The 569,343-nt window shown below is 43.9% G+C and overlaps 2 protein-coding genes and 3 pseudogenes across 4 annotated transcripts; all 5 read right to left on the bottom strand.

Annotated features, from left to right (window-relative positions):
* Positions 1-13,975: 13,975 nt before the first annotated feature.
* On the bottom strand, positions 13,976-27,434 carry LOC145359206 (galactoside alpha-(1,2)-fucosyltransferase 2-like). 3 transcript variants are annotated; one of them, XM_080213678.1, is made up of 2 exons: positions 27,261-27,434; positions 13,976-16,969 (listed from the first exon to the last, which is right to left on the bottom strand). In XM_080213678.1, the coding sequence occupies exon 2, from the start codon at positions 16,907-16,909 to the stop codon at positions 15,839-15,841; it is 1,071 nt and encodes a 356-aa protein (XP_080069804.1). In that variant the 5' UTR covers positions 16,910-16,969; positions 27,261-27,434; the 3' UTR covers positions 13,976-15,838. The 3 variants fall into 3 exon arrangements, with proteins under 3 accessions (XP_080069804.1, XP_080069802.1, XP_080069805.1); XM_080213676.1 differs by lacking the exon at positions 27,261-27,434 and adding an exon at positions 23,768-23,875; XM_080213679.1 differs by lacking the exon at positions 27,261-27,434 and adding an exon at positions 21,457-22,771.
* A 17,288-nt stretch (positions 27,435-44,722) lies between these two features.
* Positions 44,723-57,052, bottom strand: LOC145359015 (galactoside alpha-(1,2)-fucosyltransferase 2-like; annotated as a pseudogene).
* A 10,518-nt stretch (positions 57,053-67,570) lies between these two features.
* On the bottom strand, positions 67,571-68,638 carry LOC145359014 (galactoside alpha-(1,2)-fucosyltransferase 2-like; annotated as a pseudogene).
* Positions 68,639-83,287: 14,649 nt separating this feature from the next.
* On the bottom strand, positions 83,288-85,087 carry LOC145359013 (galactoside alpha-(1,2)-fucosyltransferase 2-like; annotated as a pseudogene).
* Positions 85,088-110,265: 25,178 nt separating this feature from the next.
* Positions 110,266-354,000, bottom strand: mpp2b (MAGUK p55 scaffold protein 2b). The gene is made up of 12 exons (XM_080213341.1): positions 353,756-354,000; positions 248,418-248,536; positions 199,361-199,513; positions 194,738-194,893; positions 180,468-180,695; positions 147,647-147,778; positions 136,557-136,665; positions 134,007-134,075; positions 125,353-125,514; positions 122,162-122,364; positions 119,158-119,286; positions 110,266-118,370 (listed from the first exon to the last, which is right to left on the bottom strand). The coding sequence occupies exons 1-12, from the start codon at positions 353,841-353,843 to the stop codon at positions 118,194-118,196; spliced, it is 1,725 nt and encodes a 574-aa protein (XP_080069467.1). The 5' UTR covers positions 353,844-354,000; the 3' UTR covers positions 110,266-118,193.
* Positions 354,001-569,343: the final 215,343 nt, after the last annotated feature.

Below are 569,343 nucleotides of genomic sequence, written 5' to 3'. Positions count from 1 at the left end.
TGATTCTCTGGATCGGACCCACCAGACAACTTGCGGGTCGCGATGGGAGAATGGCCCCCATTATTTCTGACATCAACAATTCTCCCTCAGCTTACCTGAACAGGCGCCAGAATGTGGCGACTAGGGATTTTCACAGTAACTTCACTGCAGCGTTAATGCAAGCCTGCTTGAGACACGAATAACTAAACTTCAACTTAGAACTTAAATCTTAAAATTTAGAATCTGCAATCCAAATTCTGTGTGGAGAAAACAGCAATTGTTGCAACTGACACAGTGATTTTGGTGATATGTATGAGGCATGTTTCGTGTGAGTTCCTGAATGAACCTTTCTTTGTAATTGACGCGTACAATGAGATTGTGTTCCACCAGCTGATTATTAAACTCCCTCTACTGGAGGGAGATTAAATGGACAGACAACATTGCTATTACTGATTTGTTGTTAAAGGTTCTGATGGTCAGATATGTTGTAGCAGCAAATCAGGTCTGTTTGGATTCCCAGAGAAATGGTGAAAATCAAAATGTTGCGAGATTTGCTTTTAGTGTTTCTGCCAGTTTCATACCATTATGGATGACATATCTTTTGAATTTATTAGTGCGCCTGTAGCAAACTTTGAATTCTCAGAAAAATATTTCAGCAACCTCACCTCTCTCAATGCCAGGCTAACAGAGCTTTTCAGGGGCGCCACAGTGACACCGTGTTTAGCATTGCTACCTCACAGCGCCAAGGACCTGGTTTGATTCCCAGCTTGGGCCACCATCTGTTTGGAGTTTGCATGTTCTCCCTGTGTCTGCATGGGTTCCCTCCAGGTGCTCCAGTTTCCTCCCACAACCCAAAGATGTGCAGGTCAGGTGGACTGGCTGTGCTAAATTGTCACTTAGAGTCAGGGGTAAATACGTGGGGTTATGGGGCTAGGAGCTGGGTGAGACTGTGGTCGGTGCAGACTCAGTGGGCTTAATGGCCTCCTCCTACACTGTAGGATTCTATCATTCTATTCTATTCTAACCGACAAGTTGGGTTCATGCTGCAGCTTCTTAGTTCCTGCACAATCACTTTTATCTATTGATCACTGACACAAGGAATTCAGAAAGGGGCTGAAGAATGTGCTGAAATATTTGCTTATGCTAGACAGGAAATTATGCCAACATGTGACATAACATAACCAGGAGTAATGTTTACAGATTTCACGTTCTTGAAATGTTTGTGAACAAAGAAAAGACGAGGAGAAGATTGATATTATACAATTGTCCATATTTTGAATGGAATGTAACACAGGCCTATTATTAAAGGTCAATTTTAGCGTGTAACATTGAACATATTTAAACAGTTCGTCTTATACCAATGCTACTGTGGAGGCTTAGAAGTTCTTAGGGGCGGCACGGTAGCACAGTGGTTAGTGCTGCTTCTTCAGCTCCAGGGGCCTCGGTTCAATTCCCGGGTGGGATCACTGTCTATGTGCAGTTTGCACATTGTCCTCGTGTCTGCGTGGGTTTCCTCCGGGTGCTCTGGTTTCCTCCCACGGTCCAAAGATGTGGGGGTTAGGTTGATTGGCCATGATAGTGCCCTGAGATGCGTAGGTTAGAAGGATAAGTGGGTAAAATATGTAGAGATATAGGGGTGCGGCCTGGGTGGGATTGTGTTCCGTGCAGACTCAATGGACCAAAGGCCCTCTTTCTGCACTGTAGGGTTCTATGATTCTATGAAGTACCAGATATTGCATAAAATAATCATTATGGCTTCTGCATAAATAATCAATAATGCAAAGGGTTTTTTTTAATCTTAAAAGACACTAGACACAGGGATTGCCCATGCACACTGCAGTTAACTGTTATATCAATACATGCAGACTATACACTGTGCACAAAAATCATTTGAAAAAGAAACAGAAAATTCTTCACAAAGGAAGCGAAAATTAAATTAGTGCAGATGTAGTCTGTTCTGTTTGATTTACAATTGTCATCAGGTTTGATGTCTTGCACCATTTTCCCTCAAAAGATACGAGGGGAATATGAGGATATTGAGGATATTTTTGCATTCCCACCTTCTGTACAACATACTGGATGTATTATATTCTTCATTGGACTTGGCATAGTCCAGAATTTATTTCCCAACCTCAAACATCCCTTAAGCAGCCTTTAGAAAGGCTGTCTTCAATCCAATGTGGGTACATCCAAGATATGAGGATGGATGCTCCAAGGTCTATGAAGGGATAGGGATGGAGTTTCAAGTCAAGGTGGTGATTGGAGATGGCAGTGACACTTTTGGGTGATAAGAACAAAGAACAAAATCAGCCCGGGAAACAAGCCCTTCGGCCCAACGAGCCCGCGCCACCACCTCAACACCACCAGTCCCCCTCTCCACCCACGACCCCTGTCTAATGTTTTATGGCCATCCAGATTGAGGGAAACTGATTTAAGGACAATTTATTCCTGCCAATCAGCCTAACAGCACATCTTTGGGGTGTGGGAGGAAACCGGAGCACCCGGAGAAAACCCACGCAAGCACGGGGAGAATGCGCAAACTCCCACAGACACCGGCCCAAATCCATGTGTCTGCACAGCAATCAGCGATAGTCACTGAGCTGTCGTCTTGCCCAGTATCTTGTCCAGTTTAGGCACACTAACAACATGAAGCACTAGGCCAATCGCGAATAACAAAGAGCAGCCCCAGTATGACCCATCGCGTGTATGCCCCTCGTTGGACACAAGGTGGACTGACTTAAAACCTGTGAATGAAAACAGAAAAAACATTATTATCATACCATACCCATTTACATTACCAGGGACGCCCCAATGCTAATGACCCTTATTTAAAACAATCTCCTATATCCACCCATTTCCAACCCAGTCATGTGCCTGTCTAAGTTACTCTTAAATGACTCTACCGTGTTTGCCTCCACCACCTTACTTGGCAGAGCATTCCATACCCCCACTACCCTCTGTGTGAAAAACCTCCCTCTAATATCTGTGTTGTACCTCTCCCCCCTCACCTTAAGTCCATGGCCCCTTGTCCTACGTGTCTCTATCATAGGAAATAGCTTACCTCTGTTTACTCTATCTATACCATTCATAATCTTATATACCTCTATTAGATCCCCCCTCAGTCACCGTCTTTCAAGGGAAAAGAGCCCCAATTTCTTCAATCTTTCCTCATGTCCCAGTCCTTCCATACCAGGCAACATCCTGGTAAACCTCCTCTGCACTCTCTCCAGCGTCTCCATGTCCTTCCGGTAGTAAGGCGACCAGAACTGGACGCAGTACTCCAAATGCGGCCTAACCAACGTTCTGTACAACTGCAACATTAGACTCCAGCTCTTATATTCTATACCCCTTCCTATAAAGGCTAACATACCATAGGCTTTCTTCACCACCCTCTCCACTTGCACTGCCAGCTTCAAAGACTTGTGCACTTGCACCCCCAGGTCTCGCTGCAATTCTATACTCCTTACAGGCTTACCCTTTACCATATAACTCCCCCCTGCATTATTCCGGCCAAAATGCATCACCTCACATTTATCCGGATTAAACTCCATTTGCCATGTATCTGCCCAATCAACCAGCCTATCAATATCCCAGACACTGGTCCTCACTGCCCGCCAATCCAGCCATCTTGGTGTCATCAGCAAATTTGCTGATCACACCACCTACTCCCTCTTCCAAATCATTTATATACACTACAAAGAGAAGAGGTCCCAGTACTGAGCCCTGCAGCACACCACTAGTGACAGACCTCCAGCTAGAGAAAGACCCCTCCACTACTACTCTCTGACTCCTCTTTGCAAGCCAGTTCTCTACCCATCTAGATACCTGACCACATATCCCATGAGCTTTAATCTTCTGTACCAACCTACCATGAGGGACTTTGTCAAACGCCTTACTGAAATCCATATAGATGACATCAACGGCTCGTCCTTCGTTGACCGTTTTTGTCACCTCCTCAAAGAATTCTACCAGGTTTGTAAGGCAAGACCTCCCCTTGACAAAGCCATGCTGCGTATCCTTAATCAGATCGCAACGCTCTAAGTGCGCATACATCCTATCCTTAAGAATCCTCTCCATCAACTTACCTACCACTGACGTTAAGCTCACCGGCCTATAGTTACCCGGGCTATCCCTCCTACCCTTTTTAAACAATGGTACCACGTTCGCTATCCTCCAGTCCTCTGGGACCTCACCTGTGTCCAAAGAAGAGACAAAGATTCGCGTCAGAGGCCCAGCAATCTCAACCCTCGCCTCTCTAAGCAGCCTAGGATAAATGCAATCGGGCCCCGGAGATTTATCGGTTTTAATGCCATCTAAAAGCCCTAACACTTCTTCCCTCGTAATCGATAGATCTTTCAATTGGTCTACCGCCCCCTCAATGACCGTACTAGACATCAAGCCCCTCTCCTTCGTGAATACCGACGCAAAGTATTCATTCAGGATCTCCCCCATTCCCTCTGTCTCTAAACACAATTCCCCATGTCTGTCCCTGAGAGGACCAATTTTACCCCTAGCCACCCTTTTGTTCTTAAGATAGGAGTAAAACGCCTTTGGTTTCTCCTTAACCCTACCTGCCAAAGCCATCTCATGCCCCCTCTTTGCTCTCCTAACTCCCCGTTTGAGATCCATCCTACTCTCTCTGTATTCCTCCAACGGTCTCTCCGTTCCCAGCTGCTTAGGCCTGACATACGCCTCTTGTTTCTTCCTAACCAGGTCTTCTATATCTCTAGTAATCCATGGTTCCCTAATCCTACCTTTCCCATCCTTTCTCCTAACCGGCACATGCCTTTCCTGCACCCTTTGCAGTTTTCCCTTGAAAGACTCCCACATGCCTCATGATGGCGATCCCATGTCTCTCTTGCTCTTGCAGTATGAGGTAGCAGATGTCGTGCGTATGGAATGTGCTTTGAAATGTGCCACGATGAGTTGTTGAAATGTGTATTGAATGTGACACCCACTATTGCCAATCTGTGCTGGTGGGGGCAGAAAGAAATGTTGAAGGTGATGGATGGGATGCCAAGCAAATGCTCTGCTTTATCCAAGATGGTGTCAAGCTTCTTGCAGGATGTTGCGGTTGCACTCATACAGGACGATAGTGAGTATCCCACACACATGTGTCTAGTGTCTTGTAGATGGTGGACAGGCTTTGGCAGAATCTGAAGGTGAGTTTCCTGTTGAATTTCCTGTTTCCAACTGTAGCCACCATATTTATATGGCAGGTCTTGCTCATTGGTACCTATCTGCAAGTTGATAGTGGGGAATTTTCTAGTGTAAATATCATTATATGCCAGGGAAGATGGAGAGATTCTCCATTGTTAAAGATTTTTTTGCTGGAAATTGAGATAGGTGAATATATCTTACTATTTATCAGCACAAGCCTAAATATTTTCCATGTCTTGCTTTAGAAGGACATTGACTGACTCAGCATCTGAGAAGTTGTGAATTATTCCACAAATTGGGCATTTATCTATGGACTTCTCCTCTTCAGACCCCATGATGGAAGGGAAGTCACTGATGAACCAGCAGTTGTGCCCAGAACACTACCCTGAGGAGCAGGGATGGTCACGAATGACATAATTAAACTCTAACAACAGTAATCATCTTGCTTTATGCATTGAGTTATAAGCCTGAGTGAGATTTAACCAGAGTAAGGGTATCGGAAATTTGGGGTTGAGTTGGAATTCGTTGCTGAAGGGAAAAGGTGCTCACTTTCAGGAGGAGCAGAGAAACGGACCTACGAGGGAGACTTGAGGGCAAGTGAGAGGTAGAAAGAAATCAAACTGTGATATCGAGGCCAAGCAGGTAAGTGATTGGCTAGCGACTGGAAAGCAGCTTCTCTGTTCTTTTTTTCCTTTTTTTTCTCTTGGCATTGTAGCGTTGTATGGCAGGAGATTCCAGACCCTGTCATGCTCCTAGGGAAAACTAGAACCAGACGGCACAACTTCAGGCTAAAGGGATGATCCTCTAAAACAGAGATGAGGAGGAATTTCTTCAGCCAGAGAGTGGTGAATCCGTGGAACTCTTTACCACAGAAGGAGGCCAGGTCACTGAGTGTCTTTAAGACAGAGATAGATAGGTTCTTGATTAATAAGGGGACCAGAGATTATGGGGAAAAGGCCGCAGAATGGGGATGGGAAAAATATTAGTTATGATTGGATGGTGGAGCAGACTTGATGGGCCGAGTGGCCTAATTCTGCTCCTATGTCTTATGGTCTTATGATAAGGATTGTGTCGTGAGGAGGAAGCAGATGTCCATAGTCCCTACATTGCAGGGGGTCGATGATAACTTGCAGTGGGAACAGTGCTTCAATTCTCAAACAACTTTTGTGAATGTTTGACTCCTGAGAGGGAATTTTCCTGTCTCGGCCACCGCCGGAATAATTGGTGGGGGAGGGGGGCAGACCATGCAAAAGTCCGTTGACTCCGGGTGGGATTTTCCGGTTTTGGGGCGAGCACAGCCGGATGGCCGATGGCAGCTCACTTAGCCTGAATGACCAGGATCATGTCATGGCAATATCATGTGGAGAGTTTCACTTCTTCTAATCTAAGGTCATCCTCGGTGACCTCGGGCGAGAAAGGAAAATTCCCCCTCAGGAGTCATAAGACATAGGAGCAGAATTAGGCCACTCAGCCCATTACCGGTCCTCGGTGATCTGAACCCTTGAGGTTCAGTGTCACTGGAGGTTGAAGCTAATGGAATTTGGGAGAGATCAGCAGGACTTCATGTGGTGAGAGCACACAATGATAGTGGCCGGGATGAGTGAGGATAATCCTGAACAATATGGGAGACGTCCTCATATCCTGAAGAAACAGACAAAACTAATGATGCGTTCAGTCACTGAAAGGTGACACCACTAATGTGCTGGCTGGAAGAGGCTCTTTTTAAAGTTAAAGCTTATTTATTAGTCACAAGTAGGCTTACGTTAACACTGCGATGAAGTTACTGTGAAAGTCCCCTAACCACCACACAGAATTTAGCATGGCCAATGCACCTAACCAGTACGTTCTTTGGATTGTGGGAGGGGTTCAGAGCACCCGGAGGAAACCCACGCAGATACAAGGAGAACGTGCAGACTCCGCACAGACAGTGACCCAAGTCGGGAATCAAACCTGGGACCCTAACACTTTGAGGCAGCAGTGCTAACCACTGTGTCTTTTTATGGAACAAGAATCCTGTTGACTGAGTGCTAACTAAAGAAAGACATCTCATCAGAAGATGGAGTGTAATAAGTGAGAGTTTATTTTAAGTGGTGAATGTGATGTACAAGTGCTGAACACCCCTGCCCATGTTGTGCAACTAGACCTTCTTAACCTTTCTAACCCTGCCACCATGACAGATGGCGAAATTTAAATTCAATAAAAGTCTGGAATTAAAAGTCTAATGACATCCATGAAACCATTGTCGATTGTCATAAAAACCCATCTGGTTCGTTAATGTCCTTTGAGGAAGGAAATCTGCTGTCCTTGCCTGGTTTCTAACCTACATGTGACTCCAGAGCTACAGCAATGCGGTTGACTCTCAAAGACCTTCTGAAATGGAGATCAGTTAGGGATGGGCAATAAGTGCTGACCCAGCCTGCAACGCTGACATCCTGTAAATGAATAAAATTAAAAAACACATTTTGGCGCATTCACAGCAGAGAGAGAGGCAGCCTGCTGCCTGCTACGCCTTATTTCCTGTGATGACTTTGACAAGTGTCCTCTGGAGATCCAAGGCTTGGAGAGTCATAGCCTATTTTTGAATCCTGCTGTGTGACCGATGGTCAGATCAGGAGTCATACCAAGCTGCGATACATCTGGAAAGCATGATTTCTATGGTGCATCTGTCAAAATGAGGTCCACGAGGCAGTGGTGATGGCAAGATGGTGGAAATGACCGTGGCCTGCTGTCTCCTGGGACAGAAGGTGGTAGGATTCCTCCATTCTGCCTCTCAATCCGAGTATAGCTGACATCTCTCCCTCATGTTTCCGACTTTGCCTTTGGATGTCCAGCAACTGAAACATGACTGGGTCCAGAGGCTCATCATCAGACTGCAGATTTCTGGCCTCCAGCAATCCTCTGAGTGTCGGCAGCCTAGGATGTCCCTGCCTCCATCTGCTACGGAAGTGTGATGGCGAGTTTCCAATCTCTAGATCAGCGATATCATGTGTGCTGCTCTCAGAGCTGCCATGGACCTGGTTAATGAGCTCCCTGGTTAATGGGCTGCTCTCCTCGTGTGCCTGCAGGGGGAGCAAGACAACATTGTGCATAAATGGGAGCCTTCAGGTCCAGAAGATATGACTCCCATTAGTTTTGTGTGATAGGTGATGCTATGCTGGATTCTCACTTGGTTTATCACCACATCACCATTGGCACAGGAGCTGTTGGCTTCCTCCCTGCCCATCTTAGGCTCTTTTCTGCAAATTCTGCGGGGATTTGCACCTATGGCAAACCCCTGCCCATCTGGAATCTCTCTTTCTATTATGTGCCAGCTTGTCCTGCATAATAAACAGATGGAGAGAGTGTTAAAAGAGCACGTGCCAGTGCAGATGGTGAGGATGTGTGGATGGTGTGTGGGAGCAGCGAGGTGATGAGGAGACGACCCACAGAGAAGATGAAGATCTGTGTGGGAGACCTCCTGCTGCCCTCTTCCACCTCCGCCTGTGCCCCCAACAGGCATCAGACCCCACCCCATCATTGGCAGCAGTAATTATAATATTCAAATATACGCTAAATCTGACTTGAATAGAATTAGTGAACCTGGAACAGAATTGTCTGAGCTCACTTGCCTCTGTGATGATGTCCTGTGAGCTGGCACTGAGTGAGACCCCAGTGGATGTGTGCTGGGTGTGTGAGTTGAGAGTGATGACAAGAGTGACTTACCCTGGCAGAATGGAGGAGATGATTCCCTCTTTCATGGCATGGGATGCCTGTGCTCCTCTGTAATGTGTTTGCACTGACCAGAGCTGCCAATGCCCGCATGCTGGGCTGTTGTCCCAACTCAACGGTTCCCCTGTGGAAGGGTAGAGGTCATCGTGCTACACCTCCGCTGCACCTCTTGAGGGGGTACAGCTTTTCTTGCAGCCAGTTGCTGATGACCAAGGAGAAATAGCTGGTGAGCTCTGGGATGGTCTTTACATGGAGAACCCCTATCATATAAGTGCTGAGGAGATGGCAGAGTGAGCAAATTAGAGGTCATCCACCATGGAGCTGGCACGAGTGCCGTGAGCTAAAATCCTTTTGCCTAAGAGCCATGCAACACGGCCATTGGTGGGCTAAGCATCGCATTTTCTACCAGTCATCAGCCTTTTGCTGATTTTAGATAAAATTCCACCGATAAGGGACAACCTTACCAAAGACGTATTAAATCCCAAATGAGAGTGAAAATGGGAGAAATTCGCACAGAGATCTGTCACTGCCTCTTGGCTGTCAACCGGCCCACTCCCCTCCCACTACTGCAGATTCTGTGGCTGATTCCCTCCTCCCTCCCCTCCACCCAGGCCCATCACCAACCCCCTTCTCCCCCACCATCCGAGCGACTGATCGCCACTGCAGAGTGCACCGCAGCAACCCCCCTCTCCCCGCCCCTGGTCTGGCCCTACCCCTAAAGCCCCATCCCATTGGCGCAATCCTAAGGGCCATGCCTCTTGCCCCCAACCTCCTGGGCTGGGGGAGGGAGAGGTGTGCAGGGTGCCTCACTGGCCTTCGGTTCTACCGATGAGGCCATCACGTCTGGTCCCCATTGATCCTCGCAGGAGAGAACCTTCCCTGGCGAGTCCATAGAGGCAAAGTGAGCCCAGACGATTCTGTCCCGAGCTCATTAATTCTATTCAAATCAGGTTTAACATATTATTGAATATTATAATTACTGCCGCCAATGATGGGTGTGACGTCCGATGGGGACACAGGGGCAGGTGGGAGAGGGTAGCTGGAGGTCTCCCAATTCACCCGGGAGCTCTGATGCTTGTTTCACTGGGTTACTTACTGACAAGAGTGTGGGAAGATTGCACTGCCAAGCTCACCCAATAAACCAGTGTGGAATGCTCCATGTTTGCAGACTTTTAAAGTTATTTTTGAGTAAGATTGCAGCCAAAATATCCAAACTGGGTCTGAAAGGGTGAATTAGTTTTATAGGTCAATGGCACAAACATTGAAAAGCGTGAAAGAAACATTTGCTCTCCTAGCCTGTCACTTCCTAACCATGACCTTGCAGATTTACAGGAAATCTCTCAAAGGGACAGTACGATCCCATTTCACAATCCTTTAATTCGCAAAGAAAAATTAGGGGCAGAGTTTTACGTTGCCCGCACCGGCTCATGTGAAATAGTGCAAGAAGACATGAGTGGGCAGCCCATCATCTTCACGCATTCATTTCAGTCGGTCGACGCCAGCATGGGATCGGATGTTCGCCTGCCAACAATTAGGAACCTCATTCAAATGATTCCAGTTGCTGTTGACCAGAATATTCATAGAATCATAGAATCTGTACAGTGCAGCAGGAGGCCACTCAGCCCCTCAGGTCTGCACTGGCCTTCTGAAACATTTCCCTCCCAGGCCCTATCCCCATAGCCCCACATATTTACCCCACTAATTTCCCTAACCCACGCTTCTTGGGACAGTAAGGTGCAACTTAGCATGCCCAATGCACCTAACCTGCACATCACTGGAAGGGCAAAGAAGGTATGGGTTGGCATGAGTTGGCACTCAATTCCATGCTCAACAACATACACACCCATACCGGGGTTTGACTTCGAATCCAGCCCACTCCCCCGTGAGAACGGAAATGAGAACTGCTATTTTTAAAGAGAAGGTTCGTAGAGGCAGGAATTTGCACTCTCCACACCCGGCTCAGGGGAGAAAAACTGGGCCTATGTTTGAATTTCTTTACACACTGTGGGTGTGATCTTTTGACTCTTCATGCTGGTGGATCATTCCAGTCTCACTGATGGCGCACACCAGCCATGCGTTTCCTGGCAGCATAGGTCGGGTTCAATGGGAAATCTCATTGATGGCTGCAGGACCGGAAGACCTCGACACTGGCCAAAGGTGAGAGTGACCAAAGGCAAAAGAAAGGCCAAAGAATCCCATCGTGTATGTAGTTGTATGAATTGAATGTAGTGACTAAATTTCTGGCATGTGAATATAACCATATACTTTCTATGCTTTCTGCAGCAATTGCTATTGATGTTAATAGTTTTATTAATGCCTGGATTTTGTTGTCAAGTGACTGTGCGTGCTGCTGACCATGAAGAGAGTTTGCCACAAAGATTTAGGGTGGAATTTTCCCGTCCCGCCCTCTGTAGCAGGTGTAGTGGGGGGGAGGAGGAGGAGGAGCCGTGGTGGCAGGGTGCGGACTATGCAAAGTCCATTGACCTTGAGCGGGATTTTCCACTCTTAGGGCGAGCGTGGCCAGAAGATCCCGCCCTGAGTCTTTCCTGATGTTAATCTAATTCTGCTGCTAGCGATAGAAGACGTTTGGTGTCCAGGAACATTGATGTCATCAAACATGCAAAGCAGCGAATCACATTGGTGAATTCTCACAGACAGCAACGCTGGAAGTAAACAGCCTGGATTATAACTCCCATTTTAATGATTGCTCTGCACTGAAAGCAAATACCCACATGAGATTGAGATGACTCCTGAAGAATTGTAAACATTTAAAAAAATTAAAAATCTGGGGAATTCGAAAAAGGAGAATGTTGGTGTTACACAAAGATAAAACTGGACTTTCAGGGTCAGTGAGTTTGTTCAGTAATCCAAAGTATCTGCAGAACTAAATATTCTTATCACGTTCTTTGAGAGAAAGGCTAGCAATTTACTGGAGATAGATACATTTCTGATTTAAAAAATGGGTTAAAGGGATTATGGGGAATAGGTAGGGAGGTGGATTTCAGACCAGGAAATCAGGCACGGTGGCACAGTGGTTAGCGCTGCTGTCTCACAGTGGCAGGGATCCGGGTTCGATTCCCAGCTCGGGTCACTGTCAGTGTGGAATTTGCACATTCTCCCTGTGTCTGCATGGGTTTCTCTGGTTTCTTCCCACAGTCCAAAGATGCGCAGGTTAGGTGAATTGGCCATTCTAAATTCTCCCTCAGTGTATCCGAACAGGTGCCGGAGTGTGGCGACTGGGGGGTTTTCACAGTAACTCCATTGTAGTGTTAATGTAAGCCTACTTGTGACTAATAAATAAACTAAAAACTGATCCAATTGAATAGCATGGAGCAGGTTTGAAGGGCTGAATTTGCCTACTTCTGCTCCCTAATTCCTATGTTCAAGCAGGTGCCCTGCTTTTCCATTCAGAGGAGCAGGTTAACTTTGGGGACAGTGGGACTGCAATACGGTCAGTGAGGGTTACTGATTGGCCTTATTTTAACCATTGCCAAACACTTGATTCTCAGCCAGTGTTGGGAGTTAATTTTGAGCCCTGTGTTTTCAGTTTAACAGTCGATTTGTATATATAAATGATGCAAACTTTTCTGTCAACCAGCTTTGCACGTTTCTATTGAGTCGCGGCCAATGAAAAATCCAAGAGGCCAGTTTGCTAAAAGATTGGGAGCAAAATATTGATGTTGACAGTTCTTACCGTCCAACATTTATTGCCTCAATATTGGTTGTTGGTAAGAGAATTTGAGAAGCTTCATTATTTCTACATGTGGAGATTGTAACATGGATACTCAGGTTACTATTTTCAGCAAATAAACTGTACAATGTTTCTGTTGAACTCCAGCCCGCCACTATTTGTAATCACTGTGATAATACTGTCCTGAATTCATCGAGGAATTATTGTCATTCAATTAAGGGGCAACATGGTGGCACAGTGGTTGGCACTGCTGCCTCACAACGCCAGGGACCCGGGTTCGATTCTGGCCTCGGGTGACTGTGTGGAGTTTGCACATTCTCCCCATGTCTGTGTGGGTTTTCTCTGGGTGCTCTGATTTCTTCCCACGATCTGGAAGAAGTGCTGCTTAGGTGCATTGACCCAAACAGACACCGGAGTGTGGTGACTAGGGGAATTTCACAGGAACTTCATTGTAGTGTTAATGTAAGCCTTACTTATGACTAATATATAAACCTTGTTTTACCTTAAGAACTGTTTCACACACTCAAGCAGGAATAATTGTATACTTCAGTAGAAGTTATTAATATCCATTAATACTCATTTTGAAATGTATTTATTTACATGAGCTGATTTCCACGGAAAATCACCAGTAATTTGAAACATTACCATAATCCAGGAATTGAGTGACACATTAAAAAAATTGTGTTCCACTCACGTTATTACAACTGGCTAATTCAATAATTATCTTGGAACTTTATTTAAATAACAGCTTTGTTCATTTATAGAAACAGTAAACAAACAGTTTAATGTTGTTCACAAAACAGCAATTGTGCCAGACATTTTATCATTGAACTTAAAGGCTGCAATAAATGAAAGCAAAAACTGAATGTACCAGGTAGGTTCTAAATGTGAGTGAATTCTGCCAGTACTAATTATAATAAAAAATGTTACCATCATAAAACAGCATCAGTGAATCAATGTCTCAGGTTTTCCTTCCAATTGCTTATGTGATCAGAACTTAACTTGTATTATAAGTATTTCATGGAATTCCTACAGTGCAGAAGAAGGATACTAAGGGGCAATTTAGCATGACTGATCAACCTAACCCACACATCTTTGGAGTGTGAGAGGAAACTGCAGCACCCAGAGGAAACCCCACACAAACAATGTGCAAACTCCACACAGGCAGTGACCCAAACTGGGAATCAAACCCAGGTCCCTGAAGCTGTGAGGCAGCAGTGCTAACCACTGTGCCATACCGTGACAAAAAATTATTCAGCATCACATATCTAAACAGATTTAAAACCTATCAGACAAACCAATTATAAAATGACAATTTGGAAAAGAAAAATGACAGAAAAGCTATAGCTACAAATGTCCCCAGTGTGCTTCATGTGTGTTATTCCTTGCTTATCATACCTGATTGCAAAATTGGCACAAAGTTTCTGCTCAATGAATTTATGATTGATGTAACATGATATTGTTGACTTGCAACTGTGTTCTTGATCAACATTGATTTAGAAAATATTATTGCATTTCTAAACAGGGTTATTAACAACTATTGGGGGGTGGAGAGGGGTGGGGAAAGCCATTTCGCCCATCGAGCCTGTTCCACCATTCGGACAACAGATCTGTGAACTAATTCCATAAATCTGCGGCACGATGGCACAGTGATTAGCATTGCTGCCTCACAGTGGCAGGGATCCGGGTTCGATTCCCAGCTTGCGTCACTGTCTGTGTGGAGTTTGCATGTTCCCCCTGTGTCTGTATGGGTTTCCTTTGGGTTTCCCCCCACAGTCCAAAGTTGTGCGGATTAGGTTGATTGGCCATGATAAATTGTCCATTGGTGTCAGGGGGATTAGTAGGGTAATTATATGAGGCTACAGGGATAAGGCCTGGGTGGGATCATTGTCGGCACAGGCTCGATGGGCCAAATGGCTTCCTTCTGCACTGCAGGGATTCTATGATTCTTCTACGTCTTAATGGCGTTAACAGAAATCAATTAAGCTCTGATTTAAAATTAAAGTTAATCCAGTATCAACTGCCAGTTGTGGAAGAGAATTTCAATGCTTTATCATCTTTGCCTTTAGAAATTTTACCTAGTTTCATTGCTGAGACACCTAGGCCAGAATTTTACCTTCCCATCCATCATAGGAATCGGATTAGGCGAGGTGTGGAACATGGAAAGATCCATTGACCTTGGATGGGATTTTGCTGTTTTGGGGTGAGCGAGGCCAGAAAATACCACTCCTAAAATATATTCCCAAATATTAGTTTCCTCAGTTTCTCAAAATTAATTCCCTTTTTTCTTGATCAGTTCCCCAGAATATCTTGAAGACTTCAATCAAATCACCTCTGTATCTTCTGAATCCTAGGTATACAATCTTTGTTCAGTCTCTCTGTGTAATTTAATTCTTGGTAGTTCAGGTGATAGTCAAGAAAATCCACTCTGCTCTCCCTCCAATGTGAATACACTCGTCATAAGATGTGGAGGCCAGAACAAGCCACAGTGCTCTTAGTGTGGTCTAACAAGTACTTTGTGGAGTTGCAGCATGATTTCAAACTCCTTGTGCCCTAGTCTTTGATACATTAAGGTCTGTGTTGCATTGACAGAACGCCATCATTCCATTCCGGTTAATAATTCATTATTAACCGGTTAATAATGATTGGATCTCCACCCAAGTGATGAAGATTAAGTAATTGCTTTAGAAGTGAATAATATTTGGGCTGGAGGTTTCAAGTAATTCAGGATACGAGAGAAAATGCTCATAAAAAAAATATAAAAGCAGAAAATGCAGGGAATGCTGTTTAGCAACACTAATTTTATCCCAGATTTCCAACACCTACAAAATGTTCATTATGTATTAATAAATATTGTGGTATGAAGCATTCTTTCTCTACTAAAGTTCCCATTTTGTGCTTTTTTGGAGATTGCTGCGGTGAGTTATTATGGTTGGCAGCCTCACATTCTCGCATATAAAAATAAAAGCATTGAAGTTAAATTTACACCAGTTTCCTCAAAGAAACTATCTTTAACCTGAGATGTTTTCGTCCGTACACTGCAATATTATATTGCTGAATGTGAAGTATATATCATGAACCCCTTCATTCATGAGCCTCAGCAAAATAACTGCAACTCATTAAAATATATTAAACAATGGCAAGATCAGTACTTTAAACAGAAATAAATATAACTTCCATTGGACATTCTGGACACCTAGATAATGCTCCAGAACCTCATTTTGGTAGTTTGGAAATTGAAAAAGTAATTGAAGTTGGAATGAATGAAGTTCAAAGATTTTAGTACATGTAGCCATTGAGCTAATTTGAAGTTTTTTTGGCCAGAAGAGGTGAGAGGTCAGCAGGAATTCCAATCCATTCAGGTAAGAAAGCTGCTTCATACTTAAATAACTTTAGAAATGGTGATTCTGGCAAAGTGAAGTTTGTGAGGTAAATTGTCTCCCCACCTGCCAGGTAACCAGCCCAAAAACCAAATGTCCCTACTGTCATTATAGTGTGGTTACAATGAGCAAGGATAGCAATGTCATTGGCCGGACTGGATAGCTTTGGATCATCTGAAAAGAAAACATCTCCTTTGGAACTATCGATGTTCTGTTTACTCCAATCCATCCCGTTACTCGTCACTGCAAAGACAACGTTTTTATATTTATTTCGGAAGTAAGCCATTGCTATGTCTAAATATTTCTTATCAGCTATGACTCCTTTCCACATATCTGGCATGACATGTACGTAATCTCCCCTTCGAACATGCACACCGACATATGTCACATTCTTTCGCTCCCCTCCAATGCGTCTAAGGAATGCATTGGCCTGGTCTTTGATGAAGTCATGAAAGGTGAACTCGCGGAGAATTTCTTCTCGGATGTGATGGTAAAAGGTCCAGGAACACGGGTATCCTGAGAGCATAACATAATCCCCTAGGATACTGCGGTACTGATCCTCCATCCAGTCATTGAGACCATAGCCTTTCCATGTTATTTTGTTTCTCACTTCATCATGGAGGGTTGGAAGGGTAATTTTGAAGATTGGAGAAAGATAATTGGCCATGGCAGGCAAGATGTACGCTTGGTGCCCATTCAACTTTGCCAATGCGTACAATGTTGCGTACTCTCCCATCTGGTTGCCAAGTCGTCCAATCGAGTTCACTGACCAAAATCCTTTTCTAGAAACCTTGGCTCTTTCAGCTTCTTCCATTCTTTCATTTTCCAATGTCATGCTTACATTTTCAGAAACCTGAAGACATCTTGCTGTAATGATATGATATCTTAACTGAAGTCTGTAGCTTATGGCAGCTAATGTTATTGAGCAGAACAATAGTGAAAAGACCACTTTCTTGTTTTGGCAAGAAAAAAGTTGGCTTGAATGAGCCATCTCTGCAGCTTCTTCAGGTTGTGCTCTATGATTCTGATTTCCTCAGTTCGGGTGAAGTTTCTGAAAGTTCAAAAATGGTCCATTATTATAAAATCATGCATGGTGGATGAATCATAGAATCATAGGCTCCCTTCAGTAGAGAAGGAGGCCATTCGGCCCCAACAATCCTGCACCGACCGCAACCCCACCCAGGCCCCATCCCCATAACCACGTGCATTTATCCATCTAATCCCCCTGACACTAAGGAGCAATTTAGCAAGACCGATTAACATAACCCACACATGTTTGTACTATGGGAGGTAACCGGAGCATCTGCAGAAACGGCGAGAATGTGCAAACATAGTCACCCCAGGGCTGGAATTGAACCTGGGTCCCTGGCACTGTGAAGCAGCAAGTGCTAACCACTGTGCTACTGTGCCGCCCAAATCTTCAGTACTGCTGATAGATAATTTCTTTCTAGTAATACATTATTAATTTAATTGCGGGCATATCAACTTAATGGGAATAGATATAAAGTAATAGTTCAAACGGGGTTTAGCATCATGTTTAGCATCACACTCGTGACCACGAAAACATTGTTGTATGTTGTAAACAGCCACCTAATGTCCCTTTAGGGAAGGAAATCTATTAATCTTATCTGGTCTGGCCTACTTGTGGCTGCAGATCCACAGCAATGTGGTTGTCAAATATCCTGGCAAGCCATTCATTCAAGGGCAATTAGGGTTAGGCAAAAGTGTTGGCCAAGCCAACAACATCCCTTGAATGAATAATAAAAAAGCTTTGTTGATATGTTTAGCATATGAAATGGGCTAAATTGCACAATTTTGTACAGGTCTAATTTGATAAATTCAGCAACAAAGATATTATACAAGAAAAGGGACTTTAGCCTCTTCTCCCTAAGGGTAGAGGGGTTGGGTGGAGGGGGGAACTGGGCAGTCTCGAAGACCAGGATGAATGGGAATGTGAACTTGCCAGAAAAATGGCTCTCCCAATTGTGTACACCTGTGTCTTTGAGGGTCTCTCCATATTTATAGTATCATAGGCTCCCTGAAGTTCAGAGGGAGGCCATTCAACCCATCGAGCCTGCACCGACAACAATTGCACCCAAGCCCTATCCCCCATTTTCCCTGCCAATCCCCATGACACTAAGGGGCAACTTAGCATGGCCAATCAACCTAACCTATGCATCTCTTGAGTGTGGAAGGGAACTGAAGCACCCGGAGAAAATCCATGTCAACAACAGGCCAAACTCCACACAGACTAAGGCCAGAATTGAACTCCAGGTCCCTGGTGCTGTGAGACAGCTGTGTAACCATCATGCCGCTGTGCTACCCCAAGGGAGTGACACTGCCATGACACGAGCCATTTGTGCAGTCTGATTTTAAATTTCTTGTTAGTTTTCTCTCATAGTCCATCTCTCACTTTTTTATGAGTTCAGTCATCATTTCTGGTTCCTAAAATATTCCCAAATTCTCTGGCCTACCAGTAAAATTTAAAGCACTGAACATCATTTCTTTCAAATTTGATGCGTCCTCAATTTCTTCTGCTGATCACAGATGGTGGCTGAGATTTCTTTGTCCCACCAGTGACAGACATCATGGCGGGCAGGCCCAAAGTTAGTTTCCTGTCACAGAAAAAACAGATTCCAAATTTCCACTCACTCCTTTCATGGAGGGTTCGGTTGTCCACATGCCACATCTGGAACCACATTTGCATGTCATGAATGCCCTTTGCACCCAGCTCATGAGAATCATGCTCCCACTCCAAATTTAACGGTCACCCCAGTGGCGAATTAGACTGGCATGAATCACGGTCAGATATAAGCAACGCGCACCTGACAAGTTGCAGTTTACTCATGACTTTGAGGTCTGTGCATGCAGCGATCACTTACCTTTCACTATAGTGCCTTTTGGCCCCTTTTGCCCCATGCCAAGACTGTTTGGGCAAGATCAGCAGGAAGGAAAGCCTAAAACTCTCCAGACCAGGCAACATCCTAGTTAATCTTCTTTGCACCCACTCCAAAGCATCCACATCCTTCTGGTTAGTTAACTATGTTTGTATTGTTGGATATTAGAAATAATGTATAGATATGAGTATGTTTAATTTAATGTTTCTGTGCAAGAAAAGGTAAAAATCTAGTTAGATTCATGTCCATCAAAGACTTTTTCTTGGTTTCAGTTCAAACTATGTCTGCATAGTGCTGGGACAGTTTATGACATGAAAGATAAACACGAGTTTGGAGAAAGAATGAGATGTTGCTTAGCAACCGGGGCCATTTTGGGAAAAGTAGACTTTGTAATTGTGTTTAACTGAACTTAAGTGCAGTTGGGGTTAAGAAACTAGAGTGAACAGTTCTCAGTGTTGCTAGAAGCAGGACAGCCATACATTGGAGTAATGGGAAAAAAAACATTTGTTGCAGAAACTAGGCAATTAAAGGAAAGGTTTCCATGAAGATTGAACTCAAAAGGAAAACAGAAACTAGAATTTGAACAGGGTCCTACTCACTGAGTTAAAAACAGAACTGGGAAGAGAAAAGATGTTGAGATTGGCGAGAGCAAAGCCAAAGCAACTAGACAGTTTAGTGTTCTTATTTCTATTCTTTGGAGCAATAGTATTCTGCTGAAGACTGAGTACTTGAGAGATTTGTTTGGATGTCCACATGTGGCAATTCAAGATGAAAGAATGCTGAAAGGGAGTTGGAAATCCTGGAGATGGATCCTTGCTAAAACAGCTGAGAGAAAGTCTTATTTGTCAGAAGATTGTAAAGCACATCTTTTTGAGAGTAAAGTTTGGAAACACTCAGATGAAAAACATCTGCGGGATCTTGAAGAGAAATCTGTAGAGTTCAATTGGGTGACATCTCCCATTTGTTTCAGCGTCGGGTATGCCTGACCATAATTAGTCTGTTGGTTTGCGAGGACTATTTAATTAACAAAAACATTATTGCACAAGATGAATTTTGCAATCTATCTGTGTTATTGCTAAAATCTGTGCTCATTTGTAAAGATAAGTAGGAGGGAGTATCATCTTAAAGTTGGGTCTTTTCTGTTGAATGAATGTTTTTGTTGTAAAAAGCTAATTGGCAGCTCTGTGATACTATTCATCCACATTCTCTGAAAAAAAGTAAAAGTTATGGAGGGGCAATCTCACAAAAAAAATCTAAGTGCTGAATAAGTGTGAAAACAGGACAGAATGATGCCCAATTTTGGGATGAGCTCCCAGAAGCTATCCTATGGCAGTTAGAAAAGAGAATGAGGAACAGTGTGATTTCCACCAATAGGGGGAGTAGATAGTCTTTTCATGCTGGGAATATGCTGCAGACTGCTAGAGGGCACTATTATGCATGTGACCCAATCTTCCAGTGTACTATATCCAGGAAGATTGGCACTAACCACCCCCCCCACAACCCCCTGCAATGTTCCGCCCTGGACATCGTACCCCAACTCCCAATCACCCCCAATCATGGTCAGCCCTGATCACTGCCCCCAACTCCCCCACTAGCCAACCATCATCCCCACTCCCCACTGGCCGATCGCCATCCCAGTGATCCCAGATGTAGAGTAAGAAGTCCCTATGGAACACCCCGTGCCTGGTGCCCTAGCCACCAGGTCCCACCCCCTTCAGGCCATGCTCTTCCCTTAGGTCATGCCCTTCCCCTTGGAACCCACCCCTTGGCACTGCTCGATGCCCAATGTGTAGTGCTAAGGTGTCCGGAGGGCAGTACCAGGGTGCCAGGCTGGCATTGCCAAATGGGCAATGCCCATCCCTGCCGTGTTGACCCAGGGCACCTCAGTGGCCTCCAGTCCCACCAGCAAGGCCAGCACATCAAGTCCCCATTGCTGGGGATCATATGTGATCCTTGCTGGTGAGGATCTCCACCGGGGAGGTTGCTAAGGCAAGTGAGGCCAAACAATTACATCTCGGGCTCACTAATAATAGTAAAGTTAGATCATATATATTTAAATCAGCCTTCAGCCCTGGTTATGTCAGCAGAACAAAGCCAGTAATATTGCCCTAGAGGCAAGAATCCGAATGCAAACCCGATTTTTCCCCTGTTGCATGATCAACTGTTGCCAATCAACTTGCGTGACGAGCTGTCAAGATAAGCCCCACTTCTGGGACAATCCCTTCCAGCTACAATATCAACTGGAATTGTAACACCTTCAGGACTGATGGCCTTGGCTGAAGAGAACAATGTCTCTCCCTCTAATTATATTGCCCCTATTACTGCTAAATTCATTTTTATTCTCCCCACTTCAATGCCCCGTGCACCATGATGCTATGGTTAAGCACGCAGGTACAGAAGGCAGTAATAAAGGCAACTGGTATGTTGGCCTTCGTAGCGAGAGGATTCGAGTGTAGGAGCAGGGATGTCTTGATGCAATTATACAAGGCCTTGGCGAGGCCACACCTGAAATATTATATGCAGTTTTGGTCTCCTGATTTGGGGAAGAATGTTCTTGCTCAAGAGGGAGCACCGAGAAAGCACAGAAAGCCCACAAAAGTGCAGAGAAACCCACAGAAAGTGACTGGCCCGGATGGGGTACCTGGACAAGCACTCAGATCCTGCGCAGATCAACTGGCGGGGGTATTCACAGACATCTTCAACCTCTGTCTGCAACAATTTGAGGTCCCTATCTGCATCAAGAAGATGACCATCATATCAGTTCCTAAGAAAATGCAAGCTGTGTACCTTAATGACTATCGGCTGGTGGCCCTGACATCCATCATTACAAACTTCTTCGAAAGGCTAGTCAAAGCATGAATTGATCCCAGCCTTCCGGACTACCTGGATCCACTACAGTTTGCCTACAGCTGCAACAGGTCCACAGCAGATGCCATCTCCTTGGCCCTGCATTCAACCCTGCAACACTTAGGTAACAAAGACACCTTTATTAGACTTCTATTTATTGACTACAGCTCAACCTTCAACACTATATTACCACAAAACTCATCTCCAAACTCTGTGGCCTGGGCCGCAGAACCTCCCTCTGTGACTGGATCCTGAACTTCCTAACTCACAGGCCACAATCAATAAGGATAGGCAACAACACCTCCTCCACGATCACCCTCAACACCGGTGCCCCACAAGGCTTTGTTCACAGCCTACTATACTCCTTGTATACTTATGACTGTGTGGCCAAATTCCCCTCCAATTTGATTTTCAAGTTTGCTGACGACACCACCGTAGTGGTCGGATCTCAGACAATGACAAGACAGAGTACAGGAATAAGATAGAGAATCTGGTGAACTGGTGCAGCAACAATAATCTGTCCCTCAATGTCAGCAAAATGAAAGAGATTGTCATCGACTTCAGGAAGCATAAAGGAGAGCATGCCTCTGTCTACGTCATTGGGGACAAAGTAGAAAGGGTCAAGAGCTTTAAGTTTTTGGGAGTCCAGATCACCAAAAACCTGTCCTGGTCCCCCCATGCCGACACTACAGTTAAGAAAGCCCACCAACACCTCTACTTTCTCAGGAGACTAAGGAAATTTGGCATGTCAGCCACGACTCTCATCAATTTTTACAGATGCACCATAGAAAGCATTTTTTGTGATTGTACCACAGCTTGGTATGGCTCCTGTTCTGCTCAAGAATGCAAGGAACTACAAAAGATCATGAATGTAGCCTAATCCATCAGGCGAACCAGCTTCCCATCCGTTGACTCTGCCTACACTTCCCGCTGCCTCGGCAAAGCAGCCAGCATAATTAAGGACCCCACGCACCCCAGACATTCTCTCTTCCATCTTTTTCCATCAGGAAAAAGGTACAGAGCTCTGAGGTCATATACCAGCCGACTGAAGAACAGCTTCTTCCCTGCTGCTGTCAGACTTTTGAAGGGACTTACTTTGCAGACTAAGATCAAGTGTAGCATCAACAGGCTGTGCTTGGTTGAAGTCACTTTAGCTTCATTTGAAGCAATTTTTAAAAGCAGCATTTTGGCTAAGATGCAAATGAGATCAAGCCTTGGAGGAGGAGCCATGCCCACTCCAATCAGCTTGGATCACGTAGATCAAGCCCAAGACAGGAGGTGAGAGCCCTGTCTTGTCAGTTTGGATCGGGAATGTCTCAACTTGTTGAGACTCTGAATTGGACTTGATTTGATTGAATTGGAATAAAAAAAAAGTTGATCTTTCTCTACACCCTAGCTATGACTATAACACTACATTCTGCACTCTCTTGTTTCCTTCTCTATGAACGATATCTTTTGTCTGTATAGTGCGCAAGAAACAATACTTTTCACTGTACGATAATACATGTGACAATAATAAATCAAATTAAATTAAAAGAACGTTTACAAGACTGATTCCTGGAATGACGAGATGAGGCGAGACTGAGTCGGTTAGGATTATATTCACTACAGTTCAGAAAAATGAGGCGGGGTGGGGGTGAGGGGAGGTCTCATAGAAATCGATAAACTCCTAACAAGACTGGACAGGGTAGATGCAAGAAGAATATTCCTGATGGTGGGGAGGCCACAGTCTGAACATAAAGGGTAGAACATTTAGGACAGAGATGAGGAGAAATTTATTTACCCAGTGAGTGGTCAGCTGATGGAATTCTCTATCACAGAAAGTAATTGAGGCCAAAACATTGACTATTTTCAAGAAACAGTTAAATATAGCATTTGAAGTGAAGGGGATTAAAAGGTAAAGGGGGAAAGCGAGGTGAAGCTTTTGAGTTGGATGATCAGTCATGATCATAATGAATGGTTTGAAGGACTAAGGACCTCTTCTTGCTCCTATTTTCTATGTTTTTATGTTTCTGCATCAGTTTGTTCATCCTTCCTGTTTGGCGCATTACAAGAACATCAAACCTGTTGGACAATTTCAAGGGCTGAGGCTCCTCTGTTGTTACCTTCTGAATCCCCACACCTCCTTCTCCTGCAGTGAAAGCCTTCTGGACCTGATCACGGACTAAGTCTGAAGTATCCAGCTGAAGGGGTGTGACTGCCTCCTCAAGCAAAAGGCCAGGTAACTTCCATCCTCTTGAGTCCATCACAGTGCCTGAAGCTCAGACTCCACCCCTTCAACTCTATGCCAAACATCATCAGCTGCAGACATTCTGCAGATCCGAGTGCTGGGAATCACACAGCTATCCACCAGTTCCAACGTGCCACTCTTACAACACATCACCTGCACTGTCATTACTTTTAATTTAACGCGTTATATTTCAGGTTTGGAATATTCTCAACCATTACCTGCAACTATGTTACGGAGTTTAACTGGTTACGCTGTAAAGTTATAATACTTATATCACCAATCAACTGATCTAAATGACACACCCTCCCAGAGGTGGGGGGGAAGACGTTAAACTCACCAGTCATCTACTTACATATGTATCAATGCATCTGAGCTTCAGGACTTCAGATCGCAATGTCTTTGGCTTCCCTTCGCAGCAACCCTTTCTTTGTATAAGTCATATAGTATCTCTGTTACTGCACCAAATGCCCAGGGTTTTGACATTTGGCTTCACTTGCATTCAATCCTCAGTGTACAACTTAGTGAGTCTCGCTTCCACTTAAGCAATTCCCTTATTTGACCAGATTTGTGGTTTTCACATAAAGAAACTAAGGAATAAAATTATTTCAGCTGTGAACTTTAGATCTACACAAAGGCAACTCTAAAATTACACAGCCTCTTTAGGCCAGCAATACTAAACTGTCTGGAGAATGGTTGCAGTGGTGTTGGATTCTCAGTACAGCATCCAATTCCTTGATCTAAAAAGACAGCTCCATTTTTTAAATAAGCAGTTTGCCAGACCTCTGATCGACTGGTGGAACAGCAATAGAGGAGGAACAGTGAGCAGGAGCGCAGAGCCGTATTTGAAAGGAAGGAACAATGACTGTTATGTAGGTGTGGCCTGTAGTGAGGTCAATAGCATCTACCACCACACCTGTGACATCAGCCACGATACATCTTGTAGAAACATATAAGACTATGAAAGGAATAGATAAGATAGAAGCAGGGAAGTTGTTTCCACTGGCGGGTGAAACTAGAACTAGAGGGCATAGCCTCAAAATAAGGGGAAGCAGATTTAGGACTGAGTTGAGGAAGAATGTCTTCACACAAAGGGTTGTGAATCTGTGGAATTCCCTGCCCAGTGAGGCAGTTGAGGCTACCTCATTGAATGTTTTTAAGGCAAGGATAGAAAAATTTTTGAACAGTAAAGGAATTAAGGGTTATGGTGACTGGGTGGGTAAGTGGAGCTGAGTCTACAAAAAGATCAGTCATGATCCTATTGAATGGCAGAGCAGGCTCAAGGGGCCAGATGGCCTACTCCTGCTCCTAGTTCTTATGTTCTCATTATGACAGCATGCTGAGCAAGTAACTGATGTGCTGTTCACTGGGGTAAATAGCAGAGGAACATTGGAATCTAAACAATCCAAAAGACCAGCCCGGTCCATCTCACTGGCCCCAGGATTCAGAAGTGTCCTTGTCATCTGTAATTTAAAGTTAAAGTTAATTTATTAGTCACAAGTAGGCTTACATTAATGCTGCAATGAAGTTACTGTATAAATCTCCTAGTTGCCGCACTCTGGCGCCAGTTTGGGTACACTGAGGGAGAAGTTACCATGCCCAATTCACTTAACCAGCACTTCTTTCGGACTGTGGGAGGAAACCAGAGCACCCGGAGGAAATTCACGCAGACACGGTAAGAAAGTACAAACTCCATACAGATAGTGACCCAATCCGGGAGTTGAACCCCTGGTGCTGTGAGGCAACAACGCTAACCACTGTGCCACCGTGCTGCCCTTTTAATACAAAACTGCCATCAAGCAGATTGGAAAGGAATTACACATGCTGTCCCTAAATCCATTACCATTGCTCCCACTTCTATCTCCACCAGTTCTGCAAGGAAGTGGGGGGGATAGGGAGGGGTTAAGATTGCTCCATTGTCCGGGCCGGGCTCGCGCCGTCATGGAGGGTCGGTACGTCTCGCAGAAGATCAGCGGGGTCCGTTGGCGGCCCATGTCCGGCTCCAGCCTCCAGGCCCCCGACTGCTTCGTCACTGGATCGTGGGACGCTGAGGTGAGCAGGGTGGATTGGATTGAGGTGGGGATGGGAGAGGAAGGGGAGAGATGCTGTCCTCTGCCTAAAGGCAAAAGAGTTTGAGGGAATGGAGTGAGTGGTGGACTTTAGTGGGGGGGTGGGTGGGGGAAGACACGAGAGGGAAGGAGGGCCGTGGGCAGGAGCGAACCTGGTTGAATATGCATTTGGGATTCTTGGCTTTATAAATACTTAAAATACAAACGTTCAGAGGATACAATACAAACGTTCACTAGAGTTGAGGGGGTTGAGCTATGAGGAGAGGCTGAATAAACTAGGCTTGTACTCGTTAGAGTTTAGAAGAATGAGGGGAGATCTCATTGAGACATATAAGATGATGAATGGGATGGATAGGATAGAGGTGGAGAGGCTCTTCCCGCTCAGAAAGGACAGTAGGACTAGAGGGCACAGCCTCAAGATAAAGGGGGGGCGGTTTAGAACGGAGTTGAGGAGGAACTTCTTCACTCAAAGGGTGGTGAATCTCTGGAATTCTCTGCCCGTTGAAGTGGTGGAGGCTGCCTCGCTCAATATTTTTAAGACGCGGGTTGATAGGTTTTTGATAAGCAAGGGGATTAAGGGTTATGGGGAGAGGGCGGGAATGTGGAACTGAGACACAACAGATCAGCCATGATCTTATTGAATGGCGGGGCAGGCTCGAAGGGCTGGATGGCCTACTGCTGCTCCTATTTCTTATGTTCTTATGTTCTTATGTGTTTGGCATGGAGCTACACATAGCAGCTTGTGCTGCTCTCATGAAGAGCTGAGCACCTTCCAGAGTTAATGTACCGATCTCATTTTACTGTTTTACAATAAGCTATAACCTACAAGTAGCATTTACATGGATAAATCATACAGGTTAATCACACAGGTTATTAAATGAGGAGAAACAAGTGTGAAAAATGCGGAAAAGCAGGATCAACAAGATGGGTGGTCAGGGTTGAATCTTGCTGACACACAGACGTAAAAGGGTGAGCATGTGTGACACAAAATTAGTGCGGAGAAGTCCATTGTGCACAGTTGGTGCAGAGTGAACATGTCCCAGCGGAAAGAAATCGGTAACAATAAAAAAGGGAAACTTGCTGCTGGCTAAAGTGAAGATCTTTCAATTCAAGAAAAGCTTAATAAAGATCAATCAAAACAAGGGCACTCCAGTGTTTAAACATCAGTGTTGGGAGTTATTGAATTAAACTTTTAGCACATTTATTTCCTTAAAGCTTACAAATTTCAGAAGTTATTCTTTCCCTCTTTCCCAGCATTCGAAATTCCTCTATGCACTCACTTCTATTTTTAACATTGCTCACCTCAGTTTCTTTATTCTCTTCACACCATGGTTTTGTTCAGTTGCTTCCCATCTCTTCTTTATCTTTGCCTTTTCTCTTTATTGTTTGCATCTCCTAGTTTTTCCTACCTAATTTCAATCCACTGCAGTTCCTGCCCCAGTGCAAGCGGCACTATGTTTCTCTTGAATTGCACTATCTTCTACAAAATCCAAAAGAATGTCATGTCAAGATTTCACATTCATTGCAACAAATAACTAAAAGCATATTGACTAAATACTAGTTTCTTTTTGTAAGCAATGTGTAACTTAAATTAGAGAGAGGAATATTCTCATTTTATACTTATCACACTTCCCACAGCCCTTACAGCAAGCAGTTGACAGTTGTTCCGATCATCCAATATGTTCCCATGATATGAAACACTGGTGAGGCCACACCTGATGCATTGTGTGCAGTCCTGGTCACCATATTACAGAAAAGATGTAATTGCTCTAGACAGAGTGCAGAGGAAATTTACAAGAATGTTGCCAGGGTTAGTAGGGTGATTATGAGGAGAGGTTGGGTAGGCTGGGGTTATTTTGTTTGGAACAAAAATGGTTGAGGGCTGACTTGATAGAGTTGTACAAAAGTATGAAGGGAAGAGATAGAGTGGACAGGATAAAATTGCTTCCTTGCCGGAGAAGACAGAAGACATAGATTCAGGATAAGTGGCTAGGGGCAGAGGGTGCATGAAGAAAAACTTTTTTATGTAAAGGGCGACGGGTGTCTGGAATTTGCTGGAATTGGTGGTGGAGGGAGAGACCCTAAACTCTTTTAAAATGTACCTGGATCTGCACCTTAAGTGCTCTAAGCTACAGGGTTATGGGTCGAATTCAGGAAGGTGGGAATAGAAAGGGCACCTGGGTATCACTGGGCCAGCATGGACAAGATGGGCTGAATGGCCTCCTTCTGTGCTTCTGTAACCTTTCTATTGTTCTCTGATTGTATAGTTTCACTGAGTAATAATTTTGAGTGAACGTGTCTGGGTTCTTCCTTCAATTTTCAGAGTTTCTTAAATCCATCACTGGCAAGAAAGTCTTTCCAATGGTTCAGCTTCTCCATTACCATGTCAGGATCAATCTTCCAGGGAAGGTTTCACAGATTATGCCTTTTCAGCTGGAGACCATCTCCTCCCATATCTGGCAGTGATAGCTTGTAAAGTCAAGCAGCTTCTCTCTGCTGACTGCATAGACCTCTGCTGTCTGCCTGGTCTATTCATGAATTTGTAGAGAAACTGTAACCTGAACTCAAAAATGGCTTCCTCTGTCCTACTCTCCATGACAATGTGAATCGCGTGAACCTGTGAGTAAGTAGAAATACAAATTTGCTACCTTTGATCTCAATGCCCTTTAAGCTGAGAATGGCATTGACTGTTCACATCACAACTATTTCCAATCCAGTACCTTTGACGCCTCTCTACAATCTCAAAATGTACTCATTGGAGCTCAGAGACTGCTGCCATTGCCTCCAAGCATAAATATCCTGCACTTTCTTCTCAGTAAAACAATCTAAACCTTCCTTTCATCTCTAACGATAAAGCCCCCAGGTTTACTGACAAGCAGATGGCAAAACCAGTCACATGACCTGAAATTTAAAGCCACAGAAATATAATAACTGCTTTTTAAAATTAGTTCATTCTCAAGCTGTAGGTGGGTGCTGGCGTGGGTGGCATTCATGTCCCTTCTCCAGTTGCCCTGTGATCCATATGGTAAAGATGCAGATACAGTTCAGCACAGTGGTTAGCTCTGCTGCCTCACAACACTAGGGACCTGGGTTTAATTCCCGGCTTGGGGCACTTTCTATGTGGAGTCTACATGTTCTCCCTGTGTCCGCTTGGGTTTCCTCCGGGTGCTCTGATTCCCTCCCACTGTCTGAAAGACGTGCTGGTTAGGTGCATTGACCATGCTAAATTCTCCCTTAGCGTACCCAAACAGAGTGTGGTGACTGGGGGGATTTTCACAACAATTTCATTTCAGTTTTAATATAAGCCTACACTAATAAATAAACTTTAATAAGTTGTGTCTTGTGAGGATTTGCAGGATTTTGACCTTGTCCAACAGGAAAATGAGCAAAAATGAATGTGTTCTATTGTTCTGCAGAAACATGGGAATTAGAACTAGTGGCCACGATTCTCCCATTCTGACTCGCAACTTTTCTGTTGGGTATTGGAGAGGGATGCAAGTTGCCAACCTTGTTCCAGGATTTGCGCGTGCACAGGGAAAGAATGCACATCTCCCAGAGCTGGCAAACAGTCGCAGGCTAGACCACGCTGGAAATTGATGGGAAGGCAGGTGAGTAATTTGAAACGTAATTTGAATGTAATTATTGGGAACATACTCGTCCCGATTGAATCTCCCACCCTGCCAGGAGTACTTCATTCTGGTGGGGTTCAGACTAACTCCTCACGTTCAGGGAACTTGTGGAAGAAACCACCGGAATGAAAGGAGGACAACTGGGGCCCCCCCAAAGGGTCAGGTGGTGGGGGGCGGTGTCCGCTGGGCATGGACACCCTGGCAGTGCCCAAGGGACAAAGAGCCCATGCCCATGGATCACCTTGGCACTGCCCACTGGGTATCGAGCAGTTCCAAGGGGGCACGGCCTATTGTGGGCAGGGCCTAGGGGCGATCGGTGGTGGTGGCGGGGGGGGAGCGGGTCTTGTTGCTACTCTGCATTGCGACCGGTCTGGGATGGAGGAAGGGCAGAGATTGAGGTGGGCTGGGGTGGGGTGGTCTGCTGGGACGGGGTCTGCCTCTTGGCCATAAATAGGTACCCCTCTCCGGGTTTTTAATGAGATTCACAATTTGGATTTCTGCAGTGCACTGAGTGTGAAGATTCAGGTGGGAAATTGAACTGACAAAACCGTCAGGATCTAGAACAGTTTTCCGGTCAATTCAGCACTTCTGGGAGAATCGCGGACAGTGTTTCTAATGTGTTGGTGTGGACTTGATGGGCCAAAAGGCCTCTCCTACACCGTATGATTCTATGATTCTATGAGAAGATGATGGTGGAATGATGGTAGCATGTTGAGCTTATGCTAGACATAGTTTCCTCCCCATTACAAGGAGGAATTTTTAAAGTTCTTTCATGGGACATAGGCATCACTGGCTGGCCATTCCTGGATGCCCTTGAGAAGGTGGTGGTGAGCTGCCTTCTTGAAACTTTGCAGTCCGCATGCTGTGGGTTGACCTACAATGTTGTTAAGGAGGAAATTCCAGGATTTTGACCTAGCAACTGCGAAGGAATGGTGATATATTCCCAAGTCAGGATGATGAGTGGCTTGGAGGGGAACTTGCAGATGGTGGTTTTCCCATTTATCTGCTGCTCTTGTCCTTCTAGATGGAAGTGATGGTGGGTTTGGAAGGTGCTAAGGATCTTTAGCAATTTCTGCAATGCGTCTTGTAATAGTACACACTGTTGCTAATGAGTGTCGATGGTGGAGGGAGTGGATGTTTTTGGATGCGGCGCCATCCATAATAAAAGAACAGTGAGTAATAGTAATGGTGTGTGTCTAATGGATGGATGTTGAGGGTGACCTTGAGGGAGTAGCAGACATTGCACTAGGATGAGGGTGAATGTCAGTGATGGATGGCCAGATGTGGATGTGAAGAAGTGCATAAAAAAGAACAGGATAGGAATGCCTGCAAGGTAAGTGATGTGAGGAGTCATGCTCTGGAGTAAGCTTAATAATTAGCAGAGTGAGAGAATTGGGATGATGAATACATCGTGATTGTGCCGTTGTACTGACCTTTCCTAGTTAGTTAGGTCATGAAACTGCTTTCAGTATTGGGTCCACAATTAAATTGCACACAGGCAATTAACTAAATCAGATGTCCAAGATACGAATGAAAATTAATAATAGAAAAACTTTCAACTTGCATATCTATACTAAATCATTATTTGACCTGTTCTCAGTCGCTGATCTATTAGGTTGAGCTGGGGGGATGACAACCCATTTGGGTTGATTGCTACTCCGATATCTATGGGGACATTGCAAATAGGAAATCTGATGGATTTTAGAGTTAAGAACATAAGAACATAAGAAATAGGAATAAGAAATAAAGAGTTAGGAGCAGAACAGAAGGAAGTGACAGAAAGGGTAAAGGTTGGAGCTTGCTTTAGTGATTCCCTCTTTGATACGATACTGGGGGTTCAAACAGCCTGTGTGGGGGTATCGTTCTCTACTCAAGGAAGGAAGAGATTTGTCAGTGAAAGCAAGAAGGCATGGTTGAATATAAAGGAAGATGTCAGCAGCAGGAGAGAGTTGTCAAGCGCCTGAATGCAATACCAAAAACAGTTTAATGCCCTAAATAAGGAAGAAAATTGATTACGTTGGCACATTCACAGTGTATTAATTCATCCCAATCTTCTCGTTTCATTTTTTTAAATTATTCATTAGTGTCACAAATAGGCTTACATTAACACTGCAATGAAGTTACTGTGAAAATCCCCAAGTCGCCACACTCCGGTGCCTGTTCAGGAATACTGGAGGAGAATTTGAACATTGCGAGTGCACCTACTTAGCACACCGTTCAGACTATGGGAGCAACCGGAGGAAATCCACGCAGATGCGGGGAGAACTGGCAGACTCCACAGACAGTGACCCAAGCCAGGAATCGAACCTGGGTGCTGTGAGACGTTAGTGCTAAAATAAATAAAAATTTGCAGGCTTGATGGGAATATGTACCAGTTTGATCGTGTACACATTTATGGATTGTGTCTTACACCAGGATGTTTGCCAGCAGAATAATATTTGAATTGACTTGTGTGATTTTTTAAATACCTGTTCAGGGGTGATCACCCATTTCCTGATTTGACCGATTCTCACAATCTTAATTGATCTGTAAGTAATGTTTAGGTAGAAACTTGGTGCCTAACCAGCTCATACACAATATGGGCACAATTTCCTAATTACCCCCAAAGTAGAGGCTTTGACCCTTGATGTTTGCTGCTTAACCCCATTCTGTGCAGATGGAAAGGCCCTTACACAGGCCCTCCTGTTGTGCTTTAGAAGCTTAGGAGACAGGCTTCAGGACCCCAAGGTCAAGTTCAAATGTGGGTCTGAAACCTACACGATATTATCTGACAGTACTTTTCCAATTTTGCCAATTAATGGGCAGTGGACAGCTCTGCATCTAAGTAATGATGATGGGGGCACTCTGATAAAAACTGGAGGGCCAATAGGAGACTTTCCCAGCACTGAAGAAGCAGTTTTTTCAGGTGGATGAGGGCGAATGCACCCCAAAGCTTCCTTCAGCATTGTCCCAGCAGTGTGATGGGAGGTGAGAATAACCCTTCCCACAGACTGGCCTGCAGCTCCAACTGCAGGTCAGGAAAGCAGGGAGCCTGCCTGGGGCACTGTCTGTCTCGACTGCTAATGGGGGACCACCTTCAGGCAGTCAAACTATTTCCCATTGCCTTGAGAAAGCCTGGAGCCCAACTGCAAAATTTGGGCTGATCTCAATCAATCTGCCTTAAATCTGCCAGTGAACTGAAGTGGCTGTATCCAACTGCTTGCAAACCCTGAACAATTTGTGTGATTTTTTTAACACCTCCCCAAAGTTTATCACCTGCTTGCTGAATAGTCTCGCTCCCCAAATCTTAGTCATTCTGCGAATCACTTTTAGGTAGAAATTTGGTGCCTAACCATCTCATACACAATATGGGTGGCCCGGTGGCACAGTGGTTAGCACAGCTGCCTCACAGCACCAGAGGTTCAGGTTCAATCCCGGCTTTGGGTCACTGTCTGTGTGGAGTTTGCACATTCTCCCCGTGTCTGTGTGGGTTTCCTCCGGGTGCTCTGGTATCCTCCCAAAGTCCAAAGATGTGTGGGTTAGGTGGATTGGCTATGCTAACTTGGCCCTCGTGTCAGGGGAATTAGCAGGGTAAATATGTGGGGTTATGAGAATAGAGCCTGGGTGGGATTGTGGTCGGTGTAGACTCAATGGGCCAAATGGCCTCCTTCTGCACTGTAGGGATTCTATGACACTCAAACTGGAGACTTTGTCCCTTGATGTTTGTTGCTTAACCCTATTCCAGGACCTTCTGTTCTGTTTTAGAAGTTCAGGAGAGAGGCTTCAGGATGCCAATGTCAAGTTCAAATGTGGGTCAGAAGGGGGAAATGACCAACTTGATACTCAAAAGATGGAGTCAGTAAACAACAATACTCACCTGCCTACCTACATCTGTGCTCATCCTTATCAGGCAGTAATGACAGTGCCTACAACTTTATGCACCCCATGGCCATTGATAGGATCAAAGTGTGGAATGGCCGCCCCTTTCCACCACCCATCCCCCATGATGTGCTTTCCAGTGGTGGAGGTGACTCTCCGTTGCCTGCTGATCCCTATGGCATTTTGCGTGGCTCCCCCATCCTGTCACTAGGGTCTCCAACGAAGTGGGTCACCTTTGGTGCGATTGGAAGATCCTGCTCGCAGCAAGGGCTGGAAAATCCCGGTCAATACTTTTGTCCAAGCAAGGACGACTTACAAGGATCTACAGGAGCAGCAGCATGTCTGCTCCTAGTTCTTGAATGCTTTTGCCTAAGAGAGCTCCCGGGGGTGATTCCCCCATTCTGGGTCCTGATTGTCACCCAGGTCAGGTGGTTCTTACTCTGCCTTTTTTCCCTTAAATGGACAATCCCAAATCCCTCTCCCTTTAACTCCTTTATACAATCTTCAATAACTAACTTACTCTGTCTTAAATTTTAATTAGATGCCATATACTTGAGTTGGACAATTATAAATGAAGCCTTTGGCTGGAATTTCACCAACATGCCCACTCAGATTCTGGAGGCGGGCAAGGCTCAGAGAATGGAATTCTCCACTGTCCTTGGGCAGGATCGTACGAGCCTTGAGCAGACGTGCCAGTAAAATTCCACCCTTGAAGTGGGCTATCTATTTCTTCTGGATAATGTAATTCTGTAGTTTGAGATGTTTTCACAAGATTAACATTAAGAGAACTTGCAATAACAGGCACTACTTCAGTTCATTACTATTTGCTTCCGTGGAGACATCAGTTATGTCTATAACAGGTCAACACAGTAAAAAGTCTGACAACACCAGGTTTTAGTCCAACCGATTTATTTGATAGTAAACGCACAAGCTTTCGGGTTAGTCCCTTCGTCAGGTGAATGGAGAGTTCTGGCCTCAGACAGAGCATATAAAGCACAGACAGTTTACAGATTACTGATTAGAATGCGACTCTTTATACCTAACCTGCTGTTCAAGTCTTGAAATGGCTGACAAAGTGAGTGGAAGGAGCACTGATCACAGGTTAAGGAGATGTGTATTGTCTCCAGACAGTACAGTGAGTGAGGTTTTGCAAACCCAGGCAAGTGTTGGGGGTTACAGATAGTGCGACATGAACCCAAGATCCTTGTTGAGACCGTCCTCATGTGTGTGGAACTTGGCTATCAGTCTCTGCTCAGCAACTCTGCGCTGTCGTGTGTCGTGAAGGCCGCCTTGGAGAATGCTTACCCGAAGGTCAGAGGCTGAATGCAGGTTAGGTGTAAAGATTCACATTCTAATCAGTAATCTGTAAACTGTCTGTGCTTTATATGCTCTGTCTGAGGCCAGAACTCTCCATTCACCTGACGAAGGGACTAACCCGAAAGCTTGTGCGTTTACTATCAAATAAATCGGTTGGACTAAAATCTGGTGTTGTCAGACTTTTTACTGTGTTTACCCCAGTCCAACGCCGGCACATCCACATTATAACAGGTCAATCAGGGACTTTGGTGCTTAGGGATTCGAAAACATTTCTTGATGACAACACTGGCTGCTGGAGCACCTTTCTACTGGTGTAAGAACGATAATGTAAAGCACATAAACAAATATTTGCCCAGCCTCAGAGTTCTGGGGCATTATAACCACAACCCCTACTCCAGCAGCCCCCACATAAAAATTGTACATCAATGGGCTGGAAAGTTCGAACTTCTGTTGGGCAATTGCCCTACGATGGGAACCATACAGAACACTGATTTACATCATAGATTTCAGACAACTTTGTATGTCCCATAGTAATCGTTCCCCAGAAAACATAAGAAGAATAAAAACATTTCTTAGTGACCCGCCCCCGCCTGCTCTCCCCCACAGGATTAGCCCCACCCCAGCCCCTACCACCCACAGGAGCCCCGGATTACCCCCCACTATTCACCTGACGCTGCAAGCCTGTATAGGCACTTCCCCAATAACCCCCTACCTCCTTGGTTAGCCCCTGACACTCCCCCACTCCCCGATTCCCCCCAAGAGACCCCTGACTGTCTTCCCCACCTCCACTATATCCAGCGCCAGAGACCCAGGTTCAATTCCCAGCTTGGGTCATTGATTGTGTGGAGTTTGCACATTCTATGTGGGTTTCAACTTTCTCCCACAATCAGAAGATGTGCGGGTTAGGTGGATGGGCCATGATAAATTGTCCATACGTGTTAGGAGGATTAGCAGGGTAAGTATATGGAGCTACAGGGATAGGGCCTGGGTGAGACTGTTGCCAGTGCAGGCTCAATGGGCTGAATGGCTTCCTTGTGCACTGTATGGATTGAATGATTCTATGATTTGATCCTTCTCCTGACAGCTGCTTTTCCCTCAGACTACACCCCCACTCCAACTAGCCACACCAACCCCCAACTACTGTCTAACCCCATAACTACCCTCCCCATCCTCAATCTCCACCCCACCGCCTATCATCACGACCTGACAAGCCTCCCCACACCGTGACTGCAGCCCTGACTACACCTATAAACCCAAACTGCTCGCCCACCACTGACCTGAGCCCTCAATCACCCTACCCCTCCAAATACCCCCCACCAACCGCCTGATCCAACCTACCAAGCTTGCCATCCCTTCAATATCTTCCACATTAACCTTCTCCCTGGCATCTCAAAGTGACTGGTACCTTTACAGCGACCTGCTCTACAGCAGCTAGTGCTGTAACGAAAGGGAACTGTGTATTGCTTTCCTCTGAATTCGCTGCCCTCTACACAAGGCCTTGGGAACCCACTGCACTACTCTTGTGCAGCCCAAGGCAGACGGTCAGGCAAGGAGGGTGTCGCTGCATTACAGGGTAAGCAGCTAGGAGCAGAGTAACATCTGACCATGATTCCCAGAAGGAAAAGCATCAGGATTCTTATGTCCCTTTGCCTTGCATGTGTTTCCTCTGAGTGCTTCAGTTTCCTCCCACAATCTGGAAAATGTGCTGGTTAGGTGCATTAACCCAAACAGGCATCAGAGCTTGGTGGCTCGGGGAATTTCACAGAAACTTTATTGCAGTGTTAATGTAAGCCTTACTTGTGACACTGATAAATAAATTACTGTTTTATCCATCTGGGTTGCCACTCACAGTAATTATGGCTCTGTATATTTCTTCCTCTACCGTTGCTTTTGTTGTGTTGGCATTACAGAGTAAAATCCATGTGCTGCCAACATGTATGATACAATGATCAGATAATCATTTTTTTTGTGATTTTGATTGAGGGCTAAACAATGAACATGTCAGGGATAAATCCCTGCTCTCTTTGGCAATAGACCTTGATTATACTTACCTGAGCAGACAAAAGGGGCCTTGGTTTTAATGCCGCATTCAAATGACTGTGGGTCGGATTTCACAGTCTCACTCGTCCTGACACGTAACATCCTGTCCGAAGTCAATGGACTTTTTCATGTTCCACCCCCCTCGTCCACTCTGATCCCCTATGCAGGCAGGGCGGTAAAATTCTGGCCTGCACTTCCAATTGTGCTGTGCTGCCTCTGTACCGCACAGGAGCGTCAGCCTTGATTTTCAGCGCTCAAGTGTGAGTGGCACAGTGGTTGCCTCACTACGCCAGGGACCTGGGTTCTATTCCAGCCTCGGGTGACTATATGTGTGGAGTTTGCACATTCTCTCCGTGTCTGCGTGGGTTTCCCCTGGGTATTCCAGCTTCCGCCCACACTCCAAAGGTTAGTGGATTGGCCTTGCTAAATTCCCTCTTAGTGTCCAAAGATATGCAGGTTGGGTAAATTAGCCATGGTAAATTGCCTCTTAGTGTCCAAAGATGTGCAGGTTGGGCCATGCTAAATTGGCTAAGATGTGTAGGTTAGGGGGGATTAGCGGGATAAATAAATGGGGTTACGAGGATAGGGCCTGGGTGAGATGATCTGTCGGAGAGTCAGTGCAAGTTCAATGGGCGCTTCATAATTCAATCAAGACCTGGAGTAATATTTGAGATCAGCAAGATATAATTCAGAGATGAGAATGCTACCTGAGTCATACCTGAACAGGTTTCTATTCATGAAATTAGTAGTAATGTCAACGCCAAACCGCACCTTTTTAGGTGTATGCAATTTTTTCAAAAGTGGACTTTTCAAATGTTTTTAAAAGTCATTGTGACACACACGCAAAAATAATTTCAGCAATAATACCATTAAAAAAGAGCAAAGTGGGCTCTCGACAGAGTACAGACCTCCTTCATACTGCACCAACTCAATAAAGTTTATTTATTAGTCAGAACTAGGCTTACATTAACACTGCAGTAAGGTTACTGTGAAAATCCCCCACTCGCCACACTCCAGCACCTGTTCGGATGCACTGAGGGAGAATTTATCATGGCCAATTCATCTAATCAGCATGTCTTTAGACTATGGGAGGAAACTGGAGTGCCCAAAGGAAACCCACACAGACACGGAGAGAATATGCAAACTCCACACTGACAGTGACCCAAGCCAGGAATCGAACCTATGTCCCTGGTGCTGTGAGGCAGCAGTGCTAAGCAGTATGCCATCATATCACCAAAACCAGACAATTCTTCTTCAAGCTTTTTTCCCTGCCTGGTTAATGCTCTTCTTGAGAGCTACAAGACTGAAAAAAAGTTCATATTTATACATTTTTAACATTAGTATAGGATGTTCCTAAATTTTAAGCCAGAAATATCTACGGTGAATAAATGGTATCAGTAATTCATCCCACATTGTTTTTTTTTGCTGCCATTTTTTATTTCCTTTCTGTATTTTCTCCTGAATGATGGGGTATATAATGGAAAAGCCAAGAACTGAACTGGGATATTCAAAGAACAAAGAAAATTACAGCACAGGTACAGGCCCTTTGCAGCCCCCAAACCTGCACCGAAACATTCCTGTGTCATCCCTGTGACACGAAACACAACACACTTATCCACACTTCCAAACCAACCTCTAAACTAAGGGCCTTAAACACATTCACCGTAAGATTTTTTAACAGTAGATGCAACCTCGGTTTCCAACACCCCGTCCAAAAGAAGGCACCTCTGACAATGCATGCTCCGTAAGAAGTCTCACAACTTGATGTGAGACTTCTTACTGTGTTTACCCTAGTCCAATGCCGGCATCTCCACATCAGTGCATGCTCCCTCAGTGAACCTAGAAATAGTGACCTCGAGTGTTGCCGAGCAAGCCACACCTGTACACGTTTCTGTGGAAAATTGGGTGGTGGTGGCAATGCGAAATCCACAACTTTGTCAGTTTCAAAGACAATTGAAGTGCAGGTGCAAGGAAAATGTCGCAACAACTCGAAGGAAGCCTTCAACAAAATGTACACCTCCTCCATGAGTCACCACTGACTAAACCATTTCTCCTTGAGGTTTTTGCCATGCATGCCTGATGCTCAATAAACTTAACAAAATATATCAGTTCCTTCTTTAGATAAGGTGTTCAAAAGCCTGAGGCCATGACTTTGATAACCCTATGAATCATGAGGAGATAGTATCAGTAATTCCTCCCACAGTGGTTTTTCTGCCACTCTTTATTTTCCCTTCTTATTTCCTCTTGAATACAGGGGTACATACTAAGAATCAGGATTCACACCAGGAACCAAAATGGAATATTCTTGGCCTGTCACAAAATGCAATACATTTATCCATAGTTATTAACCTTTAAATTAATTGCAGCAAACACATTTATGGTCAGATTTGCTTGTAATTTTGAACTGTGAAAACAAATTGGAGCTGAAATCCCACAATGAGCAACATGTACCAATTCCAACATCTCAATATCATCATGTGCAGTAAGTCTATCAACTCAGGATTATCCAGTCCCCCCGCCCGGTGGTATGCTTTTCAGCAGAGGAGGCAGCTTGCCGTTGGTTGCTGGTAAGATTTTCCAGTCCCGTCAATGTCTATGGCATTGTGTGTGTCTCACCCACTCCGCCATTAGGCTCCCAGCATGGCGGAGTCACTTTCGGCAGGGAAGATCTCGGCAGCAAGAAGGGCTGAAAAGCCTCACTCTTATAAATCTTTGGCAAGGCAAATTCAATGAACAAATAGCATGAGAAGGCAACTTTAATAGTTGCCACTTGCATTCCTTCTCAGCTTCAATGGGGGAGATTTTAGATGTTAGAGCAGTGTAGCTGACCAGGAGACATAAGCAGAGGCTATGTAGTCAGCTTCCCATTGCGCGCCACAGCCTCTGTGTGTTTCTCCGGCTGCCGGAATTCAGGCATCTGTGCTAGATTTTACTGAGGATTTTAATATTATTAGCAGGCCTGGGAACTGATGGTCTTTGGGCCTGCCAGCCTCTCTCACTCTTCTTTAAACCCTGGTGTGAAGTGGAGGGGTTGCCATGAAGGCTCCCCAGAGGGCCGGGGGTAAAGGAAGATGCCCACCTAGGCATCTACATGTTTTGTGTCAATTTTGCCTCATGTCTATTGATGAATATGTGGATCTTAAAGGGTTAAATCCTAGACCCTGGCCTATTTGTTTGACTTTGGAATGGACCAGTTTATAAAAGGATTTTGCCTAAAGCCCAACCAACATTACTTTTTATAACACAGCTGTGCCAATAATTTTTCAAATGTCCTTCAATTGCTTTCAATGTGACATGAAACCAGGGATCCTGCCCAGTTCCAATGAGGAGAACAATGGCCCTGAGTAATACTATATGTGTATCATGCATCATAGGCTAGCAAGGTGTTGACTTAAAGTGAGCTACAGAGCGATAGCAAGATGTATTTCTGAACACGCAGGTGGATTAGAGAATTTAACAAACATATGAACAAACGTTCATGAACATCAAAAGATATTCTGCACAATCCACATTGAACCACACAGCTTTTATTGCTTAAGCATCACTCAGCACGGTGACACAGTGGTTAGCACTGCTGCCTCACAGTGCCAGGAACCCTGGTTCAATTCCAACCTGGGATCACTTTCCTTGCAGAGTTGCCCTGTGTCTGCGTGGGTTGCCTCCGGATGCTCCGGTTTCTTCCCACAGTCCAAAGATGTGCAGGTTAGATTGATCGGCCATGATAAATTGCCCCATAGTGTGAGGAATTCTAGCAGGATAAATACGTGGGGTCAAGAGGATAGCGCCTGGGTGGAATTGCAGTCGGTGCAGATGAGATGGGCTGAATGGCCTTCTTCTGACTGTAGGGGTTCTATGATTCCATGAAATATGTGGGATCACGGGAAAGGGCGTGGATGGGATTGCTGTCGGTGCAGGCTCAAAGGGCCGAATGGCCTCCTTCTGCACTGCAGGGATTGTGTGACCAATGACCGATCCAAGTAGCCAGGTTGATAAATGCTGGGGAGCAAAATATTGTCTAATGTTGAGAGTTCTTACTGAACAACATTTGTTGCCTCAATATTGGCTGCGGGTGAGAGAATTTGAGAAACATATTTATTTCATTGTGTGCGGATTGTAACGTGGATTCCCAAGTAGTCACTTTGAACAAAGAATCTTCACAGTGTTCCTGTTTAACTGCAGCCTGTCACTATTCATAATCCTTGTGACAATACCCTCCTGAATTCATCGACGAGTTCTTCTCAAGTCAACCAAGAACTGTGTCACACAAGCAAGCTAGAATAGTTGTACGATTGAATAACAGGTAACATATTCAAACAGAAAGTTATTTCTTTACAAGAAGTGATCTCCACAGAACATCTGTCAGCAATTTAAAATATTCCCAATAATTTATGAATTAAATTGTATGTAGGTCTGAATTTCACATTCCACCTGGATCATTACAACCAGTTCATTCAACAATTTTCATAGAACATTATTTAAATGACACCCATGCTCGCTTATAGAAGCAGTTTATAAACAACTGAACATTATTAATCAATCAATCAGCAGTTGTACCAGACATTATATTATTGAACATAAAGGCTGCAATTGATCAAAGCACAAACCTAATATGCAGGTGACTGTCCAACCATGAGGGATTTTTGCCAAAGCTAATTAAAATAAAACTGTTACTGTTATAAAAACTACTGTGGATCATTGTGTCAAATTTTATCTTCAGCTGTTTGTGTGACGGAAGCTTTACTTGTACGAGTAATTATTACTTGTACGAGTAATAATTGTAGTAATTATTTGTGGCAAATGTTCTCTTTTGTTACTCTTCATGTGTCAGTTCTCATCATGTTTGTGTAACTGAACATATTTAAAAAGCTGTTACTTAAGTTAATTTTAAAATCACTGTTCAGATTGAATGGACCAGAAAATTATGAGCTATCCGTATCCTCAATGGGCTTCATCTGTGCCACTCCTCCTTTGTAACGTCTGATCACAAAATCTTCCGGGTTTCTCATCTCAATGATAGGATGAGTATATAATTACTGTGCACCTGATATTGTTGAGGCAGAGTGCACAAGGGTGCCAATGTACCAGCAGTGACCCCCATACAAAGTCACAGCTTACATAGGTGGACATGGGAGAAACCTGATGATGAGCCTGTCATGCTGCTGGGCTTCTTGTGAATGATGCTGCTGAGGGTAAAGATTAGCTTTAGATTTCACCACCTGCAACTATTGGACAGTGATCTTAAACAAGGAGAGTCATACAGGCTGAAAACGTTAACTCTGTTTCTATCCCCACAGATGTGGAGTTGACGGCATTGGGCTGAGGTGGGCACTGTAGATAGTCTCACAACACCAGGTTAAAGTCCAACAGGTTTATTTTGTAGAACGAGCTTTCGGAGCGCTGCTCCTTCATCAGATGAGATGTGAGACGACATACTGTATCTCCACAGATGCTGCCAGACCTGCTGAGCTTCCCCAGCATTTTCCGGTTCCATTTCAGATTCCAGCATCTGCTGTATTTAGATTTTGTTTGTGGTCTTGGTCAATGCTGATTTTTTGAAAATATGATTTGCTTTCTATATCTGAAATACTAATTTTGGAAGGAAAATTGACCATGCATTATAGAAACAGCACAATCTTTATTTCTAATTGATTCCATGACAGGAATACGGAAACTGGAGAAAACCATTTACTCCCTCAAGCTTGTTCCACCATCCAATGGGAACTGATTTTTGAACTAACTCCATAAACCTGACTTTGCCCCTTATCCTTTAATATATTTGCTTAACAGAAATCCATCAAAATCAGATTTAAATTGCAAATATACCCCAACACAACTACCATTTGCTGAAGAGAGTTCCAAGTCTATCCTATTCTTTACACCTCTACGTCTAAAGAATAGGATAGGCATGGAACTCTCATTCATCCCCCCCAGAAATACCTGGTTCTAATATCTAAGGCATGTCCCCACAAACAGCAGAAATATTTTCTCTCTAAACCCAATCAGCTACCCATAATATCCTGAACACTAAAATCAAATATCCCCTTAATCTTCTCAATTCTAGGGTACATCACCCTTGTGAGCTCAGTCTCCACTTGGGAGTCCAGTGAGCATTCTAGTAAATCTGCTCTGCACTTCCTCCAAGGTGAATACATTCTTCATAAGATGTGGAGCCAGGAATAATCAGAGTGCTCCAAGTGTGGTCAAACTAGGGGCAGAAATTTCCCTAAAAATGGCACAGAGTGTCAGACTCTGATGAAAACTGGCATGTTTCTTCCTTGAGAAACAGTCAGGTTTGGTCTTCAATTCTTCTGACACTTTGTCAAAAAAAAAGGGGGCCGTGTTTTGTACTGTCAAGCCTGAGGGGTGAAGCTAGCTTCACAGAGATTGGGGTGCCCCTTTTAAAAGGATCCCCAATCTCAACTTTAACAGACAGGACCCCCTTGAACTCCCAACCCCCACATCAATGTTTGCCAACAATCTCCCTTCCCCTATTAATATTCTCTGGCAGATATACCTCCACCTCCAACCCAGTAATTGCCTTGCCTCCAGGTCCTGCCCCATGCCATGGCCAACCGGGTGCTACTAGATGGCTTTGCCAGGTTGACATTGCCAAGATACCAGGTGGTAGTCCAGGGCACTGTCCTGCCATGTCCCTGACCACTGACCTGCACCAGAATCTGCACCGCTGGCACTACCATCTTGGCTGCTGGAGAGCAGTAATGATTCCTGCCTATGTGGCGTGACGCCGAAGGAGGGAGCAGCTAACGAAGACAAGGCATTAAATCTATTTAAATTGATGGTAATCATGTTCATGATCTCACTGGGGCATGATGATATCATCAGTGGGATGGGGATGGGGGGGTTGTTAGGAAAGATCTCATTCTGAAATTTCCTTGGCGTAAATCCTGTTATTGCCCTCTCTCACTGAATGGGCCACTTAATTTCTGGCCTCGGATTTGCATAGCTGGAGCATGACTTCAAACCCCTTGAATTCTAGTTTTCTAGATAATAAGGCAATGTGTTGAATTAGCGGATCTGAAAGCCAACATTCCATCCAGGTTAATAATCCACCTCGCCAGTTTTTCACCCTAGTGACAAAGGTGAAGTAATTTCTCTACAAGTGAATTGGTGCTGAGCTGTATGTTTTCGATAATTAAGGACACAATAGGAAAGTTTCTTGACTGTTATAAAATCATTAAGAAGTCCCACAACATCAGGTTAAAATCCAACAGGTTTATTTGGAATCATGAGCTACTGGAGCTGCTCCTTCCTCAAGTGTGTGCGAGTCACCTAAGGAAGGAGCAGCACTCCAAAAGCTCGTGATTCCAGATAAACCTGCTGGACTTTAACTTATTGTGCTCACCCCAGTCCAACGCCAGCATCTCCACATCATGGTTATAAAATCAGAAAATGCTGAACAGAGCAGGTTCGGTAACTTTTTCTGGTTTAATTTCAGAACTCCAGCACCTGTGTTATTTTATTTCTGCATGAATAAAGATTGTGATTCAAACCATTCTTTCCGTAATAGTGCGCAGAATCTTATTTGTTATTGGACAATGACATTTGACATTTGCATCCTCTTCCCTGAAGAGAACATCCTTAACATCCAAATGTTTTTGACTGTACATCCCACTGCTGTATTGTCTAGCCAAATATGAACTACATATTGTGAAACCTTCAATGCTGTTCGCTCATTAACCCCACCACCAGAATTGCAACTGAACAATATATACTAGGAAGAGAAATAGTGCAAAATTTAGTGGAACTTCCAGTGAAACTTTTCGATGCTTTGATTTCTGAACTTAACTTTGGTTACTCTCCAGAAGTTCACTTTGGTATTTTCGGGATTGGCAAAGTAATTAAACACAAACCATATAAAATGAATGAGCTTTGAAGACTATAGGACATGTAGCTTATGAGCTAATTTGAAGTTTTTTTGGGTTGAAGAGGTGAGAGGTCACCAGGAATTCTAATCCACTGAGGTAAGAAAGCTGCTTCGTACTTAAATATCTTTAGAAATGGTGATTCTGGCAAAGTGAAGTTTGTGAGGTAAATTGTCTCCCCACCTGCCAGGTAACCAGCCCAAAAACCAAATGTCCCTACTGTCATTATAGTGTGGTTACAATGAGCAAGGATAGCAATGTCAAGGATAGCAATTTCCGGAGTTGAGGGGGTTGAACTATGAGGAGAGGCTGAATAAACTAGGCTTGTACTCGTTAGAGTTTAGAAGAATGAAGGGAGATCTCATTGAGACGTATAAGATGGATGGGATGGATAGGATAGAGGTGGAGAGACTCTTCCCGCTCAGAAAGGACAGTAGGACGAGAGGGCACAGCCTCAGGATAAAGGGGGGGCGGTTTAGAATGGAGTCGAGGAGGAAATTCTTCACTCAAAGGGTGGTGAATCTCTGGAATTCTCTGCCCGTTGAAGTGGTGGAGGCTGCCTCGCTCAATATTTTTTAAGACGCGGGTTGATAGGTTTTTGATAGGCAAGGGGATTAGGGGTTATGGGGAGAGGGTGGGAATGTGGAACTGAGCCACGACAGATCAGCCATGATCTTATTGAATGGCGGGGCAGGCTCGAGGGGCTAGATGGCCTACTCCTGCTCCTATTTCTTAGGTTCTTATGTTCTTATGTCATTGGCCAGACTGGATAGCTTTGGATCATCTGAAAAGAAAACATCTCCTTTGGAATTATCGATGTTCTGTTTACTCCAATCCATCCCGTTAGTCGTCACTGCAAAGACAACGTTTTTATATTTATTTCGGAAGTAAGCCATTGCTGTGTCTAAATATTTCTTATCAGCTATGATTCCTTTCCACATATTCGGCATGACATGTACGTAATCTCCCCTTCGAACATGCACACCGACATATGTCACATTCTTTCACTCCCCTCCCATGTGTCTAAGGAATGCATTGGCCTGGTCTTTGATGAAGTCATGAAAGGTGAACTCGCGGAGAATTTCTCCTCAGATGTGATGATAAGAGGTCCAGGAACATGGGTATCCTGAGAGATAAACATAATCTCCTAGGATACTGCGGTACTGATCCTCCATCCAGTCATTGAGGTGATATTCTCTCCATGCTATCCTGTTCGTTGTATCATTATGGAGGGTTGATAGGGTAGTTTTGAATATTGGAGAGAGATAATTGGCCATGGCAGGCAAGATGTACACTTGGTGCCCATTCAATTTTGCCAATGCGTACAATGTTGCGTACTCCCCCATCTGGTTGCCAAGTCGCCCATCAGATTTAAATGTCCAAATTCCTGTCAAAGAATTCTTCACCCTTTCAGACTTATTCATTGTTTCACATTGCAATGTCATGGTTACATTTTTAAAAAATGGAAGATGCCTGGCAGTGATGTTACTGTATTTTAACTAATATCTGTAGATTATGGCAGCTAATGTTATTGAGCAGATCAATGAAAGGAACAGCACTTTCTTGCTTTTCCAAAAGTAAACTTTGCTTAATTGAGCTATCTCCACAAATTCTTTGTGTTGTGATCCTTTGATTCTGATTTCTTCAATTCAGATGGAGTTTCTGAAAGTATACATATATATAAAATATATATATATGTATATATGGAGCATGTGGGAATTATTTTGTTACCATGATTAGCGCTTGACATGAACTGAGTAACACAGCCTCGCACAGTTCCAGATTTGGTATCAGGAGGGAGTGGTATTAATCACTTCCCCAAGGAGGCAAGACCAGGCTGAAAGAGCACATGAGCCCACCAGAATAGGGCCATTGAATGCCTCTCCATGTTAATAGGACTGATATCACCATGGCAAGAGCCTGCAGCCTGTTGATGTGCAGTTGGTGAGAAACAATACCAAGAACTACATCTTGGTGAATGCCCATTATCCTGGCAGCACTCACGCTGTTTTTGTCTTGCAAGAGTCTGCAATCCCCACCACCTTCAGGCCTCCCAGCCACACTACCAAATCACTGCAGAATGACAGGTGTACCATTCCCACTCATAGTCCTTTAAACCCTTCTCCCTCCCTCCTCCCATGTGAGGCTAGAGGGCCAGCAATGAGATCCATGGAGGTACTTGCAATACAAACTGCTAAGCTCCCAAAGCAGAGATTTCACTGGGGTTTCTCTGCAAGAGAAAACCAAGAGTGTCTCCATGTTTTCAGCAATGTGCTGCTCGCTTTGAAACTATGGTGGCCCAATCATTTCTTCTTGGCAAAAAGGAGGTAAAAAAGAAGCAGAAGGAGGAAAAGGGAAGCTGGATGCACCACGTATTTCTCTTTATTTCAGGGAGCAATTGTCCTTTTAGATTAGGCAAAACTTTAGAATTGGGCAAAGATCAGGTGGATCATAGAATTCCTACATTACAAAAGGAGGCTATTTGGCCCATTAAGTCTGTACTGACCACAATCCCACCCAAGCCCTATTCCTGTAACCTTGCACATTTACCTTAGTAATCCCCTGCCAGTAGGGTCAATTTAGCATGCCAATCAGCCTAACCCACACACCTTGGACTGTGGGAGGAAACCAGAGCACCCAGAGGAAACCACGGGGAGAACATGCAAACTCCACACAGACAGTGACCCGAGGCCGAAGTTGAACCTGGGCCCCTGGCGCTGTGAGGCAGCAGTGCTAACCACTGTGCCACCATGCCGCTCCGTTGCTATGAGTCAGGCTGGCAAAGTGGTATTGAGGGAAGAGCTCAATCTCTAACTTTGTCCAACAGGTACAAAGTGTTTGCTACTGTGCGGATGAGGAAACTGACTGCATGTTGGATGAACAGCAATATTGGCAAGGAGGCCATTCAAGCCAGGAGGACAAAGAGGAATGTGAGAGTGATAGGAGAGAGCATAGTCAGCAGGAATTGACATAGTTGTCCACAGCAAAGAGCAAGTCTCCAGATGGCTATGTCACCTGCCGGGTGCCAGACATCTCCTCAGGGCTGGTGAGGGACTTGCAGTGGATGACAGAGAATCCAGTTGTTGTGATCCATTTAGGTGCTAATACCAGAGCTGTAAATGGGAAAGAGATTTGACGTAGAGAGTGTGACGAACTAGGAACTAAATTAAGCAGAACCTCAAAGCTAGTAATCTCTGGATTTGTACCTGAGCCACACGCCAATTGGCATGGGTACATAAATTAGAGAGATCTGCATGGCTTAAAGTCTGGTGTAGCAAATGTGGGCTCCTGTTCAGCACTGGCACCAGTCCTGGGGGATATGGGGCTGGGCCATTGTGACAGTTTACATCTGAGATGTGCCGTGACCAGTGTTCGAGTGAGTCACATAACTAGGAATATAGATGGGGTTTTATAAAGAAATAGAGGCGGCGAGGGATCAAATGAAGGAAGATGTGGTAAACCAAAGTGCTAAGACAAAGCAGGAGTGAAAGGGGGCGAGACGGTGGAGGGGAGGGATGGTGGGCGTGGGGGGTGGGGGCAGGGGCGAGATGGGGGCAGGAGCGAGACGGGGGGGGGCGGGGGTGAGATGGAGGCAGGAGCGAGACGGGAAAGGGGCGTGGGCAAGACGGGGCGGGGACGAGACTGGGTCGGGGGCGAGGAGGAGGGCGTATATTAATATTAGTAAGAAAAAGCAGGAGATGGCATGAGGGGATAAATAATACAAATCCAAGGGTAATTCAGCAGATAAAGGTCACAAAAGTGATAAAAGGTCAAAGCTAGAGGCAGAACATACATAGAAATCAAAACAAAACAGATGAGATGTCAAAGCAAATAGAAATAAATAAGGACAATCTGATAATCATGACAGAGAAATGGCTGCCCGATGGCATAGACTGAGGCTCAACTATTGAAGGGTACGTGACATTTAGGATCGATAGGAAGTTAAGACATGGTGCACGGGGGCTCTGTTAATTACTGATGGTATTAACATAATAGACAAGAATGGCCTATCTTCAGAAAACCAGCATTCTGAAGCAGTTTAAATAGATATGAGAAATGATATAGGTAAGATGTCACTTGTGAGAGTAGTGCACAGCCACCCTAAAAGTAAGCACATGGTACAACTGGGAATAAAGGAAGAAATAATGGAAATTTGTCAAAAAGGTACGGTGATAATCCTGGGGGATTTTAACCTTCAAATAGAGTGGAAACATCAGATGGGGAAAGGTAATTTAGATAAAAAATTCATGAGATGCTTTCTGGTGAGATTCTCAGAGCAGCACGTTCTAGTGACAACCAGAGAGTAAGCTATACTAAACCTAATATTGTACAATGAGATCGGATTAATTCATGATCTCATAGTGAAGGCACCCGTTGGTCGGAGCAATCATGAAATGATGAATTTTACATTCGGTTTGAAGGAGAGAGGAGTGGGGAGGTTTACTGACCTTGGGCAGGATTTTATTATTTTGGGATGAGCAAGGCAGTAAAATCCCACCCTGTAAGATTTCCAGAAGAAATTAGATAGAACTCTTGGGGCTGAAGTGATCAAGGGACATGAGGGGGAAGATAGGATCAGGATTTTGATGATTTGCCATGAGCAGACTTGAAGGACCGAATGGCCTACCCCTACATAGAAACATTGAAACATAGAAAAACTACAGCACAATGCAGGCCATTCAGCCCACAAAATTGTGCTGAACATGTCCCTACCTTAGAGGTTACTAGGTTTACCTATAACCCTCTATCTTACTAAGTTCCATGTACTTATTTAAAAGTCTCTTAAAAGACCCTATCGAATCTGCCTCCACGACCATTGCTGGCAGCCCATTCCACACACTCACCACTCTCTGAGTGAACAACTTACCCCTGACATCTCCTCTGTACCTACTCCCCAACCCGTATCCTCTTGTGGCAACCATTTCAGCCCTGGGAAAAAGCCTCTGACTATCCAGTCGATCAATACCTCTCTATACATCTCTATCAGGTGACCCCTCATCCTTCGTCTCTCCAAGGAGAAAAGGCCAAGCTCCCTCAACCTATCCTCGTAAGGCATGCTCCCCAATCCAGGCAACACCCTTGTAAATCTCCTCTGCACTCTTTCAATGGCTTCCACAACCTTCCTGTATTGAGGTGACCAGAACTGAGCACAGTACTCCAAGTGGGGTCTGACCAGGGTCCTCTATAGCTGCAACATTATCTCTCGACTCCTAAACTCAATTCCTCGATTGATGAAGGCCAGTACACCGTACACCTTCTTAACCACAGCTTCAACCTGCGCAGCTGCTTTGAGTGTCCTATGAACTCAGACTCCAAGATCCTTCTGATCTTCCACACTGCCTAGAGCCCTACCATAAACATTATATTCTGCCATGCTATTTGACCTGCCAAAATGAACCACTTCACACTAATCTGGGTTGAACTCCATCTGCCACTTCTCTGCCCAGTCTTGCATCCTAGCTATGTCTCGCTGCAACTTCTGACATCCCTCCACACTATCCACAACACCTCCAACCTTTGTGTCATCAGCAAACTTACCAACCCATCCCTCCACTTCCTCATCCAGGTCATTTATAAAAATCACAAAGAGTAAGGGTCCCAGAACAGATCCCTGGGACACTCTACTGGTGACCGACCTCCATGCAGAATATGACCCTCTATAACCACTCTTTGCCTTCTGTGGGCAAGCCAGTTCTGGATCCACAAAGCAATGTCCCCTTGGATCCCATGCCTCCTCACTTTCTCAATAAGCCTTGCATGGGCACCTTATCAGATGTCGTGTTGAAGTCCACATATACTACATCTATTGCTCTTCCTTCATCAATGTGTTTAGTCACATCTTCAAAAACTTCAGTCAGGCTTGTAAGGCATGATCTGCCTTTGACAAAGCCATGCTGACTATTCTGAATCATATTCTACCCTCCAAATGTTCATAAATCCTGCCTCTCAGGATCTTCTCCAACAACTTACCAACCACTGAGGTTAGACTCACTGGTTGATAATTTCCTGGGCTATCTCTAGTCCCTTTCTTGAATAAAGGAGCAACATTTGTAATCCTCCAATCCTCCGGAACCTCTCCTGTCTCCATTGATGATGCAAAGATCATCGCCAGAGGTGATACTCCTGCTTCTAATTTCAATATTTCTACGTTCCTATAACTGACCCTGCGATTCAGTTCCACAACGCAAAGTTTCTGTCTCCCTCGCAGACCACTCTTTTTTTATAATAGACCAGACAGCACCTCCTCACTCACAGCAGAAGATTCCCTCACTAAGTAAGATTCTGGATTTAAGCATTTAGTCTTGCTGTATTCTATCTCACAAGTATTGTGCAAATTCCTTGCTGTAAAACAATCCCATCACACAAAAACCACCAAAAACATAAAGATCCTGCTTTATTACAATAAAGCTAAGAAGTAAAACCATTGGCAACTTTGAACCTATATGTAGGTGATTATAAATTGACACAGCCTGTGTCGAATAGCAAACTCATTCGTTTGGAAAATGCTTCTGGCGCTGTTAGTCCCTCAGAAATCAAATCAACATCTTTGCCTGAAATGACCAAGTCATCTTTTGAACAGTCGTTGTCCCTCCCTAGTAATGGTGAGAATTGTGCCACAAAGATTTAGAAATAGAGCACAAGAAAATCAAATAAAAATAAGTATGAGTGAAATGAAGTCAGGGAGGAGAAATACATTGAGCAAGGCTACTGCATTGCAAACATGTGCCAGTAGAAGGCAGTTTTATTGATAAAGTGAAGGACAAAATTTTAAAATGTCAAAAATTGATCAATCAAAATTAGGGTACTAATGTCAACTTTGGCGATTAATGCAGTTAATTGTTTTTTTTACCACATTAATTTTCTCAAAGCCTGCAAATTGCAAAAGTTATGTTAACTTTGTTATTTCTTCATTTCTCACCTCAATTACGTTTTTTGCTTTTCATCTTCATTCCTTTAATTTCCTTCCTAGGTTTTCTCTGCTTTTGTCAATGTTCCTTCTCATCTCTGTCCAAGACACTTTCTTTCCCTGCTTGACTCCTTTGCTGCTTTTCACCAGCCAGATGTACGAAACAGGTTTTATCTACCCTGGCAGCAGTTCTAGTTTGGCTTTAGTTCAGGAAATACCTTAATTTGAAGCAACAGAGAGGCTAGCAAGCAGGTGGGCAGCCAATGAGCATGGAGTGGTGTTTCTGCAAGGTAAAAGCAGGAAGTTAAAAGGATTTAAAGCCAATTTCAAGCTGATTGGCAGGTTGTTCAGGTTGGCAAAATCAATGTTATCAGGACTATTATCAGATAGAAGCTAAACTAAACAAACCGTGAATGCTTCTAAAAATTTTAATCACAAAATTTGAAATTTCACAAATATGAGTGAGCTTTTCATTACTAATAAGTGTGTTTCACAATAATGTTTCATAATAATTGTGAAGTTATTTGCATTTCGAAAACCCAGTTACAGCTGATTCAACTAAGATTTGAATAAGGTGTTTACAGTGAGCCCAAAACAAGAAATTCCTATCAGGGCCTGATCGCAGGGACATTGCAATCTGACGGAACCCTTACTGCACAATAACTTTAAAAGGAGCCTGATCTCTCAAATCAAAATTCTAAATTTGCTGGAAGAATGATGGTGATTGTTGGTAGTTTCGCTCTTCTGAATGCAACACAATCCAGGCCATTTTCTTTGTCAAAAAGCAAGTGCAGTTCTCTGCTCCAGCAAAAAGCGGAAGAGTTGGGGATTAATGGAGCAAGTGAATTAAACACACAATTCTTGGCAATACTTTGTTTCTTTAAAATGATTTTAACATTAGAAATGCACAAATATTTCACCAAGGATGTACAATATAATGGCCTTTCTGCAAAACAGTGAAACGCTATCAACTTCATTAGTAAACCAATTAAAGATACTTTCAACTCCAATACATATCATGTGAATAGACCTAAAAATATCAGAGAAGTATTGAGTTACAACAGTAATTTTGCAGTTTAAACAATGATCATTCAATAGATATTCCAAATATATAAAAAAAAACTGATTGTAAATAAATAACAACAGCAGCTTTACAGACAAAATGGATTTTCTTTCCTCAAGAAAGATGTATTAGTATTTAGTGAGCACAGCAAATAACATTACTCACGACTTTTTTATTCATTCATGGGGTGTGTCCATCTATTGCATTCCTTAATTTTAAGGTGGTCATGAGGTACATTCTTGGACCATTGCAGTTGCTGTGGTGTGTATGTATAAATATATATGTATATAATATATAAGAAGAACATACATATATAATATATATATACTTTTACCAGTGACAGTGAAGGAGTAGCAATAAATTCCGAATCAGGATGGCAAGTGCATTGGAGAGGATTTTGCAGATAGTGGTGATCCCAAATGTCTGCTGCCTTTGCCCTTCTAGATGACAGAGGTCATGACTTTGAAAGATACTCTATAAGGAGCCTTGGTGCATTCCTGCAATGCATCTTGCAGATGGTGCGCATTGCTGCCACTGTGCATCGGTAGTGAAGAGAGTGATTGTTTGCGGATGTGGTGCTTTGTACTGGATGGTATTAAGCCTCTTGGGTGTTGTTGGAACTGCATTCATCTAGGCAAGTGGAGAGTATTTCATCACACTCCTGACTTGTGTCTTGAAGATTATGGGAAAGCATTGGAGGGTCAGGAGGTGAGTTACTTGCCAAGAAACCTTGCTGGCAGTTATGGCAGGGGGTTCCCACCAACGGCACAGCTCTGCTGTGTATTTCTTGGTGGTGAGGGGTGGGTTCAATGGGAAAACCTGTCAACAACAACAGGTTTATAAGGTCCCACTGCCTGCGAGAGGTGCACCAGTTCCAGTTGCCAAGTAAATCATTATTGAACTGTAAATTGTTTTAGGCAAAGGTAAAAATCATAGATTGAGGTGAAATAAAATATATGGTCACAATTTTATTTCATGCATCTATCTCACAAACTAACAAATGTGTCTTTACTTGAATATTTTTAATATGTTAAAGAGATACAATGTCTGGAATTATGAGTTCAGACTTTCCATGCACAAGATCACTGGCAGGGGTATAAATTCCAGAAAGAACTGAAAACAGCCCATAATGAAGATGAACTTGATTTTAATAGATTTTAATAAATTTAAATATGAGTAACTAGTCCTCTCACTATATGATCCTCCCTCACTAAAAAGTCAAACCTCACTGTGATGAGGTAAAGTCATATGACTAAGTACAGCCAGTCTTTCAGAGAGCTCAAGGCAGTCTGTTTTTGGGGTTTTTAGAGAAAGGTTGCTTTCTCTGTATCTCTTGTAAATGGACCCTGGAACCTGCCAAGAAATAAGTCCTTTTCTCTGAGATTCTACTATTTGAGAGTGGAATCTTCTCTGGAAATTGCTGCATGAAAATTAGGTGGCTGTCTGGATCGCTGTCCAGAAGCATTGAAAAAACACCTATTTAAGCATCTTGAAATTTTGTGCTAACTGGTTCTATAGAAGGGATCCATATCTGTGGGGAATACTGCTAAATTGGAACAATAGAGATAGCTAGCTGTTAAGAATTTTGTCATGTTTAAGTCTTGTAATTGGTAAAAGTTATGCTAATTCTTTTTGTGATACTTTAACTGTGTTCTTAAATAACTTTTGTTTTGATAAAAGCTTCCTAGTGGGTCTCTTGAATCATATCTGGAATGAAACACCTTATGTTCACCCTAATGCCAAAATTAGGCTAACTTCATAAAATACTTTGGAATTTCTGATCTGGACCTTAACACTGGTAAGATCATCCTAATATTCATAAAGAAAATGTTGAGTTATTTGCTATTTTGTGAGTAACATGCCAAAACCCCACATTTATTTTTTTCTGATGTTGCAAACAGCAGGGTCAAAAATATATTGGTTTGGTACATAAACAATTCATACCAATCTTTAAAGGTGAATAGTAAACTTCAGAATTTCACATCGATTTGAATCCAGATGTACCCAGTATCAAATAACAAAGGACAATGTTGTGCAGGATAAATACTTGTGAGTGTGATGTGATGTTCACCTTTCAGAATTTTGAGCAGACTTGAAAACAGCAAATGCTCCATCTGCGAATGAGTTACAAGCTCTCATGCAACTACTAAAACCTGCAGTGAAGTGTCAGCACCGTACTTGACCTGCACTGTCATAGAGTCATAGAAGTTTACAGCATGGAAACAGGCCATTCAGCCCAACTTGTCCATGCCGCCCTTTTTTTTTAAAACCCCTAAACTAATCCCAATTGCCCGTATTTGGCCCATATCCCTCTATACCCATCATACCTATGTAAATATCTTAATGCTTTTTAAAAGATAAAATTGTACCCGCCTCTACTACTACCTTTAGCAGCTTGTTCCAGACACTCACCACCCTCTGTGTGAAAAAATTGCCTCTCTGGACACTTTTGTATCTCTTCCCTCTCACCTTAAACCTATGCCCTCTAGTTTTAGAATTCCCCTATCTTTGAGAAAGAATATTGACTATCCACGTTGTCTATGCCCCTCATTATTCTATAGACCCTAAAAGGTCACCCCTCAGCCTTCTACGCTCCAGAAAAAAAAGTCCCAGTCTATTCAGCCTCTCCTTATAACTCAATCCATCAAGTCCTGGTAGCGTCCTAGTAAATCTTTTCAGCACTCTTTCTAGTTGAATAATATCCTTTCTATAATAGGGTGACAAGAATTGCACTCAGTATTCCAAGTGTGGCCTTACCAATGTCTTGTACAACTTCAACAAGACGTTCCAACTCTTGTATTCAGTGCTCTGACCGATGAAACCAAGCATGCCGAATGCCTTCTTCACCACTCTGTCCACCTGTGACTCCACTTTCAAGGAGATATGAACATGCATTCCCAGGTCTCTTTGTTCTGTAACTCTCCCCAGTGTGCTACCATTAACTGAGTAAGTCCTGCCCTGATTCAATCTACCAAAATGCATCACCTCGCTTGTCTAAATTAAAATTCATCTGCTTTTCGTCAGCCCACAATTGATCAATATCCCGCTGCAATTGGAGATAATCTTCCTCATTGTCCACCATGCCACCAATCTTGGTCTTATCTGCAAACTTATGAACTATGCCCCCTATATTGTCATCCAAATCATTAATATAAATGACCAATAACAGTGGGCTCAGCCTGAGGCACACCGCTGGCCACAGGCCTCCAGTTTGAAAAACAACTCTCAAACAACAACAAGGAACTACCCCCTGGCTCCTGTCAATGTTGACATTCTGATAGATCATTTTGATAACAGAACTGTACACAATGCTGTAATGCATGGCTTCACATTTCACAAGGGTCACAGAATAACAAGGCGTTCGGAAATTCAGAGATATTTAGTCAGCATTTCGGTTTAGAAACCCCTCAAACGCCCAACCAATTTTCTTTGTAATTGTTTGTTGTAACCAATGCCCTGTTCAATTACAATAATCTCATGCACTGTTTATTGAGGACCTGACCCCTGTGTCATTTATCCAAATGGTGACTGCGTAGATATTAACGGACAGCAGCCTTAAGGTTATGTAATACATTTTAAAGCGCAAAAATTTGGAAATTCTGGGGGCAATTCTCCCAAAAGTGCTGAATTGGTGAGAAAACTGTTTGAGATCATGACTGCTTTTTCAGTGCAGCTTCAGACCTGAATCTCCACATTCTGTGAGGTTACAATCGTGAATCTCGGGAGGGGTGGGGCCTATTTGCACCTGAGTCTGACAGTGCAGGAACTCTGCGCATGTGCAGTAACCCTGGTCTGCCGGTCTCCCTGTTTGCTGGCCAGCTCAATCACTGGCCAGCCCGGGATCACCGCAGTGCTACCCCTCCCCCCACCACAGCCTGATCGTGGCCCCCGCTACAATTCCCAAGCCAAACCTGACCCCTTCCCCCCTGTCCTGGAGCTCCCCGATGTCCAGCCCACAGCCGCCCAGCAGTGGCGATCCCCCCGCCCCACTCACCCTGGCAAAACACCTCCCCCCCTCCACTGACTCTTCCCCAGGGCCAGACTCTGTCCCGGGAGGCAAGCCCTCCCCACCAAACCACCCTCCACCCCAGGTCGCCCCAATTGCTGATCTCCCTCCAGCCCAGACCGATTGTTCCCCGAACGTGAGGAGGTATTCTAAATCTCGCCGGAATGAAGTATTCATGGCAGGATGGAAGATGCTATTGGGCCCGGCAAGTTCTGTGCCAGGCCTGATAATCGTGTTTAAAGCACAATTGAAATATATGTTAAACATATTCAAATGACTTACTTAATTTTCTGTCGGATTTCTGTGCGTTCCCAGAGACATCATTTTCTTCCAGTTGGGAGATGCGCGAGAGTCGTAAAAGCTTGTAGGGAACCTGCAAAATGGCCGACATGTGCATCTCCTGACCCGATCCCGCCAGAAAGATTGTGGGTCACAATGGGAGAATCGAGCCCTATAATTGTTCAAAATGACAGAATCCCTGTGATAGAGAAACTATATTCAGAATTTGTAATATAGAACTCTGAATTATTGATTAAAATAACTAACTGATATCTCTAATTTCACCCAAAAGGATGGAGTGAAAAGTCAGACACTTTGATCTACATTTGAAGTAATCAATGTGAACATTTTGGATGCCCAAGTTAAATGAACCCACTGACTAAGAGAGAGAGGTTCATGCAAATGGCCATCAAGAAGCAATATTGCTGAAGGTGCCGATGATAATTTTGGAACTTCATAGAATCCTACAGTGCAGAAGGAGGTCATTTGGCCCATCAAGTCTGCACCAATCACAATCCCCCCCACGTCCCATCCCCATAACCCCATGCAATTACCCTAGCTAGTCCCCCTGACACTAAGGGGCAATTTATCCACCTACCCCACACATCTTTGGACTGGGGGAGGAAATTGGAAAATGCAGAGGAAACCCACACAGACACACAGAGAATGTACAAACTACACACAGACAGTGACCCAAGCCAGCACTCAAACCTGGGTCCCTGGTGATGTGAGGCAGTGGCGCTAACCACTGTGCCACCACGCTGCCCATTGTTTCTATTTAGCCAGTTGATCAGTGCAATCTTGTGGTACAGTGTAACATTGTGCCGTGGGCAGGGGTAGATAACCTAGGGCATAATTCTTCAATTTTCTCTGTGTTAGCTTGGGCAGGAAAAGAGCCCCCCACCACAGGGCACTATTCCCTGTTGCCTCCTCCTGGCACTGCCAGAATACTGTTCAGGCGTGAGGGTCTCCCCCCATGGTTGTACTTACCTGTGCGCTCCCTGGCATGTTCTGGTCGCCAGCTTCCCATTGTCAAGACTTGTTGCAATTCCTGCTAATGTGACGTCACTCTGGCAGAGGCAGGGACAAATTCCCTATAAGAGGGGACGATACAGCAGGGGGGCCCACTCTATGTTAATACATGTTAATGATGTTCCCAACCTTTCGTGGTGGGACTCCCATTATGTCATTGGCGGAATGGACAAAATCTCAGTGGGAAATTAAACCAGTGTAAGAACAGTTTTAGTGCTCCCATTGGATTCTCTGGTCTTCCCGTTCACCTAAAAAGGAAGTAGGAAATACCTCCTTTGAAATTGGTTAAATTTAAGTATATTGCGGATAGCCACTAATGTCGTTCAGTGTACTTTTAGTTTCATTTCTCGTGTATTTTACTACTCAATAGACATTTATTTTGTTTAAAATCATCACAGAAGAATCTGGGGCATTCTTCTGTGGTTTTTACATCTTTCCTCACATTATACCACAGCGCAAGTTACAGTTGAGAGCAGGCGTTCCCAAGTTCCCTTCTGGATTTTGGAATATCCTAGCATTCAACAACTTTTAATTCCTGATTTTTCTTGAATTCAAATGTCACCATCTGCATTGATAGGATTTGATCCTGGATTTCGCCAGAGCATTACCCTTTGGATTATTAGTCTTTCCCTGCATTTCTGTCTGTGAGAATTCATCCATGTGATTTGTTCTTTAGCCTGTTTGACAACACGATGGGTGAGGTTTTCCTGGCTCACTGCACTACTGGAGTAGCACAATGGGCCAAAAAATGTCAGGGAGGAGTCAATAACCAGAGTTACATCCAGCCGATTGTGACTTCGCCAGTCACAAATGGAGCCAGAAAATCAGAAAGCCACCAATGTAGACCACGGTGCAAATCTGCCAATGCTGGGTTGGTCGTCCCACTGACTGGTGTTTTCATAGAATCGTAGAATCATACAGTGCAAAGGGAGGCCAATTAGCCCATCAAGTCTGCACAAACCACAATCTCATCCAGGCCCTATCCCCATAGCCCCGTGTATTTACCCTGGCTAGCCCCCCTGACACAAAGGGGAAATTATCATGGCCAATCCACCTAACCCACACATCTTTGGACTATGGGAGAAAAGCGGAGCACCCAGAAGAAACCCACTCAGGCAGGGGGATAATGTGCAAACTCTACACAGACAAGGACCCAAGCCGGGAATCGAACCTGGGTCCCTAGTGCAGTGAGGCAGCAGTGCTAACTACTGTGCCACCCCTACTTAGAGTTGTTATGAACGGCATTTGCATTTATTTGCACCTCATGAATGCCCATTAAAACAGCTACCCACCAGAATCCCAGCAGGTCATCCAATCCTGTGTCACACCAGTGTAAAATTACCATGGTAAAGGGGGAGTGAAGCCTAATACCGCCAGGGAGGCTGGTATCAGTGTGCTGAGTGGGCCACTGGGCATGTACCAATCTCCCAGTGATGATTACATTTTAAAAAAAAATGACCTGGAAAAGTCACGATCGGCTGGACATAACTCTGTAACTCCGGTTATAGGTTCCTCCCTGACATTTCCTGGCCCGTTGTACTACTCGAGCAGTGCAGCGGGCCAGGAAAATCACTCCCATTATGAAATCAAACAGGATAAAGAGCAAATCACATGGATGAATTCTCACAGACAGCAAAGCAGGGAAAGGTTAATAATTCAAAAGGTAATGCTCTGGGGACGCTGGTTCAAATCTCATCAATGCAGATGGTGAAATTTGAATTCAAATAAAAATCTGGAATTAAAAGTCTAAAATGTTGACTATTGTCGATTGTTGGAAAAACCCATCTGGTTCAGTAATGTCCCTTTAGGGAAGGAAATCTGTTGTCCTTACCTGGTCTGGCCTTCACAACTCCAGAGCCACAGCAATGTGGTTGTTCTTAAAATGCCCTCTGAAATGCCTGAATAAGTCACACAGTTCAAGGACAATTAGAGATGGACAATAAATGTTGCCCCAGCCAGTGTTACCCACATCCCATGAATAAATCAAAAAAAAAGCCTGCAATGTAATTCACATTTTAAAAATTGGACAGAAAGCAAAATGAAGAATGATTACACGTGCGTGGGATTAAGATACAATCTGAAATGTCATAAAAAATGAAACAACATCCACATCTTTAGAATTAGACAATTGAGAAATTTGACATTTAGTTTGATATTGGCCACAGTCAGAAATGATGGTCAACACCATCTTTTTTTAATTCATTTGTGAGACACAGACATCACTGGCTGGCCAGCATTTATTGCCAATCCATTGTTGCCCTTGAGAATTAGTGGTGAGCTGCCTTCTTGAATCGTTGCAATCCATGTTTTGTGGGTTGACCCCTGTTTGGTACTATATTCCATGGCGGGCCAGATCTGATGGCGTGTAGTCTGCCATCCAATCCAGGTGCCATTTTGAAATTGCATCCAACATCACTGACCCATTAGGGAAGGAATTTCAGGATTTTGACCCAACGACTGCGAAGGAACAGTGATTTTTTTGGGTCAGGATGGTGAGTGGCTTGGAGGGAATTGCAGATAGTGGTCTTTCTGTGTATCTGCTGCCCTTGTCCTTCTAGATGGAAGTGATCGTGGGTTGGAAAGTGCGGTCTAACAACTTTGATGAGTTGCTGCAGTGCATCTTGTAGGTATTGCACACTGCTGCCACTGAGTGTCAGTGGTAGAGGGAATGAATGTTTAGGGATGTGGTGCCAATCAAGTGGGCTACTTTGTCCTGAATGGTGTAAAGCTTCTTGACTGTTGTTGGAGCCTGCACCCATCCCGGCAGGTGGGGAGTATTCCATCACACTCCTGATTTGTGCCTTGTAGATGGTGGAAAGACTTTGGGGAGTTAGGAGATGAGTTACTCGCCACTGTATTCCTAGCTTCTGACCTACTCTTGTAGCCACTGTGTTTATGTGGTAAATCCAGTTGAGTTTTGGGTCAATGGTAACCCCAAGGATATTGACAGTAGTGGATTCAGTGACAGTAATGAATGTCATTGAATGTCAAGGGGCGATGGTGAGAGTGCCTCTTATTGGTAATGGTCATTGCCTGGCATTTGTGTGGCATGATGAGACTGTTGAATCTCAACTGCATTATTTTGGTCACCCTGAGATTAAAGGCCAGCAATTTAATGTGCCTTTAGTTATGTCCTGAACCTGTGTACAATTTCAGATTTTGGCTCATTGTCCACCTTCTAGAATTTTGGCATGACAGAGAAACTATCTGACTCAATTTTGCAGAATAAGTCTTGACAAGAACATTGGCATCATATGGGTATCTTGTTTGCCTGTTCAGAAGAGGGGGTTCACTTTGGGGACAGCTGGGAATTGAACCCAAGTCCCTGGATCTGTGAGGCAGCAGTGCTAACTGCTGTGCCATCTTGCCGCCTTACAGTACAGGGCTCCACCTCCTGAAACAGAAGATGGATCTCCAGGAATATTCTGAAGATGGAAAATGGACCGCTTCAGGACACCAAATCTGTAATGCCCATCTGTAGATGCAACACTTCACTCACTGCTGTGGAGTTCCGGGGTTGCTGTTTGCTTCGATCCAGAACCCGGAAGACAGCTCCAGGCATTTGCACACCACGTTGTTCCAAGTGTGTTTTGCATTTGTGTGTTTTCCCACTGATGTCATGGGGAATTAGGAGTGGGTAGTTGGGTCTTTATCGGCATCCAATCAGGGAAATGCAAATGTTTTCACGCTGGCCCCCAGCAGATTTCCCAGTCCACCATGAGGGGCATCAGTGGAAGAACTGTGGGAAAACTCCCATCCAATTCTCCTCAAACCCACCATTGAACCGGCTGGTGGACGGGCGGGCTTCGGAGATTTTGGTCCATAACCTCTAATGTTGAGATGTCTTGTATTTACCACCCTAATATTGGCTGCTGGTAAGAGAATTGGAGAAGGATAATTATTTTGACATGTGGGATTGGATTCCCAAGTTGCCATTTTCACCAAAGAACTTTCACAATGTTCCTGTTAAACTCCAGCCTGTCGCTATTCGTAATCGCTCTTGAATTCAGCGAGTTCTTCTCATTTCAACCTAGAACTGTGACAGAGTCATGCACCCTGACAGGAATAGTTATAGACTTAATTAAATATTATTAATATCCATTAATATTCAATCAGAAATGTATTTATTTATAGCAAATTATTTCTACAGAACATGTGCCAGTAATTTAAAACATCAGCAATAATTCATGAATTAAATTGCACATAGGTCTAAATTTCACATTCCAGACTGGATCATTACAACCGGTTCATTAAATAATTTTCATGGAACATTTTTAAATAACGCCTCTGCTCATGTATCAAAACAGAAAATAAACAGTTTAACATTATTAAGCAAATAGCAATTGTGCCAGGCACTATTGAACATTAATGGAAGAACAAACATCATGTACTGGTGGGGAAGCCCAACATTGAGCGATTTTTGTCAACAATAATTAAAATAAAAATGTTATCACTATCTAACGGCAACTGTGATTCAATGTCTCAAGTTTTCTCTTCAAAAGTTGTTCGTGCAATCGGAGCTTACTCGTATGAGTGTCATTGTTTGTATCAAAAATAAATACTGTTTCTTATTCGTCATCATGAATGCTTATCACACTCATACAACTAAATATATTGAAAAAGCTATTTGATAACTCAATTTTAAAATGACCGTTCAGATCAAATTGACAGAAACTCATGGGCTACTCTATCCTCAATAAGCTTCATTTATGCTACTCCTTCCTTGGTAACGTCTGATCACAGAATCTTCCAACTTTCTCTTCTCAGTGCTGAGATATGTAAGACAAGATAAGGAGAAATGTACACCTGATACTGTTGAAGAACTGCAGTGTTCTTTGATTTTTTTGATTTGATTTGATTTATTATCGTCACATGTATTAGTTAGGTGAAAAGTATTGCTTCTTGCATGCTATACACTCAAAGCATACCATCCATAGAGAAGGAAATGAGAGAGTGCAGAATGTAACGTTCCAATCATAGCTAGGGTATAGAGAAAGGTCAACTTAATGTGAGGTAGGTCCATTCAAAAGTCTGATGGCAGCAGGGAAGGAACTGTTCTTGAGTCAGTTGGTAAGGGATCTCAGACTTTTGTATCTTTTTCCCACTGGAAGAAGGTGGAAGAGAGTAGGTCCAAGGTGCGTGGGGTCCTTAATTATGCTTTGCTGAGGGAGTGGGAAGTGTAGACAGAGTCAATGGATGGATGGCTGGTTTGTGTGATGGATTTAGCTACTCACAATGTGGATTTGGGCAGAGCAGGAGCCAAAACAAGCTGTGATAAAACCCAGAAGGAATGCTTTCTATGGTGCATCTGTAAAAATTGGTGACAGTTGCAGTTGACATGCCAGTTTCTCTTAGTCTTCTGAGAAAGTAGAGGTGTTGGTGGGCTTTCCTAACTATAGTGTCAGCATTGGGGGGGCGGGGTGGGGTGGGGGGGGAACCAGGAAAGGTTGTTGGTGATCTGGACACCTAAAAACTTGAAGCTCTTGACCATTTCAAATTTGTCCCCATTGATGTAGACAGGGGCCTGTTTTCCACTACACTTCCTGAAGTCAATGACAATCTCTTTTGTTTTGTTGGCACTTTGATCAACATTGATCTTTGAAAATATTATTTAATTTTCTAAAGCTAATTAACTGAGTGGGGGGGTGGGGGGGGGGGCTAGTGGGAGGAGGCTGGGGGGCGGGGGTGCGAAATCATCTGCCCATTGTATAAACAGTCCAAATATTATTCCTATTTAGATCTATAGCTGAAACGGGGAGATTGTTCAGTCAACCATCCAATGAGACACGGTTTGTAAATTAATTCCGTAAACCTGACTTTGTCCCATATTTATTTGCTTAACAGAAGCCCATCAAACTCTGACTTAAAATGAAAGTAAACCCAGCAACAACTATCATTTGTATAAGAGAGTTCCAAACCCTTACCACCCTTTACATAGCAAGGTTTTTCTTAACTTCACCTCTGAAACATCTGGTTCCAACATTAAGGTTATGTCCCTCTGGTCCTAGATTCATCAAGCACAAATAGTTTCTGTCTCAACCCAGTTACCCATGTTATCCTGAAACTTAATTCAAACCGCCCCTTACTCAATTCTAGGTTATACAATGCCCCCGTTTCTTCAATCTCCCCTTGGGAGTTTTGTTTTCAATTTATTTATTAGTTCCACAAATAAGCTTATGTAACACTGCAATGAAGTTATTGTGAAAATCCCCTAGTCACCACACTCAGGTACACTAAGGGAAAATTTATAAGAACATAAGAAATAGGAGTAGAAGCAGGACTAGGCCATATGGCCCTTCGAGCCTGCCCCACCATTCAATAAGATCATGGCTGATCTGAAGTGGATCAGTTCCACTTTCCTGCTTTCTCCCCATAACCCTTAATTCCCCTGTCTATCAAAAACCTACCTACCCATGACTTAAATATATTTAGCGAGGTAGCCTCCACCACTTCAACGGGCAGAGAATTCCAGGGATTCACCACCTTTTGAGTGAAGAAGTTCCTCCTCGGCTCCGTTCTAAACTGCTCCCTCCTTATCTTGAGGCTGTGTCCTCTAGTCCTACTATCCTTTCTAAGCTGGAAGAATCTCTCTACCTCTACCCATCCATCCTTCATTATCTTATACGTCTCTATAAGATCCCCCCTCGTCCTTCTAAACTTCAACGAGTACAGGCCTAGTCTATTTAGTTACTTTTCATAGTCCAACCCCCTCATCTCCAGTATCAGCCTCGTGAACCTCCTCTGCACTCCCTCCAAGGCCAATATACCCTTCCGCAAGTGCGGTGACCAAAACTGCACACAGTACTCCAGCTGCGGCCTCACCAGTACCCTGTACAGTTGAAGCAAGACCTCCCTGCTTTTATATTCTATCCCCCTCGCTATAAAGGCCAACATTCCATTCGCCTTCTTGATCACCTGCTGCACCTACAGACTGGGTTTTTGCGACTTGTGCACAAGGACCCCCAGGTCCCTCTGCACTGTAGCATGCTTTTTGCCTTTTAAATAATAATCCCTCCTACTATTATTTCTGCCAAAGTGGATAACCTCACACTTGCTAACATTATACTCCATCTGCCAGGTCCTCGCCCACTCGCTCAGCCTATCCAGATCTCTCTGCAGACTTTCCACACCCTCCATGTAACTTGCTTTTCCACTCATCTTCACGTCATCAGCAAATTTCTTTACCCTACACTCAGCCCCCTCCTCCAGATCATCTATATAAATGGTAAATAGTTGAGGCCCCAGCACCAATCCTTGCGGCACTCCACTAGTCACCAACCACCAATCAGAATAGCACCCATTGATACCAACTCTCTGCTTCCTATTAGACACCCAATCCTCTATCCACGCTAAATTTAGCACGGCCAATGCACCTAACCAGCATGCCTTTTGTGAGAGGACAGCAGAGCACCCAGACGAAAGCCACGCAGTCATGGAAGGATATGCAAATTTCGCACGGGCAGTGACCCTAGCTAGGAACCAAACCCGGGTCCCTGGCTCTGTGAGGCAGCAGTGCTAACCACTGTGCCATTGTGCCGCCCAATTAGTCCAGATGGAAGACTGGTAAATCTATTCTGCACTCCCTCCAAGTCTTTAAAAGATGAGATGCGCAGAACTCAACACGGTGCTCCAAGTGTGATCTAACAAGGGCTTAGTGCAGCTCTAGCATGACTTTAAACCCATTGTATGCTAGTTAATTTTTAATTTCAGGTCAGTGATGCATTAACAGCAAGCATTCTATTCAAATTAATAATCTGTTTTTCCTGTTTCCCACCCAGATGACAAAGTTGAAGTGAACTGTTGCAAGTTTGTAAGATTTGGATACCTCAGGATACAATCAGGCAGGTGATGGCGCAGTGGTATTATCATTAGTCCAGTAATTCAGAGATCCAGGACAAGATCTGGGAATCCAGGTTTAAATCCCACCATGGCAGATAGTGAACTTTGAATTCTATAAATTTGGACTTAAAAGTTTATTGATGAAACCATTGTTAATTGTAATAAAAACCCATCTGGTCCACCAATGTCTTTTAGGGAAGGAAATCTTCCATCTTTACCTGGTCTGGCCTACACGTGAATCCAGAGGCACAGCAATGTTGTTGACTCTCAAATGCCCTCCAAGGGCAACTGGGGGTGGGCAATAAATGCTGGCCCAGCCAACAATGCCAGTATCCAGTAAACGGATTTTAAAAATCAGAAATGTTAATAAACATTATAAAAACAGAAAATGTAACAGGTTTAGTGACATTTTCTGTTTGAATGTCAGATTTCCAGCATCTGCATTATTTTGTTTCCATATTAACAGATATTTGATCACAAATGTTCTTTCTCTATTAAAGGGCATGGAAAACATTCTGGATTATCCAATGTCGTACGCCCTGCCATTGAGTGTGGTGACTTGGGCGCTCAGCCCAATCTATCATTCATAGCAGCGGGACTGGAGAATCAGAGAATCATAGAATCCCTATAGTGCAGAAAGATGCCATTTAGCCCATCGAGATTACACTGACAACAATCCCATCCAGGCTATATCCCTGTAACCTCATGTATTTACCCTGCTAGTCCCTCTGACACTAAAGGGTAATTTAGCACAATCAATCAACTTAACACGCACATCTTTGGACTGTGGGAGGAAACCGGAGCACCCGGAGGAAACCCACGCAGACACAAGGAGAATGTGCAGTCACCTGAAGCAGGAATTGAACTTGTGTCTTCGGCGCTGTGAGGCAGCAGTGGCAACCACTGTGCCACTGTGCCAACCCCAGCCACGGATGTGGTCAGAGAATTCCGTCCATTGCCTTGTTGGTAATCTTGGTGAGAAAATTACGTTTGGCAGCCTCACATCCTTACACATAACAGAAATAGAATAATGACTGCGATTCTCCAATAAAAATACAAAGTGCTGCCACCAGTGGGAACATTAGTCAGTTTCCCGTTGGCCCAATATTGGGCCAATTGGCAGTGCGAATCAGATGCTATTCAACAGCATTTAAAAATTCTTTGGAAAGCGGAAGGTTTCATGCTGGGCTTGAGGGGGGTATGGCAGTGATTTTGACAAAACTAATACGTTAAAAAATCAATATAACTTCCAGCCTCTCTCTCACACGTATCTTGACACCCATAGAGCAGGATTTTCCAGCTGCTTTCGTCCCAAAACCTGAAAATCCCACCTGAGGTCAACAGACCATTGCATGATTCCACACACCATCCCCACCTACACCCCCCCCCCACCTGCTACAATTCCTGTGGTGGGTGGGATGAGAAAGATCTCCCCAAGCTGTTTTTATACATTTTGGGGAATTATGGGGAAAGTGATGGGGGATTTCCTACCTGATTATCAGCCCATTGAACTGTGTTGAACGCAGTTTCCGTAGCCAAAAAGTCCTGACATTAACTTGTAGCCAGAGCTTCTAGTCAAGTGGTAGGGGTGCTACAACAAGCTTTCCTCAATCATAACTTCCAGTGGACATTTTGGACACTTCGATTTCACAAATCAGCATACATTACTCTCCAGAAGCTCACTCTGGTACTTTCAAGATTGGAAAAGTAATTTAACACAAACTGAGCTTTGAAGACTGTAGGACATATAGCCAATGAGCTAATTTGAAGTTTTTTTGGGTAGAAGAGGTGAGAGGTCAGCAGGAATTCCAATCCACTCAGGTAAGAAAGCCGCTTCATACTTAAATATCTTTAGAAATGGTGATTCTGGCAAAGTGAAGTTTGTGAGGTAAATTGTCTCCCCACCTGCCAGGTAACCAGCCCAAAAACCAAATGTCCCTACTGTCATTATAGTGTGGTTACAATGAGCAAGGATAGCAATGTCATTGGCCGGACTGGATAGCTTTGGATCATCTGAAAAGAAAACATCTCCTTTGGAATTATCAATGTTCTGTTTACTCCAATCCATCCCGTTACTCGTCACTGCAAAGACAACGTTTTTATATTTATTTCGGGAGTAAGCCATTGCTGTGTCTAAATATTTCTTATCAGCTATGACTCCTTTCCACATATCTGGCATGACATGTACGTAATCTCCCCTTCGAACATGCACACCGACCTATGTCACAATCTTTCACTCCCCTCCAATGTGTCTAAGCAATGCATTGGCCTGGTCTTTGATGGAGGCATGAAAGGTGAACTCGCGAGAATTTCTTCTCGAATGTGATGGTAAAAGATCCAGGAACATGGGTATTCTGAGAACATAACATAATCTCCTGGGATACTGCAGTACTGATCCTCCATCCAGTCATTGAGGCCATAACCCTTCCAATGAATTTTATTTCTCACTTCATCATAGAGGGTTGGAAGGGTAATTTTAAAGATTGGGGACAGATAATTGGCCATGGCAGGCAAGATGTACGCTTGGTGCCCATTCAATTTTGCCAATGTGTACAATGTTGCATACTCCCCCATTTGGTTGCCAAGACGGCCAATCGAGTTCATTGACCAAATTCCTTTTGGAGGAGGCGTCACACTTTCAGAGTCATTCTGTATTTTTCATTGCAGTTCATGGTTACGTTTTTAATAAACTGAAAGTATTTGCTGGTCACACCATATCTTAACTGAATTCTGAAGACTATGGCAACAAATATTATTGAACAGAAAAAGAAGGGCAACACCAGCAATCTCTTGCTTCGCCAGCACAGACTTTGCTTAACTGGACCATCTCTGCAGCTTCTTCATGTTGCTGTTCTGTGATTCTGATTTCCTCAATTCAGGCAGATTTTCGGAAAGTATAAATATAAATTCATGGGACAGGTGAGTACTGAAAATTTAACATCATGACTGGCATCACATTTAGAACTATTTTTGTTTATTAGTGCCACAAGTAGGCATACATTAACACTGCAATGAAGTCACTGTGAAAATCCCCTAGTCGCCACACTCCAGCAACTGTTTGGCTACACTGAGGGAGAATTTAGCATGGCCAATGCACCTTTCGGTCTGTGGCAGGAAACCGGAGCACCCAGAGGAAACCCAGACACAGAGAGAAAGTACATTCACCGCACAGACAGGTACCCAAGCTGGGAATTGAACCCAGCTCTCTGGCACTGTGAGGCAGCAATGCTAATCACTGTGCCACTGTGCTACTTTATTGATATGTTTAACATGTGACATGGACTGAATCGCACAGCATTGCACAGTTCCAGATTTGGTGAGTTGGTAACAGGGACATTCTACAGTAGAGGAGAACTTTATTTCATTCTCCATGAGGAGGGAAGAGCAGGGTGAAAGGACATGTGAGCTCACCAGAATGGCAGGTTTTTCGATGGATGTGACTTTGATACTGCCATGACGAGAGCTACCAGCCTGTTGACATGTGGTTGCTGAGCGACAACTCCAAGAACTGAATGCCCACCATCTTGACACTACCCACAAAGCTTTGTCTTGCAACAGTCTGCAATACCCACCAATATAAACAGAACAGCACGGTGGCACAGTGGTTAGAAATGCAGCCTCACAGCACCAAGGACCTGAGTTTGATTCTGTCTTCTGGTCACTGTCTGTATGGAGTTTGTACATTCCCCCTGTGGGTTTTCTCCAGTTTCTCCTCACAGTCCCAAGATGTACAGATTAGGTTGAATGGCCATGCTAAATTGTCCCTTAGTGCCCCAAGGTGCATAGGTTAGGGGAATTATGTGTGGTTACAGGGAGAGGGCCTGAATGGGGTTGCTGTTGGTGCAGGCTTGACAGGCCAATTGGCCTCCTTCTGCACTGTAGGAATTCTGTTATTCTATGAAAAAGCAATAATTGCACAAAGATGGGTGCAGGCCAGAAGTTTGGATAGAATATAAACAAAGACCAAAGAATAGTTAAAATATTAATGAGAGAAATATGAGAGAACGAGTATGAGAGAAAGAAGGCTAGAAATATAGTGGCAGGTGGTAAAAGTTTCTGTAGCTGTTCCAAAAAGAAAGGAGTTAACAAAATGAGCATTGGTCTTGGATTGGACAGAGAGTAGCCACAAATGAGTATATCATAGTGGGATCTAATGGTTGGTGTGCCACAGAGATCAGTGCTGGAGCCTTAGTATTTTACAATTTATATAAATGACTCATATGAAGGGACTGATGGTATTGTTACTCAATTTGCTGATGACACAACAAAAGGTAGGAAAGTAAGTTTTGAAGAGGATACAGTGAGACTCCAGAGGGAAATAGAAAAGTTGTGTGTGGGCAAAGTTTCAGCAAATATAGTACACTGTGAACAAATGTGAAGTTGTCCCGTTTGGTAGGAATAATGAAAAATAAGCTTTTTATCTAAATGATGAGAGATTGCAGAGCTCCGAGATACGGAGGGATCTGGATGTCCTAGTGTATGAATTGTAAATGGTTAGTATGCAGATAAAACAAGTAATTCGGAAAGCTAATAGAGCATTTCATTTATTGCAAGAGGAATTGAATACAAAAGTACGGCGTGGTATGTTTCAATGATACAGGGCATTGGTAGGGATGCCTCAGCTTGTATATGCTGGAGTTTAGCAGAGTTGAGAGGGGGTCTTGAATGAAACATAAACATTCCTGTCATAGTTTGATAGGGTGGTTGAGGAAAGGAACTCTCCTCTTGGTGGAGAATCTAGTGCAGGAGGTGACTGCTTAAAAATAAGGGTGGATTCTCTGACCTTGCCCTTGGTTTGGGCTGTCAGGTCCTGCTGCAATGAATGGAGATTTGGAAATGATTATTGAAGGATGTTAAAGATTTTTCCTGCCACTGAAAACAGGCTGGATCTTTCTTAAATCAAGTCAAAATACTGACTCTGGTAGTCTCAGCCAGGGTTTGGGAAATGCCTGGGTTTGTGAAGGGAAAATGGTCAGAGCTCCCCATCAGTAATGTTGAAATGTGTGAATATCAGGTGAGCACAGGATGTGATTCAGCTGTAATACTTTCCATTGTAAACCTCCCACACTCTAATTATCAGTGACGGGGATACTGGAAGACATCCAGCTGTCAGTTTCCCATTTCTTTCAACTAATACCAACTAATAATGACAGAGCAAGTAACATAAACACACAATTTTTGGCAATAATTTCTTTTTGTTAAATTAGAAATACACAAATTTTTCACAAATTAAGAACAATATAATAGCCCTTATGTAAACAGTAAAACTCTGCCGACTTCATTAATAAACCAATTAAATTTTCTTCAACTCCAATACATAACACATGAATCGACCTGAAGTATTGAGTTACTGCAGTAATATTGCAGTTTAAACAGTGATCAGTCAATAGATACTGCAAACAAATGAAACAACTGATTAGGTTAATCACAAGAGTAACCTTACCATTGAGTTGGATTTTCTATTCACTTTGAAGACTTATGCAATCGCTTAGCAAGTATGGCATGATATTACTTATCATTAATTTATCTTTAATATTTTCATGGGATGTGGGCATTCCAGGCAAGGCCAGCATTTATTGACTATCCCTAACCACCCTTGAAAAGGTGGTAACGACCTGCAGTCTAGAACTAATGCAGTCAGCATGCTTGGTTTCATCGATCAGGACATTGAATACAGGAGTTGGGACGTCTTGTTGAAGTTGTACAAGACATTGGTAAGGCCGCACTTGGAATACTCTGTGCAGTTCTGGTCACCCTATTACAGAAAGGATATTATTAAACTAGGAAGAGTCCAGAAAAGATTTACTAGGATGCTATCGGGATTTGATGGTTTGGGTTATAAGGAGAGGCTGGATAGACTGGAACTTTTTTTTCTGGAACGTAAGAGGCTGAGATAGTCAATATCTTTTCCCAAAAGTAGGGGAGTCTATAACTAGAGAGCAGAGGTTTAAGGTGAGAGGGGAGAGATACAAAAGTGTCCAGAGGGGCAATTTTTTCACAGAGTGTGGAGAGTGTCTGGAACAAGCTGCCAAAGGTAGTAGTAGAGGTGAGTATAATTTTGCCTTTTAAAAAGCATTTAGATCGTTACATGGCTAAGATGGGTATAAAGGGATATGGGCCAAATGCGGGCAATTGGGATTAGCTTAGAGGTTTAAAACAAAAGTATGGACAAGTTGGGCTGAAGAGCCTGTTTCCATGCTGTAAACCTCTATGACTGTATGACTCTAATGCAGTCAATGTGGTGTACATACACCAACAGTGTCATTAGGTAGGGTGTTCCCATATTTTTAAACAATGAAATTGAAGGAATGACTATACATTTCAAAATCAGGATGGCAAGTGGTTTGGAGAGGAACTTCTAGGCAGTGGTGCTCGAAAGTATCTGCTGCCGTTGTTCTTCCAGATGGTTGTGGTCGTGGACTTGGAAGGTACATCCCATCTAAGGAACCTTGGTAAGCCGCTGTACTTTGTAGATGGTACACACTGCTGCCATTCTGTGTTGGTTTGTGGATGTGGTGTTAACCAAGCAGGTTGCATTGCCCTGGATGGTATCAAGCTTTTTGGGTGTTGTTGGAGCTGTACTCATTCAGACAAATACCGAGTATTCCATCACACTCCTGACTTGTGCCTTGTAGATGAAACACAGGCTTTGGGGAGTCAGGATGTGAGTTATTTGCCATTGAATCCCCAGCTTCTAACCCACTTTTGTAGCCACAGTATTTATATGGCTGCTCCTTTTCAGTTTTTGGTCAATAGTAAACCCCAAGAGGTTGAAAGGGTATAATGCTATATATTCACACATATTATGACTCATCATTCGCACAATGAAAAAGTTTGACCAATTTACTTTATTTAGAGAAAGCTGCAATCAAAATACTGTTCATAATTTGTTTCAGGCATGAGACATGAATACAAAAAAGAACCTAACTAAACATTAGGATACCGTCAGATCAAAAATCCCCAAGGTTTATTATGAAATCAAACTAGACATCAACAACTTTCAATTTTGGCATTAATGCGAGGATAGGATGTTTCATTCCAGGCATAATTGCACTGATGTACTGGGGAAGTTCTATCAAAAGAACCTTTAGCACAGTTTAACTACAACAAATGAATTAGCTTAACTTTTAACAATTGAGCAATACTTACACATGACAAGGTACAAGTTTTAACTGCTAACCAATTGCTATGGGTTCCAATTCAAGCAATAATCCTCTTATAGACTTAAGCCCTCTCTTTAAAATTAGTTAGCAAAACTTAAACTTTTGCTCAGGTTACCAGCCCGGAAGCCCTCAGAGACAGACAAAGAGATAGAGAGATAGAGACTACATTCTTCTGGCAGCCCAGGTGTCAACTGCTCATATTTTAAAATGAAACAGAGAACACATTCCTGAAAGCCTATCTCCTCCCATTAAGCACATGAGCCTGTGGCCAGAATTCTCCAGTCAATCATGCAACGAGATTCTCCTATCCTCCAAGCAGTGCATCCCCTGCTGTGGGTATCCTGCCAGCATGAGGTGAAGTCAATGGGACTTCCCATCAATAGTGGCAAGACCAGAGAATCCCACCATTTGCAAACAGTGCATCACCTCCCACCTGCAGAAAACACACAGCTGGGACACTGGAGAAGTTTCCCCTGTCTCTGTCAATCAACCTAATCAAAACACTATTCTGAAACCCCAGGGGGGAACCCAAGTAAACACTATACAGCAAATTCTTCACTGTTTGAAGCAGGCAAAAACAATTCATAAGAAGCTGTAAGGTAATATAAAATTAACATGTATGTTAAACGAAGTAACCAGTTCTTAAATAAAACTTCTGTTTTTAAAATTATTTTAAAACTGTAAATTATTTTCCGTCAATGATGAGGTAACTCATTGATTTAGACAAAGAAACTGGCCACAAATGTTTTTGTTTGACAGACATCTAATTGAGAAACTAAGTAACTTGGCTTTTCTTGAATCTTGGGTATTTTTAATACATTGAAGAAATAAATTGGGCTAAATCTTCCCAAATAATGGCAGTGTTGTTTCCAGCAAGAAAACTTCCAGATCTTCTCTCCAGATCTTGCGAAACTCTGGTACAAAAAAAAATCAAGAGGATGCATTTCATGCCATTGGGGGTGGGCTGGGGCCTCAACTCACCAGCAAGACTCAACTGCACTGAGATTGGGGCAACCCTCCCACCTTCAGTCCACCACAGAGGAATCAGAGGCTCCCCTCCCCTCCTTTAATCAGAATCGGCATTTCTCTACCCTCCCCTTCCAATCATCAGCCTCTTCCGCAACTCCTACTACGGTCAGAGCCAGCTTCCACATCCATCCCACCACACTCTGTTCCCCTCCTGCGGCCCCCCTCCCCCGCTTTCAATTAGCCACCGCTGGCATCCCTAGCCCCTCCATCTACTCTAGACCACTACCACATCAAAATTAATCCCCCCTCCCCCATGAAGGACCATGCCAACCTGACATTGTCAACCTGTGCCAAGGAGCAGTGCCAGAGGGCACCAGCGAGGGACAGGATGGACCTAAATTTGCAAACTCACCAGCAAGAACTGTAACTTTCAAATCATGACCCCCCCACCAGCATTTGCACGGACAGCGTGCATGGGCTCAAGATCACCTCCATTATTTATAACCTGATTGGTTATCAATTAATCACTAATTGATAACCAGTTTCATCCGAGCGGTTCAGTGAAATGCATAGACATTTTGCAGCTCAGAAATCTGAACTTAAAAGTTATCAATGTGAAAATTTTGAAGGTTTTGGGTGCCCAACTTAAATGAACCCTATGATGGGGTGGCTCGGTGGCACAGTAGTTAACATTGTTGCCTCACAGTGCAAGGGACCTGGGTTCAATTCTTGGCTTGGGTTACTGTCTGTGTGGAGTCTGCATGTTCTCCCTGTGTTTGCATGGATTTCCTCCAGGTGCTCCAGTTTCCTCCCACAGTCCGAAAGACATGCTAGTTAGGTGAATTGGGCATGCTAAATTCTCCCTCAGTGTACCCGAACAGGCGCCGGAGTGTGGTGACTAGGGGATTTTCACAGTACCTTCATTGCAGTGTTAATGTATGCCTACTTGTGACACTAATAAATAAATTTTAATTTTATGAGAGAGGTCCATGCAATTGGCCATCAGGAAGCAATGTTGCTCAAGCTGCTGTCTGATAATTTTGGGACTGGTTTATGTTCAGACAGCTGATCTTGGGACACAGTGTAACAGTCTAGCCCTTATTAAAACCTGTTGGGTAAGGATGGACAGAACATAACACTGTCCCAACATCTTCATTAAATTCTCATTCCGTAGACACAAAATAAAATTCAAAGGGAGATGGCTTGTGGAACAGGAAAAACAACAGCAAAACACTGAAACATCATCCATGCTGGGAATAAAATAGGAAATAGATGACTTTTTAAAAAATATGGTAATAAACTGAAAAGGAAATGGTTTCTCCTTTTTATTAACTCCTGAACTACAGGGGAGAGAGCTATAATGTACGGTACGTTTGCAAATGTCTTTTTATCTTCTGCTACCACTTTGTGTCAACATCGCAGATCAAAATTCATACTCTGTACACATTTCTGAACAGAGAGGCCCTTCGGCCAATCTTGTCTGTACTAGCCAACAAGCACCTATCTATTCTGATCCCATTTTCCAGCACTTGGTCCGTAGTCTTGTACGCTATGGCATTTCAAGTGCTCATCTAAATGCTTCTTAAATGTTGTGAGGGTTCCCATCTCTGACGCTCTTTCAGGAGCAGCATTCCGAAAGCTTGTGGTGTTTACTATCAACTAAACCTGTTGGGCTTTAACCTGGTGTTTTGAGACTTCTTACTGTGTTTACCCCAGTCCAACGCCGGCATCTCCACATCACTCTTTCAGACAGTCAGTGAGATCCAGATTCCCAGCCACCCTCGGGGTGAAAATGTTTTTCCTCAAATGGTGACTAGGGGATTTTCACAGTAACTTCATTGCAGTGTTAATGTAAGCCTACTTGTGACACTAAAATAAATAAACTTCAAACTATTCTGGGGAGTCGATGGCCTAGTGGTATTCTCACTAGATTATTAATCCAGGAACTCAGCTAATGTTTTGGGGATCTGGGTTCGAATCCCACCATGGCAGATGGTGAAACTTGAATTTAAAAAAACCCTGGAATTAAGAATCTACTGATGACCATGAAACTATTGTCGGAAAACCCAATGGTTCACTAATGTCTTTCAGGGAAGGAAATAAGAACATAAGAACATAAGAAATAGGAGCAGGAGTAGGCCATCTAGCCCTTCGAGCCTGCTCCGCCATTCAATAAGATCATGGCTGATCTGTCGTGGCTCAGTTCCAGTTCCCCATAACCCTTAATCCCCTCTCTTATCAAAAACCCATCAACCCGCGTCTTAAAAATATTTAGCAAGGCAGCCTCCACCACTTCAACGGGCAGAGAATTCCAGAGATTCACCACCCTTTGAGTGAAGAAGTTCCTCCTCAACTCCGTTCTAAACCGCCCCCCCCCCCTTTATCTTGAGGCTGTGCCCTCTAGTCCTACTGTCCTTTCTGAGCAGGAAGAGTCTCTCCACCTCTATCCTATCCATCCCATTCAACATCTTATATGTCTTAATGAGATCTCCCCTCATTCTTCTAAACTCTAATGAGTACAAGCCTAGTTTATTCAGCCTCTCCTCATAGCTCAACCCCCTCAACTCCGGTATCAGCCTAGTAAACCTCCTCTGCACTCCCTCCAAGGCCAAAATATCTTTGCGCAGGTGCGGCGCCCAAAACTGCACACAGTACTCCAGCTGCGGCCTCACCAATGCCCTATACAGCTGCAGCAAGACCTCCCTACTTTTATATTAGCCCATATGTGACTCCTGAGCCATAGATGTGTGGTTGATCCTTAACTGCCCTCTGAAATGACCTAGTAAGCCACTCAATTCAAGGGCAATTAGGGAAGGGCAGTAAATGCTGCCCAGCCAGTGATGCCCATGTCTCAAGAATGAGTAAATATTGGGACTCATGACTGACCTCGAGTGGCGCAATTTTATGCACTTCCAGGTTGATGCCCAAGCAAAAAGTTCTGACCAATGATCTCCTGACAACATGAAGCATAAGAACATGAATTATGGAAAGAATAATTGGCAGAAGTATTATTAAAACCCAGATGATAATTACTATAAGAATGATTACTAAATTTTCTCCATCTGCGGGCATGCATTCCACTCGCTGGTGTCAACTAGAAACCATCACAAGGCACAAATAGTAGATCTGCTTGTTTTCCTGCCAGTTTTCACTTTAAAGAAGAGATTTGTCTAGTAATGGAAAAGTATACCTTAAAGGATTAAATTCTAGACAGTGTAAAAATGTGTTTGTCTCTCATTTGGAATTAATCAATTTCTGAAAGGATTTTGCCTGAAGCCCAAACAATTTCAATTTTAATCACACAATTATTTCAATAATTCTTCACGTGTCCTTCAGTTGCTTTCCAAGGTGACATGAAGCCAGGAAATCGGAGATCCATTGTCCTGCCCAGTTCCAGAGGAACAAACAATGGCTATGAGCAAGATTGTAAATATTTCATGCATCAGTGACTGAGCAAACTATTCAGCTAAAGTCAGATGGTGAGTGATAACTAGATGCATTTTACACTTTAAAACAAAGATAAAAAGAAACATAAGACAAAGATGCCTCTGCTCCATCCACATTTTCCCACACTGTTGCCATAGCTCTTTTAACAAAGCATATTCATTTTGCATCCCATCCAGAACCATGAGATCAATGATATCACAAATTTAATTAAGCGTTGGCAAAGCTTCTGAAACTAAACTGCCAAAAGAAAATACATAATCGGCAATGACACAAATCAATTGCTTATTTCAGGCAGGATATGAAAGTGGCACTAAGGAACAGCATGGTGGCACAGTGGTTAGCACTGCTACCTTGTAGCGCCAGGGACCCTGGTGCAATTCTGAACTCGGGTGATGGACTGTGTGGAGTTTGTACATTCCCTCATATTTTCGTGTGTTTCCTCCGGATGCTCCAGTTTTGCACCACACTCCAAAGGTGCCTCGGTTTGCACACAGTAAATTTATGATCAGATGAGATGGCATAGCTTTCTCAAGTTTATGTTGAAATTGATTTCTCCCATCATTAAGCGCACAGGAACTGGTATTTTCTGATGTTGTACTCTGTCCGCGCTTGTTACTTCCCCAAAGAAGCCCGATAACTTAGCTAAACATTATTTCCCTTCCACAAAACCATGTTGACTCTGCCTGATTACATTGAGTTTTACCAAATGTCTCGGGGTTCTAACATTTTACTCATGAATGATATCGGGGGCGATTTTCCCAGTTGGGAGACATAAGCAGAGGCCGGGTAATGGCTTTTTGCTGGGCACCACTGCTGGATTTCAGGTGTAATCAGCTCTGTGCCAGAAATCAGCTAAAATCTGCAGTCCCATTCGCCTGTCTTGCCAGCGAGAATGGAGAATTTAGGGTTCAGCCAAATCTCCATTCACAGCAGTGGGACTGGAGAATCCCAGCAGTGGGCAAGGTTAGTCGATTCTGGTCAAGATGTATCCCCAGATTTTATTGTGAACAAGTTCTATGTTGCATTAAAGAGCAGCACGGTGGCATGCTGGTTAGCACTGCTACCTCATAGCACCAGGAATCCACGTTCAATTCCAGCTGTACAACTGCAGCACTTTGGGTGTTCTGAGATAAAGGCCAGCAATTTATTCAACCTGTAAATTAATTCAAAATTTGGCTCACGATCCATCTCCTTGACAGAAAAACTTTTACTACTCCCAAGCTACTAAATTTTGCAGACAGGGGGTGGGATTCTACGGCCACGCTTGCCCCAAAACTGGAGAATCCCACCCAAAGTCAATGGGCCTTTGTATGTTCTGCCCCCCCCCCACCCCCACCCGCTATGATTCCCCTGGGGGGCGGGATGGGAGAAATCCCCCCAGGGTCTTGGCAAGGACATTGGCATCATGCACGTGTCTAGTTGGCCTGTCCAAAGGAGCAGCCTAACATTGGGGACAGTGGGAATGCAATAGGCTCTGAGAGGATAACTCAGAGAGGGTAACTAACTGGCCTCATTTCACTGCTCATCAAAAAACTTGATCTAAGGTGGTGTACATTAATCAAGCCAAGGGTTTCTAGTCAACAGACGAATCGAATGTATAAACGGAAATAATGTTTCTGTAAAATCGGTTCTGCATGTTTTTATTGTGACCCACCCAATGGCCAACCCAAGAAGCAGACTGATACACGTTTGGGAACAAAATATTCTCTCATGTTGAGAGCTCTTACAGTACACAATATTTGTTGCCTCAATATTGGCTGCTGGTAAGAGAATTTGAGAAAAGTAATTATTTCAACCTGTGAGGATTGTAATGTGGTTTCCCAAATTTCACTTTTCACTAAAGCACATGCCAAACATTCCTGTTAAACTGCAGCCTGTCACTATTCATAACCTCTGTGACATAATCCTCCTGAATTCATCGAGGAGTTAGTTCTTCTCAAGTTAATCCAGAATTGTGACAGTGCCGTACACGCCGACATGAATATTTGTAGATTTAAATAAACTTTATTAACATCCATTAATATTCATTTGGAGATTTATTTATTTATAGGAAATTATTTCCACAGAACATCTGCCAGTAGTTTAAAACATTACCAATAATTCATGAATTAAGTTGCACGTAAATCTGAATTTCACACTCCAGCCTGGATCATTACAACCAGTTCATTCAATAATTTTCATGGAACATTACTTAAATAAAGCCTCTGCTCATTTATAGAAACTGGAAGTAAACAGTTTAACATTATTAAGCAATCAGCAATTGAGCGTAAAGGCTGTACAAACCCAATGTGCAGGTTTTGAAACGTGAGTGACTTTTTGCCAGGACTAATTCAAATAAAAATGTTACCATCATCTAATAACAACTATGGATCAATGTCTCATGTTTCCTCTTCAGTTGTTTGTGAGGTAGAATCTTTACTTGTATGAGTGTCATCACCTGGGGCAGAAATGAATATTGTTTCTTGTGTTTTTTTTGTACATGAATTCTTGCCATACCTGGAAAAGCTATTTGATAAGTCAATTTGAAAATGGCCATTCAGATCGAATTGACAGAAAAGTCATGGGCTCGCCAGATCTTCAATGGGCCTTGTGTGTTCTACTCCTTGTAACATCTGATCGCAGAATCATCCGAGTTTCTCTTCTCAGTGCTAAGACAAATATATGACTAATGTATGCATGATATTGTTAAATCACAGCAGTGTTCTGGATCAACATTCATCTTTGAAAATATCATTACATTTTCTATACCAATTTTTTGGAGAAAAAAATAGTCATCCGCCCATTTAAGGAACAGCCCAAATTTTAATTCTATGTAGTTCCATAATAAGAACAAGACAGAATGCTTAGTCCTTTGAGCTTCTCCACCATCCATTGAGACCTGATTGGTGAACTAATTCATACACTCCGCAAAGCCTCGGCAAAGCAGCCAGCATAATTAAGGACACCATGCACCCCAAACATTCTGTCATCCACCTTCTTCCTTTGGGAAAAAGAAACAAAAGTCTGAGGCCACATACCAATCGACTCAAGAACAGCTTCTTCCCTGCTGCTGTCAGACTTTTCAATGGGCTTATCTTTGCATTAAGTTGACCTTTCTCTACACCCTAGCTATGACTGTAACACTACATTCTACGCTCTCTTGTTTCCTTCTCTATGAATGGTATGTTTTTTTCTGCATGCAAGAAATAATACTTTTCACTTTATGTTAATACATGTGTCAATAATAAATCAAACCAAATCAAATTGCCCCAATTCCGGAGTGGCTGAGGCGCTAAAATTCTGACCCATAAACCTGACTTCATCCCATATTCCTTTGCTTAATAGAAATCCATCAAATTCTGATTTGAAATAAAAGTAAATACAGCAACAACTACCATTCGCATAAAAGATGTCAAAAACCATACCATTCTTTACACGGAGAGGCTTTACCTGACTTCACTCCTGAAACACCTCAGCTGGAATTCTCTGGCTCTTCACACCAGCAGGTTCTAGAGATTTCTGCCACTGGGGAATGGCTGGCCACCATTTTGTGAAAGATTGCGTGGAAAATCCTGTCCTTGATGCTAATTTGGTGGACGGCACGGTGGCACAGTGGTTAGCACTGCTGCCTCACAGAGCCAGGGACTCAGATTCAATTCCTGGCTTGGGACTGTCTGTGCAGAGTCTGCACATTCTCCCTGTGTCAGCGTGGGTTTCCTTCAGGTGCTCGTTTCCCCCCACAGTCTAAAGATGAGCAGGTTAAGTGGATTGACCATGCTAAATTGCCCCTTAGTATCAGGGAGATTAGTTAGGGTAAATGCATGGGGTTATGGGGTAATTGGGATGGGGCCTGGATGGGATTGTGGTCAGTGCAGACTCGATGGGCTGAATAGCCTCCTTCTACACTGTAGGATTCTGTGGTGTTATGATAATATTTACCATCAGTTACCAGGCCCTGGATTCCTCAAACAGCAGAAATGGTTTTTTGCAGAACCCAATCAGTTCTTTGTAATATCCTGAACACGTCAGTCAAATCAACACCTAATCTTCTAATTTCAATGGTTCAGTGTCCCCTTGTCATTTAACACTTGTGGATCCAGATAGCATTTCAGGAAATCTAAACTGCACAGCCCCAAATTTAATATACCCTTCATAAGACCCCAAACTCAATTCTTCAAGTGTGGTCAGACTAAGACTTTGGTAAATATTGCATGGCTTCCAGCCTCTTGTATTCTAGTTTTCTAGCTATTACGGCCAATGACAGATCTGAAGGCCAATATTCCATTCAGTTTAATAATCCACCTGTCAGTTCTCCACCCAAGGGTTGGAAGAGAAGGCTGTAGTCTTCAGATAATACACAATCAGAAAGGTTCATAAAAATTATAAAAACAGAAAATGCTGGTCATCGTAGATTTGGTGTCATTTTCAGTTTTATCAAATCCCTACAGTGCAGAAGAAGGCCCTTCAGCCCACTGAGTCCACACAGACTCTTCCTGAAAGAGTACATTACCCAGGCCCTTTCTCCCACTCTATTCTCATAACCCCATATATGTACTATGGCTAATCCCCCTAATGACACACCTTGGGACACTCAAGGGCAATTAAACATGGCCAATTCACTTAATATGTCCATCTTTGGATTGTGGGAGGAAACTGGAGCACTGAGAGGAAACCCACACAGTCACCCAGGACTGGAATTGAACCTGGGACCCTGGCACTATGAGGCAGCAATGCTAACCACTGTGCCATCATGCCATTTTGAGATAACCCCCAACAATGTTCATTGTGGAATCACTGATTGATCTCCTTGTGGGGCTCATTGAGTATGAGTTCCCCTGGTAACAGGCAGTGGCCTGTCAAGCTAGAACTCATTACCTGAGCCTTTTATAAGGCAGGCCCAGGACTGGGCCTGCTGAACTGTAGTCCCAGGCAGGGACTAGTGTATGTACACCAAGGTAGTGGTTTACTTTGCATTCTGTAATAAAAGATATTCTTTTCTAGTCGGGCTTCCTGAGTCATAATGGGTCTTAATTTCAGTTATCCAGTATCTGCAGTATTTTACTTCTATATTAATAAATATTGAGGTCATTAGATTATTCCTATATTAAAGAGCAGAGGGAACCACATTGGGCAATTCTGGAGTATTGTTTTGTTGATAATAATGGTGAGATAATTAGGCTTAGCAGCCTCACATTCATACATGTAACAAAAATAAATTAATGAAGTCATCAAAACAAAGAAAATGGAAGTAGGAGCAGGCCATTCGGCCCTTCAAGCCTGGTCTGCCATTCATTTTGATTATGGTTGACCATCCAGCCTGTTCCTGCTTTCCCCCCATGTCCTTTCACTCCTGTAGCCCCAAGTGCAATATTGAACACTTTCTTGACACCAAACATTTTTAATTCTAACATTTTATAAACCTGCATAGAAAGTTTTTGTTCTGTTTCTTTTGACTGGCGATTCTCATAAAGTTTGAAGTTTATTTATTAGTGTCACAAGTAGGCTTACATTAACACTGCAAAGAAGTTACTGTGAAAATCCCTAGTCACCACACTCCGGCGCCTCTTCCGGTACACAGAGGGAGAATTTAGCATGGCCAATGCATCTAACTTGCACATCTTTGGACTGTGGGAGCAGACCGGAACACCTGGAGGAAACCCACGCAGACATAGGGAGAACATGCAAACACCACACAGACTGTGACTCAAGCTGGGAACTGAACCCAGGTCCCTGGTGCTGTGAGGCAGCAGTGCTAACCATGCTGCTCCATAATTTAACTTCCAGTGGATACTCTGGACACTTGATTTTTGAAATTAGCCTTGGTTACGCTCCAGAAACTGGACTTTGAAAGATTAGTCAAAAAGAAACTATGTAAATTTAATGAGCTTTGAAAACTATAGGATTATGTAGCTCTTGAGCTAATTTGAAGTTTGTTTGGGTAGAAGAGGTGAGAGGTCAGCAGGAATTCCAATCCACTCAGGTAAGAAAGCTGTTTCGTACTTAAATACCTTTAGAAATGGTGATTCTGGCAAAGTAAAGTTTGTGAGGTAAATTGTCTCCCCACCTGCCAGGTAACCAGCCCAAAAACCAAATGTCCCTATTGTCATTATAGTGTGGTTACAATGAGCAAGGATAGCAATGTCATTGGCCGGACTGGATAGCTTTGGATCGTCTGAAAAGAAAACATCTCCTTTGGAATTATCTATGTTCTCCTTACTCCAATCCATCCCGTTACTCGTCACTGCAAAGACAACGTTTTTATATTTATTTCGGAAGTAAGCCATTGCTGTGTCTAAGTATTTCTTATCAGCTATGACTCCTTTCCATATATCTGGCATGACATGTACGTAATCTCCCCTTCGAACATGCACACCGACATATGTCACATTCTTTTGCTCCCCTCCAATGCGTCTAAGGAATGCATTGGCCTGGTCTTTGATGAAGTCATGAAAGGTGAACTCGTGGAGAATTTCTTCTCGGATGTGATGGTAAAAGGTCCAGGAACACAGGTATCCTGAGAGCATAACATAATCTCCTGGGATACTGCGGTACTGATCCTCCATCCAGTCATTGAGACCATAATTCTTCCAATGAATTCTATGTCTCACAGTATCATGGAGGGTTGGAAGGGTAATTTTGAAGATTGGGGACAGATAATTGGCCATGGCAGGTAAGATGTACGCTTGGCGCCCATTCAATTTTGCCAATGCGTACAATGTTGCGTACTCCCCCATCTGGTTGCCAAGTCGTCCAATCGAGTTCATTGACCAAAATCCCTTCGAAGAAGTCTTCACCCTTTCAGAATCTTTTGCTATTTCACATTGCTGCAATGGCATGGTTATATTTTCAAACAACTGAAGATGTCTGGCTGTTATGATAGCATATCTTATCTGAAATCTGCGGAATATGACAACAAATAATATTGAGCAGAGCCATAGTGAAAAAAGAAGCAGCTTTTTCTTCCTTGGCCAAACGCAGAGTCTGTTAAAATGAATCATCCCTGCAGACTCTTCATTTCGTGATTGACTTCCTCAATTCAGCTAGGGTTCCTGAAAGCCCAGAAATATTTTGTTACTATAAAAACAAATCTTCAAAATTTGTTGCTGGATTATTTCTTTTTACACAGCTACTCATGAGAAACAGTAAGGAGTCTCATGAGGTTTTAGTCCAGCAAGTTTATTTGATATCACAAGCTTTCAGAGCGCTTCTCCTTCATTAGGTGAGTGGGTGCTGTGCTAACCAGGTAAGTCCCACTTACTCCACTCCACTCCAGTCACCTGATGAAGTGGCAGAGCTCTGAGAACTCATGATACCAAATAAACCTGTTGGACTTTAACCTGGTGTTGTGAGACTTCTTACTGTGCCCATCCCAGTCCAATGCTGACATTTCAATGCTGGGGGGGCGGTTTAGAACGGAGTTGAGGAAGAACTTCTTCACTCAAAGGGTGGTGAATCTCTGGAATTCTCTGCCCGTTGAAGTGGTGGAGGCTACCTCGCTAAATATATTTAAGACGCGGGTAGATAGGTTTTTGGTAGGCAAGGGAATTAAGGGTTATGGGGAGAAAGCGGGAAAGTGGAACTGAGCCACGTCAGATCAGCCATGATCTTATTGAATGACGGGGCAGGCTCGAAGGGCTAGATGGCCTCCTCCTGCTCCTATTTCTTATGTTCTTATGTTCTCATTTCCACATCACTCTTGAGAAATGCATAGGACTCATTATTGATGAAACAGAGGGCAAAAGTAACTTAGTATTTTTTTGTTCATTTGCGGGACATGGGCGTCGCTGGCTGGGCCAGTGTTTATTGCCCATCCCTAGTTGCCCTCGATCTCAGTGGCGCGCTAGGCCATTTCACAGGACAGTTGAGAGACAGTCGCATTGCTGTGGCTCTGAACTCACATGTAGGCCAGATCGGGTAAGGATGGCAGATTTTGTTCCCTAAAGGACATTAGTGAACCAGATGGGTTTTTCCAAAAATCGACAATGGTTTCATGGTCATCATCCTTAATTCCAGGTATTTTCATTGAATTCAAATTCCACCAACTGCTGCGGCGAGATTTGAACTCAGGCCCTCAGAAAGTTAGTTGAGTTTCTGGATTAATAGCCTCACGATTACACCACTAGACCATCGCCTCCCATAAAAGATACAAGGGCAAGTAGACAGATGAGATATAAATATTTAACATCATGCTAGTTATCACATGAAAACTTGGGGAGAACCACTTTGTCGATATGTTTAGCAAGTGACGTGACCTGAACCTTGCACAGTTCCAGATTTGATAGCTCTGGTAACAGGGATTTTCTACAGGACGACAGATAGGAATTTATCCTCTTCTCTCCAGGATGAAAGGGTGTGTGAGCTCATCAGAATAGTGCATATCCTGACACTGCACACATGTTGACGATAATGGTCTTCCTACGCTCACTGGACTGATCCTGCCACAGCGGCAGCTACCAGTCTGTTGATGTGCAGTTGGTGAGTAATCAGACCAAAAAAATTCATTTTGGCAAATTCATTTTGACAAAATTCATGATGGCAGGATAGTGGATATATCCAGGAACAGCATGGTGGCACAGTTGGCACTGCTGCCTCACAATGCCAGGGACCCGGGTTCAATTCCTAGTTTGGGTCACTGTCTGTGTGGAGTCTGTACATTCTCCCTGTGTCTGCATGGATTTTCTCCAGGTGCTCCAATTTCCTCCCACAGTCCAAAAAACGGGCTTGTTAAGTGCATTGATCACGCTAAATTCTCTCTTAATATACCCAAACAGGTGCCAGAGTATGGCAACAGGGGGAGTTTCACAGTAGCTTCATTGCTGTGTTAGTGTAAGGCAAATTGTGACTCTAATAAATAAACTTAAAGTGTAAACTAGAGAGGGATGACTTAAGTTCAGGAAATCTGAATGTAGAAGTAACTTTCCAGTGTTAACGTCAGCCTACTTTTGACACCAATAAATAAATTTAAATGTTTAATTCTGGCCTCGGGTGACTGTATGGAGTTTATACATTCTCCCTGAGCCTGTGTGGGTTTCCTCCAGGTGCTCCAGTTTCCTCCCACAGTCTAAAGATGTGCGAGTTCGGTTGATTGACCGTGTTAAATTGTCCTTAATGTCAGGGAGACTAGCAGGGTAAGAAAGTAGGGTTACCGGAATAGGGCCGGGATAGGGTTGCTATTGGTGCAGGCTTAAAGGTCCGAATGGCCCCAGTCTGCATTGTAGGGATTTTATGATTCTATGATGTTTTTCTCTTGCAACATCATGCAATACCCACCATGTTTGGTTTCCAGTCACACCACCAGATGATTGCTCAATGATAGGGGTACCCTCCCCATTCATAATCCATAACCCTTTTCACCCATCCCATCTCAGGTCAGGGGGTCTTAAATGAGAACCATGAGGTTACATACAACACTCTAAAGTACGCCATCATGCTCCTAATGCAGAGATTATCATAGAATCATAGAATCCTACAGTGCAGAAAGAGGCCCTTCACCCCATTGAGTCTGCACTGAACACAATCCCACCCAGGCCCTATCCCCATATCCCTACATATTTTACCCACTAATCCCTTAACCTATGCATCTGCGGACACTAAGGGGCAATTTTTTAACACGGCCAATCAATCCAACCCGCACATCTTTGGACTGTGGGAGGAAGCCGGAGTACCCGGAGGAAACCCATGCAGACTTGAGGAGAATGTGCAAACTCCATACAGACAGTGACCCGAGCCAGGGATCAAACCCAGATCGCTGGAGCTGTGAAGCAGCAATGAAACGACTGTGCTACTGTGCTGCCCGATTATGTTCAGGTGTTTCTGTAGTAAGTGCTATGTCTGCAGCGATGTGGTGCCACTACCTCCTTGGATCTCCAGTCCCTCTTTTGGGCAAAAGAGGAAGGAGATAAAGAAGAAGCGGAAGGAGAACAGGGGAGACCATATTCACTCCACATTCTACTTTGTTCAGGAAGATTAAACAAAACTTTAATGTTGGTCAATGGCCAGGTGGATATGACTGACACGTAGGCAGGTAAAGGGAGCCAGCATGTAATGATGGAAGAACATCAGCCCCTGACTTTGCACAGCAGGTCCAGGATGCTTCTGCCCATTATGGATGAGGAGAAGAACTGCAAAATGGATGAGCAGACAGATGATGGCACCACGGTGAAGGATGCTTTTCACATGGGGGAGTGATGAGAAATGTGATCATGATAAGAACATAAGAACATAAGAAATAGGAGCAGGAGTAGGCCATCTAGCCCCACGAGCCTGCCCCGCCATTCAATAAGATCATGGCTGATCTGTCGTGGCTCAGTTCCACATTCCCGCCCTCTGCCCATAACCCTTAATCCCCTTGCCTATCAAAAACCTATCAACCCGCGTCTTAAAAATATTGAGCGAGGCAGCCTCCACCACTTCAACGGGCAGAGAATTCCAGAGATTCACCACCCTTTGAGTGAAGAAGTTCCTCCTCAACTGCGGTCTAAACCGCGCCCCCCCCCCCCCCCCCCCCCCCCCCTTTATCCTGAGGCTGTGCCCTCTAGTCCTACTGTCCTTTCTGAGCGGGAAGAGCCTCTCCACCTCTATCCTATCCATCCCATTCAACATCTTATATGTCTTAATGAGATCTCCCCTCATTCTTCTAAACTCTAATGAGTACAAGCCTAGTTTATTCAGCCTCTCCTCATAGTTCAACCCCCTCAACTCTGGTATCAGCCTAGTAAACCTCCTCTGCTCTCCCTTCAAGGCCAAGATATCCTTGTGTAAGTGCGGCGACCAAAACTGCACACAGTACTCCAGCTGCGGCCTCACCAATGCCCTATACAGCTGCAGCAAGACCTCCCTACTTTTGTATTCAATCCCCCTCGCTATGAAGGCCAGCATCCCATTCGCCTTCCTGACCACCTGCTGCACCTGCAGGCTGGGTTTTTGCGACTCATGCACAAGGACCCCGAGGTCCCTCTGCACCGTCGCATGTTGCAGTTTTTCGCCACTTAAGTAATAATCCTTCCTACCATTATTCCTACCAAAGTGGACAACTTCACACTTGCCAACATTAAATTCCATTTGCCAGTTCCTGGCCCATTCGCCCAGCCTATCTAGATCCTTCTGCAGACTCTCCACACCCTCCGCACAATTTGCCGTTCCACCAATCTTGGTGTCATCAGCAAATTTTGACACCATACACTCGGTTCCCTCCTCCAGATCATCTATATAAATGGTGAATAGCTGAGGCCCCAGCACCGACCCCTGAGGCACTCCACTAGTCACCAACCGCCAATCCGAATAGCACCCATTGACCCCCACTCTCTGCCTCCTACTTGACAACCAATCCTCTATCCACGCTAACATTCTACCCCCAACTCCATGCCCCCTGACCTTCTGCAATAACCTCTTGTGAGGCACCTTGTCAAACGCCTTCTGAAAATCAAGAAAGACCACATCCATCGGCTCTCCTCTATCCACCGCCCTAGACACATCCTCATAGAACTCCAATAAGTTCGTCAGACACGACTTCCCCTTAACGAAACCGTGCTGCGTCTGCTCTACCAAACAATTCTCCTCAAGATGCCTCTCTATTCTCTCCTTGATCACGGATTCTAACATTTTTCCTACAACAGACGTTAAACTAACCGGCCTATAATTCCCCGCCTTTTGCCTGCCACCCTTCTTAAACAACGGCGTAACATTAGCCGTTTTCCAATCTTCCGGCACTTCCCCGGAATCCAGCGACGTTTGGAAAATAATCACCAAGGCATCCACTATCACCGCCACCATTTCCTTCAGAACCCTTGGATGCATTCCATCCGGTCCTGGGGACTTGTCCACAATCAGTCCCTCCAGTCTGTCAAGCACCGCCTCTCTAGTAACAATAATGTCATTCAGGCCCTCCACTCCTACCATCTTTCCATCGCTAACACCCGGCAAATTATTCACGTCCTCCTCCGTGAAGACCGAAACAAAAAAGTTATCTAGGGCCTCAGCCATTTCCCCATCCCCTACCACTAAGTCCCCCCTCTCATCCTCTAAGGGTCCAACATTCACCCTAGCCAGCCTCTTCCTTTTTATGTATTTATAAAAACTCTTGCTATCCTTTTTTATATTAAGCGCTAGCCCAGCTTCATAGTTTATCCTACCCTTCTTTATCGATTTCTTTGTCATTCTTTGTTGACATTTAAACCTCTCCCAATCCTCTTCTCGCCCACTACTCTTAGCTACTCTAAACGCATCCGCTTTTAATTCAACATTTTCCTTCACCTCCTTCATTATCCACGGCCGATTACCTCTCCTCCTCCGATCCTTTTTAACCATCCGAATAAATTTCTGCTGAGCACCAAGAAAGATCTCATTAAAGATCCTTCACTGTTCCTCAGCAGACCTACCATCCAACACACTCCCCCAATCAACATTCGCCAATTCCTCCCTCATCCTACCGTACTCCCCTCTGTTCAAACAAAGGACACATGTCCGGGAACCCACTTTCTCCTCCTCCATCTGCATCAGAAACTCCACCATACAATGATCACTCTTCCCAAGAGGATCCTTCACCTCAAGGTCCCTAATTCTACCCACCTCATTACATAACACCAGATCCAAGATTGCTCGCTCCCTCGTCGGCTCCAACACACACTGTTCAAGGAAATTATCCCGGCAGCATTCCAAGAACTCCTCCTCGAGCCCACCGCGTCCAACATGGGTCGACCAATCAATATGTAGATTGAAATCCCCCATAATTACCGCCGTCCCATTCCTGCACGCCGCATTTATTTGCGCATTAACAGCCCGCCCCACCTCCAGATCATTATTCGGGGGCCTATAAACGACACCCACCAGCGTCTTCCTCCCTTTGCTGTTCCTAATCTCCACCCGCAACGATTCCATGTTCTGCTCTTTGGTTCCTATATCATCCCTTACTACCACCCTGATGCTATCCTTCATCAGCAGAGCTATGCCCCCCCCTTTTTCCTCCTTCCTATCCTTCCTAAACACTTGATACCCCTGGACATTCAGCTCCCAGTCCCTGTCACCTTGCAACCACGTCTCTGTAATGGCCACCAGATCATATCCATTTGTGCTGATCTGCGCCACCAGCTCATCCACTTTATTCCAAATGCTTCGTGCGTTCAGATAAAGTGCCTTCTTCCCAGCCTTCACTTGTACCCTATTTGCCAGAACGCCACCAACCATACTCACGCCCCCTACTCCTTTTATTATTGGGACATCCTTGGCCTCCCCCCTTACCTGCACCCTCTCCTTTGCTTTAGGCCCCGTAATGTCACCTACCCTCACACCCTCCCCCCCACTAATTAGTTTAAAGCCCTATCTACAGTCCTATTTACACGATTAGCCAGGACCCTGGTCCCAGCACGGTTCAGACCCACCCCATCCCACCTGAACAGGTCCCACCTACCCCAATACTGATGCCAATGCCCCATAAATTCAAACCCATTCCTCCCACACCAATCCCTGAGCCACCCATTCACTTCCTTAATCTTATCAACCCTATGCCCGTCTGCACTCGGTTCAGGCAGTAGTCCGGAAATAACCACCTTGTCGGATCTACTTTTTAATTCCATTCCCAGCTTTTCAAACTCCCTCCCCAGATCCTCAGCTCGCATTTTGCCTACGTCGTTGGCACCCACATGTACCACAACGACCGGATTCTCACCCTCCCACTCCAGGTTCCTCTGCAGCCCAGATGTGACATCCTGGACCCGAGCACCAGGCAGACAACACACCCTTCTGTGCACTTTGTCATTGTGACAAAGGACAGTGTCAATACCCTTAACCACACTATCCCCAATTACTACTACGTTCCTTTTCACCTTCTCTTTGCCTATGACCTGTGTCTGCATCACTGTACCGTGTGTAGTTTGCTCACCAAGCTCACCGTCCTTGTTCTTGTCCACACTGGAAGCAAGAACCTCAAACCTGTTATGTAGATTGAGAGGCTGAGGCATCTGGTCCCCACCCTCCTTCCTCTGGTCCCCACCCTCCTTCCTCCAGCTAAGAGGTAGCACAATCAGCAGGATATGCACTGTTCTCTGTACTCAGGAGGCGCTGTCTGGCAAGCTGTGCTCACTGCACTGCCACAGTTCAGGATATTTGCTCTGGGCTGGAGAGGAACTTGCTGAGGGCAGGGCAGGATCCAGTGATTATGATCTGTGTAGATACCAAGGAAAGAGTTCTGCACAGAGGGTAGGTGTTTCCAAGCACCAACTTAAAAAGCAGAATGTCTAAGGTACAAATTGACTGAGTAATTAAAATTAAAGAAATGAACTCAAAGACTGGGTCGGGGGAACTGGGTCCCAGTTAGGTACCTGAAGTATGCTGGGACCTATCTTCCAGTGAGCTGCATAACTAGGGGTATACAGAGGGCTTTAAGCTAAAAATTGGGGGGGCAAGATAACTAATTTGGAAAGATGTGGTAAATCAAAGGGTATGAGCTACGAGGAGAGGCTGAATAAACTAGGCTTGTACTCGTTAGAGTTTAGAAGAATGAGGGGAGATCTCATTGAGACGTATAAGATGATGAATGGGATGGATAGGATAGAGGTGGAGAGACTCTTCCCGCTCAGAAAGGACAGTACGACTAGGGGACACAGCCTCAAGATAAAGGGGGGGCGGTTTAGAACGGAGTTGAGGAAGAACTTCTTCACTCAAAGGGTGGTGAATCTCTGGAATTCTCTGCCCGTTGAAGTGGTGGAGGCTGCCTCGCTAAATATTTTTAAGACGCGGCTTGATGGGTTTTTGATAAGAGAGGGGATTAAGGGTTATGGGGAGAGGGCGGGAAAGTGGAACTGAGCCACGACAGATCAGCCATGATCTTATTGAATGGCGGGGCAGGCTCGAAGGGCCAGATGGCCTACTCCTGCTCCTATTTCTTATGTTCTTAGTGAAAAGGCAAAAGAAAAAGGCTAACCATAAGGTGACAGAAAGGGACAGATAATACAAATCTTAGGGAAAAAAGGTTGAAGTTACGAAGATAAGAAGAGGACAAGACTAAAGGCAGCACTCAGAGTGAAACAGATGAACCAAAGAACCACAGAATCCCTACAGTGCAGGAGGACATTCAGCCCATTGAGTTGCACTGATCTTCTGAAAGAGTATCTTCATCAGGACCAACCCCCACCCTAGCCCACTAATTCTGCACATTTACCATGGCTAATCCACTTAACCTGCACATCACTGAACTGTTAGAGCAAATAACAGAGAAATAAATTGATACAATCTGATAGCTATGACAGAGACTTGGGCTGGAATTCTCCCATTCTGCTCGCCACTGGAATTCTAGCAGGGTATAGGTCCATTGAAGTCAGGCAGGAATTTCTGTGGTAATGTCGTACAATACAATAATTCGAGAGTTTGAGTGTACTTGTCCACAGAGTCAGTTGACCTGAGTTCTAAGGCAATAGTGATTAATTAAAAATGTCAAAGAAGGTATCAAAGTTAAAGAAAAGACATACAGTTCTGTCAAGATGGCAACAGATAAGAAGATTGGACAGAATATAAAAGCAGCAAACTACAACTAAAATATTAATGAGAGAAAAGTTAGAGTACCAGAGAAAGTTGGCGAGAAATGTAAACGATGTTGAGATGCTGGTGTTGGACTGGGGTAAACACAGTAAGAGGTCTCACAAACCAACAGTCTCTTAAACCTGGTGTTGTGAGACTTCTTACTGAGAAATATAAAGACAGATAGTAAGACTTTCCGTCACGATTTAAAAGAAGAAAAGTTAACAAAGTGAGCATAGGTCCGATAGAAAGTGAAACTGACTGTGAAATTAATCATGGAAAATAAGGAGATGGCAAACGAATTTGATGGGTATTTTGCATTGATCTTCACTGTAGAGGATTAAATTAACAGCCCAAAAATATTTGCAAATTGGGAAATTGAAGGGTGGGAGGAACTCAAGAAAATCAAAATCACCAGGGAAGTGGTACTGAGTGAATTATTGGAACTGCGGGTTGACAAGTCCCTGGGTCTTGATGAAACTCCCTAAAAAGACCAAGGTTGGTGACACATTGCGTTTAATTCTCAAATCTTTCTTAGATTTGGGGAAGTTCCCATTAGATTGGAAATTTGGAATGTAACCCATTTATTCAAAATGAAAGGAAACTATCATGGCAGGTGGAATTCTCCCAAAATAATTCTAAGTGCCAAATTTGCATAAAAACCAAAGTAAATCCCGTTGGTTTTTTTCAGCAGGATTTTCAAAATAAATCTTCCACACTCCGTGCGTCACAGAGAGCCCTAGTGTGAATCTCATGAATAATCAGTGGGTGGGGCCTATTCCCATGGGAAAGACCGACAGCATAGCACTGAGTGGGCCACTGTACATACATTGATATGTCATAGCGGAGATCAGCACATAGGTTAGTGGCCCTGTACTGCCAGCCTCTTGATCACTGGTCAGCCTGTGACCTCGCATAGCTGCAGCTCCAAACCCCCCAACACTCTGATAGCTGACCTGGGATGTGCCCAGCCTTGGTCAGCCCTTCCCTCCCTCTGTCACTGATCTGAAGTACAAAGTGACTTCCCCACACCCCATCTCTGCAATAGGCCCCATGCCCCTCTGGCCCCATCCCCTTGGCACTGCCCAATACCCGATGGGCAGTGCCAAGGTGTCCCAATGGCATTGCCACTTTGCACCTTGGGGAGTCCCAGTGGGCCAGGCTGGCACTGCATGGCGCACCCCCCCCTTAGCCTCAATCTCCTGGGGGTCCTCCATGGCCCGTCTTCACTTCAGCAGGGTCGGACTGCCAGCTCCTTGCTACTGGAGAATTGTTGTAAACACTATTGGAGTGAAACACTCCTGGTGGGGGGAGGGATAGAGGCTAGCAAGTCTGGAGATTTTACCTATTTGTGGCACGGAGCTGATGATGCCACAAATCCAGCAGAGGCTGTGGCATCCAGTGGGAAGCCCATTGCATGACCTCCACTTATGTCCCAGCCAGGAGAATCACCCCCAACATCTTTCATAAGAAAAATGTTAGAACCCCGAGTGGACACTTGGAAATACTCAATATAATCAGGCAGAGTCAACATGATTTTGTAGAAGGGAAACAATGTTTAGCCAAGTTATTGGTGTTCTTTGAGGAAGTAACAAGCGCTCAGGATATGAGGGATTCAGTGCAAATGCTGAACTTATTTTTTGAGGAGGCATTTGGTGAAGTGCTACTTCAAAGGTTGTTGTGGAAAATAAAAGTTTATGATGCAAAGAGTAACACTGGTTTCGATAGATGATCAGCTAGCCAACAGGAAACAGACTTGCAGCAAAAAATAGGTCATTTTCTAGTTGGCAAGGTGTTACGAGAGGTGCGCCACAGGGATCAGTACGGGGGCCCCAACACTTAACAATTTATATAAATAACTTGGAGGCAGTGACTAAGGTATGTGTTGAACAACCAGAAGTAATTCTTCAGCTAAAGGCAATAAAACAAAACTTATAAATCAAAGAAAAACATTTAAGAAAGAAACTTCACTACTCCAATACTCAAGGCCTCACCCTGGGCCATTCCAAGCTCCCACAAACCCCAGCAGCTTCTTATTTACACTGTCAGCTGGTCAGCTGACCACCACATCATTTTGTCATTGGTTACATAGTTTACTGGGTCAGCTAACCCTTACAGCATGTTACTATTGGTCACGCTACAACAGATCCAATGTTATCATTGGTTACATTCTAACAGTATGGTTGCTAAATTTGTTGATGACACAAAAAATAGATGAGAAAGTAAGTTGTGAAAAGGACATAAGGAGGACACAATGGCTATAGATAGGTTAAGTGAGTGATCAAAGCACTGGTAAATGGAATATAACATGGGAAATTATTTGCAGGAAGAATAAAGAAGAAGCATGTTATATAAATGGTGAGCGATTGCAGAGCTCTGAAATGCAGAGTGTTCTGGATTGCAAAAAATTAGTATGCAAGTGTTAAGGGAGGCAATAAGAGGGAAAAGTATACTTGATCTCATCCTCACCAACTTGCCTGCTGTAGATGCATCTGTTCATGACAGTATGGTAAGAGAGACCACACATTGCCCTTGTGGAGACAAAGTCCTATCTTCACATTGATGGAGCATGGAGGATACCATCCTAAATTTCAAACAGATCTCGTACCTCAATCCACGGGAATTCAGTAGAATTGTATTCAATCACAATCTGTAATCTCATGGCCCGGCATATCCCCGCTCTACCATTACTACCTAGCTAGAAGTTCAACCCTGATTCAAACAAGAGTGTAGGAGAGCATGTTAAGAGCAACACCAGGCATTTCTGAAAATGAGTTTCCAACCTAGTGAAGGTACAACATAGGAGTACTTGTATGCCAAACAGCATAAGCAACTAGAATAGGCCAAACTAATAATTCCACAACCAACAGACCAGATCTAATCTTTGCAGTCCTGCCACATCCAGTCATAACTGATAGTAGGCAATTAAACAACTCACTGGAACAACGGTCTCCACAAATATCTCCATCCTCAATGATAGAGGAGCTCAGTACGTTACTGGAAAGGAAAAGACCAAACCATTCACAGCAATCTTCAGCCAGAAGTGACCAGTACATGAATCATCTCGGCCTCTGCTGGAGATCTCCAGCATCAAGATATCAGTCTTCAGCCAATTTGATTCACTTCACGTGATATCAAGAAACTGCAGAAGGCATTGAATACTGGAAATATTATGGACCCTGACAATATTCCAGCAATAGTGCTGAAGACCTGCTGTTGTGGGAAATTTCTAACAAGTTAACAAGATTTTTAGGCATTATACATTAAGGTCCTGACAGGACTACCAACAAAGAGTTAAATGATTTTTTAAATAAAATTATAAGCTTACAAGAGAATAGTTTACACACATATGAATTCAGTAAGAGTATTAAAGAAGTAATTATGATTTGAAATGTATATGCTGTTAATTTAAATGTATTTTAAGTACTGTATGAAATTTTGTCCACTTCAGCCAAAGGCAAGTTATTGCAAGGTGTGATAGCAAAGATTAATAGTTCAGAACCAAAGCCCTGGGAACCCTATAGTTAGCAAAATTCATATCAGCAAATTCCTTATGCAGGAACACATGTTGCAACTTTATGAATAGGAGTATTCATTGTCCAGACTCAGGATGGATGCGTGTCCAGATGTGGGATCACGTATATATCTATCCTGTTTAGTAAGGATCCAGTAGGAACATTTGACCCCTAGAATGAGCATCTAGGGTAACCTGGCAATGGGGAAGTGACTTTGGCCAAGGTGGGACTTAATGTCTGGATTTCATAGACAAGTGAGATATCATTATGCTAGCTGATAAAATGCAATTGGCTGAGATGCATGACAGGGATTATTATTGCTATGTGTATATTCAATATGATCGATTTTAAGCTAATGTAAGGTGGGAATGAAAGATAAGAAAACTGCAATTGTTCTGTTTAGAATTGTAAAGGTCAGATCTATTCAGAGAGGTCTGGCTGCTCCACCCGAGAACTGACTCGACCCTCTGATGATCTCCTGGCAGCTGCTGATTTAATAAAGTTATATCTTTGATTCAGAAACACTGGCTTTGTGAGTCTTGTATTGTCTTTGACTTTTCCTGACAGTACTGGTCACCATCAACACCTGTAATCTAGAATTTGCTGTGCTCCTAGCCAAATTGTTTGAGGACAGTAACAGGACTGGCATCTACCGAGCAATGTGGAAAATTTCCCAGATATTTCCTTCGTACAATAAGCAAGGCAAATCCTACCCAGCCAATTAGTACTTATCAGTCTACTATCAGTCATCAGCAAAGTGGTCGGAAGAAACATCAACAACACTATTATGACAGTCAGATTCTGCCAAGGTCACTCAGCACCTGGCCTCAGTACAACTTTGGTTCTAACATAGACAAAAGAGCTGAATTTGAGAAGTGAGAGTAATTGCCATTGACATCAGCGCAACATTTGCCTGAACGTAGCATCAAGAAACCCTAGCAAAATTGGAGTCAAGGGGAATCAGGGCAAACACTTCTACCGGTTCTACTCATACCTGGCACAAAAGAAGATAGTTGTGGTAGTGGAGGTCAATAACCTCAGTTCCAGGACATCACTGCAAGAGTTCCTCAGGGTCATGTCCTAGGCCCAACCATTTTCAGCTGCTTTACAATGACCTTTCTCCCATCATAAGATCAGAAGTGGGGATGTTCACTGATGATTGCACAATGTTTAGTAGTGTGTCTACAACTCCACAGGTACTGAAGCAATCCATATTGTGATGATACTGTGCAATTTTGATTTATTTTATGTTTCTGTAGACTGCTTTAAGAGGCAGTGTTCTGTTACAAGAGTCAATCTGCCTGGGAAACATGCAGTACATGCTAAAAATGCAGGATAAAAACCGATTTTAGCTGGGAATGTGTTACTTTGTAGAGTTAATGGACCTTTTGTTTATTTAAGTTCTTCTGGGATGGAATATGAGTAGGATCTGGTGAAAAAAACGACCAGTTAATAATATGTCCCTATTCCATCTAAGAGACTAACCGAACTGACTGTGGATTTAGATTGGGAAAGGAAGTTAATTGTACCTGAGAGATAGAGATAAATGGAAGGATTATATGTAAAGAAGGGTATACAGGAGATGGGGCATATTGTGTGTACACTGATGAAGTAGAGATACATGACAGTACAGAAATTTGCCCTATTCCACCTATATCTGTACTGCTGTCTTAGCCAAGATTAGACTAACTGACCTCATTGTGTGAGAGAACAAGTTACAATTATCACTGAAGACTTGAGGGACATTTGAGTCAATGCTGAGAAAATTATTTGGCAGATATCGCAAAACTAGATGAAGAGTTGAAAATTAAGGCAATGGCTGGGAGAAGTATTTAAAACATATGTAAAGGTTTATCAAGAAATTTAAGGGCGTTGAAGAGGGAATTAAAGATATCAAGGAAAACACATGGTGGGATAATATATGGGATTGGGGTACAGTTGTAAAAATTTATCCATCGGTTCATCTTATGTCACCTGTTACATATTAATCATTTTATGTACTTTACTTTATTTGATGTTGTTTACAGTTCAGTTTATAATATGGAAAAGGGCGATAACAACATTTGAATATGGAATTTCTGATACATAAACAGGAGTTTTGCTATTGACAAGGTAACACGGTGGCACAGTGGTTAGCACTGCTGCCTCAAAGCACCAGGGATCCAGGCTAGATTCCTGGCTTGGGTCACTGATTGAGCAAAGTCTGCACGCTCTCCCCATGTTTGCAGGTGTTTCCTCCAAGTTCTCCAGTTTCCTCCCACAGTCTGAAAGGTATTCTGGTTAGGTGCATTGGCCGTGCTAAATTTTCCCTCATGTGTACCCAAATAAGTGTTGGAGTGTGGCGACTAGGGGATTTTCATAGTGACTTCATTGCAGTATTAATGTAAGCCTACTTGTCACATGGAGAAATCTACATCGGGAACGGAATGTTGGATCAGCCATGATCCAATTGAATGGTGAAGCAGGCTCGAGGGGCTGAATAGTTCCCATTTCTTATGGCTCATGAGATCCATGAGGCAGCAACAACCAGGCAAGACCTCAGTGTCGTCTCTACTAGCCAGCCATCCTGAAAGGCTACATTGGCTTGAAGGAGTTGGGAATGGAGGCCACTACTGGCTGCTAGTGGAAAGTCTCTGAGGATGGGAGTTATAGTGGGTGGCAATCAGATTACTGGTGATTATCCCTTTAATGATCAATTTACAGAGTAAGGGTCACATGACATGGAGAACCAATCAGGAGCAGGGTGAGGATCATCCTGAAAAGCTAGGGCTTCTCTACTTAGAGTCATCTTGGGAGCTGATTGCAGCCACGAGGTTGCAAGCCTCTGTACAAATTTAACCCGTAAATAAACAAGTTGTATAAAAGTAATTTACTGCGGATGCAGTAAAGAAAGCAGAAAATGCTGGAAAATCTCAGCAAGTCTAACAGCATCTGAGGAGAGAGAATAGAGCCAATGTTTCAAGCCTGGATGACCCTTTGCCTGACGAAGGGTCGGCCAGACGTGAAACATTGACTCTATTCTCTATTCTCTCACCACAGATGCTGTTAGACCTGTTGAGATTTTCCAATAAATGAGTTGTGTTTTCTTCTTACTGGTGAACGAACATCTGTACAATGATGGAGGCATCACCAGCAGCTGGTGGTTGTGTATGTGTGTAATGAGCAGAGGGGTGTGAAACCTGTAATTGGTGCAGAGGTACAGTGGAAAGGACTTGTAAAGGAGTAGCAAGGTTTCAGGGACGATGGACTGCAAAGGTATTACAAGAAGACAGGAGAGATGATTGGTTTTACAATCCTAGTTCCTTATTTCGGTGCAAACAAAATCGGCTTTACCTCCTGATTAACCTCCCTTAACATTGGCCAGAGGCTGCCAGACTCACAAATACTTTTTTGATTCCAGTGTATCCAACCTGCCACATAGGTTTTTTTATTCATTCATGGGATGTGGGTGTTGCTGGCTGGGCTAGCATTTATTGCTCATTCCTGATTGCCCTTGAACTGAATGGCTTGGCCATTTCAGAGGGCAGTTAAGAGTTAACCATATTGTTATGAATTTCAAGTCACATGTAGGCCAGACGGCAGATTTCCTTCCTTATAGGGCATGGGCAAATTGGGCCAAAGGGGCTGTTTCCATGCTGTAAACCTCTCTGATTCTATGACGTTAGTGATCCAGATGGGTTTTTACAACAGTCAATAATGGTTTCATAATCATCATTAGCCTTTTAATTCCAGATTTCTCCTGACTTCAAATTTCACCATCTGCCATGGTCCCAAGATCATTACCCTGGATCCGGATTACTAGTCCAGTGACAATATCACTGTGCCACTACCTCCCCACAGTGCAGGGAAGAAAATGAAACTTCTTCCCGATAGTCTAAATTTCAATAACTTTTCAGGTAGTGGTAATTTTCCCAAATATTTTAAGGGCCTGGGTTAATGCCTAAGCTCTGATGAATGGTCATCCAGACTCAAAACATTCGCTCTATTCTTTCTCCACAGGCACTTTCAGACCTGCTGAGATTTCCAGTATGTTTCAGATTCCAGCATCCGCAGTATTTTATTTTTAACTCCTCAGTAACTATTAGTGGAATAGGAGTCGGGTTCACTGAGTGTTTGATACAGAAGACTTAACAAAGCAATTGAAATTGTAAGAACACATACAATTTCAATAAGAAAGCATGCAAGAAGCTGAGAAAGTGTAATTAGCAAAGCTAAATAAATCCCGAAAAGAAAACTAGTTCTAATTTCTATCAGAGAATCAAACAAGTTAACTTTAATTGTAATTGATATAAGATTGCAAAGAGTCATTAAGTAAGGATATCCATCAAATATTAAAGTGGTATGACCTTAATCCCCAAGTAAGATTCATTAGGTTGAAGCAGGTCAATCTATAATAATCTAACAAGTCTTCCTAATGAATCTGAAGCTTCAAGTTTGGGTTCAAATAGTTACAATTAATTTTGGGGTTGTAGAATTAATGGTTACGCAGAACGCATTCATTTCACTAGCAAAAGACCACCCATAATCAGTACCCTATATGTGACAAAAGGAGCACTTGTAATGAGGGCATCTGTTCAATATCTAGAAAATGTTATTTTGAACGTATTCCTGAACACTCGACTTTACATTACAGTCATGTAATTCAATTCTGCTTTGTCAAGATAATGCATCCGATATGATAATACAACTTGGGGACTGACGAATGTTTTGTCAACAGGACATGCCCAGGAATTACAATTGTGGTGTCAGGGGCATTGTCTGCAGGATGAATATGACTTCTATGAGAGTGACTATGTCAGGTTGCTGCTTGACTAGCCTATGAAACAGTTCTTTTATGAGCTGGGTTTGAACATAGAACATAGAACACTACAGTGCAGAAAGAGGCCCTTCAGCCCATCGAGTCTGCACCGAACACAATCCCACCCAGGCCCTATTCCCGTATCCCTACATATTATAACCACTAATCCGTCTAACCTACATATCCCTGGACACTAAGGGGCAATTTCTTAGCATGGCCAATCATCCTAACCCGCACATCTTTGGACTGTGGGAGGAAACCGGAGTTTGTTGCTATCATTTCCAATGCCAAGGTTGATGATCCATCCAATTCCAATTTTTTCTGTAGACTTTTTAGCCGATCGATAGATCTGAGTGGCTTGCGAGGCCATATCAGATGGCATTAAGAGTTTACCACATCATTGTGTCACATGCAGGTCACGCCAGGTAAGGATAACATTACTGCCCCAGTCTAGAAGGGGTGGGTGGAAAATGCAAAACACACCAATCACCTACCTGCACACTTAATAAGTGCCTTTGGGCTTCAGTACTCAGTTCACATTGTCTCCAGGCCCCTCTTGGATCACTCCTTTTTTATAAAAGACCATATACTGAATCAAATTCCGTCACTTAGCAAGTTGCTGCAATTATGCACTTTGTCTTACTGCACTCCATCTCATGTGATGTATTTGCTGTTGAGCTATCCCATTAAACATTGTTGAAATCATAAATGTGCTGCTTTATTACGAAGATCTTAAGGAATAAGATTACTGCCAATGTGGAGCGTTGGATCTGAATGTTGGCGATGATAAAATGGTAACAACCTCTACACACCTGCAATACTAAACTGTTTGGAAAATACAATAATGGTGTAATTTGTCAGTATAGAATCTGATACTCTAGCCTAAACACACAAACCCATTCTTTGAACAATCGTTTCGCCTGAATGGTAATTAATAGGTTGCAGAGCAACAGTGGGGGTCGATGCAGTGATGGCTGGAAGGAGTAGTGAGTGGTGAGGCAGCGGTGATCGAAAGGAAGGAGCAATGATTAATATTGGTGGTAAATTGGCATGACCTGTAGTGAGAGCAGGAGCAGCCGACATTCTTACTTTCTACCACGTCCGAATATTTAATTACAGATATTCAGCAAGTAACATTGTTCATCAGGGTAAAGCAGATTCGGAAGCTAAATAACACAAAAAACCATGTCAGTTCATCTGCCTAGTCCCAGGGCTTGAAAGTATCCTTATCACCCGTAATTTAAAATTGCAGCCAATAACATTGCAAAGGAATTACACATATCCTCCCCGAATCCATTCTAATTGCACTCGGTCTGGTTTCCACCAGCCGGACAGAATGGGAGGGAGTTTAAAATTGACCCATTGTTTTAGAGATGGATCCACACATCCCAAAGACTGACTTCATGATTAGCAGAACCCCTTCCCAGGAATGAAAATTACAATCTACTGTCTTCAGTTCTATAAACGTGAAAATGTTTTGATTTACAATGAGCTACAACCTGCAGGTAATATTTACCTTGATAACATTTAAAATGCTCGTGATAGTACAGGTTTTTCTCTAAACTGAAAGAATAACTGTCCAAGTTTTGCAGACCTAATGAATGAGAAGATGGACTAGGAGAATCTGTGGCAAGTGCAGAAAGGCTGGATTTACCTGCGCTGCCATGTAGGCAGTCCATGTGTGTCCCCAACACTGACATTCGGCAACACTAAACAGTTTGGAAACTGGTCATGTTAATATCTCACGATAGAATCTGACACCTTGATTTAACCAGCCAAATTCACCCTTTGAGAGAGGTGGATTACAACAACAAAGTGAAGACTTAGAAGTTAAAACATGCAAGTAAAAGTTTGAACTGATGTGGAAAATGAAGTTGGAAAGAAGTGCATGGAGAAATGTTGGTGCAGAGCGAACATGCATCAGCAGAAGGTCATTTGTTGCTATAGATATAGTGAAGTATGATACTTTAATTGTTGTAAATCAATCAAAGTTAGTGCAATAATGTCAAATTTGGCGATTAATGCAGTAATTTTGTTAGCACATTTATTTTCCCAAAGCCTGTGAATTTCAGAAGTTATGTTTTCCCTCCTCCCCCAACTTTCAAAACTTCTATAATCACTCAGTTTGATTTTTAACATCACTCACCTGAATTGCTGTCTTCTCTTTGTTCCTTCATACTATAAAGTTGTTTCCCTTTTTTCTCTGCCATTGTTGATGTTCTTTATTGTCTCTAACTGCCATTATTGATGTTCTTTATTGTCTCTAACTGCCAGTTTTTATCTACCTACTCCACTCCACAACTGTTTCCTTGTTTCCAGGTGCAATGCTGGTTTTCCCTTGCCAGCAGCAATGTCAATCTGGCTCCGATTCAAGCAAATCATTTAATATGGAACAACAGTGACCTCAGTAAACAGGTCAGGGACCAATCAGGATAAAGTGTTCTCACATGGCAAAACTAGGAAGTTAACAACATCAAAGTCAAATTTAGTGTAATTTTTCAGATATAATCATGCATTGATATTGCTAAACTGGCAATTAAAGTTCCTAAAAAATGCAAATTTTTAACTTGTGGAGACCTTGAACTTTCACAAATATTGGGGGAAATTTTAAGCCGTCAGAGAGAATAGTGAAGCATTGGAAAATCTGAAGAGAATCAGGAAATGTGATTTTCTTTGGCGAGCTTGCGTTTCCTGATTTTCCATGCCCGTTGCAAGTGATTTTGCGCCCACAAAGAGTGAGAACTTCATTTGAATGCGTTTAAATAAACTTTAATATGATTACCCAGCCCACCCACTCCCTCCAGCACACAATTCTCCCTCACTGAATATTCACGTTGGCGAGGGGGGAGATGGCACAGGTTGGCTACGGGTTGGTACAGCATTAGGTCAATTTGTCAACCTAACTGTGCCAACCCGTGCCAGGAGGCATTGCAAGGGCAGGGCATTGTGGGAGCACTATGGGGTGGGGTTTTAAAGCTTTTAAAGATTTTAACGTTTAAAGTTAAAGTTTATTTATTAGTGTTACAGGTCAGCTTACATTAACACTGCAATGAAGTTATTGTGAAAAACCACTAACGCCACACCCCAGCACCTGTTCAGGTACACTGAGGGAGAATTTAGCATGGCCAATACACCTAATGTACACATCTTTGGGCTGTGGGAGGAAACCTGAGCTCCCAGAGGAAACCCACGCAGACACAGGGAGAACGTACAGACACCGCACAGACAGTGACCCAGGCAGGGAATTGAACATGGGTCCCTGGTGCTGTATATGTTTAAAAACTCAGAAACACCTGATTCAAATAGGATTTCAAAAGGATTTTTACTGCAAGGCAACAGAGCTCAAGTGGACATTCCTCTTAATTCATGACACATGAGATGCACGCGATAAAGGAACATCTGAAATTATGGGTGACTTTAATCTGCATATAGACCGCGAAAATCAAATTAGTCACAATACATAAAGGAAGAATTCCTGGAATGTATACGAGATAGTTTTCTGCACCAATGTATTGAGGAACAAACTGGAGAACAGGTCATTCAAGACTGGATATTGTCTAATGAGAAAGGAATAATTGGCAATCACCTTGGGGATGAGTGATCATAACATCGTAGAATTTTTCACCAAGGTGGAGAATGACGCAGTTAATTCTGAGACAAGGGTCCTGAATCTTAATAAAGGAGGCTACAGTGATATGAGGTGCAAGATGGCCATGATGGATTTGGAAGTATTTCTTAAAGGGATGAAGGTGGATAGGCAATGGCAGACATTTGTAGAGTATACGGGTGAACTGCAGGAATTGTTTATTCCTGTCTGACACAAAATTAAACTGGAAAGGTGGCCAACCCCATGGCTTACAAGGGAAATTACAGGTGGTATTCAATCCAAAGAAGAGGCATCTGAATTGGCCAGAAAAACAAACAAACTTGAGGATTGGGAACAGTTTCAAATTCAGTAAAGGAAGATTAAAGGATTGATTAAGAAGGAGAAAATAGGGTTTGAGAGTAAGCTTGCGGGGAACTGACTGTAAAAGTTTCTATAGATTTGTGAAATGAAAGGATTGATGAGGACAAATGTAGGTCCCTTACGGTTAGAAACAGGGAAATTTATAATGGGGAACAAAGAAATAGCTGTTCAAGTAAGTACATACTTTGGTTCTGTCTTCACAAAGGACACAATAACACATCAGAAATGTTGGGGAACACAAGTTTCGTAAGAGGGAGGAACTTAAGGAAATTAGTATTAGTAGGAAAATGGTATTGGGGAAATTGATGGGATTGAAGATTCATAAATCCCCAAAGCCTGATAATCTACATCCCAGATAACTTAAGGAAGTGGCCCTAGAAATAATGGATGCATTGCTAGTCAACTTCCAAGACTCTATAGACTTTGGAACAGTTCCTATGGATTGGAAGGGAGATAATGTAACGCTGTTGTCTAAGAGATGAGGTAGAGGGAAAACAAGAAATTATGGACCAGTCAGCCTGACATCGATAGTGGGGAAAATGCTAGAGTCCATTATAAAAGGTTTAACAGCACAGTACTTGGAGAACTGCATCAGGATTGGACAGAGTCAGCATGAATTTATGAAAGGAAAATCATGCTTGACAAATCTACTGGAATTCTTCGAGGATGGAACTATTAGACTTGATGAGGGGGAGCCAGTGGATGGGATTTATTTGGACTTTCAGAAGGCTTTCGACAAAGTCCCACAGAAGAGGTTAGTGTGTAAAATTAAAGTGCATGGGATTCAGGATAGTGCATTGAAATGGATAGAAAACTGGTTGGCAGACAGGAAACGAAGAATAGGAATAGGAGTTAAAGCCAGCGTAGATCAACTATGATCGAATGGTGAGGCAATCTTAAAGGGCCTCTTTCTGTTTCTATTCTTTGTTTGTGTTGTGTGAATAAATAGGTCACTTTCTTAATGAAAGGCAGTGACTAGAGGGGTACCGCAGGGATCGGTGTTGGACTCCAGCTATTCACAATATAAAATAATGATTTCAAAGGGGGAACCAAGTGTAACATCTCACAATTTGCAGATGACACAAAACTGGGTGGGAGGATGAGTTGCAAGGAGAATGCAGAGATGCTTCAGTATGATCTGGACGAGTTGAGTGAGTGTGCAAATGCACCACAAATGCAGTATAATGTGGATAAATGTTATATTATTCATTTTGGTAGCAAACACATGAAGACAGTATTGTCCAAGCCTATGTATTTCAATCTCTAACAGCGAATAAGAACACAAAGTCAATTTTAAATATTTAAACACAATTTCTTTATTCAACACTTTAGTACCAGAACTCAAACTCACAACAGTCGCAATACTTTAATTCTTTAACTTCAATGTTAACTCTTAACATTAAATCAAAAGGTAAGGGGAAAAAATCTGAATGAATTAAACTCTTCCACAAAGGTCTCAATCATTGATATGGTGTGATAAATAATCTAGAAGTCTTGAGCCTGTTAGACTTGTTTAATGTCTGTAATTCACAAACCACTGGCAGAATTCTCCCCCCAAAATTCTAAGTGTTGAATTTGCAGGAAAAATTAATAATTCACACTGTTTTTTTCAGTGGAAGTTCACACTAGAATCTCCCACAATCTTTGCACTGCAGAGGCCACCAGTGTGAATATCATTAGCTTTCAGTGGATAGGGCCTATTCCCAGTCAGGAGGCTGAAACCAGCAGGCCTCTGCGCATGCGCAGTGGCCCTGAACTGTCAGCCTCCCGTTTGCTGGTCAGCTCAATTGCTGACTTCAGAGAGGGGAATGCGCGATAAGACCTGAGTGTCCTCGTACATCAGTAGCTGATGGTAAGCATGCAGGTGCAGCAGGCAGGAAAGGAGACGAATTGTGCGCTGGCCTTTATGAGTACAGGAGCAGGGATGTTCTGATGCAATTATACAAGACCTTGCTGAAGCCACAGCGGGAATATCATGTGCAATTTTGATCTCATTATTTGAGGAAGGATGTTCTTGCCATAGTGGGAATGCAGAGAAGATTTACAGACTGATTCCTGGGATGGTGGGACTGACGTATGAGAAAAGATTGAGTCAGTTAGGATTGTATTTGCTGGAGTTTAGAAGAATAAGGGCGTCTCATAGAAACCTACAAAATTCTAACAGGATGAGACAAGGTATATTGCAACTGACATCAATTATAGTGCTAATATTTAACATTTCAGTAAAGAATGGTTGTGAGAGAAACAGGCAACTGAAGGCAAGTCTGGAATATTGATCTCCAGAAATGCATGTCAGAGAAAGAAAAGAGGGAGTGTTAAAGTTTGAGATGTTTAGTTTCTTGGTCACTGCTCCCTCCCAGGCTGCAGACATTCGTCACTCCCAGTCATTGTAGCTCTCGATATGAGACAGAAACCAGGCTACTGTGATTGGAATCACAGCAGGCAAGACAACAAATCCAATCACTGACTCCATGGTGCCAAACTCTAATGGGGAGGCCTTGCTTCTTCAGGCGTTCCTGGAAGAGAAGCGGCAGTGAGTTAAACGCAGGATAAAAGTGTTGCTGTTGAGCTGGGCCCACAGGCTGAGCATCACCGGGTGTGCGAGCAGGTTGAGAATCCATCCGAACACAGGGTGAACAGGGCGGCAGCAAGATGAGCAGACATGGAGCTGCACTTGATGCAGGAGGGATGTCCCTGATGGTGGAGATATCCAGAACCAGGGGTCATTGTCTAAGGATACAGGGTAAACCTTTTGAGGCTGAGAAGAAATGTCTTCACCCTGAAATTGGTAAGTTGGAATTCACTACCACAGAAAGCAGTTGAGGCCAAACATTATATACTTTTAAGGAGGAGTTAGATATAGCTCTTGGACTTGTTGGACTTTAACCTGGTGCTGTGAGACTTCTTACTGTGCCCAATTCAGTGCAATACTGGCATCTCCACATTTTGATCATAATGAATGGCAGAGCAGATTTGAAGGACCAATTCCTGCTCCTATAAGTTATTTTTATTCATTTGTGTAACATGACCTTAGCAGCCTGTCCCTAGCTTTCCTTGCTCAAAGGAAGTTGAGAGTCAGTCACATTGCTATGGCTCTGGAGTCACATGTAGGCCAGACCAGGTAAGGACGGCAGATTTCCTTTCCAAAAGGACATTAGTGAACCAGATGGGTTTTTCTGACAATTAACATTGGTTTCATGGTCATCAGTAGATCCTTAATTCTAGATTTTTTTTATTGAATAGGAATTCCACCATCTGCTATGGTGGGATTCGAACCCAGGCCCCCAGAACATTAACTGAGTTTCTTGATTAATAGTCCAACAATAATAGCACTCGGCCAGCGGCTCCTATATTGCAAGGATATTGCAGTCTGAGGGAACCTTTACTGCACAACCTTAGAAGAAGGTTTGGGTCATTGTCTGCATGAAGTTTGCACACTCTCCCTGTGTCTGCATGGGTTTCCACGGGTGCTCTGGTTTCCTCCCACATTCCAAAGGTGTGTGGGTTAGGTGGATTTGTCATGCTAAATTACCACTTAGCTAGAGTAAATGAGTTATGGGGATAGGACCTGGGTGGGATTGTGGTCAGTGCGGACTCGATGGGCCAAATGGCCCCCTTCTGCACTGAAGGATGCTATGACTCTAGTCCCGCAAATAGAAACTTCTAGATTTGCTGGAAGAATGATGGAAATTATTGCCAGTTTCGCTGTCATTGCTCAAACAAAATCCAGGCCATTGTGTCAGGAAACAAGTGCAAGTTTCTGTTCCAGCAAAGTGTGGAACAGTTGGGGGCTGCAGTGGAAATGGTGGCTGAAGGGTGTTAAACATTTTTCCTGAAAGCAGGCTGGATCTATCTTAAATTGTCAAAATACTGAGCCCTATTTTACCATTTTAATTCTAAGTGCTGGGTGGCCTTGAAACTGGGAGTGTTTCAGATCTGACTTTTAGACCCGTTCTCAGGCGCCTCCATACACACTCTGTCTGAAAAAATATCAGTGATTCTGAATTGCACTGCAGAAGCCTGTGGGTGGAACTTATTACACCTGAAACACTGTAGCTCCAATTGGAGCCTTCAACTGCGCATGTGCAGTAAACAAAATAGAAAAGCGCTCCCCTACCACATCGTTCCCAGGCCGGATAATGCCTCCCCCTGGCCCCCACAGACATTGCCCCCACCCCCACAAGATTACTATCCCTCTTATCTACTCCTGCTCCTATTTCTTATGTTCTTATCCACCCATCTCCTCAGGTACCTAGACCAGTCGTGGCTCCCTGTCCCCCCTTCCCCCACCGATTGCACACAGGGTGGCAGTGGAAACCCCCCTTCCTCCCACTGATCACATAGAGTGGCAGTGGGCCTCCTGCCCCAATGCCCCAGCACCCCCAGTTCCTGCTCCCCCACCAGAATCATGTGACCCCCCCCACCAGAGAGCCATCTGACCCGCCTCCCCTCCCACCACCAGAGAGCCATCTGACCCGCCTCCCCTCCCACCACCAGAGAGCCATCTGACCCGCCTCCCCTCCCACCACCAGAGAGCCATCTGACCCACCTCCCTGCCGCGCCCCCATCCCACATCAGAGAGCCAGCTGAGCCATGCAAATATATTTAAATTGATGTTGCATTGGTTTCAGGCATGGTGCCAACAGCAGCCATTTTAAGCCTTTGGTAAAGGGGGAATGGATGAAAAAACAGACATGGATCATGCTACTTGCCTCACTCACAACTTTACCAAGTTTTCATGCCTGAAACGGGCACAACTTGATGGTAAAATTGGGTGCACTGAGTCCAGTAGTCTTAGCTAGGGTTTGGGAAATGCAATCCAATTAGTAGCCAGGATTTGTGAAGGGAAAATGGTCAGGGTTCCCTATCAGTAATGTTGAAATGTGTGAACATCAGGTGAGCATAGGATGTGATTCAGCTGTAATACTTTCCATTGTAAACCTCCCACACTCTAATTACCAGTGACGGGGATACTGGAAGACATCCAGCTGTCAGTTTCCTATTTTCTATACATATAACCAACTAATAATGACAGAGCAAGTAACTTAAACACAGAATTTTTTGGCAATAATTTTTTTTAAATTATTTTAAAATTAGAAATGCACAAATATTTCACAAAGTAAGAACAATATAATGGTCCTTCTGTACAACAGTGAAACTCTGTCGACTTTATTAATAAACCAATTAAATCTACTTTCAACTCCAGTACATAACAAATGAATAGGCCTGGGAATATCAGAGAAGTATTGCATTACGACAGTAATATTGCAGTTTAAACAGTGATCATTCAATAGATACTCCAAAAATATGGGAAAAAAAACTGATTATAGATAAAGAACAACAGTAACTTTACAGACAACGTGGATTTTCATTTTGTTTTTGAAGAAAGATAAACTATTGCTTAGCGAGCACAGCAAGTGACATTACTTACCATTAATAGGGTATAATATTGTATATTCACACACAATATGCCTCATCATTCGTACAATGTAAAGGTTTACTTAAGTTAGAAAAAGCTACAACCAAAAATACTGTTCACAATTTGTTTGAGACATGAATACAAAAAGTAACCACAGTATTAACTAAACATGCACCAAATCACTTGCGTTATAAGACAAATTACTTCTTGTTGCTACTAAGAAAAATATTTTGACTTACTTCTGTTTGTAAAGATAAAATCTAGACCAGAATACAAATAATCTCAATGTGCACCATCATACAGAAAGTTCTCCATTGTTTTGGAACAGGCAAAAAGTTTTTAAAGGAAGCTGAAAGATAGTATACAATTGTTGTGTATGATAAAAAAATTAACCAGGAATACACCTCTCAAATATAATTCCTATTTTAAAATCATTTTTAAACTGTAAATTGCTTTTAGCCAAAGATAAATTAGATCATAGAGTTAGGCAAAGTAAAATAAATGGTGACTTTTTTTATTATTCGATCATTGGAGTTATCCATCCCTTGTTAGCCGAGGGCAGTTGAGAGTCATCCACATTGCTATGGCTCTGGAGTCATATGTAGGCCATACCGGGTAAGGCAGCAGATTTTGTCCTCTAAAGGACATTAGTGAACCACACAGGTATTTCGACAATCGACAATGCTTCATGGTCATCAGTACATTCTTAATTCCAGATATTTATACTGAGTTCAAATTCTACCATGTGCCCTGTTGGGATTCAAACCTGGGTCCCCAGAACGTTAGCTGAGTTTCTGGATTAAAAATCTAGCGATAATACCACTAGGCCATCGCCTTCACAATTATTATTCAACTGTCAAACTGTCTAACTTGACTTTACTTGAATATTTTTCATACATTGAAGTGAAACATTATTTATGAAGAGGAAATGGAATTATTTGCCATTTTATTAATCAACCCAAAAAGCCCCAGGTCAATTTTATTCCAATGCTGCAATCAGCAAGGTATACTGGTCTTGTACATAGATAACTCATACCAAGCTTCAAGTGTGAATGATAAGGTTCAGAACTTTGTATTTGTTTATATTCCAGGTACAGCCAGTATCAAATGATATAGAACAATTGCATACATGATACATGCTTGTGAGCGTGTTGCGATGTTCATGTTTCAGAAATGTAGACTTGAAAACAGCAAATGCTCAAACTGCTACGAGATCTCGTGCAACAATCGAAAACTCAATGAAGTATCAGCACCATCCTGTACCTTCACTACGGAAGGTTACACATTCAGTAATGATTTGTGTGCACATTTAAAACATGAACAATAAATATAATTTTCTACTTATCTCTCACACTGCTTATTGGGGGCCTTACTGCTGTGTCACATAGCTAAATGTTGACTCAATTATTAATGGGTTTAATGGATTAAATAATTTATTAATATTTATTAACTAACTCATTAATGGCGAGCAGCTTTAAGATTATGAAATACATCTTGAAGCACAACCTGCCACCTTTTAGAAATTATTTTGTTCAAAATGTCAGAATCCCTATCATTGAAACCAAAATTCAGAAGTTGGAATATAGACCACTGAACCATTGGTTAAAACAACCAGTCACTTATTGATTACTGTGAATTCATCTGAAGGATCGAGTGAAATGCACTGACATTTTGCAGCTCAGAAATCTGAATTTAAAGTTATCAATGTGAAAGTTTTGAATATTTTGGGTGTCCAAATTAAATGAACCCCATGATTATGAGAGAGGTTCATGCAATTGGCCATCAGGAAGCAATGTTGCTCAAGCTGCTAACTGATAATTTTGGGACAGGTCTCTGTTCGGACAGTTGATCAATCCAATCCTGGGACACAGTGTAACAGTCTAGCCCTTATTAAAAACTTTTGGGTAAGGATGGACAGAACACAACACTGTCCTAACATCTTCATTAAATTCTCACTCTGTGGACACAAAATCAAACTCAAAGGTAGATAGCTTGCAAAACAGAAAGAACAATAGAAAATAATGAATGTTGTAAATAATGTAGGAGATTTTTAAAAATAATTGAGAAGGAAATGTACTACCCTTCATTCTATTGACTCTTATCTAGGGGGGCAAGAGCTACAATGTAAGGTGCATTCCACAAATGTTATATTCCTACTTCTGCTGCAACTTTGCTTGTGTCAGCATTAAATCCATATTTTATCAATCTTTCTGAACGTGTTTCACAATATGATAATGTTAATCCAATTGAAAGTTAGGAAGTGTTCAGGACACCCAGAATAACTCCCTACTCCTCTTTAAATAATGCTGTGGCATCTTTCCCGTCCACCTGAGCAAGCAGTTGGGACCTTGGTTTTAACATCTCATCTGAAAGACAGCACCGTCAACCGTGCAGTGCTGCTCCTGGTGCTGCATTGTTGTGGTAGTTATATGCTCAAGTGTGGCTATTTGACTAATGCAGGTAAGTGCAACTTTCATCTGGATCATTCGATAATCATCAGGAGAGTGATTCTTTTCAAATTTCTTGGAAATTTTTCTTTTCCTAACCACTCGGCTGTTGCAAATGTTAGTGTCCCTATCATTAACCCAACTCTGACCAACACAGACCAGGAATTGCGCTTGGAAAGTTATGGTCTACATGCTCTGATTGCATGCTGCCATTACTAACTAAGGAATTGAGGAAGCTCAGGTTGGGTACTCTTCTGGACAAATTAGAAAAGAGAGCTAGAAGAGATGCGATCTGACCCTTTGTCAGATGCTGTCAGACTTGCTGAAATTTTCCAACATTTTCTGTTTCTGTTTCAGATTCCAGCATCCGCAGTATTTTGCTTTTATCAGAGAGATGTGATCTGATAGGTCTACAGAAAGGATTGGTTGATGCATTATAGCTACTGGGGGCATTCCATGAACTGTAAATGCTCCCACTGGACATACATGTTCCTCAGGAATGTATTTGGGAAACTGCAGGGAAGCCACCTGAGCAATCATTCATTTCAATTGACGAAGAATCTTCGACTGGGTGGAACAGTGGTCAGCACTGCTGCCTCACAGCACCAGGGACCTGGGTTCTGCCTGTATGGAGTTTACACTTCTCCACATGTCTGCACAGGTTTCCTCCCACAATGGAAAGACGTGCAGGTTAGGTGGACAGGCCATGTTAAATTGCACGGAGTTACAGGGATAGGGTAGGGTGAGTGGGCCTGGGTAAGATGCTCTTTTGGACAGTTGTTGGAGGCTTGATGGAGGCTGAAGGGCCTCCTGTACAGTAGGGAATCTATGGTGCTCACCAGTGATTTTCTGAACGCTGTTTCCTGCTAGAAGGGCTAGGCCCCAAAGTCACCTCATTCATCTCATCAGTGTTTAGAAAACCGTCATCAATTTGATGGTCTACGCTGCAAGACTTTCACATTCTTTGGTCGGAACACCACAGTTAATTGAAGGAAATCAAATCATTCTGGAAGAATCTGTGTGACATGTATGTAGGCAGCAAAACAGTTTGGTGAATGAAGTCAGAAAAAAGCAGCAGAGAATCAGTTGCACACTTTGAAATTCACTCTGATGGTTACATATGGAGATAATTAATAACTGCACTGTTGACTGCACCTTACCTATTGATTTACAGAGAGATGAGGGTGAATGGGATTAAAGGTTAGGGGGAAAAAGCAGGATTTGGCTATTGAGTTGGATGATCAGCCATGATCGTAATGAATGGTGGTACAGGCTCGAAGGGCCAAATGGCCTCCTATCTTCTGTGTTTCTATGAAATATCTGAATGGGACTTGGGAAATCCCTTATTCGGGAGTTGCTTATTAATGTGAATGAAAATACAATCAATGTCTTACAGTGCCTCTTTTGAAGGGAGAGAGTTTTTGGATGATGCAGAAGCCAACATTCTGAAAGCCTACATTAGCAATAATCAATGAATTAACTTTTCTGCTCTTACCACCGTTTCCAAGATGGTCTTCTTAAAGTGGTTCCACCATGGGCTTTAAGATCGATCTGGAGATTTGTAAATACAAACTGCTTCAAATTGTTACATAAAACCAACTGGTTAAAAGGATCAAGTGAAAATGTGGTCACTCAAACTTAACTTATAGACACAGGGAATATTTTGGATAAGTGCTTCAACATGGTTGCAAGATTATGGAAAACTCTAAAGGGGAGTTCTGTTTATTCTGAGCAAATACTTCCCAACAATTTAATTTTTTGAGGCGTATCTTATATAGAAAAACATTCGAGTCCATGTCATTGGGATGCTGAAGAGACGAAGGGATTAGGAGGAGGATGGATGCAAAGTGAGATCAAAAGACAAGGCTGCAAGGAGGTTCTGTATAGAAGAGGCAAAGGTGAAAAGAAAGAGTGGCTTAAGGCTGGGCAAGGAACTAGGCAACTGGGAGCTAATGGTGGGGTCAACAATATTGCTGGTGGTAAAGGAGAGATGGGGGACTATGAATCACACAAGGTCAGAGGCGAGGACAAAGGGAAAAATAATTCTGGAATATACATCGACACATGGCATCCAATATTCTAGCCACTGAATTTTGGAAACATGAATGACACAAATTTCCCTCTCTCAAAAACCGCCATTTAAAACATGAACTAACTCCTATACACAGATTTTAAAGCAATGAATTTTGCTCGATTTTCTTAACGCAATTTATAGCAGAAGTCGTTCGATGCACACCAATTGCAATGGAAAGAGAAAGATGCTTATGAAGAATATATTTACAATTTTGCATCAAGATATCGTGCAAAGGAAATCTCACGTTTTCATCACACCAAAACTGCCAACATCCAGATTTAATAGTTCAGGGAGACACCAGGACATTGTCTTTTTGTTTTCTGCTCACTTTTGAGAAGCACAGGAATGTATGCGAAATTAGAAGACACCGTCACAGTTCATTTGGTTGGGGTGAATCCTGACAAAATCCCAGTGAGTTTGGAATGTATGTGGTTAAGCAAGTTACAAAGTGATCGTACGGTCCACAGCTGAGCCGGTCAAAAAGGCAAAACCAAAATCACCACATTAAGTATGACTTGAACCAACCTCCTTCTACGCAGGAGCTTGTAGGTCACGGCTTTACTTTGTCTCCTCCTGAACTAAACTGAAGTTAGTGCTTGAGAATGATCACAATTTTTTACAATTCTATTTATCTACAACTCTTCAATATGGCAAAACATGATTCAGCAAAGCCCCATGTTGATTTTGCAAAATTATACGTATATTGGCTTTTGCTAAATTTAGCCTACAACAATCATACATTGACAGCAATTGTATACTAGTCATCTGTTTCATTCAAAGTAAAATTTATAATTGATTCTTTTATACATTGATAATTCCTTCACGTTACATATATAGAGATTTTTTTTAAATTTGTTACAAAGTTAAAAATACAATAAAAAACAACATTTTAAAAGTATCCCTTCCCAGGATTTCTTATTAAAAAATGATCTTCAATATATTAACTGAACAACTAGCGAGGATGGGTGTCATTTTAATCACTAGAAGCAATATCTTTTTTACAATTGGCTAGTACTGGAAATACATTATAAAACAAAATCTACAGAGAATGTCTAGATATTTAAGTATGAGCAATACTCTCTGCAATCCATCATTCACATAAAATGAATCACCTACTCGCAGGGTGAAATTCATCAGGGTAATTTGGGTGAAAAAAAAATCACAAGGTCCAAATAAGATTTTCTTGGTTGTCTACTTACATTAACTTTTCCAGCAAAAATAATTAACTGGCGAGATTTTATTCCTGAATTTGTTTGTTGATTACTGACTGGTGGGTATGAAGTTTAAAGGGTGTTGATGTAAATAAACTGAAGCATTTATATAGATGGATTCATGAAATAAACAGGACATATTAGTACAAATATTAAGATACCGCAGTGGAAATATTATATACAAATCATTAATGCTAAGTGAAATGTGTATTTTTGAAAGTGCGCGTGGATTATTTGTCAGGGTAAGGCTCTGTTTGTTCATTTGCCAGAATATTCTCATTCATAAGTGTTATATCTCAATTTCACTTCCGTTTTATTTTCTTGGGAAGCAGAGGGGGAAGGTTTGGCAAATGGCTAACCTTCCACCTCGAGGATTTGGCTTGTGATTTCAGCAAGCACCCATGGTATGAAATAAAACTTCAAAACGTCTGTAAGTAGGCTGCAGTTGGTGAAAGGTTCACGTCCCACAAATCCAGATCACCTCAGCATTGAAGTGGAGATTCACAAAGGCAATAGATAGTTGATCATTTCATTTTAGGCACAGCCACACAGCACAAATTATATCTAAATTAGAAAAAGTTAGAAAAGTCATAAAATCTATCACTGATGGGAAGAACCTACATGTTTTAGCAGTGAACTGAAATACAGCTCTCCATTCTAAGAAGGCTCAATTAGAACATTTATCCAGTTTTTTTTTTAAATATGGCCCAAGTTTGTTAATGAAAAGAGATACTGTCCTGTGGAGGACCCTGTTATTCGTAAATGTTACTTCAAAACTGATTGAAAAAGTCCTAAAGAATAAGAGCTGTGGAAAATATACTCCCACTGCTAGTACAGAACAACAAAGTCATGTCCAATTGAATGAACACATTGTCACAAGCGGGGAAAAATCTGGGATGAAACTATGCCATGCACTATTGTCACACGAACACGATAATGTACAAAATCCTTACTTGATAAGTTAATTGAGACATTAACGTATTTATAATAGCTCATTGCCTCGGGAGGCAGTAAAGGAATGGGATTCATATAAGCTTTCATGTGTGAATATTGCACAGTTTTAAGTATATATCGTGTGCAGTATTGCATGAAGCCCAAGATATCAGTACCCAGCAGCCACGTGCAAACAGGTACAGTGGAACCACATTTTAACCAATACTTTCACAAGGATAATAATTTGAAGTTAGAACACTGATAATCCTTCAAGCTAAAGAGGGAGCTGGACGTGGCCCTTGCGGCTAAAGGGATCAAGGGATATGGAGAGAAAGTGGGAGTGGGATACTGAAAGTGCATGATCAGCCTTTGAATGATGGTGCAGACTCGAAGGGCTGAATGGCCTACCCCTGCACTTATGTTTCAATACAAACGGTAACCGGTTCATCACTGTGAGGTTATTTAGAAGAATTTAAACAGTTTCAAAGACTTAAGGAAGAGTCAATGCTTTGAATTTGAACACAAATGACCCCATTATTACTTTCCTTTACAAGGAACAATTTGTTCATTTTCCTGGTAAGATCATCAAAGAATAAGTGAAATCTTACTTTCCTTGTGATTCTGTTTGATACTTATTGGACTTAAGAGGATCCAGCAAAATTTGCCATTGAACTTTGGACACTGCTGCCCAAAAGTCTGACATTTGCCTGATCCCTGTATTGTTCATAAAATAAAAATGATGGTAGCTGGAGAGCATTCCCCCATCCTTTCCTTTTAAACCCTTTTTAGATCACCTCCATTGCTGATTGACATAATGTAACTGTTGTCACCTTGGGCTGCTGCCCCAATTACGACCAGTCAAGATGGAGATCTCTTCACTTCTGAAGGACTTTTTCTATAATGTTAATGGTGCTCTGTGTAAACCATATTCCTCTATCCTTCGGAAAGTGTTAGTAGACCCAGCTCACTGGCACCCATTGGGGCTCCGTGCAGAGTTTCTCCATAGCAGCTCTGAGTTTTTGGAAGGCTTTGTCCAGGTTATCGTTCATAATGGTGTGATCGAAGTAGTGGCTGTACGCTCGCTGGATACGGGAACTCTCATCCACCGTTTTCTTCAGATCAGTGTCCTTGAAAGGAACATAAAAGATTTACTTGACGTGCTATGGAAGGTAAAAGTGCTCTGATCGCAAGATATTTCATGTTGCAGTGCAGAAGGAGACCATTTGGCCCATCACGTCTGCCCTGACTTTCTGGAAGAGAATCTGCATAGATCACCGCCTCCCTCCACAACCCCCCAGCCAATCCCTGTAACCCCGTGCATTTATTCTGAATAATGCATCTAACCTCCACATCTTTGGACACTAAAGGAGGAGCTCGTGCCCCAAGACTGGAAAATCTTGTCAAAGGACAATGGTTCTGTCCTGCCTGCTATAATTTCTGCAGTGGACAGGACAGGAAATTTCACCGCTAGGGATAATTTAGCATGGCTAATCTACGTCATCTACACATCTTTGGACTATGAGAGTTGCCCAGAGGATGCTATTAGTCAACAGTACTTTGAATCTTTTACAATGAAAGTCTTAAAAGGTGAAATCTTGTCATGTCATCCTTTCAGCTCTTAAATGGAAGTTTGAATATCTTTTTAGAAGCTACTGAGCTTTACAGGCATCCTAACATCACTTGAAAGGTCTACCTACATTTCATTTTACTAAACAAAATAGAAATATTGGCCAAGGTTTTCCAGCCCCGCCACAGTGGCTTCCCCCGTGGCGATGAGATACTCTGTTGACTTTGGTGGGAGGGACCACAGGATCCCGCCAGTGGGAGGGGATGGAAAATCCTGCTCATTGTCATCTAAATGAGACGCGATGATGTTGGGTGGAGAGAGACTAAATTGAGACAAATTTAACTCACGGTTAATTGCTTTGTTGTAACTCCTGCCTCAATTGCCGCCCTGTGCATCGCCCGCAGTGTATCCAAATCTGGAGCCTCAATGAACACCACGTAAGGCATGAACTCAGATGTCCTCAGAACCTTCAGCGCCTACAAAAAACACGAACACAAAGATCATTTTTCTTCTTGTGTATCCTGACCTTGGGCGGGATTTTCCAGGTGCGTTCGCCCCAAAACTGAAAAATCCCACCCGAGATCAACAGACATTTGCATGGTCCATCGCCCCTGCCCGCTATGCATCCCGTGGCGAACGGTACAGAAAACTTTTGTCCCCTGACTTCAATCACTGCCTGAAAGCACCATCGCTCAATGGCTGGGACAGGATGGGTTAAAATGTTGGGATCGAGCAATTGGATCTCACTCCTTCCCATTTCAAATTTCACAAATACAGATCAGTTCATCTGGGGGTGCAGTAGCATCGCAGTTATATTATAGAACTAAATATCCAGAAGCCTGTACTCATGAACAGATATTCAAATTTCACCAGGGTAGCTTGGGAAATTAAATTTAATTAAATAAATCTCCAATAAAAAGCTGGGATCTGTTGTGAAACTATTTCGTTGCCATGTAAAACATCTGGCCACACTAATGTGTAAGTCCAGACCAGCATCAACATCTTAAGAGCCCTCAGCAATAGCTGAGCAAGCCACTCACTTGTGTTCAAGGAAATGACTCATCAACATCTTCTTAAAGGCAATTAGTGATGGGCAATGCTGAGCTTGTGAACACCATAAACATTCCACAAATAAAGAAATATTCAGTAAGTTTCTCGCAAAAGGAAGGCAGGGCATAGTTAAATTGAGAGGAAGGCTCACACTGTGGGTGAGTGCTTTCCCACACAGTAAGTGTAGTGGGGGGTCACTGGGGCCAGCCAGAAGGGGTACACTAGAAATGGAAGCAAGAGCAGGCCATAGGACCTGTCAAGCCTGCCCCCGCCATTCGATACAATCATGGCTAATCTATGCCAACCTTAATTCCTTTTCCCCACTGCCCTCTGTTCCTCGATCTAGCAAATATTTATCCACCTGGATAAATATTGGATCATTAAATATAAGTATTTAATGGATCATTAAATGGTTGGTAAGGGCAGGGCAGCTGGGGTTTTCCATGGAGGCCACTGGGTGCCTGATTCAGAGTCACTCCCAGCTGGGCCAGTAGGGTGGCTGCCAGAGTTAATTGGGACACTGGGCAGCCTCTCTACTTGTCAAAGTTAAAGTTTATTTATTTGTGTCACAAAGAGACTTACATTCACACTGCAATGAAGTTACTGTGAAAATACCCTAGTTGCCACACTCCGGCGCCTGTTCGGGTACACTGAGGGAGAACTTAGTACGGGCTATGCACCTAACCAGCACCTCTTTTGGACTGTACCGGAGCAATCGGAGGAAACCCACACAGACATGGAGAGAATGTGCAAACTCCACAGGGACGGTGACCCAAGTCTGGAATTGAACCCGGGTCTCTGGCACCGTGAGGCAGCAGTGCTAGCCACTGTGCTCCCATGCTGCCCCAAAGATCCCACCAACCACGTGTAAAATAACAATGGCGGCTCACCTCAATGGCAGCTAACCTCTATTTTCTAACCTCTAAACATTAGAGCCAAATAATTGCAGGTTAAAATTCAGAGTCAAAATAACTTCTTGATTTCAAGTAGGGCCTCTCAAACTATCAAACGGGATTTTGAGTTTGCAAGCTCAGAGGAAATTTTGGACTGACTTCTAACGGCTCTGAGACCCTACGGGCAGGGTTTTCCAGCCATGCTCTCCCCGATACCGGAAAATCTCAGCCGAGGTCAATGGACCTTTCCAATGGTCTGACCCTTGCTCACTATGATTGCCCTGGTGGGCGGAACGGGAAAATTTACCCCTTTGAGTTTCTTTTCCATTGGTGGACATGACCTAATGGGCTTTAATTGAGACTCGATTGCTGCCAAAATAAAAGCCAGTGTTCGTTTCTTCGGGATTAGCCCTGCTTTCTCGTTAACTTGATGTGGAGATGCCGGCATTGGGCAAACCCCGAAAGCTTGTGAGTTTACTATCAAATAAATTGGTTGGACTTAAACCTGGTGTTGTGAGACTTCTTACTTCTCGTTCACTTCCCAGTGCTCAGATCCTGTTCCCCACTCCCACCACAACCTTCCTCAGCAAATGAATTTTCCCCCACCCACTGACCCCATCATCAATCAATGTTTCACCACGTCCACTTTCATCAGTTAAAGCTCCCCTGCCACCCCCCACTTCGTGGCACCTCCCCTTATCCCAACCATCACCCATCCCACGCCACCCCACCCCAGCCCGTCCCTCCCAGTTCCATAGCTCTCATGCCCCCCTCCCCCCCATCTCAAATTTAATTCCGGGATCATCACAAAATGAGGCGTTAAAGTGGGATCACACTTGGGAAAAGGTTGGGAAGGGCTGATTTAAAGTGTAAAAAGTTAAAAAAGTTTATTTATTAAGTAGGCTTACATTATCACTGCAATGAAGTTACTGTGAAAATCCCTGAGTCGCCACACTCTGGCGCCTATTTGGGCACACTGAGGGAGAATTTAGCAAAGCCAGTGCACCTCACCAACACGTCCTTTGGACTCTAGGAGGATAGTGGAGCACCTGGAGGAAACCCACACAGATACTGGGAGAATGTGCAGACTCCACATTGACACTGACAAAAGCCAGGAATTGAACCCGGGTCCCTGGAGCTGTGAGGCAGCAGTGCTGACCACTGTGCTGCTCTACAAAGAAATCCATTGAAATTCGAGCCTCATTCTTGTATGTGTGCTTTCCAATCTCATATAACCACCAGCAGAACAGATTTTCTATTCGAAGCTACGGGGCACTGACTGCAGCTTTTTAAATGTGCATTTCAGGCAAGCAACTTTCTGAAGTCAATCTAAAATGAATAGATTTTCAAATTGGCAGTAATAGCAAAATAATGTTCCAATTTTGCAGATGCCCAATCCTTTCCATACCTGTGGGTTTGCATCCAAGATGCATATTTTTCCACATTCAACAACCTCATGAATGGAATCAATCTTCGTTCCATAAAGGTTTCCTTCATATTCACCGTGCTCCAGGTACCGCCCGCCTCTGATGTCACTTTCCATTTCAGCACGGGACACAAAGGCATAAATATGTCCGTCATTCTCGTCCTCCTTTGGCTTTCGTGAGGTGACTACAACGAAAGGGTAGAACAAGAATCTTCAAGCACATCAAAGAAAAAAAATTAAGACTTCAACCACTGGAAAGAGAAGCAGAATTAGGTCAACAGAACTGGAAACTGAGTGATAGGCATTTCAGCAGATGTTAGAGAGAAAAAGTGGGTTAAACTTTGCATCTTAAACTGTTTGGATGAGGCATTGGGGAACTCCAAATCTCAATATTAACCTTTTTTTTTGAAACTTCTTTTTTACATATTTAACTTCTGTTTTTCAACATTTGATTCTTGACTTTTATTCTGGCTTTTTTGTTGTTGTTTGCATTTCTTCCATGGACGTGTTCTGTGATTTGTAAGTCCTTCACCGTCTCACTGAGTGTTTATACATCATAGATTCCTTACAATGTGGAAGGAGATCATTTGGTCCAACAAGCCTATACCGACAACAATCCCACCCGGCCTCTCCTCCTCAGTCCCATCCCCGCAACCCTGCACATCACGGCCAATCAACTGAACCCACACATTCTCGGACTGGGGGGGGGATACTGGAGCACCCGGAGGAAACCCATGCAGACATGGGGAAAACGTGCAAACTCCACACAGACAGTCATCAGAGGTTGGAATTGAATCTGGGTCACTGGTGCTGTGAGGCAGCAGTGCTAACCATCGTGTTTTCCATAAAGTAAACTTGCAATTTCATTGGTAGCACCCTGGTGTCTAAGAATCAGACAAGTATCTCTGCTAAGGCTTTACTCCCAGGGCTGGACTTTCTCTCTCATGGCAATCAACTGAAGTCAGGACAGTTTCCTGGTTATTTTCCCTGGGGTGATCAATTAAGGTAGGTTTGCATTCAATTCAAGATGGTGGATGGGGTCTCGTAGTTGGGCAGCCAACCAGAGGCCTTCCATATAGAAAGCAGGTTACAATGGAAGAAAAGTAAATGAGAGGACACTTCAACACGGAGGCTTCCTCGTTCCAACTTCTTAAAATTTTAATTAAAAAATAAATTCAACGACTGAGCTGCCACCACTGGAGGTTGGGGAACACTTCTACTGGGTAGGTGATGGCTCTCTCTCTCCATACAGGCAGGCAGAGAGGACATTTGGGCATGCACCCAGAGAGGCAGCCTCCCCGATCTTCTCCTGGATGTCCTTCTTCAGGCACCTAAACTGCCCACAGCAATCTGGAAGCCACCTGGAAAATTCCAGGAGGCGTCCTTTGATGTCCAAAGATTTGAGAGTTAGGTAGATTGGCCACGCTAAATTGCCCATCAGTATTCCAAAACGTGGATGAAATTTGTTTTTAAAAAAATCAACCGCTATCTAATTTATTGGTCAGTAAGCACAGAAATTACAGCCGGGATTTTCTGGCTTCCAGAAAATCCCGCCCAAGGTCAATAGATCTTTCCATGGTCCGCCCCTTGCCCGCTCCAATTCCCGTGGCAGGCGGGATGGTAAAATTCGCCCCATATGTCAACCGGACTTGGTGTGAGTTAGTACCCATGCAGCAGGGGACCCCTAGTTTAGGGAGGTACAATATGGGAGACCAGTGAGGATTGCATTAACATTGTCAAGTCCTGCAGTCCTATACTCCCAGCACAGAGGCACAAATGAGCCCTGTTAATGAGAAGCAAGTACTGCTGAATGCTCACGGCCTGAAATAGGGGCTCTGATGTGATTCAAAAAAGAGAATCCAGATAATTATCATCCTCCAATGAAAGCTGACACAACATCTGTTTATTTTTGATTTACTCCCTGCATCCCACATCTTCTACCACTGTGTTTATTTCTTCCTTGGCACTCCTCTAACTCCTGTGCCTTCTCACTGGCAGGATGATGGGGAGTTTGCCACCAACTCTTGGGGAACCTCCATAGAAAACGTTGATTTTAAAAAAAAAACAAAGAACAAAGAACAACCCAGCACGGGAATAGCTCTGAGGGTTCGCATAAAAGTGCAAATGAAAATCTCTCAGCATTTCTAACCCCTAACACTCAGAAAACTCCTGCTGTTTTAGAGTTAGAGAGTCATAAAAGCACAGCATAAGGAGGTCATTCAGCCCATTGAGCTCATGCTGACTCTTTGTTAACCAATCTAGTCAGGCCCATTCCCCTGTTCTTAATGGGACATCAGAATACAGGGGAGAACTAGTGTCATGGGATCTTTTACATCTGCCTGAGTGTCAGGACCTCAGTTCAATGTCTCATCCAAAAGTTGGTATCTCCAACAGTGCAACATTCCCTCTATACAGCACCACAGTCACAACCTCAGCTTTCATGCTCAATTCCTGGAGTGGAACTTCAAATCCGTAACATTCTGACTCAGAGAGGAACCAGCTGAACCACAGCAATACCTTACTTGCTGGCAGAAATATTATTGCTCCAGGAAATGCAACTCTACTGGATGCAGATTATATCAGGAGTTGGATGCAATGTTTATTTAACAGTTATGGGTAGTGCATTGGCACAGTGGTTAGCACAGCTGCCTCTCAAAGCCAGGGATCTGTTTCAATTCCGGCCTAGGGTCACTGTCTGTACGCATATTCTCCCCGTGTCTGCGTGTGTTTCCCCCAAGTGCTCCAATTTCCTCTCATCGTCCAAAGATGTCTAGGTTCGGTAGATTGGCCATGCTAAATTGACCCTGAGTGTCAGGGGGACTAGCAAAGTAAATACATGGGGTTATGGGGATAGAGCTTGGGTGGGATTGTTGTCAGTACTGGCTCAATGGGCCAAACGGTCTCCTTCTGCACTGTAGGGATTCTATCAGCTGAATAACAAGGACATGTAATCCTATACAGCCCATTGTTATTTTGGCACATGGATTAAGTCTACTGAATTCAGAAGATTACACTTCTTGATTTAATTGTCTTTTTTTTTAAGGTTCATCTTGTCAGATTTGCCCTGTCTCAGCTCCAATCTCCTCTCTCACAATCCAGCTAAATTATCATAAAGGTGGTCATCAGGCTAGTGGTAATTAGGGTTAACGTGCACACAAAAAATATCTACTCACAAGGAATGGTTGTTCCAAAACGCATTGGGTCAGACATAATAAGCCTGTTTTTCAAGCTCCGTCGCCCAACGCCCTGTGCTCCGATAAGGACCAGAGTCTTTCTCTGAAACGGTGGCATCTTCGCTACTTCCTCATAGATCAGAAGTTCATGTCGATCGAACTCTGGGAATGAAACAGAACAGGAATCTGGATTAACACTGATGAACAGTACAGGGTTGTTAGGAATGCTGTTGAGCAATGTGAATGTCTGTCTCAAATGCAGCGTCTGCCATATCTCCCACCTGGAGAATTTTCACCAACCCCATTCAGCTAGTGCAGTACAAAGGCACTTGTGAACAACCTCCCTGAAGCCCTTTTTTAGAAATGGGTAAAATTAGAGGGAAGTCACCAGGACTGTTCTTGCACTAGAACATAAGAAGTAGGAGCAGGAGTTGCCCATCTGGCCCCTTGAGCCTGCTCCACCATTCAATAACATTATGACTGATCTTTTTGTGGACTCAGCTCCACTTACCGGTCCACTCACTATAACCCCTAATTCCTTTACTGTTCAAAAATTTTTCTATCCTTGCCTTATAAACATTCAATGAGGTAGCCTCAACTGCTTCACTGGGCAGGGAATTCCACAGATTCACAACCCTTTGTGTGAAGAAAACACACCTCCTCAACTTAGTCCTAAATCTGCTCCCCCTTATCCTGAGACCATGCCCCCTAGTTCGAGTTTCACCTTCCAGAGGAAACAACTTCCCTGTTTCTATCTTATCTATTCCCTTCATAATCTTAAATGTTTCTACAAGATCCCTCCCTCATTCTTCTAAATTCCAATGCATATAGTCCCAGTCCACTTAGTTTCTCCTCTGGTGACTGTGGCCAGGGTTCAGGCAATTACTTGGCTGCCCATATTCTCCGATGGGCAATGCTCTTGAGGGAACATGAGAAAACATGAGGAAACTAAAATGGGCAAAGAGAAAGGGATAACATTTTATATTTTTAAAACAACCAAAATAGGCTGAGAGATAGGTAGGTACAGGTCCATGATTCTGACAGATTTAATAGTTTTAGATTTCAGAAATACCAAAAAAGGTTAATATGAAAATCAACATGGGTGGCACAGTGGTTAGCACTGTTGTCTCACAGCGCCAGCATTCTGGTTCAATTCCGGCCTCGGGTGACTGTTTGTGTAGAGTTTGCACATTCACCCTGTGTCTGCGTGGGTTTCCTCCAGGTGCTCCTGTTTCCTCCCACAGTCCAAAGATGCGTGGGTTAGGTGGATCGGCCATGCTAAGTTGCTCCTTGGTATCCCGAGTGTGTAGGTTAGATACATTTGCTATGGTAAATGTGTGGGGTTCAGGGGGTGTGGGAAAGTGCCTGGGTAAGATGTTCTGTCAGAGAATTAGTGCAAATCCAATGGGCTGAATGGCCTCCTTCTGCACTGTAGGCATCCTATGATTTCTTTGTAATGCAGTCAGGTCTGACAAGAATCTGGAAAATGTCTGCAGGCAATAATGGTCAGAGAAAATTTCCAACATTATTATCTTGTTGTTTAAACAAAGGTTGTTAGCTAAGCATGGTTAAACTTTTTGACCTTTGTTGTTGGTGGATCTTGAAATATATTTTTAGTTTTCCACATCTGGGTTGCATTTACCACATCACGTACTCTCAACCTGGGTTTAGTACTACTGTAGTAATATGCACAAAAATGACTTGTAAGTCTGTCACAAGAAGATGTCTTAATCTAAAGCACAAAACCTCCTATAATGTGAATTTTCTGTTTATCTCTTATACTAATCATAAACATCGTTGAACGAAGAAACTATGGGTGGGATTTTATGGCCTCACTTGTCCAGCAAGTGTATAATCCCACCTGAGGTCAATGGACCTTTCCATTGTCTGTCCCTTGCCTGCTCCTATTCCTGTGGCAGGCAGGGAGGGTAAAATTCTGGCCTATATCTTGAAATGGTGTAGTTGCTCCGTATGTGCTTTATATAATTACTTTGTTCACAATCTTAAACATTTAAGTTGATAAGTTTATTTTGTTAGTGTCACAAGTAGGCTTACATTAACACTGCAATGAAGTTACTGTAAAAATCCCCTAGTTGCCATACTCCGGTGTCTATTTGGATACGAAGAGTCATAGAATTATAGATGTTTACAGCACTGAAGCAGGCCCTTTGGCTCAACTTGTCCATGCCGACATTCTTTTCTTTCCCTAAGTCTATATCCCTCTCTACCCATCTTACCCATGTAACTGTCTAAATGCGTTTTAAAAGACAAAATTGTACCTGCCTCTACTACAACCTCTGGCAGCTCGTTCCAGACACTCACCATCCTCTGTGCAAAAAAATTGGCCCGCTGGACTCTTTTGCATCTCTCCCCATTGAGGGAATTTTACCATGCACCTAATCAGCACATCTTTTGGACTGTGGGAGGAAACTGGAGCATCCGGAGGAAACCCACGCTGACATGAGGAGAAAGTGCAGATTCCGCACAGACAGTGACCCAAGTTGGGAATCAAACCTGGGTCCTATTTAAAATGAATGGTAAATGTCTCCATTGAAATAGTGGACAAAGAAATTTCATATTAATCTATTAAGTGTCCTTGCAACTTATACATTTTAGTGATTTTTCATGAAAAGTTATGAGGAGTTTTGTGCTCAGAATCTATGTTCCAATGAATTCAGTTGACACATACCAAACTCACTCACTGCTCTTTAGATTAAGAAATATTCTTGCAATAGATTCACAGCGGAGAGTAACCTGATGCAGAGAGTACATCCTGGATGTGAAAACCAAAAACATACAAAAACATCAACAAAAATGTTGAGAGGAATGGATAGGGTGGATTCTCAGAGGCTATTTCCCCGGGTTGAAATGGTCGCTACGAGAGGACACAGATTTAAGGTGCGGGGAGGAAAGTACAGAAGTGATGCTAGGGGTAAGTTTTTCACTCAGAGGGTGGTGAGTGAATGGAATCGGCTGCCGTCAGTGGTGGTGGAGGCGAACTCGCTGGGGTCTTTTAAAAGACTTCTGGATGAGTATATGGGGTTTTATGGGATTGGGGGTTATAGATAGGTGTTGATGTGATCGGCGCAACTCGTGGGCCGAAGGGCCTGTTTGTGCTGTAGTGTTCTATGTTCTATACCTAAATATCCGACAACAGTAAAACTCAAGATGCTGAATCATGCTTAGCAAACAACCTCTGCCTTAAACAACAAGTTAATAATGTTGAAATTCTCTCTGCTCGGAACACAAAACCCGCATGGATTAGATCTTTATCTCATCATTTTAATTCAAGTTCAAAGCCAGGACCAAGTGACTGGCACGGATCTGGCAGCTAACCGTAAGTTCTGGGATATTATAACGCCAGGCCTTCTTTGAAATTAGTTTTTGCTCTACCTTAATAAATGAATAAAGAAAATAAAGCTCCAAATTTTTGTGAAGAATTCAATATTCTTTTAAGAATCTATTGCATTTCCTCAGCCAAAAATAAACCAGCCGCGATATGTTATTCAGGACATTTAGTGTTACTAGTAATTTACAATCAGCGATAGGACATGGGAGTGAGAATCATAAAATCCCTATAATGCAGGAGGAGGTCCATCGAGCCCTCACTCACAACAACCCCACCCAGGCCCTATCCCCATAACGCCATATATTTACCCTGCTATTCAGGGGCAATTTATCTTGGCCAATGAAACCTAAACAGCACATATTTGGACTGTGGGAGGAAACTGGAACATCTGGAGGAAACCCATGCAGACACGGGGAGAATGTGCAAACTCCTCACAGACAGTCACCCGAGGCCTAATTGAACCTGGATCCCTGGTGCTAACCACTGTCTCACCATGCCGCCGAAGGATAGAGAGAATAAAGAGAGCAAAGGTGAGATGAGAAAGAGAGGCGGATTACGAGAAATTCAGCACACCCACAACTTTATAAACCGGAACATGATAGCCATTAGAGGTTAGTCTCTGGGCTGGATTTTCTGGCCGCTCTCACCCCGAAATGGGGAAATCCAGCCGGATGTCAATGGACTTTTCCATGGTCCACCCCTCACCCACTACAATTCCCGTAGTGGGCAGAATGGGAAAATTTGCCCCTTTGTACAGAATATTAACAATATAATAACCAAAATGTGAAAAGGCCTTTTGCGTCCCGTAATCTCTTTCATTGTGTACAGTTAAAAATATGCACATTTCACAAACACATCCACATTGTGTAATACACTTGAAATTTTATTTCTTTATTAATTCCTGGGACATGGGCATCGCTGGCTGGCCAGCATTTATTGCTCATCCCTAGCTGCCCGAGGGTAGTTGAGAGTCAACCTTGCTGTGGCTCTGGAGTTACATGCAGGCCAGACCAGATAAGGAGGGCAAATTTCCTTCCCTAAAGGATATTAGTGAACCAGATTGTTTTTTCCGACAATCAGCAATGGTTTCATGGTCATCAGTAGATTCTTAATTCCAGATTTTCTTTTTTACTGAATTCAAATTCCACCACCTGCCGCGGCGGGATTCGAATCCGGGTCCCCAGAGCATCGGCTGAGTTTCTGGATTAATAGTCTTGCAATAATATGACTCGGCCATCGCCTCCCCAGTGAGCAGTAGAAAACTGCTCAGGAAAGAGAGAGAAATCACATTTTGTCAGCATTCCTTGTTTCAGTGCCATCCCAATGCTGTTTTACTTATGAGATACCAGGATGTAAATTTATCTTGTAAAACATAATAGAACCGGTGAAACATGTTACACTCCACCTCAACTGAAACAGAAAATTAGCTGGAGTATGGAACAGGCCACGGATTCACTACAAACATGACTTGTATTCCCACCCATTTCAAATTTATACCCGTTAGCATATGTACTGCTCTGGATACTTAATTTTCTTGACATAATCCTCTTTGTGACTTGATTTGTTTTTCTTGCATTTTGCTGCTGATCTTTTAATTTGCTGTGAATTGTTTTCAAGTCTAATTTCCTTTGTAGCTTTACTTCATCAGTAATTATTAATCTGGAGGGCGAACCGTGTCTGATCTATGATCTGCATGCTGCAGTGGCAATGCCTTGTTATAACCATGCTCATTCGTTCAATCCTGGAAGCTATCTTTTCATTGAACGAGCTACGCACTGAAGTCGAATTACAACAACTTGAGAATTTTCTCAATTTAAACAGGCTGCTGATTTTGCATGATAAACAAGACTTGTATTTACATAGCACTTTGTGTCACCTCATCATGTTCCAAAGGGTTTGATAGTCAATTAGGTACGTTTGAGGTCGTGTAGAGGAATGTGACGAGCCAAATCATGCATAATAATCTCCCACGGACAGCAAGGATCAGAAAATCTGCTTGAAGCCATGTTGGGGGTGACTTTCAGCCCACGTTTATTGTCAAAGAGAATGGCAACACAGACAAAATCCGGAGAGAATCAGGAAACGCGATTCTCCCAGGAGGGATTGAGTATCGAGATTTTCCCCTCCCTTGGTTGGTGACCCGTGTGATGTTCCCATCCACAAAGGACTAGAACCTTATTTTAATGCATTTGCATTTGTTTCAATAATTACCAGGCTATATATTGTGGGGTGGTACGGTGGCACAGTGGTTGGCATTGTTGCCTCACAGCGCCAGGGATCAGGATTCAATTCTGGCCTCGGGTGACCATTTGTGTAGGGTTTGCACATTCTCCCCATGTCTGCGTGGGTTTCCTCCAGGTGTTCCGGTTTTCTTCCACACTCCAAAGATGTGTGGGTTACATAGAACATAGAACACTACAGCACAAACAGGCCCTTCAGCCCACAAGTTGCGCCGATCACATCTATACCTACCAAGCCATAGAACTATCTGTAACTTCCAATGCCATTAGATCCCATATACTCATCCAGAAGTCTTTTAAAGGACCCCAGCGAGTTTGCCTCTACCACCACCGATGGCAGCCGATTCCACTCACTCACCACCCTCTGAGTGAAAAACTTACCCCTAACATCTCCTGTGTATTTGCTTCCCAGCACCTTAAACCTGTGTCCTCTTGTAGCGACCACTTCAGCCCTGGGAAATAGCCTCCCAGAATCCACCCTATCTATTCCTCTCAACATTTTATAAACCTCTATCAGGTCGCCTCTCAACCTTCGTCTGTCCAGGGAGAAGAGACCTAGCTTCCTCAACCTATCTTCATAAGGCATGCCTCCCAATCCAGGCAACATCCTTGTAAATCTCCTCTGCACCCTCTCAATAGCTTCCACATCCTTCCTGTAGTGAGGCGACCAGAACTGCGCACTGTACTCCAAGTGGGGTCTGACAAGGGTCTTATAAAGTTGCAGCATTACCTCCCGACTCCTAAACTCAACCCCCCGACTAATGAAGGCCAGTATACCATACGCCTTCTTGACCACATCCTCCACCTGTGAGGCCGATTTAAGAGTCCTATGGACCCGGACCCCAAGATCCTTCTGCTCTTCAACCCAGCTAAGACTCCTACTCTTGATATTGTACTTCTGCGTCCCGTTGGTCCTGCCAAAATGGACCACTACACATTTATCCGCATTGAAGTCCATCTGCCACTTCTCTATCCAGTCTTGCATCCTATCTATGTCACGCTGCAATTTCTGACATCCCTCCAGACTGTCCACAATACCACCAACCTTCGTATCGTCGGCGAACTTACTAACCCATCCCTCCACTTCTTCATCTAGGTCATTTATGAAAATGACAAACAGCAAGGGTCCTAGAACAGATCCCTGGGGCACTTCACTGGTAACGACCTCCATGCAGAGAAAGACCCATCCACAACCACTCTCTGCCTTCTGCAGGCAAGCCAGTTCTGGATCCACGAGGCCAAAGCCCCTTGGATCCCATGCCCTCTCACCTTCTCAAGAAGTCTTGCATGGGGGACCTTATCAAACGCTTTGCTGAAGTCCATGTAAACCACGTCCACCACTCTTCCTTTGTCAATGTGTTCAACTGGGCTCATAAGGCATGACCTGCCCTTGACAAAGCCGTGCTGACTATTCCTGATCATTCTAAACTTCTCTAAATGCTCATAAATCTTGTCCCTCGGAATCCTCTCCATCAACTTACCAACCACTGAGGTCAGACTCACCGGTCGGTAATTTCCCGGGCTATCCCTGTTTCCTTTCTTGAAAATAGGAACCACATCCGCAATCCTCCGGAACCTCTCCCGCCTCCATCGATAATGCAAAGATCATCGCCAGGGGCTCTGCAATCACTTCCCTCACCTCCCACAATAACCTGGGGTACATCCCATCCAGTCCCAGCGACTTATCTATCTTGGTAGAATTTAAGGTTAGGTGGATTGGCCATGCTAAATTGACCTTTAGTGTCAGGGGATTAGCAGGATAAATATGTGAGCATATGGGGAGAGGGCCTGGGTGGGATTGTTGCCGGTACAGGCTCGATGGGCCAAATGGCCTTCTTCACTGTAGAAATTCTATGATATTCTATCATATATTGAACTCTCATCATATTTTCAAACCTCACTGATGTGATGTCATGTCAGCGAGGTTTACACAGGTTTACCCAGACGTGAACCTGTCATGGGGATCTCTCGGGAATTCTCTCTGGATTTTGCTAATTGCTAGTAACACTAAATGTCCTGAATAATGCTGAGGCTGCTGGTTTATTTTTGGCAGAAGAAAGACAATAGATTCTCAAAAGAATATTGAATTCCTCACAAAAATTCAGAGTTTTATTTTCATTATCCATATATTAAGGTAGAACAAAATCTAATTTCAAAGAAGGCCTGGTGCTATAATATATCGGAAGGAATTTGCTAATAGTAGATAGATCCAGGTCTGTAGCTTGGTCCTGGCTTTGAACTTGAATTAAAGTAATGAGATAAAGATCTAATCTGTGCTGGTTTTAAGAGGGAGTCTGAAGTGAGTGGGTTTGGGATGTGTCAGATGAATTCAGTGCCAACCTGGCAATGCCACCCAGTGCTGGGGCAGTGCCAGGAACAGACCCTTATGGAAGACTCTTGGGGGAGCATGTAATAGGGAGAGAGAGAGATGTTGTCAATGACTGTTGGCAATTGGGGGGAGAGAGTGGGAGATGCCAGTGACAGTTGTTGGTGAAGGGGGGAGATGTCAATGGCAATTGCTGGGGAGGGGGAAAATTGATGCCAGCTTGATCAGGGTGGACAGGAGCCCCCACGACCACTGTGGTGGTGTGGAGGGGAGGCTATTCCTTAGTCCTTTTTAAAGGGAATACCAATCTCAGTGCAGCTGGCTTTACCGGCTCCACTCCTCAAATAGGCTTAGGTTCCACCCCTCAAAATGACAGTGAAATACACCCCTTTTTTTTTGACAAAGTATCATATAATCTGGAATGAGAAATCCTGTCTGTTTTTCTGGAGAGAAACACGCCAGTTTTAAATCAGATCCTGACACCTTGGAGGGAATTTCCTCAGAAGGTGGGTCATAATTGTAGGCTAGAATGCAGGATTTAACCCTCCTATTTCTCTTCAACATAATGCAATTATATGTTATCTATCCAACTGATGTCTAGACTCTCATCTAAACAGAAACGCAGCTGAAATATACTGCTGTCCAGATAAAATTTCTAGCAAGAGAAGACAGGCTATTCTTGCATGCGAGTAACTCATCAGAGTCAACGTATCGACGTGCCAACACGGTTGCTACTTACCTGCATTTTTGGTGGTCAGATACATCATCTTCTTCTTCCTCTTTCCACCCATACTTCCGCAGAGTGCACCTGTCAGTGAAAATAAATATTGTACATTCACAAAAGCAAATAGCTTTAAAAAATTAAAAACCAAAGGGTTCAAATTACCCTGTGATATTAGCAGACTCAAATTAAATGACTCCGTCTCTTTGTTGGAATAGAAAACAAATGGTTCCATCTGAATATGTAACAGCCTGGAAATGGCTGAACAAACAAGGTTGAGTTCACTTGTCATTATCAGTTCGTAAGAACAAATCCAGCAATTTGTGCCCTTCATGGGATTGATCAGTCACTTAGGAGTGGTTCTTACTATAATGTTGGTCTGAAGGCCATCAGTCTAGTGACCACTCAAACTAGTACCACCTCTGTAGTGCAGGATATGCATTATTGAAGTGGCTTGCATGAGCGTTCTTGAGTACCTGGCTGGGTTCCGTGCTGGTCAGTGATCAATCTCTTCAGGAATTCTTCCATCCCAAATGCCACCAGCTATTGTTCCACCATTAAACTCACGGAAATCAAAAATCTGTAAGCCTCGCCATTGTAATGAATTGTTGAATTTGTCTGGGGAAGGTCAATTCTCACCAATTTGATTCAGTCTTCTGAAGAAATGACAAAGATAGTTGATGAGCGAAAGGGCTGTGGATGCAGTTTATATGGACTTTAGTAGGTGCTTGACAAGGTCCCATATGGCAGACTGGGATTCAGGGTGAGCTGGCTAGATGGGCACAAAACTGCTTTGGTCATGGAAGACAGGGAGTAACGATGGAAGGGTGTTTTTTCCAGATGGAGATCTGTAGCTAGTGGTATTCCACAAGAATCATTGCTGGGACCTCTGTTTGCAGTATATATAAATGATCTTCAGGAAAATGCGGATGGAGATTAGTAAGTTTGCAGATGACACAAAGATTGGTGGAATTGCTGATAATGCTGGGGATTGTCAGGGAATACAACAGGATATAGATAATTGGAGACTTTGGCACAGAAATGGCAGATAGAGTTTAATTCGGACAAATGCGAGGTGATGCATTTTGGAGGTTTAAACTTAGGCGCGAATTATTCTGTAAATGGCAGAACCCTTAGGAACATTAACATACAGAGAGATCTGGGTGTGTAGGTCCACAGTTCCCTAAAAGTGGCAATGCAGGTGGCCAAGATGATTAAGAAGGCTTGTGACATGCTTGCTTTCATTGTTGACAGCATTGAGTACAAGAGTTAGGAAATCATGTTGCAGCTATATAAAACCTTGGTTAGGCTGCATTTGGAGTATTGTGCACAGTTCTGGTCACCACATTACCAAAAGGTCACCACATTACCAAAAGCAGAAGCTTTAGAGTGTGCAAAGAAGGTTCACCAGGATGTTGCCTCGTCTTAAGGGTGTTGGCTATGGGGGGAGGTTGAAAAAGTTGGATTATTTTAACTGGAAAGACAGAGGCTGAGGGAAGACCTGATAGAGGTCTACAAAATTCTGAGAGGCAGAGGCAGGGTGGATAGTCAGAGGCTTTTTCCAAGGGTTAGAAGTGTCAATTACAAGGGGGCACAGGTTAAGGTGAGAGGAGAAAAGTGTAAGGGAGATTTTTCACCCAGAAAGTGGTGGATGCCTGGAACGCACTGCCAGAGGAGTTGGTCGAAGCAGATACATTAGCAACATTTAAGAGGCATCTGGATAGATAAATGAATAGGGTGCGAACAGAGGAATACGGACCGAGTAAGGGCAGAAGGTTTTTTTTGTCATTTGGTTAGGGCACTATGATTGGCACGGGCTTGGAGGGCCGAAGGCCTGTTCCTGTTTAGTGCTTTCCTTTGTTAAATTTACATTGCTAATGCACAACTATCCCAGCACAGTCAATTAGGGTAATTCACATCATGGAAAGTTAATCTTCAGGGCATTAATGTGATTTACGGTCCTGACAACCGCGGAGGTCCAGAAAGAGAATAAAGAAACTGTGAAGTCTCGCTCTATCAGACAACAAATTGTTCCTGGAGATACTCACACATCTTGGCAGTATTTTGCACCAGTCCTGCCAGTTGCATCATGATACTATCAAAATGCTAGAAGGCCAACTAAATGGACCCTGGTCCTTTCTGGTCTAGAATGCCAGTGAAAGCAGGTATGGATTATTCCTCTTCAGCATTTTATCACAATTTGCTTCTATTAGTGAAGATGGCCACGGGCTGTTACTGCAACGTGTAATGTGAGAACAGTGCCTGCTAAGGTAGACAGAATCCCTACATTGCAGAAAGAGGCCATTCTTTGTGGGCCTACACCAACAACAATCCAACCCAGGCCCAATCCCCGCACCCCACGTACTCACCCTGATACTAACGGGCAATTTAGCATGACCAATCAACCTAACCTGCACATGGAGGAAACCCACGCAGACACAGGGAGAATGTACAAACTCCACGTGGACATCATGTCCGAGGTCAGAATTGAACCCAGTTCCCTGGCGCTGTGAGGCAGCTGTGCCATCTACTGTGCCACTGTGCCACCAGAGATCACATAGCACTTACCAGAAGAACTGGAGAAATCCCAGTCTCGCTTTACAAAAGCCTTCCTCTTTTCCTCCAACAGCTGACTCGGGATAAGGCCTGCGCTCCCTCCCTCCTTCACATGACAAGCCTGGAAGACAAGGGAACAAAAAGGGTGAGCATAGCCCTACCAAGTTCTTTACTTCCAATCACTGCCCTGAAGTTTAACTTTCTGTAGCAATATCTAAGAGGGGATGAGAGGGAGGTATAGTGCCACTCGACCAGCAATCCAGGGGCCCAGGTTGGTGCTCTGAGGGACTGGTAAGAGTCATAATGGACTTGTTCTTAAGCTCATAGGGAAATAATATAGGAAAAGAAAATTAGTTTTGCTGTTCTGTATTGTAGATTAAGCAGGATGTACGCAGCCTATTCTACTGGTAGGTGAAGGAGTGTGCATATGTTGAGCAGGAGAGCTAGCATATGGTTGAAGTTGTTGCACTATTCATTTGCAGTAACTCTTTATCACGGATAGTTTTTCAACATAAAGTCCTAAGGATGAAAACACTCTTCTCTGGATCACAAGCCATTGCTTCCAGAGATACTCAAACTTGCACCCTCTGGGGTGGTTCCTAATATCATAATTGCACTGCATATTTTTGACAGCTTGCCTTCAGGTGAATGCACGTTGAAGCAGGGAAAGACTATCACCATTCAAGACTGTTTCAATGGTCTCACCATGCTGTGGCATTGCACGGAAGTGAGATCTTTCCCAGTTAATGTATTTGCATAGAATAAAGCCAGAAAAGAGCTTACTAAATTATGTCTCTTTTTATTTTGTCCCCTATTTTGTTTTCATGTATCTTCATTTTAAAAAAAATAGTGGCTAAGGTTCACAGCAGCTAGTAGTGAACTGGGTCTCTCTGGACTTCTGAAAGGGCCTGTTGGCATGGATAGAGATTGGCTAGCTAACAGGAGCATGACTTGGACAATCTTCAGGCTTGATAAGTGGTAAGTAATATTCGTGTCAAGTAAGTGCCAGTGAACGACCATTTCCAACAAGAGAGAATCTAACCATCTCCCCTTGATGTTCAATGGCATTGCCATTGCTGAATCCCCCGCCATCAACATCCTGCGGGTTATCTTTGACCAGAAATTAACGTGCACCAGCCATATAAATACTACGGCTACAAAGGCAAGTCTGGGAATTCTGCATTGAATAACTCACCTCCCAATTCCACAAAGCCTATCCAACAAGGCACAAATTTAGAAATTGATGGAATACTCTCCAATTGCCTGGATAACTGCAGTTCCAATGACACTCAAGAAGCTCAATTGCTGCTAGGACAAAGCAGCCTGCTTTATTGGCACCACATTCCTCCAGTTTCAACATTCACTCCCTCCATCACTGATGCACAGTGGCAGCAGTGTGAACCATCTACAAAAATACCCTACAGAAACTCACCTTAGCTTCTTCAACAGCACCTTCCAAATCCATGATATCTATCACCTATAGGGACAAAGACAGCAGATCTATGGGAACACCACCATCTGTAGGTTGCACTCCAACTCACTCACAATCCTTACTGTGAACTATATCACCATTCCTTCAGTGTCGCTGGATCAAAGTCCTGAAACTCCCTTCCTAACAGCACTGTTGGTGTACCTGTATGTACTACTTAGACTGCAGTGGTTCAAGAAGGCAGCTTACCACCACCTTCTGGTGGCCGATCAGGGATGGGCAAAAATGCCAGCTAAGCCAGCGACACTCACTTCTTGTGAACGAATAAACAGAAGGCTCTGAGGTCTCCTGTCTGGTAGAAAGGGGGTTGGGGTATGTTCAAACTCCAAACTACTCCCTCTGAGATGCATAGCTTTGCCATTAGCTTAAGGAAAGGTGCATCTTACCCTCTGGTTTCACAATCCCTCCCTTTGGGCAGAGGGACGTTCTTATATTTGCACAGGAGATATTGAGATAAACTGGCCACAACAAGTTAAGGTATGTCCATTTCAGCCCAAGTGCCTTTTAACAAATGTTAAGTATTAATTACTGCCGTGAAATTCTCTGGCAGTGAAAACTAACTTTTACAAATGTGGAGTCTCTATTCTCTTGGTGTTAAATCTTTCAAATATAAAATTTTCAAAGTCTCCTTCATCTCTCTCCCTTAACCCATCTTTCTTTACAGCTCTTTACTTCTCTTTATAAACTTGATTTGACAATAAAGTCACTCATGTTGACAAAGTGCTGGAAGGGCTGGACTTTTATTTCTACATTGAAGCAGGGCTTTGATGGGTTTAAGGATGTAAGTTAACTCCTAGTTGTTAACCTTTAGTGCTGATTAATTTAAAGTGCAACATTAACATTGGGGTTCCGAATGCTTGAAAATGTTAACCTGTGTGAAATTGAGGTGTATTACAGACTGATTTAAATATAGAATGAGTATATTTTTCTTGAACTGTTCAAATGACCTCTCTTCAGCTTATTGATTCAGGAGATAGACTCAGCTTGTCACAAAGGTCCCATAGTCCTCTAGATTGCAACATCCAGGTTCCATTTCTCAATTGCAGCAACTTACAAAGCAAAATATTGAATGGGCAAAATAACAGCGAGAGAGTGTGAACCCATCATTCACCCACAGCAGTAATACTTGGGCAAATTGAGGAGAGACATGGCGAAATAAATTAGCCTAGGGAAGAAAATTGACAAAATGAAGAAGGGTTTTGTACAAAATCAGGATTATGCTAATAAAAAAAAGTATTAAACACCAAAATTGGACATTAGCAGATCTTGAAGTGTGTCTAAATACAAAATAAAAGGTCAGGCAGTAAGTAGGAAAACCATTTACAAAAGTTACAAGTTTTCTAACTCAGAAGATCATAAGAACTACAAGCAGGAGTAGACTATCTGGCCCCTTGAACCTGCTCTGCCATTCAATAAGATCATGGCTGATCTTTTCATGGACTCAGCTCCACTTACCCGCCCACTCACCATAACCCTTAATTCCTTTACTGTTCAAAAATGTATCTATCCTTGCCTTAAAGACATTCAATAAGTAGCCTCAACTGCTTCACTGGGCAGGGAATTCCACAGATTCACAACCCTTTGTGTGAAGAAGTTCCTCCTCAACTCAGTCCTAAATCTGCTCCCCTTTATTTTGAGGTCATTCCCCCTAGTTCTACTTTCACATGTCAATAGAAACAACCTCCCTACTTCTAACTTATCTATTCCCTTTCTAATCTTACATGTTTCTATGAGATCTCCCCTCAGTCATCTGTATTCCAATGAGTACAACCCCAGTCCCTCCTCATAAACTAACCCAAGGGAACAGCAAGATTGCGGGGTCATTGAAATAGAATGGAATGAGGAAAATATTTCATTCAGTTTCAGTTAAACTGAAAACAGCTTCAATGATTTTAACAGAGATATCCCAGCTACATTTGAAGAGTAAAATGCAATTGACAGCTCCTGCTAAGTTTGACACAGAAATCTGAATGATAATGCAGAAAGACAAATAGTCCTTCTTCGTTCTACGTCACATTTCATAGTTTGTCATAATGGCATTTTGCTTTGTTAAAAGTGCTGCCTCTTGCTGATGCAGTTCAAATAATTTTCAGCTTGTGATCCAGTATTGAGAAATACTACTTCACGCCTGACCATCTCTGTTTGTGGTGAGATTTATCTGTTAATGCTCCAATGCACTTGATTCATTTTTCAATTTCTAAGTATTACCCAACTAACCAAAACAAAGCAGCATCATAGACTGAGAGTGTCAACGGATGCACGGTTTATATCTGAAGATCGTTATGGACTCTGGGTTATAATGTAAAATAAAATTTTTGTTGGGAGCTTTTCCCATAGTTCTCTAGCTCCAGAGATAATCAAAGCAGCAGACTTGGTTGGCTTTAAATTTCCATATGCACGCTTCATTATGGATAGCTCCCCGGCATCTTTTTTATCTCACCATCTGCCTACCCACCCCTGAGCTTGGCGACATAGCAGCACAGTGGCTAGCACTGCTGCCTCACAGTTCCAGGGACCCAGGTTCGATTCCTGTCTTGGGTCACTGTCTACACAAAGTCTGCATGTTCTCCCCTGTATCTGTGTGGGTTTCCTCCCACCATGCTAAATCCTCCCTCAGTGCACCCGAACAGGTGCTGGAATGTGGCGAACAGGAGATTTTCACAGTAACTTCAATGCAGTGTTCAGGTAAGCCTACTTCTGACACTAACAAATCAATCAATCAATTCTCTTCAAGGTCAGGCCAGGCAAATTGACAATTCTGATCGAAATAACAATTACTTCTATTTATATTTATTTTTTATTTGTTCCTGGGATGTGGGTGTCACTGGCTGGGCCAACATTTATTGCCCATCCCTGAGGGTATTTGAGAGTCAACCACATTGCTGTGGAGTCACATATAGGCCCGGCCAGGTAAGGACGGCAGATTTCTTTCCCTAAAGGGCATTAGTGAACCAGATGGGTTTTTAACGATAATCAACAATGGTCTCATAGTCATCATTGGACTTTTAATTCCAGATTTTTATTGAGTTCAGATTTTACCATCTGCCACGGTGGGATTCAATCCCAGGTCCCTAGAGCACTACCCTGGGTCTCTGGATTACTAGTCCAATGACAATACCACTACGCTACACCACCTTTAAAATAACCACGTCACATCCCAGGAGCACAATCAAACAAATTTCAACATTGAGTCAGATAAGGAGATGCACAAATGATCAATAGCTTGTGTTTTAAGGACCACACCACTAAAATTGCTTATTCAGATATATATCAGTAGGGCCATTAGTTAATCTCACATTTGCCTCTTGTCCTAAATTATAAAAATGTGACTTATTCAGTAGCACTTTTGCCTCAAGAGTTAGCACTGCTGCCTGACAGTGCCAGGAATCTGGGTTCAATTTCTGACTTGGGTCGCTGTCTGTCCAAAGTTTGCACATTCTCCCCGTATCTGTGTGGGTTTCTTCTGGGTGCTATGGTTTCCCATGACAGTCTGAAAGTCATGCTGATTTCTCCCTCAGTGTACCCGAACAAGTGCCAGAGTGTGGCGACTAGGGGATTTTCACAGTAACTTCATTGCAGTGTTAATGTAAGCCTACTTGTGACACTAATAAACTTTAAAAGTTTAGTAGGTCATTGAGTCAACCTCAGCTCCAGAGACTCAAGCATGTATGTTAGGCTGACTGAGGGACTGCTGCACTGTGGGAGGTGCTCTCTTACCTATTTTAAAGCAGAGAGATGGGTAACCAGAATGGTTTAAGGAGGGAGTAGTAGAAGGCATGGCTTCCAATGGTGAAGCAATGAAATTCAGGGATGTGCAAGAGCAAAGAAAAGGAGGAAGATGTCCAGGAGGTCACAGCAATAAGGAGGGGCAAGGCTTTGTGGGGATTTCCATGCAAGGATGAGAATTTTTAAATCGGGTCATTGGTTAACTGAGAGCCAATATTGGTCAGACAGGATTAGGACACACGTATAGAATTTTGGATGGCCTCAAGGTTTAGGGAGTGTAAAATGTAGGGAAGATCAGTGAAGACTGCATTGGAATAGTCAAGTCTAATGGGAATAAAGGCACAAATGAATTGAACTGAATTGATTTATTATTGTCACGTATTGGGATGCAGTGAAAAATATTGTCTCTTGTGCACTATACAGACAAAATATATCATTCATACAGTACATAGGGGAGAAGGAAAGCATAGAGTATAGAACATCATGTTGTAGTTTCTGATAGGATGTGGAGAAAGATCAGCTTAAAATATGATAGGACTATTCAAAAGTCTGATGGCAGCAGGGAAGAAGTTGTTCCTGAGTTAGTTGGCATGTGTTTGCAGGCTTTTGTATCCTTTTCCAAATGGAAGAAGGTAAAAGAGAGTATGTTCAGGGTGCGTGGGATCCTTGATTACGCGGCTGCTTTTGTGGGGCAGCAGGATGTATAGATGGAATCAGTGGATGGGAGGCTGGTTTGTGTGATATACTGGACTGTATTCACAACTTTTCTTACTGTCTTGGTCAGAACAGGAACCATACCAAGCTGTGATGCACCAGGAAAGGATGTTTTCTAAGGTGCATCTGTAAAAATTGGTGAGAGTTGGAGTGGACGTGCCAAAGTTCCTTCGTCTTCTGAGAAAGTAGAAGCGTTACTGGGCTTTCTTAACTATAGCATTGCTGTGGAGGGACAAGGACAGATTGTTGGTGATCTGAACACCTAGAAACTTGAAGCTCTTGACCGTCTCAATTCATCAGCATTGATGCAGACGGGACATGTCCTCCATTATGTTTCCTGAAGTCAATGACTATCTCCTTCATTTCACTGACTTTGAGGGAATGATTAATGTCATTGCACCATTTCATCAGATTCTTTATCTCCTTCCTATAGTCCATCGCGTCATTGCTTGAGATCTGACCCACTACAGTGCTGTCACCAGCAAACTTGAAACTGGAATTGGAGAGGAATTAGACCATGCTGCCATAACTGCAAATGGAGCATAGTGAGAGGCTGAGGACACAGCCATTCGGGGAGCTGGTGTTGAGGATAATCATGGGGGAGGTAACATTACCTTTTCCTTACTAATTGCAGTCTGCCCATTAGGAAGTCTAGTATCCTGCTGCAGAGGGAGGAGCCAAATCCAAGGCCACAGAGTTTGGAGATAAGTTTTGTTAGGATAATGATGTTGAGGGCTGAGCTATAGTCAATAAAATGGAGTCTGATATCAGTAGCCTTGTTGTCCAGGCGTTCCAGTATTGACTTTTCGGCCAGGGAAAAGATATCTACTGTGGACCTACTGGGGCGTTAGGTGAACTGTAGTGGCTCCAGGCAATCTGGGAGGCCAGAGTTGATTCGTGCTATGACCAATCTTTCGAAGCATTTCATAATGACGGATGTCAGGGCCACTAGGCAGTTGTCATTAAGGCACGCTGCTGGCTTTTCTTTGGTACAGGGATGATGGTCGTCTTCTTGAAGCAGGTGGGGACCTCAGATTGGACTAAGGAGAGGTTAAAGATATCTGTGAATACCCCCTTCCAGCTGGTCCATGCAAGATCTGAGTGCACATCCGGAAAGCAGGTTTCAGCAGGGGATAAGCTAAGGAAGGGGTGGAATTCATTGACATCTAAGGAGGTTGAAATATGTCGCCCTAGAGATGGTGTGAATATGTGGGTGTAATCTCATCTTGAGGTCAAATAGAACACCAAGTTTATGAACAGATAGCTGAGAGGGAGAGGAATGTTGATAGCTGGGGAATGGAGCTTGCCCTGATTTTCTAGTTATGACTGGATAGTTAAGAATGGAGCCAGGAAAGTGGAGTCCCGTGCTGTGTATAATTGAGGCGAGTTATTGAAAAAGGAAGGTGTGGTCATAGGCTGCAGATAGGTTGAGGAGGCTGAAAAGAGATTGTTTACCTTTGTCGCTGATGCACAGCATGCCATCTGTGAATTTGATAAGGACAGTTTCGATGGGGGTGGAAATCAGATTGCAGAGGTTCAAAATGAACCTCTGCGAAAGATAGTCACAGGTTTAAGAGGCGACAGAATGTTCAAGGACATTAGAGAGGAGAGGAAGGCTGGAGATGGGACAGTAGTTTGCATAGACAGTGGAGTTCAAAGATTACTCCTGCAGCTTGTGAGGTGATAATAGGAGATTTGAAGGAAAGCATTAACAGTTTAAACAAAATGAATGTTAAAAGCATTGGATCATCTACTCCACAGGGGGTTCATATGTCATTCAAATGAGTATTTTCAAGGGGTTAGAGTGATGTGCACGATACTACTCAACAGAAACTCAGGGAGTTTGCTAACACATATATTAATGATTCCATTAATTCATCTCTTGTCCTAAAGGTTCAGCCTCAGCTCAGTTGGTAGACCCCTTGCTCCTGTGTCAAGTCAAGCCCGAGTCAGAGATTGGAAGATACAGGGCGGGATTTTATGATCTCGTTCGGGCAATGTTTTTAAATTCCCACTGAAGTCAATGGAGAATTCTGTTCTGCGAGCCTCACCAGGGTGGTAAAATTCCAGCCATAGTCTAGGCCGATACAGAGCGTGTGCACTGTGAAAGCTGCTGTCTTTTAGAGGAAACTGATTAAGCAAATGCCCTGCTGCCCTCTCAAGGGGATGGAGTGGAAGAGGGGATGAAAGATCTGACACACAATTCAGAGGTCAGGGAGCACCTCGAGTGTTCTGACCAACATTAATTCCTCAACCAGCGTCAGCTAAATTGTTGCCCGTGAAAGCTTGCACCTGACCATCATGTTTTCTTACATAGTAACAGTGACTGAACTTCAAAAGTATTTATGTGGCTATGAAGCAATTTAGGTGGTTGGGATGTTGCCAAAGAGTGACTTAACATCCTCAAAGTTGCTCTGCCAGTTCAATGGTGTTGAAACTCATGAAGGAATGAAACCGTGGACTTTTTTTCCATCCAATTCTTCATTGCTTGATGTTAACTCAGCAATTAAAATCCCAGGATTTGTTTGCTATTGGGTACATAGGTAATTTGCAAACCCGAGTACTAATACACTAGACCGGAAACAAATAGGTGCCATGGCCACACTAGGGGGATCGGAAGTCATTGAAGCCCTTGGGTGGTCAGGGGCATGGCCGGGCAGTCCCCATTGGGCAGTGACAGCTTGGCAGTGCCCAGCTGGCATCATGGCAACGGGGTGTGGCCTAAGTGGGGGTGAGACTATGATTGGGGGTGGGGGGGGTGGTGGACTGGGTGTTGGAGGGCTTGTGTAAGGGGGAGCTCTGCAAAGCGAGTGGTTACAGTAAAAAGTCTGACAACACCAGGTTTTAGTCCAACCTATTTATTTGATAATATTCTCACTAGCTTTCGAGGGGACAGCCTCTTCGTCAGGTGAATGGAGAAAGAACTCTCCATTCACCTGACGAAGAGGCTGTCCCCTCGAAAGCTAGTGAGAATATTATCAAATAAATAGGTTGGACTAAAACCTGGTGTTGTCAGACTTTTTACTGTGTTTACGCCAGTCCAACGCCGGCATACCCACATCAAGCGAGTGGTTGGCAGGGGGATGGGAGGAGATTCCCAGTTCAATAGGCAATCGGGGCCTCCTGCACAATGGTACCTGAGCACTCTGCAGCCGGCTCCCCCAGCGTACTAAGGCTCTGCTACTACCCCCCTTGCCCTGCCCTGCGATGCTAAGTTCCCAGTTATCAGAAAAACTGACAGAATGTCGGAAGGTTGCAGTGACAAAGATAGATGTGGGAGCACTCCTGGTTTCAGATTTTTCCGACACTGAAGATTCTGCCCCTGAACTCTGTTTTGCATTGAGAAGCTGCAAGAACACCTGTTGGGCATTAAATTTTTAAGTCAGGCTATCACGCAGCTCCAGACTGAATGCTTGAAGGCAGGTGTTTTGTTGTTTTCTTTGTAACAAAGGGTGAAAAACACAAGCTGGTTTTAACCCACCTGCCATAATTATTTGAAATACTCTCAGAGCAACTCAGAAGTAACAGCCACTTTTATGTTGCTGGAAAGCCAAAGACTGTCAACGCTCTGAAACTGGAACATTAAAATAGCTCAAAATAAGCAGCAAAATTTGCCTGGAAAACCAATGCTATTCAAGTGAAATTCAACCTGTGTGGAAGGAGTTGTGCCAGTAGCACAACAGGTTAACAAACGCAGTAACGATGCCTAAAAGGATCTGGCACATATAGGATTAACATTAGACTGAGTACCGCCCACATGGTGATGTAATTGAAAGCATGACCCTTGCCAAGAGTCATCTAATGTTAGAATATAGAACAGGCCCTTCAGCCCGCAATGTTGTGCTGAACATGACGCCAAATTCTGCCTGCTCTTGGTCCATATCCCACTATTCCTTGCATATTCATGTGCTTATCTAAAAGCCCCTTAAATGTCCCTATAGTATCTGCCTGTACCTTTTTGATTCATTCATGGGGATTGGGCATTGCTAGCTGACCAGCCTTCATTGCCCATCCTTAGTTGCCCTTGTTCACTGGGCAGTTGAGAGTCAACTCCATCGTTGTAGCTCTGGAGTCACATGCAGGTCAGACCAGGTAAGGATGGCAGACTTCCTTCCCTGAAGGACATTAGTGAACCAGATGGGTTTTTATAACAATCGACAATAGTTTCATAGTCATCAGAAGATCTTTAATTCCAGATTTTTTTTACTGAATTCAACTTCCACCATCTGCCGTGGCGAGATTTGAACCCAAGTCCCCAGAACATTAGCTGAGTTTCTGGATTAATAGTCTAGTGATAATATCATTAGGCCATCACCTCCCCATCTACCACTCTCTGTGTAAAGAACTTGCCCCTCACATCTCATTTGAAATTTCCTCTTTTCACCTTAAGTGCATGCCCTCTAGAAATTAGACATTTCAATTCTTGTTGAAAAAGATTCTGACTGTCAACCCTATCTGTCTCTCATAATTTTATAGACTTCTATCAGGTCTCCCCTCAGCTTCCGCTGCTCCAGAGAAAACAACCCTAGTTAGTCCAGCCTCTCCTTATAACTCATATGCTTTAATCCAGGCAACATTCTGGTGAGCCTCTTCTACACCCTCTCTAAAGCCTCCACATCCTTCCTGTAATGTAGTGACCAGAATTGAATGCAATACTCTCAGTGTAGTCTAACCAAAGTTTTATAAAGTTCACACGTGACATCCTGACACATACTCAATGCTCCGACCAATAAAGGCAAGCATGCCATATGCCTTTTTAACGATCCTAACTACTTGTGTGGCCACTTTTAAGGAGCTATGGATTTATTGAAGAGAGCTATGTGCACATGCAAGCATGGAGACAACTCCTAGCATGAATCATCTATAGTGTATATGTATATAGTTCTTGTAATTCACCAATACATACAGTTAATCTATTTAAGACTATGCAGACTTCAATAAGACCAAGCAAATGGCATCCAACATCCTACAACACTTCTGACAGCATCTCTGGAGAGAGAACAGGGCTAACGTTTCGAGTCTGGATGACCCTTCGGAGTCTGGATGACCCTTCATCAGAAGCAATGAACGGTTGGCTCTGTCCTCTCTCCACAGATGCTGCCAGGCCTGGGATTTGCCAGCATTTTCTGTTGTTGTTTCAGATTCCAGCATCCACAAACCCTACAACACTTACCTGCCACCAATTAAGGTCCTCTTGATTCACAATTTGTAATATATCACCACTTGTAAACTTCAAGCCAGCTTCTTTGCATGGGATCAGGTTATCGTTGACAGGTTCATATTCAAAGTGGCACTTCACAAACACCTGCAATGTTTAAAAATGTGCCACAAGGTTACTTTCACTCCAATAACAGACTCTTAAACAAGCATTTCAAATGTGTGGTGTTGCAGTGACAGTTGATATAGTCCCTCCAGCAGAGTAAAACAGTTTGTTAAGAGTGTAAACCAAACAAATTTTAACACTGAGCCGCATAAAAAGCTACTGGAACAAGTGACCAATGGCTTGGTCAAAAAGGTGGTTTTCGGGAGGAAGAAAAGGAAGGGGGAGAAATGGAATCGGTAAACAACTAAAGGCACAGCTTCCCAAGCGACAGGAAGGAAACCAGGGGTGTACGAGAAGTCAGAGTAGAAAGAAAATAGGGCTTTTTTGGGCTAGAGATAGCTACAAATAGAGTGAGGAACGATACCTTAGAGGGACCTGAAATACGAGGGTAAGAACTATAAAATTGAGAGCGAGGATCAAGGTAGATCAACAAACACAGGGTGACAGATGAACATGACTTGGTGTGAGATAGGGTCCTATTTGAGTTGAAGTCTATAAAGGCGGGAAGGTGGGATGCTGGCAGGACAACAATAGAGTCTGGAAGTCACAGCAACATGGCTGGGAGTTACAGCAGCTGAAGTTGAGGCAGAGACTGGTGATATTAGCGGTATAAAGTAGTATGATGGAAAGGAAACAGGGTCAAAATTTTAGCTCATGATTGAACAGGTCACTGAGGTTGCAAACAATCTGCTGCGACCTGAAACAATAATCAGAAGATGGGAATGCGATCAGTGACAGGAATGGAAAACACTGACTTCCATATCTTCCGAGTGCTATTCTTTTTTTTTGACTTGGAGCTATATCACCATTCTTTCACCGTGGTTGGGCCGAAATCCTGGAACTCTCTAACAACACTGTGGGTGTACCTACATCACATAGACTACAGCCATCGAAGAAGGCAGCTCACCATCACCTTCAAGGGGGCAATTAGGGATAAACAATAATCCTCCTCAGAGAAGCCCATATCCAGTGAACAAATAGATACAAAAAGATTATTAAAAACATTGGAGGAAATTTATGCTTATCTAATAACATAGTTAAGGCAAGCAGCGTGGCAAGGCACTGAGAGATAAAGCCAGGTGTCGTTAGCTACATGTGGAGCCTGACATGTTTTGGGTGACATTGCTTGACAGTCAGTGCGTAGATGAGAAGTGGGAGGGAGCCAAGAATTATTCTTTAGCGTAATTCAGGGGTAATCATGTATGGTGGAAGGAGGAAACTTTTGGTGGGTGTGGGTGGATATATCTAGCTGTGAGTAGAGAGGGCATTCCAATCCACTGAACACCTAGGGAGATGCATCGCAGGAGGATGGTGTGACTGACTGTGTCAAGGGCTGCAGACTGGTTGAGGAGGAGGGATAGTGCATCTCAGTTAATCACGCATTGTGACATTGATTAGGGCTATTTCAATGCTGTGGCAAGGGCAGAAGCTTGATTGGGAAGGCAATTATGATAATATTTTCTTCAATAACAACTTGCTATTCTAGCATCTTCAACATTGTAAAACACCCCATGGTACTTCACAGGAACATGATCAAACAAACTTTAACACCAACTACAGAAACGGATTAGGACAAGTAGACTGACCAAAATCACAGCAGGAAAGAATGAATTAAAAAGACCATTAAAAATGAAAACAAGTTTAATTGGAGTTTAATTCTACAGGCATTGGATAGAAAAGCAATGACGTTATATTGGACTTGTATAGAACCTTGATTAGACGACACTCAGAGAGCTACGCACAACTCTGCTTTCTATACTATCGCAGGATTAGGCACTGGGAAGGGAAAAAAATATTCAGAAGCATCTTACCAGAACAAAGAGGTTGAAACTTTCATAAGTGATTGATCATAGGTATGTAAAGTGTTAACAACAGGAGCGTCTGACACTGATATAATTAATTCAATGTCATACAACAAAGAGACTGTCATCTGATGGAGGACAGAAGTACAACCTTGTGTGGAGTACTGAGATGTACATAGAAACACAGAATCATAGATCCCTACATTGCAGAAAGAGGTCATTCAACCCATCGAATCTACACCAAATCTCTGAAAGAGTATCTTACCCAGTCCCACTCCACCCTGCCTTATCCCTGTAACCCTGCCCATTTGCCATAGCTAATCCACCTAACCTACATATCTTTGGACACTAAGGGATTTGATTTGTTTGTTATTGTCATATGTATTAGTATATAAGTGAAAAGTATTTTTTCTTGCGCGCCATACAGACAAAGCACTTCATTCAGAGAAGGAAAGGAGAGAGTGCAGAATGTAGTGTTACAGTTATAGCTAGGGTGTAGAGAAAGATCAACTTAGTGCGAGGTAGGTCCATTCAAAAGTCTGATGGCAGGAGGGAAGAAGCTGTTCTTGAGTCGGTTGATCCGTGAAGTGAAAAAGAAGGATGATGAAATGGATGAATGAGATGAAATGTCGCTTGCCACGCAATACCCCACCCTGCTCCCCTGTCCACATGTCCGTCCTTGGCCTTTTGCAATGCTCTAGTGAACCCCAATGCAAACAGAAGGAACAGCACCTCATCTTCCTATCGGGCACTTTACAGCCTTCTAGACTGAACATTGAGTTCAACAACTTCAGAGGATAAACGCTCTCCCCCAACTTCACCCCATTTCCATTTATTTTACTTCATTTTATCTCATTTGTCTATTTTATCATACTTCTTTTTCACTTCTATTTTTTCACTTCTCCATTCCCGCTCTCCTTTCCAAACCCACCCACCCCTCCACCACTTCAGGGAAATTGCATCTGCATTATTTGGCTTTTATTGTAATGAAAAACTCAGGGGAAGCTTCTTCATCAAGACAAAGTCTTGAATGTGGAACTTTCTACCACATGGGCTAACTGAAAAGAATCGCATAGTTACATTTAAAGGGAAGGTAGCCAAGCAAGTCAGGGAGAGAAGAGTAAAAAGTTGTGCTCATAGGGTTAACTCAATAACAATATTGTGGAGTCCAGTAATCCCAAAGTACAAGAAAGAAACTAATATAACCATTAAATGGAGAATGATATGCTGTAGGAAAATGCTTTGCAATATAGTTAATAGTAGGATTCTGCTTCACAAATCAGAATAATCCCACTTTACCTCAGTTTTAAATTCTTTAAAACTAACACCAACGTGCATTTATATAACATCTGCCACGCTGATTCCGAGGTTCCCAATCGCTTTATGCCACGCCATTCTTTTATACTATAAAATAATTTGAGACACGCTTCCTATTTTCTCCAATTGAACTGCCCTCTAGCAAACATCTTTTATCACTAAAACTTCCAAAAAATACATCAAGTCACCATCCTATACGCTTTTTGTTAATTTAAGAAGTTTACAATGGGAGTCTTATCACCAGTTGGGGCAGCACAGTGGTTAGCACTGCTGCCTCACAGTGCCAGGGAATCAGGTTCTATTCCTGTCTGTGTGGAGTTTGCACATTCTTCCCATGTCTGCATGTGTTTCCTGCGGGTGCTCCGGTTTCCTCCCACAGTCCGAAGGTGTGCGGATTAGGTTAATTGGCCAGGCTAAATTGACCCGAGTATCAGGGGATCAGCAGGGTGAATATGTGGGGTGACGGGAATGGGGCCTGGTTGGGATTGTGATCGGTGTTGATTTGATGGGCCTGGGTGGCCTCCTTCTGCACTGTAGGGGTTCTATTGATTCTACGACTTCTCTATTAAATATGACGGGTGAGATTCTCTGGTCACCCAGCTGCGTAGCGGCAGAAGGCTGCGTGCCATTCGCTGGCGGCGAGATTCTCTGGTACTGTTGCTGTCAATGCGATTTCCCATTGACGTCACTCCACGTCACCGGGAAACCCACGAACAAGGGTACGCAGCGAATCCCATTGGCGGGAATGGCTGGGAGAATTCCAGCCAATATTCTTTATTGTAAAAGTTTATAATTTTAAAATTTAAAGATTTCAATTGTTTTCCTTTTTTTTAAAGTTTGAATTTCTCGATGTGGAAGTTCATAAATGAAGGAAATGCCGTGAGCAGCACCTTCTCGACAAAGTTAATGTGACACCTGGGCCTGTCTCTGTCAGCAGGATCTCTAACTCCAGACAGAAACACAAAACAGCAAATCACAGTTCTTGTTTCACTGACAGGCACTGTCTTTTCTTGTTTTTAATAAGCCGGTGTTGAGAACACTAACTCACACAGGTAGGTTGTGGGGAATGGTAGGAGTACTGCTACAGCGTGATTTGAAGTAGATGGATATTCCTGTCCTGCAAGCAACTAAAATATGTCCAGGGGCAAAATTCTGTTTCAGTACTTGCTCCATCCTGAGCTCTGCAAATTCCTTTTGTTCTTTTAATGACAGTGTATTTAATGATTCAAAACAAAGTGAACAAAATGGATCATGTACCCAGCCAAAGTCTTCTACGCTCATGGTGGGAATTTCTCGTAATGTTTCATGATGTGAGGAGATGAGATGGAGGATGGTTTCGCCAGCAGGATTTCCTGATGCCAGCCCCTGCCCCACCGTGATCTCCCCAAACCCTCCCCCTACCCAAGACTCCAGAGTCACCAGCTCCGGGGACCCATGAGCCATCTGCTTTCCTCTCCCGCAGTCCCAGTACATGGCACACTGTTGGAACTGCTGGGATTGATGGGGCTGTTGGCCAATTGGATTGTCCAGCAGCTGCAGGAAGTGAGAGACTCTCCCCAGTGAGGGGTGAAAGTTCCCACTTGGCCCTTGTTTCGCTGTCTCACAGTGAGAGACGAGTTGACGTACAGCATGTTGTTGGCACGCTGACTTTGTTTCTGCGTGGGGAGGGGGAGTGAGCCATTCACAACCCCACCCACCTCCATCCACACTTCCCACCTCACCCCCATCAGCACCTCCCACCCCACTCCCATCTGCACCTCCTGCCCCATCTGCACCCCTCCAACCATCTACACCTCCCCCTCCCACCCTGTATTATTCACCACCACAGCATGTTATGGCAGGTTGATCCGTGAAATCCATGTACGGAAATTAATTTAAATGTTAGCACCGGAATTTTACACTGCAATCATTATACTACTTTAGTTTGTATCTAGTTTCTTTATGCCATAGTCCACATTCTGTACCAGTGTTGTCCATTGGGCGGCTGGGTGGTACAGTGGCTGGCACTACTGCCTCACAGCTCCAAGGGCCCGGTTCGAATCCTCATTTGGGTGACTCTGTGGAGTCTGCATGTTCTCCTCCGGGTGCTCCGGTTTCTTCCCACAGTCTGAAAGACGTGCTGGTTAGGTGCATTGGCCATGCACCTTTCAGTGTTCACTCTCAGTGTACCTGAACAGGTGCCAGAGTGTGGAGACTAGGGGATCTTCACAGTAACTTCATTGCAGTGTTAATGTAAACCTACTTGTGGCACTAACAAATAAACTTCAAAACTTCTAAGCTGAGCAAACAGTCACAGGTATTCCTGTACCGTTTTAAGCTTATATACATACCCATTTGAATCGTGAACACCTTATATACACAAGTAGCATACTGCATGAATGAAAAGCTGATAATTTATCGTGTTGGCTATGTTTCACGTTCTTGTTCGAATGCATTTGCATTGTTATATGCAAAACTTCCACAAACCAGCATTCAAAGTGGTTGTTTCCTTTCATTCTTCCCATTACAAAGTATTGTTCAGTGTGTTTTAGGGAGGTGCTGTTTTATTAAACAGCTAAAATGGGATGATCAGCAGAGTTAACCATTTTAGTGAGTTTGACTGTCCTCCACCCGTAAGCAAGTTGATTTAAAACCACTAAGGATGAATTTAAAAGCCCCCTTTGAGTAACATGAATAATATTTAATCATTGGTATATATCAATCAATTTTGCAGTTGCACAAAGGATTTGTCGCTAGAAGTGTAATCCAGAGACTCAGGGTAATGCTCTGAGGATCCAGGTTCATATCCCACCATGGCAGATGGTGAAATTTGAATTCAATAAAAAATGTGGAATTAAAAGTGGCCATGAACCTATTGTTGATGGTTGCAGAAACCCACCTGATTCACTAAAATCCTTTAGGGAAAGAAATCTGTTGTTGTTGGGTCAACGAGGCAACTTTTTTTACACAGAGGGAGGTGGGTGCCTGGAACTCGCTGTTTGGGGAGGTAGTGGAAGCAGATACGATAGTGACTTCTAAGGGTGTCTGGACAAATACATGAATAGGATGGGAATAGAGGGGTATGGTCCCTGGAAGGGTAGGGGGTTTTAGTTCAGTCAGGCAGCACGGTCAGTGCAGGCTTGGCGGGCTGAAGGGCCTGTTTCTGTGTTGTAATTTTCTTTGTTCTTCTTAGGTGACTTCAGAGCTACAGTAACGTGGCTGACTCTTAAATGCCTTCTGGGATGGACAATAATTGCTGGCCCAGCCAGTGGTGCTCACATGCCATGAATGAATAAAAAATTAACACTGTTTGAAGAGCTTTCCTAAACCAACAGAATTAGCATTGGAATTTCACAATTTTGCTTTGGCTAGGGGAGTTAATTTTCTGGATGTGTCTGATTTGGTCAAACTGCATTGTGGACTAGTACAAATGATCACACAAAGCACAACCTCAATTGGTTTGCAGCAGAATTTGCTTTAAAATTCCCCATTCACTCGCACTGGTTCAGTCAACGTCACCTTTCTCCACTTTGGTATTTTGATCAAGTGAAGTTCCACCACCATCCAGTGACCTAGGCCATGAAGCGCTCAGCAAAAAAAAATCACACACTCTGGACAGAATTCTCCCATGTCCCCACAGGCAGGTTCAATGGTGGGCACGCGAGGAGGAGAATCCGGTGGCAGGACCAGAAATAGGGTTCACGTCGGCGCAAAATTACAGCGTGATCTTCCGATGCTGCCCATCATGACGGATCGGGAATCCCGCTGCAGGCTGGCCTGAAACTGACTTGCTCATCAGAGACTGGAACCCTCCCTTCCAACAGAAAAACATGCTGTTCCAGAACACGTCTGGACCAACACAGCGTGCAGAAGTCAAGACATACCTGAAGAAAGCCTGGGGCTGTCTCTAAAGTTTGGGATGGGGGCCAGGAGCAATCCTGGAACCCTGGAGCAGTGGGTAGGGTACCAGCTATAAAATGGATTTTCCAGCTTCACTGTCTTCAAGGAGGTCGATGTTCCAGCCTCAGAGTGTTTCAGGATGTCCATCTTCTTCCTTCAATGCTGGTCAGTGATATCGCGCGCCTTTTAACTATGGCACCCAGACGCACCATTAAGCCATGGAAGAACGCACAAATTCCCCGGATACGTAAGTAATTACGCCAGGGACAGAAGATATGACTTGGTTTCCTGTCATTCTCGACAGAAGTAAACATTCCCTGTCCCAACCCCAACACACAACCTTAGTCCCTTCTGGAAGAATGCCAACCTTTGTTTTTGACCTTACTATTTTGTCAACAGTTAAGTGTTAAATTACAGACTGTGAATACCAGCATTGCCATCATAGTAAGAAGGATGTCAGAACCTACCAAACAGGAAGAAGGATTTCAAATGTAATCTAAATACAATAATCACATGTGGAGAAATTCTCTGGTGTGACTAGCTCACTGTATTTTCTGACCTTTCAACACCTCTTGCTTTTTTCTGGGTTTGCTATATGCAGTTGGAAACAGGCCAAAGTGTTGTAAGCACAAGTCCATTCCCTTCCATTCTCCCACCAAGACAATTGTGCAAGGACCCCTGGAGGTCAGAACTATTTGGGCTTAAAAACTGAAATGTCCTGTTTCAGATGCAGGGGTCACAGTTCACCATCCACCTGTGCCCATGTCAGTTTGAGGCAGACAGCATGTTTGTTTTTTTGACCAGATGAGAAGGGGTAAAGTGGCTCCCCTCTATGCAATCTCCTCAGTTGAGCACCACAAGATATAGGAACAGAATTAGGTCATTCAGACCTTTGAGTCTGCTCCGCCATTCAATCATGGTTGATTTGTTTCCCAACCCTATTCTGCTGCCTTTTCCCCATTACCTTTGATCCCCTTACCAATCAAGCACCTATCTATCTCTGTCTTAAATACACTCAGTGACCTGGCTACCTCAGCCTTCTGCGGCAATGAATTCCATATATCCACCACCCTCCTCATCTCCAACAGGTTGTCCCTTTATTCTGATGTTGTTCCCTCTGATCCTAATCTCTCCTACTAATGGAAACACAACAATGGTTTAAGTTTCTTAGGCCCCAAGAGGTTGGAAATTTCTTCTCCCATGCATGGGCCATGCCAGAAGCAGCCGGTGGAGCAGGCAAGAGGGAAATCGGCTACTAATGCCACAAATATGAACTCTACAACCCTTAACTACCTACCAATGGCTTCACTGTCATTGGGTTAAAAACCTGGAGTTCCTGTCCTGACAGCAATCACTTTCTCAAGAGCAATGAGAAATGGGCAATAAACGCACGCCATGCCAACAATCAAAGAATCCCTACAATGCAGGAGGAGACTATTTGACCCGTTAAGCCTGTACTGACAACATACCTACCCAGCCACTGTCCCCGTAAGCCAATGTATTTACCCTGCTAATCCCCTGACACTCAGGGACAACTTTAGTGTGGCCAATCCACCTAACCTGCACATCATAGAATAGAATCCCTACAGTGCTGGAGGCGGCCATTTGGCCCATCGAGTCTGCACCGATCAAAAATCCCACACAGGCCCTATCCCCATAACCTCACATACTTATCCTGTTAATCCCCCTGACACTAAGGGTCAATTTAGCATGGCCAATCCACCTGAACTGTAACATCTTTGGACTGTGGGAGGAAAGCGGAGCACCCGGAGGAAACGCACAGGGGGAACATTCAAATTCCACCCAATCAGTGACCCAAGCCGGGAATTGAACCCAGGTCCCTAGCACTATGAAGCAGCAGTGCTAACCACTGCGCTACTGTGTCGCCCGAATCTTTGGATTATCAACATCCAGTGAAAGAATATTCATCGTCAACTGGGACAGGAAAATCCATTTTAAATAAATTGCACTAGAATTTGTCTGACGCATTTAAAAATGGTTTAATAATATTCCTGTCTTTCAATGTAAAGCGGGTCAGGTGAGCCCTTGTCCTCGTTGTTGGTATTTGAATAATGGCCACTAGGTGTTGCCATTGTGCATCAGAAACTCAATCTGACCAGAGGTTTACTTCTCATCAGCATTTGCCCACCAGCCTGCACTTAATCCAAGTATAAAATTAAAAGTTGTTTTACAATAAGCAGTAATGAGCTATTAATTAGTGCATTTACTCTAACATGCTTTAGACGCATGCGACCATGGAAATTTATTAGCATGTCAGAATATAAAATATCGAATACAAGTCTTTAACTGCAACACAAATCATAATGAACAGTGCTGATAATAAAATCCTGAACGAATCAAATTACGCTACATGACAGCAGAAGGATTGATTATTGTGAGGTTAGCACCATTCAATGTTATTAACATGTAAATAAAACAGCACCTTTTGGTGAACAGCTAAGTGAGGAATTCAGGAAACGACTGTCCAATATGCCTAACTCCTCCAGGTAAAGGTAAAGTTGCCTTAGTCCCAGATGGCCATAGGCTGCTCTGCACTCTGACAGCTGACTGGTGGCAATTTAACTGAGGACCACCGCCCCACGGTGACACAGGGGTTAACATTGCTGCCTCATAGCGACAGGGACCCGGGTTCGATTCCCAGCTTGGGTCACTGTCTTTGTGGAGTTTGCATGTTGTCTGCGTGGGTTTTCTCCCATGGTCTGAAAGATGTGTGTATAATGTTGCTTGGCCTTGCTAAAATTGCAGTTTAGTGTCTGGAGGACTAGCAGGATAAATACATGGAATTAGAGAGATAGGGCTTGGGTGGGATTGTCGTTGGTGCAGACTCAATAGGCCAAATGGCCTCCTTCCGCACTGTAGGGATTCTATGACATTACCTTTAGTCTTAGAAGGACAAGAGCAACAAGTGCATGGAAACACCACCATCACCTGGAAGTTTCCTTCCAACTCACACAACATCCTGCCTTGGAACTACATCACTATTCCTACACTGTTGCTGGGTTAAAATCCTGGAACTACCTCCCTAACAGCACTGTGGGTGTACATACATAGATGCACTGGTTCAAGAAGATGGTTCATCAACGGCAATTAAGGGTAGGCAATAAAGGCTAACCTCGCTAACAATGCCCACGTAAAACAAGGCGAATAATATCCTTAATTTGAAAGAAGAGAACTCCAAACATTACATTATAAGACAAGACAATGGGCAGGGTTTTCCAGCTGTTCCCGCTAGCAGCATCTTCCAGTCCTGTTGACAGCAATGTGCTCCCATGGGTTCCCTGGTGACAGAGGGTGTGAACAATGGGAAATCCTGTTGACAGCAGCAGGGCTGGAAGATCCTGCCACCGGCCAATGGCGGGCCACCTCCACTTCTGCAAGACATGCAGTAGTGGGTGTGGAAAATACCACCTAGTGAAGGAGATTGGCTGGAGAACAAAAGCAAAGTCCACGCAACATAATGGTGCTGTCAGTTGTGCAAGGGAAATTTATCAACTCCAGGCACACAGTCTTATGCAGTTGATTGTACAATGTAGATAAACTTGTAAGTTTCTGTTCAGGTATCGACACTTTCATACAAGTTTTTCAAATGGCTGCCAGATTAATGGCCTCATGTTTCGCACCCAAAATGCACACAGCTAATTTACTAAGTTTCACTCTGCTTGAATCATGTTAGACACAAACACCATGAGGTGAGTTTACCAGAATTCTTGCATGAAAGTAGAAGCACTGCACGATATAAACATAGAATAATGCACTGCAGAAACTCACTGTGGCACAATCAAAAACAGAAAATGCTGGAAAATCTCAGCAGATCTAACAGCATCTGTGGAGACAGAATAGAGCCAAAGTTTCGAGCCTGGATGACCCTTCTTCGGAGCTGACATCAGCTCTGGCGAAGGGTCATCCAGACTTGAAACATTGGCTCTATTTTTTCTCTGCTGATGCTGTCAAGCCTGCTGAGATTTTCCAGCATTTTCTGTTTTTATTTCAGATTCCAGCATCCACAATATTTGACTTTTATCTCACTAAGGCTCCTTGGGCAGCAACTTCCAACCCCACAGCTACTAACATCCAGAAGGACAAGGGCATTAGACACATGGAACATCACCACCTGGACGCTCCCTTCCAAGTCACTCACCATCCTGAATTAGGAATATATCACCACGCCTTTTGTCACTGAGTCAGGATCCTGGAACATCCTCCCTAACCGTGGGTGTACCCTATACAACAGGGACTGCAGCGTTTCAAGAAGGCAGCTCACCACCACCTTCTCAAGGGCAGTTAGGGATGGGCAATAAAGGCTAGCCTAGTAGTGATGCCATTATCTTTTGGTGAGTTTTAAAAAATGGGGGCATTGAGGCTTGATCTTGGTATAACTCTACCAAAAGCTGGAATTAACCAACATTGATCACTCTTCCAGGAATGCAAGATCTGAACCACAGCAACAGACAATCAGGATTAGGACATCCAGCTCCTTGTGCCTGTTTTCTGTCAATCAATTATTAGACTTTGTACAACCTGTACCTCAATTCCACTTATATGCATATTTGATCACTGGCCCAGGGATACGATGATGTGGAGATGCCGGCGTTGGACTGGGATGAGCACAGTAAGTAGTCTCACAACACCAGGTTAAAGTCCAACAGGTTTATTTGGAATCAGAAGGTTTTGGAGTGCTGCTCCTTCATCAGGTGAGTGATGAAGAAGCAATGCTCCGAAAGCTCGTGATTCCAAATAAACCTGTTGGACTTTAACCTGGCGCTGTGAAGCTTCTCACTGCCCCCAAAGACGCAAGTTCACAGTCTTCCAGATGTCTGCAATTTTAAGCACTGGATTCCAAGAACATTACTAACAAACTTGAACCTCAAGCAATGAATGTATTTTTGAGATTGCTGACACTCATATAGTTGGTTTAGTCCTAACTCAGTATGTTTGGAGGGTCCTCAATTGAACCCAATAGATATCCCTGTGCTGTAACCTTGTAAAGCTACAGTCACACATTTAATGAAATCCATAAACATTTTAGTGTGAAATTTCTTCCAAAAAGAATTGATCCCAGAATCATAAAATGATTGCAGCACTTTTGAACAATCGAGTCCATGTTGGTTCTCTTCTTTGCAAGAGAAATCCAACAGTCCCACTCCCTTGTCCTTTTTGCTGTAAGTCTGCAATTGTTTTGTTTTTGTCTTCAGGTACTCATTCAATTCCCTTTAGAAAGCCACAACTGAATCTGTAGCCAGCAGCCTGCCAGGCAATTTCATATCTCAGCCACTCACAGTGTTAAGATTTTGCAGGTCACTTTAGATTCTGCTGCCTCTAAAAAATTTCCTCTCAACCTTAACCAAAGAAGAACATCTCCAGCTTCTCTGATCTATCCACATAACACAGAACTACCCTCATCCCTGGAAGTGTACTCAGGATATTTTTTCTGCACTCTCCCTGAAGCCTTCATATCCTTCTAAAAGTAAAGTGTCAAGAATTGAATGCAATACTCCAGTTGTGGCTGAACCAGTGTTTAATAAAGGTTCATTGTAATGTTCTTGCTTTTTGGACTCTATTTATAAAGCCCCAGATCCCTGTATGCCTTCTCACCCACTTTCTCAACTTGCTCTGCCACCTGCAATGATTTGTGCACACATGTCCACAGGCCTATCTGTTCTTGCACCTCTCTGTAGATCTGTACCCATTAACACTTGTGGGCTGGGATTTTCTTACCTCATTCACGAGATTCTACAGTCTCGCTGCTATGAACGGAGATTTGGTTGAGTACCAAATTGTTCATTCTCACTGGCAGTGCTGGCAGGACATATGACATTGGAGAATTCCGGACTTGGTCTCAGAATCCCTACAGTGCAGAAGGTGTCTATTTGGCCCTTCGAGCCTGCACTGACAACAATCCCACCCAGGCCCTATATATCCTATATATTTACCCCACTAATTTAAGGGGTAATTTAATATGACCAATCAACCTAACCCACACATTTTTGGAGAGTGGGAGGAATTTGGAGCACCTGGAGGAAACCTACGCAGACATGGGGAGAATGAGCAAACTCCACACAGACAGTCCCCCAAGGTTGGAATTGAACCTGGGTCCCTGGCGCTGTGAGGCAACAGTGCTTTCATGCTGCCTGTGACATATATGATAAATGTAGATCAAACACATGTTGCAATCATGAAGTGCAGTTCTGCCATGCATTAGGAAGATCCAAAGCCTCAGAAACTTGGTTGTGTACAATAGGCAATTTGATACTTTTGATTCTAGGTTGCTCTATGAATATTAAAAGGCTGAACCTGGGTTGAATCTTGAGTGAGACTGCGTGTCAATGGACAAATCAAATGTGACTGTGGCAATTGGTTAATCGTTCCCCTTTCTGTCAGCTTGTGACCGACCTTTCCACAGCGTTCGCCACCAACATGAAAGAGGCCTCAAGGTGGACTCGGAACAAAATGAGATAACATCAAGGTTCTCCTTAATAGCGTAGACCTTACTGCTACTGAAGCGTGAGGGGCAGGCCTGAACTGTAAGGGATGAAAGAAGCTGGGAATGCAAACTTTCTCTGAAGTATAAATCTGTAGATAATGGCAACCCAATATAAAGTACAGCTTTTGAATTTTACAGCAGTAAGTAACGCACATGAAGTCTCTGCTCACTTCTTAGGGAATGCAAATCCCAATTCAATTAATGGGAATACGATCTATTAATTAAAACAGAATTAGACTCAGGTTTACAGGTACGTGTGACAGTGTAAGCCTAGCAGTACACATTGATACACAGAGGTTTGGGGATGCGTTGCAACAGCTGGGCAGTAACTTATCATTTGATAGCAGTAAGTATTTTGTTGGTTTTTGTTGATAGGAAATAGGAGTATTTGTAATCAATGCTTTTCTTATAGACTCTTATCTTTAACATGGTAGCTCCACACTCAGGATCCAACCACGGGGATGATGATTCTCCCAGCCCGCTGCGCTGCTCCACGAGCACAAGTCAGGGGCCACCTCGGTTGGCCATTCAGCGGGCTCCCACTGGGTGTCACGACCTCCAAGCGTTTCCATGGTAAAACTTTTCTGGAGTCACCAGCATGGAGCTGTTTTAAATATCGAAATTAATATTTACATTCCATTAGCGGGCCCAGATCTGAAGTCTACAGGTCCGCTAGTGTCTCCATCCCTCCCACACCAGGAGTGGTTGCCTCCAGCAGGGTTTACAGCAGCGCTCCACTAACAGGGAACAGGCGGCCCGACCCACTGGAGGGAACAGAGGCCACGGAGACACCCCCAGCCCCCCATGGGGTTAGGGGTAAGGGAAGTTGCCCCCTGGGCAGTGCCAGCCTAGCTCCCTGATCCTGCCCAAGGGGCGCCTTAGCACTGCCCACAGGGCATCGGGCAGTGCCAAGGGGGCAGGGCCACAGCAGGGCAAAGCTTATTGGTGGGCGATCGGTGGGGGTAGGGGGTCCTGCTGACACTCAACCAGAAGATTGCTGGGAGAGAGAGAGAAAAAAAGGGTGATCGGGGCTGGACATCTGGGTGCAGGGTGGTTGGGGCTGCTGGGGGAGCAGAGGGGGGAGATTGGGACCGGAGCGGAAGGACGGGGGGAACATCAGGGCTTGCTTGGAGTGTTCAAGGAAGCCAGCGATCAGGAGGTGGGAGGGGGTTTGGAAGGCCAGCAATTGGGACGCCTGCAGTGCAGAACCACTGCAAGCGTCAATCTCCACTCTGATAGATCGGCATATATGCAGTGGCCCACTCAGCACTGTCCAGCGGGGAGAGGCCCCACTGCCTGATTTTCAGAGAGAATCCCGCTAGGGCATTCTGCAATGCTCAAAGTGTGGGAGATTCATTCTGAACATCCAGTTAAAAAAAAACATGATTTACTCCAGTTTTCACGCAAATTTGGCACTTAGAATTAATTTTTGGAGGAGAATCAATGTCTTTTCTGGCACAGTGGTAGCACTGCTGCCTCAGGGACCTGAGTTTGATTCCTGGCTTGGATCACTGCGTGTGATTCCTTCGGGTGCTCTGGCTTCCTCCCACAGTCTGAAAATCGTGCTGGTTAGGTGCATTGGGCATGGTAAATTCTCCCTCGATGTACTCGAACGGGTGCCTGAGTGTGGCGACTATTGGATTTTCACTGTAACTTCATTGCAGTGTTAATGTAAGCCTACTTGCAGCACTCTGTGACACTAATAAATAAACTTGTAAATTTTAGTTAGGCCATTACCAAAGATGTGGGGATTAGATGGATTGGCCATGCTCAACTGCCCCTTTGTATTGGGGAGATTAGCCATGTGTGGGGTTACAGGGATAGGACCCAGATGGGATTGTTGTTGGTGCAGTCTCAATGGGCCAAATGGCCTCCTTCTGTACTGTTAGGATCCTCTGATCACAAGTTGCATTAATCAAACTGCACAAAGTTATTACTTTTCAACACACTAAAGAATTTTTTTTTAAATGCATTTTTAAAAAGAATACTTCTCAAAATATTTCTCCATCGTGCTGGTCCATGGCTGATTTTTACGCTTTGCGATATACAAAAGAGATTTGAGGGAAAAAAAACACACCTCTCAAAACAGGCGCAATTTTAGACTCAAATTAATTTTTCCCTCAAAATCAGAAATCCTATCCTGTTATGATGGCAAAGAGAAAGGAGAAAAGGTAGACAGCTGAAATTTAGAGATTGAAAAGGAATATAGAAATACGCCTACATTAGTGGACTGATGGGGGCAGCCAAGTCTAGTGGGAGAGATGAAGATATTTGTTCATGCTATCATGGTGAATCCTATTCCAACCTGCTAGGTAGAATACTGAGGAAATTAAAATACTGAATTTCGTGCTTGATGCCTCGAGAGCAGTCACCTATCTTTTCGTATATGACCATTTGGTCCCCATTATCACTGCTTCATTAGATTTCAATTGATAATGCAACGTATCGCTGCAGATAATTGAGCTTTAGAACCAAATTTCGGGGGGGGTGGGGGTCGAACTTTCCAATCTTTATCAAAAGGTACTTGAGATTGGGCGGCACGGTGGCACTGGTTACCACTGCTGCCTCACAGCTCCCAGGGTCCTGGGTTCGATTCCCGGCTTGGGTAGCTGTCTATAAGGAGTTTGCACATTTTCCCTGTGCCTGCATGGGTTTCCTCTGGGGTTCCTTGCACAATCTAAAGATGGGCAGAGTAGGTTGATTGGCTATGCTAAATAGCCTGCAGTGTCCAAACATGTGTAGGTTAGAAGGATTAGTGAGGTAAATGCGTGGGATTATGGGGATAGGGCCTGGGGTGGGAATGTTGTCGGTGCAGACTCGATGGGCTGAATGGCCTCCTTCTGCACTGTAGGGATTCAATGATTCTGGTCTGAATCTTGAACTCCCCCCCTGAGGTTGGGATCATGGGTGGATGGGGACTAAGAAAAGCGCTGTCAGCCACCATGCCAGTACTCTGGATCCATTCCAGGGTCATTTTCTGGAGGTGGGAGGGGGAAATGGAATGACAGAGACACCCACCTGCACATGGGTATCCGATGGGACACTTTTAGGCTCATTAAAAGAAGGCATTTTCCTGTCAGCCTCCCAGGTTCCCCGAGGCAGCAAAGCAGGTTAGTTGCCTGGAGCTAATCTTCGAACAACATATCCATGAGCCAAAGGTGCAGTGAGAAGTCTCACAACACCCAGTTATAGTCCAACAGGTTTATGTCTGTGTCGATATGCGCGATCTTCTTGGAGATCCTCTCCACTTGGAGCCGACAGTTTGCGGTGTCAATGGTTGCCATGATAGTAGCCAAAAGTGCAGCAGAATTTTTTTTCCTGCTCTGCGGGGTGGGGTGGGCAGCAGCGGCCTTGAAGCCAAAAAAAACCACTTCTTTTACTGTTGAAGAGAGGGGGCCTCCATTTTGAAGTGTCCTTTCCCTCTCGGACCTGCCATTACATCTTGCTGCAACATTCAAGGTGGGAAGGCCACTGATTAGCCTCCAGATTGTCCTCTGGGAAAAATCCTAGCGAGTGACTATTGTACCATAGGAGTGAGAGCTTTGGCCCACATGTGAGCTTGACAACAACATTCAGAAGCCCACAGGGGAAACTCCAACCCAGTCCATTGAGCAATGTTAAACCGCAAGAGAATATCATTCATTTCAACTGATCCTTTAAAAACTCAGTGCTGACTATTTTGTGTTATTGGCATTTGGGCTTATGTTGGTAGCTGGAAAACAGCAACAATCTGCTTTGTGGTTCTTTCATCATCTCAAAAAAATTATCTGTACATCCAGTTTGCCTGTTTTTATAGTAAGGCAGTGGCAGTGTTTCTGTTGTGATGTAAAAACATTCTGTGCCCATTTCACATGTGGTCTGAGCTGGTAATCCATCCAAGGTGTTTCTTTCCCCAGTGGCCCAAGGATCTATTTACGAATGGTGCCTGTGGCTCACAAGTCTGTATCCGTTTTCCTTGTGGTCTTAGCCCAGTTTACTTCTAGATAAATGCTCTCAGCTGATTTGGAGCATTGGTGGTGATAAATTACATATTCTGATCTGACCTAAAATTCAACATCAAACCAGTCTGAATGCATATCATTGCGCTGCTGGAAGCCTGAAATAAAAACAGAAAATGCTGCAAATATTCAGTAGGGCAGACACCATCTACAGGGAGGGAGAGAGAGACAGGTAATGTTTCTGATCAATGGTCTATAATCATACAGTCCATACAGTGTAGAAGGAGGCCATTTTGCCCATTGAGCCTACACTGACAACAATCCCGCCCAGGCTTCATCCCAATCATGAGTGGATGTGGAGAAGATGTTTCTATTAGTAGGTGAGACTAGGATCCAAGGGCACAGTCTCGGAATAAATGGATGACCCTTTAGAATCAAGATGAGGAGGGATTTCTTCAGGCACAGGGTGGTGAATCGATAGACTTCATTGCCACAGAGGCTGTGGAGGCCAGGTTATTGAGTATATTTAAGACAGAGATAGATTGGTTCTCGATTGGTAAGGGGATCAAAGGTTATGGGGAAAAGGCAGGAGAATGGGTTGAGAAACTTAGCCATGATTGAATGGCAGAGATGACTCGATGGGCTGAATGGCCTAATTCTGCTCCTATATCTTACGGTCACCCCATGTATTTAACTTGATAATTCCCTTGATACTCAGGGGCAATTTTACATGGCCAATCAACCTAACCCTCTCAATTTTGGAGTGAGGGAGGAAACCGGAGCAACCAGAGGAAACCCACACAGACACATGGAGAATGTGCAAACTCCACACAGAGATTGACCCAAGGCTAGAACTGAAGCCGGGTCCCAGCGCTGTGAGGCAGCAGTGTTAACCACTGTGTCACGTTCAGAACAGTTTTAGTGGAATATCACCGACCTGAAATAACACTGACTCTCTTTTTCACCAGAGATGGTGCTTGACCTTCTGAGTATGATGTGGAGATGCCGGCGTTGGACTGGGATAAGCACAATAGTAAGACTCACAACACCAGGTTAAAGTCCAACACTTTTATTTGGTAGCATAAGACACAAGCTTTCAGAGCTCGGAAACCTTGTGGCGTTCGCTACCAAATAAACCTGTTGGACTTTAACCTGGTGTTGTGAGACTTATTATTGTGCTTATCCCAGTCCAATGCCGTGAGACTTCTGAGTCTGTCGAGTATTTTCTGTTTATACTTCAAAAGTAGTTCATTGAATCCCTACAGTGCAGAAGAGGCCATTCGGCCCATCTAGTCTGCAACTGGCCCTAACCCTGTAACCTCACATATTTACCTCACTAATCCCTCTAATCTATACATCCTGGGAATCACAAGCCAGGAATTGAACCCAGGTCCCTGGAGCTGTGAGGCTGCAATGCTAACCACTGTGCCATCACTGGGTGTAAAGAGGTTTGGGATGAGCCAGGGGCTGTGAAAGGTGGCACATGAATCCAAGTTTTTCTTTTGTCATCAGGCACTTTCAGTAAAGTTGAATTCCAGTTTATAAATACATTCCACGTGTAACCCATAGTCGGCTGAAATCATCTGGCACTGAAGCTTAGTGAGAAGTCTCACAACACTGGGTTAAAGTCTAACAGGTTTATTTGATAGCAAAAACCGCTAGTTTTCAGGCCTCTAACCCTTCGTCAGGTGAGTGAAGAGTTATGATGACAAACAGCGGATGTAAGGACTCTAAACTGAATATGTGTCTTTACATCCCCTGTTTGTGATCAGGACTCTCCACTCACCTGACGAAGGGTCAGAGGCCCGAAAGCTAGTGGCTTTTGCTACCAAATAAACCTGTTGGACTTTAACCTGGTGTTGTGAGACTACTTACTGCGTTAACCCCAGTCCAAAGCCGGCATCGCCACATCAGCACTGAAGCTTAGACAGACTGAAAAGTAAAGGTTCATTTTTATTTGAGGTAAAAATGTCATCTGCACCATAAACAATTATTCCACAGCCCACTTAATGAATTCAAGCAAATTAAACATGCAGATTGTATCTACATGTAAACTGCTTCTCATTTACAAATTAAAATTCCATGATTAATCACTGTGACAAGGCAAACTTGCAGCCTTTGCTTGTGCACGAATCAATTAGCACCTTTTCAGGATTCCTGTGGTGAGCTGAAAGAAAAAGCGACACCAATATAGGGTTGCCAACTGTGATTAAATGTATTCCTGGAGGATTCAACATGACTTGTCCCCACGTTCTTGCCATTAGTTGGCCGACTTATCCATTCTTGTGACGTACTGCCTTCCTCAGCCAGTCAGAAAGACTCATTACCCAATTGGATGATAATCGATCAGCAGGCAAAACTTCCTCCCCCACTCCCAGTTTTAATAGTAAAGGGAAATGTTAAAAAAAGGACAAGAAAAACCTTTCTAAATCTTTTGAATATCCTCCACACAGCAGTGTCGAGGAGATTGGTCTTTAATTCCTGGCAACCCTGCACCAATGTGGTATCTTTGACCTGGAACCTTTATTAACAGTCAGGTTATCAGGAGTGCCAGGGATGTTGTTAGCAATGAAATACATTGCTAGCCACTCTGCATACGCACAGGAAGACTCTCAGTCATGACATATCTCTTCCAGTTGCTCAATAATATCTGCTGATCTGGACATCTTTGAAGGTTGGTCCACCCATGTGTACAAACAGCCTTTGCACAGAAAGGGGTTGGAATTTCCCATCCCGCCTGCCACGGGAATTGTAGCGGGCGGGACATGGACTACGCAAAGGTCCGTTGACCTTGGGTGAGATTTTTGGCCTTGGGGCAAACGCGGCTGGAAAATCCCACCCAGGAATTTTAAAACCTTTTCTCAGCAAAATAAAACCTTACAGTTTCTCTGTTGGCTGGAAACATCTCAAACCCAAATTTGTCTGGCTAGGGAATCCACAATCCCATTACATTACCCGGGGCGGCATGGTGCAACACTGCTCAGTACTGCTGCCTCGCAGCACCAGAGACCCAGGCTTGATTCCCGGCTTGGGCCACTGTCTGTGTGGAGTTTGCATGTTCTCTCCATGTCTGGGGGGGCTTCCTCCAGGTGCTCTGGTTTCCTTCCACAGTCTGAAAGACGTGCCGGTTAGGTTCATTGACCTGAACAGGTGCCGGAGTGTGGCGGCTAGGGGAGTTTCACAGTAACTTCATTACAATGTTAATGTAAGCTTTACTTGTGACTAATAACTAAAATTTAAAAAAAATTTTGATTGTTACATCTTTGCAGGATAGAAAAGAGACTGCGTACAGCGCGTCAAGCTCAAAGTACTCATTGGAAAAAAAAACTAGTTTATTCCAGTTTGACTGTATATACGTACACAAATGGCCACAAGCGGATGCTATTGCAACTAATAAGATTCTACTAACTCCTTTAAAGGCCAATGACCTCTTTGGATTGCAATTTTCCTCCTAAATTCCTATATCTCTCTCCATTACTTTAGAATGCTCCCTAAAATCATCCACTTTGACAAAATTTTTATATGCCTATATAACTCAAATGATTCAGTACCAAATTTTGTTTGCTAATACACAATTTTTCCTCACCTAATTTTTACACACGTGCACAGTTGTTGTTGAAGAACATTGCTTGGGGAATCCAAAGGAACTTAATGTCACACAAATTAGTTCTATCAGAGACCTGAAATGCTTAATTCTTGATTGCAACAACCTTTTCATTATCCCCACATCAGTCCTCAGTTAAATTCATTTTAATTGAGTTAAATCAGCATTTTGTAGCATCACAGGACTCCTAAAGTGCAGAAGGAAGCTATTTAGCCCATCAAATCTGCACAAACTTTCTGACAGAGTGCTGTTACCCAGGCCCTCTCCTCTGCACTATCCCCATGAACCCACACATTTTACCATCACCAATCCATCTAACCTACACATCCTTGGGCTGTGGGAAGAAACTGGAGCACCCGGAGAAAAACCCACGCAGACATGGGGAGAATGTCAGTACAGGCAGTCACCCAAAATCAGAATTGAACCTGGGTTCCTGGAGGTGAGGCATCAATGCCAATCACTCTGCCATCATTTATTAAGCTTATGTTTGTAGATCTATGACGCCAATATTATAAACTATTCACTCAGTTAGGGCAATTGTTTATTAAACTTGGCGGCACAGTGGCATAGTAGTTAGCTCTGCTGCCTCATAACACCAAGGACCTGGATTTGATTCCAGCCCTGGGTCACTGTCTGTGTGGAGTTTGCACATTTTCCAAGATCTGCCTTGGTTTCCTCTGGGTGCTCCAGTTTCCCTTCACTATCCAAAGATGTGCAAGTTGATGAATCGGGCATGCTAAATTGCTCCTTAGTGTCCCAAGATGTGTAAATTATAGGGATTAGTGGGGTAAATACGTGGGGTTATGGGGATGGGACCTGGGTGTGATATTCTGTTGGAAAGTCAGTGCAGACTCGAAGGGCCAAATGGCTTCCTTCTGCACTGTAGGGATTCTATATTGTATCCAATGTATATTCTATCTTTTTAATGATAACAGCCCAATCACTTTAAAAATATGCAAGAATTTGTATTTATAGTGCTTTTAACATAAAATCTATTAAGATACTTCACAGGAATGCTATTAAGCATTATTTCAAAATGAATTATGTAAGGCAATAATTAGGATTGAAGACCTAAAGCTTGGTCAAAGAGGTAGATTTTTAAGGCGTATCTCAAAGGAGAGAAAAAGGGTAGTGAGGCAGAGAGTGCTCCAAAGTTCAGAGCTGAGACAACTGAAGGTAACACAACTAATGATGGAGAAATTTAAACCAGACATGTTCAACAGACCAGAATTAGATTGTGTGGGTTTCCTCTGGGTACTCCGGTTTTTTCCCACAGTCCAAAGATGTGAAGGTTATATTGATTGGCTATGCTAAATTACCCCTTGGTGTCAGGGGATTAGCAGGGAAAATGCGTGGGGATACAGGAATAGGGCCTGGGTGGGATTATTGTCAGTGCCAGCTCGATCGGCCAAATGGCCTCCTTCTGCACTCTAGGAATTCTATAATCGCAAAATGGGAAAGGTTGTGAAGTCAAAGGAGATTACAGAGTTGGAAAAAGTGAGATCATAGAGGGATTTGAAAACAAGGTTGAGGATTTCAAAATCAAGGCATCACTTGGTCAGGACTTACTGCAAGTCAGCTAGCTTAAGAGTGACAGATGAAATTGATTTCTTGTGAGTAAGGGAAGCAAAGTTTTTGCTAAGCTCAACTTTACTGAGGGTAGAATGTGGGAGTCCAATCTAAAGGCAAAGGAATAGAGGTAACAATGAGGCATGGATGAGTGTTCCAACAGCAGACAAATGGAGTCAGAAGCAGAGGAATGTTACAATAGGAGGAAACTTGTGGTATGAGTAATGGCCTGGATATGTGGCTGGAAGATCATCTTAGAGTCAGAAAATGACTCCTTGGTTGTGAATACTCCGGCTCAGCCTCAGTCATTTGCTGAGGAGAGGGATGGAGTTGGCAGTAGGAAATAGAGCTGGTGATGGGAGCACGGGGCTGGGGAGATTGTGATGATAACAATGGCTTCAGCTTCCCAATATTTCATAACACATTTCTGTTCGCCCAGTACTGGATGTGAGACAGGCAGCGTGATAATTTTCCAACAGTGAGGAGTCAAGCACTGTGGTGAGACAGAGCCGGGTGTCAGTGCATATGTTCATGATTTGGAAGAGGGAACTACATGTGTTATCTCCAAATTTGCAGATGATGGAGGGGGTGGTGAGCTATGAAGGTGATGCAGATACTTCAGTGTGATTTGGAGAAGCTTATATTAACACTGCAATGAAGTTACTACAAAAATCCTCTCGTTGCCACACTCTGGCGCCTGTTCGGGTACATTGAGGGGGAATTTAGCATGGCCAATGTACCTAACCAGCACGTCTTATGGACTGTGGGAGGAAACCGGAGCACCCGGAGGGCACCCACAAGTGGCCATATGCCTTGCAGATGCAGTGTAATGTGGATAAATGTGAGATTATCCACTACAGTAGCAAAAATGGGAAGGCAGATTATTTTTTAAATGGGTGTAAGTTGAGAGAGGTGGATACTCAGCAAGACTTTGGCACCCTCGTGCATCAGTCGCTGAAAGTAAGCGCGCAGATATAGCAGGCAGTAAAGAAGGCAAAATGGTACATTGGCCTTCATAGCGAGAGAATTTGAGTGTAGGAATAGGGATGTTTTACTGCAATAAAACTGAGCTTGGTGAAGCCACAGTATTGCGTGCAGTTGTGGTGTCCTTATCTGAGGAAGGATGTCCTTGCGATAGAGGGAGTGCAGCAAAGGTTGACCAGGCTGATTCCAGGCTGGGATGGCAGGTCTGTCATATGAGGAGGGACTAAGTCAGTTCGGATTCTATTCATCGGAGATTAGAAGAGTGAGAGTGGATCTCATAGAAACTTATAAAATTCTAACAGTGTTAGAGAGGGTAGGTTCTGAAACAATGTTACTTAAGGTGTGGGAGTCTACAGCTAAAACTCATAGTTTGAGGACAAGGGGTAAACCTTTTAGAACTGAGATGAGGAGAAATTTCTTCACCTAGGGAGTGGTAAATATGTGGAATTCACTACCATGGAATGTAATTGAGATCAAAATATCTGATTTCAAGAAGAAATTTGATATATTTCTAGGGACTAAAGAGATCAAGGGATATGGGGGGAAGACAGGATCAGGGGATATTTATATTCCCTGATCGGGGATATATATTTATATATCCCCTGATCCCCTTATGGTGGCACAGTGGTTAGCACTGCTGCCTCACAGTACCAGGGGCCTGGGTTCGATTCCCGGCTTGGGTCACTGTCTGTGTGGAATTTGCACCTTCTCCCTGTCAGTATAGGTTTCCTCCGGGTGCTCCAGTTTCCTCCCACAGTCCAAAGATGTGTGGGTTAGGTGGATTGGCCATGTTAAAATTTCCCCTTAGTGTCAAGAGGACTAGCTAGGGTAAATACGTGGGGTTACGGGGATAGGGCCTGGGTGGAATTGTGGTCAATGCAGACTCGAAGGGTTGAATGGTCTCCTTCTGCACTGTAGGATTCTATAAAAATGAATGGCAGCACAGGCTCGAAGGGCTGAATGGCGTAGTCCTGTTTCTATTTCCTATGTTTCTAAGACATTGTAACGAACCTTGTTGTGTTGCTCATTTCAAGACTTCTGAAAAATATTCACAGGAATACGCAGCATTAAAAAAAAGCATTGCATGATGGTTTTGGGAATCATTTGAAAGGGATCCTTATTCGAATATGAAAAATATATGCTCAGATATGTCAATGTAATTTGCCAATTTGCACCCATCAAAACTATGCTGATAGTGGCGCAGTGTGAGAGATGATGGTTCTCATTTATTGTTTCAACAACCAAGTCCAACAGATAAAACTAATTGCCAACAAAATTATCGTACTCACACAGCACATTGGACTTGGCGATCGTTACTGAGCTATTGTTGGAACTAATGTTGCCTGCACCAAGAATATTAATTTACACTGCTAAGAATAATGGGACTAAAGCTAGAAAGACAGATGAGATAATTCAGGACAGCGTGGGGGTCCTCACTGAAATACAGCACACTTCTGCGGGATGTAGCCTGCTCAATTTGTATCAGCTCTGCAAGATGAGGTGCTGCACTGCTCTCCATCCCAGCTGATAACTTCTCAAACCACTCAGCTGATTGCATGTTACGATAACTATGGTCACAGATATGGGACAAACGATCTAGCACTGTATCTAAAACAACAGCGAGCAATCAAAGGTTAACAAAAGTGAGTGACAATTCTTACGGAACAAAGAAAATAGCAGACAACATTTCAAAGGGTGCAAATTATCAGATTACTGAAATATAATCACATGTTGTCATAAGGCTTAAATATTTGGAATGAGCACAATGCTGGCCTCAAACCTATGGCAAAGCACCATTTGTATTGCACAATGCCCAATTGGATTTAATAAAGCTGTCAAACAGACGGAGGGATTTGACAGGCCTGTTCTTGTTAATCACTGATGTTATTGTTAAGAATTTTACCCATCACTGACTCACAATGTTTAAAAATGTTCATTATGAAGCGATGCAGAAAATGAACATTGGGAAAACTGTTCTCATATAGAGGGAGCCCAGTGGAAGAACTTGTGCTGATTGGGGTGAAAAAGGTTACAATTACTTTATTTATGTCGTGGACCTAGCTTGTTTTTTTTGCCAGAAGTTTACTCTTGAGTTGCAGAAAGTGGAAACCCAGCCCTTACTGTAAGCACTCACACATTCCTTTTTAAGAGTCAGATGGATAATCACAGAATCTGCAGAAGGAGGCCATTCGGCCCTGCTCTGACATCAATCCCACCTAGGTTGTGACCCTGCTTAGTTACCCTGCTGATCCCTCTAACCTATCACATCCCAGGACATTAAGGGTGAATTTAGCAAGTCCAATCAACCTAACCTGCACACCTTTGGATTGTGGGAGGAAACCAGAGCAAAAGGAGGAAACCCACGCAAACACGGGGAGAATGCACAAACTCCATACATATTAAAGAATAGAATTTATGCAGAGTATTTAAATGTTTATGGGGCATAAAATAGTTTCCAAATGCTAAAATGGCGACTACAAGGGATTCAGTTTAATATTGTATAAACTCCTGAACTCTCACAGATTTGCAATTGTATTTCATCATGCCTGGATTATATTTAATCAAAAGTGGTTTTAAGTTTCCTATTTCACTCAAGACATAAAAGCAGCTTTGTAATGAAGGGTTAGAATAGTGAAGATGACTTCCAATTCAAATTTAAGATCTATGTATTCACATTTATTGCATAATTTAACTGCTAAAAATGATGTACTGTATCGATTTCAAACAAGATATCACCAGCGCTTCATTAATAAAAAAAACTTACCTGCCCTGTGGTATTAGGTAATAATGGGGAAAAAATGGCCAGTTCCACAGGAGGAAAAAAAGCTTTCATATTTTATTCAAAGGGCAGGGAGATTTTAACAGTGGCCACATTCATCTTTAGGGTATGAGGAGACGGAGATTGAGATGTGTGAAATGTTTATGGGCATGATGTCTTGTCAGATTGGAAATAGAAAAATGTGCTGATCCAGACAACTATCATCAAGCGATAGGTTAAAAAAGAAGATTTTTGAGCAGCGGCTAGTTAAAGTCTGGAACATGCTGCCTGAGATAGAGTAGTGGAGGCAGGTTCAAACAAAAGGGGATTAGACTATTATCCGAAGAACGTGCAGGATTACAGGCAGAATGGCACTAGACTCATTCAGAGAACCGGTGCAGACACGATGGGCCAAATGGCCTCCTTCTGTGCTGTAAACATTCTGTGAATTAGAAACCTGTCAGTTGATATAGAGTGACAGAATGGATTAGCAGGAATAAACCTCAGGCTTTCAATAGGAATCTGTTAAATAATGGCAAATGTTGATCTAAAAAGGGGAAGTCCCCACCTAACCAACCTCAATTTTTATGAAGACCATAAGATGTAGGGGCAGAAGGCGGCCATTCAGCCCATCAAGTTTTCTTCACCGTTCAATGAGATCATGACTGATCCGATATGATAATCCTCAATTCCACTTTCCCGCCCTATGAGGGAAGCAACAATGCAAGGTGGCTGGAGGAAGCCTTGTGGCATGGCCTGGCTAGGCTTCTGAAAAGTTCTTTCAGCCAAGTTTCACAGAGGGCTGTAAGCATAAAACAATTCAATTTCCATGGAGAAATGCAGATTAGTGATAAATAGAGGCTGGGTCAGGAAGCAGTCAACACTTGTTAGGGGGTAACATAAATAGCGTTGGGCCCTTTTAGAGACTTGCATTCAGAAGCTCATTGCAAGTCAGTCCAGTTTGTCAATCAGTTCTAGTTAGTATGAAATTGCTCAAGCTCTGAAGGTACTATAAAGAGGAGGCAAGAGGCTGCTGTCTAATACTATAAAATAATAATGCATGATATAGATTTCCGAGTATGGTGGAGTGGGAGAAAATCCAGGACGTATTTGTTATGTGCGTAGGAATATGATAGGCTCCTTTTCTCTGGATAAGCTAAGATGAGGCAAATAGCTCATTTCTGATCCACATTAAAACCCTGTAATCTAATAATCAGTCATTTTTCCCTTCACTTCTTTTTGTAACAAGATTTTCTTTTGCTTTTTTCCAATTTTGCCCAAATACCAAGGCCATTGAAGCCAACTGCAACATTCAGATGAGCTAGCACAGCACGTCATAAAATCCCTACAGTGCAGAAGGAGGCCATTTGGCACATTGAGCCTGCACTGACCACAATCCCACCCAGACCCTATCCCCATAATCCCACATATCTATCCTGCTAGTACCTCTTCACACTAAGGGGCAATTTAGCATGGCCAATCAACCTAAGCCACACATCTTTGGACTGTGGGAGGAAACTGGAGAAACTGGACGAAACCCACGCAGACATGGGGAGAATGTGCAAACTCCACACAACTGGTGACCCAAGGCTGGAATTGAACCCAGGTCCCTGGCACTGTGGGGTAGCAGTGCTAACCACTGTGCCATCTTGCTGGTGAAATAGGCAGAAAGGCAAGTTGCGAGAGGGATACAAACAGTTTACAAAGAGTTAGTGATAGGTTAACTAAGTGGACAGCAAGTTGGCAAATGCAGTAAAATGTGGGAAATGTGAAATTGTTCATTTTGGAAGAGAGAATAAAATAACTGAGTATTATTTAAATGGAGAAAAACTGCAGAAAGGGACTTGGGAGGACTTGTACATGAAACACAGAATGCTAGCGCACACAGGGCAACAGGTAATCAGGAAGGCTAATGGAAAGTTGGCCCTTATTTCAAGGGGGTTGTAATTTAAGAGTAGGGAAATTTTGCTGCAATTATACAAGGTACTGGTGAGACCACATCTGGTGCATTGAGAGCAGTTTTGATCCCCTTATTTAACGAAAGATACCATTTAATCATATCCCAAGAATGAGAGGTGAACTTATTGAAACATAAAGGATTCTTAAGGGGCTTGACAGGTCAACATTGAGAGGATGTTTCCTCTCATGGGACAGCCTAGGACCAGAGGGCATAGTTTCAGAATTAAGGGCACCAATATAGGACTGAGATAAGGAGGAATCGCTTCTCTGAAAAGATAGTGAGCCTTTGGAACTCCTTGCCACTGAGAGCTGTAGGGACAGAGACCTTGTATATATTTAAGGTTGAGATAGTTAGATGCTTGATCTGTAAGCAAATCAAGGGTTTGGAAAAGGGCAGGAAAGTAGATGGGAGGAGCGTTGCATCAGCTACGATTCCATTAAATGGCAGGGCAGGCCAAGCCAAGCAGCTTACTCCTGTTCCTATTTCTTGTAGCGTTAGGCTGAACCATCTGGATAAATCTCCTGAGCTATCAATTGCTTTAACTTTTAACCAAAAGAGAAAATGCTGGAAAATCTCAGCAGGTCAGGTGGCAACTGTAAGGAGAGAAAAGAGCCGAGGTTTCGCGTCCAGGTGACGCTTTGTCTAGGCTGGCTTTAACTTTTAAAGTACGTATTTATTTAGGGAAAATGCTTTTATTTCTAACGTATTCCCTCTTCACCTTCTTAATCTCTAGGTTTTGGGGACAATTTGAAAAAGCTAAATAAGCTAATTAAAATTAGTGTAAATCAAATGCGATGTGCAACTATCTCTGATTGAAAAATGAGCTAGTAAGGTGAAGTTCACTAAACCTAATGGGAACTCGGATAAGAATTGTGATTTGTAAGTTTTAAATCAGACTTGGATTTACTGGGCCAAGCCATAATGATTGCTGGAGTTCGATGGGACTGTTTCTCAGAGCTAAACGGAACAAGGTTTCAGGAATTGTATGCCAATTTTATGTTTGCAATAAGATTTATGAACAAAGATGAGAAAAGACCAACCATAAGTCACCCCATCCATTATACAATGCACTTCATGCGCTACCCTGCCAAGCCCTACTTATGCTAACTCGTGTGAGCAAACAAAACACCTATGGCCACCTTTGCGAAATTTCTCAGTGATGTCCCAAGGCTGCAAAATCCTGGCTTTTTCAGGAAGGCTGGTTGGCAGAAAGCATTCCAACATGATGATATCTCCCTCTTAAAACACCACAGCCAAAATCCATAATTTAAAGTTTATTTATTCATGTCACAAGTAGGCTTTCATTAACACTGCAATTAAGCTGGGAAAATCCCCCAGTCGCCACACTCCGGCACCTGTTTGGGTACACTGAGGGAGAATTTTTAGCATGACCAATGCACCTAACCAGCATGCCTTTCAGACTATGGGAGGAGACTGAAGCACCCGGGTGATACCTACGCAGTCACAGGGAGAACATGCAGATTCTGCACAGTCACCCAAGCCAGGAACTGGACCCCAGTCTCTAGCGCTGTGAGGCAACACTGCTAACCACTATGTCACCATGTTCTTCATTTGTAGCTTGATGGAGTTGTTCTTAATCTGACTTTATTCTATCTTTTTCTTTGGGGATCACTCGCTAATACCTAAGAAACTCAGTGTTACTGGTCATGAGTTCTGAGGGTCCTTGCATAGCTGATAAACCCAATCTTCGAGCCGCATTTTCAACCACACACTTGGCAGGTGCTTCTGGGAAGTGGGATTGATTTTTGGACTCTGAATCACTGACATTCCTTTCCCTGGCTCCTTTCCTGGGCCTCAGCAACTTCATTGCAGCGTTAATGTCCATACATAAATAAACTAACAAATCATAATCACTTGTTTAAATGTCTTACTGCATTTCATATGTGCGTAAACTGCTTTCTTGTTAGCTTGTAAGTGTCGTAAAGTCTTTAACTCAATGCTGGTGGTTCTATCAGAGTCGTAATGTATAATGGTTTAAAAATCTTTATTAACCTATTAAGATTTCTCCACTTCCATCTACTTAGTTGCTTTATTTTTATTCATTCATGGGACATGGGCATTGCTGGCTGGCCAGCATTTAATGCCTTTGAATTGAGTAGCTTGCCAGGCCATTTCAGAGGGCATTCTAGAGTCAACCACATTGCTGTGGCTCTCGAGTCACATGTAGGCCAGACCAGGTAAGTACGGCAGATTTCCTTCCTGGAAAGGCATTAGTGAACCATCAATAATTGCCATCAGGTGTCCCCAAAGAATTGTGTCACTTCCATCAGGAAGTTCCTCTTCTGAGCGAGGGTCTCCCAGGCGTTGACATCTATGTTGCATTTCTTGAGATAAGCTTGGAGGTGTTTTTGAAGCGGTTCTTTTGTCCTCCTTTTGTTCGGAACCTTCCTTGAGCTGGGCAAAGATTTGCTTAGTGGTCGCGATTCTGACATCCTAAGCACACTGCTTATACTCTGCATGTTTTTCAGCCTCCACGCTTGGTATCATTTTGCCTCGAGATTGTTTCATTCCTTCTCTCCTACTCTTTTTAATTTTGCTCTGCCCTGCACTGTGCACCTCAGCTCATTACCAAAATGTCTCCATTAAATCAAATGAATCTAGAGATTGATTATTCAATGAACAAAAGGGGAAAAAGGAAGTCTAATGTTAATCATTGACAATATTCATATAGCTGAATCTTCCATCATTATTTGGGGAGGCAATGGCCTAGTGGTATTATCAGTAGACTATTAATCCAGAAACTCAGTTAATGTTCTGGGGATCTGGGCTCGGATCCTGCCACAGCAGTTGACGGAATTTAAATTCAATGAAAAATATAGCTGGAATTAAGAATCTAGTGATGACCATGAAACCATTGTCAATTGTCGGATAAACCCATCTGGTGTACTAATGCCTTTTGGGAAAAGAAATCTACCGTACTTACCTGGTTTGGGTGACATGTGACTCCAGAGCCACAGCAATGTGGTTGACTCTCAACTGCCCTCTGAAATCACCTGGCAAGCTACTCAGTTCAAGAGTAATTATCAAAAGGCAATAAATGCTGGCCAGCTAGCAACACCCATGTCCCATGAATGAATAAAAATAAAGCAACTAAATAGGTGTAAATGGAGAAATCCTCAGTTTTTAAATCATTATACATTAAGATGCTGACAGACCTACGAGCATTGAGTTAAAAGAGTTTACGGCAGACTTATAAGCTAACAAGAAAGCAGTTTACACATATATGAAATGCAGCAAGAGATTTAAACAAGTGATTGTGATTTATTAGTTTATTTACGTATGAATTAGTTTGTTTATTTATTCACAAGTAGACTTACATTAACACTGCAGTGAAGTTGCTGTGAAAATCCCCTAGTTGCCACACTTCAGTGCCTGTTCGTGTACACTGATTAAGAAATTAGTGTGGCTAATGTACCTAACCAGCATGTCTTTCGGACTGTGAGAGGAAACCCACGCAGACATGTGGGGAACATGCAAACTCCACACGGACAGTGACCCAACCTGGGAATCAAACCCAGGTCTCTGGCGCTGTGAGGCAGCAGTGTTAACCACTGTGCCATCCTTTAAAAACACATATGCTAATATTTTTAATGTATTGTTGTACTCTTAAGAACCATTGTTCACTTTAGCCAAAGGCAGATTTTTGCATAGCATCATGGTAAAGGACGTTAGGACAAAGCCATATTATAAGAGAATATTGAAACCTTGGAAATATGCAGGTTTTATCGGCAGAGTTTTTAATGTTAAGAACATTCAGAGCACTTAACCAAAATTCACGAATAGTGTTTGTTCACTGTCCAGACAAGATGGATGCATGCCCAGACATGAATCATGGGTTAATCTAGTTTGGCGGTGACCTGTAGGGGAATTTATGGAATGTTCACATTAAAAGTTGTGGCTCATGTTAAAAATTGTAGGGGATACAGGAAGTTGAGTTAGCAAAAATGGGAAGATACGTCCGGATTTTATAGGCAATACCATTATGCCAGAAAGTAAGATGCAGTTGGATGGAGTATATCACAGGGATTATTGTTGATGTATGTATATTAAAGATGATTGATTCAAAACTAATGAAATCTGGATGTATCTGATAAGAAAATGTATAATTGACCTATCTTGAACTATAGACATCAGAACTTATTGGAGATACCTGGCTGTTCTATGCTGGTGGGGGCTAGGACACTGCGATAGTTCCTCTGAGTGGCCACTGGTCAAAATAAAAGTTACGTCTTTAAACTGAGACACTGGCTTTGTGAGTCTTGTATTGTCTGAAATTCCTGATGGTAATCCCACTACCTTGAAAACTCCACCAACAGCAGAACAGCTGCCATTCTTACCTGTCGCGGAGGATGCGGTTCCTGGTAGCTGGGCAGGATCTTAAGGATGACACTTCCACTGGCATTCTGCAGCATTTCCTGCAGGACCTTTGGATCATTTCCAACCTCTTTTCCATTCACCTCTTTGATAATGTCGCCCACATGAAGCAGACCCTGCTGGTCAATCATGCCTCCATGGAGAATCCTGGCAATCACAAGCTCACTGTTTTCAACCCTGAACGTCACTCCCTGGAAAGGACAAGTATTGCTCATTATTAACATGGCAACCACTTGTTCCCGAACAACCGCTTTTTTAGTTACAATTTTGTTAGGGTTAGAATGGTAATTCAATTAGACAATGCAACATCTGAAACTCAGTCACACCACAGCATCAAACATGATTATTTTTCTCAGCTACATTCGATGGAAAAAGTTGACGCCAAATTCTGTTCAATTTTGATGATCCCATTGTACTTCTTAGCATTTAACTTGTCCAAGGAGACTTTGCAGCTTCAACTGACGGTACCTTCGCCACTAAGTCTTATTTAATCCCTATGTGAATGCCTCAATGATTACAGAAGTTTGCCACTATCACAAAATGATGTGGAGATGCCAGTTGGATTGGGGTGGGCACAGTAAGAAGTCTCACAACACCAGGTTAAAGTCCAACAGGTTTATTCAGAGCAAAAGAGTGACTCACCTGAGGAAGGAGCAGCACTCCAAAAGCTCATGATTCCAAATAAACCTGTTGGACTTTAACCAGGTGTTGTGGGACTTCTTACTAGTACAAAAGCTAGATTACACGTGTGAAGCAAAGGATGAAATGGAATATGATAATGAAGATACACCACAGCACGAGGGGAGTGTTTAATGCTGCTGTGCTTCTGAGCCGGGAGCGTCCCAGTGGCCAGAAAGTTGATGCTTGTGGGGGAGAGAGAGAGAAGTGGCCAATGGTTGTGGTGGGGGTGGTGGAGGTCAGAGTCAATGCTGGCTCTGTTTGGTGATGCGGAGGTGGGCCCCTGAGGCCTCAGTGGTAGGGTGTGGGGAGGTTTATTGCAGTTATGATCAGAGTGTCCTTTAAAGATGTTGCCCCGATCTCTGAGTTGTCGGCATGTTTAAACCTTTGGTGTGAATCGTGTCCTCTTGATTTGTGTTGGCAGTGTGAGGTAGAATCTGGAAAGAAAATCGACCAGTTTCTCTGGAGAGAAACATGCTGGCTTCCTCACCAGAAATAACACTCTGCCATTTTGTGATAAGATTTCACCCTCCACCCCCTTCCTTCTGAATGCTCCTTCCCTTAAATCCACATCATCCATGACCCCAACACCAGTCCCCTAACGCCCGCTTCACCTCGCTTCCTCCCACCCCCATTATTCCTCTCTCTAACCTACCCAAACTGTTCCAGCCCAGGTTCCCAGACTTACCTGCTCCGGGAAACCATAGGCCTTAATCTTTGTTTCCTTCTGGAGTTCTGGCAGTTGCCCCTGACGATGCTCCAGGGAGCAGAACATCTGCCCCAATGAAGAGCAGGGGTTCCACTCAGCTCTCGCTGGCCCACCCTGCAACTTGTTATGGCTGCAGAGTGAATCAGGGTGAGCATGTCAGCTCCGCGCCAGTTTTGTTTCTGGGGGATATGCTGTCCACACTCTGGAGAGTAGCTGTTGGGCCAGAGTCTTTGTGTATACTTAAGGCAGATTTTGACCAATAAGGCAATTAATGGTTACAGGAAAGGGCAGGGAAGTGTTTAAGTTTAAATTTATTTATTAGTGTCACAAGTAGACTTACATTAACGCTGCAATTAAGTCACTGTGAAAATCCCCAAATCGCCACATTCTGGCACCTGTTCGAATACATTGAGCATTTAGAATTTAGCATGGCCAGTGCACCTAACTAATATGTCTTTCGGACTGTGGGAGGAAATCAGAACACCCAGAGAAAACACACGCAGGCACGGGAAGAATGTGCAGACTCCCCACAGGCAGTGATTAAAGCCGGGAATCAAACCCAGGGTGCTGGTGCTGTGAGGCAGCAGTGCTAACCACTGTGCCACTGTGTTGTGAAGGATGTCAGATCATCCTATTGAATGATGGAGCAGGCTCGAGAAGACAAATGGCTATTCCTGTTCCTATTTCTTAACAGTCTTATAAAACAGCAAGTTGCAGAATCTATTTGAATGGGGATAAGAAATAGGATAGGTGAAAGGTCACTTATGGGAGTATTTTATAGACCTCTTAACGGTAGTTACACTTTATAACAGATTATACAGGGAGAAATAGAATAGAATCCCTACAGTGCAGAAGGAGGCCATTCAGCCCATCAATCAACCTATTCAGGCCCTATCCCCATAACCCCGCTTACCCCCCTGATACTAATGGAAAATTTAGCATGACCTATCAACTTAACCTGCACATCTTTGGAGTGTGGGAAGAAAGCAGAGCACCCCAACGAAACCCACACAGACACAGGGAGAACATGTAGGGTCTGCACAGTTACCCAAAGTCGGAATTGAACACTGGTCCCCGGTGCTGTGAGGCAGCTGTGCTAACCACTGTGCCACAGTGCTACCCTGATTGGGAACTGGCTAGAATTTCTGCTCCAAAAATGGGCTGTGTAAGGTAGCACAATAATCATGGCAGACCTTAAGCAGCAAAGAGATTGCGTAAATCAGCCTTGCAGAAGTAGGTGGGAAAATGCATTTATCAAGTGTACTCAAGGCGATTCCTCCGAGAAATCCAAAGACGTGCAGATTAGGTGGATTGGTCATGGTAAATGCACGGGATTACGGGAATAGGGCAGAGGGGAGGATGGGATACTATTTCAGAGTGTCAGTGCAGACTTGATGGATCAAATGGCCTCTTTCTGTACTGTAGGGATTCTATAGTTCTACGTTCTGGAGCCAAACAGGGAGCAAGCAATTCTAGAACTGGTAATTTGCATTGAGACAAGATTAATTAATAATCTTACAGTTCTAGTTTCACCCCACAGTGGAAACCTCTCTACTTGTATCTTATCTATTCCCTTCATAACCTGATATATTTCTATAAGATCTCCCCTCATTCTTCTGATTTCCAATGAGTATACTCCCAGTCTACTCAGTCTCTCCTCATAAGCCAACCCTCTTAACTCCAGGATCAACCCAGTGATTCTCCTCTGCATCCCCTCCACTGCCAGCATATTTTTTCTCAAGAGACCAAAACTGTACACAGTGCTCCAGGTATGGCATCACCAGCACCTTATACAGCTGCAACATAACCTCCCTGTTTTTAAACTCCATTCCTCAAGCAACGAAGGACAAAATTCCATTTGCCTTCTTAATTTTCTGATGCACCTGCAAACCAACCTTTTGTGATTCATGTTCAAGGCCACCCAGGTCCCCCTTCATAGCAGCATGCTGCAATTTTTCTCCTCACTTAAATGCCCATTTTCTTCCCATTTGGTGACTAGTGGAGTGCCTCAGGGATCGGTGCTGGGGCCTCAGCTATTTACCATTTATATAGACGATCTGGAGGAGGGGGCTGAGTGTAGGGTGATGAAATTTGCTGATGACACGAAGATGAGTGGAAAAGCAAATTGCGTGGAGGGTGTGGAAAGTCTGCAGAGGGATCTGGATAGGCTGAGTGAGTGGGCGAGGATGCAGATAGAGTATAATGTTGGCAAGTGTGAGGTTATCCACTTTGGCAGAAATAACAGTAGGAGGGATTATTATTTAAAAGGCAAAAAGCTGCAGCATGCTACGGTGCAGAGGGACTTGGGGGTCCTTGTGCATGAGTCGCAATAACCCAGTCTGCAGTGCAGCAGGTGATCAAGAAGGCGAATGGAATGCTGGCCTTTATAGCGAGGGGGATAGAATATAAAAGCAGGGAAGTCTTGCTGCAACTGTACAGGGTACTGGTGAGGCTGCAACTGGAGTACTGTGTGCAGTTTTGGATGCCGCACTTGCGCAAGGATATATTGGCCTTGGAGGGAGTGCAGAGGAGGTTCACTAGGCTGATACCGGAGATGAGAGTGTTGGACTATGAAGAGAGACTAAATAGACTGGGTGTGTACTCGTTGGAGTTTAGAAGGATGAGGGGGGAATCTTACAGAGACGTATAAGATAATGAAGGGAATGGATAGGGTAGAGGTAGAGAGATTCTTCCAGCTTAGAAAGGATAGCAGGACTAAAGGACACAGCCTCAAGATAAGGGGGGTGCAGTTTAGATCGGAGTTGAAGAGGAACTTCTTCACTCAAAGGGTGGTGAATCTCTGGAATTCTCTGCCCGTTGAAGTGGTGGAGGCTATCTCGCTAAATATATTTAAGTCACGGGTAGATAGGTTTTTGATAGACAGGGGAATTAAGGGTTATGGGGAGAAACCGGGAAAGTGGAATTGATCCACTTCAGATCAGCCATGATCTTATTGAATGGCGGGGCAGGCTCGAAGGGCTAGATGGCCTACTCCTGCTCCTATTTCTTATGTTCTTATGTTCTTATTTCTGATAGACAAGGGAATTAAGGGTTATGGGGAGAAAGCGGGAAAGTGGAATTGATCCACTTCAGATCAGCCATGAATTTATTGAATGGCGGGGCAGGCTCGAAGGGCTAGATGGCCTACTCCTGCTCCTGTTTCTTATGCTCTTATGCTTATGCTCTTAAATAATAGTCCAGAGCTGCCAAGATTAAAATCGCCATTGTAAATCTTTTGTATGTAATTTAATCTTACAAAGTTCACATTGTGGGGAAAAATCTGCATGAAGTTATCATTATTCTGAGGAATAATGAACATTCTTTTTCTGGATTTCTGCATTTCCCAGAACCTTTTTCAGTCCCTTCATTAATTATTGAAGCATCTAAATTAAAACTGGAACACTATTTTCTGAAGGATTACTTCCCAGTCACGTAAGTGGTTGCAATTCTCTTCCTCAAGTGCCAATCAGTGGAAATTTCCAGAAAATCAATAAGGATAGAACTTTTACAGTAATAGATTCGAACTCTGAGTGAATGTGGAAATTTAAATGTCAATCAAAACATCAGAAAACTGTAACTTTAGCCTCACAGAAAAGAAGGTTAAACCAACCATCATCTTCTGGTCAACACAATAAATATTAGGTGGCACATTGGTGCAATGGTTAGCACTATTGCCTCACAGTGCCAGGGTCCTGGGTTCAGTTCCAGCCTCAGGTGCTGCAAGTTTGTACGTTGTCCCAGCGTCTGTGTGGGTTTCCTCTGGGTGTTATGGTTTTCTCCCACAGTTGATCGGCCATGCTAAATTGACACTTAGGGCCTGATTCTCCCATCGCGGCACGTACATTTTTTTTGGCGTGTCAGGTTGGGAGATACACATGTCAGCCATTTTGTGGGAGTCACGCATGCGCTCTTGACATATGTGCGTTTATCACAGCCAGAGAGCAGATGTATTCGAGACTACACTGAAGGTAAGTCATTTTAATCTATTTTTTATGTAATGTAAATATCATTATCAGGCCCGGGACTGAATTCTCCAGGCCCGACTGCATCTCCCATCCCGCCAGGAGTACTTCCTTCTGGCGGGGTTGAGAGTAGTTCCCAACATTCGGGAAACGAGCAGGGGATCTCGCCAGAGTGAGGGGGTGGGGTGCAATCGGGGCCCCCAGGGGGGTCAGGCAACGGGTGAGGTGGTGCTCCCTGGGCATGGGCACCCTGGCAGTGTCAGCCTGTATCCCCTGGCACTGCCCAAGGGGCAAAGTGACCATGCCCAGGGGGCAAAGTGGCACTGCCCACCAGGCATTGGGCAGTGTGAAGGGGGTGGGCCTAGGAGCAGAGGCCAAGTGATTGGGACATATGGGACAGAGCCTATTGTGGGCAGGGCCTACGTGCAATTGGTGGGGGTTGGGGGCCCTGCTGCCATTCTGCAGATAAGATCAGTTGGGGTGGAGGGAGGCCACGATCGGTGTGGGGTGAGGAGGGGGGCAGACTGCCGGGGAGGAGGTTCCACCCCCCCAGCGGAGGGAGGCGGGGTCAGTGGGGGTGTGTGGGGGGGGGAATCATCACCGCTGAAGGGGGAAGAGTGGCTGGAGATTGTGGTGCTCCGGGACGGGACGTGGGGGGGGGGGGGGGGGGGGGCGGCGGTGGGAGTGGGTGAGGGCTGGCCCGGGAATGCTTGCGCAGGCAGCGACAGGGCCGTGGGGGTGTAGTGAAGGGCAGCACTACGGGGGTCCTGGGCTGGCCAGCAATTGGGAGACTGACAGTTTGGGGCCACTGCGCATGCACAGGGTTCCGGAACTGTCAGGCTCCAGCATGAATAGGCCTCAACCCTGAGCTTTTAATGATATTCATGATTGTGACCTCTGCATTGCACAGTGTGGGAGATTCGAACCTGAACTCCCACTGAAAAAGTGTCATGAATTACACCATTTTCCCGCCAATTCAGCATTTAGAATTTGTTTGGGAGAATCGCCCCCTTAGTGTCAGGGGGATTAGCAGAATAAATACATGGGATTATGGGGATAGAGCCTGGTGGGGTTGTTTTTGGTGTAAACTCGATGGGCCAAATGGCCTCCTTCTGCACTGTAGGATTCTACTGAATATCTTCCCGTATAATATTGTTCAGTTTGATAATCCCAGTGCACCTATTGCATGTTATCAGCATTTAACCTGTCCCAGGAGACTTTACAGGTTCATGTGACAATGTCTCCGTTCCTTGTAGCGTCTGTCACGAGACTATTCTGAAAATCAATGTTTTGTGAATATTAGCGAACAGAACCAATATGCTATTGTACATCCTGAAACTCATGTCATTAATTAGATTTTGAAATAAAATGCCTGCAGGATAGTATTAACCGTGACCCAACGTCACAATGCAATTTTTTTTTAGTTAAATTCACCAATGACTACCTGTATGTACAATTCTATGAATGCGCGACATACAAAATAGATAGGGGTTGAAAAGATTATTTTCTCGAGCAGTGGAACAGGTTTGTATAATCTTCATTTGCATTCTTTCATTTTCCTTTTATGCCATTATTCGTATTTTGTTCACTTCTTCAATTCCATTTCCTGGTTTATCTTCAACCAATTTCTTCCTCATTCTTTTCTTCTAAAGTACCTGAGTTTTAATGGTTCATTCAGATTAGTATCTGACATGATGGTGGTTGAGAGATCAGTATTGGCCAGGAAAATGGAGGGAAAGTCACTGGTCTTCTTTGAGTAGTATCATGAGATTTTTTTACACCCAGTGTAAAGCAGCTATGTAGACAACCTATGATGGCATGTAGCATTGCTGCCTCACAGCACCAGGGATCCTGAGTTTGATTCTCAGCTTGGATTGCTGCTGAGTTGGAATTTGCACCTTCTCCCCATGTCTGTGTAGGGTACCCTCCGTGTGCTCCAGTTTCCTCCCACAGTCCAAATGACATGCTGGTTAGGTGTATTGGCCATGCTAAATTCTCCCTCAGTGTACCTGAACCGACGCCGGAGTGTGGCGACTAGCGAATTTTCACAGTAACTTCACTGTAATGTTAATCTAAGCCTACTTGTGACTAATAACAAATAAACTTCAAATCTTTAAAAAATAAACCTTGGGGGGCGGGGGGGGGGGGGGGGGGGGGCGCGGGGTGTGCTTAAAAGAGCTCTTGGTCAGAAAACTCCGACCTTGCCCGTGCCTGGGTTCTCTGATCCTGCTGCAGTGAACAGGGCTTTGGCTCTGCGCCAATTTTGTATGTCGCGTATTCATAGAATTGTATTTACAGGTAGTCATTGGCAAATTTAATGCAAAAGAAAATTGCATTGTAAAGTTGGGTCACGGCTAATACTATACTGCAAGCATTTTACTTCAAAATCTAATTAGTGATGTGAGTTTCAGGATGTACAATAGCTTACTGGTTCTGTTAGCCAATATTCACAAAAGTTTGATTTTCTGGATAGTACGAGATTGGAGAATCCCACCCTTTTTTTTGGATTTTTTCATGGTTTTGCATTGTAAATGTGCACCACTGCTCATTATCTTGAAGGCACTTTCCTTCAAAATCGAATTAATGGAAAAAGTTTCAGTACATGAAAATGGCATCTCAGTCCGATTGGCTAATATTCACACAAAATTTTCTGGATGTTCTAGTGACAAATATTATAGAGAGAGAATCGGGCACATTAATGGAATTGGGGCTAAGTCTTTACTAGTCTAACATTTTGTCCAAAAGATGAGGATTAACATGAGGCTTAACCTTTCTATTCAACAGTCTATTGGGTTGAGGTTGGGGATTCAGTCCTGTGATTTTGGGATTAATATTGAGACTTTCACAGTTTTAATCTACTGCTGCATAAAGTCCTATCTTTTTAATTCTTAATGTTAGTTCTTATGTAGAATTAGCAATATACAATATATGACAGAGTATTTTATGTCTGCTAAACAGGATAGCAACTATTAGGAAAATTGTATAATCTAGTCAGTTGAACTATCGGTCATACGAACTATGCTTTCCTGCCACATGAAATAAAGCTTCACTGAGGTTTAATTGTTTGCGTTTCACCAGGGAAAGAATAACTTTATCGTGAACTTCCTTTCCTGCCACCTCTTAGCATTTACTTTAACATGTTACCTCTTAACATTCACATCTATTTAGAGCCATTCTGTCAGCCTTCCGTACTAATAATCAACAGAATCAATGCTGATGTTCACTGTGGCAGTGAGTTAGATATTTGACATACCACCACCATCGTGAAAAGTTTACGAGAAGGTAAGTAACTCACCAGAACTGACTGGGATTTTTTTTTTGTTTTATTCATTTATGGGATGTGGGTGTCACTGGCTAGGCCAGTATTTATTGCCCATCCTTAGTTGCCTTTGAGAAGGAAGTGGCGAGCTGCCTTTTTAAATTGCTCTGTCTTTGATTAGCATAAATCAGGGATGTCTCGCTGCACTTATACAGGTGCCTGGAACATTGTGTGTAGTTTCGGTCTCCTCTTCTGAGGAAAAGGTTCTTGCCTTTGAGGGAATACAGAGAAGGTTTGCTAGACTGATTCCTGGGATGGCGAGACTGACATATGAGGAGAGATTGAGTTGGTTAGGATTCTATTTGCTCGGATTCAGAAAAAAAAAGATGGGGGGGCTCTCATAGAAAACTATAAAATTCTACCAGGACTAGACAGGGTAGATGCAATGATGTGGGTGTCCAGAACCAGGAGTAGACTGTTTAGGACAGAGATGAGGAGAAATTTCTTCACCCAAAGAGTGGTCAGCCTATTGAATTCACTACCACAGGAAGCTGTTGGGATTCAAACATTGTACGTTTTCAGGAAGCAGTTAGATATAGCACTTGGGGCAAAGGGAACCAAAAGATATGGGGGGAAGGCAGGATCAGGCTAGTGAGTTGGATGGTCAGCCATGATCATAATGAATGGTGGAGCAGGCTGAATGGCCTCCTCCTGCTCCTATTTTCTATGTCTCTATAAATCACAATCTGTGCCCCAAAAGGAGACAGAAGCCAGGAATATCATACTCACAACAATGTGACAATATTCAGTTACGTCTTGCTTCCAACTTTAGATTTGAGAGCTGATGTGTTATATAGTGACGTAATCGGAGAATAATTCGCTCCCATTTTAATATTAATTTCTCAAGCCATGCCAATAATAATTTACAGTTACATTTTGTTATTTGAAACTCAGTTATTTCTTCCCCTGGAACTGGTCTAACATTGATCTGAACACTTTCACTGAATTTAAGTGAGTTTCTTCTTAGGGCAACGTAATATGTTAAAAAAACGTTAATTACAATGACAACATTCTATAATAAGAAGTCTCACAACACCGGGTTAAAGTCCAACAGGTTTATTTGGAATCACAAACTCCTGGAGCGCTGCTCCGTCATCAGGTGAGTGAATTATTTAAGAAGGATAGCAAGGATAATCCGGGTAATTGTCGACCAGTAAGCTTGATGTCAGTGATATGAAATTGTTGGAGAAGATTCTTAAGATTAGGATCTATACACATTTGGAGCTGAATGGTCTTGTTAGCGACAGAGAGCATGGTTTTGTATGTGGAAGATCTCTTCTCACTAATCTAATTGAGTTTTTTGAGGAGGTGACAAAAATGATTGACGAGGGAAGGGCTGTGGATGTTGTCTACATGGACTTTAGTGAAGCATTTGATAAGGTCCCTCATGGCAAACTGGTGCAAAAGATTAAATCTCACAGGATCAGGGGTGAACTAGCCAGTTGGATTCAGAACTGGCTTGGCCGTAGAAAACAGAGGATAGCATGGAAGGAAGTTTTTCTGAATGGAGGTCTGTAACTAGTGATGTTCTGCAGGGATCAGTGCTGAGATCTCTGCTGTTTGTAATATATATAAATGACCTGGAAGAAAATATAGCTGGTCAGATTAGCAAGTATGCGGATACTAAGATTGGTGGACTTGCAGATAATGATGAAGATTGTCAGAGAATACAGCAGGATGTAGATAGGCTGGAAAATTGGGCGGAGAAATGGCAGATGGAATTTAATTCGGACAAATGCGAAATGATGCATTTTGGTAGATCCAATTCAGGTGGAAGCTATGAAATAAATGGCAGAACTGTCAAGAGCATAGATACACAGGACGATCTGGGAGTACAGGTCCACAGATCCTTAAAACTGCAGCATAGGTGGAAAACGTGGTGAAGAAAGCATATGGCACGCTTGCCTTCATCAGACGGGACATTGAGTGTAAAAGCTGGCAAATTGTGTTACAGTTGTATAAACCATCGTTTAGGCCACATTTGGAATACTGTGTCCAATTCTGGCCACCACACTAGTAGAACAACGTCGAGACTTTGGAGAGAGTACAGAAAAAGTTTACCAGGCTGTTGTCTGATATGGAGGGTATTAGCTATGAGGAGAGATTGAATAAACTGGGATTGTTCTCCTTGGAAAGAGGGAGGCTGAGGGGTGACCTGATAGGACTTTATAAAATTATGAGTGGAATCGATAGGGTGAACAGTTGGAAGTTTTTTTTCCCAGAAATGACAATTAAAAGGGGGAACAAGTTCAAAGTAAGGGGGGAAAGGTTCAGTGGAGATGTGCAGGGAAAGTTTTTTACACAGAGAGTGGCAGGGGCTTGGAATGCAATGCCAAGTGAGGTGGTTGAGGCAGTTGGCAAAATTTAAGACTTATCTTGATAGGCATATGAACAAACCAAGAACAGAGGGATATAAGTAGTTGGTCTAGTTTGGTAAATATGATCGGTGCAGGCTTGGAGAGCTGAAGGGCCTGTTCCTGTGCTGTACTGTTCTTTGTACTATGCCCACCCCAGTCCAACCCTAGCATCGCTACATCATGGCTAACATTCCATAACTCTGAGATAATTTCTTGGAGTAATTCTTCACACACTGATCATTAATGATAATTATTTTCTGTGTCAACTGCATCAAGGCCCACATTTATCCTTCTGCAGTTCATCATTCATAAGCAGTTTCCTATACCAACCTGTATCATGTTGCAATATCCCATGAGCTTTGCACATTAAAGCCCGAAGGCAAATAAACAGTGAGTTAATGATGAACTGTGTGGTTTCATTTAATATACTGTAAGTACTGACAACAGGATTGGTCTCCTTATTTGAGGAGGGATGTAAATGCATTGGAAGCAGTTCAGAGAAGGTTGACTAGGTTAATACCTGGATTGGGCAAGTTGTTCTTATAAGAGAAAGTTGGACAGGTTAGGCTTTTATCTGATGGAGTTCAGAAAGTGGAGTAAGAGGTGACTTGATTGATACATAGAATATCCTGAGAAGTTTCGACAGGGTCGGTGTAGAGGGGATGTTTTCTCTTGTGAGAGAATCTAGTATTGGGGTCAGTAAAAAATTGCTTATGTAGGAGAGTGATGAAGAGAATTCTTTTCTCCCAGAGGGTTGTGGGCCTTTGAAACTCTCTTCCTCAAGAGGCAGTGGAAGCAGAGTCTTTGAATATTTTTAAGGCAGAGGTAGATTCTTGTTAATCAAGGAGATGAAAGGCTATTGGGGTTAGGTAGGAGTTGAGGTTACAATCAGATCAGCCATGGCCTCCTTGAATGATGGTTTACTTTCAACGGGCTGCGGTCTACACTTGCTCCTAATTTGTATGTTCATATAAAGTCCTGATACAGGATTAGTGGCAGTGATCAAATATCATAATATAGATCATGGATGCATCACCTTATCCTTAACATTTAAATCCTTTCACTTCCTTAATGCCTTGTTATCCGCTGCCTGGTCTTAAGTATAATACCAACATGATTTGCATTTATGTAATCCTATCTAAAGTACGTGGTCTTGAGGATGGAGTAGATGTGAGTTCAGAGCTTGGCTCAGAGTCTAATCGGGTGCTAAGGTTGCAAATGGCCTGGTTTAATCTCAAACAGTGACCAGGGAGCACAAGCTTGGGAATGGAGTTAGCGGCAGCAACATAAAGCAAAATCCTACTCGAAAGCTTAAATAAAACTGGAAATTGCTGGAAATACTCAGCAGATCAGGCAGCATCTGCCAGGAAGCAAACAGAGCTAATGGACAGAATATTCCAGGGTGCAGGGAAGGGCAGGGAGGCTTGGGCTGACATCTCACCTCTTCCAGAAGCAAAGTTACCTGGAGGTGACCCATTCCACGCCAGTCTGCTCCATGGCCATAATACGCTGCAGCTGGACTGAGTTGGAGCAGTGAGGATCTATCACTCATCACTCAGGAGGAAATCCAGTTGGCCAACTGCTCCATCAGTCTTGTTGGGGAGGGTTTGGGCAAATTAGGAATGGGGTCAGGGCTGAAGGTTATGTGTTTTCTGAAGCAGACACGTAGGAAGAAATGGGGATATTATTTTAAGATGGCTGCCCCCGATCAGCAAAAGATAGCACCTTCCCTTCATTCCCATCCTTTCAAAAGGTTTTTTTTTTAAAAAAAGCAACCTTCCTACTTGCACCCGGCTGTCCACACCAATCGCATTATGGCATGAGCAGCATATTAACAGATTAATTGGCTTGTTAACAAGTGTGACTGATCCTTGATTACTTAAATAACGCAAACAGGTTGCCAATTTTAGTGCCCATTCCCCTCCCCCACCCCATATTATGTGTGTGAACTCGAGGCTGAGTGGAGAGGTGGTGGAGTTTTACCTGCCCTATTTTAGTTGTCCACCCACCAACCACCCTGCCAACACATCGAAGGGGAACACATAAAAGGAGCTCAATGTTTCAGGTCAATGAATGGATGAAGGGTCTCACTTCTCCATCATAAAACCATAGAATCCCTACAGCGTAGAAACAGGCCATTTGACCCACAAGTCTAGACCAACTCTCTGATAGAACATTCCACCCAAGCCCTCCCCTCTGCCCTATCCCTGTAACTTTGCACATTTACCATGGCCAATTCATATATATAGATTATACATAGAATCATAGGTTCATAGAATTCTTACAGCGCAGAGAGAGGGGCCATTTGGCCCATCAAGATTGCAGCAACTCTCCGAAAGAGCATCTTACCCAGGCCCCCACCCCCCTGCCCTATCACTGTAACCCTGCCCATTTACCGTAGCTAATCCACCTAACCTACACATCTTTGGACACCAAGAATCAATTTAGCATGAACAATGCACCTCACCTGCATACCTTTGGGCTATGGAAGGAAACCAGAGCACCCAAGAAAACACACAGACGTGGAGAGAACATGCAAACTCTGCACAGACAGTCACCCAAGGCTGGAATCGAATCTGTGTCCCTGGCGCAGTGCTAACCACTGTGCCACTGTACAGGAGTACTGCATTCCTCCTCTTACCATGTCCCTTCTTTTGAAAACCCGCAAACAGAGAGTGCAATTCCAGTTCTGTCACAATTGCTAGATTGGTTACAGCTTTAGGGTTGTGCAAACAGTTGCATTTCTGAAACTCAAAAGCCCAAAGTCTGGATCACAAGTTAAGCACTGCCATCTCAGAGTTAAGACGCAGCTGCCTGATGCATTGCCAAACAGACTTCCCTTTAAGATTCTGTTGCTTAAATCTCTCGAGATAGCGCTGCGCACTTCACTCCTGATCCTTGGACTGGGCTTGCTGTGAGATGAGCACCTCTCGGGAAGTATGGATTACCTTTTGTAATATTGGTAATGCTGGACTGGGATGGACAAAGACCTGTCAGCAAAGACTGGGGAAGGAGAGAGTCACACAGGCTGCTTTCAGCTGCGGGTGATATGTTACAGAAGCTTCAGTGCCAAAGAAGCAAGCCAGCTTGCTCCAAAATGGTGAGGCACACTGAAAACTGGTAAAAGGCACAGAAATCCAGGCAGGAAATCTCAGACTGTTGGTACCATCCAATACAGCCAAGTACAATGTTGGATCTTTCCACCTACCAAGTGTTCACCCTTGACCTTGCGAATTCCCACCATGCGGACAGCATCGGGTGGCACAGGCTGATTGTTGAACGTAGAGTCCATTAGTGATCCTGGACTTGGAGGCGGAGTTTCGTAATTCTTCGAGGCAACTGAGTCGTGAGCTTCCAGCAGGGACTGTAGAGAAAATGGTACAAGTACTCAATGCTGGATGGCTTCCTTCTGCACTGCAGGGATTCTATGATACTTAACAAATTCAACACCGTTAATTGGTACCAACTACAGGTCAAGTATCTTTTGTAAACAACCTTTGATGTTCTGGCTTTCAAGTATTTTGGTTTTTGGATCTACAATATAAATGGGAGGCCCAAGGCCACGTAATTGCTAAAGCCTCAGCTGATGGAGGCTAGCAATAATCTACAAATATTAGATTGTTTCTCCATTTGCCAACTCCTACCCTACACCTTACCTGTTAAAACTTAGTACACCTGTAATATAAATATTACATTGCTTTATTAAACTACAAGTTAACATACAGAAATTAGCTGCATAGCTGTTCAAAAAAGATTTCGGTTTTTGGATATGTTCGATTTTCGGATGTACAGATGAAGAATATTTGATCTGTTTTTATGATTTTTTGTGAGTGAATTCAGTCTCTCAGTTTGTTACTGTGATTACTTCCTTATCACCCAGCCGTACATTTGACACAAATCAATAACATTCAGATCATTCATGGCATTTCGGAGAGATTGGGGTTTTCTCTGGGTTGGATTAACACCGCAAGAAGTCTCACAACACCAGACCAAGACAGTCTTTATATGCCTTGTTTGTGATTAGAACTCCCACTCACCTGACGAAGGGGCAGCCTGCGCTCCAAAAGCTAGTGGCGTTTACTACCAATAAACCCGTTGGGCTTTAACCTGGTGTTGTGAGACTTCTTAGTGTGTTTACCCCAGTCCAATGCCGTCATCCCCACATTTGGATTAGCACCAACGTTCTTACCATTGCCACTTGGCATAAAACGTAATCGGAATTGAGCCCCTTGGTAACTTGGAAATTACTGCTCAGAGATCAGAGAACCTAAGTTTTTTTCCTATGCTTTTCTCTCAGTGAGCCTGATCTGTAGTCAAATGCTGCCTTTTTGTTCTAAGTGTTAAATCACAATAGCAATATCGCTCACAGTTTGTCAAGATGGGAATGATTAAATCATAAAAAAATTCAGAAACACACAAATCCCTGGTTTGTGTTTCTGATTAGCTCCTGGATATTTTCCAGAAACAACATCAAGGATTTTCCCAGGGACAAATGAAGCTATTGAATCCAAAATGGATTCCTCTGTGGGTAAGTGTTGGAACTGTCTCTGAGCCAGATGACTGTTCCAGCCCAGCCACTATCCAGGAGAAGAGGCTGCTTGTCAATGTATTGCATTAATCATAGAATCCTACAGCGCAAAAGGAGGCCATTTGGCCCATCAAGTCTGCACCGACATCAATCCCACCCAGGCCCCATCCCCGTAACCCCACACATTTACCCCTCTAATCCCTCTAACCTATGCATCCTGGGACACTAAGGGCCAATTTAGCATGGCCAATCAACCTAATCTGCACATCTCTGGACTGTGGGTGGAAACCCATGCAGACATGGGGAGAACATGCAAACTCCACTCAGACAGTGACCCAAGCTGGAATCGAACCCAGATCCCTGGAGCTGTGAGGCTGCAGCGCTAACCACTGTGCCATCCTTTGGAGTAGGAATTGTACAAATCAACTCTCACCTTTCACAAGGGTCCTGTTCCCATGAATTCTCGCAACGTGTGTCGTGAAGGGAAACTTGTGCATGTGCAGTTTTGTGCTTTCTCAGTGAGAACAATGTGGGAAAGCCAAGGCTTCAAATCATGGATGAGCGAACGTTTGCAAGTCACGCTTACATTTTTGAAAATTCATTTTTGGGGTGTAGGCGTCACTGGCTAGGCCAACATCTCTTCCCCAGCTCTAGCTGCTCTTCAGAAGCTGATGGTGAGCTCACTCCTTGAACAGTTGCAGTTGCCGAGGTATAGGTTCACCCACAGTGCTGTTAGGGAGGGAATTCCAGGATTTTAACCCAGCGACGATGAACGAATGGCGAATGCATTTCCAAGTCTGAATGGTAAGTGACTTATATGGGAACCTCCAGGGGGTGGTGTCCCCATATGTCTGCTGCCCTTGTCCTTCTCAATGGTAGTGAACGTGGGTGTTGGAGGTGCTGGCTCAGGAAACCTGGTGAGTTCCTACAATGCATCTCGTAGATGGTGCTGCTGTGAATCGGTGGATTCAATATGAAAGGGGTATCAATCAAGCAGGTTACTTTGCCCTGAATGTTGCTGAGCTTCCTTAAATGTTGTTGGGGTTGCACCCATCCAGGCAAGTGAAGAGTACTCCATTACACCCATAAATTGGGCCTTGTACATGGTGGACAGGCTCTGGGGGAGTCAGGAGGTGAATTAATCATGCAGGATATCAGTACAACTATAATTGTGGATTTGTGATACTGTCAGGCATCGAATGTATTTGTCAAATCACCAGGGGGTAAAAGCCATTCTGATTTGAAACCATGCTCACTGCAGAGCTTTCCAATTAAAAACTCAGGAAAACATGGAGGAAGTTAGCAGAAACAAAATCGATGCACTAGAAAACTAAATTTATGTCAGTGTGGCAAGAAAGTCAGGGGTTGTGGCACTAAACTCAGCTCAATGATTATCAAGAGATATAATGCATGAACCCATAGTTCACTGAACAATGTAAGAACCAATAATTAAGGCTAAGGCCATTAATGATGAGATAGCATGTAATCTTTTTCCACTTATTGCTTGTGCTGTGATTTGCTGCCTGTGACTCACAAGTTTTGCAAAAAGTCTCGAAACCAGTTTCCAAACGGACTTAAACAGCAACAACTCACTTGCCGTGTTAAGGAGTGACAATTTAGTTTAAGGTAGGTTCAACTATTAAGCACTTTATTTATTATGGAATCTGAATCGATGGGATGTAATTCATACATTCCTGTTTTAGCAACAGCAAATTTATCAAATAAACTATTTATTCAAGTGAGGATATGGGTATGTCTGGTAACTGTAGGGAATTGTGCAAGGGAACCATTAAAGTTGTGTCATTAAATAGCTAAACAAAGGCCCTTTTCCAGTAAATGTCTTCAGAATTAGCACAAATAGGGTTTAAGTTGATTGAAATTGTACAGACACCAGCACGCCATTTGTTAAAGTGACTATAAAGAAATGGCCAAACCATGTATTAAGGTAAATGTGAGAATGGTTAGTTGGAAAAATGTAGTGCAAGGGGATCACTGTAGTTTAGCCTCAAGGTCAACAAAGGACTCACCGGACACAGAAGTCAAACAAATAGCCTTGACTTTCCAACTGGCATCTTTTTAATGCCCAGATCATTTATTTTTGATAAAGCGAGCTGATTGCAAAATCAGGGCTAGTAACTCCATAAGGCTACACCTGAGGAAGTTTTGCTACAGTGTCACTCACATCTTGATGGTTGACCATGGCTCATATTTCAAAATAATGGGGTGCATGTGATGAATCTGTGCTTTTAAGAAATGTATTTTAACCATGTTTCTCTGCAGGTTTTTTCAGGCAGGTCTGGGTTTTCATTGTTTTGTTGCCATACTGTCTGTAGCCAGTGCAATATAATGGACATCATGTTTATTTTTAACCTGGGCTAATTTACTGTCCAGGGGTTTTATGGTCCTTTTGGAATTGTTGTGTGGAGCATGGTTGACAGTACCATGCTTGGGGACAGTTTTTTTCCACAGAAAAGTCCAAGGTTTTAGTTTCATTTTTCTCAGATGCTGTGCGGACTACAGACAGAGAGCAGTGGCTCTCGTTTTCCCCTCGCTCTAGAGTTGAAAATTCTGCTGATTGTTAGTTGCTCACATCCCCCTAAACCTCCTACCCCTCACCTTGAACCTATGTCGCCTCGGGACTTAAAATTCTGCTGAATCATAGAATAGAATGAATCATAAAATCCCTCAGAGCAGAAGGAGACCATTTGGCCCATCAAGTCTGCAGCAACCACAATCCCAACCAAGCCCTTTTCCCGTAACAGCACATATTTAACCTGTTAATCCCTGGCACACTAGGGTCAATTTAGCATGGCCAATCAACCTAACACCCATAATTTTGAACTGTGGGAGGAAACCGGAGCACCCGGAGGAAACCCAAGCAGACATGGGGAGAATGTGCAAACTCCACATGGACAGTGACCCAAGGCCGGAATTGAACCCCGGTCCCTGATGTTTGACTAATCCTATAAATGGTTACTTGTGTGAGGTCATAGCATGCTGGTTGACCTACAATCATTCAGCCTTTAATTTCAGCAGTGCAGAACATCTGTAAAGCCTAACAGCATTGATTGTACTTGTGTAATAGGACCAGAATCCTGCACATGGAATTGAACCTGTGAGGTTGCAGTGCTAACCACCGTGCCACCCTGAATGTTTCCTCACTTACTGTTAACCCAATGTTACTGGCAAAATTGCAGTCTGAAATAGCTAGAACGTAATATCACCAAAGATTATAATCTGAACTCGAATTAAATGAACTGTGGTTCCAGTGTAAAGAAAGATAATAGCGAAGTTACCCCTTACCTGAAAATGTGGTTCCTGGAGAATACGAGCGAGTTCAGCTGCGGAATCGTTCTCCTTAACAATTGGAGTGATATCATCAATGATCTCCTTCACTAACTCCAGGTTATTGTCACGCACTGCCTCCAGCTTAGTGTCTTCCAGCTTCTCATGGGCCTGTGCGAGAACGTTCGATTCATTAAAAACAGAGAAAGGGATCTGATTTGTTAAATTCTTTATCAGAAATAAGTGCATTACTGAAACTTAACATTCTAGCTTTATGTAGTGTGAACATTTTATGCAGCTACAAACATGCTTTCGTTAGAGAAGCCTGACTAATGCATATTAGTTGTTCACACCATGACAATAGGCTTAAGATGCCACAGGTTCTAAACTAATAAAAGCTAACTCTAGGATTATCAGGAAATTCTTCTTCATACTAATAGTGGTCAGTATATATAATGATATATATATGATATATAAGGAATAATGGAGCCAAAACAGCATAATTGTTTTATTCATTCACGGGGCATCACTGGCTGGCCAGCATTTATCATCAATCCCTAGTTCCCTGAGGGCAGTTACATTATTGTGGCTCTGGAGTCACATGTAGGCTAGACCAGGTAAGAGTGGCAGATTTCCTTCCCTAACACACATTAGTGAACTGGATGAACCTTTCCAACAATCAACAATGGTTTCATGGTCATCAGTAGATTCTTAATTCCAGATATTTTTTATTGAATTCAAATTCAAATTCCAGCATCTGCCATAGTGGGATTCGAATCTGGATCTTCAGAACATTAGTTGAGTTTCTGGATTAATAGTCCAACGATATTATCACTAGGCTATCACTTCCCCAAGCCCAGGGTGTAGGTTATTTTTGGATGCTTGAACTTGGATAACCTAAGTGGTCTTCTCGATCTGTGTCCACCTTGTGACTTTACAATGTGATGTACGTGCGTTGGAATTAATTACTTTGTGAAAACCCAAACACGTGTTATTCGTTCAACAACAGAAATATTGCACGTGGCAATCGGTGAAAGATATGAGCGGGTGCTTTGTAAAGTATAGATTTGTTTTCATCCTTTTCTCCACAGACGTTGTTCAACCCTATCAACATCATTCAGCTGAAAGCCAGGAATGGTGTGAGCTGTAGATATATCAAAAATGCCAGCTAGTTCTCACCATCTGCGGTGTTGCACACAGGAGGTGTAGAACATGTGGCATTCAGACCAATTAAAGGCCAAAAGACACAGTATAATTGGATCAAAGTGCACAAAGCTGATTCAGTTTCCAGTCTAAAGTTTTATATTCCATCCTACTTTTGTAAAACTTGCACTTTGATTTTATCTTATTGCTTAGGGAAATTTGGGAGTTGGTTGGAGCAGACTTTATTTATAGTATGGCTTAATAACTGCAGAGGCACCAGTGGTGAGGGGATGCAATTGCAAAGTGACATGCCTTTTGAATTTTGATTGCTTCATGACCACTGAGAATATTCCTTCGGGAAGTAAATCTGCCATTCTTACCTGGTCTGGCCTACAGGTGACTTCAGAGCCACAGATAGTTGACTCTCAACTGCCCTCTGAACAAGAGCAAATAGGAATGGGCAATAAATGCTGGCCAGCAAGTAATGCCCATCAATGAATAAAAAGAAACTTCCAGCCTCTCCCAACAGGACATTTCACTACAGCATGAGACTTTCAGTGGTGACATGTAACATTGTCAACACCCTACTACTCAACTGAAGAAGACCAGCATGGTAGCACAGTGGTTAGCATTGCTTCCTCACAGCGCCAGGGTTCAATTCTGGCCTTGGGTGACTGCCTGTGTGGAGTTTGCATGTTCTCCCTGTACCTGCATGGGTTTCCTCCTAGTGTTCCAGCTTCTTCCCACACTCAAAAAATGTGCAGGTTAGGTTGACTGGCCATGGTAAATTGCCCTATAGTGTCCCAAGTTATGTAGGTTAGGGGGATTAGCTGGGTAAATACATGGTGTCACAAGGCTAGAGCCTGGGTGAGATGCTCTGCTAGAGAGTCAGCACAGGCTTAATGGGTCTATTGGCATTCTTCTGCACTGTAGGGTTTTATGAACTGAATGGCTTGCCAGACCATTTCAGAGGCTGCTTAAGAGTCACCCGCATTGCTGTAGCTCTGGAGTCACACGTTGGCCAGACCAGGTAAGAATGGCTGATTTCCTTTCTAGATGGGTTTTTATCCTGGGTCCCTGGATTACTAGTTCAGTGATAATACCAGTGTGCCATTGCCTCCCCAACCATATATTCAGTGTGGCTTTTGGTATTCAAGCTTGCAAACATGGGAAAAATACAACCGTACATTTATATTACAGTTTATAACAGTAATCGATCTATATGCCCAGTGAATGGACTAAAGGCCAAATTTGCACTTAAAAGGGTGTGCCACTACAAAAAAACAAACAACATTAAGGCAATTCCAACAAAATCACATCTGCTCTGAAATTTAAATCATCCTCTGGACAAGAATGAATGCATTTTCTTTTTCTTGATGCCTCAATGAGCTCAAACAAAATGAGAAATTTCCCATTAAAATAGCAATCAACACACACATATACACTCATCGCAATACAGTGCTTGTCATTTCTTCAAAACAGGAAGTAATCTATTAGTGATATTAATTTGACAGTAGAATCTCCTGGTGCTTTGCGGCTCCCCAAATTAATTTAAAACTTTTCATTACATTATCATTTCCTAAATTACAATTGTAGCAAGGTTTTGGGTTGACTTCAATTGCCCCCATTGAGCTGAAAAGGGGGCGGCAGGTCAGCTGTGCTTATTTGTAACCTTCCTGATGTTGTACAGGTGATTAATCTGCTATTTAATGTGTTGATGGATACTGCTCTTCCAGTCAGCAACTAGAGGGGATTCCAGCCCAAAGCTCATCAGCAGAACCAACAAAGATTCCAGAGTTAATATAAATGGATTTTGCAAAGCTTCATTTCACTGTGGTAGCCTAGAATTGATTTTGTACTATTAACCATTGGGAGGCTGAATGCATTCATAAAACATTCCATTCCTCTTTCAGCACAGCTTAACCCACTTTATTAAATTTTAATCCTCTGTATTACCAAGAGTACTTTTTCAGGCAATATCTGTACGATCATTGGAAGCAGATACCAGTGGAAGCGCTTTATCCAATTCACTTCAGTTCAGTCGTAAATGATTCAAAGTGGAGAGAACAATAATTTATAAGAAATGATTTAAAGCATGCTGATTGTGACTGGCTAACAAACAGTTGCAGAGACATAGATATGTCCAAACAATAACTGGTTTATTGTATGAATGTTGCTATTTACTGTTGTACAAAGGCTACAGGTATTACTCAGCCTGAATTATGATCTTTCTCCTGCTTGACTCTCTTTTCTCATCAAATGGGCGGTACTGTTTTACCAGACCCGTGGATTCACTCTTTTAGCCCTGAACACCCTTTTCCCAAATATATTTTATGTTCTATTTTTACATACTGTCCATTCTCCCTGGAAGTCTCTGGCTTCAAGGTTTATCAGTTTTGAAGTTCCATTACTCTCCCCGACTGTGTCCTTGTGAGGTTTGGAAGATTGGTCACCTCCCTTCGGACTCTATGGACAGTATTTTACCACCTCGCCTGCCCAAGGCTCATAAGATTCCACTCGAGGCCAGCGGAGAATGCCGTTCTGTGAGCCCGCCCACCCCGATTTTGGGAGCGTGCAAGGTGGGAAAATACCGGCACAGGTATGTAGAACTTTCCCAAAATTGCACAGGTTGCTGGATTGGGGGCGGAAAAGCTGCGTGAAACTTGTTGGATTGAATCAGACTCTTTCTCACCTGATTCTGTGCTTGAGTGCTGCCGAGGATCACACAGCCAGCTGGAGAGGCGGGGCCTAAATACAGGGGCAAAACCAGGGTTGTGTGATTGGAGTGCATTTTTAAAAAGGAGGCTCCCAATCTCAAAGTTAAATTAAAGGCTGCCCTTCCCTCCCACCAATCCCATGGACATCATGACCCTCAACCCCATGGACATTGGGCTTCCTGGCGAACACTCCCAACCCTCAGACACTGAAGGGCAACCCCCTTTACCACTCAAAAATCGGACACCAACCCCTTTCACAGTCTCTGCATCCAAACTCTTTCACAGTCTCCAGCTTTTCCACCACCCCAATGCATGCTCAACATTCCCCTCCCACTATTGGGCACCCCCTCCCTCCACCCAGTTGAGGATCCACAGATGGTCTGTCCTGGACCAGGTTGGCAGTGCCAGGCTGCCAGGTCATGACCCCTGACCACTCAAAGAATAAACTCACTTCTGTGCCCCAGAGTGGTCACCATGACTGATTTTACATTTTTGGAAACCAGTAGTGATCTGCTGGCTATGACATCACACTGCCAGTGGTAAGGATTCAATGTGGCTGGACACTATAGTGTGAAGCCATTTATAGAACAGAGAACAGTACAGCACAGGAACAGGACCTTCAGCCCACAATGTTGTGCCGAACATGATACCAAATTAAACTAATCTCTTCTGCCTGCCCTCGCTCCATATCCCTCCATACCTCGCACATTCATGTGCTCATCTAAAAGCTCCTTCAATGCCCCTATCGTATCTGCCTCCATCACTACCCCTGGCAGACACCTGCCACACTCTGTGTAAAAAACTTGTCCCTCACATCTCCTTTGAACTTACCCCCCCCCCCCCCCTCACCTTAAGCACATTCTCCCCATTTCAACTCTGGGAAAAAGATTCTGGTCATCAACCCTATCAATGCCTCTCAAAATTTTATAGATTTCTATCAGGTGTCCCTCTCAGGTGCTGCTCCAGAGAAAACAAATATAGTTTGCCCAGCATCTCCTTATATCTCATACCCTCTAATCCAGTCAGCATCCTGGCAAACCTCTCCTGCACCCTCTATGTATTTATATTCATGCAAAGCAAATTCCTGATTACTTTACCGAATTGGGGGGGAGGGGGCACTACGGCCCTCTCACAGTGCCCTGGGGGACACTGATCAACAAACTAGTTTATTCTGATTTGTGGCGCATATCTATAATGGTGCTGTAGCTCTACCGATACAGAATGACTATCAAACTTAAGCAGCTACTTGCTTCTGGCATGCCCTGTGAGATGTGCAGGTGCCTTTAAACAGTAGCATCTCCAATAATATTCAACATATAGCAAAATCCCTTGGATGTTCAAATCTCCCGTCTTCAGGCTAAAAATACGCAGCTGATATTTCAGATTGCGCAGCTTTAGTTTACCACAGATTCACACTGCAAATTAACTGATATAATACTCACTTTTCAAGCATCTTGTCACATTCCCACTGGTACGCATGTAATTTACATCTTTCCCATATCAAAAGCAACTGTCTCGAGGCACTCTGCAACATTTCATTCTGAAAGCTGGTTCCGACAGTCTAATAATTAACCGCCTTCTGAAATTAAAATTGTCTTCTGAAGCAAAATGCTAAACATGAATTAGTTTTCACTTCCAGGTCACCGAGGTCATTAATTTAATGATGGTGGAAAATATCAGACTCCGTCAGTCGGTACTGCAGGGAGTCCAAGCAATAAAACGAACAATTCCATTTTAAAATTCCAGGCAACTATGCTTAGAAGAGCATTAATTCAATTCTGCATGTGAACCACAGAACGAGAAAGGTTATTCAGCCTCATATTCCTTCTGTAAATTATATATGATTTGTTCTATCGTGAAAACTCTTCAATTTCTCCCAATCTCTGAATGTAGGTGAGGGGAAATTAAAAAGATGGCGACTTTCGAGATGGCAATTTTCTCCCACACTTCAGAGATCCTCAAGAAACATTGTGGAGAAATCGGCCTTGCCACTTTGCATATTCGGCTCAAAACTCCATACTGTAAAAATGACTCTCCGGCTTCAGCACAGGGGCTTTCAAAAGGCAGTGAACTTCCTTTTGGCCGAGATAGTTTGAGGCATTGCAAGTTGGAACCTGACTGTCAAGGGCTTCCATGATTGGACTGACCCCTCTGAAGGTTCTGCACAAATGACTTAAAAGTTGAGGGCTACCACGACCTTCAAGAGGCTCCACAGTTGCCTGATATCCAGCTCCCCCAATAAAGCGTGCAGCCAATGTGTAGTGTGGTTGGAGCTGCCTGCCTGCTTAGATGATTATAAATAGCAGGGAGCTTGAACGTTATGTGCTTCCTGAAACAGTGATAGGCCTGATTTCTAGGCCAGCATCTTTACCATCCATCAGCAGTGACAGCTGGAGCGTTGGTTGAATATCTCATCCACCTCACGCAGCATTGCAATAAAGTGCAAGGCTGTGCTGGGAATTTTGGCTCGAACTCTCTGACTGTTCACACTGGTGGGATTCTCTGGTCCCGCCTGCAGTGCACCCTCACCTGTGGGTTTCCCACCGGTATGGAGTGACCTCAATGGGAAATCCCATTGACAGCGGCGGGACCAGAGAATCCCACCGGAAGCAAACAGCGGGAAACATGTGGCTGGAAGGCTGGATAATCTTCCCCTTTACCTTTCGAATTAGTGATGTTTTAAGCATAATTTTTTGTTACCAATTATCTAATCAATCAGGTGGGTATGTTGAGTATTGTCAGAATTTAAGGTGAAATATAACTTAGGGGTGATATAGAGAAAAACGTATGACAATTTTACTGAGCACCAGTCCAGAAAAGACAGTATGGCTGACATGTAACAAAGAGTTCTTTCTCTCAGTTTCTCTCTCTGCAGTTTAGTGCCTCATCACCTTAGCTTTTACCTTAGGAGTTTCCCTCCACTTGTCGCAGACACGGTTGTAGATAAGTTATAGTAAAAGGCTTCTCTCCCCTTTCAGGGGGAGAGCTGACTGGTGGTGACCTGAGGGCCACCACACCTCAGGTGAGGGGCAAGGTTGAGAAGGTAGAGCTTCATGAATAACCTCAGCTGGCATGGAATTGAACCCGTGCAGTTGGCATTGCTCTGCATCAGTAACCAGCTGTCCAGCCAACTGAGCTAACCAATCCCCATAAGTTACTGTGAGGTTGGCACAAGAACCTTCAATGAAAAATAGAATCCCTACTCTGCCCATCGAGTCTGCACCAACTCTCTGTTAGAGTATCTTACCCATGCCCTCTCCCCTTCCCTATCCTTGTAACCCCACACACATTTCCCATGGCTAATCCATCTAACCGATATATCTTGGAACATTAGGGAGCAAGTTAGCAAGGCCAATCCACCTTTGGACTGTGGGAGGCAACCCGAGCACCCGGAAGACACAGGGAGAATGTGCAAACTCTGACAGGCAGTCACCCAAGGGTGGAATTGAACCAGGTTCCCTGGCGCTGTCAGGCAACAGTGCTAACCACTGTGCCTTCCACAAGACAGAGGGGTTTGACATTCCACCACAGTGGGCGGCTGGGTAGGAGCAGCTACAAGCAGGATAAGAGAAGATCTTTTTTCCACAGAGAGATGAAAAATTAAGCAATTTCTATATAACAAATCTCACAGCAAAACCTATTGTTTACCCCATTTCAGGCTGACTATCAAATTTAGTCTATTTCTAACACCTGGACTATATGCTCAGATCCTAAAGCAGTGCTTGAACTGAGGCTCTTTTCCCTCCAAGATTAGAGGGGACCACCGAGCCAAAGCTGATAACCAAGACCTATTAAAAATAATAAGTGGAAGCTTCAAAGCTATAACACGCAACTGGGCATCCAAATCTGAGAACAATTCAGCAAAGCGCTTGTAGCCAAGGTCAATAACAATTGATTTCTCCTCTACTAACCGCCACAGAGTACAATGTCCTGAGCTTCAAAGTGTTGCTTTTGACTCCAGAGCATCAGAAAAACAATTTCCGAGGCGATGAGAAACTTTACCAAAATACACATGGAGAGTTTTACTTCACAGAGGTGTCGAACTACTTAAAGATTCAACAAGAAAATTTTGTAAGCAGATATACTAAGAAAAGCCAGGAGAGACTTCGGGTCGAGACATACAGGATGAACCTTGAGAATTTTATGTTGACGCTCTCGTTCGGAATGATAATGGACTCAATCCCTCAAAATGGAAGAAGTGAGCACTTCGTGTCTCCAAGGCTAAAGGCGGAATCCTCTCATTTTGAGGTGAGGTGCGCTGGTGGGCGGCTCCGGCAGCGCCTTTCTCCTTAGTCAGAATGGCAGGATCCCATGCTAGATTCTGCGCTTGGAATCCCATTTGTTATGCACAGAGGCAGTGGCCTCCAAATTGATTGGCAAGCTGAGAGCTGATCCATCTGTCTGCCACCAGCTGCAAGCTCAAAGATCATAGCGCCATATTTAAATACCAGTCCAGCAAACTCTCTCCAGCCCACCTGTCTTCACTTGACCGTGCAGGATGTCAGCAACCCAGCAGGCAAAGGGTTGCAGCCTCAAGAGAAAATCTGTTCCTCGATTCAACCACCCATCCCCTGAACCCAACGCCTGCTAGGTGCCCATGCCCGACTTGGAGCTCAACGCACCCTCTCTGGAGTCTTCATCCGTCCCCTTCCAGTAAACGTTGTGTTATCTCTTTGACTCCCTTGTTTGCAAGCTTTTCATGCAGCCTTGTTGGGGTCCAGCTTCCCTCCACATCCCATTGTTCATCCTCTTCATCCATCTCCTTGACCCTCTGTCTGCCGTTATCTGTCTTCTTTGTCCATCTCTTAGCACACTTCTCCTTCGACATGCCTCTCCTTGTCCCATCAGGCCACCTCATTTCCCCTGCCCCCCGCCTCGCAGCGCACTCCACCCCTGGTCAAATTTGGGCTTTTGAAGCAATGACTGCATGAGATCCACAGCACATTGCTGTCCAGATAGACACTGGTGTGTGAGGCACCAGAGGGAAGCCCTGTACTCCACAACCACAGGTTTTGTACTGACCTAGGACAGTGGTGCAGGAGGGTACATGGATCCAGCAGCATGGTGGTGACAATGAAGATGAGCATGGACAGAGATGAAGAACTAGTCTGCCCCAGCAGAGTAATGAACAGAGCATTAGGAACAGCGTAGCATTATGCAGTGTTGCAATCACCCATAGTCTCTCGTGAACTGAGTACCACTTCGTGTATGCACCTCTTTAGCAACTGAGTTTTTGACTGACATAAAACGTTGTGATGCAAGACTGTAGGGACGTCTGACGTGGTGCCAGCAGCCCGCTGTTTTAATAAGCGTTCGTGAGATTCGACTGAATACAAATGCCATTCATGCAACCAGCCAGCAGCAAGAGTGACCCACCATTACGTTTAAGTTTATTTATTTGTGTCACGAGTAGGCTTACATTAATACTGCAATGAAGTTACTGTGAAAGTCCCCATTAACTTACCATTCGGAGAAACGTTACGCAATTTTCCATCAACAAGTTTCCGACTTTTTGTTTCCCACTAGATTCTAAGCTCCCGCTCGCTACCAAACCCACCCCGAGCGGGATGGGAGAATTCTGTCCTCAGCAAAACAGAACTGTGGGTGGCACGGTAGCACAGTGGTTAGCATTGCTGCTTCACAGCTCCAGGGACCTGGGTTGGGTCACTGTCTGTGTGGAGTTTGCACATTCTCCTAGTGTCTGCATGGGTTTTCTCCGGGTGCTCCAGTTTCCTTCCACAGTCCAAAGATGTGCAGGTCAGGTTGGTTGGCCGGCCATGTTAAAATTGCTCCTTAGTGTTCTGAGATGCATAGGTTAGAGGGATTAGTGGGTAAATATGTTGGGATATAAGGGTAGGGCCTGGGTGGGATTGTGATCGGTGCAGACTCGACGGGCCGAATGGCCTCTTTCTGTACTGTAGGGTTTCTATGATTTCTATGAAAACTGAAGAGTTAAGAACAGCATTTGCTCGAAGCAAGATAACGTTTAATTAAAGTGATAAAAGCATTACCAGAGTATGTGAGTTATATACCAAGATTGTAAACACAATAATCAATAAAACTCTTGTAGCTGGTTATTTCAGATAGTGTGACTAATGAAATATTTATCAGGAGAATTTTAATCCCATCTCTTGCTTTACTATCCCAGCCACCCAGTGTTTATCACTAACTTTAATTGTTGACAATGAAGGTTTATTATTTCTACAATCTTAAGCTTGATTTTACAAGTCATTGAGAGGAAAGATTCCATAGGTTATCTTGTTTAGTAAGAGGTTGAATATAGAGGGAGGAGGGACAGGGGCGGGGGCAGCATGATGACACAGTGGGGAAGAGCATGGTGGCACAGTGGGGAAGAGCACGGTGGCACAGTGGGTAAGAGCACGGTGACACAGTGGGTAAGAGCATGGTGACACAGTGGGGAAGAGCATGGTGACACAGTGGGGAAGAGCATGGTGGCACAGTGGGTAAGAGCATGGTGACACAGTGGGTAAGAGCATGGTGACACAGTGGGGAAGAGCATGGTGACACAGTGGGGAAGAGCATGGTGGCACAGTGGGGAAGAGCATGGTTACACAGTGGGGAAGAGCATGGTGACACAGTGGGGAAGAGCACGGTGGCACAGTGGGGAAGAGCAGGATGACACAGTGGGGAAGAGCATGGTGACACAGTGGGGAAGAGCAGGATGACACAGTGGGGAAGAGCACGGTGACACAGTGGGGAAGAGCACGGTGGCACAGTGGGGAAGAGCACGGTGGCACAGTGGGGAAGAGCACGGTGGCACAGTGGGGAAGAGCATGCTGGCACAGTGGGGAAGAGCATGGTGGCACAGTGGGGAAGAGCATGGTGACACAGTGGGGAAGAGCATGGTGACACAGTGGGGAAGAGCACGATGACACAGTGGGGAAGAGCATGGTGACACAGTGGGGAAGAGCACGATGACACAGTGGGGAAGAGCACGGTGGCACAGTGGGGAAGAGCAGGATGACACAGTGGGGAAGAGCATGGTGGCACAGTGGGGAAGAGCAGGATGACACAGTGGGGAAGAGCATGGTGGCACAGTGGGGAAGAGCACGGTGACACAGTGGGGAAGAGCAGGATGACACAGTGGGGAAGAGCATGGTGACACAGTGGGGAAGAGCAGGGTGACACAGTGGGGAAGAGCACGGTGACACAGTGGGGAAGAGCATGGTGACACAGTGGGGAAGAGCAGGATGACACAGTGGGGAAGAGCATGGTGGCACAGTGGGGAAGAGCACGGTGGCACAGTGGGGAAGAGCACGGTGGCACAGTGGGGAAGAGCAGGATGACACAGTGGGGAAGAGCATGGTGACACAGTGGGGAAGAGCATGGTGACACAGTGGGGAAGAGCACGATGACACAGTGGGGAAGAGCACGGTGACACAGTGGGGAAGAGCAGGATGACACAGTGGGGAAGAGCATGGTGGCACAGTGGGGAAGAGCAGGATGACACAGTGGGGAAGAGCATGGTGGCACAGTGGGGAAGAGCACGGTGGCACAGTGGGGAAGAGCACGGTGGCACAGTGGGGAAGAGCACGATGACACAGTGGGGAAGAGCACGGTGACACAGTGGGGAAGAGCACGGTGGCACAGTGGGGAAGAGCACGGTGACACAGTGGGGAAGAGCACGGTGGCACAGTGGGGAAGAGCACGGTGGCACAGTGGGGAAGAGCAGGATGACACAGTGGGTAAGAGCATGGTGACACAGTGGGGAAGAGCAGGATGACACAGTGGGGAAGAGCATGGTGACACAGTGGGGAAGAGCACGGTGGCACAGTGGGGAAGAGCACGGTGGCACAGTGGGGAAGAGCACGATGACACAGTGGGGAAGAGCAGGATGACACAGTGGGTAAGAGCATGGTGACACAGTGGGGAAGAGCATGGTGGCACAGTGGGGAAGAGCACGGTGACACAGTGGGGAAGAGCATGGTGACACAGTGGGGAAGAGCACGGTGACACAGTGGGGAAGAGCACGGTGGCACAGTGGGGAAGAGCATGGTGGCACAGTGGGGAAGAGCATGGTGGCACAGTGGGGAAGAGCATGGTGACACAGTGGGGAAGAGCACGGTGGCACAGTGGGGAAGAGCACGGTGGCACAGTGGGGAAGAGCACGGTGGCACAGTGGGGAAGAGCACGGTGACACAGTGGGGAAGAGCACGGTGACACAGTGGGGAAGAGCACGGTGGCGCAGTGGGGAAGAGCACGATGACACAGTGGGGAAGAGCACGGTGGCACAGTGGGGAAGAGCACGGTGACACAGTGGGGAAGAGCACGGTGACACAGTGGGGAAGAGCACGGTGGCACAGTGGGGAAGAGCACGGTGGCACAGTGGGGAAGAGCACGGTGGCACAGTGGGGAAGAGCACGGTGACACAGTGGGGAAGAGCACGGTGACACAGTGGGGAAGAGCACGGTGACACAGTGGGGAAGAGCACGGTGACACAGTGGGGAAGAGCACGGTGACACAGTGGGGAAGAGCACGGTGACACAGTGGGGAAGAGCACGGTGACGCAGTGGGGAAGAGCACGGTGGCGCAGTGGGGAAGAGCACGGTGGCGCAGTGGGGAAGAGCACGGTGGCGCAGTGGGGAAGAGCACGGTGGCACAGTGGGGAAGAGCACGGTGGCACAGTGGGGAAGAGCACGGTGGCACAGTGGGGAAGAGCACGGTGGCACAGTGGGGAAGAGCACGGTGACACAGTGGGGAAGAGCACGGTGGCGCAGTGGGGAAGAGCACGGTGGCGCAGTGGGGAAGAGCATGGTGACACAGTGGGGAAGAGCACGGTGGCACAGTGGGGAAGAGCAGGATGACACAGTGGGGAAGAGCACGGTGGCACAGTGGGGAAGAGCACGGTGGCACAGTGGGGAAGAGCACGGTGGCGCAGTGGGGAAGAGCACGGTGGCGCAGTGGGGAAGAGCATGGTGGCACAGTGGGGAAGAGCATGGTGACACAGTGGGGAAGAGCATGATGACACAGTGGGGAAGAGCATGATGACACAGTGGGGAAGAGCATGGTGACACAGTGGGGAAGAGCATGATGACACAGTGGGGAAGAGCATGGTGACACAGTGGGGAAGAGCACGATGACACAGTGGGGAAGAGCACGGTGGCGCAGTGGGGAAGAGCACGGTGGCGCAGTGGGGAAGAGCATGGTGGCACAGTGGGGAAGAGCATGGTGACACAGTGGGGAAGAGCACGGTGACACAGTGGGGAAGAGCACGGTGACGCAGTGGGGAAGAGCACGGTGGCGCAGTGGGGAAGAGCACGGTGGCGCAGTGGGGAAGAGCATGGTGGCGCAGTGGGGAAGAGCATGGTGACACAGTGGGGAAGAGCATGGTGACACAGTGGGGAAGAGCATGGTGACACAGTGGGGAAGAGCACGGTGACACAGTGGGGAAGAGCAGGGTGACACAGTGGGGAAGAGCACGGTGGCACAGTGGGGAAGAGCACGGTGGCGCAGTGGGGAAGAGCATGGTGACGCAGTGGGGAAGAGCACGGTGGCGCAGTGGGGAAGAGCATGGTGACACAGTGGGGAAGAGCACGGTGGCACAGTGGGGAAGAGCATGGTGACACAGTGGGGAAGAGCACGGTGACACAGTGGGGAAGAGCACGGTGGCGCAGTGGGGAAGAGCACGGTGACACAGTGGGGAAGAGCACAGTGGGGAAGAGCACGGTGACACAGTGGGGAAGAGCACGGTGGCACAGTGGGGAAGAGCATGGTGACACAGTGGGGAAGAGCACAGTGGGGAAGAGCATGGTGACACAGTGGGGAAGAGCACAGTGGGGAAGAGCATGGTGACACAGTGGGGAAGAGCACAGTGGGGAAGAGCATGGTGACACAGTGGGGAAGAGCACAGTGGGGAAGAGCATGGTGACACAGTGGGGAAGAGCATGGTGACACAGTGGGGAAGAGCATGGTGACACAGTGGGGAAGAGCACAGTGGGGAAGAGCATGGTGACACAGTGGGGAAGAGCACAGTGGGGAAGAGCATGGTGACACAGTGGGGAAGAGCATGGTGACACAGTGGGGAAGAGCATGGTGACACAGTGGGGAAGAGCACGGTGACACAGTGGGGAAGAGCACGGTGACACAGTGGGGAAGAGCACGGTGACACAGTGGGGAAGAGCACGGTGACACAGTGGGGAAGAGCACGGTGGCACAGTGGGGAAGAGCACGGTGACACAGTGGGGAAGAGCACGGTGGCACAGTGGGGAAGAGCACGGTGACACAGTGGGGAAGAGCACAGTGGGGAAGAGCACGGTGACACAGTGGGGAAGAGCACGGTGGCACAGTGGGGAAGAGCACGGTGGCACAGTGGGGAAGAGCACGGTGACGCAGTGGGGAAGAGCACGGTGGCACAGTGGGGAAGAGCACGGTGACACAGTGGGGAAGAGCACAGTGGGGAAGAGCACGGTGACACAGTGGGGAAGAGCACGGTGGCACAGTGGGGAAGAGCACGGTGGCACAGTGGGGAAGAGCACGGTGACACAGTGGGGAAGAGCACGGTGGCACAGTGGGGAAGAGCACGGTGACACAGTGGGGAAGAGCACAGTGGGGAAGAGCACGGTGACACAGTGGGGAAGAGCACGGTGGCACAGTGGGGAAGAGCATGGTGACACAGTGGGGAAGAGCACAGTGGGGAAGAGCATGGTGACACAGTGGGGAAGAGCACAGTGGGGAAGAGCATGGTGACACAGTGGGGAAGAGCACAGTGGGGAAGAGCATGGTGACACAGTGGGGAAGAGCACAGTGGGGAAGAGCATGGTGACACAGTGGGGAAGAGCATGGTGACACAGTGGGGAAGAGCATGGTGACACAGTGGGGAAGAGCACAGTGGGGAAGAGCACGGTGACACAGTGGGGAAGAGCACGGTGACACAGTGGGGAAGAGCACGGTGGCACAGTGGGGAAGAGCACGGTGACACAGTGGGGAAGAGCACGGTGGCACAGTGGGGAAGAGCACGGTGACACAGTGGGGAAGAGCACAGTGGGGAAGAGCACGGTGACACAGTGGGGAAGAGCACGGTGGCACAGTGGGGAAGAGCACGGTGACACAGTGGGGAAGAGCACAGTGGGGAAGAGCACGGTGGCGCAGTGGGGAAGAGCACGGTGGCACAGTGGGGAAGAGCATGGTGACACAGTGGGGAAGAGCACGGTGGCACAGTGGGGAAGAGCACGGTGGCACAGTGGGGAAGAGCATGGTGACACAGTGGGGAAGAGCATGGTGACACAGTGGGGAAGAGCATGGTGACACAGTGGGGAAGAGCACGGTGACACAGTGGGGAAGAGCACGGTGACACAGTGGGGAAGAGCACGGTGGCACAGTGGGGAAGAGCACGGTGGCACAGTGGGGAAGAGCACGGTGACACAGTGGGGAAGAGCACAGTGGGGAAGAGCACGGTGGCGCAGTGGGGAAGAGCATGGTGACACAGTGGGGAAGAGCACGGTGGCACAGTGGGGAAGAGCACGGTGACACAGTGGGGAAGAGCACAGTGGGGAAGAGCACGGTGGCACAGTGGGGAAGAGCATGGTGACACAGTGGGGAAGAGCACGGTGGCACAGTGGGGAAGAGCACGGTGACACAGTGGGGAAGAGCACGGTGGCACAGTGGGGAAGAGCATGGTGACACAGTGGGGAAGAGCACGGTGGCACAGTGGGGAAGAGCACGGTGACACAGTGGGGAAGAGCACGGTGACACAGTGGGGAAGAGCACAGTGGGGAAGAGCACGGTGGCGCAGTGGGGAAGAGCACGGTGGCACAGTGGGGAAGAGCACAGTGGGGAAGAGCACGGTGACACAGTGGGGAAGAGCACGGTGGCACAGTGGGGAAGAGCACGGTGGCACAGTGGGGAAGAGCACGGTGACACAGTGGGGAAGAGCACAGTGGGGAAGAGCACGGTGACACAGTGGGGAAGAGCACGGTGGCACAGTGGGGAAGAGCACGGTGGCGCAGTGGGGAAGAGCACGGTGGCACAGTGGGGAAGAGCACGGTGGCACAGTGGGGAAGAGCATGGTGGCGCAGTGGGGAAGAGCATCGTGACACAGTGGGGAAGAGCACGGTGGCGCAGTGGGGAAGAGCACGGTGACACAGTGGGGAAGAGCACGGTGGCACAGTGGGGAAGAGCACGGTGGCGCAGTGGGGAAGAGCACGGTGACACAGTGGGGAAGAGCACGGTGGCACAGTGGGGAAGAGCACGGTGACACAGTGGGGAAGAGCACGGTGGCACAGTGGGGAAGAGCACGGTGGCGCAGTGGGGAAGAGCACGGTGACACAGTGGGGAAGAGCACGGTGACACAGTGGGGAAGAGCACGGTGGCGCAGTGGGGAAGAGCACGGTGGCGCAGTGGGGAAGAGCACGGTGACACAGTGGGGAAGAGCACGGTGACGCAGTGGGGAAGAGCACGGTGGCGCAGTGGGGAAGAGCACGGTGGCACAGTGGGGAAGAGCACGGTGGCGCAGTGGGGAAGAGCACGGTGACACAGTGGGGAAGAGCACGGTGGCACAGTGGGGAAGAGCACGATGACACAGTGGGGAAGAGCACGGTGACACAGTGGGGAAGAGCACGGTGGCACAGTGGGGAAGAGCACGGTGGCGCAGTGGGGAAGAGCACGGTGACACAGTGGGGAAGAGCACGGTGACACAGTGGGGAAGAGCACGGTGGCGCAGTGGGGAAGAGCACGGTGGCACAGTGGGGAAGAGCACGGTGGCGCAGTGGGGAAGAGCACGGTGGCACAGTGGGGAAGAGCACGGTGGCGCAGTGGGGAAGAGCACGGTGGCGCAGTGGGGAAGAGCACGGTGACACAGTGGGGAAGAGCACGGTGGCGCAGTGGGGAAGAGCACGGTGACACAGTGGGGAAGAGCATGGTGACACAGTGGGGAAGAGCAGGATGACACAGTGGGGAAGAGCAGGATGACACAGTGGGGAAGAGCATGGTGACACAGTGGGGAAGAGCACGGTGACACAGTGGGGAAGAGCAGGATGACACAGTGGGGAAGAGCACGGTGACACAGTGGGGAAGAGCACGGTGGCACAGTGGGGAAGAGCACGGTGACACAGTGGGGAAGAGCACGGTGGCACAGTGGGGAAGAGCACGGTGGCGCAGTGGGGAAGAGCACGGTGGCGCAGTGGGGAAGAGCACGGTGGCACAGTGGGTAAGAGCATGGTGGCACAGTGGGGAAGAGCATGGTGGCACAGTGGGGAAGAGCATGGTGGCACAGTGGGGAAGAGCATGGTGGCACAGTGGTTAGCACTGCTGCCTCACAGCGCTAGGGATTCCTGGTTTGGATCACCGCCTGTGTGGAGTTTGCAATTTCTCCCCATGTCTGCGTGCGTTTCCTCCGGGTGCTCCAATTTCCTCCCACAGTCCAAAGATGTGCGGGTTAGGAGGATTGGCCATGCTAAATTACCCCTTAATGGCAGGGTGACTAACTAGGTTAAAAGTATGGGATTATGGGGATCGATCCTGGGTGGGACTGTGGTTGGTGCAGACTTGATGGGCCAAATGGCCTCCTTCTGCACTGAAGGATTCTATGATTTAAAAATGATGAGATTGAAATCAAGCTACTTGATTTATTTGGAACAATTCTGTCCTTCCAGATTGGTGAAAATGGTGAATAATAACAAGAATAACCAACAAATCTTTACGGGACTACTGATTCCACCTAGTATAAAAACATTCATATTCCTTTGTCTGGTTAATTCACTCTTTGAGCACTACCTTCATTGTATGGGCTGCAATCCTCTGGAAAAAAAAGCTAAGTGTTAACCTTAGAGTGTTTCTCACTGGTAGCAGTTGCCAGATGGGCTTCAACCATCTTTTGTTGGGAAATAAATCCCCAACGGGAAACAGGCTGGCTAGCCCAGCTTCACACAGATCCCAGTGCCATCTTTAAAGGGCACCCCAACCTCAACATTAAGAGACAGTTCACCTTCATGTCCCTTGGAAATGGTGACCCTGAAGACCAAGGGTCCCCCAAACCTTCATCACAAAGGGACAGCCTCCCTCCACTAAGTGTAAGGGTCATCACCGCCCCCCCACCCGACCCCCCGACCCCCCCACCACTACGCCATGCAGGCATGAGGATGACCCAACAAACTCCTCCCACCCCCACCCACAAGCCTCAACCCCTTCAATCAGAGGCCTCCACCCTACTAAAGAGACACTCTGGTAATGGAGTCACCAAAGGCTCTGCCCCACCTTAGGCTCCTTCACGTACTGCTACCCTGGAAGTGCCCTCTGCACCCTGACACTGATAGTGTTACAGTGACACCCTGGCAGTGTAGTGTCAGTGCCATCACTGCCAGGGTGTGACAGAGACACTGTCATTGTCAGGGTGTCAGTGGCAGGGACATTGTCAGGGTGGCAGTGGGATTGGTGCCAGCCTCTTCTATGTTTGAAAGCTACCTCCAACGCAGGTGTGCTATTCTAGCATGAGAGGGCGAAAATGACCTATCATGATATTAAAAAAACATTAAAAAAAGCATGCCCATTAATATTAGACATTTCAACTTTGGGAAAAGGATTCTGACTGTCCTTCGCCCTCACCTCTAACTACAAATGAAAAGGGTTCAGTGGCCACCCAGACAAGTGCCTATGATACACACACACACCCCCCCCACCCCACCCCGTCCTCCCCCCACCTGCCACTTTCTCTTCACAATCACTACAAATCTTCCTCTGGACTCCCTTCTTAATCATGAATCCTCATCTCACTCCAGCTTCTCCACCACTTCCCACAATCTTATTTTATCCATGTGATTCATTTGCCTGTCACTAAATTATCAAACACCCGATTTCTCTCTTCCTGGTCATCAATTAGCTGACATTAGCTGAAAATATGAGTTACTTATCAGGGCCATAATGCCTGGCTGACTTTAGTCATGTCTAACGCAGAGATACAGAAGCTGACTGGACTCCTGTGTCCAAGGTCAACCAACTCAGCACAGACTAGGGAGGGAACCAGGCTTCATCCAGATCTGTAGGCCTCAACTGCTCACTTGATAAACTTGCTGAGCACAAGGGAAAAAGTTAAAGTTTAAAGTTTTATTTATTAGTCACAAGTAGGCTTACATTAACACTGCAATGAAGTTACTGTGAAAGTCCCCTCGCTGCCACATTCTGGTGCCTGTTCAGGTACACTGAGAGAGAACTTAGCCTAGCCAATTCACCTAGCTATCACGTGTTTTGGACTGTGAGAGGAAACCGGAGCACTTGGAGGAAAGCCACACTGATATGGGGAGAATATGCAGAGTCCAGACAGTGACCCAAGCCGGGATTCGAACCCAGGTCTCTGGCGCTGTGAGGCAGCAGTGTTAACCACTGTGCCACTGTAAAGATGGAATGGAGCATTTTAGTTTACATTTACTCTCATTTTTAGATAAAACTGTAAGAAGAATATTCTAATATGCCTCCAATAACAAAGTTACTTTAAATTATAAACCAGAATTCCACTAAGAGAAGATTTGAAAGTGAAAATATCAGAGCCATTAAGGATGGTAACCTTGGGATTAATATCATTTTCCTCTAAGACGGAAGTGGATGCATCGGTATAATTCTGCCTTTCTTCGTGAAAGGACAGCCTCTTGTGTAATTTATCTGATCCCTCATCACTCAATGCCCAAAGTTGAAAGAAGCAGGTGAGAGTGAAGGGAAGCTACAGTTTTCTGACTGGCAACATAATGTTCCAATGATGCAACATAAATTAGCACTTGTCAAATCGGATCAACTATATCTTTAAATGTAAGGCAATCTATCCAGAATGAATAGATGCATCAGCTCCTGCTTGGCCAACCTTTCCGGCTAAGCATACTAATCTAATGAAGGTCATATCCCAATTGTGCACAGGGCAGTGAATACCAAGATAATAATGACAATTACACTTTGCGTTCTGTGAACAGCTATTTCCAGTCATTATCATACGTGGGTGGTCAGAAGAGATTAGGATGAGAAAAACGCAACGAAACATAATCACTAAGTAAAATTCTAAAAACAAAATGAAGCAACATTTTCACTATACAAATTATATAGTGAAAGTATTGTTTCTTGTGCGTTTTACAGACAAAGCATGCTGTACATAGAGAACGAAAGGAGAGGTGCAGAATGTAGAATTACAGTCGTAGCTAGGTGCAGAGAAAGATCAGCTTAATATAAGGTTAGGTCCATTCAAATGTCTGAGGGCCACGGGGAAGAAGCTGTTTTTAAATGGATTGGTACGTGATATTAGACTTTTCTGTCTTTCTTCCCAACGGAAGAAAGTGGAAGAGAGAATGTCCGGGGTGCGTGGGGTCCTTGGTTGTGCTGGCTGCTTTTCCGAGGCAGCAAGAAGTGTAGACAGAGTCAACTGATGGGAGGCTGGTTTGTGTGACAGACTGTGTTATGTTCACAATCCTTTGTAGTTTCTTGTAGTCTTGGTCAGAGCAGGAGCCATACCAAGCTGTGATATATTCAGAAAGGATGCTTTCTAAGATGTACCTGTAAAGATTTGTGAGGGTCTTCAAGAACATGCTGAATTTCCTTAGCATCCTGAGAAAGTAGAGGCATTGGTGGGCTTTCTGAACTATAGCATCCCCTTGAGATATCAGGTTATTGGTTATCTGGATGCCTAGAAATTGTGAAACTCTCGACCATTTCCACTTCATCCCCATTTATGTAGACAGGTGAGGTGAGAGTGACTATGGCATCAAGACAACATTTGACTGAGTGTGGCATCAAGAAAGTCCAGAAAAACTGGAGTCAATGGGATTTAGGGGAATAGTCTCCATTGGTTGAAGTTTTACTTAGCAAAAGGGTAGATGATTGTGGTTGTTGGAGGTCAATCACTCTGCCCTAGGACATCACTGCAGGAATCCCTCAGGATATTGTGCCCGAGGTCCAACCATCATAATATCAGAAGAGGAGATGTTTCCTGATGATTGCACAACGTTCAGAACCACTTGCAGCTCCTCAGCTACTGAAGCAATCATGGTCCATCTGCAGGAAGACCTGAACAATATTCAGGCTTGGGCGAAGAAGCGGCAAGTAACATTCATGCCACGCAAGAGCCAAGCAATGACCATCTTCAACAAGACAGAATCTAACCACCTCCCTTTGACATTCAATGGCACGACCATTGCTGAATCCCCAGCAATCAACATCCTAGGCATTAGCACTGACTAGAAATTGAATTGGACTGGTCATATAATTACTGTGTCAGTAAGAACAAGTCACAGGCTAGGAATCATGTCATGAGTAATTTCCCCCCTGACTCTCCAAAGCCTGCCCACTGCCTACAAGGCAGCAATAGGAAGGTGATGGAATACTCACCACTTGCCTGGATGACAGCAACTCCAACAACACTCTAGAAGCTTCACATTATCTTGGCCAAAGTGACCCCTTGAATGGGGCCCCATAATCTTTCCACCACCAATGCACAGAGGCAATAGTGTGCATCATCTACAAGACTTCTTCAAGGGCACCTTCCAAACCTGTGAGCTCTAACCCCTAGAAGGACAACGCTAGCAGATCAATGAGAACACCAGCTGCAATATTCCTATTCCTTCACTGTCACTGGATCAAAATCCTGAAACTTCCTTTCGAACAGCACTGTCGATGTACCTACACCAGTACTCTGCAGCGGTTCAAAAAAGTAAGTCACCATCACCTTTTCAAGGAGAATTGGAAAACAGCAAATAATTTTACATGCAGCCACTGAATGTGCAGAATAATAACTGCAATTGATCTTCCTCTTACTTCACACTGCTCTGCCTGGGAAAATTAGGAAAATCATAAACCGTGCAACTTGACTCTTTCATGGGCTGTCTGGCTTGTCTTCATATTCCCATTTTTGCTGTGCATTTTCTAATTAGAAAAACTAGTCTGCAACATCTAAACTTCTAACTCCAGATGCAGGACTGGAACTCTCCCTGTTGAAAACTGGGCTTATCATTGTTGCATCGCTTTGTATAGAATCACTACATTGCAAAAGGAGGCCATTCAGCCCATTGAGGCTGCACTGACGACAGTCTCGCTCAGGCCTGATCTCTGTTCCCCCATGAACTAACACAGTCAGTCCTCCGACACTAAGGGGCAATCTAACATGGCCAATTAACCTGCACGTCTTTGGACTGTGGAAGGAAACCAGAGCACCTGGCGGAAAGCCACGCAGACTTGGGGAGAATATGCAAGCTCCACACAGACAGTCATCCAAGGCTGGAATTGAACCTGGGGTCCCTGGTGCTGTGAGGCAGCAGCGCTAATCACCGTGCCACTGTGTCACCCTAAGAGTTTCAGTCTGATACAACTTGAATGTTCAGTTGATTGGAAAACTGTTAATCTCCAACAAACAATTACTGTATGATGCACTACAATATTTGTGTTTGTGTTCAGTTTGAAGGTTAATTCTGCCTGTTAATCTTAACTCACTTCTACCTATTTCCAGCAATGGGGGAGGTGGATGAGTGATGCGGGGAGCTACACTGTCTGTGTGGAATTTGCACATTCTCCCTGTGTCTGCGTGGGTTTCCTCCGGTACTCCGGTTCCACCCACAGTCCAAAGATGTGAAGGTTAGGTGCATTGCTCATGCTAAACACTCCCTCAGTGTACCCAAACAGGCACTGAAGCCTGGCAACTAGGGGATTTTCACGGTAACTTCATTGTGGTGTTAATGCAAGCCGACCTGCGAGACTAATAAATAGAGTTTAATTTCTAACAAATTTAATTCCTCCACTTTCAGAGTAAGATTTACAATTAAACTGACTATCTCTACCGGCAAGACTATATTCTTCGCAGGCAGATCATTCTGACCGAATGTGAAAAGGATTGTCTCCATCATGAGAGTTTGCATTGTGGCACTGTTGCGTGAAGCTATCAAAGTCAAAGATAACCAAGTGCATAATATCTCCAGTTGTCACGCGCTCATTAATATATCAAATCCCCACATGCAGCCGATGGAACAGCTGATGGCTTTTTAAGTCAGTAAGTTTAATGATTCAAAGCGTAGCTCATTCCTAAACCTGGCTCGTGAAGGAAGGAAATCAAAATTCTTGAAACATAATCATAAAATGTGTCACATTTTGCTCATTAGCAGGCGCTTTCACTCATTCTGCTTTAGAAAGATGACTATTCTGATACATTTCTCCATTAAAACCATAAAGGTTCCTTTTATTCGAATTGATTTACAATCCATAATATTATTCTGCTCATGAATATCATGTCTGGCGTCCCCTTGTTGACAGCCTTGCAAATGACAAAATCTGAAAAACTGTAAGTTTGAAGCTATGCCAGGAGGCTGGAGGATGGATATCATACGATCATAGAACCTGTTGGACTTTAACCTGGTGTTGTGAGACTTCTTACTGTGTTTACCCCAGTCCAACGCCGGCATCTCCACATTGTGCAGAAGGAGGCCAGTCGGCCCATTGACTCAATGGGCCGAATGGCCTCCTTCTGCAACCTACCCCATAACCCCATGCATTTATCCTAGCTAGTCCCCCTGACACCAAGGGGCAATTCAGCATGGCCAATCCACCTAACCCCCACATCTTTGGACTGTGGGAGGAAACCTGAGCACCCGGAGGAAACTCATGCAGACACAGGGAGAACATGACAACTTCACACAGACAGTGACCCAAGCTGGGAATCGAACCCAAGTCCCTGGCACTGTGAGGCAGCAGTGCCAACTACTGAGCCGCCCATCTTTCTGAATACGGTTATTTTGAAGGCTAAACAGCAGCAATTGCTTCCAGTTGTGAATACATTAAGACAGAAAGAACCTTTGAATTTCACATGTCAAACTTTCAAAATGTCATTATAATTGTACTTTCTCACAATTGCTCTGCGAGTGACTGCAACTCCCAGTGTGATACTCAGTTACAGATGATTACAGGTTCAATCTCCAGGTCCTGCCTGAGCGAGGCATTCTCAGAGCCATGGGATTTCAGTGCCCAGAGAGAGAAGCATATCATATACTGGAGTCCCATTTCTGCTCATTAGCCTGTTACCTGTTGATGGAAGGAAAAACTTGCACTTGGAGTGGACTGAGAGAGTGGGAGATAAAGAAAGAAAAGGGAAGCAAGGAGAGAACAGCACGGTGGCACAGTGGTTAGCACTGCTGCCTCACAGTGCCAGGAACCCGAGTTCAATCCCTGGCTTGGGTCACTGTCTGTGTGGAGTTTGCACATTCTCCCCGTGTCTGCATGGGTTTCCTCTGGATGGTCCTATTTCCTCCCACAGTCCAAATATGTGCATTGGCCATGCTAAATTCTCCCTCTGTGTACTCAAACAGGTGCTGGAGTGTGGCAACAAGGGAATTTTCAAAGTAACTTCATTACTTTGTGAACATTAGCCCACTTGTGACAAATAAATAAACTTTAACTCTAAAACAAATATTGGCTGTCTAAGAGAAACTGAAAATACTGTGGATGCCGGAAATCTGAAACAAAACCAGAAAATGCTGGAAAATCTCAGCAGATCTAACAACATCTGTGTAGACAGAGCAGAGCCAATGTTTCAAGTCTGGATACCTTCACAGCGCACGCCAGCACAGCAGAACTAGAACATCAGACTACCACACAGAGCTACAGTTGGTTTTAACTCTTTTTCTTCTGTATTTTTGGAAGAGGAAAGCACAAACTTGTCTGTAATCCAGAAGCTGCTTTCCTTGCACTCACATCATGTCCATAATCAGGGATATAACTCACAGGAGATGGCTTCTACTGAATTGGTAATCAGCTATCCACGATCTCTGCAACCACAGAGAATTACGGTTTACGCATCTAATCTCTTCCTTTTATGTGTCTCTGTCTGAAAAAGTGCGACATTTGTTCTCTTTGGACTTGTCGGTCAAGTGTAAATCACACAAATTTTCCAGCAAGTGGTTACTTTACGGCCTCAGCCAGTTGTGTTTTGCATGTCCTTTTTAAAAACACATGCCTTTCTTAAATGTTTCATAAGTGATTTGGAGCTATGATCTGTTGTCATGACACTACTTAAAGTCAATAAAGTGGCAAAGAGTTCTGGCATCCAAGGGGGTTTATGTCAGCATGTGTGGATGGGAGAAAAGGAGGTTACAAAATGCGACCATACCTATATTGCTGTTAAATCTACACAATGATAAAGCTCAGATGACTGGGACTGTAGTGATGTTCACTAAATTCCCACTTTCCCCATGGTTCAACCCCAACACACTAGGGTAAACTGAAGTTTATTTATTAGTGTTACAAGTATGCTTACATTAACACTGCAATGAAGTTACTGTGAAAACCCCCTAGTCTGGCGCCTGTTCAGGTGTACTGAGAGAGAATTTGGCTTGGCCAATGCATCTAATCTTTCGGACTGTGTGAGGAAACCGGAACACCCGGAGGAAACCCATGCAGACACGGGGAGAAAGTGCAGACTCTGCACAAATAGTGACCCAAGCTGCGAATCAAAATTGGGTCCCTGGCGCTGTGAGGCAGCAGTGCTAATCACTGTGCAGCTTTAAGTGGGATCCAGTTTATACTACCACATGCATCTTACAAGACACTAAGACTAGATTGGTATGGTTTCTCTGTCAACTGTGCTTTTACCAAAATAATTGAAATGCCTATTAATGGATAAATCCACAACACTGAGCAGATTTGTTAGTCTTTGGGTTAGAATGGATGCTTTCTTTAAAAAAAAATGCCTGAAGCTTAAGCAAATCCTCTTCTTAAAACACGATTGCTCCAATAGTTCTTCACATGTCCTTCAGTTACTATCAATGTGATGTGAAAATGGGAAATCAGAAATCTAGCATCCTCCAAAGAGAGGAGAGGCTCCGAGCAGCATTCTAACGGCATCATGCATCATTAACTCTCTGCTTCTGAAGCCATCGGACTGAAAGATTACTCTTACACAATCGGGAAACTGTTCAGTTAAAATGAGATGCCGAGAAATAGCAAAATGTATTTTACACTTCAGAACAAACAGATGAAGCGAGAGGAAGAGTTAAAATGTCCCACTCCTTCTTAGTCGACTGAAATGAGTGGCCAAAATGCAGCTATAGAAAACAAAACCTATGGCTGAAGGGCGAAATAGCCAATTTAACTTGAGAAAGCTGCAATGAAAGGTCCCAAACTCCAGCGGTCAGTAATTAGGATCCAATCAAGGCTTCATTCACTTTGCACTGGATAAACGCAAATTACTGCAGATGCTGGAATCTGAAACCAAAAGAGAAAATGCTGGAAAATCTGGAGATTTCCCATCATTTCCTCATTCACTCCGCACCATTGCTACAATATGTTAAACTCTCAGGATCAAAGGGAGGGAGACTGAAAGTAGAGGAGGAGTGTTTGCGAGAAAGAGAGAGAGATGCATAGGTGGGGAAGGGATGATGAACAGAATGAAGGAGAAAGAGGTAAAGGCATAATGAGAGGAAACAAGGTGGATGAGGATCAGAAGCAGAAAGCAAGGGAGTGAGCTGAAAGGGCAGGAGTAACTTTTCCTACCTTCTACTTCAGTGAATGAAGTGCCCCAAAATAAACTTGCAGTCAATAAATTTAGAAATGAAGCTGAGACTTGGCAAACCTGCTGAAATTAAACGAGCTAAAATAAAATATATTCAGCAGTGGATAAAAGTTAATACCCTTATCTGCCAGGACAGCAAAGGGCTTAGTTTGCAAGCAATTGTTTTTGAGTTCTTAAGCATGGTCTTAAGCATGAGCATGTGTAAGATTTTTAGATAACATTATAGCACAAGATTTTCACCAGGAACGTATAGGAGATCTAAGCTTTTTGTGTTGAATCTATTCAGACTGAAAACATCAATATTGTCATGATTAGATGGCATGAGTTTGTAAAGAATGTTCGAAAACAGAATTTCTCCAGTTCATTTGCTCATTAGATGTCATTGAGTTAACAATGTGCAGAAATATAAAAAATCCATGTTGCATCCTGATTCAACAAGTACCAGCCAGTTTATCTAATGAGTGGCGCAAAGATTGGCACTGCTTGTAGCGCCAGGGTCCCAGCTTCAATTTTAACCTCGGGTGACTGTGTGGAATTTGTAAGTTCCCCTTATGTCTGTGTGTGTTTCCTCCGGGTGCTCCAGTTTCCTCCTGCTCCCCAAAGATATGTAGTTTAGGTTGATTGGCCATGCCAAATTGGCCCTTGGAATCCCAAGATTGTACATTAGGTGGATTGGCCACGGTAAGTTGCCCCTTACCATCCAAAGATGTGCAAGTTAGATGGATTAGCCATGGTAAATGTGTAGGTAAATGGGAACGAGGAAAGCCAGGGTGAGACTTGGGTAAGGTACTATTTTCAGCATTGAACCCAGAAGGCTGGATTCCTATAACAGGTGGGCATTAGCCTATGCTGTAATGTGTTTATTTGGAGGGTTTTGTGTATTGGATATTGACTTTGGTTAGAACACGTTAGAGATATTCCTTAAGAGTTTTACTTTACCACGGTTGTTGTGTTTCTTGTTTGTAATTGTTAAAAGTTCTTGCCAATTGCCTTACTGTACATGTCAACAATATTCTTAATGAAACTGTTTTTGATAAAAGCTCCTCGTGGGTCAGTTGAATCACACCTGGAGTGAAACTTCTCATGCTCATCCTAGCCAGATCCAACATAAAGTGGTACAAGTCAGGCGAGCTTCACAGAGCACCTTGAAGTATCTGACTTGACTTGTAACACAGCACTTCATGTGTCAAAAGATTATTAAGGACTGGAACCACACATGCAGCACGACTGGAACTGCACGTGCAGCAGGACTGGAACCGCACACACTGCAGGACTGGAACCGTGCATACAGCAGGACTGGAACCGCACACGCTGCAGGACTGGAACCAAGCATGCAGCAAGACAGGAACCAAGCATGCAGCAAGACAGGAACCACACATGCAGCAGGACTGCAACCGCGCATGCAGCAAGACTGGAACCACGCATGCAGCAGGACTGCAACCGCGCATGCAGCAAGACAGGAACCACGCATGCAGCAAGACTGGAACCACGCATGCAGCAAGACTGGAACCACGCATGCAGCAAGACTGGAACCGCGCATGCAGCAGGACTGCAACCGCGCATGCAGCAAGACAGGAACCACGCATGCAGCAGGACTGGAACCACGCATGCAGCAGGACTGGAACCGTGCATGCAGCGGGACTGGAACCGCTCATGCAGCGGGACTGGAACCGCAAGTGCAGCGGGACTGGAACCGCAAGTGCAGCGGGACTGGAACCGCAAGTGCAGCGGGACTGGAACCGCAAGTGCAGCGGGACTGGAACCGCACGTGCAGCGGGACTGGAACCGCACGTGCAGCGGGACTGGAACCGCACGTGCAGCGGGACTGGAACCGCACGTGCAGCGGGACTGGAACCGCACGTGCAGCGGGACTGGAACCGCACGTGCAGCGGGACTGGAACCGCACGTGCAGCGGGACTGGAACCGCACGTGCAGCGGGACTGGAACCGCACGTGCAGCGGGACTGGAACCGCACGTGCAGCGGGACTGGAACCGCACGTGCAGCGGGACTGGAACCGCACGTGCAGCAGGACTGGAACCGCACGTGCAGCAGGACTGGAACCGCACGTGCTGCAGGACTGGAACCGCACGTGCTGCAGGACTGGAACCACACGTGCAGCAGGACTGGAATCACACATACTGCAGGACTGGAACCGCACGTGCAGCACGGCTGGAACCGCACGTGCAGCAGGACTGGAACCGCACGTGCAGCACGACTGGAACCGCATGTGCAGCAGGACTGGAACCGCACGTGCAGCAGGACTGGAACTGCACACGCTGCTTTTCTCTGAATCTCCATGGACACATTAGCAACCTTTTCAAAGCAAATTGCCCCAAACTTCAAACAACATTTCCCAAAACTTCACACCACCTTTCTAAAAATGGCATCACATCACCAAGCCATCTTTGCAAAGTTTCGCACCATGAGTTAAAAGATGGTGTTAGACATTTAAAATATTGATCATACACAAGTATCTAATGCAACAACATTTTTAGCAGCTGGTTAATTTTAACATGCTGGCTGCCCAACCAGCTATCAATAAAAAGACAATTTTTATACTTGCTGTGCTCCATGGGTTTTGTACTAATAGGACACCAGTGTTGTTACAGTGCAAATGAAAATCTGGTCCAACATCACCACATGATCCTTTGATCTTCTCTCCATGTCTCTCAGCGACAGTAAAGGCTTTTTATGTTACCTCAGTGTTTGCGTTGGCACCCTTACTACTTGTTGTGGAATTAGGTTTAAAGGTTTTCAGCATTCCGCAGTGAATATCACATTAGATAAATCGTACATGCAGTTCAGAGTACTTCAAAACTTTGATACGGTGAACGTACAGTCAAGTGTCTAAGGGGTGCATTCTCCATCCTCGCCCGCAGCTGGGATTCTCCATCCCATTGTAGTGAACAGAGATTTGGCTGAGCACCAAGTTCTCCAATCTTGCCAGCAGCAGTGGCAGGTCGTGAACAGTCAGAGAAATAATTTTTTCTGAAATTTGCTACTTAATTCAAAAGGCCGGGATTTTACGGCCTTGCTTGTCCCAAAACCTTAAAATCCCACCAGAGGTCAATGGACCTTTCCATGGTCCACTCTCACCTGATCTGATTCCTGTCATGGGCAGGGCGATAATTCCAGTTTAAATGTCAGTTGCTACTTGATGGAAAATTAACAGGAAAATGTTAATAAGGTGGCAGGGTTATCTGTATATATATTATATATATATTTTACACATATACATAAATATATTGTATATAGAATCATTCATAGAATTCCTATAGTACAGAAGGCAACCATTCAGCCCATCGAGTCTGCACCAACCACAATTCCACCTAGGCCCTACTCTGGTAACCCCATACATTTAGCCTAGCTAATCCCCGTGACACTAGGGTCAATTTAGCATAGGCAATCCAGCTAACCCGGTCATCTTTGGGCTGTGGGAGGAAACCGGAGCACCCGGAGAAACCCATGCAGACACGGTGAGAATGTGTAAACTCCAAACAGACAGTGAGCCGAGGCCAGAATCAAACCTGGGTCCCAGGCACTGTGAAACAGCAATGCTAACCACTGTGCCGCCATTTCAGTCTTTATATTTATCCACATAACATGACACAAATAAAAATTGTTCCATTCTTCATCACAATTATCAGTCATGTTGAAAAATGCTGGACTCGTTCAGAACATCGGAACATTCCAGCCTTTTAACTTGATGAAAACAGTTTGTAACCTGTCAAGTGTGACTTGGCAAAATGTTTAATTTTGACTGGTCTGTTTCTTTCTGAAGGTGGTCACGTGGTAAGGAAATAAAACTAACCTTTTAGTCTTCTTGTCTTAAGAGTTCAGTTAATTACATTGCCCAGTGCAGAAGGAGGTCATTCAGTCCATTGTGTCAGCACTGACTCTCCGACAGAGCATCCTATCCCCGTAACAACACGTATTTATGCCCACCTAACCTACATATTTTGGGAAACTAAGGGACAATTTAGCAGGGCCAATCTGCCTAACCTGCACATCTTTAGAGTGTGGGAGGGAACCGGAGTACCCAGAGGAAACCCATGCAGACACAAGTAGAATGTGCAAACTCCACACAGACAGTGACCCAATCAACTTTATTTATTCATGGAAAACCGTGAAGGCCTATGAATAGAAATGGGCCATCACTCAAAACACAATCTTATGTGGGAGCTCTAGACTGTTGGGAACTATGGTTTTGATTATTTTAATTCATTATTGTTGAAGATCTGCAGTCACATCAGTTCCCAGAAAACCGAGAAGCATCGTAAGAATCAATGATGAACCTCATTTTACAATTCTGATTAAATATGCCATGCAAGTTGCTTACTTGGATGGCACTGCTGCCTCGCAGTGCCAGGGACCTGGGTTCAATTCCAGCCATGAGTCATTGTCTGTGTGGAATATGCACATTCTACTCGTGTCTGCGTGGGTTTCCTCTGGGTGCTCCGGTTTCCTCCCACAGTCCAAAGATGTGCAGGTTAGGTGGATCGGTCCTGCTAAATTGTCCCTTAATTTCCCAAGATATGTAGGTTAGGTGGGTATAAATACGTGTTGTTACGGGATAGGGCCTGGGTAGGATGCTCTGTCACAGAGTCAGTGCTGACACAATTGGCCGAATGACCTCCTTCTGCACTGCAGGGATTCCAAGTCAGGCAACAAGGTGATCTAGTGTAACTATTACTTCCTTACAAGAAAATTGTGTTAACAGTTGAAACACTTTTTGGTTAGATACAAGTTTCAAATGAAGGAACTTGAGCTAAGGAAGGAAGTTAAACAAAACTTAATTTTACATAAAAGATAACTGAGTTGAGGGACAAATATATTTTAAAAATGTACCAGAAGTAAAGAACAGTTGTTTCAAGAGGCAACAAATATTATCTCTGAGAACAAAGTTAAATGTCAGCAGAAAGAATTTGAGTACATATCTAGACTAACAACACTATTTCAGAACTGGGTTCAATTCCCGTCTTGGATCACTATGTGTGTGAACTCTGCACATTCTCCCCGTGTCTGCGTAGGTTTCCTCCGGGTCTCCAGTTTCCTCCCACAGTCCAAAAGGTACGCTGGTTTTGAATATACTGGGAAAAAAGCTCAGCAGGTTTGAATGCATCTTTGGAGAGAGAAACATGACTCTTCTTCAGTGCTGAAGAGAGGTAAAAATGTGATGGATTTTATACTGTTGAAGAGAGCAGGTGGAGCAAAATAGAAGGCCAGGGACAGATTAGAGGTCAGAAAAGGTTTGACAAAGGTGTCATGGGTACAAGACAAAGGGAGTGTTATCGACGGGGATAAAGACTAAACAAGGTGCTAATAGTGACAAAAAGGTAAGATAGTAGAATGTGTTAATGGCAAAACACAGGTCACAATCTGTGAAAGCAGAAAAAAAGAACAAGTTACAGATGCCTTTTGTGGTGGAGATTTGGCTGAACGTCAAATTTTCCATTCTCGCTGGCAGCAGTGGCAGGGTGTACGAAACTGGAGAATTCTGGTCTTTGGGGATTGCATGCTGAACTTATTGTCAATAGTTTTGTAATTTCAATAAATTTAAAATGGTATGAACAGGACTGAAAGCCTATTGTCCTGTTGACATTTTAATCTGATAAGAGACATTAGAATACATCTAGGGTCCAGAATGAGGAATGATGTACAATGTGCAAATCAAATGCTGTCTTTTAAACTGTAGCCAAAGATCACTGAAACCAGAACATGGCCATAAATGCACCATGTAGTTGAACTGTAACCACCATGGGAATATTTAATGGTGTGCACTTGGACACTTATATAAACCATATATCTAGGTGGAAATCAGCTTCATGACCATCTCCATCTTAGGGCAGATCTAATTGTAATCAGTGCCCTGCGCACAATGGGGAGAAGACGAGCTTCAGAGCAGACTACTGTAAATGCAGGTGATCTGACACATTGCATCCTCCTCGACACAAGGTTACACGTCAAATAACAGTTCAGAGCCATTCAATCAAGGTCCCACTGTACATTCCACCTACAATGTTGTTATTTTGTGGCCCTAACAGCAACTTGAAATTCAACACATGGCCTAATGCTTTCTATGCGATTAGAGCAATTTTCTCTGTATCCTCAACTCTCGACGGAACAGTTCTTGCACCTCGCTGCTCCAGAATTGATGGGTTAATGGCATTTTAATGTTCCTAAAAATGTCTAAGTTATCATCTTTGTTGAAACACGTGAACTTTTCTAAGTAGCCTGTGCTCTGCGTCATGGTGTGAAATAATTAGCTTCTTGTGTGGCATCACGCAGTTTTAACACCTTGAAAATGAATTCTTCAACACGTTTTTGGTGTACTGAAATTAAATCTGTGGGTGGGGAAGAAACTGCCTTGCTCAGTACAGAAAGCTCGAAAAGAGCCATTTCCTTGTTGATTCCAGAAATACATAAGAACAAAATAAAGGTAAATGTTGGAAGTTTTGCCTTCTGCATTAGTGCATTTTCATAGGGCCACCTTAACCCTAAGGTTAAGGTGGCCTCTTGAAGTAAAACAGCAAGCCAGTGTTAGTAAGGCTGTTTAATCACCAGAGAAGGCGGTGTGCTACCAGTTGGAAAACACCAGTTAAAGATTTAACCCATACTGGGGTTAACACATAACCAACAAGATAGTAAGGACATTCAGAAACTCTCGAGAGAGCCTTCACACAAGCATCACTCAGATTTCTTGAGGCACTATTGTTTAGGGTGTCCCAGTGTCAGAGTAAGACAAAAGTGAAGAAAGAGACTGAGAGCATCTGTCTCCTATCTAATCTGTAGTGTTATGTTCAGTCAATCCCCACTCCAGATGCAAGGACAGTGTGACAACTGATAATCAAGAAGCAATAATTAGTAATTACTTCAAAATATTTGGAGAATCTGTAATTTAGTTGCTTTTAGAAATGTTGAGAAGAGTTTTTAAAGACTTTGTTCTCAGAAATGAATACTTGTTGTCTCTTGAAACAAACTGTTCTTTATTTCTGGTGCATTTCTTTAATACATTTGTCCCTCAATCAGATATCTTTTATTTAAAATTAAGTTCTGTTCAAGTTCCTTCCTTAGCCCAAGTTTCTTCATTTTAAACTTGCACCAACCAAACAGTGTTTCAACTGTTGATGCAATTTTCTTGTGAGGAAGTAATTGTTACACTAGATTAGCTTGTTGCATAACTTAGAATCCCTACAGTGCAGAAGGAGGTCATTTGGCCCATTGTGTCAGCATCGATTCTCCGACAGAGCATCATATCCAGGCCCTATCTCCGTGATAAAGGGATCAACTTTAATTTTTGGATAATAAGAAAAACTGGTCCATGTGATTTAGTGACCCTTGACCTGGAAGGAACACTCAGAGGAAGGAAGTTGGAGTATTGGTTCAGTTTTGTAATGGGGCGGTGTGGAGGGTAAGAATCATAGAATCTCTACAGTGCAGAAGGAAGCCATTCAGCCCATTGAGTCTGCCCTGACTCTTACCCAGGCTTACCCCATAAGTCTACATATCTACCCCGCTAACCTATATATCTTGCGACACTAAGGGGCAATTTAGCACGGCCAATCCACCTAACCTGTTTCCTGCCAACAGGGGCAGGGGTGGGGGTCACTGAAAGCTGGCATCTTGCGGCAGAGGGCACCATTGCACACGCTCAGATCTCTCTGTTCTGTGCAATAGCACAAAGCACGGGGATCTGTCTGTCACTGCTTCTCCCAGCTATCTCAGGCCTTCATGGCTGATTTCCACCCACCCCCCCCTCCACCCCCACACAGATTGATCACCCAACCCTCTCCCTTGCATGGACTGGTCGGTCGCCAGTTACAGAATTCACAATGTACCCCCGATCACGGTTGCAGGGTGCACGCAGTGCCCCCCTGCGCCTCGCCCCTCAGGCCCTGCCCCTTTGGCACTGCCCAGTGGGCACTGCCAGTGCCAGGGTGCCCATTGGGTAGTACCCAGTAAGATTACGAGAGCTGGGAAATCGATTTCTTGGCTCTCACGCAATTTCATTGGCTCACCTGCCTGTCAGCTGGTGGGGCGAGAAGGTAAAATCACCCACTCCAAGCTCAGGAGGTTGCCGATGAAGGGATTACATTCCAATTCTGACTGAAAATTAGAAAACTCACAAAGCTCCCCATTAGATACTTGAATAGAAGAACTAATATCCTGGTTTAGATTTTTTGGGGAAAAATTTTTTTTAAAAAGGGTGTTGGAAAAGTTAGGATTTTGTTTATTCTTAACCTTTTGAGCAGTATTATAGCCAGGAGATTTGTTTTAATAATGGTTTAGAACCAGAGTAGACAGAAAACATGAAACAGAGTTATGGGGCTTTGATTAGTAAGCGTCTATACTTACTGCATCTTTCAAATAGCACTGCGGCTTGTCTACTGAAACATCAAACAATCTTGTGCCTTGGGGGTTTGCAGTGTGACCGCTCAAATGTCAAAGGAACAATAATGGTAAATCTTCTGACAACAGTGCAATACACTATTAAAATGAATTTTCCTGTTAGTCACAGTTTGTTTTAATGTGCATATTTGAGCTGATTCAATAATGTTGCAACTTGTAAATCTGATCACAAATAAGGGATCAGAGGGTCAGAAGGTGAGAAGCTTGTGAGATTAAATATAGGCATTTACAACTGTTACAAACACATTCATCCTGAAACATCTGTCATTGCTTTCTGGTTAAGGATGCATTTCAAATATTGTGTGATTTAAAATCTCAAGGTAGATTTTTTTCTTTGGGTTGCACTTGAGACCATGAAATGAAAATGGGACAGTTCCCGCCCCAAGTGCTGCTCCTGGATTTCCAAGGCTTCCACAAAATAGGTGATACGATCCCCATGGCAGCACGGTGGCACAGTGGTTAGCACTGCTGCCTCACAATGCCAGGGACCCAGGTTCAATTCCTGGCTAGGGTGACTGTCTATGTGGATTCTGCACTTTCTCCCCATGTCTGTGTGGGTTTCCTCCGGGTGCTCCGGTCTCCTCCCATAGCCCGAAAGACGTGCTGGTTAGGTGGATTGCTAAATTGTACCTCAGTGTACCCAAACAAGTGCCGGAGGATTGCGACTAGGGGATTTGCACAGTAAATTCATTGCAGTGTTAATGTAATCCTATTTGTGACACTAATAAATAAACTTAAAATCATAGGAATCTATAAATCAAACTAACCACATGCATCAAATTATCTCCAAATGAAGAAATTTACTGAACAAGACTTTTTTACTTTTAGTGATTTTTGCTTTAACACAAATCAGAATCAGCATAAATTAAACATGAATTAACAGACCAACGGGGTCTCACTGAAAAAGATGAACGGCTCTTTAAATAGTCATTAAAGCGAAGATAGACCTCATAAAATTACCAGCACTTGTATCACTCCCTGCAAAAATATGACACCATATGCAGCCTCACAACCTTTCCAACTTAGTCGCAGCACATAGGGGCTCTCACTTTTCCCATTCACTGGTCCTCGAGTCACTTGTAACAGTAATCTGTTCCATATGGGATTCCAAGAGGCAGTGTTCACCCGAAAGCTACACTGCAGCAGAACCTTCTTTAAACGTTGTTTATTTATTAGTCACAAGTAAGGCTTACATTAATACTGCAATGAAGTTACTATGAAATTCACCCAGTTGCCAGAGTCCAGCACCTGCTCGGGTCAGTGCATCCTAACTAGCGCGTCTTTTGGACTGTGGGAGGAAACCAGAGCACCAGGAGGAACCACTCATAGATATGGGGAGAATGTGCAATCTCCACACAGACATTGACCCAAGCCAGGAATCGAACCCGGGTCCCTGGTGCTGAGAAGCAGCGGTGCTAATCACTGTGGTACCATGCCAAGGTTCATGGAAGTCTCAATGGCATGAATTCCTCAGAGACTCCTTGATCCTGCTCCTTTAATAAATCCTGTTAAACGGTTCAGTCAGCACTGACAAAACTGAAGCAGGACCAGTTGAGGTTTCCAATTCACAATCCCTGCCTGACACACACACACAGGTCCTGGTAAATGTGCCTATGCTTATTTGGCACAGTGGCACAGTGGTTAGCACTTCTGCCTCATAGCAAGAGGGACCCAGGTTCAATTCCGGCTTCAGGTAGCTGTCTGTGTGGAGTTTGCATGTTCTCCCCGCGTCTGCATAGATTTCGTCCGGGTGCTCCGGTTTCCTCCCACACTCCAAAGATATTGCATTTCTTTTCACAGAGTGAGGTAAGATTTGATTATTAATTCGCCAAAAAAAGCGCAATTCTCTCCCGTGTTCACGTTCAGCACTTATAATTCTATTGGTAAGATCACCCTCATAATTTTAGAACTGCACAGACGTTTTTTGTATATAAAAAAGTTATATTTACAAACACCTGCCAGCAAACCTTCAGTAGCATTGCTCGTGGTAAGTCAGGAGAACGTGCTGTTATATATAGGGGTATTACAATATAATGCTAATATTGGCTTTGTCTCTTCAAGGCCACAGGATCTACTATCTATAAACGGGTACAACTGTCCATCAGAGGACAATTATTTCTCGGGATAGATGCCAGGCTGTGAATTTTTCCCATCCATAAATCCAGCAGAAAACTGGTGCATTTACTGGAAAAATAAATTCCTCGGCATCCGTGGCAAAGTGATATCCGCAGCGTGAGGCCGATCTCAATTCAGGTAAATCAAATGAAATACAAATTAATGGCAATTTACTTAAAACATTTTACTGCGTTGAATAAATTTGCCTTACAATTAGACATCCCATATTGAGTTAGCTGTTTATTGTTTTATGGAGCAGATCCAGATGTTTCCCGCTACTTTGCTTGCTTGGAATGTACAAACACGGCACCTAATGACTACCCTTGGCTGGTTCAGACAAATCTGAATGTGTTCAGAAACCTCACTGGACTCATTTCCACTCTCCGCAGACAGCATTAGCATCAAAACATTCCCCTGAGAGAAGTGCACAAAGGAATAGTGATGTCAAAAGCAGAACACTGCAGCTGCTGGAATTCTGAAATCAAACAGAAAATGTTCTGGAAACACCAGTGTAGATATCTCCAATGTCCATTTTGCACAGAGCATGTCATCTGCCTCCATTCCCAGTCAACACAAGAAACTATTTGATAAATGGCACAGGTACGGCCGTCCTACCTTTTCTCTGAGATTTCAGATGGCACGGTGGCACAGTAGTTAGCACTGCTGCCTCACAGGGACACACACGGGTTCGATTCCCAGTTTGGATCACTGTCTGTGTGGAATTTGCACGTTCTCCCCGAGTCTGTGTGGGTTTCCTCCAAGTGCTCTGGTTTCCTCCCACTGTCCAAAGATGTGAGGGTTAGGTGGATTGGCCATGTAAATCGCCCCTTAATGTCAGGGAGACTGGCTAGCTAAATACATGGGATTATGGGGATAGGATCTGGATATGGTTGTGGTTGCTGGAGACTCAATGGGCCAAATGGCCTCCTTCTACATTGCAGGATCTATGATTCTGTGATGATCTTTCAAAGAACAAAGAGAATAAAGTAAAGCACAGGAACAGGCCCTTCAGCCTGCACCAATCACGATGCCTGCCTAAAGTAAAAGCAGATGCACTTTCACCATAAACACCAAGGGAGGCATTTTTGATTCTGTCTGCCATATGGAGCACGTGGCAGTCTGGCATCTGAGGTCATCCATGGCACATGTTGACCAGGATCCCACTCTTCTCTTGCAGACTTTGGTTTTAACATCTGCCTCTGGGCTGCTGAGGAAGATACCAGCCAGAAACAGGCTGGGTACTGAACATGCAGATCAAAATCCAACAGCATAATCAGGTCCTGGCTGTTATTTCAACCAGAGGCCTGCATGGGGAAAATTATCTGGCAGGACAAGCAAACAAGAACAGGAGCTAATGCTATGAGAGGTCCAAAAGGTTCTCCTTGTTTTTGGTTTTTACTGTGAGGCCAGAGGAACAGCAATTTCTCCTCACGTCAGCCTTCTCCCCTTCCCAGTCTTCCCATGATATTCCTGAAGTTAGGTATTTGCTGGTTTCTTAACCTGTCATATATCTGATTAACCTTGGAACAATACAAGGGATGACACTGGTTCTAAATCCACAGCAAGTACATCTACCCCCCGTACTTTAAAACATCTTCAATTGCAGGATCTCTATACACATGCTCTCAGCTCAGATTCCAGAATGTTATGTATGCTGTCAGTTACTTAACTCTCACAGACGTATAAAACTAGGAACAGCGAACACAATCAGTGAACAAACTAATGTGATCAGACAGAGATCAATCAACAAATGAACACTACGGGCAGGATTTTCTGGCCTCACTCTCCCTGAAACCAGGAGTCAACAGACCTTTTCATGGTTCGCCCCTCACTCGCTCCAATTCCCGTGGTGAGCAGGACAGTAAAATTCGCCTCTATATCTTCCACCCTTTAACTAAGATGTGGAGATGCTGGCGTTGGACTGGGGTGGGCACAGTAAGAAGTCTCACAACACCAGATTAAAATCCAACAGATTTATTTGGTAGTCACACTCACCTGATGAAGGAGCAGCACTTCAAAAGCTCATGCCACAAAATAACCCTGTTGGACTTCAACATGGTGTTGTGACATTTCTTACTGACCCTTTAACTAAGACGTTACTTCAAATAAATCATCCCTGAACAACAAACAAATACACATCAATTAATTTCATAGACTTCAACTTGACTGTTATCTTCAGGCGCACAAAAAATTTTTGAGATACGAAGGTCTGTGATTACATGTATGAATTTGAAGTTGTGGTTCTGTGAGATCAATCTTATGGGGCAGATGATCAATAACATCACCAGAGAAAGAAATGTATCCTTGTAATCATGTCCTCAAAATGTCCTGGTCTGCTCACTAACAAGCTCTCACGTTCCACTTGCTGTTGTCATCCAACAGATAAGCACTGGCACGTCTTGTTCTGCTTTGGAGCTGATGCAGGATTGTGGCCATGAATTCAAATCCAATCAGCCTCAAACTGTGGTTCCCTTGTGCCTGTTCATTTGTCAAAGTACACTTTTGCTTTAACTTATCACTTTGCAATTTCATCTGGAATACTCTGACATTTTCACTGACTGATGGTGACAGCTTAAGAACAATCAGCAGCAAGAGGAAGTTACAACCTACCATAAGTATGACCGGCATCTTTACGGTCAGAGAGGATAGTACAGGTCGATATGCGCAAAGTGGAATGTGAATGGTTTGTTCAAATGTTTTACCCCTCTGATAAACCAGCTCTCAGGCCGTCCTTATCACTCTGCTGAACTGTTCCATTCCACCATTTAATTGCAGGGTGTAGCCTAATGTCAAAAGGTGATGAATTCCATAATTTGTTAAGAAGTCTCTAAACTGATTGGAACAAACTGCTTATTTATTAATGTCACAAGTAAGCTTACATTAACACTGCAATGAAATTACTCTGAAAATCCCCGAGTCACCACACTCCCGTGTTAGGAACAGGTTTATAGACCTTACAATTAACTCCTAACTAATTAACTCCTAACTATTCAATAGAAGCCACTGATGTACAAAGGGACCACACGTGGCACTATTTGTCGGTGGAGAATTGTGAGTGAAGTTGGATCAAAGAAATAAAGGTATTTTATGAAGAAGCCAAACTTATGCCTCCTTTACTCCACAGAAATCAACAGGTTCAAACATCCAGTATCAGTTTGGGTACAGTGAGGGAGAATTTAGCATCTAATCTGCACATCTTTCAGGCTGGTAAGCGCCCAGAGGAAACCCACGCAGTCACAGGGAGGATGTGCACAGATAGTGACCCAAGCTGGGAATTGAACCCAGTTCCCTGATACTGAGGAGCAACAGTGCTAACCACTGTGCCACCATAGTGATAGTTTTCAGCAAACCCCATTTTTCTGTTTCACTCCCTCCCTTGTGCTTCTATCAGTGAGACAAGTACATGGCATAAATATCCTAACATGCCAAAATCACAGTCTATAGATATCCAATGCCTGTCTTTCATTACATTCTTGCAAGAGGAAATGATGCTGTAGCCAACGAACACTGCCACCATAGCTTGCTCAGAAGAACACATCTGACATCAATGGTGTCTTCACCTGCCAATGTTTGGAAGTTTGTTTCCAAGACTTGCAAGCGAGGATGAATAAAGCTGAAGAGAAGAGGCAGCCCAGTATAAGGATGTACCATGTCTCTGGTTCCAATTCCTGGACTCCCGGAAGCACCACACAACCATTCTCAGTCTGATATTCAAATGAGATCCACATCTATTGCTCAGGTTAAAACCATTTACAAAGCCCCTTCACATTAGTCATCCCACCCCACTCTATACCAACTGGCTCACATGGATTTTAAATGTTCTGACCTGTGAATAAAACTTTCTCTCAGTTTTAAAAGCAGGTACCAGAACACATTAATACACTCACAGTGGGGAAAGGCCATTTACCAACTCCACATGCCAGAAAGAATTCATTAATTTATCTGACTTTTGACACACCAGCAAGTTCACACTGGGTAAAGATCGTTTACTTGGTCCATATAAAATTCTCCCAATTATACCTTCTCATCCTCAGTTTTGTTATGTACTTGCCAGTTTGCAGACTTAAGAAATGAAGCACAGTGAACACAGAGTAGTGAACAGATTAACATGATCGAATACAGGTCAATCAAACCATTGAACACCACACCAGGGACTGTTCTTTCTTCAGCCTATTCTTGTTTGGATGCCAGCTGCAGCTTCTAGCTGGGTTTGGATATGATCTCCCTTCTGAGATTTTATACAGTTAAGCCCAGGCGTTGTTCAGAAAATGTGTAACTGCTCACAGGTTTTATCCATATATGGCATAATAGTATAATAATGGGATGGCATGGTGGCACAATGGTTAGCACTGCTGCCTCACAGTGCCATGGATCTGGGTTCAATTCCTGGCTTGGGTCACTGTCTGTGCGGATTCTACATATTTCCCCTCTGTCTGCATGGGTTTGCTTTGTATGCTCTGGTTTCCTCCCACAGTCCGAAAGACGCGTTGGTTAGGTGCATTGGCCAAGCTTAATTCTCCCTCAGTGTACCTGAACAGGTGCCAGAGTGTGGCAACTAGGGGATTTTCACACAGTAACTTCATTGCAGTATTAATGTAAGCCTACTTGTGAGACTAATTAATCGACTTTTATTACTTATACAAAATAGCTATGTGTCACCTCTAAAGATTGGCTGGCACAGTGGTTAGCACTGCTGCCTCACAGGGCCAGGGATCCCGGTTCAATTCTGGCCTCAGGTCACTGTCTGAGTGGAGTTTGCACATTCTCCCTGTGCCTGCATGGGTTTCCTCTGGGTGCTCTGGTTTCCTCCCACAGTTTTAAGATGTGCAGGTTCGGTGGATTGGCCATGCTAAATTGCTCCTTAGTGACAGATGGACTAACAGGATGGATACTTAGGGTTATGGGATAGGTCCTAAGTGGAATTGTTGCCAGTGTAGGCTCAATGGGCTGAATGGCCTCCTGCTGCACTGTAATGATTCAACAATTCTACATGGCTCAGAATGAAGGGAGAGAAGGTTCTTCCAGCTGGAACAGTGCTTTGTGAAACGTTTTTGAGTAATAGATATGAAACCACACAAAGTAAGTTGCTGCAAAAGAGTACAGGGTGATACCCTTTCTATCAGTTCTTGTTATACCTGACCTGGTGAGCTTCACAATAGTCACTCAAAATGGAAGAGTTTTACTTCCACAGAACTGGCATGTCTTAATTAGTTAGGTACAATCATTTGAAAATAAGTTAATTAAAAGTGCATAAAGGTTAGTGATATCAAGTGATAATATTTGTAATTGTATTCCACACTGCACTTTTAACATTGAATTGTAAAGTGAAAAGACAAAATATCAATTCTCTCCAACAGGTTACCCACAGCAGAAAAGATCGAAAAGATACATCCTCTTTATTACTGACTGTCAAATATAGCCATAAGAACTCATATTTAATTGCTTTATTGTATCTTACTTTAAGTTGTAGGCATGGGGCCACAATCTATCACTGTGAGCACAGTGAAACTGTAATACTAACATGTTCTTTTTGATAATATTTCATACAATATCCAATAAAAAATTTTGAATTATTTCCTTAACAAATCAGCAGTGGACACGTATATGGCATCCCTGAAAGTTTGAACAAGCTACAAATAAGAAAAGCAAATGCTGACATACTCACAAAATAAAAGCTGATGATTGAAATCAGTCCTGAAAATATTCCTATCACCAGAAACATTTTTTTTTACCCTGTGTGAATAAGTTAAGTTACTTGTTATAAATTTGGGATTGCACATTCACAATGACTCCATCCATCAAAGAAATACAAAACCCAGTGACTTTGTTGAAAATTAAATACAATTAACTTCTAATTCAAACTAAAGACATAACAAACACTTCATTACTCATAGTGCAGGGTAATACCCAAGGATGTAAAACGTGGATGCTCTTGTCCACGTCTATATGCGACAAGACCTGGACAATATCCAAGCTTGGGCAAGTAACACTGATGTTACAAGTGCCAGTCAATGACCATCTCCAAATCAAAACATCTAACCATCATCCCTTTGAGATGCAATGGCATTACCATCACTGAATCCCCCACTATCAACATCAATGGGTTACCATTAACCAGAAATTGAATTGAACTAACCATATAAATATTGTGGCTACAAGATCAAGCCTGATGCTAGGAATCCTGTGACAAGTAACTCACCACCTCACTTCCTAAAACCTGTCCACTATCGACAAGGCACAAGTCATGAATGTGGCTGAATACTCTCCACTTGCCTGGATGACTACAACTCCAACAACACTCAAGAAGCTTGACAGCATTCAGGACAGGGCTGTCTGCTTGATTGATACCTTATTCACAAACATTCACTCCTTGCATTCAAGATGATCAAAGGATCAAATGATCAAAGGATTGGATAGGGTGCACAGTGAGACCTTTTTCCTCAGATGGTGATGGCTAACATGAGGGGACATAGCTCTAAATTAAGGGGTGGTAGTTATAGGACGGATGTCAAAGGTAGGTTCTTTACTCAGAGGGTAGTAAGGGCTTGGAATGCCCTGCCTGCAGCAGTTGTGGACTCACCAACTTTAAGGGTGTTCAAATGGTCAGTGGATAGGCATATGGATAACATTGGAATAGTTTAGGTTAGAGGGTCATTAGATTGGTTCCACTGATTGGCACAACGTCGAGGGCCGAAGAGCCTGTACTGCGCTGTAATGTTCTATGTTCTATCTTCCATGACTGATCTACAGTAGGAGCAGCCACAGCAATGTCCACAAGATGTCCGAGGAACTCACCAGAATTCCTCTGACAGCACCTTCTAAACCCACAACCAGTGCCATCTGGCAGGGCAAGGAAACACCACCGCCTGAAAATACTTTCCAAGCCATTCACCATCCTGATGTGGAACTAGATTGCCATTCCTTCATTGTCACTGGGTTTGGAAATCCCTCCCTAACAGCACAGTGGGTGGGCCTACACCACAGTGATATAAGTGGTTCAAGAAGGCAGCTCACTACCACCTTCTCAAGGGCAATAATGAATGAGCAATAAATGCTGGTCTAGCCAGAGACTCCCACATTTCTTGAGTGAAAAAATACAGGAAATAAGAGAGTTATTGCCTGGACAGTCTCATAACTCCTCTAGATTTTTGTTTCAACACTCTTATTGTACCTCCCAGCATCTTGGAAACCAAACTTTAAAGTCAAAAGAAATTTATATCAAAAGCTATTTTAAATGTTAAAATAAATTAGTTATTACGATTTGCAATTGAATCATTATTTTGTACAGAAAGTATAACACAAAATAGTTCAACAACCCCAAGCCATGTTTAGATGTTATATTGTAACCAATAGATGCTATACTGCTTTTATAACAAAAATAAGGTAATTGAAATAAGTACAAAACATTTTACTGCAAACATACGAATGTAAATATTACACTTGCAGGTACTTCCTTTTATCCTGGAGTAGGTTCCCAGACACAATCCCATTGACTCCAGCTTTCTCATGGGCTATTAAAAGAAAAGATTTGAATTTGGTACAATACCTTTGATGGCTTCGTGATGCTACATGGCTCTTCACTTCACAACAAAGTACTTAGTCGCTGTGGTAACATAGATTAATGCAATAGCCAAAGATGCACACAGCAAGTGCATCAGGTTACACCCTTTCATCTTAAAGTGGTGCTGGTTGAACGATTCAGATTTACCACAGCACTGGGAGGGACTCAGTCGCACTAAACCCCGGGATCATTTACATCTAACTTGATTTAATATCTCTGACTGAACAGCACTCCCTTACGACTGCACTGAATTGTTAGTCATAATTCCACGCACAAGGCTCTGGAGTGTTGTTTGAACTCACAACTTTGTAGCTCACAAAAAATGAAATCACTATAATTGTAATAAGAGACTTATGACTCTGGCAATTTCCACCTGTAACCACAGCCAAGCCTATACCGATTATTTAAAAAAGAAAACTACAGCCTAGCCATTTCCCTTTACACCACAGGTTTCAAAATCTTCTAATAAGCATCCCACAAGAACTCAAAGAACCACATTAAGTGAGATTCTTTGATCATTTGCAGCCGTCTATTTCAACTGGATAGAAATCAAAATTGAGCTGAGGGTGTGAACACTGCACACAATATCCCTCTCACCAACCTCGGATGAGGTGCAAAAGAAAAAGACTCGCACTTATGTAACCTCTTTCGTGACTACCAGATGTTGCAAAGCACTTTGCAGCCAAGTGAAGTACATTTGAAGTGTTGACATTGTTATAATTCAGGTCAGAAACTCCAAAGTGTTTTATGGAGCCTGACTGCTTCATAAGTTTTGCACTTGAATTTTGCTAGGATAAGCATGATATGGTTCTCCTCAGATATGATTCAAATGACCCTCTAGGGAGCATTTATCAAACAAAGTTTGTTCAAGAATATATTTAACATGTATAGTGAGAAAGTTAGCAATAACCTTCATCGATTACAGACAAAAATGAAACAACCACAATAGTGTATAACCCTTAGCAAATATACCTAAGATGTTCCAATCAAACAAAACTTCCTTTAGACAAATGGACCATTTCCACAGGTTTAACACAGCAAAGATAAATGCTCATGTGATGCTAGAATTGAGTCTTTTGGAAGAAGAATTGAAAATCCTGGCTTCTCAGCATTGTAACTTCTGGCAGGATACACACAGAACAGTTTGAAGTCAGGACAGTTTCCCAGAACATCAGGGAGTGACTCTGGTCAAACCACCAACAGTAAGCATTCTACCCCATGAAGGCAAGAAGCCCTGCTTTCAGCAAAATTTCCAAAGCCAGACAGAGAGAGAGAAATACTTCTTTTCAGCCTGATGTCCCTTCTAAGCTAAACTGCTGCCATCCAAAACAGAAAATGAAATCTTGAATTCATGATGAAGAAAAGAAACTGTCCAGAAGCCATGATTTATCAACCAGTCTTCCTCCTAACAATGCAGGGTCATAAAAGATCCCAAAGTGAAAAAAAACAAATCCCATTAAAGTAGCATTGAGTTCTACACACAGCTCAGCAAAAATGACATAAGCTGAGGCTGGGAGAGCTGCAGAGAGCATTATTTAAAAGAAACCATTTCTTAAAGGTACACTAACATCACAGCACTGTTGTGAATTTAGAAACGAGGAAGCTAATATTCGCTGAGCAAACTCGCACACACAGCAATGTGATACCTATTGCATAAAGGGTGAACAAATTGGGTATGCTAATATATGAAGCAGATGATGATGTACTACTGACACTAGTCAGTCATGTGTTAGATTCATAGTAACTGATGATCTCAACTGGCTTCAGCCAATGACCATTCATCCATCAGGCCTCAAGTTACAAGGTCCAGGAGACATAGGCCTTCCAATAAAGACAGGTTTCAGGTGCTGTTCACAGTGCAGATATGGGGAGAATGCGCAAATACCACCCAGTCACCTGAAGCTGGAATTGAACTCGGGTCCCTGGAGCTGTCAGGAAGCAGTGTTAACCATTGTGCCACCATGCCGCCCATTGACCTCGCTAACAATGTAATGCCCCCTGCAGCAGAGTGAAAATCTTGAGGGTTTTTTTGTTCTAAGTGGGATTTGAAACAATCCAAGGGAAGTTGAAGGCTCCTGGCACCATTCACCAAGACCATTCACACTCCAACACACCTCCAACACCATACACTGATAACAACATGCAAATCATAACCAATTAAACATAGTCTGAATCATCATAGTCCTGATGTTCTGATTTCTTTGTTGTAACAAGATCCAAAGGACCATTCATGGCACAACATTAGTTGGAGCTGATCAACCTTCAGCAGGGCTCAATGATCATCAGAATTCACTGATCTAAACTTGGGTCTCCAGAGAATGATTCAATCTTTCTGTAAACGAGGATAATTTGTTTCTAATCATAGTTTAGGGTGGCACGGTGGTACAGTGTTAACATTGTTGTTTCACAGCGCCAGCGACCCAGGTTCAAATCTGGCTTCAGATCACTGTCTGTGTGGAGTTTGCACATTCTCCTTGTGTCTATATGAGTTTTCTCCGGGTGCTCCGATTTCCTCCCACACTCCAAAGATGTGAAGAAATCAATCTCAAAATGCTGGCAACTGATCCAACGGTGTTTATAATCTGACTCACATTAACAGCACATCTTTGTAATTTGCAACCTCTCAGCTATACATTAATCATTAAGGTTTACACATGTAAACCAGCGGTTTTGGTTCAGTGGATACCTGGGTAATGAACCAATGTGGGACCAACAAGACTGCATGGCTGAGAGATTTCGACAGCACTCTGCAGAGATCTCAATGGAGCAGCCAGGCAGTGTGTGAAGTATTCATCTTGTTGCTTTTTGTCAGCAATATCTGACAAGCAGGCACAAGCCTAGAAACATTGACTGTCAGTGTGAAATGCTGCTGCTTGGCATGTATACTAACAATGCATCAATTAGAAACCAGTATGTACCAGATGGCAGTAACAAATTCTACATTCAAGCTACAGTGCAGAAGGTGGTCATTCCGCCCATCAAGTCCACACCAAGTCTCTGGCAGAGCATCTTACCCAAACCCTATCCCCCAACCCGAACACTTACCCTGCTAAACCCCTAACCTACACATCTTGGGACACTAAGGGGCAATTTAGCATGGTCAATTCACTGAACCTGCACATCTTTGGAGTGTGGGGAGAAACCAGAGCACCCTGAGAAAACCCACGCAGACATGGAGAGAATGTGCAAACTGCACATGGACACCCAAGGCTGGAATTGAATCCGTGTCCCTAGCACTGTGAGGCAGCAGTGCTAATCACTGCGCCACCATGCCGCCCGGCAAAACTTGCTAACAACTGAACTGCTTAAACTGCTATAAATAATGCTGTTTCATAACAATGTGATTAATATAATGTGATTTCTTTTGTACTAATCTTGGATTGTAAAGGAACCTGAAAAAGAACATCACTTGTGGCATATTGGTTGTATAAAACGTGTCAGTATCCATTGTTGGCTTCAGAGGAAGCTCTATTCATCTGCTTTTCCAATTAATGTACAACATTACAAAGGAAGACATTTATATTGAGTGGTGCCTTGCAATTCCCCATGTCCTATGTTATACTGTAAAACAGATGCTTCAATTCAACCTTACAGACAGGTATCTGTGTAAAATTCCCCCGCTGGCGATTGCCTGAATAATGAGTGCTGATTATGGTCCAATGCCTCCATTCCTGATGTCATTGGAACAGAATCTTTCTTCAGATAAGATTTTAGACAGCATTCCTCTCCTTAGAATCATAGGGTCCCTGCAGTGCAGAAGGAGGCCATTCAGCCCATCTAATCTGCACCGACCAACAACAATCCCACTGAGGTCTTATCCCCGTAACCCCATGTATTTACCCTGCCAGTCCCCCTGACATGAAGGGGCAACTTAGCTTGGCCAATCAACCTAACCCGCGCATCTGTCGTGTGTGGGAGGGAACCGGAGCACTGGAGGAAACCCATCCAGACACGGGGAGAATGTGCAAACACCTCAGACAGTCATCTGAGATTGGAATTGAACCCAGGTCCCTGGCGCTGTGAGGTAACAGTGCTAATCACTGTGCCTTTCTGCTGACCCCTAATTTTAAAGCAAGACACAGATAACAAAGGCTAATCCAAAATAAAACCACAGATCCCATGACAACATATAGGTTTCTCACACAATTCAGATGACTGTAATTCTTTTTAAAGCCTTTGCAATTAGGTCAAATACATTTGATTCCATTCATTTTTTGGGGGTGTTGAAATATAGAACAATCTTCAAAGTATTGAGTATAGCACTAACCGGCTGCTTTTCTACCTTCTCTTGTTTAAAAACCTGTTCTAATACAAGGCAGCTTTGGAAAAGATTCAACTTTCAGAATCTTTGTGTCTCAGTGGCTGAACATTAGATAGCAGCATATAGTTACTTCCTTCTTCAAGCAACATCTCACTGGGCAATCGATCAACATTTTTCTTTCAAGGATTTTGTGGTATTTGTCAACAGTTCAACAGAAAAACGCATCTAACTATCCTTCTCGTTCAAAGTGCTCAGGTCTGGTATCTACACAGCAGGAGAAGAAAACTTGCAATCCACCATCAGGGTGGAACTCGATGAACTGATACATTACATAAAACAGCCCACAAACCAAGAACCACACCATCAGAGAGTGTATAGGTTATACAACTACCTTAGCTAGCGATCGTACAATTGGACTTTCCATGATTCCCCTCAGAAAGAGTAAATCTAGATCCTTGGCTCCTGTAGAGTTCGGCAAGTCATTCAAGTTGTCCAGGACTTGCTGCATAGCTACAGAAAGAACAGAGTGCACATTTCAGTACAGAGTGCTTCACATATGAGAAGCCATTAAATACTACATGGAAGGTGAGACAAAGCACTTTTTTTAATGCATCGTTTGATCATGAGAAAGTTCAACTTAGAAGTCACATTGTTTCCCTGGAAAAGTATGAAATGAAAGGAGTTACCTTGTGTGAATTATTTTAAAGGTTACAAATCACTGGAAATAACAACTTTTTACTTAATGTTGAAAAGATGTTCCATCGCAGTTTGTAATGAAGTGAGCTGGAGTTTGGGAGGATTGTGAAGGTGACCAGCAGTGCGATTTAAGAAGTAGATTTTGAGGGAGCGTTTGAAATTGTGTTGAGGACTTTGAGAAGGGAATTCCACAGCATTGGGAAGCACTGAGCTCCAGTGGTGAGGATGTAATGGTAGGAATGAGAGCTGCACAACAATTGGCAAAGCGTAACTTCTGAGAGCAGAGCGAGGGTGGGACATGGAGACAGTTCAGGATCAGAATTCAGAAATCAATGAGTCGTGACTGTGATGCTTGGAGGTACAACAGGTGTTAGCTGAGCAAAATTTACCGTGGGATAAAATACGAGTAGAAAGTTCACAGAATCATAGAATTCCTACAGTGCAGAAGGAGGCCATTCAGTCCATCAAGCCCACACTGACAACAATCCCACCCAGGCCCTATATTTCCTCGTAATCCCATGTACTTACCCTGCTAATCCCCTGAAACTAAAGGGCAATTTTAGAATGGCCAATCAACCTAACCACCTTTGGAGTTTGGGAGGAAACTGGAGCACCCGGAAGAAACCCATGCAGACACGGGAACAATGTGCAAACTCCACACAGAAAGTCATCTGAGGCCGGAATTGAACCCGGGTCCCTGGCGTTGTTAAGCAGCAATGCTAACCACTGTGCCACCATGCTGCCCAGGGTGGTACAATGCTACTTGAGCAGGTCTGAAGCACAAGGAACCTGGAAGAATAGCACTGGAGAAGTTAAACATTAAGATGTCTGGCAAAGTGTTTGCATTTCTCATCTTATTTTCATTCCTAATCAGCTTATCTGGTTTAACCAGGTAACATCACTGGGCATCATTAATCTGAACAATGGGGAAGTCATGAAGTTGGATATCAGTAGCCATGCTGGTTTGCAGTTGGTGTAGCTAGCAGCAGGCACTACTGAGTTCGGCTGATTTTTGCTTCAACAGCAGGTAGTACGACACCTTGTGCCTGGCACTGAGAATAAGCTGTTAGAAGGGTTTGAAGGTGACATAACTAATCCATTCAGTAACATGCACAATATCATAAATTTACATTCCTTCCAAATATACTAAGCATTGTTTCTTCATGTAAATAGCAATCATAAGTAAATCAAACAATCTGGATGAGACAATGGTAAAACCTGAATAGTTTTGTCAGAGCCATGCATCAAGGGAGCAACGTCAACTGCACTGTCAAAAGAATAAGTTGCCTGTACAGGAAGCCCAGTTGTTTGAAGATGCAAATCCTGTACAACCTGGTCACAGAATCGTAAAATGTTATGAAGGGTGTTCAGAGCCTGATCAGAAACTCCAAAGTATCATATGGAGTTAACTTAGACCTCAGCTTTTTCTGATTTTGGCATTAGGGTGGACATAAGGAAATTATGCTAAGACTAAAGGCTAAGGAAATTTGGTATGTCAGCTATGACTCTCACCAACTTTTACAGATGCACCATAGAAAGCATTCTTTCTGGTTATATCACAGTTTGATATGGCTCCTGCTCTGCCCAAGAGAGCAAGGAACTGCAAAAGGTTATGAATGTAGCCTAATCCATCACGCAAACTAGCCTCCCATCCATTGACTGTCTACACTCCCTGCTGCCTTGGCAAAACAGCCAGCATAATTAAGGACCTCACGCACCCTGGACTTCTCTCTTCCACCTTCTTCCATCAGGAGAAAGATACAAAAGTCTGAGGTCACGTACCAACTGACTCAAGGACAGCTTCTTCCCTGCTGCTGTCAGAATTTTGAACGGACGTACCTTGCATTAAGTTGATCATTCTCTACACCCTAGCTATGACTGTAACACTACATTCTCTCTCGTTTCCTTCTCTATGAACGGTATGCTTTGTCTGTGCAGTGGGCATGAAACAATACTTTTCACTGCATGTTAATGTATGCGACAATAATAAATCAAATCAAAAAATGAAGTGTTTCACTCCAGGTATGATTCAGTTGACCCACTGGGAAGCTTGTATTAAAACAGACTTTATTTTTAACAACACAGGTAAAATGTAGCAAAAAGAACAAATGTAACTTTTATTAGTTGGAAATACTTAAACATCACAAGGTATAATTCTTAACAGCTATCCACCTCTGTTGTTCCAATGTAAGCAGTGCCCTCATAGACATAAATCCCTCTTCAGAATCAGCACAAAACAGATATACTCACATCCAGCCTTTTAACCCCTCTGGATAGAAACCTGGCTTCTGACTGTCATACAGCAACCTCCAGGGAAAGGTCTACCCCCAAATGGCAGAATCTCAGAGATTCCAATCTCAAAATCAAGAGAAAAAGAGACACCAAGAAAGCAAATTCTCACTAAAATCAAGCAAACTGAGCTTGATTTCTTTGTGTAAGGTGAGCTCCACACAGCCACCTGATTTTTCTGTCAATCAACCTAATCAATCCTACTCTGCAACAGTAGAACAACATCAGTCTGGATTAAAGCAAACGTTCTAGCAGTTAGGAACAATTATGCTGCTGCAGTAACGGTATAGGGCTGCCAGACGTAGACCCAGTGGCACTGATGTTAGAACAAGCTGTTAAAAAAAACCCTGCCCAAAAATATCAAAATACATTTCTTAAAGGCGTAATATCACCAGCAGGGAGATATCAGCATTGTAGTGGATTAATAGAACAAATATGGTAATGACTGATGTAGGCCATTAGTAATGGGTGCTATAGATTTAGATTCCTCCGTGAGTCTTCATTTCTTCCCTTCTCGTTCAAGAGAATCCAAATGTTGATCCTTTATTACTCCCTCTCCTGGATCAGTCTCTCTTTGGAAAAATATCCACGGTCCTTACGCCACAGTGGTCCTGAAGTCTGCATTTCGATTACCAACAGTCTGTAAAGTTGATGTCCCATTTTTTTGGTGATGATGTCTTTCAAGGAAAATAAGAATGACAGCATATTTCCAAAACATTTTCCCAAAGAGCCAAGGACACTGAGGGAATCGGAATCCCTCATAGCAATGACCTGTGGGGGACATGTGTGGAAGGAAGGAATTCAGTAGAGGGGGGTGGGAGGGAATGGAAAAAGTAGAAGTTTGGGCACAAGTTGTTGCAATAAAATACAATTACAAAAATGCAATGTAAATGGTTAAAGCACAATTTCAAATTGTTAATAAGTTGATAAAATACATAGGGTGAGGTATAGTGCAATGGGTTCACACAATTGTTATGGTAATGAGTAATGTAAACCATGATGTATCAGTGATATCAGCAGTGCTAGACTCATAGAATTCCTACAATGCAGAAGAGGCTATTCGACCCATTGAATCTGCACCAACTCTCTGACAGAAGAGCTTATCCAGGTCCTCTCGCCTGCCCTATCTTCGTAACCGCACACATTTCCAACAACAAAACCGTCTAATCTAGACATCTTGGGACACTAAGGGGCAATCTAGCATGGCCAGTACACCCAACCTGCACATCTTTGGACTGTGAGAGGAAACCAGAACATCAGGAGGAAACTCATGCAGACATGGGAGAATCTACAGACTCCACACAGGATGGTCACCCAAGGCTAGAATTGAACTTGGGTCCTTGGAGCTGAGAGGCAGCAGTGCTGTCCGCTGTGCCACTGTGACGGCCCCTCTCAGGAGAGAGGGTGGAATATTCTGTATTCACGAGTGACATACCTATCTTATATGTAGTGATAATTAAAGTTTAAAGCAAGTACCAGTGTAAGACAATAATCTCTCCAGGTAAGATAGGCCGCACATACCCAAAGCCACAAACCACTCCGCTGGAACATGAAACAGTATTTATACACTTGTTGTCCCTTGTTACCGTGCTATTGTGTTCGGCTTGCTGGAGATAGAAACCATGGCAGCAAATGTTTTATGGAGAGCTGTCCAATACGGTGTCAAATTCTGATTCAATAGAATTATGAATGTGGATTAATGAAATTGTGATTAATGACAACTTCCCAATAATGACATGATGGGGACAGAACTTCACCTTGTCACAATGACGTACTTCTCTATGTAATACCCAGTCACTAGCTGTCTCCAACCAATAGGTCTTCAAAAACATAACACAAACAGTCAAGAATTGAGAAGCATCGATAGTGAAAAAGCCAGAGACATTTGAAAGTGCTGTCTCGAAGGTTTAGCGATTATGGAACAATTCAGTGGGTAGCCTTTATCGTTTAAGATACATCAGCATTACAGATACAAGAGAAATGGGCTGGCATTGCTTAAATCTGACAGATTCACTGTCACCACTTTGACGAAGGTCAAATAACTGAGTGCAGATGGTCTAAGTTGTGAACAGCCTGGAATGTGTACCTGTGTATCACATCAGATAAACCAAAACTTCCTTTGACAGCACCTTCAAAACCTGTGACCTCTACATCTAGAAGGACAAGGGCAGCAGATGTATGAAAACACCACCAGCTGTAAACTCCTCTCCAAGCCACAAATACCATCCTAACTTAAAGCTATATTGCCTTTTCTTCACGGTCATGAGATCAAAATCCTGAAACTTCCTCCCACACCACATGGAGTGCATTAGCTGAAGAAAGCACCTCACCTTCTGAAGGCTTTTGATTTGTTTTGATTTATTGCCACATATACAGTGAAAAGTACCGTTTCTTGAATGCTTGTACAAAGCATACTGTACATAGAGAAGGAAAGGAGACGGTGTAGATTATAGATCTACTGTCATAGCAAGGGTGTAGAGAAAGATCAACTTGATACAAGTTTGGTCCATATAAAAGTCTGATGGCAGCAGGGAAGAAAGTTAATTGGTACATGACATCAGATTTTTATATCTTTTTCCTGATGGAAGAAGGTGGAAGAGAGAATGTCCAGGGTGCGTGAGGTCCTTAATTATGCTGGCTACTTTTCCATGGCAGCGGGAAGTGTAGACAGAATCAACAGATGAGAGGCTGGTTTGCTTGATAGGCTGGGCTTCGTTTACAATTAAGGATGGGCAACAGATGTTGGCTTAACCAGCAAGGCTCACATCCCATGAAAGAATTTAAAGAAAATAAAATTTTGCCTTTGAAGAGATCAGTGCAATCACAACCAAGCATAGGCTTGATAAACACACAATAGAGGAAAGGACGAGAATAATACGTTAATGAGATTAAATTAATAAGGGTAGGAGGAGACTCACATGGAGCATAAGAGCTAGCATGAACCTATTGCGCTAAATGGCCTGTGCATATTAAGTAAATATGCATTACCAGAGGGTAATGGAGAAACCACTATCATCCAATTCCTGTTCAAATGCAGTGGTTCCTGCTTATTGTCTATTGGTTTACCAGCTAAAAAAAAATGAGGTAACATACTAAGAATTTCCCTTCAATTAACTTACAAAATGTTCACGATAAATCCTTTCAGAGTGAAAAATCACTTGGTTCTTCATTTCTGTCAAATTATTTTTTCAGAGGCTACCATGCTTCAGTGAGATTTATATTGCCCACAGCATATTTAGCACTAATGACAAAACATTGACATTCATGTGAGTGAAATAGCGAAAAAAAAAATTTGAGTTGGTTTATTAAAATCTAATGAGTCCAACAATTTAATGAACTAGTACTTCACAATTAATGTGGAGAAGATGATAAATATAATTGATTTCATTATTAATTTTAGCAGTTTTGAGATAATTCTGACAGTGCTTAAATTCATCTGTGACATTACCCTTGCATCCCCCCCCACAAGCAAAAACAAGGATATTTAGGAGTGCTTGTTCTAGAATTGTTGTATGCTTCTTTATTTCATTTTAATTTCACATCACTCACATCTTTTGCCACCACGTTTTACTTTACATCCAACAAATTGGGATGGTTTCAACCCACGGTTCTGCTCCGTGCCCACTCTCCTGCCCCTCACCATATCTGTATTCCTTCACTTACTCGGAGTCAAAACCCTGGAATTCGCTGTAGGCATAATGTGGAGATGCCGGCGTGGGACTGGGGTAAACACAGTAAGACCTGGTGTTGTCAGACTTCTTACTGTATTCGCTGTAGGGGCAGTTATGCCAGATGGACTGCAGAAGCTTCAAGAAAATGACTCACCATCTCCTTCTCAAAGGCAGTTGGGGCTCAGCGACAAATGCTGGCTTTGCCAACGGGAAAGGTTGGGTGATTGGGCAAAGATTTAGCTGATGGAATACAATATAGGAAAATAAGAAGGTATGCACTTTGATAGGAGGAATAAAGGAGCTGAATATTATTTAAATGGCAAACGATTGCAGACAGCTGCAGCACAGAGGGATTTGGGGGTCACAGAATCACAGAATACTACAGTGCAGAAGAGGCCCTTCAGCCCATCGAGTTTGCACCAACGCATGAAATGCCCTGATCTACCCACCTAATCCCACTTGCCAGCACTTGGCTCATAGCCTTGAATGTTATGGCGCGTCAAGTGCTCATCCAGGTATTTTTACATGATATGAGGCATCCCATCTCCACCACCCTCCCAGACTCCCACTACCATCACCCTCCCAGACTCACGCCTCCATCACTTTCCCAGACTCCCACCACCATCACCCTCCCAGACTCACGCCTCCACCACCCTCCAGACCGTCACCACTCTCTGAATAAAAAAAGTTTTTTCTCAAATCTCCCCTAAACCTCCCACCCCTCACTTTTAGCTTGTGTCCCCTTGTAACTGATCATTCAACCAAAGGGAACATCTGTTCCCTATCCACCCTGTCCATGTCCCTCATAATCTTGAGCACCACAATCAGGTCACCCCTCAGTCTTCTCTGCTCCTGAGAGAACAACCCAAGTCTACCCAACCTCTTTTTATTACTTAAATGTTCCATCCCAGGCAACATACTGGTAAATCTCCTATGCACCACTACCAGTGCGTTCACACCCTTCCTATAACGTGGCAACCTTGTGTACAAACCACAAAAAAACTAGCATGCAAGTTCAGCAGGTAATGGGGAAGGGAAATGGCTTTCATTTCAAAGAGAATGGAGTATAAAAATTGGGAAGTATTGCTAAAAGTAGATAAGACACAAATTAGACAATCCTGGGACACTTTGAACAGTTTTCATCCCCTCTGAGGAAAGATGCTGGCATTGGAAACAGTCCAGAGAAGAATTATAAGCTTGATCCTGGTTATGGATGGATCTTCTTATGAGAAAAGGTTGAGTAGGTTGGGTCTGTACTCATTTTAGAAGAATGAGAGGCAACCTCATTGAACCGTATAGGATTCCCATAGGGTTTGACAGGGTAGATGCCGAGAAGCTGTTTCCCCTTGTGGGAGAGTCTAGAACCAGAGGGCATAATCTCAGAATAAGGAGTCAGTATGTAAGACAGAGATAAGAAGCAATTTCTATTTAGGGCAGTTATTCTGTGGAATTCTTTACTGTAGGGGACTGTAGAAGTCAAATCATTAAGTATGTTCAAGGTTAAAACAGACATTTTTAATCAGTAAGAGAATTGAGGGTTGTGGGGTTAAGGCAGGAAAGTGGAGTTGAGGATTGTCACATCAGATCAGTCATGATATCATTGAATGGTGGAGCAGGTCCAATGGGCCGAATGGCCTACTTCTGCTCCTACATCTTATGGTCTAACACAGAAACAAACCATTTAGCCCAATATATTCATGCTAGTGTTCCTGCTCCATATGAGCCTTCTCCCACTCATCTTCGTTTAACCATATTAAAATACTCTTCCACTCCTTTTCCCCTTGAAATGAAAGAATTAAGAAAATACCACCTAATGTCCTGAGATGAAGTGCCATTTTGAAAGTTACTCTCATCATTTCCATCTGTTGGTAGAGGACTCCCTTACCTAAGATCTTAAGAATGAACCATACAACACCACAGACCAACAAAATGTTCTTGTTGATTTTGAGAGTTGAAGGAGATATGCAGGAGAAAACTTTATATTTTTGCTTCCTGCAAACAACCTACTTAGAGCAAGAATTTTTTTTAAAGCAAATAAAAATTGCATAGAGCTCACACTGTCTTGAAGGGAGACATTAACACAAAGTTTAAGGCTGAAGGTAAGTTTGCAAAAGATAAGACTGAAGCATTTGCAACAATCTTCAGTCAAAACTGCCAAGAGGATAATCCATGAGGAGGCAAGTCTTCAGCCAGTTTGATTCACTCCACATGATATCAAGAAATGGCTGAAGGCACTGGATATCACAAAGGCAATGGGCCGAGACAACATTCCAGCAATAGCACGAATGGAATAATTATAGAATCCCTACAGTGCAGGAGGAGGCCATTCAGTCTGCATGGACCATAATCCCAGCCAGACCCCATTCCTGCAGCCCCAATATTTACACTGCTAATCCCATGACACTACGGGCAATTTAGCATGGCCAATAAACCTAACCAGCACATCTTTGGACTGTGGGAGGAAACCAGGGTACCTGGAAGAAACTAACTCAGACACAGGGAGAATGTGCAAACTCCACACAGACAGTGACCCAACCCGGGAATAGAACCCGGGTCCCTGGTATTGTGAGGCAGCAGTGCGAACCACTATGCAACGTTCCACCCTATACTCTCCACTTGTCTGCATGAGTGCCACTCTAACAACGTTCATGAAGCTGGACTCCATCCAGAACAAAGCAGCCCACTTGATTGGCACCACATCCACAAACATTCAATCCCTCCACCTCCAATGCAGAGGAGCAGCAGTGTTAACAAGATGCTCTGCAGGAACTCATCAAGTCCCCTCAGATAGCACCTTCCAAACCCATGACCACTACCATCTAGAAGAACAAGGGCAGCAGACATATGTGAACACCACCAGCTGGAAGTTCTCCTCCATCCTTACTTGGAAAATATATTGCTGTTCCTTTTCTGTCACTTGAGTCAAATTTCTAGAATTTGCTCCCTAATACCAATGTATCTACACCAAACGGACTGCAGTGTTTCAAGAAAGGAGTTCACCACCACCTTCTCAAGGACAATTAGAAATGGACAATAAATGCTGGCCTAGCCAATGACATATCCCATGAACGTATATAATAAAAAAAACAAATCAGATAAATAAGGAAGTAATGCTACCGGGACTTGATGGTTTGAGTAATAAGGAGAGGCTGGATAGACATCAGTGTTTTTCTTCTCTGCAGCGCGACAGAATGCGGGGTGATGTTCTGGAGATCCATAAAATAATGAGGGGCATAGTAGATAGTCAACATCTTTTCCCAAAGCTGGGAGAGTCCTAAACTAGGAGGCGTAGACTTAAAGTGAGAGGGGAGAGATACTAAAGAGTCCAGAGGGGCAATTTTTTCACACAGAAGGTGGTGAATGTCTGGAAGGAGCTGCCAGAGGTAGTAGTAAAGGCAATTCTGTCTTTTAAAAAGCATTTAGATAGTCACATGGATATGACAGGTATAGAGGGGTATGGGACAAACGCGGGCAATTGGGACTAGCTTAAAAAAAAGGCAGGATGAACAAGTTGGGTCGAAGGGCCTGCTTCCATGCTGCAAACCTCAATGACTCTATAACCCTTCTCTTTTCCTTCACTCCATCAATCAATCTTACCGTTCCTCTCTTTATTTCACTTTCAGTTGACATTGAATTCGTCCTCTTTAATTCACTCTCTTCTTGTGCTAATTTCCCAGTCTGTAAATCTCATTGGTTAAAGAAACGCCCTGTAGATTGCTCTGTTCACTCAGGTCCCAGGTGGCCTGCTTGTCTTACTGTGCAATCATCAGTTCAGACTATCTTTGGATGGGGCATATCAAACTAATGCCCTGCTCCAGCAAACTCTGTCCCAATTATGTTGCTGGCAATGCAAAAATGTGACTATCAAACACCCCGGAACAGGTTGGACTCAGCCAGGTTACAATGCTGAATTAAAATGGAACATGTTGGATAAATTCAATAAGTTTGGCTGCATCTATGTGAGAGAGAAACAGACTTAACTTTTTGAGACTGTATGAACCGTAGAACCCTACAGTGCAGAAGGAGGCCCTTTGGCCCATCAAGTCTGCACCGAACACAATCCCACCCAGGTCCTACCCCCATATCCCTACATATTATACCCACAAATCTCTCGAACGTACGCATCCCTGGACACGAAGGGGCAATTTCTTAGCACGGCCAATCAACCTAACCCGCACGTCTTTGGACTGTGCGAGGAAACCGGAGTACCTGGAGGAAACCCACACAGACATGAGGAGAATGTGCAAGCTCCACACAGACAGTGACCCGAGCCAGGAATCAAACCCAGGACGGTGGAGCTGTGAAGCAGCAGTGCTAACCACTGTGCTACCGTGCCGCCCATGACTCTTCTTCAGAACTGAAGAGGGATAGGAATGTGATTAAGTACATTGTTGGAGAGGGGTGTGAAGAAGATGGGGCAGAATAGAAGGTCAGGGAGGGTCATAGCTAAAGAGAGATTGACAAAGATGTAATGGACACAAAACAAAGCAAATGTTAATGGTTCAATTAAAGACTAAAGAAGATGCTAATAGTGGCGTAAAGGTAAGAGAGGAGAATGTGTTAATAGGAGAACAAAGGTCAGTACTTAGTGAACGCAAAACTAAAAAAACAAGCAACAGATGGCCCTGTAGGGGCTGTATTGGGACAAACCAAGGAAACAAAAAGAGATCAAGATGAAGGGGAAAGTTTACAGTCTACTGTCGTTGAACACAATGTTGAGTCCAGAAGGTTCATGGAATCACAGAATCCAGACGGTGCAGAAGGAGGCCATTCGACCCTTTGAGCCTGCACCAACAACAATCCACCCAGGCACTATTCTCATAACCCCGTGTATTTACTCTGCTAATCCCCCCGTTACTACGGGGCAATCACTCTGCCACCGTGCTGCCCACTGTACCGTGCCTAATCGGAAGATGATGTTCCTCCAATTACAATGTCATCTGTTTCACTTGTTGCTATCATTTTTAGAAAAGAGCTGGAAACTTACTCATAATAAAGTCTACTTTCCCTCTTTAATTGAGATGCCATTGTGCAGAAAATGTTTTCATTTAAAAAAATGATAATGGCCATTTGCCTCAATAAAAATATCCATTTTGTTAATAATACATTCAGAGACCAAGTCTCTTCCCTGGTGCGCTATCACACCGTGCAACATTTATCTGGGGCTGATTCAGAACTGACTCCCCATGTGGGAGTCAAGTCAATCCTGAAAATGCAACTGAGTTGTTTAATTAAGTGTCCAATTACACTGCATGTGACTCTGCATGAAGTTTTCTGTGCGGATTTAGCGAAGATTGTGATCATGGTATTTTAAATTACACTGTGGCGTTATATATTATTCAAGTGGATCCAACCCAGGACAGACATTTCATTAGGTCACTCATGAAGAGTGCAGAATCGACCCTCCATCCTACCTTACTGCTCTATGTCGTCGCAATTAAGTCTTTGTCTGTAAGCTACAGGGTCGACAGATTCAACTGCACCAACTCCAGAAAACTAAAAATGAAGAGTGTTCAAGAACCTGGAAAGAATTTTGATTCGGAAGAAGAAAAAACAAGCCAGAGAATAACCAGAAAAGAATTGAACATAGCAATCAGAAACAAGCACTCGGCAAGCTCCCGGCAGAAGGAAAACAATTAAGCTGTGTTTTTTCCCTTATGGAGCTGTAGAAGCCAGGAATATCCCAGGCCAAATCTCTGGTCTCTGCACTGAGTTAGTTAATTTTCATCACCAAGGCAACGGGTTGCTACAACTGACTCAGAATTCTGGGGTTTGTGGAGGCAGCCCAATTTTACTGGGAATTAAGTGCGGATACCAATCAAAGATGGGATGACCTAATTTGTGAAGCCCACTGTATTTACAGTTGAGTTGCTTGCTAAGAGGCAAATAAACATTAAATTGTCCATTTCCAGCTCACAGTCTGGCCAATCTAGTCTCCATACAGGGTGACATCTGAGTACAACAATGAAGCATCAAAGGACTACTGGTACTTAGAGTCCTGACAAAGGAGAGAGATGATTAAAAAAAAGATACAATTGAGTGGGTGAAAACAACGGCAGCTAAATTTTGAAGAAAGTACTCAGCCACGCTAACATCAATCTATTTGTGGCAACCTGCACTACCTCACGGCAGGGTGGCATATTGGTTAGCACTGCATCACAGCACCAGGGACCCAGGTTCAGTTCTTGGCTTGGGTCATCGTCTGTGTGGAATCTGCATGTTCTCCCCATTTCTGTGTGGGTTTCCTGCAGGTGCTCTGGTTTCTTCCCATGCTCCAAAGATGTGAAGCTTAGGTTGCATAGCCATGCTAAATTGCTCCTTGGTGTTCCAAGATGCGTAAGTTAGAGGGATTAGCAGGATAAATATGTGGGGTTACAGGAATCGGGCTTAGGTGGGACTGTTGTCGGTGCAGTCGTTCTCCCCATATTTGCTTGGGGTTCCCTCTGGATGCTTCATTTTCTTCCCACACCCTCCCACACGACAAAGATGTGCAGGTTAGGTAGATTGGCCATGGTAAATTGCCCCTTAGTGTCAGGGGGGACTAGCAGGGTAAATATGTGGGGTTATGGGGATAGGGTCTGAGTGGGATTGTTGTTAGTGTAGGCTTGATGGGCTGAATTGCCTCCTTCTGCACTGTAGGGATTCTGTGATTCACTCACAACAACTGAATGGCCAAATAATTCAGCATTCATTTGGTCCCGATGTCACTTTATTATTTTTTATTCAACATTAAGGATGTTGAAAAGTTGGATAGTGTTTTTAACTGAAATATTATGGACACTGCTAAAGAAAGCAAACTTGAGATTAAGTTCAATGTGAAGTTAAAAGAAAATGTTTCTAACATTGCCAATGGCTTAATAGCTGCCGGAAAATAAATGCACCTATGTCCCTTTCCACCATTAACAAAGACTAACTGAAGCTGATAGATTCCGCATTCTGAAGCTTTCAGAGATATTGGGCTGGATTTTCCTTCCGGTGTCAGAAGGACACCAACATAAGGTGAACCTCTGGGTCATAATTCCATCCTGCATTGGAAGCAGAGCCTCAAAGCAATTTTTCAGTGCCAAGCCAGTTAGTGGTCAAAGTGTGCACTTGCTATCCGATTAAGGACAGCGGCTTACCCTGAGGTCAACTGAAGCCTCCGAGCATATCAGGGATTGCTTTTCAGGGCAGTACTTTGTGGGAACTACCCAGGATGCTTCCCATCCATTGACTCTGTCTACACTTCCCGTTGCCTTGACAAAGCAGCCACTGTGATTAAGGACACCCGGACATTCTCTCTTCCACCTTCTTCCTTGGGAAAAAGATACAAAAGTTTGAGGTCACATACCAACTGACTCAAGAACAGCTTTGTCCCTGCTGCCGTCAGACTTTTGAATGGACCTACCTTGCATCAAGTTGATCTTTCTCTACATCCTAGCTATGACTGTAACACTATATTCTGCACTCTCTCGTTTCCTTCTCTATGAACAGTATGTTTTGTCTGTATAGCGTGCAGTATGTTTTGTCTGTGTAGCGTACAAGAAACAATACTTTTCACTGCATACTAATACATGTGACAAAAAAATTAAGTCAAAAATCAAAATCAGATTTGATTTTGTGTAATGAAAAAGGATTAGTCAGAGGTTCCGTGGCTAAGGACCCCCGAGGGGCTAGTGACCACAACATGAAAGAAATGCAGAGACAGTTTGAGGGTGAACACTACAGATCCATGACCAGTGACTTCAACTTAAATAAGGACAATTATAATGGAAAGAGGGAGGAGCTGCCTAAAGTGAACTGGGTAAACAAATTAAGATACAGGTCAGTCGATGAGCAGGGGCAATTATTCAAACAGCTGGTCCAAAATGCTCAGTAGGGGTTTATCCCAATCAAAAAGAGGGATTCCACAAGAATGGTTAACACAGGAAGTCACGGATAATGTTAATTTGAAAAGCAGGATTGCAAAGTGGCAGGTGTTAGTGGTAGACTAGAGGGCTGGGAAGTGTTTAGGATCCAGCAGCAAAAGACTGGCTCAATTGAAGGGAAAAAATGAATTCTGAGAGAAAACTTGCAGGCGGCATTAAAACAAACAGTAAGAATTTCTATGGGTCTATAAATAGGAAGTGGTCACCTAAGGTAAATGTGGAACCTCTGCTGAATGAGGCAGTAAATTTATCACAACAAGCAGCTACGCTAAATAAATTTTTTGCCTTAGTCTTCACCATGGAAGACATTGCAACTATCCCGAAGTTATCAGATGGGCTGAGCTCAAATAATATGATAGAATTTACAATAAACCCAATCACAAGGAATAAAGTATTAGAGAAACTCAAGGAATTAAAGGTGAACAAGTCACCAGGACCCCAATGAACTGCAAGCCAGGGTTTTGATGGAAGTGACTGCAGAGATACCAGAGCCACTGGTTGAAGTTTATTATAACTCGCTAAATTCCAGGAGATTGGAAAACAGCCAATGTAATACCCTTATTCAAAAAGTGAGAAAGGCAGGAAACTATAGGCCAGTTAGTTTAACATCTATTATTGACAAGATGTTGGAGTCAATAATCAAAGAGGAAATAGCTAATCATTTAGGAAAGCTCAATATAATCAAACCTAGTCAGCATTTTTTAAAAGGTAAATCATGTTTGACAAATTTGCTCAAATTCTTTGATGAAGAAACATAGAGAAAAGATAGAGGGGAACCTGTAGATGTAGTGTATTCAGATTTCCAAAAGGCTTTTGACAAGGCATCGCTTAAGAGTCTGGTGCATAAAATAAAAGTCCATGGAACTGGAGGTGGATAAGTATTTGATAGACCAAGGAATAGAGGGAATGGCACAGCAAAGGAGCTGAGGTCAGCGTAGAACAGCCGTAATTGTATTGAATGCAGGGCAGGCTTGATAAGCTTGGTGGCCTACTCCTCCTTCTATTTCTTGTGTTGTGTTCCAACAATGACACATCCAGAGTCTCGCCAGCTAAAGTGGGAGATGCCGATTTACGCAGGAGAGAGGATGTCTCCATCTTGAGGCACCCTCTGAATGCTTCTTAAAAATGTACAAATAAAAATAGACCACAGCTGCTCGGTCATCCTCATGAAGGGGGGAACCCTCTCCCCACCAAATGGAGATGTGTGAGCATTATTATGGCCATCATGGCAGGGAGGGGGTACTTTAAAGGAGGACCCTGGAGTGCGAGGTCCACAGCAATCTGGTTGAGTGTTAATTGTCCTCTTAAATTAGGGTTAAGTTGATTGGCCATGCTAAAATTGCTCCTTAGTGTCTTGAGATGCATAGGTTAGAGGGATTAGCGGGTAAATATGTAAGGATATGTAAGGCAGTAGGGCCTGGGTGGGATTGTGGTCAGTGCAGACTTGATGGACCAAATGACCTCTTTCTGCACTGTAGGGTTTCTAAAAGAAAATAGCCCAGCAAGCTAATCCATTGTATTGAAGAAGATAATTAGGGATGGACAATCAATTCTAGCATTGATAGTGAAGCCCACATTCCATTAATGAATGTCAAAAAAAAGCTACCTCAATCAATACTGAAATAGGGTTTTATATCGTAAACACGCTACCAATATCCTGGTTTAATAAATTGGTAAAACACTGTGGATCTTAAAATCATTGAATTGTTTTGAACTGACAAGAATTAGATATATGGACCTTAACATTCTGTATCCTGCACTTGAAAATACAACATAAAAATGTTGGAAATCTCCTCTATCAACTGCAAATTTAAACCTTGTAAAGGTTCTTCTTCTCCCCTTACAGAAGGAACAATATGTTAGAAGATGACACTGATAAGCATTCTGAAGGATACAGAGAGATTAGCAGTATGCACATCATTTGTACTGTTACCATACCAACAAGGCGTGAGACAAGTATCAACTCTTCAATCATCAAAACAGCCCATTTTGCTTTCAAATTCCAGCTCATCTATCCACATTACAACTTGTTCCAATCTTAAATTTCATCTCATCCATCAGTAGTACAACTTGTCCCTATCTCAAACAATACCTTTACTAGAACAGGCAGAACACCAAAAGCGCTGAATATGAGAAAAGGTTACTTATCCCATGAAGAACTATTCTTTCACAGGTTACGTGCAATCTGTTCTGACATACGCTCTATTCCACTCATTAATTTTTTGAAGGAAAGCTCTGCATAAAAGATAACTAAGCAAAGCTTCAGAATATTGATCCATCTTTACAATTCCAACATTCAATGCAAGTCTACTTTCTTCCACAGCAAATTGACAGGGTGGTGAGGCTGGGGAGGGGATGCTCACTCCAACCTCCATTAGAAAAAGATTACCCATGGTAACTGAACAAGCAGAGAATGAAATGTCTGCCCTTAAGTGGAAGGGCATCTTGCTCTTCATAGCTCCTACAGCTCCTACTGTACTCTGTATACACCTATGACCGTGTGGCCAAATTCCACTCCAACTCAATTTTCAAGATTGCTGATGACACCAGCATAGTGAATTGGATCTCCAACAATGATGAAACAGTGTACAGGAATGAGATCGAGAATCTGATGAACTGGTGCGACGACGATAATCTCTCCCTCAATGTCAACAAAACAACGGAGATTGTCACCGACTTCAAGAAACGTAGTGGAGGGCATGCCCCTGTCTATGTCAATGAGGATGAAGTAGAAATGGTCGAAAGCTTCAAATCTGTAGGTGTCCAGGTCACCAACAGCCTGTACTGGTCTCCCCATGCTGACACCCTCATTAAGAAAGCCCACCAATGCCTCTATTTTCTTAGAAGACTAAGGAAATTTGGCATGTCAGCTATGACTCTCACCAACTTTTACAGATGCACCATAGAAAACATTATTTCTGGTTGTATCGTGGCTTGGTATGGCTCCTGCTCTGCCCAAGACCACAAGAAACTACAAAAGGCCATGAATGTAGCCCAATCTATCACGCAAACCAGCTTCCCATCCATTGACTCTGTCTACACTTCCCACTATCTCGGCAAAGCAGCCAGCATAATTAAGGACCCCATGCACCCAGAACATTCTTTCTTCCACCTTTTGCTATCAGGAAAAAGATACAAAAGTCTGAGCTCATGTACCAAACAACTCAAGAATAGCTTCTTCCCTGCTGCCATCAGACTTTTGAATGGACCTACCTTGCATCAAGTTGATCTTTCTCTACACCCTAGCTCTGAGTGTATCACTACATTCTGCACCCTCTTGTTTCCTTCTCTATAAATGGTATGCTTTGTCTGTATTGCATGCAAGAAACAATACTTTTCACTGTACATTAATAGATGTGACAATAATAAATCAAATCAAGTTGCAACCCCAACAGTGCCAGATTTCAGTACTGGACACTTCTGGGACTGCAAGTGAGGAAGACAGCATGGATCCTGCTGATAGGTAGATGTGATAGCGCTGGAGGGAAGTACAGAGAAGGTTCACCAGGATGTTGCCTGGGATGAAGCATTTGAGCTCTAAGGATAGAATAGATCGGCTTGGATTGCTTATTGCAGAGCAGTAGTATAGAAAAGGCTAAGGCGGGGGGAGTGCGGGGTGACTGAGATGTATAAGATTATGAGGGGTATGGACAGGGCGAGTGTGGAGCAGGTGTTCCCCTTGGTAGAGGGATCAATCATTGGCGGGGGGGGGGGGGGGGGGGAGTATAGTTTCAGGGTAAGGGACTGGAGATTCAGAGGGGATTTGAGAGATAAAACATTTTAACTCAGAGGATTGAGGGAATCTGGAATGCACTGTCTGGGAAACTGAGTGTGTGCCTTTACATGCTCTGTGATCAGAACTCCCCACTCACATAAGAACATAAGAACATAAGAAATAGGAGCAGGAGTAGGCCATCTGGCCCTTCGAGCCTGCCCCGCCATTCAATAAGATCATGGCTGATCTGTCGTGGCTCAGTTCCACTTTCCCGCCCTCTCCCCATAACCCTTAATCCCCTCTCTTATCAAAAACCCATCAACCCGCTTCTTAAAAATATTTAGCGAGGCAGCCTCCACCACTTCAACGGGCAGAGAATTCCAGAGATTCACCACCCTTTGAGTGAAGAAGTTCCTCCTCAACTCCGTTCTGAACCGCCCCCCCTTTATCTTGAGGCTGTGCCCCCTAGTCCTACTGTCTTTTTTGAGCGGGAAGAGTCTTTCCACCTCTATCCTATCCATCCCATTCATCATCTTATACGTCTCAATGAGATCTCCCCTCATTCTTCTAAACTCTAACGAGTACAAGCCTAGTTTATTCAGCCTCTCCTCATAGCTCACCTGACCAAGGGGCAAAGCCCCGAAAGCTAGTGGCATTTATTACCAAATAAACCTGTTGGACTTTAACCTGGTGTTGTGAGACTTCTTACTGTGTTTACCCCAGTCCAACGCCGGCATCTCACTTCGAAAGTGGTGGATGCCAGAGGCCTTACAACCTTTAAAAAATATTTGGATGAATGCTTGAAATATCATAACATTCAAGGATATGGGCAAGTGCAGGGAAATGGGGTTAGCATGCTTTTAGTGGTAGATATTGTCGGTGCAGACTTGATGCGTTGAAGGGCCTTTCCTGCACTGTATGACTCGAGGTGAACTGGGGTTTATTGGCTGGGGAGGGACTGGACACCCTAAATAGCAGAGACAGTTTTGGGCGTGATGGTTTTTGAGAGGCCAAGCAGGGAGACACAAAGAATGGGTGTGGTATGGTCTTGGAGAAGGGATTGGGGGGGAGGTGCTACCACAATGTGCACAAGACACCACCCAAATTGCACACATGCCCCCTTCCATCAATTTTGGTGAGAAAATCTAGCTTCCCACTCTCATCTTCACTGCCTAATGTATCATGGTAGTGAGGCAGATTGAGGTCCTTAAGTGGCCAAGGGCAAAAGGGCTAGTGGGCACCTTACACACCTTCATAACTAACACAGACAAACAAGAAAAACAGGCCCTAAGATTTATGATTGCTTAAACTTGACTTGCACCAAGCAAGGTCATCTTCCTTGTGGATTTGGAGTGAGAATGAGTTGTTTTTTTCTTTCACGGGGACTTTCGTTCAACCACTGGAGGGGAGGCATTAATGATCGAGATTGGATGGCGACAGTCAAAAGGTAACAGGGTTTGGTTGATTGAGGGAGAGAGGAGAGAGAGTGAGAAAGAGTGAGGGAGAGAGATGGTAGCCCTGCAAAGACATGTGTGGGCAGAGGGAGCAATATAGCCTATATAAGGAAGGTTAGTGTCAAAGACCTGAGTGCCGAGGGTAACAGAGAAAAGGTCAAGGATGATCGGAAGGGTTGAGGATAATGGATCACAGGTCAAGGGTAAAAGAGGGGCATTCCACTGTGCTAGGGGAAGCTCATGAAGCATTATGGGGGGAGGGTCAAAGATCACTGAAAGCATGGCAAGGGAGATGCAATGTGTATCAAAGTTGGTTGAGGGAGAGGGTTATGGCTACCAGTCCCAGGGTCACTGAGTGTCTATAAGCATGGCTACATCAGTAAGAAGGCTTTTCTGCAGTGAACCTCAAAGATGGAATTGGCCATGGTGGGTTGGGTAGAGAGCAGTGTGTGCCCGATACTCAGTATCGGGCTCTCAATTGGACAAAATTGTTCAGGACAGGATGGCAGGTTTGCCATCCCCGAGAAACATGACCTCCTGCTGTTTAGGGATGTCTTGGACAAGAACATGCAGGGAGACATCAGTGAACTATGGGGCCACTGCTCTTTTGATGAAGTGGCAGCAGCTCCAGGAATCTAGCTGGCAGGTGGAGAGGGTGGCACAACTCCAGAAATCCAGGTGATAGGTGCAGAGGGGGTGGCAACAGTTGCTGTTCCCAAACCTCCTCACAAACAGCACTCTTGGCTTTCAAGGAATGAATGTTTGCTTAAGTTCCCTTTATATGTGGTATTGGGCCTATGACCTTGTGATGTCCTGTCCCTCAGCCACATGATTTGCACATAAATACTAATGGGGGCTGGACATTACATGATAGTGCATGATCAGCTGTTCCTCTTATGAATGGAAGCACTACATACTTGCTAGAAAAAAGTAGCAAGCCTGAGGATTGGGGGCAGTTTAGAATTCAGCAAAGGATTATCAAGGGATTAATTAAAACTGGAAAAATACAGCATGAGTCAGCTTGCAAGGAGCATAAAAGCTGACTGTAAAAATCTCTGTAAATGTGTAAAAAGAAAAAAGATTAATGAAAGCAAATGTAGGTCCCTTACAGTCCGCAATGGAAGAATTTATCATAGGGATAAGGAAATGACAGCGTAATTAAACAGTTACTTTAGTTCTGTCTTCACTTCGGAAGACTTAGATAACTCCCGAGTAATGCCAGGGAACCAAGAGTCTAATGAGAAAGAGGAATTGAAGGAAATTAGTATTACCAAAAAAAAGTGCTGAAGAAATGAATGGAGCTGTAAGGTGATAAATCCCCAAGGCCTGGCAATCTATATCCCACGGACTAGAGGAGGTGACCATGAAAATAGTGGATGCATTGGATGGCATCTTCCAAACTTCTGTAGATTCTGGAACAGTGCCAGCAAATTGGAGGGTGGCAAAATGTAACGCCACTATTTAAAAAAGGAGGGAGAAAACAGGGAATTACAGACCAGCAGCACAACTTCAGTAGTGGGAAAATTGGCTAGAATCTATTATAAAGGATGTGATAACAGAACACTTAGAAAATCTCAACAGGATTAGACAGAGCTATGTAAGGGAAATCATGTTTGACAAACCTACCTGAGTTTTTATTAAGATGTAACTAGTGGATTAGATAAGGGAGAACCAGTGGATGTGGTGTATTTCGATTTTCAGAAAGCTTTCAATAAAGTCCCATATAACATGTTGATATGCAAAATTAAAGAATATGGGAATTGAGGGTAATATTTTGGCACGGATTGGGAATACGGATAAATGGGTCTTTTTTGAAGTGGCAGGTGATACCAGTGCGGTCCCAGATATTCACAATTAACACCAACGATTTAGATGAGGTAATCAAATGTCATATTTCCAAGTTTACTGAGGACACAACACTTGGTGGGAATGTGAGTCGTGAGGCGGATATTAAAAACTTGAAGGTGATGTAAACAAGTTGAATGAGTGGGCATATACATGGCAAACACAGAATAACATGGGTAAATGTTAAATTATCCACTTTGTTAAGAGAAACAGAATGCAGAGTATTATTTAAATGGTAATAGATTAGGAAATATTGATATACAAGAGGCCTAGGTGTCCTTGAAAGTAAAGCATGCAGGTACCACAAGCAGCTAAGGAAGCACAAGACCATAAGCCTTCACTGCACGAGGACTTGATTTCAAGAGCAAGGATGTCTTAACGTCATACTGCAGCTGCTCAGAGCCTTGATGGGACCAGATCTGGAGTATCTGTATAGTTTTGGTCTTATCTAAGAAAGGATATAATTGCCATGGTGTACCGTGAAGGTTCACCAGACTGATTCCTGGGGTGATAGGATTGTCATATAGGTGAGATTTGATCTACTAGACCTATATTCATTGGAATTTAGAAGCACGAGAGGGGAAGTCATTGAAACATATAAAATTCTGACAGAGTGGAACAGACTGGATGCAGAGATGTTGTTTCTTCTGCTGGGGGAAGGGGGGGTGGTCTAGAACAAGGGGCTACAGTCTCAGGATATGGGGTAGGCCATTTAGGACTGGGGTGAGGAGGAACTTCCTCACTCAGACAGTAGTGAACCTGTGGAAGTTTCTACCACAGAAAGCTATGGGGTCCAAGTCAAGGGATATGGAGAGAGTGTTGGGGTATGGAACGGTGATAGAGGATCAGCTTTAATCATGTTGATTGGTGGAGCAGGCTCGAAGGGCCAAATGATCTGCTCTCGTTCCTATTTGCTATGTTGCTATCGATTCTGCCTTCAGTAACCTTGCCACTGTTTGAAGATTCCTCCCTACGCTTTGGTTATTTCTGGCAAACCGGTCTGTCTTTGTCTAAAGATGAAACTGAAGAGCAAATGTGACAAAAATCATGTGAAGCAGCAGAAATGACAAAATAAATGCAAAATAAAGTTGATCTTTAATTTTGATGAAATATAATATCAGGAAGTAACTGGTGGTTCATTCAACAGGGTGGTTTACAAAATATCAAATCAATCCTGCCACCCAGCTGGGGAGAGAACTTGCCTCTGATCACAGTTTGAATACACAAAACACTGGCATATACCAAATAGATGCAGTAAAATGCACTATAGCTGTCAGAATCCTGTATTCCTTGAAAGTCACAATTAAACCACTTTGCTGGAGGATCACTATTACAAAGTACACCACCCACATACACCTGAACCACTTCCAACAGTGCCCTCAATCCACTTACTCATACAAAGCATCTCATATCCCACCAGACAAACAGCCATAAGTATGAAAAGAGAGCTTTCAACAGCTGCAATAGGCAGCTTCTGACTTAAAGACTATATGTTCAAAGGTTTATTCATTAGTTTCACAAGTAGGCTTGCATTAATGCTGCAATATAGTTACTGTGAAAGTCTCCTAGTTGCCACACACTCTGGTGCCTGTTTGGGTACACTGAGGGAGAATTTAACATGGCCAATGCACCTAACCTGTGCGTCTTTTGGACTGTGAAAGGAAACCCACACAGACACAGGGAGAACGTGTGGACTCTGCACAGACAGTGACCCAAGCTGGGAACTGAAGCCCGGTCTCTGGCAGCAGTGCTAACATATTCCTACAAATGCTGACGACAGCATTTGACTGTACAGAAATGACCAATTCTCCTGCGTACAGTCTTTTGCCATGCTCATGAAGAAGTATTTAATTGTTACCAAGAGATTTTGATTAAAGTAGACACTCGCTCAGGTACAAACAAGTTGCAACAGCAACGTCTGCTAATCAGGCATAAAAAAAGACCAAAACGTGTAGGCAGCAGTAATCTGTTATTATCATTGCAGGATAGAAATATACTCTAGCGCCCAGTCTCTAGTACCTGTTAAATGTGATATGCAGCCAGCAGAGTGGATTTTTTTTTGTTTCCCAGCTGCACACCTGCCAACTCAGAGTAAAGTCAATCACAATGGAGCTTTTTTCATCTGTGCCCGGATACAGATATAGGGTTGTGCTACAAAGTTGATCATTTCTAATGTGAAGATTATTTTGTGCTGGATGTCTGGGCTCTTTCAGATGTAGCTTCTCATCAGGCTAAGCTTACACAGTGAAATAGTGAGAGGCCGCCTCCTGACAATGAGCATCTTGACTTTTCAAATGAACTCTTGTTTCCTCTCCCACATCTCCAACCTCTGCTGTCCATGTCTGAACTGCATTGACACCCACTTTAGCAATGCCTGGTTTTAAAAATTCTCATTCCTTTTTTTGTCAAACTCCCCTCTGGTCTGACTCCTCACTATCTCTGCAACCTCTTTCAGTCGCACAATTTTGTGATATGAAGGGTTAACAGATGGGGTATGCCAATGTATAAACAAAGAACAAAGAAAATTACAGCACAGGAACAGGCCCTTCGGCCCTCCAAGCCTGCACTGACCATGCTGCCTGACTGAACTAAAACCCCTTCCCCTTCCTGGGACCGTATCCCTCTAAGCACATCTTGTTCATGTATTTATCAAGATGCCCCTTAAAAGTCATGATCTTATCTGCTTCCACTATCTCCCCAGGCAGCAAGTTCTAGGCACCCACTACCTTCTGTGTAAAAAACTTGTCTCCTATATCTCCTTTAAACCTTGTCCCTCACACCTTAAAACTGTGCCCCCTAGTAACTGAATCTTCCACCCTGGGAAAAAGCTTCAGATATCCACTCTGTTCATACCCTGCATAATCTTGTAGACTTCCATCAAGTCATCCCTCAAGCTCAGTTGTTCTAGTGAGAACTAACCAAGTTTCTCCAATCTCTCCTCATAGCTAATGCCCTCCATACCAGGTAACATCCTGGTAAATCTTTTCTGTACCCATTCCAAAGCCTCCACATCCTTCTGGCGACCAGAATTAACACCATATTCCAAGTTCAGCTAACTAAGATTCTATAAGGCTGTAACATGACTTGCCAATTTTTATACTCAATGCCCCGGCTGATGAAGGCAAGCATGCCGTATGCCTTCTTGACTACCTTCTCTTTATACCTGTGTATAATGTAGTGTACCATCAATCAGTCTTATGTTTGACTTAAGATGGAGAGAGTAACGTTGGAGTCATGCTTAAGGGCAAACATGCCCTACTGTGTACCCTGACTGGTATCTACTTAACACTGGTTTATTAATATTACATTGAGAGTGTGCCTGCAGTCTGTGCAAGTACCAAGTCCCAGGTCTAGAGTCCAAAGTAGAAGGACACAATTGAGCACATCATAGAATCCCTACAGTGCAGAAGAGGCCATTCAGCCCATCGAGTCTGCACCAGCACTCTGACAGAGCATCTTACTCAGGCCCTCTTCCCCCACCTTAACGTGGTAATCCCATACATTTACTATGGCTAATCCAATCTAACCTTGGAACATTAGGGGCAATTTAGCATGGCCAATGCACCCAACTTGCACATCTTTGGACTGTGGCAGGAAACTGGAACATCTGGAGGAAACCCACGCAGACATGTGGAAAATGTGCAAACGCCGCACAGACAGTCAATGGAGGCAGGAATTGAGCCTGGGTCCCTGGTGCTGTGAGGCTGCAGTGCTAACCATTCTGCCACCATGCTACCCATGGTGGCAGCTGTGGAAGTATGGATGTAAAAACATATTTACATTTTTGAAGGAAATACAGAGTGAAGAAATGTTTGAAAGCTGCTGGAAATATTTTCAGCAGACGGTGACTGCACAGTGAAGAGGTGTAATGATGACCTTATCTGGTGAAGAAACTTTGCCATTGTCTGCCTGTTCGTCTGCCTGAAGGACCCACAGAAAGGCCAGCCTTGGAAGTCATGGAAACAACATTTCCTCTGGTATCAAGCAGCATCACAAAAAGGAGCTAAAGCTTCAAGTTAGTTCCTTTCTTCATGTGGTCGGTCCAGCAGCAGAAACCATTCTCCTAAGGCAGGATCTACCAGAGTCCATCGCAGACTTGAAGACGATTGTTTAATGGCTTTATTAAGTTGCCAATGGAGTCCTGCTGTTGAGTGCGTGATGAGGCGACAACGCTGAGTGCCAAGACAGGCTGCGGTTCGGGAAGATTCTGAGGCTTCACATGACTCCATTGATTGGGGAAGAGTGTAGGCAGTGACCCCACTCACAAGAACGTCCACCACAGCAACATGAAAGAGTGGTGGCACAAAACCTAGGCATAGATTCTAACTCTGCCTGGCAAGGAGAATGGAATTCTCCATGTGGCAAAACTGGACATTTTAAGCAATTCCACAAATCCAGTCATTGCAATCAAAGAGGAAGAACAGTAAGTATTTATAAAACACATTCCTTCCAAGAAATGGAAAGTCAAGAAAAGGACTAAATTACTGACCTCCTAGGGGAGATAAATAGTCTTAAATCAAGACTACTGGTCAGTTACAGTCCAAGGTTAAGGGCTTTGATATTATTTTCCAAATTGATGCCAATACTGTGCCAATATATCAGTAAATGACCAGAACTGGTTCAGCTGATAAACCTTTAGCCAAGAGACATTAAATTTCAGGTGTGTTTAGTCCTTCCAACCAAAGACAAGATTATTGTTCCTCTTAGCTACAATGGGAGAAAGATTGTTGATTTCCATGTTCTTCACAATCAAAATATATCCGGGGCGGTACAGTAGCACAGTGGTTAGCACTGCTGCTTCACAGCTCCAGGGATTCTTGGCTTAGGTCACTGTCTGTATGGAGTTTTGCACATTCTCCTTGTGTCTGCGTGCGTTTCCTCTGGGTGGTCTGGTTTTCTCCCTTAGTCCAAAGACGTGCGGGTTAGGTTGATTGGCCATGCTAAAATTACCCCTTAGTGTCCTGAGATGTGTAGGTTAGAGGGATTATTGAGTAAATATGTAGGGATGTGGGGACAGGGCCTGGGTGGGATTGTGGTCGGTGCACACTCGATGGGCCAAATGGCCTCTTTCTGCACTGTAGGGTTTCTATGATCTATCTATGATCCTTATTGAGCAGTGATATTAGCAAATGTCTAGGAATCCTAGAGAAAACATGATTTGAATGACTCACAGTCCTTCATGCTACAATCTTTAATCTTTTATTTAGAATGGTGGAAATTCAGCCTTCAGAAGAAGTTTATACACTCAATAACAAGTTCCTCCCTTTCAGAGAGACACAATCCACTAGACCCAAGGCAGTCATGGATGTTATGAATCTCAGTTCCTCATAATGTAAGGCCAGGAGTGATGGATATAGAAATCGCTGCAGCAAATGGTGACCATCCTCATGAAGATACAGGACCTGAATTGACTCTTTCTGGACAGTAATGAGCAAGAATTCCTTGCAGAGGTGAGTAATCGATTGGAGATTGAGGTCCGGAAGAATGTTCTGTCTTTCCCATTGATGGATACAGTTTATGAAATCCCTGTTGTCTTTTTAGGAGCAGCTGTGATTTTAGTGACTAAGCAACATTCAGATCTTAGTTCCACTGAATATATTGGTGTACTGTCTACTTTATTTCTGTTGCTCATGGAGAGTCGTCCATAGAAATGCTTTGCCTGAGTTCAAGTTGGAGTCCATAGAGGGTCACTCTGTTAGTGAGCTGGTACCGGCCCCAGGTGAAAGTCCATCTGCACCCATTGTTCAGCCCCAGCTGAAAGTCTTCCCCTCAGAGCTGGGAGTCAGTGTGGAAGCTGTGGCAGAATCTTTAGCACTTCTCAAGTTGCAGAATTCTGTACAGCAATGTTGTCTCCAAGTTGATTGATCAAAAGAAATTCCCCTCATTACAGAAGATGAGGGCTTCTTGTCTCTGTATCTTCAGCAATTCTTCCCATTGTCCAGCGTGGGGAAACCTCATACAGAGAGAAGTGTGGCTTTCTTACCACTGTCTACAGAAAGTAGATAATCCATTTGGAAAAACCCTGGAAATGTAATCTCTTTTTCTAACAGTCTTACAGGAAGTTGGTTGCTTTCTTTTCCTTTGTCATTTAGGTTTATTAAAATCTCAGATCTTCAATATCTTTTCAGTCTTTGATAAGCAGTGACAGTCTTCCCAGGATCGAGGATTGGCCAGGAAAAGCGGGGAGGGGAGTGTCTTACAGTTGACGGTCACGGGGAGAGGGGTGAGTAGCTATCAGTTGCTCTCTCCCACATGTGTTCTATCATGCACAGTTTGATGTGTGTGGAGGTATGTCCCTGTCCACCAACTCACTCTCACCCCGCCACCCCCTCACGCCCAACCCCACCATCCCCCAACTGTGCAGACGGTGTACTGACAGACTCCGCTTGGAGCTGGAAAGATTGCAGCACAGTCAGGAAGAAACCCTTAGGTGGTCATGAGTTGGCTGCTTAAGAGACCAAGGTGAAGGCAGGGCAGGAAGGCCAACCTTGGATAGAGTTACTTCCAGTTGAGGTGGGAAGGCTGTCGGGTAAATGAGTCACACAAAACCATTACTTCAGACATGCCTTCAGTGTTCACTTTCAAAATTACCTCACCATTGGTTTACACCCACCTCTTCCCCGAGTAAAGGTGCACAGAGAATGTTCTTTAACCTAAGGAGAACTATGTAAAGCCAAGCTGCCAAACAGTAAAGGTTCTCATGATAAATGGTCACCAATTTCATTTTGCCAGCAGTTTAATAAATCAAAGTTGTGGTATGTTAAGTGAATATGACAGACACTTAAGTCCCAACATTCAGAGAGAAACCGGGAGATTGGAGGTGAGGTTAAAAACAAGTGAAGAAGGCAGCTAGACCAGGGAGGCAGAGAACCTTAGAATCCCTATGGTGCAGAAAAAGGCCATCCAGCCCATCGAGTCTGCATCAACTCACCGAAAGAGCATCCCACCCAGGCCCTTCCCTCCGTCCTATGCCCGTAACACCGCATATTTTACCATGGCCAATCCATCTAACCAACATCTTTGGACACTAGGGGTCAATTTAGTATGGTCAATCCACCTAACTGGCACATTTTTGGACTGTGGGAGGAAACCAGAGCACCCAGAGGAAACCCACACAGATGCAGAGAGAATGTGCAAATTCCACACACAGACAGACAGGCCAGATTTGATCCTGGGTCCCTGGCGTTGTGAGGCAGCAGTGCTAACCGCTGTGCCGCTTGTCAATGTTAATGGAAGGACCTCACCCGTGTTTTGGAGATCCATCTCCTGCCCAGCAGTGGACCAAATCAACAACCTGGCTGGTGAGTGCGGGGGAAACCATGACTGTAGGAAGCCACGGCTGGGGATCCTGGGAGTTGCGTTTGGCAACGGGGAGGGGCAAGAGGCTCAGAATCAGGGACTGTGGGGTTGTGAAGAGCCCTTGACCAGAAGGGGTAGGGGAGGAAGCAGATAGATGTTTCTATCCGGGTCCTAGGGAGAAGTGTCCTGCTCCTCCTGCCTCTCTGATAAAGAGGCATTTATCTCCCGGAGCGAGCAGCTGCCAAGCCCAGCTTCACAGCCAGGCAAAACCTACACAGTAAATTTCCAATCGATCTCCTGTGTGAGCCTGATTTAGGAAGGTTAATAAACGTTCTCCCTTTCCACACTGGACAGAAAGATGCTCTGACATTGTGCATACGCAGGATGCTGGTAGCAGCATTCTGCATATTTCATTTATTAACTCCCTCGACCGTCTTCCCCACTGCGAGGGCTGTAAATATCAAGGTCATGACTCGTGATATCTGCTCTAAGTGGGTTACACTGGATACAAATGAATTTAAAACTCCAAAACAGACTTAATGCAAAGATCACAACAAACACATGTTTCCACCAACGCTTTTCTTGTTACAGCGCCAGCATCTCTGCCATGGTAACAGCTTTGACTCTTCTAAGCTGTTCCTAAAACAAATTACTCCAACAGGCTCTCTTGCAGAATGATATTGTGCCTCTAATTCCATAGTTAGTATTTAAATTGATGTACCATTTGGTGGAATGAGCTCCCTCATAAATGCTTCATTACCAATTCCAGAGCAATGTGCCGCTTTGCAAAGAAAATAAAAGAGCTTGCATTTATATAGCGCCTTTCCAGATTACAGGCTGTTTTAAAGCAATTCATAGTCATTTCAGAACTTTTGAAGTGTATTTGCAATTGCAATGTAAATAATGTGGCAGTAATTTCTGCAATACAGTTCCAAAATCATTACAGGGTTGCTTTCATCTGGATTGTTTCACAGGACTAACAGAAGATGTGGCAGAGATGAAAAGGGCAGAATTAGGAAAGCTTGCACTAGAATGACAGAATCCCTACTGTGCAAAAAGAAGCCATCTAGCCCATCGAGCCTGCACCAACAACAATCCCACCCATGTCCCATCCCCATAACCCCACATATGTATCCAGCAAATTCCCCTGACACTAAGAGGCAATTTAGCACGGCCAATCAACCTAACCAGCATGTCTTTTGGACTGTGGGAGGAAACCGGAGCACCCAAAGGGAACCCATGCAGACAGGTCGATAATGTGCAAACTCCACACGGACAGTCACCCAAGGCTGGAATTGAACCCCAGTCCCTGGTATTGTGAAGCAGCTGTGCTAACCACTGTGCCACCATGCTGCCCTTCTCTTGGTTATCTTCCACTTGAAGCATGGTGGTAACCATCTGAGTGGTTGGCTGGCCTGGTCTGTGAAGAGCCCTGGGACCTCCAAAGAAAATGGAGAAACTGGCACTGCAAAAAGTGAGGTCAAATCAGAACTGAAGTCTCAGGCAAGACTGTCTTTCCTGTTGGCAGACATGCGGAGGGTGTGCAAACTCCACACAGGCAGTCACCCGAGTCCGGAATTGAACCGGGGTCCCTGGCACTGTGAGGCAGTGGTGCGCACTGCTGTGCCACCATGAGTATACCACCACATAAACAATTGTGTCTCAGGCAGTGATGCCAAAAGTACAATACCGGACTGGTCACTTGTTACATGCAGCACCTGACATTCAGTTCCACTGCAGTCATTGGAATAAAGTACCAGGCACTTGGTATAACATAGCTTAAGAATATTTTCAATTGCACATTTCTATGTTGTGCAGCGGTCAACATGACTAGGGAATTCAGGAGTGGCAAGATAATCCATCAGCCAACTTTTCACAGGAAGAACCTAGAGTCTCACTGGTACATGGAGTTTAGAAGGCTGAGGGGGGTAACATTGAACCTTACAGAATATTGTAAGGCCTGGTTAGAGTGGACGTGGGGAAGGTGTTTCCATTGGTAGGAAAGAATAAGATCCGAGGGCACAGCCTCAGAGTAAAAGGATGACCCTTTAGAACCAAAATGAGGAGGAATTTCTTCAGCAGGAGGGTGGTGAATCTATAGAATTCATTGCCACAGAAGGCTGTGAAGACCAGGTCACTGAGTATACTTAGAGGTAGATAGGTCCTTGTTTGGTAAGGGGATCAAAGGGTATAGGGAAAAAGCGGGAGAATGGGGTTGAGAAACTTATCAGCCATGATTTAATGGCAGAGCAGACTCAGTGGGCCGAATGGCCTAATTGTGCTCCAATATCTTACGGTCTTCTGATCTAAGGACTGCTTCGCAAGGAATTGTGGGAGGGGTGGTTTGTTACTCCAATTGGCTGTGGCAACATGCGCTTTTCCATGTATACTGAAACCCGGAGAGATCGTAGAGGCTTCAACTTTCTTTCCATCACATGGCTGATCAGGGATCTCTCCCACTCTTACCGACTGTGTTCGCCCCACCAAGAGTTGTGTTTATTCAAAAATCACAAGACAGATGCAGCTCACGGTGAGGTCCAGCTTCCAGGTTGAAGCTACGGGCAACGTCTTTTAAAATATAAATCAAATAAATAGAGGCTACAACAACATCACAGTTTTCAAATGACGTACCAGATCATCTGCTGTAGCGAGTGCACATGTCGCTCAGCTACTGTGAGACAAGCCAGCTGGCATGGGAAGTGAACTGTTGGCATTCTTCCAGCATCTGCTGTGACATAGAACTTAAACTGGCACTGGATCCTCAGTTTCACTGGAAACGATTTACGCATGAGTAAAGAGTCCTCTACAACCCAAACTAACAGAATTTCATTTTTAAAGCGGGAACTTCGCACCAGAATATCCAACAGCTGTGTGACGAAGAACACAGAGCAGGATTTAATTTTAAAATCCAGACCTAAAATGTATATTTTGCAAAGATTAATGCTGGTCTTCGATTAGCAGGCAAGTAAGTTTAACATATTAAATGCTTGGACATCACTCTTCATCAGGCGTGATTTTAAGGCCGAATATCGTTAATTAAAAACGCCCTTCAATTATCTTAAACCACAATTTTGCTTCCTTTCAGAGACAAAGTAGTCACATACTGAGGCAAAGAATTTGATTGATGACGTTCTTATTAATTTTGGTGCGGTACTTTCTAATGCCACTTATTCTGCTCATCTTCAAAAGCTTTTGAAGACCATGAGGCAAAATGGAAGACAAGACTCCAGAAAATCAGTTGCAATTTGTACTCATTCAACAAATGGTGCTGATCACATGTCTAGGTCCAATCTGTTCTGTTGTGTAACATGGGCATCACTGCAAAGGCCAGTCCTCATTGCCCATGGACGGTATGGCGGAACAGTGGTTAGCACTGCTGCCTCACAGCAGCAGGGACCGTGGTTCAATTCCAGCCTCAATTCACTGTGTGGAGTGTGCACATTCTCCCCATGTCTGCCTGGGTTTCCTCCGGGTGCTCCAGTTTCCTCGCACGGTCCAAAAGTATGCAAGTCAGGTGGATTTGTCATGGCAAATTGACTCTTAGTGTCAGGGGGATTAGCAAGGTAAATATGTGGGGTTACAAGGATAGGGCCTGGGTGGGATTGTCATCAGTGCAGGCTTAATGGGACGAATGGCCTCCTTCTACACTGTAGGGTTTCTATGATCCCTAATTCTCTTCGCACTAAGAGGCTTGCTAGGCCATTTCAGAGGGCAGTTGAGAATCAACCACAGTGCTGTGGGTCTGGATTCACATGTGAGCCAGGCCACGTAAGGAAGACAGATTTCCTTCCCTAAAGGACATTAGTGAACCAGATTGTAATGTTACACCAATCAATGGTAGTTTCATGGGCCCCATTACTGAGACGAGCTTTCAAATTCAGGATTGACTTTAACATTGAATTTAAATTCCAGCTGCTGTGGTAGGATTTGAACCCCTGTCCCCAGCGCATTAGCTTGGGTCTCAGGATTGCTAGTCTGGTGACATTACCTCTACACCACCATCTTTGCACCCATAATGGACAGAAATCAAAGGCCAGTGTTAATGTGTCAACAAGAGAAGAACATCATTAAATTGTCAAACGATAGCAAAATTGGTCTGTGGAAATATTAGGTCGGTTATAGAATCAGACAATTCTAATAGTGCAGAAGGAGGCCATTTGGCCTCTGGCAGAACACCTTACCCAGGCTCTATCCCCGTAACCCCACACATTTACCACTAATCCCCACCTAATCTACACATCTTGGGACACTAAGGGGCAATTTAGCATGGCCAGTCCACCGAACCTGCATATCTTTTGAGAGTCAGAGAAAACCGGAGCACCTGGAGGAAACCCACACAAACACGGGGTGAACAGGGAGAACATGTAGACTCCACAGTCATCTGTGGCTGGAATTGATCCTGGGTCCCTGATACTGTGAGGCAGCGCTGTGCCACCATTGTGTGCCATCTTGGTGGATATCTGTTTATAGGCAGGGCTTACTGGCTGAAAATTATTGCTGATAAATTTTTTAAAAACTTGATTCATACTCTGCCGCTGCACTGCCTAGTGCTGCATTGCAAGCACCTGTTTAACTCGAGTGAATATCTGTACAGATAATACATGCATATTAGGATCGCCACTTATTTGATTTAGGCCACTGCGGTTCAGTTTCTGAACGATATTTAGAAACTGTAATGAAAACTAAAAGCTTTTGTATAATATAGAAGTCACATTTTCCACTTACCACATCTTATTAATGTTAAGAGCAAATGTCTCAACAAGGTATTCAATGAATATTCATCATCAGTGAAGTAAATGTAGGAAACTCAAGCTATAATTCCACCCTCTGACCACCTTATGGCTTTATTGAATAAAGAAAGAGAAAAGAACAAAGAGAAGTAGAGCACAGGAACAGGCCCTTCAGCCCTCCAAGCCTGTGCTGATCATAATGTCCTAATTAAGCAAGAAAAAACCCTTCTGCCCTTCTTTGGACCACACCTCTCTATTCCCATCCCATCCATATGCCTCTTAAATGTTGGAATTGTGCCTGCTTCCACCTCTTCTGGCAGCATGTCCTAGGCAGCTGCCACACTCTGTATGAAAAATCTCCATGCCATAACTCCCTTGAACTATCCCCTTCTCATCTTGAACCTGTAACCCCTTTAACTGACACTTCCACCCTGGAAAAAAAAATACCCTGACTATCCATCCTGTCTTTGCCTCTCATAATTTTGTAGACCTCTATCAGGTCCCCCCTCAACTTTCGATTTTTCAGCGAAAACAATCCCAGTTTACTCAACCTCTCTTCAAAGCCAACGCCCTCCAGACCAGGCAAAATTCTGATGAACCTTCTATCCACTCTCACCAAAGCTTCCACATTATTCTGGTGGTATGGTGACCAGAACTGCATGCAAAACCCCAAATGCGGCCTAACCAAGGTTTCATATAGTTGCAACATGATTTTCCAACTCTTGTACGCCCCAACCAACGAAAGCAAGCAAATTCAGCATATTGGTTACTCAGATGCCCATCATAACAAATGATCAGCATTTGTGAAGAGTCCAAGTTGTTAGAAATTCATTGAACATCTCAGAGAGGAATAGCAGAATTATGGATCATGTGCAATTCCTGTACAAAAGGTATACTTTTCCAAGTATATAAGTGGCCTATTGAACCAACAGTTGTTCAGAACGGTTACACTTGAATCCTAATAAACACATTAGCTTGCCAAGAAATGTTTTGCCGAGCTCAGGAGTCCTATTAACTCCAGATTATTTTTGAAACAAGAAAAATTATCTTTTTTTCAGCCAATGACTAATTAATCTTTCATTTAGTCATTTAAATCTGAACAAAAACAGGAAGCAATTCCACTCTTCCAGAGCGTTCCTCCTTCCAATAGAAATGGTGCTGGTAGCCACAGCAATGAGTCTCTCTGATCACCACCTTGGCAAGGCTAATTAGCAGGGGCAATAATTGAATCATAGATTCATAGAAACATAATAATCATAGAAACTATGATAATTATGTTCAAACATAATTGTTTGACATCTGCATTCTGGTAATAAATATAGCAAAAATTCTTGCCCATGAGTATTACATATTTGAGGAATGCTTTAGATGTATAAAAATTGGTTCTGTACCTTTCATCTGATAAACATTATGGGCAGGATTTTCCGGCTGCGGTCATCCTGAAATCGGAAAATCCTGCCCGAGGTCAACGGACCTTTCCTCGGTCCGCCCCTCACCTGCTCCGATTCCCACAGTGGGTGAGACAGTAAAATTTGCCCCTTTATTCGGCTTCCCTGAAGCGAAGGGCTGATTTACTGTGGGTACATTTGTGGGGCATGGGGGTCGCTGGCCAGCCAACATTTATTACCCATTCCTAGTTGCCCGAGGGCGGTTGAGAGTCAACCACCTAGCTGTGCCTTTGGAATCACATGTGGGCCAGACCACATAAGGACAGCAGATTTCCTTCCCTAAAGAACATTCGTGAAGCAGATGGGTTTTTACAACAACTGATAATGGCTTCATGGTCATCAGTAGATTCTTAATTCCAGCTGTTTCTTAGTTAATTTCCACCATCTGCCATGATGAGATTTGAACCCCAGTCCTCAGAAGCTCAGCTAAATTTCTGGATTAGTAGTACAGCAATAATACCAGCAGACCATCACCTCCCCATAAATGGCCAGGGAACAGTGGGATTTATACGCCAGATGTGCTCCTCGTGGGTGAATCCTGAGACAGTGCAAAGTCAGAAAATAATCTCTAATTCGCATATGTTTCAGAAGGAGGTCACTTGGCCCTTTTGTCTGTGCATTCATACTGTAAGCCTACCCCTTCAGGAACTAACAATTCTGATCCTCATTTGTTTCCCTATAAACTACAACATTTGCTTCAGATCCTTCTAGCTGTTACTTAACTCTGCTTCAACATATACTGTGTGGTGAAGCGTTCCCAAAAACCCACCACGTGTTAATCTAACTTGGTGGTAGAATGTTTCAATACCATTCAACAATTCTTCAGTTCAATTTTAGCAACTTGCTTGGAAACCCTTTTTCTCTCCTTCTCAGAATTAGAATCATAGAATCCTTACAATACAGAAGGGGGACATTCAGCCCATCGGGTTTGCACCAACAACAATCCCACCCACACCTAATCACTGTTACCCCACATATTTACCCTGCTAAACCTCCTGATACCAAAGAACAATTTACTGTGGCCAATCAACCTAACTTGCACATCTTTGGACTGTGGGTGGAAACTGGAGCTCCTGGATGAAGCCCACATAGATACAGGGAGAATGTGCAAACTCCACAGAGACAGTGACCCAAGTCAGAATTGAACCCAAGTCCCTGGTGCGCTGAGGCAGCAGTGCTAACCACTGTGCCACCATGTATAACGCATGCAATGATGTAAGGTTTAAAAAATGGGTGTTTTTAACAATTGCAATGCTTTCTTCCAGAAGTAAATGAAACAAAATACAAATATTGTAGGATTAGATGTTAATATTTTCTTCCAACTTGCATAAGGAATGTGCATCTTGAGGCAACAGGATATGATTTACTGTAGAGAAGTGTAATACTTGATGTTAGATAATAGGGTCTGACATTCACTTACTTGGTGCCAAATGCGATGGAAATTTTTCATTTAATGAATTGGATTGTCCATTGCTGAGAACTTCACACAAAATTCCAATGAACAATGTAACAAACCAGGCACAAGAGAGCAAGTGCATTGAGCTGGAATACTGGGTACTCCCTGCAGGTCCGCAGTCGCTGCATCTTTTCCATTTTACTTGCTCAAAGATCAAAGCTGTATAATGAGAACCGAGTACTGGGAACCCACAGTCCATTAATCTCGCTAATGGTTTGCGAGCAGCTAACATTAAAACTCCGTTTGCATTCAGATTTGAAAGCACTACCCAGGCATCATTTAGTCAGGTTGTAAATCTTGCTGCAACTTGGAATTGGATCTCCACAACATTTTATAAACATTTTGAAACTTTCCGATGTCATTTGATAATAAACAAGGTGTCCGATTTCTTTTAAAACTTCGCTAATGTGGTTCAAAATGGAACCGATGGTTAGCACTGCTGCTTCATAGCGCCAGGGACCCAGGTTCAATTCCAGCTTTGGGTGACTGTGTGGAGTTTGCACGTTCTCCCTGAATCTGCATGGATTTCCTCCGGGTGCTCTGGTTTCTTCTCAGTCCAAAGCTTTGACAAAGGGTCATCTGGACTCATCAGCTCTTTTCTCTCCTTACACATGTTGCCCGACCTGCTGAAATTTTCCAACATTTTCTCTTTTGGTTTCAGATTCCAGCATCCGCAGTAATTTGTTTTTATTCTATTTTGACTTATGTTGCTCTGATCTTAGCCTAGTTAGAGTGTAGCCCACCCATGTATTATTTCACCATCTGAATTCTAACATAACCTGAAAGATCACATGAAAGCTCACAGAGGTAGCAAAATAAGAAAAGAAACAGTGCCTCAGATACTTGGAAGTTTTTGGGTTAACATTCTGTCACTCAAAAGATTGGAATAGTGAAAGAGTAACTCTGCAAGACAACGTTTCTTCTTGACAAACGGACTGCATTCTCACAAATGTTGATATCAAGATAATATTGCAGCATTTACAATGTCCGCAGGCTTAAGGATTTTTTGATAATATACAATCATTGAAAACATTTATTCACATGTTGCACAACAACTTGTCAGCTTGACAAACTGATCGAATTCTCTGGAGTATTCTATTCCATACCAAGAGTTCCCTAATGAGCTGGCAATTTTGATATAAGGAGACTATCTAAACTACTTAAGTGCTACTTGAAAACCTTGCCAGCAAGCATGCTCTGGACTTCCCACAGAGCTCCTGTATTGCTCTGTACTAAAACACTCCCACTTACGAAACAACAGCTGTTTCTTTTGTACCTACATGTCAAGTATCATTTATTCCCACCCTCGGGGCCGACTGCATTGTGGATTCCAGATCATTTTGATACTCAGATACCATGTGCAAACTTACATTGCAACAGCCTAAGCCTAGGCTAGCCACAGAACCGTAGCATTATAGAATCCTAACAGTGCAGAAGAGGCCATTCAATCCATCAAGCCTGTACTGACTCTCTAAAAGGGTATATTACCCAGGCCCTCCCCGCTCTATTGCTGTAAACCCGTGGCCAAGCCATCCACCTGACACATTTTTGGAACGTGGGAGGAAACCGGAGCACCCAGAGGAAACCCATGCAGACATGGGGAGAACATGTACACAGTTACCCGAGGCCGGAATTGAACCTGGGCCACTGGCGTTGTGAGACAGCAGTGCTAACCACTCTGCCACTATGCTGCCCAAAGTACTTTCAGTCCTTCCTGAACACTGAGCAAGGTTTCTTAATGTGCCATTTTACTAAGTAGTGTGAGAAGTAAAAGTGAGGAAATGATTAATGCCCTGTGCTGTTATTTTACAATTTCTGTTTTCAAAATATATTTTCTTCCTAAAGGACAAAGACATGATTATACCTGCCAAACATGGCCAGGTGGCGGGGTTGGGGGGCAAAAAATAACCTGCAAGACCTTACACCCTTCCAATGAATGAGGGAGTAAGTGGCAAGAGTTACGAATATAACAAATCCTTGTCAGAACTTTTTGCCACTTCCCATACAATCATACAATGCAGAAGAGACCATTCGACCCATCAAGTCTGCACTGACTATCTAAAAGGGCATCTTTCTCAGTCCTACCCTGCCCTATTCCTGTAACTCCACACATTTACCATGGCTAATCCATCTAACCTACACATCTTGGGACACTAAGGGGCAATTTAGCACAGCCAATTCATATAACCAGCACATCTTTGCACTGTGGGAGGAAACCAAAGCACCCAGCGGAAACCCATGCAGACATGGGGAGAATGTGCAAACTCCACAGAAATAGTGATCTGAGGTGGAAATTGAACTCTGGTTCCTGGAGCTATGAGGCAGAAGTGCTAATGTCTGTGTTGCACCTCAAATTCTAGCACTCAATACCTCACTGCTTCCTAACTAGGTGGCACGGTGGCAAGTACTGCTGCCTCACAGTGCCAGGGAGCCAGTTTCCGTTCCTGGTTTGGGCCACTGTGTGTGTGGAGTCTGCACGTTCTCCTCATATCTGCATGGGTTTCCCCCAGATGCTCCAGTTTTCTCCCACAGTCCAAAATATGTGCTGGTTAGGCGCATTGGCCATGCTAAATTCTCCCTCAGTGTACACGAACATGCACCAGAATGTGGCAACTAGGGGATTTTCACAGTAACACAGAAACATAGAACAGTACAGGCTCACCGGCCCTCAATGTTGTGCCAAGCTTTGTCCAAAACCAAGATCAAGCTATCCCACTCCCTATCATTCTGTTGTGCTTCATGTACCTATCCAATAACCACTTGAAAGTTCCTTAAGTGTCCGACTCCACTGTCACAGCAGGCAGCCCATTCCACACTCCAATCACTCTCTAAGAACCTACCTCGGACATCCTTCCTATATCTCCCACCATGAACCTTATAATTATGCCCCCTAGTAACAGCTGCATCCACCCGAGGAAATAGTCTCTGAACATCCACTCTATCTATTCCCCTCATCATCTTATAAACCTCTATTAAGTCGCCTCTCATCTTCCTCCGTTCTAAAGAGAAAAGCTCTAGCTGCCTCAACCTTTCCTCGCAAGACCTACCCTCCAATCCAGGCAGCATCCTGGTAAATCTCCTCTGCACTCTCTCCAATGCTTCCACATACTTCTTATAATAAGGTGACCAAGGCATACAATATTCCAAATGTGGTTTTCACTGCAATGTTAATGGAAGCCTATTTATGACATAAATAAAAATAAACTTTAAATACACTTACCACAGAATAATAATTTGGATTAGTCGCAGAAAATCTTTGAACTGAGAAGTAATAATTCTTCCTTCTGATTGTTTCAAGGGAGAAATTTATGAGGCACTTCTGTGGTGACCAACTTAGAACTTGATACATATAACTTCACACAATCGGGAAAGCCAATTCATTTCCTCCCTTAATGACTTTAAATTTTTAATTAACTCCAGTGGAAGAATACAAGTTGAATAAATAAGGGATTATCATGTCTGGAATATTATTTAAATACTTAGCAGCATTTGGGAGAAATAGCAGTCAGGTGTCTCATCTGAATCGTTGAAATGTGTGTTGTGAGCCAGTAATAATGAACCCAGAAATCCAGATTTCTGCCCACAGATTTCACCTCATTGGCCAACACAAACTGACAAAAACCGATCACAGTCTTGGCTGCGTACAGCAGGAACTTTTTTTAACAAGATCCACAAAGTTAACATATCCAGAGGAAGACAAAGATTTTAACATCAAAGCTTCCAGCATATTGAAGCAAAAATGACATAACTAAGTTGCTGTCTCAAGAGGTCAACTTGCAAGTAATCCGAAAGACGTTACATGCAATTGGAAAAAATTCTCAATTCTGAAGATGACTACGTCTCCAGTGAAGAAGTCACCGATGGTGGTGTAAATTTTTAACAAACCTTTTCAAAGCTGTGTTTTAAGTGCTCATTTATGAAGAGGCAGATCGAAAAAACATGAATCCTCCACTCCCTGGGGTGAATGGGGGGGGCTTATAAAACAGAGGCAGGCAATCATACACTGGCCTTCAAATTACTCCGTGTGAATACAAAAGTATGAACCTTGAACATTCTGCAATGTCAAGCCTTTCAAGGTATTGAACAGCAGATTAATCTGTTTAAAACAATTGATTAAGCCTCCACTGAATTGGCAAGAGGTGCGGCAATGTCTTTGTACTTCAATATTCACACATCATTATCCCAATACTCTTCAGAGGGAAATTTTGGACTTTGTAGATTTTTGTTTCTGAAGTTTAGATTTTTGTTGGCAAGAACTACAACATCCAAGTCCTCTATGCTCCTTGAAACTGTAGGAATTAGCTTGCTGGCACACCAATCTCCAGGTGCTCTTGTCGAAATTGGGATGCATTGGAGGCTGTCTACAGAAGAAGCTACAAGGCTGATTCCTGAACTTCATAGAGTCATAGAAACCCTACAGTGCGAGGGAGGCCATTCGGCCCATCAAGTCTGCACTGACAATAATCCCACCCCAGGCCCTATCCCCACAACCCTACACATTTACCCTACTAATCCTTCTAACCTATACATCCCGGAGAACTAAGGAACAATTTAACATGGCCAATGCACCTAACCCACATATCTTTGAACTGTGGGAGGAAACCGAAACACCTGGAGGAAATCCACACAGACACAGGGAGAATGTGTAAACTCCACATAGACAGTGACCCAAGCTGGGAATCAAACCACGGGCCTCTGGAACTGTGAGGCAGCAATGCTAATCAAGGTGCCACCATGCTGCCCAGATTCCTAAGCTGAACTTAAAAGAAGTTGAGTTACAAAGACTGCTTTGTCCATCCACTCTGTTGATGAAATGGTTAGCATTGCTGCTTTACAGCATCAGGGACCTGGTTTCAATTCCAGTGATTGTCTGTGAGGAGTTTGCACATTCTTCCTGTGTCCATGTGTGTTTCCACCAGGTGCTCTGGTTTCCTCCCACAGTCCAAAGATGTGCAGGCTAGATGGATTGGTCATGCTCAATTGCCCCTTAGTGTCCCAAGATCTGTAGGTTAGGTGAGTAAATGTGCACAGTTACAGGGACAGGGTGGAGGGGTGGGCCCTGAGTAGGATGTTCTTTCGGAGAGTCGATGCAGACTTGATGGGCCAAATGGCCTCTTTCTGCACTGTAGGGACTCTATGGTTCTATCTTGGATTTTGAGAAGAGAAAAGTGAAGGAAATCTTAGGATGTTGACAGAAAGAAGAGGAAGTGTTAGGTTCAGGGAAGTTCTCTCAGGCTGAGTGGAAGGATAATTGAAAATCTAAACAACTTCTCTTTCCAATCAAATGGAGCTGAGAACAGACCACCAGAGAGAAAACGGACAGTGAGTGAAGTGAAATTAAAAATGAAGTTAATGGGAGAGATTTCACAGAAGTTCATGGAGCGAATTCAATAGATTGACGAGGATTAAAACAAATGCTGCTCGTGTGCCAGAGCACTCTGGAGGAATACAAAACACATTAGCTAAAGAGTTCAAGAGGATTCATCATATGGCTTCACACTTCAACTGACAGCTCCACTGTCTATCCCGTACTCCTGTCATTGCCTGCCTGGCCATCACCTAGCCACCTTTTCTTCTACTGGCACAATGGCACAATGGTTAGCAGTAGTCTCACAGCTCTAGAGACCTGGGTTTGATTCCCAGCTTGGGTCACTGTCTGTATGGAGTTTGCATGTTCTCCCTGTGTCTATGTGAGTTTCCTCTGGGTGCTCCTGTTTCCTCCCACAGCCCAAAGATGTGCGGATTAGGTAAATTGCCCCTTAGTGTCCCAGAATACATAGGTTAGAGGGATTAGCAGGGTAAATATGTGGAGTTACAGGGATAAGGCCTGGGTGGGATTGTTGTTGTTACAGACTTGATGGGCCAAATGGCCTCCTTCAGTGCTGTAGGGATTCTATGCTAACTGCAAACAGATTCTTTATTACTCAACTTGATTGCTTGAGAAGGCAACCAAGGCTGGTAGACTGATCGATTCCAAACTAATAAACAGGTCAATGAAAATTGAAAACAAAACAATTTTTCCCACCGATTTTCTCCAAGGTTTCTTGCAGCAGTGTCCCAAAGATTAATCGTCATTCTTGGAGACACTGGGATAATTCCAAAGGATTGGCAACTCTAACTATATTGTAGGAGGGAAATTTCAGATTGAACATAAGAACATAATGACTGAAACAATAATGAGGGGTTAGCTTCCTCTGTAAGTGGTGCAATAGCTATAAGATCAGGATAAATTCAGCTGGGTAAGATAAATTTATAACTGCCATACAAAGATACCTTGCTCCACCAGGAGACTGGCAAGGTTGGAATGCTTACAAGTCCACAAGATCACCACTTGCCAATGTAAAAAGCTGTGCAAATATAATGCGGCACATATTGAAATAACTCCTCAGAGGCTAGTGACCCTTCACTAGATTCCTCTTATTTACAAACTCTATTCCATGCTTAGAGTCTTTCAGGTACAATGTCAGAATCTGGAGTGCTAATACATAGAACATAGAACAGTACAACACAGAAACAGGCCCTTCAGCCCACAATGTTATGCCAAACATGATGAAAATTAAACTAATCCCTCCTGCCTGCCCTTTCTCCATTTCCCTCCATCCTTTCATTTTCATGTGCTTATCTAAAAGCCCCTTTAGACACCACTATCATACCTGCCTCCACCACCACCCCGGCAGCACATTCTAGACACTTACCACTCGCTGTGCAAAAAACTTGTCCCTCACTTCGCCTTTGAACTTTCCCCCCTCACCTTAAGTGCATGTCCACGAGTGTTTGACATCCTGGTATTAGACTTGACACTCTGTATTTGTATAATGATGAGACTCCCTGCTTGGGCAGGCAATCATTATCTCAATCAGGGAGCTCATACTCCAAGAGGCTAACCTCATGTGCCTTTTTGCAGTCATTACACATATCATACTGATAATAAGTTATTGGAAGTTTAATACCTTGGAGTGGAACTGATCATCTGTAGGGTATGAAGCAGATTACATAAACACTAAATGCACTAAATTATATATTTCTGAAATTTTACGCAAAGGAAAGGTTTTATAAAGGTCTCACTTAAAGAAACAAAAACCATTCCCTAAAGATTAGAGAATAAATCAAATCTGTTTTACCATAAAAATGCCAAAATAATTGTAAATACGCATTGACTTGACAACATCAATGCATTCAGAGTCTGCTTTAAGGCTTGGAATTGAAGGTTCAATTAAGTGGTGTAGAATCCAACTGAAGTAAACCCGAACCATTGAAATCTATTTCTTATTGAAATGTATCCCCAACTAAAACTTTGACACTTGACATCATTCTCCTAACTCTGCCACAAAAGGACAAAAGGACAGTGGGGTGTCGGATAGTATTGAATGCACCCAGACAGCCATAAATGCACTTACACTCAATGCCATTCCCTTGATGGACAGAAAGCACAACTACTTCCAAGTATACGTAAGCTGCTCTGGAACTACATTTTCCAACTGAATAGAAGGATGGCTGTCATTATACTTTAATCCTATGGTGGTCCAGAAGGAAATTAAGTGTTTCAGGGAAAGGGCAGGAAAGTGGACGTGAGCAATGTCGGATCAACAGTGATCCAATTGAATAGTAGAGCAGACACAAAACAGCCTACTCCTGTCCCGGTCTCTAATGGTCTTATGATCTTAAGGCAGAAATGGTTGCAGATGGATAGAAGATTGAAATTGTGAATGGGTAAAGATAGAAACTGTCATGATTCGTGCCGCAGAAGGCTGTAGAGGCCAGGTCACTGAGTATCTTTAAGACAGAGATAGATAGGTTCTTGATTAATAAGGGGATCAGGGATTATGGGGAAAAGGCAGGAGAATGGGGATGAGAAAAATATCAGCCATGATTTTGAATGACGGAGCAGACTCTATGGGCTGAATGGCCTAATTTTGCTCCTTTGTCTTATAATGATTGTGAAAAGAAAAACAACTACTGAGGAGGCATACAATGAGAAGCACATTTTCACCCATATTTCTGTCAAGTCGACTACTGGTAACCATGGCTGGAATTTTATCACCCTGCCCACCACAGGAATCATAGAACTCTACAGTGCAGAAAGAGGCTCTTTAGCCCATCGAGTCTGCACCAACCACAATCCCACTCAGGCCCTACCCCACATCCTTACATATTTTATCCACTAATCCCTCTAACCTATGCATCTCAGGACACTAAGGGCAATTTTAGAATGGCCAATCAACCTAACTCGCACATCTGTGGACTGTGGGAGGAAACTGGAGCACCCGGAGGAAACCCATGCAGACACGAGGAGAATGTGCAAACTCAACACAGACAGTGACCCGAGCCGGGAATCGAACCCTGGTCCCTGGAGCTGTGAAGCAGCAGTGCTAACCACTGTGCTACCATGCTGCGGGAATTGGGCAAGGGGTGGACAATGGGAAGGTCGATTGTCTACGAGCCGGATTTTATGGTTTTGGGACAAGTAAAATCCCGCCCTATATATCTGAATGGATCCAGAGTATTCTAATACAACCTTGCTAAGGCATCAAAGTTTATTGTAGCCTGCAGTGGCCTGCATAGCACTGACCAGTGAATTGGGGCATGGGCTCTGAAACAATTTTGAGCCCCTCCACAGCCCCTGCTCCTCACTGCAAGGTGACAGTATTCAGATGGTGACAAATCTGACTATACTTAAATGCTAGAATATTTCGATCCAACACTTATATGAGGTTTTTCTGATTATGGCGAGTTTTACCTGGGGGATCATATTTTTGTGTGCGGGCTCTTTGGACATGCCTTATATCTGAGTCTTAGACATGGGCAGCTTGGATTGTGTTAAACCTGGCTTTGCCTAGAAAGGTTCGTAGGAAAGACAGGAGAATGAAGGCAGCAGCTAGAGACAGAAGACAATCAGAGCCAGGGAGCCACTGAAATGACTACTCAGGAGGGCCTGCTAAATCCAACCATTTAATTAAGTGCCTGAAATATATAGCCTTGGCCACCTTTACACATGACCATATGCTTACAATATCAAGCTACACTTTACTCAGTAAATGCCAAACCTCAAATGCTGAATCATTTCACCACAATTATTGTAATGTGTTTCATACTAAAATATCTTGCAGGATACATTCCAGGGACAGATGCTACAACTCTTACTCATCCTCATGTTTGTTTTTCGTCAATGCTTTTCCCTTTAGTGGAAGGTAGTAAAATTGTTCTTTTACTTCCTCATAAGCCGGGACTTGAGTTACAGAGAAAGGTTGAATAGGTCAGGACTTTATTCCCTGAAGCGTAGAAGAATGAGGAGAGATTTGATAGAGGTGTATAAAATTATGATGGGTATAGATAGAGTGAATGCAAACAGGCTTTTTCCACTGAGGCTAAGGGAGAAAAAACTACAGGACATGGATTAAGGGTGAAGGGGGAAAAGTTTAAAGGAAATATTAGGGGGGCTTCTTCACACAGAGTGGTGGGAGTGTGGAACAAGCTGCCAGATAAAGTGGTGAATGCGGGCTCATTTTTAAGAAGAACTTGTACATGGATGAGAGGGGTGTGGAGGGACATGGTCCAGGTGCAGGTCAGTGGGACTAAGCAGAATAATGGTTCGGCACAGCCAAAAAGGGCGAAAAAGACTGCTTCTGTGCTGTAATGTTCTTTGGTTCTATATACTCCTTCTAAAAATTTGATTTGAATTGGATAATTATCTAAATACAAAGGCTGGAATGTTATGGCCATTCACGCAGGTGGGATTTTCCCATCCCACTGCAGTGAATGGAGATCTGGCTGGGCACCGATTTCTCCTACCTCACTGCTGGCGAAGTATGGCACAAACAGCCAGTAAGATTGCATACAAAGAATTTATAGGGCCACAGAACCAGAGATGGGACTAGCTGAGTGGCTCTTGCAGAGGGCTGCCGCATGGACTTGATGGGCAGAATGGCCTCCCCCTGTGTTGTAACCGTTCTGTGGCCAGCATTTTACAGCCCTTCCCACCAGTGGTGCAACCAGCGAGCAACACAAATGGCCATCGACTTTGGCAGGACTGGAACAACACGCTGGCAGCCAATGGCAAGTCGCTTCCATCGACCGGTCACGGGGGGGGTGTCTGGAAAATCTCAGCCAAAGTTTCTGTTTTCCCAACGGAAGGAGAAAATTATTCTCGCTGTGTGTATCTGCAGCTAAAGCATAAAATTGTAAATAAATAAAACTATGAAAAGTCTAGCAGCTTTTTAGAGAGAAGGGAGGCAACAAGGGAAGTGATGGCTTTGTGGTATTATTGCTAGTCTATTAAACCAAACGTTTAGTTAATGTTCTGACCCGGATTTGAATCCTGTCATGGCAGATGGTAGAATTTGATTTATTATTGTCACATGTATTAGTACACAGTGAAAAGTATTGTTTCTTGCACACTATACAGGCAAAGCATACCGTTCATAGAGAAGGAAACAAGAGAGTGCAGAATGTAGTGTTACAGTCATATCTAGGGTGTGGAGAAAGATCAACTTAATGCAAGGTAAGTCCATTCAAAACGTCTGATGGCAGCAGGGAAGAAGCTCTTCTTGAGTCGGTTGGTATGTGACCTCAGACTTGTATCTTTTTCCTGGAGGAAGGAGGTAGAAGGCAGAATGTCCGAGGTGCATGGGGCCCTTGATTATACTGGCTGCTTTTCCGAGGCAGCAGGAAGTATAGACAGTGTTGATGGATGGGAGGTTAGTTTGCGTGATGGACTGGGTTTCATTCATGGCCCTTCGTAGTTTTTTGCACTCTTGGAGAAAGCAGGAGCCATTCCCAGCTACGTTACTACAGCTTTCTATGGTGCATCTGTAAAAGGTCGTGAAAGTCGTAGCAAACATGCCAAACTTCCTTAGCCTTCCAAGAATGTAGAAGCATTGGTCGGCTTTCTTAATTATAGCATTGGTATGGAGAGACCAGGACAGGTTGTTTTGATCTGGATACCTGAAGCTCTCGACCATTTCTACTGCAACCCCATTGATGTAGACAGGGGAACATCCTCCACTGCACTTCCTGAAGTTGATGATTATCTCCCTTATTTTGTTGAGTTTGAGGGAGAGATAATTGTCGTCACACCAGTTTACCTGATTTTCTACCTCACTCCTGTATCATTATTGTTTGAGATCCAACCCATTACAGTGGTGTGGTCAACAAACCTGAAAATCGAATTGGAGGAGAATTTGGCCACACAGACATAGGGTGTATAAGGCGTATAGTAAGGGGCTGAGGACACAGCCTTGTGGATCACCAGTGTTGAGGGTGTTGATTATGAAGGAGCTCTTGTTACCTATTCTTACTGACTGTGGTTGCGGGTTAAGAAGTTGCAGAGGGAGAAGCTCAGCACCCCTCCCCACCCTGGAAGCTTTGGATGAATTGGTTTTCAAGGACACCATCGCAGACGTCAGAGCAGCCTTCTCAAAAGTCATCGCACAGAAAGTGACTGGCTCGGATGGGATATCTGGATGAACACTCAGATCCCGTGCGGACCAGTTGGCGGACGTATTTGCAGACATCGTCAACCTCTCTTTAAAGCAATCTGAGATCCCTATCTGCTTCAAGAAGATGACCATCATCCCAGTACCAAAGAAAATTCAGGCAGTGTGCCTTAATGACTATCGTCTGGTTGCTCTGACATCCATCATTATGAAGTTCTCCGAAAGGCTAGCCACGACACAAGTCAATTTTTACCAAAGTTTGTAAGAGCAAGGAGTACTTCACCACAAAATGTGACTGAGGGAGTGACCATTGCATTTCCTAAGTAAAAAAGAGGTTAAATATTTACAGCAGGCTTAGATAGAAGGGCAATGGTGAGAGCACAAATGAAATAAATGTCTTACTTTGTACGTGTGCTGCAGGAACAATATATCGCATTTTTAGCAACATTTAATAAGCTAGTGCTGTGCATTCTCAATTGTCCAGGGGGCATCGTTGTTAATGATGACCAGGTGTCAGTTGTGTCTAGTTGTAATAACGAATTCCTCTTCCCCAGAGATAGAAGACAAAATTGTAAAATCTGGAAATACGAAATAAAAACATAACATGTCCAAAAAGTCACCCTAAAACAGAAAGATTCCTATTTAAGGTGCAATTAACAGAGATGGTAAATCGTACCCTTTGACAGAGGGTCAAATAAAAGAATGAACTTGTTTTACTCTGTCAGGTCATCACCCTCTCTGCATTTTGCAACTCCTTCAGTTTTCACTCTTGTTCTCGATTGGGCAAGACAGCCAAATGCACAGATCAGAACAACCATACTCCGCAGAGAAAACTGGCATGTTTCACTCCAGAGGAACACGCCAGTTTTCTCTCCAGATCTTACCACACTCTGCAACATCAAAGCAACTGATGCAACATCGGCATTGAGATGCTGCAGAGCATTGTTCAGATGTTGTGATAAATTGAAAATTAAGATACCTAATAACTGAAAATGTGTTCAGTTGGTGTATGATCACAGAACTCTGTAGAAGGGTCAATGGACTCGGAATGTTAACTGTGTTTCTCACTCCACTCCAAGTTAATCCACCATTTTCTGTTTTTATTTTTAAATGAAAATTGATTGGAACAGACAGGTTGGCTGAGGTGAAGGAACTGAGCTCTTTGATATGTGGGTTAGCCAAGCAAAACTGCAAGCAGATGTTTGTAGAAGGCAAGTGGATAACAATGAGGCATAGAATTTCAGGAGTTAAAAGCAAAGAAGGCAAAAGTTCAAAAGATGAGGGTGAATTTCACACTTACATCCTAAAAGAAGGAGTTCACGTAAGAAATGTAATTAAGGTGGACCTCCAGGTAAGATAGTTCCAATAAGTAAAAAAATCAAAAGAAAAAGCAGTATGTTAGTGGCAGTGTTCATTCTATACAGTGAACTGTTCCTGGAACGCAGGCACATGAAACAGGAAGCTGTTCAGTATAAATAAGTCTCACAATGCCAGGTTAAAGTCCAACAGGTTTATTTGGTAGCACAGGCTTTCAGAGTGTCACTCCTGCTTCAAGTGAGTGAGGAGTTGCATTCACAATCAGGGCATATATAGACACAAACTTTATATGCCCTATATATGCCCTGTTTGTGAACATAACTCCTCACTCATCTGAACAGAGCATGACCCTCCGAAAGTTTATGCTTCCAAATAAACGTGTTGGACTTTAACCTGGTGGTGTGAGACTTTTTACTGCGCTTACCCGAGTCCAACACTGGCATCTCCGTATCAGTCTAAATAAACCAGTGCCTGAAGAAATCTTGCTTGAGCAGCCCATTTTATCTCCATTATAAGTGCCAAGTGTGGTAACCATTGTGGGACTTTGCATATAGTTTTGAAACATATGGGATGTTATTTGAGGAAGTGTAGCTTGAGGTTAGGAAAATGGGAAGATTTGGAACTGGGTCAGTTTAAAGTTATTGTGTGTATCCAATAATGTAGTTAATTTCTTTTTTAGTTATCTTGTTACATTACTGTTTAACAAACATTTATATTTTTTAATTATTACAACAAGACTGAAACATTCTTCACTGATGTTTGTTTCTTCCCTCACATTATACCAAATTATAAAATACAGTTTTTTATGGAATGTGGGTGTTGCTGGTTCGACCAGAATTTATTGACCAGCAATAATTGCTGCTGAGAAGGTGACAGTGAACTCCCTTCTTGAACTGCTGCAGTCCCTGAGGTGCATGTGCAGCTACAGTGCAGTTAGGGAAGAGATTTTGAACCAATGACAGTGAAGGAATGGTGTTGTACCACGTCAGGATGGTTTAGTGACTTGGAGGAGAACCTTCAGGTGGTGGTGTTCTCAGCTATCTGCTGCCCTTGTCTTTCTATTTGGTTGTGGGTTTGAAAGATGCCACCTAAGGAACCCTGGCAAATTCCTGCAATGCATCTGAAAGAGGATACACAAGCGTCCACTATTCATCAGTGTTGGAGGGATTGAATGTTTGTGGAAAGGCTGCAAATCAAGTGGGGTTGATTTGTCTTGAATGATTTCAAACTTCTTGAGTGCTGTTGGAGCTGCACTCACCCAGGCAAGAGGAGGGTATTCCATCACATTCCTGACTTGTGCCTTGTAGATGCTGGACAGGCTTTGGGGAGTCAGGGTGTTACTCACCACAAGATTCCTCATCTTTGACCTGCTCTGGTAGCCATAATATTTTTATGGTTATTCCCGTTCAGTTTCTGGTCAATGGTAACCCCCAGGACGTTAATTGTGGAGGAATACAGCAATGGCAAAGTCATTGAATGTCAAGGGTCAGCATTCTAAGCTTCCTTTGTGGGATTTGGAATAAGCATTTAATATCAGCTGCGATCTTAACAACATCTCGAAGGAAACAAACTCTTCTCCCTCCAATTAAGATTGAGATTTTGATTGTATATTTTCTTCAGCTTGAGATACCAAAGTTATTTCATCTGTTGCAAATGTTTAGTTCATGATTCATGTGTTTTAGTATATAATTTTTTAGAGTTTGAAGGATTATAATTTCACTGTAGAAATGGAAATGTGCAATTAAAGCAAGCTTTGAGTCTCTTACCCTTAAAAGATTGGGGTCATGTTGACTTTAAGAGGTTACTAGCTAGAAAGATACGGTAATTACAATTCTGGGCTTTAGAGATTGCCAGAACACCAAAAAGAAACAGCAGTTTAAAAGGTGACTCGTGTTTGTTTAACAAGGACAGAATTGAAGAGCCAGAGCTATAAGATTGGCTTATTTAGTTGGAAAGCAGGAGATGTTATTTCTGCCATCCTTGCAGTAATGGCAGTCCAAAGAGATGCCTTTGTCTTGGGAGTTAAAGCGAAATTGATTTAAAAGTATTTTGCAAGCTCTGAAATATCGTAAGATCCATTTACTTCATCGGGTCAGAGAAAAGAGAAATTGTAAATGTGGGCTAATTAAAGGTTAGATTGAGGACAGCTACTTCGTCATGGAGGTGGGAGGAGCTCAGGAAGGTTCTCTGCTTTGAATTTATCTGAGTAATTTCATTTAATTTATTGCAGCTTGAAAGTGCTGCATGCAGCTCACAGCTCACTGAGATCAGATGGCCAAAGTAACTGTCAGGTAGCTAGGTCTGCTCTGTAAGTGATTGAAGAACTAACTTCACTATTAATTCTATGGATGAGGCGTAATCTCAGTTTGAATTCTGTGGGGGAACTGTAGCTGGATGTTTGCCTGGTTTGAAACTGGTGGAAGCATCTACAGAGACCCTCTGCAGAAAGCCACAAACAGATTAGCTTGGAAGTATTGGAAAAGTAATCAGAACAGGAGGACTGAGGCTTCCACAGTGAATGAAAGTATTCATGGATCTGAGGAGAATTGTGAATCTGTGGAATTCTCTACCGCAGAGAACTGCAGTGGTTGGGTGGTCAAGTATGTTCAAGGCTGAGATAGACAGATTTTTAACCAGCAAGGGAATCAACAATTATGGGTACACAGCAGGATAATTGAGAATTATCATATCAGATCAGTCATGATCTCATTGAATGGTGCAGCAGACTCGATGGACTGAATGGCCTATTTCTGCTCCTATCTCTTGTGGTCTAATTCTCGAGGACAGTGGTAAATAACTCTAAGATTGATGTGCATTGTTGCGAAGTTGAGTTTGTGAAGTTGGAATTTGATGTTTGTAAAGATGTAAAAAAATTGTAAAAATGTTAGAGGGAAAAAAAATTGTGTGGTCTCTTTAAAAGCTGGAGTTTGTTTTGGTGGTTGCAGGTTTAAAATGCAAAGTATATTCAGAGACCAAGCTGAAGCATTTGTATCAAAAAGTCAGGAAGTGGTCTTAACAAGACAATCTGTCTTTTCTAATTTGGCCTAATGAATTTAAAGCAGCTACCAGGAACTTATAAAATTTGAATCTGATGGTGTTGGCAACATCAGACCAATCTTATTATAGGAAAATTGATACGTTATCACAAGTATAAAAGAATGCTGAGGGGGAGAAAACAGGAGTGCAACAGACGAACTGCCACCTCCCAAGCCTCAAGAGGATGAGAGCAGCACTCAACTCTGCCAGCTTTCGATATCTCTTGAGAGAACGCACCATCCAACTAGTGAAAGGTACCAAATCAAAAAGAACTTAGAGGCAGAGGAATCAACAGAGGAATTTCAAAAGATTCCAAAAACCACAAACCTTGTACTTTTGAGAGTGACTGAACTCCATTATTATTTTTTTGGTTGATGAATTAGTATTTGGTTAATGAGCTGTATTTATTTGAACAGCACTGTTAGATTCTTATTTTATTCAGTATGTTACTTGTTTGGTTAAATTTCCCTGGTGGTTAAATAAATAAACTGTTAAGTGTTCATTTTAAATGAGTGTCACTTATTTCTGTCAGTTAATCACTAAATGTTACTGAAACCAGCTCCCCATCCACTGACTCCACCTTCACTTCCTACTGCTTCAGAAAAACAGCCAGCATAATTAAAGACCCCACACAACCTGGACATTTTCTGTTCCCCTTTCTTCCATCAGAAAAATGACACAAAAGTCTAAGGTCACATACCAACCAACTAAAGAAAAGCTTCTTCCCCTGCTGCCATCAGACTTTTGAATGGCCTTCCCTTGCATTAAGCCAATCTTTCTCTACATCCCAGCTGTGACTGTAACACTACATTCTGCACGCTCTTTTTTCCTTCTCTATAAACAGTATGCTCTGTCTGTATAGCATGCAAGAAACAATACTTTTCACTGTATGTTAATACATGTGACAATAATAAATCAAATCAAAATCAAAGAACAATTCACCTTGTCATACATTTTAACAGATTACAAGGTGAGGTATTCCTCTTTGGGGATTTTGGCGTTACTTCTCAAAAGGAGTTCATAAGAATAGAAGAAATAGGACCAGGAGTAGGCCATCTAGCCTCTCTTGCCTGCCCCACCATTCAATAAGATCACGGCTGATCTGATAGTGGATCAGTTCCACTTTCCCACCTGCTCCCCATAACCCTTAAAGCCCTTATTGATCAAAAATCTATCTGTAGCTTAAACACATTTAACAAGGTAGCCTCCACTGCTACAATGGGCAGAGAATTCCAAAGATTCACTACCCTCTGGGAAAAGGAGTTCCTCTTCAACTCTGTTCTAAATTGACTCTCCCTTATTTTGAGGCTGTGCCCTTTAGTTCTTGTTTCCATTCTAAGTGGAAATAATCTCTCTGCTTCTACCCTGTCTAGCCCCTTCATTATCTTATATGTCTCCATAAGATGCCCCCTCAGCCTCATAAACTCCAATGAATACAGGCCCAATCTACTCAATCTCTCCTCATAAGCTAACCCCCTCATCTCCAGAATCAACCTGGTGAACCTTCTCTGCACTCCCTCCAAAGTCCATATATCCTTTTGCAAATAAGGGGACCAAAATTGCACACAGTTCCACCTCTGCATCGTAACAGTATGATAAAATAATTCTTAGCAGAAGTAAAAAGTATACCTAAAGGTCTGGCATATGCAAATATAAACTGTTATGATAGCACAATAAGGTTTGAATCTTGTTAAAAAAAAAGTGAAATATTTTGGCATACTTTTATTGGTTACAACAAGGGGCACAATCTTCTGGCTCTTCACATCGTTGGGATCCTCTCGTCCCGCTTATGGTGCATCCCTGTCATGTGTTTCCCGACGGCGTGGGATGGATTTAATGGGAAATCCCATTGACATTGGTGGGACCAGAAGGCCCTGTAGCCAGCCAATGGCGGGGAGGCCAGAGAATCCCAGTGACCGTGTTTGGATGTCTAATTAAATGTCAATGGTCCTTAACTGGATCACAGTGTTGAGCTCAGAAATCTGTTATGTTGTAACTGACCAGACCCATATCATTTTGGACCCTTATGCATGAGTGAGAGAATGTCTTAATCTCTTCAATGTGACCTGGACATGAATCTATGTTCCAGAGGTGAAGAAACAGTAATCCAAATCACCGTCCTGTTCTGGAAGTTTGATAGCAATTTATAAACTATTTTCCTCAGTTTCCATCATGTTTTGATGCATGGCGCAATGGTAAAAGTCACAATTACAAATCTAGGCCATACAGGACATAAGATATGCAGAAGCCAGATATAGTTAATAGATGAAAACTGTTTCACTCTCCAGTATTACTTTTCACCTTGATGAACTGACAAGGTTTATATCAGTTTCTTGCACATACTCACCCACAAAATGAGGACGAAAGGATTGACGTATGAGGAGAGATTAAACAGTTTGAGCTCATACTCGCTGGAGTTCGAAGGATGACAGGAGATCAGATCGAGGTAAAGCTTTAAAGTTTATTTACTAGTCACAAAGAAGGCTTACATTAACACTGCAATGAAGTTACTGCAAAATTCCCCTATTCCCCTACTATATAAAATACTAAAAGGAATCGATAAAGTAAACACAGACCAAATGTTTCCCCCTGTGGGACAATCTAGAACAAGAGGTCATGGGTCCAGGTTGAGAGGCAGTGGATTTAAAACAGATGAGGAGGCACTACTTCTCGCAGAGGGTGGTGAATCTGTTGAACTCGCTGCCCCACAGCATGGTGGAGTCTGAATCATTGAATGGTTTCATAAAGGAAATGGATATATTTCTGATTAAAAAAAAAACTGATTAGAAGAACAGGTGGGGAGGTGAATTTGAGACAAGGAAGAGATCAGCTATCGGTGGCTCTCTTCACATCTCCGCTTTGACAAAGGGTCATCTGGACTCGAAACGTCAGCTCTTTTCTCTCATTACAGATGCTGCCATTTTCCTCTTTTGGTTTCAGATTCAAGCATTCGCAGTAATTTGCTTTTATCCAGAGATTAGCCATTATCTGATTGAATGGTGGAGCAGACTTGAAGGGCTAAATTGCCCACTTTTGCTCCTAATTCCGAAAGTGTTGACAAGTATGCCCAGATACCCAGGGACCAGAATGGCCACATGGAGAGTTTTCATAATATCACTCTTGTCACATAATAAATTGTACTCTTACTTTATTGTCAACAAGGTTTGACATGTTGCCAGAAGTTTGTCCTCTGCAGCAACAGGGAAAGAACTAAAAGAGGCAAAAGATCAAGCGCGCACACACACTGAAAGAAATGGAAACATATGCTGTGGAAACCAGAAATTGTACTGAAAACAGACCCTTCCTATTTTTAGATTAGATTTATCTGAGCAACCTGAAATTAATGCGATACATCCTCGCCTAAGGTATTACACTGATTGAATACAGTAATAAAAAAGCAGTTGACAAAAAAATTGAACTGGTTCACCATAACCCCCCAAAGCAATTCAAATAGGATTTTTTTTTTATTCATCTTAACGTCATTGTCTGTGTCAGTGCAGCACACCATCATCGGCTGAAGGCACAATTCTATTTTAGTTGATGGTAGGTATCGAGATTCCCTACAAAGCAGTTCATTCCTATTTTCCACTTTTGTTTCCTTCGTGCCAGAGAAGCCCGTGGCCTCTGCAGCATGTGTAGCCTGGCTGTCTCCAATGCTCCTTGGAGTGAAAACTTTTTAAATAGAAGAGCTTTTATTTACCCTTTCTGAGGCAATTTCACTTGTTTGCAGTCCTAGCGGACAGCCTGGAACACATACCCACAATTTGAGAATGGGTGACCCATTATTTTCTGGCCCATGGGCCAGTATGTTGGATTGTAAAATTCTTTAATTTGGCTCTCTCTGCGACACACAGCTCCAACCTTGGCATACCTTTAATATTAACTCAGTCTCAGTAGCTCAGGTGGCATTTGACAAGAACCTGACAAGTCCAAAGACAAGTTTAAATACTTCCTCTCAACAAAATCAAATCTTGCTTCCTCTTCATTAAGGTGTGCACACTGCTTATCCTTTAACGTGAAGTACATTTATGACCCCTTTTTTCATCACTTAAGGCAGCAAGATGGCACAGTGGTTTGCACTGCTCCTTCATAGCACCAGGAACTAGGGTTCAATTCCAGTCTTGGGTGACTGTCTCGTTGGACTTTGCATGTTCTCTCTGTATCTGCAAGAGTTTCCTCAGCCCGAAGATGTGCAGATTAGATAGATTGGCCATGATAAATCGACCCTTAAGTGACCCAAGATGTGGCCGTTAGAGGAATTATCGCGGTAAATCATAGAATCTACAGTGCAGAAGGTGGTCATTTGGCCCATTGAGCACGCACCAACAACAATCCCACCCAGGTCCCATCCCTGTAACCCCATATATTTACAGTCTTAATCCCCCTGACACTAAAGGGCAATTTATCATGGCAATCCACCTTACCTGCATACCTTTGGACTGAGGGGGTAAACAGAAGCACCCGGACGAAACCCATGCAGACATGGGGAGAATGTGCAATCTCCACAGTCACAGTCATCCGAGGCTGGAATTGAACCCGAATCCCTGGTGCTGCGAGGCAGCAGTGCTAACCACTGTGCCACCATGCTGTCCACGTGCCACTATTCATTTCATGGGGTTACAGGGATAGAGTGGGGAAAAATGCTCTGTCAGAGAGTCAGTGCAGACTTGATGGGCCAAATGGACTCTGAGCGCACTGTCGGTATTCTATGACAGAATATCCTACCCCTAATCTATCAATCCCGACTCAGCGTTGTTCTCATCCTTGAAACGAACATCTATGGTGTCCACTCACCTTCCTCCACCAAGGAGTTGTCAGCTTTCTAGTCCTTGCCAAATGCAGCACTACGACGCCCACACTTTCCTCTCCATCCTCCTCCTCTTTGGCCTCTAGAAATCCTTGTCTTCCTATCCCCATATTCCTCCACCTTCTGCACTACCTTCCCTTCTCTTCTACCTTCTCATCCCATCTGTCTTTCCTCTCTATTTTAATCCCTCCTTGTCTGCATCCTGTTAATTCCCACTGCTCAGTGCTGCTTGATCAGAATACTGCACTTAATCTTAATTCGGTGTGTGTGTGTGTGGGGGGGGGGGGGGGGGGGGCGGGCAGGGGGTGGTGTGTGTGTGTCCATATGGGAGCTCAACCTGCAAATGTATAAATTTCCAACTCTGTATCAGAGATAAGCTCTCAAATTAGTTTTCACCTATCGTGTATTAAAGTTACAGCCTGACAGTTTGTTTTGGAAACCTTTAGTCATTATAACTGACAAAAAAAAATGCATTAAGAAATCTCATTTTACTTGGAAGGCCAAGCCATTACGAGCAAGAAAAGAAAACATTTGCAAGTTTACAATTTTTGCAATACAAAGTCAGGAATAGCATTTAAGAAAAAGAAACAATTTCCCGAGATGTCCTAATAAACGTGAGCATCACTCATTTCCAACAGTCTTGCTTCAATTCATAGTCTCATTAGCAGAGGCACTCATGAATTTTGGTTTAGAAGTAAGACTGATTTTCACACGTTGAAATCTTTGTGCCGAATTCCAAAAACATGGCAGTGATGACACGCAGCTCTCTGTCACAACTACTCTGCACTCTCGGATGCGTCACAGTAGCTGTCTGACTACCCAGTACTGGATGACAAGAAATTTTCTCCTGCTAACCAGTGTGCCACCATACCTATATGTCACTGTGCCGCCCATGTATGGGGCTACAGGGACAGAGTGGGGAAAAGTGCTCTGTCAGAGAGTCAGTGCAGACTCAATGGGCCAAGTGATCTCCAAGTGCACTGTTGGGATTCTATGGCAGAATATTCTGGCCTTAATCTATCAGTCCCTACAGACCACTGTTCTGGCCCTTGAAATTAACATTCCAACTGAAAATTGGGAAGAGTGAAGCCACTGGATGGGATTTTCCATGACTCCTCCCCACCCATCCAAATCACATGGCGAGTTTTCCGGCAGCAGAGGAAGTTCGCCTTTGGCTGCCAGTGGGATCTTCCCATTCCAGTGATGTCTATGATGTTTTGTGTGGTTTGCCCGCACCAATCCGTGGTGGTGGTGGTGGTAGGGGTGGGGGATCATCTTCAGTGGATTAGAAGATCCCACCAGCAGGAAGAGCTGTTAAACCCCGCCATTAACTTCAGCCCCCACCACATATATGGGACAAGTGCAGGAAAATGGGATTAGCTTGCTTTTAGTGATAGATATCATCAGTGCAGACTCGATGGACCAAAGGGACTTTTCTGCACGGAATGATAAATTCTGTCCCCAAGCTACTGATTACATCTTTCAGTCTGAGAACTGCCTGAGGCTGAACTAGACTGCTCAGATCCTTGGAGTGGAAATTTATGTCCTTTTTTTGGTGATTCCAGGGGTAACGGGGACATTTCACAGGGTGGGAGGATGGTGGGCGAGGACCCCACTGTCCTCCGCCTGGATTAAGTTGATGGCGGAACAGCTTGTGTGTGGCCTTCCTGCCCTGACACAAATTGCTGCCCTTAAATTGGGCAAATCAGGGGACTTGCCATGTGGGAAAGCTCCAGTCGGCCTCAGTTAGCGGGCCTCAATTGTTAGCTAACTGCCACATGAGCCACCCCTCACCTCACACTCCCTTCCTCTGGGAAAATGGCCAGGAGGTGGGATGGAGTTGGAGAATCAACACAAAGGCCAGCAGTGCTACGTAAGGGGCAGGATTTTTCAGCTTCGCTCACCCTGAAACTGGAAAATCCCATCCGAGATCAATGGACCTTTCCATGATCCGCCCCTCGCCTGCTCCGATTCCTGTGGCAGGTGGGATGCTAACATTCACTCCAAAGTGTTAGCCTGGCTTTCCTCCTGGACCCAGCAACATCTAAAAATCAGGCCCTTTGCCTTAGTCCTAATACAGACAGGAACCACATGTATTGATTAAGGACAGCATCAAGGTGGTAGCAAGGGATGATATCGGAGCCAAAGAGCAGAAAGTGGAATCGTTGTGGGTGGAGATTAGGAACAGCAAAGGGAGGAAGACGCTGGTGGGTGTCGTCTATAGGCCCCCGAATAATGATCTGGAGGTGGGGCGGGCTGTTAACGCGCAAATAAGTGCGGCGTGCAGGAATGGGACGGCAGTAGTTATGGGGGATTTCAATCTGCATATTGATTGGTCGACCCATGTTGGACGAGGTGGGCTCGAGGAGGAGTTCTTGGAATGCTGCCGGGATAGTTTCCTGGAACAGTGTGTGTTGGAGCCGACGAGGGAGCGAGCTATCTTGGATCTGGTGCTATGTAATGAGGCGGGTAGAATTAGGGACCTTGAGGTGAAGGATCCTCTTGGAGAGAGTGATCATTGTATGGTGGAGTTTCTGTTGCAGATGGAGGAGGAGAAAGTGGGTTCCCGGACACGTGTCCTTTGTTTGAATAGAGGGGAGTATGGTAGGATGAGAGAAGAATTGGCGAATGTGGACTGGGGGAGCGCGTTGGAAGGTAGGTCTGCTGAGGAGCAGTGGAGGATCTTTAAGGAGATCTTTCTTGGTGCTCAGCAGAAATTTATTCCGATGGTTAAAAAGGACAGTAGGAAGAGAGGTAATAAGCCGTGGATAACGAAGGAGGTGAAGGAAAGTGTTAAATTAAAAGCGGAGGAATTTAGAGTAGCTAAGAGCAGTGGGCGAGAAGAGGATTGGGAAAGGTTTAAATGTCAACAAAGATTGACAAAAAAGTTGATAAAGGAGGGTAGAAGAAGCTATGAAGCTGGGCTAGCGCTTAATATAAAAAAGGATAGCAAGAGTTTTTATAAATATATAAAAAGGAAGAGGCTGGCTAGGGTGAACGTTGGTCCCTTAGCGGATGAGAAAGGGGACCTAGTGGTAGGGGATGGGGATATGGCTAAGGTCTTGAATAACTTTTTTGTTTCTGTCTTCACGGAGGAGGACGTGAATAATTTGCCGGGTGTTAGCGATGGAAAGGTGGTAGGACTGGAGGGTCTTAATGACATTACTGTTACTAGAGAGGTGGTGCGCGACAGACTGGAGGGGCTGATTGTGGACAAGTCCCCAGGACCGGATGGAATGCATCCGAGGGTTCTGAAAGAAATGGCGGAGGTGATAGTGGATGCCTTGGTGGTTATTTTCCAGACGTCGCTGGATTCCGGGGAAGTGCCGGAGGATTGGAAAACGGCTAATGTTACGCCGTTGTTTAAGAAGGGTGCCAGGCAAAAGGCGGGGAATTACAGGCCGGTTAGTTTAACGTCTGTGGTAGGTAAAATGTTAGAATCCGTCATTAAGGAGGAAATTGCGAGGCATCTTGAAGGGAATTGCTTGATAGGGCAGACGCAACACGGTTTCATTAAAGGGAAGTCGTGTCTGACAAATTTACTGGAGTTCTATGAGGATGTGTCTAGGGCGGTGGATAGAGGAGAGCCGGTGGATGTGGTCCTTCTGGATTTTCAGAAGGCGTTTGATAAGGTACCTCACAAGAGGTTACTGCAGAAGGTCAGAGGACATGGAGTTGGGGGTAGGGTGTTAGCGTGGATAGAGGATTGGTTGTCAAATAGGAGGCAGAGAGTGGGGGTCAATGGGTGCTATTCGGATTGGCGGTTGGTGACTAGTGGGGTGCCCCAGGGGTCGGTGCTGGGGCCTCAGCTATTTACCATTTATATAGATGATCTGGAGGAGGGAACCGAGTGTAGGGTGTCGAAATTTGCTGATGACACCAAGATTGGGGGAAAGGCAAATTGTGCGGAGGGTGTGGAGAGTCTGCAGAAGGATCTAGATAGGCTGGGCGAATGGGCCAGGAAATGGCAAATGGAATTTAATGTTGGCAAGTGTGAGGTGGTCCACTTTGGTAGGAAGAATGGTAGGAAGGACTATTACTTACGTGGCGAAAAACTGCAGCAGGCGACGGTGCAGAGGGACCTCGGGGTCCTTGTGCATGAGTCGCAAAAACCCAGCCTGCAAGTGCAGCAGGTGGTCAGGAAGGCGAATGGGATGCTGGCCTTCATAGCGAGGGGGATTGAATATAAAAGTAGGGAGGTCTTGCTGCAGCTGTATAGGGCATTGGTGAGGCCGCAGCTGGAGTACTGTGTGCAGTTTTGGGCGCCGCACCTGCGCAAGGATATTTTGGCCCTGGAGGGAGTGCAGAGGAGGTTTACTAGGCTGATACCGGAGTTGAGGGGGTTGAGCTATGAGGAGAGGCTGAATAAACTAGGCTTGTACTCGTTAGAGTTTAGAAGAGTGAGGGGAGATCTCATTGAGACGTATAAGATGATGAATGGGATGGATAGGATAGAGGTGGAAAGACTCTTCCCGCTCAAAAAAGACAGTAGGACTAGGGGGCACAGCCTCAAGATAAAGGGGGGGCGGTTCAGAACGGAGTTGAGGAGGAACTTCTTCACTCAGAGGGTGGTGAATCTCTGGAATTCTCTGCCCGTTGAAGTGGTGGAGGCTGCCTCGCTAAATATTTTTAAGAAGCGGGTTGATGGGTTTTTGATGAGGGAGGGGATTAGGGGTTATGGGGAGAGGGCGGGAAAGTGGAACTGAGCCACGACAGATCAGCCATGATCTTATTGAATGGCGGGGCAGGCTCGAAGGGCCAGATGGCCTACTCCTGCTCCTATTTCTTATGTTCTTATGTTCTTATGTATTATATGGTGTGGATGATGCTGGCAACACCACATTTATTTCTCATCATTAGAAAGGTGACAGTGGGATTTCTTTCTAGAACCACTGCAGTCTTTAAACTGGTAAGGCTGCTACAATGGTATTTGATATCATAGGATTCTAGAATCTCTCAGTGCAGAAGAAGGCCATTTGGCCCATCGCGACTGAACCGAATACAATCCTGCCCTATCCCTCATAACCCCATTCCTAGCTAGGGGAATTGCTCCCTGACACTAGGGGGGAATTTAGCATGGCCAATCCACCTAACCCACACATCTTTGAACTGTGGGAGGAAACCAGTACACCTGGAGGAAACCCACACAGACACAGGGAGAACGTGTAGACTCTACACAGACAGTGATTCAAGCTGGGAATCGAACCCAGGTCCCTGGCGCTGCAAGGCAGCAGTGCTAACCATTGTGCCACCCCACTGTTCGGGGGGGGAATTTCAGACAAATTTTTCGATGTGATTTCATGGGGAACCTGCAGCTAATGGGGATTATATATCATTCTCAGTGCTGGGGAACACAGGGGAGCCACTGTGCCAAGTTGGCAAAATGCTACAATGTGTCAGTGATGAATATGGAGTTCAGGGGAAGAAGCAACAATGAAGTGAAACCTTTTTCTATTTGCTCTGGGAAAGTGGATGTCGCTAGCTGGACCAGCACTTATTGCCCATCTCTAATTGCCAATGAATTGAGTGGTTTGCTGGCCATTTGAGAGTGCATTTTAAGAATTGCATGTAGGCCAGATCAGGGAAGGATGGCAGATTTCCTTCCCTAAAGGACATTAGTGAACCAGAAGTCTTTGCATAGACTGAAGAAAAAAGGGCTACACATACACAGGATCCCTCAGAAAGCATGGACCAATTCCTTTTCAGGGAGCTGCGAATGGAGCTCAACACTGTTGAACTGATCAGCCAACATATTGACTATTAGAAACCAATGATGATTGCAGGAGAGAGTGGAGAGATTCTGATATTTCTGTGGTGGTGATGGGAGGGCAATGTGATTGTTTTGTTCTGATTGGTCTTGCTGGCTCTCAGAGTCTCTGCCCCAACAGAGTTTCTTAAACCCATTAGGCTGCAATCTGAAGAGAAAACTGGTCTGTGGAACTGGAGAGTTATATACCAGTTTTCTCTCTGAGCCTGACATTTCGACAAATTCTGATAATATCTCCCCCCTACCCCTCAACCTCCTATCCCCTCCCATCTTTTGGATGAGCCATAAACTCAAGACCAGAATTGGGCACATAAAAAAGAACATAAATCAAAGAACAGCAGAGGAGCTTTCTTAGTGTCTTGGCCAAAATTTATATTTTAACCAAGAACTAGGAAAGACAATCTGGTGTATTTATTTGATTGCTGTTTGTTATACCTTGCTCTGTTCAAACTGGCTCATGCATTTCCAACATTACAACAGTCGCTACGCTTCAAAACTATTTCATTGGCTGGAAAGCATTTGAGACATCTTTGGGTCATGAAAGGTACCAGACAAATGCAAACTATCGCTTCCTTGCTCTACCTCAAGGGCAAAGCATTCAAATCTACTACTCAGCTCATGTCCCAGGCAAGCTTGGGGACCTAACCTGGGCCTGCATTACTTTATCCACTGAGTCATCGGAGGAGACAAATTGGAAGTGCATCAGGCCATTTTGATTGAATGACAACATTGCAAACAAAATTACCTGTACCTTTACAGGAAATTCTGAGTCTCTCTTTTTGTCATGATGAACGCCCCACTCACCAAGTGAAGGGGCAGAGCCCCAAAAACTAGTGGTGTTTGCTACCAAATAAACCTGTTGGGCTTGAACCTGGTGTTGTGAGACTTCTTATTCTCTCTTTTTTGTACCAAAAAATAAATTAACTTATCTACAGAATACCATCTTCTGGGTTCTAAACCAATGTGGCTGTGAATTCTGAAGCGTGTTAACCCCATTCTTCTCAAAAGTCTCAATTTTACAGCTTGCATACAAAAATACTTGCAACTCTCACACTTGTATCTTTCCTGCGTTTAATGTTATAGCCCATTGTTTGGCAATTGTGGACTGCACAAAAGCAGCTTTACACAGCATTAAAAATTCACTTTTTGGGAATTTTGTAATTTCCTGGATCTTGTCACTATTTGTTGTGACCCATGTTTTGTGTAGCGCAAGAAACAATACTTTTCACTGTATCTGAATACGTGGCAGTAATAAATCAAAATCAAAAATGTGTTGTCAAACAGCACAAGAGTTTGAAAACAATTCTTCCTTTGCTTTAATCTTTATGTTGAAGCTTTGCTAAGTAAAGTGCCCACTTTATTCAAAATCCATTACATTTCTTCCACCAAAAGTTACCCGTTGCTCGTCACCCCTGATTTTAACAACTCACCACGCAGTGTGAGTGAAATTAGCAGACATGCTTCAATAAAATAGAGAGTTGAATTTCATAAGTTTTCATTGCCTTGACAACATATTGTCCATCTTTCCAGCAACTAGCATGGCGAACGGAGCATTGGGACTGCCCTAACACTGTTTCCTTTCCTGCTCCCCTCGGATTCAGTGACAGACTGACATCTAAACTGGCAGAAACTGACAGGTCACTAGGAGCGATGAGGCCGTCAGCTTCAACTTCAAGTGCCGTGCATGTTTTTACATATTTTCAAAGCTATGAAATTGTTTTTTTTTTAATGACGCACTGCATCAGGTTGCAGCTGGCTGTTAGCAGGGTTCACACCAAGGGGAAGCTGTCACTTTCCCATTTATCACTGTGGTGACAGTAAATGCATCTTAGGTGATGTTACTAAGAGTCACGAAAACAGGGAGTTGTTCATCTTTTACATCTCCCATGTATAAGTAGTTATCTCTCTGAATTGTGAAATCTTTCTCTCTTCACAGATGCTACCTCACCTGTTGAGTAGGATTGCATTATTTTCTGTTTCTGAGGCCTGAGACTGTGGTGTGGATATATATTTCATGCAAAGCGTCATCTTCCTCTTGGTCAACTTGCAATGTTCTGGACTGAACAGCAGATTCAGCAACTTCCGTTCTGAAACCTTCCCTCTCGCTTTCCTGCTAATTTCATTCATTCACGCCCCACGGTGAATCTTGCATTTTGGAGTTACTTTGTCTAATTTCAATCATACAAATGCATTTTTTAATGGCCTGATTGAGACTCATGTACCTCTTACAGTACTTAGAAGCTCTTTGGCCAGAATTCTCCAGTCGTTTCACACCGGCGGGGCTCTCCAGTCCCACCAGCAGTACACCACCGCTCGCGGATTTCCGTCAATGAAGTCAGTGGAAATTCCCAATGACAGCAGCAGGACCAGAGGATTCCGCTGCAAGCAAACTACACACCACCCCCCACTATTGGGAAACACGTGGCTGAGGTGGTGGGGTGGGGGTGGAGGAGCAGAGAATCTCGCCCAGTACCGAGGCTAACAAAATCTGAGTGACCACTTGGTATTTGTGTTTAGCACATGGGACAATTTACCTTTCTCTCCTTTTCCTTCCTGGTTTGGTTGAGTCTTAGAATGGGATTCACCAGTTTTCCTTTCTGTAAAGAAAGGTTGACACCTAAAATAGACCTACATTCCCCTTTTTTTTGTGATACATGCTGGATATTTCCAGGCTCTCATTTTTGTTTTAAAAGTCTATACAGGTCTACTGCTTGGCTACAAGGAACAGGCTACATATTGTGGCGTTTGCTAAATAATTTGGCAATTGAAGCAATGAGGGACATAGTGATATGTGAACTAAATGACAGCATAACAAAACCACACATAATAGATTTGAGGAATGGTTTACAAGGGGAGAAAGGGGATGCGATGGCTTAGTGGTATTATCGTCAGCCTATTAATCCAGACACTTAGCTAGTGTTCTGGGGACGAGAGTTTGAATCCCACCACGGCAGATGGTCGAATTTGAATTCAATAAAAAATATCTGGGAACTAAAAATCTACTAATCACCATGAGACCATTGTCGATTGTCAGAAAAAACACATCTCGTTCACCAATGTCCTTTAGGGAAGGAAATCTGTTGCCCTTACCTGGTCTGGCCTACATGTGACTTCAGAACTAGAGCAATGTGGTTGACTCTCAACTACCCTCCAAGGACAACTAGGGATGGGCAATAAATGCTGGCCAGCCAGCGACACCCGTGTCCCACGAATGCATTTTTAAAAAACCTTGAAATGCAAATTTGTGTTTTATGATTCAATGCAGATCTATTTTGCTTTCCAGTGACTAATTTGAGATGTTATAAACCAAATCATGTCCCGAGTTTGTTGTTCAATACCTGTCACAATGTTCAGAACCCAAATTACCTTCCACAAAGACAGTCCAAACACAATAGTGATGAGAATATGACCTCCTGCTCTCCCTGCATCACCACCCCAGTAACTTGCCTGACTGCAGAGAATTTGACCTCTCCCCAAAATCTGTCGAGCATTTAAAAAATTGATACCCTCAAACTCATCTTCTCAAATTCAAATCTTTATTAAAATGAATCCAGTTTAAACATGTTGATCTCTGCTGTATGAGAACCTCAAGGTCAATGAATTCATGGAGAGAGCAAATGTGTTCCAGCCACTGAGTGCCCATTATTAGACTACTCATGAAGGAAGACCCGTACTAAATCATTGGAGGATTAAATCAATTCTCCTCTAGACTGTGCATGCCTCTATTGCACTCATCCATGCATATGTTGGAATAAATATAAATAATGCTGCTATCTTTCTCCAATGGCATATAATTTCACAGCTCTATTGCACTTCTGACTAAAGATGAAATCATTGAATTGGCTTCTGGAGCATATTTTTCCCATCACACAGCAGAATTTACTTTACTCTTCTGCATCAGAATAACATCACATACTCTATAAGCACAAAGAAGACAACTGCCACCTTGGGGCAGAGAAACAAGGACATTGTCTTTAATGGAGAAAAGACTATTGTTTTGAAACATTACGTTCAGGTGTAAAGTAGGTTAAAAACTAAAATGCTTTATGTTGCTTTTCATGCCATTTTCTTCCTCGGAGATTACATATAGCAGCAGGGCGGCAGTGCTTAGCAGTCGTCTCACTGGAATTCTGAATTCCACAAGAGCATTTCCAAACTCCACTCTCAAGAAATACGCCTTAATATCTTCTCCCAAACAACACTTTCTCTCAGATGTTGTCATCAAGGATCCATTTCCACAACATCAATCTCTCCTTTTGATATTCTTTTGCCTTGGATTATTTAGTACATTCAAGATTCCACACAATCTCGCAGGTACCCAGACATGCCAACAGAACACAATAGCTTCACAGCCTATACTAAGATGTCACCAAACTTAGGATCATTTCAGACATCTGGTTTCTCACAAGCCGACTTCTCCAGGTCTGCACCGTTCAGCTCGGTCTTTAACTGGAAACATCTCTCTTCCTGTTTCTTTAACTTCAGTGAACAGTACCTTTGTCCCTTTGACTTCAGCCTTCCTGGGACTTTTCCTTTCATTCCCTGTTTCTAGAACACACTGTTCTTTAGCTTCTGGGACCTGCTTCCTGCCCCTTACTTTGTAAGGGCTACTTTCTTCTCAGATGCCTGGTTCCAACTAATGATTGACACTTTCATAAGGCTGTAGTAAAAGTTTTGTTATGCAGGATTGACTGTTTTAAATGTGTTTTTTCCCACATGCTATTGTTACTATAGAGTTCAATGGTTTTGCACAGGATATATTCTGGGTGATCAGACATGGAAGTTTCATAAGTTCACATGGGGGGTAGGGGGGTAGGGAGTTATGAAGTCCATGGGTTGGGGGGTGGGGGTTGGGGGGGAGCAGGGGGCATGAATGGGTCCAGATGGGGCTTGGGGAGTACGTGTGAGTGATATGGGGGAGGGGTGAGGACTGTTTCTTGTTTTGTTCATTTTATTGCAACTGGGCCAAAGTCAAGGAGCACCGAGGCAGATCTTTTAAAAAAGAGTCCAATTCATGACACAGCAGCCTCCAAACTACTTCCTGAGGTGGTATGACTGGCTTCATTACCCACCCCCCCTCTCCCATCCCAACATTAAATCCCACCTTTGTGAGCACTTCCTCTCAAAGTGGGTGAATTGCAGTGACCAGGGATATTTCTTCATTTTCACTACCTGTCCTGTAGATGAAAATCTCATTCAATCGCACTCACTGCCTAATTGAGGGATCCAGTATTGGGAAGTTTGGGGCGGAGGGAGGGGAACGACTGCTGACAGCCAGCCCCCTGCCTTGCTGACAAATCCCCTTTGTCCTTCTCCCTAAACCCCCCCCCCCCACCCTCTGATCCCCATCCAGTCTTCACTCACCTGCCACTTGGCTTCCTTGACAATGCAAGGTTTCTCCTGGGTACATTACCAGCGGCTTCCATCTCTCCTGCAATAACTGCTGAGACTCAGCAGCTCTTAGAGTGCAAGGTTTCTGCCCCCGGGATCCTTGCTTCTGGATAAGGCCAGTTACTGGCCACTTAAGTGCCTGAGCATTCCTTCATCCTGGCATGCCTTCCCCAGTGGAGGCAACTCTTGCCATCTCTCCAACTGATGGCCATCACTCCCCACCCTCCCTCCTACTGACTTATGTAGAAACTAGAAGCAGGAGTAGGCCATTCGGCCCTTTGAGACTGCTATGCCATTCATTTTGATCATGACTGATCAACAAATCCAACGCCTTCTCCCCATATCCCTTTATCCCAAGAGCCATATCTAATTTCTTCTTGAAATCACATAACATTTTGGCCACTCTCTGGGGGAAGAAATTTCTCCTCACAACAGTCCTAAAAGATTTACCCCTCATCATCAAACTATGACCCCTAATTCTGGACTCCCCCCACCATCAAGAACATGCTTGGGGTCCAAACTAAAGAGCAGGACCTCCAGGGTGGCACTCTCTGGATTGCTGCCCAGTACTAGCAGGGCAAAGAATGACGAGATCATGCAGTTGAATGCATGGTTGAGGGATTGGTGTAGGGTAGAGGGCTTTACCTTTGTGGATCACTGGGAGGTGTTTAGGAGAGAAGGGCAACTGTACAGGAGGGATGGGGAGAATTTGAACGGGAGGGGAACTAGTGTCTTAGCGGGGAGATTAGCTGGGGTGTTCAGGAATGATTTAAACTAATAGGGAGGGGGGGTGGGGAGGTGGCTGGGAGAGAGTCGGGTGAAAGGAAAATTATCAGGGAGAAGGAGGTTCCGAGGGACACTCGTGGGTTGAACTGTGTCTGTTTCAATGCTAGGAGTGTGGCTGGGAAAACGGATGAGCTTAGGGCCTTGATGTTTGTGAGGCAGTTAGATGTGGTGGCTGTAACGGAGACGTGGTTACGGGAAGGGCAGGACTGGCAGCTGAATGTTCCTGGGTACAAGTGTTTTAGGTGTGACAGAGGAGGGTTGAAGAGAGGTGGAGGGGTGGCACTGTTAGTAAAGGAAAACATCACAGTAGTGCAGAGGGAGGACGATATGGAAGAGACAGGGATTGAGTCACTGTGGGTGGAGTTGAGGAATAAAAAGGGAGAGATCACATTGCTAGGGGTGTACTATAGGCCACCCAACAGCCCGAGGTCAGTGGAGGGAGGCATTTGCAGGGGCATTTTGGACAGGTGCAGGAAGAATAGGGTGGCTGTTGTGGGTGACTTTAATCTTCCAGGAGTGAATTGGAGGGGGCCTAGAGCTGGGGGTACGGAGGGAGAGGAGTTTGTGAAATGTGTTTTGAAAGGGTCGCTAGAGCAGTATGTAACTAGCCCGACTAGGGGAGGGGCTATACTTGATTTAGTGTTGGGTAATGAGCCGGGGCAGGTGGGTGAGGTAGAGGTAGGCGAACATGTGGCTAACAGTGACCACAAGTCCGTCTACTTTAGGATAAAAATGGAAAGGGACGAGTGCCGGCCGAACGGGAGTGTGCTGAACTGGGGAAAGGCGAGCTATAGTAGGATTAGGAGGGAGCTGCAGGACACTGATTGGGAGGGGCTGTTAGCTGGAAAGTCCACGGTTGGCAAGTGGGAAGCTTTTAAGGGCAAAATGAAATGGTTGCAGGGGAGGTATGTTCCGGTTAAGCGGAAGGATGGGAAAGGTAGGATTAGAGAGCCGTGGATTACAGGGGGTATTGAAGACTTGGTCAGGAAGAAGAGGGAGGAGTATGTTAGGTCGAAACGACTGGGTACGGAGAGTGCACTGGAGGAATATAGAGAGAGTAGGAGGGAGCTAAAAAGGGGAATTAGAAGGGCGAAGAGAGGACATGAAATGGCTTTGGCTGGTAGGATTAAGGAAAATCCAAAGGCATTTTATTCCTATATTAGAGGCAAGAGAGTAGTTAGAGGGAAAATTGGTCCTCTTAGGGACAAGAGTGGAGAGTTATGTATTGAGTCGGAGGGAATGGGGGAGCTCCTGAATGAATACTTTGCGTCGGTATTCACGAAGGAGTGGGGTTCGGAATCGTGCGGTCTCTTGGAGGGAGCTGAGGATCAGTTGCAGGAGATATCTATTACGAGGGAGGAAGTGCTAGGGCTTTTAGGTAGCGTAAGGACGGATAAAGCTCCGTAACCTGATGGTATTTATCCCAGGCTGCTTAGGGAGGTGAAAGATGAAATTGCTGGGCCTTTGGCGCAAATCTTTGTCTCTTCTTTGGACACAGGTGAGGTCCCAGAGGACTGGAGGGTAGCAAATGTGGTACCGCTGTTCAAAAAAGGTAGTAGGGATAACCCTGGAAATTATGGACCGGTGAGTTTGACATCGGTGGTAGGGAAATTAATGGAAAAAATACTTAGGGGTAGGATGTATGAGCATTTGGAGCGTTGCGATCTGATTAGGGATACGCAACATGGCTTTGTTAGAGGGAGGTCTTGCCTTACGAATCTGGTGGAATTCTTTGAGGAGGTGACAAAAACGGTTGACGATGGGAGAGCCGTTGATGTCATCTATATGGATTTCAGTAAGGCGTTTAACAAAGTCCCTCATGGTAGGCTGGTAGAAAAGGTTAAGGCACATGGGATACGAGGCCAGGTTTCTAGGTGGATTGAGAACTGGCTGGGTAATAGGAGACAGAGGGTAGTTGTGGAGGGGACCTTGTCGGGCTGGAGGCCAGTGACCAGTGGTGTGCCGCAGGGCTCAGTACTGGGACCTCTCCTCTTTGTAGTATACATAAATGACTTGGAAGAGAGCGTAGGTGGTGTGATCAGCAAGTTTGCTGATGACACCAAGATGGCAGGGTTGGCGGGTACTGAACTGGATTGTCAGGTGATACAACAGGATATAGATAGGTTGGTGCATTGGGCAGATAGGTGGCAGATGGAATTTAATCCTGACAAATGTGAGGTGATGCATTTTGGAAGGAATAATGCAGAGAGGAGCTATGTGATAAAAGGTAGACAGATTAGGAGTATAGACATACAGAGGGACCTGGGAGTGCAGGTTCACAAATCCATGAAGGTTGCGTCACAAGTGGAGAAGGTTGTTAGGAAGGCGTATGGAATGTTAGCCTTTATAGGAAGGGGTACAGAGTATAAAAGCTGCCGTCTAATGCTTCAGTTGTACAGAACGTTGGTTAGACCGCATTTGGAGTACTGCGTCCAGTTCTGGTCACCTTACTACCGGAAGGACGTGGAGTCTCTGGAAAGGGTGCAGAGGAGGTTTACCAGGATGTTGCCTGGCATGGAGGGGCTGGGTTACGAGGAAAGGTTGGAGAAACTGGGACTATTCTCCTTGGAAAGACGGAGATTGAGGGGGGACATGATAGAGGTATATAAGATACTGAAGGGAATAGATAGGGTTAATAGTGAGAGACTGCTCCCTAGACTGGGTACAAATACGAGAGGTCATGATTTAAGGGTGAGGGGGGAGAGGTATAATTTGGAAGTGAGAGGAAGGTTCTTTACGCAGAGAGTTGTGGGGGTATGGAACGCACTACCGAGTAGGGTGGTGGAGGCAGGAACGTTGGACTTGTTTAAGGTTCAGTTAGATAGACACGAGTGAAACGAGGATGGAGGGTTATGGTAGGGGCTATTAAATAAGGTTAGAACCTCGGGAGACACCAGAAAAGCAGGCTTGTAAGATTAACGTTTTTGTCTTTTTATTCCGCAGGTGGAGGTCCACCTCGTGTCAAACGAGGGGCATGCACACGGTGGGTCGTGTGTGGGCTGCTCTTGGAAGTTCCGGGAGTGGCCTAGTACTTCGTGTCGGTGTGTGTGCTTGATGCTGGACCGGTAGACAGGCACTGCAACAGCTCGGTGACTAGCACTGCTAGCTGTGCAGATACATGGATTTGGGCCTGTGTCTGTGGGAGTTTGCGCATTCTCCCTGTGGTTGCGTGGGTTTCCTCCGGGCGCTCCGGTTTCCTCCCACACCCCAAAGATGTGCTCTTAGGCTGATTGGTTTTACCAAATTGACACTATTCTCCCCTGAATCTGGCTAAGTTAGGGGTTCCATTCGTAGACACGCAGGGTAGAATAGGTGTAGGGTGATGCGGCGGCATGGGCTCGTTGGGCCAAAGGGCCTGTTTCCCGTGCTGGGTTGTTCTTTGTTCTTTGTTTGCTTCCTGAATCTACACTGTCTAATCCCATTAGAATTTCATAAGTTTTTATGACATCCTCCTCACTTTTCTTATCTCCAATGAATGTAATGCTAACAGATTTAGTCTCTCCTCATATGACAGACCTGCCATCCCAGGAATCAGCCTGGTAAACCTTAGCTTACTTCCTCTATAGCAAAGACATCCTTCCTCAGGTAAGGACACCAAAATTGTATATAATACTCCAGGTGTGGCCTCATCGACACGAGACAATTACAGTAAAACATCCCTATGCCTATACTCTGGTCCTCTCACTATGAAGGCGAACATACCTTGGCCTTTGTAGTGCTTTGTTTACTGCTTTGTGTACCGACGCACTTACTTTCAGTGACTGATGCATGAGGACACAAAAGTCTTGCTGAGTATCCACTGTTCTCAATATTTTACCCATTCATGTAATAATCTGCCTTCCTATTATTGGTATTGAAATGTATTCACATGATACTGCATCTGTCATGCATATGCCCATTCACTCAGCCTGTGCAAATTACACTGAAGCATCTCTGCATCCTGCGAATGGATGTGTTGCATTGTAAAATATCACCACCCACTTCCCCCACCCCGATGTGAGACGCAATCATGAAAATTAGCCCTTGCACCATTTCACACACACATTTTTATATTCACCTATTTCTGTGAAGTGACACCAACTTTTATGATTCAAACGCTGAGAAACTCCTATCTAGCTATCGGTGCTAATCGAATCCCTACAGTGCAGAAGGAGGCCTTTCGGCCCATCAAATCTGCACCGATTCTCCAACAGAGCATCTTACCCAGGCCCAACCCTGCTAATGCTCTAACCTACACGTCTTGGCGTACGAAGGGGCAATTTAGCACAACCAATCAACCTAACCCACACATCTTTGGAGATTATGAAGCCATTAGATTATGAAGTAATTCAAAAGCAAACTGTGTATTAAATTGACAGCTGGTCAATTGCAGAAACTGACAGCAGGAAGAACTGTAGACTTGATTTGATAATCTTGAAGTTAATGCCATTGTTGGTTGTTTGGACTGATCCCTTTATGCCAGGCAATTCCAATGTCACATACAGTTGGTAACTTTGCTTGTGGGCTTTTCTTAAAGAGTCAAAGCCCATTGTACAGCATTCAGTCAAGGTTGAAATGAGCAAAAGAAGCTCTATCAGGAAGTAGCACTTTAAGTATACCAACCCGGAGGTTAATACCCTAGAGAGTATTATTGGGAAGGGGAAAGGACTGAGGGCAGCAAGGAGTTTGATAGTTTTGATGTCCCGAGGAAGAAAAAGGTGGAGAAAAAGGTTGAATGGTGAGTTTCACCTTAAGCTATAACAGCATGGTGCCTCTGCAGTTTAGAGGGAACAGGTACTTAAGGTATGTGCTAGACATTGTGTGCACAGTGCTGCACACTTACAAGCAGCAAATAGAAGTGCCGCACAGGGATTAGTTATTCGAAGGAACGTGTATATAGCATTAATTCATAATAATATGATTTGTGTCTATTGCATTGTACATACTTGGATGGACTCCATCGATTCAGATTCTAACATATGGCTTCAGCTAATGCAACAGCAGTGTGGCTCCTACATTAACAGCGGGGTAGAATATCTTCTACATAAATAATGTACCCACACATACCCCCTTTCACCTTCATCCATCGGGAAAAAGATACAAAAGTCTGAGGTCACATACCAACTAACTCAAGGGCAGCTTCTTTGCTGCTGCCATCAAACTTTTGAATGGAACTAATGTTTATTAAGCTGATCTTTCTCTACACCCTAGCTATGACTGTGTAAAGCACTCTGGGACAACCGGACAAGAACTAAAATGACAGGCTGCAGTTTAAAGGCAGAGACAAACAGGCTGCAACCCTGATGAGTGAATAAACAGGATGTGGGTCATCTCCAGGATGAAAAAGACTTTAATGGTCACACTGGGTTGTGTACCAGACATAAGGGCACTGTGAACCTTTATTTAGGAGGGAGGTATGTGACTTATGTGCCTGCAGCACCTACAGTCATGGCCATTGGGGAGACACCCAGAGATCGGTGTGGTAGTACCTGATTGAATCCTTATTGATCAGGGGAATCACATCCTGATCAATTGATTGGCAATGGCCAAAAGAGGCATGAAACCAAATGGGGTATAAAGAGTGCTGCGCAACCATAAATCTCTCTCTCTCTCTGACGCCACAAACGAGCTACAACAATGGTGACCATTGCCAGCGATGACCAGTATGAGGAGAGCCACCACACTCAAGAAGGAAGGAAAGAAGACCAGAGCCAGAGTGCCAGACCAGACCAAAGGACCAGACTATGCAGATGACTACCAAGACCAGCGCACAGATAAAGGCCAATATCTGCTTGGGTACTTGCCAGTCACGCAAAGTTAAGTCAAGGTCTTGTATTGGACTTGAATTCAAGTATTTTCTGTAAGATAACTTATTGTTAGTCGGGTGGGTGATTATTGATTGTGTGGGTTTAAATAAATATTGGTTGTACTAACAAGACGTCTACTTGTAGTTATTTGTATAAGGGTTAAAACAGACTGTGCAGCAGGCAATAACTGTAACATACATTCTGCACCCTCTCCTTTCCTTTTCCCCTTTGCACTCTGAGTCGCACCCCGGATATACTCTCTTCCATCTACTTCCGTCAGGAAAAAGAAAAAAGTCTGAGATCACATACCAGCTGACTCAAGAACAGCATAGACTTATCTATCTTATATTAAGCTGACTGTTTTCTGCACCCTGGCTATGACTGTAACACCATATTCTGCACCCTCTCCTTACCTTTTCACCATATGTACTCTGTGTATGTAATGCTTCGTTTGTGTAGCATGCAAGAAATAATTCTTTTCACTGTATTCTAATACACGTGACAATAATACATCAAATCCAAGTCTCTTCGTTCACAAACTTCTCTACTGTCCACAAGGTCAAGACATGGCCACAATTTATCGCAGAAAACATTGATGCAAACAAAAATCTATTTAATTTCTTGTTCAGGTGAGAATACTCAATTCTTCGAGAGTCTTTACAAATTTCCACCAGCATGCGTTTGCCAGCTGGAGAATCACGTCAGACCTCCTCGTGGTCAAATAATCAAAACACTTCCAATTCCCTCATCCTACGGTGACTGAGAGGATTAGCTTTGACTGATAAGATTCTTGGCCAGACTGGCGATTCGTATGAACACAGCGAAAGTTTAAGGAAAATGAAAGCCCACGAGCAACAACATTGCATTGATAGCATCTTTAGGATAATAAACCATCTTAAGGCACTTCATACGAGTGCTGTTAAATGCAACGTGACACTGAGTCACGTAAGGTAATATTAACACAGATGACCAAATGCTTGGACAAAGAGATGGGGTGGGATCTACTGGCTCTTCCAGCTGGCGGGATCATTCGGTCCTGCCCAGGCAGACGACGCCATGGCACACTCCCCAGTGGTGGGCTAGGCGAACCACTCAAAACACCGTAGACATCAGTGGGACCAGCAGATCCCACCAGTGGCCAATGGCGAGCCTTTGACGTTGCCAGAAAACGCAACGTGAAAGGGTATATTTGAAATTCATGAACATCTTCAATTCTATTACCTTACCTTCTACAACATAATTATCCTTCGAAGAATGTTCTCTTTACCTCTGAGCTCCATTTTTACATCTTATGACCTCTTGCTTTATCAATCTGAATGAGAAGATAATATCCAAGGCAGGCCTCAGCTATTACTCAAACTCTATACTCATACCACTAACTAAATTACACAGCTCCCAAATGGAAATTGAATCTTGCATCAAGCACTGTATACTTTCCTTTCCCTTAAAATAGCACCGGCCTGACTCATTCAGGCTCTTATTGAAGCTGCAGTGGCCACAAAATGATAGAGAGATGCACAGCAACTTCTAATCAGGGACAAGAAAATAAAAACGCACAAGCTGCTTTTTATTCTTAAATTAATATAGAGAAGGCAACCCATACATGAGGATATCACAGGAAATGGGAGCAATTTGGGCTGCAGATCATCCACAATCTAATTTAATAGCAGGACAGGCTTGAACAGCTCAATAGTCTTCAACTGTTTCCATGTCAATTGAAGCTTGAATTTTCAATGTGCTACAGAAATTCTTTTCCTAAGTTGCAATGATGCTTCATTTTGATGCAGACATTTGGATCTGCTACCTTCAGTGCAGGGTCATCATATCAAATGGCAAGGCAATGGCTTAGCAGTTTTATCGCCAGATTAATAATCCAGAAACTCGACCAAAGTCCTGGGGGCCAGGTTTCAAATTTCGCCACGGTGTAATTTGGTGGAATTTGAATTCAATTAAAAAAGATTATCTGGAATTAAGAACTTACTGATGACCGTTGCCGAGGGCAACATGTTGGCGCACTGGCTAGCACTGCTGCCTCACATTGTCAGAGACCCGGTTGGATTCTGGCCTTGGGTGACTGTGTGGAGTTTCTCCCCATGTCTGCGTGGGTTTCCTCCACGTGCTCCGGTTTTATTGAATCATAGAACCCCGCAGTGCAGAAAAAGGCCCTTTGGCCCATCGACTCTGCACCGAAAACAATCCCACCCAGGCCCTACCCCCATATTATACTCACTAATCCCTCTAACCTACGCATCCCTAGACACTAAGGGGCAATTTCTTAGCATGGTCAATCAACCTAACCTGCACATCTTTGGTTTCCTCCCACAGTCCAAAGATGTGCAGGTTAGGTTAACTGGCTACGATAAATTGTCCCAGTGTCGGGGGATTAGCAGTGTAAATACATGGGGTTACGGGGTTGGGGTCTGGGTGGGATTGTTGTCGGTGCAGGCCCGATAGGCCAAATGGCCTCCTCCTGCACTGCAGGGATTCTATGAAACTTCTATGAGACTGTCAGAAAAACTCATCTGGTTCACTGATGTTCTTTAGGTAAGGAAATCTGCCACCCTTACCTGGCCTGGCTTACATGTGACTCCAGAGCCACAGCAATGTGGTTGACTCTCAACTGCTCTCTGGACAACTTGGGATGAGCAATAAATGCTGGCCAGCCAGTGACACCCATGTCCCATGAATGAATAAACAACAACTCCAGCCAGACATATTCTGGGAGATTGCAGCAGAAGCAACATCGCAGGAATCATAGAATCCCTACAGTACAGAAGGAGGCCATTCAGCCCATCAAGTCTGTACTGACCACAATCTCACCTAGGCCCTACTCCTGTAACCCTATGCAATTTAGAATGGCCAATTAACCTAACCCACACATCTTTGGATTGTGGGAGGAAACCCACGCAGACACAAGGGGAAAGTGTCAACTCCACATGGACAGTGACCGGAGACTTGAACTGAACCCGGGTCTCTGGTGCCGTGAGGCAGCAGTGCTAACCACTGTGCCGCCTGACGCTGGCGGCATGGCGTGAAAACCATTTTTAAAAAAACAAGCCCACATCAAAGCAGCTTCCTGGAAAACTTTCCAATATTTCACTGTCAGAAATGGTGACAAAGTTTCAAGCCTGTGGAGCTTAAGAGTGTGCAGGAAGTCACATATGGACGGGTATACGTATATCAATATGCACAATATTGGGGAAAAGGTATTCCTCTGAAACTCGCGAGTTCCTCTTATCTACTGTTCGAGAGCAGTGCCCTGGTTACAGCCTTTCAAATGTTGTACTACCCCCAGCTGGAAGCGGCTTCCTCCTGGCATTAAACAAAGCACTGAGAGCACCGGCCCTGTCACCTACCTGCACTGAAGATGGCGCAGACCAATGAAACACATAAGGGAGTTTTCCCTCCATTCCCGCTGTTTCCTTCACCACTGATATTGCAGTGCGTGACGGCACCAACGCACACATGCACAGATTAGATACTGACAAACAAGGAATCAGCTACATTCCAATCTCCTGGAATGCTTTCTTTGGCCACCAAGAGATTGAAGCCGATTGCGGGAGTCTCCCAGCCATTCCAGAAGGATTGGCAGCCCTGCCTTCAGTGTCAATGTCCACGCTTTTTGAAAATGCTCTCTCTCATAGAAGTCATTGAAACCCGATAGAAGGAGGCCATTCAGCCCATTAAGCCTGCATTGACAACAATCCCATACTGGCCCTATCCCCATACCCCCACCTATTTATCCTGCTTGTTCCCCGACCCTAAAGAGCAAATTAGCATGGTTAATCAAGCTAACCTGCGCATCTTTGGACTGTGGGAAGAAACCGGAGCACCCGGAGGAAACCCATTCAGGCATGGGGAGAACATGCACACTCCACACAGACAGTCACCCAAGGCCAGAATTGAACCCAAGTGAGGCAGCAGTGTAAACCACTGTACCACCTTTCACCACTTCCCTCATCTGCACCCTTTCTGTGAGCAAGACCGCTAGAGCAAGAGGAGCAGCTTCGAGCCAATTCAATAAATCTTGGATCATAACAGACTCTTCAATAGCACTTCTGCACTATCAGTACTTGTTCTTTTACAACCCCAGAGCTCTGGCATTTGCTCAGATCGGAATCTTCAACAGGGAAGCCTAGGTTCAGAAGAGGGAAATGCCGAGGGGGTGAGTCAGGGGCCGGAGTCCAGCAAGAGGGTTGGTTGAGCACAGGGAGAGGCCGCAAATCAGAGGGTCAGACATGGGGAGAGGTCATAAGGCAGAGGGTCAGACATGGGGAGAGACTGCAAACCAGAGGGTCAGACAAGGGGAGAGGTCACAAACCAGAGAGTTGGACACAGGAGAGGCCACAAACCAGAGGGTCGGACATGGGGAGGGGCCACAAGCCAGAGGGTCAGACATGGGGAGAGACAGCAAACCAGAGGGTAAAACATGAGGAGAGATCACAGTCAGAGGGTTGGACACGGGGGAAGCCACAAACCAGAAGGTCGGACATGGAGAGAGGACATAGTCAGAGGGTCAGACACGGGGAGTGGTCACAAACCAGAGGGTTGGACATGGGAGACGCCATAAGCCAGAAGGTCAAACACTGGGAGAGACTGCAAACCAGAGGGAGTAACATGAGGAGAGGCCACGGGCAGAGGGTTGGCCACAGGAGAGGCCGCAAACCAGAGGGGCAGACGTGGGGAGAGGCCACAGTCAGAGGGTCAGACACGGGGAGAGACTGCAAACCAGAGGGTAAAACATGAGGAGAGATCACAGTCAGAGGGTCAGACACGGGGAGAGGCTGCAAGCCAGAGGTCAGACACGGGGAGAGACCACAGTCAGAGGGTCAGACACGGGGAGAGACCACAGTCAGAGGGTCAGACACGGGGAGAGACCACAGTCAGAGGGTCAGACACGGGGAGACACCGCAGTCAGAGGGTCAGACACGGGGAGAGACCACAGTCAGAGGGTCAGACCACAGTCAGAGGGTCAGACAGGGGGTAGAGACCACAGTCAGAGGGTCAGACAGGGGGTAGAGACCACAGTCAGAGGGTCAGACACGGGGAAAGACCACAGTCAGAGAGTTGGACACAGGGAGATACCACAAGTTTGAGGTTTGGACTTGGTGAGAGGTCATAAGTCAGAAGGTTGGGCACGGGGAGAGGTCACAAATCAGGGGGTGGGACATGGGGAGAGGTCACAAACCAGGGAGTGGGACACAAAGAGAAGCCAGAAGCCAAAGGGTGGGATGTGGCAAGTGGTGCAAGTTGAGGGTTAGAGAGTGTGAGAGCCACTCCAAAATGGGCCAATTGGGTACCACAGGAAATGATGTTAAAACAAACCTTGCGACACTCAACAAGATTACAGGCCCCATTAACTTAACAACATTAAAGCGAGACAGCATTAAACAGGGATTTACTGTACCAAAACAATAGAAGCTATGCTCCAGCAACACAGAGCTTTGGTTAGTCCACACCTGGGCTTTTCAGAGTATTTCTGAGTCCAGTGTAGGAAGGACATACTGGCCACAGAGTGCAGATTTACTGCAACGATTGCTGGTCTCCAGGAGTTAACTCACAAGGGGATGCCACACAATCTAGGATAATATTTTAAGTTGATAACCTTTCATCATCAACCTAAAAGGTGAATTCAGTTTCTCTCTCCACAGATGCTGCCTCACATATTGAGTACTTCATTACTTTCTGTCTTTATGTCAGATTGCCAACATCTGCAGTATTTTGCTTTTAGACAAACTAAGGTTATGTTAGCTGCAATTTAAAAGGCTAAGGATGATATGGCATGGTGACACAGTGGTTAGCACTGCTGCCTCACAGTGCCAGGGACCCAGTTTCAATTCCAGGCTCAGGTGATGTCTGTGTGGAGTCTGCAAATTCTCCCCGTGTCTGCATGGGTTTCCTCCGGGTGCTCTAGTTTCCTCCCACAGTCCAAGCATGTACAGGTTAGGTGGATTGGCCGTGCTAAATTGGCTGTTAGCGTCAGGAGAATAGAAGGTAAATACTTGAGGTTACAGGGGTAGGGCCTGGATGAGATTGTGGTCGGTGTTGTCTCAATGGGTCGAAAGGCCCTCTTCTGCACTGTAGAGATACTCTAATTCAATGATTTGCTCCCGGTTTCCAAAATATTGAGGGGGCAGGTAGGGTGGATAGGCAAAAGTTGTTTTTGCTGTTTGGGAAGTCCAGGACTTGGGGGCATATTCTAGAACTCAACCTTCAGGAATGAAACTCGGAAACACGGGCACATGCTCAGGGTGGTAGAGCTTTGGAACACTTCCAGAAAAGACAATCGATGCTAATGTCCATTGTGAATTTTAAATCATGGATTGATAAGACCAAAAAGTAGTAAAGAATACAGAAGAAAGGCAGGTGTATGAAGTCAGATCCACAAAATAGTTATGATCTCATGGAGGGTGAGATGGCTGACTCTTATGTGATCTTATCTTCAAGCTTTTTAGCAACCAAAAATCAAATGGCACTTAATTGTCATTAAGTGGGTGACACATCTGAAGCTGGGAAGGAGGTGTAAATATATAAATCAAATTAACTAGCACAATGCACCTGCTTAAACTGCACATCAGAGAATCGACTTGGCCAACAGTATTCTCTACACAACTATTTTTTTTGTAAATTGGTTGACAGAATATCTTCGCTTTCCAGCTGTGAGCTGGTGCCTAGGGAACGGGGGTCTAACAAAACTGCTGAAGTGAATGCAGAGACAAATGCAGAATGCGATGATGTTCCAATTCCTTAATAGTCAAGATGTCATGTTTTTATAAATAAGCTTAAGCAACAGAGCAGAGGGGCCTTCTACAGGTAAATGCTCCGAAGTCTGCAGTCTCACACTTCTGAAGGAAGCACTGTTCAAAGAGGCACGATTAACACCTCCAGTACTCTAGGCATGCAAGTCAGTTCCTGTTCCGGACTAGTAACCAAAAGGTTGGGAGTTCAAATCCCACAATGGCAGGTTATGGAACTAAATTATTTGGTAATTTATTGTCTAAAAAGCTGATAACCAAACTAGTTTTATGCAATCCTGATCTATGACCCTTAGAGAAGGGAAACTGCACTCGATTTGAATGACCGACTCTTGACATGTTAGCAAGCCACTCAGCTGTGAAGAGAAGTAAGGAACAGAATCGTTGGAGAGAGCAGACCCATCAGTGGATAGTCAGGTCAGGAATCAGACAACCACAGCCTCAGCAGAAAAATGAAAGAGTGCTCAAATTGGGGGAGCTGGCCCACTACAGTTAAGTAACGGACACTGTTGGACTAAAGTAAAAGTAACTTCATTACAGTGTGAATGTATGTCTACTTGTGACTAACAAATAAACTTTAGTTGTTCAAGTAAGACCTACATTAACACTGCAATGAAATTATCCTAGTCGCTTGTTTGGGTCAATGCACCTAACCAGCGCGTCTTTCAGACTGTGGGAGGAAACCGGAGCACCCAGAGGAAACACATGCAGACACGGAGAGGACTTGCAAACTTCACACAGACAGCGACCCAGGCTGGGGATCGAACCTGGGTCCATGGTGCTGTGAGGCAGCAGTACTAACCACTATGCCACTTTTGTCAGCAAATTGGATTGATCTGCTAAAAATTGCGACACAGATCCAAACTATCCAGACATTTCATAACTTCAGGTTGAATAAAACCAATGAAACAGCCTGATAATTACACTTCCATCACCTCCTCAACTGACAAATCAATAGCCTTCCATGTTGAATAGGTAAGTAAGTGCACAAAGTGTACTGTGGGTAATCCAATGATAACCTCTGCTGACCGAGTCACAAGACCAGGCTCACAGCAGCTGATAGAATAACCAACGCCAACCAAAGATCTCCTTGATTTCACCCTCCCCAGCCAAACTGTTGCAGATACATTTGTCCGTGCACCACTCAACCCTTCTAACGACAAAGTCTCAGCTTCAGAGTGAAGACAACCATGGGGGAATATCCCAGCAAGACCACTCTGAAAAACAGGACAGAGTAAGCAGGAATCCAGTGGATTAAGATGGGACACTCATGAGGCACTTGGGCCTGCAGCCTTAGAGCAATGTCCCAGTTATCCCACTTTGGCTAACATGGATTGTTGCAGGAGGAGGAAAACTAATTTCCTCAGGTTGTGGAACTCACACTGCTTTGTCTAATTCCCATTTAGATTTTGGCAAAAAGTGTTTCTAAATTGTTTTAAAGCATGAAAACGATTGGTTTCAGCCTGCCCTTATTTGCATACATTACAACCAGTTAATTCCCTACCCAGCATTCAAATTTGAGTTAGGCCTTTCCTTTTCAGATTAATATACATTCTGCTGAAAGCTAATTAAACAAAGGAACAAACTGAGCATCATCCAGCTAGCTATGCACCAACAAGTAAATTGTTAACTTCTGACTGTGGAGGAATCAAAGACCATCTTTGTCCCAATATTCTGCTGAACTGAGGAATTTGGTTTCGTTCTGAACATGTGGGAGTTAAGACAGCTGTAATGTATAAAGAAGAATCTCTTGCCAAAAGTTCCTGGTGTGAACATGAAAATATTTTCTAAATTCCAAATATTAAATGCCACTGGCTGCATTTTCCAGCCCTTCCCGCTACAGGATCTTCCAGTCCTGCCAAAGATGTTCTCCCATCTCCACAGGTTCCCCAGCAGTGCTATCCCATACAAAATGGCACAGACATCACCGGGACCTGCTTCCAATGATGAGCCATGGGGAGGGGGTTGGCGGAAAGTCTCACTCTAAGGCTGGAACTTTACCGGCACGCCTACCCTGATTCTGGGAATGGGCGAGGCTCGGAAAACAGCATTCTCCATTGGCCTCGGGTGGGATCATATGAGCCTCGGGTGGACGTGCCGGTAAGATTCCTCCCTATATCTTTATTCCCCAAGTTGAACACAATTATTGTAAGCTTAAAATCCTACCTGAAACAAATGTCGCTTCTGTTTGTAATCAAAAAGTAATCAAAATAACCAGGAGGCAAACAGTGTAGGCCCTTTCAAAGGAACTAATTGGTCACGCCTTAAGATTATAGAAACAATAGCTTAGGTTTCAGATGGCAAATTATTGCTGAAAACCTCAATTGTCATGGCGCGTCTTTCCTGTACCATCCATAGAATGTTATGATGGGGTTTTGAGAGTTAGAATTTTAGGAGGCTTCAGAAAAACACAATCTCCACAGAGCTCAAGTGATCTTCACCATGACGGGTAATGTACAGTTGCTTATTTTTCACCCACTCTTGTGATCATACAGTTCAAATTCCATCCCGATAGAGGACTGTTCATTACGCTTCCTACTTTCTTCAGGTGACGTACCCACAGTAAGGCACTGAAATCACAGTGAACTCCTGACATTTTCTTTTGAACAAACCAAATTTTAGGTTTTACAGAATTATAGAATCCCTGCAGTGCAGGAGGAGGCCATTCAGCCCATCCCAACCAGGCGCTATCCCAGTAACCCCACTTAGTTACTTTGCTAATCCCCCTGACACAAAGGAGCAATCATCCTAACCTGCACATCCTTGGACTGATGATGTGGAGTTGCCAGCGTTGGACTGGGGTAGCTTTAGTAAGTAGTCTCACAACACCAGGTTAAAGTCCAACAGGTTTATTTGGTAGCACGAGCTTTTGGAGCTTTCAGGTGAGTGACTCACCTGATGAAGGAGCGGTGCTCCAATAGCTTGTGCCAGCAAATAAACCTGTTGGACTTTAATCTGGTGTTACGAGACTACTTACTGCATCTTTGGACTGTGGGAGGAAAACTGGAGCACCCAGAGGAAACCCATGCAGGCACTGGGAGAACATGCAAACTCCACATAGACAGTCACCTGAGGCTTGAATTGAACCCGGGCCCCAGGTGCTGAGAGGCCACAGTGTTAAAATATGCTTCCAAATAAACTTCAACACAAATAAAAATCAGATACTAATTGAATTCTGATTATAACCATGCTTATAGTCACCCAACACTAGGAAATGTGAGAAACTTAACCTTTATATTGATACATAAAGCTATTCTGACCCAGTGTAGCCTCATGCACCAAGTATCCCCAACATTTCCACGGTTTTGCTTTACTAATTGAAATCCATTCAATGTTTGTGGAAAAAAACACACTGAAATCAATCCTAAGTTTCTGTTTTGTTTGTTTAAAGTTACTCTGTTCCTCTGTCCATGTTTCATTTGGCATCTTGCTAGGTTTCGGTCCATCCTTTCAGGACCAGTTAGTATCGCTTAGGTTATTGCTCAGTGGCCAAAAGGCCAGCATTCTTCCAGCCTCCAAAAGAGAAAATGCTGGAAAATCTCAGCAGGTCTGGCACAGCCTGTCAGGAAAGAAAAGAGCTGGCATTTCGAGTCCAGATGAAGGGTCATCTGGACTCGAAATGTTAGTTCTTTTCTCTCCTTACAGATGCTGCCAGACCTGCTGAGATCTTCCAACATTTTCCCTTTTGGTTTCAGATTCCAGCATCCGCAGTAATTTGTTTTTATCCAGCATTCCTTCAGCCTTTCCTCTCTACCTCAGCCTTCTGACGCGAGAGACCAGTGAGAAAATTCTTCCCTGAATAACCTCCAAGGCTTGATTACCTCTTTTGTGTCACACAGAATCTGATCTGACGTTGAAAGTAGCACAAGTATTGGGCGAATATAACCTGTCCCAGCCTCGTCACTCCGAAGCGAATTAACCCATAATACAGTCTGGCGGCGGGGGGTGAAATAATAAGGCTTTTTGGAAAACGCCTTCAAAAATCAATGACATCCATCAAATGATCCTCATACCCTATCAGCCTGTGAAACTCAAAAGCCCAGCGTCTCATAACCTTCAACTTACATCCAACTCCCGTATTCCGGGCCTTCACTTTGGTTCCTCAATTCAAAACATACACAACTAATGAGCTTCAAATATCCAACCACTCACAGCTCCACTTCGACTGAAGATTAGTTTTCAACAACGCTACTTACAAACCCCACGTTTCTAGTCGTCTCCTTCTGGCTCAATATCTTTTGACTGCAGTCGAGATCAAACTTTTCAATGCACTTGTTTCCCCTTATAAAACACCGCTGACTTCCACAGTGTACCAACAGCTTCCAGCCCTGCGACAAACTGAATTTTAAGGCTACAGTACCCCACAATTATCTTTGTGCAGCATTTCCCAAAATAACCTCACACTGCCAAAGCAAACAATGCCGCGGCCGTTTAATTACTGAGGAGTCGAGTCTGTTATATTTATTTAAGTTTAGAACCATGAATCAACACATGTGGGTATGGCCGGAACCACAGGCTACTACCAGGCTGGAGCCTGGAACCCTGTGTCACACCCACGCGACCCAGCCACATCTTGGAGGCAAATGATTAGTTAGAGCCTGGAACACAGGCTTTCAGAATCGAGGTTAGTTCTAAAGGGACTTGAAGGATTAAAAGGAGGAAAATAATGGAGACATACAGCTTCAAACGCAATGGGAATAAAGATCCCCGTTTGTTTTCTCGAGGGAAATATCCCGGTTACAGGGTTCATTCTTGAATCATTTCCATCTATAGAAAAGTAAAATGCCTTTTGAAAAGTTGTCTAAGCCACAAGTCTTGGCAAGTTGCACTCTGTAAAGAATTCGAGCTTACCTGTAGGAACACTGTAGCTCGTACCGTGCCCAAGGAATGACTCCTCACAACCTCACAACTATCAAAAGACCAATGATGTAATCGAGGATGATGTAATCCTTTTGATTGGTTAGAATAAAGCTCATTTCCAGCTCATTCCTAATTTTTAAAAAATCTAACATCATTGCAATGTTTTGTTGCTGCCAAACCCAGATTTATAATGGGAGAACATAAAGCTAATCCTGTTAAGGGTGTGACAATATCAGATACCATAAGGATTTGTGTCATGTTACAACAATACACCGGGGATGTTAATGGCTTTGCTTTCTTTCTGCTCAATATAAAGTACTTACTGATAAAGCCTGTCTAGTACAACAGGGGAATTACATCAAGTCTATTTTCTGAACTCTGCCCTTTCGGAGTCTCCGCTTTCTGCACATTTCAGAAAGACAACCTTTAGAGCAGTTTACCTGTCCTACTCATCACTGGTTCTCTGACACAACATGGTCACTTTATATGTGTCACACTGAGACACAGAAATCTAACCTTTATGCCTTGCAGTAGTTAGGTGGCTGAGCTAACCATAGCATCATTTCAAAAAGAGGAAACCTTCTGGGGAAGTACACTGAATCATAGAATCCCTGCAGTGCTGAAGGAGGCCATTCAGCCCATCAAGTCTTCACTGACTCCCTGACACAGGCAACCTATCCCTGTGATCCCACATATTTACCCCACTATTCCCCTTAACCTACATATATTTGAATACTAAGGGGCAATTTAGCATGGCTAATTCATTTAACCTGCACAACTTTGGAAACATGGGGACATGGGGAGAATATGCAGACTCCATATGGACAGTCACTCAAGGTTGGAAACGAACCCGGGTCCCTGGTGCTGTGAAGCAGTAGTGCGAATCACTGTGCCACCTTCAGTGGTGCAATTTTTCAGAATCCCATTGCAAAAGAGTCATACAATCATACAGTGTAGAAGAGGCTCTTCAGCCCATCGACTAACCCAGTCTGCACCAACAAGTGAGAAACAGCTAAACCACTACTTAATTCCATCCACCAGCATCTGGCCCATAGCCTTGAATGTTACAGAACACAGATCCTTAAATGAATGTCCAACACAATCTCAACCAATTGTGGGCTGGGTCTGAACACAGGAGTAAGCACTTCCTCAACACTGGGAAAGGTGAAGCATAGAAAACTACCCCTTCCCATCTCTTCTCGGAGACTCAACAAGATACAGTGGCCAGTGTTCTCCTATCTGGTCTTCTCTGCCTGTCATCATTAATGGCGCTGAGACCCCAGGAAAAGGCAGGAGACATAAAATCTCTTCAAAGAGCAAAAACCTAAGTAAAGAAAGGTTTGCATTAAAAGAAAAGGATCTTCCAGCCTTAATGCTCAAAGCAATAGAATAATGCAGCCTTTATTTGACAGGCAACTCACTAAGTTTCCAGTGCCTCTTCCATCTATTGCAACAGAAATCTCTCATATCCTAATATTCAGCTCAAATCATCCAACTTCTACTTATTTTCTATCCAGTTTTCTTTCTTGCTGCTTCCACAGAAATCTCATCTTATCCTGCTTGTGTTTTAGCAGCACTTTGTCACTCACTTCAGAGGCAGATCCTGTTTGGCACTGCCAAAGTACCATTTCATTACATCCTAGGTGGGTGGCTCAGTGGCACAGTGATTAGCATTGATACCTCACAGTGCCAGGGAGCCAGGTTCAATTCTAGCCTCAGGTCACTGTGCAGAGTTTGCATGTTCTCTTTGTGTCTGCATGGGTTTCCTCTGGGTGCTCCAGTTTCTTCCCACACTCCAAAGATGTGCAGGTTAGGCTGATTAGCCATGCTAAATTGCCCCTTAGTATCAGGGGAACTAGGAAGGGAAATTCTTGGGGTTATGGTGATAGGGCCTGGATGGGATTGTTGTCAGTGCAGGCCAAATGGCCTCCTTCAGCAGTGTAAAGATTCTGTGATACATTGTAACAGTTACTGCATATCAATGGTTATAGAGCACTGTGGGTTGCCCTGAAGGCAAGGAAAGCATCATGCAAATGAAAGTTCCTTTCTTTGCTACAATTTTCCATCTCAAGTCCCTGTAGACCACTGCCTAAGCAATAGGCAGATCGCAAGCACCAGGCAGAAGACCAACTGCCCACGTGTTCAAACAGACCACTAGAACACCTTCAACTGCGAGGAGGAATGATGGGCCTTGGCAGGAAGGACAATAACTGACCGAAAAGGATTCCTTAAACTGAAGGGCTGAATAGCTCTCTCAATTGGTTTATCGAATGACTACATAAAGCCAAACGGCTCAAAAAGGCTTTGGTTCAATTGCGTCTCTGCACAGATTTAGCTGAGTTGAGCTGAGCTGGGATGGAGAGGTTACAAATGGAGGGTAAACAAAGAGTAAAATCAATGTTCCTGATGCTATCCAACCGACTTAAGAACAGCTTCTTCCCTGCTGCCATCAGATTTTCAAATGGACCTACCTCGTACTAAGTTGATCTTTCTCTACACCTAGCTCTGACTGTAACACTACATTCTGCATTCCCTCCTTTCCTTCTCTGTGAACGGTACGCTTTGTTTGTATAACACGCAAGATACAATACTTTGCACTGTATATTAATACATATGACAATAATAAATCAAATCAAATTCTAATGATGCCTGCTGGAATTATGAGCATGGACACTGGGTGAGGATGAGATCACATATGGTTTCTGTGCCCCATCTGTTGAATAACATACCAACACTCAGGCTGGAATTTTCCAGCCCTTCATAGTAACAGGATTTTCCAGTCTTACCGATGTAAACGGAAATTTCAATGGCTTGCTGGGTCCGCAATGGGAGACTGGAAAATTATGGCCTCAAGTGTATAGACCGATGCAAGGTGAATGGCTATTTGAGTGAAGCATGGGTGTGCAAACCAGGGCTCGTGGAAGTGAATGACAATCATAAAGAAAATGCCTTCAGGTAGACTGGAGGGAAAATTGAGAGAGTCAAAATCATAGAATTCATAGAATCACAGAATCCAGCAATGCAGAAGGAGGCCATTTAGCCCACTGATACTACACCAACAACAATCCCACCCAGACCCTACCCTGTAACCTCATATATTTACCCTGCTAGTTCCCACTGACTCTAAGGGCTGTCTTGCAAGGCCAATCCTCCTAACCTACACATCCTTGGATTCTGGAAGGAAAATGGAGGACCCGGAGGAAACCCATGCAGACACGGGGAGAACGTGTAAACTCCACACAGACAGTGACCCGAGGCTGGAACTGAACTCGGGTCCCTGGCTTGTGAGGTAGCAGTGCTATCCACTGTGCAAGAGATGGGGATGGAAACACTTGAAGTGTTTCCCTTGCCCTGACCCTCCCTCCCTGTTAAAGTGTCTTGGAACTGGTTAACATCACAGGGTAGCGTGTCTAATAATTTTAATTGACAAAATGGGAAGGGGAGAGGGAGCACACCCTTGCCATAACTGGGGAAGGGCATGTTACTACAAAGCAGACAATCCTTTATTCGATGCAAATTTATCCTCTTTGTAGTCCTCCCCCTCCCTGGCCTCTCCTTCAACTTTGTCAACTGGATTGTGCAACTGCCAAGGAATTTGATCTGTTCAAGCACTCACCAATTCAATATCAATATGATTCACAAGAGAGTGGAACCTGATACCCATAGGAATGGCATTCCCATTCAACAACCACACACAACACACCTTTGCGAATGAGCCATTTATGAATGAACAAAACATGAAATGTTCCTTTGGGTCAGGAATAGTTTAATCCAAGCAGTACACCTGCTACCTTGGCAGACTTGGCTAGTATTTACATGTGCACCTGTACCTGGATATTGCCACACATTAATTGCTGCAACCAAGACAGAGAGATGTAATTTTATATCGCACCTTGCATGATCACCAGCCATCTCAAAGCATTTTAGACTGGATTAGCACTCGAGGTGGGTATTGAGTCAAGTCTTAGGAGAAATTACTCAGAATAACAGGATTTTCATTGCTGTGGGGTGTGGGACGTGGTGCCAGGTGAGGTCAGGTCAGTCAACCCTGGAAAACATTCAGAGACAGCCACTGCGGCTGCCAGGTGCCAAGACAGGCCGTTTAATGGCCCACTTTGATGCTGTGAGACTTCATACCAGTAAAAATAATAAGAGAAAGACTCTCCAGCACTCAGCCTTTACACCTGCTCACTCCACCCCTGACACAAGCACCACACACTCCATCCATCTAACCTTATGCTTACCTCAAGACCTTCCCCATGGCCTCTCATGCAGAGCTATGTCCCTCACATTGTACAGCCCCTCATACTCCCATGCCAAGGCATGCCTCCCAAACAGCCCTATGGCCTCTTATGACCCCCTGCCAAACTACGCCCCCCAAAGAATCCTGATGGCTCTCATGATCCCATGCCAATTTATGCACTTCCATGCTATACGCTATTTAGAATCAAATAGTGACAGCAGTAAGCGTAAAAAAAGCCTTAAAAATGTAATTCACTGACAACTTGCTTAAAAAAAATACATTTTTACTACAAGTCCCAACTATCTAGACCTTTTAAAGTTCCAATATCTGAAACTGACTTGAAACCTTTGTAAATAGACATTGCGTGATTGACAGCATAGACCAGAGTCCCAAAACTGTCAATCACGCAATTTTTTTCCCCTGGGGTTCAGGTATTTCAACGACAGAAGTCTCACAACACCAGGTTAAAGTCCAACAGGTTTATTTGTAGCAAGCACTACTAGCTTTTGGAACTAAAGAACAGCCAGTTCCGAAAGCTAGTGTTGTTTGCTACAAATAAACCTGTTGGACTTTAACCTGGTGTTGTGAGACTTCTTACTGTGTTTACCCCAGTCCAACACCTGCATCTCCACATCATTTCTGGGTCTGTGCCAGGCCTCATTATGTATTTTTAGCTGAGACCCCAAGCTTTCATTGTAGTACAACACTCCTGAGCTCCAAATACTTGATTGGCAGCTCTGGCTCTCTGATCTACTATGTCAATTTCTCGGTATTTGTTTACACTGATAAGTGGCAGATGGAATTTATCTGCCCATTTGATCATTCCGTCTATATCTTCTTGTAGTCCAAGATACTCCACCTCACTGTTAATGACTCACCTAATCCTTGTGTCATCCGCAAACTTACTAACCTTAACCCCCACATTGTCGTCAATGTCACTTATATAAATGACGAATAATAGGGAACCGAACACAGATCCCTGTTGTACACCACAGGACACTGGCTTCCAGTCACTAAAGCAACCTTCTGTCATCATCCTCTGTCTCCTACAACTGAGCCAATTTTGAATTTTGAAAAGCTGGCCCAACTCCATGAATATTAGAGAGGGCTAGAACACATCTACCCCCACAATGGAGGTGGCCAAGTCTGGGGTTGCAGGGGTGGCCTTGAGACCCAATTAAGCTTGCATCCTTAAAAGGCAGCTCTGAAAATTAAAAACCCTGGGAATAGGTGTTGAGAACCCCAGAATCGGGTTCCGGCTGCCACTCGTAAACAGCTCCCAAATCATTCCTCAAAAGCCAAGCCTTTCTAGACAATTAAGTGCTTATGAAGTATAGTCACTGTTGAAATGCAAGCAGCGTGACAGTCAGTCGGAGGTCAGCCAGCTCTGATAAATAGCATCTTGGTAATGACCAGATAATCTGTCTGCGTGATACTGACTGAGGACTAAATATTGGCCAGGACACTGTGGATCACACCCCTGCTCTTCTGTCAGCGATCTTCTGCCAAGAGATCTTTCACATTCGCCAAAGAAGGGAGATCGGGGCCTTGGTTTAAAGTTTAATCCAAAAGGCGTCACCTCCAACAGTGCATCACCCCTTTAGTCCTGGACTGGAGTGTTGGCCTTGAATTTGGTGCTCAAGTTCTGGGGTGGGATTTGACCCCAGAACCTTACGATTCAGAGGTGAAAGTGCTCAGTTGAGCCCCAGCGAACACAAATAAAGAAATTATATAATCTACTGTAGGATTTTACTGTAAAATCAAAACTACTAAAATATGAAGATATAATAAACAAAAGACATGATACAAAAAAGCATATAATCAGCAACTTATAACAGGGTAGGATTTCCCAGAGCAATATAAGGTAGCACCGCCTCCAACTGCCATGGCTCCCACACATGGGCAAGAAAAACAGGTAAACAATATCAAAGGATCTCAAAGAAATAACTGTAACTCCTATCTAAACTTTTATACATGCCGTTACTTAAGGATACATGACAAAGAGTCTTTCGGTATGGTGTATATCCAATGAAAAAAGCATGCAGATGATGAGTGATGCAGGTCATGTGGTAAACATGAAAGAAAATGTTTCCATCATGAAAAATACCCCACGGCAGCACCATTGTTAGCACCTCACAGCGCCAGGAATGTGTGTTCAATTCCAGGCTTCGATCACTGACTGTGTGGAATCTGCACTCTCTCTCCGTGTCTATGTCGGTTTCCTCTGGGTGTTCCAGTTTCTTCCCATAGTCTGAAAGGTGTGCTGGTTAGGTGCATTGACCCAAAAAGGCACCGGAATGTGTAACTTTATTGCAGCATTAATGTAAGCCTTACTTGTGACTAATAAATTAACTTTAACCCAGGTTCAATTCCTGGCTTCGATCACAATCTGCGTGGAGTCTGCCATGTCTGCATGGGTTTCCTCTGGGTTCACCAATTTCCTCCCACAGAGCAAATGACGTGCCGGTTAGGTGCACTGGATGTGCTAAATTCCCCCTCAGTGTCCAAAACAGGCGCAAGAGTGTGTCAACTAGGCGATTTTCAGAGTAACTTCATCGCAGTGATAGAGACATAGTCATCGAATCATAGGAGGTTTCTATGACTCTTCATCCCAACTTGTCCATGCTGCCCTTTTGCTTAGTCACTAAGTTAGTCCCAATTGCCCATGTTTGACCCATATCCCTCTATATCCATCTTACCCATGTAGCTGCTTGTTAATGTACGCCTGCTCATGACAGTAATAAGTAAACTTAAATCCCAGTTGTGTGTACACACACATACAGAGAATTGGACTTAGTCAGATGTGTCTATAGCTGTTGGTTTCTTTCTGCTTAATGAAGTGATTAAAGGTTATTCATTTGGGTTTGATTTGTTCGGATACAAATGTTGCTGATATTAGAGCTTAATTGTCGTTGAAAGGACAGAATCCATGCCTTTCAATTTGTTTTCATGATTACATTGGGAAACAGCCAAAGTAAATTTGAGACAAGGATTAGAACAATTGCAGAACAGAATGAAAACAGTCGGCATTTGTTGCTTTGACGGAAATACGCTCTTCTGTGGCTCCTGTACAAAAGTACACTTGCTGAGACCCAATCAATTGCTTATCCCTTCCTAACAGCACTGTGGGTGCACCTACACCACATGCACTGCAGCAGTTCAAGAAAGCAGCTCAGCACCAACATCTCAAGGGCAATTAAGGATGGACATTAAGTGTTGGTCCCACCAACAACACCTACCTCCTGTGAAATAATTGGAAAAAATACATCAGTGGCAACATTTTATGATATCTTATAAAGGATTTATGTTTTGCTGAAGAAGTTGTGGACATATTCAGGATTCGATGGGAGTAATGACAGGGATTAAACCCTCTCCGGGTTAAGCAGTTGGCAGAAAGAGAAATTAAAGATATTGGATCTGATAGTAACTCTGTAGGAAATAACAGCTGGAATTTTCTAGCTCTTCCTGCCAGCTGGATCTTCCAGTCCCACTGATGTGAGCAGAGATATCAATAGTTTGCCAGCCCAGCTATGAGGGAACCTGCCACAGGCTGGCTGGAAAGATTTGGCCAATGAGTTTTGAGTGAGTTAAAATTGCATCCATTGTGCGCATTCAGAGCTGATCGCATATAAATAAATGAAAGATGTTGCAAACCATAATCCAGAGTCAGGAACAAAATGTATTAGAATAAAGGAGGATCATTTGCAAATATGACAGGAGTTCTGTTGTACTGATACTTTGCAACTTACAAGAAGATCTGCGCAATGCTGGATGAATTACTAATTGTCCCTGTGGATTTGGCTGAGTTTATCAAATAGATAGAAAGAGCAGGGGATAGCCTGAACAGGACTGAGAAAATAAGAAAAGATGCAAGGAACCAAACACAGAGACAATTTCAAAATAAAAGCAAAGGTAATATTCTGTACGCATAGGAGCGAATGTTGCGGATTAATCTTGAACATTGATTTGATTTATTATTGTCACATGTTTGGGATGCAATTGAAAATTATCATTTCTTGTGCACCATACAGACAAAAGGATACTGTTCATAGAGTACATGGGGAATAAGGAAAGAAGAGGGCGCAGAACATAGTGTTACAGTCATAGCTAGGGTATAGAGAAAGATGATCTTAATATTGGAAGGTCCATTCGAAAGTCTGAAGCTGTTCTTGAAGCAGTTGGTATGTGTTCCCAGACTTTTATATCTTTTTCCCGACGGAAGATGGGAGAGAGTGCGTCTGGATTGAGGGACAATCAGTGAAACTTCAAGGATTCTAAATTGAGCTTGCATTTATTCAAAGGGTTCAAAGTACGATGCAGAGTTCAAAATCCAGTTACTCTGGTACAGAAGCACACATTGTGCCTGGTGACAGCTTTGGATTATCCAAGTTTCTGAAATGCATGGCTGACTGATGGCAGCTTCTTGCCCAAAAGGAAAACCTTGGAGAATCATCCCAAAAAAAAAACTCAATTAAAGGGAGATTGGATCAATGTAGGAAAAGGAAGAAAATTAAGGGATATGAGTGGTAGTACCATGTTAAGGGAGAATATTCCAATCCAAGTGCACTCTCCCATGAAACCCACTGGAAAACATCTTGTTAGATTTTCTTCTCGGGCAGCACAATGGCACAGTGTTTAGCACTCTGCCTCACAGTGCCAGGGAACCAGGCTTGATTCCAGCCTTGAGTAATTGTCTGTGTGGAGTCTGCACGTTCTCCCCATGTCTAAATCGGTTTCCTCCAGCTGTTCCTCTTTCCTCCCACAGTCAAAAGATGTGCAGGTTATGTTGACTGGCCATGCCTCTTAGTGTCAGGGAGATTAGCAGGGTAAGTATATGGGGTTATGGGGATAGGGCCTGGGTGGGGTTGTCAGTGCAGGCTTGGTGGGCGGAATGGCCTCTTTGTGCACTGTAGGGATTCTACGATCTCCAGTTTAATTTGTAATGTGGAAAATGCACACTGAATTTAGAATCCTTGATGGCCTAATGGCCTTCCAAACATGTTCAAGACCAACCTGCTTCATCCACTCGTACTCTTACAGAACATTGTAATAGCCATTTGCAGTAAGCTGTTCAATGTTTAGGTAATAATTTGTCAGCTGAAACAATATTTTACTACTTAGCTTGTCAAAAACTTTAATAACCTCTTTTACATCCTCAGAACCTTCTCAGATCTAGTGGGGAAAAAAAATCAAACCTTTTGCTCACATATTTTCAAAAATCTCCCAATCTTGAAATATTTCTGGTGCATATTCAGTGAATCCTAGCAGTGCCTTTAATTGGGACGTCAACAGTTACATGTAGTACTTTAATCTTTAACCAATCTATGTACAAATTTAAGACTTATGCTTTTGCATTCAAACCTGCAAAATTGTAGAAAGATCCTTCTCAATTAATAGCTACATTTTTTTTAACCAAAATATTCATTCATGCAGACTATCTCAGTAGATCTTGGGACAATTCTGAGATGCCACACTTAAGTTCTCATCAGCCACAACAGTATCTAATACTGGGGCCACAAGTTCAAGACATTCCTCAACCAAAAGAGAAAATGCTGGAAAATCTCAGCGGGTCTGGCAGCATCTGTGGAGAGACAAAAGAGCTGGCGTTTGGGAGTCCAGATGACTGTTTGTCAAAGCTTTGACAAAGAATCATCTGGACTCGAAACGTCAGCTCTTTTTTCCCCCCCACAGATGCTGGCAGACCTGCTGAGATTTTCCAGCATTTTCTCTTTTGGTTTCAGATTCAAGCATCCGCAGTAATTTGCTTTTATCAAGGCATTCCAAAATGGGTTGTGATCGCCTGCTGAGCGATTTCTCAAACTCTCATTTGTTTATTATTCTCCTGCAAAAGTTCAAATGACATAAAAATCTTATATTTGCAATCATCCATTCATTCCTGCTGTGCCCTTGTTATGACAGGGGGAGGGAGCAGAGATAGAAATATTGCAACAAATAAAAACATGAGTGATGATTAGTCCATCAAATATATTCACTATAACAAGAATAATTTGCACTCATCAAGGCGCTCAGCTGTCATATTTAATCTATTAAGTAAAGCAAATAATCACAAAGACAATTTCCACGAAGAGGAGTGGACCACTGAAAGTAACTGAGCAAAGACTCCAAGTCTCAACATCGAATTCAACAACTTCAGATGATTTGCTCTAACCCACTTCGGCCCCCTTTGTTTTAATTTAATTTTATTTTTTACTGTTCTCTACCTATTATTTCTTTATAGTCTTACTTCATTTTTCTTCCCCCCCCCCCCAGCTCTTCCCTCTACTCCAACTCCTTTCCCTTACCTTTTTGCTCTCCCCGCTTACCCGTTTCCAAATTCTATCTTTGTCCCATTCCCCCCACCTCCCCCAACATCTCCATCTGGCATAATTTATAGCTTCTCTGCCGTTTGGCCATTCACACCCTTTATTCTCCCTGAGGAAAGTTATTAGCAATCTTTTCCCTGGTTTCTATGGCTATGGCTCATCTTTCATTCACTACTCCTGCAGTATGAATATCTCCCACTTTCTATGTCTTTTAGCTTTGACAACAGGTCATAAAAACATAATAAGAACATAAGAAATAGGAGCAGGAGTAGGCCATCTAGCCCTTCGAGCCTGCCCCGCCATTCAATAAGATCATGGCTGATCTGTCGTGGCTCAGTTCCACATTCCCGCCCTCTCCCCATAACCCTTAATCCCCTCGCTTATCAAAAACCCATCAACCCGTGACTTAAAAATATTTAGCGAGGCAGCCTCCACCACTTCAACGGGCAGAGAATTCCAGAGATTCGCCACCCTTTGAGTGAAGAAGTTCCTCCTCAACTCCGTTCTAAACTGCCCCCCCTTTATCTTGAGGCTGTGCCCCCTAGTCCTACTGTCCTTTCTGAGCGGGAAGAGTCTCTCCGCCTCTATCCTATCCATCCCATTCATCATCTTATATGTCTCAATGAGATCTCCCCTCATTCTTCTAAACTCTAACAAGTACAAGCCTAGTTTATTCAGCCTCTCCTCATACCTCAACCCCCTCAACTCCGGTATCAGCCTAGTAAACCTCCTCTGCACTCCCTCTCCAAGGCCAAGATATCCTTGCGTAAGTGCGGCGACCAAAACTGCACACAGTACTCCAGCTGCCGTCTCACCAATGCCCTATACAGCTGCAGCAAGACCTCCCTACTTTTATATTCAATCCCCCTCGCTATGAAGGCCAGCATCCCATTCGCCTTCCTGACCACCTGCTGCACCTGCAGGCTGGGTTTTTGCGACTCATGCACAAGGACCCCGAGGTCCCTCTGCACTGTCACCTGCTGCAGTTTTTCGCCACGTAAGTAATAGTCCTTCCTACCATTATTCCTACCAAAGTGGACCACCTCGCACTTGCCAACATTAAATTCCATTTGCCAGTTCCTGGCCCATTCGCCCAGCCTATCTAGATCCTTCTGCAGACTGGTCACCTGGACTCAAAACGTCAGTTCTTTTCTCTTCTTATAGATGCTGCCAGACCTGGTGAGATTTTCCAGCATTTTCTCTTTTGGCCCCAGAATATCACATTTTACCTTATTCTCATCCAATGACCTGTCATGGTTAATATTCCAAGACTACAGGATATCTGATTCTCTGTCCCTACCACTTACATCATTCAAACTCTATTTCCAACAACATAATTGTCCAACTCTAGGCTTACAAAGAGCATTGCTTCCACACCTTCAAAGTTAAAAGCAAATTCTTCAGACTGCCTCAATGGACCATTAAAAAAAAACTCTTGGAAACCTCTTGGAAATGTAACTTTTCCGAGCACGTGCCTGTATTCTGTATTCTATACTCGCTGGAGTTTAGAAAGATGAGAGAAAATCGAGGTATATAAAACTTTAAAAGGGATTGATGAAGTAAGTGTCAACCAAAAGTTTCCCCCTACGGGACAATCTAGAACAAGAGGTCACAGATATAGGTTGAGAGGCAGTAGATTTAAAACTGAGATGCAGAGAGTGACTCACTGCTCCGTAGCACAGTGGAACCTGAATTGTTGAATGGATCCAAGAGGGGGATAAACATATTTCTAATAAAAAAGGGAAAAAGGGATATGGAGGACAGATGGATTTGAGACCAGAGAGAGATCAGCCATGGCGGAACAGGCTCGAAGGGCTGAATTTACCCACTCCTGGTCCTAATTCCCACATTCCTATGTTTCCTACATTCTACCATGTTACAGCACATTGGTTCACTGGCAAGTTTCACCATTGAGTGAATACATGAAAGTTTTAACAACTTAATATTCGTACTATCACAAAATCTATGAAAAATTTGCAAACGATCATTAAAGTCAACATCAAAGTGAATACAGAAACAGTTTAATGTAGAAAGTCTGTGACAAGAAAGATGTATCTTGGAGGTAACTTAATGGTTCCTCGCAGGAAGCCTTTCTTGCCTGAAGCATATATTGGGAATGTGGGTACACTGTATGCAAAACAACATTGTGAAACACAAAGCCAAATTTTTTAGATGCATTTCTACAGGAGAACTCTGATGGGTGCAACCCTGTAAAGTTATCCTCTCCCATCCATGTACATAGAGTAAAAACTCCCTACAGTGCAGAAGGAGGTCATTCAGCCTCGAGCTTGCACCAACAACAATTTCACTGAGGTCCTATCCCCATAACCCCATAAAATTATGTTGCTAATCTCCCTGTCACTCAGGGGCAATTTAGCATGGCCAAATAATCTAACCCACAAATCTTTGGAGTGTGGGTAAGCAGCCGGAGGGGACCCACGCAGACACAGGGAGTACGTGCAAACTCCACACAGACAATCACCCAAGGCCGGAATTGGATCCGGGTCCCTGGAGCAATGAGGCAGCAGTTCTAACTACTGTGTCACCGTGTCACCCTATCCAGTACTCAAGTGTACCACTTATAAAAAGCCAGCTTTTCTCAATCCTTGCTCCATTAGGTGTGTATCATTATCACTGGGTATTTTAGTAAACAAACATTCACATTGCAGGCAATGGAAAGTTGAATTAGGATTAATATGGTCATTAATATTTAATCAGCTTGGGATTCAATTAATTAGAATCCATTAGTTTACAACATTTTATCATTGAAAATAGGAGTATATGGTGTTTGGAAATCAAAATAAACCTCTTGGCCCAGGCCTTTAATCACCTCTCTTAGATTTTCTATTAATTCTTAGCAACCACTCTCGATTTAGCAAACTGCAGCACTTAGTATGTGAAAGGCAAGTCATGATTGTTTAATATTTACTTAAGACTCCTACTGACACTCTGCTCTACCAAGACAACAGTATAAAATACATAATTTATATATCTGCAATGAATTTAGGAAGCACATCAAAGCTTTCCTATTTAACACATCTATCACAAAAATTGCTACTTACAAGCTTTGAATAGACATTGTTCACTCAAGCGTAATGCACTTAAAATGTATTTTAACTCTGGCCCAAATATTCAGCTAAAAATCCATATTCAACTTCCATGCAAATAGAAAATCATACCAGATCTTAAGGGGTCACAACATAACCATTTCTCTTGTAAATGCGTTCATGAAGATTTCCTTAGTTGGTGGGCAGTGTAAAATTGTAAGCTTGCTCTACAAGAATGTATCGTCCTATTTCACAGTGTTTTGGGGAATTCTTACTGCTACATTCACAATCAAGAAGCACTTTGTTTTAATCTAAAACTCCTCCCACTCAATCCAAACTTTGTGCCAAAGCAAGTTGCCATCCCTTTGTTGGTTCACTTAAACTGGTCTAACTGGAAGCTCACAAAACAGCTTACAACTTCTCCGAACTTGACCTCTCCCAGTTAAGGCGCGGTCATAAAGTCATAGAGGTTTACAGAATGGGAACAGGCTCTTCAGCCCAACATGTCCCTGCCGCCCTCTTTTTAAATCCCTAAGCTTGACCCAACTGCCCGTAATAGAGTCAGGTTTTGTCATTTTCATCTCCACCTCTGACAGGAAGATGTTATTCTAAGTGGAAATATTGCCAAATGAAAAGTTTTCTCCTGTTATATCTCTGTATATAGAGCTGAATTTTGCCCATCGAAGTGGATAATACAATGGGAAAATTTCCTGATTCGCTAGACCGTCATGGTAAAAAGTTAATCAAATCATGGGAATTTCACCCCATGGTGACAAATGGGGATAGATTTGGTCCCATCAACCTTGGAAGCAGATGCTTGGAGGACACGGGGACAGGCGAGTGCCCAGGTGGCCTGGTTAGAAAGCTCACCTTGGCTTTCTAGGACTTCGAATCATAGAATCCCTACAGTACAAAAGGAGCCCATTTGGCCCATCAAGTCTGCACTAACAACAATTCCACCTAGGTCCTATCCCCATAACCCCATATATTTACTCCTCTAACCTATGCATCCCAGGACAGTAAGGGGCAATTTAGCATGGCCAATGCACCTAACCCGCACATCTTTGGACCTTGGCGGAAAGCCAGGGCATCCGGAGGAAACCCATGCAGACATGGGGAGAACATGCAAACTCCACACACACTTCATTACAGTTCTTTTTCTAAACAAAAGAGGATTTCAGGATACCGAGCCCTGACAACCTCATCCATTCCCCATAAAAACATAAGACTTAGGAGCCGAGGTAGGCCATTTGGCTCATTGAGTTTGCTCCACCATTCAATGCGAGCATGACTGATGTGACATGAGATGATAACCCTCAATTCTACTTTCCTGCTTTATCCCCATAATCCTTGATTCCATTACTGATTAAAATCTGTCAACTCAACCTTGTACATACTGACCAACCCAGCCTCTACAGCCCTCTGCGGTAAAGAATTCCACAGTTCCACTACCCACTCAGAGAAGGAATTCCTTCTCACCTCTGTACTAAATGGCCTCCCCCTTACTCTGAGATTAGGCTCTCTGGTCTTAGACTTTTCCACAAAGGGAAACAACCTCTCAATATCTATGCTCCACATCCTGTGTCAACACAATGCTTGCTCTTGCCCCATGCGTACCCAATAGCTTGTCACACCCCTCAGGCCAACTCAGTTCTAATTCATGCCCCACCCACCATCCATACATCCCATAATAACTCAATGTTAACTCACCCAGTACCCACCATGAATGACATGGCGATGGCAAAAATACATTTCCAAAAATCTAATGGAGCTCTCACTACAGAGAATTGACAGTGAAAAAGTCCCCATTCATTAAAACATCAAAACTTTTAAATCTAAATTTATTAATCCCTTATTTTAAAAAGATCTGTTCATATCCCTAATCTGTTAATAACTTCTTATAGCTATCAAACTATGAATTCAGAATCTCCTGGTGAGCTAACTACAACTTTTGAAACTCAGCCAAGCATTCAGAAAGAATAGCCATAGAACATGTAGAACATTACAGCACAGTACAGGCCCTTCGGCCCTCAATGTTGTGCCGAGCTATGTCCAATCCCACGATCAAGCTATCCCCTCCCTATAATTCTGATGTGCTCCATGTGCCTATCCAATAGTTGCTTGAAAGTTCCTAAAGTGTCCGACTCCACTATCATAGCAGGCAGTGCATTCCTCACCCCAACCACGCTCTGAGTAAAGAATTTACCTCTGACATCCCTCCTACATCTCCCACCATGAACCTTATAGTTATGCCCCCTAGCTACATCCACCCGAGGAATAGTCTCTGCACATCCACTCTATTTATCCCCCTCATCATCTTATAAACCTCTATTAAGTCGTCTCTCATCCTCCTCCACCCTAAAGAGAAAAGCCTCCCTCAACCTTTCCTCCAAACCAGGCAGCATCCTGGTAAATCTCCTCTGCACTCTCTCCAATGCTTCCACATCCTTCTTATAGTGAGGTGACCAGAACTGAACACAATATTCCAAATGCGGTCTCACCAACATCCAGTATAGTTGCAGCATAACCCCACAGCTCTTAATAAACGCTAACACACTATAAGCCTTCTTCACGGCCCTTAGGGAAATGGCAACAAGGAACTCCAGCAAAATTGCTCAGATGCTACACCACTGTACCTGTCAATCAAAGAAGTCCAGCAAAGTATTTAAAAAAAAGTCACAGAGATTCAGCCAGTTTATTTTACAGTTTAAAGAGCAGTTTAAAGAGCTTATCTGCTCTTCAAGGGTATATATGCCTGCTTCCTCAATTTGTGACTCTCACAGTGTGGGTTAAGGCTCCTGCAACAGCCAGAATTGATTGTTTAAACTCAGAACAAAGTTCAAATAGCTCCAGTGAGTTCGGGTTTCCCTCCTGCGGGATACACACCTGTCCATTTTCCCCTACCGCCAAAAACAGGATATCGGAACTGGAGGCAAAACTCCCATATCTGGGTCCCACCATCATTTTTAACAGCCTGTGGAGTCTTTCTGACCTGTGAAAGTCCGGCCCTTAAGTTTTGGGGCATGAAACATTAATCCATATAGCCTACTGTTTCAAACCACCCAGCAGTTTTCTTCTCATATTCTAACAGCCTTGTGGACCCTTAATATACAGGAATAAATAAAGCAATCAGTTTAAACTCCATAATGATTTTATGCTCTGCCTCCCTTGCTGAAAATCTTCCACAATGCTATCACATTTGTTACTCACATTTCCTTAATTTTGACCTATGCTCTCTAACTCTCAAATCTTTTCCAATAATTTACTGAACATTTACCAATTCCCTCACTTTCCTCTCCAGAGTTTTGTGTTACAAATAATTGCTGAACTAGCATTTGTGAGCTCCTCATTAAAGTCACCTGCTAGAAAGCACTCTACATCATTTCCAAAAAGCAGAACCTCAAGATATTCAGATAATAGATTTGGTACTTTCTGCGTTTTCACAAAATCGCAAACCTTTGATTTTTTTTCTTTAAAAATTCACTGACTTTCAGTTGTGGAAGTGATTGAATGGATGAGCAAGTTATCTAATTCCTGGATGCACGGTTTGAATTCTCGTTCAGTGTTTGTCACCAATTTCCACCACAGCTGCTCTTCTTAAAATACTTCGAATTCAAATTTTTGCAGATTTACCTTGTCTTAGCCTTACTCACTGCCGAATCTCCAACATCCGACCTGCTCTTGTCGCCACAACATTAATGGAGCTCGTCCAGTTAAGCTCCTGGTCAGTATGTTTATGTGATCAGGGATTGGACAATTGCAATGTTGTTGAATAAAGTTTTAAAGTTTATTTATTAGTGTCACAAGTGGACTTACATTAACACTGCAATGAAGTTACTGTGAAAATCCCCTAGTCGTCACACCTGGTTGGGTAATACTGAGGGGGAATTAAGCATGAACAATGCACCCAACCAGCACGTCTTTCAGACTTTGGGAGGAAACCCATGCAGACACAGGGAGAATGTGCAGACTCCGTACAAACAGAGACCCAAGCTAGGAATCGAACCCGGGTCCCTGGCGTTGTGAGGCAGCAATGCTAACCACTGTGCCACCGTGCCACCCATATTGAGGGAAGGTGGTTAGATTTGCCCTTATGTGAGAGAGTCGTTGCACTTGTGAGGTGCAAATGGCACTTGCCATTTATCAGCCCATGCCTGAATGTGGTCCAGATCTTGCTGCGTGCGGTATTAGTCTTCATTATCCAGGCAGTTACAAATGGAGTTGAACTGAGTCATCAATGAGCATGCCAACTTCTCATCTTATATTGGCTGGGAGATCACTGATGAAGCACCTACAGATGGTTAGACCTAGGACAATGCCATGAGGAACTCCTGCAGATGTGCCCTCCTGCTGAGATGGTCAACCTTCAACAAGCACAACCACCTTCCGCTGTGATAGCCATGGCTCCAAACAGTGGAAAGGATTCTCTAATTCCAACACTTGGTCAAATGTTACCTCAGCTTTGAAATTCAGCTTTTTTGTTCATGCGGTTGGCGCTTTGGGGGTCGCATGGTACCCACGAGGGTACCCAAACTGAGCAATGATGAGCAAGTTGTTGGTGAGTAAATGTCAGAGGATAACACTGGCACAGGACACTTTGTTAATGATTGAGAGCAGTTTGATGGGATAGTGATTGACCATATTGGAACCATTCTGCTTTTTGAAGACAGGAAACACCAGAGCAATTTTCCACTGTCCCAAAACATTGTGGAATGGCTTGCACAAATCTTCAGCTGAGGTGTTGTTGGGCTCCATAGCTTGTGATATATCCAGTGCCTTCAACCATTTCTGGATATCACGTGGAGTGAATCAAATTGCCTGAAGATGGGCTTCTCTGATGCTGAGAAGCTCAGGATGAGGCAGGGGTAGATCATCCGCTCAGCACGTCTGGCTGGAGGTGGTCGCAATAGTGTGTCTCTACAACAGTAACTTCCAGGCTATGGAATGAATAAATCCCCGCGCTGAAATTCTGCAAAATACCTCAACTGAAAAAAATAAGTTTCAAGCAATAAAATCGACTGCAGCACCAAGAAATTTGTTGCCAATGAGTGGTCTCAGAAAGGATAACTCAAAAACAGTTAGTTCATCTTTAATTAATGCTCAGATAGCAGTGAACTGATTTAAATGCAAATCCTCTCTGCTCACTCACAGAATATGTGTAGCTTGGCTCACGCTTTGGTCCTCCACAGTTTCATGAGGTGACATGAGCATTAAAAGGTAAAATATTTGATACTCTCCTACCCGGTGTGGTAATGTCAGGATAAGTTAGTATCAGCCTTTCCCTGCATCCACGTCTGACACTTGCTTCGATAATCAAGTAGAATTGTCTGGAATGGCAATTCTCCAAGTATTCTTTACCAGTCTTGTTCTAACGCTGCTTTCTTTATTATAAAAATTAGAAGAACGCAGATTACAGAATTTAAAAAAAAACAAGGTACAATCATTCAAGTGAATCAAGCAAAAATGTGCTGCTCAGAACAAAGCTTTCGTTTCAGGCTCGCTCTTTCATATAACATGCTGAAGAGTTAAATATACAAGTGCTGTGCATTGACAACACTGCAGCCTCATTACAACCACACACTTGAAAGTAGCAACTAAATCGTCAAATACTGCAAAATGCCTAATAGTAATTACAATCTAAATGGGCTCCTTCAGAAGAGAAATATTACCTCCTTCACTCTGGCTTGCCTCAGTTGCTTCAAATGATGCTGAAGAATCCACTTCTAATGAGGTTCTGTGTGGCTGACCATTAGCCATGCCAGGCTTTACTTCAGCTGGAGAGCACTTTGCTGCCTCTGCTGTCTGTGCTAAACATATAGGCTCCTCTGGCCCTTTCTCCAGTCTAGGAGGTCAAACAGGCTGCATGCCAGCTGGCTCTTATGGAGATCATCAATGAGACGGGAGTCCAGCACATATTATGTTTGAACAAGCAAAGAGATTAATGTGCTTCGGGTCCCCCTCAGTGGCTTCTGTCCAGCGTAGTACTGCAAGCTCTGCCTTTATACACACACACACACACACACACACACACACACACACACAAAAACTCCAATTGACCTGAATCCACAAACAGGGGGAGTGTGATACTGGTAGCTGCTGCAATTGCTATCAACTATTTTAATTCCCATTGTATGTTTTACCTTCCCCACAGCATCCCACCCGAAGTAATTTGATAGGCTTCAAATTGTAAATGTTCTTTTATGTTTTAAAATAACCCTTGGAGTGCCGAACACCATATTGAATCAATGGTCTTTTAATTCCTATCAATTTTCCCTCTGGGTGGTTATCCACGGGGGTCCCAAACATAATCATGCAGGCTTCTAATAGAAGATAACATAATCTAAACTAAAACCTCTCACATTGTAACTGTTGGCCCATGAATGACATGTCATTCAGTCACTTTTGGGCAATTATGAAATTGTCTTCACCTTCAGGAAGAGGCTGGCTTATGTCTCAGTTTACCATTTTTGCAAGTTTATATTGCTTTTCCCCTTTGTTCCGAGCCAATAATTAAGTTTGTCCCTCTCTCGCAATTTCATTATTTTCCTGATATCCCAAACAGCCCAATGGAGAAGTGCATCTTACTTTCCTCCTTAGCTAATTGCACACTGGCAATTCATGGGATGTTGCCTCACTCTGTAATAGTCCACTGGGAGAAATTCTGTGATGGTCTATGAGACAAATATCCCCGCTATCTCAATGGACTTCAAAACAAGGTACTGCAGCAAAAATATTACAAAAGGCAAACCATTTAGAAAGTATTATTTTTCAAAACTGCAAAAGGTTAGTGTACAATTATTCTCTGGTACAAGGTTAACGAGGAAAAACCAGGTCGTTAAGCTGGAGGCTTGCACAGGGTTCAAATCCTAAGTAAATTCTCATTGTTAGACCCCTGTCATTTTCAGAACTTCAAGATGGTTTGCTCTGATCTCCCGCTGCAATTATAATGAACATTGTGGGATATTGAGAGGAGGTTCTGGGCTCTGGGGAGATACAGTGGGCAGAATTTTCTCAAAATCTGTTAGAAGGTCAGGTTCCGACTGAAAAATGCACAGCTCAGTTTTCAGTCCAGTATTTCTGGCACCTGGTGCACACAGAATCCTGGTTTGCCCCATCACTCTGGTGGTGTGGAGCCTGATAGAGCTGGAGAGATAAGACCATCGTCTTTTAAGGGCACCCCAATCTGCTATTAAAATATACTTCTCCCCATATAGACAGTGACCCAAGCCAGGATCAAACCTGGATCTCTGGAGCTGTGAGGCAACACTGCTAACCACTGTGCTGTCCTTACATTCTCCCCGTGTCTGTGCAGGTTTCCTCTGGGTGCTCCAGTTTCCTCCCACAGACCAAATGGTATAATGGTTTGGTGAATTAGCCCTCGTAAATTCTCCCTCAGTGTACCTGAACAGGCGCTGGGGTGTGGTGATTCGGGGATTTTCACAGTAACTTCATTGCAGTGTTTATGTTAGCCTATTTGTGACACTAATAAATAAACTTTAAACGATAGACACAAAGGACACTCTCCCCTCCTCCACAAGCATCAGGTCACCACAACCCCTTTCCCCAAGCAAGTATCGGTGTTCTCTACACCCTCACAGGTATCGTCTTCTCTCTCCCCCACTCCGCAACTACATATAAAGGGAAGAACCTCCATGCATTCTTGAAATTATGTCTTAATTTGTATTTAATTTTCATTTCTACAACATTTTATCTATTTTATCTATTTTACATTCTTTTGATTTTTAGCATTTCCTTTATTGATGTATCTAATGTCTAACACCACAATAATCTCTCTCCTTCAGATACCATGCCTAGAGAGGATGTGGACAACCATGGACTTCCACTGGTTTGGTCCATGATTATGTGCGGCAGAGTGTTGCAGTGATTTGCATTGCCCTCTGCAGTGTGGCTGACCAGGAAAAATTGAAAGCCTGAAAAGTCATTGGCCAGAATGTGACAATGTTAGATTTTCCTATCCCATTGCAGTGAACGGAGATTTGGCTTGGCGGCAAATTCTCTGACCTTGCTGCAGCGGAAGCGTGACACAAACATGTGGTAAAATTACATCCTTACAAAATTGAATCATTAACTCCATTTCTCTCTCCTCAGATGCTGCTAAACCAGCTGAGCTTTTCCAACATTTTCTGTTTTTCTTTCAGATTTCCAGCATTCACAGGAATTTGCTTTTATGCAAATCGACCTGTCTGGCCAAGTTATGCATAGACCTCCCATGGGCCATCAAGTCCTGAAATGGAACTTGAACCTGGAGCTACTAGAGCAGAGGTGGAGATACTACCATTGAACTGCAATAGCTCCCAATTGAACATGACATTTTCCTTCACATAACCCGCTTCTTCCTAGCAAACATATCCTCCACAATCACATCAGTAATCCAGAAGTCATGTCTAAAATTTTGTTTTTGCACTTCACTTACCTTTCTATTTTCGATGCAATTTTTTTTTTAATGGCCTTTGATTGCATCATAGAATGGTTACAGCACAGGAGGAAGTCTTTTGGCCCTTGTGCCTATGCTGGCGCTCTGCAACAGCAATGCATTTCATCCCAGTCCCCACAGCCCTGCATCTTTTAAAAATCCTCAGACTATTATCTGTTCTCTTTTGAAAGGCTTGACTGTACCTGTGTCCACCACACTCGCAGTCAGTGCATTGCGGATCCTAACTGCCCACTCTGTACAAATGGATTTCCTCAAACCACTGTTGTTTCTTTTGCCAGTCACCTGGAATCCGTATCCTCTGGTTCTTGATCATTCCATCAATAGGAAGCGTACTTCCTTATCTACTCTGTCCAGACCCCTCATTATCTTGAACACTGTTATCAAATCTCCTCTCACCCTTCCCTTTTCCAGAGAAAATCAATAGTCTTGGCTTCTTCAATCCATCCACATACTTTAACTGCCTCAGCTCTGGAACCATTCTCATAAATCTTTTCTGCACCCTCGCGAACGCCTTCAAATCCTATCTAATGCATGTTGCCTAATACTGGACACCATACACTTGCTGAGGTTAAAGCAAAATTTAAAGGTTCACCATAACCTCCTGGTTTTTGTATTCCATGGCCGCAACTCTACCACCTCGCCCGCCACGGGATCGGAGCGGGAGAGGGTCCAACAATGGAAATCTCCATTGACCTCGGGCGGGAATTTCCAGTCTCACACAAGTGAGGCCATAAGATTCCACCCCATGTTATTATTTCTAAAACTTAGGATCCTGTATTCTTTATTAACCACTTTCTCAACCAGCCCTGCCACCGCGAATGATTTTTGCATCTATATCCAGAGGTTGCTGTACTTCTATGCTGTTTTTAGAACTACCTTTATTTTATATCACCTTTCCCCAATTCTTCCAACCAAAATAAATCACTTCACCTTTCTCTGTGTTAAATTTTGTCTGCGACCCAGAGAGTTTGTACTGCCATATTTGGCACAGAACTCCAAGTAAATCATTGTGAAAATTCATTGCTACTTCGGTGCAAGTCAAAACCTATGCACAAATTTTAACCCTTCTATCGTCCAACACATCTGAATTGGTGGCATCATTGTCTTTGCTGTATCAGTTGTAAGCTGGCTGTGTACATTCAAACTCATTTCCAAGAAGCCATAGAGTCATCGAATCCCTACAATACAGAAGAGGTCTTTTGGCCCATCGAGCCTGCACAAACACCCAGGCCCTATCCCACGTATTTAACCTGCTAGCCCCCCCCCAATACTAAGGGACAATTTAGCTTGGTCAATCAACCGAACCTGCACATCTTTGGACTGTGAAAGGAAACTGGAGCATCTGGATGAAAGTCACACAAACACGGGGAGAATGTGCAAACTCCACACAGACAGTCACCCGCAGTTGGAATTGAAACCGGGTCTTTGGCGCTGTGAGGCAGCAGTGCTAACCACTGTGCCACCGTGCCGTCCACTTGATACTTCCAATGACGTACTGAGGGAGTGCTGCATTGTAGGAGATGCTGTGTTTTGGCTGGAATACGGCAGTTCCTGTACTTCAGGAGGTGAGCAAAAGATTGGATGTCAGTATTTGGAGAAACAGAAGGCCTTCAAGTTTCTTGGCCAAAATTCCTCCCTTGGCGAAAGTTGCTAAAAAGGAATTAACTGGTTTTGAATCTCATTAAAGTCAGCACAGAAGAACCCCACGCATAGAACTTGCTTCACTGACATGTATAGCAAATCAGTAATTTGAAACTCATTCGTTATATCTGAAGTGCCTTGAGGCATTTGTAACAGGCATGATATAAGGAACTATATAAATGTAAGTTTTGCTTTAAGATGTTATAAATCACTTTCAGCCTTACACACATATATCAATCACAAAAGACTAATGGGTTACACAAACATATTCTAATTTAAGGATCGGACAATAAACTCTAAGCTTATCCTCATAGAACCCCAGAATGGTAGTACTGCTTTTATGGAAAGGGAAATTTTTATTTTATTATTTCCCTGAGCATCTAAAATTGTCTGATATCCTGTAAGGTCCTATAAATCATTCCACATACTGAAAGGCCATATATCATTCTCCTATCTGGGGCATTAAAAAAAAATTAACTCCATATACATTGCATAACCTACAGTAAGGTTACTGATAATCACCAACCCGCAAAATTTGATGATAAACAAATTGCTTACGCTTCAACAACATGTTATCAGTGCGTTGATTAGATTACTATCTTGTGATGTGCTGTTATTTATCCAGTGATTATTTCTGAATGCCTACGGAAAGCTTTTTATGGGTGACTTTATTCCATTTTTGACTTGTTCTCACAGTAGAAAAGGCATATGGTAGGATAACCTTTATTAGCTGATGCACAGAGTTTAAGAGCAGGGAGATTATGCTGGAACTATATAAAATGTTGGTCGGGCCACGGCTAAAGCACTGTGTGTAGTTCTGGGGTCCACATCATAGGAGGGATGTGATAGCACTGGAAAGGGTGCAGAGGAGATTTACCAGGATGTGGTCTGGGCTGGAGCATGGTAGTTAGAAAGAGAGATTGGATAGAACTGGGTCTGTTTTACTTGGAGCAGAGGGGAGACATGATTGAGATGTATAAAACTATGAGGGGCATAGATAGAGTAGACAGGAAGAAACTTTTCCCCTTGAAGGAGGGATCATTGACTTAAGGTCATAAATTTAAGGTAAGGGACAGGAGGACATGTGAGGAAAAGCTTTTTTACCCAAAGGGTGATGGGGGGAGTCTGCAACTCACTGCCTGAAGGGGTGATGGAAGCAGAGACCCTTATGTGCATTTGTGACGCCCAGGTAAACAAAGCAATGAGCCAAGTGTTGGGAAATGTGATTAGAATAATTAATTGATTTGTCTTTGACTGGCACAGGTGTGATGGGCCAAAGGGCCTTTTGCTGTGTTGTGTACCTCTATGACTCGATGGAGTCACTAACCAATACTGTTAATATGTATTATGGAAAGTTTGCGCGTAGTTACTGCAAGTTCATGAAGGATCACCTTGCTGTTGATTCTTAAGAAATCTGATGGCTGAACATCTGATAAAAGCAACGTTGAGTCCGATGTTAGCTGAATTGCTGTTGTATTTCCATACATTAGACTGACCATGCTTCAAGCAGTAATTAGTTATGTGAAATGCTTATTGGGTCTGGATTTTGCAAGTCCAGGCAAGTCATGGGGGTTACAGATAGTGTGACATGAACCCAAGAACCCAACATCTTGGGTTCATGTCACACTATCTGTAACCCTCACGACTTGCCTGGGCTTGCAAAATCTCACTAATTGTCCTGTCTGGAGACAATACACATCTCTTTAACCTGTGCTTAATGCTCTCTCCACTCACATTGACTGTATCTTTAAGAGTTGATTTCAATAATTATTCTGTAAATTGAGTTTGTGCCTTTATGTGCCCTGTTTGTGAAAAGATCTCCCACTCACCTGACGAAGGAGCAGCAAGTGCTCCAAAAGCTAGTGGCATTTGCTACCAAGTAAAGCAATTGGACTTTAACCTGGTGTTGAGAGACTTCTTTCAGTGTTTACCCCAGTCCAACACCAGCATCTCCACATTATGAGTATCTGCAGATGCAGAAGCTGAATTAGTGTTTCAGTTCAATGGTCCTACCTCAGGCCTTCAGATGAAAGGTAATTGACCTGAAACATTAACTCTTTGGGAGGGATTTTTTGGCTGCACTGGCCCCCAGGCCAGAAATTCCTGCCCAAAGCCAATGGGCCTTTCAATGGTCCTCTGAATTTTCTGTCCCACCGGCTACGATTCCTATGGCAGGCGGGACAGGAAAATCCCACCCTTTATCTCAACAGCAAATGTTGCCAGAATATTTAAAGTTTAAAAATTAATTTGTTCACCTGATGATGGGGCAGCACTCCAAAAGCTCGTACTACAAATAAACCTGCTGGACTTTAACTTTGTGTTGGGGGACTTTTTCCTGTAAAAGTTTATTTATTAGTGTCACAAGTAGACTTACATTAACACTGCAATGAAGTTACTGTGAAAATGTGAAACTGTGCAGCCTCTTCTGTTTGGACTTCGGGTCTCCAGCATCCACAGTATTTTGCTTTCATACTCATTGTCTGAAGTGCTTTGAGCTGTTCCAAATCATAAGGTGCTGAATAAAAGCAGGTTTTGTTACAGGCTAGGAGTCTTCAAAATAAAGATGCCTAAGTTCTTTGCTACCTGTCATGATGGTGATGTGATATCTCAAACTGATAGTAGGCTGCACCCCAAAGAGAAATTGTAATCAAGTGGTTGGAAAGATGATTATGTACGTCATCATTAAAGATAATGGGACTGCATCTGTTCTCTGGCTCATTCAGGCACCTTCAGGATTAAACAGAAGTAGACAGCACTGCTTCAGGAAGAGTCGGCTATAATTCCAGCGGGAGAGTGGGCTATAATTCCAGCGGGAGAGTGGGCTAAAATTCCAGCGGGAGAGTGGGCTAAAATTCCAGCGGGAGAGTGGGCTAAAATTCCAGCGGGAGAGTGGGCTAAAATTCCAGCGGGAGAGTGGGCTAAAATTCCAGCGGGAGAGTGGGCTAAAATTCCAGCGGGAGAGTGGGCTAAAATTCCAGCGGGAGAGTGGGCTAAAATTCCAGCGGGAGAGTGGGCTATACTTCCAGTGGGAGAATGGGCTATACTTCCAGTGGGAGAATGGGCTATACTTCCAGTGGGAGAATGGGCTACAATTCCAGTGGGAGAGTGGGCTATAATTCCAGTGGGAGAGTGGGCTATAATTCCAGTGGGAGAATGTGCTATAATTCCAGTGGGAGAGTGTGCTATATTTCCAGTGGGAGAATGGGCTATAATTCCAGTGGGAGAATGGGGTGTAATCCCAGTGAGAGAAAGGATGTTAATTCTGGCAGAAGAGTGTATGAAACCTGTTCAGGTTAATTCATGAATGGCTGTTAATGTCAGAGAGCACTGCGTCAGAAAGAATTGGCTATAATTCCAGTGGAAGAATGAGCTATAATCCCAGTGCGAGAATGGACTATAAGTGCAGTGGAGTGTCAATGTGGAGTTCTCAATAGGGAATAAACTTCAGATGTAGAACTATAGCTGGTTAAAGGACAGCTCTTAGTTGGGGAATAGATTAAACAACCTTACTATTTGGGTTAATGTAAAAAGAACATGTTAGACCATTCTGGTCCAATTTCTAGAAAGACATGTATATGCATTAATATGTATTATGTACATAAATCAACGATGTGTTATAAAAATGTGTTAAGTGTACAGTGAGTTTACCAAACTGCTGCGCACTTGCACAGAAAACATACTTAAAAAATTATCACAATTATATATTTTCTCACAGTAAAATGTATATTTATGCAGTGGCAACATTTTTTGCATAATTAACATAAGTCAGCAAGAGGTTACAAAAATGAAGAGAATACATCAACTCGTACAGCCACTGTACTAATCCCACTCAATTGGATTTCTTGGGGATATCATTCATGTAGGAATTCATGTAGGAATTCTGACAGCAATGTAATAGTCAGCAAATTCCTCTTCCATTCTGCTGATTTCATTCACCATTTTCCAGTAACAATAAAAGCATGAAAATGCAGTTGGCAAGATCCACATATCCAATCCCCCTTTTAACAATCCCTCACAAAATTCCACTCAATTGTTGCATTCCGTGTGCCACCTTAGCTTGGATGAACTCTCTGGCCTTCTGCTGCAGCTTGTTTAAGAAAAACAGTCTGAGGAACGGATCGATTTATTCCATTTTCTTTTGTTCATTTTCCCTCCCATCCCAATAGACTTCCTGGTCAATGGATTGTGCAGGCAACAGCTCATAAAGCCTCTCTGGGCTTATCTCTTTAAATGGTTCAATATACCTGACACTATCCCATCCAACCCTTTCTAGCAATGTAGAGCCTCCACTCAAAATCCAAAGATTTAATTAGATGTGGAAGGTCAGGATTGTCAGGTGTTAATCCCTCAAATCTGATTTTTTTTGCACTGCTGTGGTGCACTGATATTCCACCGTACTGTTTGTGCGATCCATAGTCTAGCCCAGAGTACAACAATGGTTTTGACATGGGGCAGCACGGTAGCACAGTGGTTGGCACTGCCGCTTCACAGCTCCAGAGACCTCGGTTCGATTCCTGCCTTGGGTCACTGTCTGTGCGGAGTTTGCACATTCTCCTTGTGTCTGCGTGGGTTTCCTCCGGTTTCCTCCCACAGTCCAAAGATGTGCGGGTTAGGTTGATTGGCCATGCTAAAAATTGACCCTTAGAGTCCTGAGATGAGTTGGTTAGAAGGATTAGTGGGTAAAATATGTGGGGACATGGGGGTAGGGCCTGGGTGGGATTGTGTTCGGTGTAGACTCAATGGGCTGAAGGGCCTCTTCCTGCACTGTAGGATTCTACGATTGATTGATTTGATCCCCTTTTGTCAGTGAAAATGATGGGTTTTTTTATTTATTAGTGTCACAAGTAAGCTTACATTAACACTGCAATGAAGTTACTGTGAAAATCCTCTAGTCGCCACACTCCAGCGCCTGTTTGACTACACTGAGGGAGAATTCAACTTGGCCAATACACCTCACACGGTCTTTCGGACTGTGGTAGGAAACCGGAGCACCCGGAGGAAACTCACACAGACACGGGGAGAATGTGCAAACTCCACACAGACAGTGACCAAAGCTAGGAATCAAACCTGGTTCCCTGATGCTGTGAGGCAGCAGTGCTAACCACTGTGCCATCATGCTACTCACAAGTGTTGGGCAAGTCAACTTAATAGCCTCTGGCTGCACCATTTCCACTCAGCTATTTTTTAAACAGCTATCGCACACAGAATCTGTGTGATTCTTCTTATTCTCAATATGTTTCCACGCAAGTGGTCTTACCCTCGCAGTGAATGCCCCAAAGTAAAGATTTCTGCAACAAGTTCTTAAAGGGTTTGAAGAAAAACATTATTTATCAAACACTTGCCCTGGATGTTTAAGATGCAACATCTCACTCACTCGACTCACAAACATTATTACACACACAGGGCCTGATTTTACCATCAAGTTGTGCCTGTTTTTGGGTGCAAAAGCTTGGTAAAGTCGGGCGTGAGGTGAGTAGCGCGATCCGCGCCCGCCTCCGTGTTGGTTCCCCCTTTAGCAAGGCCCGAAAATGGCCATGATCCAAATGGGCCAAATGGGCTCAACAGTCATTTAAATGCAACTGCATGTGTTTAAAGTAACTTAATAGGCCGCATGCCCAACCTTCCCCCTTTACCACTGCCTTCGCCCTACCAGCTTCGGTGTGAAACAGGCAGCTCGACAAAAGTCCAATTCTGGCTTTCCAGGTATGAGGTGATAAGTGCCGAGCGTCCGACGGCTCTCTGCTTGAGATCAATGGGGACGGGGGAAAGTGGGGAGCTGCCACTCTGCCTGTGATCAGTGAGGGAGAGGCCCACAATCGGTCTGGGTGGTGGAGGGAGTGGGTGGATTGGGGGGGGGGGGGGTCAGTAATGTTGTGGGGTGGGGCAATATCTGTGGGGGCATGGGGAGACATTATCTGGCCCGGGAGGGATGTGGAAGGAGAGTCGCATTCTCTCATTTTTTTCTGCGCATGCGCAGTTGGAGGCGCCGATCGGAGCTGCAGAATTTTGGACATGCTCAGCCCTGCCCAAGGCTTCTACAGTGCGATTCAAACTCACTGCTATTTTGCAAGGCAGAGTGTGTGTGGGGGTGTCTGAGAACAGGTCCAAAAGTCGGATCTGAAACATTCCCAGTTTCAAGTCCACCCAGCACTTAGAATCGAAGTGGGAAAATAGGACCCACTAGGTCTGAATTTGGATGAACCTCTTTCGTGGCAGGCCTGTGGTTTCTACGTGAGTTGATGCTTTATTTGAAGCGAGGGTCTTACAAAGCAGAGGATTCTGAGACAGCTGCGAGGCCTCCTACAATTTCCAGGAGGTTGGTTCTCAGCTGAGCTCAAAAGTTGGAATAGGCTAGGGCTGCATGGGAAAAGAATCCTTCTCCCACTTTTAAAGTGCTGTTATTTATTACCTCAGCTGTTTAGATGACTTGCAGCTGATTCAACATTTTACTAAAGAAACGTCTAGAGAACAGCTTTTGCTGTTATTTTAAAAGCAGATGACAAAATGACTTCATCCCATGTGGCTTCTGTTCAGAGTCCTTTCTCCAAAATGGGATGATCCATTCACAGTAGTGTAATGCATACTGAATTTTGACGCTTCTTTTGTCAGTATGGAACAAATAGCCAGCTGGGATGCTATAGTCCTATAGTTGGTGGTCCACCTTTAAACATATGGGGAGGGGGAGTATGGTGGCATAGTAGTTAGCACTGTTGCCTCACAGCATCAGTGACCCAGATTCGATTCCGACCCTGGGTGAGTGTCTGTGTGGAGTTTGCATGTTCTCCCCGCATCTGCATGGGTTTCCACCGGGTGCTCCATTTCCTCCCATAGTCCAAAGATGCACGGGTTAGGTGGATTGGCCGTGGTAAATTGACCCTTAGTGTCAGGGGTACTAGCAGGGTAAATATGTGGGGTTGCAGGAATGGGCCTGGGTGGGATTTTTGTTGGTGCAGAATTGATGGGTCGAATGGCCTCCTTCTACACTGTAGGTATTCTCTGATATGAATGTGTGAATTCTCTGGATGACTCTGAATGTACATCTTTAATTCGGTATTAGTTTTAGACTCAGGCTTACCTGGAGCTGAAAATGCTTAAAGCTCACAAAGATCACAAATTAAGCAGTCATTTTAATTTTTTGCGTTCAAAACTTTAAATGAAAACTGAAAGTTTGTGATATTCTGGAAATGACATGTCTTCAGTGCATGACGAAAATTCTGTTTTGTTTTAAATAGCTTGTCTGCAAAGCAGAAGAAAAACTTAACATTCGCTTCTTCATACACACTTGGACAGCCACAGCAATCTGGCATTGCTACAGTTTCTCTGTTGCATTCCCTTTTCTGAAAATACTCAGTTATCTGGTGACTGTTCATTAATTCCAGCAAGGTTTCAGGAATGGTCACTCCAACAGATATACAAATCTCAATGCAATTAGCTGTTAAGGGGAGTTCAATCTCTCTGCTGACCCCCAGGGAGGAGTCACGTTTCACAAGCCCGGATTCTGTTTTAAGGTTTGTAATATGTAATTGACTCTGATTGTAATGTTGTGCGGTCCGTAGAGCTCATTACCATTTTATGGTGTCTCCCACAATTCGCGTGACTGATCATTCAACTGGCCCAGTGGTTAGCACCGCTGCCTCACAGTGCCAGGGACCACGATTTGATTCCCGGCTTGGATCACTGTGCGGAACCTGCACGTTCTCGCTGTGTCAGCGCGGGTTTCCATCCAGTGCTCTGGTTCCCTCCCATAAGTCCAAAAGACGTGCTGGTTAGATGTATTGCCCATGCTAAATTCTCCCTCAGTGTACCTGAACAGATGCCAGAGTGTGGCGACCAGGGAATTTTCACAGTAACTTCATTGCAGCATTAGTGACACTAATAAACAAATGTTAAAGCTAATTTCTGATTCATTGATGATTCTTATTCCTAAGGTTAGATTTAGTGTATTGTTTCGAAAACCCTGTGAAGTGTCTGTGTTCTCCCCAGCGCCCTCCTTGCCTTGGAAGCTGATTTGCTGGATTTGGGTGGTTTTAAGTTTGGAACGTGATGCTGTGGCGGTGTAAAGAGAACTCTGGGGGGAATTCTTCCAAAAAAAAACAACATAAGTTGGAATTCTCCAGCTATTTATGCCCCACCACCGGTGCCAGTGAAGATGGAGGATTTGGTGCACAGCCAAATCTCCATTCACTGCATCGGGATCGGAAATCCCAGTCATGGGCAAAGTGGGGGAATCCACTCCAAAGTGATGTAACGGTGAGAATAATGGAGCAACCCATGTGGGTCACTCAGGCGCACTCTGTATCACAATGCTCCCACACTCTGTCACTATTTTTGGAGAGTTGGGAGTTCCATGTAAGTATGGGGTGGGTGGGGGGGCCTCAACACTTCAGTCAGCCCAACTTCAGAGAGCTGGGGCGCTGTCTCACAAGGGCCCCCCAATCTCACAGTGCATTCTGCACCCTCTGCTTTCCTTCTCTATGAACGGTATGCTTTGTCTGTATAGCGCGCAAGAAACAATACTTTTCACTGTATACTAATACATATGACAATAATAAATCAAATCAAATCAAATTGAATCTGCACATCTTTGGACTTCTTTGGCTCAATGAGATTAATCACCAAGATCTGAGTGACAAACTGGGGGAGACAACACAACCAGACAGGGTGCCAGCAAAGGTCCATGTAAGTTTTTAATACACCTTTCTGACGGAACTTCTTGTGGGCGAGGAAAAGAATGTCCTTTCCCCCCACCCCCTTCCCCACTCCACTGGCCACCTCTCATCCCCACAATGTTCGCCATCACTCCCACTCCAGGGAATGGTTGGCCTCACTGTCCCCAACTGTGGCTCTCTCCCACTCTTCCCTGAAATCAAATGACAGAACTTGGCAAATGCGAACGTTATGCCAAGGACCATTCCCTTCGCCCCCTGGCAGCCTCAGGCTCCTGACCTGATTATCTGCTCCCATCCCTGACATCAGTGTCTAAATGGGACCTTAGCCTCAGGCTACCGTCCCTGTGGGTTTCTCTTCCTTCCATCCAGATGTGCTCCCCAGTTAAAAATTCAGGCCAGATGTTTTTATCACTTCTGTAATAACAACTGCAGCTGATTGACGGTTTTGGATGTTAAACTCTACGGTGAACAAGCGTTAATAAAAGAAATAAACAAATCAATGTTGGGTGGAATTCTCCCAAAGAATTTCTAACTGTCATAACGATGAGAATTATAGTGATTGGCATCAGTCTCACCAGCACACGCCGCACTGCAATTGCCCCATTCGCAGTCATTTCTTTGGAGCATGGTTAGTTGTGCACCAGTACTGGGAGGGGCAAGGCCTAAACACACCAGTGAGCTTGGCTTCAGAGTGCACTCTCAGTGCACTGGGAATTCGCCTCCTGCACCCCACGGGCATCGAGGCCCCCTTCACCTCATCAGCGATATGTTCCCCTACCCCCGCCCTGACACATGATCCAGTATTGGGCATCGTGGCCCTCTCAATGAGTCCCCCTGCCTGACCCCCAACATGACCCCCTCCAGGTCTGCACTCATGATCCATCCCTCTGCATGACACCACCGCCCACCCCCCCACCATCAGACCTCTCCCCTCCCTCCATCTCTGCCATATAACACCCCCAGCATGGTCCCCACTCAGGCCTCATCCCGTCAGTAATGACCCTGGCACACTGGTACCCAACTGGCACTGCTATGCTGACTGGTAGTCACTACCGTCAGTGCCAGATGGGCCTGCCAGCTGGACACTGCTTGATGGGTACTGCCTGTCCATGTCCGCCACCCTTCAAGGACGTCAATGGTCTCCGAGCATCTCCCTATTCCCGTGTGCCCATTGCCCCAGCTCTCTGCTTGTGCAGACCAGTAGCGATTCTTGCTGTTACCATGCCTGAAGGCCGGAGAATTCCATGCACTGGGAACTGAAGGAACTATGCATGTTTAAATGCTACTCCACATATACTAATTGGACTCATGTCCTTTCTGGGCACAATCCAATTCACACCATCAGAAAGGGGCTGGGAGATTCACAATCAGATTTTTTAGGCCCAAACTCCACTCTCCGGGTTCAGCACGATCTACTAACGGTGCGGTAAGGTCAGAGAGTCGCCCTGTTGTCTATAATACACCCACAAATAAATTCAAAGGGCACCACGAGATAAAAGCGGTAGTGCCAATCATTGATGAGATAAATCAAAACAAAGTGCTGGGAACACTCAGCAGATCTGACAGCACCTGTGGGGCGAGAAATAGTTAACATTTTGAGTTGAATATGACTCTTCACCATACAAACAGTCATAATTGACTGAAAAATTAATTCTGTTTCACTTTCCACAGATGCAGCCACATCTGATGCGTTTTTTCCGGCACTTTATGTAAGGTTTTAGCTTTTATGTTGGTATTTAGCAATATTTAGCTCTTATATTGGTGAGTGGAATACAGTTAAAATTGCTTTCTTGCGATGGAGCTATGCAATGCAAGCTTTCACTGTAGTGTATGGCTGATATTAAAAATTGTGCAGGCTCTTTAAATCTTTTCTGCAGCATTGCACACATGGTAACTTAAAGGGGCTGACTTGTGCATAGCTTGCTGTGAAATTCAGAGGAAACACTGGTATCAAAGTCTGAAGTCACGTGCCTACCTGTCTCAAGAGCAGCTTCTTCCCTGCTGCCATCAGACTTTTGAATGGACCTACCTTGCATTAAGTTGATCTTTCTTTACACCCTAGCTATGACTGTAACGCTACATTCTACACTCTCTCGTTTCCTTCTCTGTGAATGGTATGCTTTGTCTTTGTAGTGCACAAGAAACAGTACATTTCACTGTATGTTAATACATGTGACAATAATAAATCAGATCAATGCTTGAGGGAGGTCATCAAGCTTTCTCAAAAGTACAATGTTAAGATTTCAATTATAGCAAAATTCAATTGAACTTAAAATTTTCCCGTTATCAAAAAAAAATTTTTTTAAACTAATTAGCATGATTTTAAGCCATCCATCTGGTGCGAACCATTTTCAGTAAGGACTGTCCAGTTACCCACACCAATCCTGTTTCTTTCCCAACATGTCTCCATATTAACCTGACGCAAATGGCCAGGTCCCATATCAATGAAATGCGGTCCTATTTCAGAGTGTAATGAAGTTGTGAGGGGCCCTTCTGTAAAATCAGAATCATAGAATCCCTGCAGTGCAGAAAGAGCCTGTTTGGCCCATCGAGCATGCACTGACAGCAATCCCATACAGTCCCTATCCCCTCCATAACCCCATGTATTCACCCTACTAATCCCCCTGATACTAAGGGGTAATTTACCATGGCCAATCCACCTAACCTACACATCTTTGAACTATGGAAGGAAACCAGAGCACCTGGAGAAACCCACGCAGACATGGGGAGAATGTGCAAACTCCACACACACAGTGACCCGAGACCAGAATTGAACCCAGATCGCTGGTGCTGTGAGGTAGCAGTGCTAACCACTGTGCCACCTAGCAGAGGGCTTGAATGTTGGGCTGCAATAGCTCCCCCTCTGTCTTAAAAATACTCAATGACTGTGCCCACTGCCCCATTTCCTGACCAACCCCCCCCGCCCAATGTAGGGAAACATGTCCTAAAGTCATTTGGAAGTATTTGACAATGTGAAAGCTTCATGAGGAGGTAACCCTCACTTTAACAGACAGAACCACTCCGGATGCAGATTAAGTCACAGGTCATTACCGGGAGTTGGATCCTGGATTAATAAGGCTAAAATTTTGGACAGTATTGCATGCCCGTCATGCATCCTAGTTCCTCACTAATGGGGGACAAAGCAAATTTTTTTAATCATCTGCTGGAAAAAATTAATGCTTAGGTTTGAAAAAGAAAATATCAGAAGTGATAATTCTCTCAGTTCTGTAGTTTTGTTTGTTTGGCTATCTCTGTTACCGAGGGGAATCGGCATCAACACACAGACCCTTCGACGTCTTTCCAAACTCAGACAAACACCCATTACTACCCTGCCACTAGTTTTTCCCCCACATTTATGGTTTCTCTGACGAGATTGCCAATTCTGTGGCCTGTGTGCAGGGGGTACACACCCATGGAAGTGTTGCCAAAACTGCTCTAGCTTATTCCATTTCCTATATTTTCATTCCATGAGTCAAATCCTGGTTCCAGTTGTAGAATTGCAGTGTGAAAACATATTACAACATGCCTACCTTCTCCACTTTGAGTAGGCGGCACAGTGGCAAGCACTGCTGCCTCACAGCGCCAGGGACCCAGGTTCAATTCCAGCCGCAGGTCACTGTCTGGGTGGAGTTTGCACATTCTTCCTGTGTCTATGTGTGGGTTTCCTCCGGGTCCTCCAGTTTCCTCCCACACTCCAAAGATGTGCGGATTAGATTGATTGGCCATGCTAAATTGTCCTTTAGTGTCAGGGGGATTAGCAGGGTAAATGCGTGGGGTTACGGTGATAGAGCTTAGGTGTGATTGCTGTCAGTGCAGATGTGATGGGCCAAATGGCCTCCTTCTGCACTGTAGGGATTCTATGATGGATCCTAAGAACGTACAAGCAACACCGATAGTCCGTTGACCGGGCAGAGGCATTCGGGTACATCTTCTTATCATTCATAAAAAAGGAGGCTTATGTTCGGATGAGACGTGAGGGCTCGGGTAGTGCACTAGAAAACTTTAGATTGGCTAGGAGGGAGTTGAAGAGTGAGCTAAGAAGGGCTAAAAGAGGACATGAGAAGACTTTGGCTGATAGGGTTAAGGAGAATCCTAAGGCGTTCTATAGATATGTCAAGAACAGAAGGTTGGTTAGGGCAAGATTAGGGCCAGTTATAGACAGCAGAGGGAAGTTATGTGTGGAACCGGAGGAGATTGGAGAGGCACTGAACCAATATTTCTCTTCGGTGTTCACGCAGGGGGACATGGATATAGCTGAGGAGGACACTGGGTTGCAGGGGAGTAGAAATGACAGTGTTACAGTTGATAAGGAGGATGTGCTGGATATTCTGGAGGGTCTGAAAATAGATAAGTCCCCTGGTCCGGATGGGATTTACCCCGGGATTCTCTGGGAGGCAAGAGAAGAGATTGCAGAGCCTCTGGCTCTGATCTTCAGGTCGTCGTTGGCCTCTGGTATAGTACCGGAAGATTGGAGGTTAGCGAATGTTGTCCCATTGTTTAAGAAGGGGAACAGAGACTTCCCTGGGAATTATAGACCGGTGAGTCTCACTTCTGTTGTGGGCAAGGTTTTAGAAAAAATTATTAGGGATAGGATTTATAGTTATTTGGAGAGTAATGAATTGATTGGAGATAGTCAGCATGGTTTTGTGGCGGGTAGGTCGTGCCTTACTAACCTTATTGAGTTTTTTGAGAAAGTGACCAAAGAGGTGGATGGGGGTAAGGCAGTGGACGTGGTGTATATGGATTTTAGTAAGACGTTTGATAAGGTTCACCATGGTAGGCTTCTGCAGAAAATGCAGATGTATGGGATTGGGGGAGATCTAGGGAATTGGATCAGGAATTGGCTAGCGGATAGGAGACAGAGGGTGGTGGTTGATGGTAAACATTCATCATGGAGTTCGGTTACGAGTGGTGTGCCTCAGGGATCTGTTTTGGGGCCACTGCTGTTTGTAATTTTTATTAATGATCTGGATGAGGGTATAGTTGGGTGGATTAGTAAATTTGCTGATGACACCAAAGTCGGAGGTGTGGTAGATAGTGAGGAAGGGTGTCATAGTTTGCAGGAAGACTTAGACAGGTTGCAAAGCTGGGCCGAGAGGTGGCAGATGGAGTTTAATGCGGAGAAGTGTGAGGTAATTCACTTTGGTAGGAATAACAAATGTGTCGAGTATAGGGCTAACGGGAGGACTTTGAATAGTGTGGATGAGCAGAGGGATCTAGGTGTATGTGTACATAGATCCCTGAAAGTTGGGAATCAAGTAGATAAGGTTGTTAAGAAGGCATACGGTGTCTTGGCGTTTATTGGTAGGGGGATTGAATTTAGGAGTCGCAGCGTTATGTTGCAACTGTACACAACTCTGGTGCGGCCGCACTTGGAGTACTGTGTGCAGTTCTGGTCCCCACATTACAGGAAGGATGTGGAGGCTTTGGAGAGGGTGCAGAGGAGGTTTACCAGCATGTTGCCTGGTATGGAGGGGAGGTCCTATGAGGAGAGGCTGAGGGATTTGGGGTTGTTTTCGCTGGAAAGAAGGTGGCTAAGAGGGGATCTTATTGAAACATATAAGATGATTAGAGGTTTAGATAGGGTGGATAGTGATAGCCTTTTTCCTCTGATGGAGAAATCTAGCACGAGGGGGCATGGCTTTAAATTAAGGGGGGGGTAGTTATAGGACGGATGTCAGGGGTAGGTTCTTTACCCAGAGGGTGGTGAGGGATTGGAATGCCCTGCCTGCTGCAGTTGTAAATGCGCCTAGTTTGGGGGCGTTTAAGAGATCCGTGGATAGGTTTATGGACGAAAAGGGATTGGTTTAGGTTAGTGGGTCATTGTTTTGTAACTGCTCGGCGCAACATCGTGGGCCGAAGGGCCTGTTCTGCGCTGTAATGTTCTATGTTCTATGATTATAGTTGATGGGTGTTAATCATAGCATCAGGTGTGCTGACCTTCAAGAAGGGAAAAGCAGTTTGGACCAGTTTCTCTAATTACTGATGTTCTGTTCCACTTTAAAGCATACAAGACCAGTTCATGATCTGTGTTCTTATTTCCCCACCTTACTGTTTTTCTTTCTGGGCTTTGCACCTGACTGCCCAGTATGGCTCTCATTGTGTTATCACAGAATCCCTACAGTGTACAAGGCGGCCATTGACCCATCAAACTTGCACCAGCAACAATCCTACCCAGGTCCTGTCTGTAATCACACATATTTACCCTCCCAGTCCCCTGTCACTCAGGGGCAATTTAGCATGGCCAATCAACCTAAACCACACATCTCTGGAGTGCGGGAGGAAACTGGGTCACCCGGATACTGGGGGGAACGTGCAAACCCCACATAGACAGTCACCCAAGGCCAGAATCGAACCCAGGTCTCTGGCCCTGTGAGGCAGCAGTGCTAACCACTGTGCCGCCGTTATGTTCTACATAAATCATAAAATGGATTTCATATAACAAATAAGAAAAATCATTGTGACCTGTAGATGAGAGAGAAAATAAAAGCAGGTGTAGGCCATTCGGTCTCTCAAGCTTGCTCCATCATTCGATGAGATTATGGATGATGATTTATTTTCCTGCACCATCCCTGTATCTCCTGGTATGTCTAATATCAGAAAATAAATAAATTGCTCTGTCTTGAACATACTCAATGGCTGTGCTGCCCACCGCCCCCAGTTCTAGATCCCCCTATTATATAAGTTGGGGTGGAGCCCCTTTAAGAGAATGGGTCTGGTGACCTGCGATGTGGGATGACCTGACCTGAGGGGGCGTTCGGAGTCTTATTTCTTTTATTCGTTTATGGGACATGACCGTCGCTGGCTGGCCGGCATTTAGTGGCTATCTCTAGTTATCCTTGGAGGCTGTTGAGAGTCAATCACATTGCTGTGACTCTGGAGTCACATGTAGGCCAGACCAGCTATGGATGGCAGATTTCCTTCCCTAAAGGATATTAGTGAACCAAACGGGTTTTTCAGACAAGAGACCCAGGGTAATGCTCTGGGGACCCGAGTTCAATCCCACCATGGCAGATGGTGAAATTTGAATTCAATTAAAATCTGGCAATAGAAAAGGCCAATGACGATCATGAAACCACTATCAATTGTTGTAAAAACCCAGTTGGTTTATTAATGTCCTTTAGGGTAGGAAATCTCTCATCCTTCCCTGATCTCCAGGTCCACAGCAATGTAGTTGACTCTTAAGTGCCCTCTAAAATGACCTGGCAGGGCAGCATAGTGGTTAGCATTGCTGCCTCACAGCTCCAGGAATCCAGGTTCAATTCCCTGCTTAGGTCACTATCCGTGCGGAGTCTAACGCTCTCCCCGTATCGGAATGGGTTTCCTCTGGGTGCTCTGGTTTCCTCCCACAGTCTGAAAGATGTGCTAGTTAGGTGTATTGGCCATGCTAAATTCTCCCTCAGTCTATCCAAACAGGTGCCAGAGTGTGGCAACTAGGGGGTGTTCACAGTCACTTCAATGAAGTGTTAACTTAAGCCTACTTGTGACACTAATAAAATAATTCTAAACTTCAATTCAAGGAGCTAATTAGGAATGGATAATAAATGCTGGCCCAGCCAGCAACGCCCACATCCCATGGATGAATGAATAAAAACATCTCTTACTCAAATGTAAAATAAATGAATCATTTCATTGCTCTTCCCGTGGCCTCCCAAACAACTCTGCTCCACAAATATTGTGGCAATTCATCAGATCATATTTCACTACCCTTTTACTCACTTTCTTTGACTTTCCAACGCATTGCTAAACCGTGGATTTGCATTGCAAATACATTTCATCTGACATTTTTCTGAAAGCTACAAGCTTATTAAAGAGAAGCCTAGAAATATACCACCTTATGAACAATTAGTACCAAAAGATCAATGAAAGCCTTATTTTTGAGCTGGTGAGGGTGTGTCAATTAAAACAGTTGAGAAAGGAATTAAATTAAACTGCCAAACATCTCTGTTTGTGCTCCAAAAATAAGTGTATTTTTAGGGCACTTTGCACATTAGAGGTCTCTGTTGGCTTTTGATAGAATAAATGATAAAGAATAAAAGAGACACAGCCTTATCTTGCACACACCAATAAAATATTCTATCGTGTCCGCGAGCTGTGTGTATGGAAATCAAATTCTTGCCTCCCAATACGATTGAACTCCACATCAAATCTTGCATCTGTCTCAACCAAGAGCCAATCGCTCTCACCACTCACTCTCTAGCAAACACCAGCCTGATTATTGATTTAATGGAGTTTGCTTTTACCTTGAACTATTTCATCTAACGACACTTTGGAAATTCTTCACTGCATTCTATTTTTTCCCTCCACTCACATGAACAAAGTCTCGTCACTTAGCCATTGCCAGCCTTTAATCAGTTCCCTTTCCACAGTTAGTTCCCCAAGACATGTTTGTTTTTAAAGTCAGTCTTTGATAGTCTTATTAGTTGTCTACAGGTCCGCACTTCAAACACCAAGTCAATTGACATCAATTTTCTTCACTCATTTAGTTATGCCCGAAGCCTTTGTACATGCTTTCTACATAGCTGTGTAGAAGACAATTATCTATGCACTGGCAACTGTTAATTTATATTCCTCCCACTACACGCCAACGCAAGTCCTCTCATCTCAGTTTTGCTAATATAACCGAATAACTTACATCTATCAATCTCCTTTAGAATATCCTTGACCTACTCTGAAAACCTTTCAAGTCTACCTTAAACTCCTGATGGAGATTAATGCCTGGATATTAGCAGGAGCAGTTTATGTAACAGGGCTGGAGATTAGGATGGGAAATCTTTTGCGCCCAACCCCCCCACCCCATAATTTCGAATTTTAACTCCATGGTCTGCATCTTGTATAGTCGATACATAGGAATCTCACCATGATGTCAGGCTGACTGATGGCCTTGATGCCCAGTCAGGTAGGGAGGACAGGGAGAGGCCAGAATATCTTCAGGAGCAGTTCAGCTGTATCCATCACCAGGCAATGGTAAATACTCCTGCTCCTCATGGCACAGCACAGTGACGCAATGGTTAGCACTGCTGCTTCACAGCACCTTAGACCTGGGCTCAATTCTGGCCTTGGGTCACTCTCAGTGTGGAGTTTGTACGTGCTCCCCGTGGCTGTGTGGGTTTCCTCCAGGTGCTCCCGTTTCCTCCCACAGTCCAAATGTGTGCTGGTTAGGTCGATTGGCCAGACTAAATTGCCCCTTGATGTCCAGGGAACTAGCCAAGTAAATACTTGGAGTTATGGGGATACGGCCTGAGTAGCATTATTGTTGTTGCAGGTTTGATAGGCCAAATGGCCTCCCTCTGCACTGTATGCTTCTATGATTCATCATGGCTCATGGACAGTGCTGTAAAGACACACTTACCTTCTCCTTGAAGGCGTCCTCGTCCCTCTTCAGCTGCTGGAGAGGCGACTGCGAAAGCCAAATGCAGGTTAAACCGGAGGCTGCCAGACTCATTAAAATATATACATTTCCAAGCCATCTCCTGAAACTGTCTGTACTCATGCGAAACCTTACAATGAACAGGCTGCAGTCGGGTTTCAGATCTTTAATACTGCAGTATCCAAATGAATTCCAGCCCCTGTTTTTAAGTGTTACAATTCAGCCCAAAGTGTCGCTGTACTCATATGTAATGTTGAAAAGTCCGCATTAAAAAACTGATAAATTTAAACGGTCCTGAGGTAATTGATAGTCGCAGTAAAAACTTTCCCATCAATTGCTATTGTCTTCTCAATCAGTCGCCACAGGCTCACAATCACATCTTATTTCACACTCAAGTTGTCGTTTTCTTGCTCACATCTCCAAAAACTATCAATTTTATAACTTAAAATATCATTATTTCGTCATATTTCTCTGAGGTGACTAATCAAACCAATTGTTTGAATTTTGTAAGCAGTGATTTCCTTTTGATGATGATTTATTAGGATCAAAGTTTTATTTTCGGCAGGCAGGACTAAGATTATAAATGATTTAACTGTGCAACGTGAAAGAAAATCTACCACTGGTCTGACAATTACAGCAGAGATACTAGTTCTGCCTCTCACATTGTCATGAAACCAACAAAGAGACATTGAAGCATCAGCCTCTCAATGTTTGGATACCACACAGGGGCACAACAAAACACAACAGGATGTGGTACAAAAGTCAGATTGTGGCACTTAAACCCAAAATAGCTCAGTCCAGTTCAAAACCTACCCAAAAGTCCTGGAAATAGCACATGACATGAGACTCGGACATTGAGTCAGCTTCATATTAAAAGTTTTATACTTATATCCTTGAATGTGAAAAAAAGTCTTCCATTTGTTTAGGTGCCATGAAAGGCCCCAATTTGAGAGCTTCAGGTTTCTAGGCGTTCAGATCACCAAGAACTTGTCCTGATCCCTTCGCGCTAACGCTGTAATTAAGAAGGCCCACCAATGCCTCTCCTTTTTTAGCAGGTTAAGGAAATTCGACATACCTGCTAGGAAGTCCCACCAATTTTTACAGATGCACCATAGAAAGCATCCTTTCCAGATGTACTACAGCTTGGTATGACTCCTGCTCTGAACAAAACCACAAGAAACTACAAAGGGTTGTGAACACAGCCCAGTCCATCACGCAAACCAGCTTCCCATTCACTGACTCCATCTACACTTCTCACTGTTTCGGAAAAGCGTAATCAAGGACCCATGCGCCACCTTCCTCCATTGGAAAAAAGATATAAAGTCTGAGATCACATACCAACAGACTCAAGAACAGTTTCTTCCCTGCTGCCATTAGACTTTTGAATGGACCTACTGAAAAATCGACTGACATTAAGTTGATCTTTCTCTATACCCTAGCTATGACTGTAACACCACATTCTACACCTTCTCCTTTCTTTCTCCCCTATACACTCTATAAATGCTACTTTTTGACTGCATAGTGCACAAGAAACAATCTTTTTCGCTGTATCCCAATACATGTGACAGTAATAAATAAATCACTTGACAGTAAATAAAGAAGTGTGGTCACTATTTGTGAATTGTACAGGAATTGAATATGTAATTCTATTTCCTGATGGCAAGCATTATTTGGGAACTTACTTGGGCTCCCATATATCAGAGCAGACTCAAACTATGGATGAGGAGGTACATGTTTGTAAACTATGCCTCTGTAAATAAAAGCTTGTAAGCGTGTAGAGTTTAGAACCAGTTCTATCCCCAGTCGCCGAGGTTAGGTTGATTGGCCATGATAAATTGCCCCCAAATTTCGGAGCGATTAACAGGGTAAATATGTGAGTCTATGAGGACAAGACTTGAGTGGGATTGGTATTGGTGCAGGCTCGATAGGCCGAATGGCTTCTTGCTTCACTGTAGGGATTCTATGATTCTAATTATCTAGAGTAGAACACTGACGTACTGCATACAATGCTGATGTCAATTTGAACACAGCAACCTCCCAACTATTTGTTCTGGTGACACTGGTTGAGAAATAGATATTGGTCAGGATACTGCAAATAACTTGCTGCTCATTTTCCCTCAATATAGTGCCTTTTCTTTCGCGTTTATCTGAGGGGGGCAGAACAGGGCATTGGCTTTGTTGTAAGACCTCAGAGGCAGAGGTCCCTTCACCAAAATCCATTTATTTACAAGTCTGACAGCAGCATGCAGAGTGCTTTCAGTTAACAGTCCACACTAGGAGTGCCAGAGGAAGTGACATTTCTGGTTAAGTACAAAGCAAGAGGCTCCCTGATTGGCCCATCAATTTGGCCCTTAATCAGAGACATCTATCGTTGAGTTTATTGCACCTAGTGTTCCCAGGCGGTTTCCCATCCAAGTACTAACCAGGCTTGATTCTGCTTAGCTTCTGCGATCAGACAAGGTCGGGCATTTTCAGGCTAGTGTGGTTGTGGCTGCCCTTAATCAGGGAGTTCATAATCTAATGGGCCCCCCACCTCAATTGCCTGATTAAAGTCATTACAGGCTTAATGTCTCATTTGAAAGGTAACACCTCTGACAGTATGGCGTTGGAGGGGAATGTCACCTTAGATAATGTGCTCAATGTTTAAGGCGAGACCTGAACCCACAACCTTCTGAATCAGAGCTGCTATCTCGCAGATCACTAATATTGGAAAGCTCTGTGAGCAATCTTTTCTAATTTCATTACATGAGAAGCCAAACTTATATCATGTGAAGTACATGCAGACCGTAAAGGTAAAGTTTATTTATTAGTGTCATAAATAAGGCTTACATGAACACTGCAGTGAAGTTACTGTGAAATTCCCCTAGTCGCCACACTCCAGCATCAATGCATGTCTTTCGGACCGTGGGAGGAAACCAGAACACCCGGAGGAAACTCATAACAAGAATGTGCAAATTCTGCACAGTGACCCGAGCTGGGAATTGAACCTGGTTGCTGGCACTGTGAGGCTGCAGTGCTAACCACTGTGCAGCCCCATTAATGGCTGTTGTCATCACTTCTTGACTAACTCAAAGGGCTCTCAGCCCAATGATGGTCACATGACAGTAAAATGCACGCCAAGAGTTGTTGTGTTTTTCTACATAATTACGTGGGCACCAACATTCCTTCATAGCTTTCTTACCACCCACACTTTCAGAAATGTGTATTGATTCTGCAAGATTTTTTGTAAATGGAATTGGAAAAGCCAGTGCTCATCCTTTTGCACACCATTTGTTGTACAGTCACAGAAATAAAAGGAATAATCTCTCCAACTTTAATCAATCAATCCACAGTGTTATGCCACTAAAGCAATTATTGTAAGCCACAACCACAATCATACACTGTGAATAGTGTGTCAACATTTGTTAGGCACATTAACTTTGCCATTTCTTTCAACTACAGGCAATGTGGGTTTCATCCTGAATCACATTAAACGTTTCTATTTTAAAGATTTATAAAAGCAAAATTGTAATTAGATCAGGAGCCCTGGATATTTAGAATGGAAGCCTGCTCTGCTGTTGCTGATAAGATTGTCGTTGCTTTGCGACACGAGGGAAAACGAATATAGAATTCTGTTAGATACATTACATGCTAACGATACAGAAATCCTCTCCAGAGCTGTGTCATTTGGCTGTATGTGATAGCTCACTGACATACGTAAGCTGTAATGCAATAGTTCAAACCTGATCTTCTACTGCAAAGCAGAGGCTGAAAACACTTTCAATGCATCTGCAGCAGTCCATTATGACCAGTCAACATGAAATAGGCTTGCAGTCTGGGCAGATAAATGGTGTATAGGTTGGGATAGATGATCCCCAGGCTAATTGGGATCTCTCTATCAATATTTGTTACAAATCATTTCTCTGAGGTGGCCCAATTTTCTTTTACACATCCCTAACTGGAAAATCTTGCTAGCATTCAATAGGCAACCAATGGAATAAAGTTTATTTATCAGTCACAAGTAAGGCTTACATTAACACTGCAATGAAGTTACTGTGAAATTGCTGTGAAAGTGGCCCTGGATTAGATTTTTTAAAATTCATTTGTGGGACATGGGCATCGCTAACTGGCCAGCATTTATTGTACATCCCTAATTGCCTGACGGCAGTTGAGAATCAACCACATTGCTGTGGCTCTGGAGTTACATGTAGATAAGGATGGCAGATTTCCTTCCCTAAAGGACATTAGTGAACCAGAGGGGTTTTTCCAACAAACAGCAATGGTTTCATGGTCATCTGTGGACTCTTAATTCCAGATTTTTTTATTGAATTCAAATTCCACCAACTGCTGTGGCGGGATTCGAACCCGGGGCAACAGAACTTTAGCTGAGATTCTGGATTAATAGTTTAGCGATAATACCACGAGGCCATCACCTCCCTCGGACATGTTATTGACATCTAAAATCATACTCCCTCCCCACTTGGAACATAGAACACAGAAGAGCACAGAAACAGGCCTTCTGGCCCACGGAGTTGTGCCGAACATGACACCAAATTAAACTAATCAATTCTTCTCGTGTCTGCGTGGGTTTCCTCCAGGTGCTCCGGTTTCCTCCTACAGTCTAAAGATGTGTGGGTTAGGTTGATTGGCCATGCTAAATTGCCCCTTAGTGTCCTGGGATGTGTAGGTTAGAGGGATTAATGGGTAAAATATATGGGGATAGGGCCTGGGTGGAATTGTGGTCGGTGCAGACTCGATGGGCCGAATGGCCTCTTTCTGCACTGGAGGGTTCTATGATTCTAATCCCTTCTGCCTGCCCTTGGTCCATACCCCTGTATTTTTTGCATATTCATGTGCTTATCTAAAAGCCCCTTAAACGTCCCTATCGTATCTCCCTGACCACTCTGACTTCACGTACCGCTCTCTGTGTAAAAAACATGCCCCTCACATCTCCTTTGAACTTTCCCCCCTCTCACCTTAAGTGCATGCTCCCTAGTATTAGACATTTCAACTCTGGGAAAAAGATTCTGACTGTCAACCCAATCTGTATCTCTCATAATGTTATAGACTTCCTATCAGGCCTTCACCGCTTCAGGGAAAACAGCCCTAGTTTGTCCAGCCTCTCCTTATAGCTCGTACCCTCTAAGCTAGGCTCCTGGTAAACGTCTTCTGCACCCTCTCCAAAGCATCCACATGCTTCCTGTCACGTGGTGACCAGAATTTAATGCAATACTCATAAGTTCACACATATCATAAACCACACAAGGAGTGCGCCAAAGTGGAATAACAGTGGGAATTTTATCTATTAAAGTTACAAGAAGTTACAAAATCTTTACCATTGTATTTCTCATTGGATTTTTCAGCAAATTCAGTTCTTCTAGTACCTTGGTCTTCGTGGAGATCACAACAGCATTAAGAAGTGATTTGATCAAAGTTTCCAAGATATCAAAGAGACCAGATATCTACTTACTTTCTAATTACCCTATTTCCGATGGTTGGTGAATCTGGGTCGAGGGAAAATAGTCTAGAAGTTTAACCATCTAGGAGTGAAGTTAGGAAATACTTTGATTTGCAAAGGGTGGTAGAAATTTGGAAATCGTTTTCCAAAGCAGCAGCTGTTGCTGAATGAACTGTTCATTAAAATCAGATACAAAGGTTTCTGTTAACCAAAGGTATTAGGGGATATGGGATTATGGATGGCGTCAGTCACGGTTCATTCTTGCCTCTTGGTCACAAAGTTCTGGGTACAAGTCCCGCTCCAGGACAATAAAAAACAAAACAGGGCTGACACTCCAGTGCAATTCTATGGGAAGTACCATCTTTCAGATGGGGTATTAAAAAGAGGTCACATCTGCCTCTGCGAGTAGACATTAAGGCTGAAATTTTACCAGCCTGCCTGCCACAGGAATCGGAATGGGCAAGGGATGGACTGTGGAAAGGTCTGTTCACCTCAGGCAGGATTTTATGGTTTCGGGACAATCCCACCCAAAAGATCCCACGATACTACTTCGAAGATGAGCAAGGGAATTAACCTCAATGTTAATCGCTCAATAAATAAGAAAATCTGATCATTATAACATTGTCTTTGTGACTGCTACATTTCCTATATTACACAGCGCCTACACTTCAATAAGATGCCATTGTCTGTGAAATGCTTTGAGTTGTCTCGAAAGGTTGCAAAAGGTGCAATATAAAAGCAAGTCTTTCTTTCTTATTTCAAAATACTCAGGGAATGGTAAAAGAGGCTGAAGAAGCTAAGTAGCCTACTCATGTTCCTGAGTTCATGTTTCAATGCAGCTGAGAGTAGTTTCGACATTTCCTCCAAGGCCCCTGCCCATTGTGAAAGCTTTGCTTTTGATCCGAAGTGTCAGGAACTACACAAGCCAAATAAATATAGAGCTGCCTTTCATGGTACCATCAGTTCACTGGTCTTCACTTTTGGTTCATGTCATTCTTGTGAAATGAAATTCAATGGAGCTAACACGCTGACAGTATTGAGATTTGAGAGTCAGCGAAAAGTTCTTTAAAAACGAACCCCAAGAACGTTGACTATTTTGGCTTCATAATGTGGTTTGAAATATTGGCACAAGTTATACATGACATTATTGTGCATCTGTTGAGGTATCTTACTTTGGTATAAATTTACATCTGACCATCAACATTTTATGCAGTTTAGGCCACTTGATATGGTCCATCCAAACAGTGTTTCTCTACTTAACAGAGAGTGTAAAGTTAGCAAACTGTATGACTTTAAATATAGATCCCAGGAAATGCAAATCCATTAGTTAATTCTGAGGCACATAGTTGATGAGGTTAATTTACAGTTCATAGAAAACACAAGTCTGTCTATTGAAGCTGTTTTTTTTTAATGGTGACTTTGAATAAAGAACGTCAAAATTCTCATTGTGACAGCCTCATTATTTTGCCTTTTATAATAACATATGACTTGTCATTTAAATGCAATCTCCATTAATTTATTCTGGTTTAAGTATTCAAGTTATTAGTGCTGGCAATTATTTGCAACCACTAACGCAAATTGGAATAGACTGAAACACTCGATAATGTCAGTGAACAGAACGAAGCAATTCCTGAAAGTTGCAAATCAGAGGCAATGCACAAATGGTGCCCTGTCCTACAAATGTTAAAAAGCAAGAATGGTTTAGGCAGATAATTGTGAGGTGATTGAAGGTCAACGTAACCGGCAATAAGCATTTCCTGTTGTCCAGAAGTTAGGATGAACTGATGTGGGAGTTTTAGTGAGACCTCTTCGAAAAGCAAAAGCAGCATTTAGTAATGTTCTTATTTTGGAATTATTTCATAATCCCATGGGACCCAAGATTGAGTACAAAGGGAAAACCATTTTCTAAAAGCTTAAAACGTACACAGCTACTTTTTAAAATTTTATTCATTCGTGGGACATAGGCATTGCTGGCTGGCCAGCATTTATTGCCCACCCTGACTTGAGAGTCAAGCACATTGCTGTGGATCTGGAGTCACATGTAGGCCAGGCCAGGTAAGGATGGCAGATTTCCTTCCCTAATGGACATCAGTGAACCAGATGGGTTTTTCCAACAATCAACAATGGTTTCATGGTCATCAGTAGATTCTTAATTCCAGATTTTTTTTTATTGAATTCAACTTCCACCATCTGCTATGGTGGGATTCGAAGCTGGGATCCCAGAAAATGAGCTGAGTTTCTTGATTAATAGTCTGGGACCAATACCACAAGGTTATCGCCTCCACTTGAAGAGGAGGAATTCCACCATTCCATCTTTAGTGCATAGAATCATAGAATCACAGAAACCCTACAGCGCAGATAGGGACCATTTGGCCTATTGAGTCTGCACCAACCACAATCCCACCCAGGCCCTACCCCCATATCTTTACATATTTACCCGTTAATCCCTCTAACCTACACATCTCAGGACACTAAGGGGAAATTTTTTCGCATGGTCAATCAACCTAACCCACACATCTTTGGACTGTGGGAGGAAACCAGAGCACCTGGAGGAAACCCATGCAGACACAAGGAGAATGTGCAAACTCCACACAGACAGTGACCTAAGCCAGGAATTGAACTCGTCCCTGAAGCTGTGAAGCAGCAGTGCTAACTACTGTGCTACCAGGCCGCCCCTTAAGATTGTAGACTGGAAGACTTCCTGCCCAGTGAGAATAAACAATTGAAAGCAGATTTCATCCCAATTGGAATAATTGGCATGTACCCAGGGTCAACTGGGTCAACCAGAAGCCAACCAGAAAGCATTTCACCCCAGTTTTGGCAGCCGACTTCAGGCTAGGTTTGGATATGATTGACAGGGAGCTTGAAATGGGGACAGGCGGAAATCGAGCATATGTGTCCCAAAATCTTGGACTTAAATGTGAGTTTTTTTATTCATTCAAGGGATGTGGGTGTCACTGGCTAGTCCAGCACTGGCTGCCCATCCTGAATTGCCTTCGAGAAGATGATGGTGAGCTGCCCTCTTGAACCTCTGATCACATAGTGTAGGCACACCCATAGTACCACTAGGGAAGAAGTTCCAGGATTTCGTCCCTGCGACACTTGAGGAACAGCAACACACTTCTAAGTCAGGATGTTGAGTGGCTTGGGGAGGGGACTCTCCAGGTCTTGGCAGCTATCTGATATCCTTGTCGTTCTGCATGGTAATGGTTGTGGTTTTGGAAGGTGCTGTCTAAAGAGCCTCGATGAGTTCCTGCAGTGCATTTTACAGATGCCACACATGCTGTGATTCAGTGGTGGTGGGAGTGAACGCTTGTGGAAGGGATGCCAAACAGGTGGGCTGCTTTGTCCTGGATCATGTCAAGCTTCTTGCATCTTGTCGGAGCTGCAGTCATGCAGGCAAGTGGCGAGCATCCCATTACACACCAAATTTCTGCCTTGTAGATGGTGGGTAAACATTTGGGGAGTGAAGAGATTCCTAGCCTTTCAGCAGCTGAACAATCATCAGTCTTGTGAAGAGGAATGGGACTGCTGTCTAATCTGCATTGATGGGCTGGACAAATACCCACTTCCAAAATGGAAATCGATTATATTTTCATTAATTATGACAGCACCGGGCAGCTTAACAATATATACATGTTGAACTGTACACAATAGGGAGGGATGTAGCTGAGACCACAGTGCCTGGATCCACCATAACAGGTGTACAAGATATCTGTGTGGCCACTTTGAAGAGCAGGAGCTGGACTTATTGACTTATTGCCACGTTTATTGGGATACAGTGTAAAGTATTGCTTCTTGCACACTATACCGACAAAGCATACCATTCATAGACTACACAGGGGAGAAGGAAAGGATGCAGAATATAGTGTTACAGTCATAGCTAGAGTGTAGAGAAAGATCAGCCAAATCTATAAGAGATTAAAATAGAATATTATTAGAGAGTTTAAAAGAGTTAGAGTACAGTTTTAAAAGCATAGAATGAGTGTAAAAGATAGAATTAGAGGGCATGCTGGGGACAGCTCGCAAGAAGTCACCTCACTCCAAAGTCATCTCGAAGAGGAAGAGAAGAAGGTGGAGGTGGCAAAACCAGATGGAAGAGACCCCGGCACTGAAGAGAAATGTCATCTTGATGAGCAAGATCCACCTAGGTACCCTTACTGACTCACTCAACCCTCACTCACTCACACAGCCACCCTCACTCATCCTTATACAATCAACCCTCAGTCAGTCACTTACCAACCCCCACTCTGATACTCCCATCATGTGAGAAGATTCATAGAATCCCCACAGAGGGAGGCCATTCATCCTTTTGAGTCTGCACTGGTGAGGTGAGCAAAGCCTGAGGCCTACGACACCCGAATGCAGGGTACGGTGTCAGCAGGAGGTGTAGGTAAGTCAGGAAGGCCCATGTGAATGGGGAAAAGTGGCAGTAAGTTGGGGAAAGTGACAGAAAGCATGGGAAAGTGACGACAGGACAGGAAGGTGGTGGAAAGGGCATGGGGAGAAGCCAGGGCCTAACAAGAAATTCACTATTTTTATTATTTTTGTTGAAGCGTGTTCTCTTGAATTCAAGTTTAAACTATACAGAATTGAGCACAGAGTGCTTCGCCTCACATGCCCCCTGGAAAAACACAATCTTCCTTCTCTAGTCCACACAGTATCTGAACCAGGGCCTAGGCAGCAGCGGAGAATCGGATTGCCCTGTCAGTGCTTCTTCCATCCATTTCTTATTTACTAGCTGTCCCTCTTGTGAGCGCCCAGAGTCCTCCTCTCCAGAAACCCGAAGAAAAAGGGGTGACCTGATAGAGTAGCTGTGCACAGAAGATGCTTCCCCTTGTGGGCTGAGCTTAGGATTGCTAGTTTAGATCCCTCAGCAACACTCAGTAGTAAGGAATTCAGGAGAAACCTCTGTATCCAGGGAGTGGTTATGATGTGTAACTTCCTACCACACAGCGGTTGAGATGAGTAGTATAGATGCATTTAATGAGAAACTAGATAAGTACATGGCGGAGAAAGGATATGTGGGGAGGATTAGATGAGCTTGAATGGGTGGAGGCTCACATGGTGCATAAATGTGGGGAATAAACCCTCTGGGCCATTTTGGTAGAATTCTCCTCTGACTAGGACAGTCTGTCAGGTTGGTACACCGTCAAAGTTAAGATAATGCTCCTAAAACCTCCACTTAAATGAATATGAGATATTGATACTATTATGTATGCCCCTATGGACTAAGAGTGCATAAAGAATCACAAGGTAGGCTTGTTAATATAAACACTGGGAATTCTCTAAGGTGCATGCTTATTCACAGTCAGGTCTAAGACAGGGTCCCACACTGGAAGGAGCTAATTCCCCTGAGGTGACCTGATTCGCACTCTTAAAGGGGCAGTCCATGCCCAAACCCCGACATACAATATATACACAGTTCCCCTTATTCAACAAAGGGAAAGACAGTACACACCCAGGCATATTTAATAGGTCACACTTGCGACTAGCATTTCAATGTATTTGGAAGGATTCACTGGCTTTTAAAAATGCAGTTTTCTCTTTTGTCATTACACACTTTGTCCTGGGCTAACACTAGAATAGAATCCCTACATTGCAGGAAGAGGTCATCTGGTCCATTGCCAGATTCTGTGCCAGCTTGCCGAAAGAGCATCCCACCTAGCCATTGCCCTATCCCCATGACCCTACAACATTTACCATGGCTAATCCAGCTAACCTACACATCTTTGGACATGACAGGGCAATTTAGCATGGTCAGTCTAACTAACCTGTGCATCTTTTTAGTGTGGAAGTAAACCAGAGCAACAGGAGGAAACCCATGTAGACACGGGGAGAAAGTGCAAACTCCGCACTGAGAGTGACCCAAGACCGGAATCAAACCCGGGTCCATGGCGCTGTGAGGCCACAGTGCTAACCACTGTGTCACCTGATGTTGTGCATTTCACATGAGTGTGGCCCTCGTGAAAGTTTTGTGGCAGAAGTTCTGACTGAAATTGATTCAAATTCAATCGAATGCTGAGCTTTTTATTTTAAGGCTTGTTCCTGTGTCACGACTTCCATCAAATACCAGAGATATCAAACATAAGATGAGAGTTACAAGCTAAAATCATTACAAAATGATTGACAAATCAAACAGTCAAGTGGCAGATGAAACACGTTACAACATTTACTCGATTAGTGCGCAATTAGGTGTTCAATTTAACCCTTTTCAATTTCTGGTCCAGTCGAGAGAAACAGGAAATAAATAATGTGATTCAAAAGTTTCTCCAAAGCATCATTGCATACTGATCTTCTTAAACTTCTTGGAACCAACCTTTATACTGGCAGTGAACCTTAACAGCCAACTTTAAAATTATTAGAATCCAATTCAATAAATCCTTTAGAAAATATACACAACTGTCATCGCTGGATGATATTACTGATACTTTTTTCACACCTTGATCATTTGGAAATGTTGGAGGAATTGCAGCATTTTACAATTAATTCACTCAAGCCTTGGACCTCATAAATGGCTCATTGAAAGAAAGACCAGCCACGCTTCTGATGCCTAAGTAAAGTTAAATTTAACACAGTGGCAGCACACTTCTGGAAACAAGGTTAAAATGAAATTCAAGTTAATGGGGTGACAACTTTATCTGCCCTTTGTGAAATGAATCTGAGCAGTCTAGACCAACTTTTCATGAGCACACTAGTTCCAAATCAATTGGTAATCTCATAGCATAATAGAAATGGGGACGAAAATTGTCCTACCAGTACACTAAACAATACTTTGCAGAAAAAGGCAAAATACTGTAAATAATGGAATTAAAACAAAAACAGAAAATGCTGGAAAATCTCAGCAGGTCTGACAGCATCTGTGGCGAGAGAATAGAGCCAACATCTCGGGTCTGGATGACCCTTCATCAGAGCTGAAGACAAGGAAAATCAAACTACATTTATACTATGAGGGTGGGGTGAGGGGAAGTTGAGGGGGGCTGGGATTGACAGGAATGATGTGAAGATGTTGGCGTTGGACTAGGGTAAACACAGTAAGAAGTCTCACAACACCAGGTTAAAGTCCAACAAGTTTATTTGGTAGCACAAGCTAGTGTGCTAGTCCAAAAGTTAGTGGCTTGTGCTACCAAATAAATTTGTTCGACTTTAACCTGGTGTTATGAGACTTCGTACTGTATTGACAGGAATGGCATAGACAAAAAGATAAAGGGAAAGGGAATATAAATGGTCATGCTAAAGCTCAGGAATGGTGCTAACAATGTCTATTAAGAGGTCAGAATGTGTAAATGGCAGAACAAACTGCTGCCTCACAGCGCCAGGACCCAGGTTCGATTTCCAGCTTTGGTCACTGTCTGTGTGGAGTTTGCACATTCTCCCTGTGTCTGCATGGGTTTCCTCCGGATGCTCCGGTTTCTTCCCACAGTCTGAAGATGTGCGAGTTAGGTGGATTGGCCGTGGTAAATTGTCCATTAGTGTCAGGGGATTAGTAGGGTAAATATATGGGGTTACGGGGATAGGGTCTGGGTGGGATTATAATTGGTGCAGACTCGATGGGCCGATTGAACATAAGAAATAGGAGCAGGAGTAGGCCATCTAGCCCTTCGAGCCTGCCCCACCATTCAGTAAGATCATGGCTGATCTGAAGTGGATCAGTTCCACTTTCCCGCTTTCTCCCCATAACCCTTAATTCCCCTGTCTATCAAAAACCTACCTACCTGTGACTTAAATATATTCAGTGAGGTAGCCTCCACCACTTCAATGGGCAGAGAATTCCAGAGATTCACCACCCTTTGAGTGAAGAAGTTCCTCCTCAACTCTGATCTAAACTGCTCCCCCCTTACCTTGAGGCTGTGTCCTCTAGTCCTGCTATCCTTTCTAAGCGGGAAGAATCTCTCTACCTCTACCCTATCCATCCCCTTCATTATCTTATACGTCTCTATAAGATCCCCCCTCAGCCTTCTAAACTCCAACGAGTACAGACCTAGTCTATTTAGTCTCTCTTCATAGTCCAACACCCTCATCTCCGGTATCAGCCTCGTGAACATCCTCTGCACTCCCTCCAAGGCCAATATATCCTTCTGCAAGTGCGGCGACCAAAACTGCACACAGTACTCCAGCTGCGGCCTCACCAGTACCCTGTACAGTTGAAGCAAGACCTCCCTGCTTTTATATTCAATCCCCCTCGCTATAAAGGCCAACATTCCATTCGCCTTCTTGATCACCTGCTGCACCTGCAGACTGGGTTTTTGCGACTCGTGCACAAGGATCCCCAGGTCCCTCTGCACCGTAGCATGCTGCAGCTTTTCGTCTTTAAATAATAATCCCTCCTACTATTATTTCTGCCAAAGTGGATAACCTCACACTTGCCAACATTATACTCCATCTGCCAGGTCCTCACCCCCTCGCTCAGCCTATCCAGATCTCTCTGCAGACTTTCCACACCCTCCACGCAATTTGCTTTTCCACTCATCTTCGTGTCATCAGCAAATTTCGTCACCCTACACTCAGCCCCCTCCTCCAGATCATCTATATAAATGGTAAATAGTTGAGGCCCCAGCACCGATCCCTGCAGCACTCCACTAGTCACCAACCGCCAACCAGAATAGCAACCATTGATACCAACTCTCTGCTTCCTATTACACAACCAATCCTCTATCCACGCTAACACCTTATCCCTAACTCCATGTACCCTAACCTTCTGTAGCGACCTTTTATGAGGCACCTTATCAAACACCTTTTGGAAATCCAAAAACACCACATCCACCGGTTCCCCTGTCTACCGCAGACTGGCCTCCTTCTGCACTATAAAAATTCTATGATGCTATGATTCTATGAGGTGCTGTTTCTCCAGTTTACGTTGGGACTTTGCAGAGATTGAGAATAAATCATATTGTCAGACTGACAGTATTAAAGGAGTTTGATACTGAAGATGCCATTGGAGTGTTTGCACTTATTCACAAGTAACTGCCATGTGAAGAGTTCTACAGACCAATATCTCTTACCTTAATGAACACAACATCTTAAAAGGGAAGAAAAAAACTAAACTCAACTCATGATGTGCAGAACAAGTGCAGCAGTGGGATTCCAAATGTTGCATTGGGATGGTTCAAACAAATGGAATGTTAGCCCTGATCTGCTTATTTGGATCTATTCTCTCACAGAATTCTTCCATCAGCAGGAGCTTATGCAGCCTGAGTTTATACTATACTTCCTATACCTTGTATTGGTCAGACTCAAACAACATAAATGACTAGCTGAAATACAAAGTGAAACAAGCAACTATCCATGTGCCAACCTGATAGCACACTGCAAATCTTTCTTTCCCAGTACTTCTTACATCTTACAGGTCTTCTATTCTCTGACAATTCCCAGGTTTAATTTCAAGCTTAGTTCCACATAAGCTTATTTACCTAATCTTTTCTCCTACAAACAGCAATCCAGATGATTTCCTGTCCTATGAGTCTTTATCTATCCCTACATCTCAAATAAAAAAGGGACTGATTTTACCATGGAAGAGCATCTGTAGGCACCTGCTATTAGTTTAAGCTGCCCTCTGCATCCTTTATATCTAATTTCTTCTTGAAATCACAGCATGTTTGAGCCTCAACTACTTTCTGTGATAGTAAACTCCAAAGATTCACCACTCTTTGGGTGAAGAAATTTCTCCTCACCTCAGTCCTAAAAGGTTTACTCCTTATCTTCAAACTATGACCCTAATTCTGGACTCTCCCCATCATCGGAAATATTCTTTCTGAATCTACCCGGCCTAATTCTCTTAGAATTTTATAAGTTTCTATGAGATCTCCTCTCACTTTTCTGAGCTCCAATGAATATAATCCTAACTGACTTAATCTCACCTCCTTTGACAGACCTGCCATCTCAGGAATCAGCCTGGTAAATCTTTGCTGCACTCCCTCTATCACAAGGACATCCTTCCTCAGATAAAATCATCAAAAGTACACATAATACTTCAGGTGTGACCTTACCAAGCACTACACAATTGCAGTAAAACATCCTTATTCTTATACTCAAATCCTCTCACTAGGAAGGCTAACATACTATTTGACATCTTTACTGCCTGCTGTACCTGCTCGCTTACTCTCAGTGACTGACGCATGAGGACGCCAAGATTTAACTGAGTATCTACCTCTCTCAATTTACACCCACCGAATAACATAATAATAATAATAATATTCCAAAAGATGTGCAGGTTAGGTGAATTGACCATGCCAAATTCTCCCTCCGTGTATCCAAACAGGGTGTGGCGGCTCGGAGATTTTCACAGTAACTTCATTGCAGTGTTAATATCAGACTACTTGTGACTAATAAATAAATTATAAACTTTAATAATCTGCCTTTCTATTATGGCTATTGTAGTGGATAATCTCACATTCATCCACAGTAAACTGCGGCTACTACACATATGTCCACTCACTCAGCCTGTCCAAATCGCGCTGGAGCATCTCTGCATCCTCACAGCTCACCCTCCCACTCAACTTTATATCATTTGCAAATTTGGTGATCATACATTTAGTTCCCTGATCCAAATCATTAATATATAATGTGAACAGCTGGAGTCCTACTACAGGTCTCTGCGGTGCCTGCCAATTGGAAAATGAACCAGTTATTGCAGCCCCTGCTTGTCTGCTAACCAGCTTTCTATCCATCTCAGGACACTACCCGCAGTCCCATTCACTTTAATTTTACATAGTAGTCTGTTTGAGAGTCACAAAGGTTTACAGCATGGAAGCTGGTCCTACGACCCAATTTGCCCAGTTTTTAACCATTAAGCTGGTCCCAATTGCCTGCTTTCGGCCCATATCCCTCCATACCAATCTTACCCACGTAACTAAATAAAAGCAAGTTACTGTGGATGCTGGAATCTGAAACCAAAAGAGAAAATGCTGGAAAATCTCAGCAGGTCTGACAGCATCTGTAATGAGAGAAAAGAGCTGACATTTCCCGTCCAAAGCTTTGATAAAAGGTCATCTGCTCTCGAAATGTCAACTCCTTTCTCCCCTTATAGATGCTGCCAGACCTGCTGAGATTTTCCAGCATTTTCTCTTTTGGTTACCCATGCAAATGTCTAAATGCTTTTTAAAAGACAAAATTGTGCCTGCCTCCACTACTACCACCTCTAGCAACTCATTTTAGACTCTCACTGCCTCTATCTGAAATAAGTGCCCTTCTGGACCCTTTTGTAAATCTCCCCTCTCACCTTAAACCAATGCCCTTTAGTTCTGGACTGTTATGAGAGACCTTATTGAAAGCTTCCATCATAGTTTAACTCCTGAGCTCTGTCTATGGTAAAGTGCATTCTAAATTCAAAAGCAGGGTTTAGTAAGCAATGTTTAGGTGGGAAGGGGTAAACACTGCTTTAACCAGAATTGCTTCCTAATCTTGTCATTAAATGGGAATAGTCACCAAGGGGCTGGGTTGAACAATCTCAGGCCGCTTTTCTAGCGAATGGAGACTAAGTGCCCACGTTGGCAGGAACATGGGGATGTTTCTCACTGGCGTTGGCAGCGACTTTCAGGTGGGATTCACCCACCTGAAAGATGCACATGATGTCACTGTGAGCAACTTGCTATCCCGAGACCTGGCCACCCTTTTTAAAGGGTGCTCGGAGACAGGCACTCCTCACCCAAAAAATAAAGCGATGTCCCCCACACTGACCAGGGGAGTACCACCAACCCCTCAGCAAAGAGAAGCATCCTGCCCCACCCACCCACAAATAATAGGTAACTCCCTGCCCCACGCCATGCAAGCATGAGGGTGACTCAGCACAAACACTACCTCAGAGCCACTTTGAAGTGGTTAGCAAAAGAGGAAGTGAAACCACAAGATGTCAATCAGGCTTAGGCTGTCAACATTGCGGTCAGGATCAATAAGAACAAAGGACAAAGAACAAAGAACAAAATCAGCCCGGGAAACAGGCCCTTCGGCCCAACAAGCCCGCGCCGCCATCTCAACACCACCAGTCCCCCTCTCCACCCACGACCCCTGGTAATGGAGTACCTGAGGTGCATTCAGCCATGATGAGAAGCAAAAACAAACACAAGTGACTGAAGGATGTTAGAAATCCATTGAGCTCAGAAGGAAAGTCTTTTTCAAGGCACTGCATATTGAATTTGTTCAAAATCAAAGGGTTCCATTGGAGGGGGAAGGGGGGCTGTGTATGGGACGTTGGGTCGGATAAAGCTCCTGCCTGCACAGTGGAGGCTACCTTTCATTGCTGAGGTGTTCTTGCTTGTGAGGCCTGTCTGAATGCCCACTCACTACAGGTCCTGCTGGGGAGGTGGGTGACAGCTATTTGAATCAGGCTTCAAGCCCGTTAGTTATCTGATAGCTGGTCAATTCGAATATTTACTGGGTTGCCACCCGCTATGGGGCTGATGGGCCAGGCCAGGAACATTGGGACAAGTCTGGCACTGGCACAAACACATTTTTTACCCGACAATCAATTCTCCAGGCGATCACCCAGAGAAATTCCGCCCCCACCACCCTTGGTTTCTACAATAGTAGAAACTGTGGAGCAGAAGGAGGCCATTCGGCCCATCGAGCCTGCACCAACAACAATCCCACCCAAGTCCAATCCCTGTGTATTTATCCTGACACTAAGGGGCAATTTAGCATGGCTAATCGACCTAACCCGTACACCTTTGGATTGTGAGAGGAAACCCACACAGACATGGGAAGAACGTGCAGACACCACACTGACAGTCACCCAAGGCTGAAATTGAACCTGGGTCCCTGGCGCTGTGAAGCATCAGTGCTAACCACTGTGCCACCATGCTGCCCCAATTGACTTCATTTTGGATGCAGTGGTAAGAATATGCTCCAGTAGAGAATTACCATTTGGAGGAGAAGATATTTCAAAGTAACGCCTCGAATTTAATTTTCTTGAACACATTTCAAAATACACAGTGAGCTGCCCACAGTCCTTTAGCTCTTTGAGTAATAATGCTATTGCTTTTGTGCCTACAGGAACATGCCCTATTTCCTTTCCGTCTTGCCAGCATCACCATGACTAAGCAGCAGATGGAAATAACAGTATGTTTTTCCTTTCAGTAATGTCATGTGTCACACAGTTTGATGTCTGTAATGACATGGAGAACAACTTCCATTCCTATCATATTTCTCTCAGTAGAAACTATCTCAAGCAGCCTCTCAGGAACAGATTCAGAGAAAGCCGGGTGCCGAGTTACAAGGAAGGAGGCAATGGGACAGATGACGTAAGTTTTAACAAGCATCTTAATAAGGAGAAGACAGGGGTTTTCACGAGGGAATTCCAAAACTTAGTTATAATTTGAAAGCCTGATGTGGGGGTTGCCCAAGAAATTAGAATTGGAGGAAGAGTTCTTGGAGGTTTAAGGATTGAAAGAGACAGGGAGGGAAAGTACCGCAATAGTGGCGTGGTGGCACAATGGTTAGCACTGCTGCCTCACAGTGCCTGGGACCTGGGTTCGATTCCCAGCTTGGATCACTGACTGTATGGAGTCTGCATATTCTCCCTGTGTCTGCGTGGGTTTCCTCTGGATGCTCCAGTTTCCTCCCACAGTCCAAAGACATGCTGGTTAAGTGCATTGGCCATGCTAAATTCTCCGTCAGTGTACCCGAACAGACGCTGGAATGTGGCAACTCGGGGATTTTCACAGTAACTTCATCGCAGTGTTAATTTAAGGCTACTCGTGACACTAAATAAACTTTAAATTTTAAAGGGTCATGAATGAAGCCCAGTCCATCATTCAAACCAGCCTCCCATCTATTGACACTGCCTACATTTCCCGCTGCCCTGGAAAGGCAGCCAGCATAATTAAGGACCCTGCACACCCGGACATACTTTCTTCCACTTTCTTCCGTCAGGGTAAAGATACAAAGGTCTGAGATCATGTACCAATCAACTCAAAAACAGCTTTTCCCTACTGCCATCAGACCTTTGAAAGGACATACCTCATACTAAGTTGATCTTTCTCTAGGCCCTAACAATGACTATAACATTACAATCTGCAATCTCTCCCCTCTTTCGCTACGTGGTTTGCTTTGTCTGTATAGTGTGTAAGAAACAACACTTTTCACTGTATACTAATACATGTGACAATAATAAATCAAATCAAACCACATCAAAGATTTAAACACAAGGGTGAGAATTTTGAAGAACGGCATGTTGGTTGACTAGGATATCAAGAGTTTGGGGTGACATTGTGGCAGGGTGATTAGTACTGCTGCCTCACAGCACCAGAGACCCAAGTTCAATTCCAGCCTCGGGTGACTATATGGAGTTTGTATGTACTCCCCATGTCTGCTCTGGTTTCCTCCTGCAGTACGAAGGTGTGCAGATTAGGTAGATTGGCTAAGCAAACTTGCCACATAGTGTCCCAAGACGTGTAGGTTAGGGGGAATTAGCAGGGTAAATATGTGGGGTTACGGGGATAGGGCCTGGGTAATATGCTCTGTTGGAGAGTAAGTGCATACTCGATGGGCTGAATGAACTTGTTCTGCACTGTAGGGATTCTATGAGACCAGGTTGGTCAGCAACTATGAGCACAATGGGTTAATGAGACTCATTAACACCCATTATCCAGACCTCTGTCAATCCAGTATGGAACCAGGTTAATGGAGGAAGAGTTTCCAGTTCCTGCATGCAATTCTCTACCTGATTTTTCTCTTGGCATTGCTGACCCAAGCAATCCAATGAACCCCATATACAATCGGGTCAGATCCAAGGACTACAACAGCAACTTCCTTTCTAAACTTCTCCCTCTCCAATTGTAGCTTTGCTTCTCTCCGTTGAAATTAGGAACTATGCAGTCCAAACTATGCAGTTCCTTGATTTGACTGTAACATTTGCACCTCAGCAATATGCAAAGCTATGCTACATATATCAGCTGTAATTCATAAAATTATAGAATCATAGAATCCTTACAGTGCAGAAGCAGGACACTTGACCCATCGAGTCTGCACCAACCACAATCCCACCCAGGCTCTGTTCTTGTAATCCAACGTATTTACCCTGCTAGTCCCCCTGACACTAAGGGGCAAATTATCACAGCCAATCAACATAACACGCGCATCTTTGGATTGTCAAAGGAAACAGAGCACCCAAAGCAAACCCACACAGACATGGGGAGAACATACAAACTCCACATAGACAGTGACCTGAGGCCAGAATTGAACCTGGGACCCTCGTGCTGTGAGGTAGCAGTGCTAACCACTGTGCTGTCCAACATACGAACAGAAGTAGGTCATTCAGCCCTTCGAGCCTGTTCCACCATTCAATGAGATCATGGCTGATCTGTGGCCTAATTCCACAGACCTGCCATTGGCCGATATCCCTTAATAACCTTGCTTAACAAATATTATCCAGCTCAGTGGAAATAGTTTATCTTTACCCACCTTGTCTTTTCCTGTCAGTATCTTTACAACTTCGATCAGATCACACCTTAACCTTGTAAATTCCAGAGAAAGCAGAAAACATTAGCCTTAAAAAGCAGAGAATTGTCAAACACTGGGAAAAAATAACTGCAGTTATCCAGTCAAAGGGTGGGACTAACTGGATTGTTCTTCGAGAGTACTGGAGCAGCCTCAATGGGCTGAATGGCCTTCTTTATGCTGCACTCTTTTGTGGTTGGGATCATAGAATAGAATCCCTACAGTGCAGAAGGAGGCCATTCGGCCCATCAAATCCCACAATTCCACCCAGCCTCTTTTCCCGTAACCCCACATACTTACCCTGTTAATCCTCCTGACACTAGGGTCATTTGAACATAGCCAATCAACCTAACTCTCTTTGGAGTGTGGGAAGAAGCCGGAGCACCCAGAGGAAACCCACACAGACACAGGGAAAACGTACAAACTCGACACAGACAGTGACCCGAGGCCGGAATTGAACCTGGGTCTCTGGCGTTGTGAGGTGGCAGTGCTAACCACTGTGCCACCCCGATCAAAGCGGAGAATATCATTCTGTGATAAGATCTATTTTTTAATACTACAAAATCCCACACATTTTGCTTGCTTAGAATTCTGTTTCAGAATTATTTACCACATCAAAAAGAAAGGTATTTAAGTTGCCAGTTAATAATCCAAAGATTGCAGCGAAGCGCTGTTCCCTGTGTGATCCAGACATTTGGTTATGAATTGCAGTCCTCTGTTCATTTCATCTTGGCCAAGTGCACTAATAGCAAGGTCAGCTTTATAGTAATAAATCCTGTCTGCTTCCCAGACACTTGGCATGCAGCTATAATGGTTTCAAACCACATTATTTAGTGACGCAGGAGCTAGACCAGAAAACTAGAGAGAGGGCAATGATCACCTGGATTTGTGTAAAGAGGATAATCAGCATTTGGCTTTAGCAGACAGGCCACAAAATATTGAACTTTTTGTGGAAATAATTTGATATTCAAATTTTCGCAGGCAAGATTGAGCTCCATAATAGTGCTGCTGCTATGTACCAACTGACTCAAGAACAGTTCCTTCCCTGCTGCCATCAGACTTTTGAATGGACCTACCTTATATCAAGTTCATCTTTCTCCACACCCTACCTCTGACTGTAACATTACATTCTGTGCTCTCTCCTTTCCTTCTCCCTTATGTGCTCGATGAACAGCATGCTTTGTCTGTATAGTGCGCAAGAAACAATACTTTTCACTGTATTCCAATACAAGTCAGACAATAATGAATCAAATCAGATGAAATATCAACCAACTACCCCATTCCCATCTGGATCTTGAACTCCCAACATGAATAAATTTCAGTAAAATGACTGCTTGGGACTATCTATTTAAAAGAGGAATAAAAGTTTAAAAGAATTTAATAAGACTAGTGCATTTATAGAGTCAGTCATCAAATTTGCAAGCTTTTGACAAATTTTTGTTTTTTCAAAGTTTGTGCAAGTACTACAAAGTGCATTTAAAGCTGCTTTGGTCAGTGGCTGGGTTCTGCACTTAGTTTTTGCTGCTTCTAAACAGGATTTTATGATCTACTCACACAGAGGTACAATAGTTATGGAAGCCGTGAGTTGCTGTATCTCTTGCTCTGCAACATCACCAGAAAATGAAGCAGAGACTGCAAAGAGGGGAAACTCTGAACACAGGAAGAGGAAGTGAAGAAGGGATCCTGCTGGAAAGCTCTAACTGTCAAGGGTTTTCAGGGGCCACTTTTCCGACCTCCAGCTCAGCAAGGCCTGAAGCAACCAGTGCCCAAAAGCAGAAGCAATCAAAGTGTTAACTATTTGTGATTGAAATTGTTCTCTCAGTTGTTTTGAGAAGAAAGATCTTGGAAGTATTAAAATGGGCTTTTAGGTGCTTCCATACACGTGCAAGTTCGGTGAATTGGCCATATTTTGTGCATAGGGTTATAGGGGAGGTGAGATGCTCTTTTGGATAAGTACATGGATGGGAAGGGATCAGAGGGATATGGGCCAAAGGCGGGCAATTGGGACTAGCTGGGAGGTGTATAAGATTTTGATGGGTATAGATGGAGTGAATGCAAGCAGGCTTTTTCCACTGAGGCTGATCGGCATGGATCTCTACACCCTAACTCTGACTGTAATATGATATTCTGCACCCTCTCCTTTCTTTCTCCCTTATGTGCTCTATGAACGGTATGCTTTGTCTGTATAGCACACAAGAAACAATACTTTTCACTGTATCCCTACAGATCAACTTAATATAAGGTAGTCTGCGAGTCAAAGGGTCTGTTTCAATGCTGTATTGTTCTATGATTCTACTGGTGGGATTTTACAGCCTCGCTTGACCCGAGACTGGAAAATCCCGCCCGAGGTCAATGGACATTCCCATGGTTTCCCCCCTCAACCCCTTCACCTGCCTGCTCCGATTCCAGTGACGGCTGGTGTGGCAGAATTTCGGCGTATGACTCAATGACCGTTGCTAATACAGAAATCCACACGAGCTGGAAATGTCAGTGCTCCAGGCTTCATCTTTCAAAATTGCTTAGTTGAAGGTAAGACGTAACTGGGTACTGAATTCTATCAGTCAGGAAAGTGGAAAGCTTTCCAGCACAATTATTATGGGCCATAGCTGAATTGGGTTCTGGCAGCGTTAGCTATGTTGCTAATAGAAAAGTCACAAGTTCGCAGCACAAAACACGACATCCAATTCGACAACGTCGAGCTGAGACCAGAACTGTAGCCGCAACAATTTCCTTTTTAATGGGGTCTGAAAGGACTTACAGGCCCCTCTAGTACAATATGCTGGTCTCCTACTTTGCACATCACCGAGTTTACAATACAACCAGATAGCAACGACTCACTTCCACAGGCAGTATTCTCAAAGTAAATAATTAACAAAATATCACTTTGGAATCGAAGAATTCGGACTGTGGCACTTCCCAATGCTTTGGCGTCAGCTTACATAGATTTCTCCCATATCAAATTGTAAACTCTCCTTCTGCAAATTTGTGGGATTAGGTTGTCCCTGTTGCACTGATGTTTGGTGTGTTCTAAATAAATCGTAAGTTCAGAGGATCCATTCTGGAGTAACAGAGGACCCAGAGGATGTTCGCAAGAATGATTCCTGGGTTGAATGGGTGACGCGTGAAGAATGCTTGAGGACTCTGGGTCTGTACTCAACCTAGTTCAGAACAATGAGGAGCGTATCTCATTGAAACTTACAAAATACAGAAAGCCCTGGATAGAGTGGGTGTGGGGAAGATGTTTCCATTAATAGGAGAGACCAGCATCCGTGGGCACAGCCTCAGAATAAAGGGACAACCCTTTAGAACCAAGATGAGGAAGAATTTCTTCAGCCAAATGGTGCTGAATCTATGGAATTCATTCCCACAAAAGGCTGAGGAGGCCAAGTCATTGAGTGTATTTAAGACAACGATTGATAGATTCATGATTGGTAAGGATAAGGTTAAAGGGAAAAAGTGGCAGAATGGGATTGAGAAACATATCGGCCATGATCAAACAATGGAGCAGATACAATGGGTTGAATGGCCTAATTGTATGATATTATGCTGTAAGGCAGCCTTCCTGGCCCATCTCTCCCCAAGTCCTCCTGTGGTATGCAACAGGTCTGACAGCATCGGTGAGGGAAGAAACAGAGTTAATCTTTCAGATCAATGATCTTTATCAACTCTGACCTGAAATGTTAAATCCGCTTTTCTTTCCACCAATGCTGCCAGACCTGCTGAGCATTTCCAGCACTTTTTGTTTCACCTCAAGCGTGCACCTTCTGCAATATTGTGCCTTTGGGAGATCCACTGATGAATAGAATACTTGCTCAATAATAAAACTGTTTATGATTTGTCACTTATGTCAGAATCATAGAATCCTACAGTGCAGGAGGCGGCCATTCAGCCCATCGAGTCTGCGCCGACCACAATCCCACCCAAGCCCCATCCCCATAACCCCATGCACTTCCTCTAGTTAGTCCCCCTGATGCTAAAGGACAATTTATCATGGCCAATCCAGCTAACCTGCACATCTTTGGACTGTGGAAGGAAACCGGAGCAAACCCATGCAGACCGGGAGAGAATGTGCAAACTCCACCCAAACTGGGAATTGAACCCAGGTCCCTGGTGCTGTGAGGCAGCAGTGCTAATCACTGTGCCGCCCACACTACAACAGACTTTACGGTAAATTCACGTCATGATAACTGGTTTATTTAGCGGAAGAAGCTTTGAAACTAAAGAATGGTATATTTGGATACATCCAAATTAACCAGGCCCAAAGGTGAATCTCAGTTGCTGCTTGGTTTAAAAGTACACTTTGCTTCCACCCAAATTGTTCAGTATTGAAATATAACTTTCACAGAGATTCTGCAGGCCAAACACTATGATGCCAAAATTCAAATGTCTGGGTTTTTATGGAATTGTCACTTTACGTGTAAGGGGATGTGGGGAAAGATTGCAGAAATAGTTGCTTTTCAGGATAACAGTTGTCAGTACTTCAGCAGTTGGGGCTTGTTTGAGGTAGCAAGAACAGAATTGCCCATGGTTTGCAATGAATGAGGTGAAATTATCTCCCCGAGGGGATTATCCAAAAGTGTCAGCACTAGGAAAATGTTGCTTTGGGTTGGTGTCCTGCCTCCCACTGACCACATGAGGCCGCAGAATATATAACAGCCATGCTGATGCAGTCACAGACTGGGAGGGATCAAGAAGTGTGGCTGCTGGCCTGTAGACTATCAGGCAGTCGTGGGCAGCCCATGTGAGCACTCAGATGAGTTTGGAAGGTCAGGCCTTCTACTGCATCTCATGGGTGGGAGATGGCCTAGTGGTATTATCGTTACACTATTAATCCAGAAACTTAGCTAATGCACTGGGGACATGGGTTCGAATCCCACCATGGCAAATGGTGGAACTTACATTCAATATAATGTATCTGAAATTAAGAACCTACTGATGACCATGAAACCATTGTCGATTGCCGGAAGACCCTATCTGGTTCACTAATGTCCTTTAGGGAAGGAGATCTGCCATCATTACCTGGTCTGGCCTACGTGTGATTCTAGATGACCCTTTGTCATCTGGACTTGAAACATTCTCTCCTTTCAGATGCTGCCAGACCTGCTGAGACTTTCCAGCATTTTCACTCTTTTGGCTGACTCTCAACTGCACTCAGGCACGAGGGATGGGCAATAAATGCTGGCTAGCCAGCAATGCCCACATCCCACAAATGAATAAAAAATAAAATCTGTCTCAAAAGAAGAACTTAAGTCAGGGAGTCCGAAGGAAAATTTCTTGTTGTCCCAGCCCGAAAACTGGGTGGGATCCTTTTAGCTTCCTGATCTTCTTTACCTAACTTCCCCAATCAGACCAAAGACCACTGACAGAGTGCAATGATATCAGATTCATCGTTATATTTACATCTCTTTATTTGAGACTCGTCTCAAACCAGAACAATTCCTTCACATGAACCCTTTCAAACTTTTAAAATACATGTCAGTTCTTTTAATCTTTTAGTTTTCCTGATAGCTGCAATCTTGCAATTCCTTTGACATCTTTATAAATCTTTCCTGCTTTTTCTTCTGTTACTCAATATTCTTTTTTGTGTTCAAATTAGACCTGTTCACAGTGCTCCAAACGTGATCTAATAATGCTTCTGTATAATTTTAATATTTCTTCCTGTTTTTTATTGTATTTAGTTGGAAATTAACTCCATTGCTTTTCTTTTAAACTCTTTTTTATTTTTATCAACTTGGGTGGCTACTACTTTTGGTTATTTATGTACCCGGAACATTCGCGCCACTCATGTTAGGCAATGACCATTGCTAATGAGAGAATCTAATCATTTCACTGTTACATTCAATGGCATTACCAATGCCGAACATGCGCCCCACCCCACCCCATAAACAACATCCTTGGATTTACCTGAGACTAGAAACTTAACTAGATCAGCTAAATAAATATTGTGACTATACAAACAGGTCAAAGGCTGGGCATTCTGCTGCAAGTAACTCACCTCCTAACTCCCCAAAGACTGTCCACCGTCTACAAGGCACAAGGCAGTATTGTGATCGAACACTCTCCACTTGCCTGGATGAGTGCAGCTCTTCTAACACTCAAAAAGCTCAAAATCGCCCAGCACAAAGCAGCCTACTAAATCAGCACCCATTGACCCACCTTATGAATTCACAACCTCACCTGACTAATACACAGCACCGTGTGCCATCCACAATGTACTTTGCAGCGTCTCACCAAACCACCTTCAACAGCACCTTTCAAACACCTGATCTTTACCACCTAGAAGGACAAGGGCAGCAGATGTATGGGAACAACACCATTGGCAAGTTTCCCTCCTACACCATCCTGAGTTGGAACGATCTCGCTATTCCTCACTGTTGTTGGATCAAAATCCTGAAACCCCCTTCTTAAGCTCACTGTGTGTGGGTGTACCTGCACCATATGGACAAGATTTGAAGTCTTAAGACTTTTTCTGCAATAAACAAATAAGCAACAAAAACAACCCTATTCAACAGGCAATTTATACTCTTAGCTCAGAAAAAATCCCCCAGTTAACTTTTAAAACTACAGACAATCCCTCTCCCCAGTTATCTTTTGACTCAGGGAACAGAGTATTCTCCAGAAACCAATCCAAGGCTATTCTCAGCCCTCAAAGGTTCACTTCACTTTTCCTTTTCCAGCATGATTACTTCTAATCCATAAATTGACTTTCACAGTGAGATACAAATTGGAAATTCTTCCTTCTAGCCAAGATAGGCAAATCTTCTATTTTTTTTAAATCCTTACAAACTCAGTCTCTTCAATCCAAGTGTGAACTCCTACCTTATGTATCTGCTTAAGGTGCAGCATTAGGCCTCTATCTTTCTACTCCCTCTCACTCTCTCTCGCAAATGTTTGCAGACTACAGAGTTCAGCGACTTATAGAAAAACCTGTAATATGAACTTATAATGGCTTCCCATGGACTTCTCCCTTCGCAAAGCGCATCTCCGTGGCACGAATCACATGAGCCTAATATCCAGGTAGAAAAAATAATTAGTTATCCTTTAGGCCCCATCTCCATTCTATCTTGAAATTAAACACACAGCTTAAAATATAACTGCTAATAAAACCTGATGATCCCAACAGGTTCCTGTGGCTAACAGTCTGTCCACCCTTAGCAGAGATGCTCTGGTCATTGGTAAGAGATGTGATTAGTTTGTATCTCCTTCAGGGTAAGACAACCTGGGTCCTCCTTTAACATTTATTAACCAAGCCACCCAGGTTTGTTGTCGAGCAGAATTCAGAACAGATCAAATGACCCCCCTTTCATTCGTCAATTTTACCCAAAATGAAAGATAGTCCCAAGACATAGCAAACTTGCAAACTTCACCTTTGTAACAATGGGACTGCCTAGAAGAGAACTGATTCCTTGAAGACTACAAAAATATTGAAACCAATGGTGTTAAAAGCACGACAGATTTCAGGGGCAAGAGAGGGAAAATGAAACATCATGAATAATGCAATACTCAGTAAACATAACTGTCTAAAATGGTTATCAGGACAAGGTGAGTTAACCAACAAGAATGGAAACAAAAGAAAGACTCATCACTCCTTACTGAGAGAGCGAGGTGAAAAGCAGCAATTGTATTTGGTTAGACAGAAATGAAAGGAAAGAATAGGAAAGAAATGGAATACTTGTTGGGCAAGATTCTCTGACCTCCCAGTTCTAGCGGGCGGGAGATGGCACATTGTTTGCTAGCAGCGAGATTCTTTGGTCCTGCCACTGTCAATTCCCATTGACTTCACCCCACGCCGTGGGAAACCCATGGGTGGGGTTGGACTGCCACTGGGACCAGAGCGTCCCACCAACGTGGAACAGCAGGAGAATTCCAGCCTTTATGTCTGAATAAGCTAAAAGAGAAAATCTCAGCAGGTCTGGCAGCATCTGCAAGGAGAGGAAAGAGAGCTGACGTTTCGAGTCGAGATGACCCTTTGTCAAAACTGTGACAAAGGATCAGCTGGACTCGAAACATCAGCTCTTTCCTCTCGTTGCAGCTGCTGACAGACCTGTTGAGGTTTTTCAGCATCTTGTCTTTTAATTTCAGATTCCACCATCCACAGTAATTTGCTTTTATCATGTCTGAATAAGCATTTGATTTAATGATTAACTGATTCAGAAGGCATGTGATAAGGTGCTGCAGAAAAGGTTAGTATACAAAGTAAGATCCCACAGCATTGGGAGAATATTTAGCTTGGATAGAGGATTGGCTTATCAATCAGAGAGTGGGGATAAATGGGTATTTTTGCAGTTAGCAAGCTGTAAGCAGTGGGGGTGCCACAGGGTTCGGTCTTTGGGGCCCAACTCTCTACATTAATGATTTGGACATAGGATAGAATGTACTATAGCTAAAATTGCAGGTGACATTAACATAGGTGGGAAAGTAAGTTGTAATGAGGAAATAAGACATTTACAAATTGATATGGAGAGGTTCAGCCAAAATTTGAGAGACTTGATGGGTCGAATGACCTCCTTTTGCACTGTAGGGATTCTATGATTCTAAGTGGCTACAGCAAGTGTCAAAAAGCGAGGGCCAATTCAACTTCATTCCTGGGAAACCAGATAGAACAAAATTTCTAAGGGATCTTTTCCATGGAAGTTTTTTTTTAGATGGAATCTGGTGACTTGAATCCAATGATATGTTCGACTTGTTTCTCTGTCAGCATCATTTAGCCACTGATGGTATGGGTAGATTAATTCCTTTTCAAAGCCAAGTTATAATCTGCATCAATTTATTCATCACAATTCATCTCAATATATACCAGATGTTGATGCCTCGACATCGGAAATTCTCAATTAAACTTTCCTGTTTCGTGCTTCTTCATGTCCCAAGACTTATTTACTGGAGTGTCAATATTTCTTTTAAACGCAGCATGACAACATACCAACTACACGTTAAAGATTCTTCTGTAAATAACCTGCTCATGTACCATGACCTAATGTCACTAGCTCCGCTGAACAGGAACTTCCCGAAGTGGCTGCAACACTTCAAAAGCCATTGTTCTCTTATCATCATGTCAGATGGGGCTTATTTGGTAGCAACCTCCCACCTGACTTGGAACGCTGTTTATTTGAGTTCCAATCCAGGACTGAACACAAACCTCAAGGCCGACGCGTTCCAGTGCAGTAGTTCAAAGTTCATTTATCAATGTCACAATTAGGTTTACATTAACACCGTAATGAAGTTATTGTGAAAATCCCCTAGGTGCCATATTCGGTTACACTGAGGGAGAATTTAGCATGCGCCTAACCAGCATGGCTTACGGACTGTGGGAGGAAACCGGAGCACCCAGAGGAAGACATGGGGAAAATGTGCAGTCTCTGCACAGACAATGACGCAAGCCAGGAATCGAACCTGGGTCCATGGCACTGCAAGGCAGCAAAGTTAACCACCTGTGTTACCGTGCCACCCCCATGAGGGAATGCTGCACTATCGGAAGTGACATCCAGATAAGACGCTAGGCCCTATTTTACCATTTTCATTCTAAGTGCTGGGAGAACTTGAAACTGGGTGTGTTTCAGATCTGACTTCTAGACCCGTTCTCAGGCGCTCCCATACACACTCTGCCTGCAAAAATATCAGCGATTCCAAATTGCGCTGCACAAGCCTGTTGGCAGGGCTTAACGTCCCCAAAATCCTGCAGCTCCAATCGGTGCCTCCAACTGAACATGCGCAGTAAAGAAAGATAGAAAAATGCTCCCCTACTGTGTCACTCCCTGGCCAGGTTATGTCTCCCCCCGGCCTTCAAAGACACTGCACCACCACCCCCCCCCACAACATTAATGACCCCCTTATCCCCCCATCCGCCCTGCTACCCAGACCAATCATAGCTCCCTGCCCCCTTTCCCCCAACCGACAAACGCAGAGTGGCAGCGGAGCCCCCTTCCCCTTCACTGAGCAAAGGCAAAGTGGCAGTGGACCCCCCCCCCCCCCCTCAACCAATCTGAGTGTAGCCATCTGACCCACCTTCCTTCCCTCCACTCCCCTCATCCATCTGAGTGGAGCAAGCTTCCCCACCTCCGTCCCCCCACCCCCACCACTGATCTGAGCCGCCGGAAGCTCAGAACTCACCTCCTCAGAAGCTGGGGCACCCAAATTGGACCTTTGCAGACCACGTCTATTTCACGCCCAATCTGGATGGACGAACATGGTGGTAAAGGGGGAAATGCTGGTAAGTTTGGGTGCACAGCCCATTAATTAAGTTAAATTAAATGCATGACAGCAGCCATTTTCGGCCCTTGGTAAGGAGGGGACTGGCGCGGAGGTGGGCACGAATCGCATAACTCACCTCACGCCCGACTTCACCAGGTTTTTGTGTCCGAAAATGGGTGCAACTTGATGGTAAAATCAGACCCATTAAGTTAAAAGCCACTATTTGCCCTCAGGTAAACATTAACCATCTCACTATTTTGAAGAAGAGTTGGGAAGTGGATCCCAGGTATCTTGGCGAATATTTATCCATTAGTTAGGACTTGATCACATGGTTGTTTGAGGAAGTAGGCTATATGAAAATTGGCTGTTGTGCTGAAGTGAGTCGAATTCAAAAGCACATCATGGCATGTGCAGTGCTTCTGGGCTTTACGAAAGGCGCTATATTAATGCAAATTGTTTTCTCCTTATTTACAGAAAAGTGGGTCGGAATTTTCTGGTGGTTCATGCTGCCGGGATTCTCTGGTCCCGCTGTGGTGAACGGAGAGTTATCCGTCCTTGTTTGCAGAGACGGCGGGGTGTGGATGGCCAGAATTTTCTGACTGTAATTTCTCACAGTATGACTCCCTGCTCTCAGATAAATCTATTGTTATAGTTACTGGTTGGATAAGGACTGCAGCAGTTACCAAATCACAATGGATCAATCCTGAGCCAAGTTTATTATGTGAGATACGACTTTTAGGATTTCTTGTTAATTACCTCTGGATGTTGGGGACAAGTCTTAAAGTTTCCTCTCCCGCTGCTTACATTTTCAGGTTGGTCGGATAACTACACAGACAGATCTTCCATTTACAGATCATCAGATACCAGATGTATAATCAAAGATAAACATTAGAATCCCTCAGATGGGAACTGTCCAGAGAGTTTGAACTTAGGACAAGCAGATCCCCTGCTCCCCAGAAAACTTTGCATAAGTCTCCTCCTCTGAGTTAGAGACTTCAGCCAGTTCCGTTATACTTACCTGGTTAGTTATCCAGAAAATGACAGACTGATGTGTCTAATTCCTGGGTAATGACAATCTGGCATCTGTCCCCCCCCCCAACTCGTCAACTCCCCCTGCCTTCCTGACTACACCCTGTCCCTACACATTTACTCCCCTATCCACACTACTCACCTACCCACCACTTCACCCACCTGCCATCCTACCCATTTAGCTCATCCAACCTACTCACTTACCCTACCCTCCCCATTCACTCACTCACCTGCTCATTTACTCACTAACATACACACTGGATCTGTAAACTTACTATACAGTAGCTAGTACTATAAGAAGGGACAGTGTCCTGTCTTCCCCCCGGCGCGATAGTGCTGTGACGGTGCGCTTTGATGGAGCTCTGCATTTCTAGAGAAGCTGGGCTCACACGACTCAGCAGGAAATGTAGATCAGTGCCGAGGCTTGGGGAAGTCTGAGTGGGGTGGTAATCCGGCAACTTTATTGAAGATCCAGACTATTCTCCTTTGGACAAGCAGGCTTGTTGTGAGTGGACGGGCTTCGACAAAGGGTCATCTGGACTTGAAGCATCAGCTCTTTTCTCTCCTTACAGATGCTGCCAGGCCTGCTGAGATTTTCCAGCATTTTCTCTTTTGGTCTCTTGGTGCAAGTGAGCAGCTCGTTGGTCTCATTCATTCAGTTGAGAGTTTCAGAATCAGCACTCCTGCCCTCTCCACTGCAGACCAGCCTGCAAGCTGTGTGCAATTTGCAATGGGACACTTAAGTGGGTGAAAAGATTTACTTACATACTTAATTAATGGCAATTCAGCATGGCCATGGATAATCCACCTAACCTGCACAGCGGCAGTGGTTAGAACTGCTGCCTCCAGTTCCAGGGACCCTGGTTCAATTCCCGGTTTGGGTCACTGTCTGTGCGGAGTTTGCACATTCTCCCTGTGTCTACCTGAGTTTCCTCTGGATGCTCCTGCTTCCTCCCACAATCTGAAGGATGTGCTGGTTAGGTTGATTGGCCGTGTTAAATTGCCCATAGTGTCCCGGGATGTGTAGGTTAGAAGAATTAACGGCATAGATGTGTGGGACTGTGGGGTTAGGGACTGGGGTGGATTGTTGACAGTACACACTCAATGGGCCAAATAGTCTCCTTCTACACAGTAGGTTTTCTATGATTCTAATTGCTGCATCCTATCAACAGGTTCCTGCGAGATTCATAGACTCCCTGCAGTGCAGAAAGAAGCATCTGGCCGGTTTGGTCAGCACTGATTCTCCAAAGAAACATCCCACGCAGGCTCTTCTCTATCCCTGCAACCCCATGCATTTCCCATGGCTAGTCCATCCAACCTACACATCTTTGAACCCAAAGAGGCAATCTAGCATGGTCAATCCACCTAATTTGGACTGTGGGAGGAAACTAGAGCACCCAGAGGAAACCCACAGGGAGAATATGTAACTCCAAACAGATAGTCACCCAGGGCTGGACAGTTACCCAAGCTTGGAGTCTGGATCCCTGGCGCTGTGAGGCAGCAGTGCTAGCCACCGTGCCACCCAAATCTGCCATCCTTACCTGGTCTGGCCTACATGTGACTCCAGACCTACAGAAATGTGGTTGACTCTCAAGGGCAGTTAGGGACAGGGAATAAATGCTGACCCAGCCAGCAATGCCCATATCCCATGAAAAAATATTTTTTAAAAACTTGCTTTGATGATCCACCTCAACACCTATGCTAAGCTGGCTAGGAATAATAAGACCAGCCTGACTAATATGACCAAAGTGAGATATGTAGCAATATAGAATTGCAATCAGATTTCCTTCTCGTGCCTGGGGCAAGTAAAGATTCGGGAATTAATAGAATTGCCTGTCTTTTTGAGTAAGCCAGAATTATGGAATATGCTTTTTCAACTTTTCCTTTTGAAATAGTGCTGCAAAACGTAACCTCAGACAAGATCTGTTGCAGAGCTCCCCAACGCTAGGAAACCATGCTACAAGCTGGGAAGTTTTGCAACCTGCATGTAATATGGGTCACTCAAACAAGCTGGCTTCTAACACTTCTGAAGGCAAGGCAAAGTCGTGTGTCCAAGTTGGCCACGCAATAGCTCTAGGTTCCTCCCAGTAATTGGTATTTCAAGAGTCACCTCGCCAGCATAAAGAAAATGAATAGATAGTATTATTTTCTATAAATAGAATAATGCTTAGATGAAAGAAGTATCCTTCCCCACATACCTTCCTTCCTTCTTTAATGGCACAGTAAAAATAATCTTGAGATCTCATTCCAAAGCAATATTTCAGTTGAAAGTAACAATGACATTTAATTAAATAGGAATGGTAATTAGAATCTGTAAAATGGAACTTGCTGTGAGGAGATTTATTTTACTAATGGACTACAGTACCAGTTTCATTCCCCACTAATGAGATAAACACTTCAAAAGCTAGACAATAGAGTAGAAATAGTTGAATACATTTCACTTACAAAGGTGCACGCAACATAATATTTTTATCAATATTTACCAGAGGAAATTATTCATCTTAGACATTTCTTGTGAGATACCTAAAGCTTTCCAATACTTTGTCTAAGCATGTTTCAAAGTACTGACAAAAGCCATTGCACAAATGGGATGCAAATCTGTTCTGGTCTGTTTTCGAGGCATCTGAGCAGAAAGGGAGAAAGGGTCCAAGTGGTGAAAGGGTCAAGAACCAAAGAATGCTGATTTAAAGGGCAGCACTGTGGCACACTGGTTAGTGTGGCTGCCTTACACTGCCAGGGACCTTGGTTCAATTCCAGCCTTGGGTGATAGTGTGGAATTTGCACATTCTCCCCATGTCTGTGTGGGTTTCCTCCGGGTGCTCCAGTTTCCTCCCATAGTCCAAAGATGTGCAGGTTAGGTTGGTTGGCCATGCTAAATTGCTTTGGTATCCCATGATGGGTTGGTTAGGGGAATTAATGGAGTAAATACATCGGGTTATGGGGTTAGTGCCTGGGTTAGATACTCTGTCAGAGAGTCCATACAGACCCAATGGGCCAAATGGCCTCCTTCAGCACTGTTGGGATTCTATGATTCTATTCTACAATGAGTCACTGATCTCCTGCAGTGTGTTGGAACAATGTGGCGCGGACTCAGGAAAAGGAGAGTGCAAAACAGATCATGGAAATGGGGTTTCCACTCAAAATCCCTCTGCTTTTCACCTGTTGCTCCCTGCTCCTGTCAGTATCCAAAATACTGTCTCCTCCCCCATTGCCAGGGTCTTCACCTGCACAAGTGCAGATGGAGCCATTTTGGCTGGACCCTGAGGGACACCACCACCCACAGGCAGTGCTTAGAAAGCATCAGCGCAGTCACAGCAAGGGCCTACAGCTTCCTCTCCCAAAACCAAACAGGGAGCATCACCTCAGAACGTATTTCACCAAATTGTACTCAAGTTGTTAACAATGTTTCATTGTTTTCTTAATAACAGCGCATCAAATTTATTGATTCACACCACTTCTAGGTCATTTCCATTCCTGCAACCCGAGTGACAATTTCCTTTCACCTTGCCTCACAATTAATACCAATACATAACAAGATGGGGAATAGTTAACCGGTACATGATTGACTGAAGGACCATTTTGGGGGGGGACTTAATTTTTTTTTATAGTCTGACTGAATCATAGAATCATCATAGAATCTTGCAGTGCAGAAGGAGGCCTTTTGGCCTATCGAGACTGCAGTGACAACAATCCCATCCAGGTCCTATCCCTGTAACTCCACTTATTTACCCTGCTAATGCCCCCCAACACTGAGGGGCAATTTTGCATAGCCAATGAACCTAACCCACACATGTTTGGACTGTGGGAGGAAACCGCACACAGACATGGGGAAAACATGTAGACTCCACACAGACAGTGACCAGAGCCTGGGAATTGAACCCAGGTCCCTGGCGCTTTGAGGCAGCAATGCTAACCACCGTGCCGCCCAAGTCTTTGGGCCCTGAGGGCATTCCAGGCAGCGCTGTATGTGGCTGGTTTGCTGATGGATGCCCCATCTACATATTCCTCCTCTTCAACTTCTCCATAAACAGCAAATGTCTGATGAATGTCTTGATCATGCTCCATCTTCAATCCTCAGTGCTGCACCCTGCAAAATGCCTCTGGACACACTCGCTGGAGTGTATCGAACCAGTGCTCTGAGATTGTGTGTTTCAGCTGATGCCTTATCTGAAGCAACTCTGGCACTGCCTTCTCTCCCTCCACATCCACCCCTCACCCTGTCTCACCATTTCACCCATGCCACCAACCCCGCACCTGCCAGCCCTCCCTCACACAATATCCCCCCCACCCCCTATCAGCCCCCCAACCCACCCTTCCCCCACCATCCTGGTACTGCCCATTTCAAAGCTTCCGTCCGCAGCACAGAACAATGCTCACAAGATCTCCCTGCAAAATTGGCAGACAGAAGTGAGAGAGAGGGTTGTAAGGAATGGCATTTCATTGATGCTGGGCAATTTAATTTTTTAAGATATCCCCACGAAAAGCTGTACAACCTTACTTTGTTCTCACTGACAGATTTCCCAAGCCCTGAGAAACCTGTGCCGGAGATATTAAATTAAACTGTCTATTTAATATCAATTCAAAATCACCTCATTATCACAGGCCACTGATGTAAACAGCTCCATTAATTACCAACCCACTGCCATGAAGGATCTTCGCAGCAGATTACTCCCTTATTGTCAAATCCATCCCAAATAAACCTGGAGACAGAAACGATGGAGTTGTGTGGTAGTCGCACTTTTAAGCTTCTAAATTTTCTACATCCCACCAGATTCCAACCCACTTGTCCTTGGGTTGTTAAAATTCTTCATATTCTTGGTGGCACGGTGGCACGCACTGCTGTTTCACAGTGCAAGAGACTTGAGTTTGATTCCTTAGGTGGCTGTCTGTGTGGAGTTTGCACGTCATCCCCATGTCTGCATGGGTTTCCATCAGGTGCTTCTTTTTCCTCCAACAGTCCAAAGATGTGCTGGTTAGGTGGATTGGCCATGCTAAATTACTTCTTCGAGATGTGTAAATTAGGCAGGTTAGCCATGGTAAAATGCACAGGATTAAGCAATGGGGTGGGCCTGGGTAAAATGCTCTGTTGGAGAATCGGTGCAAACTCAATGGGCTGAATGGCCTCCTTCTGCAATTGTAGGGATTCTAGGCTATTCTATGTTCTTGAGTCAATTACCCATATGTATCATTGAATGGACTATTATTGCTGCAGTACAGTTGTCCACGTTGCCTGTTCATTTTGTGTGTGTGAACTCTTGTTCAGAGGCAGCCTGGGAGCAGGCATTTTGTAGAGAACCTTCTCTTCAGTGACATTACAAATAAGGAGACTGACTTCTGTGCAGCATTCCCAATTTAGGAAATCACATCACCGTGTCTCGATAGACTTCACATGAGAGACATTCCAGCCTAAATCAGAAAGGCAAATCTCAAGAAAGGAGGGCTCATGGATACAGATAATGAACACATTTTCACATATAGCAGAATGCAGCAGCCCATCTTTTAAAGACGGAGTAAGACATATAGGAAGGTAACCTGGGATCGCAGCTCACTTAAAATCAGACTGAGCCACAGAGGGAAATATTAAAACACACAGCCAAAAGCTAGATCCAAGTGGGAGGTTTTAATCTTGTACTAAAGGAAGAGAGACAGAAGTGGCGCTCAGGGAAGCAATTTTAGAGCTCAGGGCCCAGACAGTTCAAAGCAGAGCTACCCATGGCGGAGCAACTGGAGATGTTCAAGAGGCTAAATTAGAGGAGTGCAGAGATCCCACCCGGATGGATGTAGTGCTGGAGGAGGTTAAGATGGGGAAGGGCAAGGTCATGAAGGAATCTGAAAAAAGCAAGCATGAAAATTTTTAAATTGAGGCATTGCTGGACTAAGAATCATTGTAGGTCCACTTGCACAAGGGCGACTGGTGAACAGGGCTTGGGGCAAGTTAGGATATAGGCTTTTGGGGGTTGGACAGAGAGAGTGCCCTAGGGCAGCACGGCGGTTAGCATTGCTGCCTCACAGTGCCAGGGACCTGGGTTTGATTCCTGGCTTGGGTCACTGTCTGTGCGGAGGTTGCACATTCTCGCCATGTCTGCGTGGGTTTCCTCTGGGTGCCCTGGCTTCTTCCCACAGTCCAAAGAGGCGCGAGTTAGGTGGAATGGCCATGCTAAACTGCCCCTTAGGGTCAGGAGAACTAGCAAGGTAAATGCATGGTGTTATGGGGAATAGGCCTGGGTGGGATTGGGGTTGGTGCAGACTCAATGGGCCGAATGGCCTCCTTCTGCGCTGTAGGAGTCTGTGATTCTTTTCCTCCTGCTCTACCACTTTCCATTCGGCTCGCGTCCAACCCTTGTTGCCCCTTGCGCAGCAGAGTTTGGGATAACATAGGATGGAAGATAAAAGGCTGGCCAGGAGACAGCTGGAATTGTCAAGGTTATTGCTAACAAAGGCAGAGATGAGAGCTTCAACAGATGAGCTTTTTATCGACTGCTTTCAGGGCTAACTGATTGCGAGATGACAGTGTCAATTTCCATTGGACCCGGATACTATTCCCAATATCTCACACAGTTCACCATTACTGCAACTGATTGAAAATATATACATCACTGTGATTTTGAAACTATGGCATATTTAATGCATTATTTTGTGTTAACATGAGCGGGGGCTGTTGCCTTGGGGAAAGCAAAGCAAATGCGGAGGATAAATGTTCCTTCCTCCATAATAAAACCAATATTAAACATTGCCAACACTGTTGTGTCAGTTTTTCTTAAGACACGGTAGATACCAAGTTACATAATTAAACCTTAATCTAAAATACTTTATTAATTTTCATCACTCAGTGGCAGCTGAATTTTTGATTATGCTTTCTGCAGTAGAGATATCTATGTTTGTGCCCCTCTGTTCTTCCCCTTGCTGTTTTTCTCCCCCCCACAATAATTTTACCCACTAACCCACTGAACCTGACAGTTTGGAGAGCTGACTTAATAAGCGCACACAGCTGGCAAGGCAGGAATCGCTGTAGTACCTCAGCTTGCCAACTATATCCACTCATTCATTCAACCCATTCACATAATCTGGCTCCGACAATCCACCAATCTTACACCCATCATTTTGAAACTTCCCCAGGAGAACTAAGTGTGGTGGAGGCAGGTTCAATCGGAGCGCTCAAGAGGGCATCAGATTATTATTTGAATGGAAACTATGCTCAGGCTTATAGGGAAAAGGCAGGGGAACAGCACTCAGCCATCACGCTCATGCAGAGAGATGGCCCGCCCGCCACGGGAATCAGAGCGGGCGAGGAGCAGAGCATGAAAAGGTTTGTTGACCTCGGGCAGGGTTTTACAGTTTTGGGACAAGTGAGGTGATAAAATCCAACCCATGGTGTTCTCCAGGTCTGCACCATCACAATGGTGTGACTCTGTAGAAGAGCATTCCGGATCCCCACAGTAAAACACAAAGGGTCTCTTATTATAATTTAATTTGATGTGATTTATTCGTGTATTAGGATACAGTGAAAAGCACTATACAGACAATGCATACCATACATAGAGAAGGAAAGGAGAAAGTGCAGAATGTAGTGTTACAGTCATAGCTGGGGTATAGAGAAAGATCAACTTAATATAAGACAGGTCCATTCAAAAGTCTGGTGGCAGCAGGAAGAAGCTGTTCTTCAGTCGGTTGGTACGTGACCCCAGGCTTTTGCATCTTTTTCCAAACAGAAGAACAGGAGAGAGAATCTCCAGGGTGCGTGGGGTCCTTGATTATGCTGGCTGCTTTTCCGAGGCAGCTGGGAATGTAGACAGAGTCGACGGATAGGAGGACAGTTTCCGTGATGGACTGTGCTTGGTTCACAACCCTTTATAGTATCTTATGGTCTTGAACAGAGCAGGAGCCAAACTAAGCTGTGATACAACCAGAAAGGATGCTTTTTATGGTGCATCTGTGTAGGTTGGCGAGAGTCATAGTGAAGGGCAATGTGAAACCCTCTCTCTCTTTCCAAATGATGTTGAGTCAATTGATATCCTCGAGACTGGGTTTGGTGGATTACTTTTTTGGCCAAAGGTAGCTAATAGGGTAGTTAAGGTATGGTTCAGCATGATTGAATTGTATAGAGGGACATGGTCAAAGAACTAAATCTGTTGTGTTGCTAACACCAAGAGTTTAGCACTCCCAATGTTGATCCTCAGTTCTTGATTAAAAGGCATTCAGTATTCCCCGTGTTAACCTATGGTGTACGAAACTTATTTAACATAGATTTAATTTAAAGAAAAGCAATGGGTCAGTACTAAACACTCAAAAGTGATGCTATTTGCTCACGTGTCGTGATAAACTGAAGAAAACTAGTGGAGATCTTAAAAGATTAGAAAGGATCAAACACCACATGAACTGGAGATGAATGAAAGCTGCGTCTTGAATTCCAAATGTCAAAGTTCAGCAAGCCAAGTAATTGCCTTTTCTTGTGTAAAATAAAACACAGCTTTACGTGCGTTCCACCTCATTCTGCAAAGTGACAGCATGAAAAAACTCATCACACTTTTCCAGCCAGCAGTTAAAAAGGAAAATGGAACATTTACTTTAAAAGAAAACTTTAATATATTTGGTGGTATTTCGCTACTGCAGCTCCTCAAGGTCCTGTAATTGTTCTTTGTATATTCCATCACAATTAGGGACCAGTACAGAGTTACATCGCTGCAGCAAATACTGAAGCTCCCGGTTTCCATAACTACAGCTTAGCTGCTGGCATGATGCAGAGAAGAGCACTGACCCTCAGCGAGTTGACAAATGCCCTATGTAAATTAGAACGTGCAGCACTGTCAGGACTGAAATAAATGTGAACAGTAAATCATCCTGCGTTTTCAGATGGTGCGACATGTCTTTCCCCTGGTACTTTACAAGAAGGCTGCACTGAACTACTCACTTGGTCAAACCATAGCTCGGTTTAACAGAATGTTAGTCTTTTTAAAAAAAACTCATGCAAACAAGGCTGGTCCCAAATCTCGATTCTCTCCTCTGGTAATGAACTTGTTTGCCAGAGGAGAGCCAGAGGTGAGAAAGCACCTTACGGGCCTGTGTCTTAATGAATAATACATGCACCATGTAGGAAACCAGATTTCTACAGATAGTTATACTTGAACTGCAGTTTTACTTTGCTGTTATTGAATGTCACATGAAGATAAATTCTTAAAGATTCCTCCTCCTCGCTCAGTCAGTAGGAATGTTGATCGATGACCCTATGCCCTCCAACCTCCAGTTCAGGTTCCTGACGCTGTGCTCCTTTTGAGTAAGCTTCTTTGCGAGGAACAGCATGTAAATTAATTTTCTTATCCATTCACAGGATGTAAGGGTCGCTGGCTGGGCCAGCATTTAATGCCCATCCCTCAAAATCAGAGGGCATTTGAGTCATCCACATTGTTGTGGATCTGAAGTCACATCTAGGCCATAACAAGACCATAATATATAGAAGCAGAATCAGGCCATTCGGTCCATTGAGTCTGCTCTGCCATTCAATCATGGCTGATAAGTTTCTCAACCCCGTTCTCCTACCTTTTCCCTGTAACCTTTGCTCCCCTTACAAATCAAGACCCAATCTATTTCTGTCTTAAATACACTCAATGATCTGGCCTCCACAGCCTTCTGTGACAAAGAATTCCACAGATTCACCACCCTCTGGCGGAAGAAATTCTTCCTTATCTCAGCCAGACCAGGTAAGGACGGCAGATTTCCTTCCTTCCTAAAGGATGGGTTTTTACAACAATTGACAATGGTTTCATGGTTGTCATTAGACTTTTAATTCCAGATATTTATTGAATTCCAATTTCACATTCTGCCCTGTCAGGATTTGAACCCAGGTTGCCAGATCTTGTCTGGGTCTCTGGATTAATAATCCAGTGACAATACCACTGCCTCCCCATTAATAAAATAGGATGGATATTTACTCATGGGAATACAGAGAGGAGAATAACATAGCTATCCAAAATGTCAGCATAAGTTACCAGAATCAGGTTCCTTTGTTGAGAAGGAGAGACATCAGGCGCTTGTACCTTGCAATCGAGCTAGTTCCTTTCAGAAGCCCAGATCTTGCACAAATATGCTCATAATTGGCAAATCTAAAACTGTTGTAACTCATCAACCCTGCCAGTTCAGGAAACCCACTAAAAATGGATCTTCCCTGCAGTCAGACTTAGCATATCCTGACAATTCTATCACTTGTTTCAACCTGACAGCAGTAGCAACCGTCTCTCACAATGTAAAATGTTAAAAAAGACAACTTTTCATTGACGTTTCGGAGATAAGTATGGAATCACTGAAATAGGTCAACATTCTGAGCAATGAGTCACAGGAAATAAAGGTTAAAATTAGGAAGAAGGAAAATCAGGTAGGAAGCTACTCAGCCAAAGTTACAGGGGAAGTGCTAGGTATCGAGGCAATTAAATCAAGCCCCGGATTATGAAGGAAGAGGGACTTGAAGATAAGGTAGGTAGCTGGGAGTGAATTATCAGAGTGACAGGCTTGTTACGCATAATGGCTGTTCCTCTGTAGATATCTCTACAGATATCTCTACATCCTGGCAGTCCCCATATTCTAAGTTCGGAGTCCAGGGCTAGGTAAGTGAGAGTGGGTTTGCGGGGCCAGTGGGGAAGGGAGAGAAGGGTAGGGCCTGACTTTGGTGAAGAAGATGGGACTGGGAATGGGGGCAACATCCTCTTGATCCTCTGAGAGGGGCGGGGGGTGGCTGCACAGCACTGGTGTGAAAAGATGGCCATTGAAGGAAGCACCCTCACTATCAATTTCCAGCTTGAGGCCCAGGCTTCCCTCCTACTCCTGAAAACTCCTGCCAGCCCGAAAATTGAGATCAGACAGGAAATGGCCCTCAGGTTGTCATTAACTGGCCTCCAATGGAGCCAGGGCAGGTTGGTCGGCCTATAGGCCTCATCCATTCCACTGTAAAATTGCAGACAGCTTGGGGCTTGTGTGAGAACATAAGAAATAGGAGCAGGAGTAGGCCATCTAGCCCCTTGAGCCTGCCCCGCCATTCACCTGAAGAAGAGGGAATCCCCTCAAAAGCTAGTGAGTTTACTATCAAATAAATCGGTTGGACTAAAACCTGGTGTTGTCAGACTTTTTACTTAAAATATAAATTCCAGATAATGTTGTTTGTTGATGCAGGTTCCACAGGCTAAGAAATTAAAAATGACCTGTCCATTTTGGATCAGGATAATTGAGCTCGGGGGCCTTGGCTCCTCTGTCGGGTGAATAATGATATGTTCTGTTAGCAAGAAAGATGAAAGTTTTACAAACTTTCTCCTCAGTTTCCAGAACTCCTTCGATTTTCTCTCCCAATCCCTTTCAGAACTGCCCCGGCTGAAGAAGTAATAGCTTGGTCTGTCAACACAAACACTGTTGTTCTTCAGCCAAGGCAGAGGAGACAAGGCTGCCAACAATGGTGGCTTGGGGCCAACTTTCGTTCCAATTATTCACACTCTCCGCCTGTGGGAAGCTGGCTGGCTTTCCCTCAGCTCCTTTCATCGTGGCACAACAGAGAAAAAAAATCAAGTGCTCAGGGAAGTGGGATTGAGCCTACATCGAGCATTGCCACAAAGCGCCAACGAGACCAAGCTCGCTGCATCTCCCTGCTGTGAGAAAAATAGACCATTTCTATAAACACAATAATCCCTTGGATAACACTATACAATTCCTGATCAAAGGCAGTTTTAATAGATGTTGAGAATTATTTTATTTCTTGTGCCCTACTGAGGTTCACAAGGTTAATAAACCTTTAATGGAGAGAAACGTTAATGACTCTGATTGCTGTTTGGAGACTATCAACGGGGAGCGGAATAAATCCCCGAATGATGACTTACTGTAAAAGTCTTATAGATTTTCTTCTGAGAGGGAGGCTTCTTCAAATTCTTGATTAAACTGTTATCAGGGTTTGTTTAGAAAGCCGCACTTAAAAATAGCCGCAGAATTCTGATTCCCAGAAGGGATAACGCAGTTTGATCACAAGTACAGCTAGAGTTATTCGATAGCTGTGGAAATGGTAACTTCATGATCGCTGCTTAAACCTTTATTGGGTTAGACAGTCACAATTGATGAGTTTTGCATTGTCAGGTCAGCTGTGCTGCTTAAGCTACAAGTAGCATTGCTTCATCAGGTTTTATTAAAGCTTTCAATGGCGTACCTGCCATTTCACTACGGTGTCAAGAGGCAGGGTATAGTTTCCTGCCAAATAGTTTCCATCAGTGTCAAAGCTGATTGTCAGAAGAAAGAAACTTCAGTTAGATGGTTACTCTTCAAATAGCTATCTGCGTCATTAAACATAGAACCTAGAAACAGGAGTAGGCCACTCAAACCTTCAAGCCTGCTCCGTCATTCATTTTGATCAACAAATTCAATATCCTGATCCCCCCCGTTCTCCCCATATCCCTCGATCCCTTTGACTCCAAGGCATCTCTTTACATCTAAAATAATTAAAAATTACACACCTAATTTCTTCTTGAAATCATAAGGCCATAAGACATAGCAGCAGGATTAGACCACTCAGCCCATCTAGTCTGCTCCGTCATTCAATCACGGCTGATATTTTTCTCATCCCCATTCTCCTGCCTTTTCCAATAATCCCTGATCCTCTTATTAATCAAGGCTTATCTCGCAATGTTTTAAAGACACTCAATGACCTGGCCTCCACAGCTTCTGTGCTAAGAGTGCCACAGGTTCGCCACTCTCTGGCTAAAGAAATTCCTCTCCATCTCTGTTTTAAAGGATCGTCCCTTTAGCCTGAGGTTGTGCTCTCTGGTTCTAATTTTCCCTACTAGTGGAAGCATCCTCTCCACATCCACTCTATCCAGGCCTTGTAGTATATGGTAAGTTTCAATAAGATTCCCCCCTCATCCTTCTAAACTGCAACAAGTACAGACCCAGAGTCCTCAACTGTTCCTCACACGACAAGCTCTTCATTGCAGCAATCACTCTTGTGAACCTCCTCTGCACCCTTCCCAAGGCCAGTACATCCTTCCTTAGATACGGGGTCCAAAACTGCTCACAATACTCCAAACGGGGTCTGACTAGAGCCTTATACAGCCTCAGAAGTACATCCCTGCTCTTGTCGAGAGAGCTAGAATACATGAATGCTAACATTGCATTTGCCTTCCTAACTGCCAACTGAACCTGCACGTTAACCTTCAGAGAATCTTGAACAAGGAGTCCCAAATCCCTCTGTGTTTCTGATTTCCTAAGCATTTCCCCATTTAGAAAATAGCCTACACCTCCATTCCTCCTTCCAAAGTGCATAACCTCACACTTTTCCACAGTGTATTCCATCTATCACTTCTCTGCCCGCTCTCCTAACCTGTCCAAGTCTTTCTGCAGCTCTGCTGCTTCCACAACACTACATATCCCTCTACATATCTTTGTATCATTGGCAAACTTAGCAACAGTGTCTTCAGTTCAAATCAGACAACATTCTGGCCTCAGCTACATTCTGTGATAGTGAAGTCCGCACATTCACCACCCTCTGGGTGAAGACATTTCTCCTCACCTCCGTTCTGATAGAAATATAAACATAATCATTCGGGGATTTATTCCGCTCCCCACTGATAGTCTCCAAACAACAATCAGACTCATAACATTTCTCTCCATTAGGGGAATTATGGAGACACAAAGGGGAAGCGAGAGAGGGCAGAGGAGGAGAAAGAACAGAAGAGGAGAGCAGGAGGAAGGGAGGAGGGGAAACAGACAGAGAGAGAAAGGAGGGCGGAGAGAGAGAGAAAGGAGGGCGGAGAGAGAGAGAAAGGAGGGCGGAGAGAGAGAGAAAGGAGGGCGGAGAGAGAGAGAAAGGAGGGCGGAGAGAGAGAAAGGAGGGCGGAGAGAGAGAGAAAGGAGGGCAGAGAGAGAGAGAGAGAAAGGAGGGCGGAGAGAGAGAGAGAAAGGAGGGCGGAGAGAGAGAGAGAAAGGAGGGCGGAGAGAGAGAGAGAAAGGAGGGCGGAGAGAGAGAGAGAAAGGAGGGCGGAGAGAGAGAGAGAAAGGAGGGCGGAGAGAGAGAGAAAGGAGGGCGGAGAGAGAGAGAGAAAGGAGGGCGGAGAGAGAGAGAAAGGAGGGCGGAGAGAGAGAGAAAGGAGGGCGGAGAGAGAGAGAAAGGAGGGCGGAGAGAGAGAGAAAGGAGGGCGGAGAGAGAGAGAAAGGAGGGCGGAGAGAGAGAGAAAGGAGGGCGGAGAGAGAGAGAAAGGAGGGCGGAGAGAGAGAGAAAGGAGGGCGGAGAGAGAGAGAAAGGAGGGCGGAGAGAGAGAGAAAGGAGGGCGGAGAGAGAGAGAAAGGAGGGCGGAGAGAGAGAGAAAGGAGGGCGGAGAGAGAGAGAAAGGAGGGCGGAGAGAGAGAGAAAGGAGGGCGGAGAGAGAGAGAGAAAGGAGGGCGGAGAGAGAGAGAAAGGAGGGTGGAGAGAGAGAGAGAAAGGAGGGCGGAGAGAGAGAGAGAAAGGAGGTGGAGAGAGAGAGAAAGGAGGGCGGAGAGAGAGAGAGAAAGGAGGGCGGAGAGAGAGAGTCAGAGAGGAGGGCAGAGAGAGAGAGGCAGAGAGAGGAGGGCGGAGAGAGGTGGGGGGGGGGCGAGAGAGAGAGTGGAGAGAGGGCGGAGAAGGAGAGGGAGAAGAGCGAGAGAGGGAGAGAAAGGAGGGGAGGGAGAGAAGGGGAGGGAGAGAGAGAAGGAGAGAGAGAGAGAGCAGGAGTGGGGAAGAGAGAGAGGGAAGAGGGAGGGGAAGATGGGGAGAAAAGGTGGGATAAAGAGGATGAGTGAGGGCAAGAGAGACAGGACAAGGAAAAAGGGGCAAAAGAGACACAGGGTGAGGGAGAGAAAAAGGTAAAAAGAGAGGGGGGGAAGTGAGAGAGTGGGGGAGGGAGAGAAAGGGAGAGGGAAGGGGACGGGGACGGGGGAGAGGGAAGGGGACGGGGACGGGGGAGAGGGAAGGGGACGGGGGAGAGGGAAGGGGACGGGGACGGGGGAGAGGGAAGGGAAGGGGACGGGGACGGGGGAGAGGGAAGGGGACGGGGACGGGGGAGAGGGAAGGGGACGGGGACGGGGGAGAGGGAAGGGGACGGGGACGGGGGAGAGGGAAGGGGACGGGGACGGGGGAGAGGGAAGGGAAGGGGACGGGGATGGGGGAGAGGGAAGGGGACGGGGACGGGGGAGAGGGAAGGGGACGGGGACGGGGGAGAGGGAAGGGGACGGGGACGGGGGAGAGGGAAGGGGACGGGGACGGGGGAGAGGGAAGGGGACGGGGACGGGGGAGAGGGAAGGGGACGGGGACGGGGGAGAGGGAAGGGGACGGGGACGGGGGAGAGGGAAGGGGACGGGGACGGGGGAGAGGGAAGGGGACGGGGACGGGGGAGAGGGAAGGGGACGGGGACGGGGGAGAGGGAAGGGGACGGGGATGGGGGAGTGGGAAGGGAGGCAGGATGGGGAGGGAGGGAGGGGAAAGAGGGGGGAGGGAAGGGAAGAAGGGAGAAGGGGAGGAGGGGGGAGGGAGGAGGGGAGGAGGAGGGAGGGAGAAGGGGAGGAGGGGGAGGGAGGGAAGGGAAGAGGGGAGGGGGGAGGAAGGGGGGAGGAGGAAGGGAGGGCGAGGGAGGGAGAAGGGAGGGAGGGGGAGGGAGGGGGCGAGGGGAGGACGAGAAGAGAGGGAGGGGGACGAGGAGGGGGGGGCGAGGAGGAGGGGGGGCGAGGGGAGGGGGGGCGAGGGGAGGGGGGGGCGAGGGGAGGGGGGGGCGAGGGGAGGGGGGGGCGAGGGGAGGGGGGGGCGAGGGGAGGGGGGGGCGAGGGGAGGGGGGGCGAGGGGAGGGGGGGCGAGGGGAGGGGGGGCGAGGGGAGGGGGGGCGAGGGGAGGGGGAGGAGGGGAGGGCGAGGGGGGGGAGGAGGGGAGGAGGGGGAGGAGGGGGAGGAGGGGGAAGGGAGGCATGAGGGAGTGGGGAAGGAAGGGGAGGGAGTGGGGAAGGAAGGAGACAAGGGGGGAGGGTGGGGGAAGAGGGGGTAGGGAGGGAGGGAGAAGAGGGCGGAGGGAGAGGGTGGAAGGAGGGGGAGGAGGGAGGTGGGAGGGAAGAGGCAGAGGGGGAGGAGAGGGAGAAGCGGGGGAGGGAGGGTTGAGGAGGTTTAACATGCCCAAAAGCCTGCAGTGGGAGGGTATGCACCTGTGTAGGCCTCTGATGCTGCACAAGTGCATTAGCAGTAGCAGAGACTGGCAGACAAGAGAGAGCGCTCGTAAAAGGGCACCTGTCGCAAAAATCCGGTGCCAGTCGTGTTAATCGCTTTATGACCCACTTTATGACCATTTCGCAAAATGAGTGCAACGTGCTGGTAAAATTGCCCCACCCAACCCCTGGTATCAAACATAACTGAATTCCGGATCAACTGCTGCCCAAATTCTGCATCTTGAACAGCCATTTGAGCGGATATCATGCTTCCATACACAGTGGCAACACACTCGGATAATTTATGGTTTGTGTTCACTCTGCTGCTTTTAAGCTTTTCAAGGTTTGTACCATTCATCTAGTGAGTCCTCAACGTAGAACTGGTTAACTCTCCACTGGTCAGTTAATTGGCCACCCTCCGTGTTTAGAGGGTGAGGAGTGGCTGGAGGAGAGAAGGAGATTCTATATATGGAGGGAATTCGCCAGAGTGCATGGGGAATCATAGGCATCTCTGCTATTGGAGAGAAAGAATTGGTTATACATTTGAGGGACATCATGCTTGATTATTATCAAGCATGGGGCAGGCAGGTGAATCCCAACTCGACCTCAGCTGGAACAGGAATTGAATAATGTTGACATTATTCTGAAGCACATGCTCATCATGCAGCTAACTAAGCTAACCAGCCCCATGTGTGTGTGTATATTTTATATAATGTAATAGATCAGTATATATTATTTATATGTGTACAATACAGCAGAGAGAATGAGCATGTCAGCACGAGAGGAAGTGAGCAAGAACTAGAGGTATGGAGGAAATTATAGCAAGACACAGAGAGAGAGAGAGAGACAGCGAGACAGCGATGGACACAGAGCAAGAGACAGAGGGCAACAGAGGGACACAGAAAGAACGAGAGACAGACACAGAGGGGGAAAGCCAGAGGGAGACACATAATAAGACAGACACACAGAGGACGAGAGACAGACAGACACAGAGTGCGAGACACACACTCACACACACACACACACACACACACACTCAGAGCAAGCGAGAGAGAGACACACACGCAGAGAGTGAAAGAGAGAGACACACACACACACACACACACACACAGAGTGAAAGAGAGAGAGAGAGACACACACAGCAGGAGAGAGAGAGAGAGAGAGACACACACACACACACACACACACACACACAGTGAAAGAGAGACACACACACAGAATGAAAGAGAGAGAGAGACACACACACACACAGAGCAAGAGAGAGAGACACACACACACACACACACACAGAGTGAAAGAGAGAGACACACACACAGAGTGAAAGAGAGAGAGACACACACAGAGCAGGAGAGAGAGAGAGAGAGAGAGACACACACACACACACACACACACACACACACACAGTGAAAGAGAGACACACACACAGAATGAAAGAGAGAGAGACACACACACACACATAGAGCAAGAGAGAGAGACACACACAGAGCAGGAGAGAGAGACACACACACACAGTGAAAGAGAGAGAGACACACACACACACAGCAAGAGAGAGAGACACACACACACAAAGCAAAAGAGAGAGAGAGACACACACACAGAGCGAAAGAGACACACACACACACACACAGCAAGAGAGAGACACACACACACACAGAGTGAAAAAGAGACACGCACACACAGAATGAAAGAGAGACACACACACACACACAGCAAGAGAAAGAGAGACACACACACAGAGCGAAAGAGAGACACACACACACAGAGCGAAAGAGAGAGACACACACACAGCAAGAGAAAGAGAGACACACACACAGAGCGAAAGAGAGACACATACACAGAGCGAAAGAGAGAGACACACACACAGCAAGAGAAAGAGAGACACACACACAGAGCGAAAGAGAGAGACACACACACAGCAAGAGAAAGAGAGACACACACACAGAGCGAAAGAGAGACACACACACAGAGCGAAAGAGAGACACACACACAGAGCGAAAGAGAGAGACACACACACACACACACACACAGAGTGAAAGAGACACACACACAGAGCGAAAAAGACACACACACACAGAGCAAGAGAGAGAGAGACACACACACAGTGAAAAAGAGACACACACAGAATGAGAGAGAGAGAGAGAGAGAGAGAGACACACACAGAGCAAGAGAGAGAGACACACACACACACACACACACACAGAGTGAAAAAGAGACACGCACACACAGAATGAAAGAGAGACACACACACACACACAGCAAGAGAAAGAGAGACACACACACAGAGCGAAAGAGACACACACACACAGACACACACAGAGCAAGAGAGAGAGAGAGACACACACACAGTGAAAAAGAGACACACACACACAGAGCGAGAGAGAGAGAGACACACACACACACACACACACACAGAGCAAGAGAGAGAGAGAGAGACACACACAAACACAGAGTGAAAGAGACACACACACACAGAATGAAAGAGAGAGAGAGACACACACACACACAGAGCGAGAGAGAGAGAGACACACACACACACACACACACACAGAGCAAGAGAGAGAGACACACACAGAGTGAAAGAGAGACACACACACAGAGCAAGAGAGAGAGAGTCACACACACACACACAGAGCAAGAGAGAGAGAGAGACACACACACACACAGTGAAAGAGAGACACACACACAATGAAAGAGAGAGACATACACACACACACAGAGCGAGAGAGACACACACACAGAGACACACACACACAGAGCGAAAGAGACACACACAGAGCGAGAGAGAGAGAGACACACACACACACAGAGACACACACACACAGAGCAAGAGAGAGAGACACACACACACACACAGAGCAAGAGAGAGACACACATACACACACACAGAGCGAGAGAGAGAGAGAGAGACACACACAGAGCAAGAGAGAGAGAGAGAGAGACACACATACACACACACACACCGAGAGGGACACAGAGACAGAGTGAGAGGGACACAGAGAAGTCACAGGGGCATCAGGATCCTCCCGATGAATCCCCTGGTGGACTCCCTACTCTCACCCTTTGCATAGCCACATCCCACTTGCAGAGCTCCCCCTTGCATAAGTCCCTGGCATTGTGCATACCCCACCCACGGTCACAGCCCCACTCCCACTCAGACCCCACCACCACTTAAGCCACACACCCCTGGCACTGCCCCAGTACACTTATGGTGCCCAGTGTGTCACTTGGGCACTCCCAGAGTGCCACATAGGCACTGGCAGTGTGCTAGATGGGCACTGCCTGAGTGGCCTACCCGATGGACACTGCTCAACCATGCCCCCATAGACCTGGGACTTCAGTTAGTTGCCTGTAACTGTTCCAGATGCACTAATAGGATTGAAATAAAGTCAATCCTGTGGCAAGTGGGCTTTGCGCAAGCTGATCTCACCGGCAGAACAGAGCTGGGAACATTGCGTGCGATGCTCAACCAGCTCGCATCCAGTGCAAACTCGATTTTTGGCCTCACAGGCAATCTTAGCGGATCGCCACACTGATTGACTGGCACAGCCAAACAGCAAGATCGCACCCAAAGTCCATCACCACGGGTAGCTCAGTAGATTGAGCTGGGTGAGGCCTCAACTAAGTCTGCACAGAGGGTGTGAGACACAACAAGAGGGAAAACGTCACCAATCTAACTGCTGCAGATGCACTGTCCATGGCAGCACTGGTAGGGGTGGCCACCACAATGTCTCACCTTCTCACTGGCATTACTCTCCATCATGTCGTTTGGCACTATCACTGTGCTAAATGGGATAGATTTCAAACAGATCTAACAACTCAAAACTGGGCATCTGTGAGGTGCTGTGGGCCAGAAGCAACAGCAGAATTGTAAACAACACAACCTATAATCTCACACCCGGTAAACCCCCCACTCTTCCTTTAACACCAAGCCAGGGCGTCAACCCTGGTTCAATGAAGAGTGCAGGAGGGAATGCCAGAACAGCACCAGGTATACCTAAAAATGAAGTATCAACCCGATGAAGCTACAGCACAGGACAACTTACATGCTAAACAGTGAAAGCTGCATGCAGTAGACAGAACTAAGTAATCACACAACTAATAGGTCAGACCTCAGCTCTGCAGTCCTCCCACATGCAGTCGTTAATGGTGGTGAACAATTAAACAACTCACTGGAAAAGGAAACTCCACAAATATCCCCATCCTCAATGATGGAAAGAGCCCAGCATATCAGTACAAAAGACAAGACTGAAGCATTTGCTACAATCTTTAGCCAGAAATGATGACTGGGTGATCCATCTCGGCCTCCTCTGCAGGTCCCCAGTGTCACACACACCAGTCCTCAGCAAATTCGATTCCCTCCATCTGAGGTCACGTACCAACCGACTCAAGAACAGCTTCTTCTCTGCTGCCATCAGACTCGAACGGACCTACCTGAAAATAAGTTGATCTTACTCGACATCCTAGCTATGACTGTAACACTACATTCTGCACCCTCTCCTTCCCTACTCCTTATGTACTCTATGAATGGTATGTGATAAAGAAAATTTTGAAGAACAACCTACATCATGGCAACTCCACACAATATTACTTTATTTTGCACTTACAATGGCAATTGGGAGTAATCAGAAGGATCTACGCAAAGTTCTTCTGTCACAGTCATCTAAATTAGATCGAATCATAAGAGTATATTCAATTCTGTACAACTCTAATCACATCAACCATCTTTTATACAGATCTAATCATACAAGTATATTCAATTCTATACAGATCTAATTACATTCCTTAATACAATGGATTTCCTTTCTTGTTAACCCAATAGATTCTGAGGTTCTAAATGGATACAAAATTGGTTTCTGGTGATTGTAGAGGGTTGTTTTTCAAACTGGAGGCCTGTGACCATCAGTGTGCCTCAGGGATCAGTGCTGGGTCCATTGTTATTTGTCATTTAAATTAATGATTTGGATGAGAATATAGGAGGCATGGTTAGTAAGTCTGAGATGACATAAATACTGGTGGCATAGTGTACAACAAAGGAAGTTATCTCTGATTGCAACAAGACTTTGATCAATTAGGCCAGTGGGCTGACGAATGGCAGATGGAGTTTAATTTAGATAAGTGCAAGGTGACGCATTTTGGTAGACTGAACCAGGGCAGGACTTACTCAGTTAATGGTAGGGCATTGGGGACAGTTACAGAACAAAGAGATCTGGCGTACATGTTCATAGGTCCTTGAAAGTGGAGTCACAGGTGGACAGAATGGTGAAGCAGACATTCGGCATGCTTGGTTTCATTGGTCAGAACATTGAATACAGGAGTTGGGACGTCTGTTGAACTTGTACAAGACATTGGAAAGGCCACACCTCGAATACACTCTGCAATACTGGTCAACTTATCATAGAAATGATATTAATAAACTAGAAAGAATGCAGAAAAGATTTACTAGGGTGCTACCGGGACTTAATGGTTTGAGTTATAAGGAGAGGCTGGATAGACTGGGACTTTTTCCTCTGAAGCGTAGGTGGTTGAGGGGTGACCTTATAGAGGTCTATAAAACAATGACAGGCATAGATAAGGTAGATAGTCAATACTTTTCCCAAAGGTAGGGGAGTCTAAAACTAGAGGGCATAGTTTTAAGGTGAGAAGGGAGAGATACAGAAGTGTCCAGAGGGGCAATTTTTTTACACATAGAGGGTGGTGGAACAAACTGCCAAAGATAATAGTAGAGGCAGGTACAATTTTGTCTTTTAAAAAGCATTTAGATAGTTACACGGATAAGATGGGTATAGTAGGACTCTATATGCAAGTTAGCAGTCCGAATGGGCGAGAATAATTATTCCAGGTTCTATATTTGAATTGAGAAGAGGGCACAGTTTTCATATCAGTTTGTGTTAAACTAACAGAAGTGCATTGGAATATAATCCTTAATAACATTATCTTTCAACTCATTAGTATCAAATGTTCAAAGGAAGGCAGCTTTGTAGCATGTCCAACAATTGACGATTGATGCTTATACAGAGGGGACCTCCCTGCACGGACTGCAATGAGATTTTGTTTTAATCTTTTCACAATGGGATCATGTTCTTTAAGTTTTAAAGTTTATTTATTAGTGTCACAAATAGACTTACATTAACATTGCAATGAAGTTACTGTGAAAATCTCCTAGTCACCACATTCCGCGTCTGTTCGGGTACACTGAGGGAGAATTTAGCATGGCCAATGCACCTAACCAGTACATCCTTATAACTGTGGGAGAAAACCGGAGCACCCAGAGGAAACCCATGCAGACATGGAGAGAATGTGCAGACTTCACACAGACAGTGACCCAAGCCGAGAATCGAACTGGGGTCCCTGGCCCTCTGAGACAACCGTGCTAACCACTGGGCCACCGTGCCACCTATTATTTACCAATTCTGTAAATGGAACCCACAGGGAAAAGGAGGTGGGGGGTGGGCGAAAACCACTTTGTATATTTTCCACAAGACGGACAGTTGCTGTGATAAAGGGTATCCTGTGTAATCCCAAATGGATTGGATCACTGCAAGGTTTCAGGGGAACCTGTGACATATTGCTAAAATTACATCCGGCATACAGCTCATTGGCATCAATGTCAAGCTATTTTCAACATGGGAAACATCAACGAAAGAGTGATGCCAAATCCTTAGCCTGATATCCAAATAAACTAGAGTCTGAAGTATAAGACTGGCCCCATCCACAATTCTTTAAATGATTCTGTTCCTTGCAATGTGCAAAATGCATTCAGGACTCTATTTTATTCTCAGGTGATGTGGCACACAATTGAAAACTTTACACAAAGTACTTCCCATTTAACAGTATCCTGAAAATCTTTGATTCATTTAAATAATGCCAATGCCTAACTACCACCATCCCTTCCAGAGAATAGCCATAGTTGCAGCAATGTTGAACTCTCTGCTTTTGAGGAAAATCTAATCTTGGACGAATGCGTCAAAAAATTCCCAATGTTAATTGATTAAAAAGAACAAAATTCGGAAAATATTTTGAGCTGCATACTGGAGCTATTGTACTTGGAAATCTGTCCACTGTGGATCAGAGATATATGAGATGACATATTAGTCAGCATAGTGTGTGAAATTGAATTTTGTCGCAACATTAAAGTAGATTATTTGAGGATGGGGCTTGAGACCTGAGTGCCTGAGTAAGCTATTGAAAATTGCATGTAAACCTGCATCATGTTCTATACACTCAGGACATCACAGTGCCAGTTTGGTGCTACCAACAACATAGAATAGACTCCTGACAGTGCAGAACGAGGTGATTTGGAGCATCAAGCCTGCACAAGCAACAATCCCATCAGGTCCTCTCCCCATAACCTCACATATTTACCCTACTAAGCCCCCTAAGGGGCAATTGAGAATGACCAATCAACCTAACCCACACATCTTTGCAATGTGGGAGAAAACTGGAGCACCCGGAGGAAACCCATGCGGACACAGTGAGAATGTTTAAACACCACACAGGCAGTTACCTGAGGCCGGAATTGAACTGGGATCCCTGGCACCATGAAGCAGCACTGTGCCACCATGCCACCCTTCCAGCATGGTTGGAATTTGTACCTGAATCTGTACTGAAGAGCAGTCCACTAGATAATGGTCAACATTAAAGAAAATTTCCCCACTCAGAAATTATCTTGTGTGTCAAAACCAGTAAATACAGCATTATTTCACTGTGTTTGGATCATGGGGGTTGGGGGGGGCTTTGCTATTGGCATTTAGTGCAGATTTGACACATTCAACCAATATGATCCATGATAATATGACATGGATCTATGATCTATGATAACATGGCTATCATTCCTACATCGTTATAGCAATATCTACACTTTAAAAGTACTTAATCGGGCTGCAAAGCACTTTGTGACATCGTGGGGTTGTGAGAGATACCAAGAAGTCGTTCTTCCTACAAATGTGTCTTAAACCTTAGCATCACAGCACACAACAGCAGAATTTTCCTCCACACTCCCACCTCTCAAAGAGCTTCATAACATCATAAAACAATTGGGGTGGGCTGCTGTATTGAAACTTACGGAATACCGAAAGATCTGAATAGAATGGATGTGGGAAGAAGTTTCCATTAGAAGGAGAGAATAGGATCTGAGAGCACAGCCTCAGAATAAGAGGATAAGAACCAAAATGAGGCCGAATTTTTTTCAGCCAGAGGGTGGTGAACCTATGGAATTTATTGCTACAATAGGCTGTGGTGGCCAAGTCATTGGATGTATTTAAGACAGAGATAGATAGGTTCTTGATTGGTAAGGGGATCAAAGGTTACAGGGAAAAGGCAGGAGAATGGGGTTGAGAAGCTTATCGGCCATGATTGAATAGTAGAGCAGACTCAATGGGCCAAATGGCCTAATTCTGTTCTGATATCACATGGTCTTATGGAGGGAGAGGGAAGCCATTTAGTCTATCAAGTTCATTCCTTTCACGTACCTTTGCATGACTGTAACTTATGGAGGGGAATTCCTCAAATTACTTCTCGAAGGTAACTGAGCAAAAGTCCAGAATTTCTATCCAACCTGTTCATGTTTATAAAGTCCCTGAGCAACTTCAAGTGTTTGATACTCACATGAATAAACCAAGCTGGTATATAAAAGCATAATTCTTAACGTTTCAATACACTGCCTGGTAGCATTAACATCATTGACATCCTCTGTGATATAGCATTCAACTCAATTTTCCAACGTGCTGAAAATCACCTTCAAAATGAGAAAACGTTAACACAACATTAACAAATGAACATTAAAAAATGATGAATTATGCTTTGATATTCCATTTACAGTTGACTTCAATCAATCCAACGTTATTAAAAATTTAACAATGCACACGGACTCTCCAAATATCCTCTAAATTGCGTGTGAGAGATCAGTTACTTCTTGTAGCCCTCGTCGCGTGGCAGCAATTGGGTGGCACACTGCATTTGATTGTCTTTCTGTGTATTTAGCCTTTATACACAAAATGTCATGCCAACTCCAATAATTGTTCTGCTCTTTTTATAAAATGAAGTGTTCTGTAGTCTCATCTCCAATCTCAGTCGATGTTTGTGTGATCTGTACTCATGTCCACCAGAATAATAAATTGCTTACTTCTGCGGTATCCTGCCTCTCTCAATAAACAAGGATATCCATCCTTTAAAGGGGAAAAGGCAAGTAAGTTGTTGATGTAGCATCACTTTCTCCCTGCAACTGGTACTATTGTATTTACAAATTACATTGTTGTACTGTGCGAGTGAGTGCAATGCCAATTAGAATTAGGATGATGGCTGAGGACAGGAAGTCTTTTTTCAGTTGTTCATTATTAATAAACATGATGCACAAAACAAGAACTGTCATCATCAACAATGACTCAAGGATTCAAGTATACGTATGGCATTCCCTTCGACAATATTTCTCGTACATACAAGGTTTTGTTTCCTCCAAATCAACATAAAATATATACCTAAGTACACCCTACAAGATCACAATCTGAGAGAGGATTCCGTACCATTAACTACTTACTTTCCCAATCGTGAAACACTGTGGGCAGAATACTCCCATCCTGCCCACTATGGGAACAGTCGCAGGGAGGATATAGACCATGCAAAGAAAGGTCTATTGACCTCAGATGAGACTTTCTGGTCTTGGGGTGAGCGTGGCCGGAAAACCTGCCGTTCATGTCACGCTCCCGCTGCAGCGAGGTCGGAGAATTTGGTGGCCAGCCAAATCTCCGTTTGCTGCAGCAGGATGGGAAAATCCCACCGGTGTGAATAGTGATAAGATTCCAGCCTAGTAGTCAGCGTGGGCCAAATGACCACTTTCAGTGCTATACGATTTTATGAAGCAATGCCAACTGAAGTCTCTGTCAGTTGATTATAAATCATTAATCTGTTTTTCTGCTCATCATACGTACCTTTCATCTGCCTTTCTCTGCAATGCATTGAGAAAATAGTCAACAGTTACCAATAACTGCTTTCACAGAGTAATTTATCATTTAAATTTCAAAGTAAATCTTTCAGCATAAGCATATTTCAGGAAGTGATTAAATCCATTCACAGGTTCAATGGTAATCTTGTTATAATGCTAGAGGACTATTTTTCTTTTAATCAACAAAATATCAAAAACATTGGGTGATGCTTGTAAAAGTCCACTCTTTGCTCTGAGCAAGTTGAACTTCATCAGTGCCTGATATTGATCAACAAACATTTGTAACATTCCTGGTTTCCAAACTTTAGTACCACTGTTGATTCATTTAGACAGATCAATGCCTGTGGCAAAATAATCCGAAATCTGGCAGAAATGCATTACCCAATATTCTCAAATTGGATACAAAGAAACGATGAGGAGATATTCAACCCATCCAGCTTTGGCTTACAAATCTATCACAGCATTTACATACCACATGAATGACCACAAGGTTCTTGTCACCACAGTGAAGCAGTTTGAGTCATTCTAAAGTCATAATAGGAGATACATAAATACAACTTCTTTCCTCTGCACATATGGCTCCCTTCCCATTTACCACCTTTCTCAGAGTTTACACCCTCTGCAGCCCAGCCCTGTGCCCATTCTCTGCATTGCCTGCAAAATTCCCTGATTTGTCAGTGAACAGAAGCGAGTACGATATTCCAAGTGCTGGCATCATGTTCTCAAGCCAATGTTTTATTGACTTGGCGATATTACAGGTTGATAGTTACACTTCCTATTTGGAATTTGAAGATGGCTGGATCAGATAGCACACCCCCGCACCCCCACCCCTCGTTCAAACTCGGTCTTAAATTCACAGAATTCCTACAGTGCAGGAGGAGACCATTTGGCCCACTGAATCTGCACCAATCACAATCTCACCCAGGCCCCATCTCCATCACCCCACATATTTAACCTGTTAATCCCCTGACACGAGAGTCAATTTAGCATGGCCAATTAACTTAACCCGCACATGTTTGGATTCTGGGAGGAAACTGGAGTACTCAAAGGAAACCCACACAGACAAAGGGAGAATGTGCAAACTCCATACAGGCCAGAACTGAACCCAGCTTTTGATCGGACAAGTTGCAATGTCAATGAAAATCATAATGCTTATGTTTTGTTTTCTGAAGTGTGAATGGAGTAAGATGTACTTTGTGCATGATTTGAGATTGACTTAATTCCAAGTGAACAGTTTATAAGTACTCAGTTGATTTACAGTCCGTGCTTTTACCATAGAAACCATTCTCAGGCTAGACATAATGACTTCCAATTTCACTTGCTAACATGTATACATTTTAAAATTTTTATTCCTTTTCCTTTTTTAAATTTAATCTGTTCTGGTTTTAATAATTTAACACATGAAAGAATAAATCCCCTTCTCTCTGGCCCACCATCACTGTTGTTTAAGCTATCTCAGCTTCATAATCTGCACTTTTATCCTTAAGCCTACCTTGCTACTTCTCTCTCTATTTTTAAATTCTCCTCAAAATCCTTGCTGTTCCATCATACATTCAGCTCACCTCCCTCTAATTAGGTGTGGTCAGCAGAGAGCCGCCTTTGCAAACCACCGGTGGCACAGTGGTTAGCACCGCTGCCTCACAGCACCAGGAACCTGGGTTCAAGTCTGGCCTCGCATGATTTTGTGGGGTTTGCATGTTCTCCCCATGTCTACGTGTGTTTCCTCTGGATGCTTCAGTTTCATCCCACAGTCCAAAGATGTGTGGGTTTGGTAGATTTGCCATGCTAAATTGCCTCTCAGTGTCAGGGGGATTATCAGGGTAAATACATGGGGTTACAGGGATAGGGCCTGAGAGGGATTGTTGTTGGTGCAGGCTTGATGGGCCAAATGACCTCCCTCTGCACTGTAGAGATTGTATGACCACAGCCAGAGAGAGAAGGCCTCTCATCAAAGAGACAAAAGATTGTGGGAAATTGGTCCTGACATGGTCAGAGGGAAATAATCATCAAGACAGGCTTTACTGCTGTGGGGGATTTCGGGAACTCTCGGCAAAAAAAATGAATGAAGCACCGAGAAGCTACTCGGCAAAAGTGAAAAATGTGGACTCACAAGAAACTCAGAGGAACAATGGACTATAATTCCAGAATGAGTGTGATGTTTGAAGAGTGTAAAAGTAGAATGTTTCTCTCTGTAGTTTAAAGAATATGCTACCTATAAAAATGTTTAATCAATTGTGTTTTAGCCATTTGCTACAGTAAAAGATTTAAAAAATGAAATCTTGTGCCTTTCTTTCAGAACGTTTGACTCCCTTTTTAAATGCTATTTACATTTGTTACAGGATTCGTTACACCATTTCTCACAGCTGTTTTCTTCCTCTGTTATATGAAATGCTGGAAGTTGGCAAAGGAAGTTCTATGTTTACACTATGAGGGAAACAAACACACAATGCCCCAAGATTTTTGACGGAAAGGAAGATAAACACTGTATTTGACCATATCTCATCCTGACACATTGCAAAATGCTTCACATCCAATGAATTAGTATAGTCACTCATTATGTAAGCAAACCTAGCTATCAATAATGTACAAGAGCTCATAAATAGTAAATGCGATGAAACAATTCCATAGTTTTTTTGTTGGCATTAGCAATGGGAAGAGAAAAATAATTAAAGGGTACATTCGTTATAGAGAAAAAAAACAAAGTTTTTTTTAAAATGTACAATACAAATGAACAAATTATAACAATTTTACATCATGTCATAGAATCCTTGAATCCCTAAAGTGCAAATGGAGGCCATTCGACCCATTGAGTCTGCACCAACTCTCCGACAGAGTATCTGATCCAGGCCCTATCCCCGCAACACCATCTATTTACCTCCGTTAATTCCCTAACTGCAAATCTTAGGACAATAAGAGACAATTTACCATGGCCATTCCACCTAACCTGCACACCATTGGAGTGGGGGAGGAAACCAGAGCATTGGAGGAAACGCATGCAGACACGTGGAGAATGTGCAAACTTCACACAATCACCTGAGGCTGGATTTGAACCTGAACCCCGGGCGTTGTGAGGCAGCAGTGCTAACCACTGTGCCAACCTGCCGCCCACAGCTGAACTACTATAGCGCACTTTTGGCTCATTCCACCCTCTCACGCAAAGTAATTTTGGGGGGGATTTCTGCCCCTCCATTCTCCACCACAGCACTGTGTTTCCTGGCAGCGAGAGGTGGCGTGCTGTTGGCTAGTGAAGGGACCTTTCATCCCCACTACTGTGGATTTTCCATTGAATCCACCCCACGTTGCTGGAAAACACACTGGGGGTGCACCGTCAGTGGGTCCAGAAGATCCCATCAGCTTGAAGGTTGGGAAGATCTCACCCAGGATGTTTTATAAAGCAGTGATGCTTTAAAGTACTGCTTCTGTTCAAGGAAATACGGTAGATTCAATTCATTCATTTCACACAATTCTCAAGTTAATTTCAGTAAGTTCCAAATTTACGATTCCCCATAATTCAGGAAAGTACCAAAAATCAGATTTATTTCCAGTGCTTCCTTCATATAAATTCCTGTCATGGTTTTATTAATGTCTTGGTGGGCTGTGCTATTGCATTAATTTTATATAGCTGTCTTGCATTTCATATACAGACTAATGTAAACTGAGAGACTGATTTATCGCTGTGGCCCCGAGCCTTTATTCCCACGTAGTTTGGACAATTTCAGACCAAGATTTACAAAGGAGCCTTCAACACAAATAGTGCATTTGGAGTGGCCACAAACACTGACTAATGGGGAAAACAGAGACAACACAGAGCCTTCTGTAGAACCGCAGAAGGCTGTGGAGGCCAGGCCATTGAGTGTCTTTAACAAAGAGATAGACAGATTCTTGATTAATAAGGGGATCAGGGGTTATGGGGAAAAGGCAGGAGAATGGGGACGAGAAAAATATCAGCCACGATTGAATGGCAGAACAGATTCGATGGGCTGAGTAGCCTAATTCTGTTCCAATGTCTTATTCAGAGGCACATGTTCAAGAGTTAAGCTCAGTTCCAAGCCCTACTGTTCGGCCAGACCCGAAAGTAGGTCTTAATTCAAAACCACACTTAAAAAAATAAATTTTACGACCACAGAAACCGATTCTGTTTTTTGATCCTGAAAATACTGTAACTCTATTGGAGAATAAAAAACAGCAAAAACCAGAAACATTTGTGCAATTTGACTCTTCTTTAATCAAATCCCTTAAGTATAAATGATCTTAGCCTGCAGTTCACTGTAAGCCTTGAACCTTCATCCCACATAATTTGCTAAAAAAAAGTTGCAATGCAGCACTTGTCCCAATAAAAAAGATAGAGAATAAGTTCATGAAATGGAAGCATTAGATCAACACCAACCGTCGCTTTTTCTTCACAGATGCAGCCCAGCAGAGCTGGGGAGGGGATGGTCTACTGGTATTATGCTAGACTGTTAATCCAGAAATTCAGCTAATGTTTTGGGGACCCGGGTTCGAATCCCGCCACGGCAGATGGTGGAATTTGAATTCAATGAGAAAGAAATTTGGAATAAAGAATCTACTGATGACCATGAAACCATTGCCACTTGTCGAAGAACCCTATCTGGTTCACTAATGTCCTTTAGGAAAGGAAATATGCCATCTTTACCTGATCTGGCCTACAACATTTTAATCTGGTGTTGTGAAACTTCTTACTGGTCTGGCCAACATGTGATTCCAGAGCCACAGCAATGAGATTGACTCTCAACTGCTCTCGGGCAACTAGGAATGGGCAATAAATGCCGGCCAGCCGGCAACACTCATGTCCCACAAATTAATTTTAAGAATATTCATGTTCATAGAAATCATAGAATCCCTACAGTGCATAAGGAAGCCATTCAGCCCATCAAGTCTGCACCGACAACAATCCCACCCAGACCCTATCTCAGTAACTCCACATACTTACCCTGCTAATCTGTCTAACATACATATCACCGACCATTAAGGGGCAATTTAGCATGACCAATCAACCTAACCTGCACATCTTCGGACTATGGGAGGAAACCCTCTGGAATTAAGCACAAAAACGTCACGACTGGAGTAGAGAAGGGGGCTGGTACGTATATTGTTTGGTTCAAATACGATTATAACCAGATTTGTATGCAACAGGTCATAAAACATGCCAAGCTTTATTGGAGGCTTCCGATAGTAAATTTGACTTTCAGATATAACATAAATGGAACATGAGGAGAGGAGTAGGCCATTTGCCCCTCAGGTCTGTTCCACCCTCCAATCAGATCATGGCTGATCTGTATCTGAATTGCATCTGCCTGGCTTAGCTCCATAACTTTCAAAACTCAAACAAAAGTTTATCGATCACTTTTTTTGAGGTTGGAATGGTGCTGAGGATCTTTCCTGTGTCTGATCCGAGATGGGGGAACTCATCTGCTAAGGTAACATAAACAATGGTACAGCTTTTGCGCTGGTCCCTGGTCAGAACTATTAGCTACACTGAAAACTGAAAAGGACTGCCAAACAAGTGGCTTAATGAGTCAGTGAGTGGTATTGAGCTTGACAGATTAGGGCCATTTTGCGCAATCCCGAGCCTTTAGCTGGTCTCAGCATTGTAAGAGGCCTTTGTGTTTCCTGAGCACTGGAGTGCCAGGGAGGACACAGAGGTAAAACATAGCCAAGGTACATGATCTCTAATCAGAGAGGCTTGCTGGAAAGCATATATATGGACATTAGGTAAGAGTAGGATTAGACTAGGCTAAAAAATCTTTTTTCCCTCATCCAACCATGGAAGAATGGTCAGGTGGTCCCAGTTGTTTGGGAGCACACATGAAGAACGGCTACCTAATCGAAACGCTGGAGTCCCACAGTGAATGGATAACAGACAAAACAGGACAGACGTATGATAAAAGCAAATTCCTGCAGATGTTGGAATCTCACACCAAAAGAGAAAATGCTGGAAAATCTCAGCACCTTTAAGGAGAGAAAAGAGCTTCTCTCTTTTCTACCAGGAAAAAGGAGACATTTCGAGTCCAGATGATCGTTTGACAAAGCTTTTACCAGGCATAAGCTATATAGAAATAACAAAGAGAGCAACCAAAATCCATTGTAAGACGACTTGTTAAATAAAACAAATTCCATGTTCAAAACGATTGATCTAAAAAGTTGACATTGATGTGAAGAGGCATTTGAAGTATTTGACACCTGCAGCTCAGAGAACATAACACACATGAAACAGAAATGTTTTACATGTTTGTAAATACTGAAGGTGAGTGTAATGAGGTGGGCCTCTTAGAGTATGAGCTCCTTGATTGAGGTAATGATTACTTGCCCAATCTATATATATATATATATATACGTACAGAACTGCATATATATTGAGGAGTGTCAGGGCCACCAACACTCTGGATTCTGACTTTGTACCTCAATCACTCTTTGAAGTGGAATTGAGTTTGTAAATAAAGGGAATCTGGTCAAGACAAACCACCCTATGAGGAGTTATTTCAGTGAGAGTCACCATTTTCTTAAAACATTTCAAAAGGTCCTGCTCCAACAGACCTCGAACACAATTAAACAAGAGCTCATGGATCCAAGACCAAATGGTATATAATCTTTATCTGCTTCCACACTCCAAACTCAGGCCTCGATTGACTCTGAAGTTGCATTGACACTTCTGCCTCACTGCACTGTTAGAAGTAACGTCCCAGCGCAGTAACACGCCCCACAATGCAGTTCAGATTACTGAGCATGATCAGACTTGTCAGCTTGTTTCGCATTTAATTTATCTTTCAAATATTAAAAAAAGGCTATTTAAGTTTAACAGCAAAGAAACTTTTGTCCGAACAAACTTCAAGGAATTACTTATTAGTAAGTCACATTCCTAATCATGAGCATATTCATGTGAAATCTCAGAACTGCATTCACACCTGCAAACAGCAGCTGAGTAAGAAACAAATCGATACAAAGAGAAGCAGATAGTTTAGCACATTAGAATTGTGTCAGAAACAAACCTGGCTTCTTTCACACAAGGACTTAACAATTCACACCCATTGCTCAGTATCATGAACACTGAAGTTTGCAATATTGATATTAGGGTTAATGATGTTCGGTTTCAGTTACTGGAATGATCAGATAAAAACTTCAATCAACTCAGGAGTATTAATGTTACTTTCTGAAAAAGCAACACAGATGGAGAAGGTTTCAAGTTAAAATATTTAACATTGGTTTGGTTGGTCTTTGTAGTTTTTAAAAAATCAGAATACATCCAATTATTGCACATGGAAAATTTTCTTGTGTTTAATTTGAAAAATTATTTCCTTCCCGGGGGCACGAATAACAATATGATTTAAATTGATTTTATCTCTCCATTCCCAAGGATTATCAAGCCAGTTCAAAAATACTCCGGCAGCACAGTGACACACTGGTTAGCATTGCTGTCTCACAGTGCCAGGGACCCGGGTTCGATTCCCGGCTTGGGTCACTATCTGTGTGGTGTCTGCACGTTCTCCCTGTATCTGCATGGGTTTCCTCCCGCAGTCTGAAAAAAGTGCTGCTTAGGTGCATTGACCCGAACAGGTGTCAGAGTGTGGCGACTAGGGGAATTTCACAGTAACTTCATTTCAATGTTAATGTAAGCCTTACTTGTGACTAATAAGTAAACTTTAAATTTTTAAATAACAACAGGCTATCTAATTTATTAATCCTGGTTAATGCACAGGATTGTAATCAGACAACTAAAAGAAGCCAGGAACAAAAATAAGAAGAGTTAGATCTATCTACTGCATTCATTTTTCCTACACTGGACCAAGTGCCAGTTAACTATCCCCAGACATTAAGCTAAAGTGCCAAGGCTTTTCTGAGACAACAAAGAATTGTTTGCTGGAATGGTTAACTCACCTGTATCTGAATGAGCTGAAGCCACAGGCATTTTGATACCCGTCCTCTGAAGACAAAGACTCTCCAGTTGCAGTTGGAATGTTAGACTTCTACAGGTTAGATTTATTCTTCATACAATCAAGTAGCTGTAAAAAAGGTACAAAGTGTTAGTGGGGTTGAGTTGAAAACAGTTGCATAAAGACAAACACCTCCTGTGCTCTAAATTCTAGGATTCTATCAACATAGAGCAATATTTAGAGTTATAACATCACTACAGCAGTGAAGGGGGCCATTCAGCCCATCAAGTCCAAGCTAGAGCAATCCATGCCCTGCTAATCTATTTCTCAGAATCCTTACAGTTCAGAAGAGGCCATTCAGCTCATCAAGTCTACACTGATTCTCTGACAGAGTATCTTAACCGGGCCCTCTCCCCAACCTGTAACCCCACACATTTATCATGGCTAATCCAACTAACCTAGGTATCTTGGGGCACAAAGGGACAATTTAGTACAGTCAATCCATCTAACCCGCACATCTTTGGAGTGTAGAAGGAAACTGGAGAACCCAGAAGAACACAGGAGAACATGTGAACTCTACACAGCCACCCAAGACCGGAACCAAACCCGGGTCCCTGGAGCTGTGAGGCAGCAGAGCTAACCACTGTGCCACTCCTCAACTGCATATCAAATTTCCTTTTGGGATCAATTTCCTGGTCTAGTCTCAGTAACTGATTTAGATAAGTTACTGGGCAGTTATTTCATGTTGTCATTTCACAATCCCAGTTCCCAGTTTGAGAAATCCCAGGCAATTGGTCACAAGGAGGGTGCAATTTAGTGGAAGCCCCGTTTGTGCCGGGATTCCGGCCCACGGATCTCATTAACTCCCTGGGAGTGTGGGCAGCAAGTTTCCATCTGACCCTTCCATACCAGGTGGGAATTTGTGAATACTGGGCCAGGTAGCCCGCTCAGTATGCTGCTGTACAGATCTCACGGAGACTTCATCAGATGACGGTTGCCATCGGTACCGTTAAAACATTTCAAAATCCCCCAGATCTGCTCTGGGGTGCTTCTGCTGATAGATCAGAGTGATTGTCACTTTAGTTCCTCCCTTGACTCCTTTTATAACAAACACGGTGTCATTTCTAGTCAGTGCAATTAAGACAATTGAGCAGTGGCTCCGAAAGCCAATTACAAATCATCAGGGCAATGAGCACGCCAGAAGCTCTCTTCAGATAGTTGGCTTTCAGATAGTTGGCTTCTCTAATAATCATCTAACAGTTTGTTTTAAAATGTTTGCACACGAGACAAAACCTCCCTGATTCAGCCAAATGTTCAAGGAAAAGAAGAAAAGGGGAACAGTGTGTACATAATTGCAAAGGCAGCAGAATTACTCTGACATTTTGTTAAGGGCCAGAACACCAACAATACTGGCTTCCACAGGTACAGGCTGGGATTTCTGCAGAGGTAACTCAACTCCTGATTCCCTAAATCCTGTCCACCATCCACAAAGCACAAATCTGGGAATATTCTGACTTTTCTCGATGAGTGTCTCTCCAACAACAGTCAAAGAGCTTGACACCATCCAGGACCAATCAGCCTGCTCTACCATCTTAAACGTTCACTCCCTCCATCATTGGCATACAGTGGCAGCAGTGTAAAAAGATGCACTGCGGCACCTCGCCAGGGCCCCTTTGACAGCACTTTCCAAAGCCAGAACTGTTACCACGTAGAAGGTCAAGGGCAGCAGATGCATGGGAACCCCACCACAAACGCAAAGCCACACTCAATCCTGACTTGGAACTGTCTCCTTAACAGCACTGTGAGCATTCCTACGCCACATGGACTGGAGTGGTTCAAGAAGCCAGCTCATTCACCGCCAGCTTTACAAGGGCAATAAATGTTGGCCATGCCAATGACACAAATAGATAAAGGAACCTTACTCCATGATCTGTAGACCATGTTTCTCAACTTCCTTTCCACAATGTGGATAATTAGACACGCCAGGTCAGCGATCCTGGGCAATTTTCTCCCAAGTTTCCCATGAGAGCAGACCCAAGAGTTCAACATCTCCATAGATTCATTTTGCTAAGCGGGTGTCAGATAGTTTGGCAATGTGACCAGTCCAACTCAGTTGTGACTGTCTCAATATGGGGCAGATGCCTGGCATACCAGTCCAGCTGATCACCCCAATGTCTGGTATTGTGCCCTGCTATCTGATCTGCAGGAGTTTCCAAAGGCAGCTCAAGTAAAAGTGCTTCAACTTCTTGGCACGGAGTCCTGGTGCACAGTGCAAGTGTCACACATATTGGTCAGAATGCACAGGATTGTTGCTCTTTTATAAGGTAGGTTGACTTACTTCTCTTCATTCCCAGACTGATGCTCAAAGTCTACCAAAGGCTACACTTGCTTAGGCAATTCTTGCCTGTGTCTTGTTATCAACATAGAGAGCTCAAGGGAGTATAATGTCGGCATGGGGAGAATGTGCATACTCCACACAGACGATCACCCAAAGCAGGAATCAAACCTGGATCCCTGGCTCTGTGAGACAGCAATGCTAACCATTGTGCCACCGTGTTGTGGATCAGCTCATCCTTTAAGGTGTGATAATCACCGTTCCCTGCCAGCCTATAGAGATCGCTAATTAACAAATTCATGCTTTTGTCTGGTCGTTACTTTCTAATATTGTTTTCAGTCCTGTCTGTTATTAAATTCTGATGTGATGGATACTGAAATAAGACTCAAAAGCTTGCAGGGCATTTTCATAAGAAGTTGAATTTCCCTCAACTCGCTGTCTCGCTTTTATATCATCAGTGATAGACCCAATTGCATAAAGTAGCGTACTAACTTGACTTTTTGTGTGATGTCGAAGTGAGTTGTATCTAGTAAACCGTTTTCCATAGGTAACCCAGTTCTGAGTCTTTTGCATGCCTTCTGCACTCTGAAATTGTTCAGGTAGTGGAAGTAGTGTGGATTTTATGCTTCTGCTAAATTTTGGGATTGGTCCTGCCTCTGCACTTCTTCGGGCCTATATTAACTGCCACCGCGTCTTCAGATCTGTGTCTCAGTTTGTCCCTATTGCTCCCACGATGTTCCAACATCTTGGTGAGTCTTAATTTTGTTTTTATTTTATCCTTCCTTCAGGATCTCTTTTCTTGTCAGCCCTCTGTCTTCTTTTCAAGGTTTGCTGTATCGATTACTTGCTGCCACCATATTGCACCGTGCAGTCAGGCTCTTGACAGGGGTTTTGAGGATTGACGATTCTCCCGAAATAGGCTGCTTGAATCTATAGTTTCTCATAACCCTCATTCTTTACTTCAGTTTAAATTTATTTATTAGTGTTACAAGTAGGCTTACATTAACACTGCAATGAATTACTGGAAAAATCCCCTCGTTGCCACACTCCACTGAGGGAGAATTTAGCACCTAACCAGACTGTGGGAGGAAACCCGAGCAGGTGGAGGGAATCCACGCAGACACAGGGAGAACATGCAGACTTGACGCAGACAGTGACCCGAGCCTGGAATCGAACCTGGGTCCCTGGCACTGTGAGGCAGCAGCGCTAACCACTGTACCACCGTGTTCCCCCCCAATAAGGCAAGTATTTACACAGTTGGGCCTCGACATGAGATTGGAGCTGCTTCTCCTTCCCATGTGAGCTGATGTCACCATTACATCAACATGAGAAGCATTCAAGATGCTAAGCCTTTAGTCTACACTCACAGCTGACTGCATCAAATGGTCTCAGTCAGATCAACCAATGTAACATAGATAACCATGTTTTTTCTGTTCTTGGCATCTCTGCTGGAGCTGCCTAACTGCAAACACCATTATCAGCCCAGTGAAAATGCTCACTAGAACCCAACATGTAGGTTCACTTATCATTAAGCTGACTGCTCCCCACTCATTTCAATTGCTACCTTCTTCCAATACCATGGGAAAATCCAAGATATCAAACATACGGAGGAAATATAAATCTTTAAAGTTTACCAATTACTCAGGAAAAGAATTCTTCTGACATTGTACAGCAATTTGTGTCAATTGTAACACCCACAATAACACCCCAACTCAGACAGTTTGATGCAGCTTTGGCAATGAACAACCAACAAACTTGTAAAAAGTCCAAATTGACTTGCTCGCGATAGGAGCACAATCCAATAAATGTTCTGACTGCTTCATGAATAAAAAAACAATTGGGTAAAAAATCCTTAACAATGCATGCAGTCAGAACTGCTGTCAAACCTAAACATGGTTTTGGAGAATGAAAAGTCTTTCAATTTATGAATCCATACAATTCCCACAGGACACAAGGAGGCTATTAGGCCCACCAAGTCTGCATCGGCTCTCTAACATTCCACTGAAGCCCTATCCCCATAACCCCATGTATTTATCCCACTGATTCCCCTAACCTACATATCTTGGCACATTAAGGGGCAATTTAGCACGACTAATCCACCTAATCTGCACATTTTTGGACTGTGGGAAAAAACCGAAGCACCCGAAGGAAGCCCACACAGACATGGGGAGAACATGCAAACTCCACACAGGCAGTCATGTGGAAATTGTGAAATCATAGAATCATACAGTGCAGAAGAGGCCCTTCAGCCCATCAAGTCTGCACCAACATATGAGAAACACCTGGGCCAGAATTCTCCCATCCCGCCGCCACTGGAATTCTAGAGGGTGGACCATGCAAAGTCCATTGAAGTCGGGCAGGAATCTCCTGTTTTCAGGTGAGTGCAGCCAGAGAATCCCGCATTGATCTCCTACTTAATCTCATTTACCAACATTTGGCCCATAGCCTTGAATGCCATGATGTGCCAAGTGCTCATCCAGGTGCTTTTTTAAAGGATGCTGGTCAACTTTCCTCCAGCATCCTTTCAAGCCGTGCATTCCAGGCTGTCACCTAACCCTAACCCTAACCTTTGGGTAAAAACATTTTAGCTCACATTCCCCCTGAACCTTCTTCCTCTCACCTTAAATTTGTGTCCTCTCATGACTGACCCTTTGATTTGATTTGATTTATTATTGTCACATGTATTCACATACAGTGAAATGTATTGTTTCTTGCGTGCTACACAAAGCATACCGTTCACAGAGAAGGAAATGAGAGAGTGCAGAATGTAGTGTTACAGTCACAGCTCGAATGTAGAGAACAATCAACTTAATGCAAGGTGAGTCCATTCAAAACTCTGACAGCAGCAGGGAAGAAGCTGTTCTTGAGTCAGTTGGTACATGACCTCAGACTTTTGTATCTTTTTCCCAAAGGAAGAAGGTGGAAGAGAGAATGTCTGAGGTGCGTGGGGTAATTAATTATGCTGGCTGCTTTGCGAGGCAGCGGGAGCTGTAGACGGAGTTAATGGATGGGAGGCTAGTTTGTGTGATGGATTAGGCTACATTCATGACCTTTTGTAGTTTCTTGTGGTTTTGGGTAGAGCAGGAGCCATATCAAGCTGTGATTCAGCCAGAAAGAATGCTTTCTATGGTGCATCTGTAAAAGTTGGTGAGAGTTGTAGCTGACGTGCCAAATTTCCACTTCAACTAAGAGCTGCTCCCTATTCGCTTTGTCCATGTCCCTCATAACCTTGAACACACGAGCAGGTCGCACGATACAAACACAATTTTAGAAGATACTTTAATTTGAGAGCACATTACATTATAGTTGTTAGATGTAATATAAAAAGATGTTGCCCTGTTTTTTTAAAACTTGCCTACTAACTGTGTTTAACCCAAAGCACAATGGATCCTGTGAGTCTTCAGTGGAAGCAAATAGCTTCCTAGAACTGTGATTTTTTACTTAAAAATACTTACTTGCAATGCAATTGTAATTTCTACAAGAGTAATTTTTCACCAAGAAGTTAATTTGTTGTCAATGATACAACCACAAGCAGCTTCAGATGTACCAGGAACAAGTGTAAAATACAGTAGCTAAAACTACTATAAACTATAATATCTAGAGATCGTCTTGCGAGCATTGGCCTTCAAGCACAAAATCAATAGGTTAATGAATAAAATAATTATCGTGCTGACTAGTTTAGACAGCTAGCATCAGACAAAGACTTTTTCCTATCTTTGTGCATCAGTGTCCAGTGGAAATTTGACGTATGTAATTAGACAAAAGGCAGTGCAGGGGGTACCCTACGGTCATCTCCCTCCAAAAAAGAGATACAGTTTTGGATACTGCTGGGGGAGGTGGTTCACTAGGGGAAGGTGGCAGCAACCAGGTTCATGGCAGTGTGGCTGGTTCTGCTGCACAGGAGGGCAGGAAAAAGAGTGGCAGAGCTATAGGGGATTCAATTGTAAGGGCAAGTGACAGGCATTTCTGCAGATGCAAACCAGACTCCAGGATGGTGTGTTGCCTCCCTGATGCCAGGGTAAAGGATGTCTCAGAGTGGCTGCAGGACATTCTGGAGGGGGAGGGTGAATAGCCAACTGTCATGCTGTAGGTAGGCACCAATGAGATAGGTATAAAAAAAGGATGAAGTCCTATGAGCTGAATTTAGGGAGTAGGACCTCAAAGAAGTAATCTCAGGATTGCTACCAGTGCCACCTTCTAGTCAGAGTAAGAATGTCAGGATAGCTAAGATGGATATGTGGCTTGAGGGGTGGTACAAGAGGGAGTGATTCAAATTCCTGGGTCATTGGGACCAGTTCAGGGGGTAGTGGGACTGTACAAATCAGATGGTCTGCACCTGTGTAGGACTGGAACCAACGTCCTAGAAGGAGTGTGTTGAGTATAGGGCTAACGGGAGGACTTTGAATAGTGTGGATGAACAGAGGGATCTAGGTGTATGTGTACATAGATCCCTGAAAGTTGGGAATCAAGTAGATAAGGTTGTTAAGAAGGCATACGGTGTCTTGGCGTTTATTGGTAGGGGGATTGAATTTAGGAGTCACAGCGTCATGATGCAACTGTACACAACTCTGGTGCGGCCGCACTTGGAGTATTGTGTGCAGTTCTGGTCCCCACATTACAGGAAGGATGTGGAGGCTTTGGAGAGGGTGCAGAGGAGGTTTACCAGGATGTTGCCTGGTATGGAGGGGAGGTCCTATGAGGAGAGACTGAGGAATTTGGGGTTGTTTTCGCTAGAAAGAAGGCGGCTAAGAGGGGATCTTATTGAAACATATAAGATGATTAGAGATTTAGATAGGGTGGACAGTGATAGCCTTTTTCCTCGGATGGAGAAAGCTAGCACGAGGGGGCATGGCTTTAAATTAAGGGGGTGTAGTTATAGGACGGATGTCAGGGGTAGGTTCTTTACCCAGAGGGTGGTGAGGGATTGGAATGCCCTGCCTGCTGCACTTGTAAATGCACCTAGTTTGGGGGCGTTTAAGAGATCCGTGGATAGGTTTATGGACGAAAAGGGATTGGTTTAGATTAGTGGGTCATTGTTTTTTAACTGGTCGACGCAACATCGTGGGCCGAAGGGCCTGTTCTGCGCTGTAATGTTCTATGTTCTATGAGTGTTTGCTACTGCTGTTGGGGAGGGTTTAAACTAATGTAGCAAGGGGATGGGAACCGATGCAGGAAGTCAGAAGGAAGTAAAATGGGGACAGAAACAAAAGGCAATAAGGGGAAAAATGAAAGGCAGAAAAACCAAAGACAAAAATCAAAAAGGGCCACCGTGAGAGTACAGAGGTTGTGGAGAACTCCTCAGTAAGGCTAAGAGAAATAAAACACAGAGAGAGCGTACAAAACGTGATAGGACAGATAGTTTGAGGTGTGTTTGTTTTAATGCAAGGAGTACGATAGGTAAGGCAGATGAACTTGAAGCTTGGATTACTACATGGAACTATGATGTTGCGGCAATTATGAAGACTTGGATGAAAGAAGGGCAGGACTGGCAGCTTAGCATTCCAGGATTTAGATGCTTCAGGTGAAATAGAGAGGGTGACAGAAGAGGTGGGGTTGCTGCTTTACTGACTGGGGAGAACGTCACAGCTATACAGAGGGAGGATATCCTAGTGGGATCATCTCAGTGAGGCCATATGGGTAAAACTCAGAAACAGAAGTGGTGCCATCACACTGTTGGAATTGTACTACAGAAATCCCAACACCAAGCATGAAGTGGAGGTACTGATATATCAGCAGATCATGGGAAGATGTAATAACAACAGGGTTGTTGTGATGGGTGATTTTAATTTCCCCAACATAGACTGGAATTCCTTTAGTGCCAGGGGCTTGGATGAGGCAGAGTTTACTCAGTGTGTCCAAGAGTGCTTCTTAAGGCAATATGTAGATAGCCCCTTCCTGCGTTAGACTATCTTTGACCTGGTTTTGGGAAATGAGCCCCGACAGGTGATTGAATCTCAGTGGGGGACCATTTTGGGAACAGTGATCACAATTCCATAAGTTTCAACATGCTTGCAGAAAAGGAGAGAAGTAGCCCCAAAGTGAAAGGACTAAATTGGGGAAGGCTAACTACGACAATATCAGGTAGGCACTAGGAAAAGTAGACTGGGGGCAGCTGTTTGAGAGTAAATCCACATCCGATATGTGGTGGTCTTTTAAATGTCAGTTGTTAATAATTCATGACAAGTATGTCCCTGTGAAAATGAAGGATAAAGATGGCTGATTTGGAAACTCTGGATGACAAGAGAGATTGTGAGCTTAAGAAAGGTAGCTAAAGGTAGGGTAGGTCCACTCAAGGACAGTGGTTTGACTGCATTTGGTGTATTGAACTATGAGGAAAGGCTGAATAAACTAGGCTTGTACTCGTTAGAGTTTAGAAGAATGAGGGGAGATCTCATTGAGACGTATAAGATGATGAATGGGATGGATAGGATAGAGGTGGAGAGGCTCTTCCCGCTCAGAAAGGACAGTAGGACTAGAGGGCACAGCCTCAAGATAAAGGGGGGGCAGTTTAGAACGGAGTTGAGGAGGAACTTCTTCACTCAAAGGGTGGTGAATCTCTGGAATTCTCTGCCCGTTGAAGTGGTGGAGGCTGCCTCGCTAAATATATTTAAGATGCGGGTTGATAGGTTTTTGATAGGCAAGGGGATTAAGGGTTATGGGGAGAGGGCGGGAAAGCGGAACTGAGCCACGACAGATCAGCCATGATCTTATTGAATGACGGGGCAGGCTCGAGGGGCTAGATGGCCTACTCCTGCTCCTATTTCTTATGTTCTTACGCTTAGTGGGAAAGAAGAAGGACACATACATAAATTTCAGGAAATTGAAAACAGGTAAGGTTCTTAAGGAATACAAAGATAGCAGGAGAGAGCTTAAACAGGGACTTAGGAGAGCTAAAAAGGGCGGTGAAATGTCCTTGGCAGGCAGGATTAAGGAGATTCCCGAGGCTTTATATACATATACTAGGAGGAAGAGGGTAGCTAAAGAAAGGGTAGGTCCACTCAAGGACAGTGGTTTGACTGCATTTGGTGTATTGGTCTACAATTCTAGTTGCCACACTACCGGAAGGATATTGATGCATTGGAAAAGGTGCCAAAGTTATTTACCAAGATGTTGCCTGGTTTGCAGGATATGGACTATGAAGAAAAGTAGGAACAAACTTGGATTGTTTTCGTTGGAGTGTCGAGGCTGAGGGAGGAACCTGATAGAGGTTTACATGATTACGACAGGCTTGGAGAAAATGGATAGTCAGAGTCTTTTTCCCAGGGTCAATTACTCAGGTACACAGGTTGAATGTGAGAGGGAGAAAATTTAAAAGAAATTTAAGGGGTAAGTCTTTCATACAGAGGGTGGTGAATGCTTGGAACGCGCTGCCAGAGGAAGTGGTGGAAGCAGGTTCTACAACAACGTTCAAGAAGTGTCTGGATAGATAGATGAACAGGCAGGGAATGGAGGGATATGGACCACTTAGAGGCAAGAAAATATTAGATGAGAGAGGCATCTGTGTCAGCACAGACTTGGTGGGCCGAAGGGCCAGCTCCTGTGCTGTACTGTTTTTTGTTCTTTAATCTTTTCTTCATTCAGTTATAACGTAACTATAATATTTTGTTTTAATCCAAGGTCCAAGTTGAGTTGGCTAAGCTCAGATGAAGTGGCAGGAAGGGAACTGTAGTTTCCCTCAGCATGGGTGAGTTTGGATCAGGGAAGACATCAGCCGAGGTCCCTGGTGTTCGGTGATTCTTGCAGGATAATATACATTTTGACAGGGTTGGGCTCAGCTGTATGTGATGCTCCACTTCCCTCAGTATTAACAAAATCCAAGCTGGCTGATGAAGTCAAAACCAAGAGACAGAGCTTTTCTTTACTGAGATGGTTCCCCTCACACCTACTGTCCAAGCTGTCCCCGATTTACATGTGCCCAAATTATTTAATTAAACAATGCCATTGAACAATATAATCACTACAATGCAGAATAATGCCATTCGGCCCATCTGAAAGAACAACCTACCCAGGCCCACTCCACCTCCCACTGAACTGAGTTGGGAGGAGATAGGAGAGTAACAATTTACTTGATTTGATTTACTATAGTCACATGTATTGGGATAAAGTGAAAAGTATTGTTTCTTGCACGCTGTATAGACAAAACAGACCATTCACAGAGTACAGTCATAGAGGTTTACAGCATGAAAACAAGCCCTTCAGCCCAACTTGTCCATGCTGGCTTTTTATTTTGAACCACTAAGCTAGTCCCAATTGTCTGCATTTGGCTATGTCCCTCTATACCCATCTTATCCATGTAATTGTCTAAATGCTTTTTAAAAGACAAAATTGCACCCATCTTTACTACTACCTCTGACAGCTCGTTCCAAATACTCATCACCCGCTGTATGAAAAAATTGCCTCTCTGGACTCTTTTGCATCTCTCCCCTCTCAACGTAAACCTATGGCCTCTAATTATAGACTCCCCTACCTTTGGGAAAAGATGTTGACTATCTAACTGATCTATGCTCGCAGGGGAGAAGGAAAGAAGAGGGTGTAGAATGTTTGATTTGATTTAATATTGTCACATGTATTAACAAACAGTGAAAAGCATTGTTTCTTGCGAGCTATACAGAGAAAACATACCGTTCATAGAGAAGGAAACGAGAGAACACAGAATGTGTCACAGTCATAGCTAGGATGTAGAGAACGATCAACTTAACGCAAGCTAGGTCCATTCAAAAGTCTGACAGCAGCAGGGAAGAAGCTGTTCTTGAGTCGGTTGGTACGTGACCTCAGACTTTTGTATCTTTTTCCCGACGGGAGAAGGCGGAAGAGAGAACGTCCGTGGTGCATGGGGTCCTTAATTATGCTGTATATATGTAGCATGTACTATATGTAGTGTTGCAGTTACAGATAGGGTGAAAAGAAAGATCCGCTTAATGTATAATCAGACCATAAAGAGTTAGAGTTCAGTTTTAAGAGCAGAGAGCAAGAGTAAAAGATAAATTAGAGGGTTTGCTGTTGGGGACAGCTCGCAAGAAATTGCCTCACTCTGGTGCCACTAACTAAGGGAGGAGAGTACAATGTTAAATAAATGCAGCAAAACTGGAGGATGGTCAGTGGGAAGGACGAAGATGAATGTTAGTTTGAACTGGGGGAAGGAGAAAAGTGCGAGATTGATTCCAGTGAAGGAAAAAGCAGAAGCACGCTACGGAAATAAAGGGTAGAAATATGAATTAGGAGGCATGGCAGACAGTCTCGGTGAGCTTAATGAGTGACTGGGAGAGCACAACATTGCTGCACTGAGTCCAGAGGGTGGGTCCCTTTAAGAGTGGAGTTGTGACGATTGGAAGGGGGGGGGGGGTTCTGACAATAACTGTTCAGGTATTCTCCAAAAAACATTAGGAAGCCAAATACTGTTCTGCCTTACCTTTAAGATTAAAAATCGGATCCGTTTTATGGAGTATACCAGTTAATCAGAATTGCCATTTTTGGAAACGGGCGCAACTTGCTGGTAAAATCGGGTCCAATGCTTCCTATTACCTGAAAGATCACCTCCCCCCCCCCCCCCCCCGGCCAATGCTTCCTATTTTATCTGTTATCGTTTCAAATGATGTTGAAACGATTCTCCTGAGAAACAACTTTGTTTAAACTTCTCTTTTCTCCAGCAGCAGCAGATAAACAATTACCCAGAGACAAAGGCTTTTATTAATTAAAGATAATTGCCAGGTGGAAGATTTAAATTGCGTTTGATTCACTGTCGGGTCATCACAGTCAGGGCTGCAGGTAAGAGAACTGCAATCCTGATTATTCACCCTAAATGTTGCGCCATTTACTAATCTCCCCACATTCTACTTCATTAAATAGAGTGATGCAGGTTACCAAGGTCATAAGAAATGCAAACAAAGCACCAGGGTCTGTTTCGAGAGGAACTTAATTAATAAGCAGAGAAATATTGTTCGATGTCCATTGAATCGTGGTTAGAACACCGTGCCACGGTCCTGGTCACTATGTTATAAAGAGTTTGCAAACTTGGCACCACTGGAGAAGGCACAAAAATGATCTGCAAGGATGGCACTGAGAGTTTATAATTATCAGGAACCACTGATTCTCCAGAAAGAACCCTAGTGGTTCTAGTGCTTCTTTCTAGAGTATGAACTATTATAAGGCTTAAAATTAGCAAGATGTTTAGTAGGTTATGTTAGAGAAGATTATTCCAAAATTAGGAGTCATAGTCACTAATGAATCCAAAAAGATATCAGGAGAAGCGCCCTTAATTCTATACATCGGCAAGAATTGTCTTCTAGATCATTTTCAAAATGGTAAAATAAGGCCCAGTGTCTCTCTCTGGAGGTTGCTGTTTGCGACCTGCTCGGTGAAATAGCTCCCTATTTTACCATTTTAATTCTAAGTGCTGGGTGGACTTGAAACTGGGAGTGTTTCAGATCTGACTTTTGGACCCATTCTCAGGTGCCTCCATACGCACTCTGCCTGCAAAAATATCAGCAATCCTGAATCATGTTGCATAAGTCTGTGAGCGGGGCTTAACGCACCCAAGATCCTGCAGCTCCTATCAGCGCCTCCAACTGTGCGTGTGCAGAAAAATAATGACAGAATGCAGCTCCCCTGGGCCTCCCCCTACCCTCCACAGACATTGCTCTACCTCCCAACATTACTGAGCCCCTTATCCCCACATCCCCTCCACAATCCAAACCAATCACAGGCCCGTCTCACCTTCTCCCCCACCAATCTCAGGCAGAATGGCAACAGACCCCACCTTCCTTACCCCACTGATCTCAAGCAGAGAGCTGTCAGATGCTCGGCACTTAGCTCCTCACTAACTGGAGCGCCTGAATTGGACCTTTGGAGAGCATGTCTGTTTTGCACCAATTCCAGCTGGGCGAGCGTGGTGGTAAATGGGAAAGTGCATGGTAAGGTTGGGCATGCAGTGCATTAAGTCAATTTAAATGCATGTAAATGGCCGTCGCATCCATTACGGACGCGGTCCTGATCACAGCTTGGTAACAGGAGAACCGGCATGGAGGCAGGCACAGATTGCGCTACTCGTCTCATGCCTGACTTTACCAAGCTTTTGCGCCCAAAAACAGGCACAACTTGATGGTTAAAATCAGGCCCATAGATCTCGCTCTCTCTGTCTCTCTCCAGGCGTGTTCTGGATAATTGAGGACTGGTAATGCAAGCCTAATTATTGTGTTGCTATGTATTGCTAACTGATTTTGGAGATGAATTTAGGTCTATAAGAGGAATATTGCTTTAATTGGAACTAATAGAGATAATAGGTTAGAAGTTAAGAATTGTATCTTGTCATGTTTAAGCATTTCAATTGGTAAAAGCTAAATTAGTTCATTTGTTACAGTTAAACTCTATTGTTCAACAAAATATGTTTTGATTAAAGCTTTCTAATGTGTCAATAGAATCACACCTAGAGTCAAAACATCTTATCCTCACATTAATGCCAAAATAGAAGAACTGTTGGGGTTTAGTCGGGCTTCACAACATTGGGGTTTTTCCATCAGTACCCTGACAGAAGCTAGCACCCTGGAATCAAACCCCAGCGAGAGGCACTACGTTTTGGATAGTGGTTCTCAAACCTATTGCACGGCCAACTGAAGGAATGTAAAAGACACTTTAATGGTCTTATGCCACCTACCTTTGCTTGCATTGCAAAATAAAGTTCATTAGAATTAACAGGAAGGAAGGAATAGGAATAGAAATTGCATCTTGCAGCTGTACATTATTGGCAATGGCAGGAGTCACCTAAGGGTGCCAAATCCAGGAAACTCAGACTGTGCATGGAGTCAAAAGTCCATTGAATCTTTGTCATTGAATAAGAGGCTTGCATTTGGAAACTGCCCCATGGACCACCTGGAGGACCTTGGTGGACCACTGCCTTGTGAGAGGAGAAAATGGAGGAGGAGGAGGAGTGACATGACATGAGAAGTTTCCTAAATGTACCAAAACACTGAAAGCACAATAACTAGGCAGAATTTAGTTGGACATTCAATCTGTTGGATTGTGGTGATTGACTGGAAGTCCCTTATTTATTGTGTTCACCAATGCCGTCACAGTGGGAAACAACACAGATAGTACAATTAGCATGTATCACAATGTCAAATATTTCCAGGCTACAAGTAGCTTCACATTCCATCTGTGACAAACACATTATGTAAACTATTTCCAATTAATATTAACATTCTCAGAAAATGAGATTCAACCATGTCAGGCTCAAAGAAAAATTAAAGCCATTACCACTCAATAGCGCCCTCTGGTGATTCCATTACAGATCAAGCCACATTTTTCAAAAAACTCTTTCACCAGCTAAACTTCCCAACGTTTACACAACAAAGCAATTTCCCAGTTCCGAAGAAAGGCATCTAAAATTCTAATTAACAGAAAAGTAGCACTTAACCAATGATTGAGATGCTAGTTCACAACTGCAATTTAAAATCTACAGCAAACGATAGAGGTAGCTTTCTTCAAATACGCATTTGAATTATATTTGATTAATCGTACGGGGCATCAATTATCAGCAATAGGAATCTGGATCTTGGGATGTGGTCAAATTCTATTTCTACGTCAACAATATGGAAACATAAGACATCGGAGCAGAATTAGGCCACTCAGCCCATCGAGTCTGCTCCGCCATTCAATCATGGGTGATATTTTTCTCATCCCTATTCTCCTGCCTTTTCCCCATAACCACTGATCCCCTGATTAATCAAGAATAATTAATCAAGCCAAGCTCGTGGAGGCAGGTTTGTGAACTCCTGTTTGGCAATTGGCGGGATTTTATGGCTTTTCCAACCATCCAACTTCTGATCCTGCCAAAGGTGCCCCCCCCCCCCCACCAAATCTCTCCCCCCCAACCCCCCTCCCTCCCCAGCTTCCCGGTCAAGGCAGTTTCTCCAGCAGCAGGACTGGTGAACCACACAAAATGGTGAAGACATTGGCGGGACTGGAAGATATCGCCAGCAGCCAATGGCAAGCTGGTGGTGCTGAGGGGGGGGTCCGAAAAATCCCAACAAATGGATGGAATTTTACGGCTGCGGTCGTCCTGAAACCATAAAATCCCGCCTGAGGTCAACAGACCTTTCCAATGCTGTGATTCCTGTGGCGAGCGTGGTTCCAGCCAATGTGTTAAGACAGTGCTTCCAAATGTTTTCCCAATGCAACCTCATTTTATTTAATCCAAGTTGATTAAAGTTAGTGGTGGGGAAGAGGGAGCGATCGTTAAAGAGGGATTGAGCAGATGGGAGTGGGATTTGTTTGCTCTGAAGAAATCAAAGGCCTACCTTTCTACGGACTATGGTTGTAGCAGCAATTAAATCCAAAATTCTCCGGCTGTTCGCGCCACCGCTGCCAGCGGGAACAGGGAATTTGGCCCTCAGCCAAATCTCCATTCGCTGCAGGCTAGAATTGAACCCGACTCTGATCTGACAAGTCGCAACGTCAACGAAAATCATAATGCTTACGTTTTGTTTTCTAAAGCATGCATGGGGTAAGATGCACTTTGTGCATGGTTTGAGATTAATTTAATTCCTGGTAAACAGGTTATTCTGTCACCTGAGGCCAGAATTGAATCTGGGTTCCTCGCACTGTTAAGGCAGCAGTGTTAGCCACGGTGCCACTGTGCCACCCAATTAAAAGGGGAGAGTTAAAAGCAACCGGGGAAAAGAAGCTAACAACTGGTAGTTGAATGAATAGATGGGAGGAAAATATTACAGTCTGCTCTGACTAGTTCCTGACCAGAATTAAACCAAATAGTTGAAAGTAGGCTAGATGCTGTGAATTAAAGCATTAAAAAAATGGATTAAGATGCATATTTGCTAAATGGGGCATTCCAATGTGGAAAGACTTCCTTTTGTTTGACATTCAGTTTTCATGCATTCGACCAAGTTGACAGCATTACATTTTATCAAGAAAGATACCATCTTTGTCTTTTCCAAGGTTAAAGATATAGGACTTTTTTTATATCATAACAATGGATACCATTCAGTGCAGATTTTAAACAGTTCGACCATTACTGACTCAACATAATGTTGTTTCATTCTCAGTAGAAGTTTGGCCGCCGTGTTTCTTATCATCGCCAACAATGGCCCTTCTGAGTGAAGCTGCAAATCATTGTTGAATTGCGAATGGTTTTGTGATGCCGCTAAGCTCATTTCTACCCTTAGAGTAAGGCTTTGCATCCTACCAGTCCCAGCCAGGTTAAATCCAGATCACCAGCCACGCTGCTTTAAAATAATAAAAGCAGGCAATAGCGGAAATACTCAGCAAGTCAGATGAGTATTTCCAGCACCTTTACGTGAGCAGGACATTACATCAGAACTCATCAGGGACCTTGACTTGACATGTTGGCCAGAATCTTCTGGCCATTCATGCCCTACCACCACCGCAGGTGAGGACGAAGAATTTCGAACTCAGTCAAATCTCCATTCACTGCCACGGGACCAGAAAATCCTGCCAGCGTGAATGGTCGGAGAATCCCAGCCCTTAACCCTGTTTCTAACTCCACATATATTCCCTGACCTGTTGAGTATTTAATGTTTATTTATTAGTGTCACAGGTTGGCTTACATCAACACTGCAATGAAGTTACTGTGAAAGTCCCCTAGTCGCCACACTCTGGCACCTGTTGGGGTACATTGAGAGAGAATTTATCATGGCCCAATCTACCTAACCCACACATCTTTTGGACTGTGGGAGGAAACCCACACAGACACGGGGGAGAATGTGCAAACTCCACAGAGAGAGTGACCTAAACCGGGAATCGAGCCCGGGTGACCTGGAGTGTGAGGTAGCAGTGTTAATCACTGTGTCGCCGTGCCACATTTTCTGTTTTTGTTTCAGGTTTCCAGCTTATATAGTATTTTGCTTTGCCAATGTTATTTTAAACTGTACATTTGAATACTAACTAAACATTTAATGAATTTTCTCCATCAAGATTTACTACATTGCCGAGATTCAAGACATTGAGATCAGGCTTTAAATAGACTCATTTGAAAGCTGGAGATGTTACTCAGTAACATCAATTATGCAACAGCCACTTTGAATATAGAACTTTGGAACATTGATTATCTCCAACTCACCCTCCCAAGAAGTGATTTATCCCAGGTGGCACCTCCCTCTGATTACAAACTTCTTTTGATCTCACTGATAAGGAACTTTCATGGTACAATACATTAGAGCACCTACAATGCCACCCAGTTTGTGACACACTTCATTTGACAGATTACGATCACAATGATCATCTTTACGTGCATCATTTGTTAAGGCTTTAATGCAATAGTCAGTGAAGCACAGCAAGACTTTAATACAGTCAAAGCAATAAAAAGCTGAATGGGCATCATCACCTTTTTGTAATGATGTTGAGTAGAATGCTGATATGATGTTGTGTGTCAAGAGCTTATGACGTTCAGTCTGTGTTTCTGAGGCTGCAGCAAGGTGTTCATATACAACTCATCATAGAATCTCTACAGTACAAGGAGGCCATTTGGCCCATTGAGCATGCACTGATCACAATCCCACCCAGGCCCTATCCCCAGAATCCCATGTCGTTAGAGTTTAGAAGAATGAGGGGAGATCTCATTGAGACGTATAAGATGATGAATGGGATGGATAGGATAGAGGTGGAGAGACTCTTCCCGCTCAGAAAGGATAGTAGGACTAGGGGGCATAGCCTCAAGATAAAGGGGGGGCGGTTTAGAACAGAGTTGAGGAGGAACTTCTTCACTCAAAGGGTGGTGAATCTCTGGAATTCTCTGCCCATTGAAGTGGTGGAGGCTGCCTCGCTAAATATTTTTAAGACGCGGGTTGATGGGTTTTTGATGAGAGAGGGGATTAAGGGTTATGGGGAGAGGGCGGGAATGTGGAACTGAGTCACGACAGATCAGCCATGATCTTATTGAATGGCAGGGCAGGCTCGAAGGGCTAGTTGGCCTACTCCTGCTCCTATTTCTTATGTTCTTATGTTCTTACCCTACTAATCCTCCTGACACCTATGGACAGTCTATCATGGCCAATCCACCTAACCTGCACATCTTTGGACTGTGGAAGGAAACTACAGCATTGGAAGAAACCCACACAGACACGGGGAGAATGTGCAAACTCCACACAGACCTGAAGCCGGAATCGAACCCGGTGCTGTGACGCAGCAGTAAAGTAAAAAGTAAAGTAAAATTTATTTATTAGTCACAAGTAAGACTTCCATTCACAGTGCAATGAAGTTACTGTGAAATTCCCTTAGTTGTCACACTTTGGCACCTTTCGGATCAATGCACCAAGTGCTAAACACTGTATCACCCCAGGAAATTCTGACTGTAAATTGTACTCAAAGTGAAAAAGAGATTCAAAATCTTACAATTTGTTCATAAATAAACTCTTCACTCATTCAAATGAAAATATCAAGGGCAGAATTTCCCCAGGACATTGTCTGCATGGGTTTCCTCCGGTGCTCCCACACTCCAAAGGTGAGCAGATCAGGCTGATTAGCCATACTAAATTGCCCCTTAGTGTGAGAGATAGCAAGGTAAACATGTGGGCTTATGGGGATAGGGCCTGAATGGCAGTGTGCAGGCTCGAAGGGCTGAATGGCCTCCTTATGCTTGTAGGGATTTTATGGTTCTATGATAAAGCAGGTTTGGGGTGGATCGGGGTGGGAAATTCCAGGGAAATGACGTGAGGATCTCAAAATGAACAGACTTTCCTTCAGCTTTCCCCAGAACAGCATTGGAGGTGAGCAGGAAATCACCATGAATCTTGTAATAAACATGTTGTTGAGCTTGGTAAAAAACCCATCATAAAATACTCCAACCACTAATCCTGAAATTCCCAGTCATGGAAACTGTTTGCATGACCTGTTAGCAACTTGCCAGGATCACCAAGGTGAATGCAGAGTGGGTAGAACTTATTCAGTGAAACTGACAAGCTGGCTTCCATCAATGAAACTGAAGGGCTCCAGCCACGTCCAGATGAGAGTCTGCTGTTCAAAGTACTTCTCTCACAGAGATTGCTAACTCGCTTTGACAGGTGATGTCCAATTTCACCTGTCCAGCGTTTCACTCACCTTCAGATGCCTTTGCCTGTTGTCAGCCACAGCAGAGAAGCAGCTTAGGCAGCACCTTCCAAACCCAAGACCACTTCCATCTAGAAGGACACAAGGGCAACAGATACATGGGGACATCACCACCTGCAAGTTCCTCTCTAAGCCACTCACCATCCTGACTTGGAAATATGTCACTGTTCCTCCCTAACAGAATTGTGGGCCAACCCACAGCATGTCGACTGCAGTGTTTCAAGAAGGCAGCTCAGCACCACCTTCTCAGGAGCAACTAAGGACGGACAATAAATGCTGGCCTAGCCAGCGATACCCATTTCCCATGAATGAATTTAAAAAACCATCCATCACTGCAGAGAGGCAAGGACAATTCCAGGTTCAATTCTGACCTCGGGTGTCTGCCTTTGCGGAGTTTGCACATTCTCCCCGTGTCTGCGTGGGTTTCCTCGGGTGCGCCGGTTTCCTCCAACTCCAAAAATGTTCAGATTATGTTGATTGGTCATGCAAAATTGCCCCTTATTGTCAGGGGAATTCACAGTTGTGCGTTTCGAAGGTGCTATTTAAGGATCCTTGCTGAGTTCCTGCAGTTCATCTTGTAGGTGATATACATTGCTGCCACTGTTAATCAGTGGTAAGGGAGTGAATGTTTGTGGAAGAGGTACTAATCATGCAGGTTGCTATTTCTTGGGTGGGTTTTTGAGAATTATTGGAGCTGCATTCATCCAGGCAAGTGGTACTGCACTCATTCAGGCTGTGCCAAACCCACAATCACTTCCATCTAGAAGGACAAGGGCAGCAGATACAGGGGATCAGCACCACTGCAAGTTCCTCTCCAAGCCACTCAGGTCAGGAACAGCAGCAGTTCAAGAAGACACCTCAGCATTACCTTCCCAAGGGCAATAAATGCTGATCTAACCAACAACACCCACATCACATAAATGAATTTAAAAAAATTAGATCTAGAATTGATTTATTTATTCATGTTACAAATAGAATTAATTTATTTTATTCGTGTCACAAATAGAGTTATACTAACACTGTAATGAAGTTGCTGTGAAAATCCCTTAGCTGCCACACTCTGACACCTGTTCGGATACACTGAGGGAGAATTTAGCATGGACAATCCATCTCACCAGCACATCATTCGGACTGTAGGAAGAAACTGGAGCACCAGGAGGAAACCCACACAGACACGGGGAGAATGTGCAAACTCTGAACAGACAGTGACCCAAGCCAGGAATTGAACCCGGGTCCCTGGCACTGTGAGGCAGCAGTGCCGCCCCATTCTTATCATTGTACAATGACAAAATGCTAAACAATAATTTGACTATAAAGGAACCTTGAGAAAAGAGTTACCATGATATGAGAGAGTTTTACATTACATTTGAAAGTGATGCAGTTCAATTCAAAACTAGGACATTAAATCTTAACAAAGGAATAAGAGGCAAATTGGCTAAAGTAGATTTGGAAATGACATTGAACAGTGTAATAGTTGTCAGACAATGGTTAGCATTTAAAGAACTAATACATGGTGGGATTTTCCAACAGCATTCACCCTGAAACCGTAAAATCCCATTCAAGCTCAAAAGGACATTTCCATGGTCCACCTCTCGCCCGCTACGAGTCCTGTAGTGGGCACAGCAGGAAAATTCACCCCATGGTTTAAAACAAATTTACCTTTCTGTGAGGCACAAAAACTCAGCAGGAAGAGTGATCCAACCATTGTGAACAAAAGAAGTGTTAGATCAAAGAAAGAAGTTTCTCAAGATGTCAACAGAATTGGTAAGGCTGAGTACTGGGAACATTTTATAGTTCAGCAAAGCGGAAACAAGAAATTGAGAAAGAAAGAGAAATTTGAAATATGCAATTAAATTATTGAGAAACATAAAAACAGACTGCTAAAGTAGGATGTAAAAAGGAAAAAGATTAGCAAAGACAAATGTGAGCTCACTATAGGCAGAGACAGGTGAATTTATCATGGGAAATAAGGAAGTGGCAGAGGAATTAAACAAATACTTTGTGCCTGTCTTCACAGAGGAAGATACAAACAAAATCTCCCAGGAATATGAGAGAACCGTGGGATTTGTGAAAATGAGAAACTGAAAGAAATTAGTGTTAGTGAAAAAAAAGGCAGTCTGGAGAAATTAATGGGACTGAAGGTTGCTAAAACTCCTGGAGTGCTGAGAAAGGTGGTGTAGACACAATGAATGCATTAGTGGTCATCTTCCAAAATTCTGGAACATACCCAAAGATTGGAAGGTAGCAAAATATAACCCCAATGTTTAAGAAATGAGGGAAAAAGAAAATGGGGACCTACAGACATGTAAACCTGTCATCAGTCATAGTGAAAATACTAGAATCTATGAGGAAGGGTTTGATAAGTGGATACCTAGAAAATGATGGGCAGAGCCAACATGGATTTATTAAATGAAAATCATGTTTGACAAACCTGTTGGAGATTTTTATTTGAGGATACAACTAGCTGAATGTATAGCAGCGGAATTGGGATTTTCTGTAAGCTTTCAGTAAGGTTCCACGTGAGGTTAGCGAGTAAAATTGAAACAGATGGAATTGGAGGAGTGTGTTGATATGGATTGAGAATGAGGTCAATGGGCAGAAAACAGAGCAAGAGTAAATGGACCATTGTCAGGTCAGCAGGGTGTGATTAGTGGGCTACTACAAGGTTCAGTGCATGGGCCCCAATTATTCACAATCTAGCAATGATTTGAATGCGGAATATAACATTTCCAATTTTGCTGATGACACGAAGCTAGGTGAAAATGTGAGTTGTGCAGAGGGTTCCAAGAGGCTTCAAGGGGATTTAAATATTCTAAGGGAGGGTGCAAGAAATTGGCAAATGGTAGAAAATGGTAGATCTAAAGATATGTAAGTTAGGTTGATTGGCCATGCTAAATTACCCCTCAGTGTCCCAGGTTGTGTAGGTTGGTGCGTTAGTGGGGTAAATGCATGGGGTTACAGGGATAGGGCGCGAGATGGGCCTGGAAAGATGCTCTGTTGGAAAGTCAGTGCATACTCAATGGGCCGAATGGCCTTTTATGCACCAAAGGGATTCTATGATTCTATAATCTTGGCTAATCTGATTGTACGTTTAACTCCACTTTTCTGTCCTTTTTTATTACTTTCACGTGATGAGGATATTGCTTTCGAATTTCTAAAAAAATCATTAATAGGGTGTGGGCATCACTGGCGAGGCCAGCATTTATCTCCCTAATTGCCCTTGAGAAGGTTGTGGTCAGCTGCCCTCTTAAATTGCTGCAGTCCCTGTAACGTAGGTACACCCACAGTACTGTCAGGGAAGGAGTTCCAGGATTTTGACCTAGTGATAGTGAAGGAATGGAGATATCTGTACAGCGAATGACCTGGAGGAGAACCTCCAGGGGAGGGTATTCCATGAATTTGTTGTGAACTGAGAGACTTGCTCGGCCATTTCAAAGGGTCGTTAAGGGTCAAGTACATTGCTGTGGGTTTGGTAGGCTAGATCAGGTACATCTAGCGGATTTCCATCCCTAAGGGGCATTAGCGAACCAGATGGGTATTTATAATAATCAATGATAGCTTCTTGGTCAACATCTGAGGAAGGGTGGCCTTGCTATGGTGGGAGTGCAGCGAAGGTTTGCCAGACTGGTTTCTGGGATGGCACTATTGTCATTTGAGGAGAGACTAAGTCAGTTAAGATCATATTTACTGGAGTTTAGAAGAGTGAGAGGGATCTCATAGAAAGATATAAAATTCTAACAGGGTTGGATAAGGTAGATACACAAAATGTTCTTGATGGTGGGGGAGTCCAAAACTCAGGGTCATAGTTTGAGAATAAGAGGTAAACCTTTTAAGACTGAGGTGAGGAGAAATTTCTTCACCCAGAGGCTGGTGAGTGTGTCGAATTCACTATCACAGAACTTAGCTGAGGCCAAAACATTGTGTGATTTCATGAAGAAATTAGATATAGCTCTCGGGCTAAAGGGATTAGGGATATGGGATATGGGAGGAAAGGCAGGATTAGGATATTGAATTTGATGATCAGCCATGATCAAGATAAATGGCAGGGCAGGCTCCAAGGACCAAATGGCCTCCTCTTTCTTCTATTACTGAGACAAGTTACCAATTTCAAATTCCAACAGCCATGCTGGTGGGATTGGAACCCATGTCCCCAGAGGATTAGCCTGGGCCTCTACATTATGAGTCCAACAACACTACCACTATGCCACCATTTCTCCAAATGTCCCCCCAAATCCCTAGTCAATCAAAAATCAAACTCAACCTTGTATATATTCAATGATCCAGCCTGCACTGCTCTCTGGTAAAGGGAATATCGGAGACTAATGACCCTCAGAGAAAAAAACGTTCTACTCATCTCAGTCTTACATGGGGGACAGAGCCAAGCTCGAAGTTCAATAAGTAAGTGTTTTTAGGAAATTAACCTATCATTTCCAGTTGTATAAAAATAAAACATTAACAGGATTTGAACAATGAAATTCTATATCCCAGAGGAGGATAGCAAGAGGTTAAAATATATATGTGGAGGACTCAGATGTTCCAAATGACCCACACAATAGTCATGCAGAGCTCAAAGACTTCAAAAGGACTCTGCAGCATTATAGAATTATACAGCGGTCATGCGTAATTATTACCCAGAAAATCTGCTGCTGAATGTTTTATTGCTAATGAATAACATTAATCAACGCACTGCTGCGGTTAGTGTAGTGTGAATCCCGCACCCCCCCCCCCCACTTTATACCTGCTCGAGAGAATTCAAAAACAGCTGAGAATTAGGAACGGTTACCTGTTCAAAAGAATTAGCTGGATTGAAATATTTTTGTATTTGTGGTCACCTTGGGGATCGGAAGCTTTGAAAAGTATATACAAGAGGATTTGGTCTTCCATCCTCAAGCATGGCAAATAATGCAGCAACAGGAGAAAGGCTGCAAGATCCTGGCATCCATTATTGATGACAATTAGTTTCCTTGATGAACTGAATCAAGTGCAGGCCAAGTGATGTCAGATTAATATCAGCTGTGGCTCAATTGGCAGCAACTTTTCCTCGGAGTCAGAAGGTTATGAGTTCAAGTCCAACTCCAGGAGTTGAACTCAAGGCCGATACTCCAGTGCAGCGCTGAGGGAGTACTTCACTGTCAGAGGTGCTGTTGTTCAGATGAAATGGGAAACCGAGACTTGGTCTTTATTTTTTATTCATTCATGTGACATGGGCGTCGTTGGCTGGCCAGCATCTATTGCCCATCCCTAGTTGCCCTTGAGCTAAATGGCTTGCTCGGCCATTTCAGAAGGCATTTAAGAGTCAACCACATTGCTGTGGCTCTGGAATCACACGTCGACCAGACCAGGTAAGGACAGCAGATTTCCTTCCCTAAAGGATATTAGTGAACCAGATGGGTTTTTCTAACCGACAATGGCTTCATGATCATCAGTAGATTCTTAATTCCAGATATTTTTTATTGATTTAAATTTCACCATCTGCCGCGGTGGGATTTGAACCCGGGTCCCCAGAACATTAGCTGAGCTCCTGGCTTAATAGTCTCATGATAATACCACTAGGCCATTGCCTCCACACAACTCTGCCCTTGACTCTCAGGATGGCAAGTGTAGACTGCTTACCATCCTCAAAAATTCTACCCATTGTGTCAGCTTGACCTAGTCATCAGTGCTCTTAACTCCTTCCAAATCAGAAGGGTGTGGGTTCAAGTCTCATTCCAGGACGCAATGTAGGCTGACACACAGCAATGTGGTGCTGGGAAGGCCCACATTGTCAAGGATGCTGTCCTTAAGAGAAGACATGAAACTAAGGCCCTGTGTGCCTGTCCTAAGTTTTAAAGATTCTATGGCTCTACGTGAAAGGCAGGGAGGGAATTTGCCTGGCATCCTCGTCAACATTCATCCTTCAACCCAGCTAACATCAGTAACATAAGAACATGGGAATTAGGAACAGAAGTAGGCAAATTCAGCTCTCCAAGCCAGCTCCGCCACTCAATTAGATCATGGCTGATCTCTCCCTGGTCTCAAACCCACCTCCTCACTTGTTCCCCATATTCCTTCATCCTTTTTTTTTAAGAAATATATCTACCTCCTTCTTGAAACTATTCAATGATTCAGACTCCAACACACTATGGGGCAGCAAGTTCCACAAATTCACCACCCTCTGCGAGTAGTAGTTCCTCCTTATCTCGGTTTTATATCTATCACCTCTCAACCTATAGCTGTGACCTCTAGTTCGTGATTGCCCCATAAGAGAAAACACTTGGTCCACATTTATTTTATCAGTCCCTTTTAAGATTTGATGTACCTCGATCAGATCCCCTCTTATCCTTCTAAACCCCAATGAGTATAAACCCAAACTGTTTAATCTCTCCTCCTTTGCCAACCCCTTCATTCCAGGAATCAATCCGGTGAACATCCTCTGAACAGCCCCCAATGCCACCACATCCTTCCTCAAATAAGGGGACCAAAACTAGACACAATACTTCAGATGTGTTCTCACCAACACCCTATAAAATTGCAACATCACTTCTCCACTTTCATACTCCAGTCCTTTTGCAATAAATGCCAATCTCCCATTTGCCTTTGTAACTACTCACTAAGACAAGGTTTTTCGTTTCTTGGTTTCTATAGACCAGCGCACACGTAGACTATGACTCAAAACATGACCTCCATGCACAGTATCGAGGACTGCAGTCATCCAGGTGAATAGTGATCCTAGAGTATGCATTGGAGAAAGTGTGGGATTCTACAGTGCATCTCCAATCTTTCAAACTCACTGAAAATATAAACTGTTCAAGGCTAATCCATAGCCCCCCGGGTCAAAGTCTCAGGATAAGTGCTTGGCCATTTATAGCTGATTAAAGGAAAAATTTCTTCGCTGAGAAGGCTGTAAATCCTCTGAGGATTAGGGACACCTAATCATTGAGTACATTCTACACTGAGATCAAGAGATCTTTAGACACGAAAGGAATCAAGGAATGAGGAATCAGGGAGGAAAGTGAAGCTGAGCTTGAAGATTAGTCGGTCCTACTGAACGGTGGAGTGGACTCAAGTGGCCATCTAGCCTATTTCTGATCCTACTTCTTATCTATTTATATGATTGACATTTTTGAAGGTATATCAGAATCCTTATAGTGCAGAAGAGACCATTTGGCCCATCTAGTCTGTACCGACTCTCTGACAGAGTAACTTGCCCAGGCCCTCTCCCCCATCTGATCCCTGTTCCCCACACATTTAGCGTAGCTAATCCGTCTAACCTACATATCTTTGGACACTAAGAGGCAATTTAGCATAGTCAACCCACCTAATCTGCACATCTTTGGACTGTGGGAGGAAACCAGAGCACCCTTAGGAAAGCCATGCAGATACGGGGAGAATGTGCAGATTCCACAGTCACCCAACCCTAGAATTGAACCCGAGTCCCTGGCGCTGTAGGCAGCAGTGCTAACCACTGTGCCACCCTATGTGTCTACAACAGGTTTTGAGTGCATCTCTGATTGTGCACGTATATAACTTTGGAAGTCGAAAGCATCAGTATCACATACAACGCCCACCCTGCGTGGTCTTTCTCCAGTCTCTTAATTTTTTATAACTGAGTGATTCAGTGGGGGGCATAAATTGTCAAAGAAATTTGTTGGTTCAAGCTCTACTTCAGGAGTTGAGAGCATACTTGGCTACACAGGAGTGGTACATGGGGATTGCCTTGTTGCTTCAGTGTCAGCTGAGATGACAAAGAAAAACATTTTTGTACTGAGAAAGGCAATGACCTGGAACTAGCTATCTACACAGGTTACTGAAACAGAGACAATGGGCTGGATTCTCTGACCTCGCTTGCAGCCAGGGTTCTCCAGTCCAGTCCCGTCCCATCCCACTGCAGTGAACAGAGATTTGGCTGAGCACCAAGTTCTCCAGATGCACTGGAAGCGTCGACGGGACGTTAGTGGCCGAAGAATCCCAGCCATTGAGTGATTTCATAAGGAAATTCTATGGGCAGTTGAGGGAAATTAACTTGCAAGGTTACAGGGATATGGTGCAGGGGAATGAGGCTGATTGTAAAGCTCTGCAGGAAGCTGATATGGACTCAAATATCTGTGCCATAACAGCACTGTGGATGTGTCTAGACCACATGGACTGCAGCAGTTCAAGAAGGCAGCTCACCACTAACTGCTCAAGGACAATTAGGGATGGGCAATAAATGCTGGCCTAGCCAGCCATGCCCATGTTTCATGAACAGATATAAAGAAATTACTTCTCTGACTCCAATTTATGTTCCATAAAAAGTTTAAGAGATCAAACAAAAGCAGATTGAATCGACTACAATGCTTAATTTCACTTTGTAGATTTGGTTGCAGTGCAATAAAATAGCCAATTCTCTATTAATACTCCAGGGATTCTGGAGTACGCTGCTTTGGAAGAGAGAGAGAAATCTGATGAGTCTTTATCAACCTTTGGTTAAGTAGTGGCATAGCAAAGTCACAGTAGTACTTGGACCTGGGTACCAGCCTGCTGACATATTTCCCCTGTTGATATCCAAGTTGGCATATTCCAATGTTGGGATAGCAACGGTGGCACAGTGGTTAGCAGTGCTGCCTCACAGCGCCAGGGATCTGGGTTCAATTCCCGACTTGGGTGACTATCCGTGTGGAATCTGCACGTTCTCCCTGTGTCTGTGTAGATACCCTCTGGCTGCTCTGGTTTCCTCCCACAGTCTGAAAGTCGTGCTGGTTAGGCGTATTGGCCATGCTGAATTCTCCTTCAATGTATCCAAACAGGCGGAGTGAGACGACTAGGGGATTTTCACAGAATCTTCATTGCAGCGTTAACGTAAACCTACCTGTGGTACTAATAAATAAACTTTAGAAGAACTTTACCTTATAAAGTATGAATATAGAGAATCATCTGGACCCAAAACGGTGCAGATAATCAGACTTATCACATCTTCATTCTCTGTACGTTCACTCCGTACATTATGCAGTATCACCAGGGTCTACTGGATATAAAAATAGATTTTATAAATGCATTCTCACAGCACAGCTTGTGGCTGAGGCAAAGTGCCATGGGCCCTGCTGACTTCAGTGCACAAATTCTCAGCAATTGTTCCCAATGCAAAGGCCTATATCAGTGGCATAAATTCAAAAACAATGGTATAACTCTTTCATCAAAATGGTTGGGCAACTAACCTTGACAGCTGCAAGTACCAACCCATGAAAACTTTCAACATATCCGAGTCCAACCTCAATGATACATTTTTTAGGCTCTATGATGCGGCTTCCTTTAAATCCACAAGAGTTCCTGATTTCAAAACTGACCTGAACCAATTCTGGACTAAATAACATACTTTGCCAGAAAACTGATTTTTTTTTTATTTGTTCCTGGGATGTGTGGGTCGTTGGCTGGGCTGGCATTTATTGCCCATCCCCAAGGGCAGATAAGAATCAACCACATTGCTGTGGGTCTGGAGTCACACGCAAGCCAGACCAGGTAAGGAGGGCAGATTTCCTCCCCTAAAGTGAAGCAGATGTGTTTTTATGACAATCGACAATGGTTTTGTGGTCATCATTCGACTTTTAATTCAGATTTTTATTGAATTCAAATTTCATCATCTGCCGTGGTGGGATTCGAACCCAGGTTCCCAAAGCATTCATTTTTGATTTTGACTTGATTTGATTTGATTTATTATTGTCACATGTATTAGTATACAGTGAAAAGTATTGTTTCTTGCGCGCTATACAGGCAAAGCATACCGTTCACAGAGAAAGAAACAAAAGAGTGCAGAATGTAGTGTTACAGTGATAGCTAGGATGTAGAGAAAGATCAACTTAACACAAGGTAAGTCCATTCAAAAGTCTGATCACATCAGGGAAGAAGCTGTTCTTGAGTCAGTTGGTAGGCGACCTCAGACTCTGTATCTTTTTCCTGACGGAAGAAGGTGGAAGAGAGAATGTCCAGAGTGCGGGGGATCCTTAATTACGCCGAGGCAGCGGGAAGTGTAGACAGAGTCAATGGATGGGAAGCAGGTTTGCATGAAGGATTGGGCTACATTCACGACCTTTGTCGTTTTTTGCAGTCTTGGGCAGAGCAGGAGACGTACTAAGCTGTGACACAACCAGAAAGAATGATTTCTATGGTGCATCTGTAAAAGTTGGTGAGAGTCGTAATGGACATGCTGAATTTCCTTAGTCTTTTGAGAAACTACAGCCTGGGTCTCTGGATTACAAGTCCAGTTTAAAACAATCTGAGGTCCCTATCTGCCTCAAGAAGATGACCATCATCCCAGTACCTAAGAAAAACCAAGCAGTGTGCCTTAATGACTATTGGCTAGTGGCTCTGACATTATGAAGTGCTTTGAAAGGTTAGTCATGGCACGAATCAATTCCAGTCTCCCAGAGTACCTGGTTCTGCTACAGTTCGCCTACCACCACAACAGGTCCACAGCAGATGCCATTTCCCTCACTCTGCACTCAACCCTGGACATCTACGTCAGACTCCTATTTATTGATGACAATTCAGTTTTCAACACTATTATTCCCACAAAACTCATCTCCAAATCCCGTGGCCTGGGCCTCGGCACCTCCTTCTGAAACTGGATCCTGAACTTCCTAACTCACAGGCTACAATCAGTAAGGAAAGGCAACAACACATCCTCCACGATTATCCTCAACACCGGTGCCCTATAAGCTGTGTTCTCAGCCCCCTACTATGCTCCTTAAAAACCTATGACTGCGCGGCCACATTCGATTTTCAAGTTTGCTGACGACACCACCGTAGTGGGTCAAATCTCAAACAATGACGAGACAGAGTATAGGAATGAGATAAAGAACCTGATGAACTGGTGCAGCAACAATAATCTGTCCCTCAATGTCAACAAAACGAAGGAGATTGTCATCAACTTCAGGAAGCGTAAAGAAGAGCATGCTCCCGTCTACTTCAATGGGGACGAAGTAGAAAAGGTCCAGAGCTTCACGTTTTTAGGTGTTCTGATCACCAACAACCTGTCCTGGTCCCCCCCATGTGACACTATAGTAAGAAAGCCCACCAAAGCCTTTACTTTCTCAGAAGACTAAGGAAATTTGGCATGTCGGCTACAACTCTCACCAACTTTTACAGATGCACCATAGAAAGCATTCTTTTTGGTTGTATCACAGCTTGGTATGGCTCCTACTCTGCCCAAGACCATAAGGAACTACAAAAGGTTGTGAATGTAGCCCAATCCATCACGCAAACCAGCCTCCCATCCATTGACACTTCCCACTGTCTTGTCAAAGCAGGCTGCATAATTAAGGACCCCACGAACCCTGGACATTCTCTTTTCCACCTTCTTCCATCAGAAAAAAGATACAAAAGTCTGAGTTGATGTACCAACCAACTCAAGAACAGCTTCTTTCCTGCTGCCATTTTTGAATGGGCCTACCAGGCATTAAGTTGATCTTTCTTTATACCCTAGCTATATCTGTAACACTACATTTTGCACTCTCTCATTTCCTTCTCTATGAATGGTATGCTTTGTCTGTATAGCGCCCAAGAAACACTTTTCACTGTATGTTAATACATGTGACAATAAATCAAATCAAATGAAATCAAATCAGTGACAAAACCACTAAGCCACTGCCTCCCAAATCAATTCGAAAAATTAATCCACACGCTTATACATCTCTTAGTTGCTAGGTACTGAGTGATGTAAACACTGGTCCAACAACTGAATACATGATACAAGAACAGAGTTTACACAGTAATTTTATATCGACATTAAAATAACAATTGATATTTCCACTGGAACTAAAAGCATTTTCTTCAAAATGTTTTAAAAATTCAGATTTAACTATTGCACTGATACATTATGGAACAACACCACTTCTGCACTCAGTTTGTGAAATACATGGTACATGCTGCTACACTAATCACCTTTCAGCTATCCTCTTTGATCATTTATGTTCTACATTATTAATTTGTGTAAATTATGCACACATGTAATGGCAACTTATGACAACCCATGGAAGTGGGTTTTCAAATAAAAATGAAAACATTTCTCCCCGGCAGATTGCAATCATCAACAAGAATCTGAAATCTATTTCCCGTCTAATTGAAAGACGAAGGAGAAAGTCCTGCGCACATCGCTTACAGCTGAAGAATACCAATTATATTCTCCTGCTCATGCACTGTGCCACAGCAAACTGAACACCCTCAGAGGGCCCAAGAAACATGCTGCAGCTTGTCATCCCACCACTCAGTGAAAGCCAGTGATCAGCTCTCAGACTGACTGTTCACTCAGGCAGGGACGGTATCTGTGCAGTCAAGAAGAATTTGCGCTGTTGTGCTACAAGGTCCGACAGAGAACATTGACTGCGACTGGGGCCCCATTAAAACCCACAGCACTCAACTTTCATCACTTTCAATGGCATACCCATCATTTTCTCAAACTCCAGGAGAATTAAAGCTTAAAGTTTATTTATCAGTGTCACAAGTAGGCTGCAATGAAATTATTGTGAAAATCCCCACACTCTGGTGCCTGTTCGGGTACACCGAAGGAGAATTTAGCATGTCCCAATTTACCTAACCAGCCTGCCTTTCGGATTGTGGAAGGAAACCAGAGCGCCCCGGGGGAAACCCACACAGACACAAGTGCAAACTCTGCACAGAGAGTGACCCAAACTGGAAATCGAGCTTGGGTCCCTGGCGCTGTGAGCAGCAATGTTAACCAGCGTGCCACTGAGCCATCCAGAATACGAAAAGATTTTTGATATATCTTATAGATGCCTCATCAAAATGCAGACAGGTGCAACAATTTTAAATGAATGAATAATGAAGTCTCAACTGGAAAGAGAGAATTTCTTGTATCTCAGACCACGCACATTGCATTCTCTATTTCTGAGAATTGTTACGCACCCTGCTGATGTTAAATGTGAGGGCATGCAAAACCCAGAAGGATAATCTGGAAAACTGGTTCGTAGTGGCATGTATTTTTTTGGTATTGTGTGAGGAACGATGTACAACCCAATGAGGAAACAATCCAGTTGTTGAGTGAACAATTAATAAGAATATTTATTAACTTGAGAGAAAAACAAAAATACACCTGACAAGAAGGACTATAATACTCTACAACACTTAAGGATACTGTTGATTATTCATACATAATCTTACATGAAACTATCCCTGGGTCCCTAAGGCTATCTACATTTTATCTGCACTCTGAGGCACACCAGTCTGTCTGTGGTCTGGCTTACATGTAACTCCAGATCCACAGCAATGTGTTTGAGTCTCAAAATACCCTTTGAAAAGGCCTAACAAGCCACTCAGTTAAAAAGCAATTAGGGATGCGTAATACCTGTTGGCTCAGCCAGTGATGCCCTGACCCCAAGAAAGAATAATAGAAAAAAGATCAGTTACAGGACACCCTGCATCATACTCACTTACAAGCGAAGGCTCAGTAGCTGCAATAGGCATACATGCTCTTGAAATCTTCATGCAATTGAGGGATCCTGTGTATGTGTAGCCCTGTTTGCTTCAGTCTATGCAAAGACTATATTGTAAGATATTTCTGCCAATGCACAACTACATTTAAATGCCAGACTGTCGGGGTTAGCTAACTCTGCTACATTGAATAATTGTAGCTAACTTGGCTACATTAAGAATCAGAAGGCATGATGGGTTAGCTAAAAATTGACTGCATTCCTGAAGGGTACACAATGCAGGCAAACAATGGGTTCCCATAACTGCAGCTGAGAGGATTGTTTCTCTGTCAAAGACAACATGAGAAAAACACTTCCAATAACTAGATAAGGGTTGAAATATACTTTGATTTTACAGAGTGTGCGTTCAGTTTCAGTTTAGTTCTTAGATTCCGCTTATTCCAGTTCATGTTTTTTTTTTGTAGCAGGCCTATGTGAGAAGCCAGTCTCCAAGTTTGCTTTCTGCTTGTCATTGCAATTTCTAAATTCTTTTCAAGGAAAGAAAACTATTTTAAAACTTGTACCAGTTCTGTCCTCTCGTCTCCTCAAATGAATGAACGGACCCAACAAATCATTGGGATGACAATCAATCCTTCCGTTTTTCTGCAGGACAAGATCACCCACAACAAGCAGGAGCGCTACCAGATCAGAGGCGGAATTCCAAACATCTGAGTCCTCACACCATATTAGCAGCAGGTCGCAGAAATAGCTAGGGTATAGTAGGACTGTACCTGGGCTGAAGGCGAGATAGGACTCCCTCAGGAAGCCAGTGAGGACAGGTTTGTAAAACATGATTTCCCTTTCTTAAAACCATGTAGAGTCTCCCAATCCTATCAATGTTTCCTCAGTGTTCTGCATTCCATCCTTTATTATAGATTCGCGCATTTTCCATACTACTAATGTCAGGATAGCAGGTCAATCATTCCCCATTTTCTCTTTTCTTTCTTTCTTAACTAATGGGATAACATTTGTGACCTTCCAACCTGCAGGAGCCATTCCAGAATCTATAGAATTTTGAAAGATGGCCACCAATACATCTAGTACCTCAACAGTTACCTCTTCCAACGCCCTTCCATCTTTCTCCTGTCACTCGCTCTACCCTACCTTACACCCTTAGCATGCCTCCCATTTCCAACCTTTGCTCCACCGTTCTACCTTACCGCTGCACCCCAGCACTCCTGCTGCTCCTTCAACTGCCTCCCATGTCCAACCTTTGCACAACTTATCCTACTGGCACCCATTATGCGTCAAGGTATAAGTGGTCCCCAAGAAAGCAAAAGCAGCCTCTGCTCACCCCAATGTCATGGAAGGTGTGAAGTTTGCCAGGTGCATGCCACTAATACACAATGATATAAGCGATCATTCTAATTTCTTGCTGGAGGAGAAGTTTAAAGTTTATTTATTAGTGTCACAAGTAGGCTTACATTAACACTACAGTGAAGTTACTGTGAAAATCCCCCCATTACCACACCCTGGCACCTGTTCAGGTACACTGAGGGAGAATTTAGCATGGTCAATAACCAGCATGTCTTTTGGACTGCAGGAGGAAACCGGAGCACCCGGAGGAAACACATGCAGAATGGGGAGAACATGCAAACTCCACACAGAAAATGCCCAAGCTGGGAATCGAACCTGGGCCCCAGGCGCTGTGAGGCTCAGTGCTAACCACTGTGCTATCCCAAAGTCTATTTACCGAGGAAACATAATTCTGAAGAGGTGGCCTAATGAGTATGCATGATGTGCTAATGCATGCAGAAAGGCTTCCTGGCATTGTGCATCAGGAAGTTTGAGCTCCCTTTGAAACCCTAAGAACAGAATTCCTATAGTTCATTCCGCCATTTGGAAACTGACTTTTGACCTCTTACCAAATTAAGTTTCCCAGCCCAACATGCTTCCTGTTATTGATGGGATCAAAATATACTGACCTTACTTCATATTTCTATCAAATATTCCACACAAAATATATTCATCTTATAAAACCTTGCATTTTTAAAATTATACCAAGTCATAGCTATTGCTGAAGAACTGAAAAGTTAATGTCATGTTTGTGAAATGACATATTTCTCAATTTGATGTTAAACCCGCCACAAAATTTGAACATAAGTTTAGAGAAAAGTTTTTTTTTTGTTTCATCTCTGACCATAATCCAATTTGTGTGCCCCAATCTTTATTTTCCTTTCTGTAAAATTATTTCTGATAAAAGTGAAGGATAGAACATGCTCTTAACCTCCTGGTTGGCTGTCTGTGAGAAATTGGCAATATGATTGGCTGTTTAGTCTACTTGATGAAATTAGCTGTTGCTTGATCTCAGAGATTTATCCAATAGCTGGCACCAGAATTAAATTAATATCAGGGAAGGTGAAATCCACAGCACAGAGTTCACTAGTTATTTCACAGAATAGAATCATAAAATCCCTACAGTGCAGAAAGAGGCCACTCAGCCCATCAGGTCTGCACCTCAGCATCTCTCCCAGGCCCAATTCCCATAACCCTCCATATTTACTCCACTAACCCCCCCTATCCTACACATCTTGGAACACTAAGGGGCAATTGAGCATGGCCAGTCTACCAAGTCTGCACATCTTTGGACTGTGGGAGGAAACTGAAGCACCCAGAGGAAACCCATGCAGACACAAGGAGAATGTACAAACTCCACACAGACAATTACCCAAGGCCAGAATTGAACCCGGGTCATATATGCTGTGAGGCAGCAGTGCTAACCACTGTGCCACTATGCCGCCGGGTAGACAAATTTCTTCAGGGTCAGTGAAAAGTGCCATTACTTTGTCATTGATTGCAAAATCTGAGCCACTGGGGGGATTTTCCACTCTCCTGTGAGACATATTTTCCAGCGACAGAGGCGGCTCACAATTGGCCTGAATCAGCACCTTCCAGTCCCACCAATGTCTATAGGGTTTTGTGTGCTCGGCAGCCTCCACTGCCATGGAACACGCCAGTGGGTGGGAAGAGGAGCGCGCCAATGGCAGGATTGGAAGATCCCACCGGCGGGAAGGGCTGGAAAATTTTGGCCACTGATTTTGTTTTTGCTTAAAATTTCAATATAAAAAGATAAGGAGTGGAATTTTCCAGCTATGCTTGCCACAAGGCAGGAAAATCCTGCCTGAGGTCGATGAACATTTCCATGGTCCACCCCTATGCTAACCACTGTGCCACTGTGGTGCCCCCTAAGCTTGAGGAGGGACTAAGCTTGTTTGCCTTTTATTTGGGTGTAGTGTTTATGAGGACAAGATTTGCTAATGTTTTCAGCATTCAACCCAAGACTAAAACAGAAAGCTATTTTAACATGCCAGAAAATCATACAGCACAGCAATTTAAATCTATTCATAAAATTCTAAAATTTCCCGAATAATTTCTGATACATCCAGAGAATAGATTGAAATGGATATTTAGCGGAACAGGTAACCAAAAATACCACCATTTATCCATTCCTTCACTTATAAAGCTATAAATTTGTCCTGATTGTAAAGAATGGACTAAGAAAACTCAACCATCATCATCCCATGAACCCCTTATTGCAGGTTCAGGGTCTTGCCTTTGATATTCTCCAAAATCGAGCAGTGGAAGTCAAACCTGTATATTTTTTGCGGTGTCTTATTTAGGGGAAAATCCACACAGTTCAACATTTAACAATACAAGGGGTTCAACCAATAATAGCCGCGTTGAATGTAATCTAGATATTCATGTCTTTTCACACATGCATTTCTCCAGCCTCTTCAGAGGCCGACTGAGGCAACATGCTGAGATGAAGTCTGACACAAATCAGTAAGCTGCTTAGTGAAAGAGTGCAGCTTATCCTTGGATAACACAAAGTGATGAAAATGCTACGCTTCTCCATCGACATAAAACAAATTCCAACAACGCTTCTGCATATACTCCGTAACAGCATCGAGAAAGCTTCCTCCAGCAGCTTGGCTTCGATAAAGATCAACTGCCTTCACAGCTGTTGCTGGGCTAACACTCTGCATGAGATTCTCTGGCCTCCCAGCTGTGTTTCCCACCAGCAGGAGGTGGCATGTTGTTTGTTAGTGCCAGGGTTATCTGGTCCTGCCACTGTCAATGGGAATTCCCAAATATGTCACCCCATGCTGACAAGAAACCTGCCGGCAGGAGTGCACTGCCGGTGGGAACTCAGAACTCCGCCAACATGAACAGCCAGAGAATTCCAGCCTCTGTGTCTCAGTCATTGATATTTTCTCTCACCCTATCCATAGTTAAAAAGAAAAGGCCATTGATATGGGATTTCACTGTTCTCCAGCGAAGTTCATACTTCATACCCATGACAGGCCAGATTAGTTTTAAATCAGTCTTTATTAAAGCTAAAGCGAAGGAAGTCTGCCTTCCACAAAGTGGCGTAGAGATGTGCTGAGTGATATCTGGCATTAACAATTATAACTTTGTTTATCCTGTAAGTAATCAGCTTGATGATAGGAAGCAGAAGGTCATGTGGAAAAATGCCAGTGACTAATGGTGTGCCTCAAGGGTCAGTGCTGGGCCCATTGCTGTTTGTTATTTACATCAACGATTTGGATGGGAATGTACAAGGCCTGATCAGTAAGTTTGCAGGTGACACTAAAATAGATGGTATTGTAGACAATGAGGAAGGTTCTCAAGAATTGCAGCAGGATCTTGGTCAGCTGGGGAAGTGGGCCGAGAAATGGCAAATAGAGTTTAATACAGATAAGTTTGAGGTATTGCATTTTGGAAAGTCAAATCAAGGCAGGACTTTCAGGGTGAAAGTGAATGGTAGGACTTTAGGCAGTATTGTGGAACAGAGGGACCTTGGAGTTCAGGTGCACAGTTCTCTAAAGTGGAGTCATAGGTTGATAGGACAGTGAAGAAGGCTTTTGGCATGCTGGCCTTCATCAGTCAGGGCACTGAGTATAGAAGTTGGGACGTTACGTTGCAGTTGTACAGGACTTGGTGAGGCTGCACCTGGAGTATTGTATTCAATTTTGGTCACCTTGCTATAGGAAAGATGTTATTAAACTGGACAGCGTACAGAAGAGATTTACAAGGATATTGCCAGAACTCAATTGATCAAGTTATAAGGAGAGATTGGACAGGCTAGGACTATTTTCTTTGGAGCATAGGAAACTGAGGGGTGATCTTATAGAGGGGTATAAGATCATGGATAGGGTGAATGCCTTTTTCCCAGGGTTGGGGAATCGAGAACTGGAGAGCATAGATTTAAGTTAAGAGGGGAAAGAATTAATGGAATCCTGAGGAGCAACTTTTTTATACTGAGGGTGAAACACGCGTGGAATGAGCTGCCAGAGGAAGTGGTTGAGGCAGGAACATTGACAACATTTAAAAGGCATTTGGACAGATACTATGGATCGGAAAGTTTTAGAGGGATGCGGGCCAAATGCAGGCAAATGGAGTTAGCCTAGAAGGGCTTTTTGATTGGTGCGGACCAATTTGGGCCAAAGTGCTGTAGATTCTATGATTTTATGATACACTAAGTGTACATTTGTTCTGAAGTCACTGATATTCAATTCTAACCAATAGTTCTAATGATTTTGTTTATGTCAGGTGAATATAGTTAACTAGTTATAGCCTCTATATGATTGTTAAATTATAATAATTAATTACTAATGAGATACGCCTACATGGCTATGCCACCCAAACCTACTGTTTATTATGGCCAACACCTTGTGGTTATCAGAGTTCTCACACCCTTGTCCCTTGGTCAGCTTGTTTGCGCTGCCCATCTGTAAGTGTGGGAATTGCCCTGATACATCTTCAATGCACCTTTCTAGGGAGCTGTGTGGTAGTTAATCCACAAGGGAACTCTGCTGTATTCAATGGTCTTAACCCTTCACCCAATAACAGGCATGTAAAGTGTTCAGGACCAGTGAATTCTCAGAACAGTGGGTGTTTATTTTGTTACTAAGATCAGCTAATGAATCATTTATTACTTAGTCTTTCAGAAAGCACTTTCCTTTGCATCCAAATCATCTGCAAATGCTGTACGTACCTATAAGATTTTATACGTACACTTTGCTTTTAAAGGAATTTAGGATAGATTTTTGAAAGGTAAATTTTCTGCAGAAAAATGATAAAATATAAATTCCAATGTCAACACCCCTCAAATAAGGCAATTTACTTGTGCTTTTCAGAAGTCTATCACACAACCAGAACCTGCGCCAACAGGTTCAAGGCTAAATGACAAGTCATTCTGTTCATTCTAATAGAGGACCACAGATTGGCATCCTAGGTTGAAAACAGATTTATGTAAAACTCAGGTTTAAACCTTTGCTTATCTGAAGGAAACAGACTGCAACACACGTGTTCCAGAGAGACAGCTTCATAAAGACACTTCCATGGATTAAATTTCACAACTTATAAATCGGTTAGAATCCATAGAATCGCTACAGTGAAGAAGGCCATTAGGCTCATCGAGGCTGCACCAACTCTCCGAAAGAGCATTTACCCAAGCCCGGCCCTATCCCCGTACAATGATCTTGGCTAACCCATGCAACCCACACATCTTTGGATATTAAGGGGCAATTCAGCAAGGTCAATCCACCTAACCTCCACATTTGGACTGCGGGAGGAAACCAGAGCATCTGGAGGAAACCAAGGCAGACACAGGGAGAATGTGCAAACTCCACGCAGTCACCCAAGGCCAGAATTGAGCTTGGGTACCTGATGCTGTGAGGCAGCAGTGTTAACCACTGTGCTACCAGGCCATCTGTTAGGTGGACAGTTTTTTCTATTTCTCAAAGAGCATATTAAAAATAACTATATACTCTCCCTTTGAATATTCTCCAGCCTTTAATACATTTGTTACACCACTGCTTGCACATTTATTATATCTGAGAAAAAGTCACAGTACAAAAAACGCAATTTAAGCTCCAACTTTTTTCCACTGACATCCTCATAAAAATGACTGCATGTCTCAAGGAACTTTGATTGGGGCAATCCAATGAAGATTTTTGATTTGATTTTATGTATTACTGTCACATGTATAGTATACAGTAAAAAGTATTGTTTCTTGCGCACTATACAGACAAAGCATACTATTCATAGAGAAGGAAACAAGAGACTGCGGAATGTAGTGTTACAGTCATAGCTAGAGTATAGAGAAAGATCAACTTAAGGCCAGCTAAGTCCATTCAAAAGTCTGATGGGGCAAGAAAGAAGCTTTTCTTGAGTCTGTTGGTATGTGTCCTCAGACCTTTTCATTATTTTTTATTTATTAGTCACGAGTAAGGCTTGTGAAGTTACTGTGAAATTCCCCTAGTCGCCACATTCTGGTGCCTGTTCAGGTCACTGCAGCTAACCAGCACGTCTTTCAGACTGTGCGAGGAAACAGGAGCAGCTGGTGGAAACCCATGCAGACATGGGGAGAATGTGCAAACTCCACACAGACAGTGATCCAAGCTGGGAATTGCTAACCACTGTGCCACCGTTCCCCCTCTCTATTTCCAGATCTTTTCCCAGATGGAAGAAGGTGGAAGAGCCTAAGTCTGGGGTGCATGGGGTTCTTAATTATGCTAGTTGCTTTTCCGAGACAGTGGGAATGCAGACAGAGTCAATGGATAGGAGGCTGGTTTGAGTGGTGGACTGGGCTTCGTTCACGGCCTTTTGTAGTTTCTTGTGGCCTTGGGCAGAGGAGCCATACCAAGCTGTGATACAACCAAAAAGAATGCTTTCTATGGTGCATCTGTAAAAGTTGGTGAGTGTTGTAGCGGACATGCCAAATGTAGTTCACACCATTGTTGTATCAGAAAGCAAAACAATTACTTGATGGCAAACCTGCAGTGAGCATTTGGGAACTTTTTGTAGATGAGGTGTTATTCTTCTGAAAGTTACAGTTTTCCCTACAGTGTATACCTTCCAGATGCAATCCAATGGATTTGTCAGTTCTGTGGTTTATATGGTTAGCTGACTTGATCACAGAGAAGATCAGTGTTGGCTGAAACCACTGATCAGTGTAGAATGGCTTCTGTTATGACCCAACACATCAAATAACCAACCTTGCTGGGATTATTAGTGGGAAGCACAGAATATTGCAGTGCCCACCTGCAGCAACAAGCCACGTTCTGCCAATTTCAACCTGCAAAGCCCACAGACCAGATAGAATGTGGATTTTATACCCTGCCCAATGGGAGAATATCCTGCCAATCATGAAACTGAAGGAGTCAAATGCAGTTTTGACTTTATAACCCAGTTGATTGACATAAGGATAATTACTGGGTAGGGTTTAAAATCAGTTTTTCACCTGCTGTAATAATGTTGGTCACAGCACATGTCTGTTAAGAATGGTTTTTTTAGTCGTCTTAAATTTTAAAGTTTATTTATTAGTGTCACAAGTAGGCTTCCATTAACATTGTAATGAAGTTACTGTGAAAATCCCCGAGTTGCCACAGTCCAGCGCCTGCTGGGTACAGTGAGGGAGAATGTAGCATGGCGAATGCGCCTAACCAGTATGTCTTTCGTTCTGTGGGAGGAAACCAGCGCACCTGGAGGAAAGCCACGCAGGCACGAGAAGAACATGCGGACTCCGCACAGACGGTTACCCAAGCCAGGAATCAAACCCAGGTCCTTGGTGCTGTGAGGCAGCAGTGCTAACCATTGTGCCACCATGCCACCTGTCCGCATATTCACATTAGATATATATTAACTACTTTTAACTATATAGAGAAAGAGAAACTAGGAGGAGTAGGCTATTCGGCCCTTCGAGTCTGCTCCACTATTCAATATAATCCTGATTAACTCTCAATCTCAATGCCATTTTCCTGCTTTCTCCCTATGCCCATTGATGCCATTAAGATCTAAAAGGAAATCTGTCTCTTCCTTAAATAGATTCAGTGACATATCCTCCACAGACTGCTGTGGTAGAGAAATCCACTGTATACACAATAAAGAGTACAGGCACGAAGCTATCTCTATGTCTAAATCTTAACATGTCTCTGGTCAACACAACAGTGACCCCTGCTCTGGATCATGCACCTGGTGTGGGTGTATTCAGTCCCACACCAATACTGTATATGTCAGACCCTACATCAGCCAATCCTGTGGGTTTCCCACCCTGCGCGTTAAGTTAAAATTGCCCCTTCCATCTCCACACTGGCTCTCTCAGTACTCCAAACTTAGCAAGTGTTTGTTTAGAGTCACACCCGGATAGATAGAATCCGGATAGACACTTTTGCATCAAACATTTGCCTTTGTGTGACTTTATACCTCTGTATTTCCAGTTTATTTATCCATGTCACAAGTAGGCTTACATTAACACGGCAATGAAGTTACTGTGAAAATCCCCTAGCATGAAGGAATGGACAAATGGTTTTAGTTTTGGCTATCTGTTCCATCAAAGTAGCCATAACAACCTATTCTCTGGGAATTTTAGATATATTGATGCCTTCAGTTTGAGAATGGTACCAAGCGGTTAACTTAGGGAATGAATGATTTTCCCTTTCTGAAGTTGGCTATAAAAATTGGCATGGCACACTTTGCAAATCCACCCACCCAAGTATTACTTTTGCTTAATAAATCTAAAGTCAAATGAGGAATATTGCACTACTTTCAAAATAATTGCTACCCACCAACCAATATTTAAAAGGACATGCAACACGTTCAGAAAATAATGCGTAAATGAAAAAAAAGTGTCCATATTCTTTATTCTTTCATGGGATGTGGGTGTCACTGGCAAGGCCAGCATTTGGCACCCTTCACTTGAAGTGAGTGACCCTTGAACTGAGTGGCAAAGTCAGCCAATTCAGAGGCCAGTTAAACAGTTAGTCTCTGTCCATTAAATCTCTCAGAGGTTACTCCACCCGTTAACTCTGTTCCTCTTTTCACAGATGCTGCCAGACCTGCATTTCCAGCATTTTCTGTTCCTATTTCAGAATTCTAGCAACTGCAGCGTTTTGCTTTCCTGCCCTGTCCAATCAAGCTGGGGTTGTCTGTAAACCACTCTGCTGGTTCACTCAGCAGGCACCTAAAATGAGAAGAAACTAGTTTGAGTTAAATCGTAATATCTTCCATCACTGAAGCCACGAGAAGCAATGGAATCCACTCCTCACTGATAAGGAAACGTTCCAATCCCTCACGATGTTCACGCTCATTCCTTGTGTCTGTAATTTGGGAAATAAAACACTCCACACAGAAACCCATCTCTCCCCAGAAACAAAATGAGAAGTCTTAATATATACGTCAAGCAGGTGGGCTTTTGGGCCTGCACTTCCTGCTGTTATTGACTGTTTATTCTGTTTTTGTTACACAACAAATTGGTCTCGCAGCACAAGTCTTTTTCATGAGGTACGTCTTGCAGATTCAGAATCTGGCTCTCAACCAAAAGAAATCAGGAATGTATTGAGTTCCAGTTAAAGTACTGGTGTTGGGCTTTTCATTAATCCCCACAGTGATGGTTTGCAATCAATCGCAGGGCTATAACCTTCTATTTTCCAAATTCCATCAAGCTGTCAGCCAGGAAACATAATTAAGAGTAAATAAGATTTAAGTCCAAACGAGTCCAACAGGCTGTTATGCGGAACATGAATAATGCAGAGCACATGTAAACATTTCTTCATTACGGACATTTCTCAGATCAGTTCCTGCCTACCATAACCAAGAACTCCCTCAATTACGGAAATGTGCTCACAGCACACGATACAGCTCAGTGTTTCCCAACGTGCCTGTATTAAGCACTCACCATAAATACTGGCATTGCCCCATGGACTGAAGATAACAGCAAAGAAGGCAGATAGTACGACTACAGTAGCAAGTTATTTTTTCATATTTATATTGACAACAGAAACAACTGTGTTCAAAATGCGCCGCTAGAAATTCTAATTTACCACTGTGATTCCATGACCTCCCACATCCTTAGAATTGCCAGCTCCACTTCATAGATAATTCAAGTGATTTATTGCGATATGATTTGTTACCACTCAGATCTTCTCAATAATCAGCATCTCCACTCCCCTGGGGGTTCTGTATGCAAAATTGTAACCACTTGAACATCAGATTGTGCTAAACAATGTAAGTGGATGCAAGTATGCAAGAATCATCACGGATGTCAAATCATTTATTCCATTCAAAGCCTCAAATTTGCTGAAGTGATGAGTTCGAAGGCTGGTACAAGACAAAAATATTAAACATCTTTCTGATTCTCAGAAACACAGCACCTTTCAGCTTTTATAAGTGCAATAATTTGAGCCTGTAAGATTTTGAAAAAATTGTTTAAGACACACACTTAAATTCTTTAAGATGCGCACTGTTTGATACCCTCCATGAAAGGGTCATGGAGGGTCCTGCACCCGCCACGATAGTAACTGACTTCATTAGTAAGTGTGTAGGAGACTGTGTGCCAAAAAAGCAAATCCGTGTGCTCCACAAACGGAAACCATGGATGAACAAGGATATCTACTGCTTGTCGAAGTCTACGTTTGAGGCTTTCAAGTCAGGCAACCCTGATCTATACAAGAAAGCCAGATACGATCTAAGGAGATCCATCAAAGATGCCAAAAGACATTACAAGACCAAGCTAACGTTCCAGGCTAGCCACACAGACCCTCGCTGACGATAGCAAATCTGCAAGGCATAACAGGCTACAAAATGAAGGCATGTAAAATCGCCAGCTCCAACGCGCCTCTCCCTGATGAGCTCAAAGCCTTGTATGCCCGTTTTGAGCAAGAGGTCAGTGAGAGCGTGCCCTCCACTCTGGAAGCCCTGGATGAACCTGTATATGAGGTCACTATTGCAGATGTCAGAGCAGCTTTCTCGAAGGTCAACCCACAGAAAGCGACTGGCCTAGACAGGGTATCCAGATGAGCACTCAGATCCTGCTGGTGGGGGTAGTTGCAGACACCTTCAACCTCTCTTTACAACAGTCTGAGGTCCCTATTTGCTTCAAGAAGGCAACCATCATCCCAGTACCAAAGAAAAGCCAAGCAGCGTGGCTTAATGATTATTGTCTGGTGGTTCTGACATCCATCATTATGAAAGCTTCAAAAGGTTAGTCATGGCACGAACTAATTCCAGCCTCCCAAACTGCCTGAATTCACTACAGTTCGCCTACGACTGCAACAGATCAATGGCAGATGCCATCTTCTTGGCCGTTCACTCAACCCTGGAACACCTAGATAACAAAGACACTTAAGTCAGACCCCTATTTATTGACTACAGAAGCCCAGCCTTCAACACTATTATTCCTACAAAACTCATCTCCAAACTCTGTGGCCTGGGCCTCGGCACCTCCCTCTGCGACTGGATCCTGAACTTCCTAATCAACTGATCACAATCAGTAAGGATAGGCAACAACACCTCTTCCATGATCTCCTCAACACCGGTGCCTCACAAGGCTGTGTTCTCAGCCCCTTACTATACTCCTTACTTGACTGTGTGCCAAATTCCCCTCCAACTCAATTTTCAAGTTTGCTGACCACACCACCATAGTGGGTGGGATCTCAAACAATAACGAGACAGAGTACAGGGACGAGACAGAGAATGTGATGAACTGGTATGGCGACAATAATCTCTCCTTCAATATCAACAAAGCGAAGATTTCATCGACTTCAGGAAGTGTAAAGAAGAACATGCCCTTGTCTACATCAATGAGGATGAAGTAGAAAGGGTCGAGTGCTTCAGGGTTTGGGTGTCCAGATCACCAATGACTGCCCTGGTCCCTCCATGCCAACACTATAGTTCAGAAAGACCACCAACGCCTGTACTTTCTCAGAAGACTAAGGAAATTTGACATGTCAGCTACAACTCTCACCCACTTTTACAGATGCACTATAGAAAGCATTCTTTCTGGTTGTATCACACCTTGGTATGGCTCCTGTTGAGCCCAAAACCGCAAGAAACTACAAAAGATCAAGAACGTAGCCCAGTCCACCATGCAAACCAGTCTCCCATCCACTGACTCTGTCTACACTTCCCGCTGCCTCAGCAAAGCCGCCAGCATAATCAAGGACCCCACGCACCCTGGACATTTTCTCTTCCACCTTCTTCTGTTGGGAAAAAGATGCAAAGTCTGAGGTCACATACCAACCGACTCAAGAACAGCTTCTTCACTGCTGCCATCAGACCTTTGAATGGATCCATCTCATATTAACTTGATATTTCTCTACACCCCAGCTATGACTAGGACACTACATTCTGCACTCTCTCGTTTCCTTCTCTCTGAACGTTATGCTTTGTCTGTATAGCGCGTAAGAAAAATACTTTTCACTGTATCCCAATACATGTGACAATAATAAATCAAATCAAATCAAAACCTTTGAGCAGAATTCGATGTTTTCGAGGCTAAGTGTGATGGCAGCACCTTTCCTATTGGTCAAAGTGGCAGGATCCCTCATTAATTATGCACAGATCAGTTTTCCTCCAAATCACTTGGTGGGCCGGCAGCTAATTTGTCCACTGGACTAATGCTGACAGGTTCAAAGGCTTGGCGCCATATTTAAATACTGGTCCAGCACACTTCTATCACTCTCTCCAGCCCACCTGTCTTCAGCTGACTGTGCAGGATATCAGCAAACCAGAGGGAAAAGGCTCGCAGCCTCAAGAAGCAGTTTGTTACTTGAATCAACCACAGTCTCCCTGAGCCCATCACCTGCGAGCTGCCCAGGCCCCACTTGGCCCTCATCCCACCCCTTCTGGAGTCTTCATCCATCCCCTTCTAATAAACAGTGCGGCATCCCTTTGACCCCCTTGTTTGGGAGCTTTTCATGCAGCATGTTCGGAGTCCAGCTTCCCTCTCCTCAGTGTTCCCTCTGCCTTCCATTGTTTGTCATCCTTATCCACCTCCTTGCCCCTCTGACTGCCATTGTGAGCCCTCACCCAACCTCCATTCACAACCCACCACCCCCCTCCTCCCTGCACAGCACTCCATCTACATTGCCCTCCTTGTCTTCATTAGGACATCACCTGTGCCTCCCCCACCACCACCTCATACTACGGGCCTTTGTTGCGGTGATTACATCAATCCCACAGCAGTGCGCTGGTGTGTGGCGCCAGGGGAGGAGACCCCTATACTCCCGGACCCCAGGTGTAGTACTGGTCCCTGATGGTGAGACAGGAGGATGTATGGGTCCAGCAGCACGGTGCTGTCCGTGAAGCCCAGCACAGCATGGATATAGAGGACAGGAACCGATCTGCCCTGATAGAGTAGCTTCAATGCATCAGGAGCAGTACAGCACTATGGCAAAAAATTCTGTTGCACTCACCTGAAAGCATCTTTTTAACTGAGAGCTGCTTTGTGCATGCTACTCTTCAGCAATCAAATTTTAGACCAACGTGGTTTCCCACTAGCACGAGATTGAAAGACTTGACAGGATTTTGGCTGCCAACTGTTTTAATGAGCAGTCATTTGATGCAAATTAATGCAAATGGCACTCATGCCAACAGACAGTGGGAAGACCACCCGCCATTAATCCAGCATTGCGAGAATTGCAACACCATTTTACACCAATGGGTTTCCAACTTTTTGACTCCTGCCAGATTCTCTACAGGTGGGTTGGGAGAATTTTGCCCTTTGTTTCAACTATTTACTTTCTAAAATATTGGGTTAGAAAACAGTGAGGCTAACAACTCTCACCACTATCTATGCACAAAAAGCCACTCCTTGTGAGATGACTTGACACTCAGTCCGACCAGGTGCCATTAGTATCGATCACAAATGGCTGATCATTGCAGTACCCCACGGTTTGAACCTTTAATGATGTCTTCCCCCACCACCCTGTCCCCCCGCTCCTGCTCCCTCCTACCCAACCCTTAAAACCTAGTGCCCTCTGACACTGCAAAAGTGAAGCATCAAGAGATCAGATTTTGTTTTCAATTTAATGGCTTAAACTCAAAGAAAAGATACTTGATAAAAAATTCTGCTTGGTGAATACAACCCACTCCAGCAGCACTGTGACACAGTGGTTAGCACTATTGCTTCACAGCTCCAGGGAGCTGGGTTCGATCCCCAGCTTAGGTCACTGTCTGTGCGGGATCTGCACATTTTCCCCATGTCTGTGTGGGTTTCCTCTGGGGGCTCCAGTTTCCTCCCACAATCTGATTAGGTGCTGGTTAGGTGCATTGGCCATGCTAGATTTTCCCTCAGTGTACTCGAACAGGTGCCGGAGTGTGGCGACAAGGGGATTTTCACTGTAACTTCATTGCAGTGTTGATGTAAGCCTACTTGTGACACTAATAAATAAATCTTTTTTGAACAGTTCAGCAAGTTGAAAACCCCAGCATCCATCCTTCTGTCAACAGGAAATCACTTAACTCTTTTTCTACCAGACTGTACTGTGTCATGGTGAATCTTAAAGTATTAATATTCAGCCCTTTCTACAGGTACAGGACAAAAGCCAACAATCACTGACACTAAACTGGTACACAATACATTATGATTAGCATAGCTCCAAATTACATTTCAGTCATGCTCTTAACCTCAAAATCAAAAATCAAGCCTAGACAGGGAAGCATCAAAATTTTTCTAACATGAAGTGACCAATTTTATAGACAGGTTTAATGATTTTTGTCAGAAATGCATAATTTTGATTCTCTGTAGCTATAAAAGTCATTTTTAGCAGAATACATTAACTTAAGTGAAGGAGAAAAGCAGTTATCTACCATGTTTAGTCATATGGCACACAATACCCCAGTCAGACAATTTAGTACACATTTCTCAAGTAAGAAACTACAGAAATGATCCCTAAAATAAGTATAAGCTTTCACTTGAAGCAATACAGTGAATCAGTTTTCATCAGATGAGCGAACAACCTATTCCACAAATCCAGCATTCTTCCAGAAGAGTTCTCAAACAACCAATGATGTTTTGTAAGTATGACCCCAGGTTCTTCCTTACCTGTTCAGGAGGCCAAATAACTGATCTACAAATTGAACTCCCTCCCTAACAGCACTGTCGGTGAACCTACCCCTCAGGGACTGGAGTCATTCAAGGCGGCAGCTCACCACCACCTTCTTGGGGGCAATTAGGGATGGGCAATAAATGCTGGCCAAGCCAGTGATGCCCACATCATGGAAGTAAATGGAAAATGCAAACTGTCCTTGCATTATTTAATAATCTTCAATCAAATTACCCTCAAGTTGAGACTTCTCTTGCAGCCCTCCACAAAGACTCATGAGGAGACCACAACAAGACAGAGTATGTATTCCACGTGAGACCTAACCTAGCTCTTGGACACATTAAATGGTATGCATTATTTTTTGGTAAATTCACAGAATCCTACAGTGCTGAAGGAGGCCATTCAGCCCATCGATTCTGCACCAAACTCTATTCCACCCAGGGCTTATCCTCACAACCAATGCATTAACCCTAGCTAGTCCCCCTAAGGGGGACACCAAGGGGCAATTTAGCATGGCCAATCTACCTAACCTGCACATTGTTCTGTGAATGCTCATTTCACCACTGCCTGGATTGATTCCTCCTGTATGGTGTATGTATGTTTGGTATTTGACTTGGCACAATGTGGAAATGAAATTAAATAACAGTTTCCAAATATGGATCTTCACATGCAGCACGATTTCCTATTGAAGCTGCGACTGGAAGGGTCGACTTCTAACCCCATTGAAAATCTGGTCAAAGTTAAATGTATTTAGCGTTTGTAATAACAGAATCATCACAGGGAGACAAGTTCGTTCATTTCCCTGGACCATGCTTTCAAATTCTTTCATCAGTAAAATTGTTCCATTCTGGATGTTTGAGGCTCTCTCACCTCTGAGCACTGAAGCTGAAAGTGTTATTCAGCACAGGGAGTACAATTTGGAATTGTCTGCTATAAACCACTCAGCATATCACAGAATCTATGAATCCCTACAGTGTAGAAAAAGGCCATTCAGCCCATCATGTTTGCACCAACAATAGTCCCACCCATGCTCCATCCCTGTAACCCCACATATTGACCCTGCTAATCTCCCTAACACAAATAGGGTGGCACCGTGGTTAGCCGATTCCCAACTCGCGTCACTGTGCAGAGTCTGCACACTCTCCACGTGCCTGTACAGATTTCCTCCGGGTGCTCCCACTGTCCAAAAGATGTGCTGTTTAGGTGCATTGGCTTTGCTAAGTTCTCCTTCAATGTACCTGAACAGGCACCAGAGTGTGGCAACTAGGGGATTTTCACGGTAACTTCATTGTAGTGTTAATGTAAGCCTGCTTGTGACACAAATAAAATAAAAATAGCATGGCCAATCCACCTAACCCACACATCTTCGCTCTATGGGAGGAAACCGGAGCACCCGGAGGAAACCCACGCAGGCACGGGGAGAACGTGCAAGTTCCACACGGTCAGTCACCGGAAGCTACAATTGAACCCGGGTCCCTGGCGCCGTGAGGCAGCGGTGCTAACTAGTGTGCCACTGCAGATATTCCTGATGTTGGAAAATAATGCTGCAACCTGTTATAAAGAGATTGAAAACTGTGCTTGATATCCTGCACATGAAGCATTGTGTGGAAGGAATAATGGAAAAGAAAGCACACATATTCGGTTTCAGTTTGTCACATTAGATTAAAGAAGTAATCCATAAATGAATAGAGCGCCAGTCTGAGTCTCTTCTGAGGATGGAAAGCTGTTTTCTTTTTCTGTGACACAAAAGCTTTCCTCCTGTTTTATCAGCAGATGGTAGATGGAAGACTCCGAATGAGGTGGTTTTGTTTTAATAGATCTCAGAGCAATTGCGTTTGTGGAAACTCAGTTACTGCAGTTGAGTTAGGGCGAGATAAGTCTGTCAACAGTCTTAGTTGGGGAAGTTGATCACATGGCACAGAAAACGGCCATTCCACAAGCAGTCTCTGCTGGTCTTTACACTCTGCTAGTCTCCTCCAATTCCACTGGCCTCATATCAGCTTTCAGTATATCCTCCTATTCCTTGATGCATTTTGAAAACATCAAAGCTAATCACCTCAACCACTTCTTGGAAAAGCAAGTCCCATATTCTTAACTAGTCATAATAAAAACATTTCTCATTTTGCCTCTTAGATCCTACTACAGCAGATGGCGGAATTTGACTTCAATAAAAAAAAATCCGGAATTAAGAATCTATTAGACCATAAGACATAGGAGCAGAATTTGGCCACTCAGCCCATCGAGACTGCTGCGCCATTCAATCATGACTGATATTTTTCTCATCCTCATTCTCCTGCCTTTTCCTCTTATTAACCAAGAACCTATCTAGTTCTGTCTTAAATACACTCAATGACCCGGCCTCCACACACTTCTGCAACAAAGCGTTCCACAGATTCACCACTCTCTGGCTGAAGAAATTCTTCCTCATCTTTGTTTTAAAGGATTGTCCCTTTAGGTTGTGCCCTCTGGTTCTAGTTTTTTCTACTACTGGAAACATCCTCTCCAAGTCCAGTGGAGACCAGTATTAGTGACCAATGAAACTATTGTTAATTGTCAGAAAAATCCATCTGATTCACTAATATCCTTTAGGGAAGGAAATCTGCCATCCTCACCTGGTCTGGCGTACATGTGACTCCAGAGCCACAGCAATGTGACTAACTCTCAACTGCCCTCCAAGGACAAGAAGGGATGGGCAATAAATGCTAATGAGCCAGAAACACTCATGTCCTACGAATTAATATAAAAAAGAATTTTTGGTAACTATCTTGTGTTTACAGCTGCTAGCTTAGGATTCTCTCTACAGCAACTCATCCAAAACATCCACACTGCTAAACTCATCTATCAGGTCACTTTTAAGTCAAGAGTTTCCCCAAGGGGCAGTACAGTGGCACTGCTGCCTCACATCGTCGGGCATCCAGGTTTGATTCTAGTCTTGTTAGAAAACCCACTTTCTGTGTGAATTTTCACTTTCTCCCAGTGTCTGTGTGGGTTTCCTCCAGGTGCTCCGGTTTCCTCCCATAGTCCAAAGATGTGCAGGTTAGGTGGATTGGCCATAGTTAAAAAAATGCTCCTTTAATGCTCCAAGATACGTAGGTTAAGTGGACTGGCCATGGTAAATCTGTGAGTTTATGAGGATAGGGCAGGGGAGAGGGCCTGCATAAGATGCTCTGTCAGAGAGTTGGTGCAGACTCAATAGGCTGAATGGCCTCACTCTGCACTGCAGGGATTCTATGCCAACAGCCCTGATCTATTCAATCTTTCCCGTGGTCTGTTATTGCTCAGTTTGAGTACCATTCCTCCTTGCAATTTCTTCACTACTTCTACGATATTTGACTTGGGGACATTGTTGTAATCAGCAGCCCAGCGGATGAGACAGGGGGAAATGAACTCACCCATTGGCTCATGTATTGAAAGTGGAGGGAATCAGCCAAGTAGCAGTATAGTTGATGGTAGGGTTGGGTAAAAATTGGCCAACCGGCAATCGAATTGTGCACCGGGGTTAATCTGTTGCCAACCCCCCAACCACCCCCACCGACTCCCCCCCTCTGAGTGGGTGCAGTAAAAAGCGACACTGGTCTGGAATATTTATTCTGTTTTCCAGCAGCACTGTCAGTGAGAGTGGGACAGATGCTACACATTTGCCAGTGGCTAAAGAGAGGAAAAGCAAGTATCTGTAACTTGCCCCATTGCCTAGAATTGACCTAGATTTGCAGTCAACAGCAAAATGTATGGTGCCACACTTACAGCTGCCCACAGGCTTCTGAGCAGCAACTTATGGTTATCTTTTTCAGTGTAGTGCACTCTCCAGGGGACCTGTGTCATGTGTTAAAAAGTCAACATGCGCCTCTTCAGCCAGACTAAAGAATCCATAGAGACCTGGCTTCTGAACTAGAAAGAACAAGTGAGAATGTTTCATCCAATGTAAAATCATATCCCGAAAACCAAAGAGGGAAAGAAAGCTGAGGTCATGGCAAATGAAAAGGACAGAAAGAAGTAAAACATTTTAATTTCCAACAACTGAATTCTGAAGAACATTTAATTAAGCTTTCAGGGCCAAAGGGGTTATTCTCAGTAATTAAGATGCATCTCACTGGTGAAATTAATTTGCAGTTGAAGATGCCAGCCTTAATGTTTTCTGGCATGTTTACTGGCTATCTAGTGGGCAAGTAACTTAACCTCATCCTTCTGTGTTTTAATACGCTGAATTTTTCAGCAAGGTACACAGTGTCTGAGGACAAAAAGATCAAAAATGGACTGCAGCTTCTGGATTTCCATGTTCACATTTGTTACTTGTGAATGCTGAAAGTTGCTATGCAATTTAACTCAAAGTTTATTTGTTAGTGTCAGAAGTAGGCTTACATTAACATCACTGCAATGAAGCTCCTGTGAAAATCCCCTAGTCGGGCAGCACGGTGCATAGTGGTTAACACTGCTGTCTCACAGCGGCAGGGACCCAGGTTCGATTCTAGGCTTGGGTCAGTGTCTGTGTGGAATTTGCACGTTCTCCCTGTGTCTGTGTGGGTTTCGCCCGGGTGCTCTGGTTTCCTCCCACAGTCTGAAAGACGTGCTGGTTAGGCGCATTGACCAGAACAGGTGCCAGAATGTGGCGACTCAGGGACTTTCACAGCAACTTCATTGCAGTGTTACTGTAAGCCTTACTTGTGACTAATAAATAAATTTTAAGTAGGCTTACATTAACACTGCAATGAAGTTACTCTGAAAATCCCCTAGTCACCACACTCCAGCACCTGTTCGGGTATACTGATGGAGATTTAAGTTTATGTTTATTTCCTTGTATCGCAAGTAGGCTTACATTAACACTGCAATGAAGTTACTCTGAAAATCCCCTAGTCACCACACTCCAGCACCTGTTCGGGTATACTGATGGAGATTTAAGTTTATGTTTATTTCCTTGTATCGCAAGTAGGCTTACATTAACACTGCAATGAAGTCACTGTGAAAATCGCTTAGTCACCACACTCTGGTGCCTGTTTGGGTACACTGAGGGAGAATTTAACATGGCCAACGTACCTAACCTGAACATCTTTCAGACAGTGCAAGGAAACCCAGAGGAAACCCACACAGACACAGGGAGAATGTGCAGACTCCATGCAGACAGTGGCCCAAGCCGGGAACTGAATCCGGCTCCCTGACGCAGTGGGGCAGCAGTGCTAACCGCTGTGCGCCACCCATGGTGAGTGCTTATAGTCTCACTGTTATTCTTATTGCTAAATCCAGGCTTCTCCTCCTCATCCTCTTCCACCAGTGGTCAGGGAAAACAATAGACTAAGCACTAATGAAGTTCTAATCTGAAACCCAAATTAATCAGAGCCTCCATCACAACAGCACCAAAGATCAAAGTCAAATACTTCAAGAAAAGAAGCAGGTTTACAATTCCAACTAAAATTGTCTATGGCTGCATAACTGCCAGTTCTCATTACACATAAAATATTAATATTCCAATTTCTCCCTTGTTAAATACATTTTCCATTCATTAAATTCATATTGCGAATCCAGTACCATAATACATTAGTTAATGCTCCACTCATGGACATCTGAGAGGTAGTTAAAGCTTTGAGAATAAAAAGAAATACTCAGCATCTGTGGAAACAGAAAGAGTGTTTAATGTTTCAGGTTAGCGACCCTTCCTCTAAAACAGGAAAAATTAAGCGATGGGACAGATTTTAAGCAAGTACAAAGTAAGGGAAGAACAATGAGGAAGTTTCACAATAGTGACAGAAGTGATTAAATGACAAAAGAAAGAGAAGATCACGCAAACTAAAAAGGAATAGTAATGGGACAAATCAAGAAACAAAAGTCCAGAGGATTTGTAAAATCAAAACCATTGCCAGTATTTGCGGGGGTGGGGGGGTGGTGGTGGTGGTGGTGGTGGTGGTCAATTGGAGCTGTGGCTATGTCCTGAGATTGTTGAGAAGTTCCTACAGATGAGGTTCTAGCCCACAAACTTTATTAGGGCAGCAAGGTGGCACCGTGCTTAGCACTGCTGCCTCACAGTGCCAAGGACCCTGGATCGATTCTCAACCTGTCTCACTGTCTGTGTGGAGTCTGCACACTCTCTCCATGTCTCCATGGGTTTCCTCTGGCTGCTTCGGTTTCCCCCCACAGTCCGAAAGACATGCTGGTTAGGTGCATTGGCCATGCTAAATTCTCCCTCAGTGTACTCAAGCAGGCACCAGAGTGTGACAGACTAAGGGATTTTCACAGTAACTGCAGTAAGCCTACTTGTGACACCAATAAATAAACTCTGGAACTATGTTCAAGGCAGAAGTCAAAGTAGGAGTGTGTGTAAAAGTGATCAGCAAGTTGCAGTATAACCAACCTGAAAGAAGCACAATTACTGCTTCATATGGGAAGAGAGTGTTTGGAATTCTGGCCAGTAGGAGGAAAGGATGTGAATGGGCTGGACTGGATTGACATGATGTTTTAACCTGGTGTTGTGAGACTTCTTACTGGACTGGGTTTGCATGGGAGTGTGTTTTGGAAAGAGGGGAGAGGGAAAGGAGAGCGACTGAAGAGTGAACCAGGGCATTTGCTAGTGTTGTTCCTTTCAGAATGATGAAAATGGAGGAGGGGCAAGACGTTTTTGGTGGTGACATTGTGCCAGAGGTGGCTAAAGCGATAAAAAGGGCAAGGGGAACCTCAGCGTGGGGAGAAAGTAGATATTGTATAATTCTACACTACGGCCAGAATGCTACCACTGTTCACGCTGGCAGAATTTTCACATCCTGTTGCAGTGAACAGAGATTCTCCAACCTTGCTGCAGCAGGAGCGTGGCATGAATGGCAGGTCAGATCACAACCGACATCTTTAATTTTAACTGTGTGATCTGATAATGAAACACAGTATGCATCATTAAAAGAAGTGATATAACATCTCATGACCTTGCCCTCTCTTGCAGCAGGATGAAGTTACAGTCAGTTGTTTCTTCATTAAGTTAATATGTTCTTTACCTCAGTAGACTCTAAATATTTGTGCCATGGGATCAAGAATATCATATGATAGGAGTGGATGAAAGAACATGCATGGAAAAGTCTCTGCCATTACCAGATCACAGGTCTCAACCAAGCAGAAGCATGGTTGAATTGGCAATGAAGATTTGTCAGATATTGCACCCTTGTGCACAGGAGAACAGTGAGCAGGTCAGTACACCATTACACACAATGGGTGGCTGCGTAGATGATATCATTGTCAGGCAAGAGCTCAGCAAAGAATCAGCACGGTGGCACAATGGTTAGCACTCCCAGGAAACAAGACACACTTTAAGTTAGACACCAGTTTTGGTTCGTTCTGATACTGAACTGTGGTTGGAGAAAATGTCTCTTCAGCTATAATGGAAAAATCCATACAGGCCAGGAGGCAGCGAACTCAAAGTTGAAAGATAATCCTGCATCATCCTTCAGTATAATGAGAGAAAAATCACTTCAACCCTGGATGTTATCCTAACCTGAGTTGCTTTTTGAAACAGTAAAGTCTGTAGTGACTTATATCTGATTTGCAGAGTAGAAGAACTGGAAAGCTAAGAAAATCAATCTAAAATCTTCAAAGACGAATCTCCACAGCTACTTACAGGACTAGGAAGGCTTAAGAGAGAGGAACACATCACTCTAGCTCTGCAAGTAAAGCCAATGTATCTGTTTACACCCAGGAAAGTTCCTCATCCACTCTTACCAGAATGTTGAAGGGGTTACTTTGCCTGTGACAGAACCAACAAGTTGGTGCTCGAGAATGATCCCAGTACCAATGGATCTATCAGAATTCTCATAGATCTTACACAGCTGAACAAAGCTGTGGAAGGCAAAGTTTATCGTCTGTCAACTGTGGATGAGACCTTCACAAAATTGGGAAAGAATTCAATCAACACACAGCTAATATAAATATTGGATTTTACTAACTAGTTTTTAGTTTAGTTTATTTATTGGTGTCACTAGTAGGCTTACATTAACACTGCAATGAAGTTACTGTGAAAATCCCCTAGTTATCACACTCCAATGCTATTCGGGCACACTGAGGGAGAATTTAACATGACCTTTGTATCGAACCAGCACGTCTTTCAGACTGTGGGAGGAAACTGGAGCACCCAGAGGAAACACACGCAGATACAAGGAGATGCTGCACAGTGTCCCAAGCCAGGAATCGCGTCCGGGTCCTTAGTGCTGTGAGGCAGCAGTGCTAACCACTGTGCCACCCCCTTCTATCCTTTAATGCAGAGTCTAAGTTGCTTACAACCTTCCTTGCAAATTTGGGAGGTTAAGTATTAACTTTGGCATCATGTCAGCACCAGAAATCTTCCAGAGGATAATGTCTAGTCCTAGAAGTACTGGATGGAGTCGTAAATCACATAGATGATGTCCTGATCCACTCAGACGGGAATGGGACACTGGACTGACAGCTGTGCTGCAACAATTACAGGGCTTGCACTCAATAATTGACTGTTAACTTCCTTGGTTAAATTGTGAATAAATCCTGTGTCAGCATTTTGCCATAGAAGACAAGAGCAATCATGTGGTTACAGCTCCTTGGAATCTAACTGAGTCCACTGTCAGAACAGGACAATGCGTGGTGCTGGGAGGAAGCATAAACTGACGTCTTTCACAAAAATCAAAGAGATTCTGATATCACCTGATATTTTAGTTCAGAATGACCCAGAGCTACTCACTATCAATGCAGCAAAAGTATCTTCTACAAGATTATGAGATGGAATCTTTCAGACACAGACAGATGTAAAGCACACACTGGATTACTGTATATCTGCTTCACTGATAGAGACTGAACCAAGATAGAGAAAGAAGCATGAGCTGCCACAGCGGCTTGTAAAAGTTTGCAGATTATGTTCCTGATCTCCACTTCAAGATAGAGACAGATTACAAACTCTTGTGGCACGCTTCAGTTCTAGGGAGTTTAGACTCAGATTGAGGATGATGAGGTTTGATGCAAAGACGGAGCATGTTCTGGGAAAATTGCGGACTACAGCAGATGCTTTGTCCCATATCCCAGTGGCAAGGCCAGAACAAGGTGATGTAGTCCTTGTTGAAGAGGTGGAAAACTTTGTGTCAACAACAACCATAACTCTACCAGCAACAACTCAACAACTGGAAGAAATCAGATTCACACCATAAACCTGATGATGAATGTGCTCAGGTCAGAGAGTTAAAGAATGGTGAGCGTACATGTCACACAATCCCATTCTCAGACAGTACGATGAAGAGAGAGGAGACCTCAATGTAATTGATGACTTTCTCATTAATAATGTGTAGTCAACCAAAAGTTTTTCAGCTCAACATATTGTAACCATTGCACCAGGCATTTGGCCATTACAAAATCTTGATCCAAAGCAAAATATTCTATTTGGTGGCCAGATTTCTCAGAGTCATTGGAAGAGTTGACACCAAACTGGATTACTCACATCATTCATCATCAAGAGGCAAGAAAACAGATGATGCTACTGTCCCTTCCATCATGGCCATTGGAATGGCTTGGCATGTGCCTCTTTGAACACAGAGGTGAAATGTTCTTAATCATAGTAAATCACTACTGGATATGGATAGAAGTCTAGAAGCTGCAGAGTCACACTTCTGGAGCAGTGATTACATCGCTGACGGAGATTTTTAAAAATACATGTCAGAGACTTGGGGTGAAAATCAGAGACTTTGGGGGAGACGTTCTAAAGCTTTTAAAGTTTATTTATTAGTGTCACAAGTAGGCTTACATTAACACCGCAATGAAATCATTGTAAAAATCCCCGGGTCGCCATATTCTGGTGCCTGTTCGGACACACTGAGGGGGAATTTAGCATAGCCAATGCATCGAACCAGTAAGTCTTTCTCTGCAGAGACAGTAACCCCAAGCCAGGAATGAGATTCTTTAGTATTTTGAAGGCGGCTGTTGTTTGTAGAATCATAGAATTCTACAATGCAGAAGGAAGCCATTTAGTCCATCAAGACTGCATTGATCACAATTCCACCCTGGCCCTATCCTGATAACCTCATGCACAATCCTAGCTAGTCCCCCTGACACTAACAATCAATTTAGCATGGCCTAACCTGCACATGTTTGGAGCGTGGCACGAAACCAGAGCACCCGTAGGAAACCCACACAGACACGGAGAGAATGTGCAGATTCCACACAAACAGTGGCCCAACCCAGGAATCGAACTCAGGGCCTTGGAGCTGTGAGGCAGCAGTGCTAATCACTGTGCCACTATGCTGTCCAAGCGATTAAATCTAACTGCGCTGTGCGAATGAGACAGTATACATCATCACAGGAAGCGATGCAACATCTCATGATTTTGCTCTCTCTCGTTGGGCCTCATGGCAAGATAAGCCACAATAAATTGTTTCTTAGTAAAGGTAATGTTTTCCTCCCTGCAGCAGACTCTGTAAATGTTCTGTTAGCAGAACGAGATGAAGAATATTACAAGAGGAAAGGCAAAAGTGAAAGTGTGGGAAATGGGACAGACATGGCTAACATGGCAAGTCACTGACCCTGGGTCACTCAATGCACAAATCCGTCAATCTCACGATTCACCATGCTCCGTACCATCTCTTATCAGTACACTGCTTAGTACTAGACTCCAGATTCCCAAGTATGTATGCATTCTGCTCTGGCCTAACAATCCTACACAATTTCCTTTGTTCCACAGAATCAATTCCTATGTTTCCCATCTCCTGCCAAGTTCACAATACCATATTTTATCACCTACCATCACTTTTCTACCGGCATGCCCTGGTGAACACTGTTTGACTTCATATCACAATATATGACAGAAAATCCACTTGTAACTGAAAAGAACATTGTTTCGAGGCTTTATAGTTCTCTGACTGTTTAACTCCAGTGTAGAGGCAACGGAGAACAGAAGACTCAGAATGACAACCATTCATAATTTGTTTGCAAGTCACTTGCCAGTATTATGCATGGAAAGTATAGGTAGGAGACAATCTTACCGGCTCGTCACACTGGTCGTTTGGCGTGGCAAGCCGGTAAGATGGCAAGAGAGGTGAAATTCTCATCTCTTGCGATGTTACTGGCACTGAATTGCTGGCATAATCAGCCTCGCATCCAGGATTATACACAGTGCATTGGGAGATCAGACGCATGCACAATAGCGCCCTCTAGCAGTCAGCAGCTGGTTTCCCAATGTGAATTATTCCTTCTACTCCCTCTACTGGCGAGAATCACAACTTTGCCTAGTTTTTTTTTCCTCAGTATGGTAAGATTTGAAGTTTTCTCTCCATGAGAAAACGGGTCTGAAATTTTTCCGTTTTCATACTCGTCCAGCAGAATGTTCCTGGTAAGATCACCCCCATCAGAACCAGAGCCCATTTCAATAACAGCTAGATTTAGTCAGTGATATGGCTGCTTTGAATCAGGAGGTTCTGGGTTTAAATTCCATTCCAGAGATTTAAACAACAAAAATCTAGGCTGACAGCCCAGCGCAGTACCGAGTATGTGCTCCACTATTGGAGCTAGCATCATTTAGATGAGACATTAAACCAAGCCCCATCTTCTCTCTCAGGTGGATGAAGCAAATTCTAAGGTGCTATTTTGAAAAGATTCAAAGTGACCTCAATGACCTGGCAAACATTTATCCCTTGTTATCATCACTGCAAGTAAACAGATTCTCCGGTCATGATCACATTGGTGTTTGTAAGAGCTTGCTTTGCATAAATTGACTACAGTTGAGTAGTACATGATTGGCTGTAGAACATTTTGGAATATCCAGAAGTCAGGAAAAACACTGTATAAATGCAAGCCTTTCTTTCCTGTATGGTTCAAACATGGTTGCAACCTATTATAGATTTTGGGAATTTTCCCCAAAAAATTCCAAGTGTTGAATTCACGTGAAAACTGGAGTAAATCACCCTGCTTTGTTCAGTGGGAATTCAGACTAGAGCCTCCCACACTCTGTGCACTGCAGGCGCCAACAGCGTAAACATCATTATAAATCAGTGAGTAGGGTCTATCCCCACCCAGGAGTTGAAACAAGCAGCCTTTACGCATGCGCAGTGCCCCCCCACCACTCCACTGTTTGCTGGTCAGCCCGAGACACCCGCATTACTGTCTCCCCTCCCAACCCCTCCACGGCCCAATCGTGGCTCCCCCGACCATTCCTGAGCCAGCCTCAACCTCATCCCCATCCCAAACTGCCCCAATCTCCAGCCCCGCCCCCCCCCCAACATATTCCTCCACCCCACCCCCCCAGCAGTGCTGATCCCGCCCCCCACCGCAGATGCGGACGTGGTGGAAACACGTGTCTAGCTGTGAGATTCCGCTGCCCCACAGTGCTGGAAAATTGACGCAGCAGGGTGGGAGAATCATCCACCCTGAAGTCCAATTTGCAAGAATTTCTTTCTCAATCAACCTGGATCTTTGCTGCGCAGATGGCCATAGCATAATGAAGGATTAAAGATGCTTGGAAGCATAGCCTGTGTCTGCTTCTGCTGATTTTAATGGATCCGGGTTTTTTGAACTGTGGCAGAATAAATGCTTTTTGGCTCCAATGCAATAAAAAAGTGGTGCTTTCTTTAAATTTCTTTGAATTACTGGAGTTCCAGGCCATAAACTACAGGCTTCTACAAGCTTACCCTTCAACTGCCTAATACTGAATTTCTCTTGAGTCCAGCGGTGGTAATTAAGATAGATGTATAGATTTCCAAGGATGGTTAAGTTATACTGGTCTCCTTGAAATAAAGTCAAAGCTAAAGCAGCAGGCCCTCGCTTCCTTGCCCCAATGACACTGGCTGAAAACATTCAGGAGTTCAAAACAGATTTTCGATTAGAAAATGCAATGAGAGCAAAGACCTAAAGCCTAAAGTTTATTTATTTGTGTCCCAAGGCGGTTTATATTAACACAGCAATGAAGTTACTGTGAAAATCCCCTCGTCACCACACTCCTGTTTGGATACAATGAGGGAGAATTTAGCATGGCCAGCTAACCAGCACGTCTTTCAGGCTGTGGGAAGAAATCAAAGTACCCAGAGGAAATCCACGCATACCTGGGGAGAACGTGCAGGCACTGCAAAAACAGAGACCGAAGCCGGGAATCAAACCCAGGTCCCTGGCGCAGTGAGGCAGGAGTGCTAACCATTGTGCCACTGTGCCTTCCAGGAGAAAGAAAAAAATGCTGGGATATGTGGAAGACTTTTCCTGAAGAGCACTGGTGCAAACTCAATGGGCTGAATGGTCTCTCTCCTCATTTGCTATACCCATTCAATGAAATGGTAACAAGCTACAGCAGCAGAGATTAGTTAAGCAACATATCAGCGTGTGACGCTTTTTCTCCATGTGTATCAGCACCATCCTGCCCCCCAGGACATTTTCCTGATCAAGGTGGAATAGCTACTTGCTTGGAAGTAAAGTGTAAACAATTCAGCCAACTAAAAGGATAATGAAGGCCATTGATCTTAGGAGCGCCCCCCCGCCCCCCAACCACCCGACATCACGCTGTTAGCATGGCAGCTGCCAGGAGGTGGTCACCTGGGATAGACTGAGGACCCGGCACTCAAGGAAGACTTTAGAATCATAGAATCCCCACAGTGCAGAAAGAGGCCATTTGGTCCATTGAGCCTGCACCGACAACAATCCCATTCAGGCCCTAACTCCGTTATTCCATGTATTTACCCTGTTAATCTTTCTGACACTAGGGGCAGTTTAGTCTGGCCAATCAACCTAAGTAGCACATCTTTGGACTGTGGGAGGAAACCGGAGCATCTAGAGGAAACCCACACAGACACGGGGAGAACATGTACACAGACAATGACCTGAGGCTGGAATTGAATCTGGGTCCCTGGCACTACAAGGCAGCAGGGCTAATCACTGTGCCACCATGCTCCTCAACTTTGACATTGCTTCATGCCTACCTGACCATAACCTCCTCCACAATGGCAGCCTGGCAGCAGTGACTGTTTATATTTCAAATTTTCCTTTCTGCAAGTGTTGAGAGAGCACTTCAAAAAGGTGTTTTCTCTCCTAACAAAACAGCTCCTTCTATGATTTGATTTGATTTATTATTGTCACACCTATACAGTGAAAAGTATTGTTTCTTGCACACATTTAACAGACAAAGCATACCATTCATAGAGAAGGAAAGGAGAGAGTGCAGAATGTAGTGTTACAGTCATAGCTAGAGTGTAGAGAAAGATCAACTTAATATGAGATAGGTCCATTCAAAAGTCGGATGGCAGCAGGAAAGAAGCTGTCCTTGAGTCAGCTAGTACGTGCCCTCAGACTTTTGTATCTTTTTCCTAATGGAAGAAGGTGGAAGAGAGAATGTCCGGGGTGCACGAGGGTGACTAGTAGAGTGAATACGTGGGATAAGGCGGAGGGTAGAATCTGGGTAAGATGTTCTGTTGGAGTGTTAGTTCAGACTCAATGGACTGAATGGCCTCCTTCAGCAATGTAGGGATTCTATACTGTAAACTATATTTTACATCACTTCACATTCTGATTTTTCCACACAATAAGAAAAATATTTTGAATGTTATGAAAGTTTTTATTTATCCCCTCTGACCCATGTCTCACATCTCATTACTAGCTGCTGAATTATACCTTCACCAGGAAAACAAATAATCAAGTAACATAATTAAGTAATTAATTAAATACATTAAGGATGGCAGCACAGGTGATGTGTCAAGGCTGCTGTATGTAGAAGCTCCTGCCTCTCTGTGTGATCCTCTAAAACAAAATTCTGCAGTAATTGGTTGTGGCTCCGAGGTTGGAGGCTGAGCTGCAGACACTGTGGCACATCAGCAGGGAGGAAAGTTACCTGAATCCTCTGTACCAACCAAGAAGCAGTCAGACACCGTGGGATACGGTCTTCAGATTGGATTTGATTTGAGTTATTGTCACATGCATTGTGGTACAATAAAAATTATTATTTCTTGCATGCTATATAGACAAAACATACCATTCATAGAGTATATGAGAGACATTGGAAGGAGAGGGTGCAGAATGTATTGTTACAGTCATAGCTAGGGTGTAGAGAAAGATCAGCTTAATATATGGTAGGTCCATTCAAAAGTCTGATGCCAGCAGGGAAGAAACTGTTCTTGAGTCAGTTAGTACGTCATCTCAAACTTCTGTATTTTTTTCTCGACAGAGAAGGTGACAGAATGTCCAGGTGTGTGGGGTCCATAATTATGTTGTTATCTGCTTTTCGAAAGCAGCAGGAAGTGTAGATTGGATCAAGGAATGGGTGGTTGGTTTGCTTGATAGATTGGGCTATATTCACAATCCTTTGTAGTTACTTGCGGTCTTGATTACAGCAAAGCCATGCCAAGCTGCGAGACATCTAGAAAGGGTACTTTCTATGATGCATCTGTAAAAGTTAGTGAGAGTTGTAGTGGACACGTTGAATTTCCTTAGCCTCCTGAGAAAGTGGAAGCGTTGGTGGGCTTTCGTAACTATAACGTCAGCATGGAGGGACCTGAGCAGGTTGTCGGTGACCTGGGCACCTAGAAACTTGAAGCTCTCGACCATTTGCACTACATCATGTTTGATGTAGACAGGGGCATGTTCTCCACTACGCTTCCTGAAGCCGATGACTATCTGCTTCGTTTTACTGGCATTGAAGGAGAAATTATTGTCGTCACACCATCTCACTAGATTCTCTCTCTCTTTCCTCTACTCCATCTCGTCATTGTTTGACATCCAACCCACTGCAGTGGTGTCATCAGCAAACTTGAAAATGAAGTTGAAGCAGAATTTGGCCACAGTCATAAGTGTATAAGGAGCATAGTAATATTTGATCAGTGGTCAGGGACAGGAGGGTGTGACTTCAAGTGACGCAGTGCAGGAGCCTCAGCCTTTGCAATGGTCCAATAGGTCTGAGGTTCTCAGATAAAAGCAGGGGGCTGCAGGGTGGGTGAGTGAGCAAACTGACCATGGCATTGTGATGCAGGAAGCCATTCAAGTGGAGGAAACTAACAGAAATGTAGTGGTATCAGGAAACAGAACAGTGAGGGAGGAGTAACACTATTCTCTGCAGCAAAGAGCAAGAAGTTGATCCTGGGAGTGGTGTACAGGCCCCCTAACAGGGACCAGTCAGTAAGATGGAACATAAGAAGAAGCTAGTTAGAAAGGTATGGTAATAATCATGAGGGATTTTAACCTACACCTTAAGCGGGTTTTTCTAGCCGTGCTCACTCCGAAATTGGAAAATCCCACCCGAGGTCAATGGACAGTTTCTTAGAACAATACTTTCTTGTAGGACGGCACGGCGGCACAGTGGTTAGTACTGCTGCCTCACAGCGTTGGGAACCTGGGTTCGATTCCTGACTTGAGTCACTATCTGTGCGGAGTTTCCACGCAGAGTATTCTGGTTTTCTCCCACAGTCTGAAAGATGTGCTGGTTTGGTGAATTGGCCATGCTAAATTCTCCCTCAGTGTACCCAAATAGGCACCGGAGTATGGTGGCTAGGTAATTTTCACAGTAACTTCATTGCAGTGTTAATATAAGCCGACTTGTGACATTAATAAATAAACTGTACCAGCCAGACGACAGGCTGTATTTGAACTGCTTTTGTGCAACAAGATAGGCAAAATGATGTTGGGTAAATCACAGAACTCTGATGCAGTGGCACTGGCAATGTGGAACCTGATCTGCCAATAAACCATTGGCAAAAGGCACGGAGAGTGTTGCAAGCAGATCTAAACATAACCATGACAAAGGCAAAACTTGCCATGGACAAAAGAAAACCCTCCAATATTTAGATAGTGAATAACTGAAGGTGAGAGGCCTGGATGTGGCTATGGGCTACACCACAATGGACTCTCAATTTATTTAGCAGTAAGGGACAAAACCAACAAAATTAATTTTGTAAGTTTACATAAGAACATAAGAAATAGGAGCAGGAGTAGGCCATCTAGCCCTTCGAGCCTGCCCCACCATTCAATAAGATCATGGCTGATCTGAAGTGGCTCAGTTCCACTTTCCTGCTTTCTCCCCATAACCCTTAATCCCCTTGCCTATCAAAAACCTATCTACCTGTGTCTTAAATATATTTAGTGAGGTAGCCTCCACCACTTCAACGGGCAGAGAATTCCAGAGATTCACCACCCTTTGAGTGAAGAAGTTCCTCCTCAACTCCGTTCTAAACTGCCCCCCCTTGTCTTGAGGCTGTGCCCTTTAGTCCTGCTGTCCTTTGAGCGGGAAGAACCTCTCAACCTCTACCCTATCCATCCCCTTCATCATCTTCTACGTCTCAATAAGATCCCTCCTCATCCTTCTAAACTCCAATGAGTACAGACCCAGTCTATTCAGCCTCTCTTCATAGTCCAACACCCTCAACTCCGGTATCAGCCTACTGAACCTCCTCTGCACTCCCTCCAAGGCCAAAATATCCTTGCGCAAGTGCGGCGACCAAAACTGCACACAGTACTCCAGCTGCGGCCTCACCAGTGCCCTGTACAGTTGCAGCAAGACCTCCCTGCTTTTATATTCAATCCCCCTTGCTATGAACGCCAGCAACCCATTTGCCTTCCTGATCACCTGCTGCACCTGTAGGCTGGGTTTTTGCGACATGCACAAGGACCCCCAGGTCCCTCTGCACTGTAGCATGCTGCAGCTTTTCACCCTTTAAATAGTAGTCCCTCCTACTATTATTCCTGCCAAAGTGGATAACCTCACACTTGCCAACATTGTATTCCGTCTGCCAGGTCCTCGCCCGCTCGCTTAGCCTATCTAGATCCCTCTGCAGATTTTCCACACCCTCCGCACAATTTGCTTTTCCACTTATCTTTGTGTCATCAGCAAATTTTGACACCCTACACTCAGCTTCCTCCTCCAGATCATCTATATAAATGGTAAATAGCTGAGGCCCCAGCACCGATCCCTGGGGCACTCCACTAGTCACCAACCGCCAATCCGAATAGCACCCATTGACACCTACTCTCTGCCTCCTATTAGACAGCCAATCCTCTATCCACACTAACACCTTTCAAATATATAAATAAATGCACTTATAATGATATTTTTATTCATTAGGCAGCCAGCAGTATACAATACGCAAATGATGATGGTGAATGGATCTTTGTAAATAAATGTTCCTGGAAGGAAGCATTTTTAAACTCATGCCATAACAACACCTATTGGCCAGAGGCTGGTGATCGTTTGCATAGAATAATTGCCATTGGAAATGAGATTGTGAACGGTTATGATTGGACAAATAATGACAGACTGTTTCTACTCTGTGGCAAGGCAGCAACAAGAAGACATCATTTTTTTAAACGGTTACGTCAAGAAGATTGCAAAGTGATTTTTCTTTGCAGAGTTGCCGATTACCACATGGAATTATCTGTCACAAACAACTGGAAGTGGTCATGAGTACTTTTGAAAGGTGATTGGATTGTTTCTTGTGACAGCAGGCTTGGACTGTACATCCAACTGAAGGAACAAGACTAGTGCAGACCTGATGGCCTGCTTCTGTCCCATAACTTATTATGGTTCACATGAGGCTTGCTTTATGTTGCAGCTCCTGAAATCATGCCTCTGAATGCTGATCCTATACATGTGGTTACACAGTAACCGGAGCAAAGCTGGCTGTATAAAGCTCTGGTCAAACCCCATTTAGAATATTGTGAGCAGTTTTGGACCCCATACCTGAGAAGGATATGCTGATCTTGGAGGGAGTCCAGAGGAGTTCGCAAGAATGATCCCAGGAGTTAAGGGTTTGTCATATGAGGGGCAGTTGAGGAGTTTGGGTCTATACTCAATAGGGTTTAGGAGGAGGAGGGGGGATCTAATTCAAACTTACAGAATACTGAGAGGCCTAGATACAGCGGATATGAAGAGGATGTTTCCATTAGTGGGACAGACTAGAACTCGAGGGCACAATCTCAGAGTGAAGGGACATTCCTTTAAAACTGAGATGAGGAGGAATTTCTTCAGCCAGTGGGTAGTGAATCTGTGGAACCCATTGCCACAGAGGGATGTGGAGGCCAGATCATTGAGTGTCTATACGACAGAGTTAGGTAAGTTCTTGATCAATAGAGGGATCAAGGGTTACAGGGAGAAGGCAGGAGAATGGGGATGAGAATCATATCAGCCGTGATTGAATGGGGGAGCAGAATCGATGGGCCAAATGGCCTAATCCTACTCCTATACCCCATGGTCTTATGGATCTGAAAATGTGTCCATATCACTTTGCTTGTGGATCCTATGCCTTTTGGCCTAATTCAGGAAAGATAGATACAGGCCAAACCTTTGCTGGACTGCCCAGCTGGCTTTATGCTTTATGCGATGCAGAAAACACAGCCTCAGCTGAAGCCATTTGCAAAAACCATCTCCCAAGGGCCGTCTCTTTGCCCAATTCACTTTACCATGAATCGGCCTACGTCGGCAATATTATGTTTCCTCTGATGGGACAATCCAGAACAAGAGATCACAGGTATAGGTTGAGAGACAGTAGATTTAAAACTGAGATAAGGAGGAACTACTTCTCGCAGAGGGTGGTAAATTTGTGGAACTCGTTGCCCCATAGCACAGTGGAGTCTGAATCGTTGAATGGTTTCAAGAAGGAGATAGAAATATTTCTAATAAAAAATGGGATAAGTGGATATGGGGAGCAGGTGGGGAGGTGGATTTGAGACCAGGAAGAGATCAGCAACAATCTGATTGAATGCGGAGCAGGCAGGAATGGCTGAATTTGCCTACTCCTGTTCCTATATTCCTATTATTTACAGCATTCAATAGGAATATCATTCACCTATGCAGCCCTCCACTCCTTGATATGACAAGACTCCCACACACATTTCAGTGAGAAAAACAAGTCTGGAGAGACAATTCATCAGAAACTTAGACCAAGCAAATGTCAGAAAATGTACATGGAGCCAATTTAGTTTTCAGCAAAATTAATTATTCAGTGAAGTCATAGATCGTGTTTGAGGTTTGATCGTTAATTGCCCCACACAAGGACTGAAATGTATAAAGCACAAAGGTGGTTGGGAGCCATAACCATCTCAGTGCAGCACAACGGCACAGTGGTTAGCAACACTGCCTCACAGCGCCAGAGACCCTGGTTCAATTCCCAGCTTGGGTCACTGTCTGTGTGCAGTTTGCACATTCTTGCTGTGTCTGCATGGGTTTCCAGTTTCCTCCCACAGTCCAAAAATATGTAGGTTAGGGAGATTGGCCATGCTAAATTGCCCCTTAGTGTCAGGGGGACTAGCTAGGGTAAATGCATGAGGTTATGGGGATATGGGTGGGATTGTGGTTGGTGCAGATTCAATGAACCAATGGCCCCCTTCTGCACTGTAGGGTTCTATAATTCTACAAATAACAGTCTCCTTCAAAATATTAAAGAATCACATTCACATTATTGTGAATCATTTTTCTGTCTTTGATTATATGATATTTGACGTTTGTCCACCATTTCTTTCAATTTCCTGTATGAGGTGAGAAGGTTCTAACATTGCTATCTGATTAAATTGGAGAAAGTCCAATGCATTCACATTGGACGTGCTCAAGTTCAACATTCATACTTCGAGCGGGATTTCCATGCAGCAGTGGAGGAGTCCTGCCAATGGCCGGTGTCAACGGGTTTTTTTCCACGATTTGCTCCCTACGCCACCGAGGAACCCACAGTGAGGTTTCGCCATTGGCCTGTCGGCAGGAAGGGCCGGAAGATTTCAGCCTTTATCTGGCGTTTCATCGTTGCTGCTAAATGTGCTTCTATTACAGAACATTCACTGTCGCTTTGTGACTTAGAGAAGCTGTACCAGCAAGTACCCGCATCAACTCAAGTTAGTATTCAACAGACGCTTTAGCTCTACAATATTTGAAACAATGCTTGTCTAAGAGAGCTTACTTATTACTAAGAATCCCAGTTCTGTTTTGATTCAGCTCATCCCATGGAGATGTATGCAAGCACTGGATCTCAGCCAGGGAATTAGAAACAACTAAAGAATCTTTGTCCAAATGGAAGTAGAAAACTGTTGCCTTGGTTTAGATCTTGTTTCCTCACAGCTTTCACCACGCTGCACCCACCCCCTCCTCCCCCCGCCACAGCCACATGATGCAGAAAATAATTGTTTTCAAATTTGCAAAAAAAGGTTTCATTTATATTGTGAGCTTCACGACTGCAAGACATCCCAAAGAGTTACTTTTTATATTCTTTCATGAAATGTGCGCGTCGCTGGCTGGGCTCACCATCCCTCACTGACCTGAGTGGCTTGTTGCTAGGCTATTTGCTGCCTTACAGCGCCAAGGACCCAGATTCAATTCCCGGCTTGGGTCGCTGTCTGTGCAGAGTCTGCACATTCTCCCCGTGTCTGCGTGGGTTTCCTCCAAGTATTCCAGTTTCCTCCCACAGCCCAAAAGATGTGCTGGTTAGGTGCAATGGCCATGCTAAAAATTCTGTCTCAGTGTACCCAAGCAGGCGCCAGAGTGTGATGAGTGGGGGATTTTCACTGTAACTTCATTGCAGTGTTAATGTAAGCCTACTTGTGACACTACTAAAATAAATAAATCCTAGATTGATTTTTCAAATTCATTTTCAGGATTTGGGTGTTGCTGGTTAGACCAGCATTCATTGCCCTTGAGAAGGTGACGAAAGTTGGCACCATTATCATTATGGGGAGATGATAGGATAAAGGTGAAATCACTGGACTAATTCCAGGGACTCAGGTTAATCCTCTGGAGGTACAGGTTGAAATTCCACAAAGGCAGTTGGTAGAATTTAAATTCAATTACTTGAAAATGAATGAAATTGTGAGCATTGTTATGTATGTTGGGGCATAGCCCCTTTAAGGGAATGGGTCATGTGACCTGTGGTGTGGGGTGAGCTGGTTGGGAACCGCCCTAAGTGGGCGGTCGACATTTGGAGTATGGTAAGAATTCTCACACCACGTTCCGGATCCAGCCAATCTGCTCTCCCAAACAACAGCTGGTCCGCATGTTTCCTCCAGAGAATGTCATCTCTGGTCTGGACAGTATAAGAGACAGGTCCAGTCTGTGCAAGGATTGTGGCTGGAAGCCAGTTCTCTCCTGTGGAGTAATTCCTAGCCTAAGCTCCTTGCCCTTGGCGGAAAGCACTCTACTTTGCTTTCCCGATATTCCATCTGTCCTTCTTGTTGCTGTTGTACCATCCCTTCAGTTTTCAGAGGTGGAGGTTTCAACAGATCAAATGCCGATCATATTTATCTCTTCATCATTAGTAGGAATTTGTGAAGACATTTGATTAGCAAACCTTATTCCCTAGTTGAGGTTTGGATGAAAGATTCTGCCAGTCCATTAGTAGCAGGACAATATGGTTCAAATCTAGTCGCAAAATTCTATCGCCCCGCCCTCCGGGGGAATCGGAGTAGGCGAGAAGTGGACAACGAGAAGGTCAGTTGGCCTTGGGTGCGATTTTTCAGTCTCAGGTCGAGCAAGGCTATAATATCTGTCCCAATATATTGAATACCATTCTCTTGTAAGAAACATATAATTCTTGAGGTCCAAACTGTCACTTACCAATTGTTCCAGAAATCCAAAGCGACTCAATACTTCTCCTAGCTTCTTGATCGACTTTTCTGATTAAGTAGATTGAATCACAGCGACCTCTGACCACTTAGTAAAGCATCGACTTTACTAAGAACTTACGTCCTTCAAGAGGTCCTGCAAAATCCACACACACTCACTGCCAAGCTTCTTCTGGCCATTCCCATGGATGCAGCAATGTGAAGAGAAGTAGATTTCTTACCTTTACACAGGAAAAACATGTTCCAACTTTCTCTTCAATTTCTGCATCCAATCCAGGCCACCGGAACAAACTTCAGTATTTACTTCATGTGGACGATTTCGCAATGGCTTTTGTGTAGCTTCTCTAACACCCTTTTTCTCAATGACAGTGGAATAGTCACTCTGAATCCCCTCAGAAGACATCCTGACTGCAGTGACAGCTCCAATCCTCTGGAGTAATAAGGTTTCAGGTTAGGTGTTAGCTCCAAAGTCTTTCCTCATAAAACCAGATCCATCACTGCTGAGAGCACAGGATCGATCACTCTGAATGTGTTTTCTCATTTGCCTAGAAGCAAAAAATGTGTCCTCTGCTTGTTCAAAAATAGAAGATATTTCCACTTAAGTAGTGCGGCAAGTAATGGCAATCTTGGAAGTCCATTCACATTAAATGTAGACTTGACTGTTGTTACTTAATGGTCTAAATATGTGCAGAGAAAAGCAATGCCCACCTTTGCACTCTACTTACTGCCAGTGACAGAATTCCCGTGTGTGGTCCAAAAATGGTAGTGAGTGATTGGCAATCTGTCTGCAATGTAAATTCTCTCCCTAGGAACTGATAAAATTTCTTACTCCAAAGATGATCTTTTATGCTTCCCTTTTGATCTGTGCATAGTTACTTTCAGCTTTGCTCAAGCATCAAGACACAAAAGCAATGCGTCTTTCTTAACTAGGTGGCATGATGTGGGAGACACTGCTCGTGCATCGTAAGGGGATGCATCATAAGCTAATTGTAGCACTGGAGTAGGACCAAAATGTGCAAGTACTTTAGATATAAGTAACACTTCTTCGGCTTGCGTATAGATGTTATGACATCGATCTGATGACCACATATGTCTTCTTTTGGTACAAGAGGTTATGTAATGGTTTCAGAATTGTGGCCAAGTTTGGGACAAATACTCCATAATAAATCAACAATCCCAAGAAGGGATGCAACTGACTTATATTCTGAGGTGCTGGTGCCCCTGTAATGGCCTTAACCTTAGAAGGAGATTTATGAACACCAGTGGCATCAATCCCATGTCACAGATATTCAATGGAGGATTGGAAGAAGTCAAACTTATCCTTGTGGACTCTCAGACCATAGTCTTCCATTCTCTGCAGACTGTCATCCAAGTTTCAAAGGTGTTCTTCTTCATCTCTTCCAGTGACTAAGATGTCCTCCAGATAACACTAGACTCTGCACAGTCCACCCAGGATCTGATCCATTGCTCCCTGAAACAATGCAGAAGCTGAGGTGATACCGAATGGCAATCTTCAGTACTGGAACGAGCCTTTACTTGTCATGATTGTCAGAGGTTCCTGTGACTTCTTGCCTACATTCATCTGTAAGAAGGCCTGGCTCAGGTCAATTCTGTGGAAACATTGGCCTCTTGCCAATCGCGCAAACAAGGCTTCAATGTTGGGGTAACAGATACAGATACCGTTCCGCACATAACACATGATTAATGGTGACCTTGAAGCCTCCGCAAATCCTTATGGTTCCATCCTTCCTGATGACTGATACTATTAACATGGCCCGTTCACTAATGCTGCCAGGTTCCAAGACTTCCATCTTCACAAGTTGTTCCAAATTAACTGCCAACTTCAGCCTATTAGCATGTGGTACAAACATTGCCTTAAAGCATTTTGCTTGGCCTCCTTCTTTTCAGTTTAACGGTAAAATCTCTCACGCTCCCTAATTGTTGATCAAAACCAACTGTGTGCTTCTTTAACTTTTTTGAGAGTCCTGATTCTCTATTGGTTGACATCAGCCCAGTTCAGTTGAATCTTCTTGAACCATGTTCAACCCATCAACATTGGATAGTTGCCCTTTACTACATGCAGAGATAAATCTGCTGTTTGCTCATTAAGTTGCACAGTTGCTTTGGTGTGGCACTCCAGCGGAACTACTTCTCCCGTGTTTGTTTTCAGCACTATCTTGATTTCCTTCAGGGAACGTTTTTAAGTTTCTCCTTGTAAACAGTCACTGGCACCAGTGAGATTGTTGCCCCAGTGTCAACTTCTATCCTTACTGGTTTCCCATCCAGCAGTGAAGTGACCCATAATTGGTGTGTAGCACCAGCAACCATCACTCACCTGATGAAGGATCAGTGCTCTGAAAGCTCGTGCTACCGAATAAACCTGTTGGACTTTAACCTAGAGTTGCGAGACTACTTATTGTGCCTATCCTAGTCCAATGCTGGCAACTCCACATCATGGCAATGGCTAGCACATTCAGTGATAATTCTTCCTCAGACTGTGAATCACTAGGTTTTTCATGGCACTTTTGTACAGCATGAACATTTTTCCCTTTATTTTGTTTAAATGCGTTCTTGATTTGTTGTTGTTTATTTTTTTTGCTTGGAGCTTACTTTTCCTTTCAGCAGGCATGCTCTATGTATCCTCTTTCTCCACAGCTTTGACATACCTTATCTTTACACCAACATTCACTTGCAGGCCACCCTGGCTTTGCACATTGGCGGCATGTACAAATTTCAAGGTTCTTACTGAGCTTCCTTTGCAGCCAATCCCATACAAACAGCAATTTCCATCCATGGCCTTAATCAGAGTAAAATTACTCTCCGTTCATAATCATTTCTGTACTGCTCTGCAGTGCAGACCACAGATGAATCTATCCTGAATAATGTCATTCAGCACATCTCCAAGCTCTCAATGCTCTACAAATGTTTTAAGCATGGCCACGAATTATGCAGTTGACACCCCTTCCCCTTTGGTTTCTTTTGTGGAATTTAAAATATTCTACAATCACCAAGGATTTTGGTGAAAAATGTGCTTGCAAAATCTCCACAATCTGTTCACAAGTTTTAGTGCCTGGCTTTTCAGGTTGCACGAAATTACGGAGTAGATTAAATGTTTCTCCATCACACTCAGGAGAATGAGCACTTTAATATCTTTAGCTATTTTGCCTGCACAAAATAGTCAAAACACTCAGTATTGGAGCTCCAAAGCTCCACATTCCCAAATGATCCTACGATGCCGAAACCTCCTGCCATTTTTTGACCAGTGGAGGTTTCCCGAATGCACACTTCACAACATGTTTCCAGCAGCTACCTTGATTTTCCTTTCATACAAGGCAAAAACCCCAGCTTCCGCCTCTTATTTAATGCACTCAGCTCTATAACTGGCTCTATAACTGCTGGATATAACATCTCCACTCATGTCCAGCTGACCTAGAGCTAGGGCGAGGTGGACATGAGTAACCACGGTCCAGAGCACAGGCAAAAAGCTCTTTTCTCACTTATCTGCTCCCACTTTTTCCCCTCAGTAAATTCATCTCCCTGGGTGACTAACAAGTGCGTTTCGTCATCCTCATTGCCAGTTTTTTACGCTGTATATTGGAGGCTGACGTTAGAGAACACACAGGCTTTAAAACAATAAAGCCTTATTTACATAAAGGCAAAATACTGCTGGAATCTGAAATTATAACAGAAAATGCTGGAAAAACTCAGCAGGTCTGGCAGCATCTATGGAGAGAGAATAGAGCCAATGTTTCAAGTCTGGACTCATCCTGACTTGAAATGTTGGTTCTATTCTCTCTCTCACTCCAGATGCTGTCAGACGTTTTGAGCTTTATTCGCAGGTGAATGTTCTCTTGCATGGCTGCTTCTTCTCTGTTTCCCATGCTGGGGGCGTCGCTTCCAGTGAATACACAAATACAATAATACAGCAGAGTTCTGTGAGCCAATAACAAATGCATAGCAGGAAGGTATTGCTAAAGTAGCGTAAAAGCAGTTGGCCTTGAGATAGGCAAACACATTGAATTGTACCTCCTGTCTCCCAACTTTTATGGTCCCATATGTCAGCTTATTTATAACTTCATCCAAATGGCCACTTTCCTTCTGTTGGCACACCAGTTGACACAGTTGAGTGCAATATCGAAGCTGAATTTGCTGTGTGTTAATTTCATTGCACTCCCTAACATGCTTATTCCAAATTCCTTTCTGTGCTACTTAAAACAGAGCCATTAGCTGGATTGTTTCGTTATAAAGCCGATAGACAACTTCATTTGAATTGCACGTGTGAACTTAATACAAAAGCATGGATTTCCCCTGAATGTGACAGTCACTCATTTCCTTAGCTGTTCATTCCGATTCCATTTTAAAGGAACGTCGCCACCAGGAACACTGGTTCCAATGGCTACTTGCCAAAAGCAATAGCAGACAAACAATGCACTCAGACTGATTTGCTTGACACTGAGATGCACTGACAGAAACACTTCCAGTTTGTCTCAGTTGGTTAAAGATAACACTGATCAGTCACTCAAGGTGTTAAGGGGAGAGCACAAGAGCGTGGCATTGAGATTGAGGATCAGCCGTGATCATGCAGAATGGTTGAACACATTCGAAGGACCTACTCAGTTGCTCTTATTCCCTATGTTTCTACATACTCCTCTTCAGCTCTGGAAACATAAGGAGCAGGATTCTCCGGTCTCCTGGTCGCGTGTTTCTCACCGGCGGCAGGTGGCATGTTGTTTGCTAGTGGTGGGATTCCCATTGACGTCAGCCCATGCTGGCAGGAAACCCCCAGGGAGGAGTACACTGCCAGCAGGGCCGGAGAATCCCGCTGGCGTGAATGGCTGGAGAATTCCAGCCACCAAACTCAATGTGATACAGATTAAGGAGAAACATGGTATCCACAGAGTAGCATGAAGTCAGACCTGCTATCAGACACCGAGGATAGTGTGCGCAGATTTGGTCTCCTTTTCTGAGGAAGGATGTTGTTTCTCTCGGGGGAGGTGCAGCGAAGGTTTACCAGGCTGATTCCAGGGATGGTGGGACTGATGTCTAAGGAGAGATGGACTAGGTTAGGATTATTTTCACTGAAGTTCAGACAAATGAAGAGGGGGGGGAATCTCATAGAGACTTATAAAGATTCTAACAGGACTAGACGGGATAGATGCAGGCAGGATATTCCTGATGGTGGGGGTGTCCAGAATCACAGTCTGAGGATTCAGGGTAGACCATTTAGGACGGAGGTGAGGAGGCATTTCTTCACCCAAAGTGCGTTGAGCCTGTGGAATTCATTACCACTGGCAGTAGTTGATGCCAAAACATTGAATGTATTCAAGAGGCAGCTAGATATAGCACTTGGGATAAATGGGATCAAAGGTTACGTGGTGAAAGCAGAAAGCTATTGAGTTGGATGATCAGCCATGATTGTGATGAGTAGCGCAGCAGGTTCGAAGGGTCAAATGGCCTCCTCCTGCTCCTACCTTCTACGTTTCAATGTAAGAAGAAGTGGGGTGAGATGAATTTTCTTTTTGAATCCAATCACAGGATGAGAGTTTCACTGGAAAGGGCAGCATTCATTAATCACTTCTCATTGCAGCTTGGAGTGAGCTGCTTTCTTGATATTCATGTAAGGGAAGTTGCAGCAAAAGCATCGTTAGGTCAGGAGATTGAGTAATTTGACCCAGCGATGACAGAGGGATGACAATATACTTCCAAGTCAGGCTACCTGAGGGGAATGTCGGACGACACGGTGGCACACTGGTTAGTACTGCTGCTTCACAGTGGCAGGGACCCAGGTTCAATTCCCGGCTTGGGTCACTGTTTGTGTGGAGTTTGCACGTTCTCCCTGTATCTGCATGGGTTTCCTCCCGCAGTCTGAAAGACGTGCTTGTAGGTGCATTGACCTAAACAGGGTGGACTGTGGCCACTATGGGGAATTTCACAGTAACTTCATTGCAGTGTTAACGTATGCCTTCCTTGTGACGAATAAATAAAACAAAACTCATTGATTCAGTATAGAAGAAGTTAGATAAGCAATGAGGAAATAAGGAAAAGGCAGACATACAGAGAGGGTTGGATGAAGGAGACAGAGGAGGGGGCACAGAGCATAATGCCAACATAAACCAGTTGGACCGAATGGCCTGTTTTTGTGCTGTAGATTATATAATTCTGTATCAAAAGTTCCAAGTCAAAATGGTTAAGTAGCACCAATTTTAAGACTGACTTGTGTTTAAGGGTTACAAAAGAAAACAGCATAATTCACAATTGGAGGGAGAGCAGTGCCAGCATTTCGAGTCAAAATGATCCAGCTCTGACAAAGGGTCATCTGGATTTGAAACGTTGGTTCTGTTCTCTCTCCACAGATGCTATCAGACCTGCTGAGACTTTCCAGCATTTTTCTGTTTTTCCAGTATCCGCAGTATTTTGCATTCATAACTTATAATTGACTGCTTTCTCCTTGAATACTTCCTGTGATCGTTCAGTTTTTTTCAGCTTTTAATATAAGCTTTATCTGCAACACCATACTGTAATTATTGATTTGGTTTTAGTTGCCTATGGTGTAGATTTTGGGGGATTACTGAACTGGGCTTAGTCAGCTCGTTATCTTCAACACAATTCATTGAACCAAGCCAGTTAATGCCTCCTTATCAATGTTAGCAAATGGACCAACAAATAAAAAAATGAATAATGAATAGCTGCGTGTCCAAAAGAAAACTTATTGCAAATGAAAATCAAGGGCAGGATTTTCCAGTCCCCCAGCCAACAGGATCTGTTGGTCCCACTGAAGTCAATTTGTTTTTGCTGGCTTGCTGCATTCACTGCCTTGCCAGGACTGGAGAATCCCAGTCTACACCACAGTATGATCATTCCACAACAGATCCGGTTTCTATCAAAGACCTTTCATGCCCTTTTTAGCAGCAAAGTTTGGTCCTTCCAAAGGTTGCTAATAGTATCATATTAAAGAACTCTTCATGGAATCCCTGCAGTGTGGAAAGAGGCCATTCAGCCCATCAAGTCTGTATCAACGACAATCCTACTGTGGCCCTATCCCTGTAAAACAGACAGAAATCCCACAACACCAGTTTAAAGTCCAAACAGGTTTATTTGTAGCAAAAGCCGCAAGCTTTCGGGACAGCCTGTCCCTTCGTCAGGTGGCTGGGCTATCCCTGTAACCCCACATATTTACCCTGCTAGTCCCCCTGACCCAAGGGGCAATTTAGCATGGCCTATCAAGCTAACCCACACATCTTTGGACTGTGGGAATAAATCGGAGCACTCAAAAGAAACCCAAGCAGACAAGGGGAGAACATGCAGATTTTGTATAAGCAGTTTCCCAAGGCCTGAATTGAACCCTGGTCCCTGGCACTGTGAGGCAACAGTGCTAATCACTGTGCCACCATGGTGTAACATAATTACAAGCGGACTGTTTGTGTTAAAGACAGAATACTGTGGATGCTGGAATCAGCTCTGACGAAGGGTTATCCAGACTCAAAAAGTTTGGTTCTATTCTCTCTCCACAGATACTGCCTGACCTGCTAAAATTTTCCAACATTTTCTTTTGTTTGGGTTAACCTCATCACGAATCATTGCTGAAAAAGTCTCTGGCTTTTTAACATTCTTCTGTGGTCATCGCTGGCCAGGCCAGAATTTGTCGCCCCTCCCTAATTACCCGAGGAGGTGGTGGTGGTGTGTCACCTTCTGGAACCACTGCAACCCATTTCTATTCAAGAATCGGGAATGTTAAATGATCTGGATTTTGTACTGTATATTCAGTATTACGCAGTTTGATGTCTAACTGGCTCTATGGAAAGAACAGTCCTCTCACTGACTTTGAGCTGTGGTGACAGGTACAGTGATAACCTTATGCTTCAATTCATTACCAATCCGCTGATACCATTTAAATTTATGTCATTTTCACGTTGAATAATCCTGCTGGGGGAGTCGAGGAAAGTAAAAAGCAACTCTCAATTTTGTCGATTCCTAAGCTAACAGATTTAAAATAAGATTTTGTCAATTTTCTACAGCTTATTAGCATCAGCTCAATAAATATAGATTTTAAAACATTCCTTCAGCAGTCATAACCTCATGGTCAGAGCTCTGCAGATGGAATTTCTAATATTAGATAAGAAATGACTGGGGACGGTCTCACACCGGATATAAATGTCAAACCGATGTCAGTTCAGCTGCAATTATATCCCTTGTATTGACCCAGTGGCTTGGAACGCATAATGTTAGATTTGAGGTATGCTTCCATCATAAGACATTCTAAAGTTTTGAAGGGAGTAATTAAGAAATTTCAAGTCACATCAGCAGCAGTTACAAAATAGGGCATGGAGTAATTTGAAACATTGTTAGCAAAATAGCTGCCAGTTTTTCATGGTACATGTAAAATTTTCATTCTGAATTTAATGCTATATTGAAACCGTTCCAAAGCTATGGCGGACTTACTTCTGCTCAGAGTTTGGCAACATTTGTAAGCCCTCACGTATCACAATCAATAGATGCACAGACAGTTTAAATCCAAGTGCTCTTTCGGTGAGAGAATTCTTTCTTTTGTTACTGTTGACAGTGATCATTCACATCTAGCTTAGAAAGGCTCAACTCCATGTGCTGAGACTTGAAAGCGTGGGGAGAGATATAATTGTATAGATAAATTGAGACAGGTCAGTACAGACTCTAGACGAATTAGAGTAAGATCCATTGTTCAGTTTGTTATATTTGTGAGAAATATAAGTTTCTCATATTTGAAATATAACTTTCTTATATTTGTGAGAACATGTAGGCTTATGTTAACACTGCAATGAAGTTACTGTGAAAATCCCCTAGCTGCCACACTCCGGCACCTGTTCACTAAGGGAGAATTTAGCATGGTCAACGCACCTAACCAGCATGTCTTTCAGACCATGGGAGGAAACCACAGCACCCAGACGAAACCCAGGCAGACATGGGGAGAATGTGCAGATTCCACACAAGCAAACAGTGACCCAAGCCAGGAATTGAATCCAGGTCCCTGGCACTGTGAGACAGCAGTGCTAACCACCACACCACCCAATTATCTACTTTTTGTTTTCCACGTCAACTTAAAATCATAGAATCCCTACAGTGCAGAAGGAGGCCGTTTGGCCCATTAACCTGGCACTGACAACAATCCTACCCAGGCCCTATCCCCACAACACTATATTTTTAACTTCCAGGAACATTCAGTGTTCACACCGGAGTCTTACGGAAAACAACAGGATTTGATGATACGATGCAAATTTTCAATTTGAAAGAACATCTCCACTTCACTTTGGAAATGTTTTCATCTGTGAATCATTTGGGGGAAAAAAAAACCCTGTGGAGGACCAACCTGTTTTATCCCACTTATTTCTGCTTGCCACCACAGAAATGACTCATCAGAACTAAAGGGAAGAATGGTATTGCTTCTGATGAGATGCTAAGAAGATGGAACAGTGGCAAAGTGGTTAGCATCGCTGTTTCACAGCGCCAGGGATCTGGGATTGATTCCAGCCTAGGGTCACTGTCTGTGTGGAATTTGCATGTTCTCTCCGTGTCTGTATGGGTTTCCTCTGGGTGCTCCGGTTTCTTCCCATTCTCCAAGATGTCATAAGAACATAAGAAATAGGAGCAGGAGTAGGCCATCTAGCCCCTCGAGCCTGTCCCACCATTCAATAAGATCATGGCTGATCGGTCGTGGCTCAGTTCCACTTTCCCGCCCTCTCCCCATAACCCTTAATCCCCTTGCCTATCAAAAAGCTATCAACCCGCATCTTAAATATATTTAGCGAGGCAGCCTCCACCACTTCAACGGGCAGAGAATTCCAGAGATTCACCACCCTTTGAGTGAAGAAGTTCCTCCTCAACTCTGTTCTAAACCACCCCCCCTTTATCTTGAGGCTGTGCCCCCTAGTCCTACTGTCCTTTCTGAGCGGGAGGAGCCTCTCCACCTCTATCCTATCCATCCCATTCATCATCTTATATGTCTCAATGAGATCTCCCCTCATTCTTCTAAACTCTAACGAGTACAAGCCTAGTTTATTCAGCCTCTCCTCATAGTTCAACCCCCTCAACTCCGGAATCAGCCTAGTAAACCTCCTCTGCACTCCCTCCAAGGCCAAAATATCCTTGCGTAAGTGCGGCGACCAAAACTGCACACAGTACTCCAGCTGCGGCCTCACCAGTGCCCAGTACAGTTGCAGCAAGACCTCCCTACTTTTATATTCAATCCCCCTCGCTATGAAGGCCAGCATCCCATTTGCCTTCCTGACCACCTGCTGCACCTGCAGGCTGGGTTTTTGAGACTCATGCACAAGGACCCCGCGGTCCCTCTGCACCGTCGCCTGCTGCAGTTTTTCTCCACGTAAGTAATAGTCCTTCCTACCATTATTCCTACCAAAGTGGACAACTTCACACTTGCCAACGTTAAATTCCATTTGCCAGTTCCTGGCCCATTCGCCCAGCCTATCTAGATCCTTCTGCAGGCTCTCCACACCCTCCACACAATTTGCCGTTCCACCAATCTTGGTGTCATCAGCAAATTTCGACACCATACACTCGGTTCCCTCCTCCAGATCATCTATATAAATGGTGAATAGCTGAGGCCCCAGCACCGACCCCTGGGGCACTCCACTAGTCACCAACTGCCAATCCGAATAGCACCCATTAACCCCCACTCTCTGCCTCCTACTTGACAGCCAATCCTCTATCCACGCTAACACCCTACCCCCAACTCCATGCCCCCTGACCTTCTGCAATAACCTCTTGTGAGGCACCTTATCAAACGCCTTCTGAAAATCAAGAAACACCACATCTACCGGCTCTCCTCTATCCACCGCCCTAGACATATCCTCATAGAACTCCAATAAATTCGTCAGACACGAATTCCCCTTAACGAAACCATGCTGCGTCTGCTCTATCAAACAATTTTCCTCAAGATGCCTTGCTATTTTCTCCTTGATCACGGATTCTAACATTTTACCTACAACAGACGTTAAAGTAACCGGCCTATAATTCCCTGCCTTTTGCCTGCCAGCCTTCTTAAACAACGGCGTAACATTAGCCGTTTTCCAATCTTCCGGCACTTCCCCAGAATCCAGCGACGTTTGGAAAATAATCACCAAGGCATCCACTATCACCTCCGCCATTTCTTTCAGAACCCTTGGATGCATTCCATCCGGTCCTGGGGACTTGTCCACAATCAGTCCCTCCAGTCTGTCGAGCACCGCCTCTCTAGTAGCAATAATGTCATTCAGGCCCTCCACTCCTACCATCTTTCCATCGCTAACACCCGGCAAATTATTCACGTCCTCCTCCGTGAAGACCAAAACAAAAAAGTTATTCAAGGCCTCAGCCATTTCCCCATCCCCTACCATCCTCCCTCTCATCCTCTAAGGGTCCAACGTTCACCCTAGTCAGCCTCTTCCTTTTTATATATTTATAAAAACTCTTACTATCCTTTTTTATATTAAGCACTAGCCCAGCTTCATAGTTTATCATAGTCATGGGCATTCCGCCTCTCATCTTTGGGTAAGCGTTCGCCAAGGCAGCCTTCACGACACATGACAACACAGTCGCTGAGCAGAAACTGATAGCCAAGTTCCGGACACATGAGGACGCTTAAACCGGGATCTTGGGCTCATATTACACTATCTGTAACCCCCACGACTTGCCTGGGCTTGCAAAATCTCACTAACTGTCTTGGCTGGAGACAATACACATCTCTTTAACCTGTGCTTGGCCTTCTCTCCACTCACACTGTCTGTACCTTTAAGACTTGGTTACCTGTAAAGACTCGCATTCCAACCATTATCTTGTAAATTGAGTTTGTGTCTGTATATGCCCTGTTTGTGAACACAATTCCTCACTTACTTGAAACGGGAGCAAGACTCCAAAAGCTTGTGCTGCCAAACAAACCTGTTGGACCTTACCTCATTTCAACTCAGGGATAATATTGAGCATCAGTGACTTACACTTTGAACCAGCTCAGAGGCCACATGGGTGACCCAGTCAGACAAAGTGCCATCTACTGTCCTCCATCTGAGAGCCAGGGGCTTAGAAATGCTGGTAATTCATGTTGTGTCTTGCAATCCCCAAATATTTCTAAGCTTGGTGAATGATATACACATATGCCTGGAGTCTGTCAGAAGAATGCAATCTTATCTGTCAAGAACATCTTGGAGAAGTTCACATTCCCATCACAAATTGCCTTTTAAACACTACCACAAAACCTCCAGTCCTACCTCTCCCATGTCAAGCATCTTCATTGTGTGCTAGATGTTGGACTTTTAAAAAGTATGGCTGCAACAAATATAGCGGGGGAAATAAACCCTCAGAGGCCGGTGTCCTTTCATCAGCTTCCTTTCACTTATAAACTCTATTCCACTCCTAAGAGTGCTTCAGGTACAAACAGGGAGCTCATATCTAAGAGGCCCACCTCATCGACCCGGTAGAAGTCATTGCAGAGGAAGTTTATAAGAATCATTTGAATACCAGTATTATAGCATATTGTAATATACCATATATTATAGTATACCACATATTATAGTATGCTATATATTATAGTGTACCATATATTAATGTATACTTCAGCACAACTCTGAGATACCTGCTGTTTTATACCGAATGAAATGGTTCTGCCATGTTCTAACTTGGCTAAAACGTGTTTGGCTTTTAGCCCTTTCTCACAAAACTTGCACCAAATAGTTCAAATGCACTTTCCAATATCCAGTTTATTTTTGCAGAGGATGGAATACTTAGAAGGTTATGAAAAGTTATGAGTGTAATTGTAAGATCTTAACAGCACATAAAAGCATTCAAAAATGTTCCAGAAACATCCAGAAGCCAACATGAGCTAACTTTTCTGACAAAACTATTATTTCCCAGTCTTTGAAACCCATGTGTAGCTTACCTCCAACAGATAACCAATAACTGGGAAGGTATCGTATCTAAATTCTCACCACCGAGGGATTCACATTTCGCAACAGGTTTTGTGAAAATTAAACCATTTGCAAATTGACGTGGGCCTTAGAATTCTTCAGGAAAATCCCTATTGAGGCTCACATCCACAAGTCCATTACCTCAAATGACTGAACTCATTTACTATTCAGACAAATCCAACAGGTTCCAAATGTATTTCTCAAGAATTCTCCCCATGGGGTGAAGTCGCCCACTGCACTGCGTCAGTAATCTTTGCCTACCACATTTATAGGATTAATAACTGAATTCTGTATAAACCGTCACACGCTGCATCCAATCTACCTCAATCTTCAAAAGCCCACTTCGGCTACATATGGTCAGAATCGTCACTTAATGCTCACGGTACATATTCAGAATGTTCAGTCAAGGTCAATCTGAATCAGAATGAAGGAAAAAAACTTCAATCAATCGAAGATGAAGGGACGCTTCAAAGCAATGATCATAGAATCCCTACAGTGCAGACGGAGGCCATTCTGCCCATCAAGTCTGCCCATTCTCTGACAGAGTGTCTGACCTAGGCCCACTCCTTCACCCTATCCGCAAAGCCTGCCTATTTTACCATCTAGCTTGCACATCTTGGGACACTAAGGAGAAATTTAGCATGGCCAATCCAATCTCAAACTGATGAATGATTGTTGACTTATGACAATAGTGGGCAGGAATTTCCTGGGGACTTGTGCCACTGGAGTGCTGTGTTGTACCTCTTTTGTAATACAGTCAGAGGAAATTGTGGTGGAAAGGATTAATACCACTCTTCTCTATTACCACTTTGTATTACTCTGCCAAAAGCATGAATGGGTGACCCGCTCCCCACAAAGACAGAAGCACAGAAAATAGTTGCACAGTCAGCCATTCTGTCCTTCGGGCCTGCTCCACCACTCACCACGATCTTGGCTCTCTAACCTAATGTCATACTCCAGTGCTCTTTCTATATCCCTTGACACCCTTAGAATCTACACGTTTCTTTCTTAAATATATTCAGTGACTTAGCTTTCTGTGGTAGTGAATTGCACAGGTTCATCACCCTCTGATTGAGGAAGTTGCTCCTCAATTCAATTCTAAATGATCTCGTGCCCTGAGACTGTGAACCCCTTGTTCTATACACCCAGACAGAGGAAACAACACCCCTGCATCCAATCTGTCCAACCCTGTCAAAATTTTGGATGTTTCAATTACATCCCCTCTCATTCTCCTAAATTCCAGTGAATACAGGCCCCGTCAACCAAATCAATCCCTATACATAGTGGTTAAACTGCTGCTTTTTTCACAGTAACTTCACTGCCTTGTTAATGTAAGCCTTCTCCCCGTGTCTGTGTGGGTTCCCTCCGGGTGCTCGATTTCCTCCCACACTCCGCAATCCCTAGACATAGTGCCAGGAATCTGGGTTTAATTCCCGGCTTAGGTCACTGTCTGTGAGGTGTTTGCACATTCTTCCCGCGTCTCCTTGGGTTTCCTCCCATAGTCCGAAATATGTGCTAATCAGGTGGATTGGCCATGCTAAATTCAGCACGTCTTGCAGAGAGTGGAAGGAAACCGAGCTCCTGGAGGGAACCCACGCAGACAAGGGGTGAAGGCTTATATTAACACGGCAGTGAAGTTACTGTGAAAATCCCCTAGTCACCACACTCTGGCACCTGTTTGGATACACTGAGGGAAAATCTAATATGGCCAATGCACTAAACCAGCATGTCTTGCAGAGTATGGGAGGAACCTGGAGCACCCAAGGGAGAGCCCACGCAGACACGGGAAGAATGTGCAAACTCCGCACAGGCAGTGACCCAAGCTGGGAATAGAACCCAGGTCCTTAGTGCTGTGAGGCAGCAGTGCTAACCACCGTGCCGCCCCACACGAGGGTGTTCAGCTTCACCGCTGGCTAACCGCATTTGAAGTTATTCATTGACCATATTGTTCACCGTGGCTCGTTTATAACTCATTCCCTACGGGAAACTAAGCTCACAAGCAGAAGAGCAGTCGGCAAAATGAGCAAGTTATGGCCCACATTACGATTCTAGAAAGTTCTGCACTATTAAAGAGCAGTCAATCATTACCAATGGGTCCAGACATATTGCAAAGAGTCTTCAGTGGAGCTGATGGAAAAACCTGTACTAGAATCTAGAAGCTTAAAATGCACCATAGATTAAATAAAGGACTGTTCTGAAGAAACATACTGAAGTTAGACCCAAGTCATTTGGAAAGAGTTACTTATGCTACGATAAGCCAAGCACATGTAACGTGATGGCATTTTTGTATCACTGTGAGACAGTTTGACTAGATATTAATTAATTTGAATCTCAACCCGCATTCACATGTATCCCTATAAACATGGATTTGGAACATTAGTAAGTAGCCAAACAAATAAGTGATTTATCAGACTCCATAAAAATAAAGATAAGAAACCATTAGGGCAGCACGGTGGCACAGTGGTTAGCACAGCTGCCTCAGAGTCCAGGACCAAGGTTCAATTACAGCCTCGGGTGACTGTGCAGAGTCTGCACATTCTCCCCATGTCAGCATGGGTTTCCTTCAGGTGCTCCGGTTTCCTCCCACAGTCCAAAGATGTGCAGGATAAGTGGATTGGCCATTTCAAATTGCCCTTTAGTGTTCCAAGATATGTATGTTGGGAGGATTAGCGGAGTAAATACTTGGGGTTATGGGGAACAGGTCTGGGTGGAATTGCCCCTCAGTGTCAGGCGATTATGTAGGGTTAGAAGGAGAGGGCCGGGTGGAATTGTTGTCGGTACAGAGTTGATGGGCCAAATGGCCTCATTCTGCACTGTAGTGATTCTATGATTCATTCAGCTGAAGCAGTTTACCCTGAAGTCTATGATCCACACAATCCCTCCGCCCCCCCCCCCCACCACCATCCATTCCCTCTTTAGCTTACAATATTAACATAACCTCCTACTTCTTTCTCCTTCTGTTCATCTTGTTTCCCTTTCAATGTATCTATGCCATTCGTCTCAGCTGGTGACAATCTTCGGAAGTAAAGCTTGCAATTTATAGCAAAGCCCATTCTGAAATCCCACAAGTAGCAGCCAGCCTCTCCCAGGAGACCGCACACATTATCATTGCTCAGGAAGGACTGCCATTGTCTTGTTCCTTCTATTGCTTTCCCCAAGAAAAATCCATGAAAAGCCATAACGCAGAATGCCAAGGCTAGAAAAGAGTAAAGATCGTGAGCTGAATAAAAGATTTGACTTTAAGTGATACCAACCTTGGGTTTTAAACGATATATTGTGCGGAAACAAAAGATTCCGCACCTTTCACACGTGTTAAGTGAACGGGTTTCAACATAGAAGAGAAAACAGAAAGCAGTGCAGTGTTAGAGCTTAGGGAGATAATTGAAAGGCAGATAAGTACTGACCACTTCATCAAAAAAAAAATCAGACTTCAATTTGTATTGCGCTTTTTCATGGCCACCAACCAGCTGAAAATGACTTACAGCCAATTAAGTACTTTTGAACCATAGTCACTGCCGTCATGTAGTGCACTCACCTGATAAAGGAGCAGCACTCCGAAAGCTAGTGCTAAAAAGTAAACCTATTGGATTTTAACCTGGTGCTGTGAAACTACTTACTATAGGAAACGTGGGCAGCATGGTGGCACGGGGTGGGGGGGGTGCAAAACAGTGGCACAGTGGTTAGCACTGCAGCCTCACAGCGCCAGGGACCAGGGTTCGATTCCAGCCTCGGGTCACTGTCTGTGTGGAGTTTGCACATTCTCCCCATGTCTGTCTGGGTTTCCTTCGGGTGCTCCGGTTTCCTCCCACACTCCAATGATGTGCGGGTTAGGTTGATTGACCATGCTAAGTTGACCCTAGTGTCAGGGGGATTAGCAGGGTAAATGTACGGGGTTACAGGAATAGGACCTGTGTGAGATTGTGGTTGGTACAGACTTGATGGGCCGAATGGCCTCCTTCTGTGTTGTAGGGATTCTATGATTCTAATATGTGCACAGCAAGCTCCCAGCAAGCATTAGGATAATGACCAGATTTATTTGCTCTTTTCATGTTGATCAAGGGTTAAATAATCAGCCAGGACACCAGGGATAACTCACCTGCACTCCTTCAACATAGAATCCCTACCGTGCAGAAGAGGCCATTCGAGTCTGACAGAGTATTTTACCCAGGTCCTCTCTCCTGCCCTATCCCCATAATTCTACACATTTCCCATGGCTAATTCCACCTAACCTACTACACATCTTGGGACACTAAGGGGCAATTTAGCGTGGCCAATCCACCTAACCAGCACATCTTTGGAATGGGACTTAGTGCCATGGGATCTTTTTCATCCACCTGTGTAAGTACTGAGGAAGAAAATAAAGAACAGAAATGAGAGGGAGCAAATTCTGAAGGCATGAGAAAGATCACAAAGAATAATTCAAATATTCCTGCTTTATTGTCATATGCATGACAATTATCACACTATCTGAAGGGGAAACAGCAGCTGAATGGTAGCCAAAAGAGAAAAGAAACACTGGAAAATCTCAGCAGGTCTGTCAGCATTTGTAAGGAGAGAAAAGAGCTGACGTTTTGAGTCCAGATGCCCTTTCTCAAAGCTAGGTGATACCAACCTAGCAACCCAGCAGAATGGTACTGCTACTGATCCGTAATCCAGAGGCCCTGATTAGTGTTCTGGGACATGAGTTCAAATCCCAACATGGGAACAGTGGAATTTAAACTTGATTGATAAATAAACCCAGATTAAAAAGTTAATCTTAGTAACAGAAACCAGGATTGTCCTTAAAAACCCTCTGGTCCTACAAGGGAGGAAATTACCCAGTTTATGTAACTCCAAACCCACCGCAATGTGGTTGACATTTAACTGTCCTCTGAAATGGCCGAGCAAGCCACTCAGTTCAAGGGCAACCATGGATGGGCAATAAACACCAGCTTTGCCAATGATGCCCACATCTCAAAAAGGGACAAGAACAATCCATCTCTGTAACGCTACATTCTACACTCTTTCCTTTCCTTCTCTATGAATGGTATGCTTTGTCTGTACAGCGTGTACAGAAAAACACTTTTTCACTGTATGTGACAATAATTAATCAAATCAAAAATCAAGTGTTCTGTCCAAGCTGATTTGATTAATTATTGTCACTTGTATTAGTATAGTGAAAAATATTGTTACAGACAAAGCATACTATTCATAGAGAAGGAAAGGAGAGGGTGCAGAATGTAGTATTACAGTCATAGCTAGGGTGTAGAGAAAGATCAACTTAATATAAGATAGGTCCATTCAACAGTCTGGTGGCAGCAAGGAAGAAGCTATTCTTGAGTCAATTGGTACGTGACCTCAGACTCCTGTATCCTCCTGATGGAAGAAGGTGCCCGAGAGAATGTGTGGTGTCCTTGATTATTATTGTCCTCAAAATTTTGTGATACATGTATTTTAGAGCTTTGGGATGTGTACTCCCCTGACTTTTTTTGTACGATTAACCCTCATAGATGGGAGCATCAATTTATATCCATGTTCACAGGAAAAGGAAGAGATTGTTCAACTGGTATTTGCCATGTTCCAAAACCACATTCCTATCAGACTCCTATCACAGGTCTTGCTATTTCACACTGGTTTATGAATAGAAGATGGGCGGAGTTGGGCCAGGATAGATCACAGTTGGGAAGCGCAGAAGAGAAATGGAGGGAGGAATTAGAAAGACTTGGTGGGAGATGAGGTATTGTCAATGGGGCACTGACAGCAAGCAGCAGATGAAGTGGATAAACATCTTCCTTGGGATTCAGGATCTTTGTCTACTTTTATCTGCAGTATGAGACATAAAAAGATGTTTCAAAAGCATCCAGCCTTATTTAAATATTTAAATAGACAACTTGCCTCCTGGTGGAAAAAGTTGGTAATCCCACCTGCCTCTAAGCAAACAGTGGGAAGTTGAAAAACTGAATCATAGAATCCTACAGTTGACAGGAGGCCATTCACTCCATCGCATCTGCACTGACCACAATTTCACCCAGACCCTATGCTCATAATCACATGCATTTACCCCAGGTAGTCCCCCTGAAATTAAGGGACAATTTAGCACGGCCAATCCACCTAAGCTGCACATCTTTGGACTGTGGGAGGAAACCGGAGCACCCAGAGGAAACCCACACAGACACAGGGAGAACATGCAGACTCCACACAGATAGTGACCCAAGCCGGGAATTGAATCTGTGTCCCTGGCACTCGAGGCAGCAATGCTAACCACTGTGCCACACGCCACCTCTGAGACTGACGGGGTTCATGTTTGAGATTTTTGTCTAGGTCGGAATTCTCCGGTCTGCTGCCGCTGCCATCCAGAATGGAGAATTTTGCACTTGACCAAATCTCCAATCGCTGCTGCAGGAAATCCCAGCTGCAAGTGAGGTTGGAGGATTCCGACCATTGTAGGCAATCAAAGCCCACTTATTATGCATGTACCCAGTGACTTTAATACACAGAAACATCCCAAGGTGGCACAATGCAAATATTTAAACCAAACTCCATCATGTTATGATATCTGGTGCAAGGCTATGGACCAAGTGCTGGAAAACATGATTAGAATAGATAGCTAGACAGGATGGGCCAAAGAGCCTCCTTCTGTGCTGTAAAACGCTACGGGCAGAATTTTCCCATCCCGCCTGCCACGGGAATCATAGCGGGCAGGATACGGACTGTGCAAAGGTCCATTGACCTCGGGTGGGATTTTCCAGCTTTGACTCTAATACGTCATTGGCTAGAAAGCACAATGGGTCACCCTGAGGTTGTGAAAGGTGATATATAAATGCAATTTACTTCTCTTTTTATTGATTTCTTAACCAACTGGAACAAAAAGTAAACATTGTAATGCTGAGGTGGGGACCTGGTCTGCATCCAGGACCCACTAATAACATTTAAATGTACAATTTTGTCTTTTAAAAAGCATCTAGACAGTTACATGGGTAAGCAGGATACAGAGAGATATGGGCCAAATGTAGGCAATTGGGACTAACTTAGTGGTAAAAAAACAGCATGGACAAGAAGGGCCTGGTTCCGTGCTGTAAACCTCTAGGGCCTTTTCAATAGTTAAATCAGCCTCCTGCCCATTTCACCGGCAGAACAGAGAAGAGCCGATGTTTCGCCTTTTGCCCGATCTTACCGGTTCGCCACACCGATCGACTGGTGTGATGAGAAACTAAGATTGCTCTCCCCACTAGCCTTTGCTTCAGTAACTGCTGGTATGCGGTACAATTATTCGGTTTGAAAAGTGTGCCTCACTGTAATTACACTCCACTGCTGTTCTCAATGCTATCAACAGCCATAGCTGAAATGCACAGCCATGATCTTCCAGCCATTATATTTACATGGGCCTTGAAAGAATGTTGGCACTGTAGGTTGTCACATAATTATACAGCCATGGGTCCTTGCTAAATGATGGATATTTGCTGGAGCTACTTGCGAATGAAACTCACCATTTCTTGAGAAAAACGCAAAAGAAATTAGTCTCAGCTTCTGTAGCAGAAAGCTGAACTGCAAGCAACTATGTCAAGTCAAATTGTTCGATTAAAGCAAGTGAGATGAACAACAGGGGCAAAGTTCACACACTGAGCATGAAATTTGTTATGGGATCAGATTATCGGTATTAGCATAATGCAAAGAGGCTGTGCTGTTTCCCTACGCTTGACATTTCTCTGCTGCCAGCAGAATCTCTCAAAAAAATCAGCACTTAAATGTCAGCCAATTGGATTAACCTGTGCAAATTTGCTGCTGCGCTGACGTAGCTAAGCTACCGCTCTACGTTTGTCAGCGAACTGACCACTGTTACTCCAGTTGACATGGGGTAGACTTTGTTCATCATTGTATGGGCAGCAGGTGGCCCAGTGGTTAGCCCTGCTGTCTCACAGCATCAGGGACCTGGGTTCAATTCTGGCCTCGGGTGACTGTGTCTGTGTGGAGTTTGCACCTTCTCCCCATGTCTGCGTGGGTTACCTCTGAATATTCCGGTTTCCTCCCACAGTCCAAAGATGTGCAGGTTAAGTGGATTGTCCGTGCTAAATTGCCTTTGTGTCCAAAGATGCGCAGGTTAGATGGATTAGCCATGCTTAGTGCGTGGAGTTATGAAGGCAGGGTGGGAGAATGGGTCTAGGTAGAGCTGCCCTTTAGTGTACTAAGACATGTGGGTTGGGGGGGATTAACGGGATACACACATGGGGTAATGGGGATAGGATTTGGGTAGAATTTTCTGGCAGAGGGTCAATGTAATCTCAATGAGCTGAATGGCCTCCTCCTGCATGATAGGAATTCTATTATTTTATCTGTCAGGTGATGCATTTTGGCAAAAGGGAGAAGCTGTGCAGACTTAATAGCAGTGTTCTCAAGTACTAGAGGGTGTGGGGGTGTGAATGTGAATAGATCTTTGGAAGTGGCAGGACATACTGAGAAACAGTTAGCAAAGCATCTTGAGCTCCTTAAATAGAGGCATTGAGTACAAATGCCAGGGACTTATGCTGAACCTTTATACATCTCTGGTGAGGTCATCATTACATTAATGCATCCAGTTCTAGTCATTTCACTTTCGGAAAGATGCAAAGGTCTTTGAGTGAGTGCAGAGGAGAATGGTTTCAGGGAAGGGTGGGAAGTTTAGCTACAAGTTCAATTTGAAGAAGTTGGTTTGATTCCCTTGGAATGAAGGAGGTCAAGGAGGAATTTGATACAAGAGCACAAGATTATGACAGGTTTCAGTAAGGTAGACAAGGATGTCCCACTGACTGAAGATACAGAGAAGGGCGGGGGGGAGGATTTGGGCCATAGATACAGGAAGAACTCTTTTTTAAACACAGTGAGTGGTATTGGCCTGGAATACGCCATCTGAGAGGGTGTTGGAAACAGAGGCAATCAATGATTTTGAATAATTGGATGGGTTCTTGACATGAAAAAACTTGTACAGCTGCGTGATAAAGCAAGGGAACAGGACTGTGTTTCACCCTAAGTGGACTCAGTGGGAGGAACTTTCCCATCCACCCGTCTTGGGAATTGTAGCGGGGGAGATACGGACAATGCAAGGTCCATTGAACTTGGGTGGGATTTTCCAGTTTAGAGCGTGCACAGCGGGAAAGCCCCACCCAACGTGAAAAGCAACCTCTTCCATAATCCCCATGACACTGGTCTGTTCTGCTGTTATCCAAATCACTTGCCATTTAATGCCTCTCAAACATTCTACCCATTGGACAATCTACTGTGTCCCAAACCTACTTCAACTGCTGATTATAAATGAATGTATATAATCCAGTAAGTATTAAATACAACTTTACTGAAAAGCGGCATCAAATCTAACTTATTCCTCCATATCAACTCATTGCTTGCCATCAATTAAAACATATTTGATCCTCTAATCTGTGGATTTCAATAAGAAACACATACCCAATATCCTTCCCATTATCTTTAAGTTACATGTCCTTTTTTTAAAATTCTCTGGATGCGGACATTGCTGGCAGAGACAGAGTTTATTTCCCATTCCTTGACTTAGGATCATAGAATCCCTACAGTGCAGAAGGAGCCATTCAGCCCATGGAGCCTTCACTAACCACAATCCCACCCAAGCCCATCCCAAGAACCCCATGTATTTACCCCATGTTAATCCTCCTGACACTAATGTGAAACTTATCATGACCAATCCACCTAACCCACATATCTTTGGACAGTGGGGAGAAACCAGAGCACCCAGAGGAAACCCACGCAGACCTAAATGGCTTGTTTGGACATTTCAGAGGGCATTGCAGTGGTTCTGGAGTCACACATAGGTCAGACCAAGCAGCAATGGTAGATTTAACGTCAGTGAACCAGATGGGTTTTTTAGAACATAGAACAGTACAGCACAGTACAGGCCCTTCGGCCCTCAATGTTGTACCGAGCTATGTCCAAACCCAAGATCAAGCTATTCAATTCCGTATCATTCTGCTGTGCTCCATGTGCCTATCCAATAACCGCTTGAAAGTTCCTAAAGTGTCCGACTCTACAATCATAGCAGGCAGTGCATTCCACACCCCAACCATTCTCTGAGTAAAGAATCTACCTCGGACATCCCTCTTATATCTCCCATGAACCTTAAAGTTATGCTTCCTAGTAACAGCTAAATCCACCCGAGGAAATAGTCTCTGCATGTCCACTCTATCTATCCCCCTCATTATCTTATAAGCCTCTATTAAGTCGCCTCTCATCCTCCTCCGCTCTAAACAGAAAAGCCCCAGCTCCCTCAATCTTTCTTCATAAGACCTACCTTCCAAACCAGGCAGCATCCTGGTAAATCTCCTCTGCACTCTCTCCAATGCTTTCACATCCTTCTTATAATGAGGTGACCAGAACTGCACACAATATTCCAAATGTGGTCTCACCAAGGTCCTGTATAGTTGCAGCATAACACCACGGCTCTTAAAATGAAACCCCCAGTTAATAAACGCTAACATGTTATAAGCCTTCTTTACGGCTCTATCCACTTGAATGGCAACTTTCAGAGATCTGTGGATATGAACCCCAAGATCTCTCTGTTCCTCCACATTCCTCAGAACCCTGCCGTTGACCCTGTAATCCGCATTCAAGTTTGTCCTCCCAAAATGAATCACCTCACACTTATCAGGGTTAAATTCCATCTCCCACTTTTCTGCCCAGCTCTGCATCCTATCAAAGTCTCTTTGCAGCCTACAAGAGCCCTCCACCTCATCCACTACTCTACCAATCTTGGTGTCATCAACAAATTTACTAACCCACCCTTCAGTCCCCTCTTCCAAGTCATTGATAAAAATCACAAATAGCAGAGGACCCAGCACTGATCTCTCTGGTACACCACTGGTAACTGGCCTCCAGTCTGAAAGTTTTCCCTCCACCACCACCCTCTGTCTTCTATGAGACAGCCAGTTACTTATCCAAGCAGCCAAATTTCCTTCTATCCCACACCTCCTTACTTTCTTCATGAGCCTACCATGGGGAACCTTATCAAACACCTTACTAAAATCCATGTATACAACTTCAACTGCTCTATCTTCGTCTACACGCTTAGTTACCTCCTGAAAGAATTCAATCAAATTTGTGAGGCAGGACTTACCCCTCACAAAACTATGCTGACTATCCCTGATTAAACTGCATCTTTCCAAATGGTCATAAATCCTATCTCTCAGGACCCTTTCCAGTAATTTACTGAACACCAAAGAAAGACTACCTGGCCTATAATTACCAGAGTCATTCCTATTTCCTTTCTTGAAGAGAGGAATAACATTTGCCACTCTCCAGTCCTCTAGCACAATCCCCATGGACAGTGAGGACCCAAAGATCAAAGCTAAAGATTCTGCAATCTCATCCCTTGCCTCCCAAAATATTCTAGGATGTATCCCATCTGGCCCAGAGAACTTATCGACCCTCAGGTTTTTCAAAATTGCTAATACATCTTCCCCCCAGAACATCTACCTCCTCCACCCTATCAGCCTGTATCACACACTCATCCTCAAAAACATGGCCCCTCTTCTTAGTGAATACTGAAGTATTCATTCTTTGCCTCACCTATCTCTTCTGACTCTATGCACAAGTTCCCAGTACTAAACTTGACTGGCCCTAACCTCACCCTGGTCATTCTTTTATTTCTCACATAAGAGTAAAAAGCCTTGGGGTTTTCCTTTATCCGACCCACCATCAGATTTTCACCATTTGCCCTTGTGTTTCAAACCCTGGTTTCCAGGGGTTCTCTGGATTACTAGTCCAGTGATAATACCACTATGCCACTGCTTCCCCATTACAAATCATTATTTTATTCCTTATTCACAGTCCAACTTTCTTTTTCCTCAATAATTGGCCTTTGCACATTCCATACACTGGTCCCCTCAGTCTCCATGGTGTTAGCCAAATGCTCTTACACTGGTCCTTTCTCAAATTAAGGGAGCTGCTTTTCGCTGTCAACTGTCTATCAATGGTGCACAGAAAATGGTGCATCATTCAGTTTATTGAAGACTGTTCTTCAGGTCTCTAATAAGCCTAATAAATCATTCTTAGCCTCATTATCTCTTCTTGTCATCAAATTAAACTCCACCATTGCAAAATTGACTCCTCTGGAGCTGAAGGTTTCTCGTTCATGTCAAACACTGTATTCCCCTCGTAACTCTGTAAAAGTCAAAACACTTTCACTATTTAAAACTGCTTCCATAATTGGATTGGCTCCAACATCGTCCTATCACATTTTAGATAACATGGATTAGGTTACATAGAACCTGTTCCCACATAAAGTGGTTGAGAAAGAAATGTGTATACACATTTGAAGAGAAGCTAAAGTTTATTTATTAGGCACATGTAGGCTTACATTCACACTGCAATGAAGTTACTGTGAAAATCCCCGAGTCACCACACTCTGGCACCTGTTTGGGTACATTGAGGGAGAATTTACCAAGACCAATGCACCTAACCAGCATGTCTTTTAGACTGTGGGAGAAAACCAGAGCACCCGGAGGATACCACACAGACACGGGGAGAACGAGCAGACTCCACTCAGTCAGTGACCCAAGCCAGGAATCGAACCCAGGTTCTTGGCACTGTGAGGCAACAGTGCCAATCACTATGCCACAGTGTTGCCCACAAGGTGAGGGCAGTGGGGAAAAAGAGTGAAGGAAATGTTGACAGTTAGACAAATGAAGATGGAGAGAGCCTCATCTGGAGCTTAAACATTGCCAACTAGCCTGTTCCTGCACTGCAAATTCCACATAATATGCTCATTTGGCCTCTCTAATTTGCATTGTAAGAAAGCCAGTTCCCTTCCCCCATCCCTTTTAATGGTTCTGACTTCTCTCGACTATGTTGCTTGTGTTTCACAATATGTCATTCTTTGCCATTATCAAATGATTTTTGAAAAAAAAACACAAAATAGCGGTTTCAATAAGGATTTGTCTGTACAGCAAATAACCTCGAGACACCCCTTCAAAGTTTACACTGTGCTGCAGTCACCCATCATATCACAGTAGCTTCTCAATTAAAAAAAGAATTGAGTGGAGAAAACACCTCACAAGGGTTTGATTGATTAGTTGTCAAATCAATTGGATCCCTATCTTGTACGAAAATATTAAAACCTTCATGTGTCCACACCAGTCAAGACTAAGTCAACTCTTTTTCGTAGGGCAAGATTGTGTGTTAATATAAAGTAGCCCTGTACCAGCACGTATTAATTATGAGAAACCCCGTGGCAGAATGAAACTATCTGAAGAATGTTAGAGAAACTAATGACAAGCAGCAAACACTCTCACCGCTCCTAGGAGAGACTAGGAACACGAGGGCACAACCTCGAGTGAAGGGATGCTCCTTTAAAACTGAGGTGAGGAGGAATTTCTTCAGCCAGTGGGTGGTAAATTTGTGGAACTCATTGCCACAGAGGGCAGTGGAAGCCAGATCATTGAGTGTTTTTAAAACAGAGATAGATAGGTTCTTGATCTATAAAGAGATGAAGGGTTACAGGGAGAAGGCAGGAGAATGGGGATGAGAATCATATCAGCCATGATTGAATGACATGATGGGCCGAATGGACTAATTCTGCTCTTGTATCCAATGGTCTTATGCTCCCATCAGCTTTGATCAGCAAATTGGGCCAATCCACACACAAAGTTGATATGATTCATTGGGCAGCACGGTAGCACAGTGGTTAGCAGTGCTGCTTCACAGCTCGAGGGACCTGAGTTCGATTCCTGGCTTGGGTCACTGTCTGTGTGGAGTTTGCACATTCTCCTCATGTGTGCGTGGGTTTCCTCCCACAGTCCAAAAACGTGCGGGTTTGTTTTGATTGGCCATGCTAAAATTGAGGTGCATAGGGTAGCAGGATTAGTGGGTAAAATACATTGGGATAATGGGGATAGAGCTTGGGTGGGATTATGGTCAGTGCAGACTCGATGGGCCGAATGGCCTTTTTCTGTACTGTAGGATTTCTATGATTTAATTACCCAACAAAAGGTTAAAAAGATTCACTGAGGGGTACAATAACATGAGTGTTACCAACCCTCCTGGATTTCTCTGAATTATCCAAGCATTGAAGATTAATTCCCTATACACTACTGTGAAAAACCCAAGAGCGCAGTGGTTGGCACTGCTGCTTCACAGCGCTAGGGACCCAGGTTTGATCACTGGCTTGGGTCACTGTCTATAAGGAATCTGCATGTTCTCCCCATGTCTGCATGAACCTCATCCAGGTGCTCCGGTTAGATGAATTGCCCATGCTAAATTCTCCCTCAGTGTACCCAAACAGGTGCCAGAGTGTGGTGACTAGGGGATTTTCACAGTAACTTTAAAGTAAAGTAGAAGTTATTTCTTTGTCACAAGGCTTACATTAACACTGCAATAAAGTTACTGTGAAATTCCTCTAGTCGCCACACTCCGGCGCCTGTTTGGGTCAACGCATCTAACCAGCACGTCTTTCAGACTGTGGAAGGAAACCAGTGCAACCGGAAGAAACCCACACAGACACGGGGAGAATGTGCAGACTCTGCACAGACAGTGACCCAAGCTGGAAATCTAACCCGGATCCCTGGCACTGTGAGGCAGCAGTGCTAACCACTGTGCCACCATGCCACCCTTCACTGCAGTGTTAATGTAAGCCTACTTGTGACACTGATAAATAAACTTAGAAAAACTTTAAAACAAGGTCCAAAGAAAATCATAAAAGCATTAAAAACAATGTTTCTCCCCAATTTTATTTGACATTTTGGTTATTAGAAAAATGTTGGAGAGGAGGAGAAAAGGTTGTTTGAGCAGGCAAGGAGGTGAGTGCAAACAGGTCATGTAAATTCAACCTACAGTAATACATCCCAGACTGGCAACCCTGGTGCATGCGTATGAGACTGCTTTATGCATTCCAACACAACCCGTGTCATGGTGATACACCAAGCAAATCCACGGCTGCCTTCATTGTATAAAGATTTTTTAAAGAATGCACAAAGGCAGTGCAGGAAGATAAAACACTTGTCAAATAACAGGAGGAGAAAGTAAGTGATTGCCAGTGCACTTAAACAAGAATTATGGGCAGGCAACAAGGCGCAAGGCAGGTGATAAATGATACAAGCAAGTTTGAAACTTATACTCAAGGCAATGGCTATCACTACAGGCTGAGTGCAAATGTGTTCAATGCCACTGATGAGTTCTGACATTCAGCCTGTGTAATTAACCATTCTGATTTAATTACAAGTTCTCTCTTCCCCTTCTACTTGACAGTCAAGGAATGTCTTAAAGTCGACTGCTGGAAACAGAGTTTTCGATTTATGGAACGAATCATTCTTAAAAGTGAAGACAGAAATGATGGAAGGTGTCCTTACTTAAACTGTTAATCATGCCGCGATGTCCAACCATCCCAGACTTGTTTGTTCCCATCAAGCCCTATGTTCTCAGACCAATGAAGCTGCCGGCAGCTTGTGCTGACAGCTTTCATTACTAGCACTATATTAATTAGATCCCTGCATGCACACAGCAGGATTAAATACTTACAGTGGTGTTTTGTTGTCACATTTTTGCCTTAGGGAAGTCTCATCATTCTTCGAAATTTCAAATTTGCAATTAAATTCTAGAACAGTTTCCAATAAACCTTCCATGCATATTTTATTGCAAACCAGTCCAACTTCAAAACAATAGGATACATTGCACCCTAAAACTGTAAAAATACACAGCAAAGCAGGAAATAAATTGACTTTTCACTTATTTTAACTTAGTGAAGAATGGCCAAATTACTTTCCTGACAATGCTTACACTAATTACTTTTGAATAGTAATGGTAGGAGATGCACAAATGGAAACAGTGAGTAAAATAGAGGACTTGGGAGCAGGAGTTGGCCATTTGGCCCTTTGAGGCTGCTCCACCATTCAATAACTTCATGGATGATCTGCTTGTGGCGTCTGTTCCACTGTCCTACTGGGTTCCACAAACCTTGTCTATCAGAAATCTATCTTACTCAGTCTTGTACAAATCTAAAGATTGAGCCTCCACTACTCTCCGGGGAAAAGAATTCCACAGACTAACGATCCTTTGAGAGGAAAGCATTCTCTTCATCTCTGTCTTAAAAGGAATTCTTAAGCTATGGCCCTAGTTTTCACCTCCCCCACAAGATAAAACATTTTCCGGGTATCTTATCAAGTCTCCTAAGTTTCAATAAGATCACCACTCATTCTCCTAAACCCCAACGGATATAGCCCCAATCTGTTCAATCTTTCTTCACAGGATGAGCCTTTCATCCCAGGAACAAGGGGAATGAGCCTTCTCTGAACTGTTTTCAAAGCAGTTACATTTTGTTTATAAATATGGAGTCCAAAGAACTGTACACAGTATTCCAGATGTGGTCTCACTAGGGCCGTATACAGTTACAGTAAAACATACCTACTTTTCTATTCCATTCCTCTTGCAATAATTGTCAATATTTCGACTGCCTTCCTAATTGCCTACTCACCTGCATACTGACTTGGTGATTCATGTACGAGCACACAAAATCCTTCTATACCATCAGAGTACTGCAATCTTTCCCCATTGAAAAAGTAAAATGCTTTTCTATGTTTCTTGTCAAAATGAAGAAGTTCACATAAGGTGCTGGTGGTGTAGTGGCACTGACGAGTAATCCAGCGATTCAGGGTAACGCTCTGGTGGCCCTGGTTTAAATCCCACACAGCAGATGGGGAAATGTGAATTCAATAAAAACCTGGAATCAAAAGTTTACTGATGACCATGAATTGGCCACTCTCTACTCACCTGCAGGAGCAGCTCATAATACCAAATAAACCTGTTGGACTTTAACCTGGTGTTGTGAGACTTCTTATGATGGCCATGAAACCATTGTCGATTGTCATAAAATCCCATCTGATTCACTCATGTCTTTCAGAGAAGGAAATCTGCCATCCTTATCGAGGTCTGGCTCACATGAGACTCCAAACCCATAGCAATGTGGTTGACATTTTAGAGGGAAAATTCCCTCCAAAATGGCCTAACAAGCCATTCAGTTCAAGGGCAATAAATTCTGGCCCAACCAGCAATGCCCAGATCCCAGGAACAAATTAAAAATATGTTTTCTTCCATTGACAAATTTTTGCAAATTTTTTGACCTGTCCATAACATTTTGCAAAGGGGTTACTTCCTCTTGACCACTGACTTAATTTCCTATCTATCTTGAAGCGATTGACAAATCCCTTCCTCCAAGTTATTGAGGACCCAACACTGACCCCTGTGGCATTCCACTAGTTGCTGGCCTAATGGTTTTCTTATACCTCATGATGGTGATTATTTTAAGTTCATCCCTCCTCATCATCTCTTGATTATCAACTATATTTGGTGAGTTTTCTGCTGTGAAGCAAGACACAAAATAAATGTGCAACATCTTTGCTGTTTCCTTGTTTTCCATTATCAATTCGCCAGACTCTCTCTTCAGACGATCAACACAAGCCGTAGTTACACATTTCCAATTCGAATAGAAACTTAAACTCTTTTTATGTTACTCGCCAGCTTTCTCTCAATGCTTTACTTTCTGCCTCTTATCTTTTTGATTATTCTTTGCTGATTCTTAAAATCTGCCTAACCCTCTGACCTACCACTAAACTTTCCAGATTTATACAGTGAGTTGTTCAATTTAATGCTATCCTTAAACTGCCTTATTTCACCTTGGATGGTGAATCCTTCTCAAAAAGCCTTTCTTTCTTACTGGGAAAAATCTTTTCTAGGCATTATTAAAACAAGTGCTGTCCTACTTTGAGCTCTGCCTTCATATCATCATAGTTACTTTTTTTAGATTTAAAACACTAGACATGGATCCATGTTTCTCCCTTTCAATTGAACATGAAACTTTATCATGTTCATAGAAGCATAGCATCCCCAATGTGCAGAGGAGGCCATTTGGCCCATCAAGCCTGCACCAACTCTCTGATAGAGATTCTTAATCTGGCCCTCTCCCCCACTCTCTCCCTGCAGCCAACACATTTCCCACGGCTAATCCATCTAAACTACGCATCTTAGGTCACTAAGGAACAATTTAGCATGGCCAACCCACCCAACCTGCACACCTTTGGACTGTGGGAGCACCCGGACAAAACCCATGCAGACATGGGGAAAACATGCAAACTCCACACAGACAGTGACCCAAGGCCGGAATTGAACCCGGGTCCCTGGAACTGTGAGGCAGCAGTGTTAACCACTGTGCCACCCTGAGTGAGACTGCACTTAGAATATTGGTTGCATTGAAGATGGTTCAGAGCAGGTCCACCAGATTGATTCCAGAGATCAGGGTTTTGTCTTATGAAGAGAGATTGAACAGTTTATGCCGATACTCCCTAGAGTTTAGAAAAATGAGAGGTGGTTTGAAATTGATGTATACAAGATAAGGGGGATTGACAAAAGAGGAATGGATGTTTCCTCTTGTGGAGCAATCTACAACATAGTTTTGCTATAAGGGGTGGCAGATTTATAACAGAGATGAAGAGACATTATTTCTCTGAAAGGGTGGTGAGCCTGTGGAATTCAATCCCCAGAGTGCAGTGGATGCCATAACTTAAATTAAAGAAGAGGTGGATTTTTAATCAGTAAGGATTTGAAAGGCTGTGATGAACAGGCAGGAGAGTGCAACTGAGGTTGAGGTGAGATCAGCCATGATCGTATTAAATGGTAGACCAGGTTCGTGGGATTAAATTCCCTATTCCTGCTCCTATTTCTTGTGATTCTTCTTCTTATTATTTACCCAAATTACTGTAGCCAACTTTGAAATTAACCCTTGCATCACATAAGTGACCAACCCCATTATCATCATTAAACCCTTAACAGCCTGAGCATCACCGTTGACCAGAAACTTATGCATAAATATAGTATTTTTGCATGAATACCACAGCTACAACAGCATGTCAGAAGCTGGGAATACTATGGCGAGCAACTTCCCAAAACCTGTCCACCATTTACAAGGCACAAGTCAGGAGTGGAATCACATACCAGCCCTCCCTGACTTGCCCAGGTGAATGCAGTTCCAATAACACTCAAGAAGCTCAATGCCACACATAAAGGCCAAATTGTGCAGATGCTGGAAATTTGAAATTAAAGCAAAAAAATGCTGAAAACCTCAGCAGGTCTGGCAGCATTTGTGGAAAGATAAACAGAGTTAGTATTTTGAATCCGTATGACTCTTTTTATTACCATTCAGCACAGATCAGCCCACTTTATTGGCATCCCATCCACTACCTGAAACACTGCACTGGTGTGCAAACACTGTAGTGTACGCTATATAAAAGATGCACTGCAGCAACTCACCATGACTCCTTCAACAGTACCTTCCAAACCTATGACCACTACCACCTAGAAGGACAAGGGCAGCAGATGCATGGGAACACCAACACCTACAAGTACCCCCAAGACACACGCCATCCTGACTCCGAACTAAATCTACATTCCTTCATCGACATGGGATCAGTCTTGGAACTCCTTTCCTAACAGCACTGTGGGTGCTGGGTGCTTACAGGGAAGGTGAAGGCCTGATGACATTATCACTAATTAGTCCAAAAATTCAGCTAATGTTTTGGGGACCCAGGTTCAAATCCCGCCATGGCAGGTGGTAGAATTTGAATTCAATAAAAAGTATCTGGAATTAAGAATCCACTGATGACTGTGAAACCATTGCCAATTGTCAGAAAAATCCACCTGGCTCATTAATGCCTTTTAGGGAAGGAAATCTGCCATCCATACCTGCTCTGGCCTCCATGTGACTCCAGAGCTACAGCAATGCGGTTAACTCTCAAATGCCCTCTGTACAAGGGCAACTAGGAAAGAGCAATAAATGCTAACCAGTCAGTCAGCGACACCAATGCCTCACAAATCAATAAAAAAAGCCTATATACAACATGGACTGCAGTGGTTCAAGAACGCAGCTCACCATCACCTTCTCAAGAGCAATTAAGAATGGGCAATAAATGCTGGTTTAACCAGTGACGCTCAAATCCCATGAATGAATAAATAAATTACTATCCATTAGACATAGACAACACAATAGGGTACCTGGCCCAACCAGCGATGGTGTCTAGACTCCAAATCAGTCTCATCTCTTTCCACCTACCTCATTTCAGCATATCCTTCTATTCCATTTTCCTACATGTACTTTCCCAGTTTCCTTTTGAAATCAGCTGGGCCTGAAATCCTCCCTGTGGCCGCAGCCACTTCCACACATCTTGCCTCCCTGATGGAATAAATTTCTCCTCATTACCCGGTCGAATGTATTAGAACTACCATTTATTCATGGTCCCTGGTCGTCTGGTTTCTTTTTCAATTTATAGCTCCACAGAATCGGAGACGATAATGAAAAAAAGAGAAGTGCGAAAAAAAAAATTCCTCAAACCCATTTTGACTAATTAACGTCAATTCAAAGCAAAGCAATTTGAATCAACAACTATTTTTGGATTGGCTGTATTCTTCCCCCACAAGATAAACCCTCAAGATTTATTGTCCATAACTGGCTTAAAACTGCCAAACCTGGACGTTACAGGACGGAACCCAAAACAGAAACATTTCCTGTGGAAGATTGATGAATATCTACTGCTGTCAAATTGCACTCCTACAAGCCTGCGTAGATAGGCAGAGTGAAATGAGAAACAGATGATGCTCCAATCTCACTATCACCTTGAATAATTCAATTCAATTTTAATTTAAAGTATCTCGCACCTAGCTTAAACACGGGCACAATTCACAGCACTCGAGTTCCAGTCTATTACAAATTTATTCCACCCTGCTTCTCAAATCCCGGAGAAAAGTAAAATCATTAAAAATGAAAAGACAGAGTTCCCACTTGGAATTTATCAATCACGAAAATCATCAGTTGGAAATCAACCTATTAAACCTGGCTTTTGTTCAGTGTTGCTTAATCATGACTTACAGCGCAAGGGCAAATGTTAATTCCTGAACATTCACAAGGTGGGATATTTGATCCTCAAAGAATTACCAACTCACATGAATATCAACATTCAACCTTTCAACTTCGAATCAGCACTTGCATGAAATTAAAGACAGGCAGGGCTGTTTGGAATGGGTTCAGAGGTGGAAGGAAGGAAGGACAGGGAAAGGGGGAGGAGAGAAAGGGGGGGGAAGGAGGAGGAGGAGAGAAAGGGGGAGGAGGAGGAGAGAGAGAGAGAGAGCGCATGAGAGAAGAGAGCGAGCGAGAGAGAGAGCGAGCGAGAGAGAGAGCGAGCGAGAGAGAGAGCGAGCGAGAGAGAGAGCGAGCGAGAGAGAGAGCGAGCGAGAGAGAGAGCGAGCGAGAGAGAGAGCGAGCGAGAGAGAGAGCGAGCGAGAGAGAGAGCGAGCGAGAGAGAGAGCGAGCGAGCGAGAGAGCGAGCGAGAGAGAGAGCGAGCGAGAGAGAGAGCGAGCGAGAGAGAGAGCGAGCGAGAGAGAGAGCGAGAGAGAGAGCGAGCGAGAGAGAGAGCGAGAGAGAGAGCGAGCGAGAGAGAGAGCGAGCGAGCGAGAGAGCGAGCGAGAGCGAGCGAGAGAGCGAGAGAGCGAGCGAGAGAGAGAGCGAGCGAGAGAGAGAGCGAGCGAGAGAGAGCGAGCGAGAGAGAGAGCGAGCGAGAGAGAGAGCGAGCGAGAGAGAGAGCGAGCGAGAGAGAGAGCGAGCGAGCGAGAGAGAGAGCGAGCGAGAGAGAGAGCGAGCGAGAGAGAGAGCGAGCGAGAGAGAGAGCGAGCGAGAGAGAGAGCGAGCGAGAGAGAGAGCGAGCGAGCGAGAGAGCGAGCGAGAGAGAGAGCGAGCGAGAGAGAGAGCGAGCGAGCGAGCGAGCGAGCGAGAGAGAGAGCGAGCGAGAGACAGAGCGAGCGAGAGAGAGAGCGAGCGAGAGAGAGAGCGAGCGAGAGAGAGAGCGAGCGAGAGAGAGAGCGAGCGAGAGAGAGAGCGAGCGAGCGAGAGAGAGAGCGAGCGAGAGAGAGAGCGAGCGAGAGAGAGAGCGAGCGAGAGAGAGAGCGAGCGAGAGTGCACGCGAGAGGAGAGAGAGGAGAGAGAGAAGTGCAGGTGGGAGAGATGGGTAGATCCGGGATAGGTGAGGAGTGGGGAAGCAGAGGGATGGTAGGGTAGAAAGGGAAGATGGATAGAAGGAGGGAAGGGGTTAAAGAGGGAGGGGAAGGGGGAGGTTGGGTGTAAAATTGGAACAGAAGATATCCAGTCTTCATGTGGTTTTTACATTTTATCAACAGCCTCTGACATGAAGGGCTTTGCACTTTGTAATTACCCGCCTGTTTGTGTCAAAGTACCTACCTTGACAACTGACTGCAATTTTACAGCACACCTCAAATTTTATTAATGGTGCATGGGAGCTACTGGGTTCACCTGGAGACAGCAAGCAAGCGAGAACCCAAAGCTGCTTCTGTGCCCTCTGGTACGCAAAGATAGAGAGAAATAGCATGGTATTTCACTGGGCAGGGGCACTGGGGCATGGCATTTGTTCAAAATGAGCAAGAGAGGTAAAAGGGGCCATGGGATATCACGCTGGAAGGTCTTCCACAAGGAGAGAAAACTCACCTGCCATATAGGCCTCAACCTCCAACTTCGGAATCTCCACTCAGGAGGAGCAGAGAGAGATTCAGAGCAGCAAACTCAGCGCTCGGAAGAGTGCGAGCCTCGCAATGGGAACCAGAGAGGTGCACAGAATGGGCCATCCCTTGGAGACAATCTGTTGTCTGAGGCTCGAGCATCTTCAGAAGTCTGAGTGACATTGCCAGTGAAGGAGGCTATCACTGATTTCTGGGCCAAGCAGCTAAGACCCATGAGGGCAGGCAGACACCCATTGTCCAAGGGGCTGAACATCCACACCTCCAAACCTTTCCAATGATTCACTGGAGATTTGGTGGGATCTCATATTCGGCAGGTCATCGGTGCATCAATGTCATGTTCAGGAGAGAAGATACGAGCCACCACACCACACGCTTGTGTGAAGGTAAATTGCATTCGGGGCCATTGCTGGATTCCCTAGGTTCTGAGGCTGATCAACTGCACTCATGTGACTATTCAGAGTCTCACAGAGCAGCCAGATATTTTCATTAACAGGGAGGGCTTCCACACACTCCACGTAAAACTGGCCTATGACCACTGCAGATGGATCCTTCAGGTTTTGTGCACAGTTCTCAGGAAGCAGCGGCTCGGTGGCACAGTGATTAGCACTGCCAGTGACAGTGACCCGGTGCCAGTGACTCAGGTTCAATTCCAGCCTCGGGTGATTGCCTGTGTTTGCACATTCTGAGTTTCCTCTGGGTGCTCCGGTTTCCCACCATAGTCCAAAGATGTGTGGGTTAGGTTGATGGGTTGTGATAAATTGGCCCTAGTATCAGGAGGATTAGTAGGGCAAATAAGTGGGCTTATGGGAATAGGGCCTGGGTGGGATTGTGGTGGGTGCAGACTCGATGGGCTGAATGGCCTCCTTCTGCACGGAAGAGATTCCATGATTCTAAGCAGCCACAATGCCCACGTACTTCCGCAGTCACAAGTGTCACAGCTTTTCTGGCTCTCAGGAACGGATACTCGGAGGGTGGAATTTTCCCTTTTAAAAGAGTGTCAGGCTCTGACTGAAAACCGGTATGTAGCTCTCCTGCTAGGCTCAGCCCAGGTTTTAGGCCTCTACATTTTCTGTCACTCAGAAAAATAATGAGTGGGTGGGGTTTTTGCTGTCAGTCTGGCAGGCCGAAGCTTGATAGAGCCAGAAAGGCCGGCTCCACACAGAACGCCATCTTTAAAGGATTATCACAGGAAGTAAATGCCCCCCCCCCAGTCACTCCCCTCAAGGACATAGGAAACCCTCACCCCACAGCATTCGGCCTCACCCTGCTACCATAGCACAAATAACGGAGCTCCCCCCACACGACCACAACACCACCCCCCCCAACATCAGAGCAAACACCCCCCCAATCATTGGGGGAACTCTCTCCCCTTCCCCCGACCCTCTCTCCCCTGCCTCACTTCCCGCCCTCAAAGGCATGAGCCTTTCCCAACACACATAAGAACCACCTCTCCCATGGGGCTCCCCAGAGGCCCAGTCCTGGCACTGTCCTGCCACTACTAGATTGGCACTGTCAGGTTGAGACTACTAACTTTTGCCAACCTGATTTTGCCAATCTGTGCCAGAGCACTGCTGGGGGATATCACTCACCTCCTGGGGGCTATATTTACCTTGATGCCCCTGGTGGGCATCCCATCAGCTGTTTTCCATCTTCTCAAACTTGTTGGAAACCTCGCTGCCATGTTGGTGAGGTATGAATGTTAAGTGAAGGAGGACCATGTGGTTGGGTGTGGGCTCATTAATTACATTGAAATGCACTCCAGAAACATAGAAAAACTACAGCACAATACAGGCCTTTCAGCCCACATAGTTGTGCTGAACATGTCCCTACCTTAGAGATTACTAGGCTTACCTATAACCCTCTATCTTACTAAGTTCCATGTACTTATCTAAAAAGACCCTATCGAATCTGCCTCCACTACCATTGCTGGCAGCCCATTCCACACACCCACCATCATCTGAGTGAAAAACTTACCCCTGACATCTCCTCTGTACCTACACCCCAGCACCTTAAACCTGTGTCCTCTTGTGGCAATCATTTCAGCCCTGGGAAAAAGTCTCTGACTATCCAATCCATCCATACCTCTCAACATCTTATACACCTCTATCAGGTCACCCCCCATCCTTCATTTCTCCTTTCATACATTCTAAAGTACGATAATAAAGTTCTTGCCCTCTGTAGGCAGGAATTTCATCGACGAGGGGCGTGAAAACTCAAGAAATGTGATCTCGCCGGTGAGAGTTGCACCACCGAGACTCTTGTGACATTTTGCGCCCGCATCACAATTTTCGCTGACGGCTAACATGGGCGCCAATCGTCCCCAGAGACCCTTTCTACAATTCACAGATGTTACAAATGCGGCCTCCTATTAATCCAGATACTTAGTTCAAAAAATTCGAATCATTCAGCAATTCAACCCAACCAGTACAGGATGTGCGTGCTGAGTAAAGCAACTCGGAATTTCGAGGAATGGCCGGCAGCAGAGAGGCACATTCCATCATTTGCCTCCTTTCCTACAGCTCTGTGATTGTCTAACTCGGAACCGGTCTGCCCTCGTTATTTAAGCTGCCAAAGAGCTTCCGTGATCATTTGAACTCGAGCATTAATATTCTTCGAGTTAAGCTGCTGAAAACCGCACCAGCTCAATCTGCCAGTGCAGATCCTACTCCCCCCTCACGTTCGGGCTGCCCAGTCAAGTCATGGTGTTGTTGCTCTGACTTGATGAGTTCAGATTTAAAACTTGCATGCGGTCAGTCGAATAACTCAACCGCCGAACAGAAAAGGCAGGAAATTTCAATGCTTTTTTAAAAAAAATCTGCACTGAGATATAAACGGATTTTGAACTGTATTTGCTGATGAAGTTACGCGCACCAATCTGTATTTGCAGCAGATGACACTTGTTTCAGTGTTTGCAATCACAGGATGCTGGCTATGGATCAAGGTTCACATATGCAGGCCGGCAATCTGAGTGAGCAGAGCGCGCCAGCTGGCCTCACCTTCGAGAGCAAACAGGATGGCTGCCCTTGGGAGAAACTTCCAGAAGCGTTGCTACAAGGGGGGAGTGATTGGTGCAAATCGTGGTTCCGTATCAGGCCGAGCGAGTGTGTCCCCAGCGGCGGTCAAAATGTTGGGCATTCCGGAGTTGGATTTGAACATTTCCCGCAATTCCCAAGGGCAACACAGTGAAGCGCGTCTGCAAATGCCCAGCAGAGGAATAATCTTGCTCACAGAAGCTCTGTCAATATGATGGGAAGGGCAGATGAACGCTTGCTTGCTATGATGGCAGCACAGTGGTTAGCACTGCTGTCTCACAGCGCCAGCGACCTGGGTTCCAATCCAGCCTTGGGTCACTAGCTGTTTGGAATCTGCACGTTCTCCCCACGTCTGTTTGGCTTTCCTTCGGGTGCTCTGGTTTTCTCCTGTACTCCAAAGATGTGCAGGTTAGGTTGATTAACCATGCTAAATTGCCCCATAGTGTTAGGGGGATTAACAGGATAAATGTGTGGGGTTATGGGCATAGGTCTGGGTGGGATTGTTGTTGGTGCAGATGGGCCAAATGGCCTCTTTCTAGACTGTAGGGATTCTATGATTATGATACTACAGAAAATAAATTTATCTTGGTCATACCACAATGGAGGCTAAAGGGAGACCTGACAGAGGTTTACAAGATTACGAGAGGCATAGACAGGGTGGATAGTCAGAGGCTTTTTTCCAGGGTGAAAGTGTCAGTTACAAGAGGACACAGGTGAGAGGCGGAAAGTTTAAGGGAGATATGCGGGGGAAGTTTTTCATGCAGAGAGTGGGGTAGGTGCCTGGAACACACTGCCAGAAGAGGCAGTGGAAGTAGGCACATTAGCAACATTTTAGGGACATCTGAATGGGTACATGAATAGGGAGGGGATAGAGGGATATGGACTGAGTAAGGGCAGAAAGTATTTTTTAGTTTAGTTCGGGCATCATGATCGGCACAGGCTCGGAGGGCTGAATGGCCTGTTCCAGTCCAGTGCTTTTCTTTATTCTTTCTTTGTGACTACATTTGTGCAATTGGTTCACAGTGTGTTACATTGTTACAATATTTGGAAAGACACAGGCACCAGTTGTCATGAGAATGTACGTCCGGGGTGCCACATTTTACTGCTGCATTGCAGTGATGTGCTAACCAACAACATTTCAGTCCACCACATCACACGGAGAACTAAATGAGAGACACTTGATGAAGCTTCAACATTCTAAAGTGTGATTTCTTTCTTACTAATGGACACCAGAAGACACAACATGGTGGCAATGGTGGAATGATGATACTCTTTCCTCTGGTATCAAACTGCAGATTGATGTTCTGGGTTTATTTCTCACCCTTCCCCTGATCTGAACAGTTTGCGAATGATTTTCCTCTGGGAAATGTTGCATCCAGCCAGTTCATCGAGCTGTATGATTACTATGCCTATTGTGTCCTCAAACTCATTGTAAGAACATAAGCACTAGGAGCAGGAGTAGGCCAACTGGCCCCTCAAGGCTGCTCCGCCATTCAATAAGATCATGGCTAATCTTTTCGTGGACTCAGCTCCACTTACCCGCCCACTTATCATAACCCTTAATTCCTTTACTGTTCAAAAATTTATCTATCCTTGCCTTAAAAACATTCAATGAGGTAGCTGCAACTGCTTCACTGGGCAGAGAATTCCACAGATTCACAACCCTTTGGTTGAAGACATTCTTCCTCAACTCAGTCCTAAATCTGCTCCCCACTTATTTTGAAGTAATGTCCCCTTGTTCTAATTTCACCCGCCAGTGGAAACAACCTCCCTGCTTCTATCTTATAACATTATGAAGGGAATAGATATGTTTCCATAAGATCTCCCCTCATTCATCTTCCAGGGTACGATTGTTTTGGCTCTTTTTACTTCTAATAACTCATTTGCCATCTTCTTCCTTTGTTCAACACATCTTTCACAAGGATTTCACTTTCCACAGTCCCAGCACTTTAATCTATAAGCAGAACATTTCCTTCCATCCATGATCTTGTGTCATCATCATCTGCATCGCTTGCACACCTTTCTCTCTATCTGGTATGAATTATTTTACTGTTGTTTTACTGTAGTAACCCTGCTGCCTTTCTCTTAACAGAATGTTAACTGTTTAGATCATCTTTTGTCCACTCATAGTTTTGCGTACTCTGGCAAGTTAAAATTTATTTGTTAGTGTCACAAGTAGGCTGACATTAACACTGCAATGAAGCTACTGTGAAAATCCCCTAGCTGCCACACTCCGGCACCTGTTCGGGTACACTGAGGGAGAATTTAGCATGGCCAATGCATCTAAGCTTCACGTCTTTCAGACTGTGGGAGGAAACCGGAGCACCCGGAGGAAACCCACGCAGACACAGGGAGAACGTGCAGACCCCTGCACAGACAGTGACCCAAGCCTGGATTCGAACCCAGGCGCCTGACGCTGTGAGGCAGCAGTGCTAACCACGTCTACAAGCCTGTGATATTCGGATCCAGCCGTTTCCAGTTCAATCTTTTTGTACTTCAGGCTCTGAAGAGTCCCAAATGAGCCAATCTCGCAGCCTCTGTGTCCTTAAGTTGACATTTTCTGGCTGCACTTTTCAGTTTTATTAAGAAATTATCAACAGACTCAGCTGGTTCCTGATTTCAGGCCTTGAAATTCATTTTGGTAGAACCAATGATGTGACAGGAGGTGTGTGTGTACTAAATTGTTCAAAAATTGTATCTGGACTTTGCCATTATCTTCATTCAGCTCCCAGCTAGCAAACAAACTTAACCTTTCCACTTCCGTCTACAACAGGACATAGCTGATCGTTTCCTTGTCACTGCTGCCGTTTGGAAAGATACCGAATGCTAGTCTGCACTTTTGCTTAAAGTTTACGTTTATTTATTAGTGTCGCAGGTAAGCTTACATTAACACTGCAATGAAGTTACTGTGAAAATCCCCTAGTTGCCACACTCCAACACCTGTTTGGGTACACAGAGGGAGAATTTATCACAGCCAATGCACCCAACTTGCTCACCTTTCAGACTGTGGGAGAAAACCAGAGCACCCAGAGGAAACCCACGCAGAGACAGGGAGAACTGCAGAAAAGATTTACGAGGATGCTACCAAGTCTTGATGGTTTGAGTTATAAGGAGAGGCTGGATAAACTGAGACTTTTTTCTCTGGAGCGTCAGAGGCTAAGGGATTGATTTTATAGTGATCTATAAAATAATGAGGGGCATAGATAGGGTAGATTGTCAATATCTTTTCCCAAAGGTAAGGGAGTCTAAAACTAGAGGATATAGGTTTAAGGTGAGAGAGGAGAGTTACAAAAGGGTAAAGAGGGGCACTTTTTTCACTCAGAGGGTGGCGAGTGTCTGGAACAAGCTGCCAGAGGTAGTAGTAGAGGTAGGTACAATTTTGTCTTTTAAATAGCATTTAGACAGTTACATAGGTAAGAAGGGATATGGGCCAAATGTCGGCAATTGGGACTAACTTAGGGGTTAAAAAAGGGGCAGCATGGACAAGTTGGGCTGAAAGGCCTGTTTCCAGGCTGTAAACCTCTGACTCTATAACGTGCAGACTCCACACAGTCAGTGACCCAAGCCGGGAATCAAACTCAGGTCCCTGGCACTCTGAAACAGCAGTGGTCACACTGCGCCACCATGCCACCCATATTTATTTAAGCTTCTCAAGTCTCCCGCTCGATCAGCTCCATTGTGGGCTGATGCCTTGCATTTGTTGCTGTGATAGCCATTTTGTTTTCACACGATCCACTCAATTTTTCTCTCTCTCTCTGGCACTAAATCGGATTAGTTAAAATGCACAAGTTTTTCTTCCCCCATTTAAAAAAGACACAATTCTCTGATGAAGTCACTCAGCAAATCGTATTCCAGTGAACCATAACAGGTTTCATTCCAAGGACAACTTGGAACTTGATTGCCTGAACTGATTTACTACCTGCAACGACCTGTCAAGTGATCCTGTTCCACTACTTTCACTGCTCGCTGAAGTGCATAACCAGTGAGTGATTGCAAACCAGCCAGCAGTTTTAACGACTTTAAGAATCTATTGAGTTCCTCTTTACGAAAGGAGTGTGTAATTAGTGTGAAAACATTCTTTATTTCCTTCACATGAGCAATTGGAAGGGCTGCTCGTCACATCAAGGGAGTGTGATCACTAGTTTCCTCAAGCTTCACTCGATACCATCTTCTCCACTGCGTACATCAGGCACTTCCAGCAATTGTCAGGAGGAAGAACAGACTAAATGCAATGAGTCACAGATTGAATTAAGGTCAGTCGGGTCCAGGCTTTTCTAGTAAAAGAAATCCTTGCCTTTGGAAACAAAGTATTTACAGAACACCGTACAATTAAGGGTAGGATCATATTCACCTGAGTTTAGAAGAGTGAGAGGAGATCTACTAAAAACTTATAAAATTCCAACAGGATAAGAGTCATAGAAGTTTACAGCATGGAAACAGGACCTTTGGCTCAACTTGTCCATGCCATCCTTTTATTTTAAACCCTTAAACTAATCCCAATTGCCCACATTTGGCCCATATCCCTCTATACCCATCGTATCCATGTGACTATCTAAATGCTTTTTAAAAGATAAAATTGTGCCCGATTCTTCTACCACCTCTGGCAATTTGTTCTAAACACTCAGCACCCTCTTGTGCAAAAAAAAATTGCCCCTCTGGACACTTTTGTATCTCTCCCTCTCACCTTAAACCTATGCCCTCTAGTTTAAGACTCCCCTACCTTTAGGAAAATATATTGACTATCTACCTTGTCTATGCCCCTCATTATTTTGTAGACCACGATAAGGTAACCCCTCAGCCTCCTATGCTCCAGAGAGGAAAGTCCCAGTCTATTTAGCCTCTCCTTACACCTCAATCCATCAAGTCCCGGTAGCATCCTAGTAAATCTTTTCTGCACTCTTTCTAGTTTAATAATATCCCTACTATAATTGGGTGACCAGAATTGCACACAGTATTCCAAGTGTGGCCTTACCAATGACTTGTACAACTTCAACAAGATATCCCAACTCCTATATTCAATGTTCTGACCAATGAAACCAAGCATGCCAAATGCCTTCTTCACCACTCTGTCCACCTGTGACTCCACTTTCAAGGAGCTATGAACATGTACCCCTAGATCTATAATTCTCCCCAATGCCCTGACATTAGCTTAGTAAGTCCTGCCCTGGTTCAATCTACCAAAATGCATTACCTCGCATTTGTCTAAATTAAACTCCAGATTAGACAGGATAAGCTCAAAGAATGTTCCTGATGGTAGGGGGTCCTGAACTAGGGATCAGAGTTTGACTGAGGTGAGGAAAAATTTCATCACCCAGAGAGTGGTGAATTCTCTACCATCTAAAGTAGTTGAGCCCAAAAAATTTGCATGATTTCAAGAAGAAATTAGATATTGCTCTTGGGGAGTAAAGGGATCAAGGGATATGGGGGAAAGGTGGGATCAGAATATTGAATTTTATGATCAGCCATGAACAAAATGAATGTCGGAGCAGGCTTAAAAAGCCAAATGCCTATTCCTGCTTCTAGTTTTTACGTGTATATTAAGCAATAAGCCTGCACAGTAATGCAGTTCCACTCAAATGTTTAATGACAAAGTTTAAAGAGTGGGATAGCTTGATCTTGGGTTCAGACATAGCTCAGCACAACACTGACGCCCGAAAGGCCTGTACTGCGCTGTGCTGTTCTATGTTCTATCTATGCTCAGAAGCAGTGCATCCGAGAAAAATATTTCAACGGTAAATGTGTGTAAAAAGATGCATTGTCGTCAAGAAAACATTAACATCTGAACACATAATCTGTCTTGCATTCAAATCCATTCCTGATGTCTTGTAAGTCCCATACTATATGAAAGCTCGATATGAATGCAAGTTATTCATGTTGTAACTTCCATCACTGGTAAAACTTAGACGTGGCAACTTTTCACTTCAAGGAATTTCTAACACTCTGCGGAAACCGGTATCTCTATTTTGAATGGTAATTTCCTTTAATCTTTCCTCAGATTCCTTGCTTTTTTAAAATCACACATTAATTGAGTTTGAGGTGACCACTGAATAATCTGCTCCTTGTTATCTCCTATTCTAACAGTTTTCTATTTGACGTGAGTATATTTCAGGGATGCTGCTACTGCCATGGTCATGAGCAACGCTCATGCTCAAAACCCTCTCGTACCCCAGATAGAGAGATTGGAATTCCAATTAGGGGAAGCAATGGCCTAGCGGTATTATCACCAGCCTCTTAATCCAGAAACTCAGCTAACTTTCTGGGGACCCAAGTTCTAATCCCACCACGGCGGATAGTGGAATTTGAATTGAGTAAAACATTTCTGGAATTAAGAATTTACTGATGACCATTGTGAAAACATTCTTGATTGTCAGAAAAACCCATCTGGTTCACTAACGTCCTTCAGGGAAAGAAATCTGCCATCCTTACCTGGTCTTGCCTACATGTGACCCTAGAGCCACAGCAATGTGGTTGGCTCTCAATTGTCCTTAGAACAAGGGCAACTAGGGATGGGCAATAAATGCTGGCCAACTAGCTACGCTGATGTCCCTCGAGTGATAACAAAAAAAAATTCTTGAAAGAAGTCAAATCACTGTCTCATGACTCCAAGGAACATGTTTGTGCTGCAGATTATTGGAACCTTCTAATGTTTCCTTTACTGGAAAGTTCTCTTAACTACATATCATATTCTAACAGGAGAAAGAGTTTAACTGTTACGCTGTCAATTCTCACTACATTTTCAATGTGATAATTTATTAAGTAAGTACCAGACTAAAGTTATATAAGAAAAAGACAATAATGATTAGAGAGTTAATCCGTGCTGATTTTATTCTTTTCTTATTAATTATTTTCAGTTGAATGATTTGAGCAATTAATTTGAGTTGGCAAGATGTTCAGAATTCTAGCTCTTTGCCAAACTGATGGCAGCTTCTGTGCATGTTCAATGTGTTTGGATCCAGTTAAATCCACAGCAATATCCAAAATGTGGGCTAAAACCAAGTGTTTAATTATCAACATTGTCTTCTGAGCTCGAATGTACTTCGTTATCAGAGAATCACAGAAAGGGGCCACTCGGCCCATCATCTCTGAGCAGCACAACTAGTTCCACTCCCTATCTTTATGTGTAGTCCTCCTTTTGGTTCCCCTTCAAACAATTTCTCAATTCTTTTATAAAAGCCACCAGTGAATCTGCCTCTCAGGCAGTGCATTTCAAATCTCAGCCTTTCGCTGAGTAATAAACTTCTCCCCATGTTGGTTCTTTTGCCAATCAACTTAAATCAGTATCCTCCATTCTCTGTCCTTCAGCTTTTTTTCTAACTACCAACCTCCATGTTTACAGTTGTCCATTAGTCATATGGGCATGTTACTGATACTCTTTATCAAATATGACCAGAAACGGAACTAACTTGGTTGAATCTGGAAAGTGATATTGGAAATTGCCATGATTGAATAATACGAGTTGTAAGTTTTGAACGATACCAGAGGAAAACCCCTCAGAACACCATCTGTTAAATCAGGAGAGGAATCATATCATAGAATCCTACAGCGCAGAAGGTCGTCATTCAGCCCATCAAGTCTGCACCGACCACAATCCCACGCAGGCCCTATCCCCATAACCCCATGCATTTACCCTAGCTAGTCCCTCTGACACTAAGAGGAAATTTGGCATGGCCAATCCATCTAACCTGCACATGTTTGGACTGTAGGAGGGAATGGGAGCACCCAGAAGAAACCAAAGCAAACACAAGGCAAACATGCAAACTCAACACAATGGCATCAACACAGGTGGGGTCAAATATTTCCCCATTCCTTATTTGACCAAGGTTTAGTGATATTGTCACTGGCCTTGTAATCCAGAGACCCATGGTAATGCTCTAGCGACAGGTGCCCAAATCCCACCAAGGCAGAGGGTGAAATTTAAAATAATTTTATTTTAAAGCTGGAATTAAAAGTCTAATGATAACCATGAAATTTGCCGATTGTTGTAAAAATCCATCTTGTTCGCTAATGTTCTCCAGGGAAGGACATCTGCTGTCCTTACCTGATCTGGCCAATATGTGACTTCAGAGTGACAGGAATGTGGTTGACCCTTAAATGCCCTTTGAAAACAGCCTGACAAACCATACAGTTCAAGGGCAATTAGGGGTGGACCCAGCATGTGATACCCACACCCTGTGTCAATAAAAAAAATGTATGTAGCTTCTAGCACACAACATAGCACACACTGCAAACTTAGATAAAAAATTTTAATTTGGTTTTCAGCATTCATTTGTTAATACATAGAACTCTGCTCTTTGCAGAAGACAAACACGGGACATGGCGGACAGAGTACCCTTCGTTGTCCAGTGCTTCGCCGGAGCAGAGAAGCTACGACATCTCCTCCAGAGCCTTCAACATGGCATTGATGAAGACAAACATCTTGCCAAGGCCATCCCCACACCCTCACTTCTTACCTTCAAACAGCTGCACAACCTCAAACAGACCATTACCCGCAGCAAACTACCCACCTTTCAGGAGAACAGTGACCACGACACCACACAATCCTGCCACAGCAATCTCTGCAAGATGTGCCGGATCATCGACATTTCACGTGAGAACACCATCCACCAGGTACACGGTGCATACACTTGCAACTCGGCCAACGTTGTCTCCCTGATACGCTGCAGGAAAGGATGTCCTGAGGCATGGTACACTGGGGAGACCATGTAGACACTACGACAACGGATGAATGAACACGGCTCGACAATCACCAGGCAAGAGTGTTCTCTTCCTGTTGGCGGTCACAAGCATTCGGCCTCTGATCTTCAGGTAAGCGTTCTCCAAGGCAGCCTTCACGACACACGACAACACAGGGTCACTGAGCAGAGACTGATAGCCAAGTTTCACACATGAGGATGGCCTCAACCAGGATCTTGGATTCATGTCACACTATCTTGTCTTGACATGACTTGTCTGGGCTTGCAAAATCTCACTAACTGTCCTGACTGGAGACAATACATATCTCTTCAACCTGTGCTTAATCCTCTCTCCATTCACATTGTCCCTTTAAGACTTGATTACCTGTAAAGACTCGCATTCCAACCATTATTGTGTAAACTGAGTTTGTGTCTATATATGCCCTGTTTGTGAACAGAACTCCCACTTACCTGATGAAGGGGCAGCGCTCTGAAAGCTAGTGGCTTTTGCTACCAAATAAACCTGTTGGACTTTAACCTGGTGTTGTGTGACTTCTTACCTAGTTAAGGATCACCTGAGAACTACTCTTCTTAAAAAGAAACCTCACACATGCACCTTACCCCGGAGCTGCATTTCAAACAAAAGTATCAGCTTCATCCAACCCTGACTGACTGACATATTTATAAGATGTAACAGGATGTAATTTTCATCTGTATCTGTTCTTTATGTGAGTGTGTGCAAGATGAGTGAATGAATTTTTATGTCAAATGGAGAGAAGTGTGTGATAATAAACAACCTTCTTTATTTTTAATCTTACTGGGGAGTCAATGGCGTAGTGGTATTGTCGCTGGACTAGCAATCCAGAGACACAGGGTAATGCTTTGGGGACCAGGGATTGAATCCCACCATGGCAGATGGTGACATCTGAATTCATAAGTAAAGTCGAACAATGAAAAAATTGTCAACTGTTGGAAAAACCCATCTGGTTCATTAACGTCCTTTAGGGCAGGAAATCTGTCATCCTTACCTGGTCTGGCTTGCATGGTTGACTCTCAAATGCCCAGGGGGAATGGGCAATAGGTGCCGAATCAGCCAGCAACTCCCACATCCCATCAACGAATGAAATAAACATGGTTGCTGGAATTGTTTAATTAGAACGCTCACTCTGTACGCAAGGAAACACGCATCTTTGACATGCAAAACATACTGATCACGGGCCATAAAATCAAACAAGTTCTGTCCATGACAACTGGAAAAGTTGTGTCAGGTGGAGAGAGGATGGGTGACTATTGAAAGGGAGTTTCAGCAAATTAGTTGTATCTTGGGGATCAAAATATGCGCTGTTCTTAATGGAGAGGATTTGAGAACTGTACTATTTGATACTTTTATTTGGATAAGCCAGTCAGTCAGCCATAATAATGCTGATTCCACAAACGCTTTCATGCCAGAAGAAATGCATGTAATACTAAACCACTTAAGCACTTCCAACTTCCACTATGAATCTTGTTCTAACGGATATTTTACATAGTGTTTCTGATTCACTTACATGTCCTTCTTTTGCTGTATTTTTCCCTGTAATGCAGTGCAGGAGACAATGAAGCATGGTTAAAAACATGAAAGAAGCAACGGTGCCACAATGTCACCCAACCACCAGCCACACAAAGCCAGAACACAAAAGTCTGGGAAATGGAGGCATCTTCATATAAAGTCCTTCAAATGCACTTTCATATACATCTGACCTTAACAAGCCAAGAACATCAGCATATTATCACGCCAATAAACAGATCACTAGGAAACCATACTCACACCATGGGAGGTCATTGCAATATTCCATTTTCGGAAATCCAGAATCAGAATTTTACACATGGTGCACAAAATAGGCAGAGTTCCTTCAACACAGAGCTCTGCGCAATTTCTGATTGGCACCATACGGTGATGACGAAACAATAAATGGATAGGAACAACATGTTTTGTCTGTATAGCGCACAAAAAAAACCGTTTTATTGTATTTCAATACATTGAATACAGGAGTTGGAACATCTTGTTGAAGTTGTACGAGACATTGGTAAGGCCACACTTGGAATACAGTGTATAGTTCTGGTCAACCTATTATAGAAAGGATATTATGAAACTAGAAAGAGTGCAGAAAAGATTTACTAGGATGCTACTGGGATTTGATGGTTTGAGTTATAAGGAGACGCTGGATAGATTGGGACTTTTTTCTCCGGAGCGTAGAAGGTTGAGCAATGATCTTATAGAGGTCTATACAATAATGAGGGGCACAGATCAGCTCAATAGTCAATATCTTTTCCCAAAATAGGGAAGTCTAAAACTAGAGGACATAGGTTTAAGGTGAGAAGGGAGAGATACGAAAGTGTCCAGAGAGAGGCAATTTTTTCACACAGAGGGTGGTGAGTGTCTGAAACAAGCTGCCAGAGGTAGTGGTAGAGGCAGGTACAATTTTGGCTTTTAAAAAGCATTTAAACAGTTACATGGGTAAGATGGGTATGGAGGGATATGGGCCAAATGTAAGCAATTGGGATTAGCTTAGGGGTTTAAAAATAAAAGGGTGGCATGGACAAGTTGGGCCGAAGGGCCTGTTTCCATGCTGTAAACCTCTATGACTCTATGGCATGACAATAATAAATCAATTCTAATCAAATCAACTGGAAAGCTTACTCTTTATGTTCACCACACTGAAGGAATTTACCACGAATGTGAACAAGTTTAATCCTTCTCTGTCACAACAGATTGTGTCCACAGACATACAAGTGATGAAATGGAGATGCCGGTGTTGGACTGGGATGGGCACAGTAAGAAGTTTCACAACACCAGGTTACGTCCGACAGGTTTATTTGGAATCACGAGGTTTCGGAATGCTGACTCACCTGATGAAGGAGCAGCGCTCCGAAGGCTTGTGATTCCAAATAAACCCATTGGACTTTATTCTGGAGCTGTGATACCAGTGATGTGCATCTTTTCAAAGTGTGTGTCCCACGTGCAAAAATCACCTTTTACCAAATGCCAGAAGTTGGCCCTTTTTTTTAACCTCTCATCCTGCAAGCCCTAGGCCACGTAACACTTTTTTTTTTAAACTCCCTCTGCCCTACAGAATATTTGAATCAGCAACCAGAGCTGTCCATGTTATTCCCCCTTTCTCAAACATCAGCTTCATTTATTACAAAATTGCATTGGGGCAAGCTCTAAGCAGATAGCCACGGTCATTATTAGACTCTGGGGCCAGAGTCCTGGCTAATCGTGTAAATAGGACTGTAGTTAGGGCTTTAAACTAATTAGGCCGGGGGGGGAGGGGGGGGGGTGCGAGGGTAGGTGACATTACGGGGTCTAAATTAAAGGAGAGGGTGCAGGTAAGGGAGGAGGCCAAGGATGTCCCAATAATAAAAGGAGTAGGGGGCGTGAGTATGGTTGGTGGCATTCTGGCAAATAGGGTACAGGTGAAGGCTGGGATGAAGGCACTTTATCTGAATGCACGAAGCATTTGGAATAAAGTGGATGAGCTGGTGGCGCAGATCAGCACAAATGGGTACGATCTGGTGGCCATTACAGAGACGTGGCTGCAAGGTGACAGGGACTGGGAGCTGAATGTCCAGGGGTATCAAGTGTTTAGGAAGGATAGGCAGGAGGAAAAAGCGGGGGGGGGCGTAGCTCTACTGATTAAGGATAGCATCAGGGTGGTAGTAAGGGATGATAGAGGAACCAAAGAGCAGAACATGGAATCGTTGCGGGTGGAGATTCGGAACAGCAAAGGGAGGAAGACGCTGGTGGGTGTCGTTTATAGACCCCCGAATAATGATCTGGAGGTGGGGCGGGCTGTTAATGCGCAAATAAATGCGGCGTGCAGGAATGGGACGGCGATAATTATGGGAGATTTCAATCTATATATTGATTGGTCGACCCACGTTGGATACGATGGGCTTGAGGAGTTGTTCTTGGAATGCTGCCGGGATAGTTTCCTCAAACAGTGTGTGTTGGAGCCGACGAGGGAGGGAGCGAGCGAGCTATCTTGGATCTGGTGTTATGTAATGAGGTGGGTAGAATTAGGGACCTTGAGGTGAAGGATCCTCTTGGGAAGAGTGATCATTGTATGGTGGAGTTTCTGATGCAAATGGAGGAGGAGAAAGTGGGTTCCTGGACATATGTCCTTTGTTTGAACAGAGGGGAGTACGGTAGGATGAGAGAGGAATTGGCGAATGTTGATTGGGGGAGTGTGTTGGATGGTAGGTCTGCTGAGGAACAGTGGAGGATCTTTAAGGAGATCTTTCTTGGTGCTCAGCAGAAATTTATTCCGATGGTTAAAAAGGATCGTAGGAGGAGAGGTAATCGGCCGTGGATAACGAAGGAGGTGAAGAACATAAGAACGTAAGAACATAAGAAATAGGAGCAGGAGTAGGCCATCCAGCCCTTCGAGCCTGCCCCGCCATTCAATAAGATCATGGCTGATCTGTCGCTGCACAGTTCCACTTTCCCGCCCTCTCCCCATAACCCTTAATCCCCTCTCCTATCAAAAACCCATCAACCCGCGTCTTAAAAATATTTAGCGAGGCAGCCTCCACCACTTCAACGGGCAGAGAATTCCAGAGATTCACCACCCTTTGAGTGAAGAAGTTCCTCCTCAACTCCGTTCTAAACCGCCCCCCCTTTTATCTTGAGGCTGTGCCCCCTAGTCCTACTGTCTTTTTTGAGTGGGAAGAGTCTAGAGTAGTTAAGAGTAGTGGGCGAGAAGAGGATTGGGAGAGGTTTAAATGTCAACAAAGAATGACAAAGAGTCTAATGAATGACAGAGAATGACAAGAATGACAGAGTCTAAAGTATGAAGCTGGGCTAGCGCTTAATATAAAAAAGGATAGCAAGAGCTTTTATAAATACATAAAAAGGAAGAGGCTGGCTAGGGTGAACGTTGGACCCTTAGAGGATGAGAGGGGGGACTTAGTGGTAGGGGATGGGGAAATGGCTGAGGCCTTGAATAACTTTTTTGTTTCGGTCTTCACGGAGGAGGACGTGAATAATTTTCCGGGTGTTAGCGATGGAAAGATGGTAGGAGTGGAGGGCCTGAATGAAATTATTGTTACTAGAGAGGCGGTGCTCGACAGACTGGAGGGACTGATTGTGGACAAGTCCCCAGGACCGGATGGAATGCATCCAAGGGTTCTGAAGGAAATGGCGGAGGGGATAGTGGATGCCTTGGTGGTTATTTTCCAAACGTCGCTGGATTCCGGGGAAGTGCCGGAAGATTGGAAAACGGCTAACGTTACGCTGTTGTTTAAGAAGGGTGGCAGGCAAAAGGAGGAGAATTATAGGCCGGTTAGTTTAACGTCTGTTGTAGGAAAGATGTTAGAATCCGTGATCAAGGTGAAAATAGCGAGGCATCTTGAGGAGAATTGTTTGGTAGAGCAGACGCAGCACAGTTTCGTTAAGGGGAAGTCGTGTCTGACGAATTTATTGGAGTTCTATGAGGATGTGTCTAGGGCGGTGGACAGAGGAGAGCTGGTGGATGTGGTCTTTCTTGATTTTCAGAAGGCGTTTGACAAGGTGCCTCACAAGAGGTTATTGCAGAAGGTCAGGGGGCATGGAGCTGGGGGTAGGGTGTTAGCGTGGATAGAGGATTGGCTGTCAAATAGGAGGCAGAGAGTGGGGGTCAATGGGTGCTATTCGGATTGGCGGTTGGTGACTAGTGGAGTGCCCCAGGGGTCGGTGCTGGGGCCTCAGCTATTCACCATTTACACAGATGATCTGGAGGAGGGAACCGAGTGTATGGTGTCAAAATTTGCTGATGACACCAAGATTGGTGGAACGGCAAATTGTGCAGAGGGTGTGGAGAGTCTGCAGAAGGATCTAGATAGGCTGGGCAAATGGGCCAGGAACTGGCAAATGGAATTTAATGTTCGCAAACGTGAAGTTGTCCACTTTGGTAGGAATAATGGTAGGAAGGACTATTACTTACGGGGCAAAAAACTGCAGCATGCAACGGTGCAGAGGGACCTCGGGGTCCTTGTGCATGAGTCGCAAAAACCCAGCCTGCAGGTGCAGTAGGTGGTCAGGAAGGCAAATGGGATGCTGGCCTTCATAGCGAGGGGGATCGAATATAAAAGTAGGGAGGTCTTGCTGCAGCTGTATAGGGCATTGGTGAGGCCGCAGCTGGAGTACTGTGTGCAGTTTTGGTCGCCGCACTTACGCAAGGATATTTTGGCCTTGGAGGGAGTGCAGAGGAGGTTTACTGGGCTGATACCGGAGTTGAGGGGGTTGAACTATGAGGAGAGGCTGAATAAACTAAGCTTGTACTCATTAGAGTTTAGAAGAATGAGGGGAGATCTCATTGAGACATATAAGATGATGAATGGGATGGATAGGATAGAGGTGGAGAGGCTCTTCCCGCTCAGAAAGGACAGTAGGACTAGAGGGCACAGCCTCAGGATGAAGGGGGGACGGTTTAGAACGGAGTTGAGGAGGAACTTCTTCACTCAAAGGGTGGTGAATCTCTGGAATTCTCTGCCCGTTGAAGTGGTGGAGGCTGCCTCACTCAATATTTTTAAGACGCGGGTTGATGGGTTTTTGATAAGAGAGGGGATTAAGGGTTATGGGGGAGAGGGCGGGAATGTGGAACTGAGCCACGACAGATCAGCCATGATCTTATTGAATGGCGGGGCAGGCTCGAGGGGCTAGATGGCCTACTCCTGCTCCTATTTCTTATGTTTATGTTTATTATCATTTGCTCATAATACACAGGATAAGAAAGGCGCTGGAATGGTCAAAATGCTTAAAAGGCAGTGGCCATTAGACAGCAATCACAAAGCAAATGGAAAGACAAATACAATGCAAAAACTCTCCCCTCTTGGTGTTTAAATTCTGTTTAGCTGTGCTACAGGTATTGGAATTCAATAAGTGTATTGCCTTGTTTTTCTTTATTGTGTTTGACAGGAAATGATCTGTAGCTGAGATCTATATTTTCCTGAGGGCAGTTTAATTTCTTCCTTCCGCTGTTTACTTTCTCCAGTGGAGAAAGATAGATGAGATGTGCTCCCACCAGTTCAACGTTGCTGCTCTATAGATGGCAGTTTGGATCTGTACCTGTGGCACAGTGGTTAACACTGTTGCCATATAGCGACAGGGACCCTGGTTCAATTCTGGCTTCAGGTCGCTGTCTATGTGGAGTTTGCACATTCTCCCAATTCTGTGGGGGTTTCGTCCGGGTGCCCCAGTTTCCTCTCACAGAGGAAGATGTGCAGGTTAGGTTGATTGACCACATAAATTGACGCTAGTGTCGGGGGATTAGCAAGTGGGGGTTACGGGTAAAGGGCATGGATGGGATTCTGGTTGATAAAGACTTGATGGGCCGAATGACCTCCTTCTGTACTGCAGTGATTCTATGATTCTATATATAGCGCCCAATGAGAGGATATGCTGAAACCAGGAACTGACCATTGATGAACTGTGTTCACAAATGTATATTGCAGCCAGGAACTCACCCAGGTTCCTTAGACAGCACCTTCCAAACCCGCAGCCACCACTATCCAGGACATGGGTGGCAGACACATGGGAACACCCCTCCAAACCACACACCATCCTGACTTGGAACAATATGTCTGTTTCTTTACTATTGCTGGGTCAAAATCTTGGAATTCCCTCCCCAGCACCTACACCTCGTGGATCGCAGTGGTTCAAGAAGGCACTCACCACCATCTTTTCAAGGGCACTTAGGGATGGGCAATAAGTGCTGGCCTAGCTAGCGATGCCCATATCCCATGTAAGAATATTTCAAAAGAAAAACAGTGCTATGTTTCTATCCGTTAAATTTCATTAGTGGATGTCTCATGATTTATGCTGCCATCAGTCTCAATTACGGACAGAACTAACCAATAGTAATGCAGCCAATATGAACTCCAGGAAGAAATAAATATTCACTGAATGATACAGAAGATGGCCATTCTGCCTGTTGTACCTCTGCTAATTCTTTGAAGGAACTAGGAAATTAGTCCTATACCTCACCACTCTATCTTCCACCATGTGGTTGACTCTTAACTGCCCTCTTAAATAGTCTAGTCAAGGGCAGCTGGGGATGGGCAATAAATGCTGGACAGACAGCAATGTCCATGTTCCATGAATGAATAAAAAAAAACATGCATTTTTGCCCCCATACGATCAAATATTTATCCAAATTCCTTTTGAACGTCACCACTAAATCTGCTTCCACCACCCTTTCAGGCAATGCATTCCAGATCATACCTCGCTTTGCAAACATTTTTTTCCTTGTGTTGCATCTGATTCTTTTGCCACTTAACTGCTGAGAGGCTGAGAGAATCCAGCAGCCATCGCACCTAAGCAAATCCACTCCCTCGCAAATCTGGCACCAACCAGTGCATCCAAGTATCGACACAGCTTACAGGTATCTGGGAGAATGTAGGCAGTACTCTAGAACAGTAAGCACTGTTTAACTCATGAGTCATGAGTGAGGAATAATCAAGTGATATTGGTTATGGAAAGGGTCTGTTGTGCTTCAGTCCTTGAACACGTGGCCATTTGGAATTTGTAGGACCAACTTAGAATGCAATCATCTACTAAAGTCAACTGTTTCTGCAGAACATATGCTGCAGCCTCTGATGCGAATATGGTGCGAGTCCAGAGGAGGCAGTGGCCGAGTGGTATTATCACTAGAATAATTATCCAGAAACTCAGCTAATGTTCTGGGGAACCAGGTTCGAATCCCACCA

This window comes from Carcharhinus amblyrhynchos, chromosome 27 (genome assembly GCF_965287045.1).
Source record: "Carcharhinus amblyrhynchos chromosome 27, sCarAmb.v2.hapA, whole genome shotgun sequence".
In the NCBI taxonomy this organism is placed as follows: domain Eukaryota; kingdom Metazoa; phylum Chordata; class Chondrichthyes; order Carcharhiniformes; family Carcharhinidae; genus Carcharhinus; species Carcharhinus amblyrhynchos.
Note: the sequence above shows the minus strand (reverse complement) of the source record. Positions and strands in the feature narration are given on the sequence as shown.

Bases quoted from the DNA above. Each gene is read 5' to 3' on its own strand.
- mpp2b (XM_080213341.1), bottom strand. From the start codon at position 353,843: ATGGCTAATGGTCAGCCACACAGAACCTCATTAGAAGTGGATTCTTCA. The intron at 199,514-248,417 runs GTAGTTGTATAA...GTTCTCGCACAG, and splicing joins TTGTACGATCGCTAGCTAAG to GCCCATGAGAAGCTGGAAGA. The intron at 134,076-136,556 runs GTAAGTGCTATG...TTTCACTGACAG, and splicing joins GGATTTCTCCAGTTCTTCTG to GTGCACTCTGCGGAAGTATG.
- LOC145359206 (XM_080213678.1), bottom strand. From the start codon at position 16,909: ATGGCTCATTCAAGCCAACTTTTTTCTTGCCAAAACAAGAAAGTGGTC.